Source organism: Aricia agestis, chromosome Z (assembly GCF_905147365.1).
Source record: "Aricia agestis chromosome Z, ilAriAges1.1, whole genome shotgun sequence".
NCBI lineage: Eukaryota > Metazoa > Arthropoda > Insecta > Lepidoptera > Lycaenidae > Aricia > Aricia agestis.
In genome coordinates, this window is record NC_056428.1 from 20,566,171 (window position 1) to 21,106,802 (window position 540,632).

The window sequence follows — 540,632 nt, forward strand, 5'->3', positions numbered from 1 at the left end:
TTGACGCTATCGACTATAGTTTCAAAAGCATGTTTTTGATCTAGGACTAATTTTTTCAAGTTTTCATTAACAAAAGAGGTCAGATCATTCATGTTATAGTGGTGTGCCATTGTATCCGCTGCATGGTGTTCTGTACGAATTATTAATTATTATTATATATATAAATTATTAAATCTGGTAAGTACTAATACCTGCTCATAAGTAGTTTGGCATGGTTTGTACCAGCGCAACGTTACTATTGCATATTTTTAGATTAAAAAGTAGTTATTGTAAGATAATAATAATTGTAGTAGTCAGACATACGATATCGCGGACTTTTACGTTGATATTAATGTCCTCTATAAGACTATAGTACCTACATCACTTTGCGATAAGTAAGTATAGTCTATAATTTATAAAGCATAAGCAAGAAGGAATATTTTGGTAGATTTTTCACACAATTATTAACACTTAATACGGTTCCCTTTTTTCTCTCATTAAATATAGCCTATATTCAGCAGAAATAGTGTGGATTAAAAAATATGCATTAATACTTCCATCGTGCATCGGCATCGTGGGTATCGCAGACACAATAGATCTTCAATTGTTATGCTGGCAGCCGGCTGCCGCTATTGGAGATTTATAGTTAAAGAAATTAATTAATTATAATAGCAATCAAAAATAATAGTCATTCAAAACTTATTTTAAAAAGTTCTAAAAATATTACTTTCGTAGTCATAACTTTTAAAGCTTTTTTGAAATTAGGATTATAATAATGAAGCACGATATTCTATATCAAATCAATAAAGCAGCACCCGGCTGTCGCATAACTATTGAAAATCTATTGTGTCTGCGATTCCCACGATCGAGGTAATATTTACGTGGACTCTCCGGGCGAGTCTGTGACGCCCAATTCGCAACGTGCAGCAGAAATCGTAATATTTTAATTTCGCCATAACATTAAAACCAAACGTCCAATTTTAATCATTCAAAGACCAAATATTATCTACATTAACTGTACTTAGTGATGAAATAATTTATTTTGATAAGGGTCAATAGCATGATTTAAATAAACGCATTTAAATATAGTCCAAAAAAAATTCTAGATTTTTTTAATAAAAAAATGGTTATTGTGCCTCACTCAACATAGATAGGTATAGTGTGTCGCGGACTTTTTTGTAGATATTTAAAAGATCTATAATTACTTACAACATTTTATGCCTCTATCTTTTATAGTTTAGGCAGCGTACGCAAAATAAGTAACTTTTCTGGTTGATTTTTTAAACCTTGCGTCCGAAAATCCCAAATATCTTACGGAACCTTATATTTTTCCAAAATAAAAATTAGCCTATGTTCAGCAGAAATAATGCAGGATTCCAATGGTAAAAGAATTTTTCAAATCGGTCCAGTAGTTTCGGAGCCTATTCGACTCAAACAAACAAACAAACAAACAAACAAACAAAAAATCAAATCTTTCCTCTTTATAATAGTAGTGTAGATTATTTTGTAAAAAAAAATATTGACTTTATCATATTTTTTCAACTCTTGTCTCTGGGACTCAGCTGATCTCAGACTGGCCGTGTAACCATTGTCTAATAGTATCTAAGATTCAATAAAAAAAAACTATAATCCATTTTCAATTTGTCAACTTGTTGTCAACAGACTTCAACCATAAATAAAAGAGTATAATTCGTATGTATAGGCTTGTCACTCAAAAATCTGTCATTTTTCCTAGTGTGTGTGTTATAGTGTGTGTAATGTTTTATTTGATAAAAAAAATGTATGAAAAAAAGCATAATTACAAAATAATATTATCTCGATGCACTCCTTCAGAATATAAACTATAACTGTGCAAAATTTCATTCACCTACGTTTCCCCATTTTTCGTCAAAAGGGTTACAAAGTTTTTGGCTCACGTATTAATATATAGATATAATAATTATTAGAGATGTGCCGACTAGTCGGTAAAGCCGACTATTAGGCCACTTTTGTATTTGGCGAATAGTCGGCAAAAAGCGCCGACTTTTTATTTTTTTGCTATTATTGAAGTAACATTAAAGAAAAACCTTGATTATCACTTATTTATAATGTGTATAAGTACATCACACTCGATTAGTCTTACACATTTTTAAATTAAATGAAGTGTTTCTGAAATTACGTAAACTGTAAAGAAATTATTTTTGTAAATAAGTATAATCTTAACAACAAATTAAGTATGTATTATTAAATCGACATTTCATGTAAGTACATGAAATAGGTATCAATAGGTATTTAAAATCATCAATTGTATCATAGAAACAAAATAAAGTAACGTACGCGAAGTACCTAAACATAACACGATTCGACACGTTTGCAGGCGGCGTGTGCGACTAACCCGCGAAACAGCAGTGAATAATTATTAAAAATCAAAAAACCCGACTGCAAAAAATGTTAACTAAAATGTACTAAACAAGACCTAATTAAAAATCAAAAAACCCGACTGCAAAAAATGTTAACTAAAAAGTACTAAACAAGTTAACAAGACCTAATTCTGCCGGAGGCATCGAATCCATGTTTTAATTGATACGACTCTTGCTTACGAGTTTCATGCCAGGATAATTAATAGAAGGTTACATAGAAAAATATCGAAGAAGAAAGTGGATAATAAAATGCAGTCGGAGGCATGTCGCACCAAGTTTAACATTAATTCATAAATCATAAAATATTATGCCTCCGGCTGCATTTTATAATCCACTTTCTTCTTCTAAATTTTTCTATGTAACCTTCTATTTACCCTGGCATGAAACTCGTAAGCAAGAGTCGTATCAATTAAAACATAGATTCGATGCCTCCGGCAGAATTAGGTCTTGTTTAGTTCTTTACCATACTCGTACATTGAAATTATCATTGCTTTTTTTAATACTTTGTCATTGAATTTTCATCTTGTTTCAGTAATGTCAGTCACTTAATTTTTAGTTATATATTTATCCATGCAGGCGGATATTGGTTTTTTCTTATTTTATTACTAGCGGTTGGCTGCGGCCCCGCCCGCGTGGATGTCGGTGAGTGCTGCAAAAAGCATACCCAGGAAAAACTAAAAAAAAAAATGGTTATGCTGCCTCACTCGACAAAGATACGTATAGTGTGTCGCGGACTTTTTTGTAGATATTTATAAAGTCAACAATTACTTAGAACATTTTTTGGTTCTATCTTTTATAGTTTAGGCAGCGTACGTAAAATAAGTAACTTTTCTGGTTGATTTTTTACACCTTGCGTCCGAAGAACCCAAATATCTTACAGAATCCTTGTTTGCTAAAATAAAATTCAGCCTATGTTCAGCAAAAATAATGTAGAATTCCAATGGGAAAAGAATTTTTCAAATCGGTTTCGGAGCCAAACAAACAAAAAATAAAATCTTTCCTCTTTATAATATTGGTGTAGATTTATCGTTCCATTTAATATAAAAAATGCAAGTATATACATATTTAGAATCAGTGTTTAAAATCCTTTATTTTGATACCCCACACACATGATATGCTTGGTAGATTTTTAGGTTTTTAGGTACCTCACAATAATATGGCGTCAAACATCTGCCATTTTGTTTTTTTTAAATGTCACCTTGTGAGAACGTGGTGGTGGTGGTGTCATAATTATATCATTGCGTTAGTGTACGTACAAAACCTGTTGGTTTAAGGTTTTGGAAGTTAACAGGTTAGGGACAAAACAAAATACTTCTATAATTATTGTATTCTAGGCAGAATTATTGTTGTTTTTTAATAAATCTGAAATAGTCAATACTTTAAAAGGCCGAATTTCGACCATTGGGCGATCTCTAGTAAGTAATAATAAATAATTATTTACGAATTTCACTTATAACAAAATAGCTTAAAGTGTAATTCCTCATTTTAACACGTTTAATCCGACCTGTCCCTGCGTTTGCTTGATAAGTTAATGCATTTTATACACATTTTATTCACGAAACTCGCCATTTTGTGTTGTAGCTGATGTTACTTTAAATTGCCACATTAAGGACGCTATCACATTTTTTCACAAATATCAGCGATTTTCAGGTAAGTACCATTTTAAAGAATTAGGAGCCACACTGCAAGGATATTTTGGTTTCAAATGAAAGATAATATATTCATCTCCACGTCCATACTATAAAAATTTTATAGCCGCATACAAAATTTTCACATAAACACGTTTTAACCATCACAATAATCGCAAAAGATTAAAAAAAATGGGATTTGATTAGGTACCATTATAGCTAAATACACTGAACTAAGGAAAATATATATAAAAATAAATAAAATTTCCATTTATAAGAAAAATAAGCAACGCTCTCCTTCATACATTTTCGCCCTATCAAGAAAGCGGCGAGCGTCGTAACCGCCACTGTACAAGGCGCGCTGATATTGAATGTTATTTTAATGTACTTAACGTCGATATTCGTACTGACCTGCCAAAATTTGTCATAATTTTAACCGACTTCCAAAAAACGAGGAGGTTATATATTCGGCTGTGGATTTTTTTTTACCACTACTCCGCCGTTTGTGAACCGATTTTCAAAATTTTTGTTTTGTTATATTAGGTTTCATTCCAATTTGGTCCCATTTTCACAAAAGTGGTGATCTGATGATGGGATCCATGAGTAATCGAGGGAACTCCTCAAAATTTATATGGAAACATATGGTGATTTTGATTTTATGAGAAGCATCCTAAGCATATGCTACCAAAACGCAAGATTTTGCACCAAGGTATACTATGGTTCCGAAGATACTAAGAGAACGCTGGTCGCCGTGCTAACACTACTGGTACCGACTTCAAAATGATGAAGATTGAGTACAGAAATAGTTGAGGTTTAGCCGAATTCGGAAAAAGGCACTATTAGACAGGAAAAATTATTAAATACTTTTTGGTTTATATTATAAGGATGTTATTATTGTTTTTACCTTGGAAGTCGGTTTTAATTTTTTGTTAAAAATAATAATTGTGATAGCGTCCTTAAAAGCCATGTCTGACCATTATTAGTCTTATATCTTTAAACGAGCAATTCTTGTAATATATATAATTATATTTATAATTGGAATCTCGGAATCGGCTCCAACGATTTTCATGAGTAAGTATATAGGGGGTTTCGGGGGCGATAAATCGATCTAGCTAGGAATCATTTTTAGAAAATGTCTTTTTATTCGTGTTTTATCGATAATCGAAAAAAATATAACTCTTCCTGACATCTATTGGCGAATAATAATACTATTTTGTAAGCAACTAATTGCTTTAACGACACAACAGCAGCTAAATCTATTCCAGCAGATGGCGTTGTTAAGTAACACGAAGTCAATGAGTAACTTGCTATACCTAGCAATGCTCGGTCATCGGTACTATTGTTTATCCGTCGACTCGTTGTGTTATATTTTCGGAGTATCTATAGGCCTCTTATATATCTCTAGTGGCGCGGCGAGTGGCAGATTCAGGCAACAGGTGGGTGTCAGAGTGCGATCAGCTGTGAAATACGGTTTACTAGTTAAATATGAAAACACGTTGAAAACGTTAAAAAGTGCTCTGAATAAGGAAAATATGGGCGGTACGAGGTACTGTTGTGTTGTAGGGTGCAAAAAATCCCAATCTCGGATTCGTGAATTAACGTTTCATTCGTTTCTGAGACGGAATTGGGAAACGTATCGAAATCAATATGCCGATTATTAATCATACTTAAATCTAAATCTCGCATGAATATTTCTAAAATATCACGTGCAAGTTATTTCTAATATCATTGTTTTATGTATAATAATATATTGTAATTGAAAAAACAATATAAATAAAATTATTGTCGGTTCAATATTTATTACTAATTCCTTCAATATTCACTTTCGCATTTATAATAATATTATCATACTAATATACTCATTACTGATATTACTAATTTACTAATAATATTATAAGTGTGAAAGTGTGTCTGTCTGTTACATTTTAACGCCTTAACTGCTGAACAGATTTTGCTGAAATTTGGCATGGATAATTCTTAAGAGTCCCGAAAAAGGACATAGACAGTGGCGTAACTATAAGATCCGGGGCCCGTGGCAAAATTGATGGGGCTCTATCAGTAAAAATCGTCACGTTTATAATAAACAATATTATGTACTTAAAAGTTTTTGCCCATTTGGGTCGGGGGCCCGTGGCATTTTGCCAGCTCTATATTGACGCCACTGGACATAGGATACTTTTTGTCTCGGGAAAATGTACGGTTCCCGAATCCCGTGCGATTACTCCGTTGTGCAAGAGTTATGGCACAACGGAGTTACGGGCGTCATCTAGTAAATTTATTATATTACATATTAATCATAAAAATCAAAGAAAAATTTCTTTGATAATGAAATACATCTGCATTTTCCATTTTTATTTTGCATGTATGGTTGAAAAGTTGCTGAAAATATATTTGTTTAGATTATTCAATACATAGCTCCACTTTCACGTCGTACAGTCGATTACCTACTCTGGTCTATGGTGTTACTTTTACACGGATGATTCGCTCTCCATCATCATGGATTTCGAAGACTTCATGAACATGATTGCTTTGGAATTAGTTTGTGCTCTATAATTTTTAATTACGTAAACAACCTGTTTTAGTAATAAGTAATAACTAAGAAGATGATCTTACAAATAAATAAATACAAAGTAAAAAATCATATTCAATGAATTTGAAAGAATATTTCATGATCGTATATATTTAAGTAAATATAGCTTTCGATAAGTACTGATTTTCCGCGGAAAAAGTCTGCGGAAATATTATGAAGTCCACAATTAATAATAATTTGCCTCATTACTTTTTATTGTGCTAAAAATATAAACAATTACCAAAAAAGTGCAGTGACTTGTTTGAGAATCATATGACAAAAGCGCCCGTGAGTTTCCGCCGTCAACCGACCCGCGGCGTTGCCGTAGCTTAGCAACGATATTCAAGAGGCCTATTAGGCCTGTCCACACATCCACGTCACGACGCGCGTCGTCAGCGTGGAATAGTGCGGTAACGTGGCACGGTACGTTGACGTGAAAATTTACCTCAACGTAACATGTAGCAACTATTTTTTTTACGTCCGTGGTAGCAACATTGTACTTCACCATGCCATGTAAAACTGCTACATTCTTCACTATATATGGACAGCACAATACGGATTCTGCTTAATCTGCTATTGTTAAGAAGACGGAGAGAGTGATTTAAGGAAAAGAAAGACGTAAAATGTTACTACACCGCAGCACCGTGACGTGCATTTTCACGTTATGTTGACGTAAATTTTCACGTCACGTCAACGTACCGTGCCACGTTACCGCAACTTTCCACGTTGATGACGTCTTGACGTGGAGATGTGGACAGGCCGTACGGTTTCCATCGCCTAGGTCTATTTGCGGCAGGTTCTAACGTGCCCGCAACTTTTTTTAAGGATTGGAGCACCATGGAGTTCTAGTGGGTAGACCCTATACCCGGGGAGTCCCACATACCCCGGCAGATATTCCCAATCCGCCGGGGATGCGTAAAGCATTTCCCGATGTAATAAAAAGGTCTATTTTCTACGTCCAGGGATTGGACATTGCGTCCATAATCTACTTTAATCTATGTTATTTTGATTGCATTTGGAACTGCAAAGAGTAAGTACGGGATGTAACCAAAGTGATAATACTTTAGTTCGTGTATGTGCCCCTTGTTCACTGTGAAAGTAGCAGCGCTGAAGTTTCTTACGACTTCAACACTGCTCTAAGAATTGCGTTTCTATGAGAAAGCCCCAACGACATGAATTTTCCCATTCAATAATTCAATTTTTTTAGTCTTTGCACAATCCCGGTGGCAAATGGCAATCATTGCAGTAATCCATTGTCCAACGTGATCAGTACCCTTAAGGTGACGCCTTGATAATTTGGCTGTAGCGATGTCGATTTTTCTCAGCAATGACTAAAGTTAAGAAATTAAAGTTCATTGTCAGTATTCATGTGGTATTCATCATGTCTTTATCTTTGAATTACCCATAGCATAACACGATTGGTCAACTTTTATAACATAGAATAATCAATCAAAAAGACCTCTGTAAAAAAAGGGAATCCTATTTTGCCAACAGAGGAGAGTGAATTAAGCTTCCAAAAATTGTACATTAATTGGTTCAAGCATACACTTTAATTTGCCCATAGTTTATATGAAATTTATTTATGGTTTTTAAATTACGCGACAAAAACCATTTTGTCGCTGAGCCCTTTTCATTTCTTGCTGTTCCACGCTTGTTTTTCATTGTTGAGTCATAGAAAAGAAGCAATTTAAAACATATCCAACACGGTTTTTGTACTTTAACGCGGCGTCACCTTAAACGGGAACTTCCAACGGAGTTGTATACAGGGTGTAACAAAAACAAGTGATAATAATTTAGGGTGTGTACGTGTTCCCTGTAGAGAGTTCTCTGTGAAAGTAGCAACGCTGAATGACCAAAAATTTTTTTCACTTTTGTATGGGGAAACTCGTGACGCTCAGGCCCTTGCCCATACAAAAGTGAAAAAAAAAATTTGGTCTTTCAGCGCTGCTACTTTCACAGTGAAATCTCTACAGGGAACACGTACACACCCTAAAGTATTATCACTTATTTTTGTTACACCCTGTATATTTAGCAATTAGTATATTTCTTTCGGCATTTAGGGCGTAATGGACTGTCAAAACGTGTCGCGACTCGCGGATACTTGACCGATTTTGACAGGTCGCTGGTTGGATGCTCAGGGTTGACAGAAAGGCTTTCAACAATTCAAGGCGCGGACCCCTACTCAGAGGAATGAAATGTTAAGCATGCACAATATGATGAGTCGCAGCATGTCGGAGAGGAGCACAGTACAAAATGCTAACCACGCACGAATAAATTGATTCCCAGGCCAATATTATGTGAATTTATCTGTCGACTAATTTTGATATTATAACACTACCTTACGTATTCGCTATCTGCATAATATGAATCAATTACTTCTCTGATAAGTAATCTCCGGGCCGGAACCCGTCGGGGCTAACCGCAATACTTGACAGTTGAGTAGGTACATGCAAACCAATCGCCTTCCTCGCAAATGAATAGAAGAAATGCGCGCCCGCAGAATGCCGCATCACACGCAAGTTGCGTCGCAATGCGACTGCGGCCAAATTCATTAATTATACAAATTGTATTCAAACTGACTGAATTTTGAAAAAGAAAAATTATGTAGTTGCACGGATTTTTGCGCTTTCCGGTACACTCCCGAAAACCGGTCATAATGTGCTTGTGCTCAAGGCGCGGACGGGACGGCGGAACCCTCCTGTCAGACGAATGAAATGTTACGCATCTGTATGTCCGTGGAAGTTTTCGCATAAATTACGACCTTTTTTCCCGCTAGGGGTGTCAACGGGGTGAAAATTAATGATCACGTGATAAGGTCTGTCAGAGATTTCGTTGAGAGGTTAAAGTATTAAAAGTTTTTTGTGGTATTAGGTTTTCACCCCGTAGAATAAAAGCTTCCCGCTTAAAGATTTAAATTAAATTTAAACAGGAACACTATGAAAGTTTGGATCTTAAAAACTGCGCAACGAACTTTGATGTGATTGCTCAATGATTTGTAAATATAGAGAGGTTAGAGAAGGTTTTATTATAATTAAAACTAGCTATTTGACCAAGCTTTGCTCGGAATTCGATAAAACACGAATAAAATGACATTTTCTAAAAATAATTCCTAGCTAGATCGATTTATCGCCCCCCAAATCCCCTAAATACTAAATTTCATGAAAATCGTTGGAGCCGATTCCAATTATATAATTATAATACTAGCTGTCTCAGCAAACGTTTCTTTGCCATATAAAGTATTTCGGCCATATTATTTTATAATTACTCTTGTTATTTATACTTATAACCTCATATTATAAGCTAATATTTTATGGCCATTATAATTAAATTCAAGTTAAAGTACTGAAAAACATTTATATTTCTTGTCTGGTTTTAGATTACCTTAGAAGTGATTTTATATAGTTTTATTATAATATCATATATTTATTTAATTATAATAAAATCACTTAGATTATAACAGCACGCAGTAAGATAAAAATGTTCTCTATATAGATTTATCGCATGTCATTATAAGCTTAGATACACTTATAATGGCATTCCATAGTAGTGTTATAGACTGAGTAATCTTAAACAATCTTGGTCAAAACTCTTTTAGGCAAAAACATGCTTTATATGGTTTTGTTAATTCTATCATAGGAATTATTATAGATTTTATTATATTTTTAACCTAGGACGCACAATAAAACCTTTTAATATTTCTTTAACTTGCAAATATATCAATATTAATAGAGTTTCTTTTTATCTGGGCAATGTAGAACCCTAATTGGTAACAAATAACAATATGGCGAATCTTCGGTTTTGACACTTGCCGAAGAACCAATATTACTTATAATGGCCCTAAGTCGCACTTGGCAATGCTCACCGAGAAAATGGCGACTGTTCATGATATTTTCATAGTAAAAAATTAAATATTAAAATGTAAATAAGAAAATTACACATTAAAATTACACTTTAAAATTTTAAGAAAAACTATAGTATAGTTTATCAGAAAATTCACATTCCTCTTCGAATATATAACAGACTAACAACAAAAACCTTTTGATTTTCTACTATATTATATTTCTGATTATGATGGTTGACATTAAATGATATTCAGTTAAAATTTATGTTTTGACAATGGGGATTGTCTATTTTTTTTAAATTTTGCTCATTACAAAAATATTTGACCTTCAATGGCGTAAATTAGCAATAAATTCGACCAACATTACGTTTCGAACTTTTGGTAAGCTTCTCGTATCAGCTTTCATATAATGAGAACTTGCATTTGACGGACCAGCCATTATAAATAAGATTGAAAGGAAATTTAAAACATATGCAGAGGTCAATTGGCAGCCGATGATGACGTCAGAGCAAAATTTTAAAATTTATTGAGGAAAAACTAGCCAATGAATTTCAAAATTATTTAATTTATCTTATATCTTTAAACGAGCAATTCTTGTATATATAATTGGAATCTCAGAATCGGCTCCAACGATTTTCATGAAATTTAGTAAATAGGGGGTTTCGGGGGCGATAAATCGATCTAGCTAGGAATCATTTTCAGAAAATGTCTTTTTATTCGTGTTTTATCGATAATCGATAAACTGAAAAATATGACTCTTCCTGACATCTATTGGCGAATAATAATACTATTTTGTTAGCAACTAATTGTTTTAACGACCAGCAGATGGCGTTATTAAGTAACACGAAGTCAATGTGTGTTTGCTATACCGAGAAAAGCTCGGTCATCCAGGTACTATTCTTAAAATACCCTATTTTAACGAAAAAAAATATAAAAAGTACATGTGATTTTTTTTGGACAATGCCCATTCCTGGACTCACAGAACGAATTGGGTTCTGTTTATAAAATGTGAGCTTATAGAAGCATTGCGAGGCTTGTATTGATCTCACTTTTTCCTATAATTTACTTATGTTGGGTTACTATACAATTGCGCTTACGTAATCCTATTATAGGAGAAACATAGGCGTAAATGGCATTGAAGCGGACGAATATAAACACGATATAAGTAAAAATTTACTTATAAAGTGGGGACTTATATGTGGATATAAGTCTCATATAATCCCATGGAAATGTACTTCTGGTGATACTTCAAAAACCACTTTTTGCTGGTTGGGTCACGGGCTTACCGTTTTGGAGCTTACCTTTGAAATTTTCATAATTTTGAGGTCCTGGTCAACTGTTCTCGGGTGTTTACGAAGTCGACGGTGCCCCGCTTCGCAGGGCTCCTACTTCTGGGTGGTTCACAAAAAAATAACCACGATGGCTAAGGCGGGAGCTTCGCTGCGCTACGCTCCTGCTTTAGACCTAACCTAACCCAAAAAAGTCGTATTGGGCCAACATGGAGTTACTTAGACTTAGACTTTAGACATGACGATATAGTAAAACGATGATGAAAATGATGATGTATCAGTGCCAAAGGCCAACTAAAAAAAAGGAAGCAGAAGAAGAAGCCAGCTTCTTTATATAACCTATATTATATTAATACAAAAAATTAATGCCCCATACCCCGCCAATCCACCGATCATAAAACAAATTTGAAAGAACTTTAAGATAAGATTTTATTTTTGTAACATTTTGTTAAAGGAATGTGTTCTATTATATAAAATAAAAACGTAGAGGCATAGACTCACTCTTCCTGAAGATATTTAAAGTAATAATAATTAGATAGGCTCTATTTTGAAGGAGGAATCAGAGGACTACGTTACCTCGATTTACTGTGTGATGTATCTGTCTCTATCACAATACCACAATACACGTGCCGGCGCAGGGTGAAGCGTGATGGCAATAGTTTCTTCGTTTAAATTCTACTGCACCCTCCGTTCCCTTGGGTACGGCCTACGGGCCCATGTTGGATGCGAGTAGCAGGAGGTCGGCCATATTGGCGTTCATTGAGAGAGGGCTATGTCCAGCAGTGGACGACTATAGGCTGATTAGATGATGACGATTGATGAAGGTTATTGTCTCCACGTTTTTAAAAATCTTATTAAAGTTATAATATAACTAGCTGTTGCCCGCGACTTCGTCCGCGTGGACTTCAGTTTATAGCGCGCGATGTCAACAAAATTGGTGTCAAAAGCTTTCATAAAAAAAAAAAAACCTGGTACCCCTTAAATCAAAACAGCTGTGCAGTGCGCACATAATATTTCATATTTTTTAAACTAAACTGTATATTTTATGCCAAATTTTTAAGCTTATTTAGCCCCCCAATTACACAACTTTACCCATAAACTATATATTTATCATTGATAGGTTTAAGGTTACGTCACTGCATTATGCATAGATAAAGTACTGATTTACATATAACGTAAAAAAAGAAATAACAATCGAAAAAATTAAATGCATGATAATACCACCTCTTACAGAAATACTTTTGGGCAAGAGTTAGCGTGATGTAGGAGACGTACGGCGCCATCTATTATGAATTTTTGGAACTAACTTAATTTGAACAAATTTACGCATTTTCACCCCCTTACAACCCTTTTTTCCAGTAAAAAAGGAGCCTATGTTCTTTCTCAGGCTTTAGACTATCTGTATACAAAATTTCATTACAATCGGTTCGGTAGTTTTGGCGTGAAAGTTTTTATAAAGCATTTATAATAATATATAGTAAATATATATATATATATATATATATATATATATATATATATATATATATATATATATATATATATATATATATATATATATATATATATACTTTTATATTAAAAATGAGGTGGTTTCTCAATTCGGTCATATTTGATACTAGCTGTCCCGGCAAATGTTGTTTTGTCATTGTCATATAAAGTATTTAGCCCGTATTATTTTATTGAAGTGGCAAAAATATAAGTATGTCACCATTGCAACGTCCATCGCTATTCGCTATCCCGTCGCCCAAACAATGGTCGCCGTCAGTCTAGAGTTGTAATAATTTACAATTATTTATTCAACACAAAATATTATCATTCTTGTTTATTTACAAATTTTCCTCTTGATAACGTAAAATATGAAACCAATATTTGTTGTTTCCTGGATTTTTCAAGCCTTTCTATTTACAAAAATAAAAAATTCGAATAAAATATCAAACAGTGTCCGCGCACAAATACTTTTTCGCAGAGCGTCAAAGCTTTGTGACATCAAAATTTTGCTAAAGGTTTCAGAAACATAGGGGCTTCAAAATTAAAAAATTCTTATCCACTCACTATTGATAGCGAAGGTCTATTGTTTTTGTCTGGCATATTTATAAAGCCACTGACGCCCGCTTCTCTGTTGTGCCAAATTTTGTTTATAACGATGAAACCTTATATTTTTCCGAGATAAAAAGTGTCCTACGTCCTTTCCTAGGATTCAAAGTTTCTCCATACCGAACAGCAAAATTGGTTCAACCATTTGAGTGTTAAGAGGTAACACTAACAGATTACAGACAGACAGAGTACTAACTGGTACTAACTTTCGCCACAGAGGTCGTCAAACTAATATCTTATATCTTTAAACGAGCAATTCTTGTATATATATATATACTAGCGACCCGCCCCGGCTTCGCATGGGTATAAAAAAAATTATGGCCTAAGTCACTGAAAAAATGATTAAAATCAATTCAGTAGTTTGATTTTAAATAATTTTATATTCATTACTACCCGTGGCCCGCGTTGGTCGGTACTGCTGCAAAAGCTACTTACGTCCCGCAATTTTAAATCTGTAATGTCTTCGAAAATATTTATTTAAAATTAAAATCGTAATAATTATGCTGTAAAGGGCCAAAATCAATAATGTATTTGAAGTATTTAATTGAATAAGGATTATTGCCGTATTGGTTAAAATCGCTTCGAAAATTAGCCATTATTTGAAGTTAAAAGTAAATGACAAAAAAATATGTTATTGTGGGATATATCCAAAAGAGATATACTTATACGTCGGAGTGCCATGCTTCGGCACGAAGGGGCTGGCTCGACCGGAGAAATACCACGTTCTCACAGAAAACCGGCGTGAAACAGCGCTTACGCTGTGTTTCGCTGAGTGTGTGAGTTTACCGGAGGCCCAATCCCTACCCTATTCCCTTCCCTACCCTCCCCTATTCCCTTCCCTTCCCTTCCCATCTCTACCCTCCCCTATTACCCTATTCCCTCTTAAAAGGCCGGCAACGCAATTGCAGCTCTTCTGATGCTCCGAGTGTCCATGGGCGACGGAAGTTGCTTTCCATCAGGTGACCCGTTTGCTCGCTTGCCCCCTTATTTCATAAAAAAAAAAATACCATCGCGGAGTTTTCTGTAGACCTTTTCTATGTGTACAATGCGCACCCCTGCATTGGTACTCGTACTATTATTATTTATTCTGTGGCATTGGTAGCGCCCACTTCGAAACGGGCGTAAATCGCAATATTTTAATTTCGCCATAACTTCTTAACCAAACGTCCAGTTTCAATCATTCGAAGAGCAAATATAATCTACATAAACTGTACTTAGTGATAAAATTATTTATTTTGATTAGGATCATTAGCATAAGTAAAATAAATGCGTTTAAATGTAGTCCAAAAAAATCTACATTTTTAAATAAGAAAATGGTTGTTGTGCCTCACTTGACATAGATAGGTATAGTGTGTCGCGGACATTTTTATAGATATTTATAAGATCTACATTTACTTGGAACATTGTATAGTTCTATCTTTTATAGTTTAGGCAGCGTACGCAAAATAAGTAAATTTTCTGGTTGTTTCCGAAAAACTGAAATATCTTACGGAACCCTATATTCTCCAAAATAAAAAGTGGCCTGTGTACGATTTTAAAAATTCTTTCACCATTCGAAAGCTACATTATTTACTACTCGTAACTACTCGTTATTACTCGTAAATAATGTAGCTTTCGAATGGTGAAAGAATTTTTAAAATCGGTCCAGTAGTTTTTGAGCCTATTCATTACAATTAAACAAACAAACAAACAAACAAATAAAGTTTACCTCTTTATAATATTAGTATTGATATATAATTGGAATCTCGGAATCGGCTCCAACGATTTTCTTGAAATTTAGTATACAGGGTGTAACAAAAACAAGTGATAATAATTTAGGGTGTGTACGTGTTCCCTGTAGAGAGTTCACTGTGAAAGTAGCAGCGCTGAAAGACCAAAAATTTTTTTCACTTTTGTATGGGGAAACTCGTGACGCTCGGGCCCTTGCCCATACAAAAGTGAAAAAAAATTTTGGTCTTTCAGCGCTGCTACTTTCACAGTGATATCTCTACAGGGAACACGTACACACCCTAAAGTATTATCACTTGTTTTTGTTACACCCTGTATAGGGGGTTTCGAGGGCGATAAATCGATCTAGCTAGGAATCATTTCCAGAAAATGTCATTTTCATCGGATACCGAGCAAAGCTCGGTATACAGCTATTATAATATTAGTTTGACGACCTCTGTGGCTCAGTTGGTGGGCTGTTGGTAGCTCGAGCCGGGGGCGCGGGTTCGAATACCGCCGAGGGAACAAAAAGTTTTCATAACATACCTGCACTGTTATGAAAACTTTTTGTTCCCTCGGTTAAAGTAAAAATAATAGTGTATTAAGTATGTGTATCATATAATAAAAATCTTAAATATATGGATAGCATAAAAGTATTAAATATATTTCCGTTGTCTGGTACCCGTAACACAAGTCTTTCAGGTACTTACCACGGGGCCAGACTGAGGTGGTGTGAAGCGTCTATAGATATTATTATTAGTGTTGAATATTGATATTGGAAAAGCCGCTTGACAGACAGAGACTTTGGACTTGAGTAGAGTTATACCACGTATAAGCATAGACAATAATTATTATAAGTAAACGATTAATAAACAAAGGATATTGATTATTATTGATACTAAATTCCATTGAAAAATTGTTGATAAAAAAACACTAATAAAATGACGCAGATGCAGTTAATGGTGAGATAATGATGATTCACCTGCAACAAAAACATTCGTTGCTCATTAGGTCATAATGCGGTCACAGATCAGTGCATTCTCAAACGAGCCGTATAATATGTGCAGCAACGTCGAATGTTGTGCAACACGTACATTGCAAATAGATAAATTAAACTGATGTGGACTTTGTTACAAGGGTGTTAGGTCGGAATTTGTGTAACTAATCAAAATTAGCACGGTGGTCAAAAAATTAATCAATCAGGTATTTTTATTTTTTAAAACCGTTCTTTAAAGTTTGAATTTTTGTGGATCGAAACTTTATTAGGACCCTTAGTAACAAGGTTTATTCATAAATCATAATTCATAAGTGAAATATGCATTAGGAAAAAAAAATTGGCCAAGTGTGAGCCGGACTCGCGCACGAAGGGTTCCGTACCATTTAAGAGCAAAAAGAGGCAAAAACAATGTATTTTTGTATGGGAGCATTTAAGGGGTAAATGCTTATTTTATTTTAATTTTTATCAATATTATTAAAGTAAGTACGAATACTATAAAGTATTTTGTGAATATTTCAAGTGCCTACGTGTAGCCATTATTGATTTAAGTAGAGCAAAAAAATCAAGTTTGTTGTATGGGTAATGGGAGTCCCACTTGAATATTTGGTTTATTTTGTTTTTAGTATTTGTTGTTATAGCGGCAACAGAAATACATAATTTGCGAAAATTTCAACTCTCTAGCTGTGCTATAACCGTTCTTGAGATACAGCCTGGAACAGACAGACGGACAGACAGACGTCGAAGTCTTACTAATAAAGTCCCGTTTTTACCCTTTGGGTACGGAACCCTAAAATTCGTTGGGTTACACGCCTTGTTGCGGTAGGTTCTATAGGACCCAAAACTCTTCCTTGGGAGTGGAGCACCATAGGGTTTTAGTGGGTAGACCTTCTGGGGAGTCCCACATACCTCCACCGAGGCTCTAATCCGCCGGGGATGCATAAATACAGCCCCAGCTTATAAAAGCGTGTTAAAAAAAAGGGTTACAACTTACATGCTAAGGTCGCGATAAGTTAAAGCCAAGTTCTTGAAAATCGTTAGCTTTGATATTTTCAAGTGTAATAGCAAAGTCTTGTTTGTTTCAGTCACATTCATTAAAAGAAGAGAATAAGATTTTATTTTTGAAAGATTTTGTAAAAGGAATGTGATGTTAAGTCGCACGTGCGTTGCCGGATACCTAAACCCGGTATCCTTATTTCTCAAAACATTGCTTTACTTTGTTTTTAGGGTCCCGTACCCAAAGGGTGAAAACGGGACCCTATCACTGATACTTCGACGTCTGTCCGTCTGTCTGTCCATTTTTGCAATTTAAATTTTCACAATATCCTTTATTATATATTAATTGTACTTTTATAATAATAAAATTAAAATGAAATAAATATTTAAAGTGCGATACTTCGAGCATACTGAAAAACACAGGATAGTTATTCACGAATGTACTGTCATAGTAAAAGGACTGGTACTGCGGGGCTAAAACGGTCGCTTTGAAGAATCACGATATGAAACATTTTTCTAATATCGCAAAATGCAACTCTGCTTGCAATTCATTTCTGTATTTTTGCACTGATTTGACATATTTTGTCAGTTTGACAGTTTTGACAATTCATTTGCTGAATTGATTGAGAGGAATTGCTAAATGTGACCATTTTAGCCCCGCTGTTCGACGCATTGAAAGTTTTTGACAGAAATTCATTTATTCAATACATAGCGTTGATGGGTCAATATTCTGACTTTGGCCAGAGACCAGTATATTTATTACTCTATGCTTTGGCCAATGAAAAACGCTAATGAATGGATAAACTCCTGTCAGAAACTCCCAGTTTGCATTATATTGAGAACTAAAGTTAGTTCAGACTAAATGGTAAAGGTCTCAATATACATAATATTAATCTTGTCATTCACATGTATTTCAAGAAGCCCCTCAGCTATAAAAGGTCTGAGAGACTCCGTTAATATAAGGCTCGATACAAATAAACGTGAATTTCCGCATACCTAGTTGTTGCACGTGCGATGTGATTCAGAAGTGGTTAGTGCTTACTACTACTAGTTACGTTTACCACTGGTACTATTACTGGCCCTTTAGCTAAGACGTATTGTTTATCGTTTCTTTATAGAATCGACGAAATATATGTTTGAAATTGACATACGCGTTAGATAGTATGAAGTTGGCGTTAGATTCATGTAATGTCAATTCCATACATTTTGGTATCGGCTATTCTATATAGAAGCGATAAAGAAAACTTCTTGGCTGGGGGCTCCGGTTACTCACTGGTTGCTGTCTGGTTGCTGTCTTACCTTAGAAAGTGTACCGTTGTTAGAAGCGGGATAGATATTTTGAGCGTTTATCACCTGTTTACGCGTAGTGATGTGAACATGTCGATAGTTTAAAGTCGATAAAATTAATTATTAAACCCCAACGACGACGGACTTGAAAAAGATGGCAAGATGAACTGCATGCCTACAAGCCTGCAGGCTGGCCTGCGGTGGCGTTAGAACGAGACAGGTGGAAGACCTTGAAGGAAGCTTTGTCCCAGCATTGGGATAGTATAGGCTCTTTAAACAACCCCGACGATAGCAGTGGGGTTATAATTAATGGTGTGTGAGTATCTCCGTGGCATCGTAGCAACCAAACGGGTGGACCGATTTTGATCTAGTTTTTTTTGTTTGAAAGCTGACATGATGGATAGTGTTCGTAGCAATAGTTCATAACCACGAGCCCGCTCAGTACTGGAAATATTTGAGTTTATCTATTTCGTGAAAGGTTGTAAATAACTTCCAGTGATTTTACTTACTTACTTATTTATTTAATTCAGGCATCTTGGCCCATATTATAAATACCCTATAGACTAACATACATACAATTATACTAAAAACTAACACTACAACTAAAACACTAAACACGTATTGTCTGCGACGTGGGGCGCGACGTGTTCGGAAGTCGTCCTCGGAACCTCCTGTAGACCACTCCAATCGGCCAGAACTCCTCCTCGAAGGTCGGTAGATGGTGCGTCGATTTGTTTTACAGTTCGCATTCTGATTCCTACTACTTATTGGAGTTTGGAATCAGGGGGTATTTTTTTCTTAATTAAACATTTTAGTTAAAAAGACTAAACTTATTATATATAAAATTTTCGTGTCACAATGTTAGGCCGCGTACTCCTCCGAAACGGCTTTACTGATTTTAACCAAATTTTATATGCCTATTCAGTGGGTCTGAGAATCGGCTACTGGGTAGTTTTTATATTGATAAGTGCATTTGTTGAATAAATAATAGTAAATTATTACAACTCGAGACTGACGGCGACCATTGTTTGTGCGACGGGATAGCGATCGACGTTGCCATAGTGATATACTTATTTAGTCACTTCAATAAAATAATACGGGTGAAATACCTACTTCATATGGCAAAGAAACGTTTGCCGGGACAGCTAGTTAAGTATAATATTTTCTTTTCTTCCTTGCTGTAACTGCAGTTAAGGACTTGTGGCCAAACAACTGCATGTAATTTATTATTATTATTATTATTATCAGCCGTTAGTCCCACAGCTAGGCAAAGGCCTCCCCTCTTTCCTTCTACACGTCTCTATTCTTCGCTGTATTTGGCCACTCTTTAACTTAATAATTAATATTAAGTATCCTTAATTACTCCTCAAAACGGAAAGGGAGATAAACAGGAGTTTAATTAACAACCACGTAGCTAAACGGAAGGTCATCCGACTTGAGAACTTACAACAGCAGGGCCGGATCGTGAGCTTAGGGGCCCTGGGCTCCTACTTAGGGTGGAAGTTAACTCCATAAGGTCTAATGGAACCAAAATAAAACTAGGTGTGCCACAAGGGTCCATTTGAGGGCCTTTTCTTTTTCTCATCTATATAAATGATTTACCTTATCTTGTTAAAGATAAGCATGAGATAGTACTTTTTGCTGATGACACTTCACTAATTTTTAATGTGAAGAGGCGACAATTTAATTATGACGAGGTAAATAGTGCTCTCTCAAAAATAGTACATTGGTTTAATGCTAATAATTTACTTTTGAACTCTAATTAAACAAAATGTTTAAAATTTATCTTGCCAAATGTTAGGCAAGTACAAACCAATGTACTATTAAATGATGAGAAAATGAATTTAGTAGACACCACCGTATTCCTAGGCATAACGCTGGATTGTAAGTTACAATGGGGTCCACATATTGTGAAACTGGCAGATAAGCTTAGTTCTGCAGCATATGCTGTTAAAAAAATTCGTGAAATCACTGACGTAGAGACCGCGCGATTAGTTTACTTTAGCTACTTTCATAGCATAATGTCTTACGGCATCCTCTTGTGGGGAAACGCGGCGGACATTAATACAATATTTGTGCTGCAGAAGCGAGCTATTCGTTCTATTTATAAGATGTCGTCTTTGGAATCTCTAAGAGAAAAATTTAAAGTAATAAGAATTCTGACCGTCACATCTCAATACATTTTGGAAAATCTCTTATATGTTAGAAAGAACATAAATATTTTCAAAAAGAAAAGTGATAATCATAATGTAAATACTAGAAATAAGAACAAGTTAACAATACTAGCCAAAATAAGCAAATCCTTTAAAGGCCAATGTATACGCCTATACAATAAAATCCCAGAAAATGTTCAAAATCTACCTTTAAACAAATTTAAAAAAGCAGTTAAAGAACGTTTGTGTGCTAAAGCGTATTATAGAGTCAATGATTTCTTCGAGGACAGCACACCTTGGGAATAGGGTGGCTCCATGCAGGTTACTTTTCTTTTAATTTTGTTACATAGCTGTAAGCCATAACATTGTAATTTTCCATTTTTTTAGTAAAATATGGCCCCGTGCGAGTTTCTTACGCCGGTTCTTCTCGGCGGGGTAGTTCCCGAACCGGTGGTAGGCAACGTAGTTTCTTCGTTCGACTTTCAAAAAGTGTAAGTATCATGATACCCATTTTGAATAAAAAGATATTTTATTTATTTATTTAACTATACGAAGTAACACCTTAAGGCTTAAGGTGTAACTAAACTTTAATTTTTATTCCATAAAATATAATGTACTAAATGATATTTTTTAAGAGAAAAAGTGGCCATTATTAATAAAATACTTGATGCAATTATAAAGTGCTTAGATTATCTGTATTTTTTTTTAATTTTGGTCTGTTTTTTTAGAAATAAAATAAAATAATGGATAGTGCCTCTTGCCAGTTAGAGGTAGGGAGGGCCCTTAACTTAGATTTGAATCAAATGAATTGAAAGGGTTTGATTGATCAGGTAGGATTTGCTGGACTGCAAGGCGTACGAACTGTTTAATTTAAGAAAATTACTACTTGAGTGATGACGCCCCCTACTTCGTTGCACCAAAATTCGTTTACCGCGCGGAAACTGTAAATTTTTTCCGGAATAAAAAATATCCTATGTCCTTTCCCGGGGGCCGGGACTCAAAGTATCTTCATCCATACCCAGCAAAATCGGTTCAGCGGTAATTGGCCGTAGAGGTACTAGAAAGAAAGACATACTTTCGCGTTTATAATATCAGTGAGAATAGTATTGATTTTCCATTATCGTCTAATTTTAACATGGACTTAGCATGGAACCTTCGAATGGTGCCCCGAGTTAAAGAATAAAAAGCCATACGGTAGATCCGGCCCTGTCCAACAGATTGGAAACTCCATGAGTCAAAGACGTCCGTTTTGATTTCCCTCAAAAGGAAACCGATCTGTGTAATTAGAGTAACAGTTCCAAAGTTTCGTAAAGTTTCTTAGTTTTAAAGGCTCTGTACCCGAAGGGTAAAAACGGGACCATATTACTAAGACTTCAAAATTAAGAAAAGGATTCTTAAAAAAAATAACTACCAACATACAACCTCATTAAAACTTGATCTTGAAAAAAAATTCAGGTCAATCAGTTGAAGATAAGTTGTTCGAAATTGAGTTGAAACTTCAAAGATTTCACCCGAACTATACTGTACTCGGTCGGTCGGTAAACTTGCCATTTTCTATACAAACCGCGATTGACAATGAAGTGTCAGATGATCCTAATCCATTGTCAATCACGATTTATATAGAAAATGACAAGATTTTGACAGGGAGTCAATGACCGCTATCACCTTGTTTCGCCGAGTACAGTATAACATTATTAAAATATTTCGATATCCATAATGTTGAAGAACATCACTAGTCGGATGAGTCACAGGAAATAATGATCGGTTCAGATAACAAGGTAATGGCGGTAACAAAAGCGCATTACTCTTGTAACTTGTTACTGCAGCCTGTCCACTAACTCTGTGATTCTGTAAATAAGTTGTTTAAATTAAGGCCAGTGACAAATACCTCTCTGGCCTAATAAACGTAAGGAGGAATGTTACAGGCAACATTTTGTTAACACTCAAATTTACGAAAGATAACAAATATAATGACCACAGAAAAATGCACTGATACTATTAACTTGTTTACCAAAAAAGATACTTAGCACCAAAAAGAGTAGGTCAGCTATTATAGTCATGACAACACTTCAAATTGTAATCGAACGCCAAATACAGTAAATGATCACCAAATAAGTATATTAAAATATGATCACCAATTCCTTGTGAGCACATCAATGCGATATTATGTCTGTCCAAATAAATAATAATAATAATAATAATAATATCTATGGACGCTTCACACCACGTCAGTCTGGCCCTGTGGTAAGTTTAATACTTTTATACTATACATATATTTAAGATTTTTATTATATGATACATATATTTAATACACATCCATGATCCAGGAACTTTGAAAACTTTTTGTTCCGTCGGCGGGACTCGAACCCGCGACCCCCGGCTTGAGCTACCAACGCGCTCACCACTGAGCCACAGAGGTCGTCGTCAATCACTATGATTGACAAAAAATGTAAGCATACTAACAAAAAAGTATTTTAACTCCATAATGTTACGAGTATATTCAGCAGTTTGGACCTGAAGAGATAACAGACGGACACCTACCCTTTTCAATTTAAAATATTAGCGTAGATGATGAGAGTTATACATACTTAATATTATAAATGCGAAAGTGTGTCTGTCTGTCTGTAACCTCTTCACGCCCAAACCACTGAACCGATTTGCTGAAATTTGGTATGGAGATACATTGAGTCCCGTTATCATTATATTATTATAATATATTTAAGATAATCAAATAACGACATAATATAATTATTCTTTTGTTTCTCAACAATTCTATCAAAACTTCTATAATTATTCTAATTGCAGCCTGTATAAAAAAACAATTTTTTTTTAATTTTTACATTAAGTATATTTTCATTTTTAGATGAGAAAAAAATTACCCTAGTCTGGTTATTTTTTTTAAACTTTTCTCTTGTTACATATTAAGCTGTTACAAGTGTTTTCCTTTGTTTAAATACTTCATACAATTTCCTTAGTGTATTTTCCTTTCCCCTTAAACATTTAAGTAGTCTTTTGTTAATAAATGATGATGATTAAGTCTTTGTCTGCCAGCCCTTCTTATCTTGACGCATTTAAACAATCAAAAGCTTCCTCTGAAGTTGGCTTTAATTAGAATAAACAGAATTTAATAATTTAAGGATAGTACATACAACATAGGGTGGTATAATATGAAGAAGTGAGTGGAAGAACCAGGTAAGTAACACTTAAAAATAGTCATTTTTTGCATAAATTGAGGCTTTAGGGCCGGAAAAATTATTTGAAAATTATAATAAAATAAGCTGTGGATTTTATGTTTGGCAATTTACAAGGTTTGTTCAAATTATAAGGTAAAAAAGTAAATGTCTGTATGCTTTGAAATTATAGAAATATATTGGTTCTTCCACTCAACAAAAAGGACAGTAAACAAAAAGTTTTGCTCGACGTTTAACAACCTTTTTGTCAAGTGTCAATATTCTGCTATGGATGACGTGCGCAACATGCCTTGATTTGGTCGAATTATTTTTACTGTATGTGCTAGGAGCGCCCTCTGCTCTGACGTTTGTTTATTCGGGCCTAGCATTAACCAAAAACCGAGCGGTTTTTGGAATCCGCGTCAAAGGGGAATTGTGAATACCCCTGCTAGTACGAGTATTATAATAAGCCCGTGTTCATACTAGCAGTTAGCAAACGGCTTTAGGGTGGCGGCGAATAGTTGCGAACGCGCCGCGAACACACCGCGAACACGCCGCGAACAAGCCGCAAACACGCCCCGCACCGAGGACCCCGCGGGCACGTGGCGAATGTGAACAACTGAACATTTTTATCGCGTGTTTCCAGCGAGTTAAAAAAGCACAGAACGATGATATACGCAGGAATGGCGAACCAAGACCAACGGCTCGCGTGCAAGTGGCACGTGACATAAAATTTGGAAAACGCCACTGGTCCTAAAATTACTAGTATCGAAATTATTTTAACCAACAATTAAAGTTATAGATCCTCGTTTATGACGTAGCTGAAGATTTCTTCAGAAAAGGGCACGTTGATAAGAAAAGGTTCCGCATCTCTGCTTTACTCTGATAGCACAGTTGAATGTCAAGTAGGCCGGCGCGCGTTGCTGAGCCGTTCGTAGTGTCCCAAGTCCTTGCAGCGGTACCGCGTGGTACAAGTTACAACGCGCCGATTTGTCAGCTCGTTTGAAGTCAGCTGGTCCGTTCTGTCTGTTGTGCTGATAGTAAGTCTCTGACTTACTCGCTGGTTGCCCGTTCCGCCCCGAAGCCGCTCGAACGCTTAAGTATGTTACGACCCTTATGTTCTTCCGATAGAGCAAAAGGAGGTTACCTTATGTTTTCCATCTGAGAAACATAAGGTAACTTAAAACGCTCATTTTGTTTGACTCTGCCCGCTGGCTGTATGAGAATTCTCTTTGAGAAGGTCTTGGTGGGTGATGTGTTGAAAAGTGTTGGTAATACAAGGACGATCCATGTTGGATCATGATGGAAAACCATCATTGAGGAGCTTTCTATGGCAGGCGCAATTGACAACGATCGTGGGCAATCACAGACGAATATGCTCTAACATACGTGTACATATTATGGCGAATCGAGGCACAAAAGTTTATAATACACTGTTAGTATAAGATGTGAGATGTCATATAAATGTTTCGTTATTTTATAAATAATACACGGTGTAAGAAAACTAAGTGATAATACTTTAGGGAGATCGCAGACGACAGACTCGATCGCACAAAAAGTCTGTCGTCTGCGATCTCTCTTAGGGTGTGTGTAGTGCTGTAACGCTGAAAGAGTTGTGTTTGACTTTTGTATAGGAAAATTCATGACGCTCGGGGGTTTGCTTATAAAAACCGGCCAAGTGCGTGTCGGGCCACGCGCAATATTAAGTATAGGGTTCCGTAGTGCCGCTAGTTTTTGATAATTTTTGTATGGTCAATGAATATACGTCATTTATAACGTCTAACTAACAATATCGTCTCTGTGATGCGTCCATAGATATTAATTGAATTGATTAATTTTTAGGAGGACTGTTTACCGCGTATCATGTAGTAGTATCATGTAGTTACGTTCAAAGGAATTTGAACAAAAAGTTCCTTTATACTTCGCCTAATACATTTTTTTTAGTTGATCGACTATTACTCAATAACTTATGAAGTGTTCTTAGCCGTGATAGCTTTTGTTTTAAATTCAGCATATTTCCTACTCTCGTGAATTTTTTCACTTTTCCAGAAGCTTAGATGGTAGAAGGAAGAGGAAGACGGACACTGGACTCTAACGTTTTATATTTCACAAATGGATCCCTAAATCGGATAGTGGGCTTGGAATACTCATAACATTTTTGAAAAAACCTATCCGACGACACCCCACACGATGGTGGACGCAGAAAAAATAAATCACCCCCGCTTGATGTGTATCGGGACCTCCCATAAAAACCATAAAAAAATTAAAGATTTGATATACCATTTTGTCGGCGTCATTAGATGTACATTCATACCGAATTACAGCTTTGTAGGCCTTATAGTCTCTGAGAAGAACCGCGGACAGACAGATGGGCAGGCAGACGGACAGACCGAAACTATAAGGGTTCCTTGTTCACTACGGAATCCTAAAAATCACAAAAAAGTGCTCTTTTAGCGCTGCTACTTTAACAGCGAACTCTATACAGGGGACTTTTACAGGCTCTATAGAGTATAGTAAACTGTGTATTATCAGTTATCACTTAGTTGTGTTACAATCTGTATACAAGTTCGGAATAGCTAGTATAATAATAATTGGTCCATCATACGCCAACATGGCGCAAAAGACTTTTCCTCAAAACAAAAAATTATAATTTATTATTGACAATATTAAATGAATAAAGTAATTATTTTTCTCTTTGATTCTTATTTGCAGAGCATTATTAAAGCCAACAAAGTATAAAAGCTACATTGCGTATTCCTAGAAATGTAATAAACTTGAGAGAAGCTTTTATCAGAACGTGACATAAAGCACTATTTACACGAGCGGCGAACTGATCAAATAAAGTGCACGTGTGAATTGACCTTTTGGAAAATGTTGCTACAATTTTTTATTTTTCTTATGAAATAAGGGGGCAAACGAGCAAACGGGTCACCTGATGGAAAGCAACTTCCGTCGCCCATGGACACTCGCAGCATCAGAAGAGCTGCAGGTGTGTAGCCGGCCTTTTAAGAGGGAATAGGGTAATAGGGGAGGGTAGGGATGGGAAGGGAAGGGAACAGGGTAGGGAAGGGAATAGGGTAGGGGATTGGGCCTCCGGTAAACTCACTCACTCGACGAAACAGCCGTTGAGCCGGCCCATTCGTGCCGAAGCATGGCTCTCCCACGTCTGGATTCAATTACAGAAGTACAGCAACAAAACAAAAGAACAGCGACAAAAGAAGACGTGAAGACGTGAGTGGATAAAAAATTTAGAAATGTTCGTTTTTTAGCATAAATTGAGGCAATTAGGACCGGAAAAACGATAGTGGAAACTGTAAAGTAAAAGCAAACCCTTCTTTTTAACACAATCGAATAATTTCCTAGATTTCTTAATTCCATTCGACAAAAAATATTATCCAATAAAAAAAACTTATGTAAAGGCAGAGTTAGGTTGCCATCTGTTATTATAAGATAAGTGATTAAAAAGGAAACACCCTTTTTTTGTCAGATGTGGGTGCAGGCATAAGGCTAATGTTGCCACCTGGCAGTTTTAGAAAGATTTTTTTGCAGAATTAGAAAAAAAAAATAGTTTTTAACTTTTTACCCTTAAAATAAGGTTCTGAATATCTCAGAATATGGTAGATATTATTTTATAGTTTTGTCATGCCCGTCCGTCCGTCTGTCCTTCTGTCCTTTTCTAATCAAGAAACTTTGATCACATACTGCAAGAATGATGAAATTTTGCATGGATATTACAATATACTACTGCGACAAAGTGTAAAAATAAAAAAAATATGACGGCTACCGCGCCTGCAAGTACAATTTCCATGAGTGACGATCTTGGGGGCGAAAAATTAAGCTAGGATTTATACCTGGTAAATCGTGCAATTTTTTATTATTCGTATTTCCTGATTTATCTTTGAACTCCGAGTTGGTCGCTCGAATCGAAAAAATTATGGTGCAGACATATTATCACATTAATGTTACTAAATTATTTGATTTTTATTATAATAATATATTTTCTACTTTAAAACCGTCATTTTTCACAAAAATATTCACACAGCGAATAACTAACTAAACAAGGTTAGAGACACATTGGAAATATCACATGACAGTCAAATGCAGCGGACATTATGTAACACCACGTAAATATTATCTTTTCTACAATTACTAAATTATCCCACCAAAAACATTTCATTTAAAATGAAATGTTTTTGGAGACGACTACATAAGGCTCTGCGAAAAAGATTTATGAGATCGGCTTCACGGCCTAGCTCTACCGATCCTAACTTCAACAAATTATTAACTAGGCTTCGCGGACGCTACCGTCGTGGAGGTGATGCGAATATTTAGTTTCTGAGTGAGTAACGACTGTTTCGTTACTCACTCAGAAACTAAATATTCGCATAAGCCATACATTTTACTGATAAGTGATAATTTATGTGGAATTGTAGATTGTAGAATTTGTTAAGTTAGGGTTGGTAGAATTAGGCTGTGTAGATTCAGAAGCTTGGCTCTACATGAGATCTCATAAATCTTTTTCGCTGAGCCTTATGTGGTCGTCTCCAAAAACATTTCATTTTAAGAAATGAAACGTTTTAGGTGGCATAATTTAGTTATTATAGAAAAGATAATATTTACGTGGTGTTACATAATGTCCGCTGCATTTGACTGTCCCCCCCGACCCCCGACCAAAAAGAGGAGTGTTATAGAAGTTTGACGTGCCTGTCTGTCTGTGGCATCGTAGCATCCAAACGGGTGGACCGATTCTGATCTAGTTTTTTAGGGTTCCGTACCCAAAGGGTGAAAACGGGTCCCTATTCGTGAGACTTCGATATCTGTCTGTCCGTCTGTCAGTCTCTTGGCTGTATCTCAAGAACCGTTATAGCTAGAGTTCTGAAATTTTCCCGGATTGTGTGTATCTGTTGCCGCTATAACAATAAATACTAAAAATAAAATGAATATTAATTAAAGGGGGCTCCCATACAACAAACGTTTTTTTGGCCTCTTTTAATCGATATCAATAATGGCAACAGGTAGGCATTTGATATTTTCACAAATGCCTTAATTATATGTCTACTTCAATATTTAAGAATAATATTAAAATAAAATAAAAAATTAAGGGAGGGGGGCTCCCGTACAAAATACAATTTTTCGCCTATTTTTCCTCTATAACGGTACGGAACCCTTCGTGTGCGAGTCCGACTCGCACTTGGCCGATTATTTTTGTTTGAAAGCTAACAATAATAAAAAGTAATTACAACGTCGAAAGGGGCATACCTACCGTATAATATTTGTAACTTATGGTTATGATGATCATTGATCAATATGATCAGTAAATTCATTAATCATATTACTTTGTATTGATTATCGCAATATTAATTGCATCGAAGCTACAATAATAGCTTTAATTGTCGCGAACTAGGAATATAATCCGACTAAGCTATTAGATTACAGTGGCTTATCAAAGCGAGGATCAGCTTTCAATGTGTGAATCTAATTGTATATTGAATATTAAATCAATTATTATATTATGTACTAATATTATAAATGCGAAAGTGTGTCTGTCTGTCTGTCTGTTACATCTTCACGCCCAAATCGCTGAACGAATTTTACTGAAATTTTGTATGGAGATACTTTCAGTCCCTAGTAGGATGTTACTAATGGAATATATTTTAATATTTCTTGAAAAATATTCGAAAGTATTCGAATAATAACATTCCCTAATTCCGAGCAAGGATAAAAAAAAAAATGTATGTATCTCGAAAAAATGTACGGTTATTACGAGTACTGCGGGCGTAATCTAGTAATAACTAATAAGTTTTAAAATTACATGATTGTGAGGGTTCCGTACCCAAAGGGTAAAAACGGGACCCTATTACTGAGACTTCGATGTCTGTCCGTCCGTCTGTCGGTCTCCAGTCTGTAACTCAAGAACGGTAATAGCTAGAGAGTTGAAATTTTCACAGATTATGTGTTGCCGCTGTAACAACAAATACTAAAAACAAAATAAAATTAATAATATTTAAGGGGGCTCCCATACAACAAACGTGATTTTTTTGGCCTTTTTTGCTCTACATATATGTATTAATAATGGCAACAGGTAGACGTACTTGAATGTTTCTCAGAGTTCTTAGTTATATGTGCACTTTAATATTTAATAATAAGTAATATTAACATAAAATAAGATTTTAAGGGGGGCTGCCATACAAAAAAAAAAACACAATTATTGGCCTAATTTTGCTCTATAATGGTACGGAACTCTTCGTGTGCGAGTCCGACTCGCACTTGGCCGATTTTTATGAAAAAAAAATGTACGGTTCATATCCAATATACGAATTTCGGCGGACAAAGGATGCGAGAGACATAGATAGTAGGTACTGTATTATTATTATGTTATAATATAGCCTTCCTCGATATATAGACTATCTAACACTGATTTTTTTTTTCAAATCGGACTAATAGTTTCTGAGATTAGCGCGTTGAAACAAACAAACTCTTCAGCTTTATAATATTAGTATTACATAATACAATATATTATTATATTATAATAATCTCTTACCGTTTTGTTTTGTTACGATGAAAAAAATGTAAAAACTTTCCTTATTTATAATTATTTTTTAAATTCAGTATGTACTTATATGAATTCAGTATGTATATGACTCATGAAAAAAAATCAGAGAGGTACGTAAAATTTCGATTACTTATAAATAAAAGCTGCTTCTAATTCACTATTAGGCAGTTATAGGTTGTTACCTATTGGTATACAGTTTTCTTTTGTTAAATACTTCCAAAAACTGAATTCTTGCAACTTTAATGATTATGAAACTTTAAATATTAAAAATTACAAGAATTAACTCACGTAAAGGTAACAAACACATCTATTAAATAAAAAGAAAATTCCAAGTTCAAAGTAAAAAAAAAACTACCCAAATTCATCCCACAGGAGTTGATAAGCGGGCGTCATGCGCGACGTTGCCGCTCCTACACGAACAACCTCACTACGCGAGTAGCCGTGCACGCGCCTTGCCGTGCCGCTCTAAGCTCCGAGCTTACGACGCTACAGCCTACAAACCCGTTCAAATAAAAATAATAAAAACTTTTATTTTTCGAAATTTTCAAATTCCCAGCCAGTGTTCCATTGTTTGTGTCGAATTGGTACTTCAAAAAGTTCTGTGCACTTCTGTGATGCTCCAAACTTCGTAACCGGTAAGTTCAAACATGTGCTCCGATCCGGTTTTACTCGTATTCGGAAAAAAGTGTAAAAAGTATCTATGCATCGACCAATCGAAGTTGTTTCAAAGTTATATTCTAGGAAGTTTAGTGTCAACAATCTTGGTCGGTGTGTGGTTACGATTCTCAGTAGGATATTTTATAATGACTTGAATGAGTAACCGAGTGCATGTGCACTATAAAATATTTCAAGTCGGGCGTGTTTCGCTGAGCGTAGTTGGAATAACTTTGAATTAATCTTTGTTAAACTTTTTTTAAGTTTGACACGAAAATTTTCTTATTGTGTTTAATTGAAATAAACTATTTAATAAACAAGCTACTTATTGTTGCATATTTGAAATTCAATGGACGTGATACGTTCCTTTGTTTATTTTTCTCTAAGTTAAAGGTAAGTACTAAGTACCTGCGCTTACATTATTGTAAGTACATTTTATTGTCTTTTATGATAAACAAATAAACAGAATTGTGTTTTTAATTCTTATTAGGTCTAAGGTCTTATGCATCTAAAAACGGTCTAAGTAACAGTCTATTCTTCAAGGTCATTGGATTCTCAAACAAAAGGAACTCCGTGACTTAACATAGTCTCGCTTTTTTATTATTGTAAGACTTATAAAAACTTTTTCTATCAAGAAAAAAGAGATTACCTATAAATAAAAAGGACTTGTTGAAATGAAGCAACAAAGGAGGTTTTTCTTTCTTGTAGGAGATTCACATTTATGTTATGTTATTGTTTGCACGGAACGAGTTATTTCTTTAATTATTATTTTTATTGTTTTTTAGTAGTTATTGTTATTAAATTCAGGATATTATTATTTGATACCTGCAGATTGTACAAGCGACTGATACTGACAATATTCGATACAATATTCGAATAAATTCGAATATTTCTTTAAAAATATTCGAATAATAACATTCGCTTTAAAAGAAAATTACCATCACTATTTTCGTGGTTACGGCTAATACAGAACAAACGTTCGTTTTGTATTCTGAGGGTTACGGTGGTAAAAACTAAAAACTTCACGTAATCTTGGATTGCAAATGTACTGTGTTGTTTTATCATTAGTAGCAAAAATATGATTTTTAGGGTTCCGTACCCAAAGGGTAAAAACGGGACCCTATTACTGTGCTATTACTAAGACTTCGTTGTCTGTCCGCCTGTCCGTCCGTCCGTCTGTCTGTCAGGCCGTAACTCAAGAACCGCTATAGCTAGACATCAGAAATTTTCACAGATTGTGTATATCTGTTGCCGCTATAACAAAAAATACTATAAAAAAATATTAATATTTAATATTTATTCTCATACAACAAACGTGATTTTTTGGCCTTTTTTGCTTGATATGAATAATGGCAACAGGTAGGCACTTGAAATTTTCACAAAGGCCTAAAATATATGTGTCCTTTAATAATTAAGTAACAATAATATTTAACTAAAATAAAAATTTAATTTTTTATATTTTCCCATATAATAAAAAACATAATTTTTGGCCAATTTTTGCTCTATAACGGTACGGAACCCTTCGTGCGCTAGTCAGACTCGCACTTGGCCGATTATTTCAAATTCATTCAAGGCAGCAGTAGTCAATTATGAATGAATAATAATAATTTTTAATGCTTGTTACATAAAGTTCAAAATTTGCTGAACATTATTCGCAAAATATGTGTTTAAAAGTTAAAATTATTCTTAAAAACGTAATCGCATAAATTATTTTAATTAAGAAGTAACAGTTTTTATTTTATTCTTCGTAACAGTTTTGAATATATTTTAAACTTTAAAAACAATGGTTGGCCTGAATCTTCTTTGTTTTTAGTTTTAATAACAGATTAATTATTGTACTCTACAAAATATTTTATCAATTAAAAAATGTGTCAAATACATTTTTAAATTAATTTTTAGTTAGAAGTGAGGGGTTTCAAAACTTTTTGAGTTCGTAACTCACTCCCAGTAATTTGACACCGTAGTAGTTAAAATATTTCGGTCAGGTAGTCCAGTTTTTTAAACTCTACTGGAGTTTACTTTCCTCATAAAATAAAACGCAGGTATAAAATATTTTATATTATGCATTACATAGTGCTATAATTACGTACTTCGATCGCAGATTCCATTTGTATTCTGTTGTTGTCGCGATCACCGGTGCTCTTAAGGGGCTTGAAGAATTAATAAAATTCCTTAGCCTTTAGAAAGTTTTAAAAAGTTATTAATTTTTAAAGTAAGTAACTTGCGTTGAATAAATTAGATTTTCAGGGGTTTTTAGACTTAATATTATGTGTTGAATAGTAGACATACATATTGTGTTGTGTTAAGTTGAGACTAGAGAATTACTAGGTATTAATAATTTTACCTATTCGCGAACACTCCAATATAATATAACTAATAACTTATTAAAGAGCCACAATCAAAAGCATGTGGTCAAGAAGTTTGGCGACCGCTTCAGTGATGTAGAAAGTCACAAAGTTTGGAAACCTCTGATCTACTTTGTGATCAACAGAAATTCGAGTACCAAGTTCAGAAATACTTATAAATTGATTTGTAATTACTTGGCTAGAATCAAAGACATGTATGTGGTCGAGTTTGGGGACTCATTAAGGAATTTTTGGTAACCATAGATTCGAGTACTGAACATAGCTTCTTGTGGTGGAAAAGTTGGTGACCCCTGCTCCAGTGGCGCGAATTTAAACTTCACTCAATGTAATGTAATTAAAGCAAAAGGGACGAATATTGGTCGCTTAACGGTTGCCACTACGTCCAAAACACTTCCAAAGATAAATTACACACTTGATTGATGTATTTTTTCGTTAAAAGCAGTCCTGAGGTGTGATCACACATACATTTTAAGTAGATTAAGATGTATTAAAGCTTTGTATGCGAAAGAATTATTACAAAATCAGCATTAGAATGTATTTTTATAATATACTACTTAGTACTGAAATCAACCAAGTATTGTTGATTACAGAATCCTATAACGGAACCCTACCGAGCTGGTTTGTTGTATATTGACAGATTAATAGTTATATAATTTAAGAGTGATATTGTCCTACAAATAAAACAGTCCATATTTTAGGACCATCATTTCAAAGTATGAAATCCTTTCCATCTCTGTTAGCTACCACTTTCGAGATTTTTCGCAAATTAAAATATTGTTCGTCTGATCAAAATAAAGTTACTCACAAAAGATTTGCTTGATAGTAATAAAAAAAAATGTTGTTCTAGGGCTACCGTACTATACCCTATGTCCCTACCCGGGACCACAGAATATATATTAGTAGTACCAACCGGGACTCAAATTATCTCCATGCCCAGCATGATTGGTTCCGATTTTAATCGTGAAGAAGTAACAGACATACACACATTTTTTCATTTATAATACTTACATACTTACATAATACTAATAGTATGGATATTTTTTCAAAGAATAAATAGTAATATTTAGCATGATGCTGTCTTTTAGTCTGGTTAAATACAGAAGTAAAACTTACATGCAGTCGATACGTTTTGTGGATAATTTATTGTCTGAAGATTTATTGTCTGAGGTTAACTTCTAATGGCAAACGGCAGTATATCTGTGGCTTGGAGAAATACTGAGATGTGTGAAAGAAGTTTAATGCTTAAGGCTTATCTTCACGTTGCCCTATAATGGATTACCATAATAATTAATAAGTTATCTACATCTACATCGTATGCAATCTACGATAAAAAATAACGAAAAAGTTGTCTCCCCGCTCGAAGGCGATTATATTTGACCATCATGGTCTAATGTGGAAACCCCCTTTAAGGTGGGAAAGGGATAAACAAAAATGCTCAACTTCTGAGGGTTCTCAGTTCGATAACGACAAAACACTGATGAAATGTAAACCTTGGTATCGACAATATGTAACAAAAGCAACACAAAAGGAATATTGGCGAAAAGCCCTGAGACGACTTAAATTTATTGTAATAAAAAAAGTCAAAACAAAAATTTACTTATCAACGACACTGTTGAATAAATTCTAGTCAAAAAAGCCTCAGAAACTGCACTTTAACGTTGAATCAATTTGAATGAAACATAAAAGCAAGCATTAAACTTCTTAGTGCTTATAAGAACTCGTTTTTCCTGTATCAAATAACGGTGGTAAAATATATGTATGTCGATCACTCACAACGTACAAAATAATTAAAAATTTATAACCGTAAAAACTGTTTATATTTAGGGTAAATTATATTTAAATTTATTAGGTCACCTAAAATGGTTTGATCCATATTAGGTCACCTATTCTATTTTGAGTGGCCCAACGTGAGATATTTTGCCAATATGACTGCTATCTAGATGCTCAGACAAAAAGGCATACTGCATACACTTAACAAAAAAAAATTGGCTGGCTTCAGTTTTGTATCTCATTATTATTCAATTATCGGTTGAATTTCGTTTCATAAAGTGTGGTCAAAATCAATTGAAATTTTGGGTTCATTTCATGTACTTACATTTTATATACTTACAGTATATAATATGTTTTAAAAAATTGTTGTCATACTCGGAAAAAGGTAAGTATTTCATTAGATGGACGACTTGGAGTTTAGCAAGAACTCCATACATTAGAATTTAGAGTATGTTTCGCGGAGTTGAAGCTCATCGAAGCGAATTAACAAAATTGAACATAATTCAAATTCAACCTTAAAACTCAGAATTTACAAAGGCGCGCGCGCATCTGGCGCATTCTCGCGAATTCGCGCAACCAACGCTGATTGGTCTCGCAAAAGTAATTGTGTGCGTACTGCGTAATACGCTCAGAAATTAAGGTTGACTTTGTTATGTTCAGTTTTTGGAAATTCGCTTCGATGCGCTTCGATTCTGCGCTTCAACTCTGCGCTAGCATAAATTGACCCTAAATAATAATGATGACGATTTGATCCATATTACGATACAACAGTGAGGAGGTGGAAATTGAAATGTAATAATTTACTATTATTTATTCAACAAATGCACTTATCAATATAATAAGTACCCAGTAGCCGATTCTCAGACTCACTGAATATGCATATAAAATTTGGTTAAAATCAGTAAAGCCGTTTCGGAGGAGTACGCGGCCTAACACTGTGACACGAGAATATTTTCCATATAATATTTACTGAGTATTGAGTTACTGATGGCACATGGTTTTATCTACCCCTTAATTAAGTTAAGGGGAGGCCAGTAATGGGGTATCATCAATTTTGTTAGGGTTGCCACTAAATTTCATCGACACTATAACCACAGAATAGATAATAGTGCTATAACTAAAAATGTGTAACACGAGTTATGTGATACTAGATGACGCAAGCAACTTTGTTGCGCCAAAATTCGTTTATCGCGCAGGAACCGTACATTTTTCGGAAATTCCTTTCCCGGAACACATTATCTTCATACCTTTCAGGTTAATCGGTTCAGTGGTTGGGGCCTGAAGAGGTGACAGACAGACAGACGGACATACAGACAGATACACTGTCACATTTATAATATTAAAAAAAACACTAGTTCACGGTGTGAGCCGCGGTTTGTTAGCGAAAATAAATTGTGTTCAGTTTTAGGACTGGACTGGAGCTTTTTCTACTTTTGGGGAGCAAAATGAAAGCCCGTAGTATAAACTTGCGTGTATTTAACAGAGTGTATATAGGAATGACATTGAAAAAGGACACTACGAATAAAAATTAAAACGCCTGGTAAAATTAAATAGCAATCTTGCGGATTTTCAATGTTCTCAAAATCAGGTCAGGCATTGTAGGCCTGAACATCCTCCCGGCCGTTGAAAGGTCCACTTTCAACTATTTAAATCCTCAGCTTTAGGCAAAGGGCAGAGTCGGGTGAGAGCTCGCCGTACACAGCCACGTGCGGTAGTAACCTCTGCTACTCTTGATATAGCATCCGGTCCTGGAAAGAGACGCACCACGCGTCCCAGTCGCCAGCAAAGCGGTGGTAAATTGTCTTCAGCTAACAACACCATGTCACCAATAGCAAGGCGATCGGTGTTTTGACGCCATTTGCTTCTCTGCTGCAATTCGCTTAAGTATTCTTTCTGCCACCTCTGCCAGAAATGTTGCCGCAATCTCTGTAGATGTTTGTAGCGTTTTTTTTCGTTGTTGTTCCCGGCGTCGTCCAAAGATGGCGCTGGTGGTAATGCCGTAAGCGGCCGGCCGATAAGAAAGTGCCCTGGGGACAAGGGTAGGAGGTCATTTGGAGAAGAGGATAGAGGACACAAGGGACGGCTATTAAGTATTGCCTCCACTTGTGCAAATAGTGTAGATATCTCTTCAAAAGTTAATTTGCTATTAGCCATAACGCGTTTGATATGAAATTTAGCCGACTTTATTCCAGCCTCCCAGATGCCGCCGAAATGAGGAGCGTAAGTTGGTATAAAATTAAATGTAATACCTTGATGACTTGCAAACTGAGACAAGTATTCCTCATTTTGTTTAAGAAACTGTCCTATTTCTTTTGCAGCAGCTACAAAATTACGACCGTTATCGCTGAATATCTCCGTTGGCTTTCCTCTACGCGCAATAAAACGCCTAAGTGTCATAATGAATGCATCCTTACTCATATCACTGACAGCTTCTAGGTGAATACATTTATATCTTAAACATACAAAAAGACAGAGGTAACATTTAATTAAGCGACTTCCGCGGCCCTTTCGATTAAGTATAAAAAACGGACCCCCGAAGTCAATGCCAACGGACAAGAAGGGGAAGTCTGGATTAACGCGCTGAGCAGGTAAGTTACCCATTTTAGGTTGTATAGTTTTACCACGCATGCGTCTGCATATTACACAATTATTAACAGTACTTCTAGCGAGATGCCTACCATTAACGGGCCATATAAACTCCCTCACAATAGCTAACAACAACTGAGGGCCTGCGTGCATATTATTTATATGTTCCCTGTAAAATATTAATTTAGATAATTTATGATTAGCATGAAGTAGGATAGGATGTCTTTTTTCATAGGAACAAATAGATGCGTCGAGTCGACCTCCAACACGAATTAGATTATTCTCATCTAGAAAAGGGGAAAGAGAAATTATTTTACTTTTATTATTCAAAGGTTTTGAATCAAGTAGTAAACTATATTCCAAAGCAAATGATTCTCTTTGAGCCATGACACATAATGAATGAAATGAGTCGCGAAGTTCTGCAACGGTAAGTATACCTTTACGCTTATTATTCTTATTTTTTAAATTATATATGAACCTAGTAACATATGCATATGAACGTTGAAGTTTAGTTAAAGAAGAAAATCTATCAAATTCTATTATTGTAAAATTATTATGTATTAATGTGTGTACTTTTATTTCAGGTATTTCTTTTACAGGATTAGGATTTAGCTTAGGCCATTCAGACTTATCTTTAATAAGGAAGCTTGGGCCGCACCACCATTTATTTAGAGATATTAAATCCTTAGCGTTTACGCTTCGTGAGATTAAATCAGATGGATTATCGTGAGTGGGTACGTACCGCCAAGAGGAAGGCTCAGATAACTCTAGGATTTCAGCTATCCGATTAGCTACAAATAATTTTAATTTTGTTATGTCACTATTTATCCAACTTAATACGACACTTGAATCGCACCAATGTACAACATTATCAGGTTTATATCTGAGCGATTCTAACACCGATTTACATAACCTAACAGATAGTAAGGCAGCGCACAACTCAAGTCTAGGTATTGTGGTCGGCTTTAGCGGCGCAACCTTTGACTTAGCGCATAATAGTTTCACCATAGATTCACCTTGTGGTGATATAGATTTTAGATAAATACATGCACCGTAAGCCCTTTGAGATGCGTCACTGAAAGAATGCAATTCTATGAAAATCGGTGAATTACATAAAACTAATCTAGGGACTTGTAAATTTTTAATGAAATCCAAACTTTCAGATAACTTCAGCCACTCATGTTTTAGTTCTAACGGGACAGGCTGATCCCAATCCAGCCTTTGTTGCCAGAGTTTCTGTAACAATATTTTAGGTTTAATGATAATTGGGCTTAGTATGCCTAAGGGGTCAAATATTCTAAAAGATTTCGATAAAATTATGCGTTTTGTTACAGTTGTCGAGTCATTTGTAAAATCCTTAATTGGAAAGAATAAAGTATCAGTAGAGGGCGTCCAACCAATACCTAGGGTACTTGTAGACGTACTTATAGTTAAATTATCATTAGTATTCATTTCAATATTTTCGAATATTGTTGGTTGATTACTTTTGTATTTTCTTAGATTGAAACATCCAGATTTAAGTACCTTTGCTACTGACCTTTGTATTAGACACAATTCTTCCTTTGTGTTTGCGCCGGTGATCAAGTCGTCAACGTAAAAATCATTTTGTATAATAGATTTAGTTAGCTCATCGCCGCAATCCTCACCTAGCTGCCACAAGCATCGCGTACTCAAATAACTAGCACTCGCGGTCCCGTAAGTAATAGTATTTAAATTGTATACTTTAATAGGCTGGGAATCGTCATCTCTCCACAACACCCGCTGCAGATCACGATCCTCTTCATAAACGGATATCATGCGATACATCTTCTCAATATCCGCCGTGAGAAGAAACCGGTACTGCCTAGCACGAATTAAAATGGAGAAGAGAGACGGCTGAATGCTAGGACCAACCATAAGAATATCGTTCAATGAATAGCCCGAGGAAGACGGAGCAGAAGCATCGAACACCACTCGCAGCTTTGTTGACTCACTCTCCTGTTTCAGTACTGCGTGATGGCATAAATAATAACAATGATTATTCGAGGAGTTTGAAGCTGGTGAGAGGTGTCCTAATGATTTATACTCGTTTATGAAATTAGTATATTCTTGTTTTAAGATTGGATTACGCTTAAACCGTTTCTCTAAAGATATTAACCTCCTTTTCGCTAAATTGTAAGTATCTCCAAGACAATCTGGACTATCTAGCAAAGGTAACTTAACACAAAATCTACCGTTACTATCTCTACGTGTGTGAGTAACAAAATGTCTCTCACATGCCTTTTCTTTAGTACTTAGTAAGAGTTTTGTGGGAACTTCTTCGATCTCCCAAAATTTAGTTAGATATTTGTTTATATTTTCGTTTATGTTTGTACCTGAATTAATAGTTAAGTGATTACATGTAGTAGTTTTATAAGTGATCAATTTTGAATGAACTGGACCCGATATGATCCAGCCAAGCTTGGAGCTTCTTAACTTGGGATTTAGGGGACCGAGGGAACGTTGCTCGTCACCAAGGATGTCCCAAAACAAGTCAGCACCTATCAATAGGTCGATAGGAGCCGGTTCATAAAACTGTGGGTCAGCTAATATTATGTCTTTTGGTAATTTAATTGTTTTAGTATCAATCAATTGTTTTGGAATGTTTCCTGTTAATTCCTTTAATACTAGACATGAAGCTGTCAAACTAAAATTGCTAGTTAGAGATTTTATTTCAACGTTACAGCTTTCTAGTACATTCATAAAACTCGTATTACCTATCCCTACAACCTTTAGACAGTTGATGGAGATAGATTTCAATGATATTTTATCCTTAAGGGATTTAGATATAAAAGAGGATTGGCTCCCGCAGTCTAATAATGCGCGAACCTTGACCCTTTGCTTAGTCACTGGATTCTCGGCTAGTATTACAGCAGTTGAGAGCAATATCTCATTTGAGTATTGTTTTGCAAAATATACAGATGATTGGTTTGGTACCTGAATCTGTTCCGGGATTTCAGCCTCCAGAGCACCATGCTCACTGGCAGACGAAACTGGCTCGTGGAGCAACGAGTTATGCCTCTTGTTGCAATCTCGACACGATCCCATGCGGCATTGATCTATAGAATGACCCTGCCTCAAACAATTAGCACAAAGTTTGTATTTTTGAACCTTTTTTAGACGCTGATCTATGGACATCGCCTTAAAGGTAGGACAATCATAAATTTTATGTTTATTATCACATATTACGCATGAAATATTATTATTAGCTTGTAATTTTGTTTGTTTAATAGGTGAATGGTAAGTTGCAAATGATTTAGTATGGGAATACTGCCTATTGGAGTTAGGTATTTGCGCGCCACGTGAGTTACCAAGGGCACCCCTTGAATTAGAATTGTTATTGACACTTTCGTGGGATTTATTCCTATTTAAGGATTCTAAAACATCCGCACGATCGACCATAAACTTGTTAAATTGTTCCAAAGTAGCAGTATCACTATCTAAAGAGCTTCTGTGTTCTTCCCATTTTGAAAGGGTGATACTGTCTAATTTAGATGACAACATAAAAATAACTAAAACATCCCACTTGTCTGTCGGCTGACCAAGACTGTGCAGGGCACGTAAATTTTTAGTAACGTGGTCTACTAAAAATCTTAAGGATCGTTCAGACTCACGTGAAAGCGGCTTAATATTAAATAATGAATTTAAGTGATGGTTAATGAGAATTCTCTTATTATTGTAACGACCACATAATAACTTCCAAGCTTCGGCGTAGTTGGCCGAGGACACTTCGAGGTTTGAAATTATTCGCGATGCATCACCCTCTAAATATGAAATTAAATAGTGAAATTTGTGTATGGGCAAGATGCGTGCATTATTGTGTATTAAATTTTCAAAAGTATCCCGAAATTCCAACCAACGGAAATATGCACCGTCAAATTTGGCAATCTGTATTTGAGGAAGTTTAATACTTAAACTTTCCTGATTTTCGACTTGCATTGAATTCTCAAATACAGAAGCACGCCTAATCTCAGATTCTATTTTCTTATTAAATTGATCTAATAAGGTTTTGGCTGTGGCCATATTGATGATAATATCGCGCTCGATTTTGTCACGCTCTTCTATCTCATTAGCTATGTTATCCGGACATAAAACTTCTATCTCATTTTGCAAATCATCAACACGGACTGACAATGCCTCAAACTTAGCTAATTTAAGATTTAACTCTGTGAGTTGTATGTTTGTTAATTCTTTCAACTCAGAAATGCTATTTAGATAATTACCAAATTTTGTTATTTGTCCCTTAGCGGACGAACGCCTAGTAATCAAATCTTTGATATGCTGCTTCCTATCCATTTCTTTAGACATTGTAAGTATCGATTTATAATAACCAAATGAAAACTATGAATTTGTTACTTTAAGATAGGTAAATTTGCGGAAAATAAAGAAAAAAATGGCTCACGCTCCTCATGACGGTGACATCTACCACCCCAGACCAGCAGGTACTTATGGAATATCAGCTTCTCCAATATTTTGTGACTTCCTGATGGCTGGTAAGCACCTACCACTTACCGGTGCGTGGCGCCTGAAATTAGTCGGCAAAACTATCTTAAAATCAAATATTTACGCTGTAGGCACTAATACCACAATGAATTTTGGTAAACTGTATGAAAAATAACTAAAAGATTGAAGAAAACAACTTAGAACAAGATGTCGGACAATAGAATTTAACCTCAACACGTGCTAATTACCTATTACAAGTTGTTAATTTGCACAAATGGATTTTAGCAAACACTTATTAGGAATAAGGGATCAATTGGGAATTTAGATTAGGTATAGGAAATATCAGGGCACTTAACTTTGTCGAAGCACGCCGGAACAATGTGGTACTTTGGCTGCATCCACTGATTGTCCAATTTCCAATAATCCAATTATCCTTTGGCTGGTAATTTGCGATTATTCTTCTTAAATTCCCAAATAGTTCCCCTCATGGGCCACCAAATGTTCAGTTTTAGGACTGGACTGGAGCTTTTTCTACTTTTGGGGAGCAAAATGAAAGCCCGTAGTATAAACTTGCGTGTATTTAACAGAGTGTATATAGGAATGACATTGAAAAAGGACACTACGAATAAAAATTAAAACGCCTGGTAAAATTAAATAGCAATCTTGCGGATTTTCAATGTTCTCAAAATCAGGTCAGGCATTGTAGGCCTGAACAAATTGGGATATTTTCTAGCGCTTCCACTGGCCTACACTGCCTATACATAAATCTAGAGCTGATTGCTTCATAAAACAAAACAATTGGTTGCACTTCGGGAACGCCGGTACAATTTTTACACAAAACTGCAGACAGCCTTTTTCTCCGCACGGTGGAAAAAGAGGGGGATAATACTTACTCTCCTCCGCGCCTGCAGTCTTCTCTCCTTTCGTCTTACGCCTTCGATCAGGTCACGTTTTCTGATATTTCGAACCCTCCTTGTCTTACTTGTCTCCATGTCACACAGTTTTGAGCCCCTTCCCCCTCTCCACGTGTTACATACTTTATGGACCCCTAAGTGTCAGGCATCAAGTGAATGCAAAATATTGAGACGATCACTAGAAGTTGCTTACATCCTTTTATGAAATACATAAACCCACATTTTCCAGCAATGAGCGGATCTTAATATCATTTCAAATAAAATAAGTAAAAACTACATCAAAATCGATCCACCAGTTCAGTAAGAAGTTTCAAAGTCAGACAGACAGTCAATACAATTACTCATTTTCGTTGAGGAGTTTTAATCGCTTCAGAGTGCTCAACGTTTGTTATTTAGTGTAGTATTTAAGGGCATTCTTTGGAAAAAAACACTCCAGTCCTGCCCTTTGAGGCAGCGTCCTCACGTATGTAATAAGCGTTTTCGGACAGTCATCCACGTCCAATCTCGTCCATTACGAGTAGTAATAGTCCTGGTAATACTGCCCACACTAATGGCTTAAGGATAGGTTACACAGTGAGCAGCTGTGCCAGTAGGCAGCTAATGTGCCTGCGTACTTGGGCGAGAGCAGCTTGACTCCCTGGGTCACGTGCAAGCTGCAGTCGTCGCAGTTGATAGGTAGCACTCAGACGAGATCAGCTCGACTCGCCTCCCTGGGTCACACCATGCAAGCTGCTGACGTCGGAGTTGTTGGGTAGCACTCGCGCGAGATAAGCTCGACTGACTCCCTGGGTTACACCATGCAAGCTGCTGACGTCGCAGTTGATAGGTAGCACTCGCACGAGAGCATCTCGACTCGCCTCCCTGGGTCACACCATGCAAGCTGCTGACGTCGCAGTAGACAGGTAAGTACTTACTACTCCGGTGAATTCGCCTAGTCAGTACCAGACCAACAGACAGTCAGTAACTGACCTGCTCCTACATGAAAGTGACTCTATGATGCGGTCAAACGGTGCAAGTAATGCATCTCAGTCATTACTAGGGTCGTGTCAGCTCGCACCGTGTAATCCAGGCATAACGCTGTCCCGATTTTGGATACTAACGAGACCAAATACACGTGCCAAGAAAACATTTTACATTATATTGACGACCTTTAAGGTAAAAGCGGTGGTTAAAAATTAGAAAAAGTTCTACAACATCAGAATGTAGGCTAAGTACCTACTATCGGAGACGTTGATTCATTGGTAGATGGCGGACATAATTTGGGCGCGTTATGTCAAACAGACAAATCTTGACTAATATTGAATTGACATAACCCGACCAAATAACGTAACGTAGGTCTATCATGTGCCTATGAGTCAAATTTCTTCAATGATATAATATTATTTGGTATGTTCAAGTTAACAAGTTTAAAAATCTATAAAACAATCAATTTAGGTATGAGAGAACTAAGACAAGCAGATAACACAAGTTTTAGAACCAGTCAACCAGGATTATTTCAATCATAATTATTTCACCTAGGAAACTCAACGCTAACTTCGGTGGTTAAATATTAAACTCCACAGTTAGTAAGAAGTTAAAACTTCGCCGTGATAGTTGAATTTAGTTTTGAATGTTTAATACCTTAACTGTTTGGGTGTTGTTGGACACTTCAATGTTGTTTCCGTTATGAAGTATTGCGATTGAATAAAGAGAACCCTTATTTTTGAAAATCGGTTACCCGAAGGCCGCGCTCAGCTTAAAGATATAACATGCAATAACTGGCAATCTATAAAAAATAACTCTGGAACGAATTGTCACCAGGTTTTACTGTCACCAGGCAGTATTTCCTGACCAATACTTACGACCAGCAAACCTTCAAGAAGAGAGCGTATTTCCACGCAACTGCAGCTCTTCTAATATGGCGAGTGGCCATGGGCGACGGTATTTGCTTACCATCAGGTGACGCGTTTGCTCGTTTTCCCCATTATTTTATAAAAATATAATATAAATTATAAAAAATAATAATATAACGTGTCACCCTCTGGCTGCGATCTACCAATAACGATCATTTAGATCAATGATCTACCAATAGCGTGCTTGCACCCTTCCCACTCACTTCTCACCCCACCAAGGAGATAATCTTTTCGAACGTGGCGCATTCCTCTTTCGTATTGTCAAGTGATCTTAATGCTAAAATAAACTAGCTAAAAGTCGAGCTTTGTGATGTTTGGATTCAGCACTTATCAGGAAGTGGTGAAACCCTAAACCTATCAGACTGCTCCCGTTACAAATTGATAAAATAATATTATATCAAATATCAATACCAAAACAGGAAAGCTAAAAATAAACGAATGAAAAATTCTTTATCATTATTTCGGAGGCAGCGTCAATCAAGTTCCAAATACGAAAATGATTTATAACCCCCGTCGATAACTTTATATAACAGAGTTTTATAGGTTTTTCGTTTGTCTGTCTGTTTGTTTCTGTGTCCGTGGCAACTGCCATAGTACCTACGGTAGGATTCAAACGAGTGGACTAAATTCAATCTAACTTTTTGTGTTGGAAATCTCACTTACAGTTTTGAATGGAGATTGTTTTTAAGTTTCTTAATTTCACATCATTGCTTGTGAGACTTCCTGCAGCCTTGAAGAGCATATTTTATCGCCACACTAATAACTTAATATTTAATAAGCTTCTCCAGCCATACTCAAAGTGTGCTCCGCAGAGCCCAGCGACCCTAGCATGGCCACAGAAGAAATGCAAAAGTATAGAAACTCTGTGGAGATAAACTGAAGGTGCCGTTCCGATCTTTACCGCGGCTAGCCGGGACCGACAAAAATTCAATTTAAATGCCACTATGGTCTATGTCATGTATGTCACATATACTTACATAGTATGAATATGTCATATCAATAAGTCTATGTCATAAAGTAGGATTTTATTTGAATTTTTAGGACTATAATCTATGTAATAAAGTGGCACTATATTTGGATTTTTGTCGGTCGCGGTTAGCCGCGGTAAAGATCGGAACGGACGGTACCTTCAGTTTATCTCTACAGTTTTTCTATACTTTCTACTGTGTACGCATTTCTACTGTGGCCATGCTAATTATAGTGAAAACAAAACACCTCCGCTATCAATCAGTGTCTAAATTAATTTTTTTATGCATTTATTTGTTTATTTATTACATTAAAAAAAAACTAATTATGAATGTTTATTTAACATTTAACAATGAGTATCTATTATGTTTTAAGGAATGCACTTTTATTTTATTTCTTTTTCCTTCAAAAATTTCGCCTTTCCGCAAAAAAGTTAGAACCGAGGAAAGCCGAGAATGAGAAAGAACCGCTGAGCTACTCTATTCTCGCGAAGTCTACATAACTTAATACTTATTTCTTTTTTGCTAAAACTCGATTGGATTGTCCGATTTTTGTCAAGTGGGTTTTGCCTAGGGTCGCTAAAGGTCTATTAAGAGGTTTATTGAAATAAGTAGGGATTTTTGGCCTAATAAACTATTTTCTTTGTTAGGATGCTCTTTGTCATAATAAATTTGATCATAACAATAGAATAGTCTATACAAAACAAAATATGTTGGAACGAAGTTCCTTATGGCGCGTTCGGCGGCGAACGATATTTGACCTCGAGTAAATAGTAGGGGCAGAGGGCGTTGATAGTATTCCTGTGCGTCAACTAAATGGCGTTTTTGAGAATAAACAGCGACACGTTGTCAGTATTCCTAGGCGTTAATAGATGGCGTTTTTTTAGTGCATAATGTATAATAATGTATGTATACAGTTTTTTTTAACGTAAGAAATAACTTACTTTCATTCGGGTATCCCTTGACACCTCTCAAGTTTTATTAATTGACGTTATGTCATTTTTTTGTATTATCCAGGGATTGAATAACCGAAAAATATCGGTAAAAAAGGTTAACGGTATGACGTCATACCTTTAAATTACGATAGCCTTAAATAACGGTACCGCTATTTTTCGGTATTGCAAAATTACGGTACCAATATTTTTTTTCGATACCTAAACCTGTAAAATAAAGGTATAGTGCGGAACGGCAACATCGCAATTCGCAAGCGAGCCGGACTGCGCGGTGCGGCGCGGCGTTGTCAACAAACAACCGATGTTTTTAAAAACCTATAGACTGACTTCTATTCTGCCTGCCGCGTCAATAATTTGCGTGTGTACTTTGTTAAAAGAACGAGTAGACCAAGATGGATAAAAGTAAGTAAATACTTTTTTATTATTAATGATTACATTAGTGTCATCACTAGGTAGGGGGGGGGGGGGGGGGGGGGTCCGAGATTGTTTTTAAAGAGGGTCGCAGACTGTTGAAAGAAAAATTAATACAAATTACAAACTACATATAGGTACAAAAGATTCGGTTTTTGAACGAACCTTTTGTATCGAACGTCGAAAAAATCGTGACGGGATCACAAGACTTTTTACTTAACTTTTTGGCTTTTTCGTTGCGACATAAAAAAAGTTGAGAAATGATGATCTACAGTTAATCTTTGTTCGTTTATTTATACGAACATACGAACTTAAGTGTATATGTCACCATACAATTGTAAAAACCGTTAAATTGTAAAATAACTAACGAGATTGTAAAAATATGTCGAAAGATTCATGTTATACACAATATACATATTTATAATCTAACGTAAAATAATGTGTTAAAATAATAAATTATAGGCAGCTTATTCGCGTCCGAAGTCTATCAACATTTTACAATTTCACTAGTTGTATAATAATCTAAAGGTTTTTACAATTTTACGGTGACATATATAAACTTACTTTAAATTTGATACCAGCCAACTTGAGCGTGAGTTTTAATTTTTACCCGAATTTTTTTTTTTCAGAATCAGCAATAAAACGTCATCACTCGCCAGACATTTTAGGGGATTCGGAGCGACCACTGTCCCCCTCCGTTCTCCATCCTAAAATAGCTAAACATTTGGAATACAACACCAAAAAACATGAACCTGAATGTTACCACTGCGTAGCAATCAAACAAGAAGAAAAGGACCAAAGAAATGACATTTTTAGCTTACTTATAAAAGAAGAAATGAAAAATATAGAACTTTGTATGAGAACTCGTGTGTATTCAAGAATCTTTGTATTTCTACATTCCTTGGAAGGGAAGCACAACAAAAACGTTCCATTGACTGACTCTGAAGTAGATGGTTAAGAAATGGTGCCTACATACTACATAATTTTAAAACTACTATTAATTAAAATGCTGACTGATTATTAAATAATAATAAACAAATTCTGTAACAATGTTTTATTTTAATCGATCACAATAATACAAAAATCAAAACACCAAGTATTTTCTTTAAATTGTGATTTTTATACGATTAAGGCGAGGCCTACTTTTTAATTTCCCGTCACCTAGTCGGAGTTCGATTACGAAGTGGAAAAAAAATGGGATAAAGTACACAATTCTTGACACGTCATGAACCGTATACGTGTATATATATATATATATATATATATATATATATATATATATATATATATATATATATATATATATATATATATATATATATATATATATATATATCTTAATATATATATTTCTTGTGTGCGTGTGTATGTGACTGAACTCCTCCTAAACGACTGGACCAATTTTGATGAAATTTTTTGTGTGTGTTCGTGGAGATTCGAGAATGGTTTAGATTTACAGTTTGGTTTACTGGAAAATGTTTTTTCAATTAATTTCTTATTTATAAGGAGTTGTTGATTTTGGAATGTTTTTCATTAGATCCGGCGGACGGCGCTATCATCGCATTCAATATTATTCTATTTCAATTTTAGTTTGTCCTGACAGATGGTGCTACGATTAATTTGAAAAAAATTTTGTTATTCAATTCATGTGCTGATTAAAATATTAAATGTAATTATTTTTTAAAGAGTTTTGAAGTGTGTATAAATAATTTTGTGAATTCAGATGTTTTTTTAATTAATTTTTATTTGTAAGGAGTTTTTGATTTTGGAATGTTTTACATCAGATTCGACGGATGGCGCTTACTCCGCCATTTGTTAACCGATTTTCAAAATTTTTCTTTTGGTATATAGGGTATCATCTCAATTTAGTATTATATTCACAAAAGTGGTGATCTGATGAAGGATCCATAAGTAATGAGGGAACTCCTCAATATTTATAGGAAAACATGTGGTGACTTCGGTTTCGTGAGAAGTATTCTAAGCATATGCTACCAACAAGTAAGATTTTGCACCGAGGTATACCTGGTATACCGTGGTTCGGAAGGTGCTGAGAGAACTCCTGATTCTTTATAGATACAAGTTTGGGAGTTTTGGCGTTGTATTAAGAACGGAAAACATATGCTACTATGCAAATTACATTCATCATCATCATCACTACCATATTATACTATGAATCGTCCCAATATTATTATAAACCTGAAGAGTATGTTTGCTTGAACGCGCTAATCTCAGGAACTACAGGTCCGATTTAAAAACTTATTTAAGTGTTAGATAGCTCATTTATCGAGTAAGGCTATAGGCTATCTTAGCGTGATAATTCACGCTAAGACTAATTCGACCGAAGAAACTCAGGAAAATGTGGGGAAAACGGGGGAAATATTACAAAGGGTTTATCTCACGAACTACTAGAGCAATTTTTATGGCAATATTTGGCACAGATATAGAGTAGACCACGTGAAGGGAGTAGGGGCATAAGCTATTTTTTATGGGAAAATGTACGGTTTCCGTAAAATTCCTAATTTACGTGGGCGAAGCCGCGCGGGACATCTAGTATATATATATATATATATATATATATATATATATATATACTAGATGTCCCGCGCGGCTTCGCCCGCGTAAATTAGAAATTGTACAGAATCCGTAGGTACATTTTCCCATAAAAAGTATTTCCCCCGTTTTTCCCACATTTTCCTGAGTTTCTTCTGTCGTATTAGTCTTAGAGTAATAATATAATATAACCTTCTCGATAAATGATGAGTCTTACTCGATAAATGATCTATCTAACACTGAGATAAGTTTTTAAATCGGACCTGTAGTTTCTGAGATTGACGCGTTCAAGCAAACATACTCTTCAGGTTTATAATATTAGGTAGATATAGATTTTTTTTAATTATCGCTTAACAAACTCGAGTCTCGATCTAAAAGACTATGAAATGGTATAATATGGTAGTGATGATGATGATGATGATGATGAAGAATGTAATTTGCATAGTAGCATATGCTTTCTGTTCTTAAAACAACGCCGAAACTCCCAAACTTGTATCTATAAAGAATCAGGAATTCTCTCAGCACCTTCCGAACCACGGTATACCAGGTATATCTCGGTGCAAAATCTTACTTGTTGGTAGCATATGCTTAGAATACTTCTCACGAAACCGAAGTCACCATATGTTTCCCTATAAGTTTTGAGGAGTTCCCCCGATTACTTATGGATCCTTCATCAGATCACCACTTTTCTGAATATAATACCAAATTGGGATGATACCCTATATACCAAAAGAAAAATTTTGAAAATCGGTTAACAAACGGCGGAGTAATCGTTGAATATAAGAAAACGAACATAACACCTCCCCCATTTTGAAAGTCGGTTAAAATTGTAGCCTATGTGTTATTTATTTAATATTTTTATCAGCACATGAATTGAATAACAAAATTTTTTTCAAATTAATCGTAGCACCATCTGTCAGGACAAACTAAAATTGAAATAGAATAATATTGAATGCGATGATAGCGCCGTCCGCCGGATCTAATGTAAAACATTCCAAAATCAACAACTCCTTATAAATAAGAAATTAATTGAAAAAACATTTTCCAGTAGACCAAACTGTAAATCTAAACCATTCTCGAATCTCCACGAACACACACAAAAAATTTCATCAAAATTGGTCCAGTCGTTTAGGAGGAGTTCAGTCACATACACACGCACACAAGAAATATATATATATATATATATATATATATATATATATATATATATATATATATATATATATATATATATATATATATATATATATATATATATATATATATATATATATATATATATATATATATATATATATGTCATATGTAAAATAACTAACGAGATTGTAAAAGATATGTCGAAATATTTATAACTGTATATATATATATATATATATATATATATATATATATATATATATATATGTCATATGTAAAATAACTAACGAGATTGTAAAAAATATGTCGAAATATTTATAACTGTATATTTATAATGTAACGAAAAAAATGTGTTAAATTAGGCAGAATATTCGCGTCCAAAGTCAATCAACATTTTACAATTTTACTAGTTTTATTACAATCTAACGGTTTTTACAATTTTACGGTTACATATATATGAAATATAAGTAAAACAATCATAAAATCTCCTCTTAAAAATTACACAATCTTCTAAAACGTAAATTTATATGCAGTACCATAAGTATATTTTTTTTTGTTAAATAATTTATGTATTTATTTATTTATTTTTTATGAATTAATCTTGTTGCGAAGAAGATCACAAAATCGGTAAAATATTTTCTAGTGTTCATTTATTATTTCTTATTACTAAGATATCCTCGACGATATTTTCGTTTAAATTGTAACGTAAATTATTCATCACATATTTTAAAGAAGAAAAAAGCCGCTCCACGCTCACCTGCGTGGCTGGCACTCCTAACACCACCTTCGATAAAAGATATAGTTGAGGCTCCAACAAAGCTTTCTTATGCCAAAATGATAATATATTTTCATTTGGTGGTAGACGGGTATGGTTGGAAAAATTTTGTAATAGATTTACGCATGTAAGTTGCAACTACCCCGGATTGTTCAAGTCTTTACATGATAAGTTTCGAGCTGGCAACCGCGCCGCCGCCGCGCCCGCGCCGCCCGTTGCGTACTCTGTATTTTTTCGGTACCGAAATGATTTTGGTTGGGGTACCAATATAATAAAGGTATAACGATACCATAAAAAAATTAAGGTATAATTTCATTATTTAGCGGTACCGGTACGGTAAATCGCTACCGTTTTGGCTCAACCTTTAAATCAAAGCGGTATCGTAATGTAATACCGGTATAATACCGGTATTACTGTACCGCTTTCAATCCCTGGTATTATCAAATTTTGATTAGTGAAATATGACATCGGTGTCAAGAGTACCATCAGCGAAATTGATTCGTAGGTAAATGGCGGACTAGTGCTATTTAGGCTAGCCGCACACCGCACGCATTTTCCATATTCGGAAATTCGAATGCATGGAATCAGTAGAAAATACATTAACTGGCGCACCGTTCGCTTTTTGACGAACTGTTAGTAAGAATTCCGCACGTATGTTTCAAGTTCGAGCCGGCGCGGCGGGCGGGTTTGCGGGCCTGAAATAAAACGAACGTTTGCGCTAGTCTCACGGAAATCAGAATACGGAAAACGAATTCGGAAATCGAATACGAAACATTTATGTATGCGGCCAGCTTTAGTCGGGTTATGTCAAGTCAAATAAATTTTTAACAGTTCAGAAGAAAAATGACTCAACAGGCTGCAACAGGTACTGCTTATTTCTACAGATACTTTGTAAATTGGACTTGACTACAAAACCAAATAACAGAGATAAGCCGTTAGCTTACGAATCAATTTCTCTGATAGTACATCTCCGATTCTTAGTGATTTTACGACGGTTTTACGCGAGACCGTGATATATGACATCGATAACATCAGGACACGCTAGCGAGGATATAAAATTCTAGATACAAGGTCGAAGACTGCTTACGTCATTTTGCGTGTCTTTTAACCTGTCTTGAAGGCGAACGGCTTTCAAGGTGCGTATCCAAAATACAGGTTAAAGTTAAGGATTTTCACATGTATAATACGCGAGGTTACAATATGACTGTATTATTTCTCTGGATATAAAATAATAAGTATTAATATGTAATAACCTTCTGACTTCTGTCATTAGTTATCACTTCCAATAAGCTTTGTAGCTGAACTACTTAGTAGAAGCACCAGTACTGAACTACTTAGACACGGGAGAGCCATGCTTCGGCACGAATGGGCCGGCTCGACCGGAGAAATACCACGTTCTCACAGAAAACCGGCGTGAAAGAGCGCTTGCGCTGTGTTTCGCAGAGTGAGTTTACCGGAGGCCCAATCCCCTACCCTATTCCCTAGTATTATTTAGTAGTGGAGGGTAGGGATGGGAAGGGAAGGGTCCCTTCCCATCCCTACCCTCCTCTATTACCCTATTCCCTCTTAAAAGGCAGGCAACGCACCTGCGCTCTTCTGATGCTGCGAGTGTCCATGGGCGTCGGAAGTTGCTTTCCATTAGCTTATTTCATTTAAAAAAAAGTTATGTATAATAAATACTTCAGGGTACACATGTGTCCCTTATATAGAGTTCACCGTGAAAGTGGCAGCGTTGAAAGCAATTTTTTTAAAAGATTTGTATAGGCAAGCGTCCCTGCGTCATGAATTAAATAGAAGAAAATGTAATAATTATTTTTATAAAGCACTGTTTATTTATTCAAACACAAATAAAACACAATTTAATTGCTCTTTTTTCACTATATTCATTAATTATAATTAACGAAATTCGAATTATAGTGGAACAAGTGTACGTCTACGTAAAATTGTTTTATCTGTGTTTAAAATGAATTTTCACCAAGAACCGACAGTACCTACAATCAATTGCGTATATTTATTCAGTTTCTATGTTTGGTATAGTGTCTAGACTCTAGATACTATATTATATCTATGTACTAAGTATGAGGGTTGTTGACAAAACCGCACCTTTAGCAAAGACCTCTCCCTCCTTGCACAGTAAACACTGTTGGTGAAACAATACTATATTTGTGAATACACTTTCGTTTCTTAATTAATCATAATGAGAATGTGGTATACCCTTGATTACTTTAAGAAGTATGTAATGACTAATGAATATAATGAGTGATGTACAAGTACATACTAGTTACATAATATACAAGGGGTCATCCAAAAGGTATGTCACATGTAAAAGGGGGGAGGGGGGTGTCTCACTAATGTGACCACCTGTGACAAGCACTAACCCACCTCATTTGACATAAAACTACCAAATGACGTAAGTACGCCATCTGCATATGCCCTATGATTCAATTTCTCCAATGATACATTAAGCGGAACACTCTTAAGTATAAAGTTGCAGCAAGTACCGAGTGTAATGATGCATTAACCTCCATTAAGTGGTTGATATACGTAACAGTACACATGTACGGGACCTTTGATCGAAATTTTTCTAGCCTAACCAGCCTTTTTGGTAGTGGTAGTACCATCAACCAACAAGTTTCATCGACGAGGACTTGTTGATTACAGAACACTAAAACGGAACCCTAACCACCTTTTGTATATTGTAATGTCCTACAAATAGAACAATCCATAGCTTAGAACCATCAAATCAAAGTATGAAATTTTACTATATCTGCTGGCTACCACTTTCGAGATTTTTCGCAGAGGAAATTGTTGTTCGTCTTATCAAAATGAAGCCACTCAGGGCACTTTAACAGGATGTGGTGAAACAGGCCCTTAGTCTACTTAGAGTAGTCTTAACAAGGATGATAGTACTATAATATTATAGAGTAAGATCCATGCCATAGCCAAACTTTCGCCATTTTGTAAAAACTGAAAGTTTTTCTGTTTATGACCTCTATTGAAGTAAGAACGACCGGAAAATATGGAGTTTTGGTATCCATTTCTGAAAGTCAAGTAGACCACTTGACCTTCGATAAAGTATAAAGTTCAATTTTTATCTCATTTTCTTCGGGGTAACCATAGGAATCTCGTCTTCTACTGCCGGACATTTTTGACAGTTGTTTTAAGCTGTCCTTTAGAGTTTATGCCACTATATTAGGTAACTGAGATAGAAGAGTAATAATATGAGTTTAGTGTAAGGTAGAGTTTGTAGCTTTATAATTGGCATATTATGTTAAAAAAATTATAATAAATTAATCAAAAAATAAATGAATAAATAAATAAATCAAAAAAATTTTAAATATTAATAATGAGATAAGTAGAAAAAAAAAACACAAGAATTGGAATAGAGTCAAAAATTTGAGAGTAGTGGCACAGATTAATCCTAATCAGTAGTGCTTTAATATGGAATACCTTGTTGCAACAATATTGTTTATTAAGTACTGTACTTACAAAGTATATGGATGAAACCTCATATATAAATTATTAAACTGATTATTGTGATTAAAGTATTGATCTATTTAACAAAGACCATCACTGAAAATGAACACTGAATAATTGATTTTATAATAATTTTATACTAACACTGTTGCCCGCAACTACGTTGCTCACAGATGCAGTCATCTCGGAGGAACCCTACATTTTTAACCGACTTTAAAAAAGAAGGTTATAAATTCGACGTATGTATGTAATATTTCTAGAACTGCCCAGTTTTTGTATATTATGTTACTATAGATCAGTGTCTGAACAAATGTGCCAAATTTCTAAAGTGTATAATATGTATGTATATATGTTTTTTGTTTGTGTTCGCATATCTCTGGAACTACAAGTCCGATTTGAGTGATTCTTTTTTTATTGTACTAAGTATTATTCACCTTAGGGAATGCTGCAAGTTTCATCAAAATCGGTCCAGTAGTTTTTGAGATAACGAAATTTTAATTCTCAATTACGTACAATATTGAAGTCGGTTTTATCTTTTTTTTTAATAGTATCACAGCGTAATAAAGATAAAGATAATAAGTTCCATAGACTGTGATACTATTATCCGTGGAAAGAACTATCATGATAATATGTCCTTTTCCAGGACTCTTCCAAGACACAATAGAATAACAATAGATTGCCAAGAATCCACGATTGAAGGATTAATTATTATTACCAGTTGCGAAATCGTTTTAATATGAGTGGATATGACGGTTGGCTTTTTGAATTTTTTATTCGCTCCAAAACTGCTGAATGATATGAATTTTGTATGAATTGGTGAGGGAATAAAGAGGCGTATACAGAGTGTAACAAAAATAAGTGATAATACTTTAGGGTGTGTACGTGTTCCTTGTATAGAGTTCACTGTGAAAGTAGCAGCGCTGAAAGACCAACATTTTTTTTTCACTTTTGTATGGGGAAACTCGTGACACTCGAAACCTTGCCCATACAAAAGTGAAAAAAATTTTTCGTCTTTCAGAACTGCTACTTTCACAGTGAACTCTCTACAAGGAACACGCACACACCCTAAAGTATTATCACTTATTTTTGTTACACCACACAATTTTTATGATAACATTTATTATAGTTTTTCAAAAGATTTTCAAACTTAAAGAAATCGATCTAATATTATTTAATATAAGTAGAAATAAATAATATTATGGACTATACTAACTACTATAAGGCAAAATTTCGACCATTGGGCAATCTCTGGTATCAATAAATATGTCATAAATGCATGTTCCTATACGTTGTGGTGCTAGAATAATTATAAATTACTCCTAAAATGTCTAAATGCCGGTTAACAAGTTCATACAAAATTAATGGAATTTACATAGAGCATAAGTGCTTTTACTCGTATTGATACGATTAACATAATACTGGGGATAATATTTTTGTCTACGTTTGAATAATACATTTATAAAGGATTTTACCCCTGAGGGTATGTAATATGTATCCCTTATTCTTTATCAGGAAACAAAACCATGGCTTTGACGGTACCTAGTCTTATCTTATATCTTTAAACGAGCAATATATATATATATATATATATATATATATATATATATATATATATATATATATATATATATATATATATATATATATATATATATATATATATATATATATATATATATATATATATATATATATATATATATATATATATATATAATTGGTATCTCGGAATCGGCTCCAACGATTTTCATGAAATTTTGTGTATAGAGGGTTTCGGGGGCGATAAATCGATCTAGCTAGGAATCATTTTTAGAAAATGTCTTTTTATTCGTGTTTTATCGATAAACTGAAAAATATGACTCTTCCTGACATCTATTGGCGAATAATAATACTATTTTGTTAGCAACTAATTGTTTTAACGACCAGCAGATGGCGTTATTAAGTTACACGAAGTCAATGAGTGTTTACTATACCGAGCAAAGCTCGGTCATCCAGGTATTATGCCTGGATTCGCTATTCTTATTTGAAATGACATCGCTGTTTGTTATCAATTGTCACTTTGACGTTTTATCACAATCGTCTCATTTATATCATTACATTTATTACTATACTCCACTCGGGCTAACTTGTCGCTAGCGGCCATTGACTCCCTGTCAAAAACTTGTCATTTTCCATATAAAACTACGATTGACAATATCTGACACTTCATTGTCAATCACGTTTTATATGGAAAGTGGCAGGTTTTTGACAGGGGGTCAATGACCGCTGGCGACAAGTTAGCCCGAGTGGAGTATAGATAATGCCCGCAACTCCGTTGCGGTTAAATTTGTTTATCGCGCGGGAACCGTCCATTTTCCATTCATATCAAAATTGACGATTAAATATTTTATTTAACTGCCTGTTTCTCGCAATATCTATGGCATAAAATAAAATCTCTGAGAGTCCGTTTTGTTGTAATAAAATGTAGCCTTTGTCCGCCCCATGGCCTACACTATAAATGTGTCAAATTTCATCACAATCCGTCCAGCAGGTGATGCCATGAGTCATGACTAATAACCAAAGGAAAAAGGGTTTCTTTTATAATTGAAGACGTAAGTGGAAGAAGTAGGTAAGTAAAAATTAAAAAAAAAGCCATTTTTTGCATAAACGGAGACTTTAGGGCATTGAAAATAATTTGAAATCAAAAAATTTATTTTTTATGTGTAGCCAGATATATTAGCCAGATGATAAAGTAGGTAAATTACAAAGTTTGTTCAAATTATGAGGGAAAATATGAGTAATTTTCCTTATGTTATAAAATGTTAGTTATAAGGTTCTTCCACTCACGCCTTTAATTATTTATCATTATTCATTACGTATGCCAAATTTTTTAAACGATAAGTAGGCTAGTATCTATTCAATATAAGCTTCAACAAGATGTTGCAGGCTGCAGCCCGTGGCGCCGAACTCCGAAGTTATTTTATCGAGGTACCGTACATTTTACCAAGATAGAAACTAAATATTATGTCCTTTCCCATCTCTTGTTTCCCATCATCGGTTGAGCTGTTTAATCATTAAGATACATATACAGACTTACTTTCTCTTTACATATATTAGTTTTCGACTACGAATAATAAAAACTAAGTAAACGTAATCTCCTACACTATTACCGTTTTAAATTTGGTTCCTTTCGAACCAAAAGTGTAATGATTTAGTTTACCTTCATTGATTTTAACACAGCAATCGATATTAATTCATAACAAAAAATTTAAGCCCTCATTAACCAAAATATCGAACATGTATACCAGATCTTCTTAAAATAATTTACAATAAAATAAAATAGTTTAGCTGCCGTAAAACTTATACAGGCCCAAAATTCAAAATTGAGCGGGGTGTCGAACAGAGTGACCCTATATCTCCACGCATATTTACGAGCGCCTTAGAAGAGGTTTTCAAGAAAGTCTCAGCAGGTTGGAGAGACGTGTGGAAGGAAAGAGGGGAGGCCTTTGCCCAGCAGTGGAACACAAACGACTAGTAATAATAGAATGGCGCATATAAGAAATGGACCTTACAATAGGATGAATCGCTACGTAAATATAGAAATATTAGGGATATTTTAATATATATAAAGGTCAGAGGGTGAATATAAACCTAATAATATGATGCAGATAAGCGTCGGCATACTATTTTAAGATCGTTTCATCTATCTCATATTCGAACCCCTTTCACCTTTATCATTATATTTTTATAGTTATAAAACGTTGCGCGCAGCTACGTCCTCGTAAATAAGAAATCTCACAAAAACCGAACATTTTTCCGAAATAAACAGTCAATAAAAAGGTTCTGTTTGTTAATATAAAAAGCATATATTACAAGTTTTTTGCGAAATTGTGCCAAAAATAAATTCTGTTTGCAATTTTTACAAAATTTCGTCAATTCTTACTTACTGTAAAAACTTTGTATAATTCATAGTAATACTGAAGTGTCTAAAAAGGACAAAAAGACCGAATGGATAATATTATTATAAGGGTTCCTTGTAGTTACAACGAAACCCTAAATACTATTCTTTCATAACGATTTGATGAAATAGGTCTAAATATTAACAAAATAAGCCATTATTTGAGAAAAGACACTATAATATGGAATAGTGCCCAAATATGGATTTTTTCTAGAGAACTGAAATTATTAAGAAATGGACTTTGAAGTTTTGGCAATAAATTAGTTTAGTAGCTCCCTAAAGTCGAATTTTGAAACAACTTCCGACTGGGAGGAAAGCCACAATATTAACGTTAAAATATTAGTTTATACAGAATGTCACAAAACTAGGTGATAACTGATAAGTGATAGAGTTTGTATTAGCATTAAGCAACTTGTACGGAGCTCACTGTGAAAGTAGCAGCGCTGAAAGAGTAACTTTTTGAACATTTGTATTGGCAAATTCATAAAGCTGCGCGCTTGCCCATACAAATTACAAAAAAATGCTCTTTCAGCGCCGCTTCTTTCACATTGAACTCTATAATATATTAAGCAACAAATAATATAGTAAACTTACCCACCATAATATTATCAATTTGTTAATCACATCCTGTATAGTAAGTGGGAACATTCATTGGAATTTATTGGATATTTTTACCTTTAACCTCTCGGGATTGGACGTGAACAAGGATTTTTACTTTAGAAAAACCCTTTTTCGTCGGCTTTAGCTCAGTTATAAACTGTATCCGTTACAAGTTATTGTTGTTACAATTCTACGTTCAATGACTAATGTTTATAAGCAAATTGTTTTAAGGTACAAGTTGGAAGCCGACTTCATGAAGTTGCAGCAGAAGACGCGACGTGTCGTCGCGACACACATGTAGTCGGCTTCCAACTGGTACCTTTATGGATGACCCGGTGAACTTCGTATCACTTCCATCCTAATATAAACCTTCCCTGGACTTCCACGAATATTTTAAAACTAGAATTAGTCAAATTCGTTCATGAGATGAGAGGAGAGGATTCTCGAGTTTTAGTGAAACTAATGTTATGTCTATGCTGTATGTCTACGGTGGTATATGGGACACACAGAGACATAGACTACGGAGCAGTAGCAGGGGGGCACAAGTGAAAGACTCGAGAGCGTTGGACCAACTGTTTATTGAAAATAATATTTTACTTATTCTAAGCTCCGTTCATACGTCACATCTTACATACACGATTGCAACTCGCACGCGTCAGCATTCACACACTTACAAACAGGGTTCAAAGTACAGACCCCACAATATTCCCCCCCTTTTGAAAAAAAAATTTTTACATAATTATTAGTATCAAAATTACTAGCATAATACAAAAAAAATAAGTTCCTGAAAATTACACAAGTAATACAAGATTACACCATTAATTACAATTTTACATATTTTTTAGAAAAAAAAAAATTACATTGATTTAAAATTAAATTTCTCTTTAATATTAAGCATTTTTATTCAATGTTTAATTAAGTATAAGTACATTAAAATTCCTTGTTACTCTACATTGCATAACGTTCGACAAAATCTGACGCAGAAATTACATTGTTGTTAATATTACAATAATCATTAATCACAAGATAAAATGCTTTATAAAACAAGTCACATAATATTTTAACTTAAAATAGGGTAAATATTATTACTTATTACATTTTAAGTTTATTTAATAAAAGTTAATCTTTCGAAAAATAATTTAAAATTTAATTGTCAAGATATAGAAAGGTAAAATTACATATAACTGGTAGCAGTACCTGTAGCCGCTGGTTGGGGTTGGATATTCCTTACTACCACCTGAGGGGGCTGGTTGGTTACAAACCCCATCTCTCTTCGTAACCAATTTTGTGCGTTTTTTCGACAATACTTCATAAATACATAAGCGACAACCAAAGTCAACATTGCAGTAATTACCATGATCATTATTCCAAACTGGTTAAGTTTGTGTTCAATACTCTGTTCTCCATTTTGATTTACAATGACTTCTTCCTTGCTAAAGGCCTTTCCCATATTTAGAGTAAGTATAAAATTTAGAAGTGCGGAAGAAGGTAAAATTTAAAATTAAATGATAAAATAATTGTCGAACATCAATATTTAACTTGTCCAAAAAACAAATTTCGAAATCAATTATAGCTAAGTAATGCTATTGTAAAATAAATTTCACTTTGCATTTTTAAAGTATCATAGTATAATCTAAATAGTATATCAAGGTAAAAAGTGTAAAAACAAGGTGTAAACGTAAATTGTATACAATATAAGAATAAAATGCTTTAATAAAAATTGTCTTTTATTTAAAATTCCCATCAACTTATATTACGTTTTCACATATAAACGATCAATATAAGTTGTACTCATTAAAAATGTACAAGTTGTCTTACTGTTTGTACTGTATACTATATCATTGTTTTCATAAGCTATGACGCGGTACTCATATTACCTTCGCGGCGCTACCATTGTTATCGAACTTGAATTACGTGTTACTTTTAACGAATGATTAACTCTTGTTTTGATCTAAGTCAGTTGTCTTGAACCACAGTCACTTTAAACGAATGATTAACTCTTATTTTTGCTCTAACTCGGTTATCTTTAACCATAATTACATAAAAATTAATATTTTCGTACTTTTTAACATAACGCTTCGTTTGAAACTAAAATGAGCAATTTCCTTATACATTTAAAAATCTTACTGGCATTTTAACTTTCCTTCCAGACTTTGTAATTTTTTGATTATTACACTCTACGTTACTTTTTTCTATAATATCATTTTCTACAGAGGTATCTTGTTCTGCAATATTTTTATCTAATAAAATATATGCTGGCTTTAACCTATCTATCGAAACTGAAGTTACTCTATCCTCCAACTGAATTTTAAAAACTTTTTCTGACCTTTCAATTACTTTATATGGACCTTCATAAGGACAAACTAAGGATGTTTTATTTCTATCGATTCTTAAAAATACATGTGAACAATTTCTAAGGTCTGGATGAACAAAAAATGCTTTCGAACTATGACTTTTAACACTAATTGGCTTGTACTGTCTGATATTATTTTTAATATCCTGCAACACCAAATAAGGATCTGGAATTTCAGGACTTTCTACAAAAAATTCTCCTGGCAATCGTAGTGCACGGCCGTAAACCATCTGAGCTGCGCTCACACCTGTCTCACATTTAATGGCAGCCCGAAGCCCTAACATCACGCTAGGAAGTTCGTGGCTCCAATTTTTATTACCATTAAGCCGTGCCATCAAAGATGCCTTCAAGCTTCTATGCCACCTCTCAACAGCACCGTTGCTTTGAGGATGATATGGAGTTGTCCTAATCTTATGAATGCCTAGGTATGACATTAAACTAGAAAACAATTTACTCTCAAATTGCCTGCCCTGGTCACTAGTGAGTTTCACAGGACAGCCAAACCTACATATCCATTCTCTATATATTGCATTCGCTACCGTATCCGCCGAAATATCTTTTAAAGGATACGCTTCTGGCCACCCTGTGCCTCGATCAATTATCGTTAAGCAATACCTATAATCATCTACTGTGACCGGAAGTGGTCCGATTAGATCAATGTGAATATGATCGAATCTATTCGCTTGTGGAAAACTACCATAGCTAGAATTCGTATGCCTCGTTGTCTTAGACCTTTGACAATTCAAACAAGTCTTCGTCCACAAACCTATATCTCTATTCATATCTGGCCAAAAATATCTTTCTTTAATCATGCGGCGCGATGTTCGCAGACCCGGATGACTAAGACTATGTATACTACTAAATGCTGCTTTTCTATACGATTCTGTTAAATAAGGTCTAGCTATGTTGCTTGAAATTTCGCAATAAATATAATGATCGGAGTTCGGAATTGGCATCTTTTTGAATTTGAATTTAGGATTAGTAATAATATTCTGAAGTTCTGAATCATTACGTTGCTGTATAGCCAATTTTTCATAATCTATTGAACTTGAAGTGCATTCTATAGTTTCTATTCGAGATAATGCATCTGCTACAATATTATCTTGTCCACTAACATGTCGTATATCTGTAGTAAATTCACTTATAAAACTTAATTGCCTAATTCGTCTTGGACTTTCTTTCTTATTATTTTTACTTAATTTAGAAAATGCAAAAGTTAATGGTTTGTGATCGGTAAAAATTATCAAGTCACGACCTTCAAATAAACTTCTAAAATGTTCTACACCTAAAAATATAGCAAGTAACTCTCGGTCATAAGTGCTATAATTTTGTTGTGCCTGCGTTAACTTCCTACAAAAATAACCTAACGGGTTCCATTTACCGTCAACATGTTGTTGCAAAACTGCACCTACGCTGTTATTCGATGCGTCTGTAAAGAGTGCAAGCGGCACGTTGTTCGCAGGAAACGACAAAGTCGCTGCGTTCATGAGACCGTGTTTACACTCTAGGAATGCTTCTTCAGCATCCGGTATCCAATGTATAGGAGTCTTATCGTTCTTTTTAGCTTTATGAATATAACTATTTAACTTATCTAAATATTCTATCGCTTTAGGTAAATGACTTCTGTAAAAATTGACCATGCCTAAAAATTTTCTTAACTCGCTAACATTTCGCGGTTTAGGGTAGTCGATAATTGCTTGTACTTTAGTTTTTAGTGGCCGAATCCCCGATGTTGAAACTTGGTATCCTAGAAATTCTACACTCGTAGCTTTAAAAGAACATTTCTCTAAATTAATTGTAATACCATATTCACTTAATCGACTAAATACCTGCTCTAAATGTTTTTCATGCTCCTCGTCACTAGAGGACGCTATAAGAATATCATCACAGTAACAGTATAAAAAATCTAGTCCCGATAGCACGATATTAGACATGAAACGCTGGAATGTTTGCGCTGCGTTTTTCAAACCAAAGGTCATGCGCTCAAATTCATATAATCCGAAGGGCGTAATTATTGCTGTCTTACAAATATCCTCTGGATTAATTAAAATATTATGATAAGCCTTTTTTATATCGATCTTAGAAAACAATTTTTTTCCTGAAAGTAAATACGTAAAATCCTGCACGCGGGGAATGGGATATCTGTCAGGTTTAGTTATTGCATTTAAAGCTCTATAGTCACCACAAGGGCGTACCTGTCCATCTTTTTTAGGAACTAAATGAAGTGGGCTCGCCCAAGCAGATTTGGACGGCCTACATATGCCTGCTTCTAACATATTTTGAAATTCCTCCTTAGCGATTTTATAACGCTGTGGCGCTAACGGTCTAGGCTTACAAAAAACGGGTGGACCCTGCGTGTCAATATAATGATAAATAGAATGCTTTGGGGCCTCTTTAAATGACATCGGCTTAAGAATGTCCGGATATTTTTTTAAAATTTCGTAAACTGGATGGTTAATTTTTAATGTGGAAATCGTACTTTCACAATGGTTTACGATCGTTCCACGTACGGCCAAGTTAGTTATTTTATCTACTAAGCAGCGTCCATTAATATCTAAAATAAGTTTAAAATGATTTAAAAAATCTACGCCTAAAATTGGCTGCTTAACGTCACAAATTACGAATGACCATTTAAAAGATCTCTTCAATTTTAAATCTAAGGTAAGAATTTTAGTGCCATAAGTCTTAATTTTAGAACCATTCGCTGCGAAAAGCGAGTAATTAGAATTTAAATTTATGTCCAGTCTATTTTTTACTACACTCTTTGGTAAAACAGAAATACATGCTCCTGAATCTACTAAAAATTTTAAATTGGATATTCTATCACTTACAATTAGGCGGTGATCGGAAACTGCGCTGCCTCCCGCCACCGGCTGCAGCTCTGCTAGTTTTCCGGCCTCGGGACGGGGGCTTCTCTCTTGTTCTCCCAGCTGCATGGGGGCTCGCATCGGAAAGCTCGTCCTCGATACTTCCAGTGGTACGTGCACAGCCAACCTGGACTCCCTGGCGCTCGACGTGGTCTCGATTGTGTCCGCTCCCTTGCATAGTTCCCAGTCGGCCTGCTCCTGCTCCTGCTTCTGCTCCGGACTCCATCTCTTTGTGCTTCTAACTGGTTAATTTTCAGGTTCATTTTCGCGATCTCTGCTATTATGGCTGCTACCTCGAAGCTGGTTGACGATGGCTGCTGCTGACCACTTGCTACTTCGCCGATATTACAGGGCTGGTGAGTGTCCATGATTTTATCTGCTATTCCTACTAATTCTTCTAGATTACTAGTGGACGTCACTGCTAGGACCGCTTGGACCGAAGAAGGTAAGTGACCTTGCCACAAAATCTTCAGGGTCTCGTCTTCGATTTTTTCCTCTAGCTAATTCCTTCATTCTTCTAAGCAGCTGACTCGGTTTCTGGTCACCAAGCTCGATTTCGGAAATTAATTTTCTTACTTGCCGCGCCTCCGATTCTTCATAAATTTGCAGTAGTCGATTTTTCAGCGCTTCATATTTATTCTGCTGCGGCGGATTTGCCAAAATGTCTGCAACTTGCTGAATGGCGTCCCTGTTCAGCTTCGCGACGCACATAAAATATTTATTCGCATCCGATGTCTTTTGTGGAGCTAGAATTGCCTCGACTTGATAAAACCACAGGCGAGGGTTATCCTTCCAAAATTCTGGGATTCTGCTACCAATGGAAATTGTTGCTAATTCTGTATCTTCTTTCTTCATAGCTGGCGAAAATCCGCTTGTTGAGGCTTGTGGTGCGGCGCCCATCAGGTTATGCTGCTGCTCGTTCATTATATTTTCAGCCCGGTGGTCGTCTGGGTGGATCCTTCGTTGGTCGGAGTCTTCGCTGTCTTAGTTTTAGCCGGAGTCGGAGCTGTCTTCGTGTTCAGGGGTCACCAATGTTATGTCTATGCTGTATGTCTACGGTGGTATATGGGACACACAGAGACATAGACTACGGAGCAGTAGCAGGGGGGCACAAGTGAAAGACTCGAGAGCGTTGGACCAACTGTTTATTGAAAATAATATTTTACTTATTCTAAGCTCCGTTCATACGTCACATCTTACATACACGATTGCAACTCGCACGCGTCAGCATTCACACACTTACAAACAGGGTTCAAAGTACAGACCCCACACTAACAAAAAATATTTTTTACAAATATAAATTTTGTGTAAGGGCCAGCACTCATAGAGATTCTATTTTTATTTAACTTTAATTAATGAATTTACATAAAACTATACATTTTCTGTGAAATATATCATTGAATTAAAGTTACTAATAATCATAAAAAGTCTCTGAGTGTAAATTTTAAAAATTTAACCACTCCAGTTAAAATTATTTAGAAATAAGAATCTCAAGAACCTTAAACAAAGGTATTCTGGCTTTAAAGTCGATATAAAATGTATACCCTGTTAATGTATAAGGATTATGGACTTACTGCATAGTTACCTATTAAGGTTTTGGCCTAGATATTTTTCAAAACCTTTTCAATTTAGTTAACTCATAGCCACTAAGTAAATTATTTTTTAACGCGATATTTAAATCGGCAATCAGCCCCTCTTTAATTATTACCGAATGTAATGAATAATCTAAGGCAACATTTAACGTAATAAATTCTGAATTAAACTTATTTTTAATGGCTGTTTGCAATTTAAAATAGTTTGGCTGATGTTAGAACGTGCGTGAATCCTACTCGCACTTGGCCGAATTTTATTAAGGTATTCAAACAACGTCTGATTTTTAGGGTTCCGTATCCAAAAGGTAAAAACGGGACCCTATTATTGAGACTTCGATGTCTGTCCGTCTGTCCATCTGTCCGTCTGTCTCCAGGGACCGACGGACAGACGGACAATACCGTGCCCCCAGATATAAAGATTGTGTGCCCCCCAAGACGAGCCAAGCGAAGCGCAAGGGCACTACCTACCTTTTCTGAAAACGTTTTGTCGTATTTTTGAACCCTCGTAACTTTGGTTTGGATAGTGCCAGTAATGTCAAATTTATAGGATATAATGACATGAGTATAAAGTTATGTTTTATGGTAACAGGTGATTCGATATTTAAACTGCTGATCACAGTGCGGCGACCGCATTTTGCGTTGGTTTCGACTGCAAAATGCGGTCCGTCTATCGCCGGCCTTGGTGAATTAATATATAATTAGTTTTTGCTAATCCATTGACACTATGACCCAGACGTGTCGACTGTCGACGAAAGTAACATTCACTGTGCATTAACGTATGAAAGTTATCGGCAAACATTTGCAGTGCCGAGGAAAGTGCGTATCTGGTATTCCAGAGGTAAATAAACTGCTGGAATTGGGACTCCAATAATCCACACAATAACACACAGGTAACAAAACAAAGTCAGAGTAGACAGAATGATAGTCTATTGTGACAAAGTGATAATACTTTAAGGCAGTGGTTCTTAACATTTTAGTCATGAGGGACCATTGTACCAAATGTTTGTCTAGACACTAGCCGGGGACCGGGGGATAAAGGACAACTTTATAATTTTTAGCACTTATTTTTTTATTTGGACAACATCTAAAAGTTACAGATTTTAATTAAATGTATTTTTGTGACTACATAGTCCATACTCTTTAGTCTTTACTAACTAAACTTCTGAATTAACTTTAACTTCTGAATTATTCTCACATATTATAAGGATGGCTTAGCGGAATGCCTCCAGGGCCCAGGCCCAGGGTCCACCAGTGGTTCGCGGACCACCGGTTAAGAACCATGACTGCTTTAAGGTGTGTATGAGTAACCTGTACACAGTTTGCTGTAAAAGTAGCAGTGCCGAAAGAGTTTTTTTTTTACTTTTGTATGGGCAAACCTTGGGGCGCTTGGCTATACCAATCACAAAAAAATGCTACTTCAGCGCTGCTACTTTTACAGTGAACTCTATGTAGGGGACACACCTTTAAGCATTATCACTTAGGTTTGTTAGACCCTGTATACGGACGCTTTACAACATTTATTGCCACACTTTGAACTGATTTTGAAAAAGAGGAAGAAATTTTGTATGCCAATAATAATACTCACTGTTTTTCATACCCAAAATGTTTACCCACAACGTTTGCCGGGTCACGTCAACTATGCAAATGATCTTATGTAAAATCGTAAAAACTTGTGATAATTGGATTCGTCTCGGAACAGCCAAAAACGGGGCCACTTCAAACACAATTTCCTTTATCTTTTGAAGTTCAATCAAAGTCAAAAAGTTTTAAACTTTATTGTTTTGTTGAAAGAGAGGGATGACTTTACATCATTTTTACGGTTGTCGGAGAAGTAATAAATGAAGCTTAGGTTACCAAGGGTATGCGGCGATACCCACAATTATATAGCGCCACAGTCCTGCATCGCACTTTCAAAGTTTTCTTAGTATGTCGCGCGTCGGTACAACACGGTCACATTAACTTGACGCACCTTTCTGTCTACTCTGCCGCTGGAATGCAATAACATGCGAGCTTCGTAATGACATCATGAAACCGTGCGTCTAGTTAATTTGACCGTGTTATATGTATGTACAACAGTTGATATTAATCAAGTGGGCTTCAGCCTGACCGAGTAACACCTCGCTCGGTCGAAAGATCTTTGCGGCTACTACAAGTGTAACAAAATATGTCATAATATGAAAACTACATATCCCGGGATCACATGGCTGCCGTGCTGACACTAAAATCATCAAGTAATCAGGGCAAGCGAAGCGAGCCCTAGTATATCCCACAACCGGAACATTTTGTGGTACCGACTACCGTACATTTTACGGAAAAAAGTTATCACGCCTATTGAATTGTGCTGTAAGTTTTAACATAGTAAGTAATTTTTAGGGTTCCGTAGCAAATGGCAAAAAACGGAACCCTTATAGATTTATCATGTCTGTCTGTCTGTTTGTCTGTCTGTCTGTCTGTCTGTCCGTCCGTCCGTCCGTCCGTCCGTAAAAATATAAATTATATTTTTATACGTCATAAATGGTAAACCTTAATTTAACTTTCATTAAATCAACTGAAATATGAAAATAAATCAAAAACCTCTTATTTTCATAAAAATAAACCTTATTGCTGCTGCGGAACCCTTCATTGGCGAGTCCGACTCGCACTTGGCCGGTTTCTATTTATAATAATATGTGTTATCATTCAGTCAAGGTGTGACGACGCGAGACCTCACAAAGCTCGGTTTTTAGCAGAGATTTATTCCTCTACTAGATGTCCCGCGCGGCTTCGCCCGCGTAAATTAGGAATTTCACAGAAACCGTACATTTTCGAATAAAAATAGCTATAAATACTCCTTTCACGTGGTCTACTATATTTAGGTGCCAAATATTGCTATAAAATTGCTCCAGTAGTTCGTGAGATAAACCCTTTCTAATATTTTCCCCGTTTTTACCACATTTTCCTGAGTTTCTTCGGTCGTATTAGTCTTAGCGTGATAATATAATATAACCTATAGGTTACTCGATAAATGAGATATCTAACACTGAAATAAGTTTTTAAATCGGACCTGTAGTTCCTGAGATTAGCGCGTTCAAGCAAACATCCTCTTCAGGTTTATAATATTAAGTATAGATTTTTTTTAAATTATCGCTTGACAAACTCGAGCCTCGATCTAAAAGACTATGAAAAGGCTCATAATAATGGGACGACGCATGATATAATATTATGGTAGTGATGATGATGAATGTAATTTGCATAGTAGCATATGCTTTCCGTTCTTAAAACAACGCCGAAACTCCCAAACTTGTATCTATAAAGAATATGGAGTTCTCTCAGCACCTTCCGAACCACGGTATACCAGGTATACCTCAGTGCAAAATCTTACTTGTTTATAGCATTTGCTTAGAATACTTCTCACGAAACCGAAGTCACCACATGTTTCCCCATAAATTTTGAGGAGTTCCCTCGATTACTTATGGATCCTTCATCAGATCACCACTTTTGTGAATATAATACCAAATTTGGATGATACCCTACATACCAAAAGAAAAATTTTGAAAATCGGTTAGCAAACGGCGGAGTAATCGTTGAACATAAGAAAACGAACATAACACCTCCCCCATTTTGAAAGTCGGTTAAAATTGTAGCCTATGTGTTATTCTGATGTATAAGCTATATTATTGTAAAGTTTCATTAAAATCCGTTCAGTAGTTTTTGCGTGAAAGAGTAACAAACATCCATACATCCATACATCCACACATCCACACTTCCACACATCCATACATCCAAACAAACTTTCGCCTTTATAATATTAGGAGGATAGTAGGATGGTTTTTAGTTATTGATTAATGTAAATTACAAATAATAATCCTTCTTCATTAACCACAAAAATAATTAAAATAATTTGTTTAAGAATCACACAATAGAAATTATAAAACAATGTGAATGCGAATTTGAAAATCACAACATTTTTGGCGTGTGAGGTACAAATTACAAAATGACGAAAAAATTACTCCTGATTAAAACACGTGTCACACTTTGCCACATAAAGTGCATGATGGCCAAAATGCAATTTCGCCAGAAATGCGATTAAAAAGTTAATTCATTTTCGGAGATACCAATTACGAAGGCTTTGCCCGGGTCGACTTGTCAACTTCACAGTCGAAGCCTTTTATCATCAACTCGTAATAAAACAAATCGGCCAAGTGCGAGTTTGATTCGCCTAGGAAGGGTTCCGTAGCAGCAATAAGGTTTATTTTGTTAATGATGTACTCCTTCGCACTAGAGTGTCATCCCCAACCCAATACTGCTCATAAATTGAACTATATGGGTTGGGTTAGTGCCACGAATTTCCTCTGTGGATGAGTATTCGTGGCGACCAAGGTGCCTGACCTGCCGGACCAAAAATAAAACTGACAATTTTGTGAACATTTCAAGTGCCTATGTATTGCCGTTATTGATATCAAGCAAAAAATAGCAAAAAGATCACGTTTTTGTATGGGAGCCCCCCCTAAATATTTAATTTATATTATGTTTTTAGTATAATTGTTATAACTATATACACGATCTGTGACACTTTCAGAAGTCTAGCTATAGCGGTTCTTAAGTTACAGCCTGGAGACACATAGACGGACGGAAAGTGAAGTCAGAATCTAGGGTCCCGTTTTATCCTTTGGCTACGGAACCCTAAAAATCAAATACCTCACATGAAAAAAGACATATTTGGTTTTCAATAAAATTAATTGGTAAAACTAGAGTTGACAGAGTGTAGTGGTAAAACTATGACTACCGTATTCAATAAAAAACTGTCAAAACTATGACTGAGTTTACCCATTTATCTCAGTTTTTGTCGTGTCCTTTTTGAATTCAAAGGGTCGGCAAACAAACCAAATGCGTAATAATTCATAAGCCCTGTTTGCAACTTCCCTTTTGCCACTTAATATAAAAACTTTCTAAGCTTTCAGTAACAATGTATATAAAAGTGCGAACGCGTGAGTTTCCCATTCGGGTCAACTCACAACGAGACGCAACGCATCACTTATTTTTTTTAACGAATTTAAAAAAAGGTTATCTATACTCGTATGTATGTAATAAACACAGGGTGTAACAAAACTAAGTGATATAATACTTTAGGCCGTGTTTGTGTTCTTTGTAGAGAGTTCACTGAGAAAGAAGCAGCGCTGAAAGACCAATTTTTTCACTTTTGTATGGGGATACTCGTGACGCTGGGCGCTTGCTCATACAAATTACAAAAAAATGCTCTTTTACAGCGCACTCTGTATAAGGGACACATACACCCCTACCATGGTACCCAGGATTTTAGCTAGGGGGGCCAACATACTTAATTAAATAAACTTCAATTTTCCTGGCAAGTCTGTCGTGTGGCATGGCTGTAACGTCTCACTCGACCGGGAAATCTTCCCTTGCTCCACCCACATCTCATGTAGGCGTATGACAATTGACAGTTTTAGATGATGATGATGTAACTTTTTGTACACAAAACAGTAATCTCGGGAAGCATCTAAACGCCGGTGGCTTTCGAGCACTTATCGCGTCCCTTTTTGATTGATGGCTCAGCGGTGGGATTTTTTGCGAGTGGATGAATCGTTGGAAAAATATTTCGCACAAAGGATTTTTGCTCTTCCTAGACAAAGAAAGGCGAAATCGTTTAAAAATTAGCTAAATGATTTAAACATTTTTAACGTAGAGCGTGTATTTTCTTTACTCTTTTTTAGAGTGGTTGTGACATTAATATTTGCACTTTAATGCAGAAGGGGGCCCGTATAATCCTAACCAGAAGGCTAGTCAAGATTCTGTGTCGCTTGTTTATTATCAAACTCATTTCGGAGAATTTTTTATAGTCTTACCCCCTAACTAATAAACGCTGTATAAGCTTTGAATAGTTGTACAGTGTTTTGTCTTCTTCAATCCAATTAAAAATGTCACTTGTGTGACAGGAACAAAACACTGTATAACTATTCAAAGCTTATACAACGTTTATTAGTAAGGGGGTAATAGTCGACGTAATGGGTTTATTAAGTAATATTTTAACATTAATACTTACACAATATTAATATTAAAAGCCGGTGCAAAATATTGTTTATGCCAGGGAATCCCAAAGTGTGCACCGTGGCGCCGCGCCGTGGAACGGCAAGAGGGGCGTTATGAGTCTCTTCTCCATCATTAATCCACAAATATTATAAAATTAAATATTAATGAAAAAAAAAGCAGATAGATCATTTACTTAAATATTTATTAATTATTATTATTTACCTAACCTAACCTAACTATAATCATTATAAGGTAATTTATGTATATTTTTTAAAAGCTCAGTAGAGAAGGGTGCCGTGACAAAATGTTGAGACGTGTAACTCCGCCGCAGGCTGAAAATGATTGGGAACCCCTGGTCTATGCCAAGTATTTCGAAGTCGTGAAACCATAAGCGCTTTAAGTTTGTGACAGCCTCAAAATATGCGATGCGAGCAACTTAGAACTTTATAATCTATGGATTACAATTTGGCTAACCGTAGTTAGTGACGTCTCCCTGTAGAATTACCAACTTTGTGGTAGGAAAATATTGATAGTTTGTTGCTACTAACTTTTTGTACAAATCATTTAATTAATGAGTATTTAAATAAATTTAGGTAGCCTAGATGTTTTAAAAGAGGTTGAGTAATTATTTAAAGTTTCTGAATAAAAGTGTTTTACGAGGCCAAACTTTTGCAGTTCTTTAAAAGCTGCTGATGTACAAACTTATTGTAATGAACAATTACCTCATGTCTAAGAGTCAATTCAGACCAATACGGGACGCATACGCGTATATATATAGATTTGCAGATTTGCAAGACGTTTCTCGCCATTGAAATCTGTTAATTCAATACAATTAATTTAGAAATACGCTACGCGACGCGTTGCTGTCTGAATTGACCCTAAAACGTCATTTATATGGAACGTGAAGTGGCGCGTTGCTACCGCGTAGTGTCGCGTAGTGCGGTCTCACCTTTAAAGTGGTTTATTTAGGCAATGAGAAATAACTGTATTTTTAAAATTCAGTCTAAATGCAACAGTTATGCTCTCCCGGTCATTACTCAGGATATAAACGAGCAAGACGAGCAACATTTAAAATGTAATGTTGATTGCCATGGTAATCTGCGTCGAGATAATGTCGAAATTGTCGCGATGTTCATCATACGCCGTATCTAGCACATTTAGATCTTTGGTTTTATGCTAACGGCTCTTATTCTTATAGCGGATTTACATTATTATCCAGCACTGGATTGGATTACTGGATTGGAATAATGTAAACCATCCGTAATAGCGGGCTTACATTATTCCAACCGAATAATGACAACGGGCACGGGAAAGCACTGGATTACACTGGAATGCAATTCAGTGCATTCCAGTGCCCGTTAACATTATTACAGTAGTTATCTGAGCTAGAATCGATTACTGGATTGGAATAACGTTAGCCGGCCATTTCGTCCTTACTAATAAAGATAAGAGGAAACATTTGAGTTGTCTGCGAGTGATTTTTAAATCATTTCTATTACTACTATCAAAAGTATTTGCATTCGCAGCACGAACATTTTATTTCGTTTAATTGCGCGGCCATTTTCGGTGAATTTTTGCACCAACGTTTTGCATGGAAAGTAGAAAATTATTCGGATCCGAATTGAATTCGTGTTTGAGGAATCGACCGAAAAAGGGCGTTTCAGTGGCCCTCTCTTTATCTAAGTGATTTATCTAAATTACCAGTTGAGGTCCTTCATGATCCTAAGTTAAATAACTTCTCAATCTGTTAATTTAAATGACGAGCGATTAAACAGTTAGAATCTGGGTTTTACTATTTTAATCCAACATCGTGCAACATTTCTTGGCGATTTAGTTACGTAGTAATAATAAAACAAAAAAATTAGACATAACATAATATATTATATAATTTTTTATATACGAACCAATGACATTGACATTTTAGTTGATCGGAAATGGACTGGGTCGAAATAGGAATAACGGTGCATTAATGTTGCATAGTAAAATTATTGAGGTACCTACAGATTTTTGTTACTTACCTGCGAGTTACACCGATCAAGAATTTTTTAAATGAAAATACTGAATCTGGTTGAGTGAAAAATGTACGGTTCCTGTACTTTCCGTACGTAAAAAATGTATGTGTTATCTTTTGTTGTCCGTATGCGCTATAAAGTTTTTTTTAATGAAGAAGAATCTATAGAATAATTTTGTGAGATAGTGTGCACTATTAATTTACAAGCATTATTATTTAACTTAAATTGTTATTGGCTTTTGCGGAATCTTTGCTAAATAAGACATTTCTGTGCAATCGATTCATCAAAACCTTTACCGCAATTTTTGCTCAGCGTTTTATATTCTCCAAATGTTAATCCACCACCAAAATTTAATTTACTCTATTCCAAGAATGAACAACATTCCACATTCTTGACTCATATTGAAGGTAAATTAATTTTCTTTCGTAACAATATTAGATTAAAGAAATATTAGATTTCGGTTCCTAATTTTTTGGAGAAAATTTCGGATTGGTTTTGTAAACAGTTAAATAAAATTAGAAATCCAAAATGCACACAAAATCACAATGGAGAAGAAGTTTTTGCTTATTATAATATTTTACTAGCTGTGCCCCGCGGTATTGCCCGAGGTTTATTACGGAAAATATTATATTGTGATATTTTCCCACGGTAAAAAGTAGTGTACACTTAATATGTGTGCTATCTAATTCCCTCTGAATTAGATTTGTTGATACCCTTTACCCTTATCAAGTAACTCCATAACAAATTTTATTAAAATCGCTCTAGCCGCTTAGACGTGATTCGTGAAGAAGTAACAAACATACAAACTCACAAACTTTCGCCTTTATAATATTAGTGTGTAATAAAGGTGTGATCTTGCGAAGTAAAAAGTTTATTTCAGTCTTATCTCGCTGTCCGTCTGTCTGTCTGTCTGTCTGTCTGTCTATCTGTCTGTATATCATCAGGCTGTATCTCAAGAACGGCTTCAGCTAGTCTTCTGAAATTTTCACCGATGTGTTGCCGCTATAACAACAAATACTAAAAACAAAATAATATTAATATTTGAGGGGGGCTCTCATACAACAAACCTTTTTTGCTCAATATCAAGAATGGCAACAGACCTTCAGAACAGAACAGAACTTCACAAAGACCTTATATTATGTGAACTTTAACAATTAATATTAATATTTAAATAAAATAAAAATGTAGGGGGGGGCTCCCATAAAAACACAATTTTTGGCCTATTTTTGCTCTATAACGGTACGGAACCCTTCGTGCGCGAGTCCGACTCGCACTTGGCCGATTATTTATTTATATTTTGTCCTTCGAGCACCTATTCAGATGTAACAGATAAGGGCTAAATATTTTAGCGTATCTATTGAGTAAAAAATATAATATGAGGGTTACTCTATGGGCGGCCAAGGCTGGATCATAAGTAGGTATAATATGCGTCCGCTCGAACGCGCGTTTTGGCGGGTACACCGCGAGATCCTAATTGTATGTAAATGACATCGCGACCGCGATTTAAATAAATCGTTACATACTGTTGTTTGTGATATTGCGTTGCAGCGGCCATAACGCGCGATTGTGCGGACGTATATACCCAAGCAGCACAAGTATATCTAGTGAAGCACTATTAGTTATTTTATAGAATTAAACTTGGTATTCTTACATAAGAGTCAATTATCCCTGGAGATATCCTGAAGATATCCTATATACCGAGTTCAGTAAAAATGGGCACCTGTCTACACTGTAATGACAAGAGCAGCATAAGAATTCATCATTAGATAACGATAAGAGCAATTTATATATTTTGTCTATAGGGATTATCTACAAAACTATTATAAGAACATAATAAGAGGCAAATGAGAAAGGAATAAGGTTTTGTAGCCAACATTAAGATAACACAATTACTCTACTGATGTTCTAGTGGTGAATATTTTTAAAACCACTAATAATCAAAATCAACTAAATAAAAACATCAAAAAGAGTTACTTCTTTTAAAAAGCATTACCTGTTTTCTAATGGCAAACCGTAGTTAAAAGTATTTTAAGTTAAAGCTTTAATGGCGAAATGAAATTAAATATGTAAATATATTATTAATGTTTCACGCGAACAGTGGGCTAAAATTCCGTGCCGAATTTATTTTATCGTAAAAGTCGATGAAATACTTTTAAAAAACTTATGGGCCTATTATATTCGTAAATTTAAATGATATTCTTTTAATAAAAAATATTATTGATGCGCATTTTTTAATATATTTTGTTAAAATAAATACCTAAACCATTGTTTAGGTATTTTTTTATCAAAATACATTTATTTTGATAAAAAAATCATTTATTTAAGTATTTTTATGTTTACAAATAAATAAATCGCGTATTTTATTGTAACTAAATTTTTAGATTTTTACCGAAATGGCGATTACCGTCGTATTTTATTATTAAAAATGGCCTTTAGATTAAATTATCTATAAGTAAGTCTTGATTAGAAAATTTACTCCTAAAATTGAGCTAAAGGTAATTTTAAGAGCATGACAAGTCAACCTGCACTTTCACCAGAAAAAATAATCTTTCAATAGTATAATTGTTTTTAAGACCATCCTATCGTAATCTATAGAAAGAAATGTTTGTAAACTATTTTTTCTAGTAATTATCTACCAGAGTATATGAGACTGACATAAGAAGGAGGTGTTTTGTTCGCGTTTTGGTGATTTTTCAGTCCAATACCATAAAGAACCAATATTTCTGCTGGTCTTCCTGTTTTATATTACTTATTGTCATATAGTCAAAAATATTCGCAATATATTTTTATTGTCTGTAAGAAAATTACTAGGCAGTTGCGTTGCTTATTACACGGTTTTTTTAAAGCAAGCAATTGATGTGACTGTCTAACGGCACATTTTTAGGGATCCGTAGTCAACAAGGAACCCTTATAGTTTCGGTCTCTGTAAAGCTGTAATTCGGCATGAATGTACATCTTGATTTTTCGCCGACAAAATTGTATATAAAATCTTAAAAAAAAAATTATGGTACCTCCCATGACGCATCCAGCGGGGGTGATTTATTTTTTCCGCGTTCACCCCACCGTGTGGGGTATCGTTTGATCCCTTATAGTTTCGGTCTGTCCGTCCGTCTGTCCGTCCGTCTGTCCGTCTGTCTGTTCGTCTGTCCGTCCGCGGTTTTTCTCTGAGACTATAAGGCCTACAAAGCTGCAATTCGGCATGAATGTCGACGCCGACAAAATGGTTTAAGTATAAAATCTTAAAAAAAAAAAATGTATGGTGCCTCCCATACACATTAAGCGGGGGTGATTAATTTTTTCCGCGTCCACCGTGTGTGCCATAATATTTTTAAAAAACCTATCCAACGCGTTTTTTTAAATATTATAAGTATTCACAGACCATTTTCCTATTTAGGAATCCGTTTGTGAAATATGAAGTTTTATTTTAGAGTATGAAAAATCGTGGAAATGTGAAAAAATTCACGGGGGTAGGAAACATGATGAATTTAAAAGAAAAACAAACTATCACGGCTAAGAAGACTTCAAAAGTTTTTGAGTTAAAGTCGATCAACTAAAAAAAACTTATTCGATGAAGTATAAAGGAACTTTTCGTTCAAATTTGAACTTGACTAAGATGTTGTTAGTAGTGTAAAACACTTCGTTATAAATGTATATTCATTGACTATACGAAAATTATCAAAAACTAGCGGTACTACGGAACCCTATAATATTGCGCGTGGCCCGACACGCACCTGGCCGGTTTTTTTAATTTTTCGCTGAAAGCCTTCTGTCTTCTTAATATCTCCTGCTTTCTTCAGGCTTGCAGAACGCTGTCCTTTATATACTTAATACTCTTAAAATAAAATGTTGAAGTCTAAGTTCCCTAATGAATGAGGAAACAGGACTTTCACTAGAGTATACACTATTGAGTGTCTAGTCATTGATTCTATTAAGTATAGACTTAAAAAAGTGCATAACAAATCCATCTAAAAACCTTTTTGATTACTTTGAGAGTAATTGCTCTACAAATAATTTCAATTCTTAAAAAGTATTTGTGATAATAAGTCCATAGAATAACTTAACTACAGCAGCGCTTTTAAGAGAGCAAATATAGTGCATAACAAACCAATTTGCTCTTAACTCAGTGTAATGAACTAATAAAGGTTTTAAAACAAGGAACACTAGATATTTTTTCTATTAGAAACTTAGTTCTTATTCAAAACCATGTATAGAATGCCAATGTGTATGATGTCTATAAAAAGCCATGATTAGTACTCCTAAAGCATAAATAGATTTAAGGCGTCTGAAGTGTGCTCCTTGGGTAATAAGTCCAGCCTTAGGAAAACCCACACGTAGGTACTACAACAACACCACGTGGTCCGGCGTATATTTTGTATTGTAAATGAATAAGCACTATACACACGTAACCACTGCTTGACAGCATTTTGTCGTTGCGACGTGGTGTGTTTGTGGTATGTGTGGGTTGGCCCTTAATTAACTTTTTTGTTGACTGGACATGACAGTTGTGTCTTTATGTTTCATGGGCCATGGGCCATGGCCCTAGTAACAAGTTACTTTATAATATTAGCATGAAATGCCTAAGCCAATGACTAATGGAATCATTGATCAATCATTATTCCACGCAGGTTTCATAGACATGAATATTTTTTTATATTTTGAATATAATACCATTGTATACTTCATAGACAACTATGACTTTTGTCTACATACAAATTAGTTGTAATGATGTAACATATTATATTAATATTATGGTAGCGCTAAAATATTATTTAATTTTTACTTTAAAAAGTAAGTAACAAAAAATAACGGATTTATAAACCAAAGTACTTCTTAAGAGCTGAATTCAAAATAGTTTCAGCTTTCTTAATTTAACCATCTAGGCTAGTTGTATAACATTTAATAAGGAATAAACAAAAGTAAATAACGGTTTTATAAAGTACTATCATACGAAACTATGTTGCGCCAAAATACGGTTATCGCGCGGGTACCGTGCATTTTCAAAGATAAAAAGTATCATATATCCTTTCCCGAGACTCAAAGTATCTCCATACCCAGCAAAATCGGTTCAGTGGTTTTAGCGTGCAGAGGTAACAGACAGACAGACACACTTTCGCATTTATAATATCAGTATGGATAGTCTATAAAATTTGCGTTTTAAAGTAAGAAATAAAACAATAACGTTAATTTTAAGTTACATTTGGCTTAGAAAGCATAAATAGACAAAAAGCGAAGTAAGAACTCTATTACGCAGTAAAAAGAGACATTAATTTGTTTGATAGCGAGCTGAAGGGTGCAAAGTGCGATCAGGTGCGAGATAAATGCCCCGGAAAATGTGATATCACCTTTATGAAAACACCCGAAAGTTTTACGGACCAAATTGCATGTGAAAATGAGTTGAGTAGATCATAAAAGAAGACGTAAGAGGATTAACGGCCGTTCCCAATATTTGATCTATCTCTGGTTTTGCCCTACTAGAGATAGGAATAGCTCACATTAGACATTTGAGACATATATTTTATGTCAATTGTGAGCTATTCCTATCTGTAGACTGTAGTAGGGCAAAATCAGAGATAGATCAAATATTGGGAACGGCCTAAGTAGATAACTAACATTTTACATGAGAGCAATTCGTCGCTGCGCGTGCGATATCGCGTATGAGCAGTTGGTAAATACCGCGTAACAGCAAAATGCGCAAAATTGAGATATTGTGCCAGCCGATTCGAAACGCATATTGGCTTATATTAGGCTTCACAGAATTTAAATTATCCAATTAGAAACGTTCATTTTGCCATCGAAACAATACCGAGGAACAGTAGGCGGCCGGAAGTTAGAAGCAAATCCGCGTATTTACTACAGCGGCAAGAAAAATGTATCGAAAATAGTAAAGTGCTCCCAGAAATAACTATGTATTTTTCTGAGATAAACCACCACGTAAGTATATTTTATTTATTGTTTAATATTATTCATAATATGTATTGTATTCATGCTAGAATGTTTCAATTAATTTACCACCATTTCCATTGCTTTGAAGATCAAGGAAGGTTACATGACGTGATCATTATATCTTCACCTTAAAAATACAGGTGGCAACCAATCGCCACGACTAAATATGATCACCAGGTTGGGAAAGTAGCTCAGTAAGGCTAAAGCACCCCGGGGATATGGGCGACTAGTTGTGCTAACCCTACCCACTAAAACCACCTGCGATTTGCCTTCAGCCGTATACGGAGGGATGTTCTGGATTTGTCAAACACAGGGCTCCCTCCATGACCGGACGGTCTTCTCCAAAAGGGAGCACACTACCATCACAGTAAGAGAACGCTTCGGCAAATTGAAGAGTTCCCTTCGGCGTCGAGACTAGCTAAGCCGGGTAGGTCCCAGCCTCACTGATTTTCCTTTAGCCATATACGGAGGGATGTTCTGGGTTTGTCAAACACAGGGCTCCCTTCACGACCGGACGGTCTTCTCCAAAAGGGAGCAGACTACCACCAAAGCAAGGAAACGCTTCGGTAAATTGTAGAGTTCCAGAGTAGAGTTCCAGTCGGGACCAGCTAAGCCGGGTAGGTTTCCAGCCTCACCCGGAGCCCCAATTGCATTGATTTTGGAGGTTTGCATAATGATGCCTCCCCACTCCCGATGCGGAACAGAAAATAGCTCATTATCTTTGTTACTCTATGGCCCAACGATCGTATGCCTCGTGGCTGCTTTCCTTGCCTTTAAACCTTCCGGAACTCCCACTGCAGGCCGTGACGTCCTTTCTGGAACAAAGATGAGCAACTTGGCGAAGACCTTCGTAACCAGCTGTCACGATGGATGGATGGATGGATGACCCGCTAGGGCAGTAGCTGCTGCCTAGGAGACCGTACGGCACCTCCTGGTAACCCTCACCGCTACATTGCGAAGAGTAGCTGCCGCCCGGAATCTGCCTATATTGAACCATCGTACAGAGCTAAGCTCCGACAGACTGGATTCTGGCGGCTATACTCTGGAGAGTATAGCTGCTGTGGTCCCTACATTTAAGCGTCGGACTCATTTTGACCTTCGACCCTCTGATAACAAGTGCTCCGGGTGGGGGTGCTTTTCTTCAGGTCCATGGAAGAGCAGGGCTTCAGTATGTACTTATGTATTATATCAATATTTTTATTTTTATTTTAAATGATTATTATGATCTCTGTCAGATAAAGTCAAAAATCTAGGAAAAATTGGGATATCAATTAAAAATTAAGAATAGATAATATTGTTAAATTATTTTGGTAATTAACACGTCATATTTTTGCAAAGCTACAGTGGAACAAAATAAAAAATATTTGATTTTTCTAATAAAAAAATGCAACCTTTTACTAAATTGTTTGATTTCGAAACCGCGTATCTTTAATATTAAGCCTACTTATTTTGTAACTACAGAATACAAAAACGCGTAAGTGTTTTTGACTTGACTTTACACAAAACCTAAGCCAATTGTGAACAAATTTACGTTACTAACCACTAAAGGAAAGTACAAAGAACTAGCTGTTAAGTTCAGTCGGTAATAGGAGTCAAAATAGCTGAGATATTCAGTTTTTTCTTCCTCCTGTAAAATCATCAAAAAGCAGATACGCGGTATTTAGCAACTGCTCATACGCGGTATCGCACGCGCAGCGACGAATTAGTATTACTAATTTTTCCTTCATAATTTGAACCAACCTTGTAACTTACCTACTTCATTAGCAAATATATCTAGCTATACATAAAATACACATTTTATTTGATTTCAAATCATTTTCCTCAGCCTCCACGTATAAAAAACACCAAGTTTTCAAATTATTATTTGTTACTGTGTGTATGAAATGAGTGCACTATATCCACTCATGTCTTCAAAATTTTTGAGTTTGTTTATAAGACTATCTATAACAGTGAACTTCGTATTACTTGCATCCTAATATAAACCTTCCCTGGACATCCACGAATATTTCAAGACTAAAATTAGCCAAATCGGCTCAGCCGATCTCGAGTTTTAGCGAGATTAAAAAAAACATTTTTATACATTTCGTAACAAAACTAAGTGGGGTTTGTGTCCCTTACATTATAGAGTTCAATGTGAAAGTAGCTAAGTTGAAGAAGTTACTTCTGTTTTCTTCGTTTCTATGAGAAATGTCTAAAGTATTATCACTCTGCTTCGTTACACCCCGTAGGGCCGCGGCTCTCAAACTTTTTCGGTGGCGGAACCCTTTTAAGAAGTGATATTTTTGAATGAATTGTAATACTCCATACCGGTCGGTGTCTGATGACATTTTTCTAACAATTTATGTATCGCTCGTGGAGCCATGAAGCATTTTGAGAATCCTGCTGCAGGGAAAACTCCTCCGCAAAAAATATCGTTTTATTGCATAGCTTATAATAAATAGAAATCAAAGTGGTAGATACAATTTTGTTGCACATTACGGCTTCAAGGCATATGAGTGTAATGACAGTTGAATGGTAGTTAATTGAATCTGATGTGTGCGTCTTGTATCATTAAGGTGATCCCGTTACGTAAGTGGAGAGTAGATAAAATATAGATAGGTCTAGATCATAGGACGTAGCGTAAAGGGTACTCGTAAATAAAATAAAGATAGGTCTATTGTTGCTTTCGGACTGATCGCAGACCGTTCTGCCCAGGCTGGTTAGTATACGTTTTCTATATAGAAGCGTCAAAAGGTGCTTCCTCACAATTTGACCATGCTGGTCCACTACGCTTGTAGTGGACCAGCATGGTCCATTGTGTAGACGGGGTAGTTGTGGATGATGACAGATGATGTCCAGGCTTGGCCTGCAGTGGGCATTCGTGGGCCATTGTGTACTGACTACTGGCTACAAAAGATGTATGGAATAAGCTTTCGATACAATAAAGTCGATCATGTCATATCAATTCCATACATCGGCGATTATAAAGAAGCGATAAAGAGTGTGCTGGCTAAGCCCTCAAGTGCGTTTTCGTGTGCACGCGGTCCGGTCAAATCAGCCTGCCATCAGTCCGATAGGAGATATCGGCCTCTACTTAAATTATTTAAAAGATGAGTATGATCTGCCATCGGCTTACCTTAGTAAGGCCAAAATTGCCTCAGTAACAGTTGCCTTTTGCCGTTCCAAAGCTGGCACAAGAAAATTAAAAAAAAAATACGTTTATTTCAGGTAAAACGTAACCCATAGAAAAATTCTTAAACTAGCAGGAAATAAATGTTATTAATTTAAATATTTGCCACCTTCTGGTGCATCGGATACATGCACGTGTGCATGGACCCAGTGCTTCAGGAGGGGGCTGTCCAGCTTATCACTGAGTATTTTCAGGATGATGGAAATAGGCACTAATTGTACTTAATTTAATTTCATAGGTACACTCCTTTACCATTAATTGGTGGAGATTCTATTTATTTAGGATTTGTCGTAAATCCAGGTCTCAAATCTAACTTTTGACTTTAATTTTAAGAAACATCCCAGCAAGATTAATCAAAATAAGCTTTACTAAATTTACAACCTGAATTGAAATCTATATTTACTTAGTTATTACTTTAAATTATTTATTTTATGAAAGCTCTAATTTAGCATAATGAGAAGCCTTTAAAGGAAATGCTTCATCTATCCTTTATATTTTTAGGCTTCCAATGTTTACCTTTGGAAGACTTTTGAGAAACTTTTGATTGAAATTATTCCGTTACGTTATCGACAGTTTCGACACACGTTAATTAAGAAAGAACGCTCCGAAAAGATAATGGAAATTAAATATCCTGATTCCTGACATTGGACTTTAATAAGGGAGATTCAGTAAAAATAAAGATTGTAATAATTGTCAAAGTCAGAAGATTTGCGTAATCTTGGTCACACAAATCCAGCAAGGTAGCTTCACATCTTCTAAAGCGTTATAAACTTATATACAATCAATGTGTTTTGGTTGTTGTTAGGTCAATTTAACGTGATTCCTATGTCGAAAATATTATGAATTAGATGACGTCCGCATCTCTGTTGTAAAATTAGTATTAGTATTTTTCCGGTGTAAAAGTATCTTATGTCCATTCCCGGGACTCAAAGTAGGTATCTCCATCCATCTTCCTCCTCCATCTCTCTACCAAATCGGTTCAGCGGTTTGTGTACGAGGAGGTAACAGACAGACACTTTTGCATTTATAATATTAGTATCACTATATCTATCTATATATTGTATAAAAATCGGCCAAGTGTGAGTCGGACTCGCGCACGAACGGTTCGGTACCGATACAGAGCAAAAATTGGCTAAAAATTGGGTTTTTGTATGGGAGCCTCCCTTAAATTTTTATTTTATTTTAATATTATTATTAATAATTATAGTAAACATATTATAACAAAATAATGTGTGAAGGCTGAAAAAATCACGTTTGTTGTATGGGAGCCCCCCTAAAATATTAATTTTATTTTGTTTTCATTATTTCTTGTTATGGCGGCAACAGATATACACATTACACAATCGGTGAAAATTTCAGAAGTCCAGCTATTAGTGGTTCTTGAGATACAGCCTGGAGACAGACAGACGGACAGACAACGAAGTCTTAGTAATAGGGTCCCGTTTTTACCCTTTGGGTACGGAACCCTAAAACTGGATTTCCAACTGTGTTAATAACGCTATAACTCGATAACGGCTGAACCGATTCTGCTAATTTTAGTCTTAAAATATTTTTTTCCCTCATGTCCCTTTGTTCTCTTTAATCTTTAAAACTACGCAACGGTTTTTGATGCGCTTTTCTTTAATAGATAGAGTGATTAAAGAGCTTATAAGCATTTTAACAATTATTAAATGGTGGAGAAATACTGTTATTTTTAGAGTTTCTAATGTGATATCGTATCGTAATAATTAAATTTTTTCCACTTACACTGCAAACGCTGGCTGAACCCTACGAGATTTTTCAAAATAATGTACTAAGTATTGTACACTATGAAGAGGTCTACAGAAAATTCCGCGACAGTATATTATGTCATAGAGGAATAAATATATACTGGTCTCTGATTATGTCTATCCCTTATGGATATCCCAAAATAACATTTTTTGTCATTTACTTTTAACTTCAAATTTTAACCAAAACGGCAATAATCCTTGTTAAATAAATACTTTAAATACATTATTGATTTAATATAGATCTATATGGCCCGTTACAGCATAATATTATCATTTATAAATGAATATTTAAAAATTTTGGGACGAAGCTTTTGCTGGCTAAATGCGGGCCACGGTTGGTACTACTAATATATATTCTGTGGCCACGTCGGGTAGTAATGAATATAAATAATTAAATAATTATAAATCAAAACTACTGAATCGATTTTAACCAGTTTTTCAGTGAGTGACATAGGCTTTATATTTTATACCTGTGCGAAGCCGGGGCGGGTCGCTAGTCGATTATTCATTTTATTTCAAAACACTAAATATCCTTTCTCAAAATCTTCTGGCTCATTTATTCAGACCCAGACGAATGTCAGACAGTTTGTATATGGACCATACAGGACCGGTTCGTACGGAATGACTAACCAGCCAAGCGTTTCCTGATCTCGAAAATTATCGACTACAACTCTGTTCAGACACCTGGGGTACAATTTGAGGTAGTTATTGTTATGCAACTAGAATATCTGGTATATCCATACTAATATTGTAAATGCGAAAGTGTGTCTGTCTGTTACCTGTTCACGCCCTAACCGCTGAATCGATTTTGTTGAAATTTGGTATGGACATACTTGGAGTCCCGGGAAGGAACATAGAATACGTCACATCCCGGAAAACGTACGGTTCCCGCGTGATAAAAGAATTTTGGCGCAACGGAGTTGCGGGCGTCATCTAGTATTTAATAAGTAGTCAATGTTAAGTACACTTTGAATTTTTTAGATAGTTTGAGTAGGTAATATGAAGATATTATGTGTTCGTTGAGGAGTTTACATCTACTGCTGCTAACGGTTACTAAGAAATTATGAATTGGTCCTTTACTATAAGATCATGATGACAATGAACTAAATTAATGAAATGCCAAAAGATTTTCAAAACTCACTATCTTATGATTCTAAACACTATCTTGGTGCTTAGTCAGTTTTCGCTCGCTGCGACGATTACCATAGAAATAGAGTGGTTACATAATACTTTGTAAAGCTTGTGTCTTCGAGTCACTTTGTCCTACACAAATGAACAGAGCAGTGTTTTAGCTAGACTAATCTCGAGCTTAAATATTAGACTGTCTAGCTGAGATTCTAATTGGTACGACTTGGTTACGAGAATACTGTCAGAAATGCATTTATTATGTTTAATAAATTGATCGTTACTATAACTAGAAAACTAACGGGCGATATTGGAGACATCTAATGAATACTTTAATGAAAAGTTGGATAGAAAATATGTGGAATTTATATGTCAAAATCTTCATTAAGAGCCCCCACAGGCTGCAGACTTTTAGTCGGCCGATAGTTTGATTGAAGGCTTAATTAATCAGTACGAAGATGTATGAAGGTGCGCACACTAAACGATTTGTATCGGCCGATAGTAATGTGCTGAAACCCTAATGTCAAACTGTGGGATATATGCGTAGAGGTCGCAAAGGAAGATCTTCCGACCGAGCGAGGTGTTACGCTCGGTCAGGCCGGAGCCCTTTTCAGCTGTCGTATATATAATATACCGACGCACTTAGAAAACTTCGATAGCGCGATGCAGGATTGTTAGGCGAATTGTGGTGCCATATCACTCCCCCCGAAGACCGGAGGTCGAATCTTGAAGTCTTGTCGCTTGAGTCGCCAATGCCAGAGAGTTCCAGTGAGTCGGAACTGTAAGCTGCTGCACGGGATCCAGTAAGTCGGATAGATGCCGTGCGGGGCCGATGCTACGTGCTGACCAGGAGAGATGTGCTCTGCTTGCTGACCGGTGTAGTGGGGAAGCCCGATGATGCCGATGCGGAGTCGCCCAGGCCGCGGTACATTGCGGCTAGTGGACGAGGTACCCGATGAGGCGATGATGGTTGGCGCGGTGTGGAGGGGCTACATAATATCGGCACCTGGTGGCAAATATAATATCAAACATCCTCGTTGACCCTTAAGAGGAGTCCACACCGCCCTTTTTTCCATACAAACGTTGTTATAATTTTTTTCCTGAATATCTACGGCCACTAATACAATGTCCCTATGTTTTCTTTTTTTTCATCATTTAATTATTAAATAAGATATGAACGTTCAAAAACCCAAAAAAATGACCAGATTTTCCGCTGTGTTCAAACGTCAAAAAAACAGACTTGGCTAGATTATACAAAAAAAAAACAAAACATAGGAACACACCTCAAGCCTTTCTTTAATCTTAAGTGAAAAAAGTACTTAAATCGGTTAAGTTTTGGAGAAGAAATGAGGGGACAACGAATCGTTGATTTTCTGGATTTTCTGCAGTTGTCTCTATCGCGTTCTGCGGTATAAGCTTGAGGTAAGGGAGACAGCTATAGATATTACACGTACTTTTTATTAATTTCTCTAGCCCCTGGTGTATCCTCTTAATTCTGCTCATTTTTGCAATATTTTGTTAATGTACTTATTATTTTAATTAGTATTTATATTATTATACTTTAATAGGCACTTTAGTTACAAAAGGGTGAAGGTCGTCCCGCCTGGCTGCAAGTTGGGTACAACAAAACGGTAAAATATACAATACATAGACATACACTTATAATGAACCAACCAAGGCTTTTGTTTTCATTAAAATAATTTAATATCATAACTGTGTTTTTGGAATATGTTTTGGCAGGCCCTGACTTTTATAAATAAACTATTAGATTTTAATAAAAGATTGCCTAAAATAACTTGAATAAAGTTAAGGTTCACGTTTTAACTGATCTTTAAAAACACGTGTGCTTTTGATCTATCCGTTCTCAAGTTTAGCGAGACCAACAAAATTTAAAAGCTAAATTAAAAACGCCCCGCAACCCGCAAAGTTTGAGCAATCAAAGCATTACAGCTTGTCGCAATTCGTTCGCATTAATTTTGCGGCTGAACATTTTTTAAAGTGCTTTGTTTTTTAATAATTGTATTTTTACGAGGGAACTTTTCGAAATTAATTAAAGATAAACGATTTTCTCGAACTCGTTACAAATTATTCTTTCGGATTTCGGAACAAAGAATGTTGGAGTCGAAATGTTCAGGAATATTGCAATGCAATCCATCATTATTTTTTGTAGTTCATAATTTTATATTGCATTTTATTACCCTGCTTTTTCTGAGCTTTTTTAGCTTTCTGAGCTTTAATGTTTTCCAGCCAGCTACTTTGATTTGGCTCTATTGGGTATCACTTTTATTGATTGATTTTCCCGAGCTTTTCTGAGATTTATGAGCTTTCTGAGCTTTAAAATTTTGCAACCAGCTATTTTATGTAGACAAACACAGACAAAATTATCGTAACAGCCCTAACGTAGTACGTAATCAAACGTAAATGCTACGGTTGGTCTCCCAACCGCTACTATCAACGCGTGTGTTTCCGTTGTATTGGTATTGACAGACGGATGAAATGATAGCTTTTACATAAAATAGATACATCCTTTTGAATCTCATATCAGTGCTCATATCACCACTATAATATAAGTTGTGGTAAAATCAACTATTAACCCGTCGATCGTGGAAAAACGAGACACAATAGAAATTCTATTGTGTCTCGGTCACCGGTGACCGTATGGGGCTTGATAAATTCGAGCAATGCTTTCTTGCTAGAGGTATCACTAGCTAAGCAGCGTTGACAGGAAACAAAAAGTTTTGTTTGGCGTTTGACAACGTTTCTGTCAATATTCTGATATGACTTGTGCACTGTGCTATATTTCTGATTACTAGAGATCGCCCAATGGTCGAAATTCGACTTTAGTTTCAACGACATTAGGATTACTACTCTATATTTTGTAAAAAAATATTGTCTTTATCATATATTTTTCAACTCTTGTCTCTGGGACTCAGCTGATCTCAGACTGACCGTGTAAGCATTGTCTATGCGCTTCAATAAAAAAAAAAACATTTTCAATTTGTCACCTTGTTGTCAACAGGCTTCATTAAACCATAAATAAAAGAGTATAATTCGTATGTATAGGCTTGCCATTAAAAAATCTGTAATTTTTCTTAGTGTGTGTATTGAAGTGTGTATAATGTTTTATTTGTTAAAAAAATGTATGATAAAAGCATAATTTCAAAATAATATTAGCTCGATGCACTCCTTCACCGCATAAACTATAACTGTGCAAAATTTCATTCACCTACGTTTTCCCATTTTACGCTCCGACCTTTGCGTAATTCATTATTACTCTTCTTTTAAACTCATTGACATCATGATAATATTTAAAAACTCAACTAGCTCTTTTATCGCGACTCGTGAATGCAATATAAAATGTTCACTGAAAGTCCTCAGATAAATTCACCTCCGTAGTCCAAAAGGTTCATTTACAAAATTCCCAGCGAAAAGACTGTTGACATTTTCTCTTAAATCCACATAAAAGTCTGCTTATAAAACATCCAGTTGCATTCACTAACTCATAGAAAAGTAAGTACTTATGAGCTTTTGTGTTACATTCTGTGAAGTTTTTTAACTTACTCTATATTTTATTGAAGGTTAAAATAAACTATTATGCAGATTGCTTGGGCTAAGGCTAATGGCCTGTTTCATCACTTCCTGATAAGTGCCGAAGAGGCTATCCACCTTAAGTGGTGGATAGCCTCTTGACAGATGAAGTATGGAGAATCTGTCAAAAAAGCTGTGAATAGCCTATTCGGCTCTTTATCAGACAGTGGTGAAACAGGCCCTAAGAATACGTTGCTGATTTAGTTTAGGGTGATTGTTAATTCGGCTTGCTAGTTTTTCGTCCGCATCTTTCCACATATTAAGAAGGTTTGATTATCAAGATATGCAGGACATCTTGGGCTTCAGCATATTATTAATTTATAGTAATCATGTATGATCTACTGTATGATCCATTATTCTAACTACATAACCTTATAAATATTTAAAGATCTTATCTTTAAAAAATTAAAATTGCGTCGATCGAACTTTACTACGATACTGCCACAGTTAATATAATATCGATAATTATGTATTACATAATTTTACTAACCCTATCGGGCCGACATATATTTTTACAATGGTCCTATAAATAAAATAGAAAAAACAAAATTACCTTCTCAATTTCTTCACAAAACTTGCCTTACAGTATTATGACCACTAATATACTTTAAGGTTTAAATATTCAAATGGTCGTGCGTTATCGGTGAGCGGAAATGAACTTGTCACACGGTCATAGCCCGCCATTGTGGTAGCTACCAAGTTCAAGTTACACAACTGAAATTATTAAGGACGTTATGTTAGCATAAACTTAATTGAGGAATGTTACGATAATCGTTTTGTTCACTCGATGCCCGATGGCGGGTCGTTGGCTAGTTGTTTCTGAATTTCATCCCATATTTCAGGTCCAAACAATAGCAATCTCGTCCCGTCTAGCTCAAGAAGTGTTTCGCTAATCAACTCGTTTCCTGAATTTCGTCCCAAATTTCATATCGACCCGTGAAAACTCGTCCCATCGTATTCAAATATCGTTTGTTTTAATGTGACATGTGACGTCACGCGTTTCCTGCTCCCTCGTAGCAATGTCACAGTCGAATGACCGTTCACCCCTCGTGACGTAATATGGCCTATTGCTCGGTGGGCCGAGGGAATCGAGTGTATCATGTAATAATAGCTCGGTTTCGATGCAATGTGTCTGTAGCGTTAAGCGGCGATTACACGGTTGTGGCGAGCCAAATTAATCGGTATTGAATATCGATTGGAGCAGAACATTGTTTATACTGGGAAATTAAATGTTTAGAATAACTAAAGACAAGTATAAGATTAAAGTTAAGACTATACATTTGTATACGTAGGTTTTATTTGTGTTTACTTGCGTAAATACTGTAACCATTTTAATGAACTAAGAATTAAGATAAAGTAGACCACGAAGGACAAAGAATTCTTTTTATTTTGTAAGGCAAAAGCGATTAGCGTCTAAATATTTTATCATTCAATAATATTATGACCTAACTTTTTAGTACTATTTATCACTTTTAGAAATCGAAAATGCAGTTCCTAAAACGTACACCGGATTTATTTCGCAAAAGGAAGTGTTGCAATCAAAAAGTATAAAGTAACATCTTTTATAGCATGCATTAATCAATTTCTCTTTTGGGTATTAAAATAATTATTTTATTTTCCATAAATTATATTATTAACTTAAAATTATAAAGCTTATTTTATTGACCTAAAAATGTTTTGTTTTTTAAACTTTTACCCTTTTACTCATAAGCTGAGATTAACGCAACTATATCAAGGTCTTTGTCTATCATGCGACGTTTTGAATATACCAGACAAAAACTATTAACTTACATATTTTTATTAGTTAATTTTCTTTTGTTTCAAATCATTTTCGTAAACTTTTTCTTAAAAATCATACAAGTCACAAACCAAAGTTTCTGGAACGGTTTTGAACTTATTATCATAGTTATGTTAACCGCCCACATTTTCGCCTACGGTTCATTGACCTCAAATGCACCGGGAATTGTAGGCCTAATGCATGCCTCACATAAAAAAAAACTTTATAGAACAATTTATCACTTGATAGAATAAACGAATTATTTTATTTAGGAAAAAAATATTTCTGAAAATAGAACAATAACCATAAAATATATTTTCTATATAATCTTATATATTATAATAAACATAACACAACAAAATATTATAATAAACATTTTGTCCGTGGGAGAGCCATGCTTCGGCACGAATGGGCCGGCTCGGCAGGAGAAATACCACGGCCTCAAAGAAAACCGGCGTGAAACAGCTCTTGCGCTGTGTTTCGCCGAGTGAGTGAGTTTACCGGAGGCCCAATCCCCTACCCCCCAAGAAATGCCGCAGTTGAAAAACAATTTGTTACCCCAGGAGGGTACCAACTGCGTTGGAGAATCCCTCTCTGGACGTCCAGGCTCAGGAACTCCTGGAACTGAACGTGGACGTCCAGGCTGCCCCTCGTATTCTAGGGAGGGCAAAACTGCGCTCCAATCTGCTCGGGGCAAGAGCAAACACACAAAGGCACCCCCCCTCGATATTAAACATGGACTTTTGTAACAGGGGATTACACTCCAACCTTAATGCTGTCCATTACCACCTTGAGACGGCAAAGCCGGCTTTGCTCTTTTTAACCGAGACGCAGATATCATCTCCGAGTGACACATCATACATTTCCCACCCAGGGTATTACCTCGAGCACTCCTTTCTATCCAAAGCTGGAGTGTGTGTGTATATCAGAGATGATATCAGCTCTCGCCGCCTCAGCAATCTTGAGGTCATGGATCTATCAAACTTATGGCTCCGCATAGATTGCGACGACCACCCTCGCGTCTATGCGTGCCTATATAGGTCCCATAGTGGTGACCCCGAGACGGACCGACTCTTGGAGCACCTGCAAGCTGCTTCAGATTTTGTGCAGCAGCAGATCCCATCCGCAGAGATCATAATACTTGGCGACTTTAATGCCCACCACGCCGACTGGCTCAATTCCAGTAAAACTGATCATGCGGGGAGATCTGTCTGCAACTTTGCCCTTGCGAACGACTTGACACAACTGGTTACTACGCCTACGTGAATCCCAGATGTGGATGGTCAGAATACTTCCTTGTTGGACCTCCTACTGACTTCAAATCCTGACGGCTACCAAATATCCGTAACCGCACCACTTGGTTCATCGGATCATTGCCTTGTTAGGAGTTCTGTGCCACTTACGACGGTGTTAAGACAGTGCGCTGTTAAATACCGTCGTGTGTGGCACTACAAGTCAGCAGACTGGGATGGGATGCGGTCTTTTTGCATCCTATCCTTGGGGGCACGTGTGCTTCTCGCCGGATGATCCCGACAACACTGCCAACTCTGTTGCCGATGTGGTGATGCAGGGGATGGAACTTTTCATTCCGACCTCTGTAGTGCCAACTGGCGGCAGATTTCGTCCCTGGTTTGGTTCATCCCCCAAAAAAGCTTCTCGCCGGAAGCAGGAGGCTTACCAATCCTGGGCCAACGCAGTGTCTGCTCGGGATTTAAATACCAGCACATATAAAAAGGAGTACAACCTTGCCTCTAGGTCCCTCAAGAAAGAGATTACTCGGGCAAAGCAACAGCACGTCAATAGAATTGGCAAGAGACTTGAGTGCCTCCCCTCGGGAACCCGTGCATTCTGGTCTCTGGTCAAAGCTATTGAAGGAAATTTCTGTAAGCCAACCCTACCATCCCTACACGTAGGAAATGGATCGTTGGCCCAGGACGCAAAGGACAAAGCCGATCTTCTGGGCAAGCTCTTTGCGTCAAACTCGACCCTGGATGACGAGGGGCAGAAACCGCCGACCATACCGCGATGCACGAGCATCATGTCGGATATTCGGTTTCATCAGCGCTCAGTGCGAAAAGCCCTCTGTTCCCTTGATATCCAAAAGTTGAGTGGGCCTGACGGAATCCCGCCTATTGTGTTGAAAAAGTGTGCTCCAGAGTTGGCTCCGGTCTTGACGCGTCTTTTTCGGCTCTCCTTTTCCAATGGCATCGTCCCGGCTTCCGCTCCGTGGTGACCGAAAAAAAAGGTGACCTTTCAAATGCTTCCAACTACAGACCAATCGCTATAACCTCTCTCTTCTCGAAGATAATGGAATCCATTATCAATAGCCAGCTTCTTCGATACTTGGACGGCCAGGGATTGCTAAGCGACAAACAATACGGGTTCCGTAAGGGTCGCTCGGCTGGTGATCTCTTGGCATACCTGACTCATCGTTGGGCTCAGGCAATTGAGTCGAAGGGAGAGACATTGGCTGTTAGTTTGGACATTGCGAAGGCCTTTGATCGGGTTTGGCATAAAGCGCTGCTATCAAAGCTTCCATCATACGGGCTGCCCGAGAAATTATGTAAGTGGGTCACTAGTTTCTTAGCAGACAGAAGCATAAAGATCGTAGTTGACGGCGAATGCTCGGAAACTCAGTCTGTTAATGCTGGTGTCCCTCAGGGCTGTGTGCTATCGCCTACTCTATTCATACTGCATATCAATGACATGTTACAAACCAACGGCATTCATTGCTATGCGGATGATAGTACAGGTGATGCTGTATATACCGGCTCCCCTAATATTTCTCGGCAAAATATCACTGAGAGTCGAAACGAACTTGTGTCTAAGGTGGAGAATTCATTGGAGAAGGTCTCTGAATGGGGTAGACGTAACTTAGTCCAATTCAACCCCACCAAGATACAAGTCTGCGCGTTCACCACTAAAAAGTCACCAATGGTCGTTTATCCTCGTTTCGAGGGCACATCTTTAACCATCTTCCCTAGCATTGAGATACTTGGCGTCAACATATCGAGCGAAGTCCAGTTCCGATATCATCTTGAGGGTAAGGCCAAATTAGCCTCGAAGAAGCTTGGTGTACTTAACAGAGCGAGACAATACTTCAGTCCGGACCAACGCCTACAACTCTACAAGGCGCAGGTTCGGCCTCATATGGAATATTGTTCTCATCTCTGGGCAGGGGCGCCAAAATACCAACTGCTCCCTCTGGATCGTATCCAACGAAGGGCTGCTCAAATTGTTGACTGCCATAGTGTTTCAAACAGCTTGGACCCCCTGGAATTACGCCGAGATGTAGCTTCACTCTGCATCCTCTATCGGTTGTATCACGGGGAGTGCTCTGAGGAATTGTTCGGAATCATACCACCTGCAACTTTTCGCTATCGTCCCACGCGAAAAACATACCATCCTCATCACCTTGATGAGTGGCAGTCTTCCACAGTGCGTTTTTCGCGTAACTTTCTGCCGCGCACTGTAAAACTCTGGAATGAACTGTCACCAGCAGTATTTCCAGACCGATACGACCTGCAAACCTTCAAGAAAAGAGCGTATTCCCTCTTAAAAGGCCGGCAACGCACATGCAGCTCTTCTGATGTTGCAAGTATCCATGGGCGACGGTAGTTGCTTACCATCAGGTGACCCGTTTGCTCGTTTGCCCCCTTATTTAATAAAGAAAAAAAAACATAATCTTAATATTTTCACAAGAATCGTACATTTCTCTTCGATAAAAAGACGCAAAGCAGTTTACGTTCTTTCCAGTGGTCAATTCAATATCTGCACAACATTTCATCATAGTCTGTTTCAAAATCTTTTTAATAAAAACCTTTTCTCTTACAAAAAAATTATAATAGCAGCATAATTCTGGAATCAGTATTATATGAATTATCAGGAGGTGAATAGAAACATAAAATTACAAGCATCATTCCAAACACCGACCATTCTTTTTAGTCATTATCGTAATAGGAGCATAAGTCCTTTAGAAAGTTGGTTATAAAAATAAGCAGCTGACGGGGTCAGTGACCTTTGAAGGCCAACACGCGGCCAAGTGCAGGAAATGAATTTCGAACATTTGAATGCAATAATATTATGTTCAACGTGAATACTAAACTCATTTCTAAGACTTAATAAAATTTTATTACTTATAAAATATATTTAAAATTATAATTATTAATATATTATGTAATTTAAATAAATAGAGGAAACTTGGCAATTTTTGGCAGTTATCGTTTTATTGGCACCTTAAATTTTCGTTTTAAAATACTAGAATGCCGATGGGATTGTCGGTACCATGAATATTGCCAAAAGTTTTGCCTTACAAGGTAGATTTATTTTTTCATTATAAGTATTTTATTTTATTTTATGAGAGCTTATATTTTTGTCGCTTATTTCTTCATAGAGGACGAATGAGACAAAATATCTGGATGAGCTATTTCTCTTTTAAATATGAGGCTAAGACATTAGCTTGATATTACTTAGTATAAAATGTTATGCAGTATAATATATATCGCTATTCTATCCTGCGAGAATAGGAATTATTGGATTAGATCAGAAGGGACGGCCGGTTAGGACCCTAGGGCCAAGAGCGACCTAAAGGCCCTAAGGCCTAAGCGGACGTAAGGAAATTTTTACTTTATTTAATTAAATAATCGTCTACATTCGAAGTTCCAACCGTATTATATTATTAAACAATTTCAACATTCACATGTAAAATAATTGTGAAATATTGTGTGTGGGCGAAATGGTAAGCTTCTAATACAATGACATAAATGTCATTCTCATTAAATCTGCCACTGAGTCGCCCCAGGGTCAAGGGCGCCGCATTGTCTCCTGAACTTGGGACGACATTTGTATTGGACATGTAATAGTGCATCCGGGCTTTGAAACTTATTGGACTTAATTTGAAATGTGCTCGGCTTTAATGAAAATCTTCATCATCATCATCATGGTTTTAATCACATTTTGAAAGTAGGTCACACAGTTTCGAAACGAGACACGATTTGAAAATTATGCATTCTTCAATAAGTCGATTATGCATTCCTTTAACAGATTTCTTTGATTGTCTAAAGTTGTGCATTGTGGCATCGTCCTTCATAAATTGTGTAAGAATAAGTGGATAAATTCAAGAGACGAATACAACCTCCTATTGTCTTAGATAATTTATTATATTATAGTAAATATTAATAATAAAACATGTTATTACTCTAGTATGAGCGATCTTTTGATTCCTAATATATTGTATCAAAGGATACAAATCTGAATAATAAATGACATAAAAGCGATCCCATTTTGCTGCAGATATATCTTAACTCAGACTCTTAGAGATATTTAAGTATCCATTTTATTTTTGATGCTTAGATAAACACTATAAATTGTACCCTAAATAATAAAATACAGTTTATGTTTGAAGATAAAAACGTAGTAAATCTGATATCGTTTTACTTTTTAGGTTTTATTAACCTTTATGAATACTTAATTAGTTCTTAAATAAACTTTCTCGTTTGCTTTATTGCATACAATTTCAACAAAAATCACGTGGTCTTAAAAATTACTGAACTAAAAAGTTACAATCTTTTAGGTCTACTCAAGTCAAAATAGCTTACGGTTAGATATAATATATTATTCAAAGCCTGCATTGGATGGAATCCATAATATTTTAGTACAGGTGAGACTGAAGATGTGATAAAAGTTTGACTGACAATGCTGAATATGTGGACGAAAGCCAGAGCCGCGGGTTCGCTGGACGTTATTGCTCGATCGAGCAAAACCGTATGTGAGTATTTAGCATAAGAATAGTAACGGTTTTTGAATTTTGAATATGAAGGCGAAAGTGTTAACTCATAAAAAGAAACTCATAAGATATTATTTATTTATTATTACATTGTTTTGCCTGTTCGGGATTAAAAACAATCAAGTACTTAGGTATTTATACAGTTCTTGTACGGAGCTCCGATTTGGGCTGGGAGACTGTCGGCCGTCAACAAGCTTGTACTGGGGCGGTTGCAAAGAGTGATGGCGACGCGAGTGGTGCGTGGGTATCGTACCATCTCCCGCGATGCGGCAAGCCTACTCGCTGGGAGTGTCCCGTGGGACATCGACGCAGAAGCTCTTGCCGACGTTTATTGGCGATGCGCAGCGGTTCGCGCAGGAGGCAGCAACCCCGTCCCGGACGTCATACGTCGGTGGAGAGCTGAGGCGAGCGAGAGGTCGTTAGACCTTTGGGCGGAGCGTTTGCAGGAACCGCTGGTAAGCGTCGCCCTGATAGAAGCAATCCGCCCACTATTTAAAGAGTGGGTAAAACGGAGACACGGAGCACTCTCCTTCCATCTGACACAGATGCTGACCGGGCACGACTGCTTTGGTCGGTACCTGTGCCAGATCGCGAGGAGAGAGAGTGACACAAGGTGTCACCACTGCCTTAACGAAATGGACACGGCCGAACACACATTGTCGACCTGTCCATCTTGGACGGAACAACGCGCGGCCCTTACGGCTGCCATTGGAGTGGACCTCTCCCTGCCATCAATAATCCGGGCAATGTTGACCAGCGAGATTGCGTGGCAGGCGGTGAATGACTTTGCCCAGGATGTAATCACTGCAAAGGAGGAGGCCGAGCGCAGGAGAGAACGGGAGGCGTTCGACCCCTTGAGACGGCCGAGAAGAAGACGCGCACCACGGAGTGGCCGCAGCGCCTTTTCTTAGCTAGGATACTCGGGGTGGTAGTGTGGGGACACCGCCGCCCATTACACCGAGTTCCAGAGAGAGCCGTGATGCGCATGGTGCTCCTGCACATCGCGGCCACCGTGTGGGCTTTTCTAGGCCACCTCGCGAGGCGACCTAGAAAAGCCTGCATGTTTTGATGGTCTGACACAGACAAACGTTGGCAAAGTTGCGGTGGGTTGATCGTGCCCGTAACTTTGCCTAAGCGGTGAGTTGAGCACCATGGGGTTTTAGTGGGTAGTTCCTCGGAGAGTCCCACATACCCCGGCCGATGTCCCCAATCCGCCGGGGATGCGTAACGCATTTCCCCATGTAAAAAAAAGGTATTTATACAGTTCTAGAGGAGTCGCAAATGAGTCAAAAATATTATTAAACTCTATCGATGTATTTATCAATATAACAGTGGACGAGATTTTGAGGGCCGAAGTAACAACTACCCAAAGACTTGATATAAGTACTTAAACATTTCTAGCGACCACACTAAACTAAATTACTAAAAATATAGACGCACATGTTTTGTAAGCCGGTGAAAATTCACGTAGAAATAAAATTATGTCATGCTAATGTTAAAGGTATAAAGAAGCAAGAAAAAATATTGTACATAATATTTTCGTGATAAAAACTATCTTTTTCCCTAAAACTCACAGTATAAAATATATATCTTTCAGCTTAATTAGTAACAAACAAAAATTCGTGATGTGATATAAACTATGAATTAGTCCCACTGCGTACTTGCGCTCCAGAATCACTGATTTTGATCGAAAATACATAACAAGTATAAACTCGCCCCAATGCGTCCGATTGAATCTTTAAAAGGCACAGCACACCAGTTTCTTAGAGACCGGTACTGGGTACATCACGTAACATGTCGGTCAACTCAAGTTGAAGGCCGACGCTCCGGAAATCTCAGTGTGCATGCAAATCGTGTCGCTTAGAATTAATTCCTCGAACATCGGGCTAATAGTAATGGTAGCCGCAAATGTTAGGCACCTTAGCATACATATTAGGTACATGAATTTAAACGTTCAATATCAGATGCTAAATGCGTTACACCCGCTTCTAGTCTGGATTGATTCAAAGGTCACGGTTATTATTAATCGTTTTATACATTATTATTGGTGGTCCGCCCCGGCTCCGCCCGTGGCACTCAGGAACATCTTAGCTTTACTGTGGTAAAATAATTTTTGAAATCGGTGCAAAATTCAGTTCCTGAGATTATCGCGTTCAAACAAACAAACTCTGAAGAGTTTATAATATTAAAATAGATGTTAATGTACCAGAAAAATACGCATAAAATTTATTATGACCGAAAAATTTAAAAACTCAAATTAAAAGTCTCCGGTGATTTTCTCCTCGACGCAAATTCGCCCGTAAAATAAAAATAAATTTCTAGTATAATAAATATTTTTTTTTTGCCCAAAGAAGACTAAAATATAGATTATTGTATCAAAATATTGTCTTTTCTTACGCAGCAAGAAGAGCCGTTTTAAATTACAATTTTATCAAGTACAGAGGGGAGAGCAATAACAGTGCAAAACAGTAAGATAACGCGGTAAAATATAACTTTTATTTTACAGATATTCTACGTACAAAGGTATTGTATATTATAGTATTCTTAAGAAAGAATAAATATAGTTATATTCTTTTGAACAGTTTACAATCGAAAGGTGCATGCTTAGGATGCACGGTGCACCTCACATTTCGGACGCGCTATATGGATAGTCTGGACATGTCATGTTTAAAGGAAATGTTTACATTTCAAAGGAAGCTAAAGCCAGATGAATGTGTCCTTAAAATACCGTGCTGTATGTTACAGATTTTGTGACTTGTGAACTTTTCATGTTTTAAACCAGTATTTCAACGATGACCTTAAAAAGTCTGATCACCTGTTCTTGTTGAATGACCAAAAATAACAAACTAGCCAATTTCAATAAGTATAACGTGTTAAATTATGTCTAATTTTGTACAATTAGGGTTAGTTGCACCAACTTATTTTAACTATAACTGTAAATTTAACAATAACTTTAACTACAATGCAAAATGTCAAATATTTGGTTAAAGTCAATAACCTTGAGCCCGATAAGGCTTAAGAAGAACATGGCGAAAAAAGGAACTAACGCTGTCATCATACAAAAACGCCATTTTTGACAGTTCTCCTTTACCAGCAGCGCCCCCCCCCCACGTTCATTTAAATCCTTGTCGGACCAGCTGTCATCTGTCAAATTCTGTGGTCAAAGTTAAGGTTAAAGTTAGCCTTAACTATAACCATAACTTTGACAATAACTGTAACTATAACCACGCCTCTGGTGCACCGTGCAACTCACCTTTAGTGATTGTAATTACGTTTGGTTGAAATCCTAAATATTTATGCAAGTTGCAACTTTGTTCAAACACATTTCATTTAAATAAAATAACAATAAAAAACATTATATTTAAAATTAGCGTGTTTGCGTTTTAAACTTGTGTTATGATGACTTTTAGTTCCAATATGACATAGAGCTTATAAAAATTGTTTAAAAAGATTAAAAAAATACTATTTAACAAGCAGTAATTCATGATTCAGTTTATAAGTACGTTTAAAGTTTCTTGGTAAACACAAAGAAAACAGTGTACACGGTGCCAACTTGTAAATAAGTCGTTTGCATGAAATGTTTGAGTAGGAGGTTACTTTTGTACGGGGACGACTGTACTTGAACTTCCACGAATGCGAGAAATTTGATGAATGGCACAAAAAGTTGTATAAAGTAGTTTGCAGGGACCGCGTATTATTCTTCTTACTTAAATGTAGAGAATATAATATTAAGGGGGCGACTAACCCTAAATTGTTGATTTTATAATTCATTTTTATACTTGAAAGTAAGCCCCGAATTGTTTCTTTTTCTAAAATTAAATACTACATTATATTTCCGAGAATTCGATCTGAGCAAAAACACGATATCTTAAAATATTCTCGATAGAAAGAAATCACAAAGATGCATCTAATTTTCACGAATTTTTCATAACCGTTTATTGAACTAAGTTAATATTTTAACACATTGTATAAAATTATATCATTGAGAGATCAACCTAGCGGATTTTTAAAATGTTGTATATTTATCGAGTTATTGAGAAAAAATATAATTTGGCGATGAATCCGTGTCGTTTTTTTTCACCTGGCATTTGAAAGACGGGCGTGAGTGTGAAGAGAGAGTGTGTTTGTATATTATTTAAATGTGTACCATTTTTTATATTAATTATTTCTTAATTTGCAGTTCTATAATAATCTTATCTTTTGTGTTTCATTTCGTTATTATTAAATATATTTTTTTACGAACACCATTGTAGGTCTTTTTATTGATGAACTTAACTTAAGAGTTTATATTTTGATTTAATTCCATAAAAATCAATATATAACAATATATCAAATCTAATATTATTAGAAGACGATGTCTAGATATTTACTTCTTACTTTTTATTAATTACGATCTCCTCCTTAGGTTAGGGCTGCTAAATTTCTTTGATGTTGGAAACACACAGACTTGTGTAACAGCTGTTAAAATGATTGATCAAGTTTATTTCCAGACTTATCCATATTTTATCATCATATATCACACATACAGTTATTTGTACTTCACGAACAAAGTATTTTATTAAAAGATCAAGCATTTCCGTAATGAATGATACGTAATTATACGTAAGGGAGCCATGCTTCGGCACGAGTGGGCCGGCTTGACCGGAGAAGTACCACGTTCTCACAGAAAATCGGCGTAAAACAGCGCTTGCGCTGTGTTTCACCGAGTGAGTGAGTTTACCGGAGACCCAATCCCCTACCCTATTCCCTTCCCTACCCTCCCCTATTACCTTCCCATCCCTACCCTCCCCTATTACCCTATTCCCTCTTAAAAGGCCGGTTACGCACCTGCAGCTCTTCTGATGCTGCGAGTGTCCATGGGCGACGGAAGTTGCTTTCCATCAGGTGACCCGATTTGCTCGTTTGCCCCCTTATCACATTAAAAAAAAAAAGAACAATAGTTTAAGAACAAACGAGGGACGTAGATAGAATTAACTAATCGCAAAATGGGCTCCCAATTAGACAAAAAGGGGCAAAAGCGTGTAAATATAATATGACAACCGTAATGCTGTTGAACATTAATTTTCATTACGCAAATATTTGTAAGCAAGGTTTACGGTTGTTACGCAGGTGCTCGATTCACAGAGTGTTTAGAAACACACAATAAATAATATTAACCTAAGCTAACATCATTAATTGTTTTTGAGCACGCCTTAAATCGCTTCTCATAATAAATAAAGCGATAAAATATAGCATTTTGAGATTTTGTGCTACTTAAGTTTAAGAATATGGGACGAATAATTATTTTTTATTTAGTGGGACGAGTATTAGGTGTCGAATATCCAACTACCCTAAAACTTTTAAAGAAAATTAAGCCACTTTAGAAATCTATACATAACTGAATTTAGTTCCCGTCGTATATTTTTTTCGTAAAATCTTTCTGACCAATAATATTATCTTGGATTTACGTAGTTTTTCCTCTACCCTTGAGGATTGTTCAATATAAAAAGGCCTTTGGTTAGGATGTGATATTTTTCATTTAAATGCTAATACTAGTTTATCTGTTTGTGTTCGGAGATCCAAAAACAATAGCCTCTACCGATGAATAAGAAAGAAGTGAAGTTTTATTATCACGTTATTTAGAGAGTTTTGTGAACAACCTTGGTATTTTTTTCTTCTTCCTCTTAGTTTAAGAGAATGTCCGCTTTCATAGAAAATATTATTAACATACATTTTTATATTTCCAATCTTCTTAATCGCAATAATATGAAGATTTTCTCTACTACTGGTGTTAATTAATTAAAACCTGAAAAGTGCTTCCGGAATCTGGCGCGTAGATTTCCATAACATTTTAATGAATGATTAAGAAATATATTATACTCGTAATATGTAAGAACTAGGGACTAGTATCGATTAAAATAACTGTTAAAATATAAGTTTTTTGTTTGGGAGCAATGCTCAATATTTATCTAAACGCTCTAAAGCCTTGTTTATGTCTTTGTTTTGGTATTTATTGTAATTTAACGGCAATGACAGTAAATAATAATGTGTGACACTTTCAACTGTGTATAGCTATTACAGTTTACGAAATACAGCTTAATGACAAACATACGTACATGCGGCAAAATTATTCTGTTGGAGTTCACTGGCTACTATAAACCATTCTGTTACGGAACCCCAAAAGATTTATGTCACAATCAGCAGTAATAATTAAAAGGTGCAACTTTTCAATAGAGTTCTGGACTCTGACACTTGAGACTCAAAGTAAGTTGGGCAACCTCTTAAGTTTATTAAGAGCTCGCTTAGTACGTCAATTTGTCACTTCGCTTCGACGCAGCTAATTAGTACGACCAAGTGAACAAAATCCTACTTGGCAGATAAGAAATGGGTGAAGATAATGTACCGTATGTATAAAGATAAGTGCCGTGTATGGATGGCGGTCAGATGAATGGATATGTATAGTGACAGAATAAGTGTAGAATAAGCTCTTATGGTTAAAAATTAAAATAATTATTTTAATTAGAATCTATATATTAATACGTGAGCCAAAAACTTTGTAACCGTTTTGACGAAAAATGGGGAAACGTAGGTGAATCAAATTTTGCACAGTTATAGTTTATATATTGAAGGAGTGCATCGAGCTAATATTATTTTGAAATTATGCTTTTATCATACATTTTTTTAACAAATAAAACATTACACACACACTAGGAAAAATGACAGATTTTTGAGTGACAAGCCTATACATACGAATTATACTCTTTTATTTATGGTTGAAGTCTGTTGACATCAAGGTGATAAATTGAAAATGAATTATAGTTTTTTTTATTGAATTTGAGATACTATTAAACAATGATTACACGGCCAGTCCGAAATCAGCTGAGTCCCAGAGACAAGAATTGAAAAAAATATGATAAAGTCAATATTTTTTAGGAAATATAGGTAGTAGTAGTAGACCTAATGTCGTTGGAACTAAGGTCGAATTTCGACCATTGGGCGATCTCTAGTTTGTATTAATATTATTACAACGATTATAATAATTGTAATAATAATTATTACCAATATAGATCATATCAGTTTTTAAACAAAAAAGAATCAGGTTTAGATGATACGATGCTACGGACAGACACACGCGTACAGACTACAGACAGACAGACAGACCGACAAACAGACAGACAGACAGACATACACGTCAAACTTATAATACGCCTCTAAGGGTTACAAGTAGCATAACATCAGTGTTTCTTGTCAGTACTTATTGAGTTTCTTCGCTATTTTGGGTGGGTTGCACCAACTAACTTTAACTATAACTGCAACTTTAATTACAATCAAAATGTTAAATCTTTGGTTAAAGTTAAAAACGGACGCCATCAAGACGTCATATTTAACCATAACCATAGAGCTTGACAAGGTATTAAATGCACGTGGCGAAAAAAGAGACTAACGCTGTCATCATACAAAAACGCCATTTTGACAGTTCTCCTTTACCAGCAGCGTTCTTATAAAGCCTTTTCTGACCAGCAACGTCTTCTGTCAAATTCTGTGGTCAAAGTTAAGGTTAAAGTTAAATTAGCCTTAACTATAACCATAACTTTAACTTTTCACACGCCTCTGGTGCCACCCAACCTTAGATGTTATAATTATTTTGGAATAATAACTCTCTCTTTAATAAACTTTTAACTTACATCTTAATATTATTATGATACCTATTTATTATTTAAAGAGACACTCAGAGATTGGCCATTTTGTTTCATAGACCAATTAACTTAGAGAGTTTGTTGCGAATTGCGACTTATGGATTATATTAAATCATGTCAATTATTAACTGGCTTCAGGAAAAAGAAGGTTCTGTTTCGATATTGGCTATCGCTTTATCTATCTCACACCAAAAACTTCAAGAAAAGAGCGTATTCCCTCATAAAAGGCCGGCAACGTACTTTACTATTTGCTTTCCATCAGGTGACCTGTTTGCTCGTTTGCCCCCTTATTTTATAAAAAAAAACTGCTAAACAGATTTTTGATGAAATTTTGTATGGTCGTAGGTCCAAAAAAGGTTCCGATGCTTCTTTTTAACCGACTTCAAATAAAGGAGGTTATCAATTCGACGCGTTTAATATATGTAATTTAATTTTCATATACGTTAGTTTATATCCGCGTCTGAACAAATATGCCAAATTTCAAAAGTGTACCTATGTATGTATGTATGTTTTTATGTTTGTGTTCGCATATCTCTGGAACTACCATTCTGATTTCAGTCATTCCTTTTTTGTTGTACTAGGTATTGTTTAATTTAGGGAACAGTGCAAGTTTCATCAAAATCGGTTCAGTAGTTTTGGAGATAGGGAGTTTTACTTCTCCCTTACGTACAATTTTGAAGTCGGTTTTATCTTTATAAAATACAGTTATCATTTTTTGTATGTTTTTTTTTCAACATTACCTCCTGCTTTTTGGAAGTCGGTTAAAAATCAAAAACTGTTTCCCTGGAATAATATATTTAGGTTTTAAAGCAGGCAAAGCTACGGAAAGCTATAGTTAAAGTTTAGCCACGTGGGGGGTAAATTCCAGTAAAAGCTCACGGAAGCTTGCTCAGGCATGCGAATGGCTGATGCATTAAAATTTTATACACCCACCGAGATCTGACTGAGCTTTTGAACTTCGGCTCTTGGGAGTTAACAATGACGTAACAAAAGTCTTACTGCTTGTCAAAAAGAGTGGACGCCACTTTAGTATAAAACCCGTATTAAATCAAATAACAAAAATATCAAACCCGTATTAAGTCAAATAACAAAATGTTGTTTTGTGTCTACTCTTTCTCGACAAATTGTGTAAGTAAAATAAAATATTGTGTTAACAGGTTAAATATAATTTTTCGTATCAAATAAAATATAGATGACTTGTAAGTCATCGTAATGGAGTGGACCCCTTCAATCTTGCTTACTATAATAACTGTACAATTCGTGTTTTAATAGTGTTCAAACCCCCTAGCCAAGACGGTAGATTTATCACTTCATTCAATCGCCGATGAAAATGTATGGAATTGACATTACACGCTTCATATTGTCGCTACGTCAATTCCATACATTTTGATCGGTGATTCTTTAATGAAGCGATGAAGAAAAGATATTGGCTAAAGGCCCTGCTGTATATCCAGCCAGATCTATTCCTTCTTAACACATCTTTTCTTACGCCGGTTCTTCTCGCCGGGTTAGTTCCCGAACCAATGGTAGGCACCAGTAGAAACGACGTACTGAAAATATTTCATGAAGGGTTTTTCAGAAATAAAACATTATTTATTTATATTATTCCAGGTTAAAACCGGTTCACGCAAGTTCGGGTGGCCATGTTCAAAAGAGGTTACCGGACACGCTATATCCGCGTAGTGCTGAAGCCTGGCGCATGGAAGCGGCTGCCAATGAAACTGCTCAAGTGGGGTAGAAAGATGCCGTCCACTAAACGCTACAACTTGGTACCGAATGACGAGTACGATACCAGAATACCCCTGCATCCAGACGAGGCGTTCGAATATGGAATCACGTTCCAGGCTAAGGTTGGTATCTTTTTTCAAATTCAAATTCCTTATTAAGCACAATTTAAATGGGCAATAGACATGAATCCATCAGCATTCAGAAGTTAACATTTCTTTGGAACGAAGTTCCTTATCGCGCATTGTGAAAGCTAGAAGGAAAAAATTAAGACCAAAAAGTTGGCATGACACTTTTTGCCACAGACATAGAAGCTGGATACCGCACTTTGCGGGACGTGCGGTATCTTGTGCTTTTTGCTATAGTTGTAAGCCGTGCGGTAGCGCGTGTTTCTCTCTATCTCTCTCTCTATTTTTTTTTGTTGAATGTATGCAGGTTTTTTGTACATAAGAAATATTCCATCCGGGTGTCCCTTGACACCTCTCAAGTTTTTTTATTTATTTTTTATTTATCAATAATTTATTAAATGCTACTTCAATGCAACCAAGAACTAATGTATGTTTCGGTTGATCCAAAATTAAAACTAACATCGCCATGTTGTATGTAATATCTCATTTTAAAGAAAGTTTTGCAATCACGCTAATTTATCGATTTCAGTTTACTATCAGAGGAGTTGATTCATAGGCAGATGACAAACCTGCGGGTAGCGTTATGTCAAACCTATCCGACAAATCACAGAGCTACATTGAATTGACATAACCCGACCCATTAACATAGGTCTATCAACTGCCTATGAATCAATTTCCTCGATTGTGCATTGGATGTAGATAAATTGTGTGTATTTTTGTATGTCAGCTGTTTCGCATCCACACATCCATGACAATGTTGTACGTGGAAACATCCTTACAGGTTTGTGATACATTTCTTCTTAGTCAACAAGTAGCCTTTTAGGTGTCTTATTTAAAGCCTTGCCACAATTTTAACCCAAAAATAATTTTTGGGTTCCAATACCTTTTTTCTGGCCACACAAGCGGACTAAGCTAACATATGACTCAACCTACACATACTTACTATTACGGATTATAGCCATTAAAAGATAAAACCTTTTGTTTTCGTTTAAAAATGATTTAAATTAGTAATTTATCTAAAGTGTAAATCGAACGCCGTTCAGGGTAGTGTTTCGTTCAAAACGAGTAAACACTAAATTTAAAATTTTGCAATTTCTTACAAATTTCTGAACATTTTCTAAGGTTGGGAGTAATTTAATTAGAGAAACAGATAAAAAACTGTGTTCTTAAAAGATAAGAAAATACTTATTTATCACAATTCACAGTCAGTCATGGTGTGAATTGTGATATTGGTAGCCGATTCTCAGACCTACTGAATATGCATATAAAATTTGGTAAAAATCAGTCAAGCCGTTTCGGAGGAGTACGATACAACTAACATTGTGACACGAGAATTTCATATATAAGAAGATGAAGATAAAGAAGAAGATATTATAACGTATTATAATAACTTGGATTAACGTATTTAAACAAAGAGACTTCTGGCCTTGACATTTGTTATCGAGTTCGTCGGTCTTGGCTTCACATGCACGATCTGCAACAATACAACTCCTCAATGAGCTAAACCGTGTTATTTCATACTTTGAAACCGGAATTAAAAAATTGTTTGGACGAAAGAATATAACAGGGTGCAACAAACCAAAGTGAAAAATTGAGGTGTGTTTGTGACTTGTGTACCTTATAAGGCAGCACTAACTTACTTCTTGCCTTCCATGTTGCTATGAAAAATGCCTGGATGTCACTTACCCAAAAATTTTAAAAAATGTTTCAAGGATTAAGAAATTATTTTTCAAAATTACACCCCAAAGGGGTGAAAGTTTGTTCAGGCGTCCTAATTTACGAAGACGAAGATGGGGTATAAAGCTAGTAAGAAATATATTGAGGCTGACAGCGAGTTTGTAACAAAAATAATAAAGTTTTTATAAATATAATAAGTCAAAAATATTGGAAGTCGCCCGGGTCGGGAATGGCACTTACCTGTTTCAATACAATTCAATAACTTATCGATGGAAAATCAACAAATTATTCTCAGAAGTGGGTTGCGCTGAGCATCATAAATAAAATCCGTACATACTAATATTTTAAATGCGAAAGTTACTCTGTGTGTGCATCATATTTTAACGTCAAAATTAAATATTTTCTTGTGTGTGGATCCTGAATTCCTGACAAGATTTTGTAGGGGTGTGAAAGTTTGCATTGGCGTATTGTAATATTTAAAGTTATATTTTTTATTAGAATCCACAAGTATTTTTGAGACCCGAGAAAAGACAAAAAATTATGTATTTTCGAAATAAACATTTAAAAACGTAGAGTCCTGCGCTATATACCAAGCTGCGTCTTGTAATATGTCTGTAGTCTGTACTAATATTTTCTGTCTTAAAACACGATTTAATATCACAAAGTCGATTTATTTGCATAGTTGTTACCAACATACCAATTTAATACAAACGAGAAAAGTATGTATAGGCCTACCAGGACCTGATGGCTTTAGATGGCAGATTTTCAAAAAATATCCTTGATCATTGGATACATTTTTGTATTTGCATGTTTCACACGCATGATCAGCTGCTCTAAGGACAAAAAAGGATCAAATAGTTTATTCCAATTGTTACCCCGGCATTTCTAGAGTCAATTTCTTTTCTCACTTTTTGCCATCAGATTCTGGTAGACCTATAATAGTTTAACATAATTATTATTTGGCACAACGCTGCTAAATAAGATTCCACTTCGAAAATGTTTTATATCATCCACTATATTATTATACTACTTATATTTAACTGTGAGCATATTCAACGTTTTATTAGTGTAGAAAAATGTATAACCTAAGCTTTTTACTTCAGTTTAAGCACCTTTTTTCTTGTTTTAATTAAATTTCGCTTCGCTTGTTTTACTGAATTGAGAGCACAACTTTAATAATTTTTCGATCATAATTTTGAATAAATATTTGGTAATAGACAAGTTTGTTGTAATAGAAATTTAGCATCATCATTTAACCCGGTGTCAATAAATACATAGTGAGGTGGGTAAAAAAAATATAGGATTCCGTAGTACCTATCGCTGGTTTTCAATAAATTTTGTATGGTCAATGAATGTACATATATATATAACGTGTTTTACACTATAACTAACAACATCATCTCAGTTACGTTCAAAGGAATTTGAACGAAAAGTTCCCTTATACTTCGCCGAATATATTTTTTTTAGTTGATCGACTATTACTCAACAACTAATGAAGTCTTCTTAGCCGTGATAATTTTCCTTTTAAATTAAGCATATTTCATGAATTTTTTTCACATTTCCAGAAGCAACCGTTTAGCTGGTAGAATGGGGGAAACAGGACTCTGACGATTTTTTCCGCTTTGAAACTTCATATTTCATAAATGGTTACCTAAATCGGAAAATGTTCTATGAATACTCATAATATTTTTAATAAACCTATACAACGACACTCCACACAGTGGGGTAGACGCGAAAAAAATATCATCCCCGCTTGATGTGTAGGTACGATAAAAAATATTTTTTTAACATAATATATACTTACCATTTTGTCGGTATTATCTGCATATCGACATTCATGCGAAATTACAGCTTTGTAGGTCCTGTAGTCTCTGAGTAAAACCGCGGACAGACAGTCGGACAGACAGATGGAAGGGTAATACTTGGAGACATATTAGGATACTTTTTATCCCGGAACAATGTACGGTTCCCATCGCGATAAACCAATTTAGGATATCATCTAGTAGGATAATATTATTGTCTTTTGTTATTTGGTTTGCGGAACCCCATAAATAATAACGTCATTGTGTACTTATTTCGACTAAAATGAATTTTAGGTTACAATACTTAGTTCTTGAGCTCAAATTAGTCGTTTTTGCTCACGAAATATTGTTCACTATAACACTCGGTATGACACCACTACTACTAATTATTACAAACATACATTAGAAAATCTTTCCTCCATATATTTGTACAATAATCAATATATAATAATATTGAACACATTGATTACTTATTTTGGAGGTAAAATAATACAAATACAATATAACACAATTTTAAATACAAGAAAGGAAAGTAAAAAGCTGGATTTATCTTAGGGCGAAAGTTGAAAACACAAAAGTCACATACGTTTACTTAAAGCTCGTCCTTTTTTGGGCTAAAAGCTTTGTGGGTCGATCATTTAACCGTCGCTACTAGCAAATGGTTTTAGCGGTACAAGTACGGAAGCTTTTGTTTAGCCAATATTGGGACTTGAGAGCTTTCAGACGTGTGAATTTATACGATTATATATGATGAAAAATAATACAAAATTCGACTGAATTGTTATATATCACTACAGCAAATATGAATCTAGACTCAAGCTAAAATTCACTAAGCGTTTTAAGCTACAGTGCGTGCCAAGGGCCAAACGATGTACGGTACATCAATAGGTACTACATAATATTATAAATGCGTAAGTCTGTCTGTTCCGTTTTCACGTCTAAGCCGCTGAACCGATTTTGCTGAAATTTTGTATCGACATACTTTGAATACGTAACGTAATACGTGATATTTGATTAATTAAATAATTAGATAATATTTATAGAATTTAATTAGCCTGTCAAGTTCAAATTAGAAATATTATTATAGATCAGGTTTTTGATGAAGAATATTATGATCGATGAAGTGCATCTGAAGTTGGCATTGGATTGGATCAACTCTTTTTTTAGGCCAAAAATTAGCCTATAGGAACTAGGCCCTATTTTAACAGGTATGTTTTTGGTGGGTTACTTTTATCTCGAAAAAATGTAGGGTCCCCGCGCGATAAATGACTGTCAGAACGGAGTTGCGTGGGTCATCTAGTTATACATTAACATTCAACAATCTCGAAAAACATAATCCTCCTGTTGCAGTCGGGTAAAAGCCATAGAGCAAGATGTTGAAGAAATAGGAAAAAGTCTCCCCCTATTTATCTTCGATAATAAGAGAATACTTCAACACATATAACAACACTTCAGCTCTTCAGTATAACTCTTAACAAATAACATCGAGCGTAATTTTCGCAATAAAAGACTGTTTTTGTTTCCTAGAATCCTTTTGTGTATCTATCGCGTACATTTCAGAGAGGAAAATTTAAAAATGTAATATTAATTTAGATAATAACGGCTCCGGCTATGAGATTGCAATAAATCTCATAGCCGGAGCCGTACATTACTTTTTTGTTTTAGTTGTGTTCTTTCATTCTTATTTATTCTATGAATCTTATCTCATACGCGCAAAAATTTATTATTCTTATTATATGATGGTAATAATATTATTTTTCTTCCATGATATTTTTCTGTTAATAATAAGTAATTATTATTACTTAGATAATAATATTTATCTGCATAGAGAATGAGATAATACGTGTTCGAGTGGACTCAACAGAGGAGTAGCGTTAAACCTCTATCCATATTATATTATACTAGCTGTTGCCCGCAACTTCGTCCGCGTGAATGTATGTTATTAAAATCGAGATTTAGAAAATTTAACACCCATCTACGACTATTTTATTTGGATCTATATTACGCACGAAATGTTTAATTTACATCAAAGACCCAGGAAACTTGAACCTCAGATACTTATCGTTTTGAAAAATCCTTTCTTCGAAGACCGCTTGGCGTGGACAGGGGATGGGGGCCACAGGACAGGGGAAAGGAACATGTGACGGAGATAGAGGATAGACTTCAGAAGACGGGATTTAATGTAGGCATCTATCCCTCTTTAAGCTACCTCTTATTCTCAGATTCATAATCTACAATTAAACCACAATTTTCGAGGAGTTTCTTCAATTCCATAACTTATCAAGTCACCGTTTTTAGGGTTCCGTACCCAAAGAGTAAAAACGGCCGGGACTTTATTACTAAGACTTCGTTGTCTGTCCGTCTGTCTGTCTCCAGGCTGAATCTCAAGAACCGTTATAGCAAGAGTTCTGAAATTTTTACAGATGGTGTATATCTGTTGCCCTTATAACAAAAAATACTGAAAACAAAATAAAATCAATATTCAAGGGTGGCTCCCATACAACAAACATGATTTTTTTGCTCGATATCAATAATGACAACAGGCAGGCAGTTGAAATTTTCACAGAATCCTTAATTATATGTGTACTTTAATAATTAATAATAAAATTAGAATATAATTAAAATTTAAGGGGGGCTCCCATACAAAAACACAACTTTTGGCCTATTTTTTCTCTATAAGGGTAAACATGGTATCAAATTCGGGCAATCTATACAACAAATAAAGAATTTTGAAAATCTGACCACAAACAGCAAAGTAAACATTAACTTCTCCTTTTTTGAAAGTCGGTTAAAAAAAAGTATCTAAGATGTTGACCAGGGATGTAATGTATCATCATGCCAAATTTCATTGAAATCGGTCCAGCGGATTCAGAGATTAGTCTGTACAAACAGACAAACCGACAAACAGACAGAGAAACAAACATTTTAAAAACAGTTAAAATGTGTTCTATTACTCTTCTACTATGCCCCTGACTCGTTTTTTCAAGATTATTTTCAATGTACAAAAATTTTACCTGTACGATTTTAATATAAGTACTTATAGATTTCACATTTTTTTGAAAATCTTTTTTACGGTTTGTTTACCAGTCTCAAAAATTGAAAATATTTTGTCTTATTCTGACCGACCGATATTCGTACCGACTTCAAAATAATGCGAAGATTGTAAGTAAGTATCACGCAGCTAATCAGCTCCGTGGTAAGTATACAGAAGTACTTGAGGTTTAGGCAAATTCTGAAAGAGGCACTAACAGAGTAAGAATTATTTAATACTTTTTAGTTCATTTAATAAGTAATGTTATTGTTTTCACTTGGAAGTCGGTTAAAAATGCAATTTCAGTAAACCCCATCGAGGTCTTTGCGAGAAGTCAACTGGAAAGAAATGCATTATAAAGGCCCAAGTAACTCTTAGTTTAGGTATTATCTTTTATTATTATATTGTTGTCACATTCTCTACTTTACACGAGCAGTAATTTGTTTGAATTGTTGTCCCGTTGTATAGTTAAAAGCGTGCTAGTACGTAATATTTTAGAAATTTAAGTATTTAAAATGTTAACTTTACTATAATAGTTTTCATGCGTACTTACCTTCAGAATTAAAAAAAATGTCTTTCCTACTAGAATCTAATGAAATTTTGTATCGAGATACTTAACACTAGTCCCGAGATAGGACACAAGAAAATATGGTTGCCAAGATAATCGTATTTCGGGCAACGTCAACTTTTGCTAACCTTACCTATTGGTGGGACAGCTTGCGTCAACCACAAATGTTGCGAGAAAAGTTTGCTCATTTTGAGTTTAGATTAAGATTTATAGTCAAGCGTAATAAATGTCATTAAAACCTACATAATGGTAGTCGAAAGATAATAGGCAGATGTCGGATCTACTTCTCAAGGCATCCAATGTCTTTGTCTTACATATGAATGTCCCAAAGGGCAAGAGAAAGACAGCTAGAACTTGATATAAGTGATACTACTTTTACAGTGAACTTTATACAAGGGACATACTTAATATACATGATATCACCTTGTTTCAAAACAAAGTGATATGTATAAATGAAAATTAATAATTTAAAATTTTGTTAGTCTCGTTAAAACTCGAGGACGGCTGAACCGATTTTCTTATTAAGTCTTGAAATATTTGTGGATGTCCTGGAAAGGTTTATAACAGGGGTCACCAGTTAGTTTCACCCGGGGTCCATTTTCAGGAATGAACCTGACCTTCGCGGTCCACACATTTTATTAAAAAAATATTTATTAAATATAAGTAAGTAATTTCGGAAATTGCAAAGATCTGAATATGTTTGAAGTGAAACTGGTGCAAGCTCACTGCAAGCTATTGATATTAAATCCTGAAGACGTTTATCAGGTCGAGACCGAAATTTATTTTTAACGAAGTACATCTTCGAAAATGCTCGGTCCGCACACAATGGGTAGGAGGTCCGGATGCGGACCGCGGTCCGCCATTTGGTGACCCCTGGCTTATAATATTATCAGGAGTGATACTAAGTTAACTGGGTCATCTAGTATGATCTATGGGTATTCAAAAAAATATAAAACGTTGAACACAACAAAACTGATGATGAAGTAGGTAAATTACAAGTTTGTTCAAATTATAAGGGAAAAAAATTTGCAATTGACTAATAATTGTCCTTATGTTATAAAAATTTAGTTATCTGGTTCTTCCACTCATGTGTTTAATTATTATTCAGTATACATTATCCTACGATACAAAATAAATCTTTCACAAGGTTTGGAGCGTGGATCAACATCAGGTGGCAACATTCTCATGGCCTTTAAAAATTCAATATAAAGACAAGAAAATCACTGGCTTAAGATATTATATTATAAAGTAGGTAGTAGAAATGTTTCTCATAGTGTAAAAAAGTGATAAAAATTTAATTTTGGGGTGTATAATATTATGTGTATAATGCTAAGGAGTAATATTATGTATTAGGTTGGTTTTATCGTTATTTTCTCGATAGAAAAAAATCACAAAGATGCATCTAATTTTCACGAATTTTTCATTTATTGCCATAACCGTGCATTGAACTAAGTTAATATTTTAACACATTGTATAAAATTCTTTCGAATTTTAAAGAATTTTATAAGAATTTCGAAAGAATCGATTCGAGGCGGTTTCTCAAGCCAAAAACCTAGCGGATTTTTAAAATGTTGTATATTTATCGAGTTATTGAGAAAAAACTAATTTGGCGATGAATCCGCGTCGTTCTTTTTCACCTGGCATATGAAAGACAGGCGTGAGTGTAAAGAGAGAAGGACGATGTTTTATTTTTTGGACGACATCTTCAAACGCGCGGCGCGGCGCTCCAACGGCGCTGCCGAAACGCTTAACCACCAGCCTTAGAGTTTACTGTTAATGCGTTTAAGAGTAATTACTTTTCACTTCCATGTTTCTATGAAAAACGCCCTAAAATCTAAATCAAACGATTTTTATCTAAATTTTTTTACTCGATTGGAGGCTACGAGTTACGATGCAACGGACAATCATGAAAACACACAGACAGACAGACAAGTCAAACTTATAATATTATAACACAATTTTCGTCGGGTATTAAAAACTATCTTTCCTCCTAGCCTAGGATTTTTGTACGTGGTACATTACCACGTACAAAAATCCATAAGAAACAAGCTTATTAGAAATTATATTGAGGACGGTCATCTAATATAGTTGGCGAATTAAGTTGTGGCTACGTCGGAATTTCTAATAACAATATTATAGCAACAATAGCTATAATATAATAGCAAGTTTAATTAAAGGCATTATAGATAGTTGGCATTAGTTGGCAATGCGATCAAAAATATGATATTATAGATGTTGTCCGCGACTTAATAAATAAAGTTTAAATTATTACTTAACTTTAATTGCATTATGCTGATGATATTAATTTATTTTATAATGCTCGGTTGAAAATACCTCCATTCATATTGTTTTGAATAAACAATAGTTTATTCAAAACAATATAAATTGTAAACCATCTTCAAACTCGAAGCCATCTTATATATTTTCAGGCGCCCAATTCTCGTTCCACTTCAGTTCGGATTTTCCTGTTTCGCGCATAAAGCTTTTTGTTACTCGAACCTCGATAGGGTTGCAAAAATGGGTGTGCCCGGCATATTGGGCACTTATGGGCATTCATCCATGCATACAGATGGGGAATTGCGTTTTTGGGCAATTACTTGTTTTGCCGATCTCTAGTTGTAAGTTGTAACAAGTCATCGAAAGCACAATACAATTTTTTCATAGCAGATCGTAGGCTGTCATTAGCGCATGTTTATGCAGAAGAGAGCGTATTCCCTAAGGGCTATAACTCACCGGGACGCCATAGCGACATGGCCAGCGACGTCGCCAACTACTATTACTAGTTCTATTGAGATGTATGAAGGGTAACGCACCTGGCGACCGATTGGCGACGTTGCCAGTTTTTTGCAAGTCTGTGTACTCACTCAATAAGTCGGGTACAGGGTATTTTGTTAAATCTTCATAGAATTAAAGAAAAACACCGCTTTGCGGCGATGCAGAGGCGCCAGACGTAGCCATGGCAACGTCGCTGGCCACGTCGCCTTGGCGTCCCGGTGAGGTATGGACTATGGGCCTTAAAAACTCGGCAACGCACCGGCAACTTTTCTGGTGTTGCGTGTGTCCATGGGCGACGGTAGTTACTTTCTATAAGGTGACACTTTTGCTCCTTTTCCCCCTAACTTAATTGATAAAAAAATGTCACATGAGCGAGTGAAAACCTGAAAAAGAAGTGGCATTCGAGGTTTCAGAATCTATTTCTTATTCTTTCGGAATGTGTGAATATGATGTCGTGTCCCACGCAAGCGAGAATCTAAAAGTTCGAATTACTATAATTGGTACTAATGCTCTTAACGATCTTGCTCGCTTTGAAATTCGTTAACAATTATTTTTATTGATTACCAAGGAGATTGTTAGCGTTTTTTATAAATCACTTGTAAAGCGAAGGACCAAGATGTGGTTAAGGCGTGAGGAGGCCAAGAATCCGATTGGACTGATCGCAGGCCGATCTGACTGGACTCGTGCACAGCGTGAATAGACAAAACGAATCCGGTATGTATTGATTGGCATACTATATAATATTATGGCCTTTTAAATTAGAATTTATGCTGTTCGTTTCGAATCTCAAGATTTTGTTCTCATTTAAAATGTCACCTCTAATTTTTGGCACTAGATTACAAGAGTAAAAAACCAGCCAAGTACGAGTTGGACTCGCCCATGAAGGGTTCCGCAGCAGCAATAAGGTGTATTTCTATGAAATCAAAAGGTTTTCGATTTAATTTTATATTTTAGTTGATTTAATGAAAGTTAAATTAAGGTTTACTATCTATGATCTATAAAAAAACTACTAGCTGGATCTCATTCAAACCAATTTTCTTTGGTAGTTTTTGTAGTAATGTACATCATATATTTTTTTTTAGATTTATCATGAGACATTTATCACTTTAGAAGTTAGAGGGGGGGCGACACACATTTTATCACTTTGCAAGAGTCTCTCTCGCAAACTGTTCAGGTTATAAAAAAAGTGATATTAGAAACCTCAATATGATTTTTTAAGAAACCCCACACGCATAGGTTAGATGAAAAAAAAAATGTTTCAGTTGTACCTATGGGACCCTTAAAATTTATAATAATTTTTCCATTTTTGTATCAAAATCTTAATGTGGTTCACAGACTACATCTACTTACCAAGTTTCAATAGTAATATAGCTCTTATAGTTTCCTAGAAAAGTGGCTGTGACATACGGACGGACAGACAGACAGACAGACATGACGAATCTATAAGGGTTCCGTTTTTGCCATTTGGCCACGGAACCCTAAAAAGTGACGTTGGGCATGGGTACTATAAAATAAGTGCTACTTTGAGTTTTTCAGAAAAAAAGAATTCTTGTGAATTCAGTATACATAGTCATATCATAAATAATATTATGTCATCCATCTTGATGGATCATGTTGGGATGAGAGAATAAGATCAAAGTACAAAGGAATACGAGTACACATAATAATTGTCATGATTGATTTTACATTTTGTAATAAGGGTGTATTCAGTGCTTTAAAGATACGTCATAGAGCTTTTTTACCGAATAAGAAAATAAGAAAGATACTTCTTTCTTTCTTGGACTCTTCTATCCGACTAATTAAAAAATAAAATTAAAAATAAAGCATAACAGACTTTATTTTACGAGCAGCTTAAAAAAAGTCAAAATCATGTAACTCTAAAATGCATAGCGTATAGAACATTCCAATGTTAGAAAACGGTGGGTCTTTTATACCATTAGGTGTATACTGAAAATGTACGAAACTTGGATCCCACTTAAAACTTTGCGCGGCAAAGTGAAAAACTACGGTTTGAACTTTTTAACGTATGCGCCGCTCCAAATCCCCTTGTTCCTTAAGTTCTTTGTCTTATAAAAATTCATGAAAAATATTCCATTAGCCAAGGCCCGAGTTAACTCTGTATTAAAATGTCATGCTAATTCTTAAACAAGTAAAATAAAATAATACTTAACGCAGGATTAACTTTAATCCTGCGTTAAGTATAAGTGCCTAAGTGAATTTTAAGATTAGGTAGTATCTATATATATAAAACTCAAAAGTGACTGACTGACTGATTGACATAGTGATCTATCAACGCACAGCCCAAACCACTGGACGGATCGGGCTGAAATTTGGCATGAAGGTAGATGTTACGACGTAGGCATCCGCTAAGAAAGGATTTTGATAAATTCCAACCCCAAGGGGTTCAAATAGGGGATGAAAGTTTGTATATAATAATACTTCTTAACGCGAGCGAAGCCGCGGGCGAAAGCTCGTTTTATTATAAACCTTTTTGCGGGTTTACAGATTTGAATTTTGAACATTTCGATTAATTTACATTCAACCTCAGTAGGATAGCTAACATCTTTGTAACCTAATCAATTGTTTAAATATTTAAATTTTTCTACAATGATGAAAAATAAATATTTATTTTCAACTAACCTTATAGACAAGAATGTATATTTCCTGTAAAGAAAACTACAATCGTCACCAAGTAGTAAATGTCTTCATTTATTAAAATCGGATATTTAAAAATTGTATCGAAATTGTGCTAATATAACTCTTCCTTTGGCATCGGTAAAAAGGGTTTTACGAATCCGGTTAAAAATAAAAATCCTCTGTAAGAGTTTAATTTGATATTTTCAAACCACCGATCACTTTGATCGTTCGCTTTTGCCATGGATTTTGTATCCGTAATTTATTCTTTTGAAAATTTTCTGAGATCGTTATTGCTTAATGTCTAAAGAGGTTTTTAACACTTCACTGAATATTAATCTGTACTTGGAATTCGCAATCACCGAATTGGCGAGTAGAGATTAAGAAGACAATGGTTATTATGTTCTCTACGGGACTAGATAACGCAACTCCGTTGTTCCGAAATTCGTTTATCTCGCGGCAACCGTACATTTTTCCGGGATAAAGAGTATGCTATGTCCTTTCCCGGGACTCAAAGTATCTCCATACCAAATTTTTTTAAAATGGGTTCAGTAGTTTTTGCATGAAAAGGTAAAAGAAAGACAGACACAATTTCGCATTTATTACAAAGTATGGATATGATATATATATATATCAGTGAATCTAGTCCATGACCTTGTGTTCTTATGTACACTGCTCTGCACTGAACGCGGTAAACGTTGTTTTGCCATAAAAATTATTTGTAGTTGTAACGTAAGTAGTTCTTTATATTTTGTAATGCTACTGCTCCACCTGCGTTAGCGTTAACGTTGACTTTATGCCATGCGTCGCTTAATGCATTAATATTGCGCGTTGGCTACGTTTAGGCATTAACGTTCCAACGGTATGGTTCTAATTGAAGCAATTCTAAAAATTCTAATGCTTTCTCATCGGACCACTCCATTGTCGTATTTCTTTCGTGAAGCGTCCATAGATACCTATATTATTATTATTTCGGCGTTCCTCTACGCATGCGTTAAGTGCGGAATGAGCCCAATATCCTCAAGCGCATTACACTGCGATGTGTGTGATTCCCTTTGATGTGTTAAAAAAACCGACACCCGAGCTATTGCTTAACGTTTAATGGCTTTGGTAGTGACGCTAGTACGTTAATACGTTAAAACGTTGCCTACATTTGCGTACCATCCTGATTAACGTGCTAATTAACGACTAAACCCGCAGATTGAGCAGGGGCATAAAGAATATTATTATTTTATTGAAGTGACTAAATAAGTATGGCACCATGGCAACGTCCATTGCTATATTATTTATGATCGGCGTCAGTCTCGAGTTGTAAAAATTTACTATTATTTATTCAACAAATGCACTTATCAATATAAAAAGTAGCCAGTAGCACAATAGACATAACTACTGTCTACTCTGCCAGTAGCCAATTCTCAGACCTACTGAATATGCATATAAAATCTTAAATCAGTAAAGCCGTTTCGGAGGAGTACGGTAACTAACACTGTGACACGAGAATTTTATATACAGGGTGCAATTGAACCTACCTGCCAAATTTTTTTTGGGGCTTAGGTATCATTAGGTAAGTCCATTAAAAATCACCAAAAAAATAGGGTGTTAATTTTTTTACAACAACAGATTTTATCCCAAAAAAAATTGATGCACAATGGTCACTTCATAAGTTCATAATAATTACGATATTGCGACGTCCCGCCGCGCTAGAGCTAGTCACGCGCCATCCAATCGGAAGACCGGTTATGCGTAGGGGTAAAGCGGGGGTGACGCGCGGGGTGAGAGGCGGGCCGCGGGAGGCCCGCCGGTCGCCGGCGACCGTTTAGTAAATAGTACCACGCGCGTAGTTGTATAGCTAATGCCGGCTCTTGATATAGGCGAACGCGTTGGCCAACGCGTCTGCAGACGCGTTGGCAGTGCGCTTGCAACGGCGTTTGTGAGTAATCCACACATAGGAAGGTCGTTCAGTATGCTTTGGATCGCGCCAATGTGCGGACGGATTCAAAATGGATGTTGAGTCGCTAACAGCTGCAGCTGTATATTTATTCACAGCTTATAATTACTTTGTAAATGTGGACAAGAAAAAGTTTTAAAAGGGTATTCTCGAATTAAATAAGTAAAAGGCGAGAAAACGTAACAAATAAAAAAATTAAAATAATTTAATTTTTTTATTACTTATTATTTATTATATATAAAAATTATTATCTACTTATTACTTATTATAATTATCATGATTAATAATTAATAATATATATTTATTATTTATTAAATATTTAATTTATTTTGTTCTTAGTATATTTTGTTGTTATAGCGACAACAGATATAGGTACATTATCTGCGAAAATTTCAGAAATCTAGCTAAGTATAGCGGTTCTTGAGATACAGCCTGGAGACAGACAGACGGACAGACAGATGGACAGACAGACAGACGGACAGACAGAAATGCAGACAGACGTTGAAGTCTTAGTAATAGGGTCCCGTTTTTACCCGTTGGGTACGGAACCCTAAAAACATCGTGAGGAAAATAGAATGTCCAATAACCTTATTTTTTTTTTTGCAACTTTTGATACGATTTTTGGTTCCACAGGCAGTTTTTACTCTGATAGGGTCTATACAGACGGACCGCATTTCAACTGCAATCCAACCGCAAATTGCAGTTCAAGTGCAGTTTGAATGCAGTTGACATGACTGCAATAAAACTGCAAACCAAATGCGCAGTAGGATTGCAGTTCAGTTGCAGTTGGCGTGCAGTCGTGTGAACCGCATACCGACTGCATCCAAACTGCACTGCTACTGATTCCATGCGCGGGAGAGTGGAGCGTGCGGGTGGGTGGGATAGTGCATTTTGGATGCAGTCGGTATGAAGTTCACACGACTGCAGTCAACTGCAATCCGACTGCGCGTTCGGTTTGCAGTTCTATTGCAGTCGTGTCAACTGCGTTCAAACTGCACTTCAACTGCAATTTGCGGTTGGATTGCAGTTGAAATGCGGTCCGTCTGTATAGACCCATAGGGCCCAATAAATTTAAATGTTTTCTCGATACTCATATTGTTCGCCATTTCGTCAAGTTAGATGTTAATTCGCCACAAGAAGGAAACGTGCACTCTTCATCGCCGCTCCGGGCGAACTGATCGCGCGGCCTATGTGTGGATGGAGCGCGAAGCTTGCGACAAATGTCCTTTGATCTTTTGCCGGCATTTCCGACCCGCGCGGCAAGCTCGCAGATGCGTCGGCCAACGTCTAAATACCTACGGCCAACGCGCGAACGCCCGTTCTACACATTGGGCCAACGCGTCTGCAGACGCGTTGGCCAACGCGTTCGCCTATATCAAGAGCCGGCATAATAACACGTAATTATTTTGTTTGTCACGGCCCCCCGGCCCTCGCGCTTTAATTAGTGTCAACACTCGATCGTGTAGTAACCACGATCGAGTGTTATGAAATGTGGAGGCATAGGTGGAGGTGCTACATTTTGAGTGGCGAAAGTTTACGCGGAACCCAGAGACTGTACGAGCGTCTAGCAAGAAAGCCTTCCTCGTCTTCGTAACAGCTGATTGATGATTCTCGAATGCAGCAGCTGTACCCTGAATTTGAATTGCGAAACAATCAAAGACTCGGATTATGGACAGTTCGCACTTCGCAACACCTGCATACGCCTAGCCAGCCTCGAAGACATGCATCTGACGAGGTAAAGTGACAAAGTTGTGCTTAACAAACTTTTAAAGTCTTAAAGACAATATGCAAAACGCGCTAGACTCTGCTTAGAGCAAAACGGATTGCAGTTTTGAACTATGTTAAGTGTAGACAAGATGGAAGTAAATAACTCAAATAAGATTTAGAGGTGGGTTATTTTGATTTTTAATTACTTGTACTGTGTACTTACATAAGTTAATTGAATTTTTTAAATACGCCCAAATGCAAAGGATGTGATTTAGATTTATTATAAATTTCAAAAGTGCTTATTTTTCGTAATTAAAAAGTTGTTATTTTCCATTCTTTTGATGTGTATCAATTAATTTTATTCTAAACATTACCTGTCTACGTCCTTTACATTTGACGGTCCTAAGTCCGGCAAAGTATGAAAGGAAAATTCGCATATGCTAATAACAAGAATGCAGTGACGGATAAGCCCTTAATTTAGACGTGGGAGAGCCATGCTTCGGCACGAATGGGCCGGCTCGACCGGAGAAATACCACGTTCTCACAGAAAACCGGTGTGAAACAGCTTGCGCTATGTTTCGCCGAGTGAGTGAGTTTACCGGAGGCCCAATCCCCTATCCTATTCCCTTTCCTACCCTCCCCTATTCCCTTCCCTTCCCATCCCTAACCTCCCCTATTACCCTATTCCCTCTTAACAGGCCGGCAACGCACCTGCAGCTCTTCTGATGCTGCGAGTGTCCATGGGCGACGGAAGTTGTTTTCCATCAGGTGACCCGATTGCTCGTTTGCCCCCTTATTTCATAAAAAAAATATTAAGCAATTGCCTAGGGCATCACGTCTGAGGAGGCACCAGAAGAGTAAAGGTTTAAATACCGATTCTAGTTGAGATACGGATAGGGGGCCCACAGGCATGGATTACTTAGGGCATCAAGTAGTCTTAATCCGTCACTGCAAGAATGTCAATGGAAGGGCGGGGCGGGGCCGGGCCGCGCATGTGTCCATATTTTGTGGTGTTTGGTAGGATAACTTTCGGAGGCTATTTCTCAAAATTTTAGTACTGAGTGATTATAAAAGAAGAAATACGTGTATTTTTATTTTTAACTAGGATCAATATATCCAAATTTGGCAGGAAGGTTAAATTGCACCCTGTATAAGATAATAAGATGTATAACTACGCTTATATTAACTTAATCGCTGTAAATATGCGAGAAAGAAAAATAAGTAACATTCATAAAGATGAAGAGAAAATTTTACATCTCGTAAAATATGACAATGTTTTATACAAATTCTTATGGAGACACTTAAGAGAAGAATATACGTAATACGGTACAAAAGCGTATATTCTGTTGTCTTAAAATATGTTGTATAGAATCACTTATTCTATTATTATGTTACCGTTAGAATGCAGGATACGTTAACGTGCACATTACCTAGGTAATCTGAAGATTCCCTGATACCATCCGTTAAAGTGTGAAATTTTGAAATAAAAAAAGCTTATATTTGCACTTTACCTAGCTAGTTTTAATTTTCGTCCTTAGTAAAAGTCCAAAAACTTTGACTTAAGCTTGTCAGTTGTCAATCTAAGGCTGTTGTTGTTTTGATTGTTTTTTTTAGTTGATACGATCTATATAATATTAATGTAAATAATATATGAATATAAATAATATGTGGAAAATAGGGTTCAGGCAGTAGTTATGAATGGATTTATGTCTGCTTGGCTACCAATCCCCTCCGGGGTCCCCCAAGGCTCCCTTTTAGGACCTCTTCTGTTTATTTTATTTTTACACGACATTGGTAAATGCTTCAAGCACACAAAGTACCTAATGTTTGCTGACGACCTAAAAATTTATCGTTCGATCAAAATGCTATCTGAAGCACACCTACTCCAAGAAGACATTTCCAGACTTGCTAATTATTGCCTACTTAATAACCTCGACCTCAACATACCGAAATGCAATATGATATCCTTTACCCGTAAAATCAGCCTCTACTCCACGACTACTCTATCTCTAACCTGCATTTAACTCGTACTTCACTCATCAGGGACCTCGGAATACTCTTGGACAGCATGCTGACGTTTGAACCCCACGTTCAAAATACAAAATACATTCAAGTAGAATTCACATTCAAGTAGAATCGAAAAGGTTCAAAAAAAGTTCACTAGGCACCTTAGTTTCAAATTTAGAGTTCCTAACCTTGATTATGCGGACCGCTGCAGTCGCTTCCATCTTCCTCCACTATCAACCAGAAGGAACATCGCTGATATCCGCTTCTTGTTAAAACTAGGCCAAGAGAAATTAAATTCTCCCGATCTTCTAGCCAAACTTAACTTAAATATACCACCACGTCACTGTCGCATACGAAATATTCTGTACATACCTTACGCGCGTACTTCTTATAGGCAAAACTCATTCTTTCTAAGATCAATGAGAGCTTTTAACGAGCTTGCCAAGGCTGAACCTACAATCGACCTTTTCACAAGCAGCCTAGCTTCCATTAACACCGCTTTTCTAGGCAAACACCCAGACATAAAAAGATGAAAAATGCTATTCCTTATTAGGTATTTATTTGTCTGTCTTCCTGTGTTACTATTGTTTGTAGTTGTAATTTGTATTATATAGATAAGTACATAATATAACTGTGGTCAACTCAACATCCATTAAGAAAAAAATAGGCAATAATATTAATTAAGGTATAACTTGTTAAAATAGTCTTATTGTCACCACTTTGTTACTTATTTGTTAATAAGTCTTATCTTACACCTAATATTCCAAAGTAAGTAATTGTTATCTGTGGAGGCTTGTAATTGGCTTTTCTTTTCTATCTCCAATCATATTATAATATTGTTAGCTGTAAGCCACCCAAAGAAAATAAAATAAAAAAATAAAATAAAAATTAAGTATTTTTATTTAATGAGAATAGAATAAACTTTTTGCACTTTAACCGGAGTACTATTATAATATACTCTGTGCTTTAAGTGATTCAACCAGATAATCTGCAGAATACCTTGTTAATCTGCAGTCTAACTGGTTTACGCACATTAACGGTAACATAATAATATTATATTATAAGCCTTAAGCTAAGGATTTTATTAAACAAGAGTCAGAAACAAATGATTTTAATTAACAAAACAAGTTATACTTAACAAATAGATAAACAATTAAAGAAAAGAGTTAACATTCGTACACAAAAGTTATAAAATCTACCCAACTTCACTTTTAAACTAAAAAATAATTATCACAGCACAATTTAACGTAAACATAAGCACAGTGGCTCACTAGTCCTATTCTACACGCACTAATACAATCCCTAATATCACCTGATCGTTGTTGCACGAGCAAAAAGAGAGCGAATCACAGCACTTAGCGTCATAAATAGGTCACGAGCATGGCACTTGTCACAGCACTAGTTTGACAGTTGAAAGCTGTCAAGTAATCGAACTTGACAGCTTATAGGTGTTGCCAAGATGTTCCGCTAACAAAATACTACATATAACTTTTTCGTGTTGCTTTGTTTGATTTCAAACTCCTCCGAAACGGTTAGCACGTTTTTGATGTAATTCTGTGACCTATTTTTTTTTTACTCGAAATAATTTTAATGGCTAAAAACACCATCAAATGTAGAGCAAAAAGCATGCTGGAGCAAAAATTTTAAATATTACCTTGTACAGTGTACTTACTACAGCAAATATTTTAACATAGCAGAACTATAGTTTAACATACAGAAAAGATATCCACCGCCAAAAATAGAACCTTGTTTATTTAGAAGTCGGTTTAATAACATCATTTTTAAAATGTCAAATGTACTAACAAAGCTTTAGCAATATTCCGTAACAATATTGCGGGTGATAAATGTACTACAGGTGCTCGCTCGCGTCACATACAATAATTTAACGCCGGGAAATAATGAGGGTTTATGTCAGGATGCTTTTAACAATTTAAATGACCTGTCATGGATTTTGAAAATGTCATAGCAGAGTAGACAACAATAAGGAGCTCGACATAAGTTTTTAATAAGCGAACTTGAAAGTGTCAAGAAAAGAATCCCGTCCAACTCGCTAAAAACGGGACCCTATTACTAAGACTTCGTTGTCTGTCCATCTGTCTGTCCGTCTGTCTGTCTCCAGGCTGTATCTCAAGAACCGCTATAGCTAGACTTCTGAAATTTTACAGATTGTGTATATCTGTTGCCGCTATAACAACAAATACTAAAAACAAAACAAAATTAATATTTAAGGGGGTCTCCCATACAACAAACATGATTTTTTCGACCTTTTTCGCTCTATATCGATAATCGCAAGAGGTGGTAGGTACTTGAATTTTTCACACATTCGTTTTTTATATGTGTACTTTATTTAATAACTAGCTGTTGCCCGTGACTTCGTCCGCGTGGACTTCAGTTTATAGCGCGCGATGTCAACAAAATTGGTGTCAAAAGCTTTTAAGTATAAAAAAACCCTGGTACCCCTTAAATCAAAACAGCTGTGCAGTGTTCACTTAATATTTCATTTTTTAAAATTAAACTTTATATATTATGCCAAATTTTAAAGCTTATTTAGCCCCCCAATTACACAACTTTACCCATAAACTATTTATCATTGATAGGTTTAAGGTTACGTCACTGTATATTAAAATATAAAGTACTGACTTATTACCATCTAGTATGAGTTTTTGGAAATAACTTAGTTTGAACAAATTTTCGTATTTTCACCCCCTTACAACCCTTTTGTCCAGTAAAAAAGTAGCCTATGTCCTTTCTCAGGCTTTAGACTATCTGTATACAAAATTTCATTACAATCGGTTCGGTAGTTTTGGCGTGAAAGCGAGACAGACAGACAGACAGACAGAGATACTTTCGCATTTATAATATTAGTATTAGTATAGATAACATTAAAATAAAATAAAAATTTAAGGGGGGCCCCCATACAAAAAACACAATTTTCAGCCCATTTTTGTTCTGTATCGGTACGGAACCCTTCGTGCGCGAGTCCGACTCGCACTTGGCCGATTTTTTCGTTAAATATAATTTCGATAACAGTAAAATAAAAAAAGCCGGATAGTCAGCGGTTTTTGTCGACTATTCGCCGACTAGTCGCTGACGACAAAAGTGGCCGAATAGTCGGCTTTACCGACTAGTCGGAGACTAGTCGGCGCATCTCTAATTGTGATAGAGACATATACAGTAAACCGAGGTAACGTAGTCCTCTGATTCCTCTTTCAAAATAGAGCCTATCTAATTATTATTTTTATAATTAAATATCTTCAGGAAGAGTGAGTCTATGCCTCTACGTTTTTATTTTATCTTAAAGATCTTTCAAATTTGTTTTATGGTCGGTCGATTGGCGGGGTACGGGCCATTAATTTTTGCGATTTTTGAAGTGTCATATTTTTTAGGATTCTGTAACACAATTTTTGGTCTACTAGAGATCGCCCAATGGTCGAAATTCGACCTTAGTTGCAACGACATTAGGACTACTACCTACATTTTGTAAAAAATATTGACTTTACCTATCATTTTTTTTTTCAACTCTTGTCTCTGGGACTCAGCTGATTTAAGACTGGCCTTGTAAGCATTGTTTAATAGTATCTTAGATTCAATACAAAAAAAACTATAATCCATTTCAATTTGTCAACTTGTTGTCAACAGACTTCAACCATAAATAAAATAGTATAAATCGTATGTATAGGCTTGTCACTCAAAAATCTGTCATTTCTCACGTGTGTGTGTTGTAGTGTGTGTTATGTTTTATTTGTTAAAAAATGTATGATAAAAGCATAATTTCAAAATAATATTAGTTCGTTGCACTCCTTCACCATATAAACTATAACTGTGCAAAATTTCATGCACGTACGTTTCCCCATTTTTCGTAAAAAGGGTTACTTACAAAGTTTTTCGCTTGCGTATTAATATATAGATGTTTGCTCTATACAGTACGGAACCCTTCGTGCGCGAGTCCGACTCACACTTGGCCGATTTTTATTTCGAGATATCCCAATATTGTATTAAAAAATCATTTGTCTAGACGCATTGCCGAGGGAGTAAATTGGGGAATACGTTTTAATGGAAAAACAGTGTTAGCGTTTCCTCTTAAATGCAACCGCTGTCAATATAACTTGACAATTTACATGGCGGCATACGTTTCAAAAGTTAAGCGATGTGCAAAAACATTCTTACGTAAGTGACCTTATATCATTTTAATATGCATCTTTTTGGGTAGTAGTAAATAAAGTTCAGTTTTGGATAAGTCATTTAAAAATGCCTCACTTCGTCGCGTTAAGTAGTAATGTGAACTTACCCTAGCTTTACATATTTTATTTACTATCAGAAAAGTTAATTCATAGGCAAATGGTGGACCTATGTAATTTGGTTGCGTTATATGAAACTAGCCGACAGATCACGTCACCAAACGCTGTAGATCCGCCTAAGAATCAATTTCTTCGATAGTAAGTACATGCATGTTAAAACTTACGGACAAAACATCGTAAAATAATATTTCCGTACTCTCGCGATCTAATTATTCAAATTGCAAATAAGATAGACGGTAGTACTAAGTACGTTAAATTCTTGCCTTATCTTATTACGTTCGTTAAAAAGGTCTCATTATTCGTCTAATGAGATCAATTAAATTTGTTGCAGCGTGTATGCCAGCCTTAATAACTGAACCTTTGTGTTGAAATTTTCAGACAAATTGTAATTTTCATTTGTAGAATTTCTTTGTTGATAGTAATTGAGGTATTATTTATAAGGGGATCACTAGGTAGCTGGTAGGTAGTAGTAACTAGATCCATACTGTTACGGTACACGGTATACGGACATGTGGTGCCATCTAGCGGAAAACCAGCGAAACTGATGAGGGGACACACAACGCATAAATCCCCTACTCGAAACTAGATGGCGCTAGGTGGTACATGCTCGAGCCTCCTAGAAAATTCCCATACCTGCTTACTTGTTTACGTGAATCGGGAACTTTCTGGAATTCGTCTCGCCACATAAATAGTCGCAGGAGGACGGGCCGTAGTTCAGTTCAGTTCGAGCGATCATCAAGGCGATTTCGGAGTGACAACAAGTGATCAATAGTGAGTGAACCAGTGAAACCTTCGACTTGGCTACGACCTAGGACAGTGATAGTGCTTAGTGATTGGACCTAGTGATTAGTGTTTGGACTTAGTGCTAAGTGTTGTGACCTAGTGTGTGCTTGTGTGACCTGCACTTAGTGAATAAAGTCTTCAAGAGAGTCAGCAGGTCTTTCTCTCCAAATCCTTCGAACCCTAGCACGTAACAATACTAATATTATAAATGTGAAAGTGTGTCTGTCTTTACGCCCAAACCGCTGAACCGATTTTGCTGAAATTCGATATGGAGAATGGAAATACTTTGAGGCCCGGGAAATGATAATAGGATACTTTTTTCCCGAATAAATGTGCGCTTCCCCCACGTTCTTAGATACTTTCATCTGATTTCGGAAAAAATAGGTTCTTAGTCTATTGAATCCAATTTGAGGACCGAATCAATATTCGGTCCTTAAATTAGTATAAAAATAGAATTGCGTCCTTTAATAAATGCAATCATTTATTAACCCTTGTCCCCCGGTCGCCATCTGGAAAAAACGGGCGACAACACTATTTTAACCCCCGACAAAAAAGGGGGGTGTTATAAGTTTGACTTGTCTGTCTGTCTGTCTGTTTGTCTGTTTGTCTGTGTGTGTATCTGTCCGTGGCATCGTAGCATCCAAACGGGTGGACCGATTTTGATCTAGTTTTTTTTTTGTTTGAAAGCTGACATGATCGAGAGTGTTCTTAGCTATATTTCATCATCATCAGCCTGCTCAGTACTGGACAATCAATGTTTATCTGGTTCATGAAAGGCCGTTGGCAACTTGTAGTCGTTTGATGGGTTTTATATTTCATTCGAGTTCGTGACATTTGTGAATATACAATATACGTATACACATAATAATGTAAAGTTGACCTGGTGCTGCAGCATAACCTGGTAATCAATAGGATATCCAACTCCTCGCCAACTAAGAGCTGAGGTGTCGTGTTTGGGCTCATTTTAATTTCGACAACCAGTAAGAAGTAGATAAACAGCAAATATTAACATGCTGCTGCTGCAGCAGCATCACCTAGATTCTATAGGAACCGAGCTTCGTATGAACCGAAACATGAGGTTTCATGTTTGGGCTCATATTAACGGCCTCATCGAATAGGACATTTATAGAATATGGTAATTATTAGAATATGATTGTGTTGATAGGAATTATTCTGCACTATTTAAACCAACACAAGTTTGAAAAGTATGAAATAAAATTAAATTAAGAAATTAAAAAAAACCTCCGCCAAACAACTTTAAAAAGTAATGAAATAATATTAACTGCCTTTAAGTTCAAATAATTCCTAACTTGTGTAAAGTAATATTTTAGTCCATATTTGTTGTTAAGATGTGTCGGGGGACCGCTTATGTAGATATTTGATTTCACATAACAAGTTTAAGGATCAATTCACAGCGAACTGAATCGAGATAATCAGCGACTTGGCGGTTGTAGGTTGTAGTTCACTTGGCGGTCCCCCGACACACCTTGACAACAATTATGGACTAAAATATTACTTTACACAAGTTAGGAATTATTTGAACTTAAAGGCAGATAATATTATTTCATTACTTTTTAAAGTTGTTTGGCGGGTTTTTTTTTTAATTTCTTAATTTAATCTATTATATATTATTAAATGTTTATATATATTTTTTACAATAAATTATGATTTCAAATTTTTTTTGTAAAACGTATACTTTCCGAGATATCGCGAAGATAGTGTTGTCATCCCTTTTTCTAAGATGGCGGCCGAGGGACAACGCACCTGCAGCTCTTCTGATGTTGCGAGTGTCCATGGGCGACGGTAGTTGCTTTCCATCAGGTGACCCGTACTTGCTCGTTTGCCCCTTATTTCATTTAAGAAAAGGGTGGCGACCCCACAAACTTGAGGTTAAGCTTCTATTGACCCCCCAAACATATCCCAAAAATAAAATTGTGTCCTCTAATAAATGCAAAGCTCATGTATCAATGGAATATCTCTATTTGGCAGTATTTGTGACTCTTTTAAGATAGTAATTAAGTGAACTTTGTTCATTTTTGGTGGCGTTTCTTTTCTGTCTTCAAATAGCCGAAATAATTATTTGCTTATTGATATATTTTCCTACTTTTCTAGTATATAGAACAAACAGCGTGATTGCAAACATAAAATTAGTAAGATTACACCTAAGCCTAGAGCTTTACTCCATAATAAAAGTTGTTTTCACTCGTGCGTAAGTTATTAGTTTTAGTTTATTACGTGCGTCAAGGTCCAAGGTCTTATTTTTTCCAGGTTTTGTTTCTATGTTCTTGTTATTTGTTTAAAAAATAATATTAGTATGATTAAAATATGTTCTTCACCTAGTATAATATTAGCGCACGACTTTAGGATCGTTTGACAATGTTTATTTCCAAGTTTGGTTTGGACTATGCAGCTGTCTGTCCCACTGGGTCATGACAGTAAAGAAATAGAACTCTCTATTTCTTTACTGTCATGACCCAGTGGTCCCATGGACCCAGCAGCTGTACCCTGAATCTGTATCGCGAGACAATCAAAGACTCGGATTATGGACAGTTCGCACTTCGCAACACCTGCACACGCCTAGCCAGCCTCGAAGACATGCCTCTGACGAGGTTAAAAGTGACAAAGTTGTGCTTAACAAACTTTTAAAGTAACAAACTTTTAAATACAATGTGCAAAACGCGCTAGACTTTGCTTAGAGCAAAACGGATTGCAGTTTGAACTCGTTTGAACTATGCTAAGTGTAGACAAGATGGAAGTAAATAAGAGTTAGAGGTGGGTTGTTTTGATTTTGATTTTTTAATTAGTTGTACTGTGTACATAAGTTAATTGAATTTTGAAATACGCCTAAAAGCAAAGGATGTGGTTTAGATTTATTATAAATTTCTAAAGTGCTTATTTTTCGTAATTAAAAAGTTGTAATTTTCGATTCTTTTGATGTGTGTCAATTAATTTTATTCTAAACATACCTGTCTACGTCCTTTACATTTGACGTTCCTAAGTTCGTCAAAGTATGAAGTACTTGTACTATTATCTATTCTGTGGTATGAAGGGAAAATTCGCAACTTAGGATAATAACAAGAATGCAGTGACGGATTAACCCTTAATCAAATTACGCAATTGCCTAGGGCATCACGTCTGAGGGAGCACTAGAAGAGTAAAGGTTCAAAGACCGATTCTAGTTGAGATACGGATAGGGGGGCCCACAGGCATGGATTGCTTAGGGCATCAAGTAGTCTTAATCCGTCACTGCAAGAATGTCAATGGAAGGGCGGGGCGGGGCCGGGCCGCGCATGTGTCCTAATTTTGTGGTGTTTGGTAGGATAACTTTCGGAAGCTATTTCTCAAAATTTTAGTACTGAGTGATTATAAAAGAAGAAATAAGTGTATTGTTATTTTTAACAAGGATCAATATACTTATCCAAATTTGGCAGGAAGGTTAAATTGCACCCTGTATATTACGACATACGATTATTATTATATACAAACTTTCATCCCCTATTTGAACCCCTTGGGGTTGGAATTTATCAAAATCCTTTCTTAGCGGATGTCTACGTCATAGCATCTACCTGCATGATAAATTTCAGCCCGATCCGTCCAGTGGTTTGGGCTGGGCGTTGATAGATCACTATGTCAATCAGTCAGTCAGTCACCTTTGAGTTTTATATATACAGTGTGTAACAAAAATAAGTGATAATACTTTAGTGTGTGTACGTGTTCCTTGTAGAGAATTCACTGTGAAATTAGCAGCGCTGAAAGCAGGGCAGAGCAGCGCTTCCATATTATGTGCAATGTGTGCAATGCACACGGGCGCCATCCTCTAGGAGCGCCAAATTGCCATCTTTAGGGGCGCCAAAACCAAAGTCCCAAAAAATTTGCCTAAAGGGGCGCCAAAATCCTTTTTTTTCACACAGGCGCCAGTAGCCCTTACGGGGGCCCTGGAAGAGCAAAATATTTATTATGATTTGTATAGGCAAGCGTCCGAAGTCCGAAGTCTGAACTCCGAGCCCCGAGCGTCATGTTTTTTCCCACACAAAAGTAAAAAAATCGGCCAAGTGCAAGTTGGACTTGCTTAGGAAGGGTTCCGTTATTCCGTACCATTATCACTTAGTTTTGTTACACCGAATTTAAGTAAAACCCACCTAATAGACTATGCGTTATTGCATCCAAATTGAAGCCAAGATTCCACGTTTAAAATGAGGAATCGACTTGAGATTCAGAGCGAAGATCGTCCGAATGCCAGACGATTTCATGTAAATGCCCCACTTCGAATACCTTCCAATACTTCAAGAGCTTGATCACTTGCGACCTTCGCACTTATTGTCTTCGATCATCATCACCATGCCCAAAATCACATGTTATTTATTTTCATGACATTAGGGTACAAAAACTGATTTATGTCCATCTCTCAAAGTATCTCCACAACAATTTTCATCTAAGTCGGTTCAGCAGTTTATGCGCAAAGTGACAGAAAGATAGATACACTCAGGCATTTGTAATACTACAAGATCACGCAACTCCGCTTCGCCGAAATGTTATTTATCGGCATAGTAACCGTAATTTTTTTTCATAAAGTCCAGTGTTTGGAAAAGACAGAATATTTAAGGTTTACTCGGCGTAACTTCAGTCATTGACTCCCTGTCAAAAACTTGTCATTTTCCATATAAACCGCGACTGGCAATAAAGTGTCTGATATTGTTTATCGTGGTTTTATATGGAAATTGACAAATTTTTGACAGGGAGTCAATGACCGCTAGCGACAAGTTAGCCCGAGTGGAGTATAGATGTCGCAGCCGACTGGTTTAATTAGCCGTTCAATCAAACAGCTAGCCCTTTTACTAAACAAAGCCATTCAATCACACGGCTATACGTCGTTTAGCCGACTTGTTGACTACAACGTTCAACACTATAGCTAGACGGCGCTTAGCCAACTGGTTTAATGGCAAATTAACTAGGGCGAACATTAGCTTAATATGTAATTTGGGAGAATAGGAAAGATTATTCTCGGATTAAGTTTAAGGGGTGACCAAAAATTAATGCAATAAGTAAAAATAAAAAAATCTGAGGCGTGTTTTGTGACGGTCGCCGGCTGCAGCTGCCGCAGCACAGTCACAGTTCTAACCTAAACTACTTTTGGACTTTCTGGATTGTGTTTGTTTTTGTTTTGGCGGGGGGCTGCGCCCCCCGAGCCCCACTTTTATTTGACGACGGTCGCCGGCTGCTGCCGCAGCACGCTCGCTGTGCTCGCTCGGCACCCTCTGTGTTGTGGTCTAAGTTCTAACCTAACCTAACCAACTTTTGGACTTTCTGGATTGTGTTTGTTTTTGTTTTGACTGTGCCCCCCCGTCAAACCCTTTCGGGGTTCGGGGGGGCACAGCAGGGCGGCGGCGTCCATCCATTTCCTAATCCTGTAATTTCTCCTCGAATATTTGTTGAAATTTTGATTCACTCGTATATGTGCCTCCACAATTTTTATCTCTTTAATAATACTTGTAACTTTATTAACTACTTTCTTTCCAAAAAACAACCACAAACACCTGCTAGTTGACGCCATATTGTAAATAAAACGCACCTAGCGCCGCAGCGGTGCGCGCTGAACTACTTCAATTGGACGGCGGCTTTTGAATCAGCTGTAGTGTTGAACGTTTTGAGTGTCTAAAATATTCAATATAAAAGCTAGCCGTGTGATTGAATGGCATTGTTCAGTCAAAGAGCTAGCTGCTTGATTGAACGGCTATTTCAACCGGTCGGCTGCGACATAGACACTCTTATTTCATCTATCATCATAATATTATTAATACGGGAAACGTAGGTGCATGAAATTTTGTACAGTTATAGTTTATATGGTGAAGGAGTGCATCGAACTAATATTATTTTGAAATTATGCTTTTATCATACATTTTTTTAACAAATAAAACATTACACACACTACAATAGGGAATGCAATCCCGCAGGATAATTTCAATCCCGGTATTTGCGGGACTGAACCATCACAATCCCGCTGGATCCCGGTATTTGCGGGATCACGCAGGATGGACTTAAGCTTTTAAAATAAATCGTTATATTGACTTTACTTTACTTTACTATTCTGAGAAACATAAATAAAACAAACTTTGTCGGACACTTTTTACAAGCGTATTAATAAACTAATATACTAGTACAAAAATAATAAATAACTGAACTTTTTTTGGAAATGACCACTCAAAAAAAGTAAAAAAAAAAACGAAAAGACACGCTTTTTTCATCTTTTCTAAAACTTATTAATCTTTTTCAAATATAGGGAAAATTGTGCTAAAGGATTCCGTTGCAAGCTCAAAATATTTATGTATGTCAAAAAAGTTAAGGTTTTAATTATTGTGTCGTCTGCCAAACGGCTCCTGATATTCGACACAAGATAGCAAGCAGCTGAAAAAATTCGCTCAGCTTCCACGCTGGTTAGTACAATTGTCATTTAAAGTGAATTATAGGTGAATTGGAGGTAAACTATTCAGTGGGCTGCCTGTAGACAGTTCACGCACCCCGTCGCGCAGTGTTACACGCATAAATCATGTTTTTTTTGTAATCCCACCAGTCCCGCTGGATCCCGCTTCGACCGGGATTAGTCCCGCAAAATGCATGCGGGATCCCGGTATCCCGCGGTATTGCATTCCCTAACTACAAAACACACACATGAGAAATGACAGATTTTTGAGTGAAAAGCCTATACATACGAATTATACTCTTTTATTTATGGTTGAAGTCTGTTGACAACAAGTTGACTAATTGAAAATGGATTATAGTTTTTTTTATTGAATTTAAGATACTAAGATACTAAGAGGTTACACCCTATAAGTAAGAATGGAATAATCGATACCTACGGGAAACATTTCTCTGATCCGACTGGATCCAATTTTCTGGTATCTGTCAGTCAAGGGTGAAGTAAAGGATTGAAGACGTCGAGAGTCCATCGCATTCGCTCTATCATGCGTTACCACAATTAGTTGACCAAGCTGAGCGTGCTATAGTCTGTAATGGGTTATGGGAATCTATACTAATATTATAATCGGGAAGAGTTTCTTTGTTTGTTTGAACGCGCTAATCTCAGGAACTACTGGTCCGATTTGAAAAAATATTTCAGTGTTAGATAGCCCATTTATCGAGGAAGGCTATAGGCTATATTTTATCGCGTTAAGACTAATAGGAGCGAAGAAATAGAGGAAAGTGTGGAAAAAACAGAGATAAATTATTTGAAAGGGTTTATTTGAACGCGCTAATCTCAGGAACTACCTACTAGTACAATATAAAAGGTTACTTGACCAAATTGTGACGAATATTATTAATCATAGGATCTTTTTCTGTCAGTCTGTGCTCTTAGTAAAAATACCACACTTTGCACACCGAGTGTCCGCATGTGCTGAATCTAATGAACCGATTTGAAAATAACATCACCAATAGAAATAATTCTTCGTTATGCTACTCGTAAGTACCTACTCACATACGGTTTTTCTCGATAGTTTTACTCCAAATCGAGTAAAAATTACTGTGTGGACCGCAAAACTGACACCTCGAAGGCTCGCATCGAGCCAACTTGATGGAATTAAATGTATCGATTCAGAGCATAGACTTATTTATATACTGTCGTAGTAAATCTATCGAACAATGCTGAATGTGTGGACGAAAGTCCGAGCCGCGGGTTTTGCTTGACGTTATTGCTCAATCGAGCAAAACCATATAATGTGAGTACTTAGCAATAACATTATAGTATCGCCGACCAAAATGTATGGAATTGACAAGTCGAAGTCGAATGTCGACTAATTAAATATGCTATCACACGCTTAAGTCAATTCCATACATTTTCGGTCGTCGATTCTATTTAAAAGAAAGTGTAAAGAAAACTTAAGAAGCGCTTACACGGGCAATTAATTGCCGGCGACACGAATGGAGCGATCTGGACCAATTTAGTGGAGCAACATGGGGCAATCTATATATTAATACGTGAGCCAAAAACTTTGTATCCCTTTTGACGAAAAATGGGGAAGCGTAGGTGAATTAAATTTTGCACAGTTATAGTTTATATGGTGAAGGAGTGCATCGAGCTAATATTATTTTGAAATTATGCTTTTATCATACATTTTTATAACAAATAAAACATTACACACACTACAACACACACACTAGGAAAATGACAGATTTTGGAGTGACAAGTCTATACATACGAATTATACTCTTTTATTTATGGTTGAAGTCTGTTGACAACAAGTTGACAAATTGAAAATAGATCATAGTTTTTTTTGTTGAATCTTAGATACTATTAGACAATGCTTACACGGCCAGTCTGAGATCAGCTGAGTCCCAGAGACAAGAGTTGAAAAATATATTATGATAAAGTCCTAATGTAGTTGAACTAAGGTCGAATTTCGACCATTGGGCGATCTCTAGTTTTAATAAATTGCGGCGATACGAATTGACGAATATCCGATGGGCTCGTGTATGACAGTATTGCCTAGTAACTACAGAGTAGACAGTCGTTATGTCTATTGTGGTAACTAGTTGCTGATTGTTGCCGAAAATTGCTTGCTGTAGTCGTGACGTCAAAGTTGACGAGAGTGGAGCATAAGCATCCCTTTACACTGGTAATTTCACGAAGCTGCGAGCAAAAACTAGTAAATCATAAAAATCCAATGTAATAAAAGTTAGGTATATTATATTTAAAGTTGTGTAGCAACAAGTGTTATGAGTTATGAGTTATGACGGCAGGCTATTAGCTAAGTAAGGGGTTATTTCGTTGATGGAGATTGGCATTTGTCGTCTAATTCAGTGGTCCCCAACCTTTTTTTCATACAGGCCACAAACATGTTTTGGTTATGTTGTCGCGGGCCGCAACAAAACAATTTTAGGGTGAAAAAATAACGTTTTTCAAAATTAAAAATTTAAAAGTGAAAAAAATTTTTACGTGAATTTAAAATGGTTTAACAGCACGCGGGCCGCGGATTGGGGATAGCAGGTCTAATTCATGAAGCTCACTGTACACATTGGGCCAAATTTCCAGGTAGGCCTCTACTCTTGGCCCACGAATGCGCTGGCTCAATTGTATTGATTGTGCTCTTGGCCCACGAATGCGCTGGCTCAAATGTATTGCCGGCTTAAGAGAGATATCATAAATCATAATAGGTAGCCATTTTGATGCTATGCTGTCCCGGTAGCTTTTAAAAAACAACGCTACAAACACTCTAGAAGTGCTTATATTTTCGCCGTGCGGTACAAATAGAGGGGTTAATAATAAACTTCAATTCCTCTCTTACGCCGCGCCAGTAGACAACTCTACCTCCGTCTTATGAATTTTCGTTCAGGTAACGTTTTCTGATGCAAGTTTAACATTTTTACACAAAGTTTTAACTTCAGTAAAAGCTTATAGAATTTAGTACTAGCTAATATAATATGTAATATATTTCGGGGCTAAGTTTTACTACTTTTTTAACTACTTTTGTTTTTTAGAATTGAGGCAGCAGAAAGTTGCAATCTGTAGTTGAAAATTTTATCTCCCTTTTGGAAGAAATGTTCTTTGTTATACTTTATCTTCATCATAAAAATTCCTGCGGAACAGTAAATATTGGCTTGATTTTCATTTTCTTTCTTTGAGATAAAATATATCTTGTTATTCTTTAATTTACTTGAAAATACATGGATAGAAGTTTAACTGTTTTCAAAAATTCTGTAGTAATAAGGATAATATTATTATAATATATTGGATAATGCCACAATCCTGTTTCGCCAGAATTAGTTTATCGCGCAAGAAACGCCTAACAAAAACTGTTTTATAACCTTTCCAGTGTCATAAAAGGAAATACTTCCTTACAAAATTTCTTTTAAAAATCAGATGAACCGTTTATTACCTCCATCGTAGGTATCGCAGACATATTAGAGTTTCAATTGTTATGCGGCAGCCGGCTGCCGCTTGGGGATTGGTGGGTTAAAGTTTAAACGTAAGGTAACAAACCGATACATTTTCATTTGTAATATTATACGTAAGTAAAGCTTAGGCCAAACCTACGCGACCAGGCGACTGCGAAGCGGAGCGTCAAGTTGTCAAATGTGTGTTTTGTACATAACGCACATTTGACAACTTGACGCTCCGCTTCGCAGTCGCCTGGTCGCGTAGGTTTGGCCTAAGCTTTATACGTAAGTCTTGTAATATAACGAAGCGATGACTTATGTCAAATCGCATACATTTTGTTAGCGTTTACGATAATCGCTTGCCACTTGTCTACTAGGGCTGCTAGTCCATATATCCATATCCATACTAATGGTTTAAATGCGAAAGTGAATCTGTCTATTTGTCTGTCTCGGGTATGGAGTTATTTAGAGTCCTGGTACTCGTATATGACATAGTATGTTTATCCCGGAAAATTTACGGTTTCCGTGCGAATTTCTGTGCAATAGGGTTGCGGGCGCCCCCTTTTTTTTAACATGGGAAAATGCTTTACGCATCCCCTGCAAATTGGGGATATCGACCGGGGTACGTGGGACTTCTGTAGTCTACCCACTAAAACCCCATGGTGCTCCACTCATCACTAAAGGCCTCTTTGCGGGTACGATAGACCTACTGCAACTCTACCAGTGCGGGCGTCCCTTAATAAATAAAACATTGAAACATACAAGTGTGGAGGTAAGATAAGTCATAATTATGCAAAGGCGACTAGGTATTCATGGCGTTACCTAGTTCGCAATTAAAATAGACTGCGGCCTGCATAATCAAGATGGGAACAGGCCTAGGGGGTCATTGAACTTCATATTAACACGCCATTACGTTACGTAATAGCGATGTCCCTCGGGCTTTTTACGTGTGATTGAAAGTGTCAGGGAAATCAAAAGTTGTTTCATTATGATCAAGATTCTTTATGAACTACGGGGTCACCAAATAGTCCATTTTAAGAAATGAAATGACCTTGATCCAAAAATTGTTAAACATTGGTAATAATTATTAATTTATTACTAATTGCGGAAATTTATAAATTACAAAATATCAATGAAAAGGTGTCAATTTTTGTTGCTTGTTTGGAGTGAAATTGGTGCAATTAAATCCTGGAGTTCATCAGTGAGTCGAGACATCGTTCATCTTCGAAAATGCTTGGTCCGCAATCGACACACAATGGGTCGGCGGTCCGGATGCGGACAGCGGTCCGCCATTTGGTGACCCCTGAACTAGAGTTTGCGATGTATCTAGCTAATTAATTGACCTCTCTGGCTCAGTGGTAGTGTTCTAGCCGTGGATCGCTGGTTCGAATCCTGCCGACGGAGTGTACAATTATATTCCTCGGTCATGGATGTATAAAGTGGCATTTCGTTTGAATTTTCATCGGTCGCGGTCGCTCGCGGCAAAGATCCGAAAGCCACCTTTAGGGTCAATTTAGACCGCACAGACAGACAGACATATACACTTTCGCATTTATAATTTTAGAACATATTTAACTATCCATATGGCTATCCACAGAACATCAGATGTTAGAAATATAGCACGATAGAGATAATATGTAAAAGGTAAGGTAACGAAAGAAATTTTGACAATTGAGCAATATTTTTAAATAGTGACGGGGTAGGTAAGTTCATTTATATATTACTACAACCCAATGTTACCATCAATGTACCATCGAGGAAGTTGATTCCTATGCAATTGACAGACCAATGTTATTTAGTCGAATATGTCAATTCAATGTTAATTATGATCTGTCAGCTGGGTTTGACGTAACGCAACCAAACTTCTTACCGAGTAGACAGAATGATAGAGTATGCCGACTTAGAACTGATATTGAAACTTTTAAATTTGACGTATTATGACGAAAATCGTCGCTAGGGTTGTTAACTTGTTACCTACGAATTTAAAAATATGACATATTCGATGGACGAGTTCCTCTTTGGTCGTATTGTTTGCAGTCGAACTACTGGTAGTTATGTCTATTGTGCTTCTTAGGTCCTCGATTTGCATAGGAATCAACTTCTCTGAAAGTACAAAGAACTTGACATTTCAAGATGCGGTAAAACTTTCTACGTTTGTGGAATAACATAATGCTATTACTCTCAGAGCGAATTTAATTCAACTATGCACCAAGTAACTGCAGTGGAAACTGCTTTTGGGAATTTCGTTACCAGACCTAAAAATGTACATGAAATACAATAAAATGTACAAGAATGTAGGTACAGCTTAGCAAAAGTGTAGAGTTTTTACGTTCGTAAACAGTTGATACGTTGCACATTATATTATTAGTACCGCAATACGTTTTATTAATTAAAACATCATCTTGAATGAATGATCTTGAGCAGACATAATCCATCCATATACTAATATTATAAATTCGAAAGGGTCTATCGACTATCTTAAATATTTTATTACTTCTTCTCGCCCTAATCATTGCACCGATTTAGCTAAAATTTGGTATGAAGATACTTTGATTCCCGGGACAGGACATAGGATACTTTTTATCCTGCAAAAATGTACGGTTCCCTCGATTTTTCTCGAAATTTAAACAAATTTTTTCGCAACGTAGTTGTGGGCGTCGCGTCGTGTCGTGTAAAGGTAGGTAAACCGTAAATTCGCTATTATTTACTTTAGTTACGATTTAAAAGCTTTTCAATAATAATAACATAATGTCTGTGTCAAAACGTGTAATTCAGAGCCAGTTTTTAACAAAACGGTTCAGCCCAAGGGTTCATTTCCCTAAAGTGTTAGGATTTTTAAACTGTCCATCACTGGGTCGTTTAGGTTGTTAAGGCGCTGCGAGACTGAGCACGGCCTTACGAAAACGTGTTCCCTTGTAATCCATTTAGCCAGGAAAGCCTCTCTTGTCTCGAGTGGACTATAGATATATAAATAGCGAAGATAGGGCCTAGGTGGCGAGGCAGTAGCAAGATTGTGCAAACAGACAATTTGATTGATCGAGAGCACTGACTCGTTACCCTACTCGAGGCCATAGATACCAGCTTTAAAATACTCTAGTAGAGGTGCTAAGATAACATTCGATTTATGTAGAAGCATTTTCATTAGGTATCTTGGTTATGCTTTAAGTTCTCTAACAGCGCGTATTAGAAACCAAATACAGTCTTACTAAGATCTTGCGACACATGCACATTATATATTTTAATTCTTCATGCATAGCATGCTCCATCTACATCTTCTAAGTCTATGGCTGAACCGTTTTGTCAAATATAACAGATCCAGCCAAGTCCCCGAACACTTGACATACTGGACGTAAACATTTTTAACCTCAAATGATCGACCTCTTGTGGGCTTCGGTGTTCAACCAGATTTTTAGCCCCCAGATTTTTACCCCCGTCATACTTCGTAATGAGATAGAAAATCCTGATCTCTTGAATCTCGAGTTATTTATAGAGCTTTTTCCTTCAGACAAGTGTGTTTTTAGTAAGTGACTTCTTATGTTGGTGTCAAAGAAATATTATTATAATATTTCTTTTTTCACAGGCAGCAGACATCACTTACCTATGACTTAGTTAAAAACAATATCTTAATAATGTTACTGAGTGCTTTTAAGAACTTATTAGCCATCTGAGAATTATTTTATCAAAATTCTGCTCACACACTTACTACGCCTATAATTATATTGAGTATCGGATTTGGAGGAAAATAATAATTTTATATAAAAAATACTATGTACGAGTATATCAAAACACATTGAACAATTCGCTTTATAAAAATATCCTTCATATTTCGAGTATACTGTAGGTCTATAATTTGACGCCCTTTGAGTCTACAATTGATTTTCTTTCGGGACAAATACCACGTTTCAGGCTCAAGTGACCCTTTATCCCTAAACCTACAAAGAATTCAATAAAATTCAATTCTGCCCTATCTATTACGGGCGACAATTCGAGCGAATATGCCTGTTGTATGTGGTTCTTCCAAACTTGTTGATTTTGTATTGATGTAAGTTTTCGCTGTGCTAACATTGGAGTATCGTATATACTGTATAATAATTTGTTAAAATTTTAGTATCTAGCTATAATTGTGATTTTTAGGATATACTATAAAGTTAATATACCTTTCCGCTAGGTTTAACTTTATGGGATATACTGTGACAGAGGGACGGTCGGACCGCGAAGTCTTAGTAATAAACAGAAAAGATAACTTGGAAAGATAAAAAAGTTGCTAACGGAATGTGGTAGACAAGAATAAATCGCAATATTTTTATAAGTAGCAGGTAGGTTTTGCGGCCGCGTAGCTTTATTCTGTTTCTGTCAAAGGGTTTTTTTCGCTCTCGTAGAAAAAATTGTATTTAAAATAATATACATTTCTTGTAAAATGTAGCCGAGACGACCACATGAGGTTTACCCTGTGAAAAAGATAATATAAGATCTCATGTAGAGCCTCTGAATCTACACGGCCTAACTCTACTGACCCTAACTTAAACAAATTCTACATACCAGTAAGCCAAGAGCCAAGAGAAGCGCAAGGGCACTCGTCTCGGTGGGTGCACTACCGTGCACACAGATTCCTAATATAGAAAATATTATTGAGTGTTAACAAATAAAAACTTTTAGGTAAAATAAATGTATAAATAGTCCAAACAAAGGTGCTTCCCCCTTTGTTTGGACATCCATGTCAATACAATTTGGCTGTCTCCCGCTTTGCTTGGGGAGGGAAATTGGATATCTCCTACTCCTCCTACATTTCTTCTGATTAATTTCGTTGCGGGTCCCAAGACAGATTTAGCTTGTCCCTCGGGCATCCCTGAGATCATACCAAAGGGTTTTCGTGGTTGGTTACCACTGTTGATCCTGGCGACACAGGAGTTGCAGTGGTGGGAATGTGTAGGCCTTTTGCCCGTTTAAAAAAAAAAGGTAAAATAAAGGGTAATTAATTTTACAAATTACAATGTTTGAATTTTGAAATACAAACAAACCGGTTTCATGGCTGAAGTTATAACATTTTAATATATTTTTAGGCCCAGTAATGATCCCCTTAGCTCAGTGCTCCTCTACCTGTGGGTCGCGAACCCTGGGAAGTCGCGAAGCTTCTGTAAAGGGGTCGCTACAGATCGAAAGAACTAATTTAGTAAAAAATATAAATATTATTTATTAAAATTATTGATAAGTATAATATGGATCCCTTTAACAAAACATAAATCTTAAAAAATATACTTGCATCATAAAAAAACAGAGGGTCGCAGACAGACATACATTATTTAATACTTTTTAATTCGGGGGTTCAAAATTAGCAGCATAAATATCAATTATCACGGCACAAAAACTGTGCCTGCCAAAAAAAAGTGAACGCGGAATATTTTTTAAATATTCCGCATGATAAAAAGATTGAAAAACACTGCTTTAGCTCCCACCTACCACGAAAGTCTACTAACTTTTTATTGTCCCATCAAATCGTAATAAATATTCCAATTTCCCACTTCCAATTAATTATTTATTGACTTTCCAGTATTTAACGAGTAATTTGTTATTCGTTTTAGCTTTTCATCATCAATATTATGTAGCAGATGGCGCCTGTAATTCCGCCCTACATTCGTATATCGCGCGGGAACCGTACAGTTTTCCGCAAGAATTATCATATTACCTATGTACTTTTCCGTCCCTCAAGTATATCTTACCAAATTCCATCTAAATTGGCCCAGCAGTTTTAAATATGAAGAGGCAACAGACATTAACATGGGTATTACACATTATAATTTAATACCTCGATCGTGGGAATCGCAGACACACTAGATTTTCAATTGTTATGCGATAGCCGGGTGCCGTTTGGGGATTGATGGGTTAAGTAAAGATTAACTTGTAGGCAATTAGCTATGTCCACACTATGCACTTTCATCTTGAATTATTGTCATCTTCCTTCATTAAACTTTCATCAAACGCAACACCAACATTGTCATGCGAAAGTTTTGGATATGGTGAGAGCGCATGCGTCGCGGGCATGCCTCAGGTTCGCTGTTGTCTGCGCTATAACGCATGCCCTTGATGAACAAAAAAAGGCACAGTATGGACATAGCTATTAGTTATCTTAACCATTAAATAAGCTTTAAGTACTAAAGTTATTTCTCAACTCTACTATTTTACTTTAAAAATAATCCAGGATAACGTATTTTTAATTCAGAATTTCGGAGTTTCCGCAAAATTCGGTAAACAAATATTTAATGAACAACGAACAGTATATCAACTGAACCGAACTGTTGTTACTACGGTTACTAGGGTTGACACCCGTACTTTTTTATAAAGTATTGTACGTTATTTTAGGCAATTATTGTACTTTGTACTTTACGAAAATAAAAAGTACGCAAAAATACTTTATTTCAAACTAGATGACCCGATGAACCTCTTATCACCTATCTCCCAACATAAACCCTCCCTGGGCTTCTACGAATTTTTTAAGACCAAAATAAGCCAAAGCGGTTGAGCCGTTCTCGAGTTTTAAAGAAACTAACAAAGTACAGAATTCATTTTTATTTATACTTACAGATAATTATATAAATTATACTTTATTCTTTATTTTTATACCATGTACGTTTTTTTTTCTCACCTAAACTAGCCGATGTACTTTATTTGCAAAAAAAAGGTGGCAACCCTAACGGTTACCGTAAATAAAGTGCATATTTGCGGTTTGCCGGCTTTTCCATTATTTTCGTGTGTCATTGAAGCTTGGAAATAATAGTACTGTACAAATATCAAATTATAAGCGGCCCCTAATAGACGATCTATTGTATTGTGCAATATCGCTTCAATTTTATTAAACAGTTTATTTGACAATTAGATTGAAGGCGCGCGATGTTAAAATATATCAACCCTAGACGATCAATAATATTACGCAATATCTATATATATAAAACTCAAAGGTGACTGACTGACATGGTGATCTATCAACGCACAGCCCAAACCACTGGACCGATCGGGCTGAAATTTGGCATACAGGTAGGTGATATGACGTAGGCATCAGCTAAGAAAGGATTTTGATCAATTCCACCTCCAAGGGGTTAAAATAGGGGATGAAAGTTTGTATATAATAATACTTCATAACGCGAGCGAAACTGTGGGCAAAAGCTCGTTGCGCAATAAAATTGCTCGTCTAGGTCAGAAATCAGAGTGCAAAATATTGAACCGATCATTTGATCGGTTCCAGTGATTTCACTGGAGTAGCAAAAACTACTTAGATTAAAAAAATTAAGCAAAAAAGGCCAAAAAAATCACGTTTGTTGTATGGGAGCCCCTCTTAAATATTAATATAAACACACGTACACGTCGTACAGGTACCAAACTTATAATTGAATACTTTTTTCGTCGGGGTTAAATTGACAGACTAATAGCCCCAATTTCACCAACGTCTTTTTAACAAGTGTTAACAGCTTGTTAAAATGTCATGTCTTCTCTTTCATTCATAAGAAAAACGAAAGAGGTAACGTGATACTAATTTGAGCGTTAACTTTAATGGTCGTTGATGAAATTGGGGCTTAGTAGTTATGTCTATAATTGTGCTTAAACGGATGAAACGGTCTCATAGAAAACCGTGAGTACCAAAAAAGTGAACGTATATGGTATGTATCGAAATTAAGGAGCTGCCCATTTTTTTTTCTTTTAACCCTGCCACCCCCAATGGTAGCTAAATACCATAGTCCATGAGATTCGCCTCCATTTCCCGTCCCCGCCTCAATCTCACGTGAGATTTAAAAACATGTCGCTATTCGTCGTATCACCTGTGATGCCTGTGACGAGTCGTAAAATTGGCCGTCAATGTTTCAAATGCGAGTTGGACTTGTGCACGAAGGGTTCCGTACTGTTGATTAGGGAGGCAATAATTGATACCTATATCTAATAAAAATAGGTAAAAACTCAGCTTTTGGTATGGCTAGCTTACCTTAAATATTTATTTTATTTTTATATTGCATTTGATAATTAAAGAAAAATACAATTGTGTATTTTATATATTACTAGCTGTCCCGGCAAGCGTTGTTTTGCCCATATTATTTTATTGAAGTTACTAATATATAAGTATGGCGCTATGGTCGTCGGACCTGGCTCTTTTAGACATTTTCAAATATTTAAGAAAATGTTAATAGCGTGTAATATTCTAGCTCTGAAAAGAACTAATAAATCTAAACTCCCCTTGATGACGCCCACTTTGCAACGGGCCGTGCAGTAGAAATCGTAATAGATATTTTAATTTCGCCATAACTTCAAAACCAAACGTCCAATTTCAGTTATTCAAAGACCAAATATTATCTACATAAACTGTAATTAGTGATGAAATAATTTATTTGATAAGGATTAGCATGAGTAAAATAAATGCGTTTAAATGTAGTTAAGAAGATTTTTTTAAATAAAAAAAATGTTGTTGTGCCTCACTCGACATAGATAGGTATAGTGGTGTCGCGGACTTTTTTGTAGATATTTGTAAGATCTACAATTAATTGGAACATTTTATGGTTTAGTTTAGGCAGCGTACGCAAAATACTTGTAACTTCTCTGGTCGATTTTTTACATCTTGTCTCTGAAAAACCCAAATATCTTACGGAAACCTATTTTTTCCTAAATAAAATTTTGCCTTTGTTACTCGTGGATAATGTAGCTTTCGAATTGTGAAAGAATTTAAAAAATCGGTCTAGTAGTTTTTGAGCCTATTCATTACAATTAAATACAGAATGTAACAAAAATAAGTTATAATACTGTAGGGTATGTACGTGTTCCTTGAGAGTTCACTTTGAAAGTAGCAGCGTTGAAAGACCAAATTTTTTTTTCACTTTTGTATGGGAAAACTCGTGACGCTCGGGCCCTTGCCCATACAAAAGTGAAAAAAAAATCGTCTTTAAGAGCTGCTACTTTCACAGTGAACTATCTACAAGGAACACGTATACACCCTAAAATATTATCACTCATTTTTGTTACATACTGTATAAACAAAGTTTTCCTCTTTATAATATTATATACTTAGTGTAGATGTATTATGCCTTTTTTAAGTTCCTAGCTCGTGCCATTCATAATATCCAGAATTAATAAAAAAATCGGCCAAGTGTGAGTTGCACCTGCCCACGAAGGGTTCCGCAGCATCAATAGGGTTTATTTTTATGAAATTAAAAGGTTTTCAATTTATTGTTATATTTCAGTTGATTTAATGAAAGTTAAATTAAAGTTTACTATTTATGACGTATAAAAAGAAACTACTTGCTAGAATTTCTCGTTCAAACCAATTTTCGTTGGTTGCTTTTGTAGTAATGTACCATCGAGGAAGTTGATTCCTATGCAATTGACAGACCAACGTTATTTGGTCGAATACAAGAAGCTTACATTAGGGTGTAAACTTCTTGTAAGGGTGTAAGCTTCTTGGTCGAATATGTCGGAATATGTCAATTCAATGTTAATTGTGATCTGTCGGCTGGGTTTGACGTAACGCAACCAAACTACTTAGGTCCCCGATTTGCATAGAAATCAACTTCTCTGATAGTACATCATAAATCATAATATATTTTTTAAAACCACATATTTTTTGTATGTAATTGTAGGGCCATGCATGGGCATACGGCATACAACAAAATATTTTTCCCCGCGTCTTGTATGGACAAGTAATACTCATTTATTTTGATTCATATCCAGTTTTTCAGTTTGTTTGCGGATTGTGGATCTCTAAAAAGCAGACGGAGTAATAAAAGTGTGTGGAATTGGTGAGGAAATAGTGAGCTGTATTAAGTTCTCGTCAAGTCCCCTAATACGGAGCCGCGTGCGAGTTATGGTCTCTCGATATTAACTACACGTAGGGCAAACCTCGGAAAATACCCATATTGACTATCGACGAATTGTATATTGTCACCGTGAAATCGTTAAAAACGTGAGATAATAATATGTTAGGTTAGGTTAAATAGGTTAGGCAATTATTTATATATTATTTATTTTAAATACTTACTTACATATTATATTATTAATTTTATTAAAATTAATAAAATTACTTAATAATATAATATGTAAGTACTTATTGCAATTTTGCAAAAAAATAATATCTACTTCGGTTACTTTTAATTTATTTTGTGTTTGAAATAACTTGCAGACTTTAAATAGGTATGCCGTATGTATGAATGATATTTATAACATTGAATAAAATTGAGCTATTTAGTTAGTTAATTTTAATCAAACATAGTCATTGAATTTTTACTTTAAATTCCAGATCCAGGTACCTATTTAAAGTCTGCTACATATATCGATCGAAGCTGTATTAATGATGCCTTCCTTGCCTTAAATACCTAAAAGTACCTCATCAGTTATAAATGAAGTAGGATTCATTTTTTAACAAATTGCAAATTTCAATACTGAAGCCGGATATTCCTGGCAGTAAAAGCAGTACTAATTCCATTAACTTACATATTTGCTGAAGAATTTTAAGTAACTGAGATGTCACAGAAAATATTTAATTTCAACTCTCGAAGCTTTGCTATTCAACTAGTTTAGGCACTATTTATAGCACTGTGCACTGGCTAAAGGTTAAAGGTGTGTTTCCGTCAAAATGAATGCAAAATGTACTATAATATAACCAAATTAGTAAATGGTGAATGCTACACATTTGATATTTATCATTATAGTTACTAGGATGACACCCGTACATTTTTCCAGGAAAAGAAATAATAATATTATTATATTATGTCCTTTCCCGGGACTCAAACTATCTCACTCAACAAATCTAGATAGACAGACAGACAGACAGAAACACTTTCTATTATATATTATTTAATATATATTTAATATCTAGTAAATAGGTAGAAATCGCAACCGCAAACCCAGCTCTAACATTGATTTGACATAACTCAACTAAATAACGTAGGTCTTCTTTCTTATAGATTCTAAGCATATCCTGTAAGGCTGTAACCATATTTACGCAGTAGTGAATATTCATTTACCTTTCCCGGATTAGCAAGAAATAATCGCTGTAGCGACATCCGTTAGACCTTATTTAATCAAACCTTATACGAGGATAAAAACCCGATTGATTAAGTGGATTAGCGAGGAGCTTTATCGATGGACGATTACCCTGATGAATGATGATGATGACGTAGCCGATACCCCGACACTGCTATTATAGAAGGAAGCAGACTAGAAACTTTTAGTCGCTAGACTAGAGTATTAAAGTCGCTAGACAATTAAAGAGCCCCCACAGACTAGATACTTTTAGTCGCTAGACTAGAATATTAAAGTCGCTAGACTATTAAAGAGCCCCCGCAGACTAGAGACCTTTAGTCGCTAGACTAGAATATTAAAGTCGCTAGACTATTAAAGAGCCCCCGCAGACGAGAGACTTTTATCGCTAGACTATAGTATTAAAGAGTATAAAAGTCTCTAACATAATAATATGAAAGACCCTAAAGCTAGTAGCACCTGCATAGCTAGCACGCCGTTGCCCACTCGATTCTTCGGAAGAAAATAATGGCAGTTTCTTTCCCATGTCTACATATCTTTTTCCTGAGCATGGCGCCACCCGTCGACTTGAGTTTCAGTGGATAAAGACAAGAAACTCTTTCCATAGCAACCGTTATAGCAACGGCAATTATTTTTTTGACATTTAGTTTCTTGATTCTTTTTTTTATTATGGCACTTCGGCTATAAAACCATGGCCAGTGTCGAATAAATGGCGGCAAATTTCGTAGTTTGTAGATCAAAACTATAATTCCGGCTATAGACAAGGTTGCTATACATCGATTTTTTTTTAATTTGCTGCCATTTACTCGACACTATCCATGGTTTTATATCCAAGTGCCATCAGGCGCGGTCCGAAGGGGGGGGTGTCACAGGGGACATGACCACCCCCAAAATCTAAGGTAAAATTGAAAAATCTCAAAATCTTGCTAAATAATAAAAGGAAATTTCTAGCTATCCCCTAGCCACCACTTCGTCCGACCTTAGACAGCTGCTGTGAACCCAGAAACGTCCGAGGGCGCAGATAAAACCCCCCCCCCCCCCCCAAAATTTCAGGCTGCGACCGCGCCTGAGTGCCATAATAAAAATAAAAAAAGAATCAAGAAACTAAATGTCAAAAGCGGTTCGTCATGCTTGACTTATAGATTTTCAAAAGCGGAAGATATCGAGATACGAAAGAAACTTTTTCTCCAGTGTTTTTTCGGTAAAACTGTCAAAATTTAGTTTCTTTCGTTTGTCTACGTGCTTGTGCTAGCTATGCTGGTGGTAAATAGAATTTCAAACACCCTCATTGCTGATGACAGGGAAGTATCGTATGCACAGTGCAATATCCATCGACAATGGCCCAAGATCAAAGACTTAATTACATGAACGGTGCCGACTGCCGAGGAGCCGGTAATTCACAAATGGGTCTCTTAATTAAAATGTACGGTTGCGGAATTCGGGGTTTTACGGGTTAATTGTGCGGTGGAAAACGGATTACCGTTGTTTAGAATTGGAATATAGTTTTACAATGTAATGGGAATTTTGTTTCAAGCTGCGTTCACACCAAGCTGAATGTTAGTTGAAGGTACTTAGTTAAATTTTCGATGGTTTCGACAACGAAGTTAATAAGTGTGTGTTCCTAAACCAAGTGTACTGGTCAGTACTCCTATTTTTTTTAATTTAATAACAAGTTAATAAAGAGATTTTGTTTTTTTCGCATTGAGTGATACGAAATCCTCAACATTTTGGATGCTTATTGATACATCTAATTTCCAAATGCAATTTCACAAGTACCCTTTTCACGTTCATGTTCTTATTCACACTAGTAATAACCAAAAAAGTAGCTAACTTGTACATGACTGAAGTAAACCCCATATAAAGATTGACATAGTAGTGACGTCACAAAATATTCATGGAGCCGGCGGGTTCGAACGTTGAATAATTCAGACCGATACATCCCAGATCACTCAAGTCTTTGTCAACTCGATAGCTTTTTGCACAATCTGGCGGGATTAAAAATCAATGGTTAATAACTGACTTCTTCGTGCGGTTTTACCTGTAAGATAATAATATGCAGTAGTATCTTATATTTAGCGCTTATATTATCATGCTATTCCCAAGTTTAGATCATCTGATTAACTGTCAAATAGGTGACCCATGCGTCGGATGATGGATCCCTCGCCAGTCGTGTCGGTCTTAAGAAAGTGCTCTTGTGTAATCATGGTGTCCCGATAAAATGTGTAGGCAAATATCAAATCCCAGTATGTCCACTATAAGCGAAACTTGGCAAATGAGAGAAATATGTTTTTGGCTATTGATAAAGGTATTTCTTGGAATTTTCAGCAAATGAGGATTTATTTATGAGGTAGTGTGTAAATAAAAATACAGTTTTAATAAGATATTACGCTTTAAAACCTTGTTAAAGTTTGGACATATCGGTGTTTGATATATACTGTCGAAATTTATCGGAGTTTGAAAAATATCGTTGTGGACTCAACGGATTTCGAAAAATAGGTACTGGACTTACCTAGACGTGTATATAATCAAAGACCTAGCTTTGATAAATCTTATTTTGACAATCCCGTACTGAGGGTTGCTTCATCGTTATATTTTACTAAGCCATAAAATAAAACACATCTTATTACAATATAGTTTAACTTTATTCTTGGCATTTTTCTTTTTAACTTTTGACACAGACATCTTTGCTCTTTCAGGATTCACCACACTAATTTGTATAATGCATTCTTCCATTTTACTCACAAAATTCAATATAATCGACGACAGCGAGGTGTATTTCTCTCGAAAATTTTTCAAACTGGGAGCCATCTTGGACGCCATTCTTAGTTGTGATTGGCCGAAGTGGACGTGCTTGAGTTTGATTTCGATTTGTCAATGGACGTACCGGGTTTTGAAATAAATCGCCGATTTTAAACGTTGTTTTTATACAGTTTTTGGGGACTAACCGTGATTTGGAAAAAAGAAACATAAAGAAAACTAAATTTCAAATTTAGCGCCATTCATAGTTCAGTTTCGAGTATGGGTGTGACTTGCCGGGTTTTGATATTCACCTACACAAATATGGCCTAAGATTTTAGAATGGATGGAATTCTAAACAATACTTTTTTATAGTCTCGTACTCACTTTTTAAAGTTTTTTTAACGTTTTAAACTTAACAGATCGGATGTCATCGCAATTCTCATACAAACGTATATACCAAGATCATTTCTTATACGAGAATATTTACCATATTTGAGTTATTATTTAGCTTGAGATAGTAATTACGTAGGTTCCTGTGCAAAGATTCACTGCAAAATATTTACATACCAAAAAATATGAATGATTACAATTTAGTATGTAAATATTGCAATCGTTCATATTTTTGGTATGTAAATATTTTGCAGTGAATCTTTGTACAGGAACCTAGGTAATTATTATCTCAAGCTGAATAATAACTCAAATATGGTAAATATTCTCGTATGGGAAATGATCTTGGTATATACGTTTGTATGAGAATTGCGATGGCACCCGGACTCTTAACGTTCTAAAGGCTAGGAACGTTGGGCCATGAGAATTTTTTCCCGGTGAAAAAGACATCAGATCTAATGTAGAGCCAAGCTTCTGAATCTACGCGGCATCACTCTATCGACCCTAACTCCAACAAATTCTACATATCAGAAAGTATGTATGACTTCGCTGTTTCGCTACCGTCATGGAGGTGAGGCGAATATTTAGTTTCTGATCTGAAGTAAGTAACCAAACAGCTAAGCCATACATACTTACTGATATTAGATTTGTACACACAGATGTAATTTCGTTTGATTGGGATTGTTTCTCTATTCCGTTGGTATATTAACTTTATGTGTACTAAAATAGTGAAGACACTATAATAATAATAAACAATATGACATCTATGCTAAGCAATAACCAGGCACAAGTAGGCATGAGACTACGGAAGTAATCCTCATTAATAGCGGAATGAGCAATTAGGTGCCATGATTGCCAATCTCGGAGTTAACAAGCGAAAAAGTATCAAGACTTCTAGTCTTTAATTTGTAATCTAGGTCTATTAGTTACTTATTTGAAATAAGTATCGAGTCACATTTTTAGGGTTTTGCATTTCACGTTTCTTAGGTCAACTTGCGCAGATCTGGGTTAAAGTTAACCCGGCGTGAATAAGGTGAAAATTATTACACCAGCTATTAAGTGAGATACCCTCATATTGTATTGCCGAATTTGATAACTGGAAATTAATTTAGAATAATGTTAATCATTTTAATAATTAATTAACATAAAGCAAATGATTTTTACAATAAAACAACCACGTCCAATTATAAACAAGTATCTTATTTTCTATTAGTAACAAAGTGGTATTTTTATACGCACAATCAAGTTTATTTAGGAACTTAGGCTTAAAATATAAAAATTCGACAAATTGTGATCAACATTGTAATTAAAATTAAACAATAAATCACTCTCTTATCCATACCAATATTATAAATACGAAAGTATCTGTCAGTCTGTCTGTCTGTCAGTTACCTCTTCACGCCCAAACCACTGAACCGAAACCACTGAAATCTTGCTGAAATTTGGCATGGAGATATTTTATGTCCCAGGAAAAGACATACACTTTTCATCCCGGAAAACCCGCACAATAAATGAATTTTTGCGCAACGAAAATGCATTCATCATCTAGTAATGTATAACTTCAACTTAATATAAAATCAATAATTTATATGATACAAGACCAGTCTTATATACGAAATATATGACATTCTAGAATTTACACATGTAAAAATAAAGCAACTTTATTATTAAACGCATAAAATTGAAAAATAACCGAAACACAAAATAGTGACACCGACTATGAGGTCGGGTATGACCACGGCAGAGTAGACAGAATTATAGAGTACTAGAGATCGCCCAATGGTCGAAATTCGACCGTACTTGCAACGACATTAGGACTACTACCTTATTTTGTAAAAAATATTGACTTCATCATAGTTTTTTTTCAATTCTTGTCTCTGGGACTCAGCTGACCTCAGACTGGCCGTTTAAGCATTGTCTAATAGTATCTAAAATTAAATAAAAAAAAAAACAATAATCCATTTTCAATTTGTCAACTTGTTGTCAACAGACTTCAACCATAAATAAAAGAGTATAATTCGTATGTATAGGCTTGTCACTCAAAAATCTGTCATTTTTCCTAGTAGTAGTGTCATACTGTGTGTAACGTTTTATTTGTTAAAAATATATATGATAAAAGCATAATTTTAAAATAATATTAGCTCGATGCACTCCTTCACCATATAAACTATAACTGTGCGAAATTTCATGCACCTACGTTTCCCCATTTTTCGTAAAAAGGGTTACAAAGTTTTTCTCTCACGTATTAATATTATAGAGTATGCCGACATAGAACTGATGTTGAAATTTTTAAATTTGACGTATTATGACGAAAATCGTCGCTAGGGTTGTTAACTTGTTACCTACGAATTTAAAACTATGACATATTCGCTGGACGTGTTCCTCTTTGGTCGTATTGTTGTTTGTGTTTTGGCACATGCGATTAAAATTGTCAGAATCCAATTTTGAAATCTTTATTTTAAATATTTAAAAATAAATTATATCAGCCAGCGCGAGGCACATTCCGTTCATAATCCTAGTGAAACCCGACGAATTTGACAGATATTGAAACCTGTCCGTTTCTTTGCAGTCGAACTACTGGTAGTTATATCTATTGTGACCACGGTATGACATACCCGTAATGCGTTTTACGCACTTACAGTTTACATCACTAACGATGTATTATTGTTACTGTCACTTAAAATCAGTCCTCAGACTACTTCCTCCAGCTACTAAGCCAACCGAGCTCCAGGAATCGCAAAGTTGAGAAATATTAACTGTTTTGTATACCGCCGGGTATGACATACCCTACCTCATACACGCCGGGTTAACGCCGAACGTAAAATATAATATTATGAAAAATGTAAGAGACAACACACTATTTAACCCGGTATTAACTTTAACCTCGATCTACGCAAGTGGACCTAAGCTCAGCTACAGACACATCTAGATGACGCCCACAACTCCGTTGTATCAAAATATTATGTTTGTAGCTTTGGAAACTCTAAATTTTTCCAGAACAAGATCTAGCCTACGTCCTGACTCCTGTCCCAGCTCTCAATGTATGTAGCCATACCGGAATAAATCGGCCATGAGTTAAGAGGTAATAGACAGACACACTTTTGCATTGATAATAATATTAATTAGCATAGTTTTCATTTTTCAATAAGCTAACTAAATCGATATATCCGAATGTCACAGACACCTCAAAATTGGCACTTCGCCTCGGGGGCAAAAAAAAACCCTAAAAATTCTCACCAACGTTAATTTCATAATTTGTGTTAACAATCGTCGGGTCGGCGGACTAAAGCACATAAGTCAAAAAAATTCAATTTTTTTTCTTTGTACCAAAATTATTAATTTACATCAATACATCGGCAGACTAAAGCACATAAGTCATATTCGCTTGCTCGGGCTTGAATCTAAGTGGCGTCCCTTTTCAACCTCTTGAATCGCATTAATCTTTCGGCGTTATAAAAAACATAAGTTGAGTTATGTTAAAAGGAACACTTGAAGCTCACGGACTTCACGGACACAGAAAGTGACTTATGTTATTAGGAACGTCAAGTGCGTTGTGTTATCTCGATTTTTTATTCGAGGGTAGGTGCTCAAATTATTATTTATTGCCTTCAAAAAACATAAATGGTAACTGTTGTGATTTGGGTCACACTAGTCGAGTTACTTTTGCTCTGATTTGTTAACAGAACAGTTGTGGAGTGTGACATTTTATTTAAAAATATTCCCAATTACTATGGATTGTCAGCGAGGAAAGAAATTAGTTGAGAATGTTGAAAAGGAGCAACACAAATGTTGAAGGTAAGTTTGCCATGTTTGATTTAAATCAGTCTTTCATCGTAGTTTTAGCAGAAATCATCAGTGATTTGTTAATTTTAGCATCAATAATAAATAAATGATTAAAATAATTATTTTTTTAGCCTCTACAGTATGTTTTTATTTTTAGATGAACGAAATGAACAGCAATCTACACCCCACAATAGCGGAAGAAGAACCAATACCTTCCACATCATCAGGCCACACTGGCGTCATGTTTATTAATCGAGAAATGGATTTCTCAAGTGATGATTCTGTTCTGGATCCACATTTCGAACTCCCTGAAACAGCAGTTGATTCTGCTGCTGCTTGCTCAACATGAACATTACAAGACTGCCGCAGATCAAGCATACGAAATGAAAAAAATGTGATACACAAGTAAATAAAACTGACAATACTGTGCAAGTTTACACATTTGACTTACAATAATGTTTACCCACTACAGCTCTTCTGTAGCTTTCTACAAACGCCAGTTGTGGACGTTCAACCTGACTGTCCATGACAACAAAACTGGAAAAGCTGTATGTTACATATGGTTTGAAACCATAGCTGCTAGAGGAGCTAATCAAATAGCATCATGTCTTTTCAAACATCTTCAAACATACGTACCTGAGAATATAAAACATGTAATATTTTATTCTGATACTTGTGGCGGTCAGAACCGAAATTCTCATGTTAGTTCAATGTTTACTTGGGCTTTGCAGAAATTAGACATAGATGTCATAGACCACAAGTTCATGGTTCTGGGCCATAGCCACTTGGAAGTGGACACGGATCATAGCATCATTGAAAAAAAGAAGAAGAAAACGGATTTGCAGATTTATCACCCGCATGATTGGATTCAACTCATCAGATCGAGCAGTAAAAAATTTGAAGTTGTCGAAATGCGCAGTTCCGACTTTTTGGATTTTTCTTCATTGTTAAAGGGTCCCTTAGTATTAAGAAACAAAGATGTAGAAGGGCGACAATTTAAATGGCTCGATAAAAAGTGGTTGCGCTATGATTCTGAATTTGGCGTAATCTCCTACAAAGACACATTGGACACGGAATGTAATTTTTACAAATTTAACTTGAAAAGTCGAGTGTCTGCCATACCTGATACTATTCCTGTTATATCGATACAGCCCTTACCGATATCAAAAGAAAAGAAAGATGATCTGATTTCTTTACTCTTCTTAGTACCCGACGTTTTTCATAGATTTTATTTAGATTTGCCTTCTGTGAACAATGTACGTAATACTGACCCTGATATTTTGGATAGTGAAGAAGATGAATAAATAGTTGAATGTCAACTAAAACATAGTTTATAATATTAAATTTACTGTTCTCATACACTTAAGTCACAAGTACCTTCTAGGTACACAGTGTTCTTTCTAACATAAGTCACTAAAATCACTTTTTATTATATTTTATCAAATTGTATTTACGTGCATGTTAGTATTCATTAAAAACATCACAATATTCCAATAAAGTTGATTTTATAGTTTAACGCTTTTTTTTTTATACAGTTTTTAGTTGTTCCTGAAAAGTTTCACTTTTTGACTTATGTTTTTTAGTCTGCCAGCCCTAGTCTATCTTGGGACTCGTCGTTAAGATTTCGTGTTTTTCTGCAGATTTTCCCCCGAATTAAAAAGTTATAGCTCCAATTACCGAGTTTTTGTTTCAATTAGGATTTCGGATTCTGTAGCACGTGCTCTTAAGATCCCTTTATTGAATCGGATTTCATTAGAACTGATTAAACGACAGGAGGTATCGATGAGATATTGGTATCGATTATAATATTGGTATCGAGCTTCTGAATAAACAGTTTAGGTTACCCTGCAAGACGTAAAGTCTGACTTACGTAAGATTTATATGCGGCGGCGCGAACGCGCGGTTTAGCGGCTAGTGGCTACACCGCGAGATGACAAGCAAATGTAGGTATGTATGAAAAAAAAACGCGTAATGTTGTAACTATAGATTGACTTACAGATTATTTACAGCTATGTAACAAAAAAGAACTATATTGGTATTGTTGTTAATTACAGTCTTATATCTATTTGAATCGATTAAAAATAGGCTATTTTATCACAAAATAGATATACTAGAAAAAAAGCTCTTTATAATCTGGGAGTACGGCAGTGCTCCAGCCAAGCTTTTTAGAAAGGCACGGCCGTAGCATACTTTTCTCGAAGCGGTTCGCGGCTATTTCACACCCCCTTTATCTTCGATGTTAACAAAGCTAGGGATTTAGAATTTCGGTGACTAGGAGCTAGTATTAAAACTATCTTAAGCTCTCTATGACATAACATTTCGATAAATAGTTTAATAGTTGCGGATGATCAAAGTTACTACATTTTGTCACTCACTGACTGACAGATCATCAAAATTCTAAGGTACTTCTAGCAGACTTAGAACCTTGAAATTTGGCAACAAGGTAGGTCGTTATCCACAATGAAAGGAAAAATTATGAAACTGGCCAAGTGCGAGTCGGACTCGCGTACATAGGGTTCCGTACCGTAAATTTGTATGGGAGCCCCCCTTAAATCACAAGTTTATGTACTTTTTATTACTTATTATTAATATAAGTAATAAAAAGTTTAATTTAAACTTAATTATATTTCAACTTATATATATTATATATAAGTTGAAATATAATTAAGTATTTTCTGAAATTTTCAAAAACCTTACTTTTACCATTATGGATATAGAGCAAAAAAGGGCAAAAAACGTGTTTGTTGTATGAGACCCCCGATTAATCATTTATTTTAGTTGGACTATTAGCTTTTATAGCGACAACAAAAGTACATAATTTGTAAAAAATTAAAATATCTAGCTATTGCGGTTCTCGAGATCTAGCCTCGTGATATACGGACGGACGACAGACAGACAGCGAAGTCTAGACTCATTAGGAATAGGCTCCCGTTTTCATCCTTTGGGCAAGGAAACCTAAAGACTGAAAAGTATAATCTAACTTTATTAAATAAAAGAAAAGATTTTTATGTTTGTGGCTTTGCAAGAACATTAAAAATGAGTTTCGACTTCATAATAATTATTTTACGTATAAAAAGAAAAATAGTGCTAACAAAGTTAACAATGAAACTATGATAATTAAATTCGATTAAAATATAAATGAAATCAGAACTGCGAATTACGATGTACACTCCATACTCGCTCGATAGATGGTGTAGCACTCCCTTTATATCGCGGTATTGCTTGTTTGCGGAGTATAATTATTATTACTAGAGATCGCCCAATGGTCGAAATTCGACATTACTTGCAACGACATTAGGACTACTACCTATATTTTGTAAAAAATATTGACTTCATCATAGTTTTTTTCAATTCTTGTCTCTGGGACTCAGCTGATCTCAGACTGGCCGTTTAAGCATTGTCTAATAGTAGGTATCTAAAATTAAATAAAAAAAAAATATTATCCATTTTCATTTGTCAACTTGTTGTCAGCAGACTTCAACCATAAGTAAAAGAGTATAATTCGTATGTATAGGCTTGTCACTCAAAAATCTATCATTTTTCCTAGTAGTGGTGTCGTAGTGTGTGTAACGTTTTATTTGTTAAAAATATATTTGATAAAAGCATAATAAAAAAAAAAATGAGCTCGATGCACTCCTTCACCATATAAACTATATAACTGTCCGAAATTTCATGCACCTACATTTATCCATTTTTCGTAAAAAGGGTTACAAAGTTTTTCTCTCACGTATTAATATATAGATAGATGGTTTAAAAAATCCGGGATAGGTCGTGATACTCAATCGAAAGTAAAATCGGTGCACGAATAACCTCCTGAATGTTCAAAAGGTGTTGGGCTATCGTCATAGAATTTGTACTTTGTAGAAGTACCTACCTGTTATTATCAATAATTTTACGACCTAGAAACCTAGAATATATACCTAGAGATAGAGAGTGGGTGCTAAGCTAAGTAGAGAAAAGTTTTAACGTGACCTGAAAAGAAAAGAAACATTAAATGTAAAAAACATTAAATGTAAAAAGGAGCCAAGCAAAATATTGCATAGCCATGCAATATATCTATCGTAAAAAGTTTTCAGATCACATTCAAGCAAGCACTCAACTTATATTTTAATTTAAATCAACATTCAGTGAATTTATCAATAGTTTTCTTTATTTCATAATTATTATAGTGGCTTGGCAATGAGCACTAGAGAAATAATCAGTGACTGATTGGATTTATTGGGTACCATCGTCCACATGCGTCGTTACATACTAAAAAACACTTTACGCTTGCCGTTTGAGTAAGTATGAAGTATGAACTACCCCAAATATGAAGTTATACATTTGTTTTTCTTGTGCTCATTGCCGAGCCACTATAATAATTATAAAATAAAGAAAACTATTGATAAATTCACTGAATGTTGATTTAAATTACGAAATAAGTTGAAGGCTTAGCTTGAATGTGATCTGAAAACTTTTTACGATAGATATATTGCATGGCTATGCAATATTTTGCTTGGCTCCTTTTTACATTTAATGTTTTGGTGGGATATCTTTATTTGGTCTGAGTTTAAAATATATAAGTCGATGTACGAGTTATATTTTCTTGAAGACGTTACAAAAATCAGGTTAACCCACTTACTGATGTTGGTGGGCTTCAGGCATCAGCAGTATCATATTACAAGCAGTCACTGTCCAGTAGCCCTAGCATGGCCACCAGTAGAAATGCGAAAGTATACGTATATACAAACTGCGGACATAAACTTAAGGTGCCGTTCTGATCTTTACTGTGGCTAATCGCGACGACAAAAATTCAATTAAAATGGCACTTTATGGCACTCTATTGTATATGTCATACAGTAGGATATTATTTAAATTTTTAGGACTATAGTCTGTTATAAAGTGGTATTTTAATTGAATTTTTTGGATCGAAAAAAGATCGGAACGGCCGCGGCACCTGAAGTTTATCTCCACAGTTAGTCTATACTTTCGCATTTCTACTGGTGGCCATGCTAGGGCTATACTGGTGGTAAATAGAAATCGATTTTACAGGCTGTAACAAAACTAAGTGATAATACATTATGGTGTGTATGTAACTACGTGTTCCTCATAGAGAGTTCACTGGGAAAGTAGCAGCGCTGATATACCAATTTTTATTTTTATTTTTGTAGGGGGAACTCGTGGCGCTTGCCCATTTGCAGTAGGTTCTATCGCACCCGCAACTCTGCCTTAAGCGATGAGTGGAACACCATGGGGTTTTAGTGGGTAGACAGGAGTCCCACATACCCCGGCCGATATCCCCAATTTGCCGAGGATGCGTAAAGCATTTCCCCATGTTAAAAAAAGGGCGCTTGCCCATATAAGTGAAAAAACAATTTTGGTCTTTCAGCGCTGCTTCTTTCTCAGCGAATTCTCTATGAGGAACATGTACACACCATAAATTAGTATTACTTATCACTTAGTTTTGTTAGAAAAAGCAATAATGGCCGGTTTTTACTAGGTTTTTCGGCAGGAATTATCATTAAGGCTTTTGATTGGCTAACGCAAACTTTAACCAATCAACATCGTTATTTGGGAGATAAATTTTTGTTATAAAATCGCAGATAACAAGCATCAGAGATTTATGCTAAGACAATACTGATGTCCCTATGTTTTCTTTTTTTTTCATAATTTAATTATTAAATAAGATATGAAAGTTCAAAACCCAAAAAATGGCCAGATTTTCCGCTGTGTTCAAACGTCCAGAAAACAGATTTGGCTAGATTATACAAAAAAAGCAAAACATAGAAACACAGCTCAAGCCTTTTTTTAATCTTTAGTGAAAAAAGTACTTAAATCAATTAAGTTTTGGAGAAGGAATCAGGGGACAACGAATCGTTGATTTTCTGCAGTTGTCTCTATGGCGTTCTGCGGTATAGGCTTGAGGTAAAGGTGTAATAGATATTACATGTACTTTTTATTCATTTCTCTAGCCCCTGGTGTATCCTCTTAATGACGCCAACTCTTTTGCGCCAAAATTCGTTTACTTATCGCACAGGAACCGCACATACCGCACAAATATCTCATGTCCTTTCTCGGGACTCAAAGTAGCTCCATACCAATTTCAGCATAATAGGTTCAGTGGTTTAGGCGTGAAGAGGTAACACAAACACACTTGAGCAATTATAATATTAGTATGGATTACTTATAAGTATTAACCTATTACTATAAACTAGAGATCGCTCAATGGTCGAAATTCGACCTTAATTTCAACGACAGGACTACTACCTACCTATATTTTGTAAAAAACATTGACTTTATAACCTGATCTCAGACTGGCCGTGTAAGCATTGTCTAATAGTATCTAAGATTCAATAAAAAAAACTATGATCTATTTTCAATTTGTCAACTTGTTGTCAATAGACTTCAACCATAAATAAAAAGAGTATAATTCGTATGTATAGGCTTGTCACTCAAAAATCTGTCATTTCTCATGTGTGTGTGTTGTAGTGTGTGTAATGTTTTATTTGTTAAAAAAATGTATGATAAAAGCATAATTTCAAAATAATATTAGTTCGATGCACTCCTTCACCATATAAACTATAACTGTGCAAAATTTCATGCACCTACGTTTCCCCATTTTTTTTACAAACGTTACAAAGTTCTTCGTTCGCGTATTAATATTATGATGATGATGATGATGATATAACTGTTATAAGTAATATCATAATATGAGGTGTCCGAGGGATTTTGTCTTGTTATACTTTTGAACCAAACCTATTCAAATCTCTCGAAGATGCCCACTTATAAATAGTTTTCAGAGTGATGGAAAACTATATTTGGCAAATCCCAAGGCCTATGATCAGATCCTATAAATCATTTCTCTGCCTCCGGCACAAACGTACATCCTCTTCAAACAAACGGCCGTCTCGAAGGATTCCAGTAGAAATAAAACAGTGAAGGTATTCAAATAGCCTTTTCAACAGTGTTATTTGCGGAACATATTGGAGGAAGTTACATTCTGATCGGGGATTTTTTTTGAACGAGAAAATCGGTAACCCAAATATTTTTACAAGGAATTGATTACTGAACAGATAGTACGTAAACGTAGACGTAAACGTTGTTCCGGAAAAATATATCCCACCTAAAGCATACCTGTTAAAATAGGGCCAAGTTCCTATCGGCAAAGTTTTTGCCTAAAAAGAGTTGAAATCCAATCCAATGCTAAGTTTAGATGCACTTCATCGATCGTAATCATCTTCATCAACAGCCTGATCCATAATACTTCTAAATTTGAACTTAGCAGGTTTTGTACTATATGTAACACTTGATTTTTGAATAAAAGGTAACACATAAAGGCCGGAGGGGGGTTCATTAGTTAGTACGGGATTCGCTGTCACCTGTAAATTTTAACAGGTATTCGTGGAGCCGAAAGTTTGAGAAACCCTGCCCTAGACGTAGAAACATATTTTCCGACGATAATTCACCCCTCGACCCCAGCGCACGGGCAAATGAAATGCAGACGTTTATTTTTGAAATCGGACAAGTTTTTTCAGTTTCTTTCCTGTGTCAAAGACTACTAGTAATTAAGTTTCATTTCCATCATCCATATTGTTACTGTAACGTTTGAATGTAAGCACCGAAATACGTTACATTTGACTACTAAATACTAACTTGGCACTTTTGATTAGATTTCACAGTAAATTAGTTGGCAGAAATGTAAGTAAGATAACCAAGTACATAATTTAATTAAAATACATTTCAGGCGGAATCATGTCGAACTTCCGCCGCGGAACTTCGGCATGGTGTGTTTAGACACTTAGGACAGATTTCCTGGTGAAAAATGTACGATTCCCACGCTATATGTACGAATTTCGACGGGGCGAAGTTGCGGGCGTCATCAAGTTAAAGAAGTTGTAGGGAAATATTAATTTCTCATTTCGTAACATCCTTTTGATGTAAGAATAAAAAACTCTGTGATATTCAGCCTTCCACGAATCATCCTTTATGATTTTCATAATAAAATCGTTTCTATTGAAGTGTATCAACAATAAAACTATTGTAATAATTAAAAAAAATGTTTTTAGGGTTCCGTAATCCGTACCCAAAGGGTAAAAACGGGACCCTATTACTGAGACTTCGATGTCTGTCCGTCTGTCTGGCCGTCTGTCTGTCCGTCAGTCTGTCCGTCTGTCTGTCCGTCTGTCTGTCTGTCTCCAGGCTGTATCTGAAGAACCGTTATGGCTAGACGTCTGAAATTTTCACAGATTGTGTATATCTGTTGCCGCTACAACAGCAAATACTGAAAACAAAATAAAGTTAATATTTAAGGGGGGCTCCCACACAAGAAACGTGATTTTTTTGGCCTTTTTTTTGCTCGTAATCCATAATGTCAACAGATAGACACTTGAAATTAGTGACCGACCGAACTTTCGGTTTCGGTTGGCCGAAACTCATGCGGTTCGGTAAACTTCACAGTTAACTCGACGTGCTTGCTTGCCAGCGAGGCCCCGGCTCAGTTCGCCACCATCTATTTATTTAGTTTTAAGAATAAATTGTGTTCCAGATTAGTCCCAAATCAGAAATTAGCACTTCGTTTTATTTTCATTAAATTGTCTTAACTTATTTTTATCGAAATTACATTATTGAATTTTATTTCTACGACAAACGCAGGCTTATTCAATATACATATCTATTGGCAAATTACGTGCTATTACATATAACAATATAAGAATGTTTCCCAAACAAGCGATTTAGTAAATGCTATGATAAATTGATTATAATATAGTGTGTGAACTTTATTTACTTAAAAATTTTGTTTGACTGTCAGATTATAGGATATATTAGGATATATCTTATGAGATTTATTAGTAAATCATCTCGCCTCACTCTTTTCCTTTTACCATGCGTTTTATTTAAATATTTAAAATTAACTTTTAACTATCGACACGCAATCTCTAGACCGTTCCTACCCTGCTAGAATCTTATCTAGCCCACTTCCCCCTAAGCTTCACTCTTGCAGCCCTCAGTATATTTTTCAGGTTTATTGGCAAAACGCCTTCTGGAGCAAAAAAAATGTGACGTCAACTGCAAGTTTGCTCAGTAATTTCGTTTTGAACTTCGACCGTGGTCGTGTCCGTGTTTCCCATAAAAATAATATTCTGCAATTGATTGAGTTTTCAGTAGTACGTCGTTAATGTCTAAGGGAGGATCTCACCAATCACACAACTTCGTTTTATAAAACTTAGTTCTCATTAAATGCGTTCCTACGGGGATGTAAATCTCGTTTTTTTTTCTTCTTATATCCATACTAATATTATAAATGCGAAAGTGTGTCTGTCTCTCTGTCTGTCTGTCTGTTACCTCTTCACGCCCAAACCACTGAACCGATTTTGCTGAAATTTAGCATGGAGATACTTTGAGTCCCGGGAAAGGACATAGGATACTTTTAATCTCGAAAAAATGTGCGGTTCCCGCGCGATAAACTAATTTTGGCGCAACGGAGTTGCGGACGTCATCTAGTCTGTTATAAACGTGTTTAAATAAGTTTAGAACCGGTTTAGTGTGCGCTAAGTGCGTTCAATTTCTTTAGTGAAATCGCATCTACTTGGAATCGTATATAAAACGGATTTTAGTAGATAAAGGAACGGATTATAGTACAAAAAAGTTTCTAGGGAACATATTCGAGTCTAAGATTAATAATATTTATTTTAAGAAATGTTGCAAAAAGTAATAAATTCATTGTGGTACTTTTCTTTAGTATAAAAAGTTGTAATTTATATTAAAAATCTGTATGAAATTTCAGTAAATAATCGTAATTTTGAATGTTTTACCGAGTTTCAGTTTCGGTTTCGGTTTCGGCCGAAACTGAGAGTAAGGCCAAAAGTTCGGTTTCGGTTTCGGCTGAAAAATCAGTTTCGGTCGGACACTACTTGAAATATTCACAAAATATTTAATTATATATTTGTATTTTATTATTTAATAATGAAATTATAATAAAATAAATAATTAAGGGAGGGCTCCCATACAAAAAACACATTTTTTTCTCTATAATAACGGTACGGAACAAATCGTGCGCGAGTCCGACTCGCACTTGGCCGATTATTTATACAAAACGTTGCTCATTTTAGCTCATTTAACTATAATATTATGACGTCAATTTAAGCTTTCGCAAATGCTTTTTATATATCTGTCATAATTACTTAGAAAACTTATTTTTAGCATGAACCGTTTCTTCATACCAGTGAAATAAGTACTTACCATTTACATTTATTATTTTTAGATTTAGTAAGATTTTTTTTAATTAGGTCATCCGCAAAAAACACTACATAATAGTCCGTGTTCCCTAGAACAAAAAATTTTTTCCCAAAAATTTCCTCTGCAAAAATTCTCGAAAGTGCTATTTAGCTAACAGAGATAGAAAGGATTTAATATTTCGATTTGATGATCCTAAAATATAGATTGTTCTATTTGCACCATCAAATCGAAATATTAAATCCTTTCTATCTCTGTTAGCTACTACTTTTGAGAATTTTCGCAGAGGAAATTGTTGTTCGTCTTATCAAAATGAAGCTACTCACGAAAAATTTGCTTGATAGTAATCAAATGCAAAAATGTTCTAGGGAACCTGAACTATAACAATTAACAACTACTAATAAAACATCTTGGCCCCTTTTTGGATGGTGTCAGTCAGTATTTTGAGCAATTAGCACTTATGACACGCATTAGACGTGAGAGGTCAGCCCGACTAAACGGATTAGCGGTGTGTGAACGACCCCAATTGCGCCCAGATCAATTTCGACATATTTCAGGGATGAGCCTTCATTTCGTTAATACCTCAGAGGCCGTAGCTAAAGACCCTTTCGTTAAAAACGATGACGAAATTCGTTATCAAAATGTATAGGATTTGACATTAGTCTTCGAAAGCGAAATGTCATATTTTAGCGATGACTTATGTCAAACCGCATAAATGATGACGAATTTCGTCATCTTTTTTAACGAAAGATTCTTTGTCTAAGGGGGCTGTACACTGACCTCCATTATACAAGTACGCTGGACTGATGATACCCTTTGAAATGACAGCTATTTTTTGTGCCTTTTTGAAGCGGAATCAGCTCCCCCATTATAATTAGGGATAGGAACTAAATTTGACGTAAAAATGACGTTTGAAAGTCGCCATCATGTCGCCATATTGGCGCTGATAGCAGTAGTGGGAGTATTTGGGACTAATACTAGTGATGTACACCTGTCTTTCCTATTATCGATGAAATGTTTCCAGATTCAGATAATGTCAACCATTAGGACAAAAATATTGAATTGAATGATACAAACGCTACATATTTGTATTAAAGATTACAGACTTCCTCTCCGTAATTTAGATAGGCGTAATAAATTAACAACGATTCAACGATTCCATTTATTTTTACCAGTTAGCACTACGAAAAACTAAAAACAAAGCTGAAGATAAGCTTCTAACGAAAACCCATTTTTAACCCCCGACAAAAAAGAGGGGTGTTATAAGTTTGACGTGTCTGTCTGTCTGTCTGTCTGTCTGTCTGTCTGTCTGTCTGTCTGTCTGTTTGTCTGTGTGTGTATCTGTCCGTGGCATCGTAGCATCCAAACGGGTGGACCGATTTTGATCTAGTTTTTTTTGTTTGAAAGCTGACATGATCGAGAGTGTTCTTAGATATAATTCATCATCATCAACCTGTTCAGTGCTGAACAATCAGGGTTTATTTGGTTCATGAAAGGCCGTTGGCAACTTGTAGTCGTTTGATGGGTTTTATATTTCATTCTAGTTCGTGACATTTGTGAATTTACAATATACGTATACACATAATAATGGAAAGTTGATCTGGTGCTGCAGTATCACCTGGTAATCAATAGGATATCCAACTCCTCGCCAACTTAGAGCAGAGGTTTCGTGTTTGGGCTCATTTTACTTGCGACAACCAGTAAGAAGTAGATAAAGTATAAACAGTAAATATTTACATGCTACTGCTGCAGCATCACCTAGATTCTATAGGAACCGAGCTTCGTATGAACCCAAAGTGGAGGTTTCATGTTTGGGGTCATATTAACGGCCTCATCGAAAAGGACATTGATAGAATATGGTAATTAGGAGAATATGATTGTGTTGATAGGAATTATTCTGCACTATTTAAACCAACACAAGTTTAAAAAGTATGAAATAAAATTAAATTAAGAAATTTAAAAAAACCCCCGCCAAAACAACTTTAAAAAGTAATGAAATAATATTTACTGCCTTTAAGTTCAAATAATTCCTAACTTGTGTAAAGTAATATTTTAGTCCATAATTGTTGTTAAGATGTGTCGGGGGACCGCTTATGTAGATGTTTGATTTCACATAACAAGTTTAAGGATCAATTCACAGCGAACTGAATCGAGATAATAATCAGCGAGTTGGCGGTTGTAGGTTGTAGTTCACTTGGCGGTCCCCCGACACACCTTGACAACAATTATGGACTAAAATATTACTTTACACAAGTTAGGAATTATTTGAACTTAAAGGCAGTTAATATTATTTCATTACTTTTTAAAGTTGTTTGGCGGGGGTTTTATTTAAATTTCTTAATTTAATTTTATATATAATTTATCACGCTGACACTAATAGGAGCTAAGAAATAGAGGAAAATGTGGAAAGCGGGGGAATGTATAACGTGAAGGATTATATAGGCTATTTTTTGTGGACCAATTTGTCTGTGTAATTAGATATTTACGTGGGAGAAGCCGCGCGAAAAGTCTAGTAATAATATAAAAGTTCCATATTTATTTATGGATCTAGCAAGCCAATTTTTATCGATTTACTTTATCTCATTCGATTTTCGCCATTTTGGCGCTGATTGTAGAAGTGCGAGGGAAATTAACTAATTGGATAATGCGATCCATAAATAAATATGGAACGTTTGAATACATTTTTTATTGGGGTGGGGTAGGTAAGGTTAACATTATATTTTATTAGTTACCGTTACACAGTTACAGTATAAATGGAATCTCGGAATCGGCTCCAACGATTTTCATGAAATTTAGTATATAGGGGGTTTCGGGGGCGATAAATCGATCTAGCTAGGAATCATTTCTAGAAAATGTCAATTTTATCAAACAGCTAGTATATTACTTAATCGCGTAAAACCTTTTAAAACACTTTAAAAACACGAAAACAATTCGAAAGATTAAGCCATAGAGAATTAAAATACATACACGGTTACCAATGTTACCAATGGTTACCTCAAATTTAGTTCTCTACCCTAATAATGGGGGCGCTGATTCCGCTTCAAATGGCACAAAGAAAAAGTGGGTATCATAGATCCAGCGTACTTGTATAATGGAGATCAGTGGGGCTGTAGGATCAATAATTTAGAACGCAACGCGACGCATAGACATGCATTTCTTTTGTACTGAATTGACAGATTTCAATGGCGCGAGACGTCTTCCAAGACTGCCAAAAATTTTGAAATGCATAATATCTAGGCGTCGCGTTGCGGCCTGAATTGACTCGCCGCCCTTAGGTTTCAACTTTCATAATTGAAGACATAAGTGGATGACGTAGGTTCCTAACATTTTATATCACAAAGGCAATTACTCATTTTTTCCATTATTCTTTGAACAAACCTAGTAACTAACACTTTCTTACTTATTAACTTAAGAGGAGTCCACACCGCCCTTTTTTCCATACAAACGTTGTCCCCTGTTTCCTCCCTGGATAATGCTAGTAGAGTTATTATTTTTTTCCTGAATATCTACGGCCACTAATACAATGTCCCTATGTTTTCTTTTTTTTTCATAATTTAATTATTAAAAAAGATATGAACGTTCAAAAACCCAAAAAAATGGCCAGATTTTCCGCTGTGTTCAAACATCCAGAACACAGCTCAAGCCTTTATTTAATCTTTAATGAAAAAAGTACTTAAATCGGTTAAGTTTTGGAGAAGGAATCAGGGGACAACGAATCGTTGATTTTCTGCAACTGTCTCTATCGCGTTCTGCGGTATAGGCTTGAGGTTAGGGAGACAGCTATAGATATTACACGTACTTTTTGTCATTTCTTTAGCCCCTGGTGTATCCTCTTAATATGGCTACTAAACTACTTAACTGGCTATACATAAAATCCACTTTTTTATTGTTAGTAAATAAAATCCACTTTTTTATTGTAAACAATTTTCTTGGTCCTAAAGCCTCCATTTATGCAGAAAAACGACAATTTTAAAACTGTTTCTTACTTACTAATTCATCCACCCACGACTGTTTAATTACTATTACTACTATGTTATAAACTAGATTGACGCTAACAAGTCCTTTGCGGGAATACATTTTCCATAACAAAACCTTTGTTTATCTGTCTGTCGTTTACCTCTTCACGCTGAAATGGCTGAACCCATTTAGATGAAACTTGGAATAACAATGCTTTGAGAGACGGCATAGAACATAGGATAGTTTTGCTTGCGGAAAAATGTACGGTTCCCATTCTACGCACCATACAATAGGTCTATAGTTTCTATAGCTTTATTTGGATGGTTTAAGCGTAAGTTTAAACATAGAGAAAGGACCGTTTTCAAATATTGCTCTTGCATTTTTGAAGGCGTGGTAAAATAATATTTTGCTTTGGTAATCCAAAGAATCTACACTAGCGCCTGATCATGCTGTTGCTTATTTTGTAGGTAACTAATCAGGGATCGAGTATGTGACGTTTTTCAACGCAAAGTCGATCTTGATTCGAGTACGGATCAGCGAAGCTAAATCAAAATCGACATAACTCGTAAATGGAAACCGTATGACTATTTTACTTTTGGCAAAGAATAGATAATAGTACTCTTTTGGGAGTAAGGCTCATGCATTTAACTATGAACTTCTTTAGGCGCGTTGAGAGTGTAAGGTCGCCTAATGGAAAAGAGGTTCGCAATAATAATATTGCGTCACGAAGAAGTTACACTTCTGTTTTGTTACATTATTTAGAAGAATTATCGATCAACTGGACGAACACTAACGTATTTGTTTACTTAATGACCCGGTAACCTTCGAACTTCGATCAAATATTTCTGATGAAATATTTGATCGAAGTATGAAGGTCACCGGGTCACTTCGTATCACTTCCCTTCTGATATTCAGTTCCCTGGATCTCCACAAATATTTCAAGACTAAAATTAGCCAAGGTTCAGCTGTTCTTGAGCGAGAGTGACAAAATTTGAAATCCAATCTAGGTAATTAATATATAAAATTCTAGTGTCGCAGTGCTTGTGCGCGAACTCCTCTAAAACAGCTGAACCGATTTTAATAAAATTTTGTATATTGTACTTTAACATTCGTTAGGCCTGAGAATATTTATTTATCTACTTTTTATAATGATACTACAAACAATTTATATGGCAAAATAACGTTGCTGGGTCAGCTATGTTTATATAAATAAATATTTGTTTGTTTCAGTACATCGGCACTATGGACGTACCTCGGCCGACCAGTCGAGTGGAGATAGTGGCGGCTATGCGACGAGTCAGAGTAAGTTCATACTTTTCTTTTTTAAGGTCAATATAACATTAGTGAGTATACTTTGGAATATTATAGATAACCATGAACAGAATATACCAATTTCTGCCATTTGAAGTTTTGGTTAAAATTTGACAAAGACGAGGGGTGATATCAATTCTGCGGTAACAGGAATGGAATATTCTAAAGCATTCTTCAAGTGTAGCCAGATTAATTGCGGGACATTCGTCAGTTTCAGCTGTCAATGAGGACACACTGACAAATGCCTCCCGAAATTGAAAACCCGAACACGATCACGACAAAAACTAGCGTAAAATATAAAATACTAGACGACGCCCGCAACTCCCTTGCGTCAAAATTCGTTTATTGCGACGGAACCGCACATTTATGCCGGACGAAAAAAGACAGGATATATTCTTACGTCCTTTGCTGTACATGCTATAATTCAAATTTTGAAATTTTCATAGTAAGTAAGACATAAAAAACTAAACGACGCGACCCCCGAAACTCCCTAAAATTGGGACTGTGCATCATGTTATTATGGACATTTTTTTTTATAAGGAGTAATAAAGAGGCACAAAGAACCGACAAATCAAAAACTGAGAATTTCCTATTACTTTTAAAATATATAGCATCCTTTGTGGCATTTCATACGAGCGGTCGGTTTTAATAAAACAGATCGCATTTTAGATATCCCACAGTTCGCAATCATTTTTCAGAAGCTTAGGGAAATGTCTCTGACATTATATTATGTGATAGGATAAAAATGGTTTCCCAATAGGTGTGTTTATAGTCATACAAGCATACCTTACTACGTGTATGCTTGTATGACTATTTAAAATATACCTCACTAGATGACGCCCACGGGCCATAACTCCATTGCGTCAAAATTCGCGCGGGAACCGTACATTTTTCCGGGATAAAAGTATCCTATAACGCTGACAGAGCAAAATAAATAAATCTGTCTAAATTCACGTCAATCATCTGAAAAATCCTCATTCCATCAATCAATCCCTTTCGTATTCATAAAACCAAAACAACATGCTAACATCGATAAAATCTAATACGTTACGTCACAAACGTATCTTTGAGGAGTATTTGGGTACGAAAAGGCGCTAGGAGGTTATTTAAATCAAATAGACTTGCAAATACGAGCGGAGGTTGGTTGTATATCTGCAGTGCGATTTGCGAATAACATTTGCAATAATTTCTTCAAATGCTGATGAAATTTTGCATAAGCATCGAGAACACCATGGGGAAGGTACTATCAGAGAAGTTGATTCCTAGACAGAAAGCGGACCTAAGTAATAGTCGCATATCAAACCCATCCATCGCAGCCAATGATATTCTATGTTACTAACGTAACTAGATTGGAAGTTTACGGTAGCAACGCGTTACCACTTCGAAGATGCCTGCAGGCATATCTCACATACATAATGACATAACGAATATATGACTTGACATTGTCTTTTGAACAAAAAAGTGGTTACGCATTTCTGAGAATCTTTTGTAAGACATTGCTACTCTAGTATTTTAGAAACTCATTGATCGCAGCTATTGAATTGACATAATATCGATGGTACATACCATTGGCACAGCCGCTTACTTCTAAAATCTGTGGCCGCGCCCAATATTTACCGACTTCCAAAAAGGAGGAGGTTATACGTTCGGCTGTACGTATCTTTTTTTTTGTCGTTTAATAAAAGCAATAAATTCATAATATTATAATAAGATAATAATCTAAAAATAATGCGAAAGTTTCCTGACCCATTATTATTTATTATGTCTTCATGCTAGCATCTAACGCTTAAACCGCTATGAATATTTTTATAACCACCCATTACTTCTTATTGAGGTTATAGCTTGAAGTATCTTAGGCTTACCGCTCATCTACGACAAAATGGTCGTTAGGCTATTACAATATCTATATTCATCTATACATCTATACATATAAATAAAATTGGAGTGTCTGTTTGTAATATTGAAAGAACCGTTTTTTCTTACATGCATATGAATCTAAAAAAGATAAATACACCAAAACAACATTTTTTACAATTTTTGTCTGTATGTCTGTCTGTCTGTTTGTACCGGCTAATCTCTGAAACGGCTGGAGCTATTTTGCCGGGACTTTTTTTGGTAGATAGCTGATGTAGTAAGGTGTAACTTAAGCTACTTTTTAACCGACTTCGATATTTTTACTTTTTTCATATTTCTTAGCGGACTATCCATCTTTGTTATTAAACTATGTTGACGCGGACGAAGTCGCGGGCAACAGTTAGTTATACATAAAATTCATGAGTTGCGTTGTTCATTGCCAAACTCCTAAATGGGTAGAAAATTGTGTGTGATTACGCTGCGCTGCACTGTGGATATGAGAATCCGCTATCATCTTCTTTAACCGACTTCCAAAAACGAGGACGTTACCTATACGTTCGGCTGTGGATTTTTTAATGTATGCTCAACGATTACTCCGCGGTTTGTAAACCGATTTTCAAAATTTTTGTTTCAAAATCCCATCATCAGGTGACCATGATGATGGGATCCATGAGTAAGTAACCGAAGGAACTCATCGAATTTCAAATGGAAACATAATGTATAATGGTGATTTTTATGTGAAGTATATCGAGCGAATACTATTAGAAAGCAACATTTTGCATCCTAGTATACCATGGTTCCGAAGGTTACCGAAGGAAACTTAGAAGTTAGAACATAATATTACTCCTTATAGATAACATAAAAAACACAATTTTTGCCAACTTTCGCTCAATAACAGTACGGAACCCTTCGTGCGCGGGTCAGACTCGCACTTGGCCGATTTTATTTTAAATCGGCGTGACTGACGTGACACAATTAATATGTATAGGTTTAAAAAGGTGTTAATTGGACATACTATTATAAAAATTATGTGGTTAGGCTTATTATGTTGTCATAATAGTAACCACCTTTTTAAACTTATAGATTAGACTAAGGGGCTGTTTCACCACTTCCTTATAAAGTGCCAGATAGGCTATATCTGCAATATTTTGACAGATTCTCCATACTTTATCAGTCAAGTTAAGTGGTGGATAGGCTATCCGGCACTTATCAGGAAGTATGTGTAAAGTACATCATCTGAAATAATAAGAGTGGGCTAGAGCACATGCTTAAGCATATTCCCACACCACGGACCACCACAATTTATTTATTTTTTTGGCTATCACAGAATATAAAGCTGCCACGGTAGCTGACAAGACAATTAGACATCTTTCGTGTGTGGCAACTGTTGTCATCAGCTCAAGTTCATCATTTTGATGGCAAGATAGGCAAACGAACTATCTGGCGATACCAATCGCAATAATCGCACTGAGGGAGTGTAAGTATTTCGTTTGTGTATGAAAAAGCAGGAAAAATCAAAACGGTAGATGTATGAGAGTCAAGTTTCGATGGCCGACAGTTTCAAGACAGTTTTATTAGACTGTCATGTCTTTCTGATAAGCCTAACAGCCCCTAAATTAAGAATAATTTGTTCTTTAACTTTGAGTAGTCTCTTATTAATTTCTGAAGGGCCAACACTGAATTGCTCGATTAATCTGAACTTTAAATTAACTTTGAGCGTTCACTTAATTACAGATTTTATTTTAACAGGATTCAAACTTGGCTTTACTTGTAAATAACTTTTGTGTAAATTTTACCTGCACTTAAATTAGATTGCTCATTAAAATCTCTCGTTCTTCGGATGTATCAAAAAGAAAGCTAGATATTTAAAAGATATTTACACGTATACCTAGTATAAATCGTTGAACTACATATTTCATTTATTACCCCACCCAGCTAAAAAAAATATTCCCGAATACAAGAATGGTAGAATTATAAATTTCCCGCCAGTTGACGTCATCGCCATATTCGCCACTTAAATTAGATTGCTCATTAAAATCTCTCGTTCTTCGGATATATCAAAAAGAAAGCTAGGTATTTAAAAGATATTTACACGTATACCTAGTATAAATCGTTGAACTACATATTTCATTTATTACCCCACCCAGCTAAAAAAAAATATTCCGAATACAAGAATGGTAGAATTATAAATTTCCCGCCAGTTGACGTCATCGCCATATCAACGCCCTCTGCCCCTACTTCGTAGGTACTTAAAAGGTGTCGTTACAACTTTTTCCGTCTAACCCGCTTTCGCAACACGCGATAAGGAACTTCGGTCCAATAGGATCCCTCCAACTTCTTGTTGATAAGTACAAAAGTTACTTATAATGTAATTTAAATATAAAATGTGTCTGTTTGTATTTCAGTATGAATTCAAGACGAAGAGTGTGAAGAAGCGCAAAGTAACAATCGACGTTTCCACAAATGGTGTTCGGGTGACCACGCGGTCTAATAAAGCTAAGGTATGTGTATTCTTCTTTTAATAAAAAGCTATGACCTGATTTATATGCGTCCACCCGAACGAGCGGTTTGGCCGCTACACCGCGAGATCACGATCACGTCATGTTGTATGATGATTGATGACACTTGACAGCGCGACCGTGCCTCCATTTCAAAAATGTTTTACCTGGTTTTACATAATATTGCTTGTGATATCTCGTGGTATAGCGGCCAAACCACGTGTACGGGCGGACGCATATAAAGGTGCGTCCACATTTGTATCATTTGCGCGATCAGATCTCCGTAGCGATCATCGCGCCGTATCAAGTATGCGTATCATAGTGTGGACGCCTATTAGATCATTCTGCCGATCATGCGCGTATTTGATACGACACGTATCAGATACGCGGTTAATAGCGACCGGGGCGTATCATGATACGCGTATCATTTTGATATGCTTCGACAATACGCGACGGAGATCTGATCGCGCAAATGATACAAATGTGGACGAAGCCTAAAGTGAGTATGTCCTTAATCGCGATCAATTTTGGGGTGAGTGTGTGTGACTTAGAACTTATGAGATCATAATCACGTCAAAGCCGCAGATTACAATGTAAATTGACCATTTGGTCTTACACAATTAAAGCCTTGTAAAAATCGGCCAAGTGCGAGTCGGACTCGCGCACGAAAGGTTCCGTACCGTGGACACTCGCAGCATCAGAACAGCTGCAGGTGCGTTGCCGGCCTTTTAAGAGGGAATAGGGTAATAGGGGAGAGTAGGGATGGGAAGGGAAGGGAATAGGGGAGGGTAGGGAAGGGAATAGGGGAGGGTAGGGAAAGGAATAGGGAAGGGTAGGGAAGGGAATAGGGGAGGGTAGGGAAGGGAATAGGGGAGGGTAGGGAAGGGAATAGGGTAGGGGATTGGGCCTCCGGTAAACTCACTCACTCGGCGAAACACAGCGCAAGCGCTGTTTCACGCCGGTTTTCTGTGAGAACGTGGTATTTCTCCGGTCGAGCTGGCCTATTCGTGCCGAAGCATGGCTCTCCCACGTAGCTATAACAGTTCTTGAGATACAGCCTGGAGAAAGACAGACGGACAGACAACGAACGACAAAGTCTTAGTAATAGGGTCCCGTTTTTACCCTTTGGGTACGGAACCCTAAAAATACAGGGTTCCGGTGGGAAACTGTCTTAAACGCGGTGGGAATAAGCTACGAGTAGACACATCGTATTTCGTCTTAAAATGATATCTTTTCTTTAAAACATTTATAATACCGTCTATCGCGGCGAAGAAAATTAAAATATCAGATTACACGGGGCTTTTAAATTTGATACTCGACACAGTATAAATGACATACAGTAGTCTATCTTCATACTAGACTGTGATAATTTGGCGTACGCACTCGTTAGCTGGATTTCAGCTTGAAGTAGCATTTACCAATGCAATATGATGCGATGTCTTAAGGTGAAGCCGCGTTAAAGTAAAAAATCGTTTTGGATATAGTTTTTGTCACATAATTTAAAAACCATAAAATATATTTCATATAAGCTATGGGCAAATTATAGTGTATGCTTGAACTAATCTATGTTCAAATTTTGGAAGCTGAAATCACTTTCCTCTGTTGGCAAAATTAGAATCCCTGTTTTTGTAGAGACCTCTACAAAAACAGGGATTTGATTAATTATTCTGCGTTAGAAAAGTTGACCAATCGTGTTATGCTATAGTTAATTCAAAGATAAGTACATGATGAATACTGACAATGAACTTTAATTTCTTAGCTTTAGTCATTGTTGAGAAAAATCGATATCGCTGCAGCCAAATTATCGAGGTGTCACCTTAATGGTCCATGTCAAATGTTGAAATACGAACGTGAAAAGGGGCGTATTCCTCTATGATTGTCTATGATCGATGTTGATTGTGCTATTGACAGCTTCTCAAAATTGATAGCAATAAGCATGATGACAATTTTTTTTCTGGTTGGTAAGTAAATGATCATTCAAAACAGGGTCATTGGTGAAAATATGACACTGATAGCTTAAAAACTCTCCGAAATATCACAATTCAAAGCTCACATAAAATAGACCTTCCGAAAACGCTCCAAACAAAGGACTATGCCCAAAAAAAACCCATAGTGAATTAAAATAATTTATGTATAGCAAAGTAGAGCATAAATAGTAGACTGAAAATATGCAATTCATTTTTATCTAAACCATAACCGAAACCGACAATTTGAAAAAATAAATCTGAGATACACAGATCTACTTCGAATCAACTAGTTATTTCCTTTGTTCTTGTGATCATTCTCGTGAAAGCGATGTTGATAGACAATAATGTACAATTAAATAGAAAAAAAAATCGGCCAGTGCGAGTCGGACTCGCGCACGAAGGGTTCCGTACCGTTATAGAGCGAAAGTAGGGAAAAATTGTAATTTGGATGGGAGCCCCCCTTAATTATTTATTTTATTTTAATTTTGCTATTAAATATTAAAGTACACATATAATTGAGGATTTCGTAAAAAAATCATGTGTCTACATAATATAGCCATTATAGATTAAGAGCCAAAAAGGGCAAAAAATCACGTTTAATGTATGGGAGCCTCCCTTGAATCTTAATTTTATTTAGTTTTTAGTATCTATTGTTACAGCGGCATCAGATTTTAGAAGTCTAGCTATAGCGGTTCTTGAGTAAGATCCTGGAGACAGACAGACGGACAGACAATGAAGTCTCAGTAATAGTGTCCCGTTTTTACCCTTTGGGTACGGAACCCTAAAAAAGTATGTCAAATATAATATATTTTAAGAATAAACTAAATCACAAGTGGCTTCACTCTACATCCTCTATCGGTTGTATCACGGGGAGTGCTCTAAGAAATTGTTCGGAATCATACCACCTGCAACTTTTCGCTATAGCCCCACGCAAAAAATATACCATCCTCATCACTTTGATGAGTGGCAGTCTTCCACCGTGCGTTTTTTGCGTAACTTTCTGCTGCGCACTGTAAAACTCTGAAATAAACTGTTACTATATTTTCAATACGACCTGCAAACCTTCAAAGGCTGGCAACGTACTTGCAGCTCTTCTAATGTTGCAAGTTCCATGGGCGACAGTATAGTTGCTTTACATCAGGTGACCCGTTTGCTCGTTTGCCCCCTTATTTTATAAAAAAAAAAACGATCATATAACCGATATCGTGTACTTAATAATTCTAAAAAACAGTACATATTGTATACAGATGATTTTTTATACCAAACTAACATTCTATACTGTCAGATATAAAAGTGATAAATATATTTTAAACATTAAATTCATAAATACATAATTACAACACTGTACATCTGCATTAAAAATGTTTTTACTACGTACTAACCGCCACACTATCGTTTGTAGCATCGCGTCGTCCTGAATATCATATAGATTCCTATAAGAAAAGTCAATTACTTACAATCGTTTTTAAAGTACTCGGTGATTGTTTAATCCAAAAAGGACATTGTATTTGGGATGCAGTATAAGTAGTCTACTATACCACATATAAATGGTTTCAATCGATTCCGGGTTTTTGCTCCATACATTTTTGGGCATTCACCTTTAATGTTAGCTAACTTTGACGTCACGCCTAGCTAGATTGTACGCATCGCGGGAAGACTTTGTCTGATAGCTAGGTATGTTAAATATTACGTTTATAAAAGTGGTTTCCTGAGAAAAAAAATTGTAAATTGTATAACTTATCGAATGGTACACAAAAATAAAGAAAAATGTTATTTAAAAAAACTCGACTTGACTATCCAACAAAATAACATGCTCAAAATACATGCTCATAAGTCATAGCAAAAAAAAAAACATAAGTTATGAAGCTGAAATTTTGGGAATACTTATTTTTTATCGCTGTGTCTTTATTTTATTAAAAATAGTTTATCTTTGACCTTGTCCCCATCCCTATTATGGATGGCCCAACTGCAACGTGGAACTTGCACGTCACACGCGCGCTAATATTATTCCAATGAATAACTTTGAAAAAGTAGGTTCTGACTAGTAATGCCATCTAAATATTGTTTCTATGATATTGTTACGTAATATTTTTTAATGTGTATTGTAGCAAGTGTTGAATGTAGGAAAAGAATCACGTCGCTTTGTCATACGAGTTTGAGTTCATTGCAGTCTAGCATTTATAAATTTTAATATAGGAGGACATGTTTATAACCTCAGGACTGCGATGAGTGGCGGAAATAGTGCCCTACACTTAAAAAAAATCCAAATCCAGCACTGTTTCATCAACTCGGCTGAGTTACTTTACTGTATAACATTTATACTATGCTAAAAGTTACGAAACCTGCTGAATAAAGATAAGGAACCGCTGAACTTTCTCGGTAATTTTTTGTAAATGCCATTTGTAATATGGTAATCCGATCTTCCAAATTAAAATTTGGATTCGCTAAAGGATTCTTTGGTGAAAATTAATCAGAAAGTTCATTCAAAATCGTTTTCATTCATCAGTAAGCAAAGTGGTTTGTGCATATTTGGTATAATGGACGATGGATGAGTGTTGACTGCTCTGGATGTCGATAAACTGATGACCATGATTACTGATATTATCGCGAAGTTACACAATCTACGGCGACCATGGACAATCTTAGACGAATATAATTGCTCCACTCTTACAATCTCTTATATTAATCTATTAAAGTCCAACATTTTGGGCTGTGGTTAGTCTTATTTCTGAAGATACTAACACTGCACCAATTAGGGTGCTTTTCCTGTTATGCGTGTGGTCCACCAGGATCTGGTCCGCATGCGGAAGTCCACACGCTCCTGGCCGCTCGCGTGTTGTCCGCATGATAGGTGCCTATTAACAATGGAGCATGCTGACCCACTACAAGCCATTGCCATTGTGTAGACGTGTATCATAGCGGACGATTGCCAGTGGGTTGCCAGGCAGCACCATTGTTTTTAACACCCATCGTGGTCTACAGTTCATGATGACCCGCACGGCTAAAATGGTCGTATAGCAATTCCTCTCAATCAATTCACAAAATGAAATACGACCATTTTAGCCCCGCTGCAGTGGGTCATTGTGTACTATTTTATTTCTGTGATGCGGGCCACTGATGACACAATGGCGCATGGCTCATTACTGCCTGGCAATCCACTGGCCATCGTCCGCCATTGCATACCTACTACCCCGTCTATACAATTGTAGTGGGCCAGGAATCTTCCCTACCCTCCTCTATTCCCTTCCCTTCTCATCCCTACCCTCCGCTATTACCCTATTCCCTCTTAAAAGGCTGGCAACGCACCTGCAGCTCTTCTGATGCTGCGTCCATTGTGAAGACTGAATGAGACCTTTGATGGGGGCAACTTTCATGGCCGCAGATCCGCGCACGGATGACAAAACTCCGGCAGCCGCCTTTAGGAAGAGAGATCCAATTTTGCTAACGTTAACTTCATGAAGATTTGACATAAACTAAGTACAAAGATTTAGGGTCACACGTATTCATTAAATTATACATATCTATATTATTATTATTATCTTATATATAAAATTCTCATGTCACAATGTTAGTTACCGTACTCCTCCGAAACGGCTTTACTGGTTTTTACCAAGTTTTATATGCATATTCAGTAGGTCTGAGAATCGGCTACTGGCTACTTTTTATATTGATAAGTGCATATTTTGTTGAATAAAAAATAGTAAATTATTATTACAACTCGAGACCGACGTCGCCACTCGCCATGGTGCCATACTTATTTAGTCACTTCAATAAAATAATATGGGCGAATTACTCTATATGGCAAAACAAAGTTTGCCGAGACAGCTAATATTGTATAATGATCGGCCAAGTGCGAGTCGGACTCGCGCACGTATGGTTCCGTACCATTATAGAGCAAAATTAGGCCGAAAATTGTTTTTTTTTTGTATGGGAGCCCCCCTTATTTTTTATTTAATGTAATATTGTTATTAAATATTAAAGTACACATATAATTAAGGACTTTGAGAAAAGTCCTTAATTATATGTGTACTTATCTGTATGGGAGCCCAATATTGATTTTATTTTGCTTTTAGGATTTGTTGTTATAGTGGCAACAGATATACGCAATTTGTGAAAAATTCAGAATTCTAGCTATATCGGTTCTTGAGTTACAGCCTGGAGACAGACAGACAGAATATATCGAAGTCTCAGTAATAGGGTCCCGTTTTTAACCTTTGGGTACGGAGTACGGAACCCTAAAAATGAATCCATATATCCTTTGGTCACGACATCACGCGTAAGCGACTGGACCGATTTTGCTGAAATTTTCATTTTTTTTAAAATTCAAGCAATGTACGAGAACAATTTCTATAAACTAAAGAGCACGCAGACGAAGTCGCGGGCAACAGCTAGTTAATTATATAAGATTTCACATAAACTCTTAATTAAATTGAAGTAATCATTAATTTTCTCTATGTAAGTGGTAGCCAGTCGACCATTTAAATAAATGTAACAGGATTGATAAGTAATAAATTCGTGATGAGGAAATATTTCAAACGAATTTACATAATATTATAGTCCGGGTTCCCTAGAACATTTTTTTTATTACTATCAAGCAAATTTTTTGTGAGTAGCTTCATTTTGATAAAACGAACAGCAATTTCCTTTGCGAAAATTTTCTAAAGTGGTAGCTAAAATATTGATTGTTCTATTTGTAGGACAATATTACTCTTAAATTATATTATAGCCCTTAACCTACCAATATACAAAAAATCAGCTCATACAAGCTATAAGTAAGTATCTTTTTTTTAATTTTGTATTTTTAAGTACTTAGTTGTTTTTTTTTAGTTCTAACTACTTGTTATGTTCATGAATCATTATAATACCTTTATCAAAATATCGACAACTGAGGCGTTAAAATTTTGTTCATGTGTTTCAGTGTGTACGCGTCTTATATAAGTGCGAGTACACACAGGCGTATGATAACGGATAAAATGTTATAAAATATTCTTTATATTCCAACCAAAATGGCCTACGGTTTGTATACTTTACTGCCGAAATTATTTAAATTGAACACATAAATTATGTTCAGCGCTTATCCCTTTGGCCTGTATTCTATTATGAGTTTATTCAGAAGAAAACGTTAATCTTTAAAAACGTAAACAATATGTTTCCGTACTGAAATCTTTGACACAACGATGAGTTTTGGCAGAGTAGACAGAATGATAGGTCAGCGTTTACATGGATATGGAGAAAAGTTTTAACACATTTAAAGAAACAGATTTGATAAATAATTATTTACCTAATTTTAATTTGTTAAAAATGTTGACATACAAACTCTATATATCTGTCAAACTCTTTGTTAACTTTAAGTAATCATTTTTGCGTGTGACCTTAAACTTTTAGAAGAAGCTACCTATTGCTAGTTAACTAAGAGCTTTGACCGTTTTACATTACATATTTTATTGATATTGATACTACAGGACGTAATTTGACAAGCTTCCACGTCCAAGCTGCATTCTAATTCCACAAAATGTACGACTCCCGTGGGCATCTACATAAAAATGGTTAGAGGATACACCAAGGGCGAGAGAAATTGAAAATAGGTATTTGAAAATGTATTGCTGTCTCACCAATCTCAAGTCTCCCACCGCAGAGCGCGATAGAGACAACACGACTAAAGTTCTAATAAAAGAACAGAAAATCTTCGATTCGTTGTCCGCTGATTCCTTCTCCAAAATTATTACCGTACCGATTTAAGTACTTTTTTCATTAAGAATTAAAGCAAGGCTTGAGCTGTGTTCCTATGTTTTTTTTTGTATATTCTAGCCAGTTTTGTTTTCTGGGTGTTTGAACACAGAGGAAAATCTGGCCATTTTTTTGGGTTTTTGAAGGTTCTTATCTTTTTTTAATACTAAAATTATGAAAAAAAAGAAAACATAGGGACATGCTAATAATGGCCATAGATATTCAGGAAAAAAATCATAACTCTACCGGCATTATCCAAGGAAGAAAACAGGGGACAACGTTTGTATGGAAAAACGGCGGTGTGGACTCCTCTTAACCAAAAATACTTTTACCCCTGGCTTTTTGAATTAATAAATCGCGAAAAGTACCCTTGTTAGAATATAATGTTTTTTCCGTAACCGCAACCGAAAAACCACAACGAAAGTACAATTTTGCAACCATAACTCATGGAGAACTCCGATTCCGCTGTTCAACCGATTTTTATTCACCAGCAAAATTGCCCACCGGAATTCAGCAATTGAATTTTGAATTTTATTATTACTTTTGAGAGGCAACTTTTTTAGCGTTGAAATATTTTTGACAAAATGGTAAAAATGTTATATTTCAGCTACGAATAATAAAAACTATTCAGCATTCTAGTTATGATAGTTAGTGATAGAATTTTTAAAAATGATGTGACCTCTTCAGTCCCCCTGATGGCTAAAATATACCAATAATATAAGCAATTACGAACATATAGATTATATAGAAGCATAATATCGTCTTTGATTGTCCATGATTGACGTCCATATCGTACCCATGATGATTCATGGTAGTGATGGTTAAAATATGTCACTAGATGAAGCCCGCAAGTCCGTTGCGCCATAATTCGTTTATCATGTTTGAACCGTACATTTTGCCGGGATATAAAGTATACTATGTCCTTTCCCGGGACTCAAAGTATCAACAAGTACATACTAAATTTCTGCAAAAACGGTTCAGCCGTTTGGGCATGAAAAGGTAACAGACATACAAACACACTTTCGCATTCATCATATTAGTATGAATGATCCAAAGCGTAGTCTTCAGGTATCAACAGTACCTACTTACCTACCAGAGTTACTTCTAGATACTTACCAAAATTACGGTGTAAAGTACACGTCATACTACCTACTGCATATAAAGAGAGAAAGCCTTTCGTTTAAAAAACCCCTAAAACTAAAAAAGTTTCCTTCAACAAATGGCGATCGTAATTTATCAAAGAACAGCTAGCAGGATGGTGTATTGTGTCGGACACAAAAGAACTAAATTGACCACTAGTGCCACTCGCCACGTTTACTAGCAATTTTCCGGATACATTACAAAGCGCCGAGAAATATTGCTATCACAATACACCGGTGATTCCATGGAAAAGCCGGAATTTTAAAGGTTATATACCGAGGAAGCTGCTAAAAGTTTAGTCATATGCCGCAACCAGAGACAAATAGACAAATGAAAACATGAGTAGATGAAGGTAACTAATAATTTGAAAGCAGTCTTTTTTTGCATAAATGGAAGCTTTACTGGGAAATGATTTGAAATCAAAAAAATGTAGTAGTAGCTAAATGATGGAAGTGGGTAAGTTACAACTTACAAGGTTTGCTCAAATTGCGATGGAAAAATGAGTCATTGCACTTGCGTTCTGAAATGTTAGTTACTTCATCCACATATTATGTCTTAAAGATTTTATGAGGATTTTGACATAAGCTCCAAAAAAATTGTAAAACTCTTAAATTAACGTTAAATAGTTAGAACTTTTAATTTAAACTCGATATCACTCAGACAATATCAAATGTAATTTGCAGACTGAAGATCAACTGGTAACAGTTTATTTGCGAATTCCTGAACCTTATAAAACGGATCACGTTTCACCCCACACCCTTCAATAAAAACCGTAACCTGTCCGATTCTCAAGCGTAGAATGTCGTTTCGATCGCAGACTGTCTCACGTGCGATTGATTCGGAAAAAAATGGTTGTATAAATTATAATGTAGGTAGAGTTCGATATAAAATTTGTGGAATTTATGTCAAAATTCTCATTATATTGATGAAATTATGAATTTTCTTTGGGTGCGGTAGTAAGAAGCTGAAATGAGAGAAAAATATTTTAAGATAAGTATATTGGATAAAAAGATAAAAATACAAGATAGATATTAAACGAGACGTTGAAATTAATATCGTACCACGTACATAAGTGAGGAAACGACAGTCGACACTTGAGAATCGGGCCTAAGTATCTTTAACACGTTGACAATTTTAAATCTAATATTCCCGAATGAGCAAAAGTTGAATTGTTCTTCTTTGAATAAAATGAGATTTTTGATTCACTGATTGTATTTTTTGGGACTTTTTGTTAATTTTATTGCCGCTTCGCTTGTTCTTTTTAACCGACTAGAATGGTGGACGTTTGCACCGTTAATCTGAGATTTAAAACCATTATAAAGTTTAATATTGTGTCACCATTGGTAGACGAAACTTTAGTTTTATTTAATTTGACCAATTCGACCCTAAGATAGAAGTTGACCAGAATATGCCAGAATGCGAAATTAATGTGCATATTATGATAGATTTGCCACCACCAATGTGTTATGTGACCTCATTAGGCGAGGAATTTCAGTGTCACATATTAGAATTAATTTCTCAGTGTTTGGCATCACATTATCTGGTCCGCATGCAAGTTGCCCAATATCATTTCATATACATATTTTTCTGTCTTAATTGTTTTTGGGATGACTTATTTTTTACTCATCTCAAAAATAGTGCCCATACAATTTTTCACCCCAAAAATTTTACTTGTCTTTTCTTTTCCAGAGCCCTGGAGCGAGGTTGTTCAGTCGCAAGAAGGCCGCAGCAGAATGCATAGAGATCATGCACCATCCCATCTACCGCATCTTCTACGTCTCTCACGACAGCTCCGACTTAAAGATCTTCTCTTACATCGCTCGAGACGGCGCCACCAACGTCTTTAAGTGCAACGTTTTCAAGAGCAACAGAAAAGTAAGTGTTTGTCTTAAGCATGTGTAGCTTAGTGTGACTACCACAGAAGTTTCTATAAGCGGGTCTTTAGACGATCAATTTTATTGCCCAATATTACGTATTGTGCATTATTATTGATCGTTAAGGGTTAATATTGAACAGTTTGAGCTAGTTTATTTTTATTGCACCATAGTATTGTGTCAATTTTATTGTAGATCTAGGGGCCGCCTAAGAGAAACTGGCAACTTTTTCTGTCTCTACAAAAAATGTAGTCTCTACAGTAGAGTTGTTTCTATGGAAGAGATTAACAATTCTCTCCATTCTGTAAGTATCTCTATTCGTATGTAGACGAACTTCTGCGGTGGTTGTGGTGTTAGTGTAGTTTGGACATAGCTAACATAGTAACATAGCTTTAGTGGGCATAATTGTTTATGTCTAAGGTATTAATTAAAAGTTATAATACTTAGTTAAAATACAGTAACTTGTAGATTACTTCAATTTTGTTGACAAACAGCGTAGTTGCTGAAAATAGTAATTTGATACCAATTAAAATTAAGTTTTACGCCAGCTGTCTTCGCTTATTATTTAATCGGCAAATATAATAATCCGATGATCAAAAAAGGTACGGAAAATACCTGATTAAAAGTTTAAATCATAATTTATTATAACGTTCAGGTGAAATTAATATGACAAAGTGATGAGACTAAGTTTATATTTCTCCGACACTGTAGGAACAAGTTAATTAAAGTTAATTACATGAAGATTAAAATTCTCTTTCCGTACCTCGTCAAGTTATTTAGAAGGGACTATTAGAGAAGTAATTGATTCCTAGGCAGATGGCGGACCTAAGTAATTTGGACGCTTTAAGAGTCCGGGTGCCATCGCATTTCGCAATTATTCTCATACAAACGTAATACCAAAATCATTTCCCATACGAGAATATTTACCATATTTGAGTTATTATTCAGCTTAAGACACTTAAGATAGTAATTACCTAGGTTCCTGTACAAAGATTCAAAATATTTACATACCAAAAAATATGAACGATACAATATTTACATACTAAATTGTATATGTAATTGTAAACTAGGATGGGTTTGACTTAACGAATGAGCCGATCACAGAGCTAATATTGAATTGACATAAACCAACCAAATGACGTAGGTCCGTCAACTGCCTAGGCATCAATTTCCTCGATGGACAGAGGTCCGGATTCCGGATACAGGCAGTGACTGAAATGCGATGGTGAACCCTAATTTTAGTAAATTGGGTTAAATTTAAAATTATGCTTTTCACTTGTAATAATAGTGATTGTAAATACTTTTCACTGTAGCTAAATACCATTGCTCTCCAATTACTATTACTATATCTGTTGAAATACATGTTGAAAATGTAGCCAAAACCGTGAGACGATCTTTACGAAAAATGCATAGTTGAGGTATCAATAATTGTCAATATAAACACAGACCTACAAGGCTACTACAACCTATACAGAAAAATCAACCAAAAGCCATCTTGGATGACATTTTGTGACTCAAAATGACGCCTCTTTCATTTGGCTTGGCACTTTGAATGACACCGAGGGATGATATTGACAGAGTGTGGGGGTAAAACTCCGCCCTGGCGATGATAGCCTCACGTGTAGGGCAGTCCTTTTGTTTAGCACTGCGGTATGCACGTCACGCGTACGGCGTAATGCATAACAGAATATAGGCCACAGTAAAAATAATATTAGAATATACAATATATATTTCGAAACTTTAATATGCAACATATTATATAACAAAATGCAACATATTTTAATTCTTAAGTTTTAATTATTTTTAAAGAATCATTAATAGTTTTAAATTCCAACAATATGTACAAATATGTGATTATCCTGTGATTTTATCTTATTTTAATTCTCTTGAATTTTATTATATTGTTATTTTATTTATACATAATTTTAACTTTACAATTTCAATTTTAATATATTATAAATTTATAACGCAATCATATAAGTATAATTAATGTAATAATAATGTAATGCAATTTTTTTAATGTAATTTATGAGTCTTAGAAGTCCGAAATAAATGATTTTATTTTATTTATTAAAACGGTTGTCTCGCAATGTGCGCTTTTATAATTGCGGACGTCATGTTATCGTGGACGCCGATTCCCAGTACGTTAAATGCCCTTTTGATTTTACGCACCGCGGACGTTTTGTGCGGTTCAGAAGAGTGTAGAAGTCGTGATGTCCTAGGTATATGTTCTAACGTGCACGTTAAAAAATTATCGTCGACGGAAATTTAAAAGCGTCTTTATATATTTCTATACATTTTACTTCCCTATGTTATCGTTTTACCGTGAACGTCCCCGATATTACCGCCACGTTCAGCGCAGCGCAATTATATAAAAGCGCACAGTGGATACAATATGGTGCAAGTTCTAATTTTGTTTATTCGCTAAAGGTAGCCTTGTAGAACTGTAATGCCTCGTTTCGCCTCGTGTCGCCTACGGTTTTGACTACACTGTCTTTCAATCTTTTTTAGGGTTCCGTACCCAAAGGGTAAAAACGGGACTCTATTACTAAGACTTCGTTATCTGTCCGTCTGTCCGTCCGTCTTCGTGTCTCCAGGCTGTATCTCAAGAACTGCTATAGCTAGACTTTTGAAATTTTCACATATTGTGCCGCTATAACAACAAAATAATATACTGAAAAAAAAACTTAATATAGTCTAAGGGGGCTCTCATATTACAACAAACGTGATTATTTTGGCTTTTTTGCTCGTTATCAATAATGGAAACAGGTAGGCACTAGAAATTTTCAGATATATGCCTTAATTATATAATTAAGGCATATTAAAAAATTTCAAGTCTCTACACACATTATGTATACTTTAATAAATAATAATAAAAATAAAGTAAAAATTTAAGGGGGTGGGGGGGGTTAAATTTATGGGTTTTTTTCCCATACAAAAAACACAATTTTTGGCCTATTTTTGCTCTATAACGGTACGGAACCCTTCGTGCGCGAGTCCGACTCGCACTTGGCCGATTATTCCCACTATAAAACTGCTATGCGATAATATGCATGTATGTCTTAGAATCTCTATGAGTGTGTACAAAACCTAATTTGATATTTTTTTTGTTGCGTTCGTCACTGTCAGGATAAGGTTTGTATAAAACATTTTTTTAATTTGTTACGAAAAAATCACCACCCAATTTTTGTTCAAGAGCCCTGATTCAGCTATGTTGATGAAGCATAATGCAGCTTTGTCCCTTTTTATCCTTCCTATCATACTACAAAATAATATTCTTTTAAAATATGTCATTGGTTGGACATCTTATGAGAATACCTTCTTGCACTTGATAAGAAACTGACTGGATCGAACGAGGATTTTTGCTGCATCTACGGCATAAAGGACTCTGCTCTCAGCCTTTTGACTTCTTACCTTAAAAATAGGACTCAAAGGGTTGAGGTAAATAGTAAAAGGTCCAATGGAACCAAAATAGAATTAGGTGTCCCACAGGGATCTATCTTAGGCCCATTTCTTTTTCTCATCTATATAAATGACTTACCTTATCTAGTAAAGGATAATAATAATGAGATAGTGCTTTTTGCTGATGACACTTCACTTATTTTTAAAGTGAAGCGACAACAGTCGAACTACGACGAGGTAAACAGTGCTCTCTCAAAAATAGTACATTGGTTTAATGTTAATAACTTACTTTTAAATTCTAGTAAAACTAAATGTATACAGTTTACTTTACCCAATGTTAGGCAAGTCCAAATCAATGTGCTATTAAATGATGAGAAGATGAATTTGGTAGATAACACTGTATTCCTAGGTATTACACTTGATAGTAGGTAGGCTCAGTTCTGCAGCATATGCAGTCAGAAAAATTAGAGAAATTTCTGACGAAGACACGGCACGATTAGTATATTTTAGTTATTTTCATAGTAGCATGTCATATGGAATCCTCTTATGGGGAAACGCTGCCGACATTAATACAATATTTGTGCTGCAGAAGCGAGCCATACGTTCTATTTATAAAATGTCTGCTTCAGAATCTCTGAGAGATAAATTTAAAGAAATTGGTATTCTAACTGTTGCTTCTCAATACATTTTGGACAATGTAATATATGTTAGAAAAAAATAAATAAATTTAAAGTTAAAAGTGACATTCACTGTAGAAATACTAGAAATAAGCACAAGCTGGATGTGCCAGTGATCAGACTTAGTAAAGTCAGTCAATCTTTTAAAGGTCAATGTATACGCCTTTACAATAAAATCCCAGAAAACGTTCAAAATCTTTCCATCAATAAATTTAAAAAAGTAGTCAAAGAGCGTTTGTGTGCCAAAGCTTATTAAGGTCAATTATAAGGTCAATGATTTCATAGAAGATGGCACATCTTGGTAGTAGGATGGCTTCTTGCAAGGCTACTTCTACATTATTATATTATGACTTACAATTATGTATGTTGACATTGTATATAATATTAAGTTACAAAATTGTAAACTTTATTTTAAAAAGAACAATTTTTCTCTCACTTTTTTGGTAAAAAGTGGGACCCGTGCGAGTTTCTTACGCCGGTTCTTCTCGCCGGGGTAGTTCCCGAACCGGTGGTAGGCATCAGGTAGACATTCTGAAAAAATTTGATTCAAATTTACTCAGAATAAAACATTTTTTATTTTATTTATTTATTTATTTTATTTTTAGGGTTCCGTACCCTAAGGGTAAAAACGGGACCCTATTACTTGGATTTCCATGTCTGTCCGTCTGTCTGTCTGTCTGTCTCCAGGTTGTATCTCAATAACCGCTATAGCTAGACTTCTCAAATTTTCAGATTATGTATTTTTGTAGCCGCTATAAGAACAAATACTATTACTGAATTAAAATAAATATTTAAGGGGGCTTCTATACAACAAACGTGATCTTTTGGCCTTTTTTGCTCGATATCAATAATGATAACATGTAGGCACTTAAAATTTTCATAAAATCTTCAATTATACGTTTACCTTAATAATTAATAATATAAGAAATTAAAAAAAAACCGCCAAACAACTTTAAAAAGTAATGAAATAATATTTACTGCCTTCAAGTTCAAATAATTCCTAACTTGTGTAAAGTAATATTTTAGTCCATAATTGTTGTCACGGTGTGTCGGGGGACCGCCAAGTAAACTACAACCTAAAACAACCAAGCCAAGTCGCTGATTATCTCGATTCAGTTCGCTGTGAATTGATCCTTAAACTTGTTATGTGAAATCAAACATCTACATATTTAGCGGTCCCCCGACACACCTTAACAACAATTATGGACTATAATATTACTTTACACAAGTTAGGAATTATTTGAACTTGAAGGCAGTAAATATTATTTCATTACTTTTTAAAGTTGTTTGGCGGGGGTTTTTTTAATTTCTTAATTTAATTTAATTTTATACTTTTTAAACTTGTGTTGGTTATAGTGCAAAATATTAATTCCTATCAACAGAGTTATATTCTCATGATTACCAAATTTTATCAATCTACTTTTCGATGAGGCCGTTAATATGAGCCCAAACATGAAACCTCCACTTTGGGTTCATACGAAGCTCGGTTCCTATAGAATCCAGGTGATGCTGCAGTAGCAGCATGTAAATATTTAGGTGTTTATCTACTTCTCACTGGTTGTCGCAATCAAAATGAGCCCAAACACGAAACCTCTGCTCTAAGTTGGCGAGGAGTTGGATATCCTATTGATTACCAGGTGATGCTGCAACACCAGGTCAACTATCCATTATTATGTGTATACGTATATTGTATATTCACAACTAGAATGAAATATAAAACCCATCAAACGACTACAAGTTGCTAACGGCTTTTCATGAACCAGATAAACCCTGATTGTCCAGCACTGAGCAGGTTGATGATGATGAATTATAGTTAAGAACACTCTCGATCATGTCAGCTTTCAAACAAAAAAAACTAGATAAATCGGTCCATCCGTTTGGACGCTACGATGCCACGGACAGATACACACACAGACAAACAGACACGTCAAACTTATAACATCTCTTTTTTGTCGGGGGTTAAAAATGAAATTAAAATCAACATTAATTAAGGGGGGCTCCCATACAAAAAACACAATTTTTGGTCTATTTTACTCTACAACGGTACGGAACCCTTTGTGCGCGAGTCCGGCTCGCACTTGGCCGATTTTTCTTCTACTTTATTTAAAATACTTTTCAACTGAGTGACTCAGTCCTGGATCGTAACTATAAATTACATATACTATCTACGTTGATTTTGGCTTAAACTATGAAAAGCGCCAACATCTTGAGAATTCAATACACATTTTGACACAAGACGTATTTGACTGGCCAAGCTGCATTTACGTTTTTTTTTAATGAAATAAAGGGGCAAACGAGCAAACGGGTCACCTGATGGAAAGCAACATCCGTCGCCCATAGACACTTGCAGCATCAGAAGAGCTGCAAGTGCGTTGCCGGCCTTTTAAGAGGGAATAGGGTAATAGGCGAGGGTAGGGAAGGGAAGGGAATAGGGGAGGGCAGGGAAGGGAATAGGGTAGGGGATTGGGCCTCCGGTAAACTCACTCACTCGGCGAAACACAGCGCAAGTGCTGTTTCACGCCGGTTTTCTGTGAGAACGTGGTATTTCTCCGGTCGAGCCGGCCCATTCGTGCCGAAGCATGGCTCTCCCACGTATAGAATAAAATAGTAAAGTTTCTAGAAAGATAGATATTTGAACAAAATATTTAATCGTATTTTGAGCAAGTCTGTTTTGCATCATGAATCGCACCGCCATTTCAAGACCGGAGATGTGATTCGGCTTTCAATTCGCATTTTTGTTACTCATAAATTGCTTTCTCTGCTCATAAAACGTTATATTTCGTTAATAAAACTGATTTATACCAATACTGATGGAGTTTATTTAGTATGATGCGATGACATGATGCGATACATAACTGAAAAACGTTTAAAAAAAAAACTCTACGCGTTAGGCCGTGCGCCCATTGCGACTTTTTCTGTCGCATATTATTAGCATCGATACAGTCGCGATGCGGTCGCTAGTCGTATGGAGTTGTAAATGCGACTAACGGGAGTTAGTAGTGATGCACTCGTGCGTTATAGTCGCGCGACTGCATCGCTACCAAAAGTCGCAGTGGGCGAAGGCCCTTAGGGACTGCAAACAAAACTCCAACTCCAAATATACCATCCTCATCACCTTGGTGAGTGGCAGTCTTCCACCGTGCGTTTCTCGCGTAACTTTCTGCCGCGCACTGTAAAACTCTGGAACGAACAGCTGTCACCAGCAGTATTTCCGGACCTATACGACCTGCAAACCTTCAAGAAGAGAGCGTATTCCCTCTTAAATAAAGGCCGGCAACGCACCTGCAGCTCTACTGATGTTGCGAGTGTCCATGGGCGACGGTAGTAGCTTTCCATCAGGTGACCCGTTTGCTCGTTTGCTCCCTTCATAAAAAAAATACAAAACTCCATACAGCACACACAGCTAGCGACTGCATCGCGACTGTATCGAGGCAAATATGCGACAGTATCGCGACTGCATCGTTACAAAAATAGGAATTAAACTACAATTTAACACCAGCGACGCTGATAAAAAAAAGCTAGTCCTACTTATATACAGGGTGCAATTAAACCTTCCTGCCAAATTTTTTCCAGGGCTTAGATTTCATTTAACCATAACAATTGGGTGTTATATTTTTTTATTAACATATTATGTTATCCCATTTTAAATCGTTGCAGAACGGTTACTCGCGGCGCGAGGAAATGAGAGGGGGAAACGCGCGCGTGGTCACATCACGCGCGGGCGACGCGTCGTGTCCATTAATTGAAGTGTTTTTTAGGATAATTTTCGGAAGCTATTTCTCAACGTTTTAGTACTGACTGATTATAAAAGAAAAAAATACGTATATTTTTATTTTTTACAAGAATCAATTTGAGGCAACAAATTGCCTCAAATAAATTGTGACTATAATTTGTATAACACAGGGCAAGTGTCAGATTTTTGCAGAATCAAGGTACAGATTAGCGTAAAATCTGGTAAAATTCAACAGATACTATTTGCTGTACTAATGTAATCGATTGGGATAAGTTTATGATATAACAGTTTATAATTTACTAATTTCTGATAATTGAGGAGCGTTTTTGCAAAGCGAAATATCTACCAAAATGTTTTTTTTCAGTATGAGGTTTTTAGTGTTTATTTCTTTTTCGGGTAGGACTTAGGTAAAATTTATTCTGTAGTGGTTTTAAAAATACAGGTACCTACATATGTACATGAAATAAAATACATTTTTTATACCAGGCTCTTTATTAAAATCACTAATTAAAATTACGAATTTTCACAAAAGCGAAATATCTGCATTTTTTTTCTTAACATATTTTATGCGTAACTTGTTTTTATTTTTTATTTAATGTAATAATTTTATAGCAGTGGCTCAAACTCGTCAAATTCACGTCTTATGTTCCCTTCACCTTTTTTCCTGGTTTTTCTTCCACGATTCACTTCAATCACAGGTGAATTGTATTCAATTTCCGCCATTTTTTCGATATAAGAAAGTTTAGAACACTGACCTAGCACGACAAACGATTGACAAGTCACGACTGGTAGTTATTTCCCGCCTATTTCAAAGTATTGCCATTTTATTAAAAACAAACAGCTAATCAACTGAGCAGATATTTCGTTTTGTGAAAAATATTTACTTGTAGATATTTCACTTTGTGAAATTTCTTCATATTCGAGTAAGATTACATGAAAAGATATTACGTTTTGTTGAAATTCGCTTTTGTCAAACAATAGATCCCATATGAAAGAATGCAAAAACGTCAAAAAAAAAAGTACCAACTTTTGGTAGATATTTCACTTTGTGAAAACGCTCCTCAATTTACGATGTATTTACTGCACTCAGATATACGTAATTAAAATCTTGGCGATCTGCCACTGATTGATTGGCTATATTTGTTTAGACTGAACAAAGCAAATCGGTTGAAAGGGTTAACTTGTATACACAAACAATCTTTTGAGTTTGCTTTAAAATAGTTTTGTGAAAAACATTTCCATACCTTCGAAGTTTTAATAGTTACACAATGTTAAATAAATTTATACGTGGGAGAGCCATGCTTCGGCACGAATGGGCCGGCTCGATCGGAGAAATACCACGTTCTCACAGAAAGCCGGCGTGAAACAGCGCTTGCGCTGTGTTACCGGAGGCCCAATCCCCTACCCTATTCCTTTCTCTACCCTCCCCTATTCCCTTCCCTTTCCTTCCCTACCCTCTCCTATTACCCTATTCCCTCTTAAAAGGCCGGCAACGCACTTGCATCTCTTCTGATGCTGCGAGTGTCCATGGGCGACGGAAGTTGCTTTCCATCAGGTGACCCGTTTGCTCGTTTGCCTTCTTATTTTATTTAAAAAAAATAGCAAAGTTATAGAATCAATCACAAGTCTGTCTGTGTTACTGTTTGTCTGTTGTAAACGGCTTCAATGATTTAGATGAAATTCATAAAGAGAGACGAGAAATGATATATTAGGATAGTTTTTAGTCCGGAAAATTGTACGGTAACGCATGTACACCGCATGTATAGGTAGATATCTAGTATTCAATGATTCACAAGAGACACGTGCCTGACGAACATAATATTGTCAATTTTGTGACAAAAACGACGGAAAATATAAAAGCATAAGGACAAATAAAGTGGTGATTGTCCCTCTCTATTCGGTAATAATATACAGTCACGAAAGGCCGTAGGACAGAGCCTTAATATATTCATTGTTATACCCACGGAAGGATAAAAACATGGAGCTAATACAAAAGAACTAAACCATTTACTATTCACAAAACCTTATAGGCAATAATTATAAAACCCATATTTCCGCACTCAGACGAATATTGATTACTTACTTAAATGTAAATTAATGATGATTTAGACATAACATAACAACTCTACATTATCTCTCACTCTTCACTTAATTATAGTTAACTAATTAATGTCCGTCTCTGAGTGCGGTCATTAAATTTTTTAAGTCATTACTTCTTCGCTTTTTCTTATTACCATTTTTGGAGTCCATAATTACTATTGCTAGCTAATTAAAAGGTAACCTATGTGGAATGCAGTAAAGTCGTAATTCCAACGTCGTAAAACTGGTCTCCACGTCTCATCTGAGGACCCGACAGCGCTTTAGTACTCTTCCTGTGCTATAAGTTTTTACTCCTGCCGCATTGAAAATAATATTCTGAAATTTTCAGCTTAAGAGCCTGCTGTCAAAAATATCAAAGCACACTAACCTGCTTGTGCTTTGCGCTGCAGCTAATAGTGAACAATATCGCGTAACAACGGTTCCCGCATTATAGCACGAAAGTAAAGGTCGTAAGTCCTAAAAATGTTTTTGATGATTACCTAAAAATTAAATACAATACAAATATTTCCTTTATCCATTATTTTATAAAGTGTGTGATTGTAGTCTTGCAAGTTATTTAATGATAGTAACTCAATAAGTATAAGATATATTTGTTGAAAAGTCCAAAAAGATTCATAATTTCGAAAAATATAACTATCGAGTCAAAATAAGTGAATCGTGTTTTCCTTTAGGCAAATATCAGATAAAAATACAATGATTAAATAAATCTCAATTTCATTTGAGTGAATCGTCTTCCTAGGTCGTAATACGAGTACTTATTAAAAAACACAGCAAAATTTGGCAGCCCGCTCTTAATTGTGTCACTACTCACTTTACTATCTCACGTATCGTGCGGGGAACAGTACATTTTACTCCGTGGTAAAAACTATCGTGGGGAAAACACAGCTTGTTTATGTGCTCTCCCATGACGCAAAATAAATACATTTTGAAGGATTCGGGTTCAGAGACAACAGGTTGAGAACAGACAACAGACAAATATTTTTACACTAATTTAAAATTTAAATAGTAATTTCAAGATTTAATTATGCTCGAAGTCAAAAAATAAGAAACATAAGTATTTTTAATCTTCAAAATACTTGTAGTCGTTGTCAACAATCCTACAATAAATATACAATTTAGTTACAATATTGGCTCGTTTAAGCATAAAGTGTGGAAAGGTAAACGGGGCGAGCGTTGGCCCCAAAACATTGGCCCCAAAATAAACATTATCACCCATTATGGGTATTGGCACAACCGAAGCGAGTTTATGACTTCGGCGGTAGTTGTAAAAGTCAAGTGGGTAGAAATAGAAGATTTACACAGTCTGTTGAAGTGCTGTGAGTAGCAGCGAGATATTAGCGCAGACACAATAACGATATAGGTGAGAGGTGAGGTTAAACCGCACTAGTGCGACACGACGCGACGCGACACTTTACTTCCGACGTTTGTAAAACGTCAGGTTCGCGTTTGTAAAACATGATAATGATAATATGATGAATATTTGGCTGCGAGTTGCGACAGACTGCACGGACATCGTTTCGAAGCAGTATCGCTTAGCGTGATCTTACCTTTACTATCAAAATATTTTAGACCTCAAGCCTGCCTAGCATACGCCAACGACATATTATCTCACTCTACATCTTTTCTCGATGATGGTTTGTCTCTTCATCTCTATTGCCCCTAGCATGACAAACATGTTTTCTCGTGTAGATCTATTATCGAAATAACGCATTTTTATAGAGTTTTGTCGAGATAATGTCGAGATTTTGACAATGTGAGACGAGTAGTTTTTAATTATCTCGAGAGTGAGATATCTCGTTGGCGTATGCTAGGCAGGCAGGAGTCAGAGAGCATTCATGACAGTATAAGATCTGATGCGGTTGTAGTAAAATCTAGATTTTAGAGATCTGGAGAAAATGTTTATTCTATGAACTAAAGCTAGACGTTTAAAGAAATCAATTCGAATACGAGAATAAGCCTTATCAGGCTAATAAGGCCAAAAGCGAGCCACTTACTTCGACAGAATTGACAAATCAAATCATTTCATACGCCCGAATTTTTAGTTACGACCTTCTTGCGCAAACGTCAAAGTAATAAAATAATTATGTCTTCGGTTTATATTCTACCCTGATTCTCCTATTTGAAGCTACATTTAAGTTGATTTAGTGTCGCAATGACCTATCGATGACAGTTGGCATCTATATTAAAATATATGGCCAACAGTCAACACTGTCCGCTTATTTTTTATTCAAAAACGCTTTCTAGAATTTTATAAATCTTGGGCCTTCAGCGCCGACATTCAGCGCGACACTGTTATCAGCCTAAGCTTTGTTTGTTGGTTGATATAGTAGCTTATCAAACTATAATTATTAATCTATGTAATCAATGTCAAAACGACGTCAAAAGCGTTCTGATTTGTCAAAACTCTACAAAAAACAGTTCGACTAATGTTTCCTGTTTGATAGGAAACAGACGGAATCGAAAGAGGATAGAAGCTGTATTAATCTCGCACTAAAAAGTAGAATAGGGTGCCGGTTGTTAAATTTTATTTTCGGTTGTCTAAATATAGTTGAGATAGAAAGATCAATTCAGTGTTGCCTGTTTAATTAACGTATTATGCCATGATAATACAAAGTTGAAAAAGAAAAAAATGTTACTTTTTTTGAAAAAAAAAAAAAAATAATAAGTTTAGTGAAAAAAAATCGTGGACAGTTTTTTTTTGTACATAGACTGCAAAATATGTTTGAGCGGGTTTCCATACTTCTGTTATCGAGATTAGAGATTATGTTTAGCGTACGTATTTCCTTCAATAAAAATCTCTAATAGAAAATATAGTGCTTAAAGTCGAATATCATAAACCAAATCCTAAGGGAGCTAAAACCAAAACAAAACCTAACCTGCAGCTGTTAAATATTTTTGTAAATAATAAAAAATGTATGTGTCAAATATTTTTATTAAGTACCCGCAAAAGATAATGATATAATATATTTTTATTGTTGCCGTTACGATTACGTTAGCTACGTAATCACTAATGCTAATAGCTAATAGCTCATGCTATCCCCTCTGTGCAATCAAGTTAGCAGTAACTATAGGGTATCCCATTCAGGCATAGGAGACTAATTGCCCAGGGGGCGTATCATGTACTGTATTCGCAAACCACACTATGATATTGACCCGAGAATATTATCCGTAAGTCAAGTTTAAAATAATATTATGTTCTAAACATAAAACATGTTTAAAAGTTAAGCATTAAAGGAAATGTGAAATATAATTTATAAATAATAAATACGATACGATACGATGAATTGCCAAGCCCTTAACTTTTTGGCCTAATAAAAGATAAGGATTTCTCGACAAGAGCTAGACCTCTAATAAGGTCAATTCAGACCGCAACGCGACGAGTCGATACATTTCTAAATTTGTATGGATTTGACAGATTTATAAGACGTCTCGCGCGATTGAAGTCTGTCAAATCCATACAAATTTAGAAATGTATCGACTAAGGCGTAGACCTAAGGCGTCTCCCAAAAGAAATAGGTTCGTAATTTGTGCTATGTTGTTTCTAAACACCAGTATTCCAGTGAAACATCGTATTCTCATAGTATAAAATAAAAAACGGTACGGTAGATCTTCTCTTTACTAGACTCGAAGCGGGTGCACGCAGACATAAACGTGATTTCGAATGACTCGAGAAACTAGGACAGTGCACTATCGTCGACCTGAGGTTTTTTGACCGAAGTTTATATCTTCGCTTCGCTTTCGTCTCGCATTGTTAACCATCAATCAACATCACTGTTGAAATATTACCTACTCTTAGCAAAAAACCTTAGAAACTACAAGTCTTGTTACGATTTTATTTCAAAAATACGGCGGAGTTAGACTACTGCACATTTGTATTGTATTACCGCGTATTGCAGTCTATATCCATCAGAATGGACAGCTAAACCCGCGTCGCTGACAGATTTAGAACAAACTATAAACACACGTTCAATGGCTAATAGACAGAGGTACATTTAGTGGCACTTCTAACTTTTATGTGCTTACAAACTCTTTATTTCGGTACGCCAAGGAAAACTTACATAGTGGTAAAAATGTAAGTAAAGTAAGATTTTTTTGTAAAAAAGAACACCACACCTGTCACTTGTCAGTCTGTAAACTATGTATTGACACTAATGGCCAGTTTACATAATTTCAAACCAGTGATCCAATCTAGCGCTGGATTGAGGTACTGGATTGGAATAATGTGAACCCTCCATTAAATAAATATTTGCGTAGATACTTTGAGTCTCGATGACATAGGAGAGTAAAAATGCACGGTTTGCTTGTAGTCTGTGACAGTTAGTCCAGTAAAGTACTGGACTAACTAGCCTAGTCAAAAGCAAAAAATTAAATATTTCCTCTTTTAAACCGACTTCCACAAAAGGAAGAGTATGTTAATAATTATAAGTAGACACTACAGTAGACACATAAACGGTTTTTCTCTGATATTGTAATGATGTTACCTACTTACGAAACAAGACATCTTGTTTCTCAGAAATAAAACGATATCGTATCTATAACGAGGTTAAAGCAATATTAGGATGCGTATTTAAATCTAGGTACAGTCGCTCACGAAAATAGAGATTTTCGTAGCGTTCAGAGGAACGCATTTATAGGTAAGTAAAAATAACGGACGAATAAGAGTCAATTCAGACCGCAACGCTACGCGTAGATGCATTTCTAAAGTACGGATTTGACAGATTTGCAAGACGTCTCGCGCAATTGAAGTCTGTGGAATCCATACAAAATTAGAAATGCATCTACGCGTCGCGTTGCGGTCTGAATTGACCCTAAAGAGAAACTGTAATATTATGGGTTCTCTGTACTACGGTACCTTAAAATCAGATTATTACCTCTTTACGCCCAAACCACTTAACCGATTTTGTTGAAATTTGGTATGGAGATAATAATAATATCTATGGACGCTTCACGCCACGTCAGTCTGGCCCCGTGCTAAGTACCTAAAGGACTTGTGTTACAGGTACCAGACAACAGAAATATATTTAATACTTTTATACTATACACATATTTAAGATTTTTATTATATCATACACATATTTAATACACATCCAGACCCGGGAACATTGAACACTTTTTGTTCCGTCGGCGGGATTCGAACCCGTGACCCCCGGCTTGAGCTACCAACGCGCTCACCACTGAGCCACAGAGGTCGTCGTACTTTGAGTCCCGGGAAAGGACATTTTTATCCCGGAAAAGTGTACGGTTAATGTTGCGCGTTTAACGAATTTTGGCGCAACGGAGTTGCGGGCCTCATTAAGTTATTACTAAATAATAATTATTATTACAGATTACATACAATTTGTAAGCATGTCATCAATGAAGAATATTGCGAGTTGAATGTTTTTTTTAATGTTGTAAGCAGCAATAATTTCCGATACTTATTTTAATTTGCGACTACATAATATTTATTATTCTAACTTATTCTTATAAATAAAACTTGTGTATAATATTTTCTTTAGGCGTTCTGCAAAAGAAAAGTAAGTTAAGTTTTGTTTCGCCCACGCACACCTCACAGCTTGATAGTTAAAGACTCAGAAAGTCTTTGTAAAAATAGCTTGGGATTGCTAATTGGAATTCTTATATTAAATATCATGAAGTAACCTTTTATCACAGATTCACCCGCATGTAAACGTTTTCAAAATTGAGCCCCCGTTATGGTTGTAAAAATCCTTTGTAATTGGATGGCACCATCGCAATAAGAATAAGAGTACAAATTTTCAAATTTCTAGCTGTAAACATTTGCGTTTTGCGTTCTATGAGGCAACCAGATTAGCCATATTATTCAAAGACGCTTTAATAAAATTATTTTCCAAAAAAATACTACATACTCGATTTAGGGGCGATTTCACCAAAAAAAATGGAACGCGTTCAATGCACACTGAAGAAGGTAAAACTCGGATTTGCTGTGAACGCGTACAGTTTATGTTGGTGAAATGCAATTCGATGTTTTGAACCCTGAACGCCCAAAGTTCGAAGTTTAACGTCATAAAACCCGTTCAAGCCCTGTCATGGCGGAACGCAAAATATAGACAAAACAAATGTCAAGATGACAGTTTTGACACATGCGTTTGGTTAGTTTATGTATTTTTTCTTGCTATTTTGTAGTGAATTTAACGTAAAAAGGATTAAAATTATGAAAACATGTAAAATAATCGCGTGACGTCACGTAAACTTAGATTTAGTAATCGCGATCAAAAGTAGTTTGTGAAATCCATTTGAAACAGAACGAGATCCGCGTGAACGCGTTCAATGAGAACTATAAGTTTTAGAAAACGAAGTTTGGAGTGTGCCTAGTGAAATCCCACCTAAATGTCAGATATAATAATGATAAAATGTATATGATTTTTTTATTTTATGTACTTACCTATTTAATAGTATTAACGTCAAAAGATCCAGCATATAACGTAGAACCTTGTAGCCAATATAGAGGTATTGTAGTAGAAGATTATTTTCTTAAGCTGAAACCGTACATGAAAAGTGAATTGAATTTTTCTCGTACAAAGAAAATGAAGCTAATAAAGGTAGCACATACCATAAAATGTTACTGTTGACAATATAATTTATTCCTGTAATAGTCCTATTATGTTATTAAACTTTATCTTTTTCTTGTGACTTTGTGTAGACTGTTTTTATAGTGCGGCTTTTACAAAACTTTGAAACAGAAAAGATAAATAATTGATGTCAATCATGTCAATATTGATGTCATCTAGTATTTTACAATATTATATATAATATTGTAAAATACGAGATGACATCAATAACTCCGCTACACCCACTGACCTCCATTATACAAGTACGCGTTACACCTAATTCCCTTTTAACGCGAAAACCTTACATTTTTTCGTACAAATACTATCATGTCTTTCAAAGTTATTGCTAGATTTCTTTAAAATCGGTTCAGCCGCTGCAGCGTGAAGAGGTAAGAACAGACACACTTTCGCATTTTAAATATTAGTGGTTACTCTAAATAAAGAAAATGATCAGCTGTTTTATGTTATAATCAAGTAGCAAACAAGTCCTTAACTTTAGCCCGGCAGCACATTGTCCGAATTCTGATCAGAAACAGTTGAATTTCGCCGGACCGCCACCCCGCACACTATCCGAAATATCCTTCCGGCGAGTTCGAGCTCACTCGGCTCATTACAAAATGTAAGAGACAGCGCGGAGTGCGGACGTTCAACTGTTTCTGATCAGAAATTTCGGACAAAGTGCGGCCGGGCTTAGTCGAGCAGAATGTAGAGATAAATTTACATTCGTTCAAAATTCTAATTAAGCTAACCCCGGACAAAATACTATTTTCTCAGAGCATACATTCCGATGTCAGCCAAAGGATTTTTCCACACTTCCGTAATATCTGAACTACAATTAACTTACATTTCTACGCCTTTTAGTCCGGTAAATGAAACTCCTTTTACCCTATTAAGAATAATTAGTATAGGTCGAGTTCTCTGTGGAAATGTGAACTCTTCCTTATGTATTTAATATTACATAATATATACCAGTATCGTAGGTACTATCAGAGAAATTATTTCATAGGCGGTAGGCCAAAAGAGGACCTTAATTTTGTAGGGTTATGGGAGTATTAGATAATAATAGTACATTTTTTTGTTCTTTTAACGTCATAATTTATTAAACATTATGTAAACTCCTAAACAGCCTAGGCGTGTTTGCTGGTGAAATTAACAAGATGGCTGCGAAAAATATAGGTATCATTATATAATTTCGTGAAAATTCTCACTGTAAAATCGGAAAGCCAAAAATTATGTTGAATAGCAGCGAGTTGGGTGCATTCAGAATCGTCGAAAAACTGGTACTGTAAAAATACGAAAAATTGTTTGTGTTAGTCTGAAAATACAGTGTGAATTTTATGTAAGTACTTACTTTAAGAATACATTTGTAAGTCATTAACAAGAGTAGGTACTTTACAAGTGATCAAACTTTGGTAAAGGTAAAGAAAATACAGAATATATAACAAAATAATTGCGATTTTCAGTTTTTAGGCCTAACTAGATACTTAGATAATTATACTATCTCAAAATCTATACTGAATGCATATTGTTTATAGTCAATGTATCTGTTACCTCTTCACGCCCAAACCGCTTAACCGAATTTGCTGAAATTTGGTACGAATATTCTTTGGGTGGAAATGACATAGGACACTTTTTATACCGGAAAATGCACGGTTTCCGCGCGATAAATGAATTTGGGCGCTACGAAGTTGCAGGTGTCATCCTATTACGAGTATCTACACTAATATTATAAAGAGGGAAACTTTGTTTAATTGTAATGAATAGGCTCAAAAACTACTGGACCGATTTTAAAAATTCTTTCACCATTCGAAAGCTACATTATCCACAAGTAACATAGGCTAAATTTTATTTTGGGAAAAATAGGGTTCCGTAAGATATTTGGGTTTTTCTGACACAAGGTGTAAAAAATCAACTAAAAATGATAGAACCCTAAAATAGCCAAATTAATTGTAGATCTTATATATATCTACAAAAAAGTCCGCGACACACTATACCTATCAATCTATGTCGAGTGAGGCACAACAACCATTTTTTTATTTATTAATCTTGATTTTTTTTGGACTACATTTCAACGCGTTTATTTCACTCATTTAATACTTTATTAATACTTCTTCTTCAAAATACTTCTTAACGCGAGCAAAGCTGTGGACAAAAGGTAGTACATACATATACACAAGACTTTCTTATTTTTAAGGAAACACAGAAGATGAAAAGGATGGAAATATGAAATCTACGTTTGGTTGACCGAACAACGCGCGTCGTTACAAACTTTTAACAATGTGGTTATAACAGAGGTATTTTGAGAGATGTCTCAATCTTAATGTTTGGTTTACAACTAGGAATTTCAAAGTTTTGATAGAAAAGTGGTTAATGGTCACAGCACATATTATATCAACTCGGAAAGGGATCGTCACCGTATCGCCTTCGCCTCGCTGTCAACCAGGCGTCAACCTATGCACGTAACCAAGGGTATACCAGTAGCGCCTGTACGTCAACTCGGCTACGGCTAGGCGACGCTTCGCTTACGGCTCGCCGACCGCTGCTCCCTTCCGCTAGGCGAGGCGATTACGTTACGGTTCCGGTTAGTGTGCGTTGCAGTAGGGAATATTAAACGGCTCGAGGCGATACGGTGCCGATTCCTTTCCGAGTTGATATGTGTGCTGTGACCTTAATTAAAAAAGGGAAGCAACTTGGGAGTGCAGGAGTGAAAAAGGAAACAGTAGACGCAAGCATATTATAAAACTTCCTCTCCTACGCCATGCCAGCGGTTTATTTAAGGCTTGTTACAGACGAACGGCACTTGTCCACGGCACGCGTCGACGGCAGCCATCCGCATCGACGCGTGCCGTAGACAAGTGCCGATCGTCTGTAAGAATGCCTTAGGAATTTTCCATCAGCTCACGCGTGCTGACTCCTAATGCAAGTCTTACACATCCCAAAAACTGCACAATGCCATTAAAAAGTTTTCGCTTAAAAATTAAAACAACAAAGAGTAACATTTTATTTCGCAAACAGTACAGCCACCCATAAAAATATTACTATCCCAAATGTATCTCAGAAGCAGGTGATATTTTAAGATTGACCAATATTCTGAATGCGACTTTGATCTTCCGATCTTTTATTATCCACTGGTTTCATTGCGTTTCATAGAATACGATTTAATATTTAACTGTCGAAGACGAATTCTTGTAAATTCTAGTTTCCCTCTTTGTTTTTAACTGACTTCAGAAAAGAGGGGTTCAATGTTCGACTTTTTTGTTATATTTTAAAATGTAGATGACACATTTTAAAACGCTTTCCAATTCCCACTGAAAATATTCATATATTATTCATATTTTTCTTAATTAAAATGTAAGTAAGACTTAAAAAAATATTATCAAACGTCAATTTACAATATTCGAATGTGCACCAAATTTTCCGAGCGCTCGATTTAAATTCAGTCGATACGTTGTCTGTTGCAATTTTCAAACGGAAAATTTTTGACGGGCAGCTGCAGATAACTGAATGATAACAGAAAAAAGCTTTCCAGTTGCTTGCATAGCTTTTGTTCGGTAAAATTATCTTACCTGTTAGAAAGAAGCTTTTTTTATGAAAAAAGGGGCAAACGAGCAAACGTGTCACCTGATGGAAAGCAACTTCCGTCCGCCCATGGACACTGACAGCATCAGAAGAGCTGCAGGTGCGTTGCCGGCCTTTTACGAGGGAATAAGGTAATAGGTTAGGGGGGGAAAGGGAATAGGGGAGGGTACTTCTGAGATCCTCTTGAAAATTAATGAAAATGCACTTACCAGTTTTTTAAAACCATTATATTTTTAATGTTTCTCTAAACTAACAAATATTCTAAAAATTAAAAAGAACTTAATGTTTTTAAACCAATAAAGGTACACAAAATAAAATAAAATAAATATTTATGTATATATACTAAGAAAAAAAACGTGCAGTGGGTTTCTACCACTATCTAAAAGCTACGTCGGCACATCTTTTTTGAGCAAATAAAACATATCGGCTTCTGACATTTTGTGCACAGATGAGCAGTTTTTGTTCTCTTTTTATAGTAGTGTAAATAGTAATACTTTCCCTCCTAGCTAACTTGTTTCAGGGTGGCTGACATCTTCAGGAATGTCATTTTTTCGTCCAAATCTTCTTGAAGCCAGGCTTCCAGAATAGAATCTGCTCCATCTTCTCTTAGATAGATAAAGTCATGTTTTTTTGGAGCTATTTTAGAATTGTACAACAGAAAAATAAAGCATATATAATTTAAATTATAATAACGGTGAAAAATCAACATTTGAAAACTTTAACTTATAAAAATAATCATAGCGTAATTCACTAGTTGAGTCCCTGGGACTCACTCGGCGTAATAACTCACCAAATATGGTATGTACGCACTCATCCTCTCGGCACCATGTCGCCCGCGTCACTACATGAAGGTACTGAGACGTGGGGGAAACTAGCTGCTAAGACTTTTGAATTAAGGCCGTTTAAAATTTTGGTGTGAGTCCCTGGGACTCAGGAAGTGAATTAAGGGTTAATAATTATAGTGGGTTCAATGAGTGATACTATTATCCTCTAGCCTCTCTTTCTAATAAAGATATTATTAACTAGCAGCTTTAGGGCTTATCACTGTATAATATCAAGATATACAATTGTATAGTATTAGCACTTAAATTAAACAAATAAACAAATAGATTATACAATAATATTATTAAGAAAGCTAAGGCTTTATGTAGCATAAGTACTTGAAAAGTAACTGGACAGACAAAGGCTCTTCACTCTTGGATAGGTTTTATTTTTAAGATGTTCAGTATTTGTTAGAAAAATCAAATTACTGTTTCTTATATTAATTAATTGTGCAAGTAACTAGCATGAGTTTCAATGGACATACACACAAGGGAAATCACACTATTCGCTGCAGTTAAATACAATTTTAATTTTGGCTTACCAATCTTTTTTTTGCTTTCATATGTAGCTCGTAGATTTTCGTCTCACATTTTCGTTTCAACGTCCTAATTAATAAACAAAATCCACACTCTGTACGATCGTTAGATAAATCATTTTGTCCATGTCGGTCTGTCAGTTTAAATTTATGTCTGAAACTCAATTTTTGTAATTACTGCAAGAACTTGTTGCTAGCGCCTTCATTAATTAATGGCGCGAGAACCTTACATTATTCGATACACTATCCTGTTCCTTTTGCGAGGACTCTCAATTACCTATCTCCACACCAACTTTTATCAAAATGCAAAATAGGTTTTAGCGTGAGAGGGTAAACAGATACACACATACTTTATGCATTTGACGGACAAAAACTTATTTGAATAATAAATAAGTTATTCATCGTTAATTTTTTTTATATGTATACTTGCAATAACGGTATCTATTATTATCATCCATATTGTAAGTGGGTAAGTATGTCTGTCTGTCTGCCTATTGACTTGACTTTGACTTTATCATCATATGACGTTTGAACCGCTCAACCGATTTTGATGTACTTAATTACCAGAAGTTCGAGCCACTCTGACATCGGCAACTCACCGAGTCGGCCATTTTTAAAAGAAAAAGAAGAAATTACAAGATACCATACTTTGAGTCCCGTAAAAGGACATAGGATAGTTTTTTCCTGAAAAATGTACGGTTCCCCGCGGTAGCAGACATTCGGTGCAACAAAGAAATCATATTCTCGTTAAACGATTATTCAATTTTGCGAGAGTAAAAATACTATGAATTGTATATGGTATAATTATGTAAAAGCGATGTCAGTAGGTACGTAGTTTGTTACAGTTTAATTTCACGCCAGCCGACTGGGATAAAGGCCGATAGAAATTCAGCAGATAATGCGTTTTAACTGAAACAATTGTTATAAATAGCAACGCTGATGTAAGATCTAATAGAATATGATAATGACATTTTAGGGTCTGGTGATAATTTAATTTTGCTTTTTATTTTGACAAGATAAACGACTACAGCTACGAGTAACGTAAGTAGAAACTGCGAATAATAAAAACTAAGGAAGAGTCTGTGTCAAAAAATTTGTCCACGAGGCTACAAAATTTGACCCGAATTAATAATAATAGCTCACACACCTTGTTGGTTGGGTTTCGGTGACGGTGGCCGGTTTCATTAAAAACCAGGCCAGCTACGCAAGAGTTATTTTATAGTGCCCAAGTGTGTGCGCAGTACACAAGAGCACTCTCTATTCCTTTACTCTCATTACCTAGTGGGACGGAAGACCGACATGAGCGGAGAGATCAGACAGGACCGACTTTTTACATGTCCATCCGACGCATGGATTATCTTACTTGTCAGACAATCAGGATCAGCCTAACCAAACTTGGAAATAACATGTTTCCAACGCGGGAATCGAACCCACGACCACGACCAAGACCACGGAGGGGTTGGACCCGAATTTATTAGTGATGTGCCATCTCGGAAAAAGCTAAATTCGATTTAACCCCAGTTAAAATTCACGTAACTCGGGTTGAACTCGAGTTACGTAACTTTAGTTCGGACAAGTGAATGCTTTTTTAATTTTTACCAGTTTAATTCGTCAGCCTCGCATAAATAGTTTAAAAATTGGAACCGACAAAATATTATACAGTGTGTAACAAAAATAAGTGATAAATTAGGGTGTGTACGTGTTCCTTGTAGAGAGTTCACTGTGAAAGTAGCAGCTCTGAAAGACGAATTTTTTTTTTCACTTTTGTATGGGCAATGACCCGAGCGTCACGAGTTTCCCCATACAAAAGTGAAAAAATTTTTTGGTATTTCAGCGCTGTTACTTTCACAGTGAACTCGCTAGAAGGAACACGTACACACCCTAAAGTATTATCACTTATTTTTGTTACACCCTGTATTTACTTATATCTGTTTTAATTCTTTCATTTTTTTATTTATTTATTTATAATAATATTATACTAAAGTAAAAAAGAAAATTATTGTTGAAATAGAATTATTTATTGATGTTCTAGATGTCCCGCGCGGCTTCGCCCGCGTAAATTAGGAATTTTACGGAAACCGTTCATTTTCCCATAAAAATAGCTCTTATGTCCCTACTCCCTTCACTTGGTTTACTCTATATTTTTGCCAAATATTGCCATAAAAATTGCTCCAGTGGTTCGTAATTTCTAATATTTCCCCCGTTTTTTCCACATTTTCCTGAGTTTCTTCGGTCGTATTAGTCTTAGCATGATAATATATAGCCTATATACTCTTACTCGATAAAAATGGCTATCTAACACTGAAATAAGTTTTTAAATCGGACCTGTAGTTCCTGAGATTAGCGCGTTCAAGCAAACATACTCTCAAGCAATATTAAGTAGAGATTTTTTTCAATTATCGCTTGACAAACTCGAGTCTCGATCTAAAAGACTATGAAACGTACCAATAACAGGGTCATTATAGGCTCATAAGTCAACCATGGGACGATGTATGGTATAAAATGGTAGTGATGATGATGATGATGATGAATGTAATTTGCATAGTAGCATATGCTTTCCGTTCTTAAAACAACGCCGAAACTCCCAAACTTGTATCTATAAAGAATCAGGAGTTCCCTCAGCACCTTCCAAACCACGGTATACCAGGTATACCTCGGTGCAAAATTTTACTTGTTGGTAGCATATGCTTAGAATACTTCTCACGAAACCGAAGTCACCACATGTTTCCATATAAATTTTGAGGAGTTCCCTCGATTACTTATGCATCCTTCATCAGATCACCACTTTTGTGAATATAATACCGAATGGGAATGATACCCTATATACCAAAAGAAAAATTTTGAAAATCTGTTAACAAACGGCGGAGTAATCGTTAAACATAAGAAAACGAACATAACACCTCCGCCTTTTTGAAAGTTGATTAAGATTGTAGCCTATGTGTTATTCTGATGTATAAGCTATATTACTGTAAAGTTTCATTAAAATCCGTTCAGTAGTTTTTGCGTGAAAGAGTAACAAGCATCCATACATCCACACATCCATCCAAACAAACTTTCGCCTTTATAATATTAGTAGGAAGTAGGATTTTTGGCGGTTTACGAACTCGAGTCAGAGAGAATTTAACTCGAGAGGGTTCGAGTTACACCGAACTCAAGTTAACTCGAGTTCGGTGTAATCGACCATCACTAACCTGAATACATGCATACCTTATGCATGTATTCGGTACAAAATTCAGTGTAAATATATAGAAGTGGCAATGAATGTCAACGGCTTTATTTCGTGAGTGTGTGTTCGAAGTTATTGTCATTATTTTAGTGTGTGAAAAGTAACCGAATAGAAACGGTTGAAGTATGGGAGTTACGTTTCCTTAGTTTTTATTATTCGTAGGCTAGAAACTTGAAATTCCTACACGCGTTTTATGATGTAAGTATTTACAGCAGTTTTACAGCAATTCGGAATGTATTTTTTAAACCAATGCAAATGTAGGTGCATATCGTAGAGCTTTGTTGTCTTGAGTCGTTCAATTCATACAATAATTTTCGTTGCTACGTTTTTATGACCACAACTCGAGCCATATATTTTAATATATGAGAGTTATTGTTCTTCCAGTATACTGTATTATATTTCGACAATTAAAGGCCTGTTTCACTATTTCCTGATAAACTGCCGAATAGGCTATCCACAACTTTTTTGACAGATTCTCCATACCCTATCTGTCAAGTTAAGTGGTGGATAGCCAGGTGAAATATTGTTTAACGAGAATACTGTATTATATTTCGACAGTTAAATCTTTTAATTTGTCACATACAATGAAATTCGGGTACCAAATTCTAACTCCCTCACTCATATAGGCGAGAGCAAACGAAGTTATATTTGTGATCTTGTTACGGCTCCGTCGTGCAGCCCCTTACATAAGTGACTTCGAGAGCTTTTCCACTTCCTCAATAATATAATAACGCCCTGTGATAATTGTGATGCTTATTTTAATTGCGTTAGAAACAGCCGCCTTGCTCTGCCAGTTGGATAATATAGAGACAAAATAATATAATATTATTATAAAACATTTTCGTAATCTCCAGATGCACTATCATGTGCCATAATATATTATGGTAATCTATATTAAGATATTTAATGAACTGTCAAACGATATAGACCAAACATTTAACAAGCTATATTATTACACCATAAAGAGAGTAGTTAAAGTAGAATTACGGCTGACAGTCGGAAGTGTAAGGACATTTATTTTTAGGCACGGTGAATTTTACTCGTGAAACCTTAACTTTTAGGATTTTAATAAAACGTCTAAAAATATAGGACAGTGGTGTATGACGACGATATTATTCCTGTATGACGGTCTACGTGTCGTGTACGCGAGTTCAAAGCGTTATTTGCGGTGTCTGCGATCGGCGCCGCACGCGCAGAATGCCGCCTCAGTTGTTTTGCGGGAATCGCCGCGAATTACCGCGTTCCGTTTGCTGTCACGACGCCGTCCCGTGACGAGACATGTCCAGTCACCGGGAAAAACGTCGCAGCGACCCGCTGAAAAGCCTGCCCGCGGAAGTCTTGCAGAAGGCCCGGAATCGCCTCTTCAGCTTAGGCGGCGCGCTCATATCGAAGGAAGACAAAAAGGAAAAGAAGGATCGATTAAAAAATGTCCGCTCGGATCCCGAATTTGCGGAACGAAAGGTCAAGCATCGGAGTAGAATAGACGATGGCCCGAGGGAGTACGGAAGACCGAGACCGCTCTCCGTCGGCGCCATGAAAAGATACGAGGATATGGAATATCACAGTGGAATTTTCCAAAAGGACCCGACTTTGCACAGGCAGTTCGAGTCCTCGGATGATGTGTGTGTACGACTGACGCCGTCGGATCAGGAGGAGAGACCCAGGAAGAAGCTGTCTTTCCGAGAGCCGGAGATCATGGGTGGTAGTGCGACTCTGGGACGCTCCCACAAGCTCATGGGAGTGAACAGTCTTTCGAGAAGACCGAACAGAGTGTCTCTAAGGTCGGATCTGCATACCAGTATGGAAGGATTAGATTCTGATTTGGAGGTAACTTTTCTTCTAGAACGGAACAGATTTTTAGGTCTTAGGGTATTCAAGTTGCAATTATTTATAATTAAACCGTTTTAGTTAAAATGTTACGACAATAGACTTTGTCACAGCACAGTTCATGGTCAGATTATTCTCCGCTAGCAACTAATACATTTTAATGTCAGATTGTTTACGTTGTTTTGAATCGTAATTCAGACATCAAAAGGCTAATTTCAAAAGTTTATGCCTAATATTCTATGAATAATTTTAACAAATAATAACTATATTATGTTTCGTCTCTAGCTTTTGTCCTTGATGGCACATTATAGACAGGACTAGGAAAAAAAGCTCTAAGCATATCTACTATCAAACTAATAATTGTGGCTGGACAGCCAAAGCTTATTTTATGTCGATGCTAAAGTAACCTAATTTTGTGGTCGTTTGGGGCAGTTTGGGTTTCACTGTCTCATCTTGAAATTTTGAGCTAATTTTATTTTTTTGTATCTATGGACGCTTCACACTACGTCAGTCTGGCCCCGTGATAAGTACCTGAAGGACTTGTGTTACGGGTACCAGACAACGGAAATATATTTAATACTTTTATACTATACATATTATATTTAAGATTTTTATTATATTATGATACACATATTTAATATACATCCATGACCTAGGAACTTTGAAAACTTTTTGTTCGGCGGGTGTCGAACCCGGGACTCCTGGCTTAAGCTGCCAACGTGCCTACCCACTGAGCTACAGAGGTCGTCATAATTGCTTTCCGTTGACGTTTAGAAAATAGCAATTATTATTATACCTATATTATAATTTATTTGACAGGCTAGCTTCTACTCTATTCACTCTTTTCGTTAAAATCTTTAGTTAAGGCGACGCCTTGATAATTTAGCTGTAGCGATATCGATTTTTCTCAGTAATTACTAAAGCTAAGAAAGTTAAAGTTCATTATGTCAGTATTCATCATGTCTTTGTCTTTGAATTACCCATAGCATAACACGATTGGTCAACTTTTATAACACAAAATAATTATTCAAAAATACCTGTGTAAAAAAGGGATTCTAATTTTGCCAACAGAGGAGAGTGATTTAAGCTTCCAAAATTTGTACACAGATTGGTTCAAGCATACACTTTAATTTGCCCATAGCTTATATGAAATATATTTATAGTTTTGAAATTACGAGACAAAACCATTTTGTCGCTTACGTCCTTTCCAAGCGCTGTTTCACGCCGGTTTTCTGTGGTATTTCTCCGGTCGAGCCGGCCCATTCGTGCCCTCCTCCCTCGTATAACCTATCCTGGCTCTCCCACGTATAACATTTCTTGTTTTCTATGAGCAACAAGCAATCTAAAACATATTCAACACGGTTTTTTACTTTAACGCGGCGTCACCTTAATATGATCTATCTCTACTTTAGAACACAACACAATTACATAATATGATATTTTCTCTATCCTCTACTCTTCTTGTTATCTTTAGACCCAATTTCACCAACCTCTGTTTGTTAAATCCTAACAAGGCATTACTTAATGGACCTTGGAAAATTAAACAGACTGTTAAAATACTTATGTCCCACAGTAAAAATTTAACAGCGGATTAGTAAATGCAACGTTAAGTGAACAACGAGTGAATAACATTCAATTCGTTCGTTCTTGTTATAAGGCGACGAAATTGCAATGTACAAGTTTAATGCGACATGTTGGCTGCAATGTGTCATTTTCACCTTATTCGTATAATATGTCATCTGGTAGATAATGCGACCAAATTAAAATATCACTGATCGCATACATTTGTTACACTACAATAGTTCTTTTTAATTTACCAGGTTAATAATTATGATCTGTCAAAGCTGAAAACATGAATTATTTCGGCTTGGTAATTTTGATACAAGTCAGTGTATTTGCAATGTCAAGGAAAATCCGAGGGCTGAATTTTTGACAAAATTAAAATAAATAATTATGCATAACATGAAAAATAATAAATAATATGTAAGGATGTGGCGAAACATGGCGGCAACACTCAAAAGTCAAAACAGATTCTTTTATTGATATTGGATATTGTCTTTAAAAAGTTGTTTTGACTATTACAACGGCCTGTTATATATTTAACGGACCTCCCCAGCAGGAATTAAAATTTAACACCGTGTTAGGCGATTTGCCATGACATTAGCGTATGGTGGAACGCTCGATAGCTCTAACAGGCCGTTAATTGATTTAACAAGCCGTTATTTATTTAACATTGCTTGATGAAACTGGGTCTTAGTTATATCTACTTTAGAACTCATGATCACTGATGTTTGAACTCAACAAACCAAGTCGGATTGACGTGTTATGAATGTTCTCAAATCATTTGTTTCTTTCGTTCCCAAACTGTTTGTAAATAAATCAGAGCTGTCGACAAACACTCTGCCGCAATCGATGGATGGATGAACACGTGTTTTATTACAACAATATCTGATTGGATAACGCTTGAAATAAATGTACTTTGCGTAACTCATGATACTCGGACGGGACTAATCCAACTGTACAATGTAGTTGAAAGTTTTGCAAGATCTAGAAGTTGCTATGAGATTCTTAGAGCTAAATGTATTGTAGTTCATATCAAAAAGATTTAAACAGTAATAGTTGATGTTTTGTTCCCGGATAAAAAGTATCTATTTCTACAGTGTCTAACAAAAATAAGTGATAATATTTTAGGGTGTGTACGTGTTCCTTGTAGAGAGTTCACTGTGAAAGTAGCAGCTCTGAAAAACGAAAATTTTTTTTAACTTTTGTATGGGCAAGGGCCAGAGCGTCATGAGTTTCCCCATACAAAAGTGAAAAAAAATTTTGGTCTTTCAGCGCTGCTACTTTCACAGTGAACTCTCTACATGGAACACGTACACACCCTAAAATATTATCACTTATTTTTGTTACACCTTGTATATCTACCCAATTTCATTGAAATCGGTTCAGTAGTTTGGTTGTGAAGAGGTAACAGACACACTTTCGCAATTTATAATAATAATATTAAGTATGCATGCAGACGTTATTATAAGTCTTATAACTTATATGTCTTGTCCTCGTCTGATACCTTAGAAAAGTGGCAAGAACGACAAAAATATAAAGTCAAAGGGTGAATCTATTGACGAGTTCCAGGGTTAACCTTTGTACATAGTCCAAGATCCCGTAGCTCCTCGGATGATTATAGTCCAAGATCTCGTGACTCCTTGTATGTTTCGGGTTAGTAGGTACTAGGTATATAATATGTATAAAAAAATCATACCAGCTGGTCTATTTCTTCTCTTAAACTTCTAATAATCTTATACTTGAAATTTTAATAGAATCACGTTCTATAAAACGTTGTCAAATATTCTATAATCAGATATTGAATTTAAAACCAAATAAAAAACCAATAACATTTCCCTTCGTTTACTCTATCTATTAATAATAATAAACTATAAAATGTTTAACATAGGAACAGACAGCCAGAGTAGACAGAATTATAAGACAGCGGGAATCCGTAGTTTTGAGCTTTCAACGGTGAAAACCGTTAGTGTGTCCACAGCACGTATATTTTTGATGGCCGGTGACGTTCGAGAAAAGCGTGACGCGACCAATGAGCTTGAGTTATGACCCGTCACAATGTAAACAATATACAGTAGATTATACTAGTAAAGCTCCGTTTCAAAATTGCGTCCGCTCGAAAGCGCCGTTTTTATCGGCTACACTACGAGATCACGAGAAATTGTATGTAAATGACAGCACGACCGTCGACCGCGGCGCCGCTATTTAAATAAATCGTTACATTCGATTACTTGTGATCTCAGGGTGTAGCGACCAAAATCGCTCGTTCGCGCGGACGCATATAAATCCGGACTAACTATAAAGTATAGACCGCACGAATTGAGCGAAGGCACATATTTACCAGATATACAGGGTATCAAAACTAAGTAATAATGCTTTAAAGTGTGTATGTGTTCCTTGTATATAGTTTACTGTGAAAATAGCAGCGCCGTAAGAGTTCCTTTTGACTTCTGTTTCTGAGTAGCTTTCAGCAGTTTGGGCGTGATGAGGTAACAATATACAGACTGACACTCTTTCCCACTCATAATATTAGTAAGTATGGATTTCAGATAGTAGTAAAACAATAGCATACGCGTCATCTTCCCGTTGATCGAGTTGGATTTCAAAAACACGACCATGTCAGTATACTGAATTAGTATCAACTATCAAATACTTTTTTACATGGGCAATTAGCCTACCACACATTTCCACCACTGTAACTCCTGTGTATGTGTATTCTACTGTATGATGTGTGTACTGTGGTACGTTTATTCCGGCAACAATGATGGATGGTTGATATGGAACTTGGGGAGTAACAACAGCTGTCAAGGGCAGCGCTTCCGACTTTTTGATGTTAATCTAAAGACGCATCCACACTGACGGTACAATGGACAGATAGAAGAAGAGCCGGCTGCGTCCTACTCTAAGCAACGTGAAAAGACGTTGTTAGAGTTGGACGCGGCAATCTCGTTTGATTGTTTAAAAATCAAAAGTGAAAAAAAAAATTGCTCTTTCAGCGTTGCTACTTTCACAGTGAACTCTCTGCAAGGAACACGTACATACCCTAAAGTATTATCACTTATTTTTGTTACACTCTGTATAATATTATACCTCTTACCTGTCTATAATATAGACACTTGAAAATATCACAAAGTCTTAATTATGTGTTTACCTTAATAATTAATAATAATTTTAAAATAAAATAAAAAATTAAGGGGGGCTCCCATATTATTATAGTTAGACAGTAATAATATACACTTTTTCCGCTTTTATTAATAAACAATTATGATATTGAATGTACCGTAACTTCTTGGTGGAAATTCATGTTTCACAGTAATAATATACACTTTTCATGCACTTTTTCCACTTTTATTAATAACAATTATGTTTTACACGACCGGTCGTGTAAAACATAATTGTTATTAATAAAAGTGGAAAAAGACACGACCGGTCGTGTAAAACATAATTGTTATTAATAAAAGTGGAAAAAGTGCATGAAAAGTGTATATTATTACTGATAAACAATTATGTTTTACAAGATCGGTTTTGATAAAATCATCATCAGGTGTAATTTTATCGAAACCGGTAACCGGTGTAATATCATATTATAGTTAGTATTATAAATGTGAAAGTGTCTGTCAGACTGTTACCTATTCACGTCCAAACTGCTGAAAGCTACTCAGAAATAGAAGTCAAAAGGAACTTTTACGGCGCTGCTATTTTCACAGTAAACTATATACAAGGAACACACACACACACTTTAAAGCATTATTACTTAGTTTTGATACCCTGTATATCTGGTAAATGTGTGCCTTCGCTCAATTCGTGCGGTCTATACTTTATAGTTAGTCCGGATTTATATGCGTCCGCGCGAACGAGCGATTTTGGACGCTACACCCTGAGATCACAAGTAATCGAATGTAACGATTTATTTAAATAGCGGCGCCGCGGTCGACAGTCGTGCTGTCATTTACATACAATTTCTCGTGATCTCGTAGTGTAGCCGATAAAAACGGCGCTTTCGAGCGGACGCAATTTTGAAACGGAGCTTTACTAGTATAATCTACTGTATATTGTTTACATTGTGACGGGTCATAACTCAAGCTCATTGGTCGCGTCACGCTTTTCTCGAACGTCACCGGCCATCAAAAATATACGTGCTGTGGACACACTAACGGTTTTCACCGTTGAAAGCTCAAAACTACGGATTCCCGCTGTCTTATAATTCTGTCTACTCTGGCTGTCTGTTCCTATGTTAAACATTTTATAGTTTATTATTATTAATAGATAGAGTAAACGAAGGGAAATGTTATTGGTTTTTTATTTGGTTTTAAATTCAATATCTGATTATAGAATATTTGACAACGTTTTATAGAACGTGATTCTATTAAAATTTCAAGTATAAGATTATTAGAAGTTTAAGAGAAGAAATAGACCAGCTGGTATGATTTTTTTATACATATTATATACCTAGTACCTACTAACCCGAAACATACAAGGAGTCACGAGATCTTGGACTATAATCATCCGAGGAGCTACGGGATCTTGGACTATGTACAAAGGTTAACCCTGGAACTCGTCAATAGATTCACCCTTTGACTTTATATTTTTGTCGTCCTTGCCACTTTTCTAAGGTATCAGACGAGGACAAGACATATAAGTTATAAGACTTGTAATAACGTCTGCATGCATACTTAATATTATTATTATAAATTGCGAAAGTGTGTCTGTTACCTCTTCACAACCAAACTACTGAACCGATTTCAATGAAATTGGGTAGATATACAGGGTGTAACAAAAATAAGTGATAATACTTTAGGGTGTGTACGTGTTCCATGTAGAGAGTTCACTGTGAAAGTAGTATTTTATTACTGATAAACAATTATGTTTTACAAGATCGGTTTTGATAAAATCATCATCAGGTGTAATTTTATCGAAACCGGTAACCGGTGTAATATCATATTATAGTTAGTATTATAAATGTGAAAGTGTCTGTCAGACTGTTACCTATTCACGTCCAAACTGCTGAACCAATTTTGATGGGAATACCCGGAAAAATGTACGGTTCCCGAGCGTTAAACGAATTTTGGCGCAACTGACTTTCGGCGTCACCTCGTTATACAATAAACGTATACTTATTTATTCATTCATAAAATCATGAAGAAAATTAATTTTGAACTGAATGTTTTGGTTTTCAAATTGGCACACCGCCATCTTCCGCCATCGTCAAACGTCACGCGTAGTCTACGAGCCCGTGACACAAAAATGTCGCCAATTTTGTCCCGTTTCCTCATAATTTTTGACGCGAAGCGTAAAGGTGCTCCCTCACCGGGAACATTCGCTTGTAAGTAACATTTTAAAAGAGTCGAGCATCAGTGAGGGAGGAGAGCCGAGCATCACAATGCGCTTCTTGTAATGATAAGTTGTAATACAACTTGTAACATCAATGCTACGTGACTGTGAAGTCAACTTGCTATGGTCTATGGAATGCTCAAAGTCGAATCTATAATGTTACATTACAGGTTACACGCGAATGCTCGTCGGTCAGGGACTCAGGGAGGTAGTATAGAGTATTATTAACTCATAATTTGAAAGCTACAAAATTATAATAAAAATACAGCAATAATCTTCAGCATAATATTATGAACATTCCTTTCTTTGTTATTAATTTCCTATTTTTGTTTATTATACTCATGATATCAGCTTCCAAAGTAATACCAATTTATTTAAATTCAAGCAAACATTCAGCATCTCCCTAATATTTACAAATTAACTACGTTTATTTGAAAATTTAAACACATGCCAATAGATCGACAATAATTATATAGGTATTATAATAGACATAAATAAGTTATTATATATGACCCCCGCTATTCCTTATCACCAAAATTCGTTTGTCGCGCGGAAATTGTACATTTTTCCGGAACAAAAAGTATCCTTTGTCCTTTCCTGGGATTCAACTTGTATTCATACCTTTCAGCAAAATCGGTTCATGCTTTGTGTTGGTGACTGGCTGGACAGATGACACTCATCTGTCATTTATACATTTGTACTATTTTGAAATCTTTAGTTTTCTATGTCATATTTTTGCTTATTGATATTTTATATTTTTGTACACAATTAAGCCCGGCCGCACATTGTCCGAAATTTCTGATCAGAAACAGTTGAACGTCCGCGCTGTCTCTTACATTTTGGCCGGGCTAAGCCCGGCCGCACATTGTCCGAATTCGGATCAGAAACAGTTGAATTTCGCCGGACCGCCACCCCGCACACTATCCGAAATATCCTTCCGGCGAGTTCGAGCTCACTCGGCTCAGTACAAAATGTAAGAGACAGCGCGGAGAACGGACGTTCAGCTGTTTCTAATCAGAAATTTCGGATAATGTGTGGCAGGGCTTACCGAGACTCGAGAGAATACAGTTGTCGTTGCAGTTCCATGGTGAATCATTTCATAGTTATTATTTTCATCTTCATATTATACAGTCCACCTCTCCCGTCGCTATCATTTGGTCTTCGAGCCGGATCATTTTGGAACCAATATTTAGTTTTTCGTCGTTGTTTTAGTTATCAATCTGGCCGTGAAGAAGTGACAGAGAAAACACTTCCGCATTTGTAATATTAATATAGTATGGATAAAGTTTTGTATCTCCACTTGCCGTTTCGACTTTAGATCTTCAAAAATACGCAAAGGATTTTCTTAACAATTTTAATAGATTTCATAAAAAAAAAATATTTATACAATAGAGTATTAATAGCCTAATACTTTGTCCTTGTCTAACACATGAAAAGAAAAAGGCAAAGAAATCGTAAGGTAGCTACTAGCTCCTGATTAAAGCAATGCAAACTGAGCTGCAATTATTATTAATAATGTCATTACGCACATAAAGTAACTAAATTGAGAACAGAAATACGTGAGTACGTTAAGTAAGGGGACATCCAAGAGTTACGTAAAGATTTTAGGAAGGTAAGATGAAAGTCACAAAGCCCCACTAGGAAATGAGGGAACTTTTTTCTATCAAAAAATGCTAACGTGTATACTGTTTGTAAACGCGTAATATCTTTTATACCTAAAAGTGCTCTTAGGACAAAACTAAAAATGTACAGTAATTTAACCCATCTTTATAAAATTTTATATCATATTTTAATGATTAAAACAGATTTATACTCGATATATTTTTTGTATGAGATTATGACGATAACGGAGCTTACCAATCGGGTCGGTTGAAAATGACTTGCGTAATTTACGGAAGAGCTCATCGATACTTCATTAAGAGTTGTTACGGCACATACGAATGAGCCAGCCCTAGAAATTGAACGTGAAGGGTGTACCTTCAAAGGGCATGTTAAACAGGCAGCATCCAATGAGCCAGCCCTAGAAATTGAACGTGAAGGGTGTTCCCTCAAAGGGCATGTTAAATAGGCAGCATCCATCAGTGTCAACAAGTGTGTGACAGAAACAAACAACCGAGTGACAGAGACATACAACTCGAGGCTGACTTACAGCAAGGTCGGGGCTCCTTTGAATAAATCAAGTTCAAAAGAAAAGGATAGCATCGAAAAAGAACAGTATGGAACGGCAATTCGGAACATTTGGCCAAATGTAGCTCCAGTTGGGCTCGGTTTTTGTGCGTCTCGCCGCTATTTAATACTTTCACAGTCCACGGTATCCAAACGGATATGAAAACCTGGTTATCGTGGAGTCCATGTATCCAAAAGGATGCATTACCACTGAAAAAAAGCATAGAAAAATAAGAAGCATAAAAGCATATAAAAAATTACTTAATAAAATAATAATCCACTATAAATAAATACTCTACAATGAATATTGGAGTGGACTCACGGAACTAGATTTTGTTTTTGTATGGTGGATTGTTGAAGTGATAAATAAATAGTTACATACATTATGTTTGTAATCTCGATGTAGCCGCTAAACCGCATGTTCGGGCGAACGCATATAAATCCTGTCTGTGACATAAACACGTAGCCTGAAATGAAAATTGTATGACAGACCCGGGATTGACAACCAACTGAAAGTACGAAATAATATTCACGAAATGCACGCTGCCCACATTTCCACGTCACGACGTCGTCAACGTGGAACGGTGGGGACGTGGCACGGTACGTCGACGTGACGTGCAAATTAAAATGCATGTCACAGTATAGCAACATTGTACGTTGCCATGCCTTGTAAAACTGCTACATTCTTCACTACGTGGGAGAGCCATGCTTCGGCATGAATGGGCCTGCTCGACCGGAGAAATACCACGTTCTCACAGAAAACCGGCGTGAAACAGCGCTTGCGCTGTGTTTCGCCGAGTGAGTGAGTTTACCGGAGGCCCAATCCCCTACCCTATTCCCTTCCCTACCCTCCCCTATTCCCTTCCCTTCCCTACCCTCCCCTATTACCCTATTCCCTCTTAAAAGGCCGGCAACGCACTTGCAGCTCTTCTGATGCTGCAAGTGTCCATGGACGACGGAAGTTGCTTTCCATCAGGTCACCCGTTTGCTCGTTTGCCCCCTTATTTCATAAAGAAAAAAAAAACAACTGATCTAGATGTGGACCTAGATACGTATTCTGCTTTTGCTATTGCTAAAAACGGAGAAAGATGAGAATAAAGACGTGCGGAGATGTGGACAGGCCCGTAGGTTTGCATTTCGTGGAATCATTTTATGACTCAGTTACTCTTCCGCTTATTATTCGTTAATGGGATAATGTATCTATACTAATGATATACCTATGTAAACGTGTCTGTTTGTCTATTACTTCTTTATGCTAAAATCTCCGAATTTGGTAAACAGATACTTGGAGTTCTGGGAAAGGACATAATATCATTATGATTGCTTTTACCCTTACAACAAAATTTGGTACCCGCACGTAAAATTTTAGCGATTTGCGCTAAAACTGCTTTTCGATTTAAATGTGATTTGGTATGGTTATACTTTGAGTCCTGGGTAAGGACACAGTACACAGGATAGTTGTTATTTCGGAAAAATGTACGGTGGTAATTTGAATAATGGTGCAAGGAAGTTGGGTGCGTCATCTAGCCAGAAAATTTTCAGAAAGACGTCAGAATGCCGTCCAGATTGTTAGAGCAACTTCATGGCTTATTGTTTTCGAAGTTTTTGCTTCAACTTCGGCCGGTATAAGGTTTTTCTTGTTGCTCCATAATAGTTCTACTTCCTAGCGTTGGCTAGGTGTTTTAACTTCGATAAAACTTTTGCTGTAATACATTCTCAATAAGCTTCAAACTTTGGAACTAATATAATTTTCAATTTTTGTTATGGAAGTCTATACTAATATTATGAGTGCAAAAGTGTGTTTGTCTGTTACCTCTTCACGCCTAAACCGCTTAAAAATATTGAGTCCCGGGAAAGGACATAGGATACATTTTTTCCCGAAAACTGTACGGTTCCCGCGCGATAAACGAATGTTGGCGAGTTACAGGCGCCATTTAGTACGTTTAATTTCAGATATAATGTTAAAGTGACACAGTTAATGTAAAATTCGGTGTTTCAAATTCTAGTTATCACTAAATGTCACGCCGTACAGTGTCAAACATGTAGGATATAAGATTTGTGTGAAGTACCTTTACCACAGTATAGCAATATTAGACATGTCATATTGCTATACTGTGCCTTTACTTTATCATTGTATCTGCGGGTCTAAAATGGTCACATTTAGCAATTCCTCTCAATCAATTCAGCAAATGAATTGTCAAAACTGTCAAACTGACAAATGTCAAATGCACGAATAGACATGAACTGCAAGCAGAGTGCAGACTTGCATTTTGCGATTTAAAAAAAATGAATCATATTATGATTCATAATATGACTTTCAAAGCGACCATTTTAGCCCCGCTGCGTGCTAACTGCTGCTCTCAGAGACATTTAATTATGATTAAAACTTCCATTTATTGAAGTTGTAGTTAAATGAATTGATTCATGAAGAGTTTGACAGATAATGTATGGGGCTTATGTTCGTCTCTGAGGCCTGTGAGTCATATTGCATTTAATAGGGAATATTTTGCGAAGGTCGGAGCAGAGGGGGCTACTAGCTGCACATACTGTACAATCCGACCAAAATTCGACATTGTTGCACAAGTCATATCAGAATATTGACAAAAACGGTAAAATTTTTTGATTACTGTCTGTGCAAGTGCTGCCTGTCGCATGAAACATTGCAGTAATATGTCCTATCTCAGTAGAAAATTTATTCTGGGTTTTCACGTAATATACGCCCACATTAGATACATATCTTAACCGATTTTCAAAAAGGAGGTTTTATTTTCGGTTGTAGTTGCTGAATACATTTTGGCTAAGGAATCAGGATTTTGTAATAAGCACTAAGATAGAAGTAGTGCTTATTATAGCTGTAAAAGATCTAATAATAATAGCACGATTGGTGAATTCCCGTTAAATATTTTTACGATTTTAATATGCTTTGCGGCAATCACATAATATTATGACTGCGATCTTTAAAGATCACTTCCGCCAATCTGAGTTAAGACCAGTAAAGTAACTATATTGAAGTCCATCCTTTTGGATGCTACTATGCCACGGATAGAAATAAACAGAAATACACAAAATGCCTCTTCTATCAATAAACGGGGAACGTGAGAAATAACCTTAATATTATTTTATCCCAGGTTCAACTTTATCTAACCTAACGTAACCTAAACATGTGGCCGGGAATAACGAACTCATCATCTCTCTCTCTCTCTCTGTGTATACAGTGTGCGCTAGTGTAACACGAGCTACTTTTATTCCTTTAAAGATGACAGTAATGACATAGATCTCTTTTATACTCTCATCCGCCTTTTAATTAGGCTGTCGCTGTATCGACATTTCCGATAGGTTAAGGTCACGGTCACGATGTTTCAGAAATTTACTAGAAATGACGACGAAAAATTCTGGGTTCGCGATTGGTCGGCACAAAAAAATACGTGTGCCGCTCGAGGACTGCCTGCCATTGCATAGCACTTTAATAAAAGAAAATATTATAAAAAAAGAAACAAAATATTATCATTACATACGTATACAATATTATACAAATCACGATGTTAACAAAATCAAAACTTTTTTAGTGTAATCAGGCAACAACAGTTAAGGGGCGATTTCACAAAAAAAATGGAACGCTTTCAATGTACACTGAACCGTTTCAAAATGTATTTAATCGCAATTATAACATCGAATTGCATTTCACCATTATAAACTGAACGCGTTCACAGCAAATTCGAGTTTTATCTTCAGAACGCCCAATGTCCGAAATTTAAGAGACCTACTGACCCAAAAAATCAAACATCGTCCTTCTCTCTTCACACACGCCCGCCTTTCATATGCCAGATAAAAAGGATCGACAAGTTAGTTTTACTTGAATAAAAGACGAACTGTAATGATTATGCAAAAAGTATTTTGAGCAAATTTAGGTTTTATCAATGCCTTTTTAGATATTAAAAAATATTAAAGAAAAGACAGAAAACTTCGAAGGAAAAATGTGTCTAAAACAAGGTTTTTTTTAAAAAAAAGAAACTATCGAGCACTTTTTCAGTAATCGTTTTTCGTCTTGAGCATTTAATCTTCATTAACTGAAGTTACTTGTGTAAAAAAACAGTTTTCTAGACAACATGTAAAAAAATCGCGTGACGTTTAATCGTGATCAAAAGAAGTTCGTGAAATCCATTTGAAACAGAGCGAGATTTACGTCGCCGCATGAACGCGTTCAATGGGAACTAATGTTTTATAAAACGAAGTTTTATGTGTGATTGGTGCTCTTAAATTTATACCTAAATAGTAATTATTTCGTGAAAATTAACACATAATAATTAAATACGTAAAGTCAGAGAGTATATATTCCTGCTGAATAATCGGAGAGTCAATGTCATTTCATAACGTTGTGTAGTCTGAGATCCCACGTCATTCTGGACTGCCGTAGGAAGGATATTATACTTCCGTACTCGAGATGTCTTCATACCAAATTTCATCAGAATCAGTTCAGAAGTTTTATAGCAATTTTTAAAACACGAATAGCCCTTAATGTCTTATATATTATTCTTCTTATAGTATGTTTTGTACTTATGCTAGCACGACTTATCAGCGCACCGGTAACCTGCAAATGACGTTCCTTCGCCGGCTTTGCCTATTTCCCCTGACGGAACTACAGTTTCCGCAGCCAGATATACATCATATACACGAGATGTCAAAGTATAGAGTTATAGTCAAAATGAAATAAGGTGTCACCAGCGGTCATTGACCTTGCTAGTCTGGGAGCTATGTAATGTGAGAAATAAATAATGGTTTAAGAAACTAAAAGAACACGCTCTTTTAATTAACGCTTTTCAACAACAAATTATTGCATTGCAATTGACTCTTACTACTTAGTTTCAAATTAATTAGACTATTGGAGATAGGTAAAAATTGTGCTCAAAGATTCCGTTACTTATGTAAAGCCCAAGCTAATAAAAGCGCGTTAAAAACTAGCACTGCATTCGGTTAATTTAGCAAAAAAATTAACTCCTAAAAGATAGACATGTTTGATTATAGCAAAGACTTCTAATAGAAGTCTTTGGATTACAGCTATTTACTTCATATACTCAGCTCCAATCGAACAAGCAAAGCACGATATCACCCTAGACTAGGAACATCTGCCACTTAAATTATCAATTGCGGTTTACATGGAAAAAGATGAAATATGACAAGTTTTTTGACGACGATCAACGACCGCTAGCGCCGCGATTCACCGTGTACACTTTATATGGGTTCTATATTTTATCCTTGGAGGTCTGCTTCCAAGCAATGCAAAATGATGTGAAAATTATATTGACATGATTGTTGATGTGAAACAGTTGTCCGTCAAGTGACACATTACAAGATGGTATTAGTTTTTTCGGCTATGCGCTAAAACATCCTTGTAGGATAACTAATTAATTGACTTATAAAACTACGTAGATGACGCACGCAACTCTGTTGCACCAAAATTTGTTTGTCGTGCTAGAACCGTATATTTTTTCCGGGATGAAAAGTATCCTCTGTCTTTTTCCGGGACTCAAAGTATCTCCATACATCAGAAAAATCGGTTCAGCGGTTTGAGCGTGAAGAGGTAACAGACCGACAGGCACATTTTCGCATTTATAATATTATTATTGATAATTGCGTTGTCGTTACGTTTCATCCTATTGAATCATCATTTATAGCAATGTAATATTTAAGTAATCACTTTTAAAAAAGCACCAGCCTGCTATAATTTATAAGGCAACGACAAGTACGACAGCAATTTTACTTCATTCATATTTCATCATAATCCCCTTAATCCTCGCTAACTTGACAAAGGACTATAAAAACGGTACTTAACTTTATTTACTGACTGAAAATGCGATACAAAAATAGCTGATCGTGACACTGAGAGAAGGCCACTCGAACTCTATATCGCTGGATTATATTTATCTAATGATACTGCGGTAAAGACAGGTCCTGACTACTAAAACGTTTAAACTGCGCAACTTCGGACGGATAATATTATGCGCAACTTCGGACTTGAGAAAAAGTGAACGTCTCGAAAACGGACAATTTGAGTGAGAGTAATAAGTATTTTATTTTCCATTCATTTTTTTAAAGAGGCCTGGTCCCTGAATTAATGCAATGTGCAATGAAGATGAACATTGAACAATGGCTAAGAACACTTTCAATCATGTTAGCTTGTAAACGAAAGAAAACTTTTTTCTTACCCTTTTTGTTGCTACAAATTACAATGCCATAGACATGTCAAACTTATAACTTTTTCGTCGAGTGCTAAAAAGGTGAAAGTGTTCGTTCAGACTCATCCTTATTTTTAAAATATTTTTAGATACTTAATATATTAACATTTTGACGTAATCGAGCTTTTTGATGAACGGTAGAGTCACGTGTACGATGTTCTACATTAATCTACGTGATTTTTAGACAGCTCGCCTTACCGGCGATTTATATTGTGTGACAATATTAATAGTTGTTACAGCAAATTTTCCTGTCAAACCCTGTTAATATTTCTTCGACTTTATTTTTATTTCACGGCAATTTATTCAGTAAATCACGATTGTTGTGATTTTCGAAATGATGCTTATTAAAATATGCGTCCATAGATATTATTATAATAGAGTAAGAGCCAGCGATAGCCAGACTATTGTCATTTTATAAAAACTGAAAGTTTTTCTAATGTTATGTAGTTATCCTAAATGGCGAAAGTCTGACTGTCTCTGGCTCTTAGACTAAAAAGAAGACGAAGAAAACTCATATTCCTGAAGAAAAATATTAACACGCTTTATTTTATGATTGTTATAGGTACATTGCTTACGAAATGATTGACGGCTGCACTCATAGATGTTTAATTATTACTTTAATTTAATAAAAGGTTTGACGAAAAATGGAAGGAGTGTATGTCAAAATCTTCATTAAATTAAAGTTTAGTAATAATTCTGTACTTAGCAATAAATTATGCATATAAAGGCTGGCTGTTATGTTATGACAAAACACTTTATCAAAATGAGACTTGAAATAGGGTTTGACACTTTATAGAAAATTCATTGAATTATCCGTGTTAATTTACTGGTCATTACTATGCGTAGTCCGTAGGTACATTTGCCACTAGGTTTCCAATTGATTTAAAGTATGAAATTGTGTACTTGAACACCGTCACAAATAAAAAAAATATCCAAAGCCGAACATATTATAACCTATTCCTTTTTGGAAGTAATTTAAAAAGCAAATAAATTATGATAGAACTTTAATAACCTAATTTTTTTGCACACCGAGTGTTTTCAGTGGGGAAAACAAAAGAGCAGCGGGGCTAAAATGGTCGCTTTGAAGAATCATGATATGATTAATTTTTCTGAAATCGCAAAATGCAACTCTGCTTGCAATTCATTTCTGTATTTTTGTACTGATTTGACATTTGTCAGTTTGACAGTTTTGATAATTCATTTGCTGAATTGATTGAGAGGAATTGCTAAATGTGACCATTTTAGCCGCGCTAACCGCAATATTGCCGTGCGGTAGATGTAGAGAGGAATATTTACTTCCTTTCTTAAGCCGCACTGGGGGTCTAGCGATCGGTCTTACGGATCTTTGATCAGGTCTCCTGAGTCCTGACACGAGTTTAATAATTAATACTTTTTTTCCATCCCAAAACAGGACGAAACGCCGCTAAATAGCTTTAAAAGTATTTCACATTAATACGCGCAGCGATTTTTGAAAACTCGATTATACGTATAATCAACATAGAAAATTAAAATAAATGTAGAAGTAAAATTCCGTTTAAAGTATCTTATTATTTCAATAAAATAAGAACAACTGAACGCCTCCGTGGTCTAGTGGTTAGAGCGTCGCTCTCGACTCCGGAGGTCGTGGGTTCGAATCCCGCGTTGGAAACATGTTATTTCCAAGTTTGGTTAGGACAATGCAGGCTGATCACCTGATTGTCTGACAAGTAAGATGATCCATGCGTCGGATGGGCATGTAAAAAGTCGGTCCTGCGCCTGATCTCTCGCCAGTCGTGTCGGTCTTCCGTCCCACTGGGTTATGAGAGTAAAAGGAATAGAGAGTGCTCTTGTGTACTGCGCACACACTTGGGCACTATAAAATTACTCCTGCGTACCTGGCCTGGTTTCAATGAAACCGGCCACCGTCACCGAAACCGGTGTGGGGAGTATTATTATTAAAATAAGAACAATTTAACAGTTAAAAACAGTACAAAAGTCACGTATCATTACAATATCCGGGGCACTCACACCTGGGTCAAAACGGCCCCTTATTGTAGGCGTAATGGCGCGTCAACGCCAGGCCCTTTTATCTTTTGTGAATTCGCGAAACGTCATCCCTTCGCCCTTTGTATTTTTACCTAAACATGAATATTAATGAATAACATGATTCTCTATTTGAGGGTTCTCGAACGGAATGATATTTTTGAGCTATATTTTGACTGGCGAAATGTCGATTATTTCTAAATTTCATTGTGATATTAACGCTGACTTTATTAAATAAATAAAATACTAGCTGTTTGACCGAGCTTTGCTCGGTATTCAATAAAACACGAATAAAATGACATTTTCTAAAAACGATTCCTAGCTAGATCGATTTATCGCCCCCGAAACCCCCTATATACTAAATTTCATGAAAATCGTTGGAGCCGATTCCGAGATTCCAATTATATATCCATACTTCCATACTATAATATTATAAATGCGAAAGTATCTCTGTCTGTCTGTCTGTCTGTCTGTCTGTCTCGCTTTCACGCCAAAACTACTGAACCGATTGCAATGAAATTTTGTACACAGTTATTCTAGAGTCTGAGAAAGGACATAGGCTACATTTTGATGTGGGAAAATATCTTATTTCCATGAAAATATCGATAAAAATTAATTCGCATTGCGCGTGGGCAGCGCTCATCCCGGGGGTCCTGGGTTCGAGTCCCGCAGGCGGAACAAAAAGTTTTCAATGTTCCTGGGTCTTGGATGTGTATTAAAATAATATTTCAAAAATCTTAAATATATTTTATGTATAATATTATAAAAAATCCAGAAATATATCGATGCAATGAACATTTTAGTTCTAATACATATATGTATACAACAGATGGCGTTTTATTTTTTACTTCATTGTAACATAGAACTAATCATACTTATTAGTTATTATGTTTTTGTTTATAGTTTTTAATACGTTAGAATATTATGTTTAATAATATTATCACTTGGTATAATAATAATCAATCTATCTTATCTTATAGACCTCCTACTGCATTTCTAATCCATACTATCCATACTAATATTATAAATGCGAAAGTATCTCTGTCTGTCTGTCTGTCTGTCTCGCTTTCACGCCAAAACTACTGAACCGATTGCAATGAAATTTTGTACACAGTTATTCTAGAGTCTGAGAAAGGACATAGGCTACTTTTTTACTGGAAAAAAGGGTTGTCAGGGGGTGAAAATGCGTAAATTTGTTTAAATTAAGTTAGTTCCAAAAATTCATAATAGATGGCGCCATGCGTCTTCTACATTGCGCTGACGCTTGCTCAAAAGTCTTTCTATAAGAGGTGGTATCATCTTACACTTAAGTTTCGATTTTTTTCGATTGTTATATATCTATTAAAAACTATAAACAAAAACATAATAACTAATAAGTATGATTAGTTCTATGTTACAATGAAGTAAAAAATAAAACGCCATCTGTTGAATCGTATTAGAACTAAAATGTTCATTGCATCGATATATTTCAGATTTTTGAAATTTTATTTTAATACACATCCAAGACCCAGGAACATTGAAAACTTTTTGTTCCGCCTGCGGGACTCAAACCCAGGACCCCCGGGATGAGCGCTGCCCACGCGCAATGCGAATTAATTTTCATCGATATTTTCATGGAAATAAGATATTTTCCCACATCAAAATGTAGCCTATGTCCTTTCTCAGACTCTAGAATAACTGTGTACAAAATTTCATTGCAATCGGTTCAGTAGTTTTGGCGTGAAAGCGAGACAGACAGACAGACAGACAGACAGACAGAGATACTTTCGCATTTATAATATTATAGTATGGATATATATATATATAGCATCTTTAAACGAGCAAATATATATATATATATATATATATATATATTTGCTCGTTTAAAGATATAAGATATAATGATTGGTAGTAATATAATATCATAACGAACGAGAATTAAGTATACCAAAAAGTTTAAGTACTAAATTAAATCTATACTAATATTATAAATGTGAAAGTATCTCTGTCTGTCTGTCTGTCTGTCTGTCTGTCTGTCTGTCTGTCTCGCTTTCACGCCAAAACTACTGAACCGATTGTAATGAAATTTTGTACACAGATAGTCTAAAGCCTGAGAAAGGACATAGGCTACTTTTTAACTAGAAAAGGGGGTTGTAAGGGGGTGAAAATGCGTAAATTTGGTCAAATTAAGTTAGTTCCAAAAACTCAAAATAGATGGCGCCAAGAGTCCTCTAGATCGCGCTATTGCTTGCTCATGCGTATTTCTATAAGAGGTGGTACTATGTTAAGCGAGGTTTTTCGATTCTTTCGATTGTTAAACACGTTCTATACTAATATATATAAATGCGAAAGTATCTCTGTCTGTCTGTCTGTCTCGCTTTCACGCCAAAACTACTGAACCAATTGTAATGAAATTTTGTACACAGATGGTCTAACGCCTGAGAAAGGACATAGGCTACTTTTTAACTGGAAAAGGGTAAGGGGGTGAAAATGCGTAAATTTGGTCAAATTAAGTTAGTTCCAAAAACTCAAAATAGATGGCACCAAGAGTCCCCTAGATCGCGCTATTGCTTGCTCATGCGTATTTCTATAAGAGGTGGTACCATGTTAAGCTAAGTGTTTCGATTCTGTCGATTGTTATACACGTTATTAACCAAGAACTCACCTACCAACTTAGATTAGATATCAAATTCAAAAACAACAGCGCCGAAACTACTGAACCGATTGTAATGAAATGTTGTACACAGATAGTCTAAAGCCTGAGAAAGGACATAGGCTACTTCTTACTGGAAAAAGGGGTTGTAAGGGGGTGTTTATGCGTAAATTTGTTCAAATTAAGTTAGTTCCAAAAACTCAAAATAGATGGCGCCAAGAGTCCCCTAGATCGCGCTATTGCTTGCTCATGCGTATTTCTATAAGAGGTGGTACCATGTTGAGTTAATATTCCGATTCTTTCGATTGTTATACATGTTATAAAATAACTCACGTACCAACCTAGAAATCAGAAACAACAGTCTACCAATAATAAATACTTACTAAATAGTTTATGGCCTATGGGTATTGGCTATTGGGCAAAGCTAAAGTTGTGTAATGCATTATGAAGCTAAGTTGTGTAACGCTAAATAAGCTTTAAAAGGTATAAAAAAGTTTAATTAAAAAAATCATATTATGTGCACACTACACGGCTGTTTTGGGTATTTGGATTTAAGGGGTACCAGGGTTTTAAAAAGCTTTTGACACCAATTTTATTGACACCGCGCGCTATAAACTGAAGTCCACGCGGACGAAGTCGCGGGCAACAGCTAGTAATCTATATATCTATATACTTATAATAAAATCGTAGAGGTAAAATTTTTGTACATTGAAAATAAACTTGAAAAAACGAGTCAGGGGCATATTACGAGGGCTGCTATTTATGTGTCCGGAACTGGCCACTTACAAGAACAATATTTAAAAAGTAATTACAACATTTGAAAATAGAACTCTTTGGTTGAAGAATACATTTTGTTTCATGTGACTGTCAATTATTTTTCCATTGTGGCGTCATTTTGAAAATTGCGTGTCTTCATTTGCCATGGATTTAACGCGTGAACATTTTCGTGCAATGATTTACTACGATTTTCGGCGTGGGCTAAATCAACAACAGTGCTTTATTCAACTCACCGCAACTTTTGGAGATGAAGCACCATCAAAAACCACTGTTTATCACTGGTACAGTGAGTTTAATCGTGGGCGGTCTATGCTCACGGATGAAAATAAAGAAGGTCGCCCAAAAACAGCTGTTGTCCCACAAAATATAGATGCTGTGCGGGAACTAATAATGCGTGATCGTCATGTTACATATCGCGAGATAGAGGCGTCCTTAGGCATAAGTATGACGAGCATACATAAGATATTACACGAACATTTGGCTGTAAAAAAAATATGTTCGCGTTGGATTCCGCACAACTTGACAATCGATCAAAAACGGGCTCGTGTCGATTGGTGCAAAAAAATGATAAAAAAATACAACCGTGGTACGTCAAAAGCCGTTTATAATATCTACACAGGTGATGAATCTTGGATCTATGCATATGACCCCGAAACTAAACAACAGTCAACGGTGTGGGTGTTCCAAGATGAGCCGAAACCAACAAAAGTTACTCGTGCAAAAAGTACTTTGAAGCAAATGGTCGCCTGTTTTTTTGGAATTAATGGACATGTGGCTACAGTGCCATTAGAGAATCGTAAAACGGTTAATTCTGAATGGTATACGACCATTTGTTTACCAGAAGTCTTTGAAGAAATAAGAAAGGACAACCGACAACGCAGAATCATATTACATCACGACAATGCTAGCTGTCACACCTCAGCTGAAACAACTCAGTTTTTGGAGGGTCAAAAGATCGAATTGACTGGTCATCCGCCGTACAGCCCTGATTTGGCACCTAACGATTTCTTTTTATTTCCATACGCGAAGAACAAATTACGTGGTCAACGTTTTTCGAGCCGCGAAGAGGCTGTTGATGCGTTCAAAATGCACGTTTTGGAGATACCTCAATCAGAATGGAAAAAGTGCTATGAAAATTGGTTCCAGCGTATGCAAAAGTGTGTCGATCATCGCGGCGAATATTTTGAAAAGCAATAAAACCATATTAAATGATATATGTTTGTTTCTTTTTTTAATTCCGGATACATAAATAGCAGCCCTCGTAGAAGAGTAGTAGAATACATTTTAACTGTTTTTGGAATTTTTGTTTCTCTGTCTGTTTGTCTGTTTGTACAGGCTAATCTCTGAATCCGCTGGACTGATTTCAATGAAATTTGACATGATGATACCTTACATCCCTGGTCAACATCTTAGATACTTTTTTTTAACCGACTTTAAAAAAAGGAGGAGTTAATGTTTACTTTGCTGTTTGTGGTCAGATTTTCAAAATTCTTTTTTTGTTGTATAGATTGCCCGAATTTGATACCATGTTTACAATAAAATCGGCCAAGTGCGAGTCGGACTCACGCACGAAGGGTTCCGTACCGTTATAGAGAAAAAATAGGCCAAAAGTTGTGTTTTTGTATGGGATTTTAATTATATTCCAATTTTATTATTAATTATTAAATAACATATATATTTAAGAATTCTGTGAAAATTTCAACTGCCTGCCTGTTGTAATTATTGGTATCGAGCAAAAAAGACCAAAAAAATCATGTTTGTTGTATGGGAGCCCCCCTTAAATATTGATTTTATTTTGTTTTCAGTATTTGTTATTATAGCGGCAACAGATATACACAATCTGTAAAAATTTCAGAACTCTAGCTATAACGGTTCTTAAGATACAGCCTGGAGATAGACAGAAGGACAGACAACGAAGTCTTATAGTAATAGGGTCCCGTTTTTACCCTTTGGGTACAGAACCCTAAAAACGGTGACTTGATAAGTAACGGAATTGAAGAAACTCCTCGGAATTTACAACGACAACCAAAGTGATTACCAATTCTAGCAAAGGTCGATCTTTAAAACTTTTCCTAATATTCGTAAACGCTTATCCAAACACTGGATGGATATTGACCACTGCGTATCTCAATTCGTTACCAGCCATGGAAATTTTAAAGTCAAACTTTACGGATCTAAGTTACTAGCATCGGTCGAGCACATAGGTAGAAATGGTAGAATATGTACGACCGAAGGCAGTATGTTTGAATCATGTTCTCTGGGAGAGTTTTTTCTGCCAAGACGAAAGAACTACAATGCTAGACAACCTACAGTGTAAATCTGATGTCGCATACTACGGTGATCGTGGACAGCAGGAAATTAATCCGTGCCTTCAAGCGTTTTTGTCATAATTATTATTGGCAACAGTCTAACACAACAAATTCCAATATTAATTTAGCTATACTTAGTTAAAATTTTTATAATTATATTTTATTTTCGTGGTGCATTAAAAATTTCGTGTGTAATGTAGATCCAAATAAAATAGTCGTAGATGGGTGTTCAATTTTGTAAATCTCGATTTTAATAACATACATTCACGCGGACGAAGTTGCGGGCAACAGCTAGTTATGAATAAGTATGTTAAAAGAGCCCTCTTGTTGTTACCATGATTACACAACTATCTATTTTCTATAGTATGTACAATTGAAGTAATATTTCATGGGCATTTATGGGCAATTTAGGACGAATTTGTCGGGTTACAAACATGATTGCGCAGATTGCTGTATTTGTCCATCATGGGGAAGCCACACATGTACATAAATATGTCACAAATGTTTCAACTTCAAACATAATCTCAAAGTAAATAAACACAAGTTGATAGATGCAAATGAAATTATGTCATTGCAGTATCCAGTGCTTGAGTGCTGCAGTAAGCCAATTACAATCAGCGGTGCTCCAGCGATAGCGCAATCAGCACCGCGGATTCCGGAAAACCCTTTTTCCTTTTCGTCACTTTTTTACTCATTGTTATTCTCTTTATTTGTGGCTTCCTGCAAACATAAATAAGCCTGTTTTTAAATGAAAGCTTCTACTGGATGGATTTTTTATTACATAATAAAAATAATCGGCCAAGTGCTAGTCGGACTCGTGCACGAAGGATTACGTACCGTTATAGACAACAATAGGCCAAACAATGTGTTTTTGTATAGGAGTCCCCCTTAATTTTCTTAATATTATTATTAATTTCTAGAGTTTGTTATACTAAGGCCTTTATGAAATTTTCAAGTGCCTAGCTGTTGCCATTATTGATTACGAGCCAAAAAGTCTATCATAAAACCGAAAATCTGTGAAAATTTCAGAAGTCTAGCTATAGTAGCTATATAGCTGTAACTCATAACGAGTTACAGCCTGGAGACAGACAAACTGAAAGACGGACAGACAGACGGACAGACATCGAAGTCTCATTAAAAGGGTCCCGTTTTTACCCTTTCGGTAGGGAACCCTAAAAATAGAAAAGAGTAGATAACATTTTTTAATAATCTGTTACTATAATTAAGTTTCGTTTAGTAACAAATTGAAATGCTTAAATAGTTTATCTATAACGAAATAATATTATATCACCATAATATTGATTATGGTGATATATTATTTGCCTTGCACTAAATGCCTGGAATACTAAATATTCATTACCAATTAATATTATATCAATGTACCCAACATACACTTCATTCTAGGCCATAATTACAAAATGTTTGTGAAATACAAGTAATGTTATCAGACGAATGAATTATTAAATTCGTATTTTGGGCCGGGTACAATAAATTATACTGGCAGACTTCTAATAATTTAATAGTTAGTAAATATAGTTTTTATTAGTATTCATTTTTATATCCTAAAGTCTAGATAATAACCAAATTAGTTATCTATAATGACCTGACGTGAAAAAGGGTACTTATGTTATAAATTATTTATTTAATTCAAATGAGACTACTATAATATTTAGTCACTCGCGTTCATAACTTAGTATACTTATCTTAACTTCTGTCATCTGTGTTCTATCATCATCAATAAGTCAACGTGAAATTAAGTTTAATTTTAAATCATTGGGATTTATGAATAAATATAATAAAGAAAACAAAATCTGAGTCTGTCTATGCCTCCTTAATTATTAAACATATTCAAATTTATTTTGTTTTCCTGCACTAAATTGATTTAAGCCTACCCCATACCTACTGTTTCTGCTTCAAAATCATCCCGAACCTAATAGGCATAATATTAATAGACCCAACGCTCAGAATTTTTTTGTTGTAAAATTCATTTCAAATAAAATTATATTTTTGATATTAATTTTGATTCTTTTTTTCAGAGTCAAGCCATGAGGATTGTGCGTACCGTGGGCCAGGCTTTTGAGGTGTGTCACAAGATGCAGGTGAACAGTCCAGAGCACGCTGCAGCATCTACCTCCTCCGCCGCTGACGACAGAACATACACCAGCGAGCCCGTTAAAGGTCCGTTTTGACCCTATTTAAAGTCGCCTTTTAATTTATGGTACCTAGAAAATAAGCTACAGACATCTTTACATGTCATTTGTTGACATTTCTTTGCTTTTAGCGCAGCATCTTGTTGTGTTCAAAAAGTTGATGTTAAAGTACTGTTAATTAAAAAGCGACCGACTACATCGAGTCTTCTTTGACTTTCTCAAAACTACGATGGGTCTTTTTTGACTCATTCCACTTATATTTTTTAAAAGTGCTGCAACTAAGCTACAGTGCCATAAAGAGACTCATTGAAATATTATTTATTCTCTTACTAATAGGTACATTTAAGTTATACACACATGGCTGCTTTAATTGTACATAAGTTATGAACTTTGTGCAGGCGAAGTTGAGTTCCTCTGGGAGGAATACATTAACGGTGTATCTCTGTCTCTGTCTAGCTTGCGAATGTGCGTTGCGAACACGTATTGTCACTGTAATTAATCGTGCTAACAGCTAACAAGCTTTATTATATTGTAACAGATGTTTACCAGAATATAATAACATGTTTTGTATAAGAAAAAAGCGACAAACGGTTAATAGATTTTTTTTTGGTTAATTCATTTTCTCTTTACTTCAAACTTCGAAGTTAAGAGGAGTCCACACCGCCCTTTTTCCATACAAACGTTGTCCTCTGTTTCCTCCCTGGATAATGCTAGTAAAGTTATAATTTTTTCCTGAACATCTACGGCCACTAATACAATGTCCCTATGTTTTCTTTTTTTTCATAATTTAATTATTAAATAAGATATGAACGTTCAAAAACCCCAAAAAATGGCCAGATTTTTCGCTGTGTTTAAACGTCCAGAAAACAGATTTGGCTAGATTATACAAAAAAAAAGCAAAACATAGGAACACAGCTCAAGCCTTTCTTTAATCTTTAGTGAAAAAAGTACTTAAATCGGTTAAGTTTTGGAGAAGGAATCAGGGGACAACGAATCGTTGATTTTCTGCAGTTGTCTCTATCGCTTTCTGCGGTATAGGCTTGAGGTAAGGGAGACAGCTATAGATATTACACGTACTTTTTTTTCATTTTTCTAGCCCCTGGTGTATCCTCTTATTATAATTTTTTTTTATTGGAAGAAAGCATTTTGAAACCTTTTGAACCTCGACTTTACTGCTTATCAATGTATCAGGTACAGTAAAAAAATGTTTAAAAAAGCCAATATTTTTGGTGTTAGGTTTAAAATGTTGTCTTCTTTAATATTACACTAGATGACCGTACCGTATATTTTTCCGGGTTAAATGTATACTCCTTTCCCGATACTCAAAGTATTTCCATACCACATTTCAGCAATATCGGTTCAGCGGTTTGGGCGTGAAGAGGTAACAGACATACACACTTTCGTATTTATTATATTAGTATGGATTCGTGCCAACAGCATGGGAAATAGGTAATTTATCACAGCAACGCGACGTTGACACTTGACAAACGAGGTCTATGCGATGGTCCGAGTTATTGAATGTACTAATTGTATTTACCTAGGACCTAAGTGAATTGAAAACAGAAGCTTTTTTTATTAAATTAGGGGGCAAACGAGCAAACGGTTCACCTGATAGAAAGCAACTACCATCGCCCAAGGTAACGAAACATCAGAAAATTTAAATAAATACGGCCTCTTCTTGAATTTTTGCAGGTCGTATTGATCCGGAAAAACTGCTGGCGACAATAATTCGTTCCAGAGTCCAGACTTTTACTGACGCTGAAAACTATCAAAAGAATTTAATTAAGGCCATCCCCTGAGCAAACGAAACTGACCATACATTTGCCGCGTTGTCGAGATCGCAACAAAATCCTATTTTTTTACCTAACTTAGTTCAAAATTGACCTAAAAAAATTCAAACGGCAAATATGTAGTTAATGAAATAGTCGATCTATTGGCGTGTGTTTCAAATAACCGTAATTTGTAAATACTACGGAGATACTGAATGTATGCTTGAATTTAAATAAATTGGTAGGTATTACTTTGAAAGCTGATATCACGAGTATAATAAACAAAAATAGGAAATCAATAACGTGGAAACTGGAAAGGAATGTTCGTATACTGAAGTTTACTGGTGTATTCTATACTGGTTATAGGCTATATTTTATCACGTTTAGACTAATAGGAGCGAAGAAATAGAGGAAAATGTGGAAAAAAACGGGGAAAATGATTTGAAAGGGCTAACTTGAACGCCCTAAGCTCAGGAACTACTGGTCCGATTTGTAAAATTCTTTTTTCAAATCGGACCAGTAGTTTACTCAAGCCCATTTATTGAGGAAGGCTAGGCTATATTTCATCACGCTAAGACTAATAGGAGAATGTGGAAAAAACGGGGGAAATTATTTGAAAGGGTACAACAAATTTTATGTTATTTGGCACAGATAAGAAGTGGACCACGTGAAGGATCATAGGCTATCCATTTTAATATTTTTTTCAGTGGCTATATATTTTATACCCATGCGACGCCGGGGCGGGTCGCTAGTTTGTATTATAATTTTGTAGCTTTCAAATTATGAGTTATAAAGCTCTAGAAAGCGTTAAATTACGGCATCTCCGTAGGGGGACCGCCTTAAACTCGAAAATTAAAATAATATTCTATTTTCGATCACTGCTACGTAATATCGTAGCGGTGCTACGAGCTATAGCGTCTACGAGATTTTTAGGGCCGCATCACACCGGAATGGCAGCGGCGAGGCGATAAAGTTTAAAATCATATTATGAAACTGAAAGTGCTCGCCTCGCCGCTGCCATTCCGGTGTGGCGCGGCCATTAGCAATAATAATCCATACTAGTATTATAAATGCGAAAGTGTGTCTGTTTGTTACCTCTTCACGCCCAAACCGCTGAACCGATGTTTCTGAAATTTGGCATGGAGATACTTTGAGTCCTCGGAAAGGACAATGGATGCTTTTAGTCCCGGCAAAATGTACGGCTCACGCGCGATAAACGAATTTTGGCGCAGCGGAGTTGCGGGCGTCATCTAGTAATAATAAACTAAACTTATTATAATTGAAGAAGTTAGTGGATGAAATGAATAACTAACATTGTATAACATACGGATTACTAATTTTTTACTCCATTTAATAGAGGTGTCTAAAGTCCAATAAATAACAAGCTCTCGCTAATGTCAGCTTTCAAACTAAAAATACTAATAATGTGAAAATCGGTCCACCCGTTTAGATGCCAGACACACGTACAAACACACACTGACATAATAATAATAACTCCCATACCGTTTCGGTGACGGTGGCCGGTTTCATTGAAACCGGACCAGTTAAGCAGCAGTAATTTTATAGTGCCCAAGTGTGTGCAATACACAAAAGCACTCTCTATTCCTGTGCTCACATAACCCAGTGGGACGGAAGACCAACACGACTGGCGAGAGATCAGGCGCAGCACCGACTTTTTACATGCCCATCCGACAAGTAAGATGATCCACATCTTACTTGTCAATCAGGTGATCAGCCTGTAGGTATTGTCCTAACCAAACTTGGAAATAACATGTTTAAAACGTGGGAATCGAACCCACGACCTCCGAGTCGAGAGCCACGCTCTAAACCACTGGATCACGGAGGATTTTGCATACACTGACAGACAGACAACATATTATAACACGAAACACCCATTTCATCGTGGGCTAAAAACGATTGAATTCGCATTGTCAGGTACGCAATTAACATTTTCACCAGCTCTCAATCTAAATCTGAGTATTGGTGACAGATTGGGTTCGCTCTGGACGATATAGTTTAACGAGCGACGGGATACATAAACTAATAAACAAACCAAGGATTAATACTCAGAGTGGACACTTCAAACACGTTTGAAGTGATATGATTGTTCGCACACATAAGATATAAACATAATTGTTTATGTTTTGCAAATGCTGGCTGACATTTTATTTATTATGTTTATGGTGAAATTGATTAAAAATATTTAAAGTTTACAAAAGTATGCTTATATGTTAAAAAAAATTATAATGACTACAGTCATCGAAGAAATTGATTCATAAGCAGTTAAATGTTAGCTGTGATCGGTCTGATTGGTTTACTCGCGACCAAATTTCTTGGGTGATAGGTCCGCCATATGCCCAGGAACCAACTTTTTCGATAGTACATAATTCATGTCCTGTGACGATATGAACAATCGGTAATTAACATAGCGCATTCGAATTAAAAAAAAAAAAACACACACACACACGCACGCACACACACATACATACACACACATAAAAGTGTAAAGCAGTTACTGCTAAAACGTTTGGTGCCAAGTGCTTAAATTAATAACTACTACATGTTACAACATCGTCACATTAATGTTAACAATGCAAGCTAGATTAAATGCTATTCTTAGTTTCAAAACTCAATTAATTTCTGATTGTATGCGTGACTCTGATCTGAGAGAATAATTTTACAAAATGTATGTAAAAAAGAACTGCGTAAAATTTGTTTATCGCGCGGAAACCTTACATTTTTCCGGGATAAAATGTCCTCGGTTCAGTGTTTTGGGCGTGGAGAGGTAACAGACAGACACACTTTCGCATTTATAATATTAAGTATGGATGTTTCTAATTGCTGTTAGATTTTAAATATTATAATATCATGTTTGTGGTTGTACTTAAAAAAAAAGTAGAAGTAACGTTCAAAATATTTAATAAATATTGGCCAAAATATTTTCATAATTGTATATTATGAAAATTTTGTTACGAGCTAACAAAAAAATTTTACCACTCCCGGGCAATAATTTTGAAACTATTACAACGTTTATAACAAACGTCCAATATTGTAGTAATCAAAATAATCAACGTATAAATATGTCCGAACGTTGTTATATTATAAATAAGTCGTAAATGTATCGAAAACCCTACGAATATAATATATAAAAATAAACCAATATGTACTAAACATATATTATGAATTTATGACGTACGGTATCTTAATAAATAAATACTAAATAATAAATACTAAGGAAACGTCGTCGTTGAGATTTTGGTATCCTTTACGCCAAAAAATGTAATATATGACAAAAAACACTTACACTCCCTCAGTGCATGTTGGAAGAGATTGGTATCGCCAAGGTCGTTTCATAGGATACTTGACAACAACAAAATATAGTTATCATTACATGGATGTTATTATGGGCTATCGTAGATAATATCGTAGATAGTAGAGAATTATTTATTCGCACTGAAGACTAAAAAATAAACCGTACAAAATACAAATAGGCGGTCTTACAGATAACAGCTGCTTCTTCCAAACAACCTTATAGTCCATAATATAGTAGCCTATGTAGCCTTTATAGCCTATATCGTAGCCTACATAGCCTATTATTTGATAGAATCATCATTTTGATACAGTTACGTTTCTTTAGTAATGAAAGTATTAATAGTATTGTAACACCTATTTCTGTTTATTTCTCTTGTAGTAAGCAACACCTGCCCGCCTAGCATACGTCAACGAGATATCACTCTCGAGCGTAGTGATATTGTCGATACCGATATATATATATATATATCTCTTTTTCGTTAATATGCATACGTCGAGACTCGAGAGATAAACTCATTCGTTTAAAGTTCGTTAGTACAACAAACAAACAAAAAATAGCACATATAAAATTAACAAAATTATCTCTAATTTTGACGACAGACGTACGAGAAAAAATGTATGTCATGTTAGGGTCAATAGAGATGAAGAGATAAAACAGTTAACATCGAGAAAACGTGTAGAGTGAGATATCTCGTTGGCGTATGCTAGCACGGCTGCATTAATTGTGTTTCTTTCGGTTTATAATTAGCAGTTAACGACGCAGACACATGCGGTTTTACTACTACACGTCATAATTTTACGACAAATTTGACGAGGCACGTTTTAACTGGTTGAGGTGTATCTCAGAGGCGTGAGTGTGAAGAGAGGACGATGTTTGATTTTTGGGGTTAGTCACCCTCTTAAAATGTATTTCTTTTTTGTATGTAATGCCTAATGTAACATTAGGCATTAAATACAAAAAAGAAATCAAACATCGTTCTTCTCTCTTCACACTCCCGCCCGTCTTTCATATGCCAGGTGAAAAAGAACGACGCGGATTCATCGCCAAATAAGTTTTTTCTCATTAACTCGATAAATATACAACATTTTAAAAACCTCTCGAAAATCTGTCGCCAAGTAAAAGTTTTTTTTTTAATGAAATAAAGGGGGCAAACGAGCAAACAGGTCACCTGATGGAAAGCAACTTCCGTCGCCCATGGACACTCGCAGCATCAGAAGAGCTGCAAGTGCGTTGCCGGCCTTTTAAGAGGGAACAGGGTAATAGGGGAGGGTAAGGAAGGAAAGGGAAGGGAATAGGGGAGGGTAGAGAAGGGAAGGGAATAGGGGAGGGTAGGGAAGGGAATAGGGGAGGGTAGGGAAGGGAATAGGGTAGGGGATTGGGCCTCCGGTAAACTCACTCACTCGGCGAAACACAGCGCAAGCGCTGTTTCACGCCGGTTTTCTGTGAGAACGTGGTATTTCTCCGGTCAAGCCGGCCCATTCGTGCCGAAGCATGGCTCTCCCACGTATGTTTAAAAAAGTATATATTTATCTAAAATCAACCCTAATAATAGTTGTTAAAGATCTTTTTATAAAACAATGTACAATGTGTGTTTACAAAGCAATAAATTTTTACGAACGACGCACGCTTCAAACTAAATTCAACCATCCGCGTATATGTCTTAAAGTTTAAATTATTACAATTCCAAAAAAGCGCTTCAATAATTTTACGGCTGCACTTCGCCGCTGGAACAAGGTGAGCGGAGTATGAGCGGAGTCGAACTGTTCAACATTTTTTTGTTGATTGTAATAATTATTTTTATAGTCCATTTTTTAATTTTTCCAAAGTTTAATGTATAAAGTGTGGAGTAATTATTTTTACTTGTAATATTATGTTGTTCTAATATGTTTAATTTTATAATTAACTAAAATATACGTGTATACATTGAATATAAATGCTTAGAACATACAACGCTCGCTAAAGTTGGCTTGAAAAATTGTTCGCATCTTTGCCGTGCTATAACTGATATCCAATCTCCACATCTAACTGGATCTCGAGGAAACCTAAAAATAATATATTCCTCAATAAAATAAATAATACTTAATAGCGACTCCACCAAATGGAACAGAAACACAGTGTATAACCCGAACATTTCAAGTGGGCATGATAAACTACGATAAGTACCTTTAGTATGAGTATTCGCAATTGAGATGGTTTATACCTCGTGTTGATTTACTTACAACTTAATTTTAAAACTGTTTTTTGTTGATTTCTTAACGAAATACCAATATTTATAATACAATTGTATGAAATATATTAGGATAAAATTAATACTTACCGGAAATATGAAATTCCATCCTTTTTTTGCGTTTTAAACGTATGATTTTTACAATTGTTGAACGAGCGCTGGGACATGTTTCCCAGCGGAGCGTTCGAGCACTACTAAATCGAAAGTCCACCAGAATGTTGCGTTTGGTGCTCTTTTAGTGAGGTCGTTTTTTGCCGCGGACTGTGTATCTTGTATATTAGTGATCGAAGGCTTACGCCCAGGGCCCCGTGAATTTAAGGGGTCCCCAGCTGAGTCCAAGTCATGGAAAATGCGAAAGAATCCATATTTTTATCAAATTAAACAGGTCGACTTGTGGTTTGCAGCTTAAAAAATATGAATTCGGCACTATTTAGCCCTAAATAGTCTAACGTCCCCACTAAGAAACATTTTATGATGATTAAACTCCAATTAAATGAAAAGCTTAACAGATAATATTGTATGTGACTCTTATAATTAAATGTTCATATAATTATAGTTAAGTAATAAATATTTGTCTCTGAGTGTGACAGTAAGCCCTAAGCAGTCTAACGGGGCCCTAGGCCCCCAAACTCACGCTCCGGCCCTGCTAGCCGAAATAATAATATTATATTTGCTACACTAGCGAAAATCCCTCGGAATCCTTTACTAACAATGAGGTTTTGTTAAAAAGCTGTTTATAAGATTCAAATACACAGTTATAGCATAGTAAAAGGAGGGGAAGTAAGTTATCTTCATACAAAGGCACCGCGCGCGGCTTGTATGTGTGCGCCATAGTATCAATGCGTCGCCACGTACGGCACACAACAAACACGTGGGAGAGCCATGCTTCGGCACGAATGGGCCGGCTCGACCGGAGAAATACCACGTTCTCACAGTAAACCGGCGTGAAACAGCGCTTGCGCTGTGTTTCGCCGAGTGCGTGAGTTTACCGGAGGCCCAATCCCCTACCCTATTCCCTTCCCTACCCTCCCCTATTCCCTTCCCATTCCTACCCTCCCCTATTACCCTATTCCCTCTTAAAAGGCCGACAACGCACTTGCAGCTCTTCTGATGCTGCGAGTGTCCATGGGCGACGGAAGTTGCTTTCCATCAGGTGACCCGTTTGCTCGTTTGCCACCTTATTTCATAAAAAAAAAAAAAAAAAAATCTCGGCCAGTTTTACTAGGCTCGGCTGGGGGGTGAGTCAAAATCTTTTTGTTTTCGCTTTGTTATAGAATCGCCGATGAAAATGTATAGAATTGACATAAGCGTTCGTTAATATGACGTTGACGTTTGACTCGTCTTATGTCAATTCCATACATTTTGATCGGCGATTCTATAACGAAGCGAAAACGAAAAAGTTTCGTCTAAATGGCCTGGTACTCGTACCGCCGAGATTTTGTTGTGTACCGTACGTGGCGACGCATTGATACTATGGCGCACACATACAAGCCGCGCGCGGTGCCTTTGTATGAAGGTAACTTACTTCCCCTCCTTTTACTATGCTATAACTGTGTATTTGAATCTTATAAACAGCTTTTTAACAAAACCTCCTTGTTAGTCTTTACTAACAAGGAGGTTTTGTTAAAAAGCTGTTTCCGAGGATAGGATTCCGAGGGATTTTCTCTAGTGTAGCAAATATAATATTATTATTTCGGCTAGCAGGGCCGGAGCGTGAATTTAGGGGCCTAGGGCCCCGTTAGACTGCTTAGGGCTTACTGTCGCACTCAGAGACGAATATTTATTACTTAATTATATGAATATTTAATTATAAGAGTCACATACAATATTATCTGTCAAGCTTTTCATTTAATTGGAGTTTAATCATCATAAAATGTTTCTTAGTGGGGACGTTAGACTACGTACCGTACGTGGCGAGTGGCGACGCATAGGCATGCGTACAGCACCTCCCTCCTCCCACTGCCTATGCGTACACTCGCATGCAAGAACTTGCAAACACCACCACCACACAAGCAATAATGTTGGCAAATCCGTGCAAGAATATTAATAATTATTATTATAATTAATTTTATAAAAATTAATAATAATCCGTGCGTAGAGTCCACATCCTGAGGATGCTCCGGTGTTGGGGCGAAACGCGCGTCGAGGTTTTCAACCTGTATGGTGGTGAGGGGCCTTGCACGGATTTGCCAACATTATTGCTTGTGTGGTGGTGGTGTTTGCAAGTTCTTGCATGCGAGTGTACGCATAGGCAGTGTGGGAGGAGGGAGGTGCTGTACGCATGCCTATGCGTACACTCACTCATTTACTTAAAGGTGGAAGTTGTTTTCGCGGAATATTGCTAAAAATAATAACAAACTAAATTTGAAGATAACTTACTTACCCTCCTTTTACTATGGTTATAGTAAGCAAGATGTTTCCCTCTACATAGAGATTCGATAAAAGCGCGGGATCCGTGCATTCTTGTCTAATAAAAGAAATCATAATAAATGTCCTCTAGGACTAGAAGTGTCTCCATACCAAATTTTATCATAATCGGTTCAGCGGTTTTAACGAAGATTCAATGGCAGATGGTATATCTTCGTTATTTAGCAGGGTGATGTCATGGTAATCTGACGCGGTCGACTGGACTTGACTAACCCGACATATGAATACATTCCTCTGAAGGTACAATTTTCCTTGATCGAACAATGCTATAAATCTTATTGCACTAACATAAACAAACTAGACAGCAGTTAGAACGCACTTGCGATCGTCCAAGTAGATCAAATAAACAGAACCAATTTAGAATATCATTTTAGCATTCAGCAAGGATCTGTTTTGCAATACAGAACTAACTAGATAGTTTGCCCGTAGCTTGTATTACGGAAAAAAATAAGTTCTTGCGCTAAGTATTTTGTGAATATTTCAAGTAGGCCTAAGTTTTACAACTTGACACCGCAGGCTATAAACTGAAGTCCACGCGGAAGAAGTCGTGCGCAACAGCTAGTAATCTATATATTTTATAATGTACTTAAATAATAATCAAGTAATAGTTATATTCAAATAATATATATAAATAAAAAAAAATATTTCGCCTTTTAAAATATTTTGAGTGTTTGATTGAAGAACGCAATTATTAAAGATTCTTTTTTTTTACACCCTTACAAATCACACCCCTGGTTTCTGAAAGGTCTGTCAAATCACTGAACACTGCTGTTAATTTAGCATGGATGTCAAATCAGTTTGAGTTTCTGATACATTGATCAGCCGAAAATTAACTAATTTATGATCATTTTTAATTTGACTAGCGATTTGTTTGTTTTCGTTCATTGCCTCACTATTAACTATCAATAATGCAAATTAAATATCTAAAGAAGGAATTGCAGACTGTCATTGCTTTCAAAAATGTTCTGGGAATTTCAAATCTGATACTTTTTGAAACATTGATCAGACGAAAATTAACTAATCTGTGATCATTTACATTTGACATACGATTTGTTTATTTTCTTTCTTTTGTCAGAATTCCGAATTTCAATTTTTCAGAGATATCGAATCCTAAATTCTTCTTCATTATAGAAATGAAATTGATTATAATACACATTTTTTGCAAATAAAAGAAGTACTGCAAATAAACAGTTTATTTGCATAATCGACGTATTTCTTACGAATTTTTATTAAAACTTCATAATAAATGTGTTTACGAACCTTATAGTAACGTAGTTTCAAAGAGAAAATGTAGATTCACATAAAAAATCAATTGAATTCATAAGTTAATTCACCCACAATTACCGATTAGTTGACACAGCTTTTGACAAACCTTTAAATTATGATCACGGCTTGACAAGCGTTTCGGAAACCCAACATGGCGGTTAACATATCATTCTCGAGTCAAATTGAACAGCTACCGTCAACTGACGCGCTGATCAAATTAAACTAACTAACCGACAACCGTGCTTCTAGCAACCCAATTGTTACTTGACAAGAGATTTAACAGGCGATTAGTTAATTTTAGTGTTGATCAGCCTTTCAGAAACCGGGTGACAATATATTTAATTATAATACTTTATACCTACACTAATATTGCAAAAGGCGAATTACTATTTAGGTAATTTTAATATTTACTAAATAAGTTTTTTCTTTTTTCCTCAAAAAACTATACTGGCCTGTTTTTCATCTTTAGTTGGGTTACTTGTAGTTCAGGCTACACATAAGTATACTATTTTTTACAAGAGTACAGGCGTTCCCTTGAGATACAGTATTTATTACATAACATGCGAATACATTGCGGGTGAAACTTTCAAACAATTTAAACTTCGGATCTTATTCTACGAGGGGAGGTCCAAAAGTTCGCGGAATGAAAGGGTTGTTAATAAAATATAACAATAAATTTATTTTTCCTTTTGAATATAATCACCCTTAAGTGTAATACATTTATTTGATCTATGGATTAATTTTTCTAAACCATCGAAAAAATATTTTTTGTCTTTGGCCTCAAAATGCGCCGAAATTGCCTCCTTCACTTCGTTATCGTCGGAAAATTTCCTTCCCCTTAGCTCTTTTTTTAAATTTGGAAACAAATAAAAATCGCTAGGGGCCAGGTCTAGACTGTAGGGTGGGTGAACAAGTGGTTCGAATCCATGCGTGTGAAGAGCAGCCATGGCAACTCGGCTCTTGTGAATCGGCGCGTTGTCTTGCAAAAGCAACACACCCTTGGTCAATTTTCCACGACGTTTTTCTTTAATTGTCTCCTTTAACTTTTCCAATATTAATGCGTAGTATTCTCCGGTTATAGTGGTACCTTTTTCTTTATAATCAATCAGTAATGTTCCCTCACAATCCCAAAAAACGGTGGCCATCAACTTTCCAGCCGATTTTGACACTTTGAATTTCTTGGGAGGTGGGGAACCCTTTTTGTGCCATTGCATGGACTCCTGTTTTGATTTAGGTTCAAAGAGATGAACCCATGTTTCATCTCCAGTAACAGTCCGCTCCAAAATCTGCACAGGGTTGTCTCCACACACCTCCAAAAAGTGCTTAGACGCGTCGATGCGCTGCTGTTTTTGAAGCGGCGTGAGCATTCTCGGCACCCATCTTGCACTGACTTTAGTCATGCCCAAGTAGTCGTGCAGGATCCGTAAAATGGTTGTATCTGATACTCCAACAAATGCAGATAATTGTTTTTTCTTTAAACGTGTGTCTTCCAGTACAAGTTTTTCGACTTTTTCGACGATGTCTGATGTGGTGGCCTCAACTGGCCGCCCATAGCGAGGGTCGTCTTCAATTGAATCTCGACCATGTTTGAAAAGTCCATGCCACTTATAAACCATTGTTTTACCAGGGCACTGATCTCCATAAACGGCTTCAATTTCATTTAAAATGGTTTGAACGTTTTTTCCTTGCTTGGTAAGGAATTTTATCACAGCGCGATGTTCAATTTTCTCCATAGTTGCAGTTTGCTTCCGGATTGACTTGTTTAGCAGGCGAGTACTCGTAAACGAATGGCGCTATAGGGTTGAGATTTTATATATATACTAATTATGAGTGCTCAATTAGTATGACACTAAGCGAGCTACCCTATCCCCACTCCATCCCCTCCATTCCGCGAACTTTTGGACCTCCCCTCGTATCTTCAGGCTCTCAGTGTAAGGCACTCTGAGTGAGAGTAAACACAATTCAGAGGAGACAATACGTTTTGTAGATACCTATTGTATTTTATGTTTGACAACACACAGAGGTTTAAGTAATTTGGCATACATTTTATGTGAATTGTAAAAAAAAACACGGATCTATAGAAATATGACTTTACAAGAAAAAATTGTAGGAAGTAGACCAGTTTACCCTGAAAGAATTGTGTTTTTTTAATTGTCTAGAAAAACTATTTTCGTTTAAATTGTAACTGACATCAGCACTTTTATAGATCCTTAATTGTTATTATTTATTAAGAGGAGAGAGTTAAAGAGTTTCCTCCTGGATAATGCCGGTAGAGTTATATTTTTTTTTCCTAAATATCTATGGCCCCTATTAGCATGTCCCTATGTTTACTTTCTTTTCATAATTCAAAAAGATATGAACGTTCAAAAATCCAAAATATGCCATGCCGGCCAGATTTTCCGCTGTGTTCAAAATTCCAGAGTATAGCTTCTGAAAGCGGGATACTGCCCGGAATGTAAGAATGACAATATAATGCGTGCGCGGCGCGGCTCTCACTCGATTTGATTGTGTCGGTTAACGGATTGTGTCGGTAAACGGTTTCTGGAAATGTGAAAAAAATTTACGAGAGTAGGAAATATGCCGAATTTAAAAGGAAAACTATCACGGCTAAGAGGACTGCATAAGTAATTGAGTAATAGTCGACCAACTAAAAAAATTATTCGGCGAAGTACAAAGGAACTTTTCCTTCAAATTTTTTTGAAAGTAACAGACATGATAATGTTAGTAGTGTAAAACACATCATACATAAATCATAATATACAGTGTGTGTGTAAACACCGTTATCCTTGAAACCATCAAAATATGAACTCGTCAAAATGAACAACTTTTTCTATGAGAACAATGATGGGAACTCAAAAAAAATGCCGTCTTCATACCCGGATCGGCAATTTGTATGGGTATAAACTTATGAAGACGGTTTTTTTTTGAGTTCTCATTGTTCTCATAGAAAAAGTTGTTCATTTTGATGGGCTCATTTGATGGTTTCAAGGATAACGGTGTTCACACTAACATCTTGTATTATTGACCATACAAAAAATTTCAATAACTAGCGGTACTATTACTTATAATTTATATTGCGCGTGGCCCGACACGCACTTGGCCGGTTTTTTCTATTTTACCAGGATATTCCAAAATGATATTTTATTGAACATATCTTTGTTCAATAAAATACCATTTTGGAATATCCTACTTAACCGATGCATGCTATCCTTATTCTTTTATGTCATAAAAGTTGGAAACAGCCTTTCTGTTCGTATATTTATTCGTTGTTTCGTAGCGCGAGAGTGCCAGATCTTTTATTAAAACTCTTCGCAACTCGGGTGTCAAAGTTTGAAGATATTAATATTCGAATATGCGAAATAACTTCTGACATACTCATCATCAACAACATGCCGCACGGGAACACTCAAATTTATCACAAAATCTGAGGATCCAATACTGGTAATAGCGGAATGTACCAGAATAATGCAGGAAGACAGGATACTAGAAATGGCAGAAGTCCTATCTGGGGACCCCGAATCCAGCATGGACTGGGATATATTCGCGAAACCTTTCAACTACTCGTGGGTCAATGGGGTTCCTGGATGTGGGAAGACAACTTGGATCATTAATAACTTCAATGAGGAAACAGACGTTATAATAACAACGACAATCGAAGCAGCCGAGGATCTAAAGCAAAGGCTATCGCTACGAACTGGCAACAAAGTTAAAGATAAAGTTCGTACCATGGCCTCTTTGCTGGTAAATGGGACAAAAGAAACCTACGAAAGGTTGATAGTTGACGAGGCCCTCATGAACCATTTCGGCTCAATCGTCATGGCGAATCAGTTAACAGGCGCCAACGATGTTATCCTCGTTGGAGATATTAACCAACTCCCGTTTATAGAGCGTGAAAACCTCTTTAAACTTAATTACACTCGTTCAAACCTGGTAACCAGCATCACCCAGGAGTTGTCTTGCACACACAGGAGCCCTATGAGAAAAAAAAGTGTCCATGGCGTGATGGACCACATTTAATTAAAATTCATAATATTATTTCAATTACTATCCTTGGTGCGAAAAATCTAAATAATAAAATAACAAAAAAAGGATATGGACGAACAGTCCATAGACGGCCACAATTTTATAATAAAAAAAAAACACCATGCCGTTTGTCGCTTTAATATTTCTATAAGAAAATAATAGTATAATATTCTTAAGCAAATAATATACCTTCTAAGTAATAAAAATATCCTTCTTATGTATGTATACACTATCACTTACAGACAGGACCCGATCTAAGGGGGGGCGAGCCGGGCATTTGCCCAGAGCCTCAAAATTATTTTAAGTATTTTACAGTATACTTAAATATTCCCCCATTATCCCCCAACAAAAGTAGCTTATGATTTGTATGGTTTTCTGTACGTCAAGGGCGGCAAAAATTATCTTTGCCCGGAGCGGATAATTAGCTAGATCAGGCCCAGCTTACAGAATTTTATCCTTATCTGCCTAGTAACTATCTCCCTGGAATCGATAGACATGTCAGACAAGGCCAAACAACGTCTGTATACAAAGTGTATATTTTTATTATAATGTAATTGCATGCATGCATTATTATCATGTCAGTATACGAATCAAATATATAGTTTTAAGGAACAAAAAACTTAGTATTCTTAAGTCGACTGTGTGCATAATTTACGAAGTTGTCACCAAATTGACTTGCTCGTGACGCGTATAGTACAATTGGCTATGCTGTTTGATCATCAGAGCCATCAGAGTGCGGGCTGTCAGAAGCTGCTTCCACGTCCAAGGGCGAAGCGCAGAGACCAGTCCACCTGGACCTCCCTCCACCACCGAGGAAGGAGAAGAAGCGCACACAGGTGGGTATCTTGATATACTGGATTTGCTGGCGAATTTTGTTCGTGCTGCGAATTTATATGTATGTAGGGTCAGCTAAGACCGCGACGACGCGCGACGTGACGCGTAGATGCATTTCTTTACTGAAGTGACAGATTTTAAGAGGGTGAGACGTCTTGCAAATCTGTCAAATAGAAATGCGTTTACGCGTCGCATTGCGGTCTGAGCTGACCCTAAGGCCTTAATGTGGGTTAAAATTAATCGTGTACTGAATAATCAATAAAGAATTAGAATAATTCTTTATTGATTATTCACATAATGTGGAGGTAGTACTTATCACAATATTACACATACAACATACAATATGCAAGTGATGAAATACATATTACATAGTAAAAATAATTATAGTTTCACATTCTACTATGATTTTGCATGATAACTCTTATTAAGTTCCTAAATTTAACTCCGTGTTTATCATGTTATTTCTCTCCTTCGTACAAATGAAGGAGAAGGTATATAAGCACAGAGTTAATTGTATTAATATACCAGATAGCATGCTTAATCTATTTGCTAAGGCTGCGTCCCCATCAGACACGGCACGGCGCCGCCACCGTGTTACGGCACGACGCCGCCACCGTGATACGGTACGGCGCCGCACGGTGCCGTGTACGGTGCACCGCGCGCCCCTATTCTGGTGAAACTTCCGAACAAAATTTGTGTCCAAACTTAAACGAGGCATAATATGAAAATACATATCAAAGTCGCATAATGCAAATATTGTCATGTATACCGAGGAAATTTTATCTATAAATAGCTGTCCCGGTGAACTTCGTGTCACTTTAAAACCATCCCTGGGCTTCTACAAATATTTTAAGACTAAAATCAGCCCAATCCGTCCAGCCGTTTTCGAGTTTTAGCGCGACTAACACATTTGAAAATCCATTTTTATATATATAGATAAATAATAGATAAAATTTCCTCGGTTTCTTTTTAACCGACTTCAAAAAATATTTAATGATTCTTTTTCAATCTTCGTCTTAGTAACAACAAGAGAATCATTTTTTCGCGATCCATATGCATTATCCAGACAAGCACTCTCGTTCGAGCGCAAATATCGACTGAATAAGGACGCACCGTACGCGGCACCGTGACACGGTGCGGCGCCGTACCGTATCACGACGGCGGCGTCGTGCCGTGTCTGATGGGGACAGAGCCTAAGTTCACCGTGAGAATAGGTTGTAAAAAAATACAGTTACGATAATATGGCCCAAGCTACAAAGTGCGGTTAGTGAAGATATAAAATCAGTCCATTCTAGTAGTAGGTACAATGCATTATATAATATATTCTATAATAAAGAAAACAAAAAAATAAGGACTACCTAACCTAATAAAAAATTAAGGTTTTCAAATATATTCTCCCTTTAGCCAACTTCCTTTTTTTTTTCTTGACATTTTCCAAATTAATAGTGACCTTTCTTACATTCAAGTACATCTATCTATATATCTATATAAAACTCAAAGGTGACTGACTGACACTTTTTTTTTAATGAAATAAGTGGGCAAACGAGCAAACGGGTCACCTCATGGAAAGCAACTTCCGTCGCCCATGGACACTCGCACCATCAGAAGAGCTGTAGGTGCGTTGCCGGCCTTTTAAGAGGGAATAGGGTAATAGGGTAGGGTAGGGAAAGGAAGAAAAGGAAATAGGGAAGGGTAGGGAAGGGAAGGGAAGGGAAGGGAATAGAATAGGGGAGAGTAGGGAAGGGAATAGGGTAGGGAATTGGGCCTCCGGTAAACTCACTCACTCGGCGAAACACAGCGCAAGCGCTGTTTCACGCCGGTTTTCTGTGAGAACGTGGTATTTCTCCGGTCGAGCCGGCCCATTCGTGCCGAAGCATGGTTCTCCCACGTATAAAATAAATGACATGGTGATCTATCAACGCACAGCCCAAGCCACTGGACGGATCGGGCTGAAATTTTGCATGCAGGTAGATGTTATGACGTAGGCATTCGCTAATAAAGGATATTGATAAATTCCAACCCTAAGGGGTTAAAATAGGGGATGAAAGTTTGTATATAATAATACTTCTTAATGCGAGCGAAATCGCGGGCAAAAGCTCGTAATACACATACTTCATTTTTAGTAATAATAATATATTATACACAGTCTAAATAAATAATTTCAAAAGGACTTATTTCCACTTTTGGAAAAAAAAATGAAGTAATGATGGGAATCCATTCTCTGCATACGTTTGCACCTCTATACTAATTTGTTTATTACAAAAACACCTTATTTCCTTTGTAAATTTGACTTTCAATTTACGTATTCAAAACAAATACGCCTATTTCCACGCCACATAATATGTACATCTGTTCAATACACAAGACGTATTGAACAGATGTACATAAATTGTGTCATAACATGAACTTAAAGAGACTTGGCAAGTTCTAATTGAAAATTGCATCCAGAGTTCTGCGCGGAGTAAAGACGCTTATTCAGTAGTTAGTAAATCGATATAACATAATTGTTCGTAATGAAGTTTTCCTCTCTAGGATAATAGTTCCGGCTGGGCTCGGAACCGGTTTGAAAATAACGGTTTATTTCGGTTAAAAACCGGTAAATATATCGTTCTTTTATTTACCGGTTAAACAAGCGAACGGTTTTTACGTAACCCAAATGGTAAAGGTTACCGGTTACTAACACACAATCGATTTTGAAAACCCAAATTAACCGGTTAATTCTTCGATCGCGCTTCTTGGAAATCTATTTTTATCACTTATCGCGGCCCGCTTGGGCCGCTTGGGAGTTGATAAGATAATTTCGCAATTATTTTCACCTATCTTTTTTTTAATTTTAGAATGTTTTTATTTTTTATTTTAATTTTTAATTTAAAAAGAAATGTTAGATTTGACATACAGAGATCTAAGGGCTGGGACACAAAAACACGATACGACGTCGTATCGTGTTTTTGTGTCCCGGCCCTGAGGGCCAACGCTAAAACACGGGCGGATACGGGCGCGGGCGCACGCGTCGAAAGACCGCCGCGGGCCACGAATCCGCGAGCGGGCACCCGTCGCGTGCGCTCACCTCATTTAGTGCTGCTAGTATAATTTTCATCTCGAGCGTGAACAGTTGTGTCAAGTAGATTACCATGGATTAGTTACTAATTTACTGCGAAAAGCGTACGCCTGCGCCGTGTGCCCGCCGTACGCCGTAATAGGCCTCCGCGCGGCTTGAAAACCGAGCACGTCACGCTGATTATTTTTTAAGGTATTAAATATTAATTTAAAAATTTAAAAAACTTATGGTGTATTCCGAACACTTCGAAGAATTCGCTCCCGTTGAAAATTTAACTAAAAGTTAATTTTTCAACAAATTGGACAAATGTTAACTAACGAAATTTTCTCGAAATTCCGTCCTCATTGTACATTAAAAAAATGTTTAAATAATTTTCGTAAAAATTTTTCAGTTCGTGGAGCCCTTTTTATACACATACAGATCACGCCATAAAAGTTATAACTTATATACAAAAAAATAGAAATCCAATAATATTGTCAAAAAAAAATTGTTTCATTTATCATCAAATAATTTACCGAATTTTATTTAAGATCAATTAACATAATATTATTGTCTATATATGATAGAAATGTAAACACTAAAATACTATCTAAAATATACAGATATATTATATATACAAACTTTAAATATAAAACTATAAATCAAATAATTGTTTTATATTAATGAAAGACATGTAACTAAAAAAAAATTTTACCGCCATTTGTTTACAAAAAAATTATAAACAAATGGACTATTTCGATGCTTTTAAAAATTTATTTTTCTTAACTTTATGCTCTAGAAAATATTATGATTTTTAGAATTAAATGTTTTTCTTAATAACAATATTTAATTGTTTATAATCGTTTTTTTATATTTCTATTGTTTAACCCTTAATTAGGCGCATCAAAAAACTCACACAAGTAGTCGCATGGGGTCTCTACTGACCCCAAATTAAAATCGAAAATTAAGTTGAAGAAATGAATAAAACGAAGTATTAATTATGCGAACTGTTAGAATGCTTTATGATAATTAATCTCAATAAGTAACTAAAAAAAATCAATCAACTACTGTTCTGTCTCGAAATCTCTTAAATATCACTATGGTTGTGATCGGGATAAAAAAATCAATTAAGTATTCAATTTGATGACCAGATTTTTTTTTGAAACACCGAAGGAAGTAGTAGGTCCTGAGCTAAATAGCTAATACTGACAAACATATTTTCCTCATTTGTATGATTTGTTACGCACTTCTGGTCATCACCCCCTCATCATCATCATCATCCAGGATCAGGTCAGGAATTATTTTAGGCATCTCTGGGCTCTTAAAATATCTTGTCTACCGATTCATTCCCGTCACAAAACGGTGCATAGTTTTGAAGTTCGAAGGCTAGGCTCGCAAAAAGTCTTTTATCTTCAGAAACCTTCCAGCCTCCAGCCTATTTCACTATCAATATTAATTTTAACAATAGAAATATTAAAAAAACGATTATAAATAATTGAATATTGTAATTAAGAAAACATTTTGTTTCTAAAAATCATAATATTTTCAAGAGCATAAAGTTAAGAATTTTTTTTTTAAAAGCATCGAAATAGTCCATTTGTTTATACATTTTTCTAAACAAATGTTGTTTTTTTTTTTTTAGTTAATACATGTATCTTTCATTGATATAAAAACAATTATGTGATGATAAATGAAACCAAATTTTTTTGACAATATTACTTGGATTTATAGATTTTGGTTCAAGTTAAAAAATTATTATAAACAAAGTACCTTTTATTATTTTTTTAAACTTTTATGGCGTGATCTTGTTAAGCATGTTTGTATAATATACTAGGTGTCCAGCGCGGCTTCGCCCGTGATAATTAGGAATTTTACAGAAACCGTACATTTTCCCTTAAAAAATAGCTATACTCCCTTCACGTTAATATTGCCATAAAAATTGCTCCAGTAGTTCGTGAGATAAATCCTTTCTAATATTTCCCCCGTTTTTCCCACATTTTCCTGAGTTTCTTCGGCCGTATTAGATTAGCGTTATAATATATAGCCTTATTCGATAAATGAGCAATCTAACACTGAAATAAGTTTTTAAATCGGACCTGTAGTTCCCGAGATTAGTGCGTTCAAGCAAACATACTCTTCAGGTTTATAATATTAAAGTATAGATTTTTTTAAATTATCGCTTGACAAATTCGAGTCTCGATCTAAAAGACTATGAAAAGTGCCAATAACAGGGTCATAATAGGCTCATAATCATGTGACGATGCATGGTATAATATGGTAGTGATGATGATGATGATGAAAGTAATTTGCATAGTAGCATATGCTTTCCGTTCTTAAAACAACGCCGAAACTCCCAAACTTGTATCTATAAAGAATCAGGAGTTCTCTCAGCATCTTCCGAACCACGGTATACCAGGTATACCTCGGTGCAAAATCTTACTTTTTTGTAGCATATGCTTATAATACTTCTCACGAAACCGAAGTCACCACATGTTTCTCTATAAATTTTAAGGAGTTCCCTCGATTACTTATAGATTCTTCATCAGATCACCACTTTTGTGAATATAAGACCAAATTGGGATGATACCCTATATACCAAAAGAAAAATTTTGAAAATCGGTTAACAAACGGCGGAGTAATCGTTGAACATAATATTAAGAAAACGCACATGACACCTCCCCCATTTTGAAAGGCGGTTAAAATTGTAGCCTATGTGTTATTCTGATGTATAAGCTATATTATTGTAAAGTTTCATTAAAATCTGTTCAGTAGTTTTTGCGTGAAAGAGTAACAAACATCCATACATCCATACATCCAAACAAACTTTCGCCTTTATAATATTAGTGGGAAATAGGATGTTTGGGCTCCTCGAAGTGAAAAATTTTTACAAAAATTATTCAAACATTTTTTTTATGTACAATGAGGACGGAAGTTCAAAAAAAATTCGTTAGTTAACATTTGTATAATTTGTTGAAAAATTAACTTCAAGTTAAATTTCTAACGGGAGCAAATTCTTTAAAGTGTTCGGAATACACCATAAGTTTTTAAAATTTTTAAATTAACATTTACAATATTTCGCGGTTCGAAATTCGACCTTTCCGTCCGTGTGCGGACCGCGGTCCGCCTGTTGCCGCTGACTCAGACTATAAAACAAATACACTTTTTAAGTCGAGTAAAATAAAAAATAAACACTAAATTTTTTAACTGATAGTTGTTAAATACCTAATAGAAAACTAATTACCTATTAAAATTTGTATAATCATTTTGTAAAAATCAAAATTGTCTGAAACGAGATGGTTGCCGATAACAGGCATAAATCATAATATTCATCCTACAGCACACATACATACTACATAGTAATTTCAATGTCCATTACTATTACTGAATTCTGATGAATATAATTTGAACATTAACATATACTTTCCGTTCTTAAAACAATGCCGAAACCCCCAAACTTGTATCTATAAGGAATCAGTTTCGTCAGCACCTTCTCAACCATGGTATACCTTGATGCAAAATCTTACTTTTCGCTTGCGCACGGGGTAGCAACGTCGCGCGCGGCAAATTACCGGTTAATTTTCAATACCAAACCCGAAATTAAAGAAAAACCGGTATTCTGCGTGTACCGGTTTTTACCGGTAAAGTGCAACCTTTAACCGAAATCGATTTCGGTTTGGGGTCAATGACCGAAACCGGTTTTGTTCTGCAACCGGTTTCCGAGCCCTGGTCCGGCTACCTTATCACGTAAAAATAGCGATCAACAATCCACTAGCAATAATCGCGCGAGCGATTGCTGGGTGTCATGAATGTCACAATCAATGGTGTCATGTATAGTGATCGATTGCAATCGTATTGTTTTGGCTGATACGTGATACGAAATTGCGATTTTGGAGCAATTATCGCGCAAAAATTATTGCTATCGCATTGTCAGTTTTTGAGTGCGGTGACCGAATCAAGAAATTCCGTAATGATAAAAACCTAACACCCCCCACTCTGACCGACACAGCGGTGCGGCGTTGAAAGCCGTACATCGTCAAACGTCAGTTCAGCAGTCTACGAGCTACGGCACGGTGTTGATGTGCGTGCGACTAGACGTGTGCGAATTATCTATACTTATCGCACTTGGCCGATTTTTGTGTATTCGTTTGGCGATGGCTTGTAGTGGATTTGTTAGTACACGATTTGTTGCAGTACAATCGACGTGTGAATGGTTCTATAATCTATATACTTAGTACTTACATAATACATTGTATGCGCCACTATTTATTCGTTAAGACGTATACTGCAAAAAACCTGCAGGAAATGTGCAGGATTGTGCCGTGTGAACCAAGCCTTAGTCCCAAAACAGATACATATTTAAACGGTTATATAATTTTATTATATAATAAGTGTAACATCAATCAGAGTTTTTATCAAAATCTTCAATAAAAGGTTAAGTTATCATTAAAATATTATGTATCTGAGTGCTGCCGTTTATTTAGATACGAGTAGGTATGACTTATGAGGAATTAAGTAATTATTTACTCATGTCACTTTTCCGTCAGGCTCACTTCCGATAATCTGACTTAAAGTCGTAGTGGTTTTTTATATGCGAAACGGTAGGAATAACATCTAACCCAGGGTTAACTTTAATCTCGCATGGCGCAAGATAGTATAACAATAGTCATCACATCAAAGTAAGCAAGATTTGGCTCCCAAAATATACGAGATTCAAATAGAATATATGTTTAATAATAGAAATGGATACGCTGTTTGATAGGGAATAGATCGGAATAAACCTGATACTATGTTGTTTCTAGGAATCCATTTTGTTTGTGGGTGGTCTCTCAGAATTCGCTATTTGTTTGTCAACCTCTTGGAAGTGCTAAGCATAATATTGCAAAATATTTATGACCTGCACCGATTATGACTAAGTATGTATTTTTAACCCCCGACGATGAAGGAATGTAAAGTGCCGAAATATGCATGCTTTGCATTTAAAATGCTTTTAATAAGCACAATCAAATAAAAATTGCCAGTAATGCACGATCGCCTAAAAAGCGCCATTATATGCATTTGTATATGCAAATATGCAAATGCATTTAATCCGATGTCTAGTTGTAACTTATAAGGCAATAATTTTGTTCTAGATTTTTTCTTTGCAAAGTTCATCATCATCAGCTCGCTCAGTGCTGGAAAATTCGGGTTTATCGACTTTATCAACGGTAACGGTTCAAATTTTTATATTCTTAATTGCATTGTGATATTTTCGTGAAAATAATTGTATCAATCAGCAGTGGACGACTATAGGCTGATATGATAATGATGATGATGAATTGTATCAATCAAAAGTTAAAGAATAAGTGTTAAAAAATAAATAATCTTATAAATTACAATTATTTTTAAACTTCATTGTAATCATGTCTATAGAATATAACAAAAATTAAACTAAAATACTAATGATATTTACAAAAGAAACACAGAAGTTGAAAACAATTTTTTGGAATACCTACCTAAATTCTACAAAAAAAAAAAAACACGCAAGTTGTAAAACATCGTTTCTGGAATACCGACAATTTGGTTTGATTTAACATCGACCCTGGATGAATCAGGAACTGACAGCCGCCAAAAGTCCCGTATCACGTTACCAGCGCGTCGCCAAAACATTTAAAGCGGGATTCACACTCGCGGCGCGAAAGCCCGCGAAGGCTACGAACCACGAGTGTGGGGGGTTTCGCTGTTTCGCGTTCGCGCTTCACGGCTTTCCCCGTCCCGAGTCGGTTTTTTGGCCCGCGACAAAGGGCTTGCGAAGCGCGAACGCGAACATCATCCACACTCGCTTTTATTCGCTGTCGCACACAATGTCAGAGCAGCAGCAACAGTGACTTCAACGTTCATTTTACTCAAATGCACGAACGTAAATGCGAAGATTACGAGTGTAGAGGGCCGTATTTGTTCGCGTCGTGTTCACGGCGCGTAACATCCGTGAATCGCGGCCGCAATTCGCGCCGCAAGTGTGGAGCCCGCATATCACACGCTTTGTTCTTGAGATTTTGAAATGTGTCACTAATGCCCGGTTTCTGCAGTTCTTGAAGTTTATCTATTTTACAATCGCTTTTGTTTGGATAGCGTCAAAACATAACTTATTTCTGCTTGAAAGAATGCATTAGGGTTGTTGAGGAAGTGATTATGAGGAAGAGGAGGAGGAAGAGGAATTGTCACGCGCAAATTTAGAGGATGCGGATGAGGAAGGGGATATTCTTTTGAGGAAGAGGATGCGGATGAGGAAGCGGATGAGGAATGGGGTGATAGGAAATTATAAATACTAGCGGACCCAAACCAAAAGCCTTTGTCCAGTCTGTACATAACTAGGTACATACGTTGCACAAAAAAATATACAGACGAACATATAACCTCCTCCTTTTTGGAAGTCGGTTAAAAAGAATTAATAGGGCATTTTCCAGTGGACCAAACTATGAATCTAAACCATTCTCAAAACACACACAATAAAGAATCATCAAAATCGGTCCAGCAGTTAAGGAAGAGCTCAGTAACATACACAACACACAAACACAAAAAATAATTGGCCAAGTGCGAGTCGGACTCGCGCACGAAGGGTTCCGTACCGTCATAGAGAAAAAAATAGGCCAAAAATTGTGTTTTTTGTATAGGAGTCCCCCTTAATTTTTTATTTTATTTTAATATTATTATTAATCATTAAAGTACACATACAATTAAGGATTTTGTGAAAATGTCAAGTGCGTACCTGTTGCCATTATTGTTTAATATTAAAAAAGGCCAAAAAAATCAAGTTTGTTGTATGAGAGCCCCCGTTAAATATTAATTTAATGTTGTTTTTAGTATTTATTATTATAGCGACAACAAAAATACACAATCTGTGAAAATTTCAGAAAGCTAGCTATAGCCATTATTGAGATACAGCCTGGAGACAGACAGACGGACAGACATCGAAGTCTCAGTAATAGGGTCCCGTTTTTACCCTTTGGGTACGGAACCCTAAAAAGGCGCTCTGGCCTGTGCGGTGCCATGATTGGATACGCGACGCGCATGCGCAGTGAAATTCCTCATAAATTCCTCTTAAATTTTGAGGAAGCGATAGCGGAAGAGGATTTTTTTTATTTTTATTTATGAGGATGCGGTAACGGTTGAGGAACCCAAAATATTGCGGAACTTCCTCATTATGAGGAAGCGGAAGAGGAATCCTCAGCAACCCTAGAATGCATGCACTACTATGAGGTAAATAATAGGTTGGGGAAAAAGTCTTTTCGTATTATTATATGTATGAACTTGTCATAAAATCTCTTGGGCTATACCAATTGTATCTGGCTATTCATTATGAGCTGTTACCGCCAGGCAGGACCATCGATTCTAAACTGTACTGCGAACAGCTGATGAGATAGCAAGAAGTTGAGAGAAACCACTGATAGTTTTAAAGCTATATGACATTAATTTATTCAAAGGCGCTTATGGTTGGCTAACAATAAGTTAACTAATCACAACCCTATTGAATAGAAAAATGAAACCTTAGAAACCAGAAAAATAAATAAAAAATACACAACAATTATAATTCTGCAGATGAAAACGCATTTTATCCCAGCGCATTTAACATTCTAATCACTAATACCAAAGATATATTACAGTAATTATATATAAAATATTGTTGTTTTATACTAATGTTATATAAATTAATGGTCTACGATAAACGAGATTGGAGTAATCTGATTTTCAACAGAACGCTGGATTATAAGGTATTTAAACACCCATAATATCACGTATTTAGAAAACAGTTACGCAGTACGAAAGTTATTTTCGGTTTAGCTAAAATATTCTTTATGATAATCCTAATAATTCAACCCCTGTGGGTTAGTAACTTAATGTCAGTAGATAAGTTAATCTATAAGTACATACAATGTTCTGTTCTTGTGTACCTACCTAGCCTATTACGGGAATATGCGTGGTGGCCGCAAAGGATCTTCCGACCGCGAGGTGGTATGCTCGGTCAGGCTGCAGCCCACGTGATTGATTTCATCTGTCATATTATATGCATCAGGAATATGGTGTTAATTTGATAAAAAGCTTGGCCAACGAGGACAAAACATTGTGTTATCTTTTATTAGTATGGATATAGCACGGACGTAAAAAAAATACGGACGGATCGCCATTAAGAAATGAGTGAAGCACCCTTAATAAGCCCAGGCGATCATATGTACACATCTTGCACAAACACTAGCAATGTAATAAGCCGATCGTACCGCCATTACGCAATTAGACTGCATCGCGGTGACACATCTTTGTCATTCATAAATAAAAATAAATATGCCATCTTGTGTTGTAAAATGGTGCAAGAACAATACAACCTTACACAAAAAACATCAAGGAATAATATTTCATAGGTAAGATAACATATTTTTAAAGTATTTTGATAAAATAATGTAAATATTAATTCAATTTCAACAGGTCAGTAATGTCCATAACAAAGTGGGGAAATTTTCCCCAAACCGGGAAAAATTTTAAATTATTTTTAAATAATCAAATAATTAATTTTATTGTCTTTTATTAGTGTCATGTAAGTATTTAGCATACTATTGACCAGTAATTAGGCAGGAATACAATAATAGGGGTGTAGACAGTAAACGAAATCTAATACAAATTATTGTTTTTTTTGAGAGTTTGTATTATAGAATTACCGAAAATGGACATATTTTACTTAATAACTTTATAATATTTTTATATATATTTTAATAAGTGATTTTTTTTATTGAAATAAGAGTGTATTTATTTTTTATACATATTTTTAGGTGTAACAAAATACTTATGTACTATCAGAGAAGTTGATTCCTATGCAAATCGGGGACCCAAGTAGTTTAGTCGCGTTACGTCAAACCCAGCTGACAGATCACAATTAACATTGAATTGACATATTCGACCAAATAACGTTGGTCTGTCAATTGCATAGGAATCAACTTCCTTGATCTGTAAAATAAATATATTTCCTAAAAATAGTCTACACCCCTATTAATTTCTTAATTTACAAAAGTGGATATAACTGTTGTTTGACGACCTCTGTGGCTCAGTGGGTGGGCTGTCGGTGGCTCAAGCCGGGGGTCGCGGGTTCGAATCCTGCCGACGGAACAAAAAGTTTTCAAAGTTCCTGGGTCATGGGTGTGTATTAAATATGTGTATCATATAATAAAAATCTTAAATATATATATAGTATAACAGTATTAAATATATTTCCGTTGTCTGGTACCCGTAACACAAGTCCTTCAGGTACTTAGCACGGGGTCAGACTGACGTGGTGTGAAGCGTCCATAGATAAAATTGTTGTCTTAGATTTCCTTCAGTAGTAGGGGAGGGATGGTGCTATTGGTGTAGTCACCCGAGCGTCATTGAGACCTAGTAGGAATGAAAATATTGAATGGACCTCTAGACCAGGAATAAATTTAACACCATGTTAGGTGATTTGATTTGACGTTAGCGCATGGTAGAACTCTCGATAGCTCTAACAGGCCGTTAACTGATTTAACAAGCCATTATTTATTTAACATTACTTGATTGTTTGATGAAACGGGTTACGGGACTTAAGTATCTTATATCTTTTCGTATACAGGTTTCATATATAGGTTTCGGGGGCGATAAATCTGTCTAGCTAGGAATTATTTTTAGAAAATGTCATTTTATTCGTGTTTTATCGAATACTGAGCAAAGCTCGGTCAAATAGCTAGTAATAATTTTATTATTGTAAATGTTTGTACATAATCATTATCACTAATAATGTTATGTAAATAATATAGGTACTTCTCTGTACGTAATATGTGTTTTTTTCTATCTATAGTGTCATAAAATTTTCATTATGACATCTTTAACAACCGCTTACATTTCTGAAGCGAAAAAAAAATTAAAAATATGTTTAAGTATAAAAAATACATTTAACTTGTCTGAGTTTACAAAATTTAAAAGTAGGGAAATTTATGATTTACATGGCAACCCTCATATCACGCACACGTCCTACACGGGCGGCCATAACTAGGCTTCACTCGTGATTAGAGAAGGTTACGTCCGTACTTTTTTTACGTCTGTGGGATATAGGGGAAAATGTTGCTTCTGGATTTGTAGACTATCGTCAAAAACCTTCCTTACACTGAGAAACAGGACGACTCTCTTCTCTGCCTCAGTGGGGACTTTGGTAAATCTCAAAATACTAGAGATCTCTCAAAATACTAGAGATCGCCCAATGGTCGAAATTCGACCTTACTTGCAACGACATTGGACTACTACCTATATTTTGTAAAAAATATTGACTTCATCATAGTTTTTTTTCAATTCTTGTCTCTGGGACTCAGCTGATCTCAGACTGGCCGTTTAAGCACTGTCTAATAGTATATAAAATTAAATAAAAAAAAAACAATAATCCATTCTCAATTTGTCAACTTGTTGTCAACAGACTTCAACTATAAATAAAAGAGTATAATTCGTATGTATAGGCTTGTCACTCAAAAATCTGTCATTTTTCCTAGTAGTAGTGTCGTAGTGTGTGTAACGTTTTATTTGTTAAAAATATATATGATAAAAGCATAATTTTAAAATAATATTAGCTCGATGCACTCCTTCACCATATAAACTATAACTGTGCGAAATTTCATGCACCTACGTTTCCCCATTTTTCGTAAAAAGGGTTACAAAGTTTTTCTCGTATTAATATATAGATATTTTCATTTCAACCGTTGACTTTCTCATATCTGTCTTCAATATCCTGTGTCTCGGAAAATTGAGCAAAATAGAAATCATTTTGAAAATACTATCTTCATTTTAGGACTTGGCAAGATGTTCGACTTTAACAAACTGCAATGAATAAAAATCGGCCAAGTGCGAGTCGGACTCGCGCACGCAGGGTTCCGTACCATTATAGAGCAAAAATAGACCAAAAATTGTGTTTTCTTGTACGGGAGCCCCCCATTTTTTTTATATTATTATTAAATAATAAAGTACACAATATACAACTAAGTTTAATGGATGTTGTGAAAAATTCAAGTACCTAACTGTTGCCATTATTGATATAGAGAAAAAAAGACCTAAAAAATCACGTTTGTTGTATGGGAGCCCCCCTAAATTTAAAATCTCTAGCTATTACCGTTCTTGAGTTACATCCTGGAGACAGACAGACAGATGGACAGACGTACAGATAACGAAGTCTTAGTAATAGGGTCCCGTTTTTACTCTTTGGGTACGGAACCCTAAAAACGAATCATCGTTCTAAAAATATTTTTCGTTTTATGTCAGTTTAGTACTAAAATTAATATAATTTTTTTACGTTATTTAAAGCAACTAGTATACTTATTAAAATTCATGAAGCCCTAAGCGGCCGCATCCGGCCGCGATAACAATAGATAAGCTATTGTGTCTCGATATTCCACGAGCGATGGGTTAAATTATTTTTATGGATTGATCACGGACGTAAAAAAAGTACGGACGTAACCTTCTCTAATCACGAGTGAAGCCTAGTTATGGCCGCCCGTGTAGGACGTGTGCGTGATATGAGGGTTGCCATATAAATCATAAATTTGTAAAATTTCCCTACTTTTTTTTGTAAACTCAGACAAGTTAAATGTATTTTTTATACTTAAACATATTTTTATTTTTTTTTCGCTTCAGAAATGTAAGCGGTTGTTAAAGATGTCATAATGAAAATATTATTTTTATGACACTATAGATAGAAAAAAACACATATTATGTACAGAGAAGTATATTATTTACATAACATTATTAGTAATAATGATTATGTACAAACATTTACAATAATAAAATTATTACTAGCTATTTGACCGAGATTTGCTCGGTATTCGATAAAACACGAATAAAATGACATTTTCTAAAAATAATTCCTAGCTAGACAGATTTATCGCCCCCGAAACCTATATAAGAAACCTGTATACGAAAAGATATAAGATACTTAAGTCCCGTAACCCGTTTCATCAAACAATCAAGTAATGTTAAATAAATAATGGCTTGTTAAATCAGTTAACGGCCTGTTAGAGCTATCGAGAGTTCTACCATGCGCTAACGTCAAATCAAATCACCTAACATGGTGTTAAATTTATTCCAGGTCCAGAGGTCCATTCAATATTTTCATTCCTACTAGGTCTCAATGACGCTCGGGTGACTACACCAATAGCACCTTCCCTCCCCTACTACTGAAGGAAATCTAAGACAACAATTTTATCTATGGACGCTTCACACCACGTCAGTCTGACCCCGTGCTAAGTACCTGAAGGACTTGTGTTACGGGTACTAGACAACGGAAATATATTTAATACTGTTATACTATACATATATTTAAGATTTTTATTATATGATACACATATTTAATACACACTCATGACCCAGGAACTTTGAAACCTTTTTGTTCCGTCGGCAGGATTCGAACCCGCGACCCCCGGCTTGAGCTACCGACAGCCCACCCACTGAGCCACAGAGGTCGTCAAACAACAATTATATCCACTTTTGTAAATTAAGAAATTAATAGGGGTGTAGACTATTTTTAGGAAATATATTTATTTTACAGATGTACCATCAAGGAAGTTGATTCCTATGGAACTGACAGACCAACGTTATTTGGTCGAATACTTATGTCAATTCAATGTTAATTGTGATCTGTCGGCTGGGTTTGACGTACTCGTAACGCAACCAAACTACTTATGTCCCCGATTTGCATAGGAATCAACTTCTCTGATAGTACATAAGTATTTTGTTACACCTAAAAATATGTATAAAAATAAATACACTCTTATTTCAATTAAACAAATCACTTATTAAATATAAAAAATATTATAAAGTTATTGAGTAAAATATGTCCATTTTCGGTAATTCTATAATACAAACTCTCAAAAAAACAATAATTTGTATTAGATTTCGTTTACTGTCTACACCCCTATTATTGTATTCCTGCCTAATTACTGGTCAATAGTATGCTAAATACTTACATGACACTAATAAAAGACAATAAAATTAATTATTTGATTATTTAAAAATAATTTAAAATTTTCCCCGGTTTGGGGAAAATTTCCCCACTTTGTTATGGACATTACTGACCTGTTGAAGTTGAATTAATATTTACATTATTTTATCAAAATACTTTAAAAATATGTTATCTTACCTATGAAATATTATTCCTTGATGTTTTTTGTGTAAGGTTGTATTGTTCTTGCACCATTTTACAACACAAGATGGCATATTTATTTTTATTTATGAATGACAAAGATGTGTCACCGCGATGCAGTCTAATTGCGTAATGGCGGTACGATCGGCTTATTACAGTGCGAGTGTTTGTGCAAGATGTGTACATATGATCGCCTGGGCTTATTAAGGGTGCTTCACTCATTTCTTAATGGCGATCCGTCCGTATTTTTTTTACGTCCGTGGGATTGATATCAAATTTGTATGGATTTGACAGATTTGCAAGAACTCTCACGCAATTGACATTTGTCAATAATTCAGTACAGGAAATGCCTCTACGCGTCGCGTTGTGGTCTGAATTGACCCCATATCTAAAGCTGCCGTAACTAAAACGCCCTGTATAAAGCTATTTTTAATTATATATTGTAAACAGCCCATAAATAACGTGTCAGAGCTCAGGGAGAGAGATTTACTCCACAACTTATTCCACTAAAGCTGTTTGCTGCCTCGTATATTCCTATAATATGCTAAGCGCCCGCGAGTACTACGTACTTCGTCGGGATTCAAATTGAGTAACATAAAAATACACCAGCGCTATAATTGTACAGGGTGTTATATATTATTTTAGTATAATGTTATTTTCACGGCTGGTATTGACTATCTGAATATAATATGATGAGTATATTATAATTATGTTTTTATTGTTTTAAGAAGAAAATATGAAGATAAAAATTTACAGGAAATGCTGAGCGATTGCAATCAAACAATTTAAGGGTATTTTTAGTCGTGCAGTAAAATTCTGTAAAAAAATAAGTAGAAAATATATTTTATAAGCTTGCATTAATCTTACTGAATATTTTTCTCATATTCTGGCAAAGTGCTGCGAAAGTAATTATTTTTGTTACGATTTTTATGAACTGTAACCACTGGTTGTGATTCCAGCATCCACCGGCACCGAACATCCTGCCCGATCTACCGGAATGCGTAACCAAGGTTGAGGTGACGACCGTCGAGGACGCAACCACGCCGCTGAGCGCGCAACATCAGTTGCAACTGTTGCGCGAACGCCTCGAGCAACAGGCGCAACAGACGCGCGCGGCTGTTGCGCAGCTATTGCTGTTGCGCGACCAGCTGGCCGCGGAACAGGCGGCCAGATGCGAGGCACAAGTGAGTAGATCTATTTTTTACTTACATCCTCAATCTCTGTTGCAATTGCAACGCCGGCAACGCACCTGCAGCTCTTCTAATGTTGCGAGTGTCCATGAGCGACGGTAGTTCCATCGGGTGACCGGTTTGTTCGTTTGCCCTGTTATTTTATATAAAAATATGCGTCAACACCTCAAGCATCGATGCAGCGTTGCTGTAACGTGATCGAGATAGTGCCAATGTTGCTATTTGCATGAGGTTTTATAATAGATATAGGCTATGATAAACTCCCTTGGTAAGACTAGCGTTTGTTTTGTAACAATCTTTGCATCTGTAATAAAACTCATTAATTTAATGGATGCAAGTAGCATCAACTGATCAAATTTAAATCTGAGACTGATGGCAAATGGTTTCATTAATTGCGTAACTAGGTGTTTGAAGTATTTCCAGTAGGACCTAAAAGTAATAAAACCCAAGACAATAACGTGTACCGTCATAAACAGCACTGGATATTAATTTGGAGTGATCACAGAAAACCTTTGTTACTTTGATGTTCATTGAATAGTATAAGAGAATACAATGACTTGGGTAGTTTTGAGTTACATTTAGAGACTGTTAAAAGTAATTTTACACAATATCTTTTGTGAGAGTGACCTTAATGTCTTCACCATAAAGGTCCTTTTAAGGCTTAAACTCTAAAGGGTTTGAAGTAGTAACTACTAAAGTTACGTTTAACTTCGCTTTCTTAATATAAATAACTGAGTTATCTTAATGGAATCGGAATATAATTTGCTTAGTTTACAAGTGACATTGTGGAAGTGACATTATGGTATATCTATTTTTCCCCCTTACTATTAAAATGTTCACAATGTGTACAAAGAGATGTATAGTCGTCGGTCTGCTTGTCTCTGTCTGGCATATTGGAAAAATCACATGACAGGCAATCAAGGACACGCCACCTAATTTATTCGCTATGTAAACATCTGTGGGGATATGGGTGGTGGCCGCAAAGGTAGATCTTCCAACCGAGCGAGGTGTTGTGCTCGGTCAGGAGTACGCATATAAGGTCATAAAATTTCAAAAGTCCTGACAAAAAGTCCTGATTTTCGGCCAAAATTCCTGATACGAGCAATTTATTTGTGATTTTTTAAATGTCTTATTTGTCAATGTTGATTGATTTATGTTTATATAGTAAAAAGATAATTACGATTATTTATAAGTTACAGTTTATGAAACTCCAAAGTACCTGTGCCTTAAGCTTTTTTGTTATTGTGATTAAAAATTAAAGTTGGGATGGTTTAGTACAACATACTTTTATTGTTTCAAATATTTGCTGAAAATTTCTGACATCTGATCACCCTAGATGCATAAGAAGCGACGTACAGTTTATAAAACTTCAATAGCGCGATGCTGCTGCTGATTAATAAGAGCGACAATATACAGCATTATTAGATTGCGTAACAGTGCTATAATAGCGCGACATTCAACCACAAAACCACTACCACTAACTGATTGACAACTATAACCGCAGAAGTGTTCAAAATGAAACGCTGATAAATTAACCTACAATATGCTGTGAATTCCTGATCTTCCGGATTCAGAATCATATTTTGCGATCGCGCGCGGATTACACATACATTTGCTAATAATTGCTTGTCATCTCGCTGTGTATCCGCCAATCCGCGCGTTAGTGTAGATGCATAGTATAAATCCAGGCTAACTCACAATAACATTGATATGAAATTTCAAGGTAGACTCTCAATATTTCAGGCCCGAACACATCAGTTGCTGGTCCACAACAAGGAACTCTTGGAGCATATCGCTGCTCTCGTCTCTCATTTGCAAGAGAGAGAGAAGGGGAATGCGCGCCCAATCAACTCTCAACAGCTGACAATGTTGCCACAGGTATTTGCATGTATGATTGTATATTTGCATGACGCTTATTGGCACACGCATGCATAATGTGTCCACAGATGGGTGAATTTCCTTTTTCAACAAGCATAACGCTATAATTCAACGCTTAAGAACCAAGATTATCTATCTACAAGAAGTCGACTTTACAGGAGACAAAAAAAATATGCATTACAACTAATTATAAAACGGATGACAATCCGGTGGTAGATAGGTGGTATTTCCATTTTATTTCGTCCTATAACTTAGCTGGTATTTGGTTGTAGTAGCATTTATTCTGAATACATTTTTTAAAATCAATTTATATAATGCGAATTTAAGCTTACTGATCAAAGGACGATGCGTAAATTAACCAAAAAAATAAGTAATAGATGGTCTTGGTTCTTAAGCGTCGATAACATATCTTTGGCACTTTTGGCAGACTTTTTTCCTGTAAAAATCGCTTTAAAAATTGATTGTAAAATTTTTTCATGAGATTTTGACTCTGGTAGTCGCGCTTGAGTGATCACCATATAAAGGTTACGTTTCCATTTTAATTTAGGTATTGTTTATGACCATTTTCATGGTCATAAACAATAAATTCAAACACATCAACAACACAATATTGCTTTCGCAATATTGTGTTGTTGATGTGTTTGAATTTTGTTTGAGTTTGTTATTCGTTAATGTTATTTTTGTTATATTTTTTTAGATGTTTTTCTGCTGGTGTATTTACAATTGTTGTTTGATCCCATGATTGAAGTTTCCTAGTCTGTGTAGAACGGGAACTGAATATCCTACGATGTTATTAAAATCAGAAACGCTTTATTTGTATACATTTACAAAATTACCTAGCTTACATTTTTTGACGAACCTGTATCGTATTTAAGCTCTAATACTTGAGATTGTTAATTAATAAGTTTTTAAAATTAGCCATGCACGTTCTATGTTATTTTATTAGTGCTATGTTTCATTTACAATTGTTTTTGCTTTTTGATGTTTATCGCAGACTTGATTGTAAGTAATATTTTAAACGTACAGTATTGTATATACTTAATATTTATAATGTCAAACTTTTATTCTAATAATATTTATTTTATTGCTCCTCATGCAGCCAAAAGCAGGAGGGAAAGAGACGCTGAAGTCAGACAGTCATTGCAACACTCCTTGTAACGGTAACTACCAGACACTTAACGAGGACCTGATAAATCTTCTGACACATAATACTAACCAGAATAACGCAACCCAAAACGCTACCCAAAACAACCATAGCAATGCAAATCATAATGGAGAAAATAATAACGTACCGCCACATTTCTCACCCCCACCATCTACAAGCCAAGCCAACGGAGAGACCACGCCAAACTTCGACGGAATGACAAACGATCAGATACAAGAATACCTAATATCGAAATTCCAAGATGTCAACGTGAATAACAACAACGAAGCCTACATGAACAAACAGTACTTCCAAAACTCCAAGGCATTCCCGAATATTCCTCCCCTGATCAACCACTTCAGCAATTCCGAATTAGCAAACCTGATGACTAAGCAAATCTACGATGATCAGTTCAAAACCAGCGAGGAGATAAGCAGCATGATCCAAGCCATGAGTGTCAGTCAGTCTCAGAATTCTTTGGACAGCGATTCAGACTCGAGCTCATCGTCATCTTCAGACGGGAGCTCAGATGATGACGTTCCGTTCATCATGCCGCTCTCCCACAAGGGAACATTACAGGCGAAAGGAAACGATGGTAAAGTAAGGCTTATTGTACCAGTGAGTCCGTCAGAAAGCACGTCGAAGGTAGCCAATGAAAACAAAGAAGAGGAAAAGCCAGTGTATGCTGTAACACTGAAAGTCCCCGTGTTGGAGAATACGCTAGCGCCGCCCGCGCCTATCACTCGCTCTACCAGCGAGAAGGTACCAAACAGAAGCGAAATGATGACCGCTTTAAGAGCGCAATGGACGAGACACACTACGAAATAAACTCTTATCTTATACTCGACTATTAGCCGCAGTCAGTAAAGAGACACAAAAGGTATCTCTCTACTAAAAGTAAAGAGAGAAGAAGGGTATGACGTGTGATTTTGCTGACTGCGATTGAAATTCGTACCTTAGTTAAATCTAATTGCTTATTAATTTATTACTATTAGGTATAATTTGAATGTAGAAATGAAAGACTTGAATGGTGCCAATCGGTGATCTGCTATTAGGTGTAGATTCTAGATTTTATTTACATATCAATTTCTAGTCGATGTTTATTCCAGTCAATTTTATTTATATCCTAAACATATCTTTTATATTTTCCTACTATAGATCTGTTGCATAAATAACTATATGAATATTTATAATCTTATAAATGTTGAGTTACTTTTAGTGAAACTCGTTTATTTTCTTATTATTTACTCAATATTATTCTGCTATACAAAATTACGTATCAATTTTAATCATAATAATATATTATGTTACTAATGAATAAGGTAGAAACAATTCATCATTTCGTACACTATTGTTGTAATAGAAGCTTATTATTATCTCTGTGCCAAGTGGAACATTTTGTGATTGTCTTACTCATTAATTAAATTGATTATTATAAAATGTATTAAACACGAATACTTTAAGTATATTACAATATCTATTCTGCACAAAGTGCGATCTATAAAAGTTCTATAAAAAGAATAAAAATGACCAATTATTACTTTATTGCATTTGGAATAATAAAAAGTGTTATATTATCCATCACATATCAGATTCCAATTAAAAATACAAATAGTGTAAGTATAAAATAAATTAATTATTTGTATTATAATCATATTATACAAAATATTATGTTATATTAACTTATTAAGTATACAAAATGAATATTTTTCCGTTTCTTGCCTTTGCAAAATGAATGTAAAGGTACAGTTATACACTCCTGAACACTAGTCAGTAGTCACTTTTTCTGTGGCGGTAACTTTCCTGGCTGAAAGATAAATTCATTTTGTCAAGTATCGGATTGGAATAAAATATACATGGAGTAATTCGTATTCGTAATCAACTAACGACATTTTAGAATATTACCAACCGACTTCCAAAAGGGAGGAGGTTTTTATCAAATCAGGGGTTCCTAAACTTATTTTGTTTACCGCTAACTTTGAGAAAAAAATATTTTTAGAGCCCAAATTGTTTCACCTACTTTCAAATCAAAGCCTCTACACACCGCCCCAATTTCGGCCTTCAGCGCCCACAAGGGGGCGTTATAAAAAAAAGTTGCAAGACTTCTTGAATGATTTACTCACATGTTTTTTTTTTGTTTCTATTTGACACTTAGGTTGGGTTGCATCAACTAACTTTAACTATAACTGTAACTTTTACTTCAAGTACAATGCAAATTGTCAAATCTTTGGTTAAAGTTAAAAATGGACGCCATCAAGAGGCTATATTTAACCATAACCATAGAGCTCGACAAGGTTTTAAATGCACGTGGCGAAAAAAGGTACTAACGCTGTCATCATACTAAAATGCCATTTTTGACAGTTCTCCTTTACCAGCAGCGCCCCTGCCCACGACCAGCTGTCATCTGTCAATTTCTCTGGTCAAAGTTAAGGTTAAAGTTAAAGTTAGCCTTAACTATAACCATAACTTTAGCCTTAACTTTAACTTTAACCACGCCTCTGGTGCAACCTTACTATTTGCTTGTAAACCAAAACGGTAAACAAAAACCTGAAAAATAGTAATTTGGTTTTACCAAACCACAAACAACAGAAAAATGAAATAACTGAAATTATTCTTGGGAACTCTAGAATGTAGCAACGAACTTGCTTCATTATCACTTACTACATTACCTACACCTACCATGATTTTAAATAGGTACTCATTGAAATATGTATTTTGAATCGATATTAATACATAGCATTATATTGGATCATTATTATTGATAGCATTACTTTGAATAGTTCTACATAAAATAGCATTTTATCTCAACATCCGTTCGCGCATCTGCAATGCTCGACTCCTGTTTCTGGTTAGATCAGTCTATTAACATAATCAAAACTGTATCAGTAGTAAATTATATTCCGTATTATAAATGTGTAGAATCAGCATTGTATTAGATTGGATGTTTTGCATTGATAATACGATACTAAGGAAACGTAGCTTTCATACATCTAGGTACTGTTATAATTTTGGTTCCTTTTACGCATACAACTTAGCAATGACAAGAACCATACATTGCATTTTATGTCGTAATTAAAATTTAAAACCTAAGAGGAAGAAAGTGAGTATGAATAACTAACATAATATTATTATTATTTAAATGTTCGTTTTTTGCCTAAATGGAGGCTTTGGGACCGGGAAAATGAATTGCAATAAGTAAAAAATATGGATGTTATGTTGCCAAAGTATCCACAAAATATTTTTTATATAAGTATAATATTATATTATATCCTACACCTCCATTTATGAAAAAAAAACATTATAAAATGTTAGTTAGCCTCTTATTGCACTTATACCATTCATAATTATGAACTTAAGCCGATGACAACAGTAATTAGAATGGATACTATAATATGCTTATAAGACTACCGCGGTAGTCTTTTTGTGGAACCATTTTTAACGCAGTTACGTTTCTTTAGCATTGTACTTCGATGATGTTTTAATTGTAACAAACTCATTGCAATTACATAATATATCAGAATAAAAGTAAACATCGCAAGTGTTGTATTATTTTACCCTAAAACCTCTACTGATTTAAACTGCTGTAGAATGTTCCTGTCTTTGTCTAATGCATTAGAAAAGTCTCAGGACAAAAGATGGTTTAAATATAATTCATTATAATTAGATATTATAATAACTATACCTTGCTTAAACTCTTTTTATGCTTTAAAACTTTGGTGGTAGGATTTTTGTATTTGGTGGAAGTTTGGGCTACTTGGTTGCTGAAACTCCTAATACATAGCAAAATTAGTAAGTATATGGTTCATTTGGTTTGTGGTGCTGGTGATGTTATTTTTAATGACAAAATTGATGGTGATGGTAAAATTATTAGTAAAGTACTATCAGAGAATTAGTACTAGAATTAGTAGTAAATTCCATCGGCATAATACCGCGAAGAATATAAGCTATGAAATTGAGCTTTACTCTTTCTCGAATGTCTTATGTCAGGTAGACCTTCAGAGCTGGATAGTGGATACCTACTAAAGTAAGCGCGACCGAAACTCCATAGTTGCTACTTGCTGGCATAGGACTGGCTTAGGACTGACTGACGCTGGATCAAATGAGGATCGAAATTGCATTAATATTGCATTAAACTACAGTAGAAACTCGATTATCCGGCCTGCGGTCATACGGATTCGCGATTATCCGGACTGCTACTGAAAATATCTATCTTAAAAATTGATTTTCTGCTTTTTTGACAAACACTATAGTCTATAATATTATTGAGTACCGTACAAACTGCACCAAACCCGCTTTTCTTCATACATCCGGATTTTTGAAAATCCGAAGACTAGCGAGAGCAGTTAGTGCGCTTAATCGAGTTCCTATCATAGGAGAAACGCCAACGTCTATACGTTAGCATATTATTACTACAGACTACAGCCGAATATAAAACACTTTTGTAATTCAAATTACTGTTTTAGAACTAAGTTACTTGCTTTGAGAAACTCCTAAATTGACTTTTAAATTCAGTAACTCCAGATTTCACTTCAAATTTTTATTAGTTTGGCCTAGACAGTGTTTTATTCAATTTGTATAAGATTTACGGTCGTACACAGAGATATTTAATTAATACTTAAGTTTAAATTAACGAGGATTTTGACATATTATAATCTATAAATTTTTTCTCAAATCCTTGATTACTTACATGTATTTAAATGCGGCCGTTTATGTTTTACATGGATCTGGCCCAAGAACCAGAGGCAGCCAGAAAAAAAATTTGCTAAAAGTTCTTCTGTATCTGTAACCCTGTAGAGGTGTAAGCGACCAGCAATCTTACTTAGCAGAATTACTTGAGTCCAGTTCGAGTTCAGAAGGACTACCTAGTACCTAACCTTCTATAAAGTATAGCTCGTTTTTTTATCTCATTTTCTTCGGGATAAGGGCGTTTGTGCACTACACGGAATTTTACCGTCCGGCGTTCATAACTTTCACGTTTGCCATATAAATAAGGTAGGAAATCGGGATGCCGCGCCGCGCCGGATGGTAAAATTCCGTGCAGTGCACAAACGTCCTTAATATAGGAATCTCCACTTCCACTGCCGAAAACTTTTGACAGCCACTGCCAGACCACCTTAAACTCTTTTGACAGTTGCTTCCCACACACTATGCCGAAATACCGCGGCGGGAATTCCGCACGATTACGTCAGCAATGTCAAACGCATACAATATAACGCGACGGAATTTCGGCATGGTGTGTCATCGGTAATTTAAAATACATTGCAGGCGGAATCAAGCCGAACCTCCGCCGCGGAAATTCGTCATAGTGTGTTTAGGCACTTCATTCTAATAATTAAGGGCTGTCTGGCAATGGTTAAAGGGCAATATCTCAAATATTTTGTAACACAAAAAACCTATTCTCCAGCTGTCTTCGAGTGCCAAAATCGACCGGTGGTTCTCTCTCCTTCCGACTACACCAGCTCTCTCCAGACCAGAGAGTGGGTTCATCTCCGGAGTAGAAGACGGGACTGATGCTGCTCTTGCGGAAACCAGGAGTCTGCTTCTCCAACTGGGCATCAAGAAGAAGAAACGATTGCTTTCACGATTCACCAAACGAAACGTTCTAGTTAATTCTCATACATTCCTATAATGTGTTCATGTAGGCAATTTCTGGAATTACAGAGAGGATAGGAAATAGCTTTATTTAACACCTTTATGCCAAGGTCATAAGGGTTAGTTGGAAGTAAAATAAATCTGAATCACCGACGATAAAAAGAGACTGTGTTAAAAATAATTAAAATGACATCTTTTATTTTTTACAACATTGCAGTTTCTTTCTCTGTTCGATTCTGTCTGTTCTATCAAATTGTTACAGTAAACCAACGTATTTTTGTAACTTTTCCTTTACTTATAGATAGAGAATATTGTTTGCCGTATAATTAGATACAGATTTGAGACTAGATCGAAGAAGGTATCAAGTACAAATTTCTGCTATGAAAATGTGGAACCACGCGTTGACCCGCGCCCATGGTTTTTGACGCTTCCATTCCTATTTTCATATCAGAAATTTGTTCTTAGATAATAAAAGAATAGAAGAATATGCTTTGGCGAAAACATGACGAGTCGCCTTAAAGCGGTAAGAAGTTAGTGTATTTTTCTGAAAGGACGAACAAAATAAAGACTGTGTAGTTATTAGCAGGCTTGATTAGATTACTGGAATAGAAATTAAGTGAAGAAATAGGCGCCATATTTAAGTTAAAAATTTAGTGATGCAAGCCACGAGTTTGGAATTGAAATGAATTAGGCAAATGTGGGGAGGATATTTAAAGTTGCAACTAAATTATTGTAGCGAGGATTTTTGTATACTGTGTCTTTTATGATTTTAGAAGTTATGAAGGAACAAGAGAACAGATGAACGTTTATATAATATATAGCCACACACAGGACAAAATCATAACCCTTTTATGCTTTACCGTATTCGAGTAAAAAGGAACGCTTACAGACAACGATTTGGCCTGTAAAGAAATTATTGTATACATTAAGGATTACCCCTTAAAATAGATATGCAGTGGGGACAGAAATATAATATCATTGGAGAAGGTTTGGTACACAATTACACATGTAACAAAACAAAGTGATAATATTTAGGGTATGTTCCCCTTTAACTGGGTTCACTGTAAAAGTGTAGCGCTGAAAGAGCATTTTTGAGATTTGTATGAACAAGCGCCCGAGTTTTCCCATACAAAAGGAAAAAAAAACACAACTCTATACAGGGGACTCATACACATCACCATTATCAGTTTGTTTTGTTACAACCTTTAGGGCCAAGGTATACTTTTACAATTTATATACCACAAAGAATAATATAATTTACCCATAGATAGGTATTAATGACAAATGCGAGTAACGAAATGCATTTATTCATAAAATATAGTGACTTAAATATGTAAGCTAATACATTTGCTACGGTTCTACTTATTATAAATAACTAAAAAATGGGTTGGCTTTAGATATTATTTTCTTAGCAGTGTAATAAATAAACCGAGATCTCACATGCATAAAGTATATTATACTTTCGTAATAGCGCACTTTCATAACCAAACCAGAGTAGACAGAGTGACCAAACTGTCATTACACAAAAAAGTCAAAAATAGTCACGAAATAAAAAAAATGCAAAAATTTATTAAGGGCCTGTTTCACCACTTCCTGATAAGTGCCGAATAGGCTATCCACCACTTAACTTGACAGTTAAAGTTTGGAGAATCTGTCATAAAAGTTGTGAATAGCCTATTCGCCACTTTATCAGAAAGTGGTGAAACGGGCCTTAAATGTAACAGAATCGTTGTTTTAACATCCATATAGTTATTATAAGCAATCTTCTAGCGTCATTAAAAGCAAAATTGTGAAAATTTCGCATATTTTTGGTTTAGTGACGGTTTGGCTATCAACGCACGATATTATACACAGATTTTGAAAAAAAATTATACCTACGTAATAGCAATCTAAATTTTTAACATTTTCTTGAATGCTATTTGCTAAGTACTTTCTTCTACCATTACCTACTGACGATATCGAGTCACACATCAATTTTTAAATTCAATCTTTACAATATATATTTAATATTATAAAGCGGAAGAGTTTGTTTGTTTGAACGCGCTTATCTCAGAAACTACGTCTTCGAAAAAAATCTTTCAGTTTTAGATAGCCTATTTATCGAGGAAGGCTATATTAATTTATCACGGTAAGACTAATAGGAACGAAGAAAAAGTGGAAAAAACGGGGAAAATTATTTGAAAGAGCCTATCGTTATCTCACGTATAACTACTAGAACAATTTTAATGTTATTTGGCACAGATAAGAAGTAGACCACGTGTCATAGGCTATTTTTTGTGGACTAATTTGTGTGAAATATCTAATTTACGCGGGCGAAGTCGCGCGGAACGTCTAGTTAATAAGATGTTTTTTGGAGGAAAAATAAACTATAACCATATTGATATAATTTTAAATTCATACTAATCTAATAAACTACAATTCTTTAGGTATTACTTATGATAAACTTAATTTTATTGTAGCTTTGACAATTTTTAGAACAAATAGGAATAAGTTATTAATATGTAACTACTATAAATAATATTATAATGTATTTTAATTTTGCTAAGTAGGAAATGACTGATTATTCTGTACTTATGTAGGGTATGCTGGCTACAAACAACATGATAAAACTGCACAGTTTCGTCTTTTAAGGACTTTACATAAGGTAGCTTATCTAAGCTATCTTATGTAAAGTATATTATTATAATGTACTTTGCATTTTGCTTAAAACTTAAAAGTATAATGTAGACTGTAGTGTCAAATATATTATACTTAAGTACATAAATATAATTTTATACTAAAATATAGGATTTTACATGATAGCTGCTGTGTATGAAGCGTTTAAGACGACGTCTACGACTACGTCCCTCAATCGGTACACACAATAATGTTTTTATGTGCAGATGTCTACTGAGACGAAACTGTGCAGTTTAATCGTGTCGTCTGTAGCAGGTCTTAGGCACCTCGAAGTCTTTGGCCGGGATATCGACTGTTACCCTGCATTTAATAATGTAGCTAATAAAATATATTATCTCAGTGAATCTTCATTTTATTTAATCCCCTTAAACAGTACCTACAACCCAGTGCCGTAAATACCCTTTTTATCGCCCTGTGCGAGCTTCTATAAGTGCACCCCTGTTTTTTAATCGATCTCCAAAAAAAGGAGGAGGTTATAATATGTTCAGCTGTGAATATTTTTAAGGTTCCGTACCCAAAGGGTACAAACGGGACCCTATTACTGAGACTTCGATGTCGTTTCGACTCGCACTTGGCCGATTATTTTTACTACATTGTGCATTGGGAAACGTCTCTAGGGCGCAGCGGGAACTTATCAGGAGCAGTTCCAAAAAAATTGAGTCTGCCTGGTCTGGCCATTCTTGCGCCCCCCAGAGTCTACGCCCTGTGCCTGGGCACCGGTGGCACCGCCCTATTTACAGCACTGTTACAACCTACATACAAATGTTATAAAGTGTGTCTACCTGTTCATAGTACGATGTGTGAGGTAGGTACCTTTGTCGGTCGCATCTAACAAATCTACACGATTTTTTTTTTTTTCTGGAATTTCTTATGACCAAATAAGTTGCACATATTTCACCCAGTAAAATGTTTTCGTCGCACATGTTACAATAATCTGACCGACACTGATACTGAACAAAAATGACAATGTTGGCGTTGCATTCGTTTACAATTATTGAATGCGCCAAAACGAAAATTAAATGAAAGAAGATGATGAAAATGATTGAAAATGAAAGCGCATAGTGTGGACATAGCTATAGACTTAGCAGTAGAAAGGCGAAAGAATAGAAAATATACAGACAGCTTTCAGGGACTAAATCGTAGATCCCTTTGTCAATTTTTTTTTCTATCGTAGAAAATATTTCTAGATCAGCGTTATCGAAACATTTTTGGTGTCGGAACCCTCGGACTCTCGGAGTGACGTTTTTGACGGATTTCCTCCAAAAAATGAGTTGTTAATGTACTAGCGGAGTTACAGTCTACAGAGCCCTAGAGCTCCGTTTTACCATTTTAGTCTCGGTTCACCTTTAATAGGCCGTACAGAGTACAAGTGATTACTTCTATAAATTGCATAGGAGTTACGCTGTAGAGGAAATGACGCTGTTGGGAAAAACGTGATCTATTGTAATGTGGATGACTGGATTACATTGTACAGTAATTTACTGTTAAGAGCAGTTGGTATCTGTATTCTGTAATGCCACAGTATTACAATATTTAGTGGTAATGTATCTTAAGTCTCAGTAAGTTAAACCGCACTCAGAGACATCAGATTTTTCATAAGATAGGTGTTTATAAAGAATAAAAAAATTATAATTTTTAATTTTAAAAATATTGTATTGCAAACAAATGGCAAAAATTCGTTTTCTAATTAATACTATTAATAAAACAACCGTGCTTGCTATGAGACTAGGGACGAACTATCCATAGACACTTTTATTTGGAATAGACAAAATCAATCATCTAATACAAATAAACAAATACAGGATATACAAGGTGTCTTCTTCTTATTATTTTTATATAATACTAACACTAATTTTAATTTTTATAGATAAAAGTAAGTACTAGATAATATACTTAGTACGGACGTCAACATGATCCAGGGGGCAGCAGCTGCCCCCCCCCCTGCCCCCCTCGGTACTGCTATGTATATTAACTTTATGGTCTCAAAACGGTTTCGTAGTAGGCCTATAACATGACATAAAAATTACGTAAGATAGTGGGAGACCAAACTGCCGGTGCGGCGCGGCGTAGGTGAGAAAGTAATATCTCCTCTCTCTTCATGTGTAAAAAAGTATGCCTGCGCCTGGGGTTTTCGTACCCATTTCAGCCGATGCTGAATGCAAACTTGTGAGAGATAATAAATAAGAGAAAAGATAGAAATTTAATTTGGAAGTATTACACTACTTTAGTTTATAAGTTCTTCTCGCCGGGTTAGCTTGCGAATCGGTGGTAATAAGTATCTAGGATGTTCTGAAAATATTTGTTTCAGATTTACTCAGAAATAAAACACCTCTACAAAGTCTTATAGTAACTAAAATTTTTATGATGAAAAAAAACAACGATTCTATTCTCAATTATGATTATCAAATTAGTGGTTATCAGTAAAAAAATAACCAGTTAGCGACATAGGTACAGACAATGAAACTGTCAAGGACACAGCAACATAGTAGTAACATAATATCATATTTTATGAAACACTAAAGGTAATGAAACAAAACCTCTAGACCCCAAATTGTTATTAAAGAAAAAGCGTTTTAATAGGAAATATTATGTAATTTATAAAATTTAATATGTAATACAATTCATAAAGTGTAGAAGTACTTGTACTATTATCTATTCTGTGGTAGAAGTTACACATAGTTTTTAATCCGCAAAATCTACGGTTTCCTTTAAGCAGGGCTCGGAAACCTGGTTAATCTTCGCGATCCGATTCGATTCGATCCGATCGCGATTAGAAACGCCATACATTTCCAAAAGAGCGTTTTCATTTCGATTCCGCTCTGAACGGACCGAAATTATTTCTGGTTTTGTTCTAAGAGCAAAATAAAATTGCTCACTGCTCAAAATACCGGTTAGAACCGTTCGCGGTTATGTTCGCCCCGCCTACTTACACACACCACGACCATCACCCATTGTCCACATATAAACAAGTTATATGGCCTATTGGCTATTAGATGATCCACTAGAAAGGGATAGAATATATTACTGCACTAGTTACTTTCCGCGAGAAATTAACCTGGAACGAACACTTATCCAAAATCCTGGTAAAAGAGCGTTTTAACCTGGTTAAAAAAATACCGGTTCCGAGCCCTGCCCTTACGGCGTGTTAGAGAAAGAAAAATTTTTAAATGGTAATTTTGGAAAATTTTGTAATACGAGTATATTTTATTTAAGTGTCTACTTTTTCAACGTTACAAAAACTTTCATACTTACATAATATTATAAAACAAAGTCGCTTTTTTCCCTCATATCCCTCATGTCCCTTTGTTCCCTTTAATCTTTAAAAAATTAAAACTACGCAACGGATTTTGATGCGGTTTTCTTTAATAGATAGAGTGATTCAAGAAGAAGGTTATATGTACCGACCAATGCGGGCGACGGGTAGTAATAACGAATTGAATACAAGTCGAAACTGCTGAATCGGTTTTAATAATTTTTTCAGTGGCTATATATTTTATACTGACCTGATGCGAAGCCGGGGCGGGTCGCTAGTCTTCAATAAACGACGCGAAATTCGCGTCGTGGCTCTAATGAAAACGGCCACGACGCGTTCTGGCAATCACAAACAGACCATAACGCGAAATTCGTGTTGTGGCTGATATGCTATTCGTTTTTCTTGATTTGTTCTTGATTGATTTTTTTTCAAAAGTTGAGAAAATTTTGAACTCATGATATTTTCTCCAACTTTTGAAAAAAAAAATTTTCTCTTGCTTCATACTAATCTGACCACCTCATCATAAGAAAATCGTTATAACTTCTAAACTATCTGTCTTAAAACATTGAAGTAAAAGAATTTTAGAAGATGAAAACTTCCTCTATCTTTTAAAAATAAAAAAGAACCAGTTTAATGTGCTAGATTTTTTACAAAAAGCCATTTATAAAAAATACACAATTTTTTTTTTCTTAAACTTGGGTTTTTCTATGTTTAATTCCACGAAATTTAAAACATATTGCCTATGCAAACGTAGTCCACAAATTCAGCTATCAAATGAGACCTTTTTTATCTTCATAGGATATTTACAAGAGCAGTTCTGGTCAGATTAGTGTGAAAGCCCGAGAAAAACTAAAATGGCTGCCATTTTACAACCATGAGAGAGAAAAAAAAATTGAGGGCCAATTTGTCGATAAAATATGCCATAGATCACGACATTAAAGGATCGGACACCGGTGTCGGGACACATTGTATATATGTTACGCTCAAAGACCGAAAACGCTCAGTGAGCGAAAAAATGGCTCACAACGCGTTGTGGTAATAGTGAACCGGCCACGACGCGAAATTCGCGTCGTGGCCCTAGTGAAAACGGCCACGACGCGTTCTGGTAATCACAGAAATACCACAAAGCGAAATTCGTGTCGTGGCTGACGTGCTATTCGACCACAACGCGTTGTGGTAATCGAGAAAAGCCATGACGCGTTCTGAGCATTTAAAAACAGCCACGACGCGAATCCGTGTTGTGGCCCTAATGAAAACGGCCACAACGCGTTCTGAAACCAGGTTAGTTACTCAGGAGTAATTTTATAGCGCCCAAGTGTGTGCGCAATACACAAGAGCACTCTGGTTTCAATGAAATTAGGCCAGTTACGCAGGAGTAATTTTATAGCGTCCAAGTGTGTGCGCAATACACAAGAGCACTCTGGTTTTAATTAAACCAGGCCAGTTGGGCAGAAGTCATTTCATAGTGCCCAAGTGTGTGTACAATACACAAGAGCACTCTGGTTTCAATGAAACTAGGCCAGGTACGCGTGAGTTATTTTATAGTGCCCAAGTGTGTGCGCAATACACAAGAGCAATCTGGTTGTTACGCAGGAGTTATGTTATAGTGCCCAAGTGTGTGCGCAATATACAAGAGCACTCTGGCTGGTTTCAATGAAACCAGGCCAGTTAAGCAGGAGTCATTTTATAGTGCCCAAGTGTGTGCGCAATAAACAAAAGCACTCTGGTTACAATGAAACCAGGCCAGTTAAGCAGGAGTAATTTTATAGTGCCCAAGTGTGTGCGCAATACACAAGAGCACTATTCTTTACTCTCATAACTCAATGGAGCCCTGGCGAGAGATCAGGTGCAGGACCGACTTTTACACGCGCACACTCGTGGGCACTATAAAATTACTCCTGCTTAACTGGCCTGGTTTCATTGAAACCAGAGTGCTCTTGTGTATTGCGCACACACTTGGGCAATATAAAATTACTCCTGCTTAACTGGCCTGGTTTCATTAAAACCAGAGTGTTCTTGTGTATTGCCCACACACTTGGGCACTATAAAATTACTCCTGCTTAACTGGCCAGGTTTCATTGAAACCAGAGTGCTTTTGTTTATTGCGCACACACTTGGGCACTATAAAATTACTCCTGCGTAACTGGCCTGGTTTCATTGAATTCAGAGTGCTCTTGTGTATTGCGCACACACTTGGGCACTATAAAACTACTCCTGCGTAACGTGCTCTTGTGTATTGCACACACACTTGGGCACTATAAAATTACACCTGCGTAACTGGCCTAGTTTCATTGAAACCAGAGTGCTCTTGTGTATTGCGCACACACTTGGGCGCTATAAAATTACTCCTGAGTAACTAACCTGGTTTCAGAACGCGTCGTGGCCGTTTTCATTAGGGCCACAACACGGATTCGCGTCGTGGCTGTTTTTAAATGCTCAGAACGCGTCATGGCTTTTTTCGATTACCACAACGCGTTGTGGTCGAATAGCACGTCAGCCACGACACGAATTTCGCTTTGTGGTATTTCTGTGATTACCAGAACGCGTCGTGGCCTTTTTCACTAGGGCCACGACGCGAATTTCGCGTCATGGCCGTTTTACTATTACCACAACGCGTTGTGAGCCCTTTTTTCGCTCACTGAGCGTTTTCGGTCTTTGAGCGTAACATATACATCCTTTTTCTGAAGTCGAATAAAAATTAAAAACTACTTCTAAACTTATTCAAAACGAGTCCGTTAATATTTATTCCTCTGCAAAAACAGGCCAAGTAGTGAAGATCTAGTTAACTAAATTGGGACACCGAATTATTAGGACGATGTCCAGAATACAAATAAGGACAGGACAAAAGAAACCACGTGTGACCAATATAAAAAACCTTACGAGGCCAAACTATTACAATGGGATCTCGTTAAATTACTTTTAGACAATTTCCTTCTAATAACACAATCCACACTTTGAATGTGAAAGTGTGTCTGTCTGTCTGTTCTGTCATCTTCACGCTTAGAGCACTGACCGATTTTAATGAAAGGTATAGGAGATACTGTGAGATAGGACAAAGGATACTTTTTATCCTGGAAAAATGTACGGTTCCCTCGCGATAAACGAATTTTTGTCAACGGTAGTTATTTTAAAAGCTTTTATATGTATGTATGATTGTATGTATGTATGTATGTATGTTCGGGTGAAATTTTGGAACTTAATTTTGAATTAGATATATTTAACCGATCGAGCTGAAATTTTGCATTTTTATAAAGTAGGTATAATAATATTAAAAAATGATAATTCACCTGCCGCAAAAGTTTTGTTTTACAGAACCCCTTAAGGGGGCGACTAACCCTAAAGTGTCGATTTTATAATTTATTTTTATACTTGAAAATAAGCCCCGAATTGTTTTATTTTCTAAAATTACATACTACATTTCGAGAATTCGATCTGAGCAAAAACACGATATCTTAAAATTTTCTCGATAGAAAAAAATCACAAAGATGCATTTAATTTTTACGAATTTTTCATTTATTGCCATAACCGTGCATTGAACTAAGTTAATATTTTAACACATTGTATAAAACTCTATCATTAAGAGATCGACCTAGCGGATTTTTAAAATGTTGTATATTTAAAGAGTTATTGAGAAAAAACTAATTTGGCGATGATTCCGCGTCGTCCTTTTTCACCTGGCATATGAAAGACGGGCGTGAGTGTGAAGAGAGGAGGACGATGTTTGATTTTTTGGGCTAGTCTAAATAATCTAAATAGAAATAATTATTAAGATGTTACTATATTTTAGTCTATGATAGCATGTCATCAATGTAAAGAATTGTAAAAAGTAAAATCATTAGTTATATTTTTTTTATTAGTTATATTTTTGAGGAAAAATTGGCCCACCAGTCACCACACATTGCCACCACTACAACCTTTCAGCGCTGCTACTTTCATCAGTATTATCAGGTTTGTATGTTATGGATAATGGACATTCAATATCTTCAGGATGATGCTGAAACTTCCCCGATTTTGTAGTGCGTCCGAGATGTTTGCACAAGCAAGGACGGATGGCTTCCGGGCACTCATGCGCAAGAAAGCTGAATCTCTAATAAATCGCGTAAGGGGAAGTGACAACAGCATCCTGAAGATTGTGGCAGATGATCCGCATGCACCTATATTGAGGAATTATGTGCGGATAATGAACGAATCCGAGAGCAGACCTCCAGGATACATCCGCTCATAGTTTTAATTGGTGTGCATGATTTAGTTTAGTTTTAATTATTTACTTTAAGTTTAAATGTTTTGTTCTTTTTAACTAACCCTAATTAAAAAAATAATCATTTATGTACTACTAACCAATGGACCACACTGGATATGGACGAACAGTCCATAGACGGCCACAATTTTATAATAAAAAAAATGGACCACACTGTAGTCTGCAATCTACGAATAATAAAAACTATATGCAATAAAGATATTCGAATTTGAATTTGAAATGAACATTTTGACATAAATAGTCATTAAAATATCTATGCGGCCGACGTTACTTTTGTGTGCAACAATAATTATTGCTTGTGTAAAAAAATGTGTGTAACTTGTAGGTATGTGTATGAAGACGAAGAAAATGTTGTTTTCGTCCCACCCAAAACTCATTGTCAATTGGTTTATTGGTTTGTCAATGACACCGAATAACTGGATTCGATAAAAGTTAATTTGAGCTGATGACGTGACATACAGTGTCATAAGCTGTTGAGAGTTGAGACGATCTCTGTTGCTCAGTGGTTGAGACTTGAGAGTGCTCAAGCCATCCGTGAATCCCGCCGATAAAAAAATTTAAACTCCTGGGTGTGAAGTGTACCTGGAGCCTGGGGGCACGGTCGTGCCCCGCCAAGACGGGCTTAGCACTACCTACTTTTTCTCGGAGTGTTTCGTTGTTTTTTTGAACCCTCATAGAGTTGGTTTCCGATGTGCCAGATACCTAGTTAATTTATTCTCAGGATATGATGTCAATAATAGACTTATTAAACATACAAAGAGTCAATCGAATAGCTCTAATACTTTAGAATTTATTGATATCTAAAATACGCCGATTTCGTCACTGACATACTGACCCACTGACACACTGATGATCATGAAAATGTTTGGCTACTTACCGAAGTGCTAGAAAGCTGAAATTTGGTATGATAAAAAGATATGAGATATGAGATGATAAAAATATACGAGATCTTATGTAGAACCAAGCTTCTGAATCTACACGGCCTAACTTCTACTGACCCTAAATTAAACAAATTCTACATACCAGTAAATATATCGTATGGCTCGGCTGTTTCGTAACTAACTTCAGATCCAAAACTAAATATTCGCATCACCTAGTAAAAAACGGTTCTTTCAATATTACAAACAGACACTCCAATTTTATTTATATGTGTAAGATGTGTAAGATGTGTAAGATGTAAGATGTAAGATAAGATGTAAGATGTATAGATAAAATGTAAAGTATTAGAGATTGAGACTATTTGACATCATATCCTGAGAATATGAACTATCTGGTACATCGGAAACCAACTCTGGGGGTTCAAAAAAACGACGAAACACTTCGAGAAAAGGTAGGTAGTGCCCTTGCGTTTCGCTTGGCTCATATCCATTTTTTGGCCCACGTCATCTGAGTTTGTGAACAAAGAGATTAAGGTTGTGAACTTCCAGCAAAAGGCATAACGGTCATATTGTATTGTCCCTTTTTTAGCCGACTTCCAAAAAGGTGGATGTTATAATAATATATGTTCGGCTGTGGATATGTTTTTTGGACAGAAAGGATAAAAATCGGCAAATTCGAGTTGGACTCGCATTTGGCCGATTTTTAACAATTTTTTGTCTATAACGGTACGGAAGGGTTCCGTACCGTTATAGACAAAAAATTGGCCAAAAATTGTGTTTTTATATGCGAGCCCCCCTTAAATATTTATTTTATTGAAAAATTATTATTAATTACTAAATTAGACATAATATAATTAAGGCCTCTATGTAATTTTGAAGTGCCTAGCTGTTGCCATTATTGATTACGAGCAAAAAAGGCCAAAAAAATAACGTTTGTTGCATGGGAATTGGGAGCCCCTCTTAATATTAATTTTATTTTGTTTTTAGTATTTGTTGTTATAGCGGCAACAGAAATACATAATCTGTGAAAATTTCAGATGTCTAGCTATGGCTGTTATTGAGATAGGGTCCCGGTTTTGTCCTTTGGGTACGGAACCCCAAAAATCATTTAATTCCTCTAAGTTTATTACATGACTAGATGACGATTACAACTCCGTTGTGCCAAAACTCGTTTATCGCATGGGAACCGTACATTTTTTCGGGACAAAAAGTATCCTATGTCCTTTCCCGGGACTCATAGTATCTCTATACCAAATTTCAGCAAAATCAGTTCAGTGGTTTGGATTTTAAAAGGTAATTCACAGACACACTTTCGCATTTATAATATTAGTAAGTATGGATAAGAAGACGTGTATTATGCTAACAACCATGCTATCCTTAGCATGGTTGTTACTTGTTAGCATATCTTTATTAGTTATTAATTATTATTTAGTTAGCAGGCTGACGATGATGATCATAACTTATTTTTAAGGAGATTCTTAGCAGGTGTTTCACACTGATTATAAAATCGTATCGTGACTTGTGGTGCACGCAGCATATTGATGCTATGTTCATTTCTACGAATATTGTAAGTTTAAAGAAGGTGCATTTTTATGGTTCCGTAGCCAAATGGTAAAAATAGTAGGGGAGGTAGTGCTATCGTTTGCTAAGTCATTTCATACCGACTAAATTTTTGTCCAGCGGTAGCTTAATATTTATCAATCAATATAATCAGCGTCAGTCGCCGCACCCGTGGTGGGATGTTAACTGAGAGTATTTCAAAGTTGTAAAAAAAAATTGCGAAAAGTGATTTTATACCGAATGAAATTTTTATGGATGATTATTGAGGTCATGCTTAACCAAAAATGCACCGTCAGCCGTATCGCAGACGGGGGATTTAACGTCAGTCGCGTTACTGAACTATGTTAAAAAAATTTAAAATATAAAGTCATTTCATACCGTACAAAATTTATACAGGTGAATGTTGATACCTTTTTAATAATAAAGACCACCGTCAGTCGTTAATATGCGGGTGGAAAGCCCGTCAGCCAGCGATATAAGCTATAACCAATATAGCCCTACTTCGCGCTCAATGTATCCTAGGCCGTCGCGTAGACGACATTTCCACCTGCAAATATTCAGCTGACAGCGATTTTCGTTGGAATTAACTATAAAATTGTCTCACATAGCAATTTTAAGTAATTAATTCGATAGTCAATATTTGTGAAGAAGAATTATATACATTTTACTTTAAAAGCGCCATCTGCTGTTATATACTAAAACTAAAATAGCACCTACCAAACCTAAACGTGTATAATCTAGATATGACCTTTATTGGGTGCGAATTGGGATCTTTTTAATGTCAATTCAATACGATTTCCAACAACAACTTTGAGATACTCTCAATTTTTATTCCACCCATACTGCAGTAGCTGACGATCAAAACTCTTATGTATTAATATAATAGTATTATTGTTACGATTTTCACTCGGTATGAAATGACTTTTTAAAATGAGCGCGACCTCCCCTACTAAAAGGAGAATTATATTAATTTCACAGCCATTTTTCTACGAAACTATAAGACCTATCATGCCATTAATTCTATGTACGTCTCACTACATTATTATAATTTTTATCCCAACAGTCAACATTCTTTCTTCATTCAGCGGTTTTATTTCTCTCTTTTACTATTTTTACCGCATTAGCTATATCAATGAACTAAACAAGCGGCTGAGTTACACAAACATTTTTTGTGTCAATATAGTGCCACAATTAATGAGACTGTTGATTTAGAGCTCGCTTTGTTGTGGCACCAGAGGGGGACAGATGTGCCCAAAGAGAGACAGAGGTACCCAAGGAGCACACTTTCACTCCACGATACTTATTGGGAAACGTTTGTTCACAAAAAGGTACTTTTGAGTAATAATTAAATAAAATAGAAGTTTGAATAGTAATAAAAGTTTGAAAAACATTGGCCTAAATTATGCCCAGTTAAAAACGGTTTTAACTTCAAGTATTATTATATTTTATAGAGTATAATTATTATTTAAGTGGCATATACTTAGAAAAAACATATTTTACAAATATGTTTTTTCTGCCCAAAGTCTTACTAGGCAGTAGGCAGTGCCTAAAATATCCGAAAGAAGTAGATTTTTCCAAACTATAACTAGGTACCTTTTCAGCCTGTTAAGTGTTAACGTTATTACCAGCGTTGCCAGAAGTCCCGATTTTGGCGAGACGTCCCGATTTTTTCATCAAAATTAAATGTCCCGCGCGGGACAGGCTCAGTCCCGCTTTTCGGGGAAAGTCCGAACTCCGAACGTACGTGCAACGTGCTGAGAAAGGAAGGAGCGTAATGAAGATAAGAGTGTGGGAGGTAGAGGGGTGGATTTTCTTCGGCTACTTTTGCTATCTATTGTCTCCACTGACATCCATTATACATTGTATAATGATGTATAATGGTAGATTCGACACAGAACGATATCTCTTTAACACCCTAGAAACTCCACCCAGCTTGAGTGACCCCTCTCCACCAAGCCAATGTCACAACATCTAAAGGCAAAGGGTGGAGCAGCATAAAATCTAAGGAAATCGGAAAATGTCGGATCTACTGGCCGCCACACTGGACCCACACCGTTCAAAACATTAATATCATTATTATCTAATTTATAAAACAATAAATATATATTTATATTTTATTTATTATGTTATGTACACTTATATTATAATCTAATCTATTAAGTATAATATGTAAAAAAATAATAAAAAATAGTCCATGGCGTGATGGACTACAATTAATTAAAAATAATATTATTTCAATTATCCTTGGTACGAAAAATCTAAATAATAAAATAACAAAAAAAGGATATGGGCGAACAGTCCATAGACGGCCCCAATTTTATAATTAAAAAAAAAATTGTATAATGATGGAGGTCAGTGATTGTCCCGAAAAAATCAAAAAACTTTCGATTTTATACCTTTTTTTTACTTTGTCCCGCTTTTGACTGAAGAATCCCGTTTTTTCACTCAAAAAGTTCCAAAGTCCCGACTTGGCACAAAAAAAATCTGGCAACGCTGGTTATTACTTTCAAAAATATTCTACTGCAGTCAGAAATATTATACCTTTCTATTGTGAGTAAATTAAACAATGAGTTTCTAAAATACTTAGTAACATACGAGTAGAATATCATTGAAATTAAACAAGTTTACTTTTTAAACGTAGGCGGAGTGTACGTGTGTGCTAAGGGCGTGTGCACACAACGGATGTCATAAATTATTGCATTGGTGTGATAGTTATACAATAAGTATTAATTAATAATATGCAACAAATGAAACAAATTATTTAATACAAGGGGTTTTACTACAAAAGATTTAAACACATGTTGAACAGTAATTGATTAGAAAAAAAATCAGTACATAATGGTCTAAAAACAATACTTACTGTTCATAGATGTTTAGATCTTTTGTGGTAAGACCGTTAATTTATTATGAACGCGCCCGCAAATCCGTTGCGCCAAATTCTCGCGAGAACCGTATAATATTTCCGGGATAAAAAGTACTTATGTACGTCTGTACGTCTCTTACCGGGACTCAAAGTATCTCCATGCCGATTTTCAGAAAAATCGGTTCAGAGGCTTGGGCTTGAAGAGGTAACAGACGGACAGACACACTTTCGCATTTACATAGTGTGGATGGTTGTGAATACATTTCTATCTGTCTGTTACCTCTTCAAGCTTGTACCGCTGAACCAATTTGTATGGATAAGGAGGTACTATATTATGAGTTATGACCAACAAAAGAACGCAGGATAGTTTTTGTTGCGGCAAAATGTACAGCGGGGCTAAAATGGTCACATTTAGCAATTCCTCTCAATCAATTCAGCAAATGAATTGTCAAAACTGTCAAACTGACAAATGTCAAATCAGTACAAAAATACAGAAATGAATTGCAAGCAGAGTTGCATTTTGCGATTTTAGAAAAATGAATCATATTATGATTCATATCATGATTCTTCAAAGCGACCATTTTAGCCCCGCAGTTCCCGCTCTATAAACTAATCGGTGCAACGTCGTGTACTAGATGATGATGATCATCATCTAGTACACGACGAATCCGATTGTTTAGCCGACTTCCAAAAAGGAGGAGGTTATATTATGTTCGTCTGCTCATATATTTTTTTTTTTATGTTCAACGATCACTTCGCCGTTTGTGGACCGATTTTCAAGATTTTGTCGAAGATTGTGCGGTTTAATCCGAATTTGGTTCCATGTTCATCAAAAGGTGACTTGATGGGATCCATAAGTAATCGAGGGAATTCCTCGCAATTTATACCAAAAACCCATTTAAATCTGGATGATATTGTGATTTCGAGTTATGTTTCTTATAGTGATTTTGGATAAATAATGAAGTATTCCAAGTAAATCTTTAAGATTTTTAATCTTACCAAAAGTCAGTTTTTGCACCAAGATGTATGTACCATGGTTCGAAGGTGGTGAACAGATCTCCGGCCTCCTTATAGATAAGTACGTCATGTTTGGCGGTTTCGACGTTGTTTTAAGAATTAAAGGCATATTATAATATGCTAATGGTATATTAGATTGATGATCATCATCGGCTCTACCCTTTTTTTTTTCTTTTTTTCCTATCTCCACAGGCCTAGATGGCCCGTGCTCTGTTTATTTTCTTTTCAATTTCATATATTTTCTTTTATAATATCGTTTGGCGTCGGATTTCAAATAATATTTTTGTCAAAAGATGTTATATACTTAATTCTACATAATTCGCAAAGTTTTTCCCTGACATCTCGTCGTCGTCTCGACCCTTTTCTTTTTTTTTCGCATGGGATGACTCTATTATTAATATTATTAGTGTTTTTCATACTTAAGTTTTTTACATCGAGACAGTCGACATAATATATCGTTGGTCATTATTCCGCTGTTTGTGGACCGATTGCGAAAATTATTTTGTTGTTGTATAGGCCATAGGGTATAATCCGAATTTGGTACAATTATTACGAAGGTGATGATCTGATGATGGGATCTATAAGCAATTTGAAAAAGGCACTAATGAAGACTAGATGAATTATTTCAAACTTTTGAGATCTTTTTATTAGGAATATTATTGTTTTTACCTTGGAATTCGGGTTCAAGTTTTTGTTAAAAAATAATTATTTTATTACTGGATCCATGAAAACTATGCTTCATTTTCGAGGGGCTCGTGGCTGGAAAAGGTTGGGAAACACTGATCTAGTACAATATTAAGTTACGTACATAGGTGAACCTACATGAACCAACTGTAGATGCCACGTAACTTTGACCTTGCCTTGTATTGGTTTGTATGAAGTAAGCATTCTGTAAAAATGTGCTGTTTATTTTCAGTTCTACGTTAGATGTTTTGAACTTTAAAACTAGCAGGTTCTTTGCTTAAGTAGGTAGGTACTACTAGGTGAAAAAAGAACTTCCGATTACCTATTCTGTGCTTCTGCTGACCAAAAATATTTAGATCAAGCATAAGTTCAGACTTCAGGGTCTGTATGTAAACATCAGTTGAGTAATAACGACATATATATAATATATTTTTAATTTCGTATCTTATAATACTATGTAACTGCAAGAAACCCTTAAATGCTTTCGCTTTGTCTATCTGAGACTATCTGTAGTTCTTTAATGGTTATATGACTTATATGGTTACATTTTAAATAGACAATATTACGCAGAGGACGGGAGCAGAGGATGCTATAGCATAATATTATACACTAAGTAAACAATCGAACAATCGAAAAAATATAAATAAATTTAAAGTTAAAAGTGACATTCACTGTAGAAATACTAGAAATAAGCACAAGCTGGACATGCCAGTGATCAGACTTAGTAAAGTCAGTAAATCTTTTAAAGGTCAATGTATACGCCTTTACAATAAAATCCCAGAAAACGTTCAAAATCTTTCCATTAATAAATTTAAAAAAGTAGTCAAAGAGCGTTTGTGTGCCAAAGCTTATTATAAGATTTCATAGAAGATGGCACATCTTGGGAGTAGGATGGCTTTTGCAAGGCTACTTCTACATTATTATATTATGGCTTACAATTATGTATGTTGACATTGTATATAATATTAAGTTACAAAATTGTAAACTTTATTTTAAAAGAATAATTTTTCTCTCCCTTTTTTGGTAAAAAGAGGAACCCGTGCGAGCTTCTTACGCCGGTTCTTCTCGCCGGGGTAGTTCCCGAGCCGGTGGTAGGCATCAGGTAGACATTCTGAAAAAATTTGATTCAAATTTACTCAGAAATAAAACATTTTTTATTTTTATTTTTTAAGAACCAAAATCCTACATGTTGTGCACATCAAGTTTGTAATATCCTCTTTTATTTGGTACACATCCTATCAGAATATTGACAGAAGCATTGTCAAACGTCGAACAAAACTTTTTGTATTAACAGTCTATGTGGTTCTGACTCTAGCGTTAAAACATTGCAGGAGTATGACCTATTCTGTGATCATTCATAAGTGATGAACAGACATACAGTCATGTTAAACATCATGTATTATTACTGAAGTTCTCCACTTTCTAGAGGACTCACTACTCAACTTTAAAGCGCCAATTAGTTGTCTCGGTTCAAAAAGCATGACTGACAGCAGGGGCGTATAAGTTATACCGCCATGTTTCCCGTATGAATCATACGGGGCCCCCAGGCCACTAGGCCACTAACGTGCGTAAGTTACTTGATTTATCTTTCTGAGGGCCCCAAACAAATTATTATACGGGGCCCCGCGAAGGCACGCTACGCTTCTGACTGACAGTTAGATACCATTAACTCTTTGGAGTATAGTGTTACTGTGTAAAAAAATAAATGTAGCCTAAAGTCTAGACTCGTAATTTTAGTACGAGTAATAGCTATGCGATCGGGCTAAACCTAAACTAGACGTTTTTTGCAGTTCTTCGTATTGCGCAAAAATTAGTTAAGTACTCTGGAACAGTTTTTTAAATTACTTCCAAAAACTATCCTATTTTGAGCAAATGTTATAAAAATCTATTCAGCGGTTTTTAGTGTGAAATGTGAATAGACAGACACATCTTTAAAATTAGTATGTTTAAACGGAGAATCACATAATAGTAGGCGATTAAATAATATTATACAAGTAAGTCACCATATGGTTTACGCACAGGCCTATTAACATTCCGGCTTCGTTGTAGATTTCTAGAACCTAGATCTTTAAGTACGATCGAGGAAATTGATTCCTAGACAGTTACAGACCTACGTCGTTTGGTCGGATCATAATATTGTCAATTTAATGTTAATTGTGAACTGTCGGCTAGGTTTGACGTTAGGGTCAATTCAGACCGCCACGTGACGCATGGATGCATTTCTAAGTTTGTATGGATTTGACAAATCTGCGACGTCTCGCGCATTTGAAATCTGTCAATTCAGTACAAATTTAGAAATGCATCTACGCGTCGCGTTACGGTCTGATTTAAAGAACGCCTAGAACGCGAACAAACTACGTAGTTCCCCCATCTGCCTAGAAGTCAACTTCTCTGATAGTACACATATACATACGTATATACAGACATAGAGTTCACGCGTCACAACCAATGTCAGACCTATTATGTTCAATAACTGTGACTCCGCTGACCTATAAGGTCTATAATAAGTGACATCATAACGAGGAATGCCTCGAAATATGAAAGTGGATGACCCAAAAGTAATATTCAGCTCTATCACCTATTAACAGAGTCCATAATCGATAGCGTGATATATGTTAACGTGTATGTTACATAGCATAAATTACCAGTTTCGATGTGAATACGGTGTATGGTACACGTTTTATGTGCTTTGGATTTTCTAATCAAACGAGTTTTAAAAAAAAGAAAGTGAGTATTCAATTACAACGTCTATACTGTTTAAAAATATATTAAAATAATATATCGTCTTAAATATTATTCAGATTTAGTTGAGACTTGAGACTTGAGCCAAACTGTTAGTTGTGTTTGAGATGAAGAACAGTTATTTATGATATTTATATTTTTGGAATGCGCAGTCGCAGAGATTGCTCCAAAATGTGAATATGAAATGTTTATGTTTTTTAATTTTAAATTTTAATATATTTTTATATTTAAATATTTTATAAGGTCATGTTTTCATCGCTTTGCGAATTTGCGTAGGTATATATTATGCTTGCGATTGTACTTCTCATATTTAAATACTGTATTAAGCAAAATAAGCTTTTTCACTTTTATAGTATTATGCTACAATTAATGATGTACGTTTATTTTGTATACTTTGTTATTTAAAATATTATAAGTAATATAAGTAAGTAGACATTATATAAGGGATAATCTATTTTCTTCAAGTTATGCGAGAGTGGAAAAATTAAGATTCTGCCTCGATTCTTGCGGGCTGATTTTTTATTCTCGTTTGTCTGGTTTACAATATACTTATATTATATACCTACTATAGAGAAAAACTCAGGATATGCTAAGAAAATATTATTCTCTGAATTTCCTACTCTTTAGCCTCCCCAGAGAGAGAGGAGACCCCAAATATTAAGAGCCTAAGAGTCAAATGGGCACAGTCCGCACAGCCCACCCCAGAATGATTTTGGCCCACCCCCGAATGTTTTTTTAATTTTGCCTATAAGAATGGTTCTTTTTCATCATTCGGCTCATTCTCATTCTGCATTGAGATTATATCTCAATTGTTTTCTGTGTTCTTCATTTTCCTTTAAACATGTAGAGCTAACTACCCCATAGTTGGCAGTCATCTTATTATTATAAGCACCTTAATTATTTTTTTTTCATTATAAAATAGTAGGAAAGCCAACAAAAGGTATATTCTATAGTGTAAAGTAGGTTTAATATAAACTAAAGTGCCAATATTTTGGTATTTGACCATTATAATTCGATTTTACATAATATTATGTTTCCTCTCTACCGAGAAGACTCGGCTCAGAAGTGCGTAATATTATAATTAAAGTGAAATCACGTTTGCAGATAACATGCAATTAGTGATAACGTTGAATGAGTTATTATCACACAATAACACCACTCATCTTGCACTTCACATTTTGTCCCTTTATGGGCGTCAAAGATTAGTTAAATCACCATAAGTTGGTTCGAGTTTTATAAAGAACTATAATTATGACGCACGCAACAGCTTCGCTGCGCCATAATCGTCTATATGTATAACCTTAAACATCTCTGGGATAAAAAGTATCCTATATCCTTTCCTCAAAGTATCTCTAAAACCAGCGATATAGGTTCAGCGGTTTGGGCGTGAAGAGTTAACAGACACACAGACAAACAGACACACGTTCGCATTTAAAATAGGTCTTAGTATGGAAGTATTGATCTTTACACAGGATGTAACAAAACAAAGTTCAAAAAGGAATCATAGATACACACCCTAAAATTTATTATATTTTATGGTTTGTAATGTGTATCTATGATTCTTTAAACAGGGTGTAACAAAGTAGCAGCGCTGAAAGAGCAATTTTTTTGTGATTTGTCACATTTTGTGTGGCCAAGCGCCACATAGAAAAGTTTAAAAAGGTTTAAAAAAGTTTAAAAAAGCTCAACGTTGCTACTGGGAAATAATTTCGTCATAATGCTTAAAATTGTATGTGAATAAGGAGAAAAATCGTGTAAATAAATAAAAATACTTTCAAGCACGAAGTATTTTTTTACTCATAAATGCGATTGTGTTTCTAATTCATATTATAATGTAGATTGTTTCCCTATGTAGGTAAGTATTTTCATCATGTTTTGTGTTTCAACTTCGCGCCTAAGCACGCACTTTTATACTTGTAAGTATTTTCTGCTTGTACTAGGGCGCAATACTTTGAAATGAAAACCTGATATTAAAACTACCATACTACTGCCATAGTATACCTTGGTGCAAAATCTTACTTTCTAGTAGTATATGCTTAGGATACTTCTCATTAAACCAAAGTCACCATATTATCAGCTTTTTATATAAATTTTGAGGAGTTTCCTCGATTAGTCATGGATCCCATCATCGCTTTTGTAAACATAAAATTGGAGTGAAACCTAATACAACAAAATAAACATTTTGATAATCGGTTTTAAAAAACATATCCACAGCCGCACATAATATAACCTCTTCCTTTTTAGAAGTCGGTTTAAAAGTCATGAGGATGTCTTTGAGAAATCGCCTTGTTGATTGATCGTGTATAAAATATCCTTGTTACCATCACGCGCCAGATGTTTTGTGTCTTTGGTTACGAAGGTTACTGGTTTTGTTTCACGCTTGCTCAAATTACTTACTCGCGAATTTTGAACAAAATCTTTAAAGAAACCTAAAACTGACTTTCAAACCAACAAACTTAAACTTTATTGTGCACAAAAAGGTCAAAAACAAAGGCCGGCAACACACCTGTAATTCTCCTGATCTTGCGAGTGTCTATCGGCGACGGTCGTTGGTTTCCATCATTTGCTCGTTTAACCCCTGATTTATATTCTATAAAAAACATAAAAATAACAAACAAACAATAACAACTTATAACTGTAACCTATCAGAGTCAGACATCAGACATGTGGCCACTCTTTATTGCTCTAATACTGGTTTCTCGCATATTAATCCCGGAAAAAAGTACGTTTTTCCGTTCATATTCTGGTTAAACGGTAAAAGTGTAAAGCGAACACCATCTATTCCACAAAATTTATATTATGTATTCATAATTGTAGATCATTATTAAGTATAATTTTATTTTATTTGATAATCCATAGGCGACTGGAATATTATGAGCTTAATTTTCTACCTCAATGGCAAATTTTGATGGTAGATTTTCAAAAAATATACTTGAATATTGGATAAAATATGTTTCACACACAGAATCAGCCGCTACAAGGAAAAAACCGGCCAAGTGCGTGCCGGGCCACGCGCAATATAAGGTTCCGTAGTATCGCTAGTTTTTGATAATTTTTGTATGGTCAATGAATGTACATTTAAAACGTGTTTTACACTACTAACAACAGCATCTGAGTTACGTTCAAAGGAATTTGAACGAAAAGTGCCTTTATACTTCGCCGAATAAATTTTTTTAGTTGATCGACTATAACTCAAAAACTTTTGAAGTCTAGCCGTGATAGTTTTCCTTTTAAATTAAGCATATTTAATACTCCCGTGAAGTCAAAGTCAAAGTCAAAAATTTTTATTCAGAATAAGTTTTTTCAAACGTTTTCCGAACGTTGTTGCTACTGGGGCCTACCACCGGTTCGGGAACTAAACCGGCGAGCAGAACCGGCGTAAGAAACTCGCAGGGGGCCATCTTTTACCAAAAAGATGGAAAATTACAATGTCATTATGACTAAATAAGAAATAAAAAAACTAAATACAACCAGTGTACAATATTACAATAAAATAATATACAGAAACAGCTCTGCAGGGGGCGACCTTATTCCCACGGTGTACTATCATTCATGAAATCAGTAACCTTATAGTATGCTTTGGTACACAAACGTTCTTTAACAACTTTTTTAAATTTATTAATTGACAGATTTTGAACGTTTTCTGGGATTTTATTATAAAGGCGTATACATTGACCTTTAAAAGAATTTTTGACTTTAGTAAGTCTAGTAACCGGAATTTCAAGCTTAGGTTTATTACGAGTATTTCTCCCATGGGTATCACATTTTTTCTTGAATTCATATATATTCTTTTTAACATATAATACATTTGATAGGACATATTGAGAAGCAACAGTTAAGATTCCAGTTTCCTTAAATTTTTCTCTAAGTGAAGTATTACGGGCTAGCTTATAGATTGCCCGAACAGCTCGCTTCTGCAGCACAAAAATTGTATTTATATCTGCAGCATTGCCCTACAGCAAAATGCCGTAGGACATAATACTATGAAAGTAACTAAAATACACTAGACGTGCTGTTGTTTCATCAGAAAATTGTCTTATCTTACTTACTGAATATGCTGCTGAACTGAGTCTGTCGGCCAACCCAGCAATATGAGGGCCCCACTGAAGCTTGGAATCTAGTGTTATACCTAAAAATACAGCTGTATCCACTAGTTCCATAGTATCACCATTTAAGAGCACATTGGTTTCCGTTTGCCTTACATTGGGCAGTGTGAATTTAATACATTTGGTTTTTTTTACTATTGAGTAAAATATTATTAACGCTGAACCAATGTACAATCTTTGAGAGAGCATTATTTACTTCGTCATAACTCATAACACGCATTAAGCCGTTTGATATTGAATGTAAGCGATGTATCATCAGCAAATAATACTATCCCATGTTTATCTTTGATTAAGAATGGCAGGTCATTTATATAAATAAGAAATAGGAAGGGTCCTATAATAGACCCCTGTGGGACCCCTATTTCAATTTTAGCACCAGCAGATTTTTTACCATTTATCTCAACCCTCTGAGTTCTGTTTGACAAGTACGATTTTAGGAGGGCAAGTGCTGTGCCTTTTATGCCATAGTGACAGAGTTTCCTGACCAATGTTTTGTGTTGCACGCAGTCAAAAGCCTTTGAGAGATCGCAAAAAACTCCTAGAGCATCCTGCGACGCCTCCCAGGCATTAAAAATACTACTGATCAATTCAACGCCTGCGTCTGTAGTAGACCGTCCCTTTGTAAATCCAAATTGTTTATTATGTAAAATATTATTTATATTAAAGTGCGTTATTAATTGATTCAGTATTATCTTTTCATAAATTTTACTCAATCTGTGTAAGATAGATATAGGTCGGAAATTATGGGTCCGACTTACTACCAGATTTAAAAAGAGGTAAAACTTTACTGTGTTTCATTAGATCAAGAAATATGCCACTTTTTATACAATCATTAAAAATAGTCGCTAAGTAGGGCGCGATAACATCGATTATAGATTTAATAACTTTCATTGATAGGCCCCACAAGTCGGTAGTGTTCTTAATATTTAATAAATTAAAAGTTTTTATAATGTCTTGAGGACCTACTTCTTTAAATCTAAAATCGATATCACATTCATTTAAATTTTCTTTAAGTAACAATAGAGCATCATCAGGTGAGTCCTTTAAACCTAGAGATATTATTGATACCTTTAAATTGTTGAATATTAAAAATACTACTGATCTCTGGGGCATGTCTACAAAAATTATTAAATCGATAATTGACATCATAGCTCCTCATCTGGCAATAATTTTCAATGACTGCATTAAGAGTGGTGTTTTTCCTGACTTAATGAAGCACAGTAAGGTCGTACCTTTATTTAAAGCGGGAATTAAATCAGATCCGACTAATTACCGGCCTATTTCGATTTTACCGACTCTTAGTAAAATATTTGAAAAAATAATTTTACAGCAATTACTGTTACATTTTAATTTAAATAATTTATTACACAATAACCAATACGGTTTTACTAAGGGTCGTTCCACAACGGATGCTGGTATAGGTCTTCTTTGTAGCATATTTGAAGCTTGGGAGGAGTCACAGGATGCCTTAGGTATTTTTTGTGACCTCTCTAAGGTATTTGACTGTGTCGAGCATGCTACTTTAGTCAAAAAATTGCACCACTATGGCATAAGGGACTCAGCACTCAGCCTTTTGACTTCTTACCTCAAAAATAGGACTCAAAGGGTTGAAGTTAATAGTAAAAGATCCAATGGGACCAAAATAGAATTAGGTGTACCACAGGGATCCATTTTAGGACCATTTCTTTTTCTCATCTACATTAATGACTTACCTTATCTAGTTAAGGATAATGAGATAGTACTTTTTGCTGATGACACTTCACTTATTTTTAAAGTGAAGCGACGGCAGTCAAATTACGACGAGGTAAATAGTGCTCTCTCAAAAATAGTACATTGGTTTAATGTTAATAACTTACTTTTAAACTCTAAGAAAACCAAATGTTTAAAATTTACTTTGCCCAATGTTAGGCAAGTTCAAACCAATTTACTATTAAATGATGAGAAAATGAATTTGGTGGACTCCACTATATTCTTAGGCATTACATTAGATAGTAAATTACAGTGGGGTCCTCATATTGCTAATCTTGCAGGTAAGCTCAGTTCTGCAGCATATGCAGTCAGAAAAATTAGGGAAATTTCTGATGAAGACACGGCAAGACTAGTTTTTTTAGTTATTTTCACAGCAGAATGTCTTATGGTATCCTTTTATGGGGAAACGCTGCCGACATCAATACAATTTTTGTGCTGCAGAAGCGAGCTATACGCTCAATTTATAAAATGTCAGCTTTTGAATCTCTGAGAGAAAAGTTTAAAGAAATTGGTATTCTAACTGTTGCTTCTCAATACATTTTGGATAATGTATTGTATGTTAGAAAGAATTTAACTAAATTTAAAACTAAAAGTGATAGTCACGGTAGAAACACTAGAAATAGGCACAAGCTGGAAATACCAGTGATCAGACTTAGCAAAATAAGTAAATCTTTTAAAGGTCAATGTATACGCCTTTACAATAAAATCCCGGAAAACGTTCAAAATCTATCAATTAATAAATTTAAAAAAGTAATTAAAGAACGTTTGTGTGCCAAAGCCTACTATACGGTCAAAGATTTCCTAAACGATAGCACATCTTGGGAGTAGGATGGCTGCTTGCAAGGCTGCTTCTACATTTATTATATGTGACTTACAATTGTGTATTCATATTGTATAGATTAAGTTATTTACATTGTAAATTTTATTTTTTTAAAAGACAAATTTTCCACTTTTTTACTAAAAAGTGGCCCCGTGCGAGTTTCTTACGCCGGTTCTTCTCGCCGGGTTAGTTCCCGAACCGGTGGTAGGCAACATGTAGTTCAACATTCTGAAAATATTTGATTCAAATTTATTCAGAAATAAAACAATTTTTATTTATTTTTATTTATTCCTTTAAGTTTCTTGTAATCGAAACTAGAATGTCAGCAAAAAATTTCTCAAAAGCAGTCGCAACATCATTGTCGGAAGTTATATTTTTGTTATCTATATTTAATTTAAAATCTGAGTTGTGACTGGCGACTCTTCCAGTTTCACTTGCTATTATTTGCCATGTTGTCTTTACTTTATTTTTTGAATTCTTAATTTTATTTCTAATTTGAATAGATTTTGCAGCCTTGCAACTTGCTTAAATATTTTAGAATATAATCTTACATAGTTTTTAAAGTGTTCACTTTGATTTACAGTTCTTTCATTATAAAGATTATACAATTTTAATCTGCTTTTCATAATACCTGGTGTAGCCCATTCACTAAATTTACTCTTATTATTTTTGCCAACTGTTTTAGAGGTGAAGGTGGTATCAAAATTGTTTTTAATTAATTTGAAAAGTTTACCAAATGTCATATCAGGGCTACTATGATATTCTAAATTTCCAATCTTAGATATAATTTCACCCCTAAACCTCTCAATACGTTTATCATTAATTGGGATACAAGTATGTTTGTTTTTACATACTTTTTTGAAATTTTTATTCATGGGGAAAATAGCTCGCTGTCCACAGTGATCAGAGCTTAGTATGTTTATCACTTCTTTATTTAAGGGGTCTAAATTGGTAAAAATATTATCAATGCATGTAGCAGAGTTGCCACTGATCCTTGTGGGTTCAAAAAACAAGTATGTCAAATTACATGATTTTAACAAAGAAGTAAATCTAACAGTGGTCGAATTATTGTCTAAAATATTTATATTAAAATCACCCCAAAATAATTTTTTTTCACATTTCCAGAAGCAAGCTCTTCAATTTTTTCCACTTTAAAACTTAATATTTCACAAACGGATCCCTAAATCGGAAAATGATCTATAAATACTCATAGTATTTTTTAAAAATCTATCCAACGACACCCCACACGATGGAGTGGACGCGAAAAAAATAATTCATCCCCGCTTGATGTGTTACATACACATCAATGATGTGTTACATACACATCAAGCGGGGATGAATTATTTTTTGTGGTGAGGTACCATAAAAAATATTTTTTTAAGATTTCATGTACCATTTTGTCGGAATCATTAATGTGTGCATTCATACCAAATTACAGCTATGTAGGTCCTATAGTCTCTGAGCAAAACCGCGGACAGACAGACAGACAGACGGACAGGCAGACGGACAGACAGACGGACAGACAGACGGACAGACCGACGGACGGACAGACCGAAACTAGAAGGGTTTAACTATAAGGATAAATTGTTGACTACAGAACCCAAAAAGGATCAAAATGTTTTATTCCAATTACCCGTATTGCTAGAGTCAATTTCTTTTCTCACTTTTTGCCATCAGATTCTGGTAGACCTAATAGGTACTTACAGAGAAGTTGATTCCTAGGCAGATGGGGGACCTACGTAGTTTGGTCGCGTTACGTCAAATCCAACCAACAGATCACAATTAACATTATATTGACATGATCCGACCGAATGACGTTGGTCTGTCAATTGCCTAGGAATCAATTTCCTCGATGGTACATCTTACATATGTTCAGTTTTCCGTCACTATGGCGATTCCCAGAATATAATATTGAAGCCATAATATCTAACAGCTGTTGTCTAATGTCCGGATGTACGACAGGATATTCATTATTATTTTTGTACCTTACCCAGGCCATTACCTTGTCAAAATTCTTGTGATTTTAGTACGGTACCTATTGATTTTTACCTACTGACCACAGAAATTATGCACTTTGCCAATTAAAAATACTGATCGGATACAAAAATACAAAAATCTAATCACCCCAGTCAACTTAGACCAAAATTCTCCTGTAACCTTGCATAAATTCGCACCAAGCTGAAAATCGGCAATATTGTTAAGAATGTGATTACGAATGAAAGTCCCCAATAATAAATCATATTGTGTGCTAAATTTTTTATTCAAGGTCAAAGGTCCAAAAAATTAGTTTTTCACAATTTTTGGCGAAACCGTAAGATTTTTCATAAAAATACCTTAGATAAAATTTGTAGGCCATAAAATTGTCTACAAAAATGAAATAATACTTTTTTCATACAAGTCACCGTTTTTAAAATACAATTAAAAAAGTTGTATTTCTCATAATATGCATGAGTGTACGCTTTGTAGACAATATTGTATGCCTATACCTATTACCATAAATATCTGTGTCTGTCTGTTTTCATAATTTCTTTTATGTTATCTCTTTTTATGTCTATGTCTAGTTTTTGGTTAGTCTCCCAGCGTATTACTTCGAATATACGGCAGTCTACTAAGCAGTGCATCGCTGCTTGTATGGATGTATTGTCGCATGTACTATTAAGTATCAGAGAAGTTGATTTCTAGGCAGATGGGGGATCTACGTAGTTGGATCGCGTTATGTCAAGCCCAGCCGATAGATCACAATAATTTACATGAAATTGATATGATCCGACCAAATGACGTTGGTCTGTCAACTGCCTAAGAATCAATTTCCTCTATGGTACATAATTGGCTGTTTTGCTTTATTTTGAACCTCTCAGGGTACTCTTCAAATCCGCCGTATCCAGTAAGTCATTGGGTTGCAATGTTGTCTTTGTTTATTTTGGAGAGTATCTTGTGAGATTCTTTTAGGTATTCGAAGAATAATTGTATTGTTTTGCCTGATCTTTCTTCGTTGTATTATTGCTGATATTTGTCTACAGTGGATTGCCTTATGTAGTATTTCACCGCGCTTATTGGGACTGCGTCGTATGCCGGAGCTGTTTTGGCTTTCGTAGCCTTTTTGGCAAGGTGGTCGGATCTCCCGTTCCCCTCCAAGCCAATATGTGCCATGATCAAGTACCAGCTGATTTCCAAGATGTTTTCTCTTATTTGGTCTTTAATTGCAACTGCTACTGGATTGATGTTGTTTAGATCTGGAGGGCCAATCTTGAATCAGAGACTATGTTGGCTTTCTTAGCTTTCTTTTTTGGAAGTAATTGTATGGCTCTTAGTATGGCTGCCAGTTCCGCCTGGTACAGTAATCTGCCAGTTTGATCTTAGCTATGTTTGTTTCACTATTGTTAGTCCAGCAACTGACGGCAGCTCCCACCTTTTCGCCCAGTTTGCTGCCGTCAGTGTACAGGGTTGGGATGGATTCTGGTAGCTTGGTTACTTCAGTGATCCAGTCGATGGTAAGTGGTTCTCTTTTGGCTGGGTGTGGGAGATCAAATGGGTGGACCCTGCGTTCTATGGGTCTGTCCGCGAATTGTGTCAGTGGTTTGCCCCTTTTTGCTCTGTACAATTCAGCATTCTCCACGATTCTGTAGCGCAGTGGAATTGTGCCACTGATCATCGAGCTGGCCATGAGGGATGTTGTTCGATGGGCCTTTGACATCAAGATGGTGAACATGCGGTTTAATCGGTCAACTCTTTTCCTGATGTCCTTTCGCTCGATGGCCGGTTCCCATTAGTTTGCTGCATTTGGGTTCGACAACAGCCGTGTACTCGTATAGAGCTTTTATTATCTCTGGGTACAAACCCCACGTGGCTCTGCAGGCACTGGATATTTTTCTGTAGATGTTTATGACCTTATCATTGACATTCTCTATGTGTTTTTTGAAAGTGAGCTTATGGTCAATGGTAAGGCCGAGCAGTTTTAGGTGGTCAGAGAAGACTATTGTTGTACCACAGAAGGTTATTTTTGGTGTGTCATTTTTTACCAGGGTTCCGTACCCAAAGGGTAAAAACGGGACCCTATTACTAAAACTTCGATGTCTGTCCGTCTGTCCATCTATCCGTCAGTCCGTCTGTCCGGTTGTCTGTCTCCAGGCTGTATCTCAAGAACCGCTATACTAATAGCTAGACTTCTGAAATGTTCACAGAGTGTGTATTTGCCGCTATAACAATAAATGCTAAAAATAAAATAAATTGATTATTATTTATGAGGGGCTCCCATACAACAAAGGTTTTTTTTTGCAATTTTTTCCTCCATATCAATAACGGCAACACATTAGGCACTTGAAATGTTCACAAAATACTCAGTTGTATTAATGTACTTTAATAATAATTAATAATAACAATAAAACAAATTAAATAATTAAGGGGGGGGGGGGGGGCCTCCTATACAAAAAACACAATTTTTTGCCTCTTTTTGCTATATAGTGGTACGGAACCCTTCGTGCGCGCGAGTCCAACTCGCACTTGGTCGATTTTTTATTTGTTTTTATTACTGCCTGGGTTTTATGTGCAGCAAATTTTAGTTTGTTCTCTCTGCCCCACTTCTCTATCTCCTCAAGTGCCTTACTTGCTCTATCTTGGACCTGTGTGGCGTCCGTTCCGGCTGCGACTAGAACGAGGTCGTCCGCGAAAGCTTGGAGGTGTGCCTCAAGGTTTTCAGCTGCTTCTAGAAGGGGGTCCATTATTATATCCCACATCGGGGGTCGTCCCGCTGAGCCTGGACACAACCTTTCTCCGTCTCCTTCGTAATTGTGTGTCCAGCGTAGGTAAACTTTATCTTCCTCTCTTTTAGGTAATAGTCAAAGGTTCTGCTCAGGTGTTTGTTTTCTTTTTTAACTGGAGTTTAATTTGTGGCCACCATGCATTGTCGAACGCCCCCTCAATGTCCAATGAGATGAGGACCACTATTTTCCGTTTTTTAACCTCGTCTCTCACTAGTTCTATTGCATCGTAATGGGCGTCTTACCTTATAAAATAGGTTTTTATCTGCTTTTTATATGGATAAGTGCATTAATTGTTTAATAAACAATAAGTAGTAAATTATATTGACTTTCTTAAAACACCTAAGCGAAGTTCGCGGGGTCAGCTAGTATCTACTTATTATAATAATAATTGATTTGTTTATAATAATGATATAATAATATCTATGGACGCTTCACACCAGATAAGTCTGGCCCCGTGCTTAGTACCCGAAGGACTTGTGTTACGGAAATATATTTAATACTTTTTTTTTCTATACATAATCTATACTAATATTATAAATGCGAAAGTATCTCTGTCTGTCTGTCTGTCTGTCTGTCTCGCTTTCACGCCAAAACTACTGAACCGATTGTAATGAAATTTTGTACACAGATAGTCTAAAGCCTGAGAAAGGACATAGGCTACTTTTTAACTGGAAAAGGGGGTTGTAAGGGGGTGAAAATGCGTAAATTTGGTCAAATTAAGTTAGTTCCAAAAACTCAAAATAGATGGCGCCAAGAGTCCCCTAGATCGCGCTATTGCTTGCTCTTGCGTATTTCTATAAGAGGTGGTACCATGTCAAACTAGGTTTTTCGATTCTTTCGATTGTTTTACACGTTATTAACTAAGAACTCACCTACCAACTTAGATTATATCAAATTCAAAAACAACAGCACCAAAACTACTGAACCGATTGTAATGAAATGTTGTACACAGATAGTCTAAAGCCTGAGAAAGGACATAGGCTACTTTTTAACTGGAAAAGGGGGTTGTAAGGGGGTGAAAATGCGTAAATTTGGTCAAATTAAGTTAGTTCCAAAAACTCAAAATAGATGGCACCAAGAGTCCCCTAGATCGCGCTATTGCTTGCTCATGCGTATTTCTATAAGAGGTGGTACCATGTCAAGCCAGGTTTTTCGATTCTTTCGATTGTTATACACGTTTTTAACTAAGAACTCACCTACCAACTTAGATTATATATGAAATTCAAAAACAACAGCACCAAAACTACTGAACCGATTGTAATGAAATGTTGTACACAGATAGTCTAAGGCCTGAGAAAGGACATAGGCTACTTCTTACTGGAAAAAGGGGTTGTAAGGGGGTGTTTATGCGTAAATTTGGTCAAATTAAGTTAGTTCCAAAAACTGGAATAGATGGCGCCAAGAGTCGCCTAGATCGCGCTATCGCTTGCTCATATGTATTTCTATAAGAGGTGGTACCATGTTGAGTTAAGATTTAGATTCTTTCGATTGTTATACATGATATTAAATAACTCACGTACCAACATAGAAATCAGAAACAACTGTCTACCAATAATAAATACTAAGGCCCGATTCGACCAAACTTGAAGTTACACGAGTATAACTATCATGAGAATAATTTTACTCCTTTAATTTACTCTAGGGTATAATCGTTTGCATTTTACCAAGTTACTCAAAGAGTATGAAATAAAATGTCAATTATACTCCAGTTTGGTCGAATCCACCCTAAATAGTTTAATGGCCTATGGGTATTGGCTATTGGGCAAAGCTAAAGTTGTGTAATGCATTATGCAGCTAAGTTGTGTGAAGCTAAATAAGCTTTAAAAGGTATAAAAAAGTTTAATTTTAAAAAAATCATATTATGTGCACACTACACGGCTGTTTTGGGTATTTTGATTTAAGGGGTACCAGGGTTTTAAAAAGCTTTTGACACCAATTTTATTGACACCGCGCGCTATAAACTGAAGTCCACGCGGACGAAGTCGCGGGCAACAGCTAGTATTATATATTTTAAGATTTTTATTATGTTATACACATATTTAATACACATCCATGACCCAGGAATTTTGAAAACCTTTTGTTCCGTCGGCGGGATTCGAATCCGCGATCCTTGGCTTGAGCTACCAATAGGCCAATATTAAAGCCCACCAACTGAGCCACAGAGGTCGTCAAAGTCTTCGTCGCTTATAGAATTAATCGTTGATTTTATTCTTTCAGACATAACATTGCACTGGCGCCGATAATGAAAAAAGCTGGCCAATCCACAGCCAAAAGTGGATCTGGCCACATTGGCAAAAGCGGGTCAAAACTAAAACCTGGCGGTTCAATGGGGAGCGGTACAAAAATAGGATCGAGCAGTGGAAATATTGGCACCAGCAGTACAAAAATCGGCGGAAAACTTGGTTCCAGTCCAAAAACTTCTACTTTCCAGCCTACCTCACAAAAGAGCTATGCGCCCCCATCATTCACTCCATCGAAGGCTGGAAAATCATCCACGAGTTTTGGAATTATATGGCTACCAATGAAAAAAAGGAATAAATACAAAGATGCAAGTTTTAACTCAAACAAAAACGAGCGATCACCAGAAAAAAGGCCAACCATGTACGGGTTGTAAGTATATTTTAATTACTATTGACTGAAAATTAATAAAAATAATTATAGTAAGTAGGTATACAGGCTGTAACAAAAATAAGTGATAATACTTTAGGGTGTGTACATGTTCCTTATAGAGAGTTCACTGTGAAAGTAGCAGCGCTGAAAGACGAACATATTTTTTCATTATTGTATGGGGAAACTCGTGACGCTCGGGCCCTTGCCTTAAAGGTACCTAAGTATAAAAGTTTTAATAGCTATTGCCTTAAAAATATTCAATTGCCTCAAAAATAAAAATGAACATTAAGGGTGAAGCCAAACGAGCGTTGTGAGTAATTATTGTGAGTCGCCGAATTTCGGCTGGCAGAAATTCTGCTGACTGCTGCATTCAGTTTCATACAAAAGTCCTGTTTGATTCACACTCGGAGCGTAATTTTGTGAGTCACGATTTGTATGAAAAGATATTATTTACGCGACCGAAAATCTGCGACTCACGACTCACAAAATTATACTTGTTTGGCTTCACTCTTATTTATTTTTATAATTATTAACCTTCAATTATTTAATGAAGATTTTGACAGAATATAATGTATGAGCATTATGTCAAAATTTTGAATTAAGTAGGTCCACTCTGAGTGCGGCAGTCAGTTAGGGTAAGTTAACTATTTCCACCTTCTTTAGGCTTTAGCCCGTCATCGCGTGGCCATTTTGTGCTTATTTTCATACAAGTAGTGTGCGTTTATTTCCTTGAATATTTCTATTTGTCGATTATTTCGAAGCACATTATGATACAGGAAAGAAAGTCAATTAGTTCATGATATCGATTAACTATAGTTAAAGTGATGAGAATCCGTAAACACACGTAGAAAGCTATGCAATTTTTATAGCCAAATTATTAATTTATGTGACATTTTTAGCACTAATGCTTTATATAGCACAAATAAGGGATTAATAAACTTATAAATTATCTTTTTAGCTTACAAAAATATTGAAAAGCCCAAACAACGTTGTTCAAAACTTACGTTTTTAATGTTAAATCCACGTGTTTGAGGCATTCTTTGACCATTCTTATGGTTTATTATTTAGCGGAACCACAAAACTCAACAATATCTAGCATTAAATGTCCACTAAAAACCTTTATTAAAACTTTTATTACATGAAATATGCAGACCGACTCCTTTGTTATGTCCTAGTAAGTAGGACATAACATTGCACGCTTTTGACGCTTTTACATCGATATGAGACTCTCTCCAGTCTATAGTTAAGTACCTCAATGATACAAGTTACAACCAACTCCACGGTGTGTTCCGAAACTCGTTTCAGTATAACTAGCAGTGCAGTTTGACAGATTTTTATTGGTTCCCGACTTCCGAGACGTCAGATTGGTCAATCCAGTATACTGGAATAAGTAAAAGAACGCTTCCCCTTACCAGGGTTGCCAGATTGGGGGTTTTTTCGCAATTCTGGGGAAAAATTTGACTCTAGGCGAAAATTTGGGGAAACAGTATCTTTGGGGAAATGTTTGGGGAAAATAAATGCACTGTGGGGATTTTTTGGGGTTAGCACTTCTAAAAAACATAGCAAACAAATGAAACGAACGTCCTTTTCATTCGATTAACATCCTGGCAAATATGCAAGAATTCAGAGCCATTTAAAAAAATGTCTAGCTAGTCTATGACTGATTCTGTCTTGTCTATCTCTGGCTGGGTTTGTTGTTTGTTTTGGTTTGTTTGGTGGAGTGCGTAAAAGGCCTGACAGACGTACGAACTTAAATTACGCGGGTTTTAAGTTCGCGAACTTACTCGGCTCGCGTCGGTGACACACGAGAATCGCTCACAGTGGATTACCATGCCCCCAGGCTCGCGGCTCTTTGCTGACACACAGGCGATTAAGATTGTCGAGCCATAAGTACGCGTACTTACTCGCACGTCTGTCACCCCCTTAAAAAAATTGTCTCTTTGGTCGAGCGAGCGACCCTGTGTTGTGTATCTGTTTAGCTGTCGAGTGATGAGTGATCGAAACTACTAAGACTGGGTTGCACCAGAGGCGTGGGTAAAGTTAAAGTTATAGTTATAGTTAAGGTAAATTTAACTTTAACTTTACCCTTAACTTTGCCCGGAGAAATTGACAGATGACAGCTGATCCAACAAGGTTATACAAGCGCGTGGGCGGGGGCGCTGCTGGTAAAGGAGAACTGTCAAAAATTGCGGCTTTTGTATGATGACAGCGTTATTGCACCAACTAACTTTAACTTTAACTGTAACTTTAACTTTGACTACAGTGCAAAATGTCAAATCTTTGGGTAAAGTTAAAAATGGACGCCATCAAGACGCCATATTTAACTATAACCATAGAGCTCGACAAGGTTTTAAATGCATGTGGCGAAAAAAGGAAGTAACGCTGTCATCATAAAAAAGCCGCAATTTTTGACAGTTCTCCTTTACCAGCAGCGCCCCCGCCCACGCGCATGTATAACCTTGTTGGATCAGCTGTCATCTGTCAATTTCTCAGGGCAAAGTTAAGGGTAAAGTTAAAGTTAAATTTACCTTAACTATAACCATAACTTTAACTTTAACTTTACCCACGCCTCTGGTGTAACCCAGTCTAAATCGAACAAAAGGAGTTTCAATTTTTTATTCGGTTTTTTTTTCTGTAACAAAGCGATTCGGGATTTTTTTTTTGAAAACGTATCATTTTGGGGAAATATAAAAATCAGTTTGGGGGAAATCGTAAAATTGCATCTGGCACTTACCCTGCCCTTACCCAAATCAAAGATGGCAGCGAAGTTTGAAAAATGACTGAAAGAGATTTTTTTTAGTTTTATATAATTTTATGTGATACAAGTTAATACAAAGTACTCAGTATTTTAAAATCGTAGTGTTAAAAAAGTTATATTATTATCTTACGCATATGTCGTACTCAAACCAAGCAAAAGTTTGATTAAAGTACTTGCTACCTATTTGTTTACGTTTACAAATAAAAAACAAAAACTGGTAAAGTTTCATGATCTTTAAAAATGCAAGAAAACAATAATTTTGAGACAGTCATAAGTAAGTGGCGGCGTATATCCGATGTCGAGAAAATAGAAAAAGCAGGCAAAGTCGAAAGGAAAGAGAATCTTATGGCTATAAGGTATTTTTCATTGCATCGTAGGTAATATGAGTAGAGGAGTTAGTGGCTATTGTTCAGTGAAACTTCGGTGTGAAATTTAAGATGAATTATTGTTCCGTTGCGAATTTATATTGCGCTTGTAGTCTTCTGTATTATTTTGTCATTATAATTTTGTGTGTCTTTGTGTGCTGTTGTGTGTAAGTACAAGTAACAATTTTTTTCAAGTATGCCTGGCGAGTCGAATCATGCACCATACTTGGACCATAAGAAGGAAGAAACAAGCTTAATAGTACCAGAGAGTAAAGCTAGTACTTCAGTGGCCGTCATAGGAGCAGGGGCTGCCACTGCTACAGAATTGTCTTCGGACAAAACGAGAACTGAAGAAAAGCAAGATTTAATTAAACATGAGGAAGAATCAAAGGTATAGTAATGTTTGTATTCCTCTGAATGGAACCATAACACTTAACCTTAGCAATGGTACCTATTTCACTGCTATGGTATACCTATATGTAACACTAAGGAATTCCTTAAGGTGCAGTGCCCAGAGGTTTTAACCTCCGAAAATTGTAATAGTAAATGGATTAAATGGATAGTTTTCGAGGTGTCATTTCCTTTTTTACACGAAGTATAACTTGCAAAGTTTACCAAAAGTTTTTTTTGTGCTTTTAATTTTTTAGTTATTTAATAAAAAAATAATATTTCACCACATGAAACCAGTCAAGGTAAAATATTTTTTTTCTTGTTCCTGTTATTTAATGACTCTTATCGGATTGTTTACATTAAAAATTAACCAAAAACACAATTTAAAAAAAAAAAGTTTGCTTTGCTAACCTAATTAAAATTATAAGATTTTTGCAAAGTTTTTAGAGATTAACGCTCGTTGTGACAAAGATAAAAGGTTTTGAGAGGATTTCAGGGTTGTAACGATAAGTGTTTATATTAAAACATTATAAAGTACTCAAAACTGTCAAGTACTTTAAAATGTTTTAATATCTCCACAAATCAACAGGCGGAGGTCAGCAACAGGCGGACCGCAAATGGTCAAATTTTGTACCGCAAAATATTGTAATGTATTTTATACCAAGTATCAATTAATAAATAGCTCATAGGTATATGTATGCCTTTATTAATTAATTTTAAGCTAAAGAGTGCTTTTTTCTGGACCTCGTTAAAATTTTCCCACAGTATCCGGACCCCACTAAAACTACTTGCCGACCCCTGCTCTAGGCACTCCACTATTAGTGTTACATATAAGTTATGTCATGTTCATGTTAAAAAGTATTCAAAGTTTTGGTAATACAGAATATGTGTTTAAAGGACCTTTCTCAAAGGTACTTTTACCCAGTACTTTAATTTGCCAGGACACTTAGTGCTGTATTTAAAAAAACATATATTTCAATAGTGATTAATCAATTTACAGGATGCTGCAGGTGATCATGACAAAACTGATGACTACTTAGACAATGATAAGGTCATAGTCAACGCTCCGAAACATACAAACGAAAAACCTGGAGACAATGTGGACAGCGTATTCTTAAGACCACCGCCACCACATAAACGGCGTCCATCACCACCCGCTAATGAAGAAGAGGAGGACTGTGGTATTAAATGCCTTTATTACACGCTGCAATGCTGTGATTGTGTCCTCATGTAAAGTGCCATTTTATTGTGCTTTCAGAGAAGTTTATTCATAGCCAGATGACGGGCCTACGTCATTTGGTCGGGTTATGTCAATTCAGTGTGTGTCCAAAAATACTAGGCCGAAAATACGTATATAAAATACATTGGCTGGGTTTGACATACTGCGACCAAATTACGTAGCTCCGACATTTGCCTATGACTCAACTTCTCTGATAGTACTATCAGAGAAATTTATTCATGAGCAGGTAGAAGACCTACGTGTTTTGGTTACTTTACATTACAGGACATTAAGCCAAACGACGTAGATCCACCATTTGCTATGAATCAATTTCTAAGATACAACTGCATTCTTAATGTCTCAGCAGTTTATAATAGCAATCTAGTGCTCTATTTGAGACATTAAGGGCATGTTTCACCACTTCCTGATAAGGCTATCCACCAATTAACTTGACAGATCAAGTATGCAGAATCTGTCAAAAAAGTTGTGAATAGCCTATTAGGCACTTTATCAGAAAGTGGTGAAACAGGCCCTTAGAATGGAGCTGTATGTTATAAACAGGGCCTTGTTTTAACTGTAAAGCTATATGCAGAATATATAACAGCTGGCTGACAATATAGCATTTAATATTTCTGCTGTGCAAAGTAGCAAGGCCCTTGAGATGACTCAGTATATTTTTATGATAGAATTATAGATACATAGAAAAGTCTATGACATAAAATATCTTTATATTGATCTAGAAAGTTCCTATATATTATATATACTTGCCTTAACCTTACTTAAAAATGGTTTCGATAGATTTTACCCAAGTTTCTAAGCTTATACTTGGCTACATTAAAAAAAGTGTCTATAAACTTAAAAATCAGTGGTGGTTTGTGATTAAAGTTTAAATAATAATAATATCATAGCAATAGCTATAAATCTCGACGATCTCCTTTTAGTTGCGGGTCCACGTTGGATGCGAGTAGCAGGAGATCGGTCATCTTGGCGTTCATTGAGAGAGGCCTATGTCCTATATAGGACGAATATAGGCTGATATGATGATGATGATGATGAATAGCTATAAAGTAACTGTTTTTCTTACGCTTATTTACATGAACATTCTTGTCTATTTTTATTATATTATACTCTACTTGCTTCTGTTTTATTTATATTTCATAACTTTATAGAATATTATGTATTTTTATACAAAGCCAAAAGTTTTGATCTATAAACACTTCAAAAATGTTTTTCATGTCCTATAAATTTACGAAATTAACATTAAATATAAAATTATTTTAGTATAGATTAGTTTAAGTAGGCCCCTAGATGATCATTTTTATTGTGCAATATTATTTAACAATGTTATTGAACAACTTATTCTACAATATGATTAAAAGGCGGGCGCGTTCAATATTAACCCTAGACGGTCCATAATATGGTCAATAATATTGCACAATAAAATTTATCAACTAAGAGCCGCTAAGAGTTGTGCCAAAATTTGATATTCACTAACATAACTCTGCTCAATGTATTATGACATTCCTTACTCAACCTCATTTTGTGATATCCGGGATGTTATACATTCTTTATACTTATCTTGCTATCTTTTTAACTTGCCTTGACCTTAAGATTCTTGATGGTAGCTTAGAATTTATATTTTGCAGTGCGAAGACTGTAAAATTATTACTATACTTGTATTATAGTATGACCCATTTTTGTACTCATTATTGAAGCAGTTTTTGCAATAGCGATGAGAAAACATTATGAAATAGTTGTAATAGTAGGTTAGACAAAGCTGTGTAATGGTATTGTATGGAAATTTTAATCTGGTTATCTTGAAATTGTATTCAATTTGTAACTTTATAATTTAAAAGTCAAAGGGCCGTGATGGATAACAATGTTTGGCACCATGATTAGGCAGCTGTCTTTAGTTAGCACAATTGACTTTGATGATGGGCAAATAAAATCGAGTATTTGCCCATGTCTACATTTGTAAATCATGGCCAATTATCAAGACGCCGTATAATACTGCCAGACAGAGTTAGTTTTAAATTATTGGGGGCAAAAAGGACTTCATAAAATTTGCTAAAATATTACAACTTAAGTATCAGAAATGTTACTATTTTTCAAAAATAATAATTTTAATATTTCTTGATTTAGGTATACCTGAAAGTTAAAATGATAATTTATTCTTCATTTAAACTGTTATAAGTTATTGTTCTAGATTTTAGACAGAAAAAATAGAAGTAATACCAAAATTTAAAGCAATTTACATATCAAATGCTAGACTGCAATTATGGCATACATTTGTTTCAGTCCTTTTTTGCCTCGTGTTTGTGTCTCGTTTCTAGGATTATCTATAGTTTTTACTGACGACTTTATAACTTACATTCTAAACTTTTTGGCCCCAGTGAAATGTATTTTTTGATAACTTTACTCTTGTAACTAGGTGTTCAGTCTCCGTCCAATAGGGAGTCTGCTAGCTTAATGCTAAAATTATGTATATTTTTAAGGATATACACGTTTAGCTTCAATAAATTTCTTAAAAAGTGGAATTTTTTTCTTACTCCCCTTAGCGTGGGTTGCACGGTGGGTGGGTTAAAGTTATGGTTATAGTTAAGGCTAAATTTAACTTTAACCTTAACTTTGACCGGAGAAATTGACAGATGACAGCTGGTCCAACAAGTTTATAAATGAACGTGGGCGGGGGCGCTGCTGGTGAAGGAGAACTGTCAAAAATGGCGTTTTTGTATGATGACAGCGTTAGTTCCTTTTTTCGCCACATGCATTTAAAACCTTGTCGAGCTCTATGGTTATGGTTTCGCCTTTATAATATTAGTAGGATTATTAGGGCGTTCGCTGCTTTGAGCGTGTGCCCGGCGCGGGCGCCCGCGACGGTCACCCATCTCTCGCAGCGGCCAGTATAATTTAGATCGCGCGGGTGTACAGTCGATGCCTATGGACTTTTTATTGATATATTACCTAGCCAACAGACGACAACGCCGACGTGTACAAAGGCGTCAGTCAATCAGCCCATTTGTCACGTCTAGATTGTTGACCTGTCGCCCGCGGGGCGGGCACCGCTGCACGCGTCGCGTGCGACGGCTGAACCGCCTCACGCAGCGCTGCTCTATGGGATGACATGAAACAAGCACGCCTCGCGGGTGGCCACGTCGCGCGCCGGGCGTACGCTTAACGCAGTGAACGCCCTTAGGATGACAATAATAAAAAAAAACTAAGTAGGTATATGTGTAATATTTTATTAGAATACATTTCATGTACAGACACTGAATTTCAAATATTATTATCTTAAGTACACTGTCAATACACAACACCCATATTAAAACACTCGTACAGTGCAATATTTTAATAGGAATATACCTAATACAAATTTGGTAACTAATCAATCAATAATAAGGTACAGTAAGATAGACCTTAGACTCGGAGCTTAATAAATCTCAAGTAGCCAGTCTCTTCCCCTACCCTATTAAAATTAAATAAATTTTTACAAAATTCTCGATTACAAGTAAAAAAAGTAAAAAAAATATTTTTTGGTTTAATTTTTTGATTATACATAGATTTTTTATACATAAATTTAGTAATAAAAGAAATATTGCACTAGACTAATTATAAACAATTCTCTTATTAACATAATATTATACAATACAAACCGTCAAACGGTTCTACCACCAATGTTTACATAAAATGTATGGCAAAAATACAAATACTCCTTAGTTATTTCAAAAACAGCGAATAATATAAACGTGGACAAGATGAAATAGGTGAGTTAAAAAAAACTAATAAAGTCTGGTCATTGAATGGGCAGAAAATTCGATAGATACCTAATGCTACTTCTTGTTACTCACCAACATCCGTCTCTATTCAAATTCTCCCTGTTTGTTGACCCGACTTTTCAAAAAACAACTTAAACAATATATTATGAATAAGAATCCTTTTATAATTATTTATATAATATTATATTTCGTCTCTCTTAACTTTGTCAAATGCAGAGACAAAACTTGATTAGACGATAGTCAGACTTATTGGAAGATAAAATTTACACTAAATATTCTAATAGCTACAGTAAGCCCATTTTAATACAGGTATTTAACAAAATAGCAAAGGAAGATAACAAAAAAAAGGAAAAACAATATTTATTTACCTACTTATTAGAAATACTAGATTACAACCACTGATGTAATTATTATAGTATATTTTTAACATGAATAGTTATTTATTATAACTAAGATTGTCCAGTGGTCGAAATTCGACCTCAAATAAAAAATTAAATTATAATTAAGTTTCTTTCAACGCTTTTCTATTGAATTCTTTTCTATTCTGTTGTCAAACTTTTGACTTTAACTTTATTATTTTTGACATAATTCCTGCGACAGTCTCAGATTAATTAAGTCAAATGATGACAGACTGACCGTGTATAGGTCAGTATAATAGGTCTACCAGAATCTGATCTGGCAGACGCGTTCACGAATAATTCTATCAAAATGGATAGCTAACACTGATCTCCATTATACATGGAGGTCAGTGATAGCTAACATCAATACAAACAAAAAATAATCTTAGACAAAACCGCGTAAAGGGTCACATTCCGAAGATTTGTTAACGCGAATTAAAAAAAAAAACAAAATGGCGGACAAGTAGGTCGGCCAAAATCTTTATACCATTTCATACTCCTATGTTTCAGCATTGTTCGTAAAAAGGGTTCCAACGTTTTTAGCTTACCTAATAAATTAATCAAATTAATTTATTAGGTAAGTATGTAACATTAAATTTATATTTCTTTAAATAAAATATGCGGAAAAACAAAAATCCCAAAATCATTGAAATCATGGTCGTACTTTACTTATATAAATTAAAGAGGAAACGTGCTTTTACGTCAAACAGGCTCCGAAATAACTAGATTAATTTTGATGAAATTTAGACTCGACACAGTTGACTACGGACATACCATAGATCGTGCGGTTCTCACAGGTTATACTATTAAACTATAAACTATAAATCGAACTATAAATTCACGCTAAATATTACACTATTATTCAGGGTTCTATATTATTATAGACAAGACAACCCTAGACAACCCTAAACAATTTAACTAAATGTAACAAAAAAGTAATAAGTTTTTTTCTGCAATTGAATAATATTATATTGTCCTGGTTACCTAGGGCATTTTTTCATTTGATTATTATTAAGCTATTTTCCCGTAATTTTGATAAGACGCCCAACAATTCCCTCTGCGGAAATTCTCGAAATTCAAATGAAAAAAAATGTTTTAGCGAACCTGGACTAATAGTGATAGCTATGATGAAAATAAATTATAATTTAAGAAAAAAAATTATTACTTTATTTTATAGACAATAGTGTTTAATAATTATTAAACACTATTGTCTATTAGATAATACATTAGTTGAATACATTTTGGATGTTTAGAAACTGATAAATAATATCCTTTTTAACCCCCGACAAAAAAGAGGGGTGTTATAAGTTTGACGTGTTTGTCTGTCTGTCTGTCTGTCTGTCTGGCTGTCTGTGTGTGTATCTGTCCGTAGCATCGTAGCATCCAAACGGGTGGACCGATTTTGATCTAGTTTTTTTTGTTTGAAAGCTGACATGATCGAGAGTGTTCTTAGCTATAATTCATCATCATCAGCCTGCTCAGTGCTGGACAATCGTGACATTTGTGAATATACAATATACGTATACACATAATAATGGAAAGTTGACCTAGTGCTGCAGCAGCACCTGGTAATCAATAGGATATCCAATTCCTCGCCAACTTAAAGCAGAGGTTTCGTGTTTGGGCTCATTTTAATTGCGACAACCAGTAAGAAGTAGATAAAGTATAAACAGTAAATATTTACATGCTGCTGCTGCAGCATCACCTGGATTCTATAGGAACCGAGCTTCGTATGAACCCAAAGTGGAGGTTTCATGTTTGGGCTCATATTAACGGCCTCATCGAAAAGGACATTGATAGATGGTAATCATGAGAATATGATTCTGTTGATAGGAATTATTCTGCACTATAACCAACACAAGTTTAAAAAGTATGAAATAAAATTAAATTAAGAAATTTAAAAAAACCCCCGCCAAAACAACTTTAAAAAGTAATGAAATAATATTTACTGCCTTTAAGTTCAAATAATTCCTAACTTGTGTAAAGTAATATTTTAGTCCATAATTGTTGTCAAGGTGTGTCGGGGGACCGCTAATGTAGATGTTTGATTTCACATAACAAGTTTAAGGATCAATTCACAGCGATCTGAATCGAGATATGTAACCAGCGACTTGGCGGTTGTAGGTTGTAGTTTACTTGGCGGTCCCCCGACACACCTTGACAACAATTATGGACTAAAATATTACTTTACACAAGTTAGGAATTATTTGAACTTGAAAGGCAGTAAATATTATTTCATTACTTTTTGAAGTTGTTTTAGCGGGGGTTTTTTAAATTTCTTAATTATAATATTTGGTATGATTTAACTTATAATTTTCTAAAGTCTGTTTATAAAAACGCATAGTAAGTAGTAACAAGTGTTAGAAATGTCAATGTTTAGTTTATTAACTTTGAATTTCGATCATCTTGCAGCCATTTTATAAATTAGGCAGTGCGACGTCAATTTCACTATACGCCGGCATCTAATATAAATCATAATATACAGGTTGTTACAATACAAAGTGATATTACTTTAGGATGTGTATGTGTCCCTTATAAATTATAATATGGAGTTCACAGTGAAAAAAAAGTGTTCTTTTAGCTCTACAACAGCTGACATATTGTGTCACGACATAGCTGTCATGTGTCACGATAATATCCTATTTGACCCTAACGGCCGTTCCCAACATTTGATCTATCTCTGGTTTTGCCCTACTAGAGATAGGAATAGCTCACAATTGACATAAAAGATATGTCTCTAATGTCTAATCTGAGCTATTCCTATCTCTAGTAGGGCAAAACCAGAGATAGATCAAATATTGGGAACGACCGTAAGGCTACAGGTGCCGCTGCACCTGGCGGCAAATAGAATTTCAAATACCACCATTGAACACGAATATACTCTCTACACGTTCGTCATCGTCTGTATTTGTCCATAATTTGTCAACGTGAAGAGGCCGCATAAAATAATGTTTCATATCAAGTAAGGTATTCAGTAAAAGGAAAAATTAAAATTTATTATGAAAACTAGGACTAAAAATAAAATAACAATTTTTCCCGACCGTTAAAGTATCCTTAAATGGGTCAAACAATTTGTGCGAAAAGAATGTTGTGTTCAAACAAAAAGTAAAAAGTATTTTTTTTCCATTTCAACGGATTATTATTATTATTAATTGAAGCGATTTTGCAGTAATCTAAATACATATAAGTGTAACAAAACTAAGTGATAATACTTTAGGGTGTGTACGTATTCCTTGTAAGTTGTAGAGAGTTCACTGTGAAAGTAGCAGAGCTGAAAGACCAACTTTTTTTTCACTTTTGTATGGGCAAGCGCCTCAGCGTCACGAGTTTCTTTATACAAAAGTGAAAAAAAATGGTCTTTCGGCCCTGCTACTTTCACAGTCAACTCTCTACAGAGAACACATACACACTCTAAAGTATTAACACTTAGTTTTGTTACACCTTGTATAACTCAAAGGTGTCTGACTGACTGACTAACTGACTGACTGACTGACATAGTGATCTATCAACGCACAGCCCAAACCACAGGACGGATGGGGCTGAAAGTTGGCATGAAGGTAGATGTAAGGTGTTATTATTATTAGGTAGGTAGGCATCCGCTAAAATAGGATTTTAATAAATTCCACCCCTAAGGGGATAAAATAGGGGGTGAAAGTTTGTTTAAATACTCTTAGATTTTCGACTGATTGGATTGAAATTAAAGATTGGAGCTACTATGATGAAGACGTTCGCTTAAAATATAGGGTCCCGTTTTTACCCTTTGTATAAGGAACCACATAAAAGGGAAACTATCCATCTTTGTTACTACTTATTACACAGTACACTATGTTAACGCGGACGAAGTCGCGCTACAGCTAATCTTGTCATAAGTTTCGAGACTTAAGTATCATGTTACTAATAAAAATATACAGCAAATATGTCATACAATGTTACAGTCTTAGTCTGATACATTGTAAAATATACTAGAGATAAGAAAATGGCAACCTTGTATAAATATTTTTTTTATTAATAATGAGTTAATTACTGTATGAGCGTTCCTTCCACTTGACACCACCAAAACGACACCACCGGTGGTGTCATATGGAATCTCTAGAATCTAGTCCATATTATAAATATAAACTTTACTGCTTGAACTTAATTGGAGTTTTCATATCAACAACTAAGCTACTATGTAACATCACTAATAGTCGGTGGTGTCATATGGACTAGAGATTCCATATGACACCACCGGTGGTGTTGTTTTGGTGGTGACAAGTGGAATGATCGAGTATAAGACATGAGTAGTCTAATGTCAGATAAAGCACACAGATACACTTAAATCTAGGTCTGAAACGTATGTACGTAACGGTAAAACCGAATACGCTAGATATAAGTTACTATACAGTATACTTAAGTTGACTTTCCGATCTTTGCCGCAAGCGACCGCGATCGACAAAAATGTCATTTTCTACCGAGTATCGACATTGGTCAAGCGACCCATATCGTCGCTGCTTTGTAGTAGCGTAGAGCAAAATTGTTGTGGCATTTACAGCTCGACAAGGCTTTATATGAACGTGGGTGACATTGACGGGAGCGCTGCTGGTACAGGTTAAGGTGGTAAAGGAACTGTCAAACACATGTCACAAATAACGTTTTTATATAATAGAAGCATTTAGTTCCTTTTTTCGCCACGTTCATATAAAGCCTTTTAAATTGTATTTGAATTTTTGTTGGTAGCGGCAAGGTACGGAGTACTATTATATATTCTGTGGTAGCGGTCAGCCGCGTTGATCGGAACGGTACCTTATGTGTTTGTTGGACGGTTACATATTAAGCGATAATAGTATTCACAAAATAATAGATTTGCAGAAATCAACGAAATGTTTTTCATCTTCTAATATGATCAAACGTACAGACAATTTATAAGTAGTTTTGTGCCTCGATTCGTCGGTTGGCCATTATTAGGCTTCGGCCAAACCTACGCGACCAAAGCGACTGCGAAGCGGGAGCGTCTATCGCGCGACGGACGCTGCCCATGTAATATTATGGCGCTGTCCACACCTGCGCAACCGCAACGCGGAATGTTCGCGTCGCAAAAGCGGGACAAGTCAAGTGTCAGACGTGTCTTTTGTAGTGTACATAACTAGACTTCTTTTAAAACCTTTTTTATAATATTTTGTACAACTCTTTAGTTTATTATATTAGTAGTAAAAAGTAAATGACAAAAATGTTATTGTGAGATATCCATGAGAGATAGACATATTACCATCACGGAGTTTTCTGTAGACCTTTTCATTGGGTACAATACTTGTAAATTGTACCATCGAGGAAGTTGATTCCTATGCAATTGACAGACCAACGTTATTTGGTCGAATAATTGGTATGTCAATTCAATGTTAATTGTGATCTGTCAGCTGGTTTTGACGTAACGCAACCAAACTACTTAGGTCCCCGATTTGCACAGAATAAACATTGAATTGACATATTCGACCAAATAACGTTGGTCTGTCAATTGCGTAGGAATCAACTTCCTCGATGGTACATTATTTTAATAAATCTCGTAGGGTTCAGCCTGCGTTTGCAATGTAAGCGGAAAAAATGTAATTATTTACAACATCAGATTAGAAACCTCAAAAATAACTGTATTTCTCCAGTATTTAATGATTGTTATTATACTTATGAACCTTCCTCTTTAATCACTCTATCTATTAAAGAAAACTGCATCAAAATCCGTTGCGTAGTTTTAAAGATTAAAGGGAACAAAGTGACATGAGGACAGAAAAAGCGACTTTGTTATTTATACTATGTAGTGATGTAACAAAAAAAGTTACAATACTTGGGCCAACCCACACGTACCACAACCACACCACGTCTCAACGACAAAATGGTGCTGCAGCTTTTTGTAGTTGCGTTGTGGTACCGACAAAATGTCGACATGGTTGCGTTGTCGCCAGTAGTTGCGATGTGGTTACGTACGAAAGTCAATGAAATGGAGGGGGAGGAAGAGCGCGGGCGGTGTGGCCGCACTGTCATTGCATCGACGCAACGTTGTGGTTGCGATGTGGTCGGCCACTAGTGGTTAACATTGACTGCAAAATTTGGTACGTCCAGTTCATTTACAATACGAAATATACGCCCGACCACGTGGTGTGGTTGTGGTTGTCGTGTGGTTGTGGTACTTGTGGGTTGGCCCTAAGGTGTGTATAGAGTAGACTGAAAGTAGCAGCGCCGAAAATAATTACTTTTGTATGGACTTTATGATGTTGGGACATTTTTCCATAGAAATCACAAAAAAATACTCTTGCAACGATGCTACTTTTACAGTGAACTCAATATAACTTAGGTATAAGGGACACATACACACCCTAAAGTATAATTATCAATAATTAGTTTTGTTACACCCTGTATATAGTAGGGAGGTAAATTTGTAAGCATAAGTTTATTGAGATAAAAAGTTATGACATAATTTATTGAGGTAAATAAAAAATAATAAGATAATATTATGTTAGTTACAACTTAAAAATATGAATTACCATGGTCCATGGTAATTCATATTTTTAAATTACATTTGTACAGAATACAGTTTTGTGTTAAATGCGTAATTGGATTTTAAAAAATCTATATAAATGCAAAGCAGGAATTTTGTCTCAGTAACTTCAAAAATAAATTAGTTTTAATTAAAAAACGTTGGTATATTTTCGGCATGAATTTTTAACTATAATGTCAAATTAATATTTACCATTTTATTCACGATTTAGTATTTTATGACATAATGAAAGTGCAAAATAAATAACTACATGAATCACTTTATACGTTATTGAAACTACATTAAAATCAGTTCAGTAGTAAAACATATAATATCTAGTAAAACTGACAGCGACGGCAAATTCTTAATACGATTTTTTACGCATTAATTATTTATTAGACAATTATTGATTTGGTGCCCTTATCTTCATTCTCTTCTGCTATCTTATTCAGCTGTCTTGCTCTGATTTTCTGTTATTATCTATCATGTGACTTGAAATGTTTACTTTACTCCATGGAATATGAGATTTAGCCCCAATTTCACCAACGTATGTTAGTGTTAACAGCTTGTTAAAATGTCATGTCTTCTCTTTCATTCATAAGAAAAATGAAAGAGGTAACGTGATACTAATTCGAGCGTTAACTTTAACAGTCGTTGGTGAAATTGGGGCTTAAAGTAAAAAATGTAAGCCCAATTTCACCAATCGTGGTTATTGCTAATCGTCATAATATCATGTCTTCTGTAATCGAAGCACGAGAGAACAAATTATTTAATCCACGAGTATAATTCAACTAAAAATGGCTCAAGTGGACTTCAGTTATTTTATGATATTTTATATTTAATCAACGATGAAAATGATATTTTATATTAACATTTTTAAGATATTTATTATTTATACAATTTATACTAGGTGGCGCGTGTTTTTAACTCAAACAATTTAAATATATACAAAATTTTGACTTAAAATAGCACCAATTTATGTAATTTTAACGACGTTGTTAAGTTTTAAATAATATTTTGACAAAAAAACTTTCTGAATATTTATCAGAAAGTTTTTTTGTCAAAATTTGACTCTCTTAGAAACAATATTATTTGAGATCCTGATTGCTTTTGACTATCTATGACTTCTTATAGCTCTTTTCTTATAGCTCGGTCACCGAACACCTAGAATCTCGGTCATTGACCTACAGCTACTTGTCTCTTTCCCTTTCAATTTCAGCAAATTTAACTTAAGACGCTCCTCCTACGAAGATCCCGTAATTTACCGTTTTCAGAGCCTTATTAACCCATAATTTGAAAGCTACAAAATTATAATAAAAGTACACCAATAATCTTCATAAGCACGTTACTTTCATAGTAATTATTAATTTCCTATTTTTGTTTTTTATACTCATGATATTACAAGCTTCCAAAGTAATACCAATTTATTTGAATTTAAGCATACATTCAGCATCTCCCTAGTATTTACAAATTACGGTTATTTGAAACACACGCCAATAGATCGACTATTTCATTACCTACAAACTGGACGTTTTAATTTTTTTAGGTCAATTTTGAAATAAGTTATGTAAAAAAAAAATGTTTACGCGATCTCGGCAACGCGGCAAATGTATGGTCGTTTGCTTAGAGGATGGCTTTAAATTATTAAATTTAGCGCTATTTGTTAGGTACAAAGATTATTTATTGCATTAATATGTTACTGCATACCTACTTTTTTGTAATATGTATTTGGTTGTGCTATGTTCAATTATTGTTCATCCAAGATATAGCTTCGATTATTTTTTTAAATGCCACTTTGTGCAAAGGATATGGTTTCATTTTCTATCGACATTGGTCAAGCGACCCTTAGACGACCTTAAGCGCGTAGAAAGTGCAAACTAATATTATAATACTAGATGTCCCGCGCGGCTTCGCCCGCGTAAATTAGAAATTTTACAGAATCCGTAGGTACATTTTCCCTTAAAAAATATTTTCCCCGTTTTTCCCACATTTTCCTGAGTTTCTTCTGTCGTATTAGTCTTAGAGTAATAATATAATATAACCTTCTCGATAAATGATGAGTCTTACTCGATAAATGATCTATCTAACACTGAGATAAGTTTTTAAACCGGACCTGTAGTTTCTGAGATTGACCGTTCAAGCAAACATACTCTTCAGGTTTATAATATTAGGTAGATATAGATTTTTTTTAATTATCGCTTGACAAACTCGAGTCTCGATCTTAAAGACTATGAAATGGTATAATATGGTAGTGATGATGATGATGATGATGATGAAGAATGTAATTTGCATAGTAGCATATGCTTTCTGTTCTTAAAACAACGCCGAAACTCCCAAACTTGTATCTATAAAGAATCAGGAATTCTCTCAGCACCTTCCGAACCACGGTATACCAGGTATATCTCGGTGCAAAATCTTACTTGTTGGTAGCATATGCTTAGAATACTTCTCACGAAACCGAAGTCACCATATGTTTCCCTATAAGTTTTGAGGAGTTCCCTCGATTACTTATGGATCCTTTATCAGATCACCACTTTTCTGAATATAATACCAAATTGGGATGATACCCTATATACCAAAAGAAAAATTTTGAAAATCGGTTAACAAACGGCGGAGTAATCGTTGAATATAAGAAAACGAACATAACACCTCCCCCATTTTGAAAGTCGGTTAAAATTGTAGCCTATGTGTTATTTATTTAATATTTTAATCAGCACATGAATTGAATAACAAAATTTTTTTCAAATTAATCGTAGCACCATCTGTCAGGACAAACTAAAATTGAAATAGAATAATATTGAATGCGATGATAGCGCCGTCCGCCGGATCTAATGTAAAACATTCCAAAATCAACAACTCCTTATAAATAAGAAATTAATTGAAAAAACATTTTCCAGTAGACCAAACTGTAAATCTAAACCATTCTCGAATCTCCACGAACACACACAAAAAATTTCATCAAAATTGGTCCAGTCGTTTAGGAGGAGTTCAGTCACATACACACGCACACAAGAAATATATATATTAAGATAGTGCATTAAGTTATATTGTACTTATTGTATTGTCATTTACATTACAACCAAATTATTCATAAATTATATTAAATTTCTGTAGAGATTTATAGAAACTTTATAGAAATTCATAAGTCTAACAATTATTACTTATTACTATGATAGTACTAACAAGACATCCTGGATACTAATTTAATTATTATAAATGCGAAAGTGTGTCTGTTTGTTCTCTCCTCTTCACGTCAAAACCGCTGAACCGAATTCCATGAAATCTGTTATGGTATATTATGGTGAGTCCCGGGAAAGGACATAGGTTTTTTATGCTGGAAAAATATAATGAATTTAATGTTAAAAGAGTAACAGCAGTCCTGTACTAACCGATATTCTAAATCAATGGTACTCAACCTTGTTTTATACGGGCCACAAACACTTTTTGGTCTTGGTGTCACGGGTCGCAACCAAAATTTTTAGGGTAAAAAATAACGTTCTTCGAAATTAGCGATTACAAGGTAGAAAAATTTGCACGACTTTCATGAAGACTTTGCACTATATTGCCGGTGGGCGTGAATTTTAAAATGGTTTAACTTCACGCGGGCCACTAATAAAGTCCCGACGGGCCGTAGGTTGAGTATAGCTGTTCTAAATGGTTTAATGCGCGGTTTCTGAGGTTTTAATATCCATATCCATTCACTAGCCATTATGATAGGTCTACGAATAATAAATAGTTTTTATTATTTGTAGTGATAGGTTAAAAAGAAACCATTCAACGGCACTGTGGAATAGATAAAGCGAGCACTAAATACCTATCCTCTTACGAAAAAAAACACATTGTGTATACAGACTTTATAGTTTTATATTTTTAACCGATTAAAAAATTAGGTTTCTCAATTCGACCGTATACATGGGTTTTTATGTTTGTTCGTGGATAACTTCGCCTTTTGTGAACCGATTTTGATGATTCTTTTTTGTTGGAAAAAGGAATATTTCACAGGTGGTCCCATGATACGAAATACTGTTTGAAGTCGGGTTTTACTTTTAAAATTGAAGACATGAGATGAAGCGGGTATTAGCGGTCATTAGAAAAGTGGAGACAAAACATTACTACAAGGTCTGAATACATACGGATTTTTTTAGTTAATTGATTTTTTAACTTTTATGTATAGGCAGGGGGTGTGCTTCAGAATTAATGACGTATTTATTCAAGTCTATGACGAATCTGTCATCACTAAACAATAGGTACAGATACTTAAGGGTTTCTGACATGAAGAAAGACTCCATCATATCCCTCGGCACCGGTTTCTCAGCTTTCACGTTAGCGAGCGATGTGTATCCGTTGGGCACTTTGGCGTATTTCTCGAAACCCTGAAATAATAAAACAAATTCCAACTTTAATTATAAAGTCTATGTAGAGAGAAGTCATGGTCATGTTATAGTCAAAATAATAATTTAACGCCAGCGGTTATTGACCCTTCTAGTCTAGGAGCTATGTGGAAAATGCTTACACTGTATTCTGTTAAATTAAGAAAAAATTTGAATTCCTATAAAGACACAGACTAAGTGCCAGTCCACACGGCGCGTTGCGGTTGCGTCGTCGGCCGTCGCAACGCAAATATTTTGACGCATAGCCAGCCACACATCGCAGCGTTTTTACGAAGCAGTCTTAACATCAACACCCCCTCCCGCTTTGTCTCGGTGGCTGCTGTCCGTCATGTGTGCGTTGCGACGACGCAGCGCGCCGTGTGAACAGATTGGTTATGTAAAACAACGCAACGGCAGCGCTGCGTCGACGCAACGCAGACGCAGCGCGCCGTGTGGACTGGCTCTCAATATAGATTCATCGGCGAGTCGATTGCGCCGCAATTGTGGCAGTGCGATCTCACTGTTTGTAGACTTTGGTTGTCGAGGCTACAATTGTAATTTCCGCACCCTGAAAATCTTTAGTTTTTAACCCACGACAAAAAAGAGGGGTGTTATAAGTTTGACGTGTCTGTATGTCTGTCTGTCTGTGGCATCGTAGCATCCAAACGGGTGGACCGATTTTGATCTAGTTTTTTTTTGTTTGAAAGCTGACTTCATTGAGAGTGTTCTTAGCTATAGTTCATCATCATCAGCCTTCTCCGTGCTGAAAAATCGCGGTTCATCTGGTTCGTGAAGGGCCGATTAGCAACTTGCAGTTGTTTGGTGGGCTTTATTGCATTTTAGTTCGTGACTTTTATAAATATTTACATATTAATGGAAAGTTGACCTGGTGCTGCAGCATCACCTGGTAATCAATAAGATACCCAACTCTTCACCAACTTAGAGCAACGGTTTCGTGTTTGGGCTCATTTGAATTGCGACAACTAGTAAGACGTAGATAACCAATAAATTTTTGCATGCTGCTGCTGCAGCATCACCTGGATTCTATAGGAGCCGAACTCCATATGAAACTCCACTTTGGAGGTTTCATGTTTGGACTCATATTGACAGCCTCATCCAAAAGGACATTCGTAGATGGTATTCATTGGGATATAATAATTATGATACTGTTGATAGGAATGATTCTGCACAATGCACAAAATAAAATTAAATTAAGAAATTAAAAAAAACCCCGCCAAACAACTTTAAAAAGTAATGAAATAAATATATTTTCCTGACTTTAAGTTTAAATTATTCAAGTTTAAGTTACAATTGTAAATTTTATTTTAAAAAGATTAATTTTTTCTCACTTTTTTGGTAAAAAGTGGGACCCCGTGCGAGTTTCTTACGCCGGTTCTTCTCGCCGGGATAGTTCCCAAACCGGTGGTAGGCACCATTAGCATCAACGTTCTGAAAGTATTTGTTACAAATCTATTCGGAAATAAAACAATTTTATTTTTATTTTTTATTCCTAAGTGTAAAGTGATATTTTAGTCCATAATTATTGTTGTCAAGGTGTGTCGGGGGACCGCTAATGTAGATGTTTGATTTCACATAACATTATAGTTTAAGGGTCAGTTCACAGCGAACCGAATCGAGACAATCAGTGACATGATACAAAATGCAAATACACTGTGGCGGTCCCCCGACACACCGTGACAACAATTATGGACTTTACACTAGAATATCTATTATAACTAGAATATCTATAGACTTAACAATAGAATATTAAATAGAATATCACTTTACACTTAGGAATTATTTAAACTTAAAGTCAGTAAAATATATTATTTCATTACTTTTTAAAGTTGTTTGGCGGGGGTTTTTTTAAATTTCTTAATTTAATTTTATTAGTTACATAACATATATCTATCTCACATTTTATTACAGGGCATTGTCGTATAGGGATATGTGTATGGTACTAATAAAAGAAAATCTACTTATGCCTCGATTTAAGTTAAAATATTGGTAATGTGCCTAGGAAGGCCGGTGGTTCCTTATAAGGCCCAACCAAAGATTTGATGGTTGGCCTTGCTAAGGAACTTGAACTTTGCAAGGAACATCTAAAAATCATTAACATATAAACAGTAATTTTTTAGTTATAAATGCGTACCATAACAATTAAAATTATGTTGTTTTTTATAACATCTTTACTTATTAGGATTATTATATGTACTTATACTTACGCGCATATTGAATATTTTGGCCTTATAAAGAACGGGCCCATAAGAAGGCAATTTTAGATAAAAAATTTTTGATTGCATTATAAACGCATTGGCAATTAGTTATAAGGTGATACTCATTACAACTATTTTTAAAGAATTTCCATTCCTAGTTATAAGATGATGTTCAAGCAATGTTCGTTATAGTTTTTTTTAGATGACATAAATATATTGGGCATTAAATATGTTGCTTAATTAAAAAAATATATATTGTCGTTTTAGTAATAGCAGATAAATAAATACTTGTAACTCTATTTTCAAGTCTAACGACTGATGTTAACGAATAATATTGACCTTGTTTGGAGCTGTGTTCCTTGCCATTTGGAAGAGCTTAACAAAACTTTAGTTTATTAAATGGCTATTAAAGCTAGGTTCAAAAGACATTATTAATATGATACCTTATAAAACAGAGCACTGCTTGATAATTTATTTAGTTAATAAACGAATAAAAAGCATTTTCTCTTTAGAGTGGCCTTACATGGTGCATGGTGCAGGGTCCTTATGTTGATTTATTGTACTAGTGAAAAAATAATCCTGTATATTTTTTTATTTGTTTTTTTATTATATGAAATAAGGAGGCAAACGAGCAAACGGGTCACCTGATGGAAAGCAACTACCGTCGCCCATGGACACTCGCAGCATCAGAAGAGCTGCATGTGCGTTGCCGGCCTTTTAAGAGGGTATAGGATAATAGGGGAGGGTAGGGATAGGAAGGGAAGGGAATAGGGGAGGGTAAGGAAGGGAATAGGGTAGGGGATTGGGCCTCCCGTAAACTCACTCACTCGGCGAAACACAGCGCAAGCGCTGTTTCACGCCGGTGTTCTGTGAGAACGTGGTATTTCTCCGGTCGAGCCGGCCCATTCGTGCCGAAGCATGGCTCTCCCACGTATAAACTTGTTATACGTATAATATATGTAAAACTCAATTTTGGAAAAAAATGTACTTAATGCGTTTTTCGTAAGCACGGCAGTATAGTCTAGTGGTGTTACTTTTTTTATCGTTGGGAAAATGCAATCACGCATCCCCGGCGGTCTGGGGATGGCTACCGGGGTATGTGGGACTCCCCAGGGCAGTGAAATGCCGCGCCCGGGCATACCCACTAAAAACCCAACGAGTGTTCCTACAGTCCGCGGCAGAGCCACGGGATACGCGAGATGCACAACCGCGACCCTAGTGGTGTTACCTGGTATATCTGCCATCCCCAATCCTGATACGTGGTATTCCCAGTAACCTGGTACATGTACCACAGGCTCTCAGCGAACTCGGGCCGCAGCAGGCTGTGAGCGTCCGCTGATTTGGTATACATATCGTCTGTGGTGCTAATCTGTAAGTAAAATTAATAAAACTGTATTTTTTTTTAATAAAATTTGGGGGTTATATAGGGGGGGGGGGGCGTCACCCTTGGGCACTCGCAACATCAGAAAAGTTGCAGGTGCGTTGGCACTCTGTTACATAATATATGCTCTCTTCTTGAAGGTTTGCAGATCGTAATGGTCCGAAAATACTGACCGATGGGCAAACTAGCTGATTCACAGCGGTTCAGTCATCATTTGTCTATTTAACTGCCAACAACATCTCTAGAATACCTTATTCATGAATGAGGTATTCTTGGGACGATCAATGATCAGTAGTTTAGGCATAGGACAAAAATGTAGTTTAGCTTCATCCACGAACTCACCAAGTTGAAATGCGTGATCTCCGGCGCGAGAAAGGTAGGATGTGCCGCGTATGTCAAGTAGCAGGTATACAACAGTTCTTCCGCCATTGTCATATGCCAGTCTGGCAGGCCATTGGCGTGGCCAAGCGCTAGAGTGCCAGGCAGGAAGCAAGTCAGGTGGTCCATTTTTGGATTGTATACCTGAAAAATCAAACACCAATATCATTAGTCGTTTCCTCAAAAATTATGTTTTAGTAATAAATAACATAATTATTTTTAAAGGTTTTTGTTTGATTTTGAGGTTGAGTGAGGTGATGAAATTGAGGTCGAGTCCAGTGGAGGAAACGATATGGTCACTTAAAAAAATTATTTAATTTAAATGTTTTCTTCATCCTTACTAATATTTTCAATGCGAAAGTGTTTGTTTGTGCATAAACGGCTGAAAATTGTTGATTTTGGCATGGAGAACAGAAGCGTAGCGTGCCTTCGTGGGGCCCCGTATAAAATTTTGTTTGGGCCCTCAAGGAAGGTAAATAGCCTAGTAAACGAATGATTCTGCTTGGAAAAGTCGAAAGCAGAAATTTTGACTTTGGTACCTTGTTTAGACTAGTTAGGAGATAAACATACAAAAAGTCCTGACCCCTCCGAGGTGAGCCCCATGGAGGGGGGGGGGGGGGCAAAGAAGGTCCCGTTTTTTGTTTTTTTGCTTACTCATCATAAACGGTGCTTCGTACGAAATTCTCTTGTACTACATCATAAAAGCTAATTAAATTCTCTACAACTTTGTCCTTTACACTTTGTATCTATCTCCATTCTCCAATCATTGCCTCGCTATGAGCTTCTAAAATTGGCCGAGTGTGTTTTTTAGGGTTTCGTACCCAAAGGGTAAAAACGGGACCCTATACTGAGACTTTAATGTCTGTCCGTCTTCCTGACCGTCTGTCTGTCCATCTGTCTGTCCGTCTGTATGTCCGTCTGTCTGTCCGTCTGTCTGTCCGTCTGTCTGTCCGTCTGTCTGTCCGTCTGTCTGTCCGTCTGTCCGTCTGTCTGTCCGTCTGTCTGTCCTTCTGCCTGTCCGTTTGTCTGTCTCCGGCTATAACTCAAGAACGATAATAGCTAGAGAGTTAAAATTTTCAGAGATTATGTATTTCTGTTGCCGCTATAACAATAAATACTAAAAACAAAAGAAATTAAATATTTTAGGGGGGCTCTCATACAATAAACTTGATTTTTTTGCAATTTTTTGCTCGATATCTATCATGGCATAAGGTAGGCTGAAATGTTCACAAAATACTTAGTTATATATTTTATACTTAAATAATTAAAAATAAAATTTAAATAAAATAAATAATCCTACTAATATTATAAAGGCGAAAGTTTGTTTGGATGTATGGATGTATGGATATGTGGATGTATGGATCTTTGTTACTCTTTCACGCAAAAACTACTGAACAGATCTTAATGAAACTTTACAATAATATAGCTTATACATCAGAATAACACATAGGCTACAATTTTAACCGACTTTCAAAATGGGGGAGGTGTTATGTTCGTTTTCTTATGTTCAACGATTACTCCGCCGTTTGTAGACCGATTTTCAAAATTTTTCTTTTGGTATATAGGGTATCATCCCAATTTGGTATTATATTCACAAAAGTGGTGATCTGATGAAGGATGCATAAGTAATCGAGGGAACTCCTCAAAATTTATATGGAAACATGTGGTGACTTCGGTTTCGTGAGAAGTATTCTAAGCATATGCTACCAACAAGTAAGATTTTGCACCGAGGTATACTTGGTATACTGTGGTTCGGAAGGTGCTGAGAAAACTCCTGATTCTTTATAGATACAAGTTTGGGAGTTTCGGCGTTGTTTTAAGAACGGAAAGCATATGCTACTATGCAAATTACATTCATCATCATCATCACTACCATTTTATACCATACATCGTCCCATGGTTATGACTTATGAGCCTATAATGACCCTGTTATTGGTACTTTTCATACTCTTTTAGATCGAGACTCGAGTTTGTCAAGTGATAATTAAAAAAATCTATACTTAATATTGCTTGAGCGTATGTTTGCTTGAACGCGCTAATCTCAGGAACTACTGGTCCGATTTAAAAACTTATTTCAGTGTTAGATAGCTAATTTATCGAGTAAGACTATAGGCTATATATTATCACGCTAAGACTAATACGACCGCAGAAATTCAGGAAAATGTGGGAAAAACGGGGGAAATATTAGAAATTACGAACTACTGGAGCAATTTTTATGGCAATATTTGGCACAGATATAGAGTAAACCAAGTGAAGGGAGTAGGGACATAAGAGCTATTTTTTATGGGAAAATGTAGGGTTTCCGTAAAATTCCTAATTTACGCGGGCGAAGCCGCGCGGGACATCTAGTTAATAATTAATTTTAAAATAAGGAGGGGCATATCGTCCAAACTAATGTAGCACTTTGAGACATAGGTACGCCAAATGAAAGGGCTTGAAAAGTTGAACATTTTATTGTATGACGAAAAATCTCTAAACCATGGAAGAAAGAAGGTAGGAAAAAATCACATAAAAACACCTCATATTATTGCATCAATTTATAGTGTTGCTGGTAAGGAATGACTTCTGGAAAGTAATCGTATATGGCAAACTTGAGGAAAGTGTTGTATTTAGTATATTGCTTCATATTTTTAATAAATGTATGGGAAAACAATAAAACCTTAAAAATCTAACCTTTCCTGGATTTCACCGTACATCGTGTACAGGGTATTTATTTTTCCTAAGAAATAAAAAAAACACCCTTTATTATTGCACCATGCGCTAGTTTTGCTAATAATAAACAACTAGCTGTTGCCCGCGACTTCGTCCGCGTGGACTTCAGTTTATAGCACGCGATGTCAACAAAATTCGTGTCAAAAGCTTTAATAAAAAAACCCTGGTACCCCTTAAATCAAAACAGCTGTGCAGTGTCAGTAGGGTTGCTGAGGATTCCTCTTCCGCTTCCTCATAATGAGGAAGTTCCGCAATATTTTGGGTTCCTCAACCGTTACCGCATCCTATATATATAAATAAAAATAAAAAAATCCTCTTCCGCTATCGCTTCCTTAAAATTTAAGAGGAATTTATGAGGAATTTCACTGCGCATGCGCGTCGCGTATCCACCTTTTTTGTGTGCGTGTGTTGTGTATGTTACTGAACTCCTCCTTAATTGCTGGACCGATTTTGATCTTTATTTGATTTTTATTTGATCTTTATTGTGTATGTTTTGAGAATGGTCTAGATTCATAGTTTGGTCCACTGGAAAATGCCCTTTTAATTAATGATCAAATATTGGGAACGGCCGTTAATAAGTAACGTAAAAAAGAAATAACAATCGAAAAAAAATTGGTTATACGATAATACCACCTCTTATAGAACGACTTCTGGGCAAGCGTTAGCGCGATGTAGGAGACGCATGGCGCCATCTATTTTGAATTTTTGGAACTAACTTAATTTGAACAAATTTACGCATTTTCACCCCCTTACAACGCTTTTTTCCAGTAAAAAAGTAGCCTATGTCTTTTCTCAGGCTTTAGACTATCTGTATACAAAATTTCATTACAATCAGTTGGGTAGTGAAAGCGAGACAGACAGACAGACAGACAGACAGACAGACAGACAGACAGACAGAGATACTTTCGCATTTATAATATTAGTATAAATAGTATAGATTTTTCCAAAATGATATTTAACGAAAAAATCAGGCAAAGGTTCGATATTCAACATTTTATTGTTTTTTGTATGAGAAAAATCAAGTTTGTTGTATGAGAGCCCCCCTAAAATATTTAATTTATTTTGTTTTTAGTATTTATTGTTAAAGCGGCAACAGAAATACATAATCTCTGAAAATTTCAACTCTCTAGCTATTATCGTTCTTGAGTTACAGCCTGGAATCAGACAGACGGACATACAGAAGGACAGACAGACGGACAGAGAGACGGACAAACAGACGGACAGACAGATGGACAGACAGACAGTCAGGAAGACGGACAGACATTAAAGTCTCAGTAATAGGGTCCCGTTTTTACCCTTTAGGTACGAAACCCTAAAAAACACGTTTGAAAATCGGCCAATTTTAGAAGTTCATAGCGAGGCAATGATTGGAGATAGATACAAAGCGTAAAGGACGAAGTTGTAGAGAATTTAATTAGCTTTTATTATGTAGTAGAAGAGAATTTCGTACGAAGCACCGTTTTTGATGAGTAAGCAAAAAACCAAAAAACGGGACCTTCTTTGCCCCCCCTCCCTCGGGCTCACCTCGCTGGGGTCAGGACTTTTAGTATGTTTATCTCCTAACTACTCTAAACAAAGTACCAAAGTTAAAATTTCTGCTTTCGACTTTTCCAAGCAGCATTCCAAGCAACCATTTTGGGCATTCGTTTACTAGGCTAAAATTGGGTAACTTATGCACGGGGGCCCCAGTGCCCCCGTACATAATTGATACAACAGATACGGCAGTAGCTACGCTCCTGATAGAGATACTGTATACCACAGAAAAGGACATAGGACAGTTTTTGTTACGGAAAAACGAGTTGCGTCCGTCATCTAGCAAAAAAATATTTTCTAAAGGTGCTCCCACACAGCAGTTATGTCACGTTATCTATACTAATATTATAAATGCGAAAGTATCTCTGTCTGTCTGTCTGTCTGTCTGTCTCGCTTTCACGCCAAAACTACCGAACCGATTGTAATGAAATTTTGTATACAGATAGTCTAAAGCCTGAGAAAGGACATAGGCTACTTTTTTACTGGAAAAAAGGGTTGTAAGGGGGTGAAAATACGAAAATTTGTTCAAATTAAGTTAGTTCCAAAAATTCATACTAGATGGCGCCGTGCGTCTCTTACATCGCGCTAACGCTTGCCCAACATCTTTCTATAAGAGGTGGTATCATCATACATTCGAGTTCCGATTTTTTTTTCCATTGTTATTTCTTTTTTACGTTATTTAATAAGTCAGTACTTTATATTATATACAGTGACATAACCTTAAACCTATTAATGATAAATAGTTTATGGGTAAAGTTGTGTAATTGGGGGGCTAAATAAGCTTTAAAATTTGGCATAAAATATAAAGTTTAATTTTAAAAAATGAAATATTATGTGCATACTGCACAGCTGTTTTGATTTAAGGGGTACCAGGGTTTTTTTATAAAAGTTTTTGACACCAATTTTGTTGACATCGCGCCCTATAAACTGAAGTCCACGCGGACGAAGTCGCGGGCAACAGCTAGTAAAACATAAGGTACAACATGTCAAAAATTCAACGTGTCTTTTGTTATAATTTGTATAAAAAGTTAGACAAAAATGTTATCTAACGTTATATAACTGCTGTGTGGGAGCACAGCAGTTATATAACATATAATATAACATACATTTTATTAATTCTTCACTCGCGTTAATCGCAGCGTGCTGTGCCTAGTACGAGTATATTATAACCTAAAGCCTTTCTCGATAAATATAATATCCAACACAAAAATAATCTTTCAATTCCAACCAGTAGTTCCTGAGATTAGCTGATTCAAACAAACAAACTCTTCAGCTTTCTAGTATTAGTATATTAGATATAAATTATTATATTTTTGATTTATCTGTGAACCAACTTACCTCTGATCCAGCCGTCAATTCACCAATAAATAATCTCTTATTGGGCGAAGAACGTTTAGCGAGAAATTCTCTGACACCTTCTATAGCCGTCATATAGTCGTCCAGCAAACTGAAACAGAAAAACAAATGTTAACTCGTTAACTTTGAAACTCTAAAATGTGGCTTTCCAATACTTGCTGCAAGCGACAAAAACTTAAACAAAATGCCACTTGATGACCTAGGCTATAGGTTTCATTTTGCTCTAGGTCACTCAAAGCAACACGGAATGGGTCACTAGACCAATGTTGGTAGAAAATTAAACTTACAGCCCAGTTCATAAAGTGGCATTTTATTTGTATTTTTTGTCGGTTGATCGGAATTATATTCTAATACTTGTCAGAATTCAAAATATTGAACAATTGAACATCTTTTATGATGTAATTAAACCCGAATTTTCCAGCACTGAGCAGACTGATGATGGCAAAACACTCTCAATCATGTCACCTTTCATACAAAAAAACTAGATTGAAATTGGTCCATCCCATAAAGTTAATATACCTAGCGGAATAGAGAAACAAAGTCCTGAGCAAGCGAGATGTCGCTATCTGTAACACTGCGTGGTAAAACGAGACGTGTGATAATGACAGCAGAACCAATTTATTTATCTGTTTGACGTCCAGTCGGCACTTATGGGCACGTTGACAATTTTATCTCATAGAACTGCGCATGTTCAATCATGCTTGTGTACATATGACGTAAATCAATTTCGGTTTCATTTGACAACTCGAGATTGTTGCTCTATTCCGCTAGGTATATTAACTTTATAGTCCATCCTTAAGCCCGGGCGCGCACTAGCAGCCAGGTCGCGGCGGCCAGCGAAAGTATGGTGTGGCCGCAGGTCGCGTTGCGGCCAGGTGCGCGCGGTCTATGGCGGTTTCATACTAAGGTATCTATCTCGATGGCCGCCGCGACCTGGCCGCTAGTGCGCGCCCAGGCAAAGAATGCCACGGACACACACACATACCGACGAATACGTCAAACACCTGCCCATTAGCATGGCCACAGTAGAAATGCGAAAGAATAAAAACGCTGTGGAGATGAACTGAAGGTACCGTTCCGATCTTTTTACCACGGCTAACCGCGACCGACAAAAAATCAAATGAAATGCCACTTTATGACATACACTAAAAATTCAATATTTTATATCCACATGATGATGTGTCATAAAGACATAGACTATAGTTTATCTCCACAATGTTTCTATACTTTCGCATTTCTACTGTGACCATGCTAAAGGGGCTGTTTTCGTTGGAAGTAGAAACAAACCAAGAAGAAAGAAAGAATCACTTACTAGTTTATAGTTTTTCCAGTCTGAAGCCACTGTTTCAGTAAATATTCGTAGTAGCTGTCACCTCTTGCTCCTAATGTGATTGTAGCGTGGGGCAAAAAGTGCCCAGTGTTGGGATTGATGAAGATTGGGACTAGACCATGCTTTTTGGGCAAATGATGAATTTTTTCTGACACCGCCGCTGCAGCGTCCTTTAAGAAAAGTTCTTTATAGTACAATATAAACATTATTAAATCATTGCATACTTTTAATGTTGAAAATCATTTCATTAAAATCTATGTGGTGATTTTCCTTCCATCGCTTTAATTAATAATGTCATTATTAAATTATGTTTTCTATCATAATAATATTATCAAAACAATAATTCACAATCGCGAAAAAAATTAGAGACCAGAATTCGCATTATATTACAGTGCAATATAAATTTCAGACACAAAAAATAGACAATTCGCACTTAAAAATAAACGTTAGTAAAATTCGTTAATATAGCAATGCATATAAAATTGTTTAGATCAAAAATAGCAATTATTCCATACTAGCATAACTTTATTATTTTATTTAGCTATTAAATTACACATTTTTAACGCTACTTAAAATGACATATCGCTGGTCGCAAATTATCAATACAAGTATTATCATTGCTAAATTATAATTTCATAATCGCATTCTTAAAATAACACTCTAGAAGAAAAAACATTTAACAAAAAAATATAAAATTTCGCGGTAGCAACAATTAAGAAGACTAAAAATATAGAAAAAGTGGTTGATGTTTCTAAATGTATGTTACATGTAGTGTTGAAAATTTCGGAAAGTTTCCGAAACTTTGGAAAGTTTCAGGAAGTTTACCGGAAAATTTCCGTGAAAACTTCCAAAGTTTCCGAAATTTTGGAAACTTTCAGATACATTGCGAATTTTTTAAAAATGGTTTTTCTTCTATAAAATAGTAATTTTTACCGACGAAAACAGATGAGGTACTCAATTCAATACGTTATTTTTTTATGTAAGTATGAGTAAGATCAAATCAGCTAATTGACTTTAGAAAGAAGTTTAGCCGTTAATTATACTTAAAATTAGTATACTTTAAAAAATGATATTTTCTGACTAGAATAGTTTTCTAATAGTAATATTAGAAAACTATTCTAGTTTTCATTAAAAAAATACAATTTTATATGTTTCAAAGAAAAATATAATATAAAAAATCGAAAAGCGTAAAGCAAAGTCAATCCTGAGCAAAATATGTTTGAAAATAATGTTATCTTAGATAAATATTTATAAAAACGATCTAAATCATGCGACTGAATAATAAAGTAGACAAATCTGCTTTCATATCACATATTTTATACCTAAAGTATGAAAAGAACTATAAAAAGTACCTAATTTTAGTGTTATTTGCATTTAAAAACAAACGTCATAACTGTCTTTATAATGATAAATTCAAAACTTCCAAATTTGGAAGTTTTCAGGAAGTTTTCAGGAAACATTCCTTAGAAATGGAAACTTTCCGGGGAATTTTCATCTCTAGTTACATGCTGTATACTTCTTTGGCTCTATAGTCTATACTCTATAGCCTAATCTTGTCGAATTATCACTTTGTGCGAGTGAATCTGGGTACAAAGTAATTTTTCCTTCGATGAAATTTAATTATTTTATTACACCGACAGAATGCAAGGTTCATGTGGCAACATACCTCGAACATAGGATTGTTGGTGGCTCTAGACAGCTCTCTGAACTCCAGCTGAACGGTGGTCACCTCCGCTGTTGTGCTATAATGGGACCATTCTGGCGCGTGAGCGGTCCTAGTACCCAAGTTGACATCGGAGTATGGAATGCCTGATGGTGATGAGAATGCTGCCATCAGCCTCTCGCCTAAGTCTTTCTGAAAATATATATAACTAGAAGTCGCCCGCAACTCCGCTACGCCAAAATTCGTTCATCGCGCTGAAGCCGTAATATTTTCCGGGACAAAAAAAATCCTACGTCCTTTCCCGGGACTCAAAATATCTTCATACCAAATTTCAGCAAAATCGGTTCAGCGGTTTAAGCGTGAAGAGGTAACAGACAGACAGACACACTTTCGCATTTATAATATTAGAGTATGTATATCAGTGACTCACGCGCGCCCGTCGGTGCAGCACGTTTGCGTTCGGATACGAGTTGTTTACGTGTTGTTATCGCGCGGCGAGTTATTGCAATGAAGCGCATGCCTACGGGCTATGGATAGCTATTCACTCGGTTCACCTTCCGACGATGAGGAGAATTGTGTTGTATCTAACCCATTACAAGATTTGACGGAGAGTAATATGGAGAATTCGATGTTGTGCGGGAGCGGTGTAGAACTTATGAATGAAGATGTAGATAGTCAGAGGCCGGAAAAGAGGTTTCGATGTGTAGATGAGGAGGACGTATGGTTGGAGGTAGGGAGAAGAGGTAAAATTTTGGCGTGCAGTACATCGAAAGATGATAGAACTAGAATTGCGCAAGATCAGATTGAAGTGAGCATTTCATCGAAAAAGGAGCCGTTGCCTAAACAAATAGGGTTGGCGCGTATTTTGAAAAATGAAAACATAGGAAATATTGTTAATATTAAATATGTGAATACTTACAGAATATTATTAAAATTTAATTCGGAAGAGAGCGCAGAAAAATTATTAAGCTGTAAGTTCTTTTCGGAACGCGAATATAAGTGTCAAAAAACTTTCGAAGTTGGAATGTCTTACGGAACTTTAAAGGACATCGAAAAGGATCTGACTGAGGAGGAAATTTTAAAGGATTTGGAAAGTAGCATTCCCATTTTAAGTGTTAAACGATTAAAGAGACGTAACTTTGATAATGGTAAATTTGAGGACAGCGAATGCATTCGATTGTGTTTTAAGGGGCCTACACTACCTCCATATGTTTATACTTACGGGATGAAAGTCAAAGTGGAACCTTATATATTTCCAGTAACACAGTGTTCCAAATGTTGGCGGTTTGGATATTCTTATAAAACGTGCGCACAAATTCCTATTACTTGCCCTAAATATGGAAAATCGCATCCGAACTGTGAGACCTCAGTGTTTAGATGTGTGAATTGCTCTGGTTCACATATGGCTTTGTCAAAATCGTGTCCAGTCTATACTAAAGAGAGGAAAATACGAGAGCTGATGGCAGAGTTTAACTGTTCCTTTAAACGTGCGCTCACTATGTACGTTCCACCTTCTCCTCAAGAAGATAAAACTCCATTTAGGCAGTCTTACAGTACTGAAAGTAATTCGGTACAGAACCATACAAAGCAACCTGAAGTTACGTATGCTAAGGTTCTTAGATCGACGCCAGATGCTCGACAGTCTTCATCTAATGTAGTTAATACTCAAAAAGAGAAAAGTAAGAAAACTAGAAGGCAATTTAATAATGAGATAGATAATGAATTTTGGAATGAGCGGCATGATAATACCCCGAACAATACGAAAAATGAAGAAGAACAAGAATCTAATAATATAGACTTCAAGGAGCTGATACAGAGAATTAAAGAAGTTATTTTTATAAAGAGAATGAGTTTTAAAGAGAAACTGAAAGCATGTGGGTGGTTACTTTATGACTGGGTTATTAATATAATTGCGAATTACTTCTCGGAGTGGCCAGTTATTCAATCATTTATTCAAAATATCCATTTTGAATAAACTTGGCAACTCAACGAACGATTAATTTAACCCAATGGAATTGCCAGAGTATACGATCGAAGCTTGTGGATTTTGAATTATTACTTTCCCAAGAAAAAGTCCATATTGCTATTTTAAGCGAAACGTGGCTGAAGCCAGACAATATACTCAGAATATCAGGATACAGTGTTATACGTCAAGACCGGGATGATGGTTACGGTGGTGTGGCTTTGATTATTCATTCCAGTATAAAATTTCAAGTATCTCAGGTTTATAATCTTAATTCTGGAATTCAGGTTCTGCATGTTAAAATTCTGAATTGTTCTAATATAGGAAATATAATCTCGGTATATTGTCCACCAAATGTTCGCACAACAGTTGGTGACTGGGATACAATCTTTAGCCTGTGTCAGAATAAAACTGTAATTGCCGGGGACTTCAATGGTCACCATTCCTGCTGGTCGTGTAAGACGGATCCTAGGGGTAATCAACTTTTTGACGCTATGTTAGATAAAAATTTCGTATGTCTGAATAATGGGTCATCGACCAGTCAATAGTCAATAGTCAATAGTATTTATTCCATTATTTGCAATATACAAAATTTGGACATGTCAAGATCATAAAATAAAATGAAAAAAAAAACCAATAAAATACAAAATTATAAAAATGACAAAATAATTACCTATTATAAAACATCAGGTCAATTTAAAATAAAAAAAAATTAAAAAATATAATTAATTAATAAAAAAATATAAATAATTCGTTATAATAATAAAAAATGTCAAAATTTAACATCCCAAGCATTTTTATCCTGTACATAATCTGAGATTTTATAATAGGCCTTTTCTTGGAGTTGCCTTTTTATTATTCTTTTGAATTTATTTAGTGAGAGTTGTTGTAGTTCTTTTGGTATTTTATTATATAAACGTATACATTGCCCCTTAAAAGAAACATTGACCTTATGAAGTCTAAAAGTAGGAACCGCCAGTTTGTATCTATTTCTAGTATTTCAAACTAGACCAGAGTCAAACTAGTTAACAACAGGTTACATCCCCTGATGTCACATTTGCCTCGAGTGATATCGCTTTACAGTTTTACTGGAATGTTTCTAATGAGTGTTTAGGAAGTGACCATCTGGTTATAAAGTAGGCCACACACACTGTTGCAAATTCAGTTAGCTGTGAGAAAAGAAATTTTAAGAAAGCCGACTGGGAAGGATACTCCAAGGCACTTGATCGGGCATTAACAGGTTTGTCTTTAGCAGACGAGCCTCAGGAGGCATATGATCAATTTATTTCTGCAATTGAAAACGCTGCAGACTTACATATACCATATATAAAGATTTGCCAGGATCCTCTTCGTTTAAATAAATTTACTCCGAAACCATATTGGAATGTTGAAAATATTTTATATAAATTTCTTGTGCAGTGGCTGAAAGACGCTTAGCCTTAGCAAATTTTAGACGGAACCCCACTCCTGATAATTTGACTTTTTTGCAAATGAAAACAGCATCAACACGTAAGTTGATTCGAAAAGCCAAACGACGTTCCTGGCAAGAATTTTGCAGCAATATAGATTACACAACATCATCGAATGATATGTGGCGTCGGATGAAGTGGCTTAAGGGGTATAGGCTTCCAGGTCAGTCAGGCGTTGACAAGGAAACTGCAAGTAATCTATTACACAGTTTGTCTCCAGATTATGTGTCACCCATGAAACCTAAGTTTTATTCCATTAATCGTTCTCTTGAAGGTAAAATTTCGATGCAGGAGCTTAATCGCGCCATTAAATCCAAAGATACTGCGCCAGGTCAAGACAATATTTATTTTTCAATGATAAAGCATCTTCCTTTTATTGGTAAGCAGATTTTAGTTAATTTATTTAACACATTTCTTGAAATAGGTTTTGCTCCAACACAGTGTAAAAGTATCAAAATTGTGCCAATTCCTAAGACCGGAAATGCCAGTGTCCGAAGTCAAGAGGTTCGTCCAATTGCTCTAATATCCTGTTTATGAAAAATTTTTCATACAATTTTAAAACATAGATTAGAATGGTACTTAGAGTCTAAAAATTGTTTTTCGGAGAACACAGTAGGTTTTAGAAAATCACGATCATGCTTAGATCCGTCTTTCCCGTTTAGTTTCTCAGATTCAACTGGGTTTTAGCAGTAATTTAATTACGTTGGGATGTTTTATAGATATAAAAAATGCGTATAATAATGTTGATATTTCGGTTTTGTTAAACTCTTTGGATAAGATTGGTGTGGGTTCTAAAATTTGCTATTACTTATGGGATTATTTGAGTGCTAGGCAGTTAAGTTTAAAATATTCAGATTCGGGCGTTTTAACGCGAATTACAGGGCGTGGTATTCCTCAAGGGGATCCTTTATCGCCTACATTGTTTAATGTCGATACTATGCACATTTGTAAAATGATAAAAAAATGTTCTTACTTCACAATATGCTGATGACTTTGTTTTATTTGGTTCATATAAATTAATTGCGGAAGGTTGTCGTAATATGGAGTCAGCTCTTAAAGTATTTTCCAAATTGATAGAAGATCTTGGTTTGGAGATATCTGAAAGGAAATCTAAACTCTGCTTATTTAGTAAATGTTTTAATAGACAAGACGTAGATATACGCATTAAAGAAAATAGACTGCAGGTTGTAGAGTCTATAAAATATCTAGGCATGTGGATAGATCGATCTCTTAAATGGGGCAAACATATAAACGAAGTTACGCATAAAACTCTTAAGTTTGTAAATGTACTCAAAGTATTGTCTGGGCCTGGCTGGGGCGTTCATCCTATTCATTTAAGGAAGAAGTATGTAGCCCTAATTCGTAGTAGATTGGATTATGGCAGTTTTCTTTATGACACAAGTGTTAAATCACATCTGGCTAAGATTGATAAAGTTCAAAATCAATGTATGCGTGTTATAGGAAATTTCATAAAGAGCACGCCAATCCATGTTATGCAGAATGAGCTTTGTTTGCAACCTATGTATCTGCGAAGGTACTATCTAGGGGGAAAATTTTGGTTTCGAAGTTGTAGTGTTCGTGGTAATTTAAACAGTGAACTTATTGTTCAGCTTTTTGACCGCTGTAGTAGATCAGGTTATTGGAGTCGTAAGAGAAAACCACTCCTTACAGAGATTTATAATTCATTCAGATGTACTCCTATTTATGTTTCTCCTAAACTAGAAATGTTTAGTCTTGATACAGATATTGTCTGGGTACAAATATTGATTTAGACAATAAGATTTCTTGCTATATGGATGGACTTACAGGGCCTAAAAGAAATGTGGATGTCTCGTTTTTAACTACGTAAGAACTTTACGGTCTAAGCCGTTTTTATATCCTTGGTTTAGCTATAGTAAATTAAGCAGAAATATTTTGGTTCTGGCATTTAGGATACGATCTGGACACATTCCATTGAATAGGTTTGCGTTTTTAATGGGGAAGAATGAATCTTCAAACTGTGCTGTATGTGGGACTATGGAAGACGTTTATCATATTTTAGTGGAATGTGTTCGGAACGCATCATTTAGAAATAGCTTATCTAATAAGTTTATGTTTAATAGCGTAGGGGGCGTTAATATTGTACTCTCGGAACCTTTGTCTAGTGATGCTATATGTTTGTACAAGTTAGTTAAGTTTGGTTTAGATGTAAGAAATTGTTAAATTGTAATTTTGTGGCCTTACGAGGACGACATGGTCGCCTCTGTTTGTGAACCAAGTCCTTAATAAAGATTAAAAAAAAAAAAAAGAGTATGGATATACATACTTTACCTCATAAATTCCGTTGAACTGAAATTCTGTGAGAACGCGGGAATCGTACGTTTTTCAGCAACAAAAAGTAACCAATATCTTTTCAGTATTATTTAATTCATTTATATATTATCAGGGCAAGTGTTTGTTTTTTAATTTTTTCGAGACTATTCAATATCAAATTAATTTATCTAACTGTTCAGCCGTTTAAGTGAGAGAGGGTAACAGACCGACAGACTAGTTAGAATGTGGCAGCGACCACATAGCCTCTAGACACCTAAAGCAAGGCGAATACTTTCAGACAATATGTAAGACTTATAGGTCTTACTTTAGATAATGATAGCGAAATCTGTCTTAGTATCGACCACATCCGTGACCCATGTACATCTCGTGCGTTTCATACAAAATATTTTTTTTATTGTCAAGAATCAATTTATTCAGAGCTCAAATTACACTGGTCTGAATCCATGACGAAAGCATTTGACATAAGTCATATCCCTTTCTATCAAATACAAATTAGTAATGCTTATCCTTTCTTCCGGTATCGTCACGCGTCACTAGTGATGTGATACCAACTATCTTTCAGAGGTATATTTTTTTTAATCGTAAATCGAAACAAAGCGTGATATGCTAAGTCATTTTGAGTAGAACTGTTGTTAAACAACTGATTAATGATTATAATTTATAGCGTACAGCTATACGTGGGAGAGCCATGCTTCGGCACGAATGGACCGGCTCGACCGGAGAAATACCACGTTCTCACAGAAAACCGGTGTGAAACAGCGCTCGCGCTGTGTTTCGCCGAGTGAGTGAGTTTACCGGAGGCCCAATCCCCTATTCCCTTCCCTTCCCTTCCCATCCCTACCCTTCCCTATTCCCTCTTAAAAGGCCGTCAACGCACCTGCAGCTCTTCTGATGCTGCGAGTGTCCATAGGCGACGGAAGTTGCTTTCCATCAGGTGACCCGTTTGCTCGTTTGCCCCCTTATCTCACAAAAAAAATAGCAATAAAAATTGTCGGCGATTACTGAGCTCTGCAGTACCAACATTGTTTTTGCCAATTTTAGTAAGAGAAATATGGATAAACCATCCATCTACTAGTACTATCTACCCATCACAAAGCGTTGTTTTTTGTCGGCGTTGCGAAGTAATCATGAAATCTTATCTTGAAAGCGTAAAGAAAGTAACCAAGTAAAGATTTTTAGTCACTAAAACTTCAAGCAGTTTTATTGGCGAACAACTATTTTTAGAAATAATTTCCATCAATTTCATTGTGACTTAGAAATCATGTGGCGGAATTAGCAAGTCAAATAATCTATACTAATAACAAATATAAAGCTGAAGTGTTTGTTTGTTGTTTGAACGCGCTGATCTCAGTAACTACTGGACCGATTTGAATTTTTTTTCAGTATTAATCAAGGAACGCGTTATTATATATCCTATGTAGCCTATATTATATTATCACGCTAAGACCAATAGGAGCAGAGCACCAATGAAGAATGTTTCAAAATCGGGTGATTTTTCCTATTGTGCTGCGTAAACGATAAAAGTTTCGCAAAAATCATATAATATTACAGAATTTTTGCCCTTTAAAAGTTTAAAAAAAGTATATTTTTAAATATACTTAGGTAAGTATAAGGTACTTTTTTAATATAATCCGAAAACGTTTTTGAATATTTTTAGAAGCTTGCCACAATTAATCAAAGTATTTTCTTCATTCTATACTTTAAAATAAATATGTACTGGTTTTTTTATTTCTTTCTTCTCTTACTTCTCGCTCGCTTCTCGTACTTCCCATCACTAGTTCTGATTTATGACATGCCGTGAATTTAAATTGGCCAATCGTAATGCATTTCTTACCTCTCCCCCCCCCGCGTCGCTTACCTCAGCACATTGACACAATAATTTGTTAAGAGAAATCAAAACATTAGGCGTATATTGGGTTATGTGGTCGCTGGAATGTGGACAGGCCTGACTAAGGGCTTTATTCTAACTTCGAGCTATAGATGTGATGGATAATAATTATTATTTTTGTTTATGTAACTGTAATTTAATTTATTTTAATGTTTGGCTTCTTGACTCACTACTAAACCTATTTTATCGAAACTAGAGATCGCCCAATGGTCGAAATTCGACCTTAGTTTTAACGACATTAGGACTACTACCTATATTTTGTAAAAAATATTGACTTTATAATATTTTTTTCAACTCTTGTCTCTGGGACTCAGCTGATCTCAGACTGGCTGTGTAAGCATTGTCTAATGTTCGGGCCACACTAACGAGAAACGCCATTAATTATCGCGTTATTTCTAAAACATGTTATAGCATTATCGCCTTTAATTAGTGGCATGTAAAGGCGATAATGCTATAACATGTTTTAGAACTAACGCGATAATTAACGGCGTTTCTCGTTAGTGTGGCCCGAACATAATAGTATCTTAGATTCAATAACAAAACAATTGTTCAATTTGTCAACTTGTTGTCAACAGACTTCAACCATAAATAAAAGAGTATAATTCGTATGTATAGGCTTGTCACTCAAAAATATGTCATTTCCTATGTGTGTGTTGTAGTGTGTAATATTTAATTTGTTAAAAAAAATGTATGATAAAAGCATAATTTCAAAATAATATTAGCTCGATGCACTCCTTCACCATATAAACTATAACTGTGCAAAATTTCATGCACCTACGTTTCCCCATTTTTCGTAAAAAGGGTTACAAAATTTTTCGTTCACGTATTAATATTATGATTATAAGAGTAGTAATATCCATAGATATATAAATACATTGAGATGTAATTAATAGACATTACAAGAGATAAATATCTAAGAAAGACTATTATAACTGTAACACCAAAATGTATCACTCTCGGAAAAGAAAGGATAGTCCCGGAAAAATTTCAAATTGCCCTCAATAAACGAATATCAAGGCGAAATTACGAGCAACATCTAGTATACTTACAGCCTTATCAAGAAACATTTCGTCCTGAGTAAAATGATAGTTTGTGAGCAAAGCTCCTAGAACTCTGATTGTCACTTCGAAGAAATTGACGTCTTTGTTTCTGGTGAATATTAGCTCCTCCTTAATCCATTCCTTGCCTTCCTCGAATTCTGAAATAGCATCAAACGTTCGAAATGAATATAACATTGCTTAATATGAGTTGATCACAAAGGTGTAAAATGTGTGACAAAAATAAAAAAAATCTACTTTTGACAGCGCGTTATCAACGAGTAGACAACATTGATTTATTGTGTCACGAATAATTGCAATAGGCCTCTTGGATATCTCTAGTGGCGCGGCGAGTGGCAGATTCAGGCAACACGTGGGTGTCAGAGTGCGATCAGCTGTGAAATATGGTTTACTTTGGGTTTACTAGTTAAAAATGAAAACACGTTGAAAACGTTAAAAAGTGCTCTGAATAAGGAAAATATGGGCGGTACGAGGTACTGTTGTGTTGTACGGTGCAAAAATCCCAATCTCGGATTCGTGAATTAACGTTTTATTCGTTTCTGAGACGGAATTGGGAAACGTATCGAAATCAACATGCCGATTATTAATCATGCTTAAATCTAAATCTCGCATGAATATTTCTAAAATATCACGTGCAAGTTATTTTTAATACCATTGTTTTATGTATAATAATACATTGTAATTGAAAAAACGATATACTTAATAAAATTATTGTCGGTTCAATATTTATTACTAATTCCTTTAATATTCACTTTCCCATTTATAATATTATAATTACTGATATTACTAATTTACTAATAATATTATAAGTGCGAAAGTGTGTCTGTCTGTTACCTCTTAACGCCTAAACTGCTGAACAGATTTTGCTGAATTTTTGGCATGGATAACTCCATAATATATTCTTAAGAGTCCCGAAAAAGGACATAGGCAGTGGCATAACTATAAGATCCGGGGTCCGTGGCAAATTGATGGGGCTCTATCAGTAAAAATCGTCACGTTTATAATAAACAATATTATGTACTTAAAAATTTTTGCCCATTTGGGTCGGGGGCCCGTGGCATTTTGCCAGCCCTATATTTACGCCACTGGACATAGGATACTTTTTGTCTCGGGAAAATGTACGGTTCCCGAATCCCGCGCGGTTACTCCGTTGTGCAAGAGTTATGGCACAACGGAGTTGCGGGCGTCATCTAGTAAATTTATTATATTACACATTAATCATAAAAATCAAAGAACAATTTCTTTGATAATGAAATACATCTGCATTTTCCATTTTTATTTTGCATGTATGGTTGAAAAGTTGCTGAAAATATATTTGTTTAGATTATTCAATACATAGCTCCACTTTCACGTCGTACAGTCTTACCTACTCTGGTCTCTGGTAATACTTTTACACGGATGATTCGTTCTCCATCATCATGGATTTCGAAGACTTCATGAACATGATTGCTTTGGAATTAGTTTGTGCTCTATAATGTTTAATTAGGTAAACAACCTGTTTTTAGTAACAAGTAATAACTAAGAAGATGATCTTACAAATAAATAAATACAAAGTAAAAAATTCGTATTTATTTATTTGTATCGTATTTATTTGATCGTATATATTTAAGTAAATATAGCTTTCGATAAGTACTGATTTTCCGCGAAAAAAGTCTGCGGAAATATTATGAAGTCCACAATTAATAATAATTTGGCTCATTACTTTTTATTGTGCTAAAAATATAAACAATTACCAAAAAAGTGCAGTGACTTGTATGAGAATCATATGAGAAAAGCGCCCGTGAGTTTCCGCCGTCAACCGACCCGCGGCGTTGCCGTAGCTTAGCAACGATATCCAAGAGGCCTATAGAATAAAACATAAAATATTAAATTTCCCCAATTTATTTTACTATCCCACTGCTGTAAAGGCCTCCGTAAAAAGGCCAAGGTTCTCCTCTTCTCGTTCTTACGCCACCGTTGGCCACCCTGGCCTGTATGTGTCAAGTTCATCGCGCCATTTTTTCCCCCATATAATTTTTTAAAAAACTCATTCATAAAATTTTGTATTAATATTCTGAAGAGCTAGCTATCCCAACTAACTTGTTTTACCTTCATTAAGTCCCATGATATAAGCCGTATCCAGGGAATCGACTATCGTCAGTCCCAGGCTGAACCAGTCGTATGGCATTCCAGACACTGGCTTCAGATTGTCGTGTCCCCACGCGTGCTCCTTATAACCCCGCCATGCGTGCCTAAAGCTCTGCACAACGGCGTATTGTCGCGCGTTGCCGGGACCTGCGATCATATTATAATATAGGCTTTTAATGTCCAAATAATATGCCCAATGAGTCTGGGCACATAAATGTCCAAATATGCCCAACAGGTCTGGGCACATAAATGTCCAAATATACCCAACGGGTCTGGGTACATAATTGTCAAAATATGCCCAACGGGTCTGGGCACATAAAAGTCCAAATATACCCAATGGGTCTGGGCACATGAATGTCCAAATATGCCCAACGGATCTGGGTACATAAATGTCTAAATATGCCCAATGGGTCTGGGCATTGTCACATTTTACACTGTAAAGAAACAAAGTGATAAAACTTTGAGGTAGTGTATTGTCTCTTATAAACACACCGGCAAAATTAGAGGAACATAACAACATTTTCAATTTTTTTTTAATTGTTCCCTGATTTTATATATTTATTTATTTATTTACTAATTGATTATTAAAAAATAAATTTTATATAAATTTAGGGCATAAAAACGTGAAAAATAGAAAAAATCAGCAAAAATCAAAAAATTAAGAAAATCTTTGAAATTTCAGAAGTAAGTTTTTAAGATAAATTCTCCATTTTTATTAAAGAAATGCCATGTTAAAAGCGTGTAATGCCTTCTATGGATCTCAAGAGGGCCTGGATACGCCATTCCATGCTTGCATTTTAATTGTCAATCATTTCCTGTGGGATATTCTCCTACTCCTCCACTAGCGCCAACTCGAGCTCCTGGACACATTTTGGAGCTGGAGTTTTAACTAGTACCGTTCACCCATTGATGTGCCACACGTCTTCAATCGGATCCACATCCGTAGACCACGCTGGCCTCTCCACCTGGGCTACGCCAGCATCGTTTAGGTAATAATGCCCGATTTTCTTACTCTATGGACGCACATAAAATTGAAATTACTACCTAAAACTGTGTAAAAGGCACATCATGCAGTTCCAGGATGTCGGTGCTATAGCCCTGTACTGTCAAAATACCATCATCTATAATCATCAGCTCCATGCGGGCTCCAAATCATATGCAACTCCAAACCATTACGAAGCCTGCATCATAGGCCACTGTTTCCGGTAAGTTTGATGGCCTGTAGCTTTCCTTATGATTTATTCACATTCTTTATCGCCTGTCAATACAATGTACACAGAATTTGCTCCAATCACTGTACAGCACACGATTTCACTCACTTGTCTAATTTTGATGTTCACGCGCAAATCTTAGCCTGGCTCTTCGGTGTCCTGTCTCAAGTTTTGGTGCCCTTGCTGGCACTTTTGAGTTTAATTTAACTTCTTTGAATCTTCTTCTTACTGTACAATCACTTACACGTTCATCTTGGAACTGTTCCGACAGGTTTCGTGTCTGCATAGCAGTTTGAGGTCGATTTCTTAAGTTTTGTTTCCTTACAAAATGGTCATCCTGAACCATTGTCACCCGATATCTGCCTTATTTTCGTCTCCGAACGTAAGATCCAGTCTCTCTGAAGCGTTGAAAGTTACGATGAACCACGGAAGCCGACACACCTAAGGCCTGACTGACCGAACGGTAGGTGTGACTTTTCTCTATCGTGGTTACAGCTCTAGCTGTCGCAGATGCTGGGAAATCACTAATTTTGTATCTAAGCAATGTGTTCTTCCAAAAACCAAACAATCGAATGAGCTGAGCATACCTTGCACCCCGCTAAAACGCCATTCTTATCAGGAACACTTACAACGTCAATAATCGAAAAACACTTATTAGGGCATAATTGCTATAAAAACCTGTCAACTTGCCAGTTTTGTTCAATATTTTATTTCTTGAATGAGCTTAGAAGCTATAAAAAAGGCTTTCAGACAGCCCGACCCACTTGAGTTCAAGTTTTGGCCCTTTTTACCTATGTTCCGCTAATTTTGCCAGTGTGTGTATGTTATAGAGTTTATTCTGAAGGTATCAACTATCAGTACTAAAAAATACTTTTAGCTTCATGAATTTTATACCCATACAATGTTAAAAATCTTTCAATGCTATCAGCATTTTTTACAAAAACTCTATATTATAAGGGGAATAAAGTTTTGTCATTTTGTTTTGTTACACTAGGTAGATGCTGCATGCATAATGTGACCATACATCCCGGTTTCAGGCAGTCTGTCCCGGTTTCACCCGCGAGCAGGGCTCGGAAACCGGTTGCAGAACAAAACCGGTTTCGGTCATTGACCCCAAACCGAAATCGATTTCGGTTAAAGGTTGCACTTTACCGGTAAAAACCGGTAAACGCAGAATACTGGTTTTTCTTTAATTTCAGTTTTGGTATTGAAAATTAAACGGTAATTTGCCGCGCGCGACGTTGCCACCCCGTGCGCAAGCGAAAAGTAAGATTTTGCATCAAGGTATACCATGGTTGAGAAGGTGCTGACGGAACTGATTCCTTATAGATACAAGTTTGGGGGTTTCAGCGTTGTTATAAGAACGGAAAGTATATGTTAATGTGCAAATTATATTCATCAGAATTCAGTAATAGTAATGGACATTGTAATTACTACGTAGTATGTATGTGTGCTGTAGGATGAATATTATGATTTATGCCTGTTATCGGCAACCATCTCGTTTCAGACAATTTTGATTTTTACAAAATGATTATACAGATTTTAATAGGTAATTAGTTTTCTATTAGATATTTAATATCAGTATCAGTTAAAAAATGTAGTGTTTATTTTTTATTTTACTCGACTTGAAAAGTGTATTTGTTTTATAGCCTAAGTCAGCGGCAGGCAACAGGCGGACCGCGGTCCGTGTGCGGACCGCGACAGGTCGAATTTCGGACCGCGAAATATTGTAAATATTAATTTAAAAATTTTAAAAACTTATGGTGTATTCCGAACACTTTAAAGAATTTGCTCCCGTTGGAAATTTAACTTAAAGTTAATTTTTCAACAAATTAAACAAATGCTAACTAACGAAATTTTTTTGAACTTCCGTCCTCATTGTACTTAAGAAAATGTTTAAATAATTTTCGTAAAAATTTTTCACTTCGTGGAGCCCTTAAACATCCTACTTCCTACTAATATTATAAAGGCGAAAGTTTGTTTGGATGTATGGATGTTTGTTACTCTTTCACGCAAAAACTACTGAACAGATTTTAATGTATGATGAATAACACATAGGCTACAATTTTAACCGACTTGGGGGAGGTGTTATGTTCATTTTTTTATGTTCAACAATTACTCCACCGTTTGTAAACGAATTTTTAAAATTTTTCTTTTGGTATATAGGGTATCATCTCAATTTGGTATTATATTCACAAAAGTGGTGATCTGATGAAGGGTCCATAAGTAATCGAGGGAGCTCCTCAAAATTTATAGGAAAACATATGGTGACTTCGGTTTCGTGAGAAGTATGCTAAGCATATGCTACAGAAAAGTAAGATTTTGCACCGAGGTATACCTGGTATACCGTGGTTCGGAAGGTGCTGAGAGAACTCCTGATTCTTTATAGATACAAGTTTGGGAGTTTCGGCGTTGTTTTAAGAACGGAAAGCATATGCTACTATGCAAATTACATTCATCCATTCATCATCATCATCATCACTACCATATTATACCATGCATCGTCCCATGATTATGAGCCTATTATGACCCTGTTATTGGTACTTTTCATAGTCTTTTAGATCGAGACACGAATTTGTCAAGCGATAATTTAAACAAATCTATACTTCAATATTATAAACCTGAAGAGTATGTTTGCTTGAACGCGCTAATCTCAGGAACTACAGGTCCGATTTAAAAACTTATTTCAGTGTTAGATTGCTCATTTATCGAATAAGGCTATATATTATAACGCTAACCTAATACGAAAGAAGAAACTCAGGAAAATGTGGAAAACGGGGGAAATATTAGAAAGGGTTTATCTCACGAACTACTAGAGCAATTTTTATGGCAATATTTACGTGAAGGGAGTATAGCTATTTTTTATGGGAAAATGTACGGTTTCTGTAAAATTCCTAATTATCGCGGGCGAAGCCGCGCGGTACATCTAGTATATTATACAAACATATTTAACAAGATCACGCCATAAAAGTTTAAAAAATAATAATACTTTGTTTATAATAACTTTTTAACTTGGACAAAAACTATAAATCCAAGTAATATTGTCAAAAAAATTTGGTTTCATTTATCATCACATAATTGTTTTTATATCAATGAAAGACACATATATATTAACTAAAAAAATTCCACCATTTGTTTATAAAAAATGTATAAACAAATAATAATAATAATAATAATAAAACATTTATTCAACACACATTCACATCACACTACACTTAGATTCATATAAAATATTAAACATTAAAAACAAAGTAAACTACAACAATAAACGGTAAAAAAATAATGATAATGATAATAATAAAAAGGACATAAAAACTTAAAATTAACCTTGCTACACTATCAGTAGGTAGTGTGAGCCAGTGCGATGCGAATATACCGTCGAAAGGGATTCCACTCAGGCTATGATCACGGTATAGGTTATAGTCCTATACCGTGATCCCTGGTATTCTGTGGATCCTGAGTAGTTGTCAAGCGACTGACAGACAACAAGCAGTACCTATTAGAAATAAATAATAAGAAAATAAATACATACAATAATTAAATATAATAATGCGTAAAATATTAATAATATAAAATGAATTAAATAAAATAACATTGAGATTTAGTGTAAGTATAATATGCGAAAGTGTTTAATATAAATAAAAAAAATATATATGTAAATAAAACAATATAATATCGAGTGGCCGATTAAGTATAATAATAATAATTTATATTTTGGCTTCACCGGTAAGATTTCAACAAAGGGTGGCGGGCGAGGGGAGTGCGAGGGTGTGCAGACTATTTCGATGCTTTTAAAAAAAAATCTTAACTTGCTCTTGAAAATATTATATGATTTTTAGAAACAAATTTTTTTCTTAATAACAATATTTAATTGTTTATTATCGTTTTTTAAATATTTCTATTGTTAAAATTAATATTGATAGTGAAATAGGCTGAAGGCTGGAAGGTTTCTGAAGATAAAATACTTTTTGCGAGCCTAGCCTTCGAACTTCAAAACTATGCACCGTTTTGTGATGGGAATGAATCGGTAGACAAGATATTTTAAGAGCCCAGAGATGCCTAAAATAATCCCTGACCTGATCCTGGATGGTGATGATGATGAGGGGGTGATGACCCAGAAGTGCGTAACAAATCATGCAAATGAGGAAAATATGTTTGTCAGTATTAGCTCAGGACCTACTTCCTTCGGTGTTTCAAAAAAAATCTGGTCATCAAATTGAATACTTAATTGTTTTTTTTTTATCTCGATCACAACCATAGTGATATTTAAGAGATTTTGAGACAGAGCAGTAGTTGATTGATTTTTTTAGTTGTATAAAGGCAAATGAAGGTTATTGCTTATTGTGATTAATCTTATATCTTTAAACGAGCAATTCTTGTATATATAAATATATAATTGGAATCTCGGAATCGGCTCCAACGATTTTCATGAAATTTAGTATATAGGGGGTTTCGGGGGCGATAAATCGATCTAGCTAGGAATCATTTTTAGAAAATGTAATTTCATTCGTGTTTTATCGAATACCGAGCAAAGCTCGGTCAAATAGCTAGTTATCATAAATCATTCTAACAATTCGCATAATTAATACTTCGTTTTATTCATTTCTTCAACTTAATTTTCATTTTTAATTTGGGGTCAGTAGAGACCCCATGCGACTACTTGTGTGAGTTTTTTGATGCGCCCAATTAAGGGTTAAACAATAGAAATATATAAAAAAAACGATTAAAAACAATTAAACGTTGTTATTAAGAAAAAAAGTTAATTCTAAAAATCATAATATTTTCTAGAGCATAGAGTTAAGCAAAATAAATTTTTAAAAGCATCGAAATAGTCCATTTGTTTATAATTTTTTTGTAAACAAATGGCGGATTTTTTTTTTTTTATTTAATACATGTCTTTCATTAATATAAAAGAATTATGTGATGATAAATGAAACAAAATTTTTTTTGACAATATTACTTGGATTTCTATTTTTTTGTATACTTATGTTATGAAATTATTATTTAAACAAAGTATTGATTTTTTTTAACTTTTATGGCGTGATCTGTATGTGTATAAAAAGGGCTCCACGAACTGAAAAATTTTTACGAAAATTATTTAAACATTTTTTATAATGTACAATGAGGACGTGTTGGGGACGATGGTGGCTCAATTAGGACAACGTGAAAGATTATCCAACATTTTATTATCATTTAACATAAAAGTACATTTAAGGTTATCTAGAACTTTTTTTGACCGCTCCAGAGAAGTGAAAAAGGCGGCAAGCCAGTGTTAGTTGTCAAAATATCCCGCGCTCCGTTCTTCTTCTTCTTCGACAGGACGGAAGTTCGAGAAAATTTCGTTAGTTAACATTTGTCCAATTTGTTGAAAAATTAACTTTAAGTTAAATTTCCAACGGGAGCGAATTCTTTGAAGTGTTCGGAATACACCATAAGTTTTTTAAATTTTTAAATTAATATTTAATACCTTAAAAAATAATCAGTGTGACGTGCTCGGTTTTGAAGCCGCGCGCGCTACCTAAAAATGCCGCGCGGAGGCCTATTACGGCCGTTAAATTACGGCGTACGGCAGGCACACGGCGCGGGCGTAACGCTTTTCGCAGTAAATTAGTAACTAATCCATGGTAATCTACTCGACACTACTACACGCTCGAGATAAAAATTATACTAGCAGCGCTAAATGAGGTGGGCGCACGCGACGGGTGCCCGCTCGCGGATTCGTGGCCCGCGTGGCCGCGTGTGCCCGCGCCCGTATCCGCCCGTGTTTTAGCGTTGGCCCTCAGGGCCGGGACACAAAAACACGATACGACGTCGTATCGTGTTTTTGTGTCCCGGCCCTTAGATCTCTGTATGTCAAATCAAACATTTCTTTTTAAATTAAAAATTAAAAAAAAAAACATTCTAAAATTAAAAAAAGATAGGTGAAAATAATTGCGAAATTATCTTATCAACTCCCAAGCGGCCCAAGCGGGCCGCGATAAGTGATAAAAATAGATTTCCAAGAAGCGCGATCGAAGAATTAACCGGTTAATTTGGGTTTTCAAAATCGTTTGTGTGTTAGTAACCGGTAACCTTTACCATTTGGGTTAGGTAAAAACCGTTCGCTTGTTTAACCGGTAAATAAAAGAACGATATATTTACCTGTTTTTAACCGAAATAAACCGGTATTTTCAAACCAGTTCCGAGCCCTGCCCGCGAGGCCGAAACTGTCCCGCTTTTGCAAACAGACAAAATGTATTTTAAGTTTTTACATTCGAAATGCTTGTGAAATGCCAGGAAGTAATGCAATCCCATACAACAGACAATATGATTTTTCTGCCATAATATTTTGCTCAGTATCAATAAAGCCAATAGATAGGCACTTGAAATATTCACAAACCACTCAATTGTATTTATATTTCAATAATTAATTAATAACAAAAAGAAAATTAATAATAATTGAGGGGGTCTTCCATACAAAAAACACATTTTTTTTCCTATTTTTGCTTTATAATAGTACAACCTTCGTGTGCGAGTCCTACTCACACTTGGCCAACTTTTTTATTTTATGTATAATTCTGCAGATGTCCCGCTCTGACAAAAATAAATCAATGGTCACGTTATGCATGCAGCATTAGGTCTACCCTTCCTATCAACTACGAGTTGATATACTTACTTACTGCCAATTTTTTAAATCCTTTTGCCAAGTATTATTTTTTATTGACATATCAATAATAATTATCAAAATAAATACAATATGAATGCTGATTAAAAAACAACACCCTTTACAGTACTCACAACTCACAATAAGGTTCATGTTATGTGTTAAAGACTTTTACAATTTTAAGAATTTCGTACAATACCTATGAAATTGTCAGTAATACCTGTGAATACTGGCCTCTCATTGGTTTCACTATCATATACAGTCCTTCTGGGTTTTTCTGCTTGTAGCAGATCATTGACTAGAGTATCATTGCTTACAGGTTCCTGAAAAAAAAAAACGCACACATAAGAGAAGTTTTTTTTGTAAGAAGATGACCAACTTATTTTGGTGGGGTTATGTCAAACCCAGCTATATCGCCTTACGTTGATTGACATAGCCCTAACCACATGATGTAAGTCTGTCATCTGTTTATGAAGCAATCTGATGGTACAAAAAATAAGTATTATTACACTGAAAACATACATTACTGAAATATTTTAGCTTTTGAACCATATTGCAATAATGTTTCAAATGCCCACTAGTATCACACTTAAGGACGCTATCACATTTTTTCACAAATATCAGCGATTTTCAGGTACCATTTTAAAGAATTAGGAGTCACACTGCGAGGATATTTTGGTTTCAAATTAAAGATATTATATTTATCTCCATGTCTACACCATAAAAACGTTTTAACCATCACAATAATCACAAAAGATTAAAAAAAATGGGATTTGATTAGGTACCATTATACTTAGCTAAATACACTGAACTAAGGAAAATAAATATACAAAAAAATTGTTGCTTATTTAGTCCCCTGTACGAATAGCTAAATATTTTATATAAAAATAAATAACATTTCCATTTAAAAGGAAAATAAGAAACACTCTCAAATTTCTTCATACATTTTCGCCCTATCAAGAACTTGGCGAGCGTCATAACCTCCACTGTACAAGTCACGCTGATATTGAATGTTATTTTACGAGGGCTGCTATTTATGTATCCGGAATTAAAAAAAGAAACAAACATATATCATTTAATATGGTTTTATTGCTTTTCAAAATATTCGCCGCGATGATCGACACACTTTTGCATACGCTGGAACCAATTTTCATAGCACTTTTTCCATTCTGATTGAGGTATCTCCAAAACGTGCATTTTGAACGCATCAACAGCCTCTTCGCGGCTCGAATAACGTTGACCACGTAATTTGTTCTTCGCGTATGGAAATAAAAAGAAATCGTTAGGTGCCAAATCAGGGCTGTACGGCGGATGACCAGTCAATTCGATCTTTTGACCCTCCAAAAACTGAGTTGTTTCAGCTGAGGTGTGACAGCTAGCATTGTCGTGATGTAATATGATTCTGCGTTGTCGGTTGTCCTTTCTTATTTCTTCAAAGACTTCTGGTAAACAAATGGTCGTATACCATTCAGAATTAACCGTTTTACGATTCTCTAATGGCACTGTAGCCACATGTCCATTAATTCCAAAAAAACAGGCGACCATTTGCTTCAAAGTACTTTTTGCACGAGTAACTTTTGTTGGTTTCGGCTCATCTTGGAACACCCACACCGTTGACTGTTGTTTAGTTTCGGGGTCATATGCATAGATCCAAGATTCATCACCTGTGTAGATATTATAAACGGCTTTTGACGTACCACGGTTGTATTTTTTTATCATTTTTTGCACCAATCGACACGAGCCCGTTTTTGATCGATTGTCAAGTTGTGCGGAATCCAACGCGAACATATTTTTTTTACAGCCAAATGTTCGTGTAATATCTTATGTATGCTCGTGATACTTATGCCTAAGGACGCCTCTATCTCGCGATATGTAACATGACGATCACGCATTATTCCCGCACAGCATCTATATTTTGTGGGACAACAGCTGTTTTTGGGCGACCTTCTTTATTTTCATCCGTGAGCATAGACCGCCCACGATTAAACTCACTGTACCAGTGATAAACAGTGGTTTTTGATGGTGCTTCATCTCCAAAAGTTGCGGTGAGTTGAATAAAGCACTGTTGTTGATTTAGCCCACGCCGAAAATCGTAGTAAATCATTGCACGAAAATGTTCACGCGTTAAATCCATGGCAAATGAAGACACGCAATTTTCAAAATGACGCCACAATGGAAAAATAATTGACAGTCACATGAAACAAAATGTATTCTTCAACCAAAGAGTTCTATTTTCAAATGTTGTACTTAATTACTTTTTAAATATTGTTCTTGTAAGTGGCCAGTTCCGGATACATAAATAGCAGCCCTCGTAATATCCTTAACGTCGATATTCGTACTGACCTGCTAATTTTTGTAATAATTTTTGTGATAGCGTCCTTAACAATTACCATTCTTTTGAAAAGGTAACCTTAATAAAATACTTACCGGCTGTGCTATTTTAATTTCATTATGTACATAGACTACATTTGTTTTAGAAGTATAAAGTAATGCTAATAACGTTATTGACACAATAACTGCTGCATACACTAGAGATCTCTGTAGACGAGACAGACGGTTCCACCTCTGAAACAAACATGGAATTATTAAAAATGTGATTGTATCTAATAATAATTATGAAGAAATAATGGTTCGAAAAACAATCCAACTAAATTAATGTATTTTTAAACATTCCTTGTAAACAGAAGCAATCAGATATTTAAAACAAAGACACAAACAATTTATTTAAAACCATATAAAGCACACTTCTGCCAACAATTTCCATATATTTTTAGCAGAAATAGGGTTTAAAAGTATCATAAATATAAGACTATGATATAATATCAAAATATAATAAAAAATGTTAAATAAAAAATGGAATACACCGATCTACCTCTTTCAAATCCATTTTGTAGACTAGTTACATCACTACCAGAAAATAGTGCACGGCGTAAGCAGTCTAGGACAATTGTATTTGATGCAGTACAAGATTGCATCACTACTTATTATGAATGTGCTGGTTCCGTCTAGCACATATTGTTTAATACACAATAATAGCTAGCAGTTGTGTATGTAGTGTTACATTTAATAAAGCTTTTTAGCTGCATAATGTGATGTGACTTGTAGCAGTTTGTAAACTCAAAGAAATCAGTAAGTATTGTTTATAGACATTTTTTCTTAAATCTAATTAATGATGTTTACAGGGGAATTCCATACATAACTTGTGTTATAAACTGTAACAATACAGGAAAATGGTCTGTGTTTATAATAGTGCAAACAAAATGTTTAGTTCAAAAGTTAACCAACAACAACAGTCAGCAAACTTTTATTACATTGTTTGAAATGTAGATTTTCTGTTTATTGCTGCTAATAATATTTTAAATTTATTTTTGCAATTTGTATAATGGTTTAGCTGTTCTCACACACTGATCACATTAAGAGTTATATTTGTTAGTGATATATTGAACTGACTACGAATAGAAATAACTATGGCAATGAATTATAACTTACCCTGATTATTTTTCTATGTGACACAGCTTGATCATCGTGAAGGTTATGAGTACTCCATTCATCACCCTCCTTTACCAGAGGAGCCTGGGCCTCAAAGTCTATGTTGGTATCCGGTTTCCCCATTTCGGTTATATATTTTATCTGTATATTGATTGCACAGTCATATTCTAAAATGTCACGAGCAAGTTAGCTCTAAAATGATATTACAGTTTACAGTCAAAAATTATCGTAGATCTTATTCAAATATAGTTATTGCAAAGGTTATGAATAATTGCTAACAATAAAATATTTACATGATAATTTTAAGGGAAGTAAAATTATTACTTCGTTACCGAAAAACTAATTTCGATCACTTCCGATAACGCATTAAACAAAAATTGGGTAATTCTTTAGTCATGACCAAGTCATGACCTATAGTTAAGTATCACATTTTGATTCGAATTTTTTAACAAAACTGAACTTTGAAGTTTGAGCTGTAATATTTGTAAATATAAGTACACAAGTACTTTCACTCACTTTTAGAAATTCAATATTTTTATTTAACTTCCTGCTTCTTTCAGTAATTTATTTTGCAAAAATCCCAAAAAGTGCAAAACTATTGAAGGATCGAAAAACTTTTTTTTACTGTCAAGTGTCACAAAGACACTAGAGTACTAGACAGTTGGCATAATATGGCCTTGGAAACATTATAGCAAACAGACACAAAATATTCGATTTAATATCGAGGGGTCACTAAAAAAATCGGTCAGGTGCGAGTTGGACTCGCCCATGAAGGGTTTCGCAGCAGCAATAACGTTTATTTTTTATGAAATTAAAAGGTTTTTGATTTATTTTTATATTTCAGTTGAGTTAATGAAAGTTAAAATTTAAATTAAGGTTTACCAGGTCAAGAAAGTGAAGAAATTAAAAAGTGGCAACATCGTAGTGTCATCCCTTTCAAATCAATCTAAGAAGAAAGGGATGACACTGCGATGTTGCCACTTTTTAATTTCTTTACTTTCTTGACAGACTATACCATATTTTATGACGTATAAAAAACTACTACCGTAAGTACTCTAATAAAAGTATGGGAAAAATAATAACGGTCATATTTTGTCAATTATAGTACATTCCAAAAATTTAAATGGCATACTGGTACAAATCGTTTGGCGAAAAAAAAAGACACCTTTGCAGTGGTTTATACATTATACATATATCTCAGAACAGTGGTTTAAATGGCCTGTTTTTATTGTTCTGTGGGTATGGCGGCCATTGGGACCTGTCGGAAAAGTATGGCAAGGTGATTTTCGTGAATGGCTACTCGACGATGATTATCTATGCAAAAATTAGCCTGACTTTATTAGCCCGACCGATTAGTCGACTTCAATGACACTATATCGACCCCTCTGGGTAGAAACGTCGTAAAAGCCATTTTGGCCAAAATGAGTTTTTAACGGTTTCTTACTCAGAATCGCGAGCTCTATCGATATGTATTTTCGAAATGTTCAAATTCGCAAAAAAAAAATTCTTTTACAGCATTTTTCAACTCATTATATACCCAGTTTTCTTCTTTGAAAATGTTGTAATGCGCAATTTTTTCAATTAATTTTTGAAATTTATGTAGTAACTAGTAAGCGACAAATTTTTAATTTCGTGGTTAATACTACATAATATATACAATACTTGAAGATAATACTATCAAACATTTTGTAGTAAAAGACACGTCACCAACAAATATGGCTTTTGCAACATTTTCTCGACTTCAAACTTTTTTTATTCTTTGAAGTTATAATAAACCACCATAGCTCAGTTAGCTTAGATTTTCGGATAGTTTATTAAATAGAAACTCAAAATATTCTACATTCAATAGTTTCAGAGATCGCATGGCTTTTACTACAAAAAATCTAGTTGATAATGGCTTTTACAACATTTTTTTTTGCTTCGCGATTATAACCATTTATTCATTTGGTTGTATAGTTTTTCATTATTTTAACGAAAAATTGTACTTTTCCGATAAACTTTAATAAAATTATCGAAATAAAACAAACTTTACCTCTAAATAATGCAAAGCTAGGTAAGTATTTAACAATAATAGCTTTTTTTTTTTTTTTTTTTTTTTTGTATTTCCACCCCCCTAACATTATTAGGGCTTGTTATTATTCTTTAATTTCTTTTTTCTTTTCCTTCTATTCCTTTTTATTTATTTTAGTCTTATTTACTGATTTCTTAGATAGCTATTACATTAAAATATCATTTCGTGATTCTTGTCACTCTTATACAATTTCCTTTTTCTTTTCGATTTTTCATATTATAGCCTATGTAAAATTATCCTTCATACAATATGGTTCCAATAATCAGTTTCTTACAATTTTCCATATGTTCCATTTAATAAATTTCTGATTAATAAAATTCCAATGTGATAAGTACAAATTGTAAATAAAAATTACCAAAAATAAAATTTCAATCCACATTTTCAATATTATACAGCAACAATGTCAAAGATAAAACAACGGCACAAATGTAAAACTATCCTAATATCACAGCTAACCATTAAACTAGAACCTAACTTTTATCACACAGAATATCACTGTTTTTCTTACATACTGCACCCACAATCTTCCTGCAAAAAGCCAGGAATATGTCCCGCTTTTTTCCCCCCAGGATGGATGGCAGATTCTCACCTGTCATCGATGTGCCCAATTTCTGTTCAATATCATATCTATTGCTAGCAAAAATTGGGCAGTCGAGTAACAGGTGAGGAACCGTCTCCTCAACTCCTGGCTGACACAGGCACGACGGATCCTCCTTCAACTTGAATCTGTGCAAGTAGAAGGCGAATCCGCCGTGTCCAGTCAGAATCTGTGTGGTGTAGTGTGTGATGTCTATCTTTTTGACTATTTTGTACGCAGCGGCAGCGCTTGGGAAGAAGAGCTTCGTGACTCCAGCCGTCCCTCCCACTTCGTATCTCCTGTCCCATTCCTCAATCGTATCCTCTCTTAAGATACGCTTGACGAATGAAACAGGACACAGATCGTAGTCGGGTTTCCTCCTCAATCCCAGCGCGGCCTTCTTGGCTAATTCGTCAACTCTCTCATTCCCTCTCAACCCTACGTGCGCCTTGATCCAAAACAAGGAGACCTCCCGCCTCTGCAATGCAGCTTTTCGGAGGGCCGCCCTTGTTTGCACTGCCAGGGGATGAGGGGAACTAAGAGTGACAGCCTGGAGAGCCGATCTGGAATCGCTGAGGATTCCGACCTTCGCCAGTCCACTCTTGCAGGCTATAGTTACTGCTCTTTGGAGCGCTAGAAGTTCGGCTTGGTAGACGGTGCAATACGGCGGCAATGCAAGCTTGACGGCCTTTGTCTCGGCCTCACCCTTCCATACGGAGAGTGCGGCTCCAACTCGACCCTCAATCTTGCTGCCATCCGTATATATCCTATGGACGTGGCTGTTAACCACGTCTGCATATGAGTCTTCATCTACCAACCCGAACCTCAGCTCTACCTGCTCTGCCGGATGTGGGTCCTCAATCGCAGGAGCCATTCGCTCCACCTCCCTGTCTCTTAGTGCCGGGTGTGGTACTCCCTTCTTGGCCTCATAAAGCCTCGATGCTTCGAGTATTCTGAGGTCAAGAGGGAGTATCCCAGCCAACAGCATTGCAGAGTTCAGGGAGACGGTTCGATATGCTCTGCAGATCTTCTGGGCAAAACCCCGTTGGACGGAGTTGAGCCTTTTTTGGACCCCCATCTTTTCCACGGTGGGTGCCCACGCTGCTGATGCATACAGAATAGTCGGTTCTATGACCGCAGTATAAATAATCCTAACTATTTGGGGGTTAAGCCCCCAGCTTACTCGAACGGCTTTGGCTAGCTGCTTGTATCTTGCGATAGCTTTTTGGCATACGTTGCCGACATGTTCACTGAATGTTAGTCCGCTGTCGATGGTAAGCCCTAAAACCTTAATCGAATTAAAATATGTAATATCCACACCCCCCATCGTGAGTCTAGGTGTATCAAATTTCAGCTTCCTGGTGGAGATCATAGCGCATGTTTTGTGTGGTGCAAAATTAAGCTTATTTGCCATACCCCATTCTTTTATTTTGTCCAACACCCTATTGGCTTTCTGCGCTATCTCTAAAGCTGTCTTTCCCTCAAATACTATCACAATATCGTCGGCAAAAGCCTGATTAAAGACCTCCATCTCCTCTAACAAAATTAGCAAGGGGTCCAACAAGAGGTTCCACAGGATCGGTCCACCGATGGACCCCTGTACGCACCCCTTGTCGGTCCCCCTGCCAACCTCCACTCCAGCATATCTCACATTCACTCTTCTTCCGCTCAAGTAGCTACTGAACACCCGCCTCAGGTTCCCCGGACACCCAACTTCAGCCAACCGAACCTTTATGGCTGGCCACCAAGCACTATCGAAGGCCCCCTCTATGTCCAGTGATACCACAACAGAAATTTTCTTCTCCTCCCTCAGCTTTCTGATGTGGTTCACTAACCTATAGAGGGCGTCTTCGGTGCTCCTTTGGGGCATGAAACCATACTGGTTCGGGCTTATTTTGGGCAACAGGTAGAACCTAAGTCGGGCGACCAGCATCTTCTCGAAGATTTTTCCGAGTACAGGAAGGAGGCCGATCGGTCGATAGGCTTTTGGTACCCGGTATGATTCCTTGCCTGGCTTTCTCAGCACCACCACTGTCGCCTGCTTCCACTTTCCGGGAAAGTAGCCGACAGTGAGGCACTTATTCAGCAGGGCAAGGAACCATTCCGGGTTACAATCTACAGCGTGCTGGCAGATGTCGGACGTGAGACCGTCCGCCCCGGGGGCCTTTTTGGGGTTGAAGGACCTTACGGCTCTCTTCAACTCCTCCATAATGAAAGGAGGGTCGTCCGGGCCCGTCGGCGGTTCGGAGTCCAAGGACTCCGCACGCCGGCGCGTCCGTCGATGTTCCTCACTTTCATCACTTTCCAGGTCCGCGGGGTAGAAGGTCTCCGCCAACAGTTCTGCGGAGCTTCGGGCGTCGAGGGTCTCACTGCCCCTTGTTAGGGGCAGATCCTCCTCCCGCCCTCTCACTCTGTTCAGCACTCTGTAGATGCCCTCCCAGACCCCCTCCCTATCCTGTTTTCGGCAAAACTCCTTCCAGCTCGCTACTTGAGCCTCTTTCACTGCCTTTTCATACTTCTCTTTCGCTTCCAGGTACAGCCCAACTACGCGGTTTCTGCGATCAAGCGCTGCGGTTCGGATCCTGCGTTTCCTTGTGGCGACATCCTTCTTCATCTGCGCGAGCTCATCATTCCACCACGGCAAGGTGAATTTCTGTGTGTGTTTTTTGGTCGGCATAGTGTCTCTGCATGTCTGTGTTATGGCTTGTGTGTAATTGTTTATTGCTTCATCTATTTGTTGTGTGCTGTGTATTGAGTCAATCGCTTGTACAGTCAATTGTCTGTCTGACATCAGCCGGGTCAGTTTCTCACGAAACTGAGTCCAGCTTGCCTTATGAGTGTTAAAGATTCGTGTGGTACGTATTATGTTTATGCCTGTGGATTTCTGTTGTCTGATGCCGAATGATATGCCGTTGTGGTCCGAGCTCGTCAGACTCTCCTCCACCCTCCAGTCGCCCACTCGGTCCAGCAGATCGTCGGAGCACGCTGTCACATAATAATAGCTTTAGACAATGATGAAATACTCGTTACTACCGCGCGCGTTGTGAAGCTTCAAATACGGCCCAATTGGGCCGTCTGTTGTTTAGTCTGCATCGAGCGCAGTCACGAATGTGCCGCGTCTTGTCTTACCTAAATAAATTGAAAATGACGTCGTGCGTGTATCGAAAATGTACCAATTATGACTCGAAAGTAAACAAAACACATGGAATCTCTTATCACATGTCTTGATTGCAATAAATATCTCGATTATTTACATTTTCAATTATTTTTTCGAACAATCTGGAAAAAATCGAATTTTCGTCATAGCTCAGGCGAAGAAAGAGACAACAGATTCGACGTTTAAAAATAGAACTGTCTCTTTTACGTAAATGGTTTTTCGTATCTCTTGTTTCACTCATCTGTCAAATTTGTCAATGTCTGCAATTTTGAATTTGAAAATTGTTCGGAAGAGATTTAAGCCGGAAAATAGTATAGACGTAACATATCTGTATAAGTACAATATCATTGGCTTTAGAAAATCAGTTCTTCGTATTGTTACTCTTAATAATAAGTCTTTTGGTGGAAAACTTCCTTAAAACATTTTCTTAACTTACACATTAAACAATCTTATATAGTAAAACTAAAAAAAACATGAAAATTATTAAAGACATCTTTGGAGATAACCGGAAATTGTATACAAACTTAACAACAAAAATAAATGACATAATATTACGTAATTTGTTATTCAGTCAACTCACTCGTCACTGCAGTAACATTATTAAAATAAAATTAACACAATTAAGTATATGTGCCATTCCAAAGATGAAAATATCTCTAATGTTTACTTTAGTTTAAAAAGCTAAGATTGTTTCGTATATCAAGTTGAGCAAAATATACCTGAGCAGTTTTCCTCAATAAGATTTATACCGTAGATAATATTACGAATATATTACAAAGAACTGATTTTATTAAGAGAATGTCATTATTGTTAAATGCTTACTATTTCGGCATAGTTAAGACATAGTGTTGATCTTATATTGATAATGTTACTGCAGTGATGAGTAACTTGACTGAATAACAAATTACGTATGTCCTTTTTTTTTGTTGGTAACTTTGTATACAATATCCTGTTATTTCCAAAGATATCTTTAATAACTTTCATGTTTTAAGGGTTTCGTACCCAAAAGGTAAGAACGGGACCCTATTACTTAGACTTCACTATCTGGTCGCCTGCAGTCTGTCTCCAGGCTTTATCTTAAGAACCGCTCTAGCTAGACTTCAGAAATTTTCACAGATTGTGTATATCTGTTGCCGCTATAAGAAAAAATACTAAAAACAAAATAAAATTAATATCAAAGAGGGGCTCTCATACAACAAACGTGATTCTTTTTGGCCTTTTTTGCTCGATATCAATAATTGTCACAGGTAGGCACTTGAAATTTTCACAAAGGCCTTATTTGTATGTGTAATTTAATAATTAATAATAATTTTTAAATAAAATAAATATTGAAGGGGGGCTCCCATACAAAAAAACACAATTTTTGCTCTATAACGGTACAGAACCCTTCGTGCGCGGGTCCGACTTATATTTGGCCGATTATTTTGATAATTTTATTAAAGTTTGACGGAAAAGTACAATTATACATTAAAATAATGAAAAACTATAAAATAATTTGATATTCGTCACTAATGTTTGTCGCATTTTATACACAAATTACACTTTCTTATTATTACACTTGTCTTTTAATTCAAAAAATACCTTCAATAAAAGGTTGTTTTAAGTCTTATACAACCAAATCAACAAATGATTATAGTCGTGAAGCAAAAAAAAAAGTTGTAAAAGCCATTTCCAAGTAGATTTTTTGTAGTAAAAGCCATGCGATCTCTGAAACTATTGAATGTAGAATATTTTGAGTTTCTATATAGTAAACTACCCGAAAATCTTAGCTTAATGAGCTATAGTGGTTTATTATAACTTCAAAGAATAAAAAAATATGCGTGAAACAAAATTACGATTTTTGTTTTTTGGCCGTACTGTAAAATGGCTATTTGGCTTTTACGACGTTTCTACCCAGAGGGGTCGATATTGTCAGCATAGTGTCAACGGTATACGGTCTAGTGATGTCCGGTCTAGATAGACCGGACATCACTAGACCGTAGATACGGTGTCGATTAATTATTATTACGATGATATGGATGTATTTTGGTAGGTATTTAAACAACTTAATAGGGCCGAAAGGGGTTGAAATCATCCGTGATTACGAAAAACTTTTACTATGGATTATGGGACCAACTCAATTCGGCAAAATAATCAGCTGTTTGGCAAAATCGTAACTAGGCAATAGATAAACAAAAATTCATAATATTATATACCCAGATTTTAAGTTGGAAAAAGACAAATATATCTGCGAAAACCGCATTCAAAACGGATCAGTAGTTTTCGTGTAATGCTGGAACAAACATACAGATAGACAGACAAAAAACTAGCAACAGTTTTGGCTTCTATAGCGATGTAGTAACATCCCCCGCTTATTATTTTTTGAATATCTTTAAGAAGGAAAGTATGTCTGTTACCGCTATAATAACAAATACTAAAACAAATTAAATTAAATATCCCATACAACAAACGTGATTTTTTTGCTATTTTTTGCTCGATATCAATAATGGCAACAGGTACTAGGTAGGCACTTGAAAAGTACAAAATACTCCATTGTATTTATACTTTAACAATTAATAATAAAATTAAAATAAACTAAATAATTAAGGATTCGTACAAAACACATTATTTGCCTAATTTTGCTCTATTATGATAAGGAACCTTTCGTGCGCGAGACCAACTCGCACTTGGCCGATTTTTTTCATACATTTCTCTTTGAATTTTGCGTCTCTGGGAAAACTGAAATAGGACTAAAAGCGATGAAGGTAATACAAATCATTCTTCAAAGATGCACTAATTATTGTGAGTTATTATATGAGTAAGCATTAAAGCACCACTTCTTTCGACTATAAAATAAAACTTCCGTATATTTATAATAAATTTAGACCGCGCGGCTTCACCCCCGTAAGGTGAAGCCGCGCGGAAGGTCTAAATTAGGAATTTCAAAGACAAATTAGCCCACAAAAATAGCCTATGATCCTTCATGTGGTCTACTTTTATTTATGCCAAACAACATAAAAATTGCTGGATGGTGCGTGAGATAAGCCCTTTCAAATAATTTTTCCCGTTTTTTCCACATTTTCCTCTGTTTCTTGGATATGGGCTATCTAACTCTGAAAGGATACTTCAAAATTTCAAATCGCTAGTAGACTAGTAGTTCCTGAGATTAGCGCGTTCAAACAAACAAACTCTTCAGCTTTATAATATTAGTGTAGATAATAACGCAACCGCATAAAAAATGTCGATAAAAATATCGATACCAAAATCTGCATCACACCACATCACTAGTGCCTTAGTTTGATAGTTCACGCCTCACGGAACATTTTTCGTGAAGAATAATTGATTTTTAAATTAAGGGGAGGTTATTCCTAAATTAGCAGGCCGATGTCTGTCAGTGCGAATATCGACGTAAAAGACATTAAAATAACATTCATATCAGCGCGCCTTGTACAGTGGCGGTTACGACGATCGCCGCGTCCATGATAGGGCGAAATAGGAGAAAAAACCTTTTTACTTAGATAAAAAATAGTATAACTAAACATGTATCCGTACATTTCCCTGTAAAATTTTAATAGTAATCGAACTATCCAAATTATTTTTTGATTGAGTCCCTGTAAGTCCTATAAAACTGAAAATGTTTTTAAAATCGAGGTTGTTTCGGAATTTTTTTTTATCGAGTAAAATTATCTGTATTGTGTTTCTAACCGTAAAAGTCACTAGTTAAAAGATGTATCTATACATGTATATATTTTTCAGTTTTTTTAAATGACGCTTTCTTTAAAAATTACTCATTCTAGAAACGTGAATTTGGAATATCCTAGCCTTAAAAAGTCGTATAAATTACAGTTGGCTGTGATAGGTGATCCCACTATTTCTGAAATTCACAGTATCGCTGCAATTTTTGTAGGTAATTATAGCACAAGTCAGCATTTTCTTCACAATTTACGGCGTAGTGAAAACGTGTAAGCCGTGGAGTGATTGACATACGACTGACAATTTGTGCCCATATATGGGCAGGATTTGGCGACATGTGACACGCTCTATAACATATCTCTTCCCGACCAAGTATGACATTACGCTTTCGCCTACTTATTTTTTTTCGACTATCTGAAAAAACAAGCATTTTTGTGGAACAAATCGTTCGACACTCGTTATTTATCCGACACATTCTAGCGAGCGCTATGACCATCAATTTTCTTTTTGCCTTTACGTAATAATTATACCTCTGTAAAACCGCCATACTGGTACAAATGACCAAGAATTTTGGGTCTGTATCTCCAGGGCTACTTGACCTATATTCAATTTCACTGAACAAATGCATATTTCTAGTAGAACTTGGCCTAGGAAACCGTATTTCACCCTTATCATCAAATAAAAGCTTATGATTGATAAATAAAGTCGATTTGAAAATATGATTTTATGAAAATAGGATTTGTACTGACGAAAACGCTTTTGCGGTACTTTCGATTTGGATGTGACGTCATCAGACTCGTAATTTAATATCTTTTATTTATCGCGCTCGTTATAAGTGTAAGTTTATTTGTACATAAATAATAAGAATAAGCCTAGAAAGATTTGTAAAATATATTTTCTTGAATAATTCAAATAAAACATCAGTTTTAAATATTATCTCCATTTATTGTCTAATATTCAGTATCGCTTATGTTTTTGCTGATGACACTTCAATTAATAAAAAAAAAGTGATTAAAGAACGTTTGTGTGCCAAAGCCTTACTAATACCACAGTATAGCAATATTAGTATGTCATATTGCTATACTGTGCTAATACGGTCAACGATTTCCTACTTGCAAGGCTGCTTCTACATTTATTATATGTGACCTATATGTGACTTACATAAATTGTGTATTCATGTTGTATAGATTAGGTTTTTTACATTGTAAATTTTATTTTTTTAAAAGACAAATTTTCCACTTTTTTACTAAAAAGTGGCCCCGTGCGAGTTTCTTACGCCGGTTCTTCTCGCCGGGTTAGTTCCCGAACGGGTGGTAGTTCAACGTTCTGAAAACATTTGATTCAAATTTATTCAGAAATAAAACAATTTTTATTTATTTTTATTCTAAAGGTGTCCAGATGAATATACTAAAATACTAAAAGTCCCCGAGGCACAGAATATTTTATTAGTAGTACCAACCCGAGGGAGGGACACGAGCCGGCGGTAGGGGAGGGGGGGGGGAGGTCTCTTTTTCAAGGTTTTTGCTTGTGACTCGAAAATTATCTATACTATCTATACTAATATTATAAATACGAAAGTATCTCTGTCTGTCTGTCTGTCTGTCTCACTTTCACGCCAAAACTACCGAACCGATTGTAATAAATTTTGTATACAGATAGTCTAAAGCCTGAGAAAGGACATAGGCTACTTTTTTACTGGAAAAAAGGGTTGTAAGAGGGTGAAAATACGAAAATTTGTTCAAATTAAGTTAGTTCCAAAAATTCATACTAGATGGCGCCGTGCGTCTCTTACATCGCGCTAACGCTTGCCCAACATCTTTCTATAATAGGTGGTATCATTATTCATTATACATTCGAGTTCCGATTTTTTTCGATTGTTATTTCTTTTTTACGTTATTTAATAAGTCATTACCTTATCTATACTAATATTATAAAGCGGAAGAGTTTGTTAGTTTGTTGTTTGAACGCGCTAATCTCAGAAACTACTGGTCCGATTTGAAAAATTCTTTCAGTGTTAGATAGCCCATTTATCGAGGAAGGCTATAGGCTATATTTTATCACGCTAATACTAATAGAAGCGAAGAAATAGAGGAAAGTGTGGAAAAAACGGGGGAAAATTATTTGAAAGGGCTTATTTGAACGCTCTATTCTCAGGAACTACTGATCCGATTTAAAAAATTATTTCAGTGTTAGATAGCCTATTTATTGAAAAAGGCTATAAGCTATATTTTATTGCGCTAAGGCTAATAGGAGAGAAGAAATAGAGGAAAGTGTGGAAAAACGGGAGAAATTACTTGAAATGGCTTTTTTGAACGCGCTAATCTCAGGAACTACTGGTCTGATTTGAAAAATTCTTACAGTGTTAGATAGCCCATTTATCGAGAAAGGCTATAAGCTATATTTTATCACACTAAGACTAATGAGAGCGAAAAAGTAGAGAAAAATGTGGAAAAAATTTGGGAAATTATTTGAAAGGGCTTATTTGAACGTGCTAATCTCAAGAACTACTGGTCCGATTTGAAAAATTCTTTCAGTGTTAGATAGCACATTTATCGAGAAAGGCTAAAGACTATATTTTATCACGCTAAGACTAATAGGAGCGAAGAAATAGAGTAAAATGTGGAAAAAAACGGGGCAAATTATTTGAAAGGGCTTATCTCACGAACTACTGGAGTAATTTTTCTGTTATTTGGCACAGGTAAGAAGTAGACCACGTGAAGGATCATAGGCTATTTTTGTGGACTAATTTGTCTGTGAAATATCTAATTTACGCGGGCGAAGCTGCGCGGAACGTTATATTTCGCGTGGTCACGACATCACGCGTAAACGGCTGGACCCATTTTTCTGAAATTTGGTATAATGATACTTCGAGTCCCAAAAAGGACCTAGGATACATTTTGTCCCGGAAAAATTACTGTTTACTGCACAATATACTTTTATGATTTGCCTGTAAACTTTTCAATCTATTTTGATGGGATTTGGTCCGGAGATACTTTGAGTCTCGAGAAAGTACAAGGAATACTAATTTTGTCCCGGAAAATGTACGGTTCCCGCACAATAAACTTTTATGATTGTCGCCTGAAGTCTAAACTATTCAAAATATTTTGATGAAATTTGGTTAGTTAAATAAATAATACTTGGGACGTGATCTACTATACCAACGCGGACGAAGTCGCGGGCAACAGCTAGTATTATATACAGTGACGTAACCTTAAACCTATCAATGATAAATAGTTTATGGGTAAAGTTGTGTAATTGGGGGGCTAAATAATCTTTAAAATTTAGCATAATATATAAAGTTTAATTTTAAAAAATGAAATATTATGTGCACACTGCACAGCTGTTTTGATTTAAGGGGTACCAGGGTTTTTTTATAAAAGCTTTTGACACCAATTTTGTTGACATCGCGCGCTATAAACTGAAGTCCACGCGGACGAAGTCGCGGGCAACAGCTAGTTTATAATACTTATCTCTTTAGTGACTTCTATAACATTAATTACTTATCTACATTAAATTTCCTATAAGTACTTAAATTACGTCTTATCATTTATTTTTAATTCATTGTTGGATTTTTATTTAAACACCATGTGGACAAGAATTTCGGAATTTCGTAAAAATTAGAGTAAGTAATTTAAACTGCGCAATTTAACATTTTTTATTTACATATTAATTTATTACATATTAATATATATTAAATATAAAGTTTGTCTTAGTCAACAACAAAATAATAATTTAAATTGATATTTAGATACAAAAGATAAAACAATCCTTTGTTTCATTATTTGTTAACATTCAGGTCAAGTTGGACTCGAATAGAACAAAATATAGATCGTTACACGCTCGGGTATTCCAGGAATCCAGGGTGTGCCTGGGCCTGAACATGCGTGCGTTTCCTGGGCAGGGTTGTAATGGGTTAAAAAGCGCAGGTACATGATAGTGCATCAATCAATAAGTCAGGCGCTCGTAAGTGAGCCCTTAGGTACACACCCAGTCTAGATAACGCACTATGTCCCTACGGACGTCCGGTTCATTTTGTAATATTTTTATTTTATTTTTAATAATTTTAAATAATTAAAGAATAGCCCACATATAATAAATTATAATAATATAAATAAACCTTAATTAAATTTTATTTTGATAGGTTACGTGCGCGACGCGGCTTTGAATCCCTCGAGAATCGAGATTGAAGATAAGTACTTACCTGTTGCTTTGTTTGTGTTCGATCTCAAGTCCACGTTTTACCCTGTGCGGCTGTGGTAAGTAGAAGTTGGTGATGAATAAATCATTAAATGATGACGGAAGAAGAAGTGGTAAGTGGAAGTTGATGAATGATGATGATGAAAGTATTGATTGATTTCGGAAAAACAACAATAGGAGCGGCGCGCGGCGCAATATGAGGATAAAATGCCACATATAAGAACTGCAATAAATTTTCCAAACATTAAAACTACTAATATTTAGAGGAAAGTAGCAGAAGAGCTTTAAAAACTGAATGCTTATGTGGGGGAGGGGGGGTTGTCATGGAGTCGTCATGACACCGCCCCCCAGGGCGACAGGCTGATCGACCCCATGAAATCTTACCGTTTAGCGGTTTCAACATGAAAAATTGACAAACAGACTTTCACGTTACCTGTCGCCATAGGGGGAGAGAGGGGGGTGTCGTCATGATACCATAGTTTCAATGGAAGAGTTGTATGTAATTCAACTGGTGTTGTGCACTTGCGTTTCCCGGCTTGACGACCACAGTAATAATAATAATAATAATATAATAATATCTATGGACGCTTCACACCACGTCAGTCTGGCCCCGTGCTAAGTACCTAAAGGACTTGTGTTACAGGTACCAGACAACGGAAATATATTTAATACTTTTATACTATACATATATTTAAGATTTTTATTATATCATACACATATTTAATACACATCTAGACCCGGGAACATTGAAAACCTTTTTTGTTCCGTCGGCGGGATTCGAACCCGCGACCCCCGGCTTGAGCTACCAACGCGCTCACCACTGAGCCACAGAGGTCGTCAATGGTTGAGCGTGTGGCGGCTCAAGCCGGGAGTCGCGGGTTCGAGAATCCCGTCGACTGAACAAAAAATTTTCAATGTTCCTGTGTATTATGTATAATAATATTTAAAAATCTTAAATATTATAATAATATAATGTATAGTATACTCGTATAAGTATTAAAATAACTTTTTTTAACCCATACACACCCTAAAGGTATTATCACTTAGTTTTGTTACACTTTGTATAGAGTTCACTGTGAAAGTAGCAACGCTGAAAGAGCAATAATTGAATACCGGAAATAAAAAAGGGTGTAAGTGTCAAAATTTTCGAAACGTATTTTTAGCAGAAATGTATTAAGTATAATATTATGTGCCATCGCCAATAACCTAAAATAAGACGTATAAGTAGGTATTCACATCTTTTAAGAAAGGCGGAGGAGCGGTACGCATAGCACATTGTTATAATATAAAAGGGCTTAAGAGGATACACCAGGGGCTAGAGAAATGAAAAAAAAGTACGTGTAATATCTATAGCTGTCTCCCTTACCTCAAGCCTATACCGCAGAACGCGATAGAGACAACTGCAGAAAATCCAGAAAATCAACGATTCGTTGTCCCCTGATTCCTTCTCCAGAACTTAACCGATTTAAGTACTTTTTTTCATTAAAGATTAAAAAAGGCTTGAGCTGTGTTCCTATGTTTTGCTTTTTTTTTGTATAATCTAGCCAAATCTGTTTTCTGGACGTTTGAACACAGCGGAAAATCTGGCCATTTTTTTAGGTTTTTGAACGTTCATATCTTATTTAATAATTAAATTATGAAAAAAAAGAAAACATAGGGACATTGTATTAGTGGCCGTAGATATTCAGGAAAAAAATTATAAGTCTACTAGCATTATCCAGGGAGGAAACAGGGGACAACGTTTGTATGAAAAAAATGGCGGTGTGGAATCCTCTTAAGGCGAGGATAAACCTCAATTTGTTATTCCGCGCCTTGCGGTTTACCTAGTTCCAATATAATAACGAAGTTTTAAAAAATATGAGGTATAAAGCACAATATTTAAAATACCTTAAACCATAAACATTTTAATAAAACTTAATACTTTGGCTGTAATTAATTTACAAACTCACCTCCGATAAAAATCTATTTCATCGAAATAAAAGTATTAACTAGAATAATTATACATTTTATTTGAATAAATTGTTAGTAAATCTATATTAAAAATTCTTTAACCGAACAATTTTGTTTCTTAATGTTTATTTCCAAAGATATTTAAAAAAAAGATGAAAAATAGAGAAAATACGTTTGAGTGACTTCAATTTTATGCTCAGCTAAAATGAATCTTATTGCGATGCGTATACGCTTGGTCTTTGGTTGTGTGCAAAGTTATAGTTTTGGATTGAGATTAATCCCCGCCTTAAGTCCCTGCCAGCGTGCCGCCAGTGTTATGAAAATGGTGGACATAGCACCTATTGTTGTTACCGGTTCGAGAAGAAAAAGACGTTACGAAGCAGCTATTTTAAAAAGAACAGTATGAATAATGTTTTATAGCTTTCATTATTTTTACTTGGTATTTCAATATGTTGACTCAAAAATTTTGTAACTTTGTTGTTTTTGGTTATTTACTTATATATTATCAATGATATTCTACTTATACAGATATGTTATGTCCATACTATTTTCTGGCTTAAATCTCTTCCGAACAATTTTCAAATTCAAAATTGCAAACATTGACAAATTTGACAGATAAGTGAAACAAAAGATAAGAAAAACCATTTACATAAAAGAGACAGTTCTATTTTTAAACGTCGAATCGTATCGCTGTCTCTTTCTTCGCCTGAGCTATGACGAAAATTCGATTTTTTCCAGATTGTTCGAAAAGTAATTGAAAATGTGAATAATCGAGGTATTTATAGCAATCAAGACATGTGGTAAGAGATTCCATGTGTTTTGTTTACTTTCGAGTCATACCTAATTGGTACATTTTTGATACACGCACGACGTCATTTTCAATTTATTTAGGTAAGGCAAGACGCAGCACGTTCGTGACTGCGCTCTTTGCAGACTAAACAACAGAAGGCCCAATTGGGCCGTATTTGAATTTTCACAACGCGCGTGGTAGTAACATACCTGCTTTGAGTTTTTCATCATTGTATATTATTATAATATCACGTCACTAGTTTTTGTGTGGCTAAAACTTGTTTTGTTTGTTTTTGTATGTGTATAAAGTGCCAATTTACCGAAACAAACATTGGAACTTAGATCTTTATTTAAAACATAATGAATGGCACTTAATAGCCTTATTTAAGTTAGTTACAATTGGACTTCCGGTTTTCTATGTGCACCCCTAATCCAACACTGGCACTAAGTAAAAAATGCAAATTTTTCAGGAGCCGCATTTAAAAACTTTAAGTGAGCAGAAATGTTATAGTACTTAAGGAAATTCGATTACGACACCTCTCTATAAGAGCTTCATGGCAGGGCTATAGCTAAAATCAGATTTGAGGTAGGGCAGCATTGGTTACAGGTAGGGCGGAAGTAAAAAAAAATCATAATTGATTGATTTTCTTGGGTTTTTTGGTATTTTTAAGGTAGGGCATTATGATTTTAAGGTAGGGCATTGCCCCACGATGCCCCCCCCCCCCCCTAGCTACGGCCGTGCTTCATGGTCGAAACAATTAACAATGCCATCAAGGGCTTAGAGTAGGAATTAAGGGACAAGAGTCAGCGCAAGAGATAGGACCTCGAGTTTTTAACTAGGTGGCGTGGAAAACCCCCCGGGAAATTGAGCCGAAGCCGTGCTATTCAGACTCTGGGTCGTCATGGCAACGTTATTGATGATTTGTTTACGTCCCACTTATATCCCGGCAGAATTTTGCGCATGCGTCAAACCCAGCATCCGACTTGTACGACTCGGCTCGAGCAGGAAAATATTTTAATTGTGATCGTAAACAGGTAAGAATTTGTCATATTCTAAGCTAGTCTGAGTAACAGTTTTAATTTTTAATTAGGTTCATATAAACCAAAATTAGAAATGCATACTATGTAGTAGGTAGTATAATAGTTATGTTGTCAAATAGGTTTGACAGGTAGTCCTAAAATCGGTTCCACTTCCGTATCATAGAATGCCTATTTGTTGTGAATTTTAAAACTCTAGAATTATCAGTAAGTATATATTAAGTCTATGAAAATTATTGTCTTCTAAGTTCTAACATCATAATAATATTTTTAAATAACATTTTCTTTCTTAACAAAAAGGCATAGGCCATAGCACTTGTTGCAGCTAAGTGCTAGATAACCTAATCCATGGATTAGTAATTATTATGAGCAACTAACAATAATTATTTATTATAATTAAGTTAATTAATGATCTCCTCCTTTTTGGCAGTTAGTTGAAAATCAACTCCGTAAATAACCTCTTCATTGTAATTAGTTAATTTACGCATTATATTAGGTTGGGGAAAAAGTTTTTTCGCATTTTTTATTTTTGCCATCTTGTTGGTAGGGACATGATCCCATTACTATACATAAAAATTTGGAGGCTTCTGATGAAAAAACCGCCGTTCCAATCCCACCACACACACAGCATCACCTTGTTGCGAGTTAATCCGGGGTTCGCTACAGTCTGTGAAGCCCGACCGGCCTTTGACCACGATAGCACGTGCTTGTCGTACGTGATCCACATTTTCATCACCAGTTATCAGCTTCTTCAAAAATGGTTCGGTTTCATTACGTCCTAATGAAGAATCACAAATGAGTACACGGTTCATTATTTTTATTCAGTGAGCTCATGAGGCACCCAAATATCGAGTTTTTTTTGTACCCAGCTTTTTTCAAATGCACCAAAACTGTTTTGTGGTCAAACCCACGTCGAACCCCAGTTCTTCAGCTACATCGTAACTGTAATATGCCGAAAAAAATGGAATCAGTTATGTCCGTAACAGGGAGACCGAGCGACGTGCATCTTTGATAATACCAAATTAATTTCCGGAATTTTATTTAGTGAAAGTAAAGATAATATAGTTTGTTTCAGATGTATTAATCGTAAGTAGGTTGTTTTGAATCCTATCATATAACAGGTAAAGGTATTTTTGTGCTTTTTTATAATATTGATTATCGAGTGACCAAAATACTCGTAAAAGAGACTAGTGTCATCTGCGTATAAACTATAAAGTGATATCACCATGAAGACCTAAATCGTTAATTTAAATTAGGAATAATAATGGTCCCAGTATCGATCCTTGCGGCACACCAAAAGGTTCACTTTGTGCGTTATCCAATTTCGTAATTTGTTGCCTATTTGACAGATATGATTTTATTACTTTATAAGCCTGACCATCAATAACTTGGATAAAAGTTTACTATGACTCACCGTATCGAACGCTTTTGCAAATCTACAAATATGCCTAAAGCTATCATTTTGTTATCAATGTTGAGTTTTAACGAAGTTACTAGATCAATGGCTGCTGTTTAACTGCTACTTTAAGTATTAGATTAAGATCGGAACCAATATTGTTTTTCAAAAAGGTAGTTTTTAGATTCTAAAAATTTTGTTATGCGCTTATGTATAATCTTTTCGAAGACTTTTGACAGAACAGGTAATACCGATATTGGTCGATAGTTTCCGGGATATGTGATAAAATTATGCTTTAAAGATGTGGCTTATTATAGTTGCGGTAGTCTGCGTTTTACGAGTACCTAAGTACAGTAATCTTTGTCACTTTTATTCATAATTTGTATAACTAGCTATTCGAACGAGCTTTGCTCGGTATTCGATAAAAATGACATTTTCTAAAAATAATTCCTAGCTAGATCGATTTATCGCCCCCGAAACCCCCTATATACTAACGGAACGATTCCGAGATTCCAATTATATATAAATACAAGAATTGCTCGTTTAAATATATAAGATTCCATTTTCTTTAAGCATGTACCACTACCTACAGCTACCATTCCTTGACATCCAATTCGTTTAAATTGAGAAATAAAATCTTTAACCGTATATGAGTAGGAAGTAGGGTTGTAATATAGAATATTTAAATTGAAATTTGAATATAATTTAAACTAGGTACTTACGTAGGATGGGCGGGGGTAGTTTTACCTCAGCTAAGAGCTAAAACTATTCCTATTCTCCACTTGGAGTCTGGCGAATGGTCTTGGGAGGAGTGCATCACGTTGATCCCCAAGGCAAGGCTAAAGGTTACCTTCCCGTGGTTGCCGCCCGTTATTGGTCTGGTTCCCTCAGAAACAGCAGTAACCAAAACCTTAGCCGAGCGACTGTATCTGTTTGCAAATCAAGTAATATACAAATATTATTGTGCTGGTACAGCTTCTCTAGAATATTTTTTGTTGGAACGGAGTTCTTTATCGCTCGTTGCGAATGAGGGCTAGTTGTAACGACACGACACTTTTTGACCCACACTTTTTGCCACAGACATATTTTAAATCAAAATAGATACCGCATGTACTTCGCAGGACATGCGGTATGCGGTATTTATCTTGATCTATGCTGTGTTTTTTGCTATAGTTGTAAGCCGACGCGACGTGCGCCCGTGCGCGTGTTTCTCCGTCTGCCTCTCTCTCTCTATGTGTCTCTCTCTCATAGAAAGCAAGCTAGTTATGTTTTTTTTTATAACTTCGTTCCATCCGGGTGTCCCTTGACACCTCTCAAGTTTTTTATTACTATCGACTATCAAGCATTTTTTTTTATGAGTAGCTTCATTTTGATAAGACGAACAACAATTTCTTCTGCGAAAAATCTCGAAAGTGGTAGCTAACAGATATAGAAAGGATTTAAATGTAATATTGGATTAAAAAAATCAGCTGGTTAGGGTTGCGTTTTAGCCTTTTAGGGTTCTGTAATCAACAAGTCCTCGTTGACTACGGAACCCTAACCAGCCGATTTTTTTTTGTATAATGATAGGTGATTTAAGTAGTTATATAATTTAGGAGTAACATTGTCCTACAAATAGAACAATCCATATTTAAGGACCATAAAATCGAAATATTAAATCGTTTCTATCTCTGTTAGAGCTACCACTTTCGAGATTTTATTTACTCACTCACGAAAAATTTGCTTAATAGTAAAAAGAAAATGTTCTAGGGAAGCTGTACCATAAATACAAACTTGTGCAGGCGTTTGCTTACAAAAATTAAAAAATATTTCTAGCTTTTCATGTATCTACCTAAACCAAATATAAATCATTGCCTCCAAAGAGTTTCGTCTTTTCCTTAAAAATTTCAAATTTGACTGAAAGTGTATTTTTATTTACTTCAGAAAAGTAGTCGTACACGAGCCGAGATTCAGACCTAGTTCATTTTTAGCTAAGTAGGTACCTATAGTGCATAATTTACGGCTTTAAAAAATAAAGTAACTCTGATACCTTGCTTTTCCTGAATTTTCTTTTGATCTCTATTTCAGATCGCCAAGGCATACTGATTATCAACCTGCGATGTATCCAGGACGATTCCCTGGGCATCTAAACCAGAATTTTATTAAATTTACAATTCAATGTCTTTAAAAATTGTATTTACTAGTAGTAGCTGTTTTATTAGCTGTACTAAAATAAGTTATACTACTGTAATAATGTAACTGTTTAATGTAATTAAAATCAGCGGATGCTAATCTTACTCAATGTGTATGTGGAATAAATGAATATTATGCTAAAGCGAAGTTTATTATTATTGCTGCGAATTTATTACTTTTTAATAAACATCGGCTGATATTCACCAATTTATAAAGCGATCAATGCTATTTTTTAATATCAACTGAGCGGTGGCATTACCATGCTCCTTATAAAAATTGGTGAGAATCAGCTGTTACTCAAAACTACAACATGTATTAATAGATTTTGACAATCTTTCAGACTCGCAGAAGTATTTCAAGACAAAATACGATGATAACTTCATGGCTCTGTTGAATACTTTGAACAATACGCGCATTGGAAAACGACACCCGCCCAATAGTGGGGATAAGGAGAATGATGAAAGTGTAGCTGAGGTAATTTTTATTTTTTATAATTAATATTATTATAAGTACTCAATAATAAAGATACGGCCGACTATTCAACGTCTGCTGTCTCAGGGTTAATTCAGACCGCAACGCGACGCGTAGATGCATAATATTTTCTGAATTTGTATGGATTTGACAGATTTTCAAGACGTCTCAGGCTCACGAAACCTGTAGACCTGGATCCCAGAAGGATAAGACATAACTTACTCTATGATGGATGAAACCATAGGTTACTAGTAGTGCCTCGTGTACTTAGAATACCTGCGAATTTGTGTAGCTCTAAGTGTGACACCAGCCCCCGCAGACAAGTGGCAAAACGCTAAAGCTAACGCTAGCGCTAACGCTACAAAATGTATGCGATTTGACATAAGTCATCGCTTCGCTAGCGAATACTAATGTCAAGTCCATACATTTTGTAGCGTTAGCGTTAGCGCTAGCGTTAGCGTTTTGCCACTTGTCTGCGGGGGCTGGTGTCACACTTAGAGCTACACAAATTCGCAGGTATTCTAAGTACACGAGGCACTACTAATAACCTATGGTTTCATCCATCAGAGAGTAAGTTATGTCTTATCCTTCTGGGATCCAGGTCTACTGTCAATTTAGTACAAATTTAGAAATGCATCTACGCGTCAGGTTGCGGTCTGAATTGACCCTAAGGGACGGGTTGATTCAGACCGCAACGCGACGAGGAGAGGCGAGGCGCGGCATACATTTGTATGGATTTGACAGATTTCAATTGCGTGAGACGTCTTGCGCATCTGTCAAATCCATATTTTAGAAATGTATCTACGCGTTGCGTTGCGGTCTGAATCAAACCCTGTCTGTCAAACAACTTTCCTAAAATGCAAAACATACAAGTAGACTACAGGCGCATGTCGAAAATGGATGGGTCATATTATTTACGACATTTTTACAATGTTATGTTAAAAATAAAGTTGCCGTACACAGTGCCGTAAATAGGGCGGTGCCACCGGTACCCAGGCACAGGGCGTAGACTCTGGGGGGGGGGCGCAAAAATGGCCAAATCAGGCAGGAGTGTTATTTTTTTGGTTTGCTCCCGATAATAGTTCCCGCTGCGCCCCTAGAGCACGATTCAAACAATAAAATAGACCTTACATTGCTTTGGGTAATATAATATCTAAAAAAGCAAGGGCGCAGTTGAAGAAACTCGCCTGGGCGCAAAAAATACTGTTTGCAGCACTGGCCGTACAGAGTCAAATAATTTTACAGCTTTATAAATCAAGTACACCATGAAATTAAGATAATTATTCAAATGAACAATAATTATTGGACGGCATTATTTTTAATAGCACTTTTGAGTGCTAAAATAATGTTTGGAACCAAAGCCGTACTTTTTCAAATCACCCCCCGGACCACCGAAAGAGAAGGGGTTGTAAACCGCAATTTTTCCACCTCGTCGCATGATTTTTGTACGGCGTTTATTGCGGAATAATTGATTCGAAGCGGTATTAGAACAGTATGAAACTGATGCCGTACAGCATCAAATGACCATTTACCTTGGTAATTTTCAGAAATAAAATACCGATTTTGTGGCGCACTTTTTTTGTACGGCACTGCGCGCTTTTTTATTATTTTTCATGTTTCTTTCGATGATATAAATGCGGTACAAATATATATGACCAAAATGTACTCACTGTACCTGCACTTTTGAATTCTCAGCAGCACTCAGTTGGACAGCTTACAAGTTACAAGTGACGGCATAGTGCTAAATATTATTATTGTAATATGCTCCTATATCGTCCTATTATTATACGTCACCAGGTGGTTCATATGACTCATCCATTTTCGACATGGGCCTGTAGTCTAAAATAGACCTTGTATAATTATTCGAGTAAATAATGTTTATTTTAAAGCGGGTAGATTTTTCACCTGATAAGTAAAATTAAATGAAATTACGTGAAAATTGTAAACTTTCTCGCAGGAAAGTATGAAACTAAATCTAAACACATTTTGTTTTTATTGCAGAACGAAGAAAACGAAGAAAACTAAAATAAGAAGTGGACGTGAGGAATTGGATTATATTGTAATAATTAATATAATAGTTTATAAGCCAAGTCTTAAGAACCGTACACACTAGTCAGCGTGCACCAAAAACTCTTTGGATAATATTTCTGGGATATTTTATTAGATACTTGTTGTGTTATTCTTTGTTTTTTATGATTTTTATGATGTACGAAATTACTAACAGCTATTTTATTACTCATTTCTGTGATAAAAAATCGTTATTAATATTTTCGTTTTCTTAATTTGTATTCTTGTAATATGTACAGAATTTTACGAAATATTGAATGTCACTATAATTATTACTCACGTGTAATAAATAATAATCATAAAAATGATGTGTAATAATTAAATAATTGTGTAATATAAAAAGAATGAGTAACTTTTTTCATTCTTCATTATCTTGATGTGAAGTAAATGTGATAATTGTCAAAAATATTAAATGTATACCTACATATTATAAACGAAATAATATTTATGTCCAACTCGATGTATAAGTTAGTATAATTTAAACTGTAACTTTCTCCTGAATTCCAGCTCCTGAAATCAATAGTAAGTTGACCTATAACTATAGTCTGCGTCAAAGTGGTTCCACTAGAGGTGCCAGATACGTAATAATAATATTAAAGTATTATTATTACGTCTGTTAAAATTTACATTTCTTATAATAATTATTATAGTAATAATTTCGAATGCAATGTGTAGTCACTAGTCAATATTGACAAAGTCTAAATCTTTATACTAATCGTGTATTGATTAGGACTTTGTGTGTAGAAAATATTTGCCATTTTATCGTTTGCTGCTCAGTCGATAAAATGACAAACACTGGATATTATAGTTTTCTCATACTAGCGCCTTACCAATGAAAATAGTTACTACAGCCTAACACTTTAGTGCCAGAAGGATCTCCGATTCAAAACACAGCAACAGCTTATACGTAGATAGCTATTTTTATTTGTAAGGAGCCAGTGTGTGGGGCTCTTAAAAGTTATACTGATAGTATGGTACATATTTTTGAGGTAATTTAATGATTAGTAAACTATAATTTAATAGAATATTTGAGTGTATATAACACCATTCATTAAATTATAGTTAAATAAGCATTAACTCTCTGAGTGCGGTTAATATGATATATATTTAGGACATCAGATTTCACCTGATTCACATTGGTAATTCATTGGTATTTCTGTCCAGATTCCTCGGTCGATCTTCTCACGTACATCTTCCAAAGCTGGGAAGAATCGAAGGATTGCACGCGATTCACCTAGGCGACTAGCTGGCGAGCTAAAGACAGAATGTATCTAGAAATTAACGGTTAGTACAAACATTACCCACTAAGTGGCGCCCGCAACCGTCCGCAAACCGTTTGAACCGTCCATTTTTCCGGGATAAAAAGTATCCCTTGTCCTTTTCCGAGACTCAAAGTATCTCCACACCAAATTTCATCATAATCGGTTTTGCGGTTTGGGCGTGAAGAGGTAACGCAGACAGACAAATAGATGGACGGACAGACAGAATATTAGTATGAAAGTATGGATTTTGTAGTTTCAACTCTAATACGTAAGTTACATTTTTATATGAAGTAATATGTACTTTTTAGAGATCAATCTGTCATCAATTTTGCGTCAATCTGTGATTGATGCTTCGATCACTAATATACAAGATACACAGTCCGCGGCAAAAAACGACGTCACTCAAAGAGCACCAAACGCAACATTCTGGTGGACTTTCGATTTAGTAGTGCTCGAACGCTCCGCTGGGAAACATACCCCAGTGCTCGTTCAACAATCGTAAAAATCATACGTTTAAAACGCAAAAAAAGGAAGGACGCACTTGAAGAAAAAAATCCTATGCCGTGTTGAAGCCGTGTCTTAAAAAATAGACTGGCTAAGTGTTTTTTTTAATTATAATTTTTATCCCCCTAACAGTGTCAGGGCTTGTTGAGAGATCAATTAAGTTTAAAAATAAGTACATCTTAATATTTATATTTCTTGTGTGCGTGTGTATGTGACTGAACTCCTCTTAAACGACTGGACCAATTTTGATGAAATTTTTTGTGTGTGTTCGTGGAGATTCGAGAATGGTTTAGATTTACAGTTTTGTCTACTGGAAAATGTTTTTTCAATTAATTTCTTATTTATAAGGAGTTGTTGATTTTGGAATGTTTTACATTAGATCCGGCGGACGGCGCTATCATCGCATTCAATATTATTCTATTTCAATTTTAGTTTGTCCTGACAGATGGTGCTACGATTAATTTGAAAAAAAAATTTGTTATTCAATTCATGTGCTGATTAAAATATTAAATAAATAACACATAGGCTACAATTTTAACCGACTTTCAAAATGGGGGAGGTGTTATGTTCGTTTTCTTATATTCAACGATTACTCCGCCGTTTGTTAACCGATTTTCAAAATTTTTCTTTTGGTATATAGGGTATCATCCCAATTTGGTATTATATTCAGAAAAGTGGTGATCTGATGAAGGATCCATAAGTAATCGAGGGAACTCCTCAAAACTTATAGGGAAACATATGGTGACTTCGGTTTCGTGAGAAGTATTCTAAGCATATGCTACCAACAAGTAAGATTTTGCACCGAGATATACCTGGTATACCGTGGTTCGGAAGGTGCTGAGAGAATTCCTGATTCTTTATAGATACAAGTTTGGGAGTTTCGGCGTTGTTTTAAGAACAGAAAGCATATGCTACTATGCAAATTACATTCTTCATCATCATCATCATCATCATCACTACCATATTATACCATTTCATAGTCTTTTAGATCGAGACTCGAGTTTGTCAAGCGATAATTAAAAAAAATCTATATCTACCTAATATTATAAACCTGAAGAGTATGTTTGCTTGAACGCGTCAATCTCAGAAACTACAGGTCCGATTTAAAAACTTATCTCAGTGTTAGATAGATCATTTATCGAGTAAGACTCATCATTTATCGAGAAGGTTATATTATATTATTACTCTAAGACTAATACGACAGAAGAAACTCAGGAAAATGTGGGAAAAACGGGGGAAATATTTTTTATGGGAAAATGTACCTACGGATTCTGTAAAATTTCTAATTTACGCGGGCGAAGCCGCGCGGGACATCTAGTTTCATTTTAAATTTCAATTTGACTGGCTTAAGGGTATAGCATCGCAGATTCTAGATCTAACGAAAGAACTTTCATTCCTTTCATCTACACGATGGAGATTGTTTAAACTACAGTTTGTCGTAATAAGTTCGCACATTTATAATTTTAGTGTACCTACTTTTAAAAGTTTTAAAAATTTTGTTTAAAAATTTCAGAGTGTCCTTCGAAAGTGGACTACAAAGCCGTGTGACTACATCAAGACAGGGTTAGGAACATTCCAGAAAACTACTAATCGACGTAAAATATATAAATAGTCATTCCTTCTTACTGTAGTAAATTATATTTCTGTTTGTATCTGTACAATTAAGGATTATGAATTGTCAATTGTCATCTAAAAATAGAAGCCAACTTAGAAAATGAAATCAATATTGGCTATTACGATTCATTTTGATCTCTAAAATCAATGATATTCTATGTTACTAAGTATTTTAGAAACTCATTGTCTAAAATAGATACAATACTTACAAAAAAAAAAAAAAATTCCTGTCCGCACCGATCCAATTTGCGAATTGTACTAAATGTTAAAGTGTAAAAGGGTATATACTATATAGTATATCAGTATCCTATATTATGTATACATAAAATTCTCGTTTTATATAAAATACTTTATTTTCCGGAACGAAACGTTTGTTTCGTTCCAGATGTTGCTTTATAATTATAATTGTAAGTACTTAATTTTAAGGTCTAGATAATTTTATTAGAAAAATAATTGTGATTGATGTTCTGTGTTCCTATATTTTAATGAATGTTATAAAACTGAAGTGTAAGTATATAATAATATGTTACGCTCAAAGACCGAAAACGCTCAGTGAGCGGAAAAATAGCTCATAACGCGTCGTGGTCACAGTGAAACAGCCACGACGCGAAATTTGCGGATTTAAATGCAGATTTCGCGTTGTGGCTGTTTTACTATGACCACAACGTGTTGTGAGCTATTTTGTCGCTCATTGAGCGTTTTCGGTCTTTGTGCATAGCATAATAATATATAAAAGCCTAATTCTGTATGTCTGTGATCTGCAACTAATGCAGAATAAAATATAAAGAGTTATATTCGAATGGATTTTACACTTGTTAAACTTGTTTCTTTTTGTCTTGCTAAAGTCTTCGCTTTTCATATTTTTCAATCACACGGCATCTTGGCGGAGCGCTTACATACTCCCTATAGATAATCGATTCATCTAGCCGTTTGTCAATGGAATTTAGGTACTACTTACTACTTAGACTTATTAATGTTATAACTATTATAGACTTATAACTTTTGTTAATGTTACACCTGTTATAACTAATGTAATAAATGTTTCACAAAAAAAAAAAAAAAAACATACTTAATTATATTTAGGCTCGATTGTGCTCAAGGTGTAGCGGCCAAGCCCGGGGCGCATATAAATCGAGAATTAGGTAGGTAATGTTCTTGTATCATAATATTATCTTGTAAATTATAACCTTCAAAGGTCTATTTGTTAGGCTTTAATAGATATAGACAGCATTCGTTTGTGTACTTCTTATTCAATCGTATTTATGTTACGCTTTTAAAGACCGAAAACGGTCATTGAGCGTAAAAATAGCTCACATTGCGTTATGGTCACAATAAAACAGGCGCATTACTTTCCGATATTGAGCCTAGACTGGAAATGTGTTGGTAGATAGATATCCTTATAAAACATTTTTATTTTATTTTATAAAATCACTGCATATTAACGTCTTTGTTATCATTAAATATTAGATGACTCCCGCAACTTCGTTGCGGCAAAATTCTTTATCGCGCGGAAACCGTAAATTTAGCTATTTGGTCGTTCTGTGATTGCCACAACGAATTTCGAGTTGTGGCTGTGGCTGTTTTACTGTGACCACAACGCGATGTGAGTAATTTTTTCGCTCAATGAGTGATTTCAGTCTTTGATCGTAACATTTACATTAAAGTGTATTTATAACTCGTTCGATGTGATAAAATATTATATTCTTCTTAAATGTAATATAAGTAACTGGTATTAGTTAAATAAAATTCTTGGTGTAATCAGTAATTATTTGTTACGTCGCAACTCGCATTGTAATATAAAAAATAATATAATGGCAGTTAAAAACGGTCTCATGTAGTCGCTGTTTTTTCTTAGCTTTTTAACCGACCGACGGCGAACCCAAAAGTAATGGTACTGATTTTAGCCGTCTATGTATAATAATATGGCCAAACCACTGCACTGGTCTGATTTTAACATACTTACGTCAATAGTTTTTTATTAAACATTTTATATTGTTCACGTAGTCGGATTATAGTTTCTTCTTCTAAAAAAGTAATTAAAGAACGCTTGTGTGCCAAAGCCTACACAGTTAATGAATAATTTTTAATTTATATGATTTCACAAAGGATGGCTGTTTGCAGGGCCACTTCCACATTACAATTATGTATTTATTGTGTATTAAATTATTAATGTTCACATTGTATTATAGACTAAGTTACAACATTGTAAATTTTATTTAAGAAATATTTATTTATCCCACTTTGTTGGCAAAAAGTGGGCCCCGTGCGAGTTTCTTACGCCGGTTCTTCTCGCCGGGTTAGTTCCCGAACCGGTGGTAGGCACCAGTAGTAACGTCGTTCTCAAACTTATTGAAAAATAAAACAAACAGTTTTTGAAGTTGTAGACATTATCATTTACCCAAAATCAAAGTCCCATTTTTTTCACATTTTCCTCTATTTATTCGTTGCTATTAGTCTTAAGCGTGATAAAATATAGCCTGTAGCCTTTCTCGATAAATGGGCTATCTAAAACTAAAATAATTTTTCAAATTGGACCAGTAGTTCCTGAGATTAGCGCGTTCAAACAAACAAACGAACAAACTCTTCCACTTTATAATATTATACTAAATATCCCGCGCGGCTTCGCCCGCGCAAATTAGGAATTTTGGCGAAACCGTACATTTTCCCATAAAAATAGCTATACTCCCTTCACGTGGTCTACTCTATATCTGTGCCAAATATTGCCATAAAAATTGCTCCAGTAGTTCGTGAGATAACCCTTTCTAATATTTCCCCCGTTTTTCCCACATTTTCCAGAGTTTCTTCGGTCTTATTAATCTTAGCGTGATAATATATATCCTTACTCGATAAATGATTTTAAATCGGACCTGTACTTCCTGAGATTAGCGCGTTCAAGCAAACATATTCTTCAGGTTTATAATATTAATAGTAGTACCTGGATGACCGAGCTTTGCTCGGTATAGCAAACACTCATTGACTTCGTGTTACTTAACAACGCCATCTGCTGGAATAGCTTTAGCTGTTGTTGTGTCGTTAAAGCAATTATTTGCTCACGAAATAGTTTTATTATTCGACAATAGATGTCAGGAACAGTCATATTTTTCAGTTTATCGATTATCGATAAAACACGAATAAAAAGACAATTTCTAAAAATGATTCCTAGCTAGATCTAAGATATAAGATTTCATGAAAATCCTTGGAGCCGATTCCGAGATTTCAATTATATATATAATATATAGTATATTTGAAGTATTATATATTTGAACAAGAACTGCTCGTTTAAAGATATAAGATAGAAATGTAGAAGTTTATTTTGATCAAGCTTTTATGTTCAAGTTTCAAGCTGTTAGGGATAATTCAGACCGCAACGCGCTGCGTAGATACATGCAATATAACATAAACCTATAATGCTATATATTATGTCTATGCAATATAATATGGATTTGACCATAAACATAGTATATATTAAGTCTATGGATTTGACTGATTTGCAAGACATCTCCAAAACTTCTATTTAGATGTCTTTGGACATCTCACTCAGCTCACGAAATCTGTCAATTCAAGAAATGTATCTACGCGTCGCGTTGCGGTCGGAATTGACCATTATTGTCAATCAGAGAAATATTTTTGCTTTTGCACTTTCTTGTTTATTGCTTACATTCAACCAATAGGCCTCTTGGATATCTCTAGTGGCGCGGCGTTGTGCAAAAAGTATAAATAAATAAAAAAAAATAAGCTAACAAGTAACGAAAAATCCTAAGTGAAAGTACGGTGTTCCCCCGACTCGTCATAAGGAAAGCTCAAACTAAAATTAACTTGGGATTTACCAAAGACCTAGTTTCAGTTTACAACTCAGACTGGTGAGGCTAAAAGATTTGATATATACTATGGCCACACAGAGAATCACCGTAGAAAATGTGACATGAACTTGTTACCAATTTTAGGCCCGTATTAATAGTCTGCTCTTGACCCTTAAGACGCTCCCCCTAAGGAGATGCCTGATGATTTGAAAGCTACAAAATTATAATAAAAATACAGCAATAATCTTCAGCATATGAACATTCCTTTCTCCGTTATTGATTTCCTATTTTTGTTTTTTACACTCATGATATCAGCTTCCAAAGAAATACCAATTTATTCAAATTCAAGCATCCATGCAGTATCTCCCTAGTATTTACAAATTACGTTTATTTGAAACACACGCCAATAGATCAACAATTTCATTAACTACATATTTGCCATTTACATTTTTTTAAGTCAATTTTGAACTATGATAAGTTAAAAAGGATAAAAAAGTTCACCGATATGATAAAAAAAAGGTCATTTGTTGAAATTCACCCAAGTGGTAGATAACACGAGCGCGCAAAACTAGTTTTTTGACGCCCGCACCAGGGGAGAGTTCATTACCAACTAGGTATATGTGTCCGGTGCCGCAGCGAATGTGTTAACTTGACAGATGAAATATGGAGAATCTGTCGAAAAGTTGTGAATAGCCTATTCGGCAGAAAGTGGTGAAACAGGCCCTTAGATGACAAAAATACAATTCGATTTAATTCGACTATGATTGGTATATTTATAAGCAAGATTGACTGTGATGAGCTAATTTTAAAGCAAGATCGACAGTGATTGGTTGTTAAAAACGGATGAATTAACATTTAATCTGGTTATGCTTAAGCCGACGTAACCGACGTAAATTGTTTTCTAAGTCCGATCTCTTTTTACATTCTCTTTGCTCTTAAGGCCATCCTCTGACCATACATTTGCCGCGTTGCCGAGATCGCACCAAAACCCTATTTTTTTAACTTATCATAGTTCAAAATTGACTTTAAAAAATGTAAATGGCAAATATGTAGTTAATGAAATTGTTGATCTATTGGCGTGTGTTTCAAATAAACGTAATTTGTAAATACTAGGGAGATACTGCATGGATGCTTGAATTTGAACAAAATTGGTATTTCTTTGGAAGCTGATATCATGAGTGTAAAAAACAAAAATAGGAAATCAATAACGGAGAAAGGAATGTTCATATGCTAAGATTATTGCTGTATTTTTATTATAATTTTGTAGCTTTCAAATCATCAGGCATCTCCGTAGGGGGAGCGTCTTAAGGGTCAAGAGCAGACTATTAATACGGGCCTAAAATTGGTAACAAGTTCATGTTACATTTTCTACGGTGATTCTCTGTGTGGCCATAGCATATCTCAAATCTTTTAGCCTCACCAGTCTGAGTTGTAAACTGAAACTAGGTCTTTGGTAAATCCCAAGTTAATTTTAGTTTGAGCTTTCCCTAAGACGAGTCGGGGGAACACCGTACTTTCACTTAGGATTTTTCGTTACTTGTTAGCTTATTTTTTTTTATTTATTTATACTTTTTGCACAATGTACAATGGCGGACTTAATGCCATAGGGCATTTTCTACCAGTCAACCTTTGGGTGGTAGCAGGGACAAAACTAAAAGACACAGGTGCTTCCTGTTTAGAAAAAATAAGAGACAATCAGGAAATAAATAATGAGAAAATATATTATATGTTACGCTCAAAGACCGAAATCGCTCAGTGAGCGAAAAAATAGCACACAACGCGTTGTGGTCACAGTGAACCAGCCACTACGCGATATTCGCGTCGTGGCCCTGATGAAAACGGCCACGACGCGTTCTGGCAATTACAAAAAGACCCGCGAAATTCGTGTTGTGGCTAAAATGTGCTATTAGTTTTTCTTGATTTGTTCTGATTGATTAATCGTCCATAGGTATGCAAAAAATGGAAAGGGCGTAAGCGACAAAATGGGCTTTGTCGCGTAATTTAAAAACCATAAATACATTTCATATAAGCCATGGGCAAATTAAAGTGTATGCTTGAACCAATCTATGTACAAATTTTGCAAGCTTAAATCACTCCTCTGTTGGCAAAATAGGAATCCCTTTTTTACAGAGGTCTTTTTAAATGATCATTCTGTGTTATAAAAGTTGACCAATCGTGTTATGCTATGGGTAATTCAAAGACATTGACATGATGAATACTGACAATTAACTTTAATTTCTTAGCGTTAGTCATTGCTGAGAAAAATCGATATCGCTATAGCCAAATGATCAAGAGGTTTTGCCATAAATAAATAAAATAAAATTTTCGCCTGTTTTTGCTTTATAATGGTACGGAACCATTCGTGCGCGAATCCAACTCACACTTGGCTGATTTTTTCTTCCGGCACTACGCATTACGGTATTGAAATTTTACAAACAAAATACTGCCACTCATTGCCACTAAGCTTTTTTAGGGTTCCGTACCCAAAGGGTAAAAACGGGACCCTATTATTGAGACTTCGATGTCTGTCTGTCTGTCTGTGTCCAGTCTGTATCTCAAGAACCGCTATAGCTAGACTTCTGAAATTTTCACAGATTGCGTATATCTGTTTCTGCTAATATACTAATAAATACTAAAAACAAAATAAACTTTATATTTAAGGGGGGCTCCCATACAACAATCGTGATTTTTATGGCTTTTTTGCTCGTAATCCATAATGGCAACAGTTAGGACTTAGGCACTTGAAATATTTACAAAACCTTTAATTATATTCGTACTTTTATATTTAATAATTAAAATTTAAATAAAATAAATAATTCAGGGGGGTAATTCAATACCCATACAAAAATTCTATTTTTCGCTCTATAATGGTAAGAGTCCGACTCGCACTTGGCCGATTATTTTCATGGAACGCGTACCATCTTGAGAAACAAAACGCTGCTTTCTCTAGGTGTTTTTTGGTGGTTGCACTTTGGTCTTGGGAGACAATTGACCCACCTTCGGGGTTAAGCGTCTGACGCGCGTAACGAATATCAATGAATTTTCCTCAAAACTTTGTAAGTACATCGTTGTGCAAGACGTAGGCTCACGTCGCTAATACAACAACATAGTTAAGTCGCATTGTCGCAGTCGTCTGGTTAAATCTGCAATTTGATTGAATGACATTCATTGAATCGGCCTAGTCATTCAATTAAATGGTGTCATTACATTGAATGACTAGGCAGAACGTTGATTAAACAATCGTCACTCAACGTTCAACTGGTTAGCGACTTGTAAACTTTGAACAGATTGGACATGAAATCAGTCAGGTAATTGAATTTATATTAATTTTTCCCGCTGCGGCGCTAGTAGTCACCAAAACAAATATGGCGTCAAACAGCTCGCACAGCTGATAGCACAAAATGTGCCTGTTGCCATTATTTATATCGAGCAAAAAAAGGCCAACAAAATTTTGTTTTACTATTTTTTACTTTGTTACTATTTAGTATTGGTACTATTGGTACTTATTATAATCTGTAAAGATTTCAGAAGTCTAGTTATAGCAGTTTTGAGACAGACGGACAGACATCAAAGTCTCAGTAATAGGGTCCCATTATTACCCTTTGGGTACGGAACGCTAAAAAGGGTCTTGCAACCTAGACACGCTCTTTTTTTACAGGTTGCCAACCTGCAACAAGGTTATCCATTTTGGTTGTTTTATCGTAGACCAGGTATCAGCTGCTCAATCTCTTTTTCTTTTTTCGGCAGCTTGTCATAACTTAAAGGACAAAATATTATAATTTATAAGCTATATTGTATTGATTTCAAATCGTCTAAACTTGTTCTTGCATTAAATTATTCATAGTAAACTAGCTGACCCGGCATATATTGTTTTGCCATATAAATTATTTCTAAGTACCTAGATAAGAACCTATTCTCAGGCTTAACGAATGCACATACAAAATTTTATTGAAATCGGTTGAGCTCATTCGGAAAAAGGCACTATTAGATAAGAATAATTCATCATCATCATCATCATATCAGCCTATAGTCGTCCACTGCTGGACATAGGCCTCTCTCAATGCCAACATGGGCCTGTAACTAAGCGGAGATCGTCGTCCCACCTAGTTGGAGGTCGACCTACACCCCGATTTCCAAGCCTTGGTCTCCATTCCAGAGTAAGTTTACTCCAGCCATTCCAGAGTAAGTTTACTCCAGAGATAATGAGGCGTAGGGATGTGACGACCCCACCGCCCGCCTGATGTTAGTTCTGTCTCACAATAATTAGTGTGGGATAGATCTAACATCAAGCGCAGTTAGTCAACCGAAGGATGGCGGTAAAACCATCAACGATAGGGTCAGTGAAGAAATCCATGGCCATCAATGGGCTGCAGCATTGATAGTTTGATTCACTGGCCCCCTGTCAGATTGTCAATCCGCGTGCTCCGCGTGGCAATTATGAGCAAATGCCTTTATGAAACGCACCAGTAGCCCTAGCACGGCCACTAGTAGAAATGCGAAAGTATAGACAAACTGTGGAGATAAACTCAAGGTGGCGTTCCGATCATTTTTCGTTCCGAAAAATTCAATTAAAATGCCACTTTATGCGAAAGTATAGACAAACTGTGGAGATAAACTTAAGGTGGCGTTCCGATCATTTTTCGTTCCGAAAAATTCAATTAAAATGCCACTTTATGACTGACTCTAGTCCCAAAAATTCAAATAATATCCTACTTATTATATAACATATACTATAGTCTGTCATAAAGTGGCATTTTAATGGAATTTTTGTTGGTTGCGATTGGCCGCGGTAAAGATCGGAACGGCACCTTTAGTTTATGTCAGCAGTTTGTCTATACTTTCGCATTTCTACTGGTGGCCGTGCTAGGACTACAGATAAGAATAATTATTTAATACTTTTTAGTTTATATAAAGATGATTATATAAAGATTACTACTATTTGACCGAGCTTTGCTCGGTATTCGATGAAAATGACATTTTATAAAAATTATTCCTAGCTAGATCAATTTATCGCCCCCGAAACCCCCTATATACTAAATTTCATGAAAATCGTTGGAGCCGATTCCGAGATTCCAATTTTATATATATATATACAAGAATTGCTCGTTTAAAGATATAAGATTATTGTTTTTACCTTGGAAGTCGGTTTTAATTTTTTGTGCTGCGGCACTGGGGCCTTCCCCAGTGCCGCCGGGGATGCTTCTCGGCCGCAGCGAGTCCCACATACCCCGGAGGTCCTTACCTCCGGGGTATGTGGGACTCGCTGCGGCCGAGAAGATGGTAAGTTGGCCGCAGCTCTACCACTAAAACCCGTCCATGCCTTCTCCTCCGCTTTTTGCTGGGCCGCTGGACCCGTCTGAGACGAAAACTGCAGCGGCCGCACCTTGTACCCCAGGCATTACAAAGCCAAGCTGCTTGTCTGGTGTCTCATGTTCCTAAGCCCTAATAGTTTTATATGCAGACTGTAACAAAACAAAGCGATAATATTTAAGGGTGTGAATGTAACCCTTATGTAGATTTCAATGTAATAATAGCAACGCTTATAGAGTTATTTCATATTTTTTCTATCGGCAAATTCATGTTGTTAGGCCATAATATTTCACAATTCACATAGAAACATCGAACTTAACAGTAACTCTTTCAGCTGCTACTTTTACAGAGAACTCTATATATGGGACACTAGCGGCCTGCCCCGGCTTCGCACGGGTGGACATTGATTTTTAAATATTTTTTTTTCAATCTTTATTTCTTAGTCAATAGTCATTCAAAACGTAATGAATTAATGAAGCACTATTATATTATCCCATCAATGAAGCGGCACCCGGCTATCGCATAACTATTATATTATAAATCTATTGTGTCTGCGATTCCCATGATCGAGGTAATAATAATTAATATTTACGTGGACTCTCCGGGCGAGCACACCCGCGCGGCGCGCCTTGACGCCCAATTCGCAACGTGCAGCAGAAATCGTAATATTTTAATTTTAATTTCGCCATAACATTAAAACCAAACGTCCAATTTTAATCATTCAAAGACCAAATATTATCAACATTAACTACCAATTTTTTAATAAAAAAATGGTTATTGTGCCTCACTCAACATATAGGTATAATAGGTATAGTGTGTCGCGGACTTTTTTGTAGATATTTAAAAGATCTACAATTACTTAGAACATTTTATGGTTCTATCTTTTATAGTTTAGGCAGCGTACGCGAAAAAAGTAACATTTCTGGTTGATTTTTTACACCTTGCGTCCGAAAATCCCAATTATATTATAGGAACCCTATTTTTTTCCAAAATAAAATTTAGCCTATGTTCAGCAGAATTAATGTAGGATTCCAATGGTAAAAGAATCTTTCAAATCGGTCCAATAGTTTCAAAGCCTATTCAAGACAAACAAACAATCAAATCTTTCCTCTTTATAATAGTAGTGTAGATAATTAACGCCAACGCCTCCGTGGTCTAGTGGTATAGAGCGCGGCTCTTGACTCGGAGGTCGTGGGTTCGATTCCCGCGTTGGAAACATGTTATTTCCAAGTTTGGTTAGGACAATGCAGGCTGATCACCTGATTGTCTGACAAGTAAGATGATCCATGCGTCGGATGGGCATGTAAAAAGTCAGTCCTGCGCCTGATCTCTCGCCAGTCGTGTCGGTCGTCCGTCCCACTGGGTTATGAGAGTAAAGGAATAGAGAGTGCTCTTGTGTACTGCGCACATACTTGGGCACTATAAAATTACTCCTGCGTAGCTGGCCTGGTTTCAATGAAACCGGCCACCGTCACCGAAACCGGTGTGGGAGCTATTATTATTATAGATAATTATACACACCCTAAAGTACTATCAATTTGTTTTGTTAGTAGGTATCCTGTTACGAGTATAAATTTATAACTGTTACATTAATATTATTTTTATAACTTAAAAGGCGTACGTGACCAAGACAGCCCAGCAATGGTCGCTAAACTTGAATAAAATCACAATTAAATCATCTAGTTTTATTATTTGAATCGTAATATTTCTTGCACATAAACAAATACAATTTTAAATAGGTGATTAAGAGGCGGCCAATCTCGAAGTGGAATAATTAAAGTAAGTTCCGTACTTCTTAAAATTCTATGTTATTATTGTGTCTTTTAAAGCATGCTCGCTAAAACTAAGTTAGTTTAAAGTTTATCTAATAGGATTAGGAAGTAATCCAGTCGAAGAAATGACATTTAAAATCGAAAGTAGTAAACTTAACTGTACATAATATTTTGTTTTGGGTTCATGCTAGACTGCAACCAGCTGCAACGATGTATAGGTATTATAGAGCAAAAATATACATATCCCACCAAAACATTAAATGTAAAAAGGAGCCAAGCAAAATATTGCATAGCTATGCAATATATCTGTCGTAAAAAGTTTTCAGATCACATTCAAGCCAAGCCTTCGTTTTGTAATTTAAATCAACATTCATTGAATTTATCAATAGTTTTCTTTATTTTATAATTATTTATTAGATATTTTAATTTTTTACAAATTATGTACTTTTGTTGTCGCTATAAAAGCTAATAGTCCAACTAAAATAAATGATTAATCGGGGGTCTCATACAAAAAAACACGTTTTTTTGCCCTTTTTTGCTCTATATCCATAATAGTAAAAGTAAGGTTTTTAAAAATTTTAGAAAATACTTAATTGTATGTCAACTTTAATAATAAGTAATAAAAAGTACATAAACTTGTGATTTAAGGGGGGCTCCCATACAAATTTACGGTACTGAACCCTATGTACGCCAGTCCGACTCGCACTTGGCCAGTTTCATAATTTTTCCTTTCATTGTGGATAACGACCTACCTTGTTGCCAAATTTCAAGGTTCTAAGTCTGCTAGAAGTACCTTAGAATTTTGATGATCTGTCAGTCAGTGAGTGACAAAATGTAGTAACTTTGATTATCCGTAACTATTAAACTATTTATCGAAATGTTATGTAATTTGGAGGTTAAGCTAGTTTTAATACTTGCTCCTAGTGACCGAAATTCTAAATCCCTAGCTTTGTTAACATCGAAGATAAAGGGGGTGTGAAAAAGCCGCGAACCGCTTCGAGAAAAATATGCTACGGCCGTGCCTTTGCTAAAAAGCTTGGCTGGAGCACTGCCGTGCTCCCAGATATAAATATACATAAGAGCAAATATATATATATATATATATATATATATATATATATATATATATATATATATATATATATATATATATATATATATAAATATATATATATACTTATATATCTCTTATTTATGAAATTTAGTATATAGGGGGTTTCTGAGGCGATAAATCGATCTAGCTAGGAATCATTAATCATTTTCAGAAAATGTCTTTTTATTCGTGTTTTATCGATAATCGATAACCTGAAAAATATGACTCTTCCTGACATCTATTGACGAATAATAATACTATTTTGTTGGCAACTAATTGTTTTAACGACCAGTAGATGGCGTTATCATTACACGAAGTCAATGAATGTTTGCTATACCGAGCAAAGCTCGGTCATCCAGGTATTTATACTGCATGCATGCATAATTTGGGGCCATCTATGGGTTCTGCGCCCATATCCTTTTTTTGCTATCTTTGTATTCTTTTTTGCACCAAGGATTATTTAAATAGTATTATTAATTGTTTGTTTGGGAAACATTGTAAAAATAAGAAAATGACAGGCAGGTAATTCGCCAACAGTCACATATTATATTATATTAAAATAAACGTGCGTTTGTCGTTTACAAATATACCTCTAATGTTCGATAAAAATAAGTTTAGAGAATTAGATGAAAATAAAGCGAAGTACTAATAAAAACAAAATAAATACCTACTAATTTGCAAAACATAACCTCAAAACATGGTAAAATGAACGGTGGCAAACTAGGCCGGGGACTCGCCGCGGGCCCGGGAACACTCTAGTTTCAGCGAGGCCGAAAGTTTCGGCTATATTTTGACCGAAACCGAAACGAAGGCTGAAACTAAATATTTTTTTGGCCGAAACTGGCCGAAAACGAAACCGAAACCGAAATTTCGGTCGGTCACTAATAAATTAATAATAATGTAACCTCTAGGTATTATAATACGTCGTTTTATGTATTTAAAAAAAAATTCAACATTTTTTAAGTAAATTTTTGATGTTGCAATTAAAAAGCTCGAAGCAACATAATATTTTCATAATACTTAAGTATTAATTTGCTAACAAAATATTTGCAGCGTTTCTATCCGCGTGAAGTAACAAAATTCGTTCAGTAGTTGCATCCATCCATCTGTTTCTAGCCAGTCGATGCCAGTCGATTAGGTTACTTTGTTCCTTATATTTTTGATCTTCTGCGAGTATTGAAAAAATCATCACAATTATTTTGGGCAAATCGCAAATTCAGTTAGCAATGGGCGTTACAGTCGATGAGCAATTCTAAGGCATCTCGGGCAAACTCAAGGATGCACAAACAACAAAAACCATTGCACTGTGAACGTGAGTAGTTGCAGTTACATTCTCGCCCTTGCCTTGAGGCCATACCTCTCGATTTGCCTCGTTTAATGTCATAGAGCAACCTTTTTTTAAGATTTTTTTTCAGACCCGAACCCGCTCACTTCGCTAAAACTCTTTGTTTAATTTTTTCGCATTCTAGAATGTTCTAATTGATTTAATTACGCGGAAGTTAATATCAATGTCGTATTCATTATCGTTATTGTGTAGGTGAGTATTTTTTTATAATCCTATTACATTCCACTCCCTGGAGCTTAGAAGGAGATTGGTTCGGCGAATTTTAAGCTTTTCGGACGATTCCTAAAGCTCTCCATCCATTGCGGAATTTTGTAGCATCTCTTTGTTTGGAATCCGCCGAAAACGGCAATGAATGTGGCTGCACAATTTTATTTTAAAAATGCCTCGGGCCGAAAATCGAAATGTTTCAATATATTTTTGAATCGATAGCTCAGAGTAGACAGGTATGTTAATGCTTTTTGTCCTTCACTAAAAACCTTAAGACAACATTGGTCGACAAGTTCGTAACTATTTGTACTTGTTTCGATATTTAATAACACTGTTTAAACAGCTCAAACGGTTACTTTATGGTCTGCAGCTATAAATATATTTTGTTTGAGACCAATATCTAAATACTTTAAGGAACCTTGAGATATTACTTACTTCAAAATATAGAGTTTGTAAAATAAAATACAAACTTATTTGTATTTCAACCAAAATATCAGGTGGCAACTAAGAGCGCCGTAAAGTAACTAATTCGATGAAATACCTTTAACAGTTTCACCGAAGTTAAGAACACGGGAGAAGTTAATGAAGACATCGCTCACTGTATGACGGTTGAATAGCATGTTAAGCATCACTTACCGTCACCCCAGTGATTACCTAATAGTTTTCACAGATGAACGCCTCCAATGCCAGGCCTTGTCATATAAAATTTTTACTGGACATCTAATGTCTGGCTTGATTGCCTGCATGTTCTTGACCGTCTTACGGCGTCATTTTACCCTGATTTCAATGAACCATGCGAATGATTATGCATAACACGCTAGTGACATGGTTCTCTGGAGGCTCCATGAAAATAGGTCATCGAGGAAAAAGCAGATCATATAACTTATAATGTCGAGGATATACGAGGGTGAGTAAAGAAAACATGTCATTCCACTCAAACACATATATTTGTTTGGCTTTTTAAACTTTTGGTGCTCCATTTTTTGTTTGTGTTTCACAAATTAAATTATAAATTAATACTAATAAAATAGTTGGTGGCCTCGAATGTGGTGCGGCCTCCGTAAATGGGCAATCGGGAGGCCGGACCGGCGAGACCCGGGCAATGAGCTCGGCACAATAAATAATAATATACAAAATACCATCCGATGGCCTCACGCACACTCACGACAGTCTTACATTACGATATCACTAGCTATACAAATCACTAAAATTGTCGAAGGCCCGAGTCGAGTCGGTCGAATCGAGTCGCGCCGAGTCGAGTCGAGCCGGCCTCTGGTGTCGGGGTTCACTCGAATCGCGAGCCCTTTAGCTTCTGAATAGCGTTGGTAAGGTGGAGCATCTCGGTGTTGAGCTGCCAGATGAGGGTCTCCAGCTTGTCGACCGAGTCTAGTACTTCCACGCGCTCTGTGTGGGGGTTGAATCGCACCTCGAACGGCCTCGACATCGTTGACACCCAGCGTCTAAGGACAAAGGTGACATTAGTGACCGAAGACTCAAGAGTCAAGATGATTACTACAATTAGATTGTTACAGCTACTGGATACTGCTTAAAAATTCCTTTGATATTAGACCAGTTAATCTGGAAATGGAAACGACTGTTCGTCTAGATACGCGGGAGGGATCAAATTCGATTTCAAACTTGATCTTAGAAGTGGCAGACCATTTGGCAGTAATATTTACCTGAATTTGTCTTTGGCATCTTCGAAGCTTTCTGCCACGTAGTAGATGGGCTGGTACTCCTGGTCTTGGTAGGGTTGCACCGAGGTGGATGCTGGTTCGAAAGGCCTCAATTCCGGTTTGTCACTGAGTGCGTGAAGAAGCTCTCCGATGGATGACAGCAGAGCTGCACCGTACGCTTTCAGCTGTTGGTTCTCCTTGCATAGTCCGAATTCAACGGTGAACCAGTATACCTGAGAAGAAGACGATGGTTAGTCCCAAGAAGTCTAAGAAAGTATTTTAGCTACATTAAAGCCATAGCGACCAAATGCGACCAAATATGACGACAGCGAGAAATATTAAGTGGTATTACCAGTATATTAAGTTCTTTATTTTGAATTCTTAAATTTTAAATGCCAAAGAGCAGGTAAAAAAGGGACGGTGAAGGGATAAATGTCTCAATTTACAAAAGGCAAAGTTTTTTTACGATATTGAAAAATATTCCAATATAAATAATTATACAATATTTGTGTATGTATATGACATGTATGTATATGAACGGAACGGAACATGTATATGACCATTAAATTCAATTTAAAGGTGTTTGATCATTATTTGAGTGTCATCACTCTCTCAAGTTTTATAAAAACTATTACCTACTCTATCTTTGTTCTAAAACTTAATCTGTACGTTACAAATTCAATGTCACAATCTCAAAAAATATTCGATCGTTATAATCAGATCGCTCAATCTTGACATTGAGGAGTTTTATTGATTACATTAATTTGTACTTTGTTGGTGACTAATAATTGAATTGAATAATTTAAGTCGAAATTATGTAACCGAAGATTACGAGGTACTTACAGTGGATAACTTTTCGATTTCTGCGTCTGAGGCGCCGAGGGAAGCGAGACCGATCTCCTGTGAGAACTGAGCGAAGCCAGGGTCAGCTAGGAGGGGGATGTGTCCGAGGAGCTCGTGGATGCAGTCCCTGAAAATAAATTGCATTTGAGCTACACGTGCCATCGATCCCTCCATTAACGGGCCCTGCACTTAACCCTGAGTAAATGGCATCGCTGAATATCATCCCGGCAAAACTAAGTTACGAGTATCGGCCGTAATCGAGTTACGCCTCCATCAGCGTTGCACGACGGAGAGCGACTCAAACCCCCAGCCGCTCACATTAGACAGTAGACACGTTTAAGAATCACACCGGAACACGAGGAAGCTCTGCGTTAATTTATTGATCCACTCCACGATACGTAATTAGTTTCGTTTACATTAACATATTGTTAGCGATCTCTTTGTGATGAAGTTACGTGCCGATCGCGCTTCGAAAACCTCCAAAGTTGCATTACGGCTGGAGGTTGCTCGGATAGTTAACGCGAATACTTCCTCGTCTCACAGTCATGGGAATGAGCGAAGTGCGGAAATCAGATTGTCGCTCGTTCACTCTGGCCTTATGCGTTTTTCGTTAAGACACGTCAAGGATGTTTAATTGAATTTAGAATACTCACGGTTCGGGCGTGTGGAAGGGCGAGTTGGAGTGGCGGACGTACTGCGTGGACTGGAAGACGCGGAAGGCGAGCGAGGCGAGGAAGTCCCGGGCTGTGAGCAGGCCGGCGGCGGGGCGCAGCGTGAAGCCGGTGTGCTGCCGCAGGAAGTTGCTCACGTCCTCGAGCTGAGGGATGCGGTGGGGCACGAAGATGTCCGCCGCCTGGAGCTTCTCGAACGCGACCTTGTACTCCTTGCAGGCGTGCTTGGGCATCAGGTCCAGCACGGTGTTGAACACTCGCTGCCAGGTCGAGTTCTCCGACTCAGTGTACACGATGGACGGGATCGGGTCCCCGTATTTGTAACCGAACGCGATCTCCGCGATGTCCTTCCTACGAGCCCTGTACTCCTTGTCGGCGAAGCCCGGGTGGTTCATGTCGAGTTCCGGCTCGTATTTGGTCATCAGATGGTTGCAGTTGTCGAGATCGGACGCATGGCGTGGAAACCATGGGGTTTTGTTGGAGATGTTGCTGTCGGAGATGAGGTTGACCCCGGCGAAGGAGGTGGATTGACGCAGGGAGCGGATCAGCTGCAGAAGGTTGACTCTGGTCATGCTGACTTTCACGAGGGCGTCGAACTGGTTGCCGCTCACTTGTGAGGGGCGGGTTTCGAGGTGTTCCACGCAACCTTTGTAGTTGTCGATGGTTTTGAGGATGCGAGCGAGGGAGCCCATTCCTTCTCGCAGGCGGAGCAAAATAGCGGCCTGCTGGATAGCCTGTTCGGCCTCAGGACTTTCGCTAGCCGCATTCTGTAGGATCACTTCCTCTTCTGTCAAAGTGTAGTCTGCAAAAAAGAAGTAAGGTAAGTATGGACTGATGCTTGACTACTGAGTATACTGACTAGTGAAGGTAATATTATTGAAAATATTGACATTCAGAAACATCGGAAATAAGAGATACTAACCATCATCAGCTTTTGCGCTGTTATCGTTTGCTGCATCTGTTAGAAAAGAAAAAAAAACATAAAAAAATAATAAACAAAATTAAATTTAAAATTGTATAAGTACAAAAAAAAGTAGGTACTTAATGAAAAATAAAACAATAAAAACCAAAAGTACCATTTTTCTCCTCATATTGGTTGTCTACATTCTTCTCGCCGTTGTAATGAGGATCTTGGATTAAATCATCGTCTAAGCCAGAGTCTGTTTAAAAAAAAAACAAAAATGAACAAATAAACAAACAAAAAGTAAAACAGGTTGATGGCATACGATAAACGCAGTTGACTAGATTGGGATTTAGAATTTAGCTAAATGGCTTTCACTGCGCCAAAAATGATATTACGGTTAAAATATGATGAAGGAACTGGTTAATAATAATATAAACCAAGAGGAGCTATCACTTTCTCTAATTTATTTTTATGATAAATTTTCATTAGAATAAATCCTGATTGTGATCAACAAGCTCATAAAAAAATTCAAGTTTTTTGTTTACGTATCTGAGTCAAAAAATCACCTTTACCGTCCCTAATAATAATTGTTGACTGATGTAAAAACAGAACAAAGGATTTATAGATAAACTCTTTTGCTTTGTATGCTCAATAAAAGAGTAATTAGGAAGTGACTTAGCGAGTTCTCATCAATTTCCATTCATCATTTGGTTGACATTTGCGTCGAGTTGCGACCCAAATAGGTATACCTACTGGGTTATATTGCAATTTCTTCCAAATACCAATGGATGGCTTAAATCATTGTCATTCACGAACCATTTACGAATCATTTACGAACTTAGAATAAAAAAAATACAGAAATATAATTTAAAAAATATGTTTTTTTTTTATTCGGCAATAGAAGCTGCGCGTTCTCTGTATCCTGTGTATAAGTAGACTTACCATTAGCACGGGCTCGAGCCTCTTCCAGAACACTCTGTTTGGTCTGTTTGACGACGAGTGTTTCGAAGCGGGCATCGTCTACCAGCGATCGACGACGGGACGGATACCCGTTCTGTAACAAAAGAAAAAAAAAATAAAAAATCTAAGAATATAAGTATAAATGAAAATCTAAAAATAGAATCACAAGTCCGTATAAATATGTCAGTCTTAAGGCATTATGTGGGTGCGAGAATTGCTTTTACGAAGTTGCTAAGCTTATTTCCTGAGCTGTCCGCGCAAAGTGCTGCTATTACACCCTCCGGAATCCCTTATGGAATTGTACAAAGGAACTAGATTCTGCTTCGCTGAACCTCAATGGAGTCAATTACCACAAGTTTTAGAGCACTCAAAGCATAAAACGCTCGCGCCTTCCTTAACATAAAAATAATAATTAGGTTACAATTATGAATATGGAATTTTTGTTGCGTCGTCTTTGACGATGATGATTTGATTTATTTGGTAACTTTTTTATGTTATGTAGAGCAAATTCGGGCTTAGCAAGTGATGATATACAATTGTTATGTGGTTCTCATGGTTTTTGTGTCACAATATTGTTACATTTGCAGTAAGAGCCCATCTCAGACGTTACTCAATGGTATTTTCTCACATTGTTAGGAAATTTTATATAACAAAATCTACGTCATTTACCTTGCATTTGACGTCACCGTCGAAATGCATAATATATACAATTTATACAAAAATTTGTTATCGATTTAAGAATTTTGCAACATGTTTGTTGTTATCGTAATATTATACTAATAAATTAGCATTCCGCTGGACTTAATATTTAAAGGCAAACGCCGCATAAAACTCGCAGCCATTTTTTTATTTGAATTTGGAACTTATTTTTTTACGTTTCTTTTTAATCGAGATTAGTCGAATAGAGGGCGAAACAGGAAAGACTAAACTAGCTTCTCATTTTCCTGTACTTAACGCATCAGTTCTATCAATGCCGAAATCATTATCATGACCTTCCAAGCATTTCCTTAATTTTAGATACTTGTCTTCATAATAAGTCATTGTTACATCTTTGTTATGATTACAAGTGCAATGTTAAAATATCTTTAAATTTATAACTCTAGAAGTTTATTACTTAATTTTAGCATAACCATGTAATTAAAGCCTATTTACAAATAATTGTCGTTTTGTGTAATTTGTAACAATGCTCGTTAATTATAAAATGTGAACAACTGGAGTTGTTAAGACAAGCGCGGGCGTCAGATCTAGCCTTTTTACTAGAGTGGCACTAACTATGTCAAGGGTTAGTAATCACACACTAGTTTATCCCTGAAACACGACAAGGTAAATCCTGACGTAATTACTGCGTGCTAGTAAAGATACTAGTGCTAGTGAAGTTACTAGTAGTCAATTTACTTATGTTTTTTTAGCTAACTCAACGCGTATTATCTCACTTAATTAACCTTAACGTACGTGATTCATAAAAATCATTGTCAATGTTAAACTGACTTTCAGAAGGCTGCTAATTCCGGTTTTAAGCACCGTTCTTTTTTCGAACTGGCGTTATCACACGTTATTTTTTCACTTAGATATTTTTTTACCCAGGCAAATTACAAAACAATAATTGGGATGTTACTTGACCCATATACGTCTTATTCATGCAGTAAATATTCTTTGGAATTGGTTCCAATGATACAGCTAGTGTCATAACTACAATTACTGTCAAATTATGCACTTAATCATGACAGCTGTTGCTAAAAATGACAATTAAATAATTATGCATCTTCCGCAGACTTCGGAAATGAGAATATAATAATAATGTCTGGGAAATATTCGGCATTTTAGTATGGCGTGGGATTATTATTATTATTTCTAAGTACTTTTCGTTATACTACAATAATTCTTTTTACTACTATTCGTAATGGTAACTAGACACTTGAATGAATTACACAATATTATTACTGAGAAAAATATATTGAGTAAGTATCTTAGATATTTTATTTTGATATATACATTTATTGTTTTTGTATTTTTATGTAAATAATTACATCATACCAATATATTTCAAACACGTCGTTGTTTTGAAAGTGACTTTTACGAAACTTTTTTATTTTTATGTTAAATACGTCTTGAAGGTGCTGCTTAACAAAGTTGATACTTATTTGTCTTTGTTTACTAAGCAGCTATAATAGATCATTGTGATTATAATAGTTTTATTGTATATGTACATTAATCGTTATTCTAGAATGAATTTTATAATAAATAAAATACTTGGCTAGGAAACGTTATATTATGTGGTATCGTAAAAAATATTTTTAAAAACTGTCACCAACGAATAAAATCGTGTCTCAGATTGTTTTAAAAAGGCCTAAACGCGCTTCCTTTAATCGGGTAAAAGGACTTTAACTTCAGTTATGAGATTTAATATAAATATTTATTATAGCAATAACGCGGATACAGAACAATAGCGGATAGAGCTCAGGTGATATATTGCTTGATCGGATTTGCGGAAATTGTGTTCGATGAAATTCCGCGCAGAATAGCCTTGGTCCCCCGAGCTCCGAGTGCCCACTCCAAATCTCCAAACTGATTGTTAATTACCCGACCTGCCACCCTTGTCCACTCTATACATTACTCTATGCTCATAATTCCCTTTTCAAATCAATCGCTCAGGGTTTTACTTCCATTTTTGAATTTTAGTTCCATTGTAATCGAAAGTAATATTGTTCCTTTTTCGAACTTTACTATTTTAGGAATGAAAGTTAAATGAAAGACTTGATCATCGAAAGAAATAATTCCTTTTTTACGTGAGAATTCGCAGGGCAGTCCAAGAATCGCAATGCAAACAAATCCATCATCAACTATACCTTAATTTTATTGATTGAAGATGCATTGATTTTATTAATGATTTGAATGTTTAGTATAGTTGATCATGAAGATGATGGATTATACAACATTATGAAATTCGCAACAGTATTCGCCGAAGCTCAATCAGGCTAATGATTACCATCGTAATTGAGGTAATCATTGTCATTATAATTACCCTCAAACGCCTTGAATATTCACAATGATCATTAGTTCATTGTTACAATGATGCATAATTGGTATTTTTCCTTTTAACAAGTGTCTGAGATGTACTTAATTCGGTCGTGGTGTATTACATAATTTTGTGGGAAGCGCATACAATGAAATTGATAATGAGACTTTTGTTTACGTGTTGCTTACATTACGACGGAGAAAGTGGTAGGTACTGCAGTCTTATAAGCTTTTCACACGGTTTCTTTTGCAAGTGCAGTGTGCAGTTTTCTGCATAATATAAACAACATTTCTGCATATGGATGGGAAACGTTAATTATTATAAGCGGTGAATCTTATAGACTTTAGGTTAGATAATATTATTACGAAACACCAGTCCATTGCCCCTTAAAAGCCTTAACTGACCTTACTAATGACATTAATTTTAATTTTTTGTCAATGAACTTGTAATTGGTCTTGATCTGTATTTATTAATTAGTAAATAATTATTATCACAACTCCTCATGTTTGTTTGTTGTTTATAAACAACACAGCGGCAAAACATCGGGAGCTTTATTTTGGCGCGCTAACATGAGAAGCTTTGATTAAATATTTAAAAATATATGACAATCAGCAAATTAGTGGTTCTAATTTTAAAATTGTGGCAATTGAGTGTCAAAATTTAAATCCCAAGTTTGAAATTGTATTTATTTATTTTTGAGGGGTTTGCGGCAAAAATTGAAGGTGGAACTCACCTCGATGCTGTAGGACTTCTTGATGGCGAACATCTCGCGGTTCTTCTGGGCTGCTGCGACGGCCATGGTTCACAACACTCGATGCCTGAACTGGGGTTCACTGCGTTAGCTAGCTTACGTCTGCGACGCTTTGTCTCGACCACGGGCTACTGCCTGTCTGTCTACGACTCGTGTCGTATTACAATAGCTAACTAATCTTGTATTGCAAACAGACCAATGCTTGATGACCGTTCGAAATAACAGTTTAAATAGTGTTAGCGCGCCCCCTCCCCGCGGCCTGGCGCATGCGTCACGCGCCCCCCGTGCGCCGCGCCCGCTCCGCTCTCGTCCTCACAAGTGCGGCCGTTCATACCCTTAAAGCCTTCTTAAGCCCTCAAATAATAATAATATCTTTAAAACAAAGTAACCTACATTAAAAATATATTTTTTTAACGAAGAAAAAAAAATATTTACGAAAAAAAAAACATACTTTACTTAATAAAAATGTAATTGAAGCAGTACTTAAGCTTATTCTTAAGCGGCTTATTATTTTTCAAAATTGTGCAAAAGGAATTTACGTTCCATTTTCAAAGTCTGAACTGATTTATTATTGCATTCTTTTGCCAGGATAATGATAACATTATTTTTTTTTTTATTTAGGAGTCTGGTATAAGCTGGCTTTTAAAAACTCTTTACTTAGATAAAATTGGTTGTATTGGTATTTATTTTATTTTATTAAATAGTATTAGTAATATTCCCCGTAATCGAATAGTTTACTGATTTCTAATGAAATAAAAAATACGTTTTCTCAATGTAAAAAAGCTTCTTGTTTACTTTCAAGTTTGGTATCTAATTTTACTTTGTTACATTTATTTTCCTCTCAAGAACATTAAACAGAATAATAAAAGTATTATTAAAGGTGATATATGCAATAGAATTAATTTAAGTTCCGGTAAGTAACTAATAATTAATATTTCCGTTTCTTGTTAATGCACTCAGACGTAAACTTATGTCAACTTTGAGGGTCAAATCGCAGTGTTTAATGAATTATTGATGATGTGTGAGCAAATAAGTAAGTCTATGCCAAAGTTAAGGCATTTTTCAAACCATGAGACAAGTCAATTTCATACTTTGAACCATGAGACAAGTAATTAACTACATTAATTCGTAAATCAGAGAATTCATAGGCAAATGAACGTTATTTGGTCGGGTTATGTCATTAGTCGGGAATCGGGATATTAAATTATCAGCTTTTGACATAATATAACCCGACCAAACGACGTAGGTCCACCATTAATCAATTTATCTTTTGAAACATTTTAAAATTATCTTTTACCTTATTTCTTTGAGCAATTATTGTATGTTTATAATATATAATTGGAATCTCGGAATCGGCTCCAACGATTTTCATGAAATTTAGTATATAGGAGCTTTCGGGGGCGATCGATCTAGCTAGGTATCATTTTTAGAAAACGTCATTTTATTCATGTTTTATCGAATACCGAGCAAAGTACTCGGTCAAATAGCTAGTAATAGTAAACACTGATTTACTGTACGCCAACAATTTCCATGCAAAAACTATCGGATGACTAAAAGTTTGCCTTTTTGGTTTGGGTTCTCTACATAGAGTTGATTTTTTTATAAAACTCAGAGTATCTCCGTACCAAATTTCATAAAAACCGAATGATCAGTTCAAGAGGAGTTGCAAGACATACACGTACAATGTCATTGATAATTAACTTGGATTGAGTAAATATACAAAGCGAATAAGAAAATAGTATGATGGAAATAACTGTGTTGGAGTTCAGAGGTTTAGGTGATATTTATTTTTCACTACAGCAAATAGAGTTTTGAATAGATATGTTAATAATACATAGATAGTTTGAGTTTTTTCTTTAATACATAAATGAAAGAACGTTTTACAGTAGGTAGCGATCGCCGAAAAATCTTCAATATTTAATTTTATTATGCGTATTACATAATATTGGGTAATATACCACCGGGGTCATCTAAGAGTTATTTCACTAGGAAGTACATTCGGAACAGGACATACTCAGTCCGCCACTCAATGACTTACGTCGGTCGTATTTGCTGCCAGCTTAATATTAATTTTACTCAAATTACAACATAACATGGGCGAATTTTTCTTTTGGCTGGACTCCTTGAATATAAGGTCAGCTAATGCTACGAATGTTCATAGCCGATGGTAGTTGCTTTCCATCAGGTGACCTTTTGCTCGTTTGACCCCTTATTTTATTAAAAAAAAAAAAAACAATACTTAATAATAAGGACACTATTCTGTGGTCTGAGTGTCTAATCGTATTCCTAGCTAGTCTGCAGTAGTCGCTAAACGCCGTACTCAGAGACATTTAATTATGATTAACCTTCAATTTAATGAAGAGTTTGACAGATAATGTATGAGGCTTATGTCAAAATTTTGAATTAATTACGTATTTAAGTTATATTAACCAAAAAGTTAATATACCTCCGCTAGGTATATACCTAGCGGAGGTATATTAACTTTTTGGTCTAAATAAAATTTTTGATTACAATTACGATGTGTTAAATATGCAAGTCAAATTCAATACATTTTTACAACTAACTCCGCTCTTAAAACTAGCGAATACAATATAACCTCCTCGTTTTTTGGAAGTCGGTTAAAAATATGACTAAGCACTCTGATCATTCCCCTAAGCGAAAAAGCGGGTTGCCCGTTACAAAAGTATTTAAATGTAAACAAATAACCAATACTTTAGACACGTCATATTATAGCTGCTAAGATTCATTATACGCAATCCGAAGACCACAAATTTGTATCGGTCAAAATCGGATTAGCGGTTTCAATTCTTTCAATGCGAGAAAAGAAACTGCGTAATCCATATTCCATAGTAATATTATAAATGCGAAAGTGTGTCTGTCTGTCTATCTGTCTGTTACCTCTGCACGCCCAAAACGCTCAACCGATTTTGCTGAAATTTGGCATGGATATACTTTCAAATTCAAATTGAAATTCTTTCAAATTCTTTATTAAGCATACAATAATATACAATAGTTTGAGTCCCGGGAAAGGACATAGTCCCAAAATGTACGGTTCCCGCGCGATAAACGAGTTTTGGCGCAATGGAGTTGCGGGCGTCATCTAGTAACTAATAAAAATAAAAGCTTTTATTTGCTTTTGTGGGATTCTCATTATTATGGAGGCTTCCAAAAACCCAATGATATGGCAAACATAGCAATGACTTATCATTTACTCATGGAATTCCATAAAATATAAATAAAAAATATAAATTTGCTAAACGGAAACCAGATATAGATCACCTAAGCTTTATAAATTTATTTGATAGTTACGACAATAAGTTCCATAAAATTGTAAAACCCTTTCAGTATTCAGGCCACATTGCCATCATTTTAAGGCTTTTAGTGACTGCAGTGAAATAAAACTCAATTTATTAGAGGCAATAAAGTAAAAGTCAAAGGTACTTGGAGTGGTTGTCGCCTCTGAGTGTACTAATATTATAAATTCGAAAGAGTATGTCGATCTGCGGGGCTAAAATGGTCACAGTAGTGTTACGAATAAATAAAGAAAAATACGTTTCGAAAAGGGTTTATAATCCACAAAAATAGTTTTTTAAAACCTTTATAACTTCGAACTAAAGTAAAGCAATAATAATAGTATGACGAAACTCATGTCTGGTGACATGCATGCAATACGCACAGGAAACAAACATAGTAATTTTAGCGTTATCATACTAGAGGCTTGGTCATCGACATAAGGATAAGTCTCACAGAACGGGTAAAATATCCGAGAACGATTAGGAACAACATAAATATCATGTTATCATAATTTTCCTTCGCGTAGGAAAATACCGTGGCCGCGCGTCGTCTCCAACAGTATGGAGAATCCCTTACCGGTGAATCATAAATAATTGCAGGTTTTTATATTTTATGTTTCAATTTTTGTCAATTGAAATACCCGTGTACAGTAAACGGGATTTTTTAGTAAACATGTTTTTTTGCACTAAAAGTATTTTGTTGTTTAAGGAAAATTTGAATTAGTTGTATTTACCAGCGAATTCACGTTTACATAATAATTTTATCGATGTGCTGATAATGATTTTTAATAAATTGTTTCTTATAATATGATTTAGTTATATAATATATATTTTTTTAATTCATAAAATTACTTTAACATTTTTAATTCTTACAAAAGGAAAATTTAAAAAGTAGAAATAGTGTACCCGTGTCCGGTGGGTGGAAACGTGTTGGTTTTCAATGAACACACAATTATCTGTTGCTAAGGAAAACTCATTTTTATGAAAACAAATAATTGAAGATAATAATTTGCGGCGAAATTAATTTTTAACAATTATAATATTTATAGTAAGCAATAAGCAAATAATCTTGTGTCGTTTTATTTCTAATTGATAGATAATAATGAGAGTTTTTGGAAATGACTCTACATAGTTTTAATTATAGACTTAATGTATTATAGATTAATACAATTAAATTAATTGCCATTGGGCAATGGGCATATTTAATAGTGAATAATATAGGTAAGTACATAATTTTAGTTTAAAAAGATAAAACCATTGTACGTTATTAAGAATTAAAATTCCCTATTTCAAAAATAATTGAACCGAAGCCCCCCCATGTAGGGGCATGGGCAAAACCTCATATTAATCAAAGGACACTCAAAATCTGTACGTTTAGTTTTGTTTAGATTAATTTCACTTTTAATAAATAACTTAGTTTGATCCTAAAGGAGAATTAAAACTCAACACTAACAACGCAACACATTTTGCTTAGCAACATTACAAGGAGGGCTGCGCCCCCCCCAAGTAGGGGCAGGGGCAAAGCCTCCCGCATATTAATCAAACGACATTCAAAATCTGTACTAACTTAGTTTGTTCCTACAAAAGGAGAATTATAACTCAAAACTAACGACGCGACACCATTTTGCTTAGCAACATTACATGGAAGGGGGAGTTTGGGGGGGTAAACTAAAGAGTTTAGGTTAGAATAATTTCACTTTTAATAAATAACTTAGGTTGATCCTAAAGAAAGAGAATTAAAACTCAACACTAACGACGCAACACTTGCTTAGCAACATTACCAGGAGAGGGGGACACAGATGCTAAGTTTGAATAAGACAAATATATCTGCGAAAACCGTATTCAAATCGGATCAGTTGTTTTCATTTTAAAGAAAAAAGTTTGGTACAAAATCTTACCCTCTTTTGACCCCTTAGAGAGGTGGGGGGAAAAATTTTTATACACCAGATGTTAAGTTGACAATTAATATATCTGCGAAAACCGCATTCAAATCGGATCAGTAGTTTTCGTGTGATGCTGGAACAAACATCCGTTTCCGTTTTGTCCGTGGGAGAGCCATGCTTCGGCACGAATGGGCCGGCTCGACCGGAGAAATACCACGGCCTCACAGAAAACCGGCGTGAAACAGCGCTTGCGCTGTGTTTCGCCGAGTGAGTGAGTTTACCGGAGGCCCAATCCCCTACCCCCCTAGAAATGCCGCAGTTGAAAAACAATTTGTTACCCCAGGAGGGTACCAACTGCGTTGGAGAATCCCTCTCTGGACGTCCAGGCTCAGGAACTCCTGGAACTGAACGTGGACGTCCAGGCTGCCCCTCGTATTCTGGGGAAGGCAAAACTGCGCTCCAATCTGCTCGGGGCAAGAGCAATCACACAAAGGCACCCCCCTCGATATTAAACATGGACTTTTGTAATATCAGGGGATTACACTCCAACCTTAATGCTGTCCATTACCACCTTGAGACGGCAAAGCCGGCTTTGCTCTTTTTAACCGAGACGCAGATATCATCTCCGAGTGACACATCATACCTTTTCCACCCAGGGTATTACCTCGAGCACTCCTTTCTACCCAAAGCTGGAGTGTGTGTGTATATCAGAGATGATATCAGCTCTCGCCGCCTCAGCAATCTTGAGGTCATGGACCTATCAAACTTATGGCTCCGCATAGATTGCGACGACCACCCTCGCGTCTATGCGTGCCTATATAGGTCCCATAGTGGTGACCCCGAGACGGACCGACTCTTGGAGCACCTGCAAGCTGCTTCAGATTTTTTGCAGCAGCAGATCCCATCCGCAGAGATCATAATACTTGGCGACTTTAATGCCCACCACGCCGACTGGCTCAATTCCAGTAAAACTGATCATGCGGGGAGATCTGTCTGCAACTTTGCCCTTGCGAACGACTTGACACAACTGGTTACTACGCCTACGCGAATCCCAGATGTGGATGGTCAGAATCCTTCCTTGTTGGACCTCCTACTGACTTCAAATCCTGACGGCTACCAAATATCCGTAACCGCGCCACTTGGTTCATCGGATCATTGCCTTGTTAGGAGTTCTGTGCCACTTACGACGGCGTTAAGACAGCGCGCTTTTAAATACCGTCGTGTGTGGCACTACAAGTCAGCAGACTGGGATGGGATGCGGTCGTTTTTTGCATCCTATCCTTGGGGGCACGTGTGCTTCTCGCCGGATGATCCCGACAACACTGCCAACTCTGTTGCCGATGTGGTGATGCAGGGGATGGAACTTTTCATTCCGACCTCTGTAGTGCCAACTGGCGGCAGATTTCGTCCCTGGTTTGGTTCATCCCCCAAAAAAGACTTCTCGCCGGAAGCAGGAGGCTTACCAATCCTGGGCCAACGCAGTGTCTGCTCGGGATTTAAATACCAGCACATATAAAAAGGAGTACAACCTTGCCTCTAGGTCCCTCAAGAAAGAGATTACTCGGGCAAAGCAACAGCACGTCAATAGAATTGGCAAGAGACTTGAGTGCCTCCCCTCGGGAACCCGTGCATTCTGGTCTCTGGCCAAAGATATTGAAGGAAATTTCTGCAAGCCAACCCTACACGTAGGAAATGGATCGTTGGCCCAGGACGCAAAGGACAAAGCCGATCTTCTGGGCAAGCTCTTTGCGTCAAACTCGACCCTGGATGACGGGGGGCAGAAACCGACGACCATACTGCGATGCACGAGCATCATATCGGATATTCGGTTTCATCAGCGCTCAGTGCGAAAAGCCCTCTGTTCCCTTGATATCCAAAAGTCGAGTGGTGGGCCTGACGGAATCCCGCCTATTGTGTTGAAAAAGTGTGCTCCAGAGTTGGCTCCGGTCTTGACGCGTCATTTTCGGCTCTCCTATTCCAATGGCATCGTCCCGGCTTCCTGGAAGACAGCCTTGGTGCACCCGATCCCCAAAAAAGGTGACCGCTCAAATCCTTCCAACTACAGACCAATCGCTATAACCTCTCTCTTCTCGAAGAAAATGGAATCCATTATCAATAGCCAGCTTCTTCGATACTTGGACGGCCAGGGATTGCTAAGCGACAAACAATACGGGTTCCGTAAGGGTCGCTCGGCTGGTGATCTCTTGGCATACCTGACTCATCGTTGGGCTCATGTAATTGAGTCGAAGGGAGAGGCATTGGCTGTTAGCCCGTATGATGGAAGCTTTGATAGCAGTAAAGCGTTGCTATCAAAGCTTCCATCATACGGGCTGCCCGAGAAATTTTGTAAGTGGGTCACTAGTTTCTTAGCAGACAGAAGCATAAAGGTCGTAGTTGACGGCGAATGCTCGGAAACTCAGTCTGTTAATGCTGGTGTCCCACAGGGCTGTGTGCTATCGCCTACTCTATTCATACTGCATATCAATGACATGTTACAAACCAACGGCATTCATTGCTATGCGGGTGATAGTACAGGTGATGCTGTATATACCGGCTCCCCTAATATTTCTCGGCAAAATGTCACTGAGAGTCGAAACGAACTTGTGTCTAAGGTGGAGAATTCATTGGAGAAGGTATCTGAATGGGGTAGACGTAACTTAGTCCAATTCAACCCCACCAAGACACAAGTCTGCGCGTTCACCACTAAAAAGTCACCAATGGTCGTTTATCCTCGTTTCGAGGGCACATCTTTAACCATCTTCCCTAGCATTGAGATACTTGGCGTCAACATATCGAGCGAAGTCCAGTTCCGATATCATCTTGAGGGTAAGGCCAAATTAGCCTTGAAGAAGCTTGGTGTACTTAACAGAGCGAGACAATACTTCAGTCCGGACCAACGCCTACAACTCTACAAGGCGCAGGTTCGGCCTCATATGGAATATTGTTCTCATCTCTGGGCAGGGGCGCCAAAATACCAACTGCTCCCTCTGGATCATATCCAACGAAGGGCTGCTCGAATTGTTGACTGCCATAGTGTTTCAAACAGCTTGGACCCCCTGGAATTACGCCGAGATGTAGCTTCACTCTGCATCCTCTATCGATTGTATCACGGGGAGTGTTCTGAGGAATTGTTCGGAATCATACCACCTGCAACTTTTCGCTATCGTCCCACGCGAAAAACATACCATCCTCATCACCTTGATGAGTGGCAGTCTTCCACAGTGCGTTTTTCGCGTAACTTTCTGCCGCGCACTGTAAAACTCTGGAACGAACTGTCACCAGCAGTATTTCCAGACCGATACGACCTGCAAACTTTCAAGAAAAGAGCGTATTCCCTCTTAAAAGGCCGGCAACGCACCTGCAGCTCTTCTGATGTTGCGAGTGTCCATGGGCGACGGTAGTTGCTTACCATCAGGTGACCCGTTTGCTCGTTTGCCCCCTTATTTAATTAAAAAAAAACAGACAGACAGACAAAAAAACTAACCACTGTTTTGGCTTCTATAGCGATATAGTAACAGCCCCCGCTTATTATTTTTTGAATATCTTTAATGTACAGAATTGTCATTTCTACAGTTTTATTATTTGTTAAACTATTCAATCGATCTTGATGAATTTTGGTATCCATACCAAAATTCATCAAGATCGATTGAATAGTTTAGACAATGGACATACTTTGAGTCTCGGGAAAAAACAAGGGATACTTTTTGTCCCAGAAAATGTACGGTTCCCGCACAATAAACTTTTATAATTTTCGCTTAAACTATTCAATTTATTTTGATGAAATGGGCGAAATACTTTATGTGGCAAAACAAGGTTTGACGGGACAGCTAGTAATCTATACATATAAATAAAATTGGAGTGTCTGTTTGTAATATTGAAAGAACCGTTTTTTACTAAATGCATAAATGAATGTATATACGCTACATACACCAAAACAATTTTTTTTTTTAATTTTGTCTGTATGTCTGTCTGTCTGTCTGTATGTCTGTTTGTTCCGACTAATCTCTGAAATGGCTGGAGCGATTTTGACGGGACTTTTTTAGGCACATAGCTGATGTAGTAAGGAATAACTTAGGCTACTTATTAACCGACTTCCGAAAAGGAGGAGGATATATTTCACTTTTTCTATAAAGGAACCTTTAAAAGGGGATTTTTTCTCTTTTTTATTATCTTTGTTATCACATTTTGCTGACGCGGACGAAGTCGCGGGCAACAGCTAGTAATATATAAAAATGAATCCATATTCGTGTGGTCATCACATCACGCGTAAATGGCTGGACCGATTTTGCTGAAATTTGGCATAGAGATGCTTTGAGTCCCGAAGACGAACATGTGATACATTTTGTGACGGAAAAATGTACGGTTACTGCACGATATACTTTTATGGTTTGCCCGTAAACTAGTCAATTGATTTTGATGGTATTGAGATACTTTGAGTCTCGGGAAAGGACAAAGGATACTTTTGGTCCTGGAAAATGTACGGTTCCCGCACAATAAACTTTTATGATTTTCGCCTAAACTGTTCAATTGATTTTGATGAATTTTGGTATGGAGATATTTTGAGTCTCGGGAAAGAAGAAGGGATACTTTTTTCCCGGAAAATGTACGATTCCCGCACAATAAACTTTTATGATTTTCGCTTAAGCTATTCAATCTATTCTGATGAAATGGGCGAAATACTTTATAAGGCAAAACAACGTTTGCCGCGACAGCTAGGAGCAATATTTTCGCATCTCAAATCTCAATTACCTGATTTTTCTCATTTTTAGTTGCCGGACTATAGACACAATAAGAGTCGGATTTAATGTTAAAGACAAGTAAATAAACTCTTATTGCAACTATATATTATAAGTATATTATATAATACAATGAGCTATAATAATCCTACCAATATTATAAATGCGAAAGTCCGTTTGTTTGTTACCTTTTCACGCCCAAACCGCTGAACCGACTTTGCTGAAATTTGGTATGGTGCTACTTTGAGTCTCGGCAAAGAAATTAGGATATTTTCTATCTCGGAAAAATGTATGGTTCCTGCGCGATAAACCAATTTTGGCGCAACGGAATTGCGGGCATCAACTAGTATTGTAACAAAATAAACGATCGAACGATCTTAGATATAAAATCAATGACTCAATATAATAATATGCGGCTAACCACATCGTTTATAACTTTATCAAAACCACGTGCTATGTAATCTAATTTTATTAAATATGCAAAAATGTTACAAAATCCATAAATCTGAACATACAATATGTTATATTTTTATAGAAATAGGTTAAAAAGACGAGAGCTAAGGCTGGCTACAAACATACGTTTTCCGTATTCGATTTCTTAATTCGTTTTCCATATTCGGAAATCTGAATGCATGGAATCAGTTATAGAAGTAGCGCACACTTTCGCTTATTTCCGAAAGGATCGAATTCTGCAAGTAGGTAGGTACGTACCTACGTTTCAAATATAAGGCGGCGCGTTCGCGCGTTATTTAAACGTACATTTGCGCCAGGCTCACGAAATTCCAACTCGTAATTCTACATTAGGAAATCGAATACGGAAAACGTGTGTATGCGGCCAGTCATAGTGGATTCATTAATTGCTCGTTGTCTTTTTGACCGACTTCCAAAAAGGAGGAGGTAATAGTTCGGCTGTATGTTTTTTTTTTGTATGTTCAAAGATTACTCAGCCGTTTTATGGCCCGATTTTCAAAATTCTTTTTGTGTTGTATAGGGTTTAACTCGAATTTGGTACCATGTTCCGTACCAGGTTATACCCTGGTTCCGAAGGTACCCAACAGGACTTTTTAATAGGTTTTGGCGTTGTTTATACAACTGGCAGCATAAGCCAATATATTATAAATACTTATTTGATTAATTATCATCATCAAACCTTAAATAATTATACTGATATTTTGCATCGAAGCTGATTTTGATGATTATAATTTCGCTGTTTGTGGACTGATTTTTTTAAGCAGTTGTATACAGGATATAATCTAAAATTTGTACAAGGATTACGAAAATGGTGATCTGATGATGGGATCTATGAGCAGTCGAGGTAAATCCTTGAAATTTATTAAAACACAAATAGTGGTTAAGGTATTGTTTCTAGTAACTTAAACATAATAATATGTTACAAATAAGTCAAATTTCCTACGAAGGTGTCTTGATTCGAAGGCACTGATCAGAACTACTGAACCTTTGAAGATAAAAGTTTGGAAATTGCAGTATCGCTTATATAACTGCAACTTTACCACAATTTCGCTTACAGTTACATAATGTGAATAGTTAACATTCGTACTTCGTAGTGGTTATTTAGTATTTACGCATAAAACCTTACCTTGTAGATAACTTAAAAGAGTAAAATTATTATTTTTAACAAAAAAAAAAATAACTGACTACCAAGGTAAAAACAATAAGTATTCTTAAAAATATGATGTAAATAGTATGAAATAATTCTTATTCTTCGTAAGTGACTTTTTCGTAATTCGACGTAAATTGTAGACGAGTAAATACTTTGCCGTTATCGGCAAAGTACTCGTGACATGTACAGAGATATTATTATCTCTAAATGTCTTGGGGCCCAATTTTGACACCTTGAATCTCACTTCAGGCTGCATCGACGCAAACATTAATTCATGCGATTTTAACGCAACGAAGTAAGTAGTAACGTATGCGGTCAGGCCGATCTATCCATGCCGAAGCTCGCAGCAAATAAATAATAATTATTCTATTCTATTCTATTTTATGAATGGACTAAAGTTAGTTTTAGCCGCGACTTTGTTCGTAAGTGAATTATATTTTCATCACGCTGGAAAATGCATTTTCATTTAGTTGTGCTGGACTAAAATTGCAGGAAAATTCATTGTAACTTTACAGCGATACACAGCAAGTATGACTAACTGCCGCTTTCAGAGACGAATATTATAATTACTTAGGTATAGTATAATAAAGAAATTTACATACTTTATATAAAATATAATAATGGGCTTAATGCATATGTCAAATCTTCATTTAATTACAGTTAAGTGATTAATATTCGTCTCTGAGTGCAGCAGTTAGTATTAAATATAAAATGATTAATATTACAAGACATTATATAAAACAAAAATACTATTCTTTTGGTGACAGAAATGTTTTTGGGTCGCCTACGCCAAGGGGTAATAACGATTTGGCGCATAAAGGCAACAAAAAATTGATGCCGCTAAAAATTTCCTTAATGTACCACGTGCAGCGCCTCATCTCGTGTCGTTTCGGTCGCCATAACAGAGCCCCTAGCTAGGACGTTCTCTTCATCGCTTCTTTATAAATCACCAATCAAAATGTATGGAATTGATATAACGTCGAATGTCGACTTTATTTTATGGAACGCTTGTCAATTTCATTTTGATCTTCGATTCTATAAAGAATTGATGAAGAAAACGTCTTGACTATACGGCAGGTTGTTTGTTGTTACAGTATCCATTAAACGTCAAAGAGTTTCAATATTCCACTGTAGAATTCTGCGAATTAGGTACGTATATTTATTCTAACGAGACATATTGAGTCATTCGACGTCACTGGGGTTTACCGTTCCACCAAAATAAAGTCCCCGCCAAGAAACCGGTCAAAAACTTGATTTTGTAATTTTTACGCCACTTTTCCGTCTACGTTTGTTTATATTGTATTGACCCGCGGTTTTTTTAATTGGGTTACTGGAATCGGTTTATGGTAGTGTAAATATTGGAAAGTTTTTATTATAATGTAGTTTTTCAGTGTTATTCACAAACACGCAATTTTACTAACTTGTAATTAAATGACTTGACTAACTTAATATAGGAAATTTGACAAAAACCTAACCCAACAAAATATTATCGTGATCACAAGCAATTGTTTTTTTTTTTTTTTTTTTTTATTTTTTATTTATTCATTTCAAAAACTTAAAAATGTATGTATATAGGGCATATTATATTATGATAGGGCTACCGCGCCGCGCCGCGAATCCGCGCCGCTATTTCAATAAATCGTTACATACTATAATTGCTTAATTAATATTCAGATCGCGCGTTGTAGCTGCCAAGCCGCTAGTTCGCGCGGACGCGTATAAATCCAGCCTACGGCGTGCCTAAGTGTTCATCATCGAAATGTCGTCTAGCTTTATAGATTCTTCTTCATCGTCATCTTTAAATCAATTGAACAAAATCTGTACTTGATTGATTTTTTCGATCTAATTTTCTTATTCGACCTCATTATCGATGGTGAAGCGAGGCCGATCCACTGCTGAGCACAAGGGCGACCAGTTTTAGTGATTTTTATTTAATTTAACCTGGCGTTTTCCTAATGGGCCTATACCCTGAGTAAACCCGTTTTAACTTTTTTAGCACTAGTTGGTGCCCGTAACTCCTTTGCGCAAAAATTTGTTCATCGCGCGGAAGAGTACGTTTTTCGGGGATGAAAACCGTAGCACAAAGGCTATGTAAGATTTGTCTTACATCACTTTTGGGCATTTTAAAGTGATCTAGCGGCGATTTACAACACAAACAGCACAACTATATTATTTCATTTAAATCTATGTAAAATTGCGCTGTAGACATAATTATTTTTTAATCGTGGGTTTGTTGGAAACGTCAATAGCACTAAAAGAGTCTTAGGCCTTTTACGGTAAAGACCTAAGACCATCTTGACGTTTCCAATTATAATACACAACACGGTTACAATAATAATCATTAGTAGGTAAAAACAATACCAGTATTGTTGTCTCGTTCGAACGTGCGACGTATGCGATACGTAACTACTCGTAACAATGTTGTTAAACGTCATTGGGATTCCGAGATTATTGTTTTGACAGGACGCAATTAAGAAAGGCGGGCCTGTTTCACCACTTCCTAATAAGTGCCGGATTACGGATAGGCTATCTACCACTTATTCGATAGATTCTCCACTCTCTATCTGTCAAGTTAAGTGGTGGATAGCCTATCCGGCACTTTATAAGGAAGTGGGAAAACAGACCCTTAAAGTACAACTTATTGTTAACTGTTATGGCCTGAATTCTCTTTGACTAGTGATAAGTGCAGGTGATTATTGCAGGTGATAAGTAATCAGAAGAAAGTACGTGTGGACAGCGACTGCTTAGTGCAAGTGTTTTAATTTCTCCTCGTCACTAAACACCTGCACTTATCACGTGCACTCGCACTAATCGAAGTGAATTTAGGCCATAATATTATGATATAGTTCGGTCATCTTTCTTTTCAGTATCTTTTACAGGATCTAACAAAATAAATTAATAATACGTTAAGTGTGTATTTAAATACACTATATTCCATAAACAGAGCTGACTGTTAAACTAAGAGCGCAAAAAGAGCTGTTTTGTTACACCCTGAATAAAATGTTTAATTTTGTGCCTAGATAATATATTTTTTTCTTTTAAGGGTTCTGTAATCAACTAAACTTGGTTGACTACGGTATCTTAAAACGGCACCCTAACCAGCAGATTTTTTGTATAATATGTAGGTTAGTTATATAATTTAATAAGAACTAGAGATCGCCCAATGGTCGAAATTCGACCTCAGTTTCAACGAGATTAGTACTACTACCTACCTATATTTTGTAAAAAATATTGACTTTATCATTTTTTTTTCAACTCTTGTCTCTGGGACTTAGCTGATCTCAGACTGGCCGTGTAAGCATTGTCTAATAGCATCTTAGATTTAATAAAAAAAAACTATAATCCATTTTCAATTTGTCAACTTGTTGTCAACAGACTTCAACCATAAATAAAAGAGTATAATTCGTATATATAGGCTTGTCACTAAAAATCTGTCATTTCTCATGTGTGTGTGTTGTAGTGTGTGTAATGTTTTATTTGTAAAAAAAATGTATGATAAAAGCATAATTTCAAAATAATATTAGTTCGATGCACTCCTTCACCATATAAACTATAACTGTGCAAAATTTCATGCACCTATGTTTCCCCATTTTTCGTAAAAAGGGTTACAAAGTTTTTCGTTCGCGTATTAATATTATGATGATGATAATATAATCCTACAAATAGAACAATCCATATTTTAGGACCATCAAGTCAAAGTATGAAATTCTATCTATCTCTGCTAGCTACCACTTTCAAGATTTTTCGCAGTTAAAAATGTTGTTCGTCTTATCAAAATGAAGCTACTCACATAAAATTAGCTTGATACTCGTAGTAATAAAAAAAAATTGTTTTAGGGCTGACTATTATTAAGACCTTTACTTTGGTACTGACGGTGGTGCAATAGAGTACCGCCGAGTTTTAGTGGGTAGGACTGCGTTCATTACCATCCTTTAAGGCGAAGCGAGTCCTACGCATCCGCGGTAGGAGTCGTATGGATTGAACCGAAACATATACCTTAGTTGACCTTACCTGACCCATAGAGTGACTAGAAGTTGATAAATAATAATGGAAGACGTAAGTGAATGAAGTGGGTAACTATCCACACTAATATTATAAATACGAAAGTGTGTCTGTCTGTCTGTTACCTCTTCATGTCCAAACCGCTGAACCGATTTTGCTGGGCATGGAGATACTTTGAGTCCCGGGAAAGGACAAAGGCTACTTTTTATCCTGGAAAAATGTATGTCTCTTTATAAAAATCGTTTTTCGCATAAATAGAGGCTTAGGATCGAAAATACAAAAAAAAATTGTTACCCACTTTATCCACTTATTCCTTTAATGGTTAGGTGCTACTGTAAATAGTTGAACCATCTTGTTTCTCTACGTGATTCATATTTATTAGTAAGTGCGTTGTGCTAAGGGACATTAAATGTGGTATTTCCTCATTCCACTTACTCAGAATACGACCTATGTAATTCCCAAAAGCCTAGGCCATTAGCAATAGCAAGCAAAGAGAATATTGTAATCACTAGCAAGTAGCAACACGTTAATATTATCTTATATCTTTAAACGAGCAATTCTTGTATATATGTCGCAGGGAAAAGAAGATATCAGGGATATCCCGAAATCCCTAGGGATATCACGAAATCGCGGTAGATACCGAATATTCTTGTTTCTTACGTCTTCTTACTAAACAAATCTAGTGATATGTCATTTCACTAAACTAAATCTAGTGAAATGTCAGAAAAGCGGATACCGCCGAATAAAAATCGAGCTACGCATTTCTCTCGCTCGCTCTAATACCCACACGGGCACTAGTGGGAGTGAAACAAATGCGTCGCTCGAGCTGGCGCGGCTCGTGTGATTTTAGTCGTTAAATTATTACGTGTACGTTAAGTTTGAATGCGATTTTCTAAATATCACCTTTTACGACTCTCGAGTTTCAACATTTTTTAATATTTTCCAGACTTACGTGCATGTTACTTGCATGGTTCGATAGCCTGTTAAATGTATATTATGGGGATATTAATAACTCAATACCGATAATAAGATCCCTTCACGCTTATAATGCCCCATTCGAGTTAAGAGGGCGAATAACGTAAAAAATTGTCCTTCTCTCTTCACACTCACTGTGTCACTCACACAAAAAAGTGTCCGTCTTTCATATTCCAGGTGAAAAAGGACGACGCGGATTCATTTAAATAAAAAGAAAATTATTTTTTTCCTAATAACTCGATAAATATGTAACATTTAAATAATCCGCTAGGTCAGTTCTTCAATGATAGAATTGTATATAATGTGTTAAAATATTAACTTAGTTTAATGCACGGTAATGGCAATATATGAAAAATTCGTGAAAATTAGATGCATCTTTGTGATCGAAAAAATTTTAAGATATCGTGTTTTTGCTAGGTCTGATTCTCGGAAATATAATGTAGTATGATCTATGTCTACAAAATGAAACAATTCGGGGCTTATTTTCAAGTATAAAAATGAATTATAAAATCGTCAATTTAGGGTTAGTCGCCCCCATAAGATAGTGATAGGGTATTAGAGCGAGCGAGAGAAATGCGTAGCTCGATTTTCATTCGGCGGTATCCGCTTTTCTGACATTTCACTAGATTTAGTTTAGTGAAATGACATATCACTAGATTTGTTTAGTAAGAAGACGTAAGAAACAAGAATATTCGGTATCTACCGCGATTTCGTGATATCCCTAGGGATTTCAGGATATCCCTGATATCTTCTTTTCCCTGCGACATATATAATTGGAATCTCGGAATCGGCTCCAACGATTTTCATGAAATTTAGTATATAGGGGGTTTCGGGGGCAATAAATCGATCTAGCTAGGATTCATTTCTAGAAAATGTCATTTTCATCGGATACCGAGCAAAGCTCGGTCACACAGCTAGTTATCTTTATCAGACTAACTGCAGATTACATAATAGTATAAATTAGTCTATGATAATTAATAATACATAAAACTTAAAAGGTGTAACAAAACTTAGTGATAGTACCTACTTTTGGGTGTGTATGTATGTCTTTTGTATCTAAGTCGAGCTCATTCTGAAATCTGAAAGTAGCAGGGGTGTAAGAAAAACAAAAGCTCATGATGTTAGGGCCTGGGGGGCTACCCAATAAAAATCACAAAAAAAAAACTCTTTCAGCGCTATTACTTTCACAGTGAATTCTATATTATAAGAGACATCTACATTCTACATACTCTAAAATATAATATTATAACTTTATTTTGACTTTTGTTACAATATTATGTGTTTCATAAATCATAGGTAAGTTTAATAGAGCAGTGAATTTTGATCGTCTTACTGCCACACTCAGAGTGGAACATTAATGACTTAATTGTAATTAATTCAACATTTTGACATAAGCCCCATACCATACATCTGTCAAACTCTTCATTTAATTGAAAGTTAATCATAATTAAATGTATCTGAGTAGGTTAGATAATAACTTAGAGCTCATTAACAAAACTGTATTCGATTTAACATTAAGGAATGTTCTGCTAATAGTTAAAAAGAACCGGTTATTGATAATAATTAAATTATTAACTGACTGTTATAGATATTATAGAGCATCATAACGACCTCACTCAAAGAAAATTACCATCTCGTCATTCAATAGGGAATATTACGCAAAAGTCGGGGCAGAGGGCGCTGCTAGCACAAACACTAAATAATCCATACAAAATCTGACATGTTGCACAGACAGCACACGTCATATTACGAGTATCAGAATGGAGAATGTTACTAGGTATGCCTAATTGCTTTAAATTTTGCCTGTATGTATACAAATACACTAGTTTTTGTTGTAGTCAAAAATACCTAGTAGTTTTGGTTTTATAGGTATTCAAAGTTTCGAAAAATATCGAGTCCCGCTAACAGTCCCGTGACCTTTTTGTTTACTGTCTGTGCTGCTGCCGTCTAGTGTAAAAACTTTTCAGTAATATATCCTTCATAGAAGATAAATAATAATCATTAAAATATGTCTGTCTATATGTGCGTTAACACATGATTGAAACATTTAATCGTTACTCTTAGGTCTCTACCTTATACAGGCTGCAATTAAACCTTCCAGCCAAATTTAGATAAATTGATCTTTGTTAAAAATAAAAATACATGTATTTTTTTCTTTTATAATCACTTAGTACTAAAATGTTGAGAAATAACATCCGAAAGTTATACTAAAAAAACACCACAATTGAACACTACGCGTCGCCAGCGAGTGACATGACTGCCTGCCTGGATAGACCATGAAGCATAGGTATGAGAAATACCTGTAATAACAGTAATAATTCCAAAATTAGAGATTTCTAGGAGATAGGGGCGTTGGTTTTTTTTCCAAAAGGTATTACATAATATTATTGTAACATCGATTAAATTGATGTGTAGGCAGATAGCGGTCAATTCATTAGTCTTGATTTGTCGGTCGGGTTTGACATAACGCGACAAAATTAAGTTCGCCCGTCATCCGGTCATCCGCCAGTGATATCCCCTGCCGTTGACCGCGTTTGTAAACAAGATTGCCTCGTTTGTGTACCTACGTCAGTGGGCGTATAGTCCATTGAAATGTTACATTTGCTTTGCATTTATTATAGGACGCAATTTTATTTTTGGAATATGTTGGGGGGGTCAATAGAAGCTTAACCTCAAGTTTGTGGGGTCGCCACTTTTGTCCCCCGGTCGCCATCTTTCGTGATATCTCGGAAACTATACGTCTTACAAAAAATTTGCAAGAACATAATTTGTTGCAAATTACTTTGCCTACAAATATGTTTATATAACTTTTTACCCTAAATTAAAAATTTAAATATAAGCAAAAAAGGAAGAAAATTTTTGAAAAGGCTTATTATCACTCTTCAACTTTGTTTAGTACATTTTACAAACAAATATTTCAGACCAACCTTGTAGATGATCTTTTGAGAAAAAGATCCCCCAATCCCATGAAATTAATTTTCTGCAGATACAAAGGAAACTGTGGAACCATGCGTGGCTGCAGAAAAGCAGTCCTGAAATGCTTTATAGTATAGTAGGCATGTGCAGACTAGTATCATAATAAAGTTTGCATATATTTATGTATTGTAGTAGGCATACTGTAGACTGTGGCTGCAGAAAAGCAGGCCTGAAATGCTTTACAAAATAGTAGGCATACTGTAGAGCATTTCAGGCCTGCTTTTCTGCAGCCACACATTTTTCCACAGTTTCCTTTGCATCTGCAGAAAATTAATTTCATGAGATATTAAATTAATTTTCTGCATAAATATATAATAATATAGATCCCCCATAATGATATAGATCCCCCAATCCCCCATCGGATTGGGGGATCTTTTTCTCAAAAGATCATATTTTACAAGGTTGGTCTTAGGTTTTTTTTGTAAAAAGTATTAAACAAAGTTAAAGAGCTTAAAAGCTTAAAAAATTATCACTTTTTTGCTTATAACTTTTAATTTTTTTAATTTATGGTAAATAGTTATATAAACATATTTGTAGGCAAAATAATTTGCAACAAATTATGTTCCTACAAATTTTTTTCAAGACTTATAGTTTCCGAGATATCACGAAAATAGTGTTGTCAACCCTTTTTTCAAGATGGCGGCCGGGGGACAAGTGTGGCTACCCCACAAACTTGAGGTTAAGCTTCTATCGACCCCGCCAACACATTCCAAAAATAAAATTGCGTCCTCTAATAAATTCAATATTCGGTCCTAAGATTGTAACATTTCAATGGACTAGTAAGTTAAACGAAAGGGGGAATACCTGTATCACTGATGCTGGGGAAACTCCATCATAAGTCACCTGCACATTTTTTCCATTTACCTGTCGTTATGCGCTAATCACTATTTATTATATGGTGTCATCGTCATAAGAGTATTTTGCAAGTATAGATTGTGTATTTACGTTTACTAGAGATCGCCCAATGGTCGAAATTCGACCTTAGTTTCAACGACATTAGGATTACTACCTATATTTTGTAAAAAAATATTGACTTTATCATTAATTTTCAACTCTTGTCTCTGGGACTCAGCTGATCTCAGACTGGCCGTGTAAGCATTGTCTAATAGTATCGATTCAATAAAAAAAAATAACCCATTTTCAATTTGTCACCTTGTTGTCAACAGACGTTAAACATCAAGAAGTTTACACCCTGTATAATTCGTATGTATAGGCTTGTCACTCAAAAATCTGTCATTTTTCCTAGTGTGCTGTAGTGTGAGTAATGTTTGATTTGTTAAAAAAATCTATGATAAAAGCATAATTTCAAAATAATATTAGCTCTATGCACTCCTTCACCATATATACTACAACTCTGCAAAATTTCATTCACCTACGTTTCCCCATTTTTCGTCAAAAGGGATACAAAGTTTTTGGCTCACGTATTAATACGTGATAAAACTACTATATAGATAAAACTACTAATGCCTGCAGCTAAGTTTCGCGTTTCGGGCACCGTACATTTTTCCACAACAAAAACTATCCTATGTCTTTTCGGGTCTCTCAATTTCCCAAAGTATATTATAGTGCCTCAGCCAAGTCTCGGGCAAAGGTCTTATAAGGTTGAAGTGAGGAAATGAAGCAGACAGACAGATAAACAGACTTGGCTACTTAAGGCGGGGATTAATCTCAATTCAAAACGATAACCTTGCACACAACCAAAGACCAAGCGTATACGCATCGCAGTAAGATTCATTTTAGCTTAGTTAAAACTGTAGGTTCTCTAGGGCGGATCTTCTCTATTTTTCATGTTTTATAAAAATATCTTTGGAAATAAACATTAAGAAACAAAATTGTTTGGTTAAGGGCATTTTAATATAGATTTACTAACAATTTATTCAAATAAAATGTATAATTATCCTAGTTAATACTTATATTTCGATGAAATAGATTGTTATCGGAGGTGAGTTTGTAAATTAATTACAGCCAAAGTATTACGTTTTATTAAAATGTTTATGGTTATTTAAATATTGTGCTTTACAAAGCACAATATTTAAAATACCTTATATATATAATCAGATATATCTGATATTTTTTAACACTTCGTTATTATATTGGAACTAGGTAATCCGGGAGTCACGGCATAACAAATTGGGGTTTATCCTCGCCTTAATAGTATGGAATGAGAAATGTGGCATGATAACAATTAATTAACCGAAGGTTCAAGATTTGGCGCACGTGAGGGTTATTATAATATATCTCATAACTTAGATGTTTTTTTATATGTCGGACTGCTTCCGGCTCAGTACGCCGGAGACTTACTTAACCTGGGGATTAAGTAAGTCTCCGGCCCTTCCGTGCCCTTCCTCGACTTTTTCGACCGACGAGCGGGAACAAAACTTTCCACCATGTCCACAGCAGCGCTTGCCACTTCCGGCATCCCTGCGACAGCAGCAATCTTTGCCACCGCTTGTCTTCACCGAGAAGCTACCCGGGCATCGTGGGAGTATTCCACCTTGCGACACATGTTGTGGACGGTTATCCCCCGATCGACTTCTATCTCCATGGCGGAGGCGGCTGACTCACCCGGCAGCATCGGTTCCAGACCTTGGAACCTTGGAGAGAGGGCCTTTTTCTTCCTTTTCGTGCCTGGGAGCGTCTTAATCGCTGCTGTTATGCAGCCCCTGCACCCCAGCATGTGGTCCTTCGCTCTCTTCCCTTAGACCTAAGAGTCATATAAGGGTATATCAATACATAGAATTAAGTTTGTGGCTTTCAGCTTTGTGTTGCTAAACTTAACCTGGTATGAGTTATGACGTATGCCTAGTAAACATTCCGCTATAAAAAAACTATCCTACGTCATTGAGATTCTTGGGATATCACATATTTTTTTTTTTATGAAAGAAGGGGGCAAACGAGCAAACGGGTCACCTGATGGAAAGCAACTTCCGTCGCCCATGGACACTCGCAGCATCAGAAGAGCTGCAGGTGCGTTGCCGGCCTTTTAAGAGGGAATAGGGTAATAGGGGAGGGTAGGGATGGGAAGGGAAAGGAATAGGGGAGGATAGGAAAGGGAATTGGGCCTCTGGTAAACTCACTCACTCAGCGAAACACAGCGCAAGCACTGTTTCACGCCGGTTTTCTGTGAGAACGTGGTATTTCTCCGGTCGAGCCGGCCCATTCGTGCCGAAGCATGGCTCTCCCACGTATAAAATTATCATATTATATGAAGATACTTAGTATTTTTTGATCCGAAATCGTTGTAGCATTTTAAAACAGGGCCTTTGCATTAGTAATGGATAATTTATACAGTATTTCCAGAGCGAAGTAAAACACTGTATTTAAGTGCCTGGGACAAGATTTTAGAATATGTCCGTATGGTTGCCCAAGCACATACAGCATTCTCGTAACATAGTAGCTACATAGTCCCGAGGAATAAACAGGTCAATACGTTTGGGGCCAACCAGGTGGGGGTTTCACGTATTTTCCTTCACCGTACGAATGTCCGATTGTGTACTTGAGATCAGAAAATGTCTTATTGGTACATGCTTCCACCGGGATCGAACCTGCACCCTCTCGAGTGCGAACCAAAGATCTACCCCCTAGGGCCTAGGCCACGGACGCTCAGCATTTTAAGCAATAACAAAATATATACTAATTATTCAAGTAGGTACAATAATATTAGTACGTCTTTATTGTAAGTAAAACATTGACCGAGGAGGGTCCTTTACCGAAAACTTGAACGAGTTATATCATACGTTCACCTGCCAAGGTTCGCGATCCACAACTAGTTTTCGACCCTTAATGTGCTATACTCGAAATGCTTCCGTGATTTTATTGCGATTTTGATTTATTTATTATCAAACCCGGCATATGTTGTTTTGCTATATACGTTATATTAGCACAAGTCATAACTCTGTCGCGTTGTGTCAAGCCCAGCCGAAAGATGACGACTAGGGAGTGTAGGGACAGACAGCCTGAAGCGGCTTTGTTTTTTATTTTTCTATAATAAGGACATCCCGCGAGCTAACGACCTTGACCATACATTTGCCGCGTTGCCGAGATCGCGTCAAAATCCTATTTTTTTACCTATCTTAGTTCAAAATTGACCTAAAAAAATTCAAACGTCCAGTATGTAGTTAATGAAATTGTCGATCATTGGCGTGTGTTTCAAATAACCGTAATTTGTAAATACATACTAGGGAGATACTGAATGTATGCTTGAATTTTAATACATTGGTTTTACTTTGGAAGCTGATATTATCATGAGTATAATAAACAAAAATAGGAAATTAATAACGTGGAAATGAATGTTCGTATACTGAAGATTATTGGTGTACTTTTATTATAATTTTGTAGCTTTATAAAGCTCTAAAAAGCGGTAAAGCTTCGAACAAGCCTACGCGCCAGTGACGCGGGACGCGGAACGCGATATGGGAGCGTCTGCAAGTCTGCAACGCGAAACTGGGCGTGCACACCTGCGCTACTACGGTGCGAACCGTCAAACTTCATTTGTTTAATGAACAGTCACTGAAGACGCGCGACTTTATCTGGTTTAATTGCTAAATAGTTGTGGTAATGACATCCTCATACACAGCATACTTAACATCAGAGCCGGACGTGATGGCGTTCTAAGCTTGCTTTTGATTTGGAAGGTGCAGAGGAATAAAACACGCGCACGTCCACAATTATGGTCAAGTCCCGCTTTGCCGACGCGACCATCCCGTGTTGCAGTCGCGCAGGTGTGCACAACGCCATAATATTACATCGGCAGCGTCCGCCGCGTGGTAGACCATAGATAATACAATATAATTTAGATATAGACGCTCCCGCTTCGCAGTCGCTTTGGTCGCGTAGGTTTGGCTTAAACCTAAATTACGGCATCTCCGTAAGGGGAGCGTCTTAATGATTTAGTTCACTTACTCCCGTACTCAGAGACATTTAATGATGATGAACCTTCAACTTAATGAAGAGCTTGATAGATAATGCATCGGGCTAATGTCAAAATCTTCATTCATTACCTACAATTAAAAATATATTTAATATTCATCTATAAGTGCGGCAATTAATATTTATTGTGCGATTGATAGCGAAAAAATTACACCGGAACAGCGGATTTGCTATGGTTCCTGAACCATACCTACTACAAATTTCTAGAATAAAAAGTAGCGCATGTCCTTCCCCGTATTACATCAATGCAAATATTCAAGAGAATTGACGGTTAAAAGTGTTCCTCTATGTAATATTATAACTAAATTAATAATTGATTACCAAAACATTTAAAGCCTTTTGCGTCTAGCAACTCCATGGAATTCTAAAACAATTTCTCAAGCAAACTTAATAAATTAATTCTTTGTTAATTTAATAGAATTCCTGACAAGTAATCTGTACTCTCTTCCTTATATTTGATATCCATAATGAATGGGTTAACCGGTTATGTCGGTTAATTACATCTATAGTACCTACACTAGTCTCGAGTACACATGAAAGTTGTTTGTACCGCCCTCTTAGGGTCAATTCGCGTTAAAGCGTGCGCCTTTTTAACCGACTTCCAAAAAACGAGGAGGTTATATATTCGGCTGTGGATAATTTTTTAAAATTCTCAGAAGTTAAATGTGTGCGTTAACGAGTCGAATTTGTTATGAGAATTGTTGATACAGTTTCGAAAGTTGGGACTTTTTTAGAAAATTTTCTTCTCTGTAAGGATCTATTTTCAAATTTTGAGTGTCTCAAATAGTTTTTGAAATATTAAAAAAACAAACCCTTCTTTTTTTTCTTTACTTTATTGTGTATACTTTATAACTTTTGCATTTTTTTCAGCCCCTCTTGGAATTTTGATACCATGTTCTAGATGGTATTCCGAATCGAATTAGCCCAAAATCATCGGTGCTGGAGATCAAGTTTTGAGGAAAATGGCACTTGTGAACCAGTACCTACCTACTGACGGGAAAGGGCCTGCAAAGTATGTGGGATTCCCCATATTATGAGAGTTTTACCCTACGAACATGATGTCACTAGTTAATGTCTGTAACTCAGTACATTTTTCCGTGATAATAATAATATGATATCCTTTGTCCTTCCACAGGACTCAAAGTGACGCGACGCTATTCATCAAACTCGGAAGCAACTGTCAAAAATGTCCGGTAGTAGAAAACAAGATTCCTACTTACCAAAAAAAAAAGCTTTACTCTTTATCGAAGGTCAGGTAGACCTTCAGAACCGGGATATAGTTGCTGGTCGTTCTTAAATATTATCTCTACAGGCTGTAACAAAACAAAGTTAGAGAGAGAGAGAAAGAGTAAAGATCACTGTGAAAGTAGAGTTGCGCTGAAAGGATAACTTTTTTAAACTCTTGTATAGGAAAATCCATGACGCTCGTAGTTTGGGTGGTTTCTCATACAAATCACAAAAATAAAATTTGCTCTTTCAGCGCTGCTACTTTAACAGTGTAATTCTATGTAAGAGACACATATTATGACATACACGCGCTAAAGTTATCACTTAGTTTTATCACACCTTGTATAAGGATCATAAACGGGTAACTTTCAAATTTTTATAAAATGACAAAATACTGGATGTTGCTACTTGCTAGCTCTTGGGTTAAGACAATAGACATTTTACTTATCTACAACTATCTATAATCACAACTATAATATAACGAACATTTGGACAAAATAATATTATGTTTAATGAAGAGTTTGACATCTGTCAAACTCTTCATTAATATTCAATGTCAAGTAATCGATCTAAGCATAAAAAAATATCCACAGCCGAACATATAACCTCCTCGTTTTTCGGAAGTCGGTTAAAAATATATTGCTGAAGTATGGCTGAAGGACCTTGGTAAGAAACTCATAATATTATTATCTTTTTATACTTCAGAGCACAGTGCCTCTTGCATAGCACAATAAGATTAGTAGGTAAATCTAATGTCCTACTTTTAAAATCTTGAAAGGTTATAAATCTAAAATCTTATATCTATGGTACGCCATGAGCTCAGCAACACCATAGATTACAGAGGAATGCAGCAACACGATGCATGTTGTTTAATGATTTATTCATTATTTGACCTTGGTGTCGTATCATGATAATGTAAAAATCATTGATAACTTTATAGTATTAAAGTAATTAACGTTATAGTTGTACATGACGCCCGCAACTCCGTTGCTTAGTAAATCGTTTATCGCACGGGAACCGTATTTTTTCCAGATAAAAATTCACGAGCAATTCCAACGATTTTCATGAAATTTAGTTTACTAGAGATCGCCCAATGGTCGAAATTCGACCTTAGTTTTTGTAAAAAAATATTGACTATCATATTTTTTGCAACTCTTGTCTCTGGGACTCATATTATGATATCATACTGACCGTGTAAGCATTGTCTTAAAGTATCTAAGATTCAATAAAAAAAACTATAATCCATTTTCAATTTGTCAAAGTTTGTTGTCAACAGACTTCAACCATAAATAGGTAAAAGAGTGTAATTCGTATGTATAGGCTTGTCACTCAAAGATCTGTCATCGTTCCTAGTGTGTGTGTTGTAGTGTGTGTAATGTTTTATTTGTTAAAAAAATGTATGATAAAAGCATAATTTCAAAATAATATTAGCTCGATGCACTCCTTCACCATATAAACTATAACTGTGCAAAATTTCATTTACCTACGTTTCCCCATTTCTCGTCAAAAGGGATACAAAGTTTTTCGCTTGCGTATTAATATATAGATAGGGGGTTTCGGGGGCGATAAATCGATCTAGGAATAATTTTTAGAAAATGTCATTTTATTCGTGTTTTATCGAATACCGAGCAAAGCTCGGTCAAATAGCTAGTTTAACAATAATACTAGATAACGCCCGCAACTCCATCGCGCAAAAATTCATTAATCGCGCGGGAACCGTACATTTTTCCGGGACAAAAAGTATCCTATGTCTTTTCCCGGGATTCAAAGTATCAGCGTACCAAATTACAGCAAATTCCGTTCAGTGGTTTGGGCGTGAAGAAGTAGCAGACAGACAGACACACTTTCGCATTTATAATATTAAGTATCTAGTATGGATATAGATAATCTTAATTAGAATAATTGGTAACACGTTAATTTTACCTTTACTTTGATGTTCAAATTGTTGTTATAATTACCTAGAAGGTCGCTCTATTTAGTTCATGGTAACGAGATATCAATCCAAGAGCCTACTAGGAAAACTCATTTTCCTAGAATACATAACTTTCTTCACAAATTATAAATGTTAATTACAGACGAGGCTAAAACAATTGTTTTGTTTTGTTTGAGGAAAAGTCATGATACATTGCTTTATTACGCATTAAGATTTATAGGTTCTGAATATTTTTGTTTTTTATTTGTAGGGTTCCGTACCCAATAAAATATGTGGGAAAAGATGTAGCTCGGCAGATTTATACTAAAATCAAAAAATTTAAGCACTTAAATTTTGCTTTAAATATCCATATTGTTTTATTAGTCCGACTATCTGCCTAAGAAACTCCGTCGTATTGTTTATTATCTAAAAGTAAACGTAAATAAAATCAGCCAAGTGCGAGTCTGACTCGCGCACGAAGGGTTCCGTAGCGTTATAGAGTAAAAATAGGCCAAAAATTGTTTTACTACTCTTTGTAAATTTTAAATTTTTATTAGATTTTAATATTATAATTAAATATTAAAGTTCACATATAATAAAGGACTTTGTGAAAAATTCAAGTACATATCTAACTGTTGCCATTATTGATATACTTACAGCAAAAAAGGCCGAAAAAATCAGGTTTGTTGTATGGGAGCCCCCCGTAAATATTTACTTTATTTTAATTTTAGTATTTGTTGTTAAAGCGGCAACAAATAAACACAATCTGTTACAGAAGTCTATCTATAGCGGTTCTTGAGTTAAAGCCTGGAGACAGACAGACAGACAGACGGACGGACGGACGGACGGACGGACTGACGGACAGACGGACAGACGGACAGACGGACAGACGGACAGACGGACAGACGGACAGACGGACAGACGGACAGACATCGAAGTCTTAGTAATAGGGTCCCGTTTTCACCCTTTGGGTACGGAACCCTAAAAAGGTCTAAGTATTAAGTCTTTGTTGTAAATAGGTAACGAACGCACAACGTAGCAACAGGTTACGTCGTAGCTTTCACGTTACGAGTACGTCGCGCTACGATGCTACGTATCGTAGCCGCTACGACGCCAATGTGTTAAGTTGCATTATTTTTAGCGTTGACATGGATTTTGCCAATGACATAATATTAAATAAATGCATAGTCATAAACTAGGGCGCAAATACATCTAACAGTATAATATTTTTATTTGACGCCATAAAATATATTTTAAAGTACTTACAGAATTTATTGCGTATTTAAAATATTATGAGTGTGTTTACAGCACGGAGCTAATACTAAGCTTTACTTTACATGAGCTATACTTTGTATGAGCTCCGTGGTTTACAGCCTGCTTTATAACCTACTAGCGACTCACCCCGGCTTCGTATCGGGTATTAAATTATAGCCACTGAAAAAATGACTAAAATCCATGCAGCAGTTTTGACTTGTATTCATTACTACCCGTGGCCCGCATTGGTCGGTACCGCCGCAAAAGCTACTTCCCGCAATTTTTGAATATGTAATATCTTCGAAAATATTCATTTAAATTGTATGATGTAAAGGGCCATATAGATCTACATTAAATCAACAATGTATTTAAGTTATTTAATCGCATAAGGATTAATGCTGTATTTATTAAAATTGCTTCGAAAATTAGCCATTATTTGTCGTAAAAAGAAAATGACGAGAAATATTATTGTGGGATATCCATAAGAGGTAGACATAATATACCATCGCGGAGTTTTCTGTTGACCTTTTCAATGTGTACAATACTTGGTACATTATTTTGATAAATCTCGTAGGGTTCAGCCTGCGTTTGCATTGTAAGCGGAAAAAAAATGTAATTATTTACGACATCACATTAGAAACCCCAACAAAAACAGTATTTCTCCACTATTTTATGAATGTTATTATACCTATAACCTTCTTCTTGGATCACTCTATCTATTAAAGAAAACCGCATCAAAATCCGTTGCGTAGTTTTAAAGATTAAAGGAAACAAATGGACATGAGGGAAAAAAGCGACTTTGTTTTATAATATTATGTATAGATATAGATATTTCATTGACAATATTATTATGCAAAAAAATGAAGACGCTTAGCGCCATTTTAGGATATTATCTTAACATGGCGCTACTCGCTAGGAAATAAAATGATTATTAGGAATTATGATCAAATAAATTTTAGTAACGTTTAAATCTGAACAGATTATAACATATTATATTACGTTAGTTAGTTAGCATGAGGCTACACGATGGACAGATTGATTTATTTTTAATCACCGATAAAAAGAGGCCTTTTATACGTTTGGCGTATCTTTTTGTTTCTCTGTCTGTCATCAATCAAACGAGTGGACCGATCTTGATGCATTTATTTGTTTCAAAGCTAATATGATTGAGAGCGTTCTTAGCTATAGTTCGTCATCATCAGCCCGCTCAGTGTTGGCAAAATTTTCAGTTCATCCACTTCATGAAAGTTGTCAACGATTTCCAAAGTTTGTATCATGTTTTTCACTCTGATTGTGACATGCATTAGGTTTTTGAATTAGGGGTTGCTTATTTCTTTATGCAATACTAGCTTTTGCCCGCGGCTTCGTCCGCGTGGAATTCTGAGAACGAAATAATTTCAGGAAAAAAATCTATTTTTATGTGTATAAGAAAACACACCAGCGTTCTATCGGTGCTAAAATTTTTGCAATCGGACCAGTAGTTTCAGAGATTAACTTTTACAAACAAAAAAAAAACAAACTTTACCTCATTATGATATTATAGTGTAGACTACGAATAATAAAAACTATTATTATTCGTAGAGTGTATATTAATAGGTGAGAATCTTTTGTTGCCTGTATATCCCATAGGAGTCACAAGAATTAAATGAGCACACGTAAACACATTTCTTCTGCTTAAGAATGAAGTACGTTACGCTTTTCAGCATTTGCTTTATGAAAATCATTTTTCACAGCTTAGTTTAGGAGATTCTGAAAGAAATGCTACAAAAATTTACGGCTATAGATGATATTACGAAATTTTTTTGGCTGTGTAATGTCTATGGAGCAAACTCTATTAAAATATTGAGTTCAAGATAATTTCGAAATATGGAATACAATAGGATTGTTCCTCTTTCATCTAATATCTATCTGGTAAGGATGATATATTATATTAATTATTATTTAACGGCGGCAAAATGTAAAGTTTTCATTTTATCAGTCACTATAATAATCAAGTTGATAATCACTTTAGGCTATAAGTTATAACAGCTATACTTTTGACTTGCTGAAATTTGGTATGGAGATACATTCAGTCCCTGTAAAGGACAAAGGATCCTTTTATCCCGAAAAAAAATATGGTTCAAGAACTTGAAGAAGCGCGATTTAAACGAATTTAGGCGCAACGGAATTGCGGGCGTTATCTAGTCAATACGCGCAGTCGACATTTCTTAAATTTAATCGCAATATTCTTTGATTTCTGCCGTATTATGGAAATGTAGAAATTTGATTAAATGATCCGATAAGCTCCTTACCTTCTGTATTAATTGTATTTTATAAGTCACTATTTTGTTTGACGACCTCTGTGGCTCAGTTGGTGGGCTGTTGGTAGCTCAAGCCGGGGGTCGCGGGTTCGAATCCCGCCGACGGAACAAAAAGTTTTCAAAGTTCTTGGGTCATGGATGTGTATTAAATATGTGTAATGTGTATTATATAATAAAAATCTTAAATATATGTACTTATAGTATAAAAGTATTAAATAACGAGGAACATATTCCATATTTTGAAATTCTATGTGAATTTTTAGGCTGCGGTTACACGGCCAGTATGGCATCAGTTCAGTCCATCAGTCTGAGACTGACGCCAGAATGATGGCCGGAAAGTACATAATAAAAAAATAATCACTTCTTCAATCACACGGTAACACTATTATTCTCCCGTCAGTCTGGATCAGACTGATGGACTGAACTGATGCCAGATTGACCGTGTAGCCCTAGTCTTTGACTGTTTAATGGCCGGTTCACATTATTCCAAACCAGTAAATCCAGAGCTGAGAGCTGAATTCGAAAATCACCACACGCTTTTATTAACTTGGGATATATTATGTAATGGAATCGATGAGCACGAATTTTTCCTATCTCCACTCTCCAGTAGTCTAATTATTTCGAATCTTTGCATACGTATTAAAAGCCAATCAGTGATTGTTAATTTTTTTGAACGTGTTTTTTTGTTTTCCTTTAAACTATTACTAGCTATTTGACCGAGCTTTGCTCGGTATTCGATAAAACACGAATTAAATGACATTTTCTAAAAATGATTCCTAGCTAGATCGATTTATCGCCCCGGAACTCCCTATATACTAAATTTCATGAAAATTGTTGGAGCCGATTCCGAGATTCTAATTATATATTTATATATATACAAGAATTGCTCGTTTAAAGATATAAGATTATTATTTTCATTTATTTACAACTGCTACTCAGTTAAGCGGATGTCAAGAGGACTCAGCAATCGATTATAGCTGTCAATTATTATTCCTACGATACATATACAGCATATTAGGTATGTTGTAAATGACATAACGAACCTAACGGTACACGGATGCGGAATTGGAAAACCACGTTTTTGCTCTAGTTAACAATAGTTCCTGCACAGGATTACTAGAATTTTACTAACTATTGCGTTGTTATTTATTATATTATTTCTAGTATCAATATAAAAAAGTACATAAAAACCTATTCTCAGGCCTAACTACATATAAAAGTTCATTAAAATCGATCGAGTCGTTATTGAGAAGTTCGCGGCTTCGCGCACAAACACTGACACGAGAATTTTATATTTATATTAGATTAGGTTCTTACCTGTGAAAATGCCATATTGCAGTACTACATATTATTTTTCAAACAAAAAAGTTTTGATTGACTATGAATTCTTCATTCAAATTATAGTTTGTGCGTTCTAGATGATATGGGTGACAGTTTTCATGTTCCTTGCTACGGGTTTTTTTACAAGAAAACAAAAAAAAAAAATCCAAATGTAATAAATTATATTCCATCTACAAAAACAAATGTTTCCTATAATTGTAAATGAATAAATTGATTGACTATGAATTCTTCATTCAAATTATAGTTTGTGCGTTCTAGATGATATGGGTGACAGTTTTCATGTTCCTTGCTACGGGTTTTTTTTACAAGAAAACAAAAAAAAAAATCTAAATGTAATAAATTATATTCCATCTACAAAAACAAATGTTTCCTATAATTGTAAATGAATAAAAATGAAAAGATGCTAAATGCTAACTTATTAATAAAAATTATAAATATTACTTGTGAAATAGGAGTATAAAATTATTGTTACGAAAACATTTGAAAAATTTCATATGCATGAAACGGAACTTATGTCAATAGGGATTGACTCAGTTGAATCGAAATCAAATCGATAAACAAGGGCGGCCATCTTAAATCGCCGGCACCACTGAAATGTCAGTACGAAATCGATAATTTCGATTGCAATTCCTTTACGATGTGATTCAATATTTTTAAACTATCGATTAATTTTTGTTAGGTAACTTCCCTACTATTGTCAATTATAATGTGTCACGCATATCATCATAAAACGCACAAACTATAAGTAGTTATGTTTTAAAAATATGGCAGTCTATTTACAAAGTCAGTTTTTTGATTATTGATTAGTTTATTAGTTGTAATTCATAATATTAGTTGTAACTTGTATTTTCACCTATTATTAAGTTCAAATGTACTATAATATTATTGTGTTAATCTATCAGTTAATGGTGCGGAAATCAGTTGATTCCCATTGCAGACACCCCTAAATATTTAGATTAAATTTTTGATTTTTTATATTATTTTTCTTAGAAACATACTAGGTATATAAAATTAAATAGTATTTTTATAAGAACTAAAATAGTTTTCTAATAGTATAATATATAATATATAATAAAGCAATGAGTTTCTACATAGAATATCATTGTAATAAAGAGACCTCACAACAATATACTTATAGCCTGCTATAAGTATATAGAAGTCAAACATTTAAGAAATAATTAATATTCTCATTCGAGCAAAGTTTTTTGAACTCTATGCGAAACTAAGTACTTCGTTGATCGTTCATACTCAATGAGTCCACATTAAATAAGCCCAGACACCTGTCATTTAGCCAACAAAAAACCTCATTTTTTGTCTCAGAACTTCCAGATCAGAAATAAAACACAGATCTCGTGCAAATTAAGTTTTTTAATTATCCAAAGACATAGGAATATAATAATTATAGACTTGACAAACGTTTAAATAATATTTTGACTAGATGTTGCTACTTCGCCCGGAAATAACCTTTTCCTTACCCAGGACGCAAATTCTACGTTTCCAAGTAAGCAAAAATATTAAGTTCATGTCCTATCTGAAACTATTTGCTAATAAGCCGCTGTTTTTTGTAACACCACAAATATTTAGCTTTCACTAAATGACATTGTGGTAATTCGAATCTCATCGTTAGTCATGGAGGAGGAAAACTCTTAGATTAATGTGACTGAATTGTATCGGTGCTAGATGTTACGTACCTGCAAAGGGAGGCCGTTGAAACCGTACATTTTGAATTTAAAAAGTAGTGAAATGTACTCGTCATACAAAGAATAGTACTTAATAAAAAAGTGTGAAATTTAATCAAAAAAGTGCGTGTGCGGAGCTGGTGCACTGTTTTTGCCACCATTTTAGTCATTCTTATACAATCAACTTCAATTCGTTTAATATAACAGTATTATAGTATATCAACCTCTTGCTTCTTTGTGAATGTCAAAGAGAGTCGTCCCTAGTTGCAGTCTTCCTAGCTTTCAAACGTTTTCACAGAGTGCTTTTCTTTAGTCCAACTTGAGAGGCAGTTGTTTTACTGGCACCCTTTGAAATCAAATATTTTGCGGTTTCCAGCTGTTCATCTGTGACGATGCATCTGTCCGGAGCTTTCCTCAGATATTTGGACGTTGAAACAAAACAGAGCAAGATAATATTATGTACAAAGAAATACAACCGGGGTAAGAGTGCGCATGCGCATACTTACACGACAGGCTTCTACGCACACTTAACCCAAAGCATAGGAGCAGGGTTATACGAATATGTTAATTCCTGCATCATCATAATATCATAAACACTGGCAAATAACAAACTTGATATTATGTTGCACTCGATAGCAAAAAGCTTATTTAGTTATTTCGAAATAAGCTTTTTGCTACATGCTACATGACTTCAAAAAATTACGCGTCAAATATTACAAAATACCGTAAATATTTGAGCAAAAATCTTCATTTATTTGTAAATCTAAAAAGCAGCTGCCGCTGGGACACGAGCGCTTCGCAAGGCGTCCTGTGGGTTATTGAAGAGGGGGGTTTGCTGTGTCATATTTATATTTTTCGAGATATTTACAATGCGCACACTTGACCCACATGACCATAATGTATGAGGCCTATGTCAGAATCTGCATTTAATTTCAGATCATTAAAATTCGTCTCTGAGTGCGGCAGTATGCGTGTACGCATCCTCGACAGTCTGGGGAGGGCCATCGGGGTATGTGGGTCGTGTACGCATCTGGAGCTAGCCACTAAAACCCCAATGGTGTTCCTGCTTTTCCGCTGGCAGAGCTACGGGATTTAAAGACTTAGGGGCCGTTTCACCACTTCCTGATAACTGCCAGATAGGCTATCCAACACTTAACTTGACAGACAGAGTATAGAGAATCTGTCAAATAAGTTGTGGATAGTCTATCCGGCACTTTAGCAGCAAGTGGTGAAACCGGCCCTTAGAGTGTCCTGACATATCTCATGATTCCTAAGTCTCGACCGTCCAGAATGTTCTAACAACCTTGACATTGGGGACCAAATTCACCGTCACGACTAACCGACAAAAACAATAGCGTAAAAAATATTAGGTAATCTAATTACTAGTCAAGGTCGACAGGAAATCTACGAGAAAATTTCTTTCACGCTCCACTACTATTCTGAGAAACCCCCGAAAATAGTGCCGGATTTATATTTTTTATGAGCGTAGTTCACTTTATTTCCGCCGCCCCGTGTACAATATCTGCTACTCCCTAGTTAAAAAATAATAATTAATCATTAGATAACGCTCGCAAGTCGCAACTCCATTGGGCCAAATTTAATTATTCCGGGTAAAAAGTATTTTATGTCCTTTTCCGAGACTAAAAGTATCTCCATACCAAATTTCAGCAAAATCGGTTCAGCGGTTTAGGCGTAAAGAGTTAAGAGCCTGTTGTCGGCTACGGAAACGGCTTGACCGATTCTCATGAAATTTTGTGAGCATATTGGGTAGGTCTGAGATTCGGCCAACATCTATTTTTCATACCAAAAATTATTTATATGGCAAAACAACATTTGCCGGGACAGCTAGTGATTAAATAATCTCAACTTCATTTAAGTCAATCGTCTTCCGGGATCGTAATACGGTACTTATTAGAAAACACCGCAAAATTTGGCAGCCCACTCTTAACAGACAGACGGAAACACTTACGCATTTATAATATTAATAATATGGATATTGTCAAAATCGCAACTCTCTCCTTGGGTTTCGATGTAGTCGGGTGAAAAAAGTTTTGATTGAAAGAAAATAATAAAGAAACTCTACGAATAATAAAAACCAAGGAAAAGTAACTCCGTCAAAACACAGGCTCCACAATACTTGTCACTAAAGTGTACCATAGGTACACATTTCAATACATTTGCAATATTTAGGTGACCTTGAGCGGTACTAGGCTGACGTTAAATGACAAATTTAAAATCTGTCTATTCTGGTAACAGTATGGGAGATACGATTCCTTAGTTCTTATTATTCGAAGAAGAAACTTTATTTAGTAAAACAATACATCAAATATTACAAAGAAATAAAAATACTTATATTATCAAAACTGTATTTACCAAATAGGTGCTTACTCCACCAATGACATTATTAAGTTAGAGATCTTTGGTTGCGACCGTATAGTCGCAACCTGTGGTCGCAACGCTGATTTTCAGTAAGCGCCCTTGTATTGCGGCCCTGTTAGGACAAAACGCTGTAACCTGTAACACGTTAACTTGCAAAAAATGAGTTTAAAACCTTTTAGCACATCTTAGGGGTCAGCGAAATGTAATATGGAATATTTTGGTCGGAAACTTGTCCTGAATTTCGTGGGTCCAATCAATACAAAGCTTACTTCTAGTAATTATAATTAATTAGACTATACTATTACAAAACAATGTAACCCGGGTTGCATTGTTTTGTCGTAAGCGTAACAGGGCCGAATTGTGACACCACTACTTTGCAGCATATTCCTATAATGTAAATCCTTATTTATATTATCAAATCTACTTTTAATCACAACACAATTATTAAAACAAAAAAGTGATAACTGCGCCAAATTATCACACAATTATTTTTTATTGCAATCTAATTGTACTATAAAGTTTGGCGCAAGTTTTGCAATAATTATTTCCTGTTAGTACCTTTTCAATTTATCGTATTTAAATAATTCAGATTGTTATAGAACGGAACTCGGAACGGATCGGCTAAGTGCGAACCGTATTTAAGTTCCGTACTATAAAAATGTTTTATGGAAACATAAAAAACGACTTTTTTAGTACAAGTTTTAAATCCTACTAATATAATTATAAAGGCGAAAGTTTGTTTGGATGTATGTATGGATGTATGGATGCTTGTTACTCTTTCAGGCAAAAACTACAGAACGGATTTTAATGAAACTTTACAATAATGTAGCATATATAAGTTATACAATATACATCAGAATTCAGAATAACAATTGGCTACAATTTTAGCCAACTTTCAAAATGGAGGAGGTGTTATGTTCGTTTTTTTTTATTTTCAACGAGCTTTTGCCCGCGGCTTCGCTCGCGTTAAGAAGTATTATTATATACAAACTTTCATCCCCTATTTGAACCCCTTGGGCTTGGAATTTATCAAAATCCTTTCTTAGCGGATGCCTACGTCATAACATCTACCTGCATGCCAAATTTCAGCCCGATCCGTCCAGTGGTTTGGTCTGTGCGTTGATAGATCACTATGTCAATCAGTCAAATCTTTGAGTTTTATATATATAGACAATTATTACTCCGCCGTTTGCGAACAGATTTCCTTTCAAAAAATTTCACCTATAGAATATTATCATTCCAATTTGGTACCATATTCATAAAAGTGATGACCTGATGAAGGGATCCATAAGTAATCGCGGGAACTCCTCAGAATTTATATGGAAAAATGTGACGACTTCGGTTTCGTGAGCAGTATCACAGAATATATATTAGTTTAGCAGTATTCTAATAATATGCTACCAACAAGTAAGATTTTGCCCCAGGGTATACCATGGTTTGGAATGTGCTGAGAGAACTCCTGACTCTTTATTGATACAAGTTTGGGAGTTTCGAAGTTGTTTTAAGAACGGAAAACATAATATGCTACTATGCAAATTACATTCATCATCATCACTACCAAAAACCATGTATCGTCCTGTTTTGACCCTATTATTGGTACTTTTCATAGTCTTTTACTATATTTTATATAACTTAATACGCTTTTGAAATGTGGTGCTGGCGTAAAATGCTCGGCATCCCTTGGACCGCACACCGGACTAACACGTCTATACTTCAGCAACTCAAAATTACCACCCGCCTGTCCACGCTTTGTCTACAACGATCACTTGCCTTTTTTGGCCACATAGCCCGCCGGGAGCCTAATAATCTTGAGAGTCTCATACTAGCTGGGCAATTAGAGGGGAAAAGAGGCAGAGGCAGAGTGGCTACAAGGCTGCTGACTGCACGTTCCAGGAGGCATTTCATCAGGCCAAAAATAGAGACAAGTGGAGAACCCTATCCCAGAAAGCAAATTTTGGTGGTCACGTCCCTCAGCCATGAGGATACGACTAGGAAGGAAGAATATCACTTAAACCGCGGGTAACACCGCGGGGCACAGCTAGTAGGATATAATGCTGCAATGTTTTGTCGGTAGAGTGCGGCACTAGCGTAGACAGTAAACAAAAAGTTTTGTTCGCCGTTTGACGTTTCTGTCAACATTCTGATGTGACGTGTATCACAGAGTACAATATATTAGTACAAGTAAATGTCGGATTTTGGTCGGATTATTAATCGACGCCCCCACCGAATAATCGGACAATCGTAAAAATTAAAATGTTCAAGAGAGCCGAAAAACTGATTTTTGTTAATAACTCCATCTAAAAAAAGCATCAGAGACTTTTTATATCTCAAATGGAAGCAAATTTTTTTGCCTATCTTGCTATCTTAACAATATTTAATTACCACCGAAGGTTTTTTAAAATAAAGCAAAACGCAACTTATCGTTCTGGAGTAGTTCAAGCTCTAATCATTATTGTCTATTGCAGGATTATTCGGGTAATTTTGGGTTTCGACTGCAATAAAATGCACATATAATATCTCATTGCAATATTATTCGGGGAAATTGTTTGGGATAAGAATATTGGTAAACACCTATTACTTTACTATTCGGTGATTAAAAAATATTATACACTTTATAATTATAGTCATTGTCGTTTATTTCAATGGTTTTCTACCATAGGTAAAATAAAAATAATATGTATTTTTGTTTTAGTACATTCATTATTTGATGACATAAATTACATTCTTGCAATCGAAACAGCTCTAGGTTCAAAAAAATGCACTCTGGAGACTGGCTCTAACATTTTGATAGTACTTATAATCATTGCAGTTAACTAAAATGTTAATCATAACACTCATCGCCACCAGAGTTGGTGTCACAATATAATCAATATCATATTATGTTCTAATAAAATGAATGATAATGGCAGGAAATTGCTTTAGACAGACTTCCGAGAGCATCGTAGGCCTTTCTTATATGACGGTGCTATAATCGTCGACTTTTATCTACATCGTAATACAGTTCAATGTAATCAGGATCAAAACTATGTTAAAAACTTCTCAAGTTACAACACAATACAATATTCACACAACACACTATAACAGCACATCTTATAGTAGCTAGCAATCGCATTCCTAATTAAATACTGAATTGGGTCCCATTAGGACCCGCAGGACAACTTCCACGAATAATGTTTGACTATCTGACAGCTGCTTGCAGGCGTGAACCTGTAACAAGTGCTGTCGTGACAGTTTTAAGCAATTCTTAGGAGTCTTTGCGAAAGAAGAAAATATCTAAATACGTTCTCGTTAATTTGCATTAGATCTCGCTGCTTATAGGTCACGATTAGTTTAGTTTGTAGCAAGTAATGCCCGATGCCCATACATCCTTGTTTGTGAGAAAACCCGCATGTGGGTTACAGAAATTGAAACAGAATAATATGATTATATATCCTGAAAACTGAAGAAGACGGATTCCTACAATAGCCGTAAAGTATAAAATAAAAATATGAGCAATGTACATAATTTAACGAATGTTAGGAAGGACTTTACCACTTGATGTCTTCCAAAACAACTGCTGGTCGTTCTTACGTCTTAAGTATTCAAAAAAGCTAGCCAGGGACAGTCAGACATTCTTATTTTTTTTAATGAAGAAAGTCTGACTATTCCTGACTCTTGGGTCCTGTGTAAACCTCTGCGATGACTGATCTGATGCTGATCTGAGACTGGAATCTGGAGGTGAGTGGACTGATTATGATCATTGATCACCGCGAAATGATGGTCGTCCGACTCAGATTCTACAAGTTGTCTAAAGTTACCTCTATAGGTTAGGTTAATGAACCACATCAGAAAGAAGAGAGAGAAGGAGAAAATTTCTGTTGTGGTATCGCTGGACTTAGACTTCGACAATGCTTGGTGGCCAGCTGCTGTAAAGGTTCGGTTAGCTGAAGTTAGATGTCTGGGGAACCTGAGCCGGGTGATGAGCGGCTACCTGAGTTGAAGGAGTGTAAAAGTGAGATGTGCAGGAGTGGAAGTGTGCAGGCAGGCAGCAATATATTTACCCAAATAATCATGCAATAGCCATTTATCGTCAAATAGTTTTGACATATTTTTTTCGCAATAGCCTATTGCCCAGTTTTTGTTGTAAAATACAATTTTAAGTATTGTTAAGGAATAACACATAATTTTTTATATCTTTGTAAATATCCACAGAAAAATTCTGAAAAAAAATTCACATGATGTATTTTGACTTCTAAATGCCAATAATCGCATAACAGCAAAAACCCCACAATAGGCCTCTTGGATATCTCTAGTGGCGCGGGCGCGGCGAGTGGCAGATTCAAGCAACACGTGGGTGTCAGAGTGCGATCAGCTGTAAAATACGGTTTACTAGTTAAAATGAAAACACGTTGAAAACGTTAAAAAGTGCTATGAATAAGGCGGTACGAGGTACTGTTGTGTTGTAGGGTGCAAAAATTCCCAATCTCGGATTCGTGAATTAACGTTTTATTCGTTTCTGAGACGGAATTGGGAAACGTATCGAAAACAACATGCCGATTATTAATCATGCTTAAATCTAAATCTCGCATGAATATTTATAAAATATCACGTGCAAGGTATTTTTAATATCATTGTTTTATGTATAATAATATATTGTAATTGAAAAAACGATATAAATAAAATTATTGTCGGTTCAATATTTATTACTAATTCCTTCAATATTCACTTTCGCATTAATAATATTATCATACTAATATACTAATTACTGATATTACTAATTTACTAATAATATTATAAGTGCGAAAGTGTGTCTGTCTGTTACCTCTTAACGCCTAAACTGCTGAATAGATTTTGCTGAAATTTGGCATGGATAACTCCATAATATATTCTTAAGAGTCCCGAAAAAGGACATAGACAGTGGCGTAACTATAAGATCCGGGGCCCGTGGCAAATTGATGGGGCTTTATCAGTAAAAATCGTCACGTTTATGATAAAAAATATTATGTAAAATATTTAAAAAAATTTGCCCATTTGGGTCGGGGGCCCGTGGCATTTTGCCAGCCCTATATTTACGCCACTGGACAGTGGACATAGGATACTTTTTGTCTCGGGAAAATGTACGGTTCCCGAATCCCGCGCGGTTACTCCGTTGTGCAAGAGTTATGGCACAACGGAGTTGCGGGCGTCATCTAGTAAATTTATTATATTACATATTAATCATAAAAATCAAAGAAAAATTTCTTTGATAATGAAATACATCTGCATTTTCCATTTTTATTTTGCATGTATGGTTGAAAAGTTGCTGAAAATATATTTGTTTAGATTATTCAATACATAGCTCCACTTTCACGTCGTACAGTCTTACCTACTCTGGTCTCTGGTAATACTTTTACACGGATGATTCGTTCTCCATCATCATGGATTTCGAAGACTTCATGAACATGATTGCTTTGAAATTAGTTTGTGCTCTATAATTTTTAATTAGGTAAACAACCTGTTTTTAGTAATAAGTAATAACTAAGAAGATTATCTTACAAATAAATAAATACAAAGTAAAAAATCATATTCAATGAATTTGAAAGAATATTTAAGTAAATATAGCTTTCGAAAAGTACTGATTTTCCGCGGAAAAAGTCTGCGGAAATATTATGAAGTCCACAATCAATAATAATTTGGCTCATTACTTTTTATTGTGCTAAAAATATAAACAATTACCAAAAAAGTGCAGTGACTTGTATGAGAATCATATTATGAGAAAAGCACCCGTGAGTTTCCGCCGTCAACCGACCCGCGGCGTTGTCGTAGCTTAGCAACGATATCCAAGAGGCCTATAGCACATTGTCTGATTATTCGGTGGGGGTGTCGAATTTACTCTATGTGCTAGTTACTTAGCGCTATCAGCTTTGACCATTGAATATTCCCTATTCAACATTGTTTAAAGTGTTTAATGCGCGTTGGAAAAGGAATGATTTTTCCTCCTCTTTCTACCATATATTGTACATGTTTCTGCAATAATACCGAATTTATATTTTTCATGTAGGCCACTTCATTTCCGCCGTGTACGAAATCTGCCGGCCCCCTATGGATGCTGCCGCCCCTAGGACGTTGCCTATACACTAATATTGTTAATTTTTTTAAATGAAATAAGGGGGCAAACGAGCAAACGCGTCACCTGATGGAAAGCAACTTCCGTCGCCCATGGACACTCGCAGAATCAGAAGAGCTGCAGGTGCGTTGCCGGCCTTTTAAGAGGGAATAGGGTAATAGGGGAGGGTAGGGAAGGGAATAGGGTAGGGGATTAAGCATCCAGTAAACTCACTCACTCGGCGAAACACAGCGCAAGTGCTGTTTCACGCCGCTTTTCTGTGAGAACGTGGTATTTCTCCGATCGAGCCGGTGCATTCGTGCCGAAGCATGGCTCTCCCACGTATAGATATTATTATTGTTAAGTATTATGTACGGGTTTCTGATTTCGTTTTCCGTTTAATGCTAAAGCTATTAATAAAAGTCATTTGCAGTTTTTTTACTTGTCAGTTTTTACAACTAATAGATCGCATGCAATGAACCAGGAAGACATTACGATAAATATATTATTATAATAGTCCTTTAGTCATAAAATCGCCCCACATAGCTATATAAGTATATATAACTATAAAATTACCTCAGTAATTGCCGCATCAGATACTTATTACATTTATAACTTAACTTTAATTAAATGAAGTTCTTGACATAGGGACATAGGCTCCATAGATTGTCTGTCAATGTCTTCATTAAATTAAATTAATAAGGTTCAAAAATCATTAAATATCTCGGAGTGCGGCTGTAAGAAACTTTAATTTTGAAGTGAAAACTTAAAACATGTGATTCTTTGTTACGGAATTTTCTGCACGGAAGTGAAAATGGAGTGATTTTTCAACTAGCCCAGAGCTTTTCTTCTTTGGAATCATATTTTATAGCGCATAAAGTCCGGCACTGAAAATGTCACGTAAAACAGTGAGAAAATCCTCATGATGGACGCGACGAGGAAAAGGTTATAGGTTAGGGTGTGACATCCTTACTTTCTTCCTTACTTTAATGAAATTATGAACCAGAAATCTGAAAGACAATATTGATATAGTGTTAAATAATAATTTAATGAAATTATTATTTAATAAACACTATATCAATATTGTCATCCAGATTTCTACTATGATGTTAGTAAGATAGAAGGTTTTTTTCACAGAAACTAAATAATAATTTAATGAAATTATTATTTAATTAACACTATATCAATATTATCATCCAGATTTCTGCCATGATGTTTGTAAGATAGAAGGTTTTTTACACAGATTTTTTCTGTTCTGAGGTTTTTTAATAACTAGGGGCTGTGGAATGTATTACCTACTCAATGACACTTTTCTGCTGAAGTTTTCATTTCGGCAACATTCATTACTTGGATGGATGGCTGTTATGAGTGAAACAACTGTCACTTGAAAGTTGAAAGACAGTTACTTCAGCCTTCAGGCAACGCTAAGTAGCCAGTATAGAATGGCCAGTATACAATAGCCAGTACACAATGGCCATAGCTGGGCATTAACTCGTTAATCCGTTAATCGTTAATTAACGAAGTTAACAATTTGATTAACGGATTAACTTTTAAGTTAACTTTTAAAAATATTAACGGACTCGTTAACTTCCGTTAATATGCAGAAGTCCGTTAATCGTTAATCCAATGCCTACTATTTACCACACGGAACCGCGGTGCGGAGCGAAAACAGGTTCAGACAGCTGTAATAAACACACCGGCAAAATTAGAGGAACATAACAAAATTTTAATTTTTTTTTAAATTGTTCACTGATTTTTATATATTTATTTATTTATTTACTAATTCATTATTAAAAAATAAATTTTATATAAATTTAGGGCATAAAAACGTGAAAAATAGAAAAAAAAACAGCAAAAATCAAAAAATTAAGAAAATCTTTGAAATTTCAGTAGTAAGTTTTTAAGATAAATTCTCCATTTTTATTAAATAAATGCCATGTTAAAAGCGTGTAATGCCTTCTATGAATCTCAAGAGGGCCTGGATACGCCATTCCATGCTTGCATTTTAATTGTCAATCATTTCCTGTGGGATATTCTCCTACTCCTCCAGTAGCGCCAACTCGAGCTCCTGGACACATTTTGGAGCTGGAGTTTTAACTCGTACCGTTCACCCATTGATGTTTCCACACGTCTTCAATTGGATCCACATCCGTAGACCACGCTGGCCTCTCCACCTGGGCTACGCCAGCATCGTTTAGGTAATAATGCCCGATTTTCTTACTCTATGGACGCACATAAAATTGAAATTACTACCTAAAACTGTGTAAAAGGCACACCATGCAGTTCCAGGATGTCGGTGCTATAGCACTATACTGTCAAAGTACCATCATCTATAATCATCAGCTCCATGCGGGCTCCAAATCATATGCAACTCCAAACCATTACGAAGCCTGCATCATAGGCCACTGTTTCCGGTAAGTTTGATGGCCTGTAGCTTTCCTTATGATTTATCCACATTCTTTATCGCCTGTCAATACAATGTACACAGAATTTGCTCCCATCACTGTACAGCACAAGATTTCACTCACTTGTCTAATTTTGATGTTCACGCGCAAATCTTAGCCTGGCTCTTCGGTGTCCTGTCTCAAGTTTTGTTGCCCTTGCTGGCACTTTTGAGTTTAATTTAACTTCTTTGAGTCTTCTTCTTACTGTACAATCACTTACACGTTCATCTCGGACCTGTTCCGACAGGTTTCGTGTCTGCATAGCAGTTTGAGGTCGATTTCTTAAGTTTTGTTTCCTTACAAAATGGTCATCCTGAACCATTGTCACCCGATATCTGCCTTGTTCTCGTCTCCGAACGTAAGATCCAGTCTCTCTGAAGCGTTGAAAGTTACGATGAACCACGGAAGCCGACACACCTAAGGCCTGACTGACCGAACGGTAGGTGTGACCTTTCTCTATCGTGGTTACAGCTCTAGCTGTCGCAGATGCTGGGAAATCACTAATTTTGTATCTAAGCAATGTGTTCTTCCAAAAACCAAACAATCAAATGAGCTGAGCATACCTTTCACCCCGCTAAAACGCCATTCTTATCAGGAACACTTACAACGTCAATAATCGAAAAACACTTATTAGGGCATAATTGCTATAAAAACCTGTCAACTTGCCAGTTTTGTTCAATATTTTATTTCTTGAATGAGCTTAGAAGCTATAAAAAAGGCTTTCAGACAGCCCGACCCACTTGAGTTCAAGTTTTGGCCCTTTTTACCTATGTTCCGCTAATTTTGCCAGTGTGTGTAGTATGAAAAGACAAGTGCCGGGCGGGCGGGCAGCGCGGCGCCGCGGCACGGCAGCAGCGAAACAAAAACAATACTAGATACATTTTCAGGCGCATGCGACTGAGAAGAGATTTGTTTCGTTTTATCATTTCATTACTCAGTGCCGGTGCTTATAGAGAGAGTGATTTGTTTATTGTTATTATAAATCATTTGTATGTTGAGAAGAGTGCAGCATAATTTAGTTAGGTAGATAATTATAGAAGTATTTTGTTTTGTCCCTAACATGTTAACTTCCAAAACCTGAAAGTGCCTTAAACCAACAAGTTTTGTATGTACACTAACGCAATGATATATGTTACAACAAGGCCATATTACACATATTAACGGATTAAAGATTAACGTTAACTTGCGTTAATTCGTCCGAAATGTAACGCTTTAACGTTTAACGAAGTTAACTATTTGATTAACGGTGCCCAGCTATGACAATGGCCCACTGCTGGCCACGCCATTGCGCGCCACGCCTGAAAATCGTCCGCCATCATACCTACACCATTACCCCGTCTACACATGGTGATAGCTTGTAGTGGGCCAGCATGGGCCATTTAGAAGAGGCATCTTTAGTTCTGACTTGGGTCACTTGCCAAAACTTCAGAATTAAACTACCTTACTACCATTGCGTTTATAATTCACTGCAAAATAACTATTAATTAGTATAGTTAATTATAATCTACAAGGAATACTTCCTTATTTATATACAGCTATTGAAAGTGGATATATTATTAATTTACAATTAATAAGTTAATACATTAATCATTTGTTGCATATAAAGTGACAAATGCTGTTATTACCTTCCCACTCGGTTTCTCTAGGTCTTCTTGATATGATCTGTATATAATAGCTTAGACCTTATGGTCTAGTGATTAATAGAGATAAAATAATTATTTATATCATATAAATAAGTTTTGTACAAACTACTAACTATAGCTCGTGATAATCGTACATTTTACTTATATGAAAAGTGTTAAAAAGTCCTTTATCCTTCGACGTGATCTACGCTGTCCTAACTCTTAGCCTATTCGATGCAAACAACGATAAAATTGTTTGATACAGGTTATTATACCTGGGCTGGGGTCCAGGTTTATTACTAGGCCAGGGCCTAGTGGCCAAAACTTCCTACAGAATGCTGGAATGGGGATTCACACTTATTTCTAAAATAAAACAACTTTTGAAGCGAATTTCCATATTAAAGCTTAGGCCAAACCTACGCGACCAGGCGACTGCGAGGCGGAGCGTCAAGTTGTCAAATGTGTTTTTTGTATACAAAACACACATTTGACAACTTGACGCTCCGCTTCGCAGTCGCCTGGTCGCGTAGGTTTGGCCTAAGCCTTATTTATTGCTCACAAAATGAAGCACCTTTGGCTATAGCATTTTAATGCGAAACTACAACACATTTTTTCTTTCTTTCTTTCTTTCTAAGAATGAAGAGGTCAAATACCCCAAGGGCCCGACCTTTAGGTTGTCCTCGTTACAATTCCAGTGTTTATCAGAGCTGAGAGCGATCCTCCGTGATGGAGGTTTTTGCGACGTCTCGTGCCGTCACGAGACACAACGGCATGCGACGTGACGGAGGTACTACGCGTACGGGCTGGATTTATGGTCAATTCAGACCGCAACGCGACGAGGCGAGGCGAGGCGCGGCATTTTGTATGTATTTGACAGATTTCAATTGCGAGAGACGTCTTGCGAATCTGTCAAATCCATATAAATTTAGAATTGCATCTACGCGTCGCGTTGCGGCCTGAATCAACCCGGGACCTAGTACACGGCGGCTTCGGGAACCGATGCCATCGCGATAAAATCGCGCGTTTGCATCGATACAATCGTAAAGTAGTCACAAAGCAGTCGCTAGCTGTGTGAGCTAGCACGGGATGTTCGTTTATCACGCGGGAACCGTACATTTTCACGCAACAAAAACTATCCTTTGGTCTTCCCAGGACTCTAAGTAAGTATAATTTACAATGTGCACAATTTCAACAAAATCGGTTTAGCCGCGGTTTGGTCGTGAAGAAGTAACAGACAGACAGACACGCGTTCGCTCATACAATATTTTGTGAAAATTCTGAAGATACAAATAAAAAAATTTCCGAATCAATCCATGTTTTAATTTTCCGAATCAAGCACGCTATGCGCGGGCGTTATTGCTTTTTTTCCAAGTAACACCTGCCTGCTCCGTGTCAAATTGCAGTTTTCTTATCTTTAATGGTCTGTCGCCGGAGGCGGCTCACGCTTGGCCCCAAGCGAATTGTTCGCAAATTACTGACATTGACCATTACATCACGATCGAAGGGTTAACTTTTACTATTGGAGAAACAATATCGATGTAGATTAAACAGGGTAACCTACAGAGGCTGTGAAAGTAGCAGCGCTCCAAAGAGCATTTTTTTTGTGATTTGAATGCGCAAAAACCCCAGTGTTACGGTTATAGTTATAGTAATTTGGTGCAACCCACCCTAAAGCAATTTTGATGATAAGCGAGTAAAAAGTTAAAGTAATAATAATAACTCCCACAACGGTTTCGGAGTAATTTTATAGTGCCCAAGTGTGTGCGCAGTACACAAGAGCACTCTCTATTCCTTTACTCTCATAACCCAGTGGGACGGAAGACAGATCAATAAAAAATATTGTGTTTATGATTATCTACAGGAAAAGTTTGGATTTGAAAAAAAAAACACTACTTTTGACATGTCGCTTTATACCTAGTTAAGTAGGGACCGTCGATATTATAATAATAATAATATCTATGGACGCTTCATACCACGTCAGTCTGGCCCCGTGCTAAGTACCTAAAGGACTTGTGTTACAGATACCAGACAACGGAAATATATTTAATAATTTTATACTATACATATATTTAAGATTTTTATTATATGATACACATAATATTTAATACACATCCATGACCCAGAAACTTTGAAAACTTTTTGTTCCGTCGGCGGGATTCGAACCTGCGACCCCCGGCTTGAGCTACCAACAGCCCACCAACTGAGCCACAGAGGTCGTCATTATGCTAATGTTCTATTTATTATGACAATTCGCTTATGGACATTATATCCTTTCACTATCAGGATGTACGTGTAATAGTAAACAGTAATACTAAATACCTCATATACGTTTATATCACCGTGTACGAGGTCGGCTAATTACTACTAACTTATTTATTGACTGCATATAATAATAAATCCCTTTCTTAAGCCTATAATAATAATTATTGTAATCAATCTAAGTTACCAATTATTTATTTATATTTTTCAATTATTAAGGACATAATATTACACTGTTTCCGTATTATAAAAATACAGCCGAATATAGCTGCTCCTTTTTAGAAGGCTGTTAAAAACTTAGATAGACTTAGTTGCCATGGGCAATTCATCTTCATGTCTATGAAAAGGATAGAATAATAATAAAATTTAAGACGGCAAAATTTAATACATTTCATTCAGACTTATAAGATCCTATGTTTAACTACCTATGGAAAGTCTACGAAAAATGATAATATTTATATTCCTAATAATTGTATTTAAATAATATTTATGAGGCTAACATCTGATAATAATAGCTGCGTGACAAATTATGTGTATAATTATACTCACAAATTCACCAAAAGGTCAATAAACGATGCGAGATTATTACGTCACGTTTTTTCAATAAAAATCATAGTCCAAGATGAATTTAGTACGTCTACGTCATTTGTGTTGTTATATTAAATTAAACTATAACTTTTTATTATTAAACGTAGTAGATAATATTATAATAGGGGAGGTCAAGAGAGGATTTCGCGACATGCTCGAGCGTGTAAGTATACCCATAAGAAGCTTACACATAAAGCACTGATGATTTATAGGTATGGTAAGCTTGTTGAAACATTTTAATATTTGAAAAAATAAAGCTTCAGATTTTCATATCTAAGCTTCCCAGATATTTTATATCGCACAGCGAACTCTACTAAAAATGTTTGTCCTTGTTGACGAAAATCTTGTACTAAACCTACGTAAGCATTTTTTAATGTGCTTTCTTTTTCATAACTTTAAAATGGCCTGTGTTCATTAACGCACAGCTAAAATAAAAACGCAATTTTTTTTCTTATTTCCAAATTTACAAAACCAACTAGTTCTCTACGGCGCGCGGCGCGGCGCGGCGCGGCGCTCTAGTAACTACACGAATAGCACACTGGCCTCCTTTACTAACCGTGACAGTTCGTCCCACCCTGGAACGAACTGTCATCAGCATTTCCGGACCTATACAACCTGCAAATCTTCAAGAAGAGAGCCTATCTTTAAAGCCGGCAACGCACCTGCAGCTCTTCTGATGTTGCGAGTGTCCATGGGCGACGGTAGTTGATTTCCATCAGGTGACCCGTTTGCTCGTTTGCCCCCTTATTTCATAAAAAAAAAAACAATAATAATAAGACATTATACGTACGTAGAACGTCGTAATAACATACAATAAATGTCATTTTTGCTATACTTAGGCTTTTATTTTGCGGAGGTCCTCCTATTTTTTTTTAATGAAATAAGGGGGCAAACGAGTAAACGGGTCACCTGATGGAAAGCAACTTCCGTCGCCCATGGATACTCGCAGCATCAGAAGAGCTGCAGGTGCGTTGCCGGCCTTTTAAGGGGTAATAGGGGAGGGTAGGAAACGGAATAGGGTAGGGGATTGGGCCTCCGGTAAACTCACTCACTCGGAGAAACACAGCGCAAGCGCTGTTTTACGCCGGTTTTCTGTGAGAACGTGGTATTTCTCCGGTCGAGCCGGCCCATTCGTGCCGAAGCATGGCTCTCCCACGTATTGGATTATATAATCATATATGGGGCCACGTGTTACTTTGTATTGTTTTTTGGGTAATGTTTGTTTTTGTAAGAATTTTCTTTTGACGTCCTTAAACAAACTGTGTGCAGTTTATGTAACCTTGAGTCGGTCTTACTGTGCGTACATCATGGACCTAAATATAATAATTATAATAAAACCCTTTTAGAACATAGCCTTAAACTTTATAATTACACAAGGGAAACAAAAAAAAACCTGAACATTCACATAATAATCAAAGCCACTTAAGAGCAATAAAATATATGGACGACAATGAATAGTAGGTATATTATAAATTACTAAAATCGTTTAAATTAAATAATAAGTTACACATTACAATAATTGATTACGTGAGGGTATGAAGTGGGTAACTAATAATTTGAAAATTAAATTTAACGTTTTTTTGCTTTTAAATTTTAGTTAAATTATGTTTTATGACCGGGAAAATAATTTGAAATAAAATATGTGAATTTAATGTATAGCCACATATACTAGCCAGATGATGAAGTAGGTAAGTACTTACAAGGTTTGTCCAAATTATAATTAGGGAAAAATTAGTAATTGAAAGTATGATATAAAATGTCAGTTATCCACTCTAACCATTCACGTCTCCAATTATTATTAACACCAAAACGTAACACCACTTCGAATTGACAAAAATGTAAGAGATTTTCGCAGTGACCTTGGATCTTAGACTCAAACGGAAGTGGGAAGTCGGCCTCACTCAATTACAGGCACTCCGCTCCAATTACCATCAACATCAAGGTGCGCGGGCTACTCAACTATTTCTGACAGACTGAAAAATTACTTAAGGGGGCGACTAACCCTTAAGTGTCGATTTTATAATTCATTTTTATACTTTAAAATAAAACCCCGAATTGTTTCATTTTTTAAAATTAGCGATTAATATCGATCTTAGCAAAAAAACGATATTATCTTAAATTTTTTTCGATAGAAATAATCACAAAGATGCATCTAATTTTCACGAATTTTTCATTTATTGCCATAACAGTGCATTGAACTAAGTTAATATTTTAACACATTGTATAAAATTCTATCATTGAGAGATCGATCTAGCAAATTATTAAAATGTTGTATATTTATCGAGTTATTGAGGAAAAACTAATTTGGCGATGAATCCGCGTCGTCCTTTTTCACCTGGCATATGAAAGACGGGCGTGAGTGTGAAGTGAGTTTTGAAAATCGGTCCACAGACAGCGAAATAATTATCAAAAACATCTGCTTCAATGCAAAATATCACGAAAAGCATCAATAAATTGGGTCATAATGTGATGACCCATGGCATAATTATGATTGTGATGATGATAATCAATTAAATTGAAGTGTTGGCTTATGCTTTCAGTTGTTTTAGCAACGCCGAAATCCCCGAACCTGTATCTTAGATAAGGATTTAAAAGTTCTGTTCTAATAACCTTCGGATCCAGGGTATAACCTGGTGCGAAATTTTACTTTTTGGTTGCATTTACCTCGAATGCTTCAGAAAAAATTGAAATCACTATATATTTCCATACAAATTTCAAGGAGTCTCCTCGATTCCTCCAGGGTCCCATCATCAGATCACCACTTTTGTGAACATGGTACCAAATTCAAGTTAAACCCTATACAACACAAAAAGAATTTTGAAAATCGGATCACAAACGACTGAGTTATCGTTGAACATACAAAAAAAAATACATACAGCCGAACGTATTACCTCCTCCTTTTTGGAAGTCGGTAAAAACTAAAATATCGACCGACTAAAAGTATGCAGTCTTCAAGGTCCCTTCTTATAACATTATGATTTATATGCCTCGAAGATTTTTAATTTTATTAGGCTTCCATAATATTATTTTGGTAGTTTTATTTACATAACCTGCAGCTACATTTCTTCATTCCATTATAATGTTTCAAGGAAAAGTGTGACGTATCCGTAACCGGTTATAGCGACGCGCGTCATAATATATTTCCCAAATTCAATATGTAGGTTATGCTTATTGTATTTCCTTGAACCATACTTGACGTAACGCAGGGGAAGAACCTCAAGCAAGCACACATTGAGACGAGCTGCACAAAGCGGGCCGCATTTTTTGACCAAAGTGTTAGTTGTCAATTCAGCCCGCAACGCGACGCGTAGATGCATTTCTTAATTTGATTTGACAGGTTTGCAAGACGTCTCACGCAATTAAAATCTGTCAATTCAGTACAAATTTAGAAATGCATCTACGCGTCTGAATTCACCCGAGTACAGTTACACGGTCCATCAGTCTCAGACTGACGCCAGAATGATGGCCGGAAAGTACAATATTATGATGCAAAATGATCAGTCCGATAATCACACGGTTACAATCATTCTCCCATCAGTCTGGATCAGACTGATGGACTGAACTGAAGCCAGACTGACCGTGTTACCCTAGTCTTATGACTAGTCATAAGACTAGGGTAACACGGTCAGTCTGGCTTGAGTTACTTACGCATGGGTGCTGGGAACTTGTACGAAGAATGAGGCCCGCAACGCCCCGTCACAATTCATTAGTTCAACTTAGGTTTAAGGAAAATTAAGTATGTTTTTAAATCCAGACTTTCTTAGAGGAAAAGTTTGGATTTGAAAAAAAAAACACTACTTTTGACATGTCGCTTTATACCTAGTTAAGTAGGGACCGTCGATATTATAATAATAATAATATCTATGGACGCTTCATACCACGTCAGTCTGGCCCCGTGCTAAGTACCTAAAGGACTTGTGTTACAGATACCAGACAACGGAAATATATTTAATAATTTTATACTATACATATATTTAAGATTTTTATTATATGATACACATAATATTTAATACACATCCATGACCCAGAAACTTTGAAAACTTTTTGTTCCGTCGGCGGGATTCGAACCTGCGACCCCCGGCTTGAGCTACCAACAGCCCACCAACTGAGCCACAGAGGTCGTCATTATGCTAATGTTCTATTTATTATGACAAATCGCTTATGGACATTATATCCTTTCACTATCAGGATGTACGTGTAATAGTAAACAGTAATACTAAATACCTCATATACGTTTATATCACCGTGTACGAGGTCGGCTAATTACTACTAACTTATTTATTGACTGCATATAATAATAAATCCCTTTCTTAAGCCTATAATAATTATTGTAATCGATCTAAGTTACCAATTATTTATTTATATTTTTCAATTATTAAGGACATAATATTACACTGTTTCCGTATTATAAAAATACAGCCGAATATAGCTGCTCCTTTTTAGAAGGCTGTTAAAAACTTAGATAGACTTAGTTGCCATGGGCAATTCATCTTCATGTCTATGAAAAGGATAGAATAATAATAAAATTTAAGACGGCAAAATTTAATACATTTCATTCAGACTTATAAGATCCTATGTTTAACTACCTATGGAAAGTCTACGAAAAATGATAATATTTATATTCCTAATAATTGTATTTAAATAATATTTATGAGGCTAACATCTGATAATAATAGCTGCGTGACAAATTATGTGTATAATTATACTCACAAATTCATCAAAAGGTCAATAAACGATGCGAGATTATTACGTCACGTTTTTTCAATAAAAATCATAGTCCAAGATGAATTTAGTACGTCTACGTCATTTGTGTTGTTATATTAAATTAAACTATAACTTTTTATTATTAAACGTAGTAGATAATATTATAATAGGGGAGGTCAAGAGAGGATTTCGCGACATGCTCGAGCGTGTAAGTATACCCATAAGAAGCTTACACATAAAGCACTGATGATTTATAGGTATGGTAAGCTTGTTGAAACATTTTAATATTTGAAAAAATAAAGCTTCAGATTTTCATATCTAAGCTTCCCAGATATTTTATATCGCACAGCGAACTCTACTAAAAATGTTTGTCCTTGTTGACGAAAATCTTGTACTAAACCTACGTAAGCATTTTTTAATGTGCTTTCTTTTTCATAACTTTAAAATGGCCTGTGTTCATTAACGCACAGCTAAAATAAAAATGCAATTTTTTTTCTTATTTCCAAATTTACAAAACCAACTAGTCCTCTACGGCGCGCGGCGCGGCGCGGCGCTCTAGTAACTACACGAATAGCACACTGGCCTCCTTTACTAACCGTGACAGTTCGTCCCACTCTGGAACGAACTGTCATCAGCATTTCCGGACCTATACAACCTGCAAATCTTCAAGAAGAGAGCGTATTCCCTCTTTAAAGCCGGCAACGCACCTGCAGCTCTTCTGATGTTGCGAGTGTCGGGCGACGGTAGTTGATTTCCATCAGGTGACCCGTTTGCTCGTTTTCCCCCTTATTTCATAAAAAAAAAAACAATAATAATAAGACATTATACGTACGTAGAACGTCGTAATAACATACAATAAATGTCATTTTTGCTATACTTAGGCTTTTATTTTGCGGAGGTCCTCCTATTTTTTTTAAATGAAATAAGGGGGCAAACGAGCAAACGGGTCACCTGATGGTAAGCAACTTCCGTCGCCCATGGATACTCGCAGCATCAGAAGAGCTGCAAGTGCGTTGCCGGCCTTTTAAGGGGTAATAGGGGAGGGTAGGAAACGGAATAGGGTAGGGGATTGGGCCTCCGGTAAACTCACTCACTCGGCGAAACACAGCGCAAGCGCTGTTTTACGCCGGTTTTCTGTGAGAACGTGGTATTTCTCCGGTCGAGCCGGCCCATTCGTGCCGAAGCATGGCTCTCCCACGTATTGGATTATATAATCATATATGGGGCCACGTGTTCCTTTGTATTGTTTTTTTAGTAATGTGTGTTTTTGTAAGAATTTTCTTTTGACGTCCTTAAACAAACTGTGTGCAGTTTATGTAACCTTGAGTCGGTCTTACTGTGCGTACATTATGGACCTAAATATAATAATTATGATAAAACCCTTTTAGAACATAGCCTTAAACTTTATAATTACACAAGGGAAACAAAAAAACCTGAACATTCACTTAATAATCAAAGCCACTTAAGAGCAATAAAATATATGGACGACAATGAATAGTAGGTATATTATAAATTACTAAAATCGTTTAAATTAATTAATAAGTTACACATTACAATAATTGATTACGTGAGGGTATGAAGTGGGTAACTAATAATTTGAAAATTAAATTTTACGTTTTTTTGCTTTTAAATTTTAGTTAAATTATGTTTTATGACCGGGAAAATAATTTGAAATAAAATATTTGAATTTAATGTATAGCCACATATACTAGCCAGATGATGAAGTGGGTAAGTACAAGGTTTGTCCAAATTATAATTAGGGAAAAATTAGTAATTGCCCGTATGATATAAAATGTCAGTTATCCACTCTATCCATTCACGTCTCCAATTATTATTAACACCAAAACGTAATGCCACTTCGAATTGACAAAAATGTAAGAGATTTTCGCAGTGACCTTGGATCTTAGACTCAAACGGAAGTGGGAAGTCGGCCTCACTCAATTACAGGCACTCCGCTCCAATTACCATCAACATCAAGGTGCGCGGGCTACTCAACTATTTCTGACAGACTGAAAAATTACTTAAGGGGGCGACTAACCCTTAAGTGTCGATTTTATAATTCATTTTTATACTTTAAAATATAACCCCGAATTGCTTCATTTTTTTTAAATTAGCGATTAATATCGATCTTAGCAAAAAAACGATATCTTAAATTTTTTTCGATAGAAATAATCACAAAGATGCATCTAATTTATCTTATTTAATTTTCACGAATTTTTCATTTATTGCCATAACAGTGCATTGAACTAAGTTAATATTTTAACACATTGTATAAAATTCTATCATTGAGAGATCGACCTAGCGGATTTTTAAAATGTTTATCGAGTTATTGAGGAAAAACTTATTTGGCGATGAATCCGCGTCGTCCTTTTTCACCTGGCATAATATGAAAGACGGGCGTGAGTGTGAAGAGAGTTTTGAAAATCGGTCCACAGACAGCGAAATAATCATCAAAAACATCTGCTTCAATGCAACATATCACGAAAAGCATCAATAAATTGGGTCATAATGTGATGACCCATGGCATAATTATGATTGTGATGATGATAATCAATTAAATGTGTTGGCTTATGCTTTCAGTTGTTTAAGCAACGCCGAAATCCCCGAACCTGTATCTTAGATAAGGATTTAAAAGTTCTGTTCTAATAACCAGGGTATAACCTGGTGCGAAATTTTACTTTTTGGTTGCATTTACCTCGAATGCTTCAGAAAAAATTGAAATCACTATATATTTCCATACAAATTTCAAAGAGTCTCCTCGATTCCTCTAGGGTCCCATCATCAGATCAATACTTTTGTGAACATGGTACCAAATTCAAGTTAAACCCTATACAACACAAAAAGAATTTTGAAAATCGGATCACAAACGGCTGAGTTATCGTTGAACATACAAAAAAAATACATACAGCCGAACGTATAACCTCCTCCTTTTTGGAAGTCGGTAAAAACTAAAATATCGACCGACTAAAAGTCTGCAGCCTTCAAGGTCCCTTCTTATAACATTATGATTTATACGCCTCGCAGATTTTAAATTTTATTAGGCTTCCATAATATTATTTTGGTAGTTTTATTTACATAACCTGCAGCTACATTTCTTCATTCCATTATAATGTTTCAAGGAAAAGTGTGACGTATCCGTAACCGGTTATAGCGACGCGCGTCATAATATATTTCCCAAATTCAATAAGTAGGTTATGCTTATTGCATTTCCTTGAACCATACTTGACGTAACGCAGGGGAAGAACCTCAAGCAAGCACACATTGAGACGAGCTGCACAGAGCGGGCCGCATTTTTTGACCAAAGTGTTAGTTGTCAATTCAGCCCGCAACGCGACGCGTAGATGCATTTCTTAATTTGTTTGGATTTGACAGGTTTGCAAGACGTCTCTCGCAATTAAAATCTGTCAATTCAGTACAAATTTAGAAATGCATCTACGCGTCTGAATTCACCCGAGTACAGTTACACGGTCCATCAGTCTCAGACTGACGCCAGAATGATGGCCGGAAAGTACAATATTATGATGCAAAATGATCAGTCCGATAATCACACGGTTACAATCATTCTCCCATCAGTCTGGATCAGACTGATGGACTGAACTGAAGCCAGACTGACCGTGTTACCCTAGTCTTATGACTAGTCATAAGACTAGGGTAACACGGTCAGTCTGGCTTGAGTTACTTACGCATGGGTGCTGGGAACTTGTACGAAGAATGAGGCCCGCAACGCCCCGTCACAATTCATTAGTTCAACTTAGGTTTAAGGAAAATTAAGTATGTTTTTAAATCCAGACTTTCCTTAAGATATGTAAGTTAAACACATTCGTCAAAAGTCAACCTGCACGGTCAACCGGCACGGACACGAGAATTTTATATATAATATTAACTTTCCTTAAGTTAATATTATATATAAAATTCTCGTGTCACAATGTTAGGCCGCGTACTCCTCCGAAACGGCTTTACTGATTTTAACCAAATTTTATATGCATATTCAGTGGGTCTGAGAATCGGCTACTGGGTACTTATTATATTGATAAGTGCATTTGTTGAATAAATAATAGTAAATTAATACAACTCGAGAGTCGTGACCGACGGCGACCATTTTTTGCGCGACGGGATAGCGATGGACGTTGCCATGGTGACATACATATTTAGTCACTTCAATAAAATAATATGGGCGAAATCAATGATGTTTTTTATAATAAAATATCACTGGGCGAAATACTTTAGATGGCAAAACAATGTTTGCCGGGACAGCTTATAATATATAATACTTTTATAATGCTTTAAATTACGATTTATTATTATTATATTTATTTGAACTTGTGCCCGATATTCTGTTCTTGTCTGATATGTTGGAAAAGCCGTTCGATGGACAATGTAAAAATATTATATCAATTATATATTATTACGTAACATTTTACTAATACACTTTAAAAATTACTTGATATAATAAATTAAAAATTATATGACATAAGTAATAACGAGTTCTCCTATACGTCTTTCTTACTGGTTGTCGCAATTAAAATGACACGAAACTTCTGCTCAGCTGAGGCTTAACCTACGCGTCAGTGACGGAGCCTCAAGTTGCGTCAAGTTGTCAAATGTGTGTTTTGTATTACAAAACACACATTTGACAACTTGACGCTCCGTCACTGACGCGTAGGTTTGTTCTAAGCTTAAGTTGGCGAGGAGTTGGATATTCTATTGATTACCAGGTGATGCCTGGTAATCAATAGAATATCCACCAGGTCAACTTTCCATTATTATGTGTATACGTATATTGAATATTCACAAATGTCACGAACTAGAATGAAATATAAAACCCATCAAACAACTACAAGTTGCTAACGGCCTTTCATGAACCAGATAAACCCTGATTGTCCAGCAGTGCTGGACAATCATCCTGCTCAGTGGAGCAGGATGAATAATTATAGCTAAGAAGACTCTCGATCATGTCAGCTTTCAAACAAAAAAACTAGATCATAATCGGTCCACCCGTTTGGATGCTACGATGCCACGGACAGATAGACACACAGATAAACAGACAGACACGTCAAACTTATAACACCCCTCTTTTTCGTCGGGGGTTAAAAAATTGTTTCTACCATGATAACTTCATAGTACGGGAGCCCTAGAATATATTTTGTTTTGATTACTATCAACCTATTTTTTTGCGAGTTGCTTCATTTTGATATGAAGAACAACATTTTTGAGTACTCTGGTGTTTCGTCCCAAGGTTTTTCGGACTACTGGGACCAATGACCAGATATGAATTTTTAACATTTTTTCATTTAGCGATTGGTCCCAATAGATATTATTTTTTATGACTGTCGGGTTCATGTCCGTAGGGCTATCAAAAAAAGTTGTAAATTTGAATAAAAAACCAAATAATTACTTTGTATGAAAACATTTATTGACATCGGTCAAGGCTCAAGACAAAATAAAACTTCAAAAAATTAGTAAAAATAATAGTCCGAAATAAATCAATACTTGGCCAATAATAAATACTAGAGATCGCCCAATGGTCGAAATTCGACCTTACTTGCAACGACATTTTTAGGACTACTACCTATATTTTGTAAAAAATATTGACTTCATCATAGTTTTTTTCAATTCTTGTCTCTGGGACTCAGCTGATCTCAGACTGGCCGTTTAAGCACTGTCCAATAGTATCTAAAATTAAATAAAAAAAAAACAATAATCCATTTTCAATTTGTCAACTTGTTAGACGTGTGCGCCGCGCCGACCGGCCGCCGCCGCGCCGCTGACATTTTTTTGACGCCGCCGCCGCCGCCGATCTGCATTCGGCGTAAAGTCGGCGCAACTTCTAAACTTATTAATTCTAGTAAACTACGCACGTAACGACCATGCACCATAGAAGGCCACGTTCCTTTGAAGGCCAACTGTTAAAAAGTCGTAGCTATGTTAAGACATATTCTTTCTACTACACACTTAGATCCATCAAACTTAAGGCCACGAACGCGGCGGCGAGTCGATCAATTATTGTGGCAGTGAGATCTCACTGTTTGTAGACTTTGGTTGTCGAGGCTACAATTGTAATTTCCGCACCCTGAAAAATTTTAGTTTTTAGTTACATAACCTCTATTTATCTCAAATTTTATTACAGGGTATTGTCATATAGGGATATATCTATGGTACTAATAAAAGAAAATATACTAATGCCTCGATTTTAGTTAAAATATTGGTAATGTTCCTATGAAGGCCTTATAAGGCCCAACCAACGATTTGATAGTTGACCTTGCTAGGGAGCATGAAGTTTACAAGGAACATCTAAAAATCATTAACATATAAACAGTTATTTTTAGTTAAATAAATGCGTACCGCAACAATTAAAATAATGTTGTTTTTATAACATCTTTACTTATTGGGATTGTTAAACTTATACATATTGAACATTTTGGCCTTATAAAGAACGGCCCCAAATGAAGGTCATTTTTGATAAAAAAAAATTTGATTACATTATAAAACGCATTGGCAATTAGTTATAATGTGTCAATGTGATACTCATTACTACTATTTTTAAAGAATTTCCATTAATTTATTCTTAGTTATAAGATGATGTTCAAGCAATGTTCGTTATAGTTTTTTTAGTTAATATAAATATATTGAGCATTTAATGTGTTGCTTAATTGAAAGAAATTATAATGTCGTTTTAGTAAAAGCAAATAAACTCCCTCACATAAATATGCTGCGCAAAGACACCGCGCTACTTTGATACGAGTATAGCTATAGCTTTACCGTCACGAGTTTTGAGCGTTGGCCTTGAAATGCGCAGTTGTCATAGTTGTCAGATGTCATTGTTTTATTTTATTTTCCTTTTAAATTAACTGTCCTTATATTTTATTTATTTTATTTTTCTTCACGCCGATATCACGACGAAATCACGCCACCGCCGCCGATTTTTGACCAGCGCCCGCCGCCGGCGATTAAAGCTTCGGCGCACACGTCTACTTGTTGTCAACAGACTTCAACCATAAATAAAAGAGTATAATTCGTATGTATAGGCTTGTCACTCAAAAATCTGTCATTTTTCCTAGTAGTAGTGTCGTAGTGTGTGTAATGTTTTATTTGTTAAAAATATATTATATGATAAAAGCATCATTTAAAAATAATATTAGCTCGATGCACTCCTTCACCATAATTATACTATGCGAAATTTCATGCACCTACGTTTTTCGTAAAAAGGGTTACAAAGTTTTTCGCTCGCGTATTAATATTAAGATAATAGTAATATAAGTTTTAAGGTGAGAGTGTTCTATGTTTTAAATGTACAAAACAATAGTATTGTTATAACTGATTATTTTTGTGCCAACCCTACTTCAAAATTTCTTGCCAGAAAACACTGGATCATAAAAGTGGGACCAATCGCTAGATGAAAAAATGTTAAATTTCATATCTGGTCATTGGTCCCAGTGGGCCCAAAAACCTTGGGACGAAACACCAGAGTACTCCATTTTTATCTGCGAAAAATCTAGAAAGTGGTAGCTAACAGAGATAGAAAGGATTTCATACTTTGACTTGATGGTCCTAATATATTATTGACTGTTCTATATTTTGTAGGACAATGTTACTCTTCAATTATATGACTATTAATCTATTAATATAAAAAAAATCAGCTTGTTAGGGTTCCGTTATAGGGTTCTGTAATCAACAAAACTTGGTTGACTATTGAACCCTAAATCGGAACCCTAACAAGCTGAATTTTTGTATATTGATAGGTTAATCGTTATATTATTTAAGAGTAACATTGTCCTATAAGACGTAGAACAATCCATATTTTAGGACCATCAAGTCAAAGTATGAAATCCTTTCTATTTCTGTTAGTTACCACCTTTAAGATTTTTAGCAAATAAAAATGTTGTTCGTCTTATCAAAACGAAGCTACTCACAAAAAAATCGCTTGATAGTAATCACATTTTTTTTTGTTTTAGGGCTTCCGTAATATCATTGCTATTCCGCGGTCTTTTGGACCTCACCTCGTAGCTTATCAAAAAAGAGTAGACTATGCTGTACACAATTTAGAAATCACATAAAAAATTAAATCGAGATAAAAATCTGCAAGGTGTTTAATATTTAAAGTATATAAAAAGCGTTCTCTGTGAAATACAAAGAGAGAAAAAAAACATCTTTTGACCGTGATTACGTTTAGAAAATTTTGTACAGCGTCTACTCTTTCTTGACAGACTATACAAGGATAAATAAAATGACGTCTGTACACAGACTTGATTCTTAAATTAGTAAGAAGGTAAAATACATTTAATATTAAATTCCTGTTTCATCTGTACCTGGGAATACCCTGGTTTAATAGTTTCCGTTGGGTTAATACCACCTTTCTAGACATGGTTGTTTCTTAGAAAGCCTACGTAGCTAACCTGGTTTATAAGTTACAGTATACAGTTAGTTCCCGAACCGGTGGTAGGCAACATGTAGTTCAACATTCTGAAAATATTTGATTCAAATTTATTCAGAAATAAAACAATTTTTATTTTATTTATTTTATTTTTACAGATACTACCTCTATACACCCTTTTTTTGTTTTTACTAGCCTATTGGCTTATAGCTATTACAATATTTTCCACAACATCATGTATTTAAATGTACTTATATATTATTCTAGATTCTAGGAGATCACTGATCAGGTTTATAGGTAAGGAGAAAGAAACAAGAATGGGTGGTTCCCAGACTATCAACTTTAAAACATAAAAAATACAGAAAAAAATAGTCTTGTCACACGCGGCATTTTTAGTTACTTTTGAAATATCCATACTAATATTATAGACGCGAAACTGTGTCTGTCTGTCTGTTACCTCTTCACGCTCAAGTCGCTGGACTGAGATTGCTGAAATTTGGTATAGTGATACTTTGAGTCCCGGAAAACGACGTAGGATACTTTTTATCCCGGCAAAATGTACGGTTCCCGAGCGATAAACGAATTTTGGCGCAACGGAGTTGCGGGCGTTATCTAGTTAATAAATAATAATTGTTAATTTGGCCGCTGCGACAGAACGTAAATATAAAAAATCGGCCAAGTGCGAGTTTGACTTGCGCACGAATGGTTCCGTACCACAATAGAGCAAAAATAGGCTGCAAATTGTGTTTTTTGTATGCCTAAGTTATTCATTTTATTTTAATTTTTAACCCCCGACAAAAAAGAGGGGTGTTATAAGTTTGACAGACAGACGTCTGTCGGTCTGTCTGTCTGTCTATCTGTCTGTCTGTGGCATCGTAGCATCCAAACGGGTGGACCGATTTTGATCTAGTTTTTTTGTTTGAAAGCTGACTTAATTGAGAGTGCTCTTAGCTATAGTTCATCATCATCAGCCTGCTCCGTGCTGAAAAATCGTGGTTTATCTGGTTCGTGAAGGGCCGATTAGCAGCTTGCAGTCGTTTGGTGGGCTTTATTGCATTCTAATTCGTGACATTTATTAACATTTACACATTAATGGAAAGTTGATCTGGTGCTGCAGCATCATATGGTAATCAATAGGATACCCAACTCTTCACCAACTTAGAGCAATGGTTTCGTGTTTGGGCTCATTTTAATTGCGACAGCTAATAAGACGTAGATAACCAATAAATTTTTGCATGCTGCTGCTGCAGCATCACCTGGATTCTATAGGAGCCGAGCTCTATATGAACCCAAAGTGGAGGTTTCATGTTTGGACTCATATTGACGGCCTCATCCAAAAGGACATTCCTAGATGGTAATTCATTGGGATATAATATGATCCTGTTGATAGGAATTATTCTGCACTATAACCAACACAAGTTTAAAAAGCATGAAATAAAATTAAATTAAGAAATTAAAAAAAAACCCCGCCAAACAACTTTAAAAAGTAAGGAAATAATATACTTTACTGACTTTAAGTTTAAATAATTTCTAAGTGTAAAGTGATATTTTAGTCCATAATTGTTGTCAAGGTGTGTCGGGGGACCGCTATAAATGTAGATGTTTGATTTCACATTTATAACATTATAATTTAAGGATGAGTTTTCAGCGAACCAAATCGAGACAATCAGAGACATGGCGATACAAAATGCAAAAGACACTGTTGGCGGTCCCCCGACACACCGTGACAACAATTATGGACTAAAATATCACTTTACTGTTACTGGGGTGCACTCAGGTGCAGCTACTTGCAAATTCTCGAAAATCATCCGAGTTACTTTCATGTGCGAGAGGGTTAGTTGCTCGCGTGCGAGTTACTACAACATTTTTGTCTTTTACTCGCCACCCGCCCCTTCCCCCACAACAGATGTGGTTTCATTGGGACATTATCTATCTACTGCGACGCGACGTCAGCACTCAGCAGCGTGAATGGTGTAACCCAGGGAGGCGAGTCGAGCTGCTCTCGTGCGAGTACACTGTACACAGGCACAGTAACTGCCTACTGTTACTTCAGCTGCTTGCACTATGTAAGGGCCGGGACACAAAAACACGGCACGACGTCGTACGGTGCCGTACGGCGCTGTGTCGGACGCGCGTCGTAAAAAACCACGGCACGGCGCCGTACGGCGTCGTACGACGTCGTGCCGTAGAAACTCATCTTGAATTTCTACGTGAGTTTCTACGGCACGACGTCGTACGACGCCGTATGCCGCCGTACGGCCGTGCCGTGGTTTTTTACGACGCGCGTCCGAGACGGTGCCGTACGGCACCGTACGATGCCGTACGACGTCGTGCCGTGTTTTTGTGTCCCGGCCCTAACCCATCCTTTTGGCAGTCGCAGTTAATAGTAAAATCATTATACTTCATTGCCCTTCCTTTTGGCTTCGCCTTTTGTAATGGATTAGCCGCGGCTACGAAGGTACGTACCATTGAAGAAATTGATTCATAGGCAGCTGACGGACATACGTCATTAGCTAGGTCCACACTGTGCCTTTTCTTATTCGTCAAGGGCATGCGTTATAGCGCAGTCAACAGCGCGCGTGAGGCATGCCAGCGACGCATGCGCTCTGACCGTATCAAAAACTTTTGCTTTGTTCTTTTTTCTGAAACTTCTTATGAGTTGTGACCAAATAATGCCGCACATATTCCACCCAGTAAAATATCCGCGTGGCACATATTATTACAATAATCTGACAGACACTGCAACTGAACAAAAATGACAATGTTGGCGTTGCGTTCGTTGACGCATTCAATTATTGAATGCGCCAAAACGAAAATTGAATGAAAGAAGATGACGAAAATTATTGAAGATGAAAGTGCACAGTGTGGACTGTGGCACAATAGACATAACTACCAGTAGTTCGACTGCAAAGAAACGGACAGGTTTTAATATCTGTCAAATTCGTCGGGTTTCACTAGGATTATGAACGGAATGTGCCTCGCGCTGGCTGATATAATTTATTTTTAAATATTTAAAATAAAGATTTCAAAATTGGATTCTGTCAATTTTAATCGCATGTGCAAAACACAAACAACAATACGACCAAAGAGGAACACGTCCAGCGAATATGTCATAGTTTTAAACTCGTAGTGTAACAATATAACAACCCTAGCGACGATTTTCGTCATAATACGTCAAATTTAAAAATTTCAACATCAGTTCTAACTTCTAAGTCGGCATACTCTATCATTCTGTCTACTCTGACTGTGGACATAGCTATTTGGTTGGATTATGTCAATTCCATGTACCACTCGTGATCTCTCGGCGTTTGACAATATATTATTATTATTTAATTATTATAACTATCCTATCACATAATACACGACCAAATTACGTAGGTCTGCCATCTGCCTATGAACCAACTTATCTGATAGTTCATACGTATAATATGTACATTGTACGTACATATTATGTGGCACTATAATAGACTGCCAAAACATTACCCTTCTGACTTCTCCGTAGTCGAGTTTTGGCAATGTCGAAGAAAGTTAAGGTCAAGCGGACATATCATTGGACCGCTCTATACCGGTTGGTGCAGTTCTGAATCGAACTTGTCTCTTACTGGTTTCTATGTCGACGATATAAAGATAATTTTAGTAAAAACTCCAGGTCAAATAATTTTGAACGGTACACAGTCTAGCCGCTATTACGTGTATTTGAAATTAGGCTGTGTGCCACTTTTAGTAAGTATTTATATTATTATTAGTTGATCCGGTAAACTTAACTTGCTATAATTGAAGCTGTGGAAATTAGCTTGAGCCAACAATGTGACTTTAGAGTGTGTGTTCATTATTTACTTAACACTTTACTGCATATGAAGCCGTTTTAATGGCTCTTCAGATTAATTTTTTTTTTCTGCTTTTATTATAATGAACATTGATTATATTATGTATATTTTCACTCCTACATCAACTACTTCTCCGTGGATCGAAACATATTTTTTTGCTGATGTCAAAATGTCATCTGCCAATGTCATTTCACTTTTTAGCGGCGCGGGCGCATGAATCGGACGAAGTTACATTTTATGTGACTTTGACGATGTATAATTTAAAAAATGTAAGATATTCGTGTGTTAAGAAACCTGAATATAATGTTCAGAGATTCTTTTAATTTTCCGTAATTTTGTTTTACTATAGATTTGGTTTTTCTGCTACATTTTCTAAATTTTCCGCGGGAGCCACTTCTGGCTTCGTATGCATTCACCGATCTTACTTCCACACTTTTGTGGTACCAATAAGTTCACAAGAACTATCCCTGGCGATAATTTCATTAGTGATAAGTCAGAATCTAACTCCAATGATGATAAATTACAGTTTTCTAAATTTCTCTTAATCAAAAACAATAAAATCAGGTTTATTGTGGTGATATAACTTATGATTAAATTAGTATTTAAAGTACTTAACAATAGTGTAACAAAATAATTTAAGCTTCTTCAAAAATGACAATAGTATAATATGAAATTTTATCCCTGATTTAAACCATTTACTACCCCTTAGTCTAAATGGAAAGTTATTTTAAATCTATATACTTATTTATTATTTTTGTATTTAATTAATAATATTTTAAAGCTGAAGCGTTTGTTTGTTTGTTTGTTTGAACGCGCTAATCTTAGGAACTACTGGTCCGATTTGAAAAATTTTTTCAGCATTTGATGGCTTATTTATCGAGGAAAGCTATATGCTCTAATAATGATATTACGCTAAGAAAAATAGGAGCCAAGATATAGAGGCAAATGTAAAAAGAAAACGGGGGAAAATATCATAAAGTGCTTATCTCACGAACTACTGGAGCAATTTTTTAGTAGATAATAAAATAATTTATAAAGTTATTTGGCACAGATATAAAGTATCTACCACGTAAGACATAGGCTATTTATTTGTGGGAAATGTACGGTTTCCGTAGAATTTACGCGGGCGAAGCCGCATGGAACGTCTAGTACTTAGATATTACATATAATATAATCCCACAAAAACATACTTAAATGTAAAAAATTAGAGGCAAGTTCAATACAAACATTATACTTATCTATGGACTTCGCCGTAAAAAGAATGGAGATCTAAATGAGTGCCTTAAGTTCTATGGAAAATCGAAAAATGTATCTATAGGAACCAAATAATAAAGTCTATTTCTTTACTTTATTGGATATCTATAACAATTGCCGTTATTTAAATAATGTAGGACCTAAAAGTAGATTAGATTTAACTTGGCCAGTTTTCATTGCATCAGTCATTTTATAAAGTTATTACACATTTTAATTCTGATAAAAACTGGCCAAGTCAAATCTAATCTACTTTAAGATTTCACATTATTTAAATTACGGCAATTTTTATAGATATTCAATAAATTAAAGAATTAAAGAATTTATTATTATATTCATAGTGTTATTTGGTTTCTATAAATACATTTTTCAATTTTCCACAGAACTTGGCAACATATTATTTAAAATGTAATGTAAGGAGGGTTCCTATACAAAAAACACAATTTGCCTTTTGCGACGTGGAAGAGCCATGCTTTGGCACGAATGGGCCGGCTCGACCGGAGAAATACCACGGGCTCACAGAAAACCAGCGTGAAACAGCGCTTGCGCTGTGTTTTGCCGAGTGAATGAGTTTACCGGAGGCCCAATCATCTACTTTGCCCTATTTCCATCCCTACCCTCCCCTATTCTCTTCCTTACCCTCCCTATACCCTATTCCCTCTTAAAAGGCCGGCAACGCACCTGCAGCTCTTCTGATGCTGCGTCGAGTATTCACGGGCTACGGTTGTTGCTTTCCATCAGGTGACCCGTTTGCTCGTTTGCCCCCTTTTTTCATATATAAAAAAATTGGCCTACTTTCACTCTGTCTGACTCACACTTGGCCGATATTTTTTATTAGCGGTCCCCCGACACACCTTGACAACAATTATGGACTAAAATAATATCACTTTACACTTAGGAATTATTTAAACTTAAAGTCAGTAAAATATATTATTTTATTACTTTTTAAAGTTTTTTGGCGGGGGTTTTTTTAAATTTCTTAATTTAATTTTATTTCATGCTTTTTAAACTTGTGTTGGTTATAGTGCAGAATAATTCCTATCAACAGGATCATATTATATCCCAATGAATACCATCTAGAAGTGTACTTTTTGATGAGGCCGTCAATATGAGTCCAAGCATGAAACCTCCACTTTGGTTTCTTAATATGGAGTTCGGCTCCTATAGAATCCAGGTGTTGCTGCAGCAGCAGCATGCAAAAAATTATTGGTTATCTACGTCTTACTAGTTGTCGCAATTAAAATGAGCCCAAACACGAAACCATTGTAAAATGTAAAATGTAATGTAAGGAGGGTTCCTATACAAAAAACACAATTTGCCTTTTGCGACGTGGAAGAGCCATGCTTTGGCACGAATGGGCCGGCTCGACCGGAGAAATACCACGGGCTCACAGAAAACCAGCGTGAAACAGCGCTTGCGCTGTGTTTTGCCGAGTGAATGAGTTTACCGGAGGCCCAATCATCTACTTTGCCCTATTTCCATCCCTACCCTCCCCTATTCTCTTCCTTACCCTCCCTATACCCTATTCCCTCTTAAAAGGCCGGCAACGCACCTGCAGCTCTTCTGATGCTGCGTCGAGTATTCACGGGCTACGGTTGTTGCTTTCCATCAGGTGACCCGTTTGCTCGTTTGCCCCCTTTTTTCATATATAAAAAAATTGGCCTACTTTCACTCTGTCTGACTCACACTTGGCCGATATTTTTTATTAGCGGTCCCCCGACACACCTTGACAACAATTATGGACTAAAATAATATCACTTTACACTTAGGAATTATTTAAACTTAAAGTCAGTAAAATATATTATTTTATTACTTTTTAAAGTTTTTTGGCGGGGGTTTTTTTAAATTTCTTAATTTAATTTTATTTCATGCTTTTTAAACTTGTGTTGGTTATAGTGCAGAATAATTCCTATCAACAGGATCATATTATATCCCAATGAATACCATCTAGAAGTGTATTTTTTGATGAGGCCGTCAATATGAGTCCAAGCATGAAACCTCCACTTTGGTTTCTTAATATGGAGTTCGGCTCCTATAGAATCCAGGTGTTGCTGCAGCAGCAGCATGCAAAAAATTATTGGTTATCTACGTCTTACTAGTTGTCGCAATTAAAATGAGCCCAAACACGAAACCATTGCTCTAAGTTGGTGAGGAGTTGGGTATCCTATTCATTAACCAGTTGATGCTGCAGCACCAGGTCAACTTTCCATTAATGCGTAAATATTCATAAATGTCACGAACTAGAATGCAATAAAGCCCACCAAACGACTGCAAGTTGCTAATCGGCCCTTCACGAACCAGATGAACCGCGATTTTTCAGCACGGAGCAGGCTGATGATGAACTATAGCTAAGAACACTCGCAATTAAGTCAGCTTTCAAACACTAAAAACCAGATCAAAATCGGTCCACCCGTTTGGATGCTACGATGCCACAGACAGACAGACAGACAGACTGACAGACAGACAGACAGACAGACAGACAGACAGACAGACAGACCGACAGACTGACACGTCAAACTTATAACACCCCTCTTTTTTGTCGGGGGTTAAAAAATAGGATTTTGGTGCGATCTCGGCAACGCGGCAAATGTATGGTTAAGGTCGTTTGCTCAGGGGATGGCCTTAACTGGTTTTTGAATTATGAGAGGGTCAAAAGTGGCTCCAAATGGTTTGTGTAATAACCAATAGTGCTGCTCACCAGTTCTGTTATACGTCTTGAACTTGGCTTGACACGCTACCGTGTGTCTAGATAATTCATCTTTAATTGGTCATACCGGTTCATTTTTACAGCGTTAACAAGGATATCGCTTAATCTAGATATTAGATAAGTAATAAACAGTAGTAGGATGTATTAGTTAAACATTTATTCAATTTTTTAACTCATTGTTTATTACACAATTCTAAGTAAATTGAATTGACATAGCCCGACCAAATAACGTAAAATAAAGTGGATCTCCACTTACTGTCTATGAAATGACTCATCTGATAGAAACACTGCTAAATACTTGAAAATAATATTTCCACCTACATATAAACGACACCCTTGCATTACACCTTTATTATGTTATATATACCTGATGGTCTTTATCATAAAAATAACTGCACATTATAGCAACAACCTATGCAACAACCTTACTTACGTAGTAAATAGGACAACGCATTTTTTGCAATTTACTACGTCAAGGATAATTGAAATATGTAAAGCGTTTGTATGACTGTTTATTACAAGTTTCCTAATAGATATGTTACAGGAATTCTTGAGGCATTCTGATGTTTTCTAGAACATAATCTTTGTTACAATATTGTTGTAAATAATAATTTGTTAGAAACAAGTAATTTTGTGGAAATAAACCACTTTACTATAAATCCGTACCAAACCCTAAATACAAGAAAATTAAGTATTTAATAATTATAATTCATTTTAATTATTATAATAGTACCTTAGTACCTATAGTGAGTGTGGCAAAGTGCGCCTACCCGGCAAGTGCGCCATATAAGTAGCTATTAATTTTATACTGCTGATTGAATATTTTCATACTCTCTGTTCTTTAATAAAGAATAATTATTATCTATAATAACTTGGTGCTTCGTCATTAACTTCTTAGAGTTTCGGTCATTGCAACTTTATGCTGCGTCCACGGGCGGCCTTTTTGCATGGTAAATAAAATACATTTACTTCCTACTCCTCCTCTTATTATCTTCTTCTCCTTTGGGCAATGTGTGGTGGGTCAATACCCGAAAAAAAGAGGATAGAGAATGACGATGATTTCAACATAATTTATGGCTTATCATTAATAACATCATGAGATTGTCCTAACATTATATGAGTGAATGGACAGAATTGAAAGATAACGTTTAATCTATGACTTGATTCTTGATCTATAGTCGCCAAGTATTTATTACCATTTGAGCTATAAATTGGTGCAAAATTGGTGAACGGACCTTCCCCGGCCTTGATCCGGTGTAATTATACTTTGTGTTTTATTAAACTGTATTGCTTGCTTCCCGGATCCTACTAAAACATGAAAAATCGGCAAAGTGCGAGTTGGACTCGTGCACGACAGGTTCCGTACCATTAAAGAGCAAAAATATTATGCAAAAAGTGTGTTTTTTGTATGGGAGCCCCCTTAATTACTTATTTTATTATAATATAATTAATAAAATAAATCAACTACCGTTGCCCATGAACACTCGTAACATCAGAAGATCCGCAGGTGCGTTGCTGGTCTTTTAAGAGGGAATACGCTCTCTTATTTTACAGGTCGTTTGCAGGTCGTATTGACTTGGAAATACTGTTGGTTACAGTTCGTTCCAGCCTCCAGGTTTTTTTACAGTGCGGGGCAGAAAGTTACGCGAAAAACACACATAAGGAAACTCTCTCCGAATGAGAAACTGTGGTTATGAAATACTAACCACAGTTTCTCATTCGGAGAGAGTTTTGTCGTAAACAATCCTGGAAATATCATATTTTCCCAATGCGGGGATCGATCTCACAACCGAGAGCTCAGCTGTAAAGTCTATCCCACTGAACCACAAAGGCTTAATAAATTGTATTCACATTCAACATCTTAAGAATTCCACGTTTTTAATTCCTTTATCGATAAGCATTATTCATTTTATTATATCACGATTACAGTATTATGTTTATGTGCATTAGATAATATACAATATGTTTAACATAATATTATCTTGATTGTCTTTACCTATTTATTACAAACTGTATTATTTAATATTTTTTCTCTTTATACCTTTTAGCCTAAGACGGTTTGACGTGATAAGGATAAAGTAAACAGCTTGAGGTAAATATTTTTGTCGATCAAGTCGGTTTGAGGTTGCGGGAAATACATTTAACGAAACTTATGATGTACTTTGTCCTTATATTTGGAGGTATTTTCACCTTCAAAAGGATACAAGTTCTCATAGATGCATGCACTTTTGGGTCTGAAATAACAAAACGGTCTCAGAGTACCTCCATGTTAAATTAAGCCAAGTCTCACAATATTAATAGACTTTTAAACCACATATTATTAATTTATAGTTACTACGAGTACGTAACAGCTATACTAACTCATTAAAAGACAAAACTTGGGTTGGTTATTTTTACATGGGCGTAAATTGAAAATTTTAACCGCAGATATACAGGACGTGTAATAAGTCCCCTGTATAGAGTTTGCTGTGAAAGAAAGCAAAAGAAAGCAAAAAAAAAAGCAAAGAAAGTATAGTCTGGACAATTTAAGGTGGCACCAGTGGTCATTGACCTTTCTAGTCTAGGAGCTATGTGAAAAATTCGCGCACTGCATTCTGTTAACTTAAGAATAAAATTTAATTCTTAGAAAGGACTTTGACTATTTAGTTTCATTGGAAAATGTCTTGGTAACTCTTCATATGATAATCTCCAACTATTTATGAGTTTGAAGTGATATAATTCATACTCTGTTCACATCGTGATTCGTGTATGCAAAATACGATATCGCCCTTAAAACATCTGTCACATCATTGTCAATCGCGGATTGTATAGAAAACGACGAAATATGACAAGTTTTTTGTCAGGGAGTCAATGACCGCTACAGACAGAATTCCGTGATTTGAGAATAGGGACCGTGCAGAGCGATGACACTGCCACTAGTGACGAGTAGCCGAAACTTTTACGAAAATTTTATTGACAAGCTCAAGTCAAGCTACGGAAAATTAAAGGATTTCTTGAGAAATTTGAGTATTTTCAAGCATTGTTGTATTCCCGGATGTTCTAATACATACAAGAAAAATAAAGGCAAATCGAACGATCTAAAATTTTACTATTTTCCTGCCAAAAGTATTCACATGCCATGGCTTATTGAAAAACGAAAGAAATTGATAAAAGCCGGTAAAACATACGTAAGTACTTAAAAAGTTCCATGAATGTTATGTGAAGACTCGTAAAAACACTGAATTTTGTAGATTATAACCGTAAATTCATTTAGATGAACACAATATGAACCTAACGGTAACCTATAACCGTTGCTTCTTTCAGTATACATCCAAACTGGCTTCCAAGTTCCATCTAAATTTTACATACCTATGCACCGCTCATTTAATTGGCCAAGATCGGAAACCCGGCATATAATATACCTACCTACCTACAATATTTCCTGGAGAAGAAAATAAAAAAACTCTTTTAAAAAAGAATTTCAAAGACATCAACTAGAGAGCAACAAGTTGCATCAAAAGTAAGGATAATTTGGAGAAGTCCTGCCAGGAATTCAACACTGAGGCACAGAATATAATATAATAGTACTCCGAAATAGTGTTTATCTTGAACCATCTTGTCAAAGTGTTGGTTCTCAAAAGGATAATTCTTCAAGTAGGAAAACTATTAATAGTGCAGTCTTTGTGTGTTATTTAAAGAATACTTATAATATACTCGTAGTGTTTGCACTGATGAGGTACACTAGTTAAAAATAGTGACAGACAAAAGTTGTAAAGATGGTATCGAGCGAATCGCAGAAGGTTGATGAAATAAAAGCATTTATTTTAGTGAACTTGTTTTATTTTATTAATCCACAAGCATTTTCAGTAATTATTATAAGTATTTTTGCATCTTCATTATTTTATTGCAATATTTATCAAGTTTTTACTTTCTATGCTGATGGATGCTACTAATTACTTTTTCAGATGTTTTCTTAGATAACTAGATAAGCTTTAAACATTTTTATTCACGCTTTCGTTCTTTGTTTACGGTTAGAAACTCATCCATACTCAATATTATAAATTCGAAAGTGTAGACGTCTGTTAGCACTTCACGCCCAAACCGCTGAACCAATTTTGCTGAAATTTGGTATGGATTTACTTTGAGCCCCGGGAAAAGACATAGGATACTTTTTATTTCAGGAAAATGTACGGTTCTCGCGCGATTAATGATTTTTGGCGCAACGGAGTTGCGGGCGTCACCTAGTCTTTTACTTTAATCCTTCGATCGCGGATTCTTGGAAATCTGTTGTTGTTCTCGCGGCCGCCTGTGGCAACTTGGGAGTGTAAGTATTAAATCATTTTATAGTCTAAATTTTAGACTATAAAATGATTTAATACTTACACTATATGTTTTAGACTCTAAAACATATAAAAAACACTTATAAACTAGCCGGGGTCAAAGAGAATGCGAAGCAAAAGTTACTCACAAGTTACTTCTTTTACTCGCATCGTGTCGCTGCTGTCGAATTACGACGCCCTCTATAGTTTCTGCACGGTCCCTATAGCATAGCTTTTAACTTTTGATGTAATCATTTTGGTACAACAAACGAATGTCTATGTAATGGTCAAGTGACTCAGGCTTCGTTCACAAATCACAAGGCACAATCCTACACGTATTTTGCACGTTTTTTTGCAGTAAAATAGTGGCGCATACAATGTATACATATAGAATCATTTATACGTCGATTGTACTGCAACAAATCGTGTACCTACCAACAAATCCACTACAACTTACAAGTTACACGCCATCGCCAAACGAATACAAAAAAACCGGCCAAGTGCGTGTCGGGCCACGCGCAATATAGGGTTCCGTAGTACCACTAGTTTTTGATATTTTTTTGTGGTCAATGAATGTACATTTATAACATGTTTTACATTCCTAACAACATCATCTCCGTTATGTTCAAAGGAATTTGAACGAAAAGTTCCTATATACTTCGCCGAATACATTTTTTTAGTTGATCGACTATAACTTAAAAAGTTATGAAGTCTTAAATTCAGCATATTTCCTACTCCCGTGAATTTTTTCACATTTCCAGAAGCAACCGCTTAGCTGGTAGAAGGGACATTGGACTTTTACGATTTCTTCCAATTTAAAACTTAATATTTCACAAACGGATCCCTAAATTGGAAAATGATCTATGAATACTCCTAATATTTAAAAAAAACCTATCCAACGACACCCTACACGGCGGGGTGGACGCGAAAAAAAATATTCATCCCCGCTTGATGTGTAGTGTTGGGAACGTACTTACCATAAAAAAAATATTTTTTTTATGATTTCATGTACCATTTTGTCGGTATCATTAATAATATGTGTATTCATGCCAAATTACAGCTTTGTAGGTCCTATAGTCTCTGAGCAAAACCGCGGACAGATAGACAGACGGATGGACAGACGGAAAGACGGACAGACCGAAACTATAAAGGTTCCTTGTTGACTACGGAACCCTAAAAACGTGTAGGACAATGCCGTGTGAACCTGGCCTAATGCTACAATAAGTACGCTTATGATATCTGATTAATATCATGAATCTGCATTAATATCTCGATATAAGAAACAGTTGCTTTTGTTGTGTTTTTGCCTAAGCATTTCATGCAAACAATAATAGCAAATTAATTTGGGCCTTTAAAATCTTAATTTTATGGACCATCCATAAAATTGAGATTACGTGTCGAAAATTTCGGTTTCGAAAAATCTTCTTCGTATGCCTCTTAACATAACACTAATAACAGTCAAGTTAAAAATTACTGGGTAGACCACAGATTTTAGAAGTAATGTTCTGAGGGGTAGACACTCAACTTCATCTAATATAATATAAAATTCTCGTGTCACGGTGTGCCTAATTAAATTCCTCTGAAAAGGCTCGACCGATTTTCGTGAATCCTAGCTAACATAATATCGGTTAGGGTTAAGAATCGGACAACGTCTACATTTTTATATTGATAAGTGCATTTGTTGAATAAATACCTAATAGTAAATTATTACATCTCGAGACTGACGGCAACCATTGTTTGTGCGACGGGATAGTGATGGACGTTGCCATGGTGCCGTAATGGTAAATAATATGAGTATTTTGTCACTTCAATAAAATAATATGGGCGAAATATTTTTTTTACGTCCGTGGGCGAAATACTTTTTTATCCCTTTATATCAGACTATATTTACATAATATATTTAATATCATTAAAAAATATTTTTTCTTGTTTAAAGCGAGCTCATTATATAATAATCTTCGACAGATTTTATCTCCCACTGTTTGCGTTAAAGGGCGACTAACCCTAAAGTGTCGATTTAATAATTCATTTTTATACTTGAAAATAAGCCCCGAATTGTTTTAATTTCTAAAATTAGATACTACATTATATTTTAAAATTTTCTCGAAAGAAAAAAATCACAAAGATTCATCTAATTTTCACGAATTTTTCATTTATTGCCATAACCGTGCATTGAACTGGGTTAATATTTTAACTTAATACACATTGTATAAAATTCTATCATTGAGAGAACGACCTAGCGGATTTTTAAAAAAAAAATATATATATATATATATATATATATATATATATATATATATATATATATATATATATATATATATATATATATATATATATATATATATATATATATATATATATATATATTTAAATCGCCGAAGACTTGTTGCGTCTTTTCAAAGTCGAACCCTATGGCGTCTACCATTTCCAATGACTTTTTAATTGTTATTCGTGCGAATATAGTTACATTGCTGTCATGTGAATTCTATTGTCGACGAGAAATTTTGTTTACGTACGAAAATTAGATATTCAATTTGAAATAATTCTCGCTGGTTTTTTGCTTCCGTTCTCGATGGAAATCATGTGACACATTGTATATTTTTGTATTCGTTCCATGCATTTAATCGTTTTTCCTACATCCATTTAAATGTATGGATATATTGATACCGTATATTGTACTATATTAATTCCATGCATTCTACTAATTAAATGACTCCTTACTATATTTGAGATTATATCGGTACCGTATATTATTTTTGTATGTACGCCATAAACTGTTGAGTTTGTTGCTTCCTCCTAACCTTATATGTTATATCGATACATACATAGGTATCTATATAATAGATCCCAATAAATTCATTGCGTGATGTGGTCTCTGTCTACCCCAATGAGGGACAGGAGTGACGATATGTATGTATGAATAGAGAATCATCCCTCTTTATGAAGTCGATTAAAATGAAATACTTATTTCTATAACTTGGAGTACATAACAGACATTAAAAACAAGTTATCCCTATATTACATAGATTAATTAAATTTTAAATTATAATTAGGTAAGTCCGCTAGGTACATAAGTATGAACACAAAATAAAACAATTGTTCCGGTAGTAGGTATTTTTAAGTTTTATTGTTTAAAATCAAGTAGGTACAATAATAAACCCATAGTCATAATAATCAAAGTGTCTGACAAATCAAATACACCGAAATAGGAACATAAAAGTAATTTAAGAAATTAACAATTTTAAGAACGACCAGTTGAGAGGCTAATTTACTGTGACATTGACTATAATTAACTTGTGTATGTAAGCAATACTAGTTTTCAATCGTGGCTCTGCCCACGTGACAAGTTGATAAAATTTAACAAATTGAAATTCGTTATTAGCCGTTTAGGCGTTAAAAAAATAAAACAAAAATGCTTAGAAAAATATTAACCTGAAGAATCACATATCAGACATACCTATCAGTACAAAGTCTCAAAAAAGGCCCTTTAGGCGTCGAAAAGAAAAATAAAAATGCTTAAAAAATTATTAACGCACCTATCAAAAATAAGATAAATCAGTCCAAAATCTCAAAAATTTACACAACTACACAAAAATTACACAACAATATATATACTTTGTTTGTAAATTTAAATTATGGTTATTATCTATAATAGTACCTATTATTTCTGTTCATTTGTTTTGTACAAAAAGAGGACGGTATTTGATTATAATACAAGTTCACAATAATAATAAATTTTTTCGTAAGTAGTAGGTTAACGAGCGCGCGTAAACAAACACGACGCGACGTTGCGTTCTGTGCTGTGACAGTCATAGTCAATCATGGTTGTCGTGATTGATGTAGATCGTTTCGATCGTTTTTTGTATTGTTTATTGTATCTTCTTCTTCCTAGTCGTATCCTCATGGCTGAGGGACGTGACCACCAAAATTTGCTTTTTGGGATAGGGCTCTCCACTTGTCTCTATTTTTGGCCTGATGAAATGCCTCCTGGAACGTGCAGTCAGCAGCCTTGACAATCGTGTCTGTCCATCGTGTAGCCACTCTGCCTCTGCCTCTTTTCCCCTCTAATTGCCCAGCTAGTATGAGACTCTCAAGATTATTAGGCTCCCGGCGGGCTATGTGGCCAAAAAAGGCAAGTGATCGTTGTAGACAAAGCGTGGACAGGCGGGTGGTAATTTTGAGTTGCTGAAGTATAGACGTGTTGGTCCGGTGTGCGGTCCAAGGGATGCCGAGCATTTTACGCCAGCACCACATTTCAAAAGCGTCAATCTTAGCTCGAGTACGTGCTTTTAGTGTCCATGTCTCGGAGGCATATAAAAATATTGAAAAGATTAGGGAACGCATTAGTGTTATTTTTGTGCTACGATAGATGTTCTTATTCTTCCATATCTTTTCTAAGCGCCCAACCGCAGATTTAGCCATCTGAGCCCGTCGGACTGAGCCTCTCGCAGTTACCATTGTTGCTAATCAACGATCCCAGGTAGACAAACTCCTCTACGGGTTGGAGATCTTGTAGTAAGGATGTCTTTTGTATTTGGTTCAGCTTATCGACGTACATCAGTTTGGTTTTATTGCGATTGATTTGGAGGCCAAAGTCTCGACTAATCTTTTCGAGCCGCGCTAGAAGTTCAGCAAGTTTCACTTCGCAAGTACTTATAAGCGTGGTGTCGTCAGCGAACCTTAGGTTGTTGAGAAGGTATCCGTTAATTTTAATACCATCCTCCCAATCTTCCAACACTCGACGCATTATATATTCGCCTACGAGGTTGAACAGCTGTGGAGAGAGGATGCAACCCTGTCTGACACCACGCTCTGTAGCAAACGGCTCTGACAGATCATTGTCTAATCGCACCCTTGATCGACCTTCCAGATAGAGGTTTTGTACCAAAAATATGAGATGATCGGGGACGCCCAACTCTCTCATCACCTCCAGCATTTTGGACCAGACGATGCAGTCAAAGGCCTTAGCGTAATCCACAAAACAGAGTACTATTGGGACATTGAATTCTCTGCTCTTTTCTATCAGCTCACGGATGTTTAGGATTTGTTCTCGGGTACCCCTGCCCTTTACGAATCCCGCCTGCTCTTTGGATATCTGTCTAGTGATATAGTGTGCCAATCTGTTGTTTATAACATGGAGAAGAATCTTACTGGCGTGTGAAATTAGTGAGATGGTCCGATAATTTCCACACTTTTTAGTCGACCCTTTCTTATGTAGTGGTATCACGAGAGATTCTGTCCAATCGTCTGGCCACTGTCCTGTTCTCCATACTTTAAGACATATTGAATGCATTACTCTGATTCCACACTTACCCAAGCTCTTAAGCACTTGTGCCTGTATACCATCTCCACCGCAAGCTTTTGTTTTGAGCTTATTTATAGCTGCTTCTACTTCATGGAGAACGATGTCGGGTTCTTTATCTGTAAAATCTAATCTAGTGTCAGGTTCATCAGCGTCATATTTGTACAGGTCTTGGCAGTAGTTCCTCCATCTTGTCATCACTTGTTTCTTGTCTAAAATCAGGTTACCCTTTTCATCTTCTATGTTCCAAGATTTTGATTTTCGTTCCCGTGTGAGAATTTTCACCTTTTGGAACATGTCTCTTGGATGTAGGGTATCAGAGTGTGTTTGTATATCTCTACATATGGAATTGATATATGCATTCTTGTCATGTCTACAGAGACGCTGTACTAGTGAGTCAAGTTCAGAGTATCGCTGTTGTTCTTCCTTTGAACGAATTCCTCCAGTCTTTAGAGCCTTTCTTTGTGCGATTGCCTCCCAAGTGGTCATCCACTCAGATCTAGGGTTTTACTTTCCGTCCATTTGTGATTGTTCTAGTTGTCTCTTCTAATGCGGCCTTAAGCTGATTCCATGATGTATTGGCTGAGTCAAATGGGCAATACGTTTCACTGTCCAGTCAAGTTTGTAGTGTGTCCTCAAAAGCTTTCGCTTCTTGTGTTAGAAGAATATTTTTGGATGGTGGAGGCTTTGAAACTACTTTGAGGCGGACTCTGTATTGAGCTATTAACAGCTGATGGTCGCTGCCACAATCTGCACCCGGAAAAGTCTTTGAGAGAGTTATGCACGACTTCCATCTGCTGCTGATTAATATGAAGTCAATCTGATTTTTATGACCTGTTGGCGATCGTCATGTCCATAAGCGTCTTGGATGTTGTTTATATGCCGTGTTAGTTACGAATAGTCCTTTTTCAATGCAAAACTCTAACAATATCTCACCTCGACTGTTGCGGGCTCCTAAGCCGTATTCCCCAATAACATTCCTTAGGTGTTGATCATTATCAGTGTGCCCTATCTTAGCATTAAAGTCTCCCAGGATGATAGTACATTCCTTCTTTGGTAACGCTTTGCAGGTTAATTCTAGCTCGTGGTAAAATTCCTCCATCTCTTCTTCGGTGGCTACAGTGGTCGGCGCATAGACCTGTACAAAGTTAATTGGGTGTGGATGGGCTGAAATTTTTAAGGATATAATTCTATTGTTGATGGTATTATACCCCAATACCTTGTCTCGTAGCCAGCTAGCAACTATGAAGCCCACACCACTAAAACTATTGTCTTGCCTGTCAGAGTAGATTACCATATTTCCTTCAGGTGTGATGTGGTATCCGTTATCTTTGACATGGGTCTCACTCAATCCTAGTATAGCCAGATTATAGCACTCCATCTCCGCTTCAACAACTTCGGTTTTTCCTGGCCTTAAAAGTCCACGGACATTCCAGGTTCCTATTGTTACTGCCCTTCCCTTGGGTGTTAGTTTGCTAGAGTAAGATGTTATGTTTCCAACAGTAGCAGAGTTTCTGCAAGCAGCCTGCTGGTTAACTGACCTGCAGCCGGTAGCCAATTTCACACCAGTCGGCCCGGAACTAAGCTGGCGCCGAGCGTTAGTCGGGTCGCATGACATCATATTATCTCTGGTGGCGTTCTTAATCATGGTGGTTTTCTTGGGATTATAGTCGCGGTAGTTTCCCGTTGCTTTCCGCGCTAGACTTTTTGAGGGTATTTAGTCCTCAAGGCCACTACTGCCTAGGAGTCAGGTTATCATATCCGCCGCCTGAGACTCGGCGTTGTTACTCGTTTAGCACCACCCGGGGGACACGTGTAGGGTAGTAAAAGGTAATTCCTACGGACGCGAGTAACCACCGCCCCCGTTTATTGTATCAAGTTTGATTAATTTTAAACATTGATTTAATTTGTAATCTAATTGTAATTGCCTGAAATGTAAAATCAGCGATATGCGATCAGTAGTTGGGAAAGGGTCCGGTGGCTTTAACACAGGTTATACTGTAACCTAGCTAAGCTGCCGGTTGCGATCTTAACATTCTAATATAAAAAACCATTGAAAATAAAATAATTTGCATGTTGTAATTGTCTAGATTAAGGATTTTATGTTATCGAGCTGAATAAAAGTACATTATTATTATTATAAGTATGCCATCACAGTTACTATAAATCTTGTCAAGGGTGTCGATTTATGAATGAAGAAAGTCACCAAGTCAAGATTAAAAAAAAATCTCAGAACACTGTACAGTGTACAGCCTAGCCCATGACCCGGTAACCACTTGACGTTGAGTTTCGATGCACTTGTTTGGGCTATTTTCTCATTACCGTGGCTTTCTAATAGCGAAAGAATTATTTAAATTGGTTCAGTCTGGTAACTCGTAAGTTAAATAGTAATAAGCAAACGATTAAATAGTTCGTCTCTACAATATTAGTAAGTATAGATATTTAAAAATACATTAGTCCCAACCCAATTCGCAGTCTAAACTCAGTCACTGATGGGCTTTTGTTTAAAATATACAATAGGTAAGTACTTATCAAAGAAAATCATATACGTAGGTATGTAGGTAGGGACATAGTAGTTAATACAATCGATCCAAAATACTTTTAGACAGGTAAGTACAGTTCAACAACAAACAGGACACTGGACGTCAGGATAATGATCGTAAATTGCATATTTATTTGTAAATAAATATGCTGCACCAGAAAAATGAAGATTTATATAGCGATTATATGTTCTTTCGTTTCATAGGTAGAACAAAATGATTTGTAATAATATTGATATTATTCTTGGTCGTTGCACCACAATTAAAACATTTTTTTTTGTATAACAAAATGGGTCGACGGCCAAGGCCATTTTATTTTGTCTTTAAAATAGTTTTTAAAATCACTTCTTTTAAAAAAAACGATCTACATCAATCACGACAACCATTGACACGACAATCTAACACTGAAAGAATTTTTCAAATCGGACCAGTAGTTCCTGAGATAAGCGCGTTCAGATAAGCCCTTTCAAATAATTTCCCTCCGTTTTTTCCACATTTTCCTCTATTCTTCTATATCTTCGCTCCTATTATTCTTAGCGTGATAAAATATTGCTTATAGCCTTCCTCGATAAATGGGCTATCTAACACTGAAAGAATTTTTCAAATCGGACTAGTAGTTCCTGAGATTAACGCGTTCAAACAAACAAACAACCTCTCCTGCTTTATAATATTGAAGTGTAGATAACATTTTTACTACTTTTCTTACTATTCTACTACTATTTTTCGAAAATGTGTCAAATAACTACCTAATTGTAATATCGACATTGCATCGATTCGATATATTTGTTCCTGTTTTCCTGAAATACAGTTACAGATTTGATCATTATTCTGAATGATCGTCATTATGTTTTTAGGGCTATTCAGGAAAAAGACGTTCAGGAAAATGAGGAATTCACTAAATTCGTTTATAATTAAGTATTGATATAAAGAAAATTATTAAGAACTTAGAAATGTTGCGGGCCTTTATAACTTGGTATAAAAAAAGTAGTGAAAAACAGACAAATGTTGGCACACATCGAGAAATGTAAATGACGTCTTATTTGGAAATTTTTGTAGAACGTATTTCAAAGAGAGAGAGAGAGCATAAAACGAAGACCTCTATCCACACCAAAGCACTGCGATCAAATAAAGTGAGCCAGCAGATTTTATCGCAAAATAGGTTTCAACCCGTCACGTTGAGTATATCGGCAAGGCATTCAAAGCAAACAATGCGCAGGACAATGACGCGAATTTTATGAACATTTTAAAAATATAATTTTTAGTTATTTAATGTAAGTTGATGTGTTATTTGTTGGTATCGGATTCTTCTCTTCTTTATCTTCAAATTAACATTACATTTTTAATCCTTTCTAGCTAATTTTTTTTTATAAATAATAAATTGTGAGCGGCAGTATCGAAACGACTCGCAAAAATTTCATAATAAAAATTTCATAAATTTTTTTATAATAACTTTTGAAATAATAACTCTACTTTCAAATAGTTTTAGCAGCATTTTTGTAAGTTAATTAGACATTGAAATGTGTAATGTTACATCAAATTTACGAAGGCGTTGTGAACCCAACTTTGAAGACATGAATTTAGTCTCTCTCAAATATTCGCCCCACTACACAATATTTATACCACAAGCGTCATTACGTCCGCGCTGGCCGGCAAAAAATATAAACAAAAACATGCCCTTGCATGTCGCGTGCGAACTCCGCCCCCTCGCCTCTGTCACCCCCGCGTTTCCTCTGGGACGATGTCGTTTTGTGGGACGTAATTAAGTCGCACATTAGAATTGATAAAAACTTTATTATATACAGGAATCCACATTATCGGCGTGTTATACGTAAACAAAGTATCGAATATACGCCACCGATATACGGCGCACAGTAGCGACCTCCAAAATTCGCGCGCCAAATAGCGGAACTAAGAAATACGCCGAAAAGCACTCCGGTGACAAAACAACGTCCATGCCAATATTTCACCCAGCCATTGTACTAACCTTAACACTACTTCTGGCTGAATTTGAGAGATAGTCAATCTTGCGTCCGTATACAGGATGCAACAAGTCAGTCGGACGCAATATCATCGGTAAAAACCGCCATGTAGGACGTAATATCAACTCCGGGGTGGAAATATATATATATATATATATATATATATATATATATATATATATATATATATATATATATATATATCTATGGACGCTTCACACCACGTCAGTCTAGCCCCGTGGCACAGAATATATATTTGTAGTACCAACCCGTGGTAAGTACCTGCAGGACTTGTGTTACGGGTACCAGACAACGGAAATATTTAATACTTTTAAACTATACATATATTTAAGATTTTTATTATATTCTACACATATTTCCGTCGGCGGGATTCGAACCCGCGACCCCCGGCTTGAGCTACCAACGCGCTCACCACTGAGCCACCGAGGTCGTTATGTTGTATATTTATCGAGTTATTGAGAAAAAACTAATTTGGCGATGAATCCGCGTCGTTCTTTTTCACCTGGCATATGAAAGACGGGCGTGAGTGTGAAGAGAGAAGGACGATGTTTGATTTTTGGGGTTAGTCGCCCTCTTAATCACTTAAAATTGTGGATAGTATTAGAAGTTAGATGTAAAAATGTAAAAATATAAAATAAACAAAAATTATTACGTTGAAGAATAGTAATTGTTGCGTCCTAGGCCTAGGATGATGAGAAGAGGAAGTGAAAGGAAGTTCCGGTGTTGCTAGCGTTCCTGTGTTGCCAGATGATGCGGCCGGAAGACGTCGCTTGACGTATGCTGGATCGCTTGTTTTTTGCCCAATAAAAAAAGTAATACTTAACTAATAACCGTGTCAGGTTACCCTAAAGACGCGAAATCACGTACACCCACTGTATTTAAGTATTTTTTCCTCTTATATCGGACTATATTTTTTTAACAAATTTTTCCATCAATTTTTTATTATAATTAGAACAATATTTTATCAGCAATATCTTGACGCAGATCCCGCTTTATTCTGAAAAACACAAATTTTACAAGTCATACATTCAATTAAAACGTTTTTATCAATTATATTTTTATCACAATCTATTTATAACTTTATTTAATTAGGTGTTCCATTGTTTTTATTGTAGTACGCGCTCTATTTTTGTACCACATTTGACCTCCAAAGTTATAGTTGTTGTCTCGAGTCAACAAATAATCGGCCAAGTGCGAGTCGGACTCGCGCACGAAGGGTTCCGTACCATTATAGACGAAAAATAGGCCAAAAATTGTATTTTTTGTATGGGTGCCCTCCTAAATTTTTTATTTTATTCAGATATTATTATTAATTATTAAAGAAAACATAATATAACTAAGGCCTTTATGAAAATTTCAAGTGGCTAGCTGTTGCCGTTATTGATTACGAGCAAAAAATCCCAAAAAAATTATGTTTGTTGTATGGGAAATTACCCTTAATTAAATTTATATTAATTTTATTTTGTTTTTAGTATTAAATTTATATTAATTTTATTTTTAACCCCCGACAAAAAAGAGGGGTGTTATAAGTTTGACGTGTCTGTCTGTCTGTCTGTGGCATCGTAGCATCCAAACGGGTGGACCGATTTTGATCTAGTTTTTTTTGTTTGAAAGCTGACTTAATTGAGAGTGTTCTTAGCTATAGTTCATCATGATCAGCCTGCTCCGTGCTGAAAAATCGCGGTTCATCTGGTTCGTGAAGGGTCGATTAGCAACTTGCAGTCGTTTGGTGGGCTTTATTGCATTCTAGGTCGTGACATTTATGAATATTTACACATTAATGGAAAGTTGACCTGGTGCTGCAGCATCACCTGGTAATCAATAGGATACCCAACTCCTCACCAACTTAGAGCAATGGTTTCGTGTTTGGGCTCATTTTAATTGCGACAACTAGTAAGACGTAGATAACCAATAAATTTTTGCATGCTGCTGCTGCAGCATCACCTGGATTCTATAGGAGCTAAGTGGAGGTTTCACGTTTGGACTCATATTGATGGCCTCATCCAAAAGGACATTCCTAGATGGTACTCATTGGGATATAATATGATCCCGTTGATAGGAATTATTTTGCACTATAACCAACACAAGTTTAAAAAGCATGAAATAAAATTAAATTAAGAAATTTAAAAAAAACCCCCGCCAAACAACTTTAAAAAGTAATGAAATAATATATTTTACTGGCTTAAGTTTTAATAATTCCTAAGTGTAAAGTGATATTTTAGTCCATAATTGTTATCAAGGTGTGTCGGGGGACCGCTAATGTAGATGTTTGATTTCACATAACATTATAGTTTAAGGGTCCGTTTTCAGCAAACCAAATCGAGACAATCAGTGACATGGCAATACAAAACGCAAAAGACACTGTTGGCGGTCCCCCGACACACCGTGACAACAATTATGGACTAAAATATCACTTTACACTTAGGAATTATTTAAACTTAAGCCAGTAAAATATATTATTTCATTACTTTTTAAAGTTGTTTGGCGGGGTTTTTTTAATGTTTTTAGTATCTGTTGTTATAGCGGCAATATAAATACACAATCTGTGAAAAATTTCAGAAGTCTAGCTATAGCGGTTATTGAGATACAGGCTGGAGACAGACAGACACACAGACGGACAGACATCAAAATCTCAGTAATAGGGTCCCGTTTTTACCCTTTAGGTAAAAACAGAACCCTAAAAAAAACTTTGAAACGACGCACAAAAAAAAATGTTGACGTACGAAAATAAAACATTTTCCTTACTTATGTAGTACGAGTATAATACATCTCACTTACGGCGTGAATTCTTTTTTGCTTTTTGCTTTTAAATAATCTTTAAAAGAAAAGTAGTCAAGAGAAAAGTAAGTAGTAAAGTACATTTAACTCATATCTAAATTTTGAGCGCGATTGTTACGTGTACCTACCTACTTATATTAAAAATGTTGTGTCAAATGCAAGTTAAAACTGCTCGCTATATTATAGTATATGTACGGTATATGCAAAACACGGTATTCATTAAGCTTAGGCAAATAGCTAAATTAACACTTTAAATTTTAAAATTAGATTGTTCAATCATTAAACCGATCAAGTATTGGCGTTTTTGCGCGCTACATTATATAAAATACGGAAGTGGGTAAGGCTATTCACACATTTTGCATAATTTGTTTTAACTATTCGTTATCTGTAATAATATTGTGTAAATATAATAGATAAAGAGACTAATTGAAATACATAACGAGAAGGTGTTAATCCTTGAAACTATTATCGCTTTTTTATGTTTTGTTGTAATAAAAATATATTATGTTAAATATTTATAAGGAGCATAAGAATAGAAGAGGCAAAAATTACGTAGGTACTCTCATGTACGAAATTTTTGCCTCTTTTATTCTTACGAGAAGGTAACAGATGTAAGTAAGTACTACAATCTACAGGTGAACAGAAGAACTTCGGGAGTGTCGGTGGAAGTGAAAATAACACAAGTCACAACAGCATGCATACATATCCAATATCCATACTAAAATTATAAATGCTAAAGAGTGATGTTTTGTCTGTTACCTCTTCACGCCCTAACCGCTTAAGAGGAGTCCACACCGCCCGTTGTTCCATATAAACGTTATCCCCTGTTTCCCCGCTCCATAATGCTAGTAGAGTTATAATTTTTTTCCTGAATATCTACGCCCACTAATACAATGTCCCTATGTTTTCTTTTTTTTCATAATTTAATTATTAAATAAGATATGAACGGTCAAAAACCAAAAAAAAAATTGCCAGTTCAAACATCCAGAAAACAGATTTGGCTAGATTTTACAAAAAAAAAAGTAAAACATAGGAACACAGCTCAAGCTTTTCTTTAATCTTTAAAGAAAAAAGTACTTAAATTGGTAAATTTTTGGAGTAGGAATCAGGGGACAACGAATCGTTGATTTTCTGCAGTTGTCTCTATCGCGTTCTGCGGTATAGGCTTGATTGAGGTAAGGGAGAAAGCTATAGATATTACACGTACTTTTTTTATATTTCTCTAGTGTATTCTCTTGGTGTATTCTCTTAAGGCCATCACCAAACGACCTTGACCATCCATACATTAATTTGACGCGTTGCAGAAATCGCACAAAAATCCTATTTTTTACTTATCTTAGTTCAAAATTGATCTAAAAAAATTAAAACGGGGAATATGTAGTTACTTAATGAAATTGTTTACCTATTGCCGTATGTTTCAAATAAACATAATTTGTAAATACTAGGGAGATGCTGAAAGTATGCTACAATTTTAATAAATTGGTATTATACTTTGCAAGCTAATAATATCATGAGTTTAATAAAGAAAAATAGAAAATTTAAAACGAGGAAAGGAGTGTTGACATACTGAAGATTATTGCTGTATTTTTATTATAACTTTGTAGCTTTATACGATAAATTACGGAATCTCCGTAGGGGAAGGGCCTTAACTAAATTTGCTGAAATTTGGTATGGAGATACTTTGAGTTCCCGGGAAGGGACTTCGGATACTTTTTATTCTGGAAAATTGTATGGTTACCGAGCGACAAACGAATTTTGGAGCAACGGGGTTGCGGATGTCATCTAGTAATATAATAATAATTAATATAATGTCTACTAAACTGCGCCGCTTATTTTAAAGGACTAGAGATCGCCCAATGGTCGAAATTTGACCTTAGTTTCAACGACATTAGGAATTTAGGACTACTACCGTTATTTTGTAAAAAAAAAATTGCTTTATCATATTTTTTCAACTCTTGTCTCTGGGACTCAGCTTATCTCAGACTGGCCGTGTAAGCATTGTCTTATAGTATCTAAGATTCAATAAAAAAAACTATACCTAATCCATTTTCAATTTGTCACCTTGTTGTCAATGTTGTCAACAGACTTCAACCATAAATAAAAGAGTATAATTCGTATGTATAGGCTTGTCACTCAAAAATCTGTCATTTTCCCTAGTGTGTGTGTTGTAGTATGTGTAATGTTTTATTTGTTAAAAAAATGTATGATAAAAGCATAATTTCAAAATAATATTAGCTCGATGCACTCCTTCACCATATAAACTATAACTGTACAAAATTTCATTCACCTACGGTTCCTCATTTTTCGTCAAAAGGGATACAAACTTTTTGGCTCACGTATTAATATATAGATTAGGGTGTCAATCTAGTCATCATTCGGCAGTAGTTTATTCAAGAACATAAGCTTATAATATGTTTTGTATTTATGGAAAATAGTGGTATATAATAATTATTATTATGTAGCTTAGATTATACTGCGATTATAAAGTATAGAAGTACAATTTTGCTTGTGTGCGCTTGACCTTACTTGGAGTCTCGCTGTCTGTAGAGTTGTGTCACAATAGACATAAGGACCAGTAGTTCGACTGCAAAGAGACGGACAGGTTTCAATATCTGTCAAATTCGTCGGGTTTCACTAGGATTATAAGCGAAATGTGCCTCGCGCTGGCTGATATAATTTATTTTTAAATATTTAAAATAATGATTTCAAAATTGGATTCTGACAATTTTAATCGCATGTGCCAAAACACAAACAACAATACGACCAAAGAGAAACACGTCCAGCGAATATGTCATAGTTTTAAATTCGTAGGTAACAGGTTAACAACCGTAGCGACGATTTTCGTCATAATACGTCAAATTTAAAAATTTCAACATCAGTTCTAAGTCGGCATACTCTATCATTCTGTCTACTCTGGTTGTGTAGTGAGCCGGGAGGCAGTGTGTATTATCTTATATATAAAATTCTCGTGTCACAATGTTAGTTACCGTACTCCTCTGAAACGGCTTTACTGATTTTAACCAAATTTTATAATATGCATATTCAGTGGGTCTGAGAATCGGCTACTGGGGACTTTTTATATTGATAAGTGCATTTGTTGAATAAATAATAGTAAATTATTATAACTCGAGACTGACGGCGACCATTGTTTGTGCGACGGGATAGTGATGGACGCTGCCATGGTGACATACCTACTTATTTAGTTACTTCAATAAAATAATACGGCCGAAATACGCATTTATGGCAAAGAAACGTTTGCCAGAACAGCTAGTTATTATTATATTTATTTTGTAATATCATATTTTTGTATCATGTATCTAAACAGGTTATAAAAATCTAAAGATCATTTTCGCCGCCCTTTACATATACAGGAAACATATTTGTTGGTGGAAAATAAGAGGAATATTTGAGTAAAATACACAAATATTTCCACTAGCAAACTTAAGGTAGGTTAGCTGGTAAAATTCTCAAACTTAAGTGGCGGATGGCTAGGTTGGAAGATAGGAATAAGTCAATTTCGCCGCCCCTCATTTTTGCCGCTCTGGGCAAATGCCCGGCTCGCCCCTCCTTAGATCGGGCCCTGAAGGTTAATCGTAATTAAATGTCTCTGAGTACGGCGGTTAGGTACACATTTCAATACATTTGCAATATTTAGGTGACCTTGAGCGGTACTAGGCTGACGTTACATGACAGATCAAAAGGAACCAAATTTAAAACGATAATAGTATGGGAGTTACGATTCCTTAGTTTTTATTATTCGTAGGTGAAATACATATAATCTGTGAAAATTTCATAAGTCTAGCTAGGTATATAGCGGTTCTTGAGATACAGTTTGGGGACAGACAGACGGACAGACAACGAAGTCTTAGTAATAGGGTCCCGTTTTTACCGTTTGGGTACGGAACCCTAAAAAAGAGAATATTTTCTAATTTCTAGCTTAAACTCCAACACAAACGTGTAGAATTTTAACTACTAGTCGACAGTAATAAATAACATTAATAAATAGATATAAAACTACTCAGTTTATGTTATATTTTAGTTTTTTAACCATATTTTAATGTTAGGTTATCACTTCCAAAAACCTCTTTCAACGCTTCTATTTTCTTTTTCAATTTTTTCTTCAATTAGAGGGCAAACGAGGAAAAGGGTCACCTGATGGAAAGCCACTACCGTCGCCCATGGACACTCGCAATATCAAAAGAGTTGCAGGTGCGATTCCGGCCTTTTAAGAGTGAATACTCTCTCTTCTTGAAGGTTTGCAGATTTCTATAGTATCATAGACAAGGTTTAGCATAGAAAAACTGTATGTTTGTCTATCTATCTTTGTTTCTTTCTTTCTTATTTTTATTGTAGGCACGCTTAGCCAAACTACAATCACATTTAATGTAAATCTCGATCTCTTTTACTACAGTCCACAATCTAGAACAGAGGTTCCCAACTTTTTCTTGGTCACTTGGACCACTTTAAAATTTTTGCGTTAACAGGGACCACTATGGAGGGAAGACTCAAAAAGAATTTACGCGAAAAGAAAACTTTTTTTATTTTAGTATTAATGTGGTTTCTCATTTCTGAGCTTGCATGCTCTTTATGAGATGGGCTTTATGGAAAATCATTTGCGGATCATATTATTTTGGCTCCTGCGGTAATGGTTGGGAACCAGTGATCTAGAATGTTCGACCGTTTAGGCTCGCTATTGCAACATCAAACAGTAAGATATCCGGTTAGACCGAGTTTTGAATGTTAAACTTAACATAACTATACATACTTAACAGCACAGTTAACTACGAATAGTTAATTCGTAGGAAATCTCCGCTGTTACTCATTAGAATAAAAAATACGTGTGGCACTCGAGGACTGCTGCTGTAAAGCTATTGTATAGCTTTTTTTAGCAACTTATGCATTAATTAGAATAATCTAATTCGCATACGTCTATGCAAATTTTGGGCAATGCTTTTCATATAATATAAACTTAATACACAACACTTACTCGTATGTCATCCATAAGTACTTACTACTTAATATTATTTAAATGCAAAATATGTCTGTCTGTATTTTATATTTACCTCTTCACGCCCAAACCGTTGAACCGATTTTGCTGAAATTTGGTATGGAGATACTTTGAGCCTCAGGAAAGGACATAGCATAATTTTTATCCCTGAAAATTTTACGGTTCCGCGCGCTAAACTAATTTGGCGCAACGGAGTTGCGGGCGTCATCTAGTGCATAATATTTTATAATTCGCATTCGTCTAGTCGCACGCACATTAACACCCTGTCGAAGTCTGGCAACGCCGCACCGCTGTGCGGCGTGTGTTAGGATTTTTTGTTACGGAATTTCCTGATTAGGTCGCTACACTCAAAACCCGCGATAAAAGCTATGCAATAGTTTGAAATAATCTGCTTCAACTGACCTCGGTTTATAATAGTGCTCATGAAATTTCGACTACGAAAGTCTAACGAGTAACGACTATCTCAAAAATATTGTAAGTACGGTAGTAAGTGTAAGCGAGTTAGACCACTCACGTAACTCAGGTCAAGGAAACCAACGCTATTGTTAACCGTCGTTAAACAATATTATATAACAATTTACTATAGGCACCTCGACCATAACATTGATACATTACCAAAAAACATTTCCGATTTTAAAGTTTAACCTTTGTAAAGAAAATAATTTGTTGGTGGATTTTCGTGGTGGGTTTATCGAAAAAAAAAAAAGGGTTATGAGAACAATGCTGGGAACTCAAAAAAAATGCCGTCTTAATACCCATACGAATGCCCGGATCGGAAATGGTGTATGAAGGTATGAAGATGGATTTTTTTGAGTTCCCAGCATTTTTCTCATAAAAAAAGTAGTTCATTTTGATGGGCTTATTTGATGGTTTCAAGGATAACGGTGTTTACACTAACATCTTGTATAGTTCTCTCGACCTCTGACGACCCCATTCAGAAAAAAGGTTCGCAAACCCCTGGGGGTTGCGAAGCTTCTGTAGGGGTAGGGTCTGTAGACTTCTGTAGGACCTACAGGTTGAAAAACACTACTATAGACAGACAGACACTCAAACTTAAAACATCCTTTTTTGTGGTTACAAATATCTTAGAAGTTGTAACTTTTATACACGTCAACAATATAATGAAAATAATATATTAAAATTTTAACGCTAATAATTTATATTACTTATAAGTTATAATATTATTAAGTTGTACTCCTTCCGTGCAGCATCGTGACCGGAAGCGTTAAAACTTAAAGTTGATTGCCAATAGTGAATTAGTGACATGAGATAAGAATCTGCAGCAAAAACAGTGGGAAGCTCTTGGAGTATGGCCGCTTGTCGCTACTATCAAATACGTAGTATATTTTTTATTTTATGCGATTTGGTTATAAGTTTGATAGAAATAATATAAAAATTGGTAGGTATGTAATAAATAGGTGAAATAAAACAACGTGATAAATATTTTCAGGTATGTCCCTTTTTATAGAGTTCAGCGCTAAAGAAGTCACATTTAACTTTTAAATGTCTTGAGATATAATATAAGTACTGCAAGTTCGTCATGAATTCCATGTTTTTCTTAATAATAAAATATTTCATATTAATAAAAAAATATATGTAAATGACACTAGATGACGCCCGCAACACCGTTGCACTAAAATGACACTAGATGACGCCCGCAACACCGTTGAACTAAAATGACACTAGATGACGCCCGCAACACCGTCGCGTTGCACTAAAATGACACTAGATGACGCCCGCAACACCGTCGCGTTGCACTAAAATGACACTAGATGACGCCCGCAACACCGTCGCGTTGCACTAAAATGACACTAGATGACGCCCGCAACACCGTTGCACTAAAATGACACTAGATGACGCCCGCAACACCGTTGCACTAAAATGACACTAGATGACGCCCGCAACACCGTCGCGTTGCACTAAAATGACACTAGATGACGCCCGCAACACCGTTGCACTAAAATGACACTAGATGACGCCCGCAACACCGTCGCGTTGCACTAAAATGACACTAGATGACGCCCGCAACACCGTTGCACTAAAATGACACTAGATGACGCCCGCAACACCGTTGCACTAAAATGACACTAGATGACGCCCGCAACACCGTTGAACTAAAATGACACTAGATGACGCCCGCAACACCGTTGAACTAAAATGACACTAGATGACGCCCGCAACACCGTCGCGTCGCACTAAAATGACACTAGATGACGCCCGCAACACCGTTGCACTAAAATGACACTAGATGACGCCCGCAACACCGTCGCGTTGCACTAAAATGACACTAGATGACGCCCGCAACACCGTCGCACTAAAATGACACTAGATGACGCCCGCAACACCGTTGCACTAAAATGACACTAGATGACGCCCGCAACACCGTCGCACTAAAATGACACTAGATGACGCCCGCAACACCGTTGCACTAAAATGACACTAGATGACGCCCGCAACACCGTCGCGGTGCACTAAAATGACACTAGATGACGCCCGCAACACCGTTGCACTAAAATGACACTAGATGACGCCCGCAACACCGTTGCACTAAAATGACACTAGATGACGCCCGCAACACCGTTGAACTAAAATGACACTAGATGACGCCCGCAACACCGTTGAACTAAAATGACACTAGATGACGCCCGCAACACCGTCGCGTTGCACTAAAATGACACTAGATGACGCACGCAACACCGTCGCGTTGCACTAAAATGACACTAGATGACGCCCGCAACACCGTTGCACTAAAATGACACTAGATGACGCCCGCAACACCGTTGCACTAAAATGACACTAGATGACGCCCGCAACACCGTTGAACTAAAATGACACTAGATGACGCCCGCAACACCGTCGCGTTGCACTAAAATGACACTAGATGACGCCCGCAACACCGTCGCGTTGCACTAAAATGACACTAGATGACGCCCGCAACACCGTTGAACTAAAATGACACTAGATGACGCCCGCAACACCGTCGCGTTGTACTAAAATGACACTAGATGACGCACGCAACACCGTCGCGTTGCACTAAAATGACACTAGATGACGCCCGCAACACCGTTGCACTAAAATGACACTAGATGACGCCCGCAACACCGTTGCACTAAAATGACACTAGATGACGCCCGCAACACCGTTGAACTAAAATGACACTAGATGACGCCCGCAACACCGTCGCGTTGCACTAACATGACACTAGATGACGCCCGCAACACCGTCACGTTGCACTAAAATGACACTAGATGACGCCCGCAACACCGTCGCGTTGCACTAAAATGACACTAGATGACGCCCGCAACACCGTCGCGTTGCACTAAAATGACACTAGATGACGCCCGCAACACCGTCGCACTAAAATGACACTAGATGACGCCCGCAACACCGTTGCACTAAAATGACACTAGATGACGCCCGCAACACCGTCGCACTAAAATGACACTAGATGACGCCCGCAACACCGTTGCACTAAAATGACACTAGATGACGCCCGCAACACCGTCGCACTAAAATGACACTAGATGACGCCCGCAACACCGTTGCACTAAAATTACACTAGATGACGCCCGCAACACCGTCGCGTTGCACTAAAATGACACTAGATGACGCCCGCAACACCGTTGCACTAAAATGACACTAGATGACGCCCACAACACCGTTGCACTAAAATGACACTAGATGACGCCCGCAACACCGTTGAACTAAAATGACACTAGATGACGCCCGCAACACCGTCGCGTTGCACTAAAATGACACTAGATGACGCCCGCAACACCGTCGCGTTGCACTAAAATGACACTAGATGACGCCCGCAACACCGTCGCGTTGCACTAAAATGACACTAGATGACGCCCGCAACACCGTCGCGTTGCACTAAAATGACACTAGATGACGCCCGCAACACCGTCGCACTAAAATGACACTAGATGACGCCCGCAACACCGTTGCACTAAAATGACACTAGATGACGCCCGCAACACCGTCGCGTTGCACTAAAATGACACTAGATGACGCCCGCAACACCGTTGCACTAAAATGACACTAGATGACGCCCGCAACACCGTTGCACTAAAATGACACTAGATGACGCCCGCAACACCGTTGAACTAAAATGACACTAGATGACGCCCGCAACACCATCGCGTTGCACTAAAATGACACTAGATGACGCCCGCAACACCGTCGCACTAAAATGACACTAGATGACGCCCGCAACACCGTTGCACTAAAATGACACTAGATGACGCCCGCAACACCGTCGCACTAAAATGACACTAGATGACGCCCGCAACACCGTTGCACTAAAATGACACTAGATGACGCCCGCAACACCGTTGCACTAAAATGACACTAGATGACGCCCGCAACACCGTCGCGTTGCACTAAAATAACACTAGATGACGCCCGCAACACCGTTGCACTAAAATGACACTAGATGACGCCCGCAACACCGTTGCACTAAAATGACACTAGATGACGCCCGCAACACCGTTGCACTAAAATGACACTAGATGACGCCCGCAACACCGTCGCGTTGCACTAAAATGACACTAGATGACGCCCGCAACACCGTCGCGTTGCACTAAAATGACACTAGATGACGCCCGCAACACCGTCGCGTTGCACTAAAATGACACTAGATGACGCCCGCAACACCGTCGCGTTGCACTAAAATGACACTAGATGACGCCCGCAACACCGTCGCGTTGCACTAAAATGACACTAGATGACGCCCGCAACACCGTTGCACTAAAATGACACTAGATGACGCCCGCAACACCGTCGCGTTGCACTAAAATGACACTAGATGACGCCCGCAACACCGTCGCGTTGCACTAAAATAACACTAGATGACGCCCGCAACACCGTTGCACTAAAATGACACTAGATGACGCCCGCAACACCGTTGCACTAAAATGACACTAGATGACGCCCGCAAAACCGTTGCACTAAAATGACACTAGATGACACCCGCAACACCGTCGCGTTGCACTAAAATGACACTAGATGACGCCCGCAACACCGTCGCACTAAAATGACACTAGATGACGCCCGCAACACCGTTGCAATAAAATGACACTAGATGACGCCCGCAACACCGTTGCACTAAAATGACACTAGATGACGCCCGCAACACCGTTGCACTAAAATAACACTAGATGACGCCCGCAACACCGTCGCGTTGCACTAAAATGACACTAGATGACGCCCGCAACACCGTCGCGTTGCACTAAAATGACACTAGATGACGCCCGCAACACCGTCGCGTTGCACTAAAATGACACTAGATGACGCCCGCAACACCGTCGCGTTGCACTAAAATGACACTAGATGACGCCCGCAACACCGTCGCGTTGCACTAAAATGACACTAGATGACGCCCGCAACACCGTTGCACTAAAATGACACTAGATGACGCCCGCAACACCGTCGCGTTGCACTAAAATTCATTTATCGCGCGGGTACTTTACACTCCAATACCCAACGCATCGCCATAATAAACATTTAACAGCAAAATTTGTTCAGTGGTTTGGGCGTGAAGAGGCAACAGACAGACACACATTCGCATTTATAATATTAGTATGGATTACTACGAATAATAAAAACTAAGGAATCGTAACTCCCTGGATACTATTACCGTTTTAAATTTGGTTCCTTTTGATCTGTCATGTAACGTCAGCCTAGTACCGCTCAAGGTCACCTAAATATTGCAAATTTATTGAAAGCATGTTTTTTGACGGAGTTACTTTTCCTTAGTTTTTATTATTCGTAGATGGATTATAATCATTTCATTTCTCAAATTTTTGTGCGGTCTCTTGAGTGTAAATAAAAACGTGAGTTGATGAACGTTTACTTATTTTTTCCCTTATAATTAGAACATACCTTTTGTGACTCATCTACTTCATCACCTGGCTAATGTATCTGGATTCTGGATACACATAAAATCCACTGTTTTTAGGGTTCCGTACCCAAAGGGTAAAAACGAGGACCTATTATTAAGACTTCGTTGTCTGTCCGTCGGTCTGTCTCCAGGCTGTATCTCAAGAACCGCTACTTCTGAAATTTTCACAGATTGTGTATATCTGTTGCTGCTATAACAACAAATACTAAAAACAAAATAAAATTAATATTTAAGGGGGTTCCCATACAACAAACGTGATTTTTTTGGCCTTTTTGCTCGATATCAATAATGGCAACAGGTAGGCACTTAATATTTTCACAAAGGCCATAATTATATATGTGTACTTAAGTAATTAATAATAATATTAATAAAATATAAATTTAATAATATGTAAGTATTAAGTACTTAAGCACTTAATAAAAAAATCCCAAACAAAAAAAACAATTTTTGGCCTATTTTTGCTCTGTAACGGTACATAACCCTTCGTGCAAGAGTCCGTCTCGCACTTGGCCGATTTTTTAAGTCTCTATTTATGCAAAAAACGCCATTTTTTTACTGTTAGTTATCGAAATATTTAAGTCACGTCTTCAAATGTTTGAAACAACAATAAAGTATTATTATGTATGTTACATCATGGTGAATTGGTCAGGCCTTGACTTTCACTCGGACGTGCGCACCTTGACTTTAACCCTCACGCCGCATGCATGCAAATATGATGCACTATAATTAAGGTTAGTTGCTTTTCCTGGATCCCTGGAAGAATCTTGGATGACGTTAGGAGGTAAGAACTTTTCCTGATCACCCTTTTGTATGTGGCAAGGGCCGCTCGAATTGTTGACTGCCATAGTGTTTCAAACAGCTCGGACCCCTTGGAATTATGCTGACATGTAGCTTCACTCTACATCCTCTATCGGTTATATTACGGGGAGTGCTCTGAGAAATTGTTCGGAATCATACCACCTGCTACTTTTCGCCATCGTCCCACGCAAAAAATATATCATCCTCATCACCTTGATGAGTGGCAGTCTTCCACCGTGCGTTTCTCGCGTAACTTTCTGCCACGCACTGTAAAACTCTGAAACGAACCTATTCGAATTTCCGGACCTATACGACCTGCAAACCTTCAAGAAGAGAGCGTATTCCCTCTTAAAAGGCCGGCAACGCACCTGCAGTTCTTCTGATGTTGCGAGTGTTCATGGGCGACGGTAGTTGCTTTTCATCAGGTGACCCGTTTGCCCGTTTGGCCCCTTATTTCATTAAACAAAATCCCTGGATTCCTCTATTATACACTTAGGGGCTGTTTTACCACTTCCTGATAAGTGCCGGATAGGCTGTTTAACTTGGCGTATAGAGTATGGAGAATCTGTCAAATAAGTTGTTGATAGCCCATCCAGCACTTTATCAGGAAGTTGTTAAACAGGCCTAAGGACCTTTAACGGAAAGCTTAAGACCTTTCCGAATAAGTGGCACATAGTGGGCTAGTGGCATGATTCCTCCTGGATTCCCATAGAACTCACGGATAAAGTAAAGGGGTAAAAACTTTTCCTGTATTTCCCCATCACTTTTCTGAATAGGTGGTAAAAGATTTTCAAAACGCCCTTGGATGAAGTACAGCTTCAAACGCGCGCGCTCCAACGGCGCTGCAAAACAGCAAAACGCTTAACGATAAAACCAGCCTAAGAGCTATAACTTTTCATGGATTTTCCTTATCCTCCTTTTGTATCCTTTACAATTTATTATACTTAGTAGTCAAGAGATTTTTAGCAAGAGATCTCTTGGGGATTCAAAAAAAGATCTCAACCGCCTTGTTTCGATCCCTGGATAACTCTTGGATGAAGTGAGGAAGTATAAACTTTTCGTGGTTTCCCCGATGACCTTTTTGAATTATAAATACGTGGCAAATTATACTTGGATCCTTGAAACAATGGTGACAATTAGCTAGTAAGGGTCAACTTATACTAGCGCAGAGTCGAAGCGAAGCGGATTCCCAAAAATTTAACAAAAAAAATTCAACCTTAACTCCAGAGCGTAACGCATACATTACTTCTGCGAGGCCAATCAGCTTTGGTTAGGCGCATCGACGCGAATTCGCGCGCGCCTTTTTAAATTCTCAGAAGTAATAAAGTGCGTTAACGCTTTGGAGTTAAGGTTAATTTGTTATATTCAGTTTTAATGTTATACTTTATAATGTTATACTTTACGTCTTACCTACCTGCGAAAACTTTATAATTGACTTTATGTTTTCTATTATAATTGTACTCTTACTGTATTTTCTGCAAGCTGTAAGTTTTCCGAATAAAATAAAATAAAATAAAAATAATTCGCTTCGATGAATCTGCATTCTGCGCTAGTATAAATTGACCCTTAGGAGTAATGTATAATACATTACTAGCTGTCCCGGCAAAAGTTGTTTTACCATATCAATTATTTCTAGATTTTCTAGTATCAATATAAAAAGTAGATAAAAACTTTTTCAGCATACTCAGGCCTAACGAATGTAACTACAAAATTTCATTAAAATCGTTTGAACCGTTTTGGAGGAGTTCGCGCACAAACACTGTGACACGAGAATTTTTTATAGATATTATCATAATAAATCAACCGTCTTTCAAAAACGAGCAAAAAAACAATAACAATAGAGACAATAATACAATTAATTAGTATGTTGTATATTATGTAGTTAAATAATAAAATATACTTACCTACTTGAAATACGGGTTTCAGCTTTCGACTTGATTGCTATGACAGTGCCACTAAAATGGGGGAAAAAGTTTATAGTATTATTACTAGCTAAAAGCTGAGCTTTGTGAGAGCTCACGTCGTTTAAATGGTAAGTAATATAATCTTTAAGGCAGTTTTTTTATATTTTAACAGTAACCAAATATTGACTGACCGATGATAACACATCTACATAATATAAATAAAAATTACTATGTCAAAGCACAAATCAATAGGCGTGATAGTTTTTCCGTAAAGTGTACCACAAAAGTGGCTTACTGCTCAGGTTGTGACTTGTGTGAAATACTAGGGCTCGCTTCGCTCGCCCTGATAAAGGTAAGCCTAGTTTCTAATACTTTTAGGCTAATAATATCTTTTACATTGTAGAAAATAATAATATTTTTCACTGCAGTTATAAAAGGCGCAAACATTACATCAATTTTATAATATTAAAACTACGAGGTATTCCTCGTATTATTATTTAAAATACAATAATATATTGTAATTAAGACGAAAATAATTCTCACTTCAATTTGCTAAATTTATGCGGTAATAAAGGATACTAATTAAACAGTACAGTTAGATTGTAAAGAAAAAAAATACAAGTGTATAATTTGTATAATCCTTTACAACCGGTTCCGTTACAATCTGCAAATTAGGCTTTTTTTGTTTGTAGCAAAAAATACATTCAGATATAGTTTAAAGTTCGCGCAAAAAAATCAAAGTTTCATTATCCTTAACCCTTAGTTGCTAGCCAAAATTCAGGGTCGTAATAAAGTTTATGAACGGTTGAATAATTTTGTTAATAACTACAACAATTTTATAATAGGTGTTCCTTTATATCAAAGTTTTTCAACCTTTTTTATTGAAATATTTCTCTCGACTAATGGCTACCGACCCTTCTACAGAAGCGACCGACAGATTGAAAAACACTGCTTTATGTATGGTCCAATGAGTATACAATAAAACGATTTCAGTTAAGAGTATATTTTCCTTGATGAACAATTTTAATTAAATACATATCTACACAGTGCGCCTTACAAGGATATAATAATATTATAATAAGTACTTACCTGCAAATCTATTTTGGCACGTGAAAATCTAATTTTATTTCATAATTATTCTGTTTCACATTACAAACACCTGCAATGGGATTACATTAATAAAACAGGCCAAGTGCGAGTTGGACCCGCCCATGAAGGGTTCCGCAGCAGCAATAAAGTTTATTTTTGGCTAAATCTCGTTCAAAACAATTTTCGTTGGTATTTTATATAGTAATGCACATCATATGTTTTTTTAGACTTATCTTGCCCCTACTTTAGAAGTTAGAGGGGGGGGGGGGGACACATTTTACCACTTTGGAAGAGTCTCTCTCCCAAACTATTCAGGTTAGAAAAAAATAATATTAGAAACCTCAATATGATTTTTGAAGACCTATCCATTGATACTCAACTCGCTTATGTAAGATGCATTTTTTTTTTGTTTCAGTTGTACCTATGGGGACCCCTAAAATTTTTAATAATTTTTCCATTTTTATATCAAACTCTTAATGCAGTTCACAGACTACATCTACTTACCAAGTTTCAATAATATAGCTCTTATAGTTTCGGAGAAAAGTAGCTGTGATAGACATGACGAATCTATAAGGATTCCGTTTTTTGCCATTTGGCTACGGAACCCTAAAAAGGGTGATTTAACCCTTTATTGCATTTTATTGCGCAATATCACGTATTGCACAATTTTATTGACCGTCTAGCCTCTAGGGTTGACATTGAACGCGCCCGCCTTTCAAGCTCATTAGCTATGTCCACACTGTGCACTTTCATCTTCAATTTTCGTCATCAACTTTCATTATTCATATTGGCGCATTCAATAATTGAATGCGTCAAGGAACGCAACGCCAATATTGTCATTTTTGAAGTTTTGGATATTGTCGGGGCATGCGTCGCGGGCATGCCTCACGTTCGCTGTTGACTGCGCTATAACGCATGCCATTGACGAACAGAAAAAGACACAGTGTGGACAAAGCTATTGTTAAATAAAATTATTGTAGGTCTAGGGGCCCGCTAACACTGACACACTTTGACACTGGCGCGTTCCTTTTTGAGTGGTCTGTGCTTGTGTCCAGTGTTCATAACGTTATGTATCTGACGATAATATTATTGTACAGATGATAAAAGTGTGACTTATAAAAGGTTGCAGAAATATTTCAGGGTCGCTATTATTAATGACACATCCAAACAAAGTCATAAAATGTCTTATACGTCTATGCACTGACCAATTTAGGAACAAGATATTGTAAGGCGTCGATACAAGTCCAATTTAATAATTATTGTACTGGTTTAAGTTTCGGAACGCCCAAAGTTAATCTGAGTTAATGCCAAAATCAATTAAAATGACAATTGCCAACTAATAAAGTTAAAAATGAGGTTTTTATTGGCGTAAATAATTATCGCATGGTCTGAAAAGTGCAGCCTTGCTCGTTGAGTCACGGCAAGCGGAGCAAGGTGACACAACTAGTATCACGACAGACAGACAAATTCCATTAATATCTTGTGTATATTTAATATGCATGAGGTCAGGTGTCGACGTTTGAAGAACAAGTATGATAGATGCATAGTTGCCTGCTTAGGCACACAGGCCCAATGTAAAAGCGTAGTAGAATAACAGCTTGTAACTATGTACCCTATAATCTATATATCTCCTACTCCTCCTACCTTTCTTCTGATTAATTTCGTTGCGGGTCCCAAGACAGATTTAGCTTGTCCCTCGGGCACCCCTAAGATATCAAAGGGTTTTCGTGGTTACCACTGTTGATCGTGAAACAAGAGTTTCAGTGGTGGGAATGACGTGTGGTGGGCCAATTGCCCGTTTTAAAAAAGCTTGTAACTACCAAAGACAAGCCGCATAGAGTAAAAACCTATTCGTGTAAAGCCGGCGCCAGACATTGGCTTCAAAGTTTGAGCAAACTTTTTGAAAACTTTGGCGTGTGCAAACAGGATCACAAATATGCCTGCCAGACTAATTGTTTTCAAATGTTTTACGGCACATAGTTATTGCAAAGGTGGCTGACAGATTGGACGACGATTTTGTGGACACCCTCAATCTGTTTTATTTATGTGCGTTTAATTTTTTGTAATATACTTAAGTATATTACAAAAAATTACAGTTTTTATAATATATAAAAATAAAACGGGACGGAGAAACTAAGTATTTTTTATTCTTAGCCATGCGTCGTTTACAAGGTTACGAGTTTTATGATCCCTATTTTTCGGATTCCATATTGAGGGCTCTGCTTGAAGTAGCTCCAGAAATTCGATAACTACGTCATTACTCCACTCCATTATTGACGTTCAAAATATCTACAACTGTTCCAAAGTTTGTGCGGCATGCGACAAGTGTGGCAGGCCGCACTTTGAAGTTTGTTTACTTTGATGTCCGCAGAAAAACCGACATGATGGCAAACTACAAATATATTGTGGTCAAACTTTGCACAAATAGGCAAATGTCAGTGCCACACTTGGCGACTTTGTAGGTCTTTGCATATTTGATAACATACTCGTAATATTATGTCTGGCGCCAGCTTAAGGTTTTAAGGCGAGGATAAACCCCAATTTGTTATTCCGTGACTCCCGGTTTACCTAGTTCCAATATAATAACGAAGTGTTAAAAAATATGAGATATAAAGCACAATATTCAAATTACCTTAAACCATAAACATTTGAATAAAACGTAATACTTTGGCTGTAATTAATTTACAAACTTACCTCCGAAAAAACTCTATTTCATCGAAATATAAGTATTAACTAGGATAATTGTACATTTTACTTGAATAAATTGTTAGTAAATCTATATTAAAAATTCTTTAACCGAACAATTTTGTTTCTTAATATTTATTTCCAAAGATATTTAAAAAAAACATGAAAAATAGAGAAGATCCGCCCGAGAACCTGTAGTTTTATGCTAAGCTAAAATGAATCTTATTGCGATGCGTATACGCTTGGTCTTTGGTTGTGTGCAAGGTTATCGTTTTTGATTGAGATTAATCCCCGCCTTAAGTGCCAATATAAATAATTGAGTATTTTAGGAAAATACTATAAATTGGCATTGCTCCTACAAATAATAAAAACTAAGGAATCGTAACTCCCATACTATTACCGTTTTTAATTTGGTTCCTTTTGATCTGTCATGTAACGTCAGCCTAGTACCGCTCAAGGTCACCTAAATATTGCAAATGTATTGAAATCTGTACCTAAGGTACACTTTTTTGACAAGTATTGTGGAGAATGTTTTTTGACGGAGTTACTTTTCCTTAGTTTTTATTATTCGTAGCATTGCTCATAGTATTTTCAAACAAAAATCTTAGGGGACATTAATGGGATGACTTCAAATGATGGGTATACCTTAACTCTTTCTATACCTAGTATAATATAATATAATATATACTTACATAATAATATTATGTCATTATGAAAAATTGATGTCATCTTGTATTGAAACGCTTGAATGTATGCACTAGCCTTTATAGTGGTTTTCGCTATCATAGCAACTATTATTTTTTATAGGTTTCTCATTGCTAGGTATCTATTAAGATGACTAAGACCTAATTATGTCCTAGACAACAAACTGACCTGACCCTGACATTACAGGCTATTATGTAACATTATTTTATTTATTTTGATTCGTTTATAATTCTAATAAATTACTATAATTTTATAACTATATCAATATTGGTTACATTGGTTGGAACTTATAAATGGTAGCTTATAAAGGTACTTATAATTATGATTGCGAAGTTAAATGTAAATATAAAACTTTTAAACGCATTCAAAAAGTTCGCCTATGTTATTATTATATTATAAGTACATATACGGACTATTACAAGTTGCTTAGGAGCAATGGTGAAACATACCTACATACCATGTATAACAAGGGTTGAAAATTTAGAGGTTGAAAATGTATAAAAACATATTAATTCAACGAAAATATATCATTGTAAGAACTAACAAATAGAACTGCTCATTCTATGCCGACTCTACATTTCAATACATATAAACATTGTTATCTATACTAATATTATAATTGGGAAGAGTTTGTTTGTTTGTTTGAACGCGCTAATCTCAGGAAGTACTGGTCCGATTTAAAAAATTCTTATACTGTTGGATAGCCCATTTATCGAGGAAGGCTATAGGCTATATTTTATCACGCTAAGTATAATAGGAGCGAAGAAATAGAGGAAAATGTGGAAAAAACGGGGGGAAAATATTTGAAAGGGCTTATTTGAACGCGCTAATCTCAGGAACTACTGGTCCGATTTGAAAAATTCTTTCAGTGTTAGATATCTCATTGATCGAAGAAGGTTATAAGCTATATTTTATCACGCTAAGACTATTAAAAGCGAAGAAATATAGGAAAATGTGGAAAAAACGGTGGAAATTATATGAAAGGGCCTATTTGAACGCGCTAATCTCAGGAACTGCTTATCCGATTTGAAAAATTCTTTCAATGTTAGATAGCCCATTCATCGAGGTAGGCTATAGGCTATATTTTATCACGCTAAGACTTATAGGAGCGAAGAAATAGATGAAAATGTGGAAAAACGGGGGAAATTATATGGAATTGCTTATTATATTATGAACTACTGCAGCAATTTTTATGTTATTTGGCAAACATGAAGAATAGACCACGTGAAGGGACATAGGCAATTTTTTGCTGCAAAATGTACGGTTGCGTGAAATTCCTAAATTACGCAAGCGAAGCCGCGCGGAACATCTATCTATACTAATATTATAATTGGGAAGAGTTTGTTTGTTTGTTTGAACGCGCTAATCTCAGGAACAACTGGTCCGATTTGAAAAATTCTTTCAGTGTTAGATAGCCCATTTATCGAGAAAGGCTATAGGCTATATTTTATCACGCTAATACTAATAGGAGCAAAGAAATAGAGGAAAGTGTGGAAAAAACGGGGGGAAATTATTTGAAAGGGCTTATATGAACGCGCTAATCTCAGGAACTACTGGTTCGATTTGAAAAATTCTTTCAGTGTTAGATAGCCTATTTATCGAGAAAGGTTATAGGCTATATTTTATCGCGCTAAAATTAATAGGAGCGAAGAAATAGAGGAAAGTGAGGAAAAAACGGGAGAAATTATTTTACATGGCTTATTTGAACGCGCTAATCTCAGGAAGTACTGGTCCGATTTGAAAAATTCTTTCAATGTTAGATAGCCCACTTATCGAGAAAGGCTAAAAATTATATTTTATCACGCTAAGACTAATGGGAGCGAAGAAATGGAGGAAAATGTGAAAAAAAACGGGAAATTATTTGAAAGGGCTTATTTGAACACGCTAATCTCAAGAACTACTGGTCCGATTTGAAAAATTCTTTCAGTGTTAGATAGCCCATTTATCGAGGAAGGCTATAGGCTATATTTTATCACGCTAAAATTAATAGGAGCGAAGAAATAGAGGAAAATGTGGAAAAAACGGGAACAACTATAAACTAAAGTCCACGCGGACGAAGTCGTGGGCAACAGCTAGTATTATCTAATGGGTGATAAATCTAGGGGTTGGGGAATATTATTACTTACAACTTACTTGCTCTATACATAACGTTGTTTTAAATTTTAATGGAGAGGTTTAAAAAATTTCAACCTCCAAACAACAAAATTGAGAACGGGTCACACAATTTAAGGGGGCACAATATCTGTTTTTAAGTAAAAGACGTGCCGATATGTATAGCCACAATAGACATAACTACCAGTAGTTCGACTGCAAAGAAACGGACAGGTTTCATATCTGTCAAATTCGTCGGGTTTCACTAGGATTATGAATGGATTGTGCCTCGCGCTGGCTGATATAATTTATTTTTAAATAATTGAAATAAAGATTTCAAAATTGGATTCCGACAATTTTAATAGCATCATGTGCCAAAACACAAACAACAATACGACCAAAGAGGAACACGTCCATCGAATATGTCATATTTTTAAATTCGTAGGTAACAAGTTAACAACCCTAGCGACGATTTTCGTCATAATACGTCAAATTTAAAAATTTCAACATCAGTTCTAAGTCGGCATACTCTATCATTCTGTCTACTCTGGTATAGCCGAGCATATATATAACATTACCGTGTCACCTCTAGGCTCTACGTTGCTGCAAAGCGCTGTTTTAAACATAACTTAAAAAAAAAACACCGCTTTGCGGCGACGTAGAGACTCCAGACGTTGCTTGGACCACGGAGCTACAAAGGCTTGGACGCCGCCATGGTAACATCGCTGGCTACGTCGCGTTGGCTTCCCGGTGAGTTATGACCCTTAGAGTCTATCGTGTCAAACTGCTGTCATAATATGTAACGATGTAGCAGTGTAGCTGTTATGTGTCACGATAATAGTATTTGACACGATAGTTTTTTGCTGACATTCCGGTCTCAACGACAAAAAATTTAAATTCTTCGTCTGAAGCTGCCGAAAAGCTACTCAGAGACAATGTAAAGGAATGTGATGTCAATTTTAAGTTTAGAGAAATTAACCCCAGAGATATTATTGATACCTTTAAATTGTTGAGTATCAAAAATACTGCTGATCTCTGGGGCATGTCCACAAAAATTATTAAATCAATAATTGACATCGTAGCTCCTCATTTAGCAATGATTTTCAATGACTGTATAAAAAATGGTGTTTTTCCTGACTTAATGAAGCATAGCAAGATTGTTCCTTTATTCAAAGCCGGAACTAAATCGGATCCCACGAATTTCAGGCCTATATCAATTCTACCGACCTTTAGTAAAATATTTGAAAAAATTATTTTAAAACAATTACTAGTACATTTTAATTCTAATAATTTATTACATGATAATCAATACGGATTTACTAAGGGTCGATCCACAACGGATGCTGGTATAGGACTCCTTTGCAGTATTTTTGAGGCTTGGGAGGAGTCGCAGGATGCCTTAGGTGTTTTTTGCGATCTCTCCAAAGCCTTCGATTGTGTTGAGCATGCTACATTGATCAGGAAATTGCGCCACTACGGAATTAAAGACTCTGCTCTCAGCCTTTTGACTTCTTACCTTAAAAATAGGACTCAAAGGGTTGAGGTTAATAGTAAAAGGTCCAAAGGAACCAAAATAGAATTAGGTGTCCCACAGGGATCTATATTAGGCCCATTTCTTTTTCTCATCTATATAAATGACTTACCTTATCTAGTTAAGGATAATAATAATGAGATAGTGCTTTTTGCTGATGACACTTCACTTATTTTTAAAGTGAAGCGACAACAGTCGAACTACGACGAGGTAAACAGTGCTCTCTCAAAAATAGTACATTGGTTTAATGTTAATAACTTACTTTTAAATTCTAGTAAAACAAAATGTATAAAGTTTACTTTGCCCAATGTTAGGCAAGTCCAAACCAATGTAGTATTAAATGATGAGAAGATGAATTTGGTAGACAACACTGTATTCTTAGGTATTACACTTGATAGTAAATTACAGTGGGGTCCTCACATTGTTAATCTTGCAGGTAGGCTCAGTTCTGCAGCATATGCAGTCAGAAAAATTAGGGAAATTTCTGACGAAGATACGGCACGATTAGTATATTTTAGTTATTTTCATAGTAGGATGTCATATGGAATCCTTTTATGGGGAAACGCTGCCGACATTAATACAATATTTGTGCTGCAGAAGCGAGCAGAGAAATGTCTGCTTTAGAATCTCTGAGAGATAAATTTAAAGAAATTGGTATTCTAACTGTTGCTTCTCAATCCATTTTGGATAATGTAATATATGTTAGAAAAAATATAAGTAAATTTAAAGTTAAAAGTGACATTCATTCTAGGAATACTAGAAATAAGCACAAGCTAGATATGCCGGTTATCAGACTTAGTAAAGTCAGTAAATCTTTTAAAGGTCAATGTATACGCCTTTACAACAAAATCCCAGAAAACGTTCAAAATCTTTCCATTAATAAATTTAAAAAAGTAGTTAAAGAACGTTTGTGTGCCAAAGCCTATTATAAGGTCAATGATTTCATAAACGATGGCACACCTTGGGCGTAGGATGGCTTCTTGCAAGGCTACTTCTTCATTATTATAGGACTTACAATTATGTATGTGGATATTGTATATAATATTTAGTTACAAAATTGTAAACTTTATTTTAAAAGATTAATTTTTTTCTCACTTTTTTTGGTAAAAAAGTGGGCCCCGTGCGAGTTTCTTACGCCGGTTCTTCTCGCCGGGTTAGTTCCCGAACCGGTGGTAGGCATCATGTAGGACTTTCTGAAAACATTTATTTTAAATTTATTCAGAAATAAAACAATTTTGATTTTTGATTTTGATTTTGATAGACTACACATAGCGGCACCTGGGCAAATAGAATATCAAACACCATCATTACCTAACTAATTCCGAAGATTTTAGGGGGTAAAACCCACAAATACTTGAAAACACAGGGTGTGAACCCGCAATAAGCAGTAGGTATGATCTTTTCCCAGAAAATGCGTGTTTATTTACAAACCTACATAAAACATGTTAATTAATACAACAATGCCACATAACTAGAGTATAACCTACGTACAATCCGGTCTGTTGATGTTTTTGTGGCGTATGTTCCATTATTTTTTGTTCAGTCCACCGTGCGTCTTGTCTTGTCATTTTAACTACATATTTATTCAAAACTATCACTGTGAAAATGTGAGTCCAAAATCTTGAATAATTGCTTTGTAACGTAAATATAGTGACGTGCTGGAAACGCATATTTCTTCATTCTTACTTTTATGACCCATCACACACTTAGTCATAAAACTAGTTTGACTTTGAAAATGCGGCTCGCCCCGCTGCCCCTCGCTGTGTACGAAGCTAGCAGATGTACCATCGAAGAAATTGATTCATAGCCAGCCGGCGCGGCGGACCTACGTAATTTGGTCGGATTAAATGTTAAATCAAAATTATAATTAGTCATGAGCTGTTGTCGGCTGAGTTTGACATAACCCTACTAAATTACGTAGGTCCGCCATCTGCCGATGAATACAGAAAAATCAGCAAAAAGAAATATTTGTATGGTTAAACAAAACCGCATGAATAAATGTCACAATTTATTCCATTAATTATTCTTATTAATAACCGTTTGTATTAATAATATTGCAATAATAAATTCATTGTCAAGTGCATGCTGCAGTTGCCCGTGAGTAGTTATATCGCGTGATCTGGGCACTTAGACAAACAGCTTTTGTATCGACAGCGAAATTTAGAAATTGGATTTTTTTACAAGATATCACACATATTTTGTACTCTTATTTTTTCGCTTTCAAGCTCATCGAATACAATTTGTCTAAATGTCCAGGCTTATTATTGAAGCACAAGGTTTTACTTGCGTACAATTTTCTTAACAACTGGTGTAAGACTTAATACCTACTGCTAGATAATTTTCATTCAAAACCATAATATTATGTAAAATTTTAATGTAAATGTACAATTTAAGTCATTAAGGCTATTAAGGTGTAAAAAATTACTCATCTGTATCGTCGTATAAAAACAATTTTATTACAAATTGTATTTTAACAATAATTAGGCTTAATTTATTTTATGTTTATTTTACATTATGTAAAAATGTGGGAAAATATGTGATAACAGAACTCGGACACCATAATTAATTCTTAAAATTATTTATTGAGTAAACAAAATAATTTGTAATCTATGACTGTTTTCATGTAAGTACTTATAATATTTCCTGTACTTAATAATTTATAAAAAAATTAGATATAAATTATAATATTACTTTACCAGTTAATTATAATAATATTATAGTTATTTTAGTAAGATATTGTTGCCTCTTCAGGCTTTGCACATGCATGCAGTGCACAGGTAGTATACACGCAGAAAACTTTAAAAAGCATCATCAGCATCATCATAAGTGTGCTTATAATCTTTAAGAATAAGTGGGCCCCTAGACGGTCAATTTTATTGTGCATCATCATCATCATCGAACTATAGTATTGATATTGAACAATTTATTTGACAATAGGATTGTAAAACGGACGCGTTCAATATCAACCCTAGACGGTCAATAATATTTCACAATACGTGACATTGAACAATAAAATTTATCGTCTAGGGGTCCGCTAAATGCACTAAATCTAAACTGACTGACGCGGTTTTTGAGGTAGAGACTAGAGGCCTATAGTGACAGACGGACAGACAGCGCAGTCTTAGTAAATAGTATCCAATAGTGTTCAGTTTTTACCTTTTGTACCCTTAAATGGACTTAAATGTGCATACTTGGTAATTAAAATATGTTAACGTTCAAACAATGTAAAAGCAACATTTAGAGTTGCAGTTAAGATAGATAAATTCTACGTGGTTTAACGTGGTAGAGCCATGCTTCGGCACGAATGGGCCGGCCCGACCGGAGAAATACCAGGGGCTCACAGAAAATCGGCGTGAAACAGAGCTTGCGCTGTGTTTCGCCGAGTGAGTAAGTTTACCGGAGACCCAATTCCCTACCCTTCCCTTCTTTATTCCCTTCCTTAGCTCCCCTAGCTACCCTGTAATTATATTCCCTCTTAAAAGCTTCTCTGATGTTGCGTGTGTCCATGGCAGCGTTATCAGACGTCCCGAATTTGGCGGGACGTCCCGATTTTTTATCAAAATTAAATGTCCCGCGCGGGACAGGCTTAGTCCCGCTTTTCGGGGAAACCCCGAACGTACGTGCAGCGTGCTGAGAAAGAAAGGTGCGTAATGAAGATAAGAGTGTGGGAGGTAGAGGGGTGGATTTTCTTTGGCTACTTTAGCTATCTATTGTTACGTACACGTTATTTTAACGCAATTCAAAAGATAAAAATTCAAAAAACTTTTGATTTTATACCTTTTTTTTACTTTGTCCCTCTTATGACTGAAGAATCCCGCTTTTTCACTCAAAAAGTTCCAAAGTCCCGACTTGGCACAAAAAAAATCTGGCAACGCTGGTCCATGGGCGACGGTTGGTAACCCGTTTGCTCGTTCGCCCCTTATTTCATTAAAAAAAAATCTGCCTTTGCTGGTAGAGAAGAATGATTTTCGTCAATGTCAAGTGTCAACTCATGCGTATGTAACTGCAACGCGCGGTTTGGCGGCTACACCGTGAGATCACAAGCAATTGTACGTAAACGTCGCGACCGCGCCCCTATTTGAATAAAATCGTTACATACTATGTATGATTATTCCGTGGTCCGGTGGTTCAGAGCATGGCTCTTGACTAGGACCGGAGGTCGTGGGTTCGATTCCGGCCGTTGGAAACATGTTATTTCCAAGTTTGGTTATTACAATGCAGGCTGATCACCATTGTCTGACAAGTGACAAGTAAGATGATCCATGCGTATTGCGTCTGATGGGCATGTAAAAAGTCGGTCCTGCGCCTGATCTCTCGCCAGTCGTGTCGGCCGTCCGTCCCATTCGGTTATTAGAGTAAAAGGAATAGAGGAGAGTGCTCTTGTGTATTGCGCATACACTTGGGCACTATAAAATTACTCCTGCGTAACTGGCCTGGTTTCAATGAAACCGGCCACCCTCACCGAAACCGGTGTGGGAGATTATTGCTTGTGGTCTCGCGTTGTAGCGGCCAAAATGACGCCGCGTTCACGCCGCCGGATATAAATACAGCCTTAAAGTAAAAAGAAATCATCAGCTTGATATGTATGTTTGTCCATGATTTTTGATTTGTAATGTATTTTAAAATCAAGATGGCCGCTCATCCTCAGTAAAACATTTGACCGGATTTTATATCCGCTAACAATCAAGAGTAATTGTATTATCTACCTTAATCACAATTAACTTTAAAAGAGCCAAGGTTTTGATCTCTATTGTTATAACTTTTTAATTTGGTACCAGATGCAATAAAATCTATGTAAGTACTGTACAAATCCCAGCCTAAACACTACAAATAATCAAATCCTAAAGAAACGTAAATAACTAGAACATATCTAAAAATAGTTCCAAGAAAAGGCTACCGCGGTAGTCTTTACAAAATCCTAAGCCCTAAAGTACAAATGTCAGTCAAAGAATAAACCTTTGACGTTGCGCGGACGCAAAAATTTGAAATTATCATCATCATCATTTAGTACCAAATTTAGTCCATAAACCATCGACAAAGTCCAAAATTCGTTTATCGCGTTGGAACCGTACATTTTTTCAGGATAAAAAATGAATATCCTATGTCCTTTACCGGGACTCAAAGTATCTCCATACCAAATTTCAGCAACATCGGTTCAATGGTTTGGGCGTGAAGAGGTAGGATACTTTTTATGTCGGAAAAACCTACGGTCGCCGCGCGTTAAACGAATTTTGGCGCAACAGAATTACGGGCGTCATCTAGTACATAAAAAAAAATATTTTTAGGGAATCATAAAAAAGATTGAAAAACACTGCACTTTCATAACTTTATTCGTTCTTAGTTTGTGCTGGTACCGCTGCCTTTACTGTCATAATGGAGAGTGGAATAGTCTTTGGTAAAGTCCACGATTCTCAGAACACTACTCGCTACGTTCTGAGAAGGAGTTACTTATAACTTACAACTTATAAAAACAATAATTGGTCAGCCAATTGCTTTTGTTATTTTTTTATTACTGATTGGTGTTTTATAGTTTAACAGCTGCACTTAGAGATATTTAATGACTAATCAACTTTAATGAAATAAGGAGATGAACAGATAATATACAGGGTAATTCAGCCAAAACAATTTCGTTATCGCTTCGTTATTCGGAACGTGCACGTCAGTAGTGACATATTTCAAACGAAGGAATGTGTCAAAAAATAAACAACAAGAGTTTGTTTATTTTGTAAATATTAAAGCAAATAAAATATATATAGAACAATAATTAATGGTATTTGAGTTATATTTAGTTCAAAACTACTTGTGGAAAATGAATATAATCATAATAAATCGGAGTCCATAAATTTACTAAAACACTGCAAACATTCTTCATTTTTCTGAGTTACACTTTCAATCAATGAGTTTCTAAAATAGTAACATAGAATATCATTGCTTTACACTATGGATTCTTACTCGAGCAATATCAGCGAGCAAGTCCTTTCGGTTTCCTCTTGAGAGTACTCGTTTTATTTTGCTCAAAATGGGGGCATAATAATTTTAACTTTTTTACCCCTTTCACCTGAAACTTGCTTACTTGAAAAACCTTTTTGATTCAAAACTCTAGCTCCAGCTTCTAAAAGATCAGTTAAATCAGTATGTAGTAACTGGTTTATCGTCATATTTTGTGAGTCACTATTTCTTCCACCTAATACTTTGGATTTAAATTAAATATTCTATGAAACTATCACTGCAAGTTTTGTCGTCGGGTTATGGAGACCATGGTGATCCATCATTCATCAACACTAAAATAATAGTTAGGTACTCAATTAATATATTTGTAAAATGCAACTCAAATAAAATTGACTTGACTGATAATGCAATTTTAGGTTATATCGAATCACATACTTTTTCATTTTTACAGCAGCTATCTATTTATATCTGATCTAATTTCCTAGTGGATTTAGGAAAAACATTAAATTTGTATACTGACTACCTATTTCTGCTGTTATTTTTGCAGTCTACGATACAAAAACAATTAAGACCAATTTCTAAAAATTTCGAAACCAGATTGACAAGTTTGTTTGACTATTAGCTGAGCCTCTTTTTTTGCATATTTTTGCCGCGGCAAGCGCGGCAATCGATTTCTTTACCCCCTCCACCCACTTCGCACGATCCGATATCCAACCAAAATGTATGGAACTGACATAAAATGGGTCGAACGTCGACGTCATATTATTATGCGAAGCAATGAAGAACCGCCGTGCAACAGAACTAACTGATAATATTATTAATTACTTTCGGCCTTAAGTTGGTATACTGCTAATATATTATATTGTGTCTAAGGGTGGGTTGCACCAGAGGCGTGGTTAAAGTAATGGTTATAGCGTATGTGTGTATAATATGGCGTCCTTTAGCTTTAACTTTAACCTTAACTTTAACCGCATGAAACAGCGCTTGCGCTGTGTTTCGCCGAGTGAGTGAGTTTACCGGAGGCCCAATCCCCTACCCTATTCCCTTTCCTCCCTCCCCTATTCCCTTCCCTTCCCTACCCTCCCCTATTACCCTATTCCCTCTTAAAAGGCCGGCAACGCACATGCAGCTCTTCTGATGCTGCGAGTGTCCATGGGCGACGGAAGTTGCTTTCCTTCAGGTGACCCGTTTGCTCGTTTGCCCCCTTATTTCATAAAAAAAAAACATCTGTGATGTCTGTTGCGTTTATTTTTTTATTGAAGCTACAGGTAACGGGATTGACGGTATAAAAATTGAATTATCCGTAAAAATCGTCAGGAAAAATATACGAGTAACACTGTAAAACATAGTAAATTTTCACTAAAAATTTATATACGTATGAGCGGAGGTTAAATATGGCGTCCTTTGACGCCATATTTAACTTTAACCAGAGATTTGAAATTTTTCACTGTAGTTATAGTTAAAAGTAAAGTTACAGTTATAGTTAAAGTTAGTTGGTGCAAGTTGCAACCCAACCTTAGGGTGTGTATAGTATAGGGTCTCATATAGATTTAACTGTGAAAGTAATAACTTTTTTCCTCTGTATGGAAAAATTCATGATGCGGGGGCGCTTGCCCATACAAATCACAAAAAAACCGGCCAAGTGCGAGTTGGACTCGCCCATGAAGGGTTCCGCAGCAGCAATAAGGTTTATTTCTATGAAATTAAAAGGTTTTCGATTTATTTTTATATTTCAATTAATTTAATTAAGTTAAATTAAGGTTTACTATTTATGACGTATAAAAAAAACTACTAGCTAGGTCTCGTTCAAACCAATTGTCGTTGGTAGTTTTTATAGTAATGTACATCATATATTTTTTTGAGAATTATCATGCCCCTACTTTAGAAGTTAGAGGAGTTCTCGCAAACTATTCAGGTTATAAAAAAATTATATATGAAACCTCAATATGATTTTTGAAGAGCTATCCACAGATACCCCACACGCATAGGTTAGATGAAAAAAAAACTTTTTTGTTTCAGTTGCACCTATGGGGACCCCTAAAATTTTTCCATTTTCGTATCAAAATCTTAATGCGGTTTACAGACTACATCTACGTACCAAGTTTCAATAGTATAGCTCTTATAGTTTCGGAGAAAAGTGGCTGTGACATACGGACGGACAGACAGACAGACAGACATGACGAATCTATAAGGGTTCCGTTTTTTGCCATTTGGCTACGGAACCCTAAAAATGGCTGTATCAGCGCTGCTGCTGCTACTGTGGAGTTTGTAATCTTTTAATTAAAGTTAAATTGTCATTAAATCTCTCTGAGTGTGACCATTCATGTACAATGTGATTGAAATTTAAAAGATTTTAGTCTTCCAATTTGGAATATTAAAAGGCAGCTTCGTCCGCGTAAATTACGAATTTCACAGACAATATATACTAATAATATAACTAATTAGCCTACAAAAAATAACATATTATTATGATCCTTCCCGTGGTCTACTTTTTATCTGTTCCGAATAACATACAATTGCTCTAAATGCTCCAGTAGTTCGTGAGATAATAAGCCCTTTCAAATAATTTTCCTCGTTTTCTCCACATTTTCCTCTGTTTTTTCGCCCCTGTGTCTTAGCGTAAAAATTTATAGCCTATAATATATAGCATCCTTAATAAAATATGATCTAACACTGAAACATTCTTTTTTTTCGGACCAGTAGTTCCTATTAGATTAGAGCGTCCAAACAAACAAGCTTTATAATATTAAGGTTGGGTTGCACCAACTAACTTTAACTATAACTGTAACTTTAACTTTAACAACAATACAAAATGTCAAATCTTTGGTTAAAGGTAAAAATGGACGCCATCAAGACGCCATATTTAACCATAACCATAGCACTTGACAAGGTTTCAAATGCACAATATGAAACCTTTCATGTGGCGAAAAAAGGAACTAACGCTGTCATCATACAAAAACGCATTTTTGACAGTTTTCCTATGGTTTTCCTTTACCAGCAGCGCCCCCGCCCACGTTCATTTATAAAATTGTTGGACCAGCTGTCATCTGTCAATTTCTCCGGTCAAAGTTAAGGTTAAAGTTAAATTTAGCCTTAACTATAACCATAACTTTAACCTTAACTTTAACTTTAACCACGCCTCTGGTGCAACCCAAACTAAGTATAGATTTTCGTATACAACATTTCTGACAATCATATCAGACAATGCAAGATCTGCTGTCAAAAGCCTGTTGCCTACCTGTCGCAAGGTCCTTACCTTGTCTTTACCCATTTTTACCTTTCTACCACCTTGTCACCATTCTAGGGATACTTATAAGTTATGACTGCTTTTTTTCCTTACACGTATTGCCTAACGTAAAATTGAAGTTGTGCAATAATTAAAAAACGATTGCATACTTACTATATGGAATGCTACTGATTAAATATACATAATATTTATAATAATTAATTATTCATTTAATCATATTAAGTAGTGCGATATGGTGGTGACATAATTATTATGGTTAAGTATAGAAAAAGCCCACGTCAGATAAAAATAGCTTATTTTCGTAGCTCTCCCCAATATTGCCCGTCTAGAATGTCACACGTGTGACTTTAGGGGAGGGGGCCAGGCCCCCCTCATTGTTTATTTCCAAACCAACTAGCAACAGACTAGTTATAGCCACGATTAAACTACCATGGTCTTAACCAGACCAGTAGCTTAGACCCTTTCGAAAAAAAAAAGAAAAAAAAGTATAGAAAAATTACGCTATGGAATAAAACTCCTATACTTAGGCGGCCTAAGTATAGGAGTTTTATTCCATAGCGTAATTTTCCGCTGCCGAATTGGGCCTAAGTTAGGCCCAATTCGGCAGCGGATCGGCAGCGGCCGGCAGCGGCGCGAAGAGCACTTTTAGTGTGAAATAATTTTAAACTTTATTTATATACTTATAACTACTACGAGTAGTATCGCTTGAAAACTTCAAAAGGGCTCGAGGCGCCGCGGGCGGCCGCGCGCGGTCGCGCGACGCCTCGAGGTGCCTCGAGGCGCCTCGAGGCGCCGCGAGGTGCCGCGAGCACTTTCCGCCGACGGACGCGCGGTGCACAGTGGATCGAAAATCGAGTATCATAGACTTGAATTTCCAGATGTAATTTTTTTGGGCTGAAATATGGTCTCCTAGTTGTTATTACATAATAAAATGTAAAAAGACGCAGCTACGTGTAATAATAAGGGAGTTACAATTTTTTATGAAAGTAAAGAACACGGATCATTTAACAAAAAAACAATAGAATATGTCAAGTAGTTCCAGACAATTTAATTTAATTCAGTTGGAAGTTTTAAATTGTTACTGGGGACACTGGAAAAAGAGAGGGTTGATACATTATATCACCATAATAATTTCTTTCTTCTTTATATTTGAATTAAGTTTTTAAAATAATGTATTGTATGTATTGTTTTAAATGGTAAATAAATAAAAATAAAAATAAATTAAGTAACCAAAATAAAGTACCAATGGACAGTTTTTAATTAACCAAAATGAAGTACCTACAAATGGTGCCGTAATACAAAATATGTCAAAATGTGAGTAATAATTAGTACTATAATAGTGTGTGAGGATATAACGGCCAACCATGCGATTCCAGAGATGTTATGCTCATTTTTCATGTCGGCTCCATACTAAAATTTCTTAAAAAAAATATTACTCCCTTATTATTACTCGTAGATGAGTCTTTTTACATTTTATTATGTAATAAAAACTAGGAAAACATATTTCAGCCCAAAAAAATGACATCTGGAAATTCAAGTTCCTATGTCTATAAAAACTCGATTTTTGATCCACTGTGCGGCGCTCTGAAGGTAGCGCGCGGCCGCCAGGGGCCGCGAGCGTCCACAAGCCGCCGCCCGCGGCGACGCGAGCCGCCTCTGCCGGCCTCGCCGCGCCGCGCCTCTTCGCGCCGCTGCCGGCCGCTGCCGATCCGGTGTGAATTGGCCCTTACTCCACTCGGGCTAACTTCTCGCTAGCGGTCATTGACTCTCTGTCAAAAACATGTCAAACAAAAAAGTTTATCAACCGCGATTGACAATGAAGTGTCAGATATTGCCAATCGTGGTTTTATATGGAAAATGTCAAGTTTTTGACAGGGAGTCAATGACCGCTAGCGACAAGCTAGCCCGAGTGGAGTATAGTCCTACTCTTGTTAGTAGCCGTAAGGTACTAATTATACAAGATGTTAGTGTA

General features: G+C 36.0%; 6 protein-coding genes and 2 long non-coding RNA genes across 15 annotated transcripts; 4 read left to right on the forward strand and 4 right to left on the reverse strand.

The window, feature by feature from the left end:
- The first annotated feature begins 31,108 nt into the window (after positions 1-31,108).
- Positions 31,109-278,279, forward strand: LOC121739499 (capon-like protein). 3 transcript variants are annotated; one of them, XM_042131990.1, is made up of 11 exons: positions 31,109-31,297; positions 107,405-107,643; positions 174,065-174,136; positions 178,405-178,500; positions 189,021-189,206; positions 192,335-192,340; positions 240,742-240,883; positions 256,604-256,716; positions 273,867-274,091; positions 275,841-275,975; positions 277,075-278,279. In XM_042131990.1, exons 2-11 carry the CDS (start codon positions 107,437-107,439, stop codon positions 277,945-277,947), a joined length of 2,055 nt encoding a protein of 684 aa, XP_041987924.1. In that variant the 5' UTR covers positions 31,109-31,297; positions 107,405-107,436; the 3' UTR covers positions 277,948-278,279. The 3 variants fall into 3 exon arrangements, with proteins under 3 accessions (XP_041987924.1, XP_041987925.1, XP_041987926.1); XM_042131991.1 differs by lacking the exon at positions 192,335-192,340; XM_042131992.1 differs by lacking the exons at positions 31,109-31,297; positions 107,405-107,643; positions 174,065-174,136; ... (1 more) ...; positions 189,021-189,206; positions 192,335-192,340 and adding an exon at positions 215,016-215,675.
- On the reverse strand, positions 36,855-38,317 carry LOC121739506. Its single transcript, XM_042132004.1, has one exon. The coding sequence runs from the start codon at positions 38,189-38,191 to the stop codon at positions 37,091-37,093; it is 1,101 nt and encodes a 366-aa protein (XP_041987938.1). The 5' UTR covers positions 38,192-38,317; the 3' UTR covers positions 36,855-37,090.
- On the forward strand, positions 98,339-99,028 carry LOC121738390. The gene has a single exon (XM_042130402.1). The coding sequence runs from the start codon at positions 98,339-98,341 to the stop codon at positions 99,026-99,028; it is 690 nt and encodes a 229-aa protein (XP_041986336.1).
- Positions 278,280-302,397: 24,118 nt separating the features above from the next.
- On the forward strand, positions 302,398-321,513 carry LOC121739507. Of its 5 annotated transcripts, none has more exons than XM_042132005.1 (4): positions 302,398-302,627; positions 316,295-316,687; positions 320,006-320,201; positions 321,201-321,513. In XM_042132005.1, exons 1-4 carry the CDS (start codon positions 302,569-302,571, stop codon positions 321,432-321,434), a joined length of 882 nt encoding a protein of 293 aa, XP_041987939.1. In that variant the 5' UTR covers positions 302,398-302,568; the 3' UTR covers positions 321,435-321,513. The 5 variants fall into 5 exon arrangements, with proteins under 5 accessions (XP_041987939.1, XP_041987940.1, XP_041987941.1 ...); XM_042132006.1 differs by having other exon boundaries at positions 302,575-302,631; XM_042132007.1 differs by lacking the exon at positions 302,398-302,627 and adding an exon at positions 312,603-312,808.
- A 1,053-nt stretch (positions 321,514-322,566) lies between these two features.
- Positions 322,567-338,854, forward strand: LOC121739511. Its single transcript, XR_006037455.1, has 3 exons — positions 322,567-323,852; positions 337,284-337,290; positions 338,843-338,854. It is a non-coding gene; the product is annotated as an uncharacterized LOC121739511 (long non-coding RNA).
- Positions 335,970-371,376, reverse strand: LOC121739501 (endoplasmic reticulum mannosyl-oligosaccharide 1,2-alpha-mannosidase). Its single transcript, XM_042131994.1, has 11 exons — positions 371,199-371,376; positions 370,137-370,274; positions 367,930-368,032; positions 359,817-360,002; positions 357,720-357,868; positions 349,041-349,229; positions 347,357-347,544; positions 346,027-346,135; positions 340,408-340,587; positions 339,913-340,053; positions 335,970-336,471 (listed from the first exon to the last, which is right to left on the reverse strand). Exons 1-11 carry the CDS (start codon positions 371,319-371,321, stop codon positions 336,256-336,258), a joined length of 1,722 nt encoding a protein of 573 aa, XP_041987928.1. The 5' UTR covers positions 371,322-371,376; the 3' UTR covers positions 335,970-336,255.
- Positions 371,377-412,596: 41,220 nt separating this feature from the next.
- On the reverse strand, positions 412,597-420,682 carry LOC121739502 (tyrosine 3-monooxygenase). Of its 2 annotated transcripts, XM_042131995.1 has the most exons (8): positions 420,466-420,682; positions 416,699-416,810; positions 415,929-416,012; positions 415,775-415,810; positions 414,835-415,654; positions 414,182-414,308; positions 413,342-413,571; positions 412,598-413,122 (listed from the first exon to the last, which is right to left on the reverse strand). In XM_042131995.1, the coding sequence occupies exons 1-8, from the start codon at positions 420,529-420,531 to the stop codon at positions 412,948-412,950; spliced, it is 1,650 nt and encodes a 549-aa protein (XP_041987929.1). In that variant the 5' UTR covers positions 420,532-420,682; the 3' UTR covers positions 412,598-412,947. The 2 variants fall into 2 exon arrangements, with proteins under 2 accessions (XP_041987930.1, XP_041987929.1); XM_042131996.1 differs by lacking the exon at positions 415,775-415,810 and having other exon boundaries at positions 412,597-413,122.
- A 9,562-nt stretch (positions 420,683-430,244) lies between these two features.
- LOC121739512 lies at positions 430,245-451,365 on the reverse strand. The gene is made up of 2 exons (XR_006037456.1): positions 451,333-451,365; positions 430,245-430,318 (listed from the first exon to the last, which is right to left on the reverse strand). It is a non-coding gene; the product is annotated as an uncharacterized LOC121739512 (long non-coding RNA).
- Positions 451,366-540,632: the final 89,267 nt, after the last annotated feature.

What these genes read in the sequence shown, in the direction of transcription:
- LOC121739506 (XM_042132004.1), bottom strand. Translation starts at nt 38,191, where the DNA reads ATGCACGCAGGCCCTCAGTTGTTGTTAGCTATTGTGAGGGAGTTTATA.
- LOC121738390 (XM_042130402.1), top strand. Translation starts at nt 98,339, where the DNA reads ATGGCGACGCGAGTGGTGCGTGGGTATCGTACCATCTCCCGCGATGCG.
- LOC121739499 (XM_042131990.1), top strand. Translation starts at nt 107,437, where the DNA reads ATGTTCAAAAGAGGTTACCGGACACGCTATATCCGCGTAGTGCTGAAG. An exon ending in CGGCTATGCGACGAGTCAGA is followed by an intron (nt 174,137 to 178,404) that starts GTAAGTTCATAC and finishes TTTGTATTTCAG; the next exon opens with TATGAATTCAAGACGAAGAG. An exon ending in AGGAGAAGAAGCGCACACAG is followed by an intron (nt 256,717 to 273,866) that starts GTGGGTATCTTG and finishes TTGTGATTCCAG; the next exon opens with CATCCACCGGCACCGAACAT.
- LOC121739507 (XM_042132005.1), top strand. Translation starts at nt 302,569, where the DNA reads ATGGTACACGTTTTATGTGCTTTGGATTTTCTAATCAAACGAGTTTTA. An exon ending in CGAGTTTTAAAAAAAAGAAA is followed by an intron (nt 302,628 to 316,294) that starts GTGAGTATTCAA and finishes TTATTCTTTCAG; the next exon opens with ACATAACATTGCACTGGCGC. An exon ending in AGGCCAACCATGTACGGGTT is followed by an intron (nt 316,688 to 320,005) that starts GTAAGTATATTT and finishes ATTTTTTTCAAG; the next exon opens with TATGCCTGGCGAGTCGAATC.
- LOC121739501 (XM_042131994.1), bottom strand. Translation starts at nt 371,321, where the DNA reads ATGGGGAAACCGGATACCAACATAGACTTTGAGGCCCAGGCTCCTCTG. An exon ending in CACATAGAAAAATAATCAGG is followed by an intron (nt 370,275 to 371,198) that starts GTAAGTTATAAT and finishes TGTTTGTTTCAG; the next exon opens with AGGTGGAACCGTCTGTCTCG. An exon ending in AAATTAAAATAGCACAGCCG is followed by an intron (nt 368,033 to 370,136) that starts GTAAGTATTTTA and finishes TTTTTTTTTCAG; the next exon opens with GAACCTGTAAGCAATGATAC.
- LOC121739502 (XM_042131995.1), bottom strand. Translation starts at nt 420,531, where the DNA reads ATGGCCGTCGCAGCAGCCCAGAAGAACCGCGAGATGTTCGCCATCAAG. An exon ending in CCCTTCCACACGCCCGAACC is followed by an intron (nt 414,309 to 414,834) that starts GTGAGTATTCTA and finishes ATTTATTTTCAG; the next exon opens with GGACTGCATCCACGAGCTCC. An exon ending in GATGCCAAAGACAAATTCAG is followed by an intron (nt 413,123 to 413,341) that starts GTAAATATTACT and finishes CTTTGTCCTTAG; the next exon opens with ACGCTGGGTGTCAACGATGT.